The sequence below is a fragment of the Bufo gargarizans genome, chromosome 8 (assembly GCF_014858855.1).
Source record: "Bufo gargarizans isolate SCDJY-AF-19 chromosome 8, ASM1485885v1, whole genome shotgun sequence".
Classification (NCBI taxonomy): domain Eukaryota; kingdom Metazoa; phylum Chordata; class Amphibia; order Anura; family Bufonidae; genus Bufo; species Bufo gargarizans.
This window is the reverse complement of record NC_058087.1, coordinates 59040508-59617223: the sequence shown is the minus strand read 5'-3', so window position 1 is coordinate 59617223 and position 576716 is coordinate 59040508. Positions and strand designations below refer to the sequence as shown.

At 42.4% G+C, this 576716-nt stretch overlaps 2 protein-coding genes across 6 annotated transcripts; both read left to right on the top strand.

Moving 5' to 3' along the window:
* Nucleotides 1-68613: 68613 nt before the first annotated feature.
* Nucleotides 68614-86345, top strand: SALL3 (spalt like transcription factor 3). 3 transcript variants are annotated; one of them, XM_044303697.1, is made up of 4 exons: nucleotides 68614-69437; nucleotides 79230-82169; nucleotides 82386-82726; nucleotides 85071-86345. In XM_044303697.1, the coding sequence occupies exons 1-4, from the start codon at nucleotides 69353-69355 to the stop codon at nucleotides 85500-85502; spliced, it is 3798 nt and encodes a 1265-aa protein (XP_044159632.1). In that variant the 5' UTR covers nucleotides 68614-69352; the 3' UTR covers nucleotides 85503-86345. The 3 variants fall into 3 exon arrangements, with proteins under 3 accessions (XP_044159632.1, XP_044159631.1, XP_044159633.1); XM_044303696.1 differs by having other exon boundaries at nucleotides 79227-82169; XM_044303698.1 differs by lacking the exon at nucleotides 82386-82726 and having other exon boundaries at nucleotides 79227-82169; nucleotides 85071-85222.
* A 158098-nt stretch (nucleotides 86346-244443) lies between these two features.
* On the top strand, nucleotides 244444-546857 carry LOC122944520 (probable phospholipid-transporting ATPase IIB). Of its 3 annotated transcripts, none has more exons than XM_044302895.1 (30): nucleotides 244444-244571; nucleotides 255569-255736; nucleotides 278579-278729; nucleotides 283920-284033; nucleotides 287339-287447; nucleotides 290866-290924; nucleotides 294748-294799; nucleotides 325800-325894; nucleotides 341775-341855; nucleotides 361114-361189; nucleotides 379247-379323; nucleotides 427167-427327; nucleotides 430621-430763; nucleotides 442408-442520; nucleotides 456901-457149; nucleotides 514609-514770; nucleotides 518029-518121; nucleotides 521279-521362; nucleotides 524451-524621; nucleotides 525160-525258; nucleotides 530955-531044; nucleotides 531391-531535; nucleotides 531711-531775; nucleotides 532314-532469; nucleotides 535597-535661; nucleotides 536404-536512; nucleotides 538858-538915; nucleotides 540211-540414; nucleotides 541495-541527; nucleotides 543600-546857. In XM_044302895.1, exons 1-30 carry the CDS (start codon nucleotides 244498-244500, stop codon nucleotides 543734-543736), a joined length of 3393 nt encoding a protein of 1130 aa, XP_044158830.1. In that variant the 5' UTR covers nucleotides 244444-244497; the 3' UTR covers nucleotides 543737-546857. The 3 variants fall into 3 exon arrangements, with proteins under 3 accessions (XP_044158830.1, XP_044158831.1, XP_044158832.1); XM_044302897.1 differs by having other exon boundaries at nucleotides 244507-244561; XM_044302896.1 differs by lacking the exon at nucleotides 541495-541527 and having other exon boundaries at nucleotides 543600-546856.
* The last annotated feature ends 29859 nt before the right edge of the window (nucleotides 546858-576716 follow it).

Sequence of the window (576716 nt, the reverse complement as noted above, 5' to 3'; positions counted from 1 at the left end):
CCCTCTAGCTTAACTAAGGCCCCAGTTCCAGCTGAAGAAAAACAGCCCCAAAGCATGATGCTGCCACCACCATGCTTCACTATAGGTATGGTGTTCATTTGGTGATGTGCAGTGTTGTTTTTGCGCCAAACATATCTTTTGGAATTATGGCCCAAAAAGTTCAACCTTCGTTTCATCAGACCATAACACCTTTTCCCACAGGCTTTTGGGAGACTTCAGATGTGTTCTTGCAAAATGTAGCCTGGTTTGGATGTTTTTCTTCGTAAGAAAAGGTTTTCGTCTTGCCACTCTGCCCCATAGCCCAGACATATGAAGAATACGGGAGATTGTTGTCACATGTACCACACAGCCAGTATTTGCCAGATATTCCTGCAGCTCCTTTAATGTTGCTGTAGGCCTCTTGGTAGCCCCCCAGACCAGTTTTCTTTTCGTCTTTTCATCATTTTTGGAGGGACGTCCAGTTCCTGGTAATGTCACTGTTGTGCCATGTTTTCTCCACTTGATGATGACTGTCTTCACTGTGTTCCATGGTATATCTAATGCCTTGGAAATTCTTTTGTATCCTTCTCCTGACTGGTAACTTTTAACAATGAGATCCCTCTGATGCTTTGGAAGCTCTCTGTGGACCATGGCTTTTGCTGTGGGATGCGACTAAGAAAATTTCAGGAAAGACCAACTAGAGGAGCGGAACTTTATTTGGGGTAAATCAGAGACACTTTAAATGATGGCAGGTGTATGCTGACTCCTATTTAACATGATTTTGAATGTGATTGCTTAATTCTGAACACAGCTACATCCCCAGTTATAAGAGGGTGCACACTTATGCAACCACATTATTTTAGTTAGTTTTTTTTTGGTAGTTTTAACAGGGCTGTGTAGACTTTTTATATCCACTGTGTGTGTATATATATATATATATATATATATATATATACACACACACACACACACAATAAATATATAAATAATTAAATTATACTTTTGCCGTTATCCTATAAAGTGTGCTTATATGTATGTATAGATATCATCAATAATAGATGGGAAGATTACTAGTGAGGTTTTTAGTCAGGGAAAATCCTCCCATTGACTACAGTTAAGCCTGTGGCTTAACCGCTAGGGTTTCTGTCATACACAAGGTCCAGGATTTTTTAATATACAGGGGTGCCTTTAAACACTATTAGGGCACTACCGGACACTTTAAATAAAAAGAAAAAAATAACAAAAATTGTTGGATCTGGTACATAACTGACACAAACAGAGCCAAACAGACCTCATTAACTATAATAGGGTCTGTTCGGGTGCCTGCTTTTTAGTAGGAAAACAAGTCCATGCAGGACTTTTTTGTCCACTCTTTTCCTCAGAATCTGCGATGAAGGCCCCCATTGGATCTTTGAACATGCTCCTAGAATGCCGAAGGCCCATCCCTAGTTATATCTAGGGGAGGGGGAAGGCGCTTCTGGAGTTTACCATGGGGGCCCCTTGATCTCTGTGTATGCCGCTGTGTGCTGGTATTTCTAAACAAAGATTTTTTATTTTGATTTATGTAACCAGTTTTCTGCATGTTCCAAAGAATTTTTATTTTGAATCTATGTTACCAGTTTACTGCATGTTCCAGTATTCATTCAGCTACTTTCCCCTATTCTCAGCTTGTTAAATCAGAACATTGGACAGATATTTGGCAATGTGACTTGCAAAATCCCTACACAGCAAATTGCGCAATTAATTATATATACCCAAATGAGTGATATAAAGTACTTAACATCTAATTTTATAAGAAACTGTCTCTACATAAATGCACTGCATTTCTTACACATGGCTTTATACAGTTTCCGTTACACTAAAGTACATTAGTACAGCCAGGCACTTTCCATGTCTTTTTATGAGAAGATCATTTTTAAAGCGTCTTTTACTAAAAAATGTCCCCAGCATCATAATCATAGCAAGCTTCTGCTGTTTGCATACAAGCAATAAACGGGCATGTTAGTAGGAGCAGGGCTTATTAAAGAGGGATTTATGAATGCCTCTGTGACAGCCCTGAGTATGGACAGAAATCCTGCAGCAGATGTAGGCTATTAATTAGCACCCTGTAAATGCAGTCAGTACGTTTTAATACATGTGATACTACAGAGGATAATGTCTGAAGAGGCACTTTAACTGAGTAAAATTGGACCTTTTTTTAAATATACACTGGCTTGCGGAAATCTCTAAATTTCTACGCCTATCTAATTTACCATTTACAAAGGAGGAAGATTAGGTCAATGATACTGTAGTACTCTCTTACAATTCACAAGTACAATAATTTAAAAGTGTACTTAGTGCTAGGCGTTAAACATTTAAACGCGCAATTTAGAGCATTACAGGGAAATTGCTTAACCATTCTGTTCAGTTTTATATGCAGTTTGTTTCCTGTCAATTGTGGTGATGAACTTTGTAATGGAAAGCTAATGCCCAGTGGTTGTTAATAAGGGCTGTGAGAAAGCCAAGGAACAAACAACTCGCACTTCATCTTACTCCTTACAACAGGATTGTCTAGCCCTGTAGAGTACATGAAGGCTGAATGGTAAGTTCCTTTATAAGTTAACCCATTCTGCTAGGATTAAGCCATAAATAACTATTTTTTTTCTAAAAACATATACACATATTTCTTATTATTCTTTATAAGGCAAATGATTTATGCCTCTTTTCAAAATTATTACTATTTGAAATTATAAGTATTTGATTTACAACTTTGAGTGACCATCACAATGATTAGGAGGAAATAAAGAAATAAGGAGATAAGAGAAGAGCTACCAGTAACAGGATTCTTATCTTGAGGTCACCAAGCCACTATCAAGACTACACCTCAAATGTGGTTTAAAGCGCACCTGTCTGCAGGATCAACTCTATTAAACCAGGTGTAATACCAGGTAGGGTTTATTTATACATCTCTCTTTTGAAATGGTCATCTTTTTAGTATTTGATGCCCATCATGATAAAATCCTACCTGGTAGGGTTTACTTATACATCTCTCTTTCAAAAAGGCCATCTAATTAACATTTGAAGCCCTGCATGATATAAATCGTCAACTATATGACTTTGGGTACCCATGTTTATCATGTTCTAGCTAAAGAGGAACATATAACAAGTCAACCTCAAATCATCACAATGACTAAGAGGAAGGAGATGAGAGTAGAGCTGCCAGTAACAGGATTTACATCTTGAGGTCATCAGGCCGCTATTCAGAGTGTACCTCAAATATGGCTCAAAGAGCACTTGTCAGCAAGATCAACCATCTTAAACCAAGTAGAATACCTGCTCGGATTGAAAATCGATTGCGGCATTCCTGAGGGGAAAAAAAATACTTTTATTGTTTATGCAAATTATGGCTACAGTGCACCAAAGAATAAAATAAAATTTTTTCTCAGGAATGCCGAGAATGATTTTCACAAGACCAGTATAATTTTAATCAGCAAGATCAACTCAGTTTGCCTGGTTTTATAGGGATCATCCTGCGGACAACTGCTCTTGAAGGTCCTTTTACATGTGTCGATATTTGATTAAACACGTGTTTATAAGAAGGCTTGTACTCGATCTTTGGCCTGTGAAAACATAGGAACAATCAACCAACAACAAAAAAAAATCACATCTTTTATGCATGTCTAAAAATCATAGTGGCCAGCACATCTCACTGTGTAAACATCTCCCTGTGCTATCAATAATTTGCACCAACAATCATTTGCCCCCATACAATTTTCATCTACCCGTGTCAAAGGCTGTTTATATGAGCACGATCAACTTGTTATATCATCAATCATTCTGGGCTGAAATTGGCCCATGTAAAAGGACATATAGTCCAGCGGAATAAGCAAACTCTTAAAATCCTAAAGTTTAATTGATCAATTAAACTTTATGATTTTAAGAGTTTGCTTATTCCGCTGGACTATATGTTTTGTCATTTTATTTTTTTAGGATGTTAGAAGGCTTAGAAGTTTAGAAGCAATTCTTAAAATTTTTAAGAAAATTGCCAAAACCCACTTTTTAAGGACCAGTTCAGGTCTGAAGTCACTTTGTGGGGCCTACATAGTGGATACCCCTATAAATTACCCCATTGTAGAAACTACACCCCTCAAGTTACTTAAAACTGATTTTACAAACTTTGTTAACCTTTTAGGCGTTCCACAAGAATTAAAGGAAAATGGAGATCAAATTTTAAAATTTCACTTTTTTGGCAGATTTTCCATTTTAATCCAATTTTTTTCTTTAACACATCGATGGTTAACAGCCAAACAAAACTCAATATTTATTACCCAGATTCTGCGGTTTACAGAAACACCCACATGTGGTCATAAACTGCACACGACAGGGCGCAGAAGAAAAGGAGCGCCACATGGTTTTTAGATGCCATGTCCCATTTGAAGCCCCCCTGATGCACCCTTACAGTGGAAACTCCCAACAAGTGACCCTACTTTGGAAACTAGGGGATAAGGTGCCAGTTTTATTGGTACTATTTTTGGGTACATATGATCTTTTGATCATTCATTGTAACACTTTGTGGGGCAAGGTGACCAAAAAATTTGTTGTTTTAGCACAGTTTTTATTTATTTATTTTTACTGCGTTCACCTGAGGGGTTCGGTCAAGTGACATTTTTATAGAGCATATAGTTACGGACGTGGCGATACCTAATGTATACTTTTTCTTATTTATTTAAGTTTTGCATAATAATAGCATTTTTGAAAAAAAAAATAATGTTTTAATGTGTCCATGTTCTTAAAGCTATATTTTTATTTTTTTTTGCGATTTTCTCATGTAGGAGCTCATTTTTTCCAGAATGAGGTGACGGTTTTATTGGTACTATTTTGTGGGACATACGCCTTTTTGATCACTTGGTCTTGCACTTTGTGATGTAAGGTGACAAAAATAGCTTTTTTGAGACATTTTTATTTTTTTTTTTTTTTACGGTGTTCACCCGAGGGGTTAGGTCATGTGATATTTAAATAGAGCTGGTTGTTACGGATGTGGCAATACCTAATATGTATACTTTTTTTATTTATATCACTTTAACACAATAATAGCATTTTTAAAACAAAAAATGACGTTTTAGTGTCTCCATGTTCTGAGAGCTAGCTGTTTTTTTCATTTTATTAGTGATTTTCTTATGTAGGGGCTAATTTTTTGAGGAATGAAGTGACGTTTTATTGGTATCATTTTGTGGGACATACGCTTTTTTGATCACTTGGTGTTGCACTTTTTCTGATGTAAGGTGACAAAAATTGCTTTTTTTATGGTCGCATTTTATTGCGTTTTTTTCAGTGGCAACTAAGGATAAAATATCAACTCTATCAGGGTCGTTACAGACACGGCCATACCAAACATATGGGGAAGATTTATTTGTTTTTGCAATTTTTTCATTGAAAAGCATATTTTCAATAGAGAGTTGATTAACTTTTATTAACTCTTTCTGGGAGGGAGATAGGAAAAACAGCAATACTGCGACTGCGTTTTTACGTTATAAATTTTACGGAGTTCATTTTTCAGTATAAATAACAATATCTTTATTCTCTAAGTCAGTACAATTACACTGATACCAAATACATATAGTTTTTTTTACATTTTACAACTTTTTTGCAATAAAACACCTTTTTTCTTAAAAGACATTTTAATTTTTTTTTGCATTGCCACTTCCCAAGACCCTTATTTCTTTATTATTTTTCTTTCTATGGAGTTGTGTGAGGCCTTAATTTTTCCAGGACGACTGGTATTTTGGAGTAAATGGCGCTTTTTGATCGCATTTTATTGCGTTTTTTTCAGAGGCAACTAAGGATAAAATATCAACTTTCATACCTAATATGTATACTTTTTTTATTTATTTCACTTTAACACAATAATAGCATTTTTAAAACAAAAAAAAATGACGTTTTAGTGCCTCCATGTTCTAGCTGTTTTTTTCATTTTTTTGTGATTTTCTTATGTAGGGGCTAATGTAGGGGCTAATTTTTTGAAGAATGAAGTGACATTTTATTGGTATCATTTTGTGGGACATACGCTTTTTTGATCACTTGGTGTTGCACTTTTTCTGATGTAAGGTGACAAAAATTGCTTTTTTATGGTGTTTATCGGACTTGGTCGATCATGTGATATACTTATAGAGCCGACCGTCACGGACGCGACAATACCAAATATGGCTATTTTATTTTTAAAAAATCAGTTTTTAATTTTTTTTTAAAATTTCTTACCAGGGGAATTTTTTTTTTACATGTGAAACCTTTTTTTTTTTTTAACACTTTATTATTATTCTTTTTTATTTTTTTTTACACTTTTTGTCCCCCATAAGGTCATACAAGACCTCTGGGGGACATTTAACTTCCCTTTTTTTTTTTTTTTCCTATTAGTAGCCCCAGTTACAGGAGAAATACACCCCCCAGAGAGGCTGTACAGTGCAATACAGCGCTGTACAGCCTCAGTGCAGGGCTGATCGAGGTCTGTAAAAGACCTCACAGCTCCTGCACTCACTCGACTCCAGCAGTCACATGACCGCTGGGCCGGAACAGGAAGAGCAAGGTGTGAAATAGTTTATAAGGTCACAAAGGAAACCAAAGTAACCTCTAAGCAAGTATAGGCCTTTCTAAAATTAGCTATTGTTAATGTTCATGAGTCCACTATTAGGAGGACACTGAACGATAATGGTATTCATGGCAGGATTACAAAGAGAAAGCGATTGATCTCCAAAAAGAACATTGCTGCCCATCTGTAATTTGCTAAAGATCACCTGGACAAGTCAGAAGGCCATTGTAATTGTTGGTGTATGTTTTGTGGATGTAGGAGGCCAAAATCATTTTGGTTTAACCCCTTAGTGACCAGCCTGTGTTGGGCCTTACTGACCAAGCATTTTTCTTCGTTTTTTCATTGTTGCGTTCCAAGAGCTATAACTGTTTTATTTTTCTGTCTATATAGCTTTATGAGGGCTTGTTTTATGTGGGACAAGTTGTAGTTTTTAATGGCGTCATTTTGGGATACACATAACTTTCTGATTAACTTTTATTAACTCTTTCTGGGAGGGAGATGGGAAAAACAGCAATACTGCGACTGCGTTTTTACGTTATAAATTTTACGGCATTAATTTTTCAGTATAAATAACAATATCTTTATTCTCTAAGTCAGTAAATTTACACTGATACAAAATACATATAGTTTTTTTTACATTTTATAACTTTTTTGCAATAAAACACCTTTTTTCTTAAAAGACATATATTTATTTTTTTTGCATTGCCACTTCCCGAGACCCTTATTTCTTTATTATTTTTCTTTCTATGGTGTTGTGTGAGGCCTTAATTTTTCCAGGACGACTTGTATTTTTCATTGGTATCATTTTGGAGTAAATGGCGCTTTTTGATCGCATGTTATTTTTTTCGTTGCGTTTTTTTCAGTGGCAACTAAGAATAAATTATCAACTTTATCCGGGTCGTTAGAGACACAGCCATACCAAACATATGGGAAAGATTTATTTATTTTTGCAATTTTTTCATTGAAAAGCATATTTTCAATAGGAAAAAAAGCTGAATTTTTTAATGGGATTATTTTATAGAATAAATTCCTTTTTTTTTTTTTTTTTACTACTTAACCCCTTAAGGACCGAGGACGTACCGGTACGCCCTATTTCCCGAGTCCTTAAGGACCGAGGACGTACCGGTACGTCCTGACTTAAAATCTGAATTCCGGCGCCGCGGGGGTTAATCGAAACGGGATTTCGGCTGAAATCATTCAGCCGGCATCCCGTAACAACGCAGGGGGGGGTCATTGGACCCCCCCGTATCGGCGATCGCAGAAAACCGCAGGTCAATTCAGACCTGCGGTTTTCTGCGTTTCCGGTCCATTCGGGTGTCCTGTGACCCGATGAACCGGAAAAAGACTGCGATCGGTGGCGTAATTTTACACCACCAATCGCAGTCCGAGGATTTGCAGAGGCGGAGCTGGCCCTGGTGCTGAACGCCGCTGTCCAGGGTGCTGATTGGTGCAGGGGAGAGAGGCGCGAGATTCAAACTTCCTGCGCTCCTCTCTCCCCTCCTCTTCCTGTCCAGCACCCTGACCGTGCAGCATCGTCCAGCACCAGCTCCTGTGTCCCCCTAAATCGGCATCCATCACCCTCCTGCACCCATCGCCACCCAGGTAGGTTAGGGTCAGTGAGGGAGAGGCACCTTTAGGCAGGGATAGAAGGGAAAAGTTAGAAAAAAAAAAAAAAAAAAAAGCACATTTATTCCAAACTTTTTTTTTTTCAACTTTCAGACCCCAGACCCCCCCTGCCACTTGCCCCCCCCCGCATCCCCCCCACCACCAGCCCCCCCCCCCCCACCAACCCCCTCCCCCCACCACCAGACCCTTCCCCCACCACCACTTTTTTTTTTTTTCTGCGTGCGCTGACTGGCCGGCACTTTTTAGCCGTCCGTCCACTGTTAGCGCATCGCCCGCCCCACCACCCCACCGACCGCTGATCAGCGTTGAACCGCAGATCAGCAAGTTTGAACTTTTTTTTTTTTTTTTTTCCTAACACTTTTTTTTTGCCTGGACTTTTTAGTACGTGAACACCCGTGCCCCCACACACACGCACATAGAATAAAGGTTTACACGCACGCACATACACACGCACACACACACACCCATGGCCCGCCGGGTGTTCTCGGCCGAGGAGGCATATGCCCAGATTGCCTCCGACTCTGAGAGCCCCAGTGAGGATGAGGATGACCCCACGTTCCTTTTGTCATCCGCATCCTCCTCATCATCATCGGATGACGATGAGCCACCAAGGCAGCGGAGACGCCGCCAGGCGGAGCCAGGGGCCACACATGCTAGGGATCCTGTGGCCCACCCTAGTACGAGCCGCCCTGGGGTTCGTACTGGTTTCCCGGCCCACCAAATAAGTTCACCGGAGCCCCCTGCCGATGAACTTAGCTGGTGTCCCCCAGTGGACTTTGAGCCTGAGATTCCGGATTTCGCTGGCAATCCTGGAATCCAGATTCCCACAGTGGGGTTTACTGAAATAGACTTTTTTAGTTTTTTTTTCAGTAACCCACTGGTGAATTTGATGGTGGAGCAGACGAATCTGTACGCCCAACAGTTCGTCGCTCAAAACCCAGGCTCAGTTTTGGCTAGACCCGGTGGCTGGACGCCGGTCAGTGCAGCCGAAATGAGGACATTTTGGGGCCTCGTGCTGCATATGGGTCTAGTCCAAAAACCCAGTGTCAGGCAATACTGGAGTGGGGACGTCCTGTACCAGACCCCACTGTACAGTATGGTCATGATACGTCACCGGTTTGAGGCCATCCGGAAATGTCTGCATTATTCCGATAATGCAGCATGTCCACCCCGAGGTGATCCTGCCTATGACCGGCTGTACAAGATACGGCCGGTCATCGATCACTTTGGGGCCACATTTCAGCAGGCCTACGTACCTGGAAGGGAGGTCGCGGTTGATGAGTCTCTCGTTGCGTTCAAGGGGAGACTCAGTTTCCGCCAATACATTCCCACAAAGCGGGCGAGGTATGGCGTGAAGCTATACAAAATTTGTGAGAGTACCTCAGGGTACACTTACAAATTTCGTGTGTACGAGGGGCGAGATTCCCGGATTCAACCACCAGAATGTCCCCCCACTCTGGGTGTTACCGGGAAACTCGTGTGGGACCTTATGTACCCACTGCTGGATAAGGGTTACCACTTGTACGTGGACAACTTTTATACCAGCATTCCCTTGTTCAGGTCCCTTGCCGCCAGATCCACGTTCGCTTGTGGGACCGTGCGGAAAAATCAACGCGGCCTCCCTGCCTACCCCCTCCAGGTACCTATCCCCAGGGGTGAGACCCGTGCACTTACCAGTGGAAACCTGTTGCTGGTCAGGTATAAGGACAAGAGGGATGTCCTTATGCTGTCCACAATCCACGGTAACAGCACCACCCCAGTCCCTGTGCGAGGTACCGCGGCAACGGTCCTCAAGCCCGATTGTATCGTCGACTACAATCGGTATATGGGAGGAGTTGATCTCTCTGATCAAGTCCTCACGCCATATAACGCCATGCGCAAAACCCGGGCATGGTACAAAAAAGTTGCGGTCTACATGGTGCAGGTTGCCATGTACAACTCTTTTGTACTATCCCGAAGCGCTGGCAGCACAGGGACATTCCTCCAATTCTATGAGGCAGTCCTCAAAGACCTGATCTTTTCGGACCGGGAAAGAGCAGGCCGGAGTACCTCGGGAACTGGAGGCGCCCGGATCGTCCCTGGCCAACACTTTCCAGGTGTGGTCCCCCATACTGGAAAGAAGGGACGAACCCAAAAAAAGTGCAGAGTGTGTCACAAGAGGGGGATACGGAAGGACACCACAACTCAATGTGACACGTGCCCCGATCATCCGGGCCTCTGCATTATCGATTGCTTCAGGGAGTATCACACTTCCATGGAGTACTAAATTTTTATAATCCCCAACAGTTCACTAGAGAACATAAAACACTATGGCTCTCAGACTTTGGAGACACGAAAACAATTTTTCTTTCCCCAAAAAATATTAGTTTTAGTGCAGGCATCCTCAAACTGCGGCCCTCCAGATGTTGTAAAACTATAACTCCCAGCATGCCCAGACAACCTACAGCCATCATCAGGGCATGGTGGGAATTGTAGTTTTACAACATCTGGAGGGCCGCAGTTTTAGGATGCCTGCTTAGTGTCTCCAAAGTCTGAGAGCCATACATATTGGGCATCGTCGCGTGCGTAAAAGTCGTCGCTATAAAAATAACTTTTTACCAAACGCCTCGGATGAACGGTGTTAAAAATATAAAATAAAAACGGTGCCAAAACACCTATTTTTGGGCAAAATTTAAATTTAAATCCATTTTGCCGGTAATAAAGCAAGGGTTAACAGCCAAACAAAACTAAACATTTATTGCCCCAATTCTGTAGTTTGCAGAAACACCCCATATGTGGTCGTAAATGGCTATATAGCCGCACGGCAGGGCATAGAACGAAGGGAACTCCATACGGTTTCTGGAAGGCAGATTTTGATGGACAGTTTTTTTTTTTTACACCATGTCCCATTAGAAGCCCCCCCTGATGTAGCCTAGACTAGAAACTCCAAAAAAGTGACCCCATCTAAGAAACTACACCCCTCAAGGTATTCAAAAATTACTTTACAAACTATGTTAACCCTTTAGGTGTTCCACAAAACTAAATAGCGAATGTAGAAACAATTTTAGAATTAAATTTTTTTGTTACATTGCCTCAAAAAAGAGTAATATAGAGCAACCAAAAATCTAATTTACCCCAAAAATTGTCCCAAAACAACAACCACCTTATCCCGTAGTTTCCTAGATGGGGTCACTTTTATGGAGTTTCTACTCTAGGGGTGCATCAGGGGGCTTGAAAGGGTACATGGTGTAAATAAACCAGTCCAGCAAAATCTGCCTTCCAAAAACCGTATGGCGTTCCCCTTCTTCTATGTCCTGCCGTTTAGCCAAACAGTAGTTTACGACCACATTTGGGGTGTTTTTGCAAACTACAGAATCAGGGCAACCCATTTTGAGTTTTGTTTGGCAGTTAACCCTTGTTTTACTCCTGGAAAAAACTGATTATATTGGAAAATTTTCCAAAAAATAGAAATTTCTAAATTGTTTCTCCATCTGCCATTAACTCTTGTGGAACACCTAAAGGGTTAACAAAGTTTGTAAACCCAGTTTTGAATACCTTGAGGGGTGTACTTTCTTAGATGGAGTCACTTTTTTGAAATTTCTATTCTAGGGGTGCAACAGGGGGCTTCAAATGGGACATGGTATAAACAAAACCAGTCCAGCAAAATCTGCCTTCCAAAACCCATATGGTGTTCCCCTCCTTCTATGTGCTACCGTTCGGCCAAACTAGTAGTTTACGACCACATATGGGGTGTTTCTGTAAACTACAGAATCAGGGCAACCCATTTTGAGTGTTGTTTGGCAGTTAACCCTTGTTTTACTCCTGGAAAAAATTGATTATATTGGAAAATTTTCCAAAAAATAGAAATTTCAAAATTGTTTCTCCATCTGCCATTAACTCTTGTGGAACACCTAAAGGGTTAACAAAGTTTGTAAACCCAGTTTTGAATACCTTGAGGGGTGTACTTTCTTAGATGGAGTCACTTTTTTGAAATTTCTATTCTAGGGGTGCAACAGGGGGCTTCAAATGGGACATGGTATAAACAAAACCAGTCCTGCAAAATCTGCCTTCCAAAACCCATATGGTGTTCCCCTCCTTCTATGTGCTACCGTTCGGCCAAACAGTAGTTTACGACCACATATGGGGTGTTTCTGCAAACTACAGAATCAGGGCAACCCATTTTGAGTGTTGTTTGGCAGTTAACCCTTGTTTTACTCCTGGAAAAAATTGATTATATTGGAAAATTTTCCAAAAAATAGAAATTTCAAAATTGTTTCTCCATCTGCCATCAACTCTTGTGGAAGACCTAAAGGGTTAATAAAGTTTGAAAAAACAGTTTTGAATACCTTGAGGGGTGTAGTTTCTAGAATGGGGTCATTTTTGGGAGGTTTCTATTATCTAAGCCTCACAATATGACTGCAAACCTGAACTGGTCCATAAAAAGTGGGATTTTGAAGATTTCTCAAAAATTTCAAAATTTGCTTCTAAACTTCTAAGCCTTGTAACATCCCCAAAAAATAAAATATCATTCCCAAAATGCTACAAACATGAAGTAGACATATGGGGAATGTAAAGTCATCACAATTTTTGGGGGTATTACTATGTATTACAGAAGTAGAGAAACTGAAACTTTGAAATTTGCTAATTTTTCAAAATTTTTGGTAAAAAATGTATTTTTTTATGCAAAAAAATTAACTTTTTTGACCCAATTTTAGCAGTGTCATGAAGTACAATATGTGACGAAAAAACAATCTCAGAACGGCCTGGGTAAGTCGAAGCGTTTTAAAGTTATGAGCACTTAAAGTGACACTGGTCAGATTTGCAAAAAATGGCCTGATCCTTAAGGTGAAAATGAGCCTGGTCCTTAAGGGGTTAATAGTCCCATAACAGTCCCATGCTTTTAAAATGCAATGCACGATCCCTATAGTGCATTGCATTTTAATGGCAATGGTATTCTAACATTGACCAGCAGGCTGCACCAGAGAGGCGCAGCCTGCTGGAAATGACTAAAGACTGGTCTGGGGCCTACATCAGACCCCAGACAGCCTTCAAACACATCGGCACCCTGTGATCGCATTTGCGGGGTACTGATGGGAGACAGAGGGAGTCCGATCCCTCTGTCAGTACTTTACATGCGGCGGGCACCATTGCCCGCAGCATGTAAAGTGTTAACCAACCCGGATCGGCACTATGGCTTAGAGCAGGGCCGCGGCTCTCATGTGACCCGTGCAGTGCTTAGACTGGGCCGCCGTAAAAAAGCAGCAGCCCAGCCTAATGACCCTTAGTGACCGCTGTAAAAACACAAATGAGTGGTCACTAAAGAGTTAAATTAGAAGTGTTGTGTTTTGTTTAGAGAAAGAAAAGCACTGCATTCCAGCATAAAAACCTCATGCCATCTGTGAATTACAGTGGTGGTAGTATCATGGTTTTGGCCTGTTTTGCTGTATCTGACCCAAGACATTGATGGAAAATGGATTATGAATTATACCAGCAAATTCTAAAGGAAAATATCAGAATATCTGTCCGTAATTTTACCAAAGAATGGTTAAAGATGAATACTGTTAAAATTTTGAAATGGCCAAGTTAAAGTCCTAACCTTAATCTAATGTTGTAGAAGGACCTCAAGTGAGCATTTCATGGGAGGAAGCCCACCAACATAACAGAGAATTCCTCTAAGCCGATGTGCAGGACTAATCAACAATTATTAGAAATGCTTAGTTGCAGTTATTGCTGCACAAGCCGGTCACACCAGATACTAAAAGCAAAGGTTCACCTACTTTTACCACTCAAACATGTGATACTAGATCAATGTCATCCTTAATAAATAAATGACCAAGTCTAATATTTCAGACCCATTTGTTTGATTTGGTTATCTTTAATTACTTTTAGGACTTGTCTGATGTGATTTTAGGTCAAATTTATGTAGAAATAGAGGAAATTCTGAATGGTTCACAAACTTTTAAGCACCACTGTAACTATGTCTATTCCTCCTTGTATGAGCTCAGTCATTTGATATGTAGACTTCTCCTGCCTTCAGTTTCAGGGAAAGGAAGTGGATGACAGCTACCAAGGCATCTTTTGTGAATCTCTTTGTTGCCATTTCACAAGGGTCCTTTCCACTTTCTCTCTCAGGTCTTCCTGGCAGTTCATCACAATGTCTTCCATCCCCCTTACTGTGCATAGACATACCTGATTGAATCTATGCCTACAGAGTGTCAAATATGACCTTGTATCAATGACCCAATATTTATTTGTCCATCAGATAACACTTAAATGATGGACGTTAGCTTCACAGAGACATACGTAAAAAATGAGATATTTAGTTTAGAGGCTGCTGGTAGATGATGAGATAGTATACAGTTGCAAGAAAAAGTATGTGAACCCTTTGGAATTATATGGATTTCTGCACAAATTGGTCATAAAATGTGATCTGCTCCTTATGTAAGTCACAACAATAGACAATCACAGTCTGCTTAAACTAATAACACACAAAGAATTAAATGTTACCATGTTTTTTATTGAACTCACCATGTAAGCATTCACATAGTAGGTGGAAAAAGTATGTGAACCCTTGGATTTAATAACTGGTTGAACCTCCTTTGGCAGCAATAACTTCAACCAAACGTTTCCCGTAGTTGCAGATCAGACGAGCACAACGGTCAGGAGTAATTCTTGACCATTCCTCTTTACAGAACTGTTTCAGTTCAGCAATATTATTGAGATGTCTGGTGTGAATCGCTTTCTTGAGGTCATGCCACAGCATCTCAATCGGGTTGAGGTCAGGACTCTGACTGAGCCACTCCAGAAGGCGTATTTTCTTCTGTTTAAGCCATTCTGTTGTTGATTTACTTCTATGCTTTGGGTTGTTGTCCTGTTGCAACACCCATCTTCTGTTGAGCTTCAGCTGGTGGACAGATGGCCTTAAGTTCTCCTGCAAAATGTCTTGATAAACTTGGGAATTCATTTTTCCTTCGATGATAGCAATCCCTCCAGGCCCTGATGCAGCAAAGCAGCCTCAAACTATGATGCCCCCACCACCATACTTCATAGTTGGGATGAGGGTTTTGATGTTGGTGTGCTGTGCCTCTTTTTCTCCACACATAGTGTTGTGTGTTTCTTCCAAACAACTCAACTTTGGTTTCATCTGTCCACAGAATATTTTGCCAGTAATGCTATGGAACATCCAGGTGCTCTTGCGCAAACTGTAAACGTGCAGCAATGTTTTTTTTGGGACAGCAGTGGCTTCCTCTGTGGTATCCTCCCATGAAATCTATTCTTGTTTAGTGTTTTACGTATCGTAGATTCGCTAACAGAGATGTTAGCATATGCCAGAGACTTTTGTAAGTCTTTAGCTCTTCACCTCATTGAGCAGTCTGCACTGTGCTCTTGCAGTCATCTTTACATGACGGACACTCCTAGGGAGAGTAGCAGCAGTGCTGAACTTTCTCCATTTATAGTCAATTTGTCTTACCGTGGACTAATGAACAGCAAGGCTTTTGGAGATACTTTTATAACCCTTCCCAGCTTTATGCAAGTCAACAATTCTTAATCGTAGGTCTTCTGAGAGCTCTTTTGTGCGATGCATCATTTACATCAGGCAATGCTTCTTGTGAAAAGCAAACCCAGAACTAATGTGTGTTTTTTAAAGGGCAGGGCAGCTGTAGCCAACACCTCCAATCTCATCTAATTGATTGGAATCCAGTTGGCTAACACCTCACTCCAATTAGCTCTTGGAGATGTCATTAGTCTAGGGGTTCACATAGTTTTTCCACCAGCACTGTGAATATTTACATAGTGTGTTCAATAAAAACATGGTAACATTTAATTATTTGTGTGTTATTAGTTTAAGCAGACTATGATTGTCTATTGTTGTGACTTAGATGAAGATCAGATCACATTTTATGACCAATTTGTGCAGAAATCCATATAATTCCAAAGGGTTCACATACTTTTTCTTGTAACTGTATGTTATTTCATAAAGAGAAGGTAGTAGTAATAATACTAATGATAATAAACTTAAAGGAATTCACATGCAGGAAAAAAAACACAGTAGTTCCCAAAACAGTTTGAACAGGTTTTTGTAGTTCTATCACAGATACTCTACATCTTCCTGTGATGGTTCTACTTTCTAAACAAACAGCAATCCATACATACAAGGAACATCACTAGTTGGGTTGAGCCTAAATTTTTGGGTTGTTTATACTTTTCTTTACCAATCCATCTGCTTAAAAGGTGTAACACAGTGGGTGTGGACCCACTGTGTCACTGGACAGATTTGACTTAGGGCTACTCCTAAGGGCTTTATCAAAGTAGTCACCTTGGTGTTTACTAGTGATGGAAGAACATCTGCCGGGATGGTTCGCGAACGCAATAAAATTTTTGCGAACCGCAAGTTCGCTGCGGGTCCCATTTATTTTAATGGCAGGCGAACCTTAAAAACCTTTAGCCCTATTTTGCAGCCAAGAAATAATTACTAGAAGTGCACAAATAGTCTCACAACATGGACAGTGACATCTCAGATGTATTATTCAAATTTGCGATCTCCATTCATTATTTTTTTCAATATCGGCAATATAATTTTCGCGTATGTGCATGCGCACACCAGTTATAATTATTTTTTCCAATACCGTTTGTCACTGTGTGTAGGAGAGGGAACGCAGTAAACCCACAAACAAATGCTTCTTGTCACGGGTGAGAGTGGGGGAAACCCTCAACCGTGCGATGTCAATAGGATAAGGGTAGCTGCTAGGCCAGGACGACAGGATCAGGGAGCAGGTCACCTCCTAGCGCATCCCTAATTCTGACCCTGACTCCTAACCGTATGAGCCAACCCAGATGGTAGGAGGGCTCATACTCCGGAACCTAGAGTCTCTACTAGCCCTCAGGAAATCCCTGAACTAGGAGCAGGGTAAGACGACCTGTTCCTCCTAGACACTGACGAACAGGAGTCTCACTGGCCAAGGAGCAAGGAGAGGGGAAACATATACAGCATATGGATATGGCAGGTGAGTTAAACCAGAACCACACCTACCTGCCACAGACACGCTGACTGGAACCCGTGCACAAGTACTGATGTCCACACAAACATTAAGGACACAGCACACACACAAATCATACAGGTATCTAGGACATCCATAGCTGAAAACAACTTAGAGAGCATAAAAACATCTTCTCAACATCATACATCTATTTTTATGACCACAAGGTTGGCTCTCACTGGATAGATGGCATATAAAGACCAGGAGGATGACTTCAGCATAAAGCATGGCTGGAGTACCCCTCAGCTACAGGCATCCAGCAGAAGCTAAATAGCCCAAGCAGCCACACCCACACACACATACTGAGAAAGGAGTTAACCCTTCCAACACCAGACAAGGTAAGTGTCACTTAAAGGGGAAATGCACACACAACTAAATCCCGTGCACACCAAACATAGCAAGTGAACTCATTTAGACACACGTTGCCAGATGCAACCGCATGCCTTGACAGCAAGCCGCCTAGCAACCAGCTCAAGCTGCTACACTGCCAACAACATAATGTTGCCAGCGGCAACCACACGTGAGACAACAAACTAACTGCCCTCACCTGCGGTAGACAACAAAGAGCAGACCGCTGACAACTGCATGCGACCCAAAGAGTCACAACCAAACACATAGTCATGACACTTCTGTATCCAAATCCACTATATAGAAAGTATATTATTGGTATATAACACCCCGCTTCTTTTTTTGGGGGTCGACTGGTATATCACACCAGTTATAAATATTTTTTCTAATTGTGTTTGTCACTCTGTGTAGCTGCAGTATCGCTGCAGAACCGCTCACCACTGCTGCACAATACAAATCCACTATAATATGCTTTCTATGTTAGAAGGTATATTATGTGTATTACACCCCTCTGTACTGCACACCTATCAATAGCACACCTATACCAGTCCTTAAAAGGACTTTTATGGACCTAATTGATAGTGTTTTTGTCCCTAACAGCCTGTCCTTGCTCCACACAGCAACCTTTCCCTACAATGACAAAAGACTGAATGTAAAATGGCAGCCAGATCAGGTCTATTTATAAGGTAGGGGGTATGTCCATGTGCTGAAACTTTTCAATTGGCTGTCCTGTACCACCTGATGGATGCGTCATGGGTCAAAGTTCTTCACAATGTAAAATAATATGGCGGGTGCGAATATCGCCATATGTTCGCATGTTCGGCGAATCGCGAACGAGCAAAGTTCACCGCGAACCGACCGCCGTGCGAGCAGCAAGGCCATCTCTAGTCTTCACCCATTCACCTTTTTATAAGGACCTGGACTTCACTGCAGAGGAAATATCAGGCCACTACCTCTTGAAGTAATCTCTGTTCAGTGACAGCTGAACAAGCGCATGTTCAGGGAACAAGCCAAGATCAAGACAGGCAGAAATCGGTTTAATCTGGTAAAAAGGCAACAAATCACAACAGGCGGCACAGAGTCAATTCAAAGAACAGGCTGAGGGTAGGACGGGTGGAACAGGTTCAACACGATAAACAGGCAGAGGTAAGACACAAGAGTCCAGAAGAAATAAACATTTTTGCAGGGAATAGACTGGCTAAAGAACCTTATTGCTCAGGCACCATCCCAGGAAAAGCAGTCATTGCTTGGAGACAGATTAGGCTGTGTGCTGGTACTTTAAACGGAATCTGTCACCGTAATTTGTTTTCATCTGTTAAAACCAGATGGTGACATCCTTTTTTCTACCCTGTTTTTTCTGATTGCAGTTTTTTTCATTTACAGATATGCTTTGAAGCAGCCACCTCGGGCAACAGACACAGTGGACAGGAGGGTGCCTCATTGACTTCTATGGGAGAGTTTTCTAGGCATGTTCCGTGACTTGTGCAGAGATCAGGAGGGAGTAGTTAAGGTCTGATATAACCTATTATATAAAGTGGATCCTGTGTTATATATAAATGAAATATGTCATTCCCTTACGTCCTCAACAGCAGCACAGATGGGGTTAACTGCCCCTGTGGACTGGTAGGACCGGCGGAATTTTAATGAGCCCAAGAACCAATAAACGATCTTCAGCTCCCTGAAAGGGAGGAGATCACCCCCCAGCCCACCGTGTTTTTTTCTGTCCTCTGGACAGGTGGACTGGCGTGTCGCTCCCTCTCTGGGAGCTGAAGATTGCTTAAGGGTTCCTTTTTCCCTCCTTAAAGCTTAGGTCGCTTTCTATGGATCTCAGTGCCTTTATTTTAGGCCTGATCATGGCGATTTCGGTCTGGGGTACCGTTGGGGAGGGGGGCGTCCCCTCCCCTCTTCTTTCATCATCTGTAGACGGTCCTCCGTTCCTCCGTCACCGCATGTGTGCGGCGCTATGGGCGCCGCCATTTTCCGGAAGTGACGCGCCCTAGGTGCGCTACGTCACTTCCGGTTTTCCGAAGCGATGCGGTGATGTATAAAACTCACCTTTCTTTAAACTGGCTCCCTAGAATGACATCCTGGACTTAGGAATTAGTCTGGGGAGACAATTTTTCGTTTAGGAAGAGCCAGTATAGGCTCTGGTTTTTCTGAGTGCTTGCTTTGGCAGCACATATACAAAAAAAAAAAAAAAGAGGGAGTGGTGCTGATCTCGTTTCAGGAACCCGCCCATTGGGCGGGGTTTCCTCCTTTTAAGCGCCCAGAGCCCATCAGTCAGTGCTCTGGTTGTGTTGCTTTCACAAGTTAGCTCCAGAGCTCTCCTGTGCTTTGTAATAGCCATCATACCGTTTTGGCCCAGAAGATCCTGGTTTACCCAGCTCATTCAGATGAGTCGGGGACAATACTGGAGACTCCCCCCGGAGCAGACCCTGGTGTCGTGGGACACTCACCTCTGCCCAGATCTGCACAGGTTCAACCTGAAAGCCTGGAGGTTGATCAGTCCCTTCCCAATATAGAAGGGCTTTCCGAGTCGGTCCTGAGAACTTTGTCGCATTCCCGAGCAGAGTCTACAAAGAAGGCCTACTCCAGGATCATGAGAATCTTCGAGGCATGGTGTGATTCCAGACAGGTGGCGTCTGCAGATCCGCCCCTTCCTGCGATACTTCAATTTCTTCAGGATGGATTAGATAGAGGCCTATCTCCAGCTACCTTGAAGGTACAGGTTTATGCCATCTCGGCCTGTCTCAACAGGCCACATTCTCGGGACCCACTCATCAAACGCTTCCTGAAGGGAGCTGAAAGACTAAAGCCTACTATACTGAAACCTATCCCCCAGTGGGATCTTTCAGTAGTGCTCAGGGGGCTAGCATCTCCCCCCTTCGAGCTCTTGGAGGAGGTAAATTTTAAATTTTTGACTTTAAAGATGGTCTTTCTTCTGGCTATAGCTTCAGCCAAAAGAGTTTCTGAATTGCAGGCTTTCTCCGCAAATCACCCGTACATTATTTTTCTACAGGATAGAGTACTCCTGAAGTTTTTACCTTACTTCAGGCCTAAGGTGCCTACTTTCCAGAACATCAATCAGGTAATATCTTTACCAGTTTTGTTTACAGCCTCCTCCTCTGATACTCCAGCTAGAGACCCGCTGGATATTTCAAGATGCCTCCAGATCTATGTGGATAGATCTAGTGAGTTCAGGATAGATGAGAATCTTCTTATCCTGTTTGCCGGTAAGTCTAAAGGCCGTAAAGCGTCTAAAGCCACCATTAGTCGCTGGATCAAGGAGGCCATTATGGAAGCTTTCGTCTCCCAATCCTTAGATCCTCCCGAGTTTGTGAGGGCCCATTCTACTAGGGCGGTCTCCACCTCGGTTGCGGAGAGAAGACTCCTCCCCTTAGAGTTGATCTGTAAGGCGGCCTCCTGGAGCTCTGAGTCAACCTTCATCTCCCATTATAGGATAGATGCTAGGATGGCAGAGTTTTCGGCTTTTGGGCAGACTGTTCTTAGTTCTGCCAGGCATGAGGACCCTCCCTAGGGGATTCTTCTTGCTATCTCCCCATCTGTGCTGCTGTTGAGGACGTAAGGGAATCGTTAATTTCTAACGATAATTTGTTTTCCCTTAGTCCTAACAGCAGCACACAAATATCCCACCCTAAATACATTATGCTTGTTAAAAACACGGTGGGCTGGGGGGTGATCTCCTCCCTTTCAGGGAGCTGAAGATCGTTTATTGGTTCTTGGGCTCATTAAAATTCCGCCGGTCCTACCAGTCCACAGGGGCAGTTAACCCCATCTGTGCTGCTGTTAGGACTAAGGGAAAACAAATTATCGTTAGAAATTAACGATTGTAATCCCGCCTGTGATGATAAGCAGATAACTGCAGTAAAATAATCTGTACAGACCAAGAAAAGGTGCCTATTATTAGGTTTATTCGCCAGTGTAAAAACTGTAGGATATTAAAAACTGATGTTTTTTATATAGATATTGACATATAAAATTAAAAATAACATGACCAAAAATCTTTTAATCTCTTAGTGACCAGCCTGTTTTGGGCCTTAATGACCAAGCAACCTTTTAAATTTTTTTCATTGTTGCATTGTTGCATTCCAAGTTTTTTATTTTTTCACCAATGTAGCCGTATGAGGACAAGTTGTAGTTTTTGGTAGCACAATTTTAGGGTATACATAACTTCTTTTTCTTGCAGTTTTTTTATTTATTTAATGAAACTTATTAAACTTCTGTTAACTATTTACTAGTCCCACAAGAGGATTGTAACAGGCGATATTTTGATTGCTTCTATAAAGCATTGTACCGCTTATGCTCTATAAATGCATTTTACACTGGAGATAGGCCTGGGGCCTTCATTTGTTCTGAGTTCCTGCTCTCTGTTGCACAGTAAGACTTGAGTCCCCTAACAGGGGGTTCAGACCTGAGCATTCTGAAAGGAGCGCTCTGTATGCGCGATTGTACGGGCGTTTACAATCGCGCATACAGAGACAGGCGTGCACACATTGTCGCGCGTTCCCGAATATCTATGTGCGGGAACGCGCGACAAACGCCCAAAAAAAAGCTTAAGAACTTGTTTGAGCGTCGGGCGTTTTACAGCGCGATCGTACGCGCTGTAAAACGCCCAGGTGAGAACCATTCCCATAGGGAATCATTGGTTTTTCCGTGTTGAGCGTTTTACAGGGCGTAGGAACGCGAGGTAAAACGCTCAGGTCTGAACTTAGGGTTAGTGACTTTCGTAAAAAGGCATATGGGTGTTCACTATCGGGTTAAAATATGTTTAACATAAAAACATAATTTAAACAATAGACATTTTTCTAATTAAAAAAAATCCCTTTTAGAGTCAAGGAGAGCATATATGCTCTAAGACGGCCAGAAGAAACCTATAGGACAAGACAACACAAACTCCAGTGGTCATGCCTGCAAGCGAGAGATGCCAGCAGGCACGAAACACTGGCAACACAAAGCCGCTGGAGGGCTGGGCATTCCATGGGCCATGCCAGCCGGGAGATTTCAGGAGACAGAAACCTGCGGCATCACATATGGATTTAAGCTGATTGCCTTCATGCTGCATGCGCTACCTACTGGCACTTCTCACCAGGTAAAACCTTGGATTTAAGCAGATTGCAAGTAAGGTTGAAAATGTTATATTTTTATTAATAATTGTGGCATTTAACCTCTTTACCTGTAGGGACTTTTTGTTGGCTGAATGCATTATATACGGTATTTAGGGGCCCACGATATTGTTATTTGAGGCGTTTTTGTAGGTCAGTAGTACAGGTAAGGTTGATCCTGTAGGGCGAAAAAACACAAAATGATATTTTTATTTAATACCATTAGACATATATTTTTGTCTGGTGTGATCATCTATTATTACTAATTTAGATCAAAGCCTTCATCCAAATTATATATATTTTTTCATTGCTAAATAATATTGGTAAATGTCTTTCTTTGATAGAATTTCGGATCAAGCCACTATGTACAATGTGACCGGCAGAATGAACCTGTATATTATACATTGCACTTACATAGGAGAAATGGATACCATGAGTTGCATACTACTCACCAGGAAATGGTTGGTCTACGTTACATACGAATTAACACTATAGGTGACACTATCCAACAGGGAATAACACACTATTCATTACAGTCACCACCAGAGACAGGGACACTATACACTTGCTTTCAAGAGAACGTCACCATTCATTAAACTTTTCAGCAGGCACACATATGTAATATTGATCATCCATTAGTGAAGGATTGAACGGGAGAAGATAAAAATGAGTTAAAATTAGTTTTGATCGAGCATGCTTGGCAGAACACCAGTTCGGCTCGAGCATCTCGATGCTTGGCACATGGCGAGTCTCCTACGCAGCCAATAAACGTGCAGGTAAGTGCTGCCCTCACTGTTATGCCGTAGCTATGTTGGTTACTGGCATTACAGTGATTGGCTGGCTGGAAAGCGTCATCGGATGCTATATATCACCTGATGACGCGTGTTCGGCTCAGTCATAGTCAGGGAGAGCTGTGCTGAGGAAGGGACAAACAGTGTAGGGAGTGATATGCGAATATTTTTAGTAGAAAAACTTTTCAGAGACCCAAAAGTTCTTTTAAGGACTATTGCTATGTGTGGCAGCAGCAATATATACTTTTTGTGCAACCTGCCCTAAATTGCTAAAACTTAACAGACCCAAAAGTTCATTTTAGGACGGTTGTGTGTGGCAATATCTATTTTTAGCGCATCCTGCGCTAAATAGCGTGCCACACTTCCTGTATAAAGTTTGCGCACCCAAAAAATATATGTGACATCCAGTGTCCTTTTTCCATAGACGGTGTCCGCTGCGGACAGTGACATTAGCTGCGCCACATCTCCTGTGTTAACTGTGCACATCCCAAAAATATCTGTGACATCCAGTGTACTTTTTCAATAGACGATGTCCGCTTCTGACAGTGACATTACCAGTGCCACATCTGCAGTGCAACGTGTGCGCTGAAACAATGTATCTGACAAACAGTGTACTTTTTTTGTAGACACTGCAGACAGTGACATTACCGTGGTACCTTTCCTGTATCCTCAATACCTGTCCTACGAATGATGATGGAGGCAGCATGTCCAGTACAAAAAATCCCTTTATTGGGAGCCGCTTAAGTGAACAAACGTGTACAAGGTTGTTACGTTTCGGCTGACACATAGCCTTTATCAAACACCCTTAGTGCGACTCCACAATACTACCTTTCCTCAATACCTGTGACATTCCCTGTAATTTTTTTATTGACATAATCTGCGGGATATCTTCTGTGTGACGTTTCCACATCCCAAATACCTTTTAAAATTTGTTTGCGCATACACTTCCAAATCCTACGCTTCTGTACGTGTGACAGACTTTCAAACATATATAACATTTAATATGAAGAAAGTGAGCAGTAAGGGACGGGGAAGTGGCCATGATGGTGATGGTGCACGCAGAGGCCGTGGCCCTGGGCGCAGAGAAACTGTGCCTGATGCCAGAGCACAAGAAAAACAATCATCCACGTACCTAGCTTCATGTCCCAGTTTGCAGGGCGGCGCAGGACACCACTCTTGAAGTCAGACCAGTGCGACCAGGTGGTCGGTTGGATTGCAGCAGATAATGCTTCTAGTCGGTTAAGCACCATCCTGTCTCCCACCAAGTCCAGTCTCAGTAGCCAAGAGTCTGCTCAACACAATCCTCACCCTGATCCTCATTCCTCCCACCATGGAGAGTCTGGGCAAACAAGTGATCCCACACTCGGATATTCCAAGGAGCTCTTTTCAGCGCCATTCCTTGATTTTTGCCCTTTCGCCAAGAACGCTTGAAGGGTTCTCCTATTGACTTACATTGTGCTTAGGTGCTTGGTAGAGGACCCGAGCATCCCGAGGTGTTTGGCCTGAGGACCCGAGCACTAGTTAAAATGTAAATTGTATTAAGTATAATTTAGCAAACGTTTGAGATGATAGTAAATATGGAGTGAGAAATAAACACTGTACATGAAGGTCCTATAATGACTGCATTTAGGAGACCAACTAAAGCCGTGCACATTACGTTTGTCCCTGGTCTGAATGTACAAGGTTAAGTAATAAACACATAAATGTAGAGCATGCAGCATTACCTTCTAGATCATAAGAAGATCTGCAACAATGTGCTGTCATTTCCAATGACTCTTATTCTATCTTACTTTAAGAGTAAGTGTTGATTTCTGGAGGTTTGACCTGTATCTTCCTGTAATCCTTTTAGTGGAAGAGTAATCTGTGACTGGATTCTCTCCAGGTTTATCTGCTAACATTGCATGAGTTAATACATCCATAACCTTCCGAAGAGATTACATCTATTATTATATTATTGGCCATTGTCCTTTTGACACAACCTTTTAAATACTGAACAAAAATATGACGATAATGTGAGATTCCTGCTTCTTATAATGAAATAAGTATGTGGGAATTTGACAGAGGAGCAGATAGATAGAACTCAGCTCTTTGTGACCTTGGACCTTGTAACTTAATCCCTTTATCCCGGGCAGTATAAAAAGACCATGCACTATCAGTGTCTGCAAGTTTCCATCAGATGCTAAAGCCTGAACTACAATGAACTCTCATAAAATTAAAGGGCCATACGTTAAATGCGATGGAAGGTTTTTACATGTTTTACTATGGTTATTTTCCCTCATAAAAATAATGTAACAAACAAAATACTCTTAGCAGACTAACCCATTCTTATGCCATAAATATACATTGCTTCATATATGAATAAAAAAACTATAATTTGGATTTGTGTTTCAATAGGTAATAGGACTCCAATACGTTATCTCACACTGTAAGTATCTGGTTAGTCAGCAGTTAACATATATCTTTTATACTTTGCAAATAAAGTACAAATATGCAACAAAAAATAGCAACCAGACAAATAAGGAATGTAGCATCAGAAGATAACTTATTATTTAAAGTTAGATTTTCGGTTAAACATTGATTAGTTTGCATTTAACTACAGTTAAATACAAACTATATATATAGACGCAAAATTTATTACATAGTTAAACCTTAAACATTGATTATTAAATAATTTATTTAGTTGCCACATGACAGATTTGATCACCCGACTGCTCAATCAGTGGGCGATTGGCGACACCTTTACATGGGGCAATTTTCAGGAACTAGCGTTCATACGTATGTTTGTTCCGATAATGGTCTTGATTAGTGTTGAGCGATTCGAAGCATACGAAGCAGAATTCGATCCGAATCCGAATGGTGGCAGAAAAATAAAAAATTATACTCGCCCCATCCACCTAATCGTGGAGAGGCAGCCTGCTCTGCCTTGATAGAATAAAACCTGCCAAAGGACCTGCAGTGGGCATGAAGACGTCACCATGTGATTACGCTCGCCTCACATGGTGACATCATCAAGCTCGCCGCAGGTCATTTGGAGAGTTTTCTTCAATCAAGATGGGAGTGGATGGCCTCTCCACGAGCAAGTGGATCAAGTGAGTATATTTTTATTTATTATCTTAACTCCGGATTAACCCCCTGAGGCCCTGAGTGTGAGTCTCAGATATCACAATCAGCGTTAAACGCGGCATGTGAGGGGTTAAAGGAGGGTGCGGAGCGATCACTATTCCCTGTCGTTGCGCCCACTCTATACAATGAAAAGTGATGGAAAATGCTTTGTGACTAAGTAATTCGTAATTAATCGAATTTCTTGAAGTGGTTCGGCGAAGTTGCCGAATCACATTTTTTAAAACTTTGCTCATCGCTAGTCTTGATCCTCAACCATGTAAAAGGCTCGTAACATGAACACTAGATTTATGAATTCCCCCTGACCTAACATGTACACACAGGATAAATGAAGCACAACAGCCACAGTGTAATCTGCAAGCAACATATTATAGAGCAGGAGGAGTTGAGCAGATTGATATAGAACTTTATGGGAAAAGATTCAATATAACCAGTTTTTTATTCATTTAAAGAGGACCTTTCACTTGTATAAACTATGTGAACTGAGTATGCTGCCATATAGAGCGGCGCCCGGGGATTTCACAGCCTGGGAGAAAAAAAACTCCCAGGCTGTGAGCTGTGCGCTGCGATTGGCCAGCGCTGCAGCCTAGGAGAAGGAGACGCCCACAGGACAAGGGAAGACCCGCCTACTATAACTTAAGGAGGAAAGGTACCGGAGCCTATAACGGGAGAACGGAGCGGCGCCCGGGGATAATAGTAAGTGCAGTGAGATCCCCGGGCGCCGCTCTATGTGGCAGCATACTCAGTTCACATAGTTTATACAAGTGAAAGGTCCTCTTTAAACTCCTGCTGATTCTGGGTTTTGAAGTCCAGGAGGCGGCCCTATCCGTGATTGACGGCTATCTCTGTATAAATAGTCTTAGAGGGCAGGCTGTCAGTCACTGATAGGACCATCTCCTGACTTCAAAGCTCAGAATGAGCAGGAGTTTAAATGAATAAAAAACTGGTTATATTGAATCTTTTCCCATAAAATTCAAAATCTATCTGCTCAACTCCTCCTGCTCTATAACATGCTGTTTGCAGCTCAGGCACCATGTTCCGTGTGACAGGTTTCCTTTAAAAGGACTCATGATTCATAAAAAGGTTTTTTTTCTTTTTTAAAACAGCATAACACTTGTCCTTGAGTTGTATCTGGTATTGCAGCTTAGCCCCATTGACTTGATATATACTATGGCCAAGTATGGTACTATTTCTGGAAAAAAGTAAGACCCCTCTTTATAATTCTTTTCAACTCTTTTATATTACAGATTTTTAGATGCCAAAACTACAATAACGTTAGGTGCACATCTACAGTGCTGTTCAGTTTTTCTGTTTCACTATAGGAACAGAAAAATGTAGCACCGGATCCAGCATATCCCAGACACCAGCAGCACCAGAAAAGCTATGGCAGCGTTGAAGCTCACCCATCAGTGGTGATGTCACCGGCAACACTGCTAGAAAGCCTAGCAGTGTAAAAACATAAAGAAGTAGCCCGTGAAGTGCTCTGATGCTCATGTCAGAGGGGCTGGAGGGGTGAAAATGGGGATATGTCCGGGTTCAGAGCAGAACACCTTTAAACATTAGGATAACTGATGCCTTTAATGGATCCATAGGCTTCTATAGAAAAAGTGAACACATACAGTATGTTTGTTAAAGGGATGCTGTCACCGGGATTTTGTGTATAGAGCTGAGGACATGGGTTGCTAGATGGCGGCTAGCACATCCGCAATACCCAGTCCCCATAGCTCTGTGTGCTTTTATTGTGTAAAAAAAACGATTTGATACATATGCAAATTGACCCGAGATGGGTCAGAGCTTGAAAATATGACTCTTCTCTGGTCACACAAGTAAGAAATTACTCTTTTATGTTAAATTGCATATGTATCAAATCGGGGTTTTTTTACGCAATAAAAGCACACAGAGCTATGGGGACTGGATATTGTGGATGTGCTAGCGGCCATCTAGCAACCCATGTCCTCAGCTCTATACACAAAATCCCGGTGACAGGTTCCCTTTAAGTTTACGATCCTGTACATTTTTTTAACTGAATGAGAAAATGCTACTCTACCAAGCAAAAAATGGATGCAAAGCTTTCCATTGCATTCCAGCCCAAACAATGAATTGTTAAATGAAAGTCATAGGAGGATCCATTAAACAAATTGCATGCAATAACAATGTCCCAATCACGGGCACAGGTTACACAATACAAATTTTGATAGATATATATATATATATATATATATATATATTTTATTTTTTTTCTATATATTACTTCTTTCCTGGTTAAAATAGAAAACACCTTTATGCATTCTGCAGGATAAATTACCACTGCATGGTATAGTCCCGTATCTATGATGAAAGCTCCTGCAGAAACCTTTGCCGCAGATGTGAATCAAGCCTTAGTATGTTAACTGTTTACAGAATAAAAATAAATAAATAAATTAATCATTATAAATCTATCCAAGAACAAAAATACAATTTCATTTAAAAATTTTAAAATGAATACAATCTTTATAAAACAAAATAAAGCCTTTTTATTTGTTACATGCCCATGCACACAAATGTCCTTCAAAAATGAACAAAGCAGGTGACCCATGAATTCATAATAATCCAGATTGGGATTTCACAATTATAATTAGGAGCCTTGTTCTTTGTAATAATTAACTTGAAAACAAAGATTTGGTGCAACATTTATGAGTCACGTGAAAACACAACTTCAATTGTTGCTTTTCTTTACAGTTATTGCTGTGGCAATAACTTCTGACCTTTTAAGCTGTTTGTATGTAGTTAAGTGTTCCTTGCTCACACCTAGGATCTATAATAAAGCGCAGCATGCATACATAATGAAGGGTGGTTTAGAAAACTACACAAGCCAACAATAGCAGCACACTAGTCATATAACCGCAACAGTAAAGAAAGGACTAAACAAGTAACCCAGCTAAAGCTTCCTACGGAAAATACAGAAGGACGTTTCTCAAATCTGCTACACAAGTTTAGAGGCATAAAACAAGTGATGTCGGGTGCAACATTTGGTGCATATTTTTTGCAACACTTGGTGAGCCTCGCCACTTTCAGACGTGAAGTGTAAAGTAGAACAGGATTACAGATTAGAACACTTATATGTCTCATTTATGTCTCACAATATAAAAACAGTTAAACGCCTCTCATAAAAACACAAAAGTCTTGCTAGTGCACAACCAATTTCACCCACATGGATTGCTCTAGGCATTCTTCTCCCCAATTCCTTTCCATTGTTTATACCCGATAATTCCAATCCAGTCTAAATTCATCTTTAAATGAAGCAATTTGTAGCCAATTCTATATTTAACCCATTTGGTGCCATTATGGAGCCCAGGGATTTTGGACTGAGAGTGAACGTATATTGAAGCCTGACTCTCAAGAGTATGGAGGAATGTACATGTGAAGAAAGAAATTTGAGCTTGAGTATTGTAGTTGGGTCAGATCCGGTCGGAATATATGTCTTGCCATGGCTCATGGGGTTATGTAATAGAAAGTACGGACCATGATCAGTGACAGCGTGGTGAGAGACTTTTATTAAGGATATATTTAATATAAATCCCATTGATATAAGTACTGTTCCATTTTCAGCTGAAGAATGTCTGAAAGGTAAAGGTTTAGCCAAAAGGCCTAATGTCTCCTACTGCAAACAGGCCAGAAGGGGATGTATCTGCTGCTGCTAGTTATCGTACAGCCAGACACAGGATTTTCTGGGACAACTATAGAAGCATAGTTTATATAAAAAGATGCACTTTTTTCCCCCCAAAAGTGGCTCATGGGGGTCTGATCTGAGGATCATGGAGGTGGAGGTTGAGGGGGTCCGATCTGAGGTCTGATGGAGCTTGGGGTCTGATTTTGGGGTCTGATAAAAAATATTTTTTCTTTTTTTTATAGTCCAAAATTATGGTATTTCCTATTTTTTTAATATGAGAAAAAATAGGATATAAAGAAGAAGAGGAGAATGAGCCCTTTCCGACATTTGATGTACACATGCATTAAAATGCCAGTAGAGCTGTATGACATAGTCTCTGGAGCTCAGCCCACTCCATACAAGGCAGGTACTGACTGTATTTTATAGCTGACGCCTGCCTGCTACAGCCAGGATCCAGATAGCAAATGTTGTGTTTAACTGTCATAATTTGGTTTTTTAAACTGAATATTTTGTATTACATTCTTGCAGAGTAGGGAAGCTTTTGCTGGTGAGATGTAAGAGCTGTGTTGTGTGCTGAGCCAATTATCTGTCCCCAAAAAAACATTCCAGAAAAATCCATGCTCCAAAAGCCAAATGGCGCTCCTTTCCTTTTTTAGCCCTGCTATGTGCCCATACAGCAGCTTATGTCCATATGGCATTTCCATACCAAGTAGTGTTGTGTGAGTTTCAGATGGCTCTGGCGGTGTACAGCCCTATCCAGTTAGGCCAGGTACAGTAAACTCTAGCAGGTTGTTCCTCTGCTGGAAAAACCTGCCAGATAGCTTTAGCGCAGGTGGGAAACTAGCCTAAGACTCCACATGGAGCCTAAAATGTACATGGTTCTTTTACTCCTGAGCCCTGTTGTATGTCCAGGTATAGAATTAGCACCACATGTAGGGTCTTTATAAACCAGAAGGCAAAATATAATAATATGAGGGCTAGCTATTCACACTGGCACACACTGAGCATAATATATTGGGCACTGAATGCCATATCTGTAGAAAACAAAAAAATTTCACTGCACATTATTTTTCTGCAAAATGCTGACTCCACCCAATAATGCTTTGAGAAACGGGAATTCCTAAATGGGGGTCACTTCTCCAGGGTTCCATTTATTATTACATCCAAGAGCCTCTACAGTTGTCAAAAAAGCAGGCGAGTAACGCGAGTTTCACATCTGTGCTTTTCTAGTAAGGAAACAGCCTGCCGGAGTTCACTGTAACCAGCCTAGCTAGATACTGCCATTCTCTGCCAAATCCTATTGATTATAATGGGATCCAGTCGGGATTTGGCTGTTTTCCAGCATGAACGCCAGGTTTCAGCTGGACAAAAACTGGTGCACTAATTCACTGCAGATGGTGCAAAGTAAAAATTTAAATTTTTACACCGATTTGCCATTTCAGTGTCCAATATGTTGTGCCCAGTGTGTATAGCAAGCCATCTTATTATTATGTTGTTCTTTCTGATTTTAGAAACGACCATAATCTTTTGCCGGGACATACAACAGGGCACATGAATAAAAGAGCACCATGCGCATTTGAGGCTCGAGGTGATGATTTAAGCTAGTTTTACACCTGCGCTAAAGCTATCCAGCAGGTGGTTCTGACAGATGAACAACCTGCCAGAGTTAACCTGTATGTGGCCTAGCCAAATAGAGCCGTGCACCTCCAGAGCCCATTGCGTGCATGCACCAATTTTTGTCCGACCGAAATCCATCAATGGGCTCCTGTGGTATATGGCCCAATCTGGCTAAGCCAGGTATGGTGAACTCTGGAAGGCTGTTCCTTTGCCGGAAAAACATGCCGGATCACTTTTGCACAGGTGTGAAATTAGCCTAAAATGCCACATGGGGCCTCAAATGTACATTGTTCTTTTACTCCTGAGCCCTATTGTATGTCCAAGTATAAGATTAGGGCCACATGTAGGGTCTTTCTAAAACCAGAAAAAAAAACATAATAATATGAGGGCTAGCTATTCACACTGACACACACTGGGCACAACATATTGGACACTGAAATGGCATATCTCAGGAAAAATTGCAATTTTCAATTTTTATCATCTGCTGTGAATTTGTAAAACACTTGTGGGGTTAATATGCACACTAGTACCCTTGGTAAATTCTGTGAGGGGCATGGCTACCTCTGTGCTTCAAACCGCCACACGCAGATAGCAGCAATTGCTTTGTTTCTCCCTGTCCCCTGAGGAGACTGGGAGACACAGCCCTGTTGTAACATGCTTTGCTTCACTTTCTGTCAACTCTGAAAGAGCAATTTAGAGACAGATACGGCATCCTGCTGCCTACTCAAGGGAACTCGAATTGTGATGACCCGCTGCATCCCCCTGCATACTGGAGTACCCCATACCACAGAAATGGTAAGACCGCTCCGATTACTATACAGCACGGTTGAGTTGACAGCACTACTTTTCTTGCTGCATTTTGTTATTGTTTTGAGCAATACTTTCCCTTTTTATAAACAAGGACATTAAAAGTTAAGTTTTAATATGATTACCCTGGGGTTGCTGGTTCCTTTTAAATTTTTCTGACACAGTGTGACCTTTATACTGGACCTTTTATATCTTTCATTTCAAATGTGACACAATAACCAAAAACCATTCCAGCCAATCTGCCCACCAAAATCCATATGGCGCTCCTTCCCTATTGAGCCCTGCGATGTGCCCATACGCAGCAGTTTACAACTACACGTGGGGTGTTTCTGTAAACTGCAGAATCACGGTAATAAATATTGAAATTTGTTTTGCTGGTGTGTTAATAAAAAAAGCAATAAAATGGAAAATCTGCACACAAAAAAATAATGGAAATTTTTCTCCATTTTACTTATTCTTGTGGAACGCCTAAAGGATTAACAAGGTTTAAAAAAATCAGTTTAGAATAATTTGAGAGGTGTCGTTTCTAAAATGGGGTCATTTATGAGTGGTTTCTATTATGTAAGTCCCTCAAAGTGACTTTATCACTGAATAATGTTTTGGAAATTTTCTAGTAAAAATTGCTTCTAAAATTCTAAGCCTTTACAAAATTATGCCAACATAAAGTAGACATATGACGAATGTTAAAAACTATTTTATGAGGTATCACTATCTGTCTTAGGGCTCATGCACACGACCATTGGCTGTTTTGCGGTCCGTATTTTATGGAAATGAAAATTTTGCCCCCTATAGAACGGTCCTATACTTGTCCGTAAAACTCACAAGAATAGGAAATGTTCTATTTGCAGGGCGGTGGAACAGACATACGGATGTCCTGTCTGCACCTTTTACAGCCCCATTGAAGTGAATGGGTCCTCATCTGACCCGCAAATAATGCGGATTGTATATAGACCAAAAATACTTTCCTGTGCATGAGCCCTTAGAAGCAGAGAAATTCAAATTTAGAAAATATCTAGGTTTTCAACATTTTCTCTAAATTTGGGGTTATTTTATATAAAAAAAGGTAAAACGTATTTACGCGTATTTACGCAAATTTACCACAAACATGAAGTATGATGTGTCACGAGAAAATCTCAGAATGGCTTGGATAAGTAAAAGAATTCAAAAAGTAATTACCACACAAAGTAATATCTCATATTTGCAAAAATAGGCTGCCAAGAACATGGCAAAATGACAGGAAGGGCTTAAAGGCAGGGGTGTAGCTATAGGGGTCGCAGCAGTCACGACAGCGATACAGTTAGATCCTGTGGTGTTTTATGTGAGCGATCGATGTCTCATAGATCCTGTAGGCTATCATAGGCCGGCACAGGTGGCACAATGACCTAATCATTATTGTGCCGCCTGCGCCAGGCATCTTACAACTCTAGAAACAGGCTGGACGAGGCCTGCCCCGCATTGCTGACAGCCACATGCTGTTGGGCCACCAACACTGTGGGGGCATGTTCTTGTACTGGCACACATTATGGGGGGCACTATGGGGACACTGGCTCTACTAAGGGTACTAAGACGGGGATTATTTACACTGGCACACATTTTAAGGGGGAATTTTTTTTCACTGGCATGCATAATAAGGGGTATTTTTTGTACTAGCACAGATCATAAGGGGTCATTTTTGTGCTGGAGCACATTATAAGGGGGGATAATATATACTAGCGTACATTATAAAAGTATTTTTTGTACCAACGCACATTGTAAGGTGGTATGTTTTGTACTAGCGCATATTGTAAGGGGGTATTTTTTGTAATGACACACATAAGGGGGTAATATTTATACTGGCGCACATTATAAGGAGAATTATTACTACTGGAGGACTATGGGGAACATAATTACTAGTATGGGCACAATGGGGGCAATATTACTATTGGGGGCACTAAGTAAACTCTGGCAGAGAATTATTACTATAGTGGGAATTTGGGGAGCACTATTACTATTATCAGCTTAGCACTATTCTTTTTGGGGGCATTATGTTTGCACTTTTAGTGTTAGGGACGCTATTTACTGGGCACAGTTAGTTTTTAGGGCACTGTGTGCCAATAATTATTGAAGGAGTCACTATCTGTGTGGTACTGGTATTTTCAGGGGGACTGTTTCTGCAGTACATTATTAGAGAGCACAGTGGGCACAGTATTGGGGGTGGCAGGATGGGGTGTTGAAAATGTGGGGAGGATGATGGAAAAGTACACAACTAAGATGTCCGTTTGCGAAACTCTGCAGAGACAAGAGATAGCTGAAAGAAAGTATTATGACAATCTGGTCCGAATGGACAAGATGAGGAAAGAGAATGTCTACATCAGAGGAGACATCACTGGATGTAAGATTTATGTAGTCCTGTATAACCCTGTATGTTTTGTAGCTCTGTATAAAATGTTTTCTCAGCATGTCTTTAACAGTAGGGCTGGAGGGAAGAGGTTAGGTTGAGAATTTGGCATGGGGGGGTGCCATTTCAATTTTTGCCTCAGTCAGCAGAAAGGTTAGGTGCACCCCTGCCCCTTGTCCAAAAGCACTGGGGAAAGAGAGGAACAAGCTGAACTGTAGGGCCCCCAGTATTTATAATGTCCATTTAGTGCTCCCAGTATTTATAATGCCCCCTGCAGTGGCAACAGTATTTATAATGCCCTTCTGTAGTCTCCCCAGTATTTGCAATGCCCGCAGTAGTGCTCCTAGTATTTATAATGCCCTCGGTAGTGCCCCCAGTATTTATTATAACCCAAGTAATGCCTTCAGTGTTTATAATGCCTCCCTGTAGTGACCCCAGGCAGTTATAGTGCTTTCAGTAGTTATAATACTCCTTTGTATTACCCCCACTATTTATAATGCCCCCACAGTGCCCCCAGTATTAAAAATGCGCCAAATGTAGTGAACCCAGGCTGTTACAATGCTCCCAGGCAAAAAATAAATAAACAGAATACTCCCTCCCCATGCCACTATCTGCGATGCACGTCACAGGCCTCTACCAGCTTACAGTCCTAGTCCTGGCGCAGGAGGTCGTAATGAGGTCATGACCACCTGCACCTACTGCCTCATAAGCTTCAGGTCTGTGGCCTATGATTGTGAACGGCAGGGAAAGGGACATCTGCTGCCCACTCATGGCAGAAGCAGTCCCAGCTCTCTCGCAGGCCCATGAATGGCAGGACACCCCCTTGCCATTTGGGGCCTGGTCAAACCACCTGTCCACAATCCCCCCCCCCACACACACACATACATTATGCCACTGACATACCCAATCCTTTTATTTACCCTTGAGGGTAAACTGCCGACACTTGTGTCAATATATTGCTATTCCCAAACATGCACAATCAGCCAAGAAAAATGTACATGTTAATAGGAGATTCAAAAGACGGAGTCATCGCCCAACAACTACCGAATGCGTAGAGCTTTAACTAGTCAGGGATTTACACAATTACCAAAAATTTTTTTGTTGTCATCACCACCAACCGACCAACCCTACATATATACAGCATATAGCAAAACCGCAGCTAGCAAATACGCTCGCATTTTGATTTTTGTCCGAGTCTTGTAATAGGAGGAGATCTGTTGTGGGTCCCTGTACTGTCCTAGCAAGTGAATACCCAGAAGATTATGAATAGGAATCCTAGGCTTGTTTACTCCCGATCTCCCTGCCATAACATGTTAGACATCCCATTTCTTAATTATATTTCCTGAGCCTGTGCGCAGAGAAATGTGAGCTCTTTTATGGGTTTTCCCACTCAACTGTTCTGTGTGTGAACATGTGGCGCTGCCAGTGAGCTTGTGCTGGTCAGCTATGCTCGCTTTTATTTGGAGCAGATTTGATTTCATTAGACTTGTGTTGCTCTGTATGGTTTTATTGCTAAAGACTAGTTCCCATTTAACGAAAATATCTGTTTATAACATGAAGGAATGTCCAGCTCTGGAATAAAACTGTGCATAGAAGGCTTGTGGTATATTTTTACCTCAGAGCTGATGGGCCTTTTAAATAAGTGTAAAGTGAATAACTATAATGGGCCTTATACTGGGACAGGAATTCTTAATGGTGTCCTTGTTAGACATGTAAATCCAGTTCTTGCCTCAGTCCTAAACATTTAATCTCTGCACCATTTACACCCTTATCCACATGCAAGCCACTAATTCCATTTCATCTCTTGCCACTTCCTCCCACAAGAGTTCCTAAACTCCAGTGGTTTTCACTACATATGAGGTCCTCCGATCCACAGTCCAAGGAACACTATAAATGAAGTATAGAAGCATTTTAGATCACCTGTTTTACCCTCTTTATTCTCTTTTTTCATGTTCACTTGTTGTAGAGCACCAGGTCTTTGGTCCTGCCATGCCATGTGTGTTGGTGCTTATCCTACAAAAATAATTTATCATCTCTCCATAGGATAAGTGCTAAATATTAGACCATGGAGGGCAGACCACTAGGACCCCCAGTAAGACCCCCTGCAATCCTATGAGGGAGTGATCCCAGAGTCTCCTTTTAGCATTGAGCAGCAATGCACATGTTGGTCCACAACTCCAATTACTTTTATTTGGGTGATATAGACAGCGCTCCTCCAGTTTCATAGAAGTGAATAGAGCAATGCACCGATATGCTGTGGATAGGGGAGAAACCATTTTTGTGGGATTACCCCTTTAATGAAGATCCACTGTAAAGTCTATTCATTTTTATGTAAGTATTGAAGCTGGCCATACATATGAGATAGCTTCTGACCAAACACCTCTGGCGGCGGCTTATCTTCCACAGGAACTAAGTATCGGGAATGTTCATTACATTGATATTAGATTTAGATAGTTGACTGATCTCATGGAAATCAATGATCAGCATAAGGGTTAAAAGCTACAGGTCATAACCCAACAAAACCTTTGGAGTCCATTGTTAGGAGCAGAGTGAAGCTTCCAGAGCCCGATAGTAACCCTCTGCCATGCGTTAAAGGGTTTTTCCACTATGCAATGAATAAAACATTTTAAATGAAGTATTATTGCAATATACATGCAATAAAAATATTGCTTTTTATGTACATTACATTTTTCTCTTTAGTAGCTCTCCCAGGGGGAGGGATTTCAGGGGCCCAAGCAAAGTTATGTCTGGGGTCCCTAATCAGGACAGCTAGCCAGGAATCGCTATTCCCAGCAGAGGTTCCCTGTCGGCCCATAACTGTGTCTGTGTCTTTAGGATGCAGATACAGTACAAAGCTGTGACTAGAGACAATTCTACCTTTTCTGCTCCCTTAGGTAAATATTGAAATGGTGCCCCTTCTCCTGTGCCAAATTCTTAAACCTCTCTCCTCCCCCCAACCCTACTCCTAAAGGCATATTTGTATTGGGCATTACCTATGCACTGCATCACTCTAGATGCAATGATGTCTCCTCTGATGTAGATGTTTTCTTCCCTCATGGTCTTCATATGGGCCAGACCACCATGACAAAGTATTTGAGCCACATCTCATCTCTGCACGGTTTGCCACACAGACATTTTAGTTTTCTCCCTGTTCCATAATCCTCACCCTTACGGTGCCCCAACAGTATTATCCTGCTGCCACCCACAATATTATGTTCAATATTTACTTCAATGCCCCCTAAATACTATACTTATGAAATAACAGTGCCATTCAGTCCCCAAAGTGCACCCAAAAGTCCTACCAATAATAATACTTCTCTCCTAGAGTGCCCTCATTAGTAACCGGGCCACCAATAGTGATAATGCTCCCCGAGAGTGTCACGGCCACGGTTATGGTCGTGACTCCTTGGGAGCCGCATACAGTTGCCCGCGGCTGTGGTTGTTGTTTCAACCGCAGCTGAGGCATATTGTAGTTGGCCTCAGTGCGGTTGCCGCGGACAACAGCTATGTGTGCGGTTCCCGGGGAGTTGTGTGCGTGTGTGGATGCACTTTGTTTGTATGTCTGGTGTGCACTTGTTGTTGTTTGGTGCGCACGGACATCGTCCTTTCACTGTGGCTGCCCGTGGCAACGTTTGGTATTATGTACATGTGGTGGCAGTGTCTCGGCCTTCGGGCTGTCTCCCTGGATGGCTGCCACCCATGTCGTTGCCAGCGGCAACAGCCACAGGGTGATCAGGTTGGTCACTTCCCCTGTATGTGTATTTTCCCTTCTGTGTGTTGGAAGGGTTAACTTCCTTCCCAGTGTGTGAGTTGTGTCACTGGGTGTGGTTGACCGGTGGGTGTGGCCACTTTGCCCTATAAAGCCTGTGTCTGGAGCACAGCTCAGTAGGTTGCTTTCAGTCATGCTTGGCTGAGGCAGCCTCCTGTGGATTCCATCCTTCTTGTAAGGGCCACCCTTCCGGTCATAAGTTTAAAACCTTTGTTAGTAAAGACTACGTTTCACGGTGTTATCTAGGTGTGTATGGGATTGTGTTATTGCAGCCTATGGTCCAGGGTTCCTGTGTGATGTCTGGTGTGTGCTGTGTCCGTTGTTGTCTTGTACTTACAGCTCCTGCAAACGGGTTCCTGGTTGTGTTGTCTGTGGCAGGTGAGTGATGAGTTGGTTCCATTTGACTGCCACTGCCATAGCTGTTTTTGTATCCCCTGTGTTGCTTGGCCGTTGAGACTCCTGCTCCTCCGTGTCTAGGAGGAGCAGGTCGTCTTACTCTGTCCCCTAGTTCAGGGCCGACTTGAGGGCTTGCAGGGACGGTTAGGTTCCGGCGTATGAGCCCTCCTACCACCAAGGTCGGCTCATACTGACAGGAGACAGGGTCAGCGTTAGGGACGCAATAGGAGGAGACCTGCTCCCTAACTCTGTGGTCCCGGCCAAGGGGTAACCCGACCATCTCCTGGCACCGCACGGCTGAGGATTTCCCCCATCGCCAGCCGTGACAGTATGACCGGAAAGGCTCCTTGCTTGGCGTTCTGGGGGTTTCGCCTCTGACAGTGCGGTGAGTGGCGTTTTCCCCGCCTTCCCTTCACCGTTGCCTCGTTTGGCGTCCCCCTGATTTCTTCCACGTGGTGTTTGGTGTGCGGTGTGCACACCTTCGGAAGAGGGTGCGGCATGTGTGGCCTGCCGTTTGGGGCACACATGCGCGTTCTCCGGAGGGAGAGCGTTATGGGGTTCACCGTTAACGGCGCGGTTGGTGGCTTTTCCCCGCCACCTTTCTAACCGTGTCCGTGTTGGTGACCCCTCGTCCCTCTCAGGGTTCCTATCTCTGGTCGTCTGCTGGCAGCATTCCTTTGGTGTTCCGGCAGGTGTGCTGGTTGGGGAGTGTCTGCTGGCAGCGACCTGGAGTAGGAACGTCCTCCTGAGTTGGACGCGGTGTCCAGTGTTCCTCCTCCAGACTGCTTTGTTGGCTGGCGACCTGGGACTGTTGTGTACGGTCCAGGTCTGTTGGCGGCAGTTCTGGGGGGAGATACGGGCATCTGTCTGGCAGTGCCTCCAGTGTTCTCTCTTCCAGTCTGCTTTGTTGGCTGGCGACCTGGGACTGTTGTGTACAGTCCAGGTTTGTTGGCGGCAGCTCTGGAGAGAGACACTGGTGGTTATCAGGCATTGCCCCTCCCCCCCTCCCTGTTGTTTGGTCCCACCAGCTTCCCTTTTCGGTTGGGGGGGGCTTTGAGGGGAGGGAGTGTCACGGCCACGGTTATGGTCGTGACTCCTTGGGAGCCGCATACAGTTGCCCGCGGCTGTGGTTGTTGTTTCAACCGCAGCTGAGGCATATTGTAGTTGGCCTCAGTGCGGTTGCCGCGGACAACAGCTATGTGTGCGGTTCCCGGGGAGTTGTGTGCAGTGTGTGGATGCACTTTGTTTGTATGTCTGGTGTGCACTTGTTGTTGTTTGGTGCGCACGGACATCGTCCTTTCACTGTGGCTGCCCGTGGCAACGTTTGGTATTATGTACATGTGGTGGCAGTGTCTCGGCCTTCGGGCTGTCTCCCAGGACGGCTGCCACCCATGTCGTTGCCAGCGGCAACAGCCACAGGGTGATCAGGTTGGTCACTTCCCCTGTATGTGTATTTTCCCTTCTGTGTGTTGGAAGGGTTAACTTCCTTCCCAGTGTGTGAGTTGTGTCACTGGGTGTGGTTGACCGGTGGGTGTGGCCACTTTGCCCTATAAAGCCTGTGTCTGGAGCACAGCTCAGTAGGTTGCTTTCAGTCATGCTTGGCTGAGGCAGCCTCCTGTGGATTCCATCCTTCTTGTAAGGGCCACCCTTCCGGTCATAAGTTTAAAACCTTTGTTAGTAAAGACTACGTTTCACGGTGTTATCTAGGTGTGTATGGGATTTGTGTTATTGCAGCTATGGTCCAGGGTTCCTGTGTGATGTCTGGTGTGTGCTGTGTCCGTTGTTGTCTTGTACTTACAGCATCCTGCACATGGGTTCCTGGTTGTGTTGTCTGTGGCAGGTGAGTGATGAGTTGGTTCCATTTGACTGCCACTGCCATAGCTGTTTTTGTATCCCCTGTGTTGCTTGGCCATTGAGACTCCTGCTCCTCCGTGTCTAGGAGGAGCAGGTCGTCTTACTCTGTCCCCTAGTTCAGGGCCGACTTGAGGGCTTGCAGGGACGGTTAGGTTCCGGCGTATGAGCCCTCCTACCACCAAGGTCGGCTCATACTGACAGGAGACAGGGTCAGCGTTAGGGACGCAATAGGAGGAGACCTGCTCCCTAACTCTGTGGTCCCGGCCAAGGGGTAACCCGACCATCTCCTGGCACCGCACGGCTGAGGATTTCCCCCATCCTCAGCCGTGACAGAGTGCCCCATTAGTAGCAATGCTCTCCATATTGTGCCCAAAAATACCCCCTTAGTATCTCCAGTAGTAATAATGAAGTTATAATGCTCCCTCTACTGCCCTGAGTGTTTATAATAACCCCTGTTGTGCCCCTTGTGTTTATAATGCCCTCATTAGTGCCACCAGTATTTAGCTTCCCCAGTATTTGTAATTTCCTCCCTTTAGTGCCCATAGCATGTTTAATGTTCCCCAGCAGTGCCCCCTGTATTTATAATGTGCCCTCTGTACTGACACCAGCAGTGCCCCTTGTATTATTACAATGTCCCCAGTAGTGCCCCCTGTGCTATTATAATGCCACCAGTAGGGACAGGAAACAAAAAATAAGCACTTACCTCACTCACACGCCATGCCACCTAGCCTAAAGGCTTGACTTGCCTGTGTCCTGGAGCAGCTGACACAATGACGTTGTTACATCCACCTCTGTTGGAACAATGTCATTGCGGCGCTTAAGAACCAGCACTGGAAGTTGCGATACGCGACCACCTGTGCCATTATACTGGCTCATAGACTTCAGGCTTCAAAAAGTCATACACAATCCCAAATAGCATCAATAAAAACTACAGATCGCCCCGCCAAAAATGAGTCCATGCACAGCTCGTATACATAATTATAAAGCTCTGGGGCTCAGAATATGGCAATGCAAGTTTTTATTTTTTAAGTTTTAAAACGTAAGAAAAACTATAAAAATATGGTATCACTGCATTCGTACCCAGAGAATGAAGTTAGCAGCTCAGCGTTACCACATAGAGAATGGCATTATTTTTACATCCCATTAGAAATTTTTTAATGCTTCCCACTTTATTATATCATATGCAATATTAAATGGTGCTATTTGAAAGTACAACTTGTCCTGCAAAAATAAGCCCTCTTATGGCTATGCGCACAGAAAAATAAAAAAAAGTTAAGGCTCCAGTAATGCAGGAGGTAAAGAATGGAAAATAACAGGGTCAGGAAGGGCTTAAAGAGGACCTATCATCTTTCCTGACATGTCTGTTTTATTAATTATTTGCATTCCACAAGAAATAACAATTCTACAGCATCTATTCTTATTAGGCTGGTTTCACATAGCCTGCAGATGTTCATTGTATCCGGCATAGCCAGATACTGCCTTTCATCGCTGGCGCCTTTCCGGCCTGTTTCTGGCACAAGTGTCAGGATTCGGCGGGACAAAATCCAATGCAAGCACCGTTTTTTGTCCTGCCAAATCTCAGCCTGAAGATTTTCAACTGTGTGTTGCATGTCCTTTATTATTCATACTAGAAGTTTATGAATAAAGCGCCAACAGAGTACAACAAAGGTCTACCTAGGTGTTACTAGGGTCTAAGGCCCCTTACACACGAGCGTGTATTCCACGCGGGGGTAATGCGTGATGCAAACGCATTGCGCCAGCACGGAATCCGGACCCATTCATTTCAATGGGGGTGTGTACATGAGCGTTGGTTTTCACGCATCACTTGTGTGTTGCAACGTGAAAAATCGCAGCATGTTCTATATTCTGTGTTTTTTACGCAGCCCTGGTCCCATAGAAGTGAATAGGGCTGCGTCAAAAAATCGCATCGCATCCGCAAGCAAGTGCGGATGCGATGCATTTTTCATGGATGGTTGCTAAGAGATGTTTGTATACCTTCAGTTTTTTATCACGCGCGTGCAAAATGCATTAAATCGCATTGCACCCACGCAATAAAAAATTAACAACTGAACGTGATCGCATACAAAACTGAATGCCCTTGCTTGTTGTTCGTTTTTCACTGAACGTATTCGCAACGCATCTAGACCTAATCCGCTCTTGCTCGTCTGCAAGGGGCCTAAGGGCTTTTCTGGTGCCAAAAGCGCATGCACATCTTCCCTGGAAATCTACATGTAAATTCATACTGCTCTTTCTTTCTTTTTACTAGCGGTTTTAAAAACCAAACAGTGGAAAAAGAGAAGCGACTTGTCCATTCTTGACATGGAATCCACATCCAGAATTCCCACAATAGTCAGGATGAAAAACTGCATCCAAAAAGGTGCATTCAAAGAAAACGCACAGAATCCTGAAGCAGATCCCATATCAGATTATTTTAGCCTACAAAAAACTTAGCGTGAACATTCCTTGGGGTTTCCTTCACAAGCATCATTTTTGTTTTAGCTAATTTCTGCAACTGAAAATGAGTTCCATTACCCCTAAATGGGACTTACAGAAATCCATACGCTTGCCGTAAAAATAAAAAACATTCAGATTAGGCCTCATGCACACGAACGTATTTTTTAACGTCCTGCAAAACGTGGTTCCGTTGTACCGTGATCCGTGCCCGTTTTTTCTTCCGTGGGTCTGCCGTGATTTTTGGAGGATCCACGGACATGAAAGATGAAAAAAAAATCTAAGTCAAGTTTGCCATTGAAATGATAGGAAAAAACGGACACGGATCACGGACACGGATGACAATCTTGTGTGCATCCGTGATTTTCACGGACCCATTGACTTGAATGGGCCCGTGAACCGTTGGCCGTGAAAAAAATAGGACAGGTTATATTTTTTTCACGGCCTTGAAACACGGGTCACGGGCGCGGTGTAAAAACGGTGCACAAGCCGAGTTTTCAACGGCCCCATTGAAAGTCAATGGAGCCGCAGAAAAAAACGGAAAACGGCACAACGGCCACGGGTGCACACAACGGTCGTGTGCATGAGGCCTTAAACTAATGTTCAAAATCTGCTATGTGTAAAGACACCCTGATACAGGCAGCAGTGATTGGATAGTGTCAGACTGTGCAGGCAGACACCCTCAATTGGTGACACCCAGTTGGACCTTTATTGCAGACTGCAAGCAATTCATTTATAACTTCTAGTAGGAATAATAGGAGGAATTTCACAACATAAGCCATAAGAATAGATGCTGCAGAATTGTTATTACAAGGGAAATGCAAGTAGTTACTAAAACAGACATTTCAGGAGAGGTGGCAGGTCCTCTTTAAATATTGATGGTCCTATCCTTAGGATATTGTCACGGGGGACAGGATATCCGATACACAGAAAAGTGAAGGTGAGAAGCTGAGGATAACGGTCACCTCCTGGCAAATCCCTACCAGCTCTCCCTATACTGCTATGCCCACGTTCAGACCCTTAAGGTGGGAATAACGTATCCTCGTGCCTGGGCTGAAAATACCCTAAAATCCCTAAGATGGTGAAAGGGGAATAGAGGCAGCCTGCTCCCTCAGAACCTGGAGGGGACAGGCGTCTCTCTAACAGCCTAGACAGCAAACCACCAGATAACAAAAAAACAACTTATCTTTTCTGAGCAGGAACAGCCAATCCTTCCTTGCTTGCTTGCTTGCTTTCACAGAGACAGACAGACGCTATAACCCGCACAGAACACTGGGAGTGGGTGTAATTTAAACCAATAACCCCACCCAGTGCACCTGAAGGGAGGCGGATCTAGCTCGACTCCAAAACAAAAGACTAGACACGTGCTGCTAATCTGGCAGACCTCCGCACGTAGCCCAAGCAGGGCATGACAGATATCTCATCAATAACATATCAGTATCAACTCCCAACATTCCACCAATCAGCTGTTTGAAAGGGCTGCAGCATCTGGAAAGATGTTCATACGCTAATCTTAATTTAAAAAATGCGCTGGTATAAGATGCACAATAAGTAATATTTATGGTGAATTTCAGGATGTCTGGGCACCAGAAACTGAAATCTGTGTCCGCTAGGAGCGAGAGTAGATTTCAGTTGTCATTTACATTAGTTTTATGGCGTAAATAACAACATTTTTCAAGCAGCATAGGCCACACCTCTCTGGACCATGTCCTGCCCACAACCCACCAACTTTGGTGAACGCATCATAAACCCTTATTCGCACCTCCATGTCCACGAGGAAACCCGTGACAAGATGGGCCATGTTTCATCCATGAACATGTCTGTGTTTGGTCCGTGTGTCTGTTTTTTTGCTCTCTGTGTGTCATTCGTATTCCACAGATACTTAAATTAATGGTATGTGAAACATGGACCAAACACAGATGCCATCCGTGCCGAGTCAGTCGTTTTCACAGACCCATAGACTTTAAAGGGCGTATTTGGTCCACATCACGAACCAAAGTAGTGCATGTCTCTGTGGAAAATCAAGGATGTGTAAATAATTATATTAAAGGGATTATGTCACTTCAGAAAATAGCATTTATCATGTAGAGAAAGTTAATCCAAGGCACTTACTAATGTATTGTGATTGTCCATATTGCTTCCTTTGCTGGCTGGATTCATTTTTCCATCACATTATACACTGCTCGTTTCCATGGTTACGACCACCCTGTAATCCAGCAGCGGTGGTCATGCTTGGAAACTATAGGAGAAAGCACCAGCCTATGTGAGCTCTCATGGTCCCGGCGGAGAGGCCGGCACTTTTTCCTATAGTGTGCAAGCACAGGCACCACTGCTGGATTGCAGGGAGGGACTTTTGGCACAATTTTTCTGGCACAGGGGGCATGATAAGTTACCTCCATGGAGATGAAAAATGGACCATCCAGGAACTGCCAATGTGAGAAAAGTGCTTTAAGGCTCTTACACACACAAGATTGATCTAGTAGGTTTTGTTCATTGAAAAAACATCATAGAAATCTATTGCATATCTATTCCATGCTGCAAGTGGTTTTTATGGCTTCTTTTTCAAAACTAATGTATGTGGAGGGGTGGCTTTTTTTTTTAGAAAAAGAAACAAATTCCTGAATTGCTTTTATATTCTGCTTTCTATAAAAATAAAACAGATACAAAAATTGCAGGGAAAAAAAAACTGCAAAATGCCACAATAGTCCTATGTGTGAATCCATACACCTGCGATTTCTGCTGAAAAACGCCAGCGCCAGATGTTATCTTGTAGTCAAAAGGAATCATAAAATGCAGGACACACAAGCATTTTTTATTTATTTTTTGCTCTTTACTTTTTTTCTCGAGTCTGTGATGTTTAAAAAAAAAAAAAACACAGCGTGTTGAAGCATTTTCTTTCAGGTTTTTTACCACCCCCTTCTCTACAGATAAGGGGGCAAACATGTTAATGCAAAAATGGCACAAAAAGACAATCCATACAAAATGTATGAGGTATGCGAAAAAAAAAAGGCTAGCGGTTTATATGGCTTGTTTTAATCAGTAAAACAAATAAAAATAAAAAACAGGGCAGATCTGTGTGTGAAGTAAGCCTTATGACCACCCAGGAGAGCGTACAGAGCAGTAGTGTTATATGATTTTGCACAGACAAGTGTTCCCTGCATCATATTCAAATATTACAATGAAATGGATTCCGCTGCAACAGCAAATCTATCACTTAGGGCTCAAAGGTATTTTTGGTCTGCATGCGATCCGCATTTTTTGCAGCTCGGATGTGGAACCATTCACTTAAATATGTCCTATCTGCATAAGGGCAAAACACGGATGCCGCCCGTGTGCCTTCTGCAATTTGCGTAGCGGAACGGGCGGCCCATTATAGAAATGCCTATTCTTGTCTGCAAAAATGGACAGGATCTATCATTTTTGCGGGTCCACGGAACGGAGCACTGGATGCGCACAGTACACGGAGTGTGGTCTGCATCTTTTGCAGCCCCATTGAAGTGAATGGGTTCACATCCGAGCTGCAAAAAAAAAAATGCGGCTCGGATGCGGAACTAAACCACGTTAGTGTGAATGCGCCCTTACAGACAAGGATAGGACTGTTCTATTATGGCCCAGATGTTCCGTTCCGCAAAAGGCAGAAGGCACACGGACAGTAAAACAGTCAATGGTCGTGTGGGTGAGCCCTTATGGTGATAAGAAATGAGAATGAAAGAACTGGAAAAACACTTGGCCTTCAGGCTACATTCACACAGTGAAAAAAAACATCCGTTAAAAACGGCAAAACAGTTTTTGACAGCCATTTTTGTTTCACCGATGCCCTTCTGAGAAACGACTGATAAAGATGGTTCCATTCAATTGTACGGGGGCTGTCGGTCAGGAGAAACGGACAAAATAGAGCCTCTCCTATTTTTTGATGGCCGTTATTCACAGGCTGGCAAAAAACTGGTCGTGTGAATGTAGCCTAAAATAACAAGCACATCAACTATCACAGAAAGGCCTCATGCACACGACAGTATTTTTTTGCGGTCTGAAAAAAGGGGTTCCGTTGCTCCGCGATCCGTGTCCGTTTTTGTTTCCATGTGTCTTCCTTTATTTTTAGAGGATCTCCAGACATGAAGGAAAGTAAAAAATAATCTAAGTCAAGTTTGCCATGCAACGGTGCATTAGCCAAGCTTTCCACGGACCCATTGAAAGTCAATGGGTCTGCAGAAAATCACGGAAAACAGAACAACGGACACGGGACACAACAACGGTCATGTGCATGAAGCTAAAATCTAACAAAATCTGCAGCAGCACATTAGCTACAAGTTTCATGGTCTTTGGCGCAGATTTTTTGTGTGATTGTCGATGCAAATTCTCCTGCAAATACATTTCTGAAATAATACTTTTGAAATCCACCCTTTTGGATTTTGCAGCAGACCCACCAGTTATCGGGAGCAACATCTACAGTAATGGGGATTTATTGCACATTATACACATCCCCTTTGAACTCAATGGAGAAAATCTGCAACAGAAATGAGCATTTCTTAAAATCCTATCCACGTGGCTGGAACTTTGTACACCTACTCTAAGGCCCCTGTCACACGAGCAAGTTTTCTGCGTGGGCGCAAAGGAATTGCACCCGCACTGAATCCGGACCCATTAATTTCAATGGATCTGTGTACCTGTGTGTTGTGTGAAAATCGCAGCATGTTCTATATTCTGCGTTTTTCACGCACCCCTGGCCCCATAGAAGTAAACTGCGTGAAAAACTTGTTTGCGGATGTGATGTGTTTTTCACTGATGGTTGCTAAGAGATGTTGTTTGTAAACCTTCTGTTTTTTATCACACGCGTGAAAAACGCATCAACGCGCATTGCACCCGTGCGAAAAAAACTGAACCACTGTACGCAATCGCAGACAAAACTGACTGAACTTGCTTGTGAAATGGTGTGAGTTTTCCTGAACGCATCCGGACCTAATTTGTCACGCTCGTGTGAATGAGGCCCAACAATTCCTAGGAAAAACAGCTACAAAATATTGTTACTATATATGTAAGACTACGACCACACAGGACGTAAACTGAGCCGAAAAAAATTACAGCTAAACTTGCAGTAAAATGCGCATGGGGTGGAAAGCACATGGATTTCTGCAAGCAATATTCAGGTGAATGGAACAGATTTTTAGTTGAGGAAATGTCTGCAACCAAATCCGCAAGGCGTGACGGCACCCCACACGTCGCAGAACTTTCCGCAACAAGATCCGCACCATGAAGATATCCCCCATGTTAGCCTATCGGGATGAAAAGTGTCAATACCTGTGTTCTTTTTCGCTGTGGAATTAATATTCGGCAGCAGAACCGAAGGCAAATAAAGTTTTCTTGTGGATTTCCTGTAGCTGAATGTCTCCGTTAATTTAATTAATGGCATGTAATCTGCACAGAAATCCGCAAAATTATTCACACACAAAATCTGCAGCATAAGGGCACATGCATGCACACATGTTTTGCGGTCCGTAAATTGCCTCGTGCATTATGCATTTTGCAGGATGGAATGGCCAACCTCTAACCCTGGGTTCACACCTGAGCGTTCTGAAAGGAGCGCTCTGTATGCGCGATTGTACCGGCGTTTGCAATCGCGCATACAGAGACAAGCGAACGCCCGCTGTCGCGCGTTCCCAAATGTCTATGTACGGGAACGCGCGACAAAACGCCCCAAAGAAGCTCATGTACTTTTTTGAGCGTCGGGCGTTTTACAGCGCGATCGTACGCGCTGTAAGACGCCCAGGTGAGAACCATTCCCATAGGGAAGCATTGGTTTCTCCTTGTTTAGCGTTTTACAGCGCGTAGGAACGCGCTGTAAAACGCTCAGGTGTGAACTTACCCTGGGTTCACACCTTAGGCGTTTCTGAGACGCGCGTCTTGCGCGAGTATTTGTCGCGCGTTTTTTGCAATAGTAAACGCGCGTTTGTGTGATTGACTGCAGTGTTGTCCAATGAGTCTATGGGCCAAAACGCGCGACAAACACCCAAAAAAAAGCTCAAGAACTTGTTTATGCGTTGGGCGTTTTACAGCGCGTTTAAACGCGCTGTAAAACGCTCAAGTGTGAACCAGGGCCATAGGGAAGCATTGGTTTTCACGTGTTGAGCGTTTTACAGCGCGTTTGAACGCGCTGTAAAACGCTCAGGTGTGAACTTAGGGTAACGCTGGGTTCACACCTAGGCGTTTCTCAAACGCGAGTTTCTATGCGCGTTTTTGTCGCGCGTTTTATGCACGTTTTTTTTAATAGTGAACGCGCGTTTGACGCGCGTTTGGGTGATTGACAGCAGTGTTGTCCAAAGAGTCTATGGCCCAAACGCGCGTCAAACGAGCCAAAAAAAGCTCCTGTACTTGTTTGAGCGTCGGGCGTTTTACAGCGCGATCGTACGCGCTGTAAAACGCCCAGGTGTGAACCCTTCCCATAGGGAATCATTGGTTCTTGCCTGTTGTGCGTTTTACAGCGCGTAGGAACGCGCTGTAAAACGCTCAGGTGTGAACCCTTCCCGTAGGGAATCATTGGTTCTTGCCTGTTGTGCGTTTTACAGCGCGTAGGAACGCGCTGTAAAACGCCCAGGTGTGAACCCTTCCCATAGGGAATCATTGGTTCTTGCCTGTTGTGCGTTTTACAGCGCGTAGGAACGCGCTGTAAAACGCTCAGGTGTGAACCCAGCGTAAGGGTAATAGAACAGTCCTATCCTTGTCCATAATGAAGACAATAATAGGACATGTTCTATTTCCTTGCGGAATGGCCACGAGGACATACAGACACAGAATGCACACAGTGTCTTGTCTTTTTTTTAAGTGAATGGTTCCGCATACGGGCCGCAAAAAAAATGGCATGGACAAATTTACATTCTGCAGCAAAAATAATATTGTGTTGCAGATTTCCTGTATGAGAATCTCTCCATTCAATTCAACGGCAAACTAATTCTGCAGTGGAAAATTCTGCGGAAGATTCAGCACGGAGAAATCTGCAACGAAAACCGTGTGGATTTTCCAGCAGCGTTTTCCAGTTTGTCACTGAATTGAATGGAGAGATTCTCATACAGGAAATCTGCAACAAAATCTGCACAACAATTCACACCAAAACTCTGCAGCTGTGGATCTTCTGGTGGAATGTTCTACCACGTGTGAAGGCTCCCTGAAGACTTCCAGCTTACCCTATACCGGAAATGCTGCATGCGACTTGCTACCTAAAACCCAGCAGGTTTGGATTTTCAATAGCAACAAATTTAATAAATGGAACGAAACCTAAAATCAAATAAAATGAGGCACATAAATTATGACTTAGGCCGCTTGCACACAACTGTGTGTGTGTCCCGTGGCCGTATTGTGGTCCGCAATACAAAGGACACCGGCCGTGTGCATTCCGCATCATGGATGCAGACCCATTCACTTGAATGGGTTCAAAAATACGGAGATGCGGAATAGAACGGAACCACGGAACGGAAGCACTACAGAGTGGTTTCATGGGGTTCCATTCCGTGCTTCCGTTCCGCAAAAAGATAGAACTTGTCCTATCTTTTTGCGGAACGGACGGATCACAGACCCCATTCAAGTGAACGGGGTTGCAATCCGCATGCAGCTGGCCCACGGTCGGTGCCTGTGCATTGTGGACCGCAGCATGGGCACGGGCAGCACATGTTCGAGTGCAAGAGGCCTAAGGATTAGGCTACATGGCAATCTTAGGTGCAACACTAATCACAAGACCAATGACTGCTGTGCAGTTATCGCTATGCTACCACAAGTCTGGGGACATGGTAATTTGTCAGTCATGCTGTGACCCTATTTGGGGCTCCTGCAACTGGATTACATTGAACAATCATAAATGTAAAAAAATAAAAAAATATTTACAAGCAATGTCAATTCATCTGTTCATATCAACCACTTTGCCCCACGGATGTAAAGACAAACTAGGTCAAAAAATAGTTATGATTATAACCATCTTTCGGTCTCGTTTGCATTTCCGTTTTTCACAGACGTGCGCTACCTGCATTTTCCATGGACAGCACATGTACACATTGATTTGAATGTGTTTCTTCACACATGAGTAGTTTTCCACGGACCATGAATCAGTAGAAAAATCATGGAGAAATAAACGACTTTGGTCCATGATGCAGACCAAATACCCACTGAGGTCTAGGAGTCTGTGAAAAACCTTTGACATCCATGTTCTGCCACTGGTTTTTCATGGACCACTGGTAGGAGATGCTGTAGAGATTAATCTTTAGCTGAGCAGTGTCAATGGAATACGTATGACAAGGGCAAAAAACGGACACACAGACCAAACATGAACTCTTCACAGATGAAACACGGATGGATTTCCTGGGACGTTAAACAGAAATGTGAACGAGGCCTTAAGGCTAGGGTTACACGATGACTTTTGTCGCGCGACAATTTTTATAATGTTTGTCTATGGTGTCGCACTGCGACTGCGACACAACAGTCGCAAAAAATTCATTCGAGATGGATTTTTCCACGACTGTCGCAGTCGCAGCATGCCGCATAGGACACCATAGACTATCATTATAAAAAATTTGCGCGACATTGGTGTGACAAAATGTGGCGCAACAAATGTTGCAGTGTAGTTGTGCCCTATCTGTCGCGCGACACGTGTCGTTGTGTAGACCTAGCCTAAGGCCCTTTTACATGGGCCAATTTTGCAGGCGATTGTCGGGAGGGAAGCATTTCTTCCCAGCAATCGCCTGCTCATCAGCGGAGGAGCTGCATTTACATGTAGTGATCCCCTCCACAGTATGGGAAGGAGTGATCGCTTATGCCATCACTCATCCCCATATAGGTCAATTTCTGCACGGAAAAAAATCTGCAAAGTGTGCATGAGATTTGTGCACTGTAATAGACTGCAGTTTTTCCTGCACATAAATCTGCATGGAAAAACGGAACTGGTACTATTTCCTGAGATCCTAGTCCCAAGTGTCCATTCAAAGGCAATTGACTAAAAGCTTGCAGTTTCGTGATGTCTGGGGAGGTTTCTAGGGAGCGAAGTAAACGCCTACAAGAACACGGCAACCAAGGGCTAATTAAACTGTAATTAACACTCATGAATATTCAGAAATGTCCACTAAATGGCGACTGTCACGCAGGCAAGAGAATGTGTCAGAGATAGTTAATGCGTGGCTGTATGTAGGGCACAAGCAGACATTAATATCACACGTAAGACATCGCATCCCTCCGTCAAGCCAAGATCCTGCAAGCCTGTTCATACATGACATGACAAGAGGTCTTCAACTTTTTATTCTTGATGGACTGATCTAATCCGCTAACAATATCTACCAGAAACGTCAATGGACAGTCCTATGGGTATAGAGCAGGGCGCGCACAAAAGTGCCACAGGGCCTCAAACCACTAGACAAAGGCTTGGATCAATCTGAATGCACATACATTATTGAAAGCCTTGCAGGTCCCATCTTGTAATTCTTTATAGCGAGAGATGAGCGAATTTCATATTCTGAACTTCGTTCACGCTTCGTTTGGTGGTAAAAGCAGAATTGCGTTATGGATTCCGTTATCATTCTATGATGAAATGCATAACGGAATGCCTCTATTCATTCCGTCATAATAGAAGTCTCTCCGGCATAACGGAAACTGGACGGATCCGTTATGCAGCCCGTAGACTTCTATTATGACGGAATGCCTCTAAAGGCATTCCGTTATGCATTCCGTCATAGAATTGCGTTATGGTCCGTGGTAACGGAATCCATAACGCAATTCTGCTTTAAAACCACCAAACGAAGCGTGAACGAATTTCATAACCTGAAATTCGCTCATCTCTATTTATAACCCTTCAGCTTCTGGTCTGCATTATGCTGTATAGTCATCTAATGTGTTCATCAATGCCATCAGAAATCATTTCATTCACCCCTTCCATTGACCCTCTCCAGACCAGAACCGTTGAAGATCCTGGCACTAATCCGAAATTATCGTGACATGTAGGTGAAGCAAGTAGAACCCCGTCCTATAATAAATGGCAATCAGTACATATTACCTTACAGTGCGAGGCTTGAACTGAATGGAGTTGCCATTCTTCAGACCCACTTACGGTACATGGGAGAGATCTATTCCCTGGATAGGTAAGTGACCACTAATATAAGTACCATTCTTAGACTACTTGCACAGGTTTAGAAATAAGTGCGGTTTTTCCGCGTGAATTCCCATGCAGAAAAACTGCAACGTAGTCAAGTACCAATTCTTTCTCCCACACTTTGCAGATGTTTTCCATGTGGAAATTGCTCTGCTGGGCGTATTTAGAAGTGCGCAGCATTTTATGTTTTATGTTTGCGGTCTTAACTGCAGATTTCACCCTTTTCTAATGAAAGGTGAGATCTACGGCAAAACCGCATCAAATCTGCACCAAAAACTCGTTAGAAATAGCGATTTAGGGCTTGTGTGAAGCCCGTGTGGCAGCCGCATAGGGATCGTGGCCCCATTTAAGCAAGCTATCTTTTTGCGGTGCGGAAGCACGGAACGGAACCTCAGAAAGCACTCCGTAGTGCTTCCGTAGTGTTCCGTTCCGTAGTTCCATTCTGCACCTCCGAATTTACAGACCCATTGAAATGAATGGGTTTGCATCCGTGATCCCTAAAGGCCACGGAATGGGACCCGTGTATTGCGGATCCGCAAATGCGGTCCGCAGCACAGGCTTCACACGGCCGTGTGAACGAACCCTTTAGGTGACGAAATGGCAGGAATCCACATGGAAATTTGTATGGATCTTCTACACATTGACCAGCACCAGTGTGTATCCTAAGGCCACCTGCACGCCTTGCGGAATACCTGTAGTTTTCCTGCGCAGATTCCCGTGTGTTATAGAACCATTACACAAAGCTCATGTACATTTTGCAGATTTTTTTCCATGCTGAATTTTCAAATCTGCAGCAGGTCAATTATGTTTGCGGTTTTAGCTTTTCAATGGAAGGGTGAGATCTGCGGGGAAAAAACGCATTTAATCCGCACCAAATACAACTATTAGAAATTGCGGATTTTGGGACAGATATGCTGAAGAAACGCACAGAAATCCGCACAGAAATTTGAAATATGTATGTTCATTCGTTGGACTACATAAAACTTGGACAACCTGATGTGACAATATAGGCTCCGGGTGCAGATTTACAAACAGAATATCCGCAAGGATTTTTCTGTAGATTTCTCTGCATTCTGCACCAAATCCGCACGTGTTACTTTGTTGCTCGTTCAATCTCATCCTTTGCAAAGGGTGGAATCAGCACAAAAAGGTATGCAGAAACAATTGACATGCTGAGGGTTTCAAAATCTGCATCACAGGTCAAGTCTCGCATGGAAAAAATACACAAAATGTACACGAGATTCGTCAAATCTCATTCAATTTGCGGGGACTGTATTACACTTCGTTTTTTGGCCACCAACATGCACGTTAGGCCTCTTTCACACTACCGTTTTTTTTTTCCGTTTTGCGGTCCGTTTTTTGCGTTCCGTATACGGTCCGTATACGGAACCATTCATTTCAATGGTTCCGCAAAAAAAACGGAATGTGTTCCGTATGCATTCCGTGTCCGTATTTCCGTTTTTCCGTTCCGTTGAAAGATAGAACATGTCCTATATTTGGCTGCAAATCACGGTCCGTGGCTCCATTCAAGTCAATGGGTCCGCAAAAAAAACGGAACACATACGGAAATGCATCCGTATGTCTTCCGTATCCGTTCCGTTTTTTGCGGAACCATCTATTGAAAATGTTATGCCCAGCCCAATTTTTTCAATGTAATTACTGTATACTGTATATGCCATACGGAAAAACGGAACGGAACAACGGAACGGAAACGGAACCAAAACGGAAGCAAAAAAACGGAACAACGGATCCGTGAAAAACGGACCGCAAAACACTGAAATGGACATACTGTAGTGTGAAAGAGGCCTTATCCAAGACATGTGCAGGGACCCATAAGCGGTGCCAGCTAATAAAATCCTATGGTCATGTATACCAAGATGGCTAAAAACTGATCATTTTTGTGAATTGTGTGATAAATGGGATAATATTAACTGCAGGAAGGAGAAGGTCATCTGGAAACATGCATATTATATACTAAGGAGTGGGATCCCAAATACCGTATCACATCATCTGCATTGCTGTCAGCAAACTATACGGCAACTGTTTATTCTCCTGTGTGAGTGTAAAGTATAGGTTTACGTTAGGAGCAAAAAACCATCAAATCTCACCCGTGATGTATATATATATATATATATATATATATATTCTCTTCTAATAAAAATAATCTTTATTTATATAGCGCCAACATATTCCGCAGCGCTTTTTCAGGGGTTTGTGTACTAACAGTCATAACTAGCATGGCAGACAGACAATAAGGGCCCTGTTCGCAAGAGCTTACAATCTATGACTTACTGACAGGGTTGACTACATGACGTATTATTATGCAAAACTAATTCCTATACTCTGTGGATTAGTCCTTTAAATTGTGTCTAAGTGCAGGGCAGTGGGAGAATACACATACTGTTCTGCAGCAGGCAGTGATCACAGGCACTCAGCTGGCATATCCATGGCAAAGCTGGCACATCATGTGACACTGATATCACCACTAAAAGCTGCCTTTTACTTGCTGTGTACAAGCATCCCTAGGTCTTAGCACAGTATCCCACCGCGGATGGTTTCTTGGGGGTTATTTGAATCCTATAAAAGGGGGTGAAGGACACTGTAAGGGTGGCAGTCTACATGCCAAGGCACCAGGGCTGCAGACACATCCCCCTACATCATGGACCTATGAGAAGCACAAGAGCTATGTGATCATGCTCATGTAACCAGTCCTTTTACAGTTCCATTACAGTCTCCCAGTTACAGAAGTAGCAGGTGAAATGCATACTCTGCAGTATTAACCCCCTGTCTGCCACACACACACACACACAGGGCCTGGCTGTCCAGGGACCCCTTTCCATAGCTACTAGCTGCAAAGGGTTAACCCCTGCTGAAATCTGTAATCAGCCATCAAATAAAAATCCACATACCGTTTTGCATGAATGGGGAAACCTTTCCAGTTCTGATTGCTCCAAAGTGGATTGTGCTGGTCCCTCAGTCCCTCAGTCCCTCACACCTTCCTCATCCTCCCAGAGTACACATGCTTGTAATTACTGGTGATTGTGCTAATGCTCCCCTCAGCAGAATCCTGCTGGCACACTGGAGGGTGAGGCAGGAAATCCACTCCATTTAACCCAAATACACTTGTCTTAAAGTCCCACTTGGCACAAATACAGCTGAGTGGTAATAGGACTAGGTATTCCCATTATGGAAAATCTTCCACCACACACTCCCAGTACAAACCAGTACAAAGACAGAGCATGTGGTGAATGGAATCCTGGTGCTATTGATCAAAAACCTATATTACCTTTATTGCTTTACTGCTCATTGATGATTGCACTACATATAATGATATATATATATATATATATATATATATATATATTAGATGGATGTGCTCCCACAAAGTGTCTCTCCTCCCAAATGTCCCTATTCTGGAGAAATGACAGCCCCCCTTCCCCTTTCTTTTCATCAAGAGGAAATAAAGATTAGTTGGCCAGATTAGAGGATTCATCCTGTGTGCTGGGCTGATCTTTATTCCACAGCCTTTGTGATGATATTGATGATGATGATGGCCAAGTGGACAGTTTGATTTTTGTGTTTGGAGCTAGTTATAAAGAATCAATATTATATCAAGGGGTAAGTTTGGTGATAAAAGACTTTAACCAGTGCAGCTATTCATCATAAGTCTGTAGCAAGCAGATAGGTCAAAAGAAATTATATTGCACTAAAGAGTGTGTCTTCTTATCTCTGCTATAGCAGGGGAATAAGGGACAAGGCGATCGATACAGTGGCTGCTGTATACTTCTGGCAATTATCAATAGCTGATTCCCTCTCTGCAGAGCTGCATCAATTAATACAAGCTAATAATAATCTGCCTAACACAAGGGCCACTTGTCTGCAGCCTGGACAGCTAGGCGGGGACAATGGCTTCTAGCCCCCTCTGCCGAGAACGATCCGGGGAGCTAGGGGTTAACCCAGGCATCACTGCGCCGAATGCTGGCATAGGTACCAAGTGTATAGTAGGAACTGCTGAAATATGGCATCCTACAACAGGAAGGCTTCAATACAGCTGCGGATTATACTGCTATTAATGGATGTAGTAGGAGAGTAATACATAAATAAATAAAGTACATAAATAAATAAATATATATATTGTGTGTGTTTATATGTAGAAGTGTGTGTGTGTGTGTATATATATGTATATGTGTGTGTGTGCCGTATATATATATATATATATATATATATATATGTGCCGAATATATATATATATATATATATATGTGTGTGTGTGTGTGTGTGTGTATCTATCTATATATATAGCTATATCTCCATACAGCATACATTAAGGAGATGTGGGTGCTGTGAGGAGAAGCCTGCCTCTTGAGGAGCCCCCCCACCTATTGTAGGGAATAGTTAATCCCTCTCAGTTGACATCACACCTCGGAGTGCTATCTAAACAATCACTCTAACCTCTGACTTCATTAGCCGGATCCCTACCTTCTTCCCTCAACTTCCAGGACACTTTAGGACAATATATCAGCGGTCTTTATCCAGTGATTAAGTAACATTATCCCCCGAACCTTCAGAAGGAGGAGCAGCACTGAAGGCTTGAGAGAAGAGGAGTCAAGTGGCAGAGACCTCTAATCTCCAAAAACCCCGATATATTATATTTACTAGATGTTTTATAGATGCATTAGATATTAAATAAATATATATATATATATATATATATATATATATATATATACAGTGTGTGTGTGTACACAGGCATGTCTACACAAATATATATATACACACATATTAAATATAGTATTTTTATATCGCAGATCAGTTTTCTTTCACCAATTCATTTTTGAAGTGTCTCCAAACACAGCACATGGTCAGCAGTGAACACGATGCAATGTATAATTATACTAACTGTAAAAATAAATAGAAATAGAAAGTATAATATTAATAAATATATATATTTTTATATATATTTTATATATATATATATATATGTATATATATATATATATATATATATACATATATATATATATAGAGAGAGAGAGAGAGAGATCTATATAAAGTATATATCCATGTACTTTGTATATTTCTATGACTTGCTGGGTGTACATGGCAGTACAATGCTGGCAGTTTCTGGGCACAGCAGGGGCTCGGATTGTAGACAATAAAGGGACATCTCCATAATTGACATGGGACCTGCCATGGGTGGTCGGCAGGGCTCTGGTGGACCGGACATGTCCCTGACAGCTGCTGTAGAACACTACTCTGGTATACGGGGCAGTGTAAAAAGTTGGCAGCTGCCGGCAGAGAGGTGTTTGCAGCGGGCGCAGCAGCAGGTATTGTACAGCAGATCCCCGATTACATGATCATCTCCTGGAAGAAATCCTGCAGTGATCTGCCCAGAATATAATCCAGCGGCAGCCGAAATAATAGCGGGTCCTCAACAGCAACAGGACGGGGGCAATGGAGGAAGTAAGGGTAATTACCGGGGTGGGGGGTGGGGCATCAGCCCCCCTCTACTGGGATCACTAGGTAATCACAACTCTGATCTCAGAGATAGATAGATAGATAGATAGATAGATAGATAGATAGATAGATAGATAGATAGATAGATGCTAGATATAGAGATAGATAGATAGATAGATAGATAGATAGATGCTAGATATAGAGATAGATAGATAGATAGATAGATGCAAGATATAGAGATAGATAGATAGATATAGAGATAGATAGATATAAAGATAGATAGATAGATAGATAGATAGATGCTAGATATAGAGATAGATAGATAGATAGATATAGAGACAGATAGATATAAAGATAGATAGATAGATAGATAGATAGATAGATAGATGAAAGATATAATAGATTAGATAGATAGATAGATAGATAGATAGATTTAAAGATAGATAGATAGATAGATAGATAGATAGATAATAAGATAGAAGGAAGATAGATAAATAGATAGATGAGAGATTGAATAGATAGATAGATAGATGACGAATAGATAGATATAGAGATAGATAGAATAGATTATATAGAGAGATAGATAGATAGATAGATAGATGACGAATAGATAGATAGATAGATAGATAGATAGAATAGATTAGATAGATAGATAGATAGATAGATAGATTAGATACATAGAAATTGTATTATTAGATTATGACCATCTTGTGCGGTACATGGCTTTCTGGTGCTGATGTCACATATAGGGTGATGAGTGCAACTGTAACTGTGCTGAGTTTACATTAAATCCTGAAATTCTTTCATTGATTTCTGACATGTAAGTCAATAAAAAAATGACCACCCCTATGATTTGTCCATCACACCTTTAACCCCTTCTTGCTGTGACATAGCTTTATATTACACAAACTGGGGAAAAGAGGGTTTTCTTTTGCTTTTCACAAGATATATATATATATAAAAACACTAAATATGTAGAGAATGGAGAGGTATGTCCTGTATTATCTATACTAGAGATGAATACATCGATTAGTGTCGTCCGCAGGGCTTCTTCACCTGTGAGGGTTGTGCCTACCTGCCACTAGATTGACAGAGCTGGACATTTAGCCTGGCCCTGGCAATTTCTGGCCTGCGTCACAGCTCCGATTAGTAGAGCAGGGGCATAGGCTCAGCTTCAGAGCCCCTCCAGGCTACCAGCGACACCTGCACAATGGCAGAAAATAGCCAGGGTCGGGCTAAGGCTAGGTCTACACGAAGACATTTTGTCCCATCAATGTCGCGCAACAATTTTTATAATGATAGTCTATGGTGTCGCACTGCAGCATGCGACCTGTTGCGACTGTGACGCGACAGTCGCAAAAAATCAATTCAAGATGGATTTTTCAGCGACTGTCACGTCGCAGTCGCAGCATGTCGCATGCTGCAGTGCGACACCATAGATTATCATTATAAAAATTGTCGCGCAAAATTAGTGCAACAAGGTGTCGCGCAACAAATGTTGCAGTGTAGTTGTGTGCTATCTATCACGCGACAAATGTTGCAGTGTAGTTGTGCCCTATCTGTCGCGTGACAAATGTTGCAGCGTAGTTGTGCCCTATCTGTCGCGCGACAAATGTTGCAGTGTAGTTGTGCCTTATCTGTTGCGCGACAAATGTTGCAGTGTAGTTGTACCCTATCTGTCGCGCGACAAATGTCGTCGTGTAGACCTAGCCTAGATGTCCGGCTCTGTCAATCTAGCGGCAGGTAGGCGTTACTTCACCTGCAGGGACAACTCCTCTTAGGTGAAGAAGTCCTGCTGATTAGACAGTTTCATTTGTTAGAATCAATTTGCCCTTCTTTGATATAGTGCATTTAAAAGTGGTTTTCAAGGGGTGGAACTGAAAATCCAATAAAGGCAATAAGGTCTTGAGGTAGATAACTGGTTGGTCTTAAGGCAAAATAAAATCTGCCATGTATTTTATGTGCACATGGCGGCGTTTTTTTCGCCTGCTAAATTGAGATTTGCTTCTGACTTGGTTTGTTACTTCTTAGAAGTGGACTTTGTATTGAAGTCAATGGGGAGGCGTAACAAAATACTAGCGGTTTTAGAAGCTGTTTTTAGGACCGTTTCCGCCACTCAAAACATTTCTGAATTGTATCCCACCCAAGGCCTGGATAAGAAAAACACTGTCGAAAACCTCTTCTAAATCCTCTGCTAAATCTTCTTCTAAAACCTCTTCCAAATCCTCAACCAAACACACTTCTAAAACGCTTGTAATGCTCCTCTGAATCCACCATCAGACTACAAATCTGCCACCAAAATTACCTGTTTTCAGTAATCTGCTAGTAATCTGCTACTGATTTTTCTGCTGCGGATTTTGCTGTGTGAACAGAACCTAAGGAGGAGGCCTTTTGGGAGCGGTGTCACGATATACACTCCTCAACACTGAAATTGCAGTACCAAGAAGGAAAAGTCATGGAATTATGGAAATGATACGCAAATGATAAAAAAAATGCCACATGCAGAAATACACGCACTTACGTACCTTGACCAGCTATCATTGAGGTGATTTTCGATTGTCTGAGGAATATTCTGCAATGCCGAATGCACTTGGGGAAACAAATCATCAAGTTCTGGCCGACAGCTCAGAGTAGCATCAGCAACATATGGCCTGATGTTGTCCTGTTGAAAAATGGTTCCTGAGGCACTTTGGAGAAATGGCCGTGCCACTGCTCCCGCAATCAAATCAATATAATGCCGAGACAAGAGGGATCCAACTACCCTACATCATGCCACCCAACACCATAATTCTGGGAGTAGGGCCAGTGTGACGTTCCCATGTGAAGGCCTCTTCAGGACATTGCCCACGTGACGTACAGACCAATCTGTACACGGAAACAAAAAGTGGACTAATTACTGAAGAGAACAGACCTCCCTTCCAGCGTCCATTGCCGTCTTGCCGTGCACCATGATGTGTGATCAACGGAACACCAGAAGTTGGACATCTGGCTCATAGCCCAGTGTCATGCAAACACCTTCTTCTGGTTTGTATTGACACTGCTGCCCCAGGATTGGAGTTTGACATCCATTTTCACTTGCAGGACAAAGTGTATCACTACGTGCCATTCTTCTAATCAGACGATCTGGCCATGCACATCGTGCTGTTATTCCAGTTCATAGTTGTTGTCCCAACCACTGGGACATGCAACACTGAACAGTGCTGACATCTTGATCTAGTTAGAAAAATGGAAGATGCACTCCTCAAGGGGGAGGTGCAGTGGTATAAGGGTAAGTACCCACTAATAGTCAATATGAATAAAACCACGCACTCTCAAAGTAGTATGCAAAGGTAGATTTAATTTAATGCTCCTTAATACCAAGTAGGTATATAACTCAGGAATGCAATCAAGATAAAAAAAAAATCAAAATAAGAAAAAAAAATTTTTTTTCAAAATTATTAACAAATCTCCATATGTGTTATAGATGAAGCACTTAGTATTGCGATTGCTTGGCGAGACGTTTTGGTCCGTTAGACCTTTATCAACACATCGCTTGAATAGGAGAGGTGGATTTGTAGATGGTGGCGTCCCACGTGGAGGATGCTAAACCTTATGGCTTATCCTTCTTGATGTTGCAATTTCAATGTTCAGGAGTGTGTATATATTAAAAGTCATCTGAGGAAGGACAACAGGTGAATTACTGAGAGGACCATGGGTGCCCAAGGCTCATTGATGCGCATGGGGAGTAAAGGCTAGAAGAGCTACTGTAGCACAAGCTGCTGAAAAAGGTTAATGCTGGCTATGATAACAAGATGGTAGAACACACAGAGCATCACCTCTTATTGTATATGGGCTGCATATGTCCATGCTGACCCATTAAAAGCATGTAAACATCAAACGTGGACAATGGAGCAATGGAAGAACGTAGCCTGGTCTGACAAATCCCATTTTCTTTTACTTCATGGGGACGGATGCATATGCGCGATTGGAGAAGAGATGGCACTTGAAATGTAGTTAGGCCCTTAAGTGGGTAGTTAGGGTCCACTCTCGGCTATCCTAGCGATATGTCACTAAATGTCTGAAGTAGAAATAATCCTTTAAGCTGGCCATAAAAGTTACATGTATGCAACCTATTTCGTGGGACTAGCCCACCGTCGAATGTGTATCGGGGCCTCTCCACTCTTCCCCGGTAGCTACAAATAAGCTTTGAAATAAGATAGAGAAATAAATTTAGAAATATTCTATTTGGCAACTTCGCCAAGAATAGCCAAGAAAATCAATTCAATACTAATTAATTTGTCATGAATTGCTAGAAATCAGGTATACCCAGGCCACTGTGCCTTAGGGTATGGCCACACAGAGCAGCCGTTCTGCCGGTGGGTTGTGGCCATGCTGCGGTGAAGAACCACGTGGCCAATTAGCTGCAGCTTCCTTTCATTTAATAATGAAGACCGCACTGTATAGTCCGTCTTCATTGTTAATGGCCGTGCGGCACCTTTAAACAGGGGCTGTTGCTGGTATGGGGTTTGGCTGGTTAGGTGGGGGGCAATATGCATATTATTGCTGTTCTGGCCTGCAATCTAAACACTAAATATTAATCAGCTCTGGCATACCCACTTCTCCATCCCCAGTGCTCTCCTACCCTACAGGTGAAAGCCCTTCTTCTGCCATCTGCTTTTCCTCCTTTTCCACATCATCTAATATCGAGGACAATATGTCATCAGGAACATCCAGATTCTCCTCTTTCTGCACCTTGCTGACTTTTCTAGGACATGGAGACTTTGAAGGATGATTCGGAAGAAGTAAAGCCAGCATAAGTTGAGGATGGTCATCATTAAGACCTGGCCCCCCCTAAAGGGTGTAGACTGGATGGTATTGGTTGGCACGCTGGCACCAAAATAATAAAGTCTTCCATTTTATTAGTATTGAATTACATGTACGGCTAATGTAAGAAGAAGTAAATGATTTGTTACCACGAACTACAAGGAAATTCAGATTTGTTGCAAATAAAAGTTTTCCTAAACTTTGGACCCAATTCCGGTTCTAATGCTTTGCTTCGCTCCACACTACCAGCAGCTGATGACGGGAGAGAGAAGGGTGCGGCCACACGGTCAGGTTTCCTGATGCAGTTTTGAAAGCCAAACCCAGGAGCGAAAAGAGGAGAAGTCATATCTGTCCTGTATGATGGTTTATCTTTTTTATAATCCACAATCCTGATTTTGGGTTCTAAAACTGCTTCAGGAGACCTGAGCGTGTGGCCGTACCTTAAAGGGAACCTGTCACCGGGATTTTGTGTATAGAGCTGAGGACATGGGTTGCTAGATGGCCGCTAGCACATCCGCAATACCCAGTCCCCATAGCTCTGTGTGCTTTTATTGTGTAAAAAAATGATTTGATACATATGCAAATTACTCTGAGATGTGTCCTGTACGTGAAATGAGTCAGAGCTTGAAAATATGACTCTTCTCTGGTTACACAAGTAAGATATGACTCTTTTATGTTAATCGTTTTTTTTACACAATAAAAGCACACAGAGCTATGGGGACTGGGTATTGAGCATGTGCTAGCGGCCATCTAGCAACCCATGTCCTCAGCTCTATACCCAAAATCCCGTTGACAGGTTCCCTTTAAGGATCAGACAAGTTGGATTTCAACTACCTGATCCTTTTGTTCTCAGGGAGATAAGCTGCTGCTTCTTCCCCCGCATCCTGCAGAGAACACACAAGCTTGCTTGGCTGAGCAGGACAGGCATGTGTGTGAAGGGATGAAGAGTGATGACTGTCAGCTACACCAGCGTTCAGCCGACAGCTATCTCATGTGTACGGCCAGCCTTAGTCGCTTGGTTTGTTCACTCCCCAACAGCGTTCAGCTTTCAAGATGGATGTGTCACTTCCCAATTCATGATCACTGGGTCGAGTGTTCCTCTCCTCCTCATGCTAATTCTCCATTTTAGGCTGAAATGACACATCCAACAGAGGGTAACACCATTTATTTAAATCGTTAACCACACTGCACTTCATGCACTTACAGGGACATACGTATCGCACGGGCATCTGTTGGTCACCTGCACCCGGCGCGTTTCACAGGGGTGTATAGCTACATAACCCTATAGCACTGCATCAAAACACCTAAAAAACATTTAGATTGCGCTAATAAATGTGCTTATGCAAAAGGGCATGATACTGCATAGGACAACTGCTCAACTAGCACTTCCTTGTATCTGATTAACATACGAACAAACATATATCATAAGCTCAATGGAAAGTTACATGAGGGAAATCCACAACTAACAATCCCTTATATATGGACATAGCAAATAAACCTTCTAAAAAGAATACATTAAAAAAATGGATGTGCTATATAATATGAAGTGGCGTGAAAAGCTGCCTAATAAATAACTAAATATGTAAGAAAATCCCTTGACTAACAATTCCCTATGCACATACCTGGCACCCGCAAACAAACCCTACAAATAAAATATATAGAAAATCCAATGTATTATTTATCATAAAGTGGGGTTAAAAGCTGCTCAGCAGGTAACTAATACACAGGGCAATTCCTTGACTAGTAATTCCTTATGTACTCACAGAGCAACCAAAACCTGCCAAATGAAATAGATGTGTTATTTACCAAGGAGTGGAGTTCAGGAATGCTCAGCAGTACATTAGACAATTCCTCACCTAGCAGTTCCCTATGTATTACTACGGCAACCATATTTAGACAAATGTGTTGATTTACAGGTTATAGCTATGGAACACAAGTTTTCATCTTCATCTAACCCAATATCTGCATTTAATGCATACATCCGCTGTGTTTCACAATGTTGTAGATTCTGATTTATTATCCTCTTTTTAAAGTTTCTTGAGACGTAAAATACAATTTCTCTCCGCTTTCTTCCCGACCTTCCACATTCATATTCCATCTGAGGTGGATACAGAGAGAAAGGATGTTTTCTGTCCCAAGGAACAAGGTTTTAGGGGATCCTAAGGCTCTACTAACTATGGAGAGGGGAGAATACTGTTAGAGAGCTAGCCGGATGTGAAACATGGCAGATACATGCATTAAATGCCTTTGAGCTCAAAGGGTTAAATGCGGAACTTGACTAACACTGCTTTATTCGTGATCTGTGATTACATTTCATCACTTCTGGTTTTTTTTTAAGCTATATATAGTCTATATAACAACACGTTAACCTCTATAGCCAATAAGCAGTGGTTTGGTCACTGTGCTGAAATATGAGGAACTGCTAGTTAAGGAGTTGCCTTATTAACCCCACTCGCTGATGAACAATGCATTCATATAGTAGTTTCATTTGGAATGCATCCATATGTTTATTTAGAAGGGTTTGGCTTACTATCCATACATAAGAAGTGTATTAGTTAGCTACCTCTTTATGATTAATAACATATCAATGTATCTATATATTCAACGCGGAAGGTTTGTTTGCTATCTGTGTATCTGTCTGCTATGCGCGCATATAAGTAATTGCTAGTTAAGGAATTGTCTTGTAGTTGCCAACTCCACATTATGAAGTATAATATATCCATCTATGTATATATTCAACTTGGAAGGTTTGGTGGCTATGTGCGTACATAAGGAATTGCCAGATGAGGAGTTGTCCTATGTATTTGTTACCTGCTGATAGTTGCTAACCTTACGTTATAAATGGTTTTATTAAAGGGCCAGTGATAGAGGTTTAGCAGTATGTCAACCAGACATAAGGAGGCGCCTGCTGAGAGATTTTATTTAAAAAAATAGATGGTGTTTTTAGGACATGATTGTAATTTTAATGTGGTGCTTATATAACCAATGGTGAATAAGGGGCAGGGTATGTAGCGATACCCCTGCGGAATACATGGGGTACAGGTGAGAGGTCCGCAGACCACTATGTGATATGTTTGTCCCGGTGCTACACCTGTAATTTTGCAATTAGGGATGAGCGAATCGACTTCGGATGAAACATCTCAAGTCGATTCGCATAATGCTTCTTTTGAATACTGTACGGAGCGAGCGTTCCATACAGTATTAGAATGTATTGGCTCCTATGAACCGAAGTTATTACTTCGCAAAGTCTCGCGAGACTTTGCATAATACCTTCATAAATCAATTTCTACTGTATAAAAAAAATCAATTTTTCCAAAATCGGGTTCGGTTCCAAGGTACCACTTTGAACCGGACCCGGGTTCGGGAAATGGTTTTTCACAGTAGAAATTTATTTATGAAGGTATTATGCGAAGTCTCGCAAAGTAATAGCTTCGGCTTATAGGAGCCAATACATTCTAATACTGTACAGAGCGCTTGCTCCATACAGCATTCTAACGAAGTATTGTGCGAATCGACTTTAGATGTTTCCAAAGTAGATTCGCTCATCCCTAATGGCAATGCATGTTGGGCTCCATGAAACAGAGAAAAAGCAGGAGGAAGGAGCTAAACTCTACCAAGTGAGGCAAGATCCTGAATTAGGGACTGTCGCGTCCATCACGAAAGTGTGGAGACCACATGACTGCCTGAGGGCTGACAGGTGAATTTTGTACTGGTGATTTTTTTTTACCAGTAAAAAAAAAAAATCTGAATATAGTCAGGCTTTTTTTTTTATTATTAAATGAATGTGTGTGTTTTTTCTGTCTCTTTTTCCCTATAGTGAAATAGATGTAAAAAACGTCAGAACTACGGCATGCAGCGTCTTTGAGAAGAAAACAGAAAGAGAAAAAATGCCACAGAATTAGCAAAAAAAGGCAAAAGCAATGTGTTTCGTATGTCTCATAAACCTTCGGCTAACATCTGGAGCCGGCATTTTACTGCAAAAAAAATCTACAAAAATGCAGATATAAAAAACATCACTAAAAATAAGTACGGGCAGAAAAACGCCTGTAAAAACCTAGATGTGAAAGCACCCTTAATCCACGTGACTTTTATTGCCTATCCTTAGCCGGCCCTCGGCCTTTGTGAACCTTTATGGTGGCAGTTCATTGTTGTTAGAGGTTTTTCTTTTACTTGTTTTATCTGTTGCTTTCCAGTAAGTGGTGGCTGTAGAGGACAGGGGTGGTAGTTATTGGTACCGAGTAGGGACTGAAGAGGAGCAGCAGTGCTGTAGTGGTGCTCAGGAGGGACTAGCCAGGGGAGCAGCTGTGGTGCTGAGCAGAGCCTGCACGTGCTACATCCTAGTGGCAGCTTTCGGTCCTGGGTGTTCTTCCCTGTAGCACACTGATAGAGTTACCAGGCAGCTGGCAGCAGCGAGCAGTACAGTGCCGAGGAGATAAGGAGCACTGTACATCCCAGGCTGGGGATCAGAGCGTGTGAGATGCTGCTACCTGATGTCTAATGTCTGGCTGCACATGCTCCATATTAGCAGCTGGGAAATCCTCTAACACCCACTCTCAATAGGACGTGTGAGGGAGAGGGAGTGTGACACATGTACAAGTGCTGCACTTTCCTCTAACCTGGCTTCCCTCCCATCTCCTCCACCACCCACAGCAGAGCCCGTCAGGGCCCACCCCTTCCCTGGCAGCTGTGTGAGAGCCGAGTGTGCTCCTCACAGGGTCCAGAGAGAAGGCTGTGCAGCCAGGGACGGGACGCTACCTCAGCCACACGCAGGAAGCAGCTGAGGAAAGTCAGCACACAACTCTGGAGAGCTCCAGGCTGTCATCTCCATCACTCCGGCTTTCACATTGATTGTTCCAAGTCCCTCAGAACCCGCACCGCCCCCCTCTCCATCCCGTGTCCCTGGGAAGCTATCAATTACTCATCCACCTAAATCCATACATAAATACAACACGGTCGTCCCGATGTGATCGGCGGATGTGACCCTGCTAGTCAGCTCCGAGGAAGGGAGACAGAGTTAAAGGAGAGAGAAGTGCAGGGGGTGAGAGCACAAGGTCGTGTACATGGACTAGGGACGCCAGAGTGAGGAGAAGGGGCAGGGAGGCAGCGCAGGAGCACACCGCCACAAAGTTTCCTCACATCCCTGGAAGACACAACAGACACCACAAAGGACACCAGGGGTCACACAAACACGGCGTGTGCCCCGGACCCGGCGAGGATGTGACCTTCCTGCCTGTGTGTGTGTGCACCCGGGAGGAGAGACAGCAGCTAATTGCCGGAGCCCATCCCTCATCCCTCCACCCCCCCAGAAGATAATCGCTGTGTATTATTCACCATTATACAGGCACATGCGCAGTGTGCTCCGCACCGGCACCGGCTCATTCCCCTTATTTTCCAACTCGGCTATTTGTGAACTATTTTTTTTTTTATTTGCCACTGATGTATCTGCAAAATAGCAGCGACGAGTCCCAGCTCCCAGCAGCAGTAGCAGCATGTCTCGTCGTAAGCAAGCCAAGCCCCAGCACCTGAAATCGGACGAGGACATCGGCACCACTGAGGTGCTCATTGACAGCAACGGTGAGTGACAGGATGGGGGTCCTTACCTATTATTTCCGAAAATCCACTTTTCTTCTCACAGCTCCCACTTATATAGCCATATACGACATCAGTCATATGGGAAAAGTGCAGGAGCACAAGTCGTCATTCTATATACTAGTATTAGTAGCTGTACTTTTATATAAATATTAGCATCAATAATAAAAAATATTAGTAATAATGTAACATTGATAATTCTTTAATAGGCGTATGCATCCTCCATTATACACTATATATATATATATATATATATATATATATATATATATATATTTGCAAACTTTTACATTTGGCAAAACTCTTTTTTATATTATCAAGATGGATAAACCTGTCAAATTATCTTAACTCTTATCTTAAGTTATCAGGACGCACAAAAGAAATAGCTCATTGACCAATTCAACTCTGCTACATCTGCACATAAATTCATCTCTGGTGTGTTTATTGTCTTTTGACATTCCGACATTGAAAGAAAAGTATTTTTATGAGTTGGAGGTGTAATATTGACAATCTTCCTAAAGCCTGATGCTTGACCAGGAGGTTGCACCTGCAGAGCAGACAATAGTTCAAGGCACCCTGTCTGCAGGGAGGACAGTGGCTGATGGTGCTGGGATGGACAGGGCTTGTGTTTTGGTGGCAGGGGGTAGTGCCCTCTACAATAGGTGTAAGTGACCTCTCCTGGTTGCAGTACATGGGATACAAGAGTGGGGGAAAGTTCCAGTGATCAGCAGGAGCTTGTACCATCCCAGTCTGTGTCCTTCCCTGCAACTACTGGGGGAATAGAGAAGGGAGGAGGAGGAGGGGGCTCTGCTGATCTTGTTTTGGGGATGGAGAAAGATCGAGGCTTGTGAAAGCCTTTCCGGAAACATTGTGCATTCTCTTGATGTCTCAGACACACACACAAGAAGAGGCGCACTCCATGCCTGCCCCTGCCCTCTCTGCTGGGGAGCTGCTCCCAGGTTCAGCCAAAGGTGAGGGGACCCCTTGGGCAGGGGGTTGTTTTGGAAGCCGCACTGCTGCATGTAGTTAAAAGGTTACAAAGGACAGGGGTAGGTGGGGACTGGGAAACTGTAGTTTATCCCAGAGAGCACGCAGGAAGCTCCTCCATGGACTGATGACCCTGGACCTACTGTCCATACAGTCTTAGTTCATCTACCTAGGCATCAACACTTACCCAAAGCCAAGGAACTCTCCTTACATTTATTCTGCACCCATGTCTTTTTATTTTTTTATTATTATTTATATCAATAACCAGTTTTATATTAATTTCTACTTCTACTCCTAATTTACTTTTGGATTTACTGATCTTTATATTAGTAGCCATGGAGGAGCAGTATAGTGTAGAACTTCCTAGTCGCATTTCATAAAGTTTCCTGAGATGATGAGACTTTGTGGCTGGTAAAGGCATTGTTTCCTAAAATGAGAAGAGATAATGTGGTGGGCTTCCTGCCTCCAAGTAGCCGTATCATGCTCCCTAATGATAGAGGAGAGGTGTTGAGGAGGACAGGCCTTTCTCGCTGCGTGTCCTTTGAGGCTGCGAATCCCAGATGCTCCCCTTTTATTCTGTTAAACAGAACAAGCCATTGTGAGCAGCCCTCAGAAGAGTTTCCTGGATTTGGGAAGAAAGTATCTTTCTTGGAAGCTGTTTTTTTTATGGCTAACCGTGAGTCTTATCTGTGTAGCTGTGTCACTACAGATTAGAGCAGGAGATATGCTAAAAGAACCGCTTGCATATGGTCTGTAGATTAAGGGCAAAAGGAGGTTTTTGTCATGGAAATGTTTTTTTGTTTACTTCATCACTTAGCATTTCTTACACTTGGTTTGTTTTGTATTGCACTCAATGACTACACGATCAAATGAATGGATTTATTTCTACGGAGTGAGAAAGACAGCCTTTCCATCAAAGGGGGGCTAACATTGCGGCCCAGCGAGAATTTTTTTTAAGCTTCCTTATTGAGGGCTCTGAATAGCTTCAAAATCTCCTTTCAGTCTAACCACAAAAATTAAACTCTATAACTCTGCGGCCATTAACTGCACTGTGAAAGAGCAAAACTGGGTTGACAACATTTCAATCCGTTAAAATGTCCCTTTTTGAAATCGAAATGCATTTTCATAAAAATAATAATTAATAGCTTGAATAAACTTTTTGGGATGGTTGTGAAATCCTCATACCTGAAGATATCATTATAGATTCTTAACGAAGAAATATTTTATCCTATACTTAATACAATGACATAAGGATTTTTATAAAATGTATTCATATTGTAGAAAATTAATTTTGTCAAAAATTACAGTGAAAATTATTTATACAATTGCTAATATTCCTATTCCATTTAGTTGCACATTAGAAGTATAAATTCATAACCATGTCCAGCTTTCTATAGGTTCCCCAGTAGATATAGGGGGGCTTATAGATGATACAGTCATATCATTTTATTACAGAATAATTTTATTTTATTTTCATGTTTGTTTTTTTCCTTGTACTATTATATAGCTTTCACCGAAACCTAATATTTAAAGCTCAGTAGAAATTAAACAGTTATTTAATGGAAGATAAAAAAAATAAGAATTATATGCATTATTTGTAATGCTAAAACAAATTGGATTTGATTCCAATTTAATAGCTTTTAATATACGTAATCAATTAACTGCTTATATCTGAACACCATCGATGTTGCTAAGTACTATCCGAGATGAGAAAATGTGGTATTTTATTAGGGGTTTGCTTTAGATCGATGACATTCACATTTAGACTTAAAAATGTAAAATGATATCTAATTATTATATTTATATATAATACTTTAACTGACGTGTCAGAATCACATTAGTGTTAGAGTGAAATGCAGTAGATCACAGCAGTGTGAGTAGTTTTTTATGCAGCTTCCAGTATATATTTAGTTCTTGCAAGTTAGAAGATAAAGCCAGGATCAGACATTGAAAGAGTTTTAGCTCGCTTTATGTTACAGCTTGAGTCAACCATCATTCTTAGAGGCTGTGATGAGCACTGAATAACAATGAGATGCTATACTCTTTACCCTAAAAAAAACTTTCACATGACTGATTGTTTTTAGATGAGTGGTGCGGTTTCACTGGCTAGTATAGGGGTGAAAAGTCCACCATTAACCATTCCAAATTTGTTAAACAAGTGGTTATTTTTATATTCAGTATAAGGGAAAATCTGGCAAATCTGGGTCAGGTTTCTTCATCATATACAGCTAATCCTAATGTTTTTTTTCCTATTGATCTTAAGTGACCAGAAGGATACTTCATTTTACAATTGAAGATTAGCTTTGAGGCAAAAAACAAAACCAAAAAAAAACAAACGATTTTTTTTATATATATAAGATTGGTTTTCACAGGTAGTGGATATAAAAATATACTATAAAATTATTTATCTCTTTTTACTTTTGTATATATTTAGTAGCTTAAAATTACAAAAATAACTAAGATTTGCAACATTTTTTAACTCTGTAAAGTAAAAAAGGCCCATCATAAGAATGATAGGTTGCAGTTATGTTTTTTAAAATAATATTATATAACTTTTTTTGTATTTTGGGTTGCAATAAATACTCTTTTACACTTCTATGTTATATATTTTTGTGGGTTGCGTTTGCTTTTTCGCATCACCCTGTTTAAATTCTTTCAAGACAGCTATTAGTGTCTTATTTCTAAGCATTAATGCCCAGCATACACTAGAGATTCATTTTGTTTGGTGACATTGAAAAGGTGGGACTGCATGAAGTGCCAACAGGTTTCCAATGGCTTGTCCCTGAGGGTGGGTGTTTAGAAGTGCTTTGACAAGGCTGGCTGATTTAACCTTTGCCTGTTTTGCCCTGCCAGGGGTGGCCGCTAGATGTCAAGCTCATAATACAATTAGTACATCTGTGCAGTTGACCTTGGCAGCATGGTTGCTTCATTCGTGATAAGTGTTAACACTAGATTTGAGTGTTACCTAGAGATCCTGCGACATGCTACACAGATCAGTATGTGCCAACTGTCTGTAATAGGACTATTTAAATAGGAAGTCACTGCTGAAAATACCTATATACATCTATACATAGACAATGATATATTACTGGCTATATACACTAATACATATTAATTTATCAAAAGACAAATAGTATATATAATTTTTTTTTGCAAGCTTAAAAATGTATAATTCAAATCATATTTACTAGCGTTAGATAAAGCTAGATAGATATTGATCAATTACTTACAATATTTATTATATGATATATTTTACTATTAAACAACCCCTCTCAATAACGTTTCAGTCTAAAAATGTAAAACTAATCATCATAATACAATACAAATACATCTTAATATACAAATCAGCTTAATTCATGTTATCCACAGAGATATGAGCTTAGTAACTGCTCTGTAATGTTATAAACAATTAGACTTACAAAATGAATTGGGCTGGTTAACAAATTTTTTTGTGCGTTTTTGAAAACCATGACCTCCCTTCTGAGTAAATTACGTGACATACTATACTTAATTAAAATTATTCAGAGTCTAATTTAATAGGGAGCCTGAAGCTTCATCTAATATATTGTCTTCCCCCGAAGGTATTGTCCTAAGTAATAAGCTTTAAATTAAAATATTTATTTTATAAATCATATGACAAAGGCTAAAAGAGAAGGAAAAACAGCACAATAGTATATAATATATACATAACAGATTTTGCCTTAAGCTTTAATTCAATTGCAATTACGGATTTGCTTCTTACAAAAATAGACAAATTAAATTTTACTATCAAAAACAGCACAGTTTATTTAGACATTAGCAGATTGTTGCGTTTGAATGATCATATTTGTATATATCAAGGATTTATATTTTAAAAAGCCATGATTTTTATCACGTTACCCTTCAATTGAACAAATGATAGCACCCAAATGAAATAATAATGCATTTTCCTTACGTAGTTAAGCACGATTCATAGCAATCTGCATATTTGGTAATGATATTGGAGATGCTAAGCTTGCCTCCTTATGCACTGTTTAAGTAGCTAATGGATTGCTTTCATGATGACAAAACTAAAAAGCAGGAAAAAAAGAAGACAAGAAGACATTTGGTGACTATGCCACAGGTGGTTGTTACTTAACAAATTCTGAGATTTAGGCCACTGAATAGATTAATCTAAATATGCTAGGCCTATAACATTGTGCATAGCAATAGTGCCCTCCACTGTTCACTGTCATGTTGACAGCCATTGTGGCGTTTGAAAGAGGGCAAAAATTTCTATTGAGCCTGGAATTTCAACTACATTGTTGAACACAGTAGGGGTCTCTATTTGTCTCCTCCTGTTTCACAGCTTGGGCTCTGTATGCGATAATTCATCTTCTTTTATGGGAATCACAGCCATCATAAAGAGTTAAAAAGAATTAATTTGCAAGAAAACAAAATGTTCTCAAACAGTTTCCTAGAATTCAGTAAAAAAATCAGTCCTGAAATAGGAATGCCACTTTGCAACATAAGAAATTCATTTTCATGGATACACTTATACATACGTCTATACGCTACAGGGACCGATGATGCGCGTATATGCTGTTTTATGTCAAGACAGAGGTAATTGGCTGTAAGATTATCCTGAGTACATGCAGCAATCCAGGCTGTGCTCATGAGCGTCTCAGTTACACAGAAAGGTAAAGGTATATAGCAATGCAGCATCTATTTTTGTATAGTGACTGACCAGCTCATATAGACATCCAAATAACAAGCTCCTTTAGACCCACCTTTAGACCCAATATTTTAACTTAATTGAAAGCCATGATATGCTAGGTTTCTGTGGTTTACTCTGGGATAACTTACACTCATGGCCTATCATGCAGTGCTTTGAATTTAAATACACTGTATTATCACCTTAAATTGTAATAATCCAACATAGAAGGATTTAGCATTTTCATAGAATAAAAGCCACTCGACATATTATTAACTGAGAGCTTTTTTTTTTGTTGTTGGTGTAATTTCTAGTATATCTCAGAAGTGCGAGTTGTAAATAGGTCAGCCCCAGTGATCTACATCCTGCAGATCTATCTGATGAAATTGTAATAGTGTCTCTTCATTGATTAGAATGCTGACAGTTGTTCATGGTTATAATGGAAAGTATTTTTTTTTTATTAAAATGAGTCCAGCTTTCGACGCTCATGACCATGAAGTGAAGCATATGCCACCTTACATGTAGTGTTAGCATTCCTGTATGGTGTATTTTCCTCTTTACTACAGGACATCCCCGTGTGGTCCTGTTCAGTAAAAAATTTGCAACATATCAGAGTTTCCTAATCACCTGCCTTAAAAAAGAAATTGGGAAAAACGCATCATTGAAGTGAACTTCATGCAACTTTGGGGAGATATTTCTATTTCAGGCATAATTTTGCAAGTCCATTAAGGACCTCAGAGGCAATTAAATATTAAACAGGCCTGCTCAGCATAGTGCTCTTCGGTGTGTGTGACACCTCTCACTTACTCAAATTTTACTTAACTTAATTGGGAATATACAGGAGAGTAGGAGACCTTAATATCTATATTAGTCGAGCCCTTTACCATATCAAACTAAATTGCAATTCAAGTGCACTGCAAGATGTTGTTCAAAAGGTTGCCCTAAATCGGAGCAATGCTGCTTGCACTGGATAGTAATGGACGTATTTAACAGATAGATGGGCTGCTAATTAATTGTATCATTCCTGGACAGACCTTTATAGAGTATATGTTTCTGTATAGAGCCTTAGATCGAAACACATAGGTAGTATTATAGTTTTTCTTCTGTTTTTATTCATTTTGTTAGGAAATTTGGATTATTTTTTTCTTTATTCAGTGTCTGATTGGTGTGTTTCTGGGTGTAATCTATATCTCATATCTATCTATCCATCTATCTGTCTCTCTATATATATCTATCTATCTCATATCTATTAATCTAGCTCATATCTATGTATTAATCTATTTTATATCTCTATCTATATGTCTATCTCTATGTATATCTATCTGATATCTATTAATATCTATCTATCCTATATCTATCTTTGTCTACCTTTATCTATCTATCTATCTATCTATCTATCTATCTTCCTCATATCTATCAATCTTTATCTCTATCTATATCTCATCTATGTATCTATCACAGTGAGTTATTGTTTCATATAAAATACAAGAATTTACTATCCACCTGTTTCACAGTTAGTGAAATTGATATTTGGAGGCACATAATGTTCGAGCTGGTAATCTTCATGTACATGTTCATGGAGGTAATTCAGCGCACTACTGTTTCACCAGAATACATAAAAAATCAAAACAATCCAGGCAGTGTTAATTCATCCAATTCTACAGGAAACCACTTGAAGAGAAACATGCCTCTTGTATTTTTAAACTGCTATAAAAAAGCCAATTCTCAGTGACCAATTCTGAACATGATAGTGTGTTTGATTAAAAAAAAAAGTGCTCCACAGCTGCTCTCATTACTACACACAACATTCCTGCGGAAGGGATCCAAAAGTAGACTCAAAGTAGTAAAAATAGTTTTCACCTTCGACATTCTGGTAGGGCTCGCAGCAAAAATTTATGCAATTTTAAAGTTTATCATCAACGACTGTATAGCAGGAAAATATATGACAGCACTACAGAATTCTACAGAAGAAATTAATGCATATAATTATTGTTTTATTAGCCTGCATGATAATGTATTCAAAGATATCACATGGGCATTTTAACTTATGATGACACATATGGGTACATTTAGCAACTGCTACTAACAAATAGATATATATTATAAATATATACATATTCAAATTTGCCTTCAGAATTGAACATACCAATATATTTAATACTCTGTAATTTGTAACATTTACCTATTTTTCTAAATTAGTTTTTTGCATTAAATGTTTAAATTATTTTATACATTAGAATTTTACTCTACTCTGTATTATAAATCTCCTTATAATTCTATTTCTACCCACTATAAAAAAAGGGTTAAATAAATGTACCTGCTTCTACCAAGCATTTAATAAATCTTTTTCAACTGATACCTATTCTATGTTAGTTTTATATTGTTCTATAATCAACCTAATGTTAATATTGGAGTTAATATTTTAAGCCAGATAATGTTTTTCATTTAATCCAGAGGGTAATATCTATAGGATAGTTAAAAAAAAGGTGTTAAGAAGATAAGAAAAAATATATATAACTATAAAAATGTGTGTTTATGTCAAAATGCATTTTCCATTTTGATGGTAGCACTAAAATTAAAAAAGTGCTAAAATGTAAAATACTGTAATTGGGCAGCACATAGTAGCTTGAAACAGATTTGCTACCAATTCTATATTTTATGTCTGCAATAGTGGGCTTACAGTATAGGTTTGATTTATCCATCTCTGCCATTCAACACTACACTTTCTGACTGCTACTGTCTGTTCTGTCAGACCCAAAAAAATCATATGCCTATAATATGCAGAGAAGCAATATGAAGTTATTGAGCAATGGGTGTGCATTCCTACCGAGCAGCTTTTCAAATCCCAGAAATGTTTTTTTTTATTTTTTATATGTTCATCTTTCATTCCAGCACAGCTATTTATTTGATCAGGTGTGAATTAGAATTCTGTTCATTAAACATGCTTGTTATTCAGCACAAGAGGGTAACGCAAGTCAGAGGAAGTGACTGCCTACAACAGTAATTAAACATGTGTAACCAATTAGTGGGTTTTCTACAATGGCACAAGCATATAATTTACAGAGCCTTTCCATAAGAATAGATGAAAATAGGTACAAAACGTGTGTCTGACTGCAGCATACTTATGTTTAAACATGTCAGCAGAAATGTAGTTTAAATATGTAATTCTTAGTTTGTTCAGAAATCTGTGAACTCAATGCTGTGTCGTAATAACATGTAATTTTAGTTTCCTGCTAATGAAATATGGCATTTGACAGCATCAATTATTTTTGTAGAGGAATAGCAGTTAAGTGTCAGGTATAATTTTTTTTTTTGCGAAAATACGATTCCCATCCAGCGCTTAGCCTTTATCCATTCACAGCTAGGGAAGCAGTTTGCACATATAGGAACTTTATTTTCAAGCTGACAATATGTCTTTAAAAGATCTTAATGTTTAGGCCGAAGGTTTGATGTAAATGCGATCTTCAAGCTTTGTTGCGATAAGTACAAACAAGCACAACTACATTTAGTAATAGTTACCCTACTTAAATCGCGGGTAACGGTATGTATTAATATTTAGTTATAGTAAAAGCAGCCATATATTCTTATTGATCTAACCGTTATATAGAGAAACATTAATCTGATGCGTCTCTGCTATAGATAAAGATAATGCAAAGAAATAGAGACTATACTGGTTTGGTTTGTGTTGTCAAGCACTGCTTCAAGTTTGAAAGGTTACAGATTAGTTTAGCAATGCTAACTGAACTGGCAAAGGCATCTATAATTTTGCTGGAAATTAGGAAGCTTGATGCTAAAGGGGAATCCTAATGAGCCCATCAAAAGCTTGATTTGTACCCAACAGACAAGGTTGCTGTGAATTGTATGAAAATATTGGAAATCAATGTCTTGTATGGAATTTCATTAAGAAGCAGCATCCACAAATTGATAGAGCTTCATAATTTGATGGATTGTGCAAAGAAAAATATTAGCTAGGTAAAAGGAGTCATAGAAAATTGTTAAAGTGGGGTAATTTGTACAAAATAAAAAGTATTGATTTTACTAGTGCAAAATTTTCAAATGTAGACTACTTTATCTTTTGGCTTAATAGCTTATGCTGTCTTTTCCTTTACTTTTAGCAGTACCTGGTGAAGGACCAGATGATGGGGACAGCGGGAATGAAAGCCGCAGTGGAAGTGAGGAGACCAATGTTTGTGAAAAATGCTGTGCTGAATTCTTCAAATGGACTGACTTCTTAGAGCACAAAACAACCTGCACTAAAAACCCTCTTGTGCTGATTGTAAATGATGATGTAGCAGCATCAGCCTCAGAAGAGTTTCCCGAGCCATCTCCTGCAAGCTCTTCAAGTGATCACGCAGAGAGTGAGACTGCAGAGGAAACTGTCCAGGTAGAAAATAATGAAACTTGTGATATAAAAGAAGCAGAAAAGGAAGAGGAACCCATGGAGGTTGAAACCACTGAAGAAAAAAATTTCCCAAATCAAGAAGCCTCAAACACTTCTACTCCTCTACCTCAGATACCTGATCCATCTTCCATGACTAATTATAACATGCCAAACACTAATGTTACGCTAGAGACTTTACAAAGTACAAAAGTGGCAGTTGCACAGTTTTCACAGAATGCACGGTGCATAGGTGGTACAGGTGCTGCCACTGCAGCGACAGCTATGGCAATTCCAATGATTCTAGAACAATTGATGGCACTGCAACAGCAGCAGATCCACCAGCTGCAACTTATTGAACAAATACGCAGTCAGGTTGCACTGATGAATCGACAGCCACTACGTCCTCCATTGACCTCCTCAGTTCCGGCACAAAATCCTCCAATTCCAACACCCAGTCAGCTGCAGAGCTTTACTGCACATTCAAGCCTTCAGTTAACACCTGTAGTCCCACCCATCCTCACAGGATCAGTATCTAACAATCAACCACCATCATTTGAAAATCCACAACACACATCACAACCTGCCTCTGGAGCAAGTACCCCAAATATCCCATGTTCAGTTTCCTGTACACCAACAGACACAAGCACATCCTTATCAACTAATGTTAAATCAACATCAGTAACCCCTAGTCCTGTGCCCAATACAACGACCAGTACTTCTTATCCTCAGAGCTCATCTACTCCTCCATCCATTGGACATGGACATGGAAATATCCTCACTTCACCTTCCAGTTTGCCAAGCCCACTTCTACCTCAGAGTTCTTCAAACAGTGTGATCTTTCCCAATCCACTTGCAAGCATAGCTGCAACTGCTAATGCATTAGACCCCCTTTCTGCACTTATGAAACATCGTAAAGGAAAGCCACCTAATGTATCAGTATTTGAGACTAAATCTACTTCTGAGGACCCATTTTTTAAACATAAATGCAGATTTTGTGCCAAGGTCTTTGGGAGCGATAGTGCTTTACAGATCCACTTGCGTTCTCATACAGGGGAAAGGCCTTTTAAATGTAATATATGTGGAAATCGGTTTTCCACAAAGGGAAATTTAAAAGTTCATTTTCAGAGACATAAAGAAAAGTATCCCCATATTCAGATGAATCCATATCCTGTTCCAGAATATCTTGACAATGTCCCAACTAGTTCTGGAATACCATATGGAATGTCTCTTCCTCCTGAAAAGCCAGTAACAACATGGTTAGATAGCAAGCCAGTATTACCAACCATTTCAACATCTATTGGGTTGCAACTCCCCCCTACAATACCAGGTGTTAACAGCTATGGTGATTCACCCAGCATTACCCCAATGAACAGATCACCTCAACGGCCATCTCCTGCATCAAGTGAATGCAACTCTTTATCTCCAAGCATAAATCATATAGAAAATAGCATGTTAACATCTGCAGAATCTCCACAATCTGCTCCACCAGCCACAACTACTGTCCCAAAAACGGAACCTATTGCCCTTCCTCCTACAATTCCAAGAACAGCTGAACAGACTGCAACTGGACAGATATCCTCTCCAGTGACAACATCTATTCCCACGCTAACAGACTCCAGTATATCAACAAGCCTCCCAAATCCAGTGCTTCCATCTATGCCTGATCAGTTCAAAGCAAAATTTCCATTTGGTGGTCTTCTAGAGTCTATGCAAACATCAGAAACATCAAAACTGCAACAACTAGTTGAGAATATTGATAAAAAAATGACAGATCCAAATCAATGTGTCATTTGTCACCGAGTGCTTAGTTGCCAGAGTGCTCTTAAGATGCATTACAGAACCCATACAGGAGAGAGACCATTTAAATGCAAAATTTGTGGACGTGCTTTTACTACTAAAGGAAATTTGAAAACTCATTTTGGTGTTCATCGGGCAAAACCTCCATTAAGAGTTCAACATTCATGTCCAATTTGTCAGAAAAAGTTTACGAATGCTGTTGTTCTGCAGCAACATATCCGTATGCATATGGGTGGACAGATTCCAAATACCCCCTTACCTGAGGGCTTCCAAGATGCAATGGACTCTGACCTTTCCTATGATGAAAAGAATCTTGAAACACTGAGCAATTATGATGAGGACTTTGATGATTCTATGGATGAGGAGTTTGACATGAAAGATACTACAAATGACTCTTCCAAGCCACTGATACCATACTCTGACTCATCACCTTCCTCACCTCCCACTGTAATTTCAAGTATTGCTGCTTTAGAAAATCAGATGAAAATGATTGATTCTGTTATGAGTGCACAGCAATTTATTGGTTTAAAAACCTTAGAAAATGGATCAGGTGAAAGTGATCGCTTAAGCAACGATTCTTCATCTGCCGCAGGTGATCTTGAGAGCCAAAGTGCAGGCAGCCCTGCAATGTCTGAGACCTCTTCATCAATGCAGGTTTTGTCACCTGCACATAGTCATAGTGAAAGCATCCGATCAAAATCTCCCCATGTAATCAATCAAGAAGAGCCACCAGAACTACAGCTTAAGACAGAAAAGCCTGACAGTCCCATGCCCACCCCAGAAACTGAAGGTGCACTGGATCTGACATCCACCAACCCTGTGAGACCAATCATCAAAGAAGAGGCCCCTTTTAGCCTGCTGTTCCTGAGCAGAGAACGTGGTAAGTTTAAAAGTACTGTTTGTAATATCTGTGGCAAGCCTTTTGCTTGCAAAAGTGCTTTGGAAATTCACTACCGCAGTCATACTAAAGAACGGCCATTTATTTGTACAGTCTGCAATCGTGGGTGTTCCACTATTGGTAATTTAAAACAACACTTACTGACACACAAATTGAAAGAGCTCCCATCTCAGTTATTTGAACCCAACTTTACTCTAGGTCCCAGCCAAACTACTACTAGCCTGGTCACCAGCACAGCGCCTGCCATGATCAAAATGGAAGTGAATGGTCACACCAAGCCGATCTCATTGGGTGAAGGTCCTCACCTTCCAGCTGGAATCCAGGTTCCTGCTGCACCACAGACAGCGATGAGCCCAGGCATCACTCCTATGCTGGCACCCCCTCCACGACGAACTCCCAAGCAACACAACTGTCACTCGTGTGGAAAGACCTTCTCTTCAGCAAGTGCACTACAGATACATGAACGTACTCATACTGGTGAAAAGCCATTTGGTTGCACAATCTGTGGTAGAGCATTTACCACAAAAGGGAATCTTAAGGTAAGGTGAAATCTCTCCAGTCATACAAAAGAAAAAACGGATTTGGGGAAAAAAAGATGTCAGTCAATTACATTTGCAAGTTTAAGAATTTGTTTAGATTGAAATGTCATTGTCATTTCATAAAACAAATAACACATTCTAAAGGTTGCCAAGAAAAAAACAGGCATAGTTGTGCCCAAATGCTTTGCACGTATGAGAACTGTGTACGCACATGCTGCAGATGAGCCCTTGAACGATCATTAATATAGTCTATAAACCATATGCAGCTGTAAATTCAATTTAGTTTGGTAAACTTTGCAGTTTACCAGGTCCCTGTGAATGTATTCAATGCCTTTCCAAACAAGTAGATGAAACAGTTTAAGATTAATTATATATAATACAACGGTCTTGTTATGACAATGACTTAAATCCGCAAGCCTTTAAATTCTGTAAAATTTTGCTTTATAGAAAAATCACCCCAGAGGCACATTTACTTTGTCCCAAATTCCTAATTATGAGCGCACTGTAGCTAATGCTTATAGGACTGATGTTTATATCATTTATTATGTGTGTATGTAGAATCATTTGTCTTTCATGAAAAAAGACAATACATTTGTCACAGAGTAAGAAAGAAAATATTGCAATTTTTCATATTTGTTAATGAAAACAATCACAGTTATTTGCTATATATTTTGTTATTTTGATTTTTGTCAATTCAAATCAAATTAATACTTATATGACATGAAAAGCAGTTGTAAATTATTATATCTGAGCCATGATATAAAATACGCACAGGTCATTTAGGTCCTCACATAAAATGATATTTTATTAAAATACCTTTTCTTTCTTACAATAACTTTTTATAATACTGCGTTTGCTTTGTATATATTTTATATCATATCATATTGAAGCTGTACATCAGAGTAAAATTTTTTTCTGTACAGCAATCTGATTTTGCATTGTTGTTGTTGACTGTGTTTGGGATTGAACCTTCTAACTCTTTGATCCTTCCAAGCGCTACATCTACAATGTGTAATTGATTAAGTAGACAAAATGTGCTACGTCACTGTGTGTATTAACTCAAAGTCATCTCCCAAAAAAAAATATATTTTTTAACCAGAATCATTATGCAGCTTGGAGACCTTTCCATTAGGAATAATTGGCAAATGTAAATCTCCCTTAGAGTCTAGAATCTTAACATTCCATGAGCACCTAATTGACTGAAGCTGCTACCCTCTTTCTAATGGATATTTATAGTAGCTCAAATAGGCTTTTAAAAATGAGCCAACAAAGTTAAAAAGTGAATTTTTTGCATATGAGTAATGACATGACATCACAATATTTGCTCATGTATCCAAACAGATAACTCCGGCCTCTATCTATCTATACAGACATATGGAGTTAGTATAAATCCCTTGTTCTTTCCTGGGCACTTCCCAATTTTTTTAGTTCTCAAATGTTTTTTTTTTTTTTTGCCTTGACCATATAAGTTTAAAAAACACAAATATTCCAAATGAAAAGGTCTCAAATATGTATCTAGTAGATAGATAATAAAATGCTAAAATATTATTTTTACCATTGGTGCATAAAATATTTATGAGATTTAGATATAGAGAGATCATCACCGCTGCCAACTCCCTCTAGGTATAAGGCAGGTTTCCTTAGCCATCTGGATATTGAACAAGCCATGGCATGATTTACTTTATTATTCTAGAGGTTTTGAAAAGAGTCTTTTTTTAAGTAAAATGATCTTTGTTTGTGCTGCCTGCTACTGTATGTTTTCTTGTTTCACAATATACCTATGTAGAAGAGGAATGGCTGTTGGCTTGTTATTCTATGCACCTGCAATCTGTAATTGCAGACCTCACAGTGGCATTTTGGAAGAATTTCCCACACTAGTTTTGCAATTCAGAAAAAAAGAAAAATATGTATATAATATATATATATATATATATATATATATATAAATATATATAATGAATAACCATTGGCAGTATGTGAATTCCATTAGGACAAATTATTAAACTGGTCAAGAACAGAATTTACATTTTCAGACACAGACATAACCTTGACGATTTACATTATTATGGGTTGTGGTATTAGGGTTATTGTGTTTTTTCTAGGCATCAGTTCTAATAAAATATCCTAGCTGATCTATCCTAGCGATGAATGTTGACCCAAGTTCTAATAAAATATCCTAGCTATTTTGGCATTGAATAGAGACACATCTGACAAGTGTAATTTTGTTGGTAAAATATTGTACATATCATGTTTTTTTCACTAATTTATTTCCTTTATTTTTATTACATACAATGAATATACTAAAATCTCTATGCTTTGTTTTTTGTGTCTTTTCTGTGCATAGGTCCATATGGGGACTCACATGTGGAATAATGCTCCTGCAAGACGTGGTCGTAGACTTTCTGTGGAAAATCCCATGGCTTTGCTTGGAGGAGATGCACTGAAGTTTTCTGAAATGTTTCAGAAAGATTTGGCAGCTCGAGCGATGAATGTCGACCCAAGCTTTTGGAATCAGTATGCTGCTGCTATCACGAATGGGCTGGCTATGAAAAACAATGAAATTTCTGTTATACAGAATGGAGGCATACCCCAGCTCCCAGTCAGTTTAGGTGGAAGTGCAATTCCACCTTTAAGCAACATGTCCAGTGGGATGGACCGAACGCGTACTGGTAGCAGCCCCCCTATCATTAGCTTGGACAAAATGGGCTCTGATTCTATTGTAAGTCGACCATTCACACGGTTTATTGAGGAAAACAAGGAAATTGGCATAAACTGAGTGCAATTAAGAACACAAAACTATCCAAGACTCCTCTCCTCATGAGTTGTACTATTTGTTGTACAGTTTTTTTTCTGAACTTATCACAGTGACCTAAACCCATATTCCTACTGCCCCTTTCCCATAGCAGAAATGCAGGGAGACTTGTGGATGCTTAAGAGATGTGTTTTCAAGATTGTGCATGGTACTTCTAGCAGTTAAACTGACTGGAATGGACTTTTTCCTCTTTAAACATTATTCAAAGTTCATTGAATAGCAAGTGGACCCGGGGACCCAAAAGCTGTTTGTGTTTCATATGAGATGATTCAACTTGTTTAAAAAAAAAAACAATGACTTCTTTGTCCAAATTAATTGCTGGCTTTGTTCACATTAGATATAAACTTGAAGTCTATTTGTAAGGATTCTAATACAGTACTAAATAATCTGAGTTTAGTATTCCCAAATGCTGTCTATTATTGCAGTATCCTTGTCTGTAATATTTATAATAACTTTATGCGGGTACTAAAGATGAAAAAAACGAGGCCCATTCTTTAGTGATATTTTGTACAGCAAGATACATCAGAATTTGTGACTTTTTTTTGGCTATAATTCAGTGATGTTTATTCCAATGCAGGCAAAATTGTGACATTTTATTTGGACGATAGCATGCTATACATGTGTGAGTATCTGTCTGTAACAAATTCTTTTATTTAAGTATTTGTAGCTGCTATGTGGACAGTCATTCAATATAAAAGAGAAAATGTATGGAGAAATGGTTTGATGGTTGGAAAGCCACTCACAGTCAAAACTTTTTCACTCTAAAGTATTCACATCATAGGAAGCTGTGAATAAAAAAATCTTCATGTTAACTTCACTGTACAATAAAAGGTAATGTTTGTATATTGTGTTTGCAAACTCTTAATTTATAATGTTGCCCTTTCAGTATTTTTTACTTAGGGAAATTTGTAGATACTATGAAAAAAAGTGACCAATTATGTGAAGTCATTGGGTCGAAATCACATAAGGTAAAAAGAAAAAAAATGGAACTTAAATAATGGTTTGTCTGTTTTACTTTCTTTAGAAAAATAGCCTGGTCAGAACTGTCGGGCCTACACAGTGTGATGCATCTATATTTTTTTGGGATTATAATTTAAGACACACTTGAACTAAATATGTATTTTTCCTATAAATTATCCATAGCAGACTTGCGAAAATTCTACATATTCACTTCTTCATTTCAGTTTCTTCCTATAAGGTGACATCAATAGAGAAAACAAAATAAATATAAACTATGAAAATATGTGTTCTGGTTATTAATTGGCAATTGATTTAATTGCCAATTAATAACCAGAACACATATTCTCATAGTTTATATTTATTTTTCTCATTTAATTTAATCATTGCTATGGTAAAATGGTTGACTTTATATATTAAGAAAATTGAAGAGATACAGAAATAAACAATGACGCCTATCGTATGTCGCTATATACATTGAACACAGTCAGTACTCAGTGGGTAACATTTACATATTTATTGTGCATAGTATTTGAGTGACTATAGTCAAATGAAAGCATCTTTTTATAATGTTGAGTTTACTCATTAGACCCTTCCATCACAAATTATTTATTGGCATCCTATTTAAAAAAAATAATATCATAAACTAATAAAAAAATATGTTGAATTATAGTTATGACATATAAAGTACCATTTACATTTAAATTTTATTTTAATGTGTCTACATGGCTAATTAGAAATAGTGAATATGACATCTACCAGAATATTTTATCTCACTTGTTTTGTCATTTTTGTGGAAATAAATACATAATGCTACAGTACATATGCATATTGAAAAACGCTTCAAGGATGTCTAAAAGTATATACAAAGCTTGTACAAGCAAATCCTAATGGCATCTTGTTTCAGTCCATGGGTGATATTTTGAGTGATACAAAAAAAAAATCCAGAACATATTTTTATACTGCAGTACGATTTAGAGACAATAAACTACTTGAAACATGGGCCTAAAAAGCATGATTTTTTTTACTTGTTTAATTTTGGGGATAAGACAGGCACTGATCCTTAAGGATGTCTTGGTGTAGGCCGTGGAAATGAAAAAATTCTGGAAAGAATTCTGTGTGAATTGTGTTGCTGGTCTAATATGTAAAATGTAATAATTCATAAATTATAGCTGTCCAACCTGATTTTTTACACTTTTTAGTGATGCAAAGGCCATGCCCATGATACAAATTTTCACTCTGTTAGCAGAAAGTAATTTTGTTGTGAGAAACTTCTGGTTCAAAATTTAACATAAACAACTTTTACTTGACAATACTGAAAACAGCATCCCATCAGATTAATTATTGAGCCCAAAGCTTCTTAATGTATTAAAAATGTTTTATAAAGATGGACACAAGAATACATTTTTCCTTTTTATGGATTCAAGTAAAAATACAGCTTTAAGTCATGAGTTTAACTATAGTAATAAAGGAAAAATATATCAGACTATTAATACATTGACCAATTTATGAGCAGCAAAAAATAGGTAGAATCTACTGTATAACATAGCAAAATGAAAGAAACATGTGGAAACAGAAAAAAAGCTGATGAAGCTACAGATAGTCTACTGCTTTGCCCACATAGAGTTAATCTACCTGGGCTCAGTTTAGTTTCTTTCTTGTTAGCGATACAGCTACACAGTACTCCATTTTCAATTTTAGAACAGACCTAAATAACACTCATCGCTGCACATCTTATATATTATTAGTGGATGTGGCATACAGGAAAATCTAGGCCTTAAAATGAACACTTCCATAATAAAATGAGAAATACAGTCTTATTAGTCTGTTAAAATGTTATTTTTTTTGTGGGGTGGGTATGCAGTTTAGCTTACGTTTTTGTTAGACTTTGTATGAGAATTTGTTTTCCTTATTTGTGAACCGTTAAATTAAAGGTTTACATTCTACATACAATAACAAATTTGCTGACTACAAAAAATTGAGCTATAATATTTGCCATTTTTATATTATGTAAAATTATATTTTAGAGTGAAAAACTTGATCTTAGTATCATTATGAACATCACTGGTATTAATATGAAAATAATTTCATAAATCTAATACCGAAAACTAATTTATAAACACAATATTATTTATACACTAGTAAGATTTGCCATTATAAGGAAATAATAGCCTTCAAAGTTCAATCAAATGCAGTAATGTGATTTATTTTATTACCTTTTTTTAAAAATGATCATTACCTTCTTACGCAAAATATACCGGTACATTTTTTATGTTCTATTCACATGAAACCAATATCTAAAATCTCTATACTTCAATTGTTTAGTGAAGGAAAACCAAACCATATAAATTCATACCAATTTATAATAATCATAATAGTATTTTTAATAGGATTCACACAATGAAACAAGGCAAGTTATTATATTATCATCATACTAAACAATCATATATGGAAAAACAACTTGGACAAAACCAAGGAGATTGAAAATGGTTCAAATAAAATAATAATAGAATATTCACTGATTACAACAATATATGGTAAAAAAAATAATGATTAAGATAAAACATATTACACACAGTAGTCTGAAAATAATCACTAATAAAAAATATTTTGTAAAGATAATAATGAATATGATATGATAACATAACATAACAGAATATTATCAATATTTGACCATTAAAATATCTCTGTATTCTAAGGAAATTTCTATTATATAACCCTATCATATTTAAAGAAAATTTATTTGTATTCCATTGTTCATGACAATATTTCATAACTGTATATAATAACATAGTACATACAAAGTTATTGCTTTAGCATAGGTTGGCCTGAAGCATAAGAATCTTTATAATTCAATTCTGCAAAAAGCAAAAAAAATATTGTTCGGCTTATAGGTTAAAACAAAATAAAATGTTACATAATGTATCCTATATGGAAATGTAGCTTTCACAAAAACTGTACTGTTTTCTAGTCTATAAGTGAGCACTACGGCATAAAAAGCTTGACAATGTAGACAAAAGTCAACCCAACTTTTCATGGTGTTTTAAATGCTTGTTTATACCACAGTCTTCATAAAAATACAGTAAAAAAAAAAAAGCTACAATAAACAATTTAAAAATAAAATAATATTATAAGCACTGTATTATTATGTTATACGAAATATACATAAAAAATACTATTAAATCAGGAAAAGATCCCCCGCAGGTACGTCTAAAAAAATTCAATGCTCACATAGTTTTTATTTATTTCCAAGTGTATTTTTTTGCTGTAAAAACTGCAGCAAATAAAATAAATTGCTATAAATGTGAAGATTATAGTTGAAATAAAAATGTTACTAATTTTCAGAAGAAAAATGTTCTAAGGGCTTCCATATCTATCCTGTTTTTGTGATGATTAGAAATGCAAGAGAAATAAACCCATGTGGTACAATAACCATAGTTTCCATAGAAGCAATTACATAGAACTGCTTTTGCATCAATAACTGCATCTTCCAATCACTGCATAATGCAAATTGGTCTCCATCCTTACATTGCTTCAGTGGAAGTTTTAGTCTCAAAAAGGATCTGTAGTTTTTGAATCTAATATTTAACCTGTTCTAGTGCTGCTTGATAACCTTTATGATGGTAGCAATGCTACAATTGTAAGATAATGTCACAGCAATCCTAGAGAACTAGAACATAAGGGAACAAATAGTATACCAGGTTATGGCCCACCACAAAATTAATTTATCACTTCAGTTCTAAATATATAAACGTACAGTTTAAAGATGAATCGCCACTGAACACGACTTAAAGTAAAGCACAAAGATGCTTTATAGCCTCACATTACATAGAGACTTGTTCATTCACATACAGTGAAACCTCTTTGAACCAACTACCAAAAATTGTATTGAAATTGCTTTTCTAAAAGGGTGGTCCTTTCAAAGAGAAAATCCAGTATGTATAATAAATGGTGGAACTTAAAATCTAGTCTGAATAAATAAATAGCCTTCTGAAAGAGGTGGCTTTTTGGAGAAGTTCTCTACATCTTGAATGCAAAGGCAGACTGAAAAGCTACTAAACTACATGAGCCCTGAACATTAAGGTTACCATACCAAACAACTGATAATTTTTTCAGTTTTAAGAAAAATATGAAAATTATGCAAGTTTTCATTTATAGTTCAAGTGGTTCAAAGGGGTTTTATGGATATTTAATATTGCTGACCTATCCTCAGGATAGCTCATCAATATCAGATTGGCAGGGGTCCCAACTGTTATCCCCACCGATTAGCTTGGATCGGTGGGGATGACAGTTGGGACCCCCGCCAATCTGATATTGATGAGCCATTGCATAGTAGCTTGCTGCACCTAGGCCATGAGACTGATGAACATAATGTCACTGGCCTTGGAAGAAGATGTGGACTCCTCAAACAGCTGATCATCAGTGGTGTTGGGAGATGGACTCCCCACCGATCAGATGCTGATTACCTATTCTAAAACACTCCAGAACATCACTGCATGTCTGTCCAGACTTCCACTGTTCCACTTGCTGTTATATGCTCCACCTGGCTATGAACAAGGTCCAGTCAATGGGACCAAAACACTATTGTGTGAGCCCCTTTAATAAAGTCAAGAAACACTGCATCTAAGAGAGTGCCACAGTGTTTTGACTAGTGACAGATTATGCCTATCACTGACCACCCACCAACCTATCCAGAGTGCTGAGCAGTCTCCTCACTATCCTGAGGATAGGTCATCAGCACTAAACACTTGGAGAACCCCTTTAAAAAACGATTTGAGAACAAAGAGACTATGTATGCCACAACATCCAGTTTGATACCAGTTTACTATATGTCTCTTACCATCCTTACATCATCATGACATGACAATACTAGCTGTCCTGTTCTGCTAAATCTTTTGCAATCCTCAAATATATGCAATGGATTCTTGGCTGTTTTCCCAGTTACCCAGAAATAGCAGAATTTACTGGGTTTTCATTTAAGAGATGCATTTCCGATATAACTAGTTATGTTTTCCAGTAGTGTTGAGCGAATCGAGCTTCGGATCATAGATAGGTTTCCATACAGCATTAAAATGGAATTTTGTAACTAATCGACTTTGTATCTATGAACTGAAGCTCGATTCACTCAAGCCTATTTACGAGCACAGCTGTCTATGATGTCTTGTATACTAAACTATTTCTTCTGCCCAGGCTGGATCCTGAACTGACAATCTCCTGAAGAATGTGTAGTCATTAGTGTTGGTCGAGCACCAAAGTGCTCGGGTGCTCAAGTAGAACACCTCGGGATGCTCGGGCGCTCCACAGAGCACCCAAGCAAAATGGAAGTCAAGTCAATGGGAGAACCCGAGCATTAAACGAGGCATCCCTTGCTCTGAAGGGGAGAGGGTGTCTGGGTCATAGGAAAGGTCAGAAATTGATTCGGTTACAGCATGGGGAGGATCTCTGTATGCATCTTGGACTCCCAGGTCGCTGCTGGGAACGATGTTGTCCGAGTAGTACGCCACTTTTACAGACTGACAATAATACGCACCAAACCAAAGATAAATTCAATTTTAGAGGAAACATTGTTATGAAACATTCTTTCCTGTATATGTACCTGTATATAATGTGCAAGTGCTGCCAAAAATTACAAGGAAGAGGCACTCCGATACAACCTGTATATCACATAAAGGAGGGCCTCATTCACATTGTGGTACAATTGTTCAGGTAGTGGAACTCCTACACTCATAAAGCCTATGCACTAAGGGAAAGAGCTGCCAAAAATTACAAGTAACCGGCACTCCAATACACCCTTTATTACACGTAAAGAAGGGCATCATACACACCCTTGAAAAATTATGATTGATGGCCTGCTGGTGACCCTCAAAAACATTAAAAGAAAAGCAAGGGCCTGCTGCTGAGCTGACATCCCAAAAATGTTGTGGGTGATGGCCTGCTGCCGAACTGACCATCTAAAAAATCTTGTGGGCGAGGGCCTGCTGCCAAGCTGATCATCTAAAAATTTGGTGGGAGAGGGCCTGCTGCTGAGCTGACCATCTAAAAAATGTTGTGGGCTAGGGCCTGCTGCCGAGCTGACCATCTAATACATTTTGTGGGCGAGTGCCTGCTGCCGAGCTGACCATCTAAAAAATTTGTGGGCAAGGGCTTGCTGCCGAGCTGACCATCTAAAAAATGTTGTGGGCGAGGGCCTGCTGCCAAGCTGACCATATCAAAAATTTTGTGGGCAAGGGCCTGCTGCCGAACTAACCATCTAAAACATTTTGTGGGCCAGGGCCTGCTGCCGAGCTGACCATCTAAAACATTTTGAGGGAGAGGGCCTGCTGCCGAGCTGACCATCTAAAACATTAGGGGTGAAGGCAGCCTAATAAGCATGTTGATATGATGGAGGAGGAGGACAAGAAAAGGGAGATTGAACCCTATAACCTTTTTAGTGGTGGAAGGGGTGCATGGGAATACAGTGTATTCAATACACCATAAAAGCCATATTTAGAGTGCCTTTATGTTCAGGTGCTTTCCTTTGGTGGAGTAGAGAAGTCAGGGGCAACGCAGATCTTGTTTATTTTGATAATAGTCAACCGGTCAGCATTTTAAGTTGACAGGCGGATGTGCTTTTCAGTTATTATGCCCCCAGCAGAATTAAATACCCGCTCTGACAAAACACTGGCGGCAGGGCAGGCCAGCACCTCCAAGGTGTAGAGCGCCAGTTCGTGCCACGTGTCCAGATTGGACACCCAATAGGGGATCACTGAGGATGCTGACACGGTCTTCTACGTACTCCTTCACCCATCTTCTAAAATGTTTCCCTCCTGGTGACACTAGGACCGCATAGGTTGAGTATGCGGCGGGTGTTATAAAACTGTCAAGGACATGCATCTGTTGGAACTGCTGTGTGTTGCCCTCGTCTCCCCTCCTCGGTGGCCCAGGGGACCTACGTACTTCTGCCGCCAGCGTTGTCAGCGGGAAATTTTGGAGACAATTTTTCCACAAGGACCTTCTGGTATTGCACCATTTTGCTAGTCCTCTCCACCACAGGAAATGAGGAGATGAGAAGGTTATCTTATGTAGGGTGGTCCAAGAAGGTGAGCAACCAGTAATCTGTGTTGGCCTAAAATGCGTATAAAACAGCGATGAGTCACGGGAAAGGCAGCCTAACATAAAGTCAGCCATGTGTGCCAGAGTCCCAACAGACAAGACTTTGCTGTCCTCATCAGGAGGATGACTCTCAATCTCCTCATCTTCTTCCTCCTCTTCTATTCATCCACGCTGAACAGATGGAATAAAACTTCCATGGGTACTACCCTCTGTAGCGGAGGCAACCCTCTCCTGGTCCTCCTCCTCATCATCATCCAATTTGCGCTGAGATGAACTGAGGGTGGTCTGGCTATCACCCTGTGTACTTTCTTCCCCCATCTCCACCTCTTCCACATGCAAAGCGTCCGCCTTAATTGTGAGCAGCGAGCATTTGAGTAGACACAGAAGTCGGTTGGTTACGCTGATAATGGCGTTAGCACCGCTCACCATCTCTTTTGATTCCTCAAAGTAGCGTAAAACCTCACAGAGGTCAGACATCAATGCCCACTCGTTGCTTGTGAAGAGCGGAAGGTGACTGGAAAGGCGACGACCATGTTGCAGCTGTTATTCTACTACTGCCCTCTGCTGCTCACAAAGCCTGGCCAACATGTGAAACGTCGAGTTCCAGTGCATGCTCACGAGCTGGCAAATGCAAGCGCTGCTGCAGCGTTGCCAGACCGGCGGAAGCGGTCGATGACTTGCGGAAATGGGCACACACGCGGCACACCTTAATTAGTAGCTCAAGAAAAATTGGGGTAGGTTTTGAGAAACCGCTGAACCACTAGGTTGAACATGTGGGCTAAGCATGGTATGTGTGTGAGCTTGCCGAGCTCCAAAGCCGCCACCAAGTTACGTCCATTATCAGACACAACTATGCCTAGTTGTAGGTTGAGTGGCGAGAGCCACAGCTCAGTCTGGTCCCTTATCCCCTGCCACAGCTCTGCGGCAGTGTGCTGTTTGTCACTTAAGCAGATCAGTTTAAGCACGGCCTGTTGCCGCTTTCCCACTGCAGTGCTACACTGCTTCCAGCTACTGACTGATGGCTGACTGGTGCTGCAATATGATAATTCAGAGGTGGAAGTAGAGGAGGAGGTGGAGGAGGAGAAGGGGTGGTTGCATCCACTAACGTAGGGGGCGGCGGAAACCCTGATGGAATTAGGGCCCACAATCTTTGGCGTCAGTAGCACCTGTGCCATCCCAGGGTACTACTTGCTCCCAGCCTCCACAACGTTCACTCAGTGTGCAGTCAGGGAAATTAAGCGTCCCTGGCCAAATGCACTTGTCCATGTGTCAGTCGTTAAGTGGACCTTCCCAATAACTGCGTTGGCCAGGGCACGGGTGATGTTACGGGACACATGCTGGTGTAAGGCTGGGACTGCACACCGTGAAAAATATTGGCGACTGGGGACAGAGTACCACGGGACAGCCGCCACCATCAGGCTGCGGAAAGACTGTGTCCACAAGCCTAAATGGCAACATTTCCAGTACCAGCAATTTGGAAAGGTGCACATTTAGTGCTATAGTCTGTGGGTGGGTGGCTTGTATTTGGGCTTTCGTTCAAAGGCCTGGGGTATAGACATCTGTATGCTACGCTGGGACACAGAAGTGGATGTGCTAGCTGATGGTGCTTGCAAAGGTCCAGGTGCATGGAGGGAGGCATCCAGGCCTGCATCTTAGACAGGGGATTGGCCAGCATGTAACACAGGGGAAGAGGAGGCAGTGGTGTGACCCGCAGACACTGGTTGTGGACCCAGGCGTTCGGTCCACCTATTAGGGTGCTTTGATGCCATGTTGCGGATAATGCTGGTGGTGGTGAGGTTGCTAGTGTTCACGCCCTTGCTCATTTTGGTATGGCACAGGTTGCAAATGACAATTCTTTTATCGTCCACACAGACTGTGGAACACCTACCCCTTGGCAAGGGAGATTGCTGCAAGAGGGTGCTCCGGGGAACAGTTGTGGGCCTGTTTGGTGTGGCCCCCTTCTCCCTTTTGTCACCCCACTGCCTCTTCCAGCCTGTTGCGGTGTTGCAGATCCCTCCCCCTCTGTACTGCTGTCCACGCTCGGCTTGCCACCTTCCCAGGTTGGGTGAGTGACTTCATCGTCCACCACCTCCTCTTCCACTTCCTCACTCTGGTCATTCTCCTGACTTGTTGACCTAAAAAAAAACTCAGTTTTTGACAACTGTGTCTCATACTCATCATGAACCTCTTGAGACACTAATTGCGGTTGACTTATTTGCAACTGTGTCTCATCATCATCATCCACCTCGTGAAACACTCACTGACGTTCCCCACCTCCATCTTCTTCTGACTGTGGATGCTCCAGAGTTTGGGAATCAGGGCACAAGGTCTTCTCATGTCACTCTTCAAGCGGGCTTGGCGAGAGGCCCAAATTAAGGAATGCCAATGAAAACAGCTCCTTGGAATATCTGAGTGTGGAATCACTTATTTGTTAAGACTCTCCATGGTGGGTTGGAGGAGTATTAGGGGTGAGGATTCTGTTGACCAGACTCTTGGCTACAGAGACTGGACTTTGTAGAAGACAGGTTGGTGCTTATCCGACTGGAAGCATTATCTGCTGTAATCCAATCGACCACCTGGTCGCACTGGTCTGACTTCGAGAGTGGCGTCCTGCACCGCTCTGCAAGCTAGGTATCGTGGATGAGTGTGTTTCTTGTGCTCTGGCAGCAGGCACAGTTTCAGTGCGCCCAGGGGCCATGGCCTCTGCGTGCACCATCAGCAGCAAGTCCACTTCCCCGTCCCTTACTGCTTGCCTTGCGCATATTAAATGGTATATATGCTTGCAAGTATGTCACACGTACAGTAGCGCAGGTTTTGTAAAGGTATGCGCAAATAAAGAACACAGAATGTCACAGATATTTTTAGGATGCGCACACGTTAAACAGGAGGTATAGGCGCAAGTAATGTCGCTGTCACCACCGCCTAATAAAAAAACTACACTGAATGAATGTCACTGATATTTAGTATGCGCACACGTTAAACAGGAGGTATAGCGCAAGTAATGTCACTGTCACCACCGCCTAATAAAAAATTACACTGAATGAATGTCACTGATATTAAGGATGGGCAAACGTTATACAGGAGATGTAGGGTAGGTAATGTCTCTGCCACCAGCAGCAAAAATGTTTGACTAAATGTCACTGATATTTTGAATACGCAAACGATATACAGGAGATGTAGCGCAGGTAATGTAACTGTCTGCAGCGGACACCTACTACAGAAAGAGTACACTGGATGTCACAGATATTTTTAGGCTGCGCACACGTTAGACAGGAGATAATGTCGCTGTCTGTAGCGGCCAAACAATTGCAAGCTATTTAGCGCAGGTTGTGATAAAAATATTTATTGCTGCCAGATGCAACTATAGTCCTTAAAAGGACTTTTGGGTCTCTAACAAGTTTTAGCAACTTAGTGCAGGTTGCACAAAAAATATATACAGTTGAAACTCGAAAATTTTGAATATATTGTGCAAAATTCATTTATTTCAGCAATCCAACTTAAAAGGTGAAACTAATATATTAGATAGACACATTATATGCAAAAGCGAGATATTTCAAGCCTTTATTTGGTATAATTTGGATGATTATGGCTTACAGCTTATGAAACCCCAAATTCTCAATTTTGAGGTACCCTTCGCTCAGGGGGTATGGATTAATTAGCTGACTAGAGTGTGACACTTTGAGCCTAGAATATTGAACCTTTTCACAAAACTCTAATCTTAAGCTGCATTAATGCAATTCCTTTTAATTTGCATTACTGAGATAAATGGACTTTTGCACGATATTCTAATTTTTCGAGTTTAACCTGTATTGCTGCAACACACAATAGTCCTTGACAAGTTTTTGTAATTTATTGCAGGTTGCGCTAAAAATATATATTGCTTCCACACACAATCGTCCTTAAAAGGACTTTTGGGTCTATAACAGATATAAAAACTAAAATATTGATATTTCAATCCCTACACTATCTCCCCCTTCCGCTCTCCAGCTCTCCCTGACTAATACTGAGCCAAACACATGTTATCGTGTGCTATATAGCACCCGATGGCGCGTTCCAGCCAGCCAATCACTGCAATGCCAGCAGCCAACATGGCTACGGCATTACAGTGAATGGCAGTACCCACCTGCACGTTTATTGGCTGCGTAGCAGCCAACAAACATGCGGGGAGGAGACTCAAGCACATGCGGTATTCGGCTCGAGATGAACTAGTGTTCGGCCGAGCATGCTCACCCAACACTAGTAGTCATCAATGAAAGGCTGTTACAAGCATGGTAATCAAATATAATAGTTTAAAGGGATTGATTGGGTATTAGAAAAACACAGCTAGTATTGAAGCAATATCACACACAACTTCTGGACGGTTGAGGAGCTGTAGTTTTTTTTTCTTTTCATAATCAGCAGTGTTTTTTTCCGCCTGTAAAATCCTTTCGAACTGGAAGGAAAGTGTGGCCTGAGATCAAGCAGCATCCGAAACATAAAACAAAGAACTACAGGAATTTGCAAGATATAGCCCTAAGGCTGGGTTTCCATGTTACTTCCTCTGTACTTGCCATAAAACTAGGGTAGCTGATGGTAAACCATGGAAATTAGCAGTAATCCGCTCCAGGTTTTGCTGTGCCGTTCTTGACCAAACAGCAAAATACTGCATGGCAGCCGGAACACAAGTGTTTGTGAGCAAGGTTTAGGCGCATGATGACATTTTTCCTACTTTGCTTATATCGGAGGTCACAATCACAAAGGTATTATCCAAAATAAAATAGAACATTTAACTTTTCATCTGGAACCTGAATTTAGTATCATAATCCCATGTTATAAAAAAAAGGATCATTCAACTATATACATGTGAACCTCTGCTATGGCAGCAGTTAAATAGTAATCAATTTGTCTATTCACAATTACCTTTTATGCCGCAGAAAATTAATCATTTTACTAGCTTCAATCATTAGGGAATGTAGAATGCTAATTCAGACCTTATTACAGACACAATTCTTCATTTTGTCCTTCCTCGGCTTGGCACAAGAGCCTCATAAACAGTTTTTCTCCTTCCTCTATGATCTTGAGAGCTGAATTCATTTTCAGCTTTGTTGATCAAGATATTCATTGCACATCTAGGAAATGCATTTCAATAATCATGTGCTTATTTTAATAAACTCCATTTAAACATAATACATTAGTAATCACCCTTTATGAATAAATGAAAGATTCGATATTCTGTTTAATTGGTTATCGTAAGATTTACTGTTACAGTTAAGCAGAATCTTGTGTGAAGAGCTGAAACTGTGCTGCACAATATCAATGTCTTGCCTAAGAAATTCCCATTACTCCACCTTCTAATTAAATGTGTACTCAATTTGAACATTTGAACATTACTGTCAACAAATTCTCATTGGTTTTCTGGCCCCTTGTATTATACTAGTAATATGCTGTATCCTGGTTCATACAGTTGCAAGAAAAATTATGTGAACCCTTTGGAATTGTCTAGATATCTACATTGATACTAATAGAATTTGGTTTGATTGTTATGAAAGGCACAATTATAGACAGACACTACAGGGGTTATTTATCAAATCTGCTAAACCAGTTTTGTGCTGTAAAAAGTCACAAATGATGCCCGCATGCGACAATTCATGCATATTTTTGTGATATTTGGTCTAAATTTAGTTACTTTCTGGTTACCGTTGACAAATGTGTTTATGAGATGATTATATGACACTAATATAGTCTTTGTTGAAATTCTGCACTATTTTCTATATTTCATAAAGTATGCTCCCTTGTTTACAAGGTCTTTTGTGCTGTCAACACAGAGATCCTGTCCATAAAATGGCTGCTGATACACGGTCATGTGACCAGGCAAATCACCTCCATGTGGTGTCTCCTCCATTCAAATACACAGTACCTGCACTAAACTCCCAACAAAACAAGTGCAGGTGGCATGGGAATGAGGGAGGTATCACATGGAGGTGATCTGCCTGGTCACATGACCCTTCATCAGTGGCCATTTTATGGACAGGACTAGTGTTGAGCAACTTGAACTCCAAGTGGAAATTGATCCGAATTCCAGGGAAAATTCAATTAGCCGCAAAGCCGAATTTCCTTGTGCTTCGTGGTAGCAAATCAATTTCCCTGAATGAAAGTAAAAAATGTAAAAAAAATCATACTTACCTCATCCATTTGAGTGCGAAGAGCCGGTCACCTCCATCTTGATTAAAGATCCTGTGCGAAATTCTGTGCATAGTGACGTATGACGTCACCATACCGGCCGGCATGATGACATCATCACGGCCCACGCAAGATTTTGCGCTGGATCTATAATCAAGTTGGCGGTGGATGGCTCTTCACGATCAAATGGATGAGGGCAAGTATGATTTTATTACTTTTTTAAAAATTTTACACTGTATTATTGCTGTCAGATGCCGTGATCAGCTATGAAAGCGGCATCTGAGGGGTGCAATGCCAAGGATCGGCGCAATCGCTGCTCCCTGTCATCTAAACCACTGGTTACAAAGAAATGCGCTTCATGATGAAGTAATTCACCACAAAGCGAATTTTTTTGTAAAATTCGGCAAAGCAGCCGAATCAAATTTTTCAATACTTCGCTCATCATTAACAGGACCACTGTGTGGACAGCAGAAAAGACTTTGTAAAAAAGAGAGCATACGTTATGAAATATGAAAAAAGGGGCAGAATTTTAACAAAGGCAATATTAGTAAAAGCCATATAATCATCTTACAAACACATTGTTCAAAAGTAACGAGAAAGTGGCCAACCCCTTTAACCACTTCCTGACCGGCCATTGACTATAAACGTCCTTGGGCGGTCGGTTTATCTCTGAATGGACGTTCTGGAACATCCTTTCAGAGATTGCAGCTGCAATCTAATTGTGCAGCTGATGAGCAGGGGGCCCGCTGTCAGTGACAGCAGGGCACCCCAGAGAGAAGGCAGGGAGCTTTCCTGTATGTCCCTGCCTTCTAGATCGCTGTATACACAGCGCTCAATGAGCGCTGTGTCTACAGATCAGGAAGCGCTATGCCGCTTCCTGTCCCGACCCGGTGGTCATGTGACTGCCAGGGTCGGGGGAGTGCAGGAGCTGTCGGGTCTTCCATAGACCACGATCAGCCCTGCACAGAGGCTGTACAGCGCAGTATTATGCTGTACAGACTCTCTGGGGGGTGTATTTCCACTGTAACTGGGGCTACTATGTCAGCCCCAGTTATAGGAGAAATCAACAGTGAAAAAATAAATTATAATAATGAAGTTAAATGGCCCCCAGAGGTCTTGTATGACCTTATGGGGGACACAAAGTGTAAAAAATAAAATTAAATTGTTTAAAAAAAATAATAAAGTTTCACATAAAAAAAATATTTCCCCCCAAATCCGTTATTTAAATTTTTTTTAAAAATATACATTAATATCATATGATCTACCCCATCAGGTGAACACTGTAAAAAAAAAAAAAAAAAAAATATATATATATATATCTATATGTATATATATATATATATATATATATATATATATATTACGCCAAAATTGATTTTTTTTGTTAGCTCACCTCCCAAAAAACATAATGTTAATCAATCAAAAAGTCATATGTACCCTAAAATGGTAGCAATAAAAACATCACCTCCTCTCACAAAAAATTAGCCCCCACACAAGACCATAGCCAGAAAAAAAATACAGCTCTCAGAAAATTGCAACACAAAAACATGATTATTTTCTAAAAATGCTCTTATTGTGTAAAACGTAAAAAAAAGACATATTTGGTATTGTCACATCTGTAACAATTGGCTCTACAAAAATATCACATGATCTACCCCATCAAGTGAATGTTGTAAAAAAAACTAATAAAAGTTATGCCAAAACAGCTTTTTTTTGGTCACCTCACCTCACAAAAAACATAATATCACTCAATCAAAAAGTCGTATGTATCCCAAAATGGTAGCAATAAGAACATCAACCTTGTTCCACAAAAAACAAGCCCTCACACGAGACTATAGCCAGAAAAATGAAAATAATATGGCTCTAAGAAAATGCCAACACAAAAACATGATTTATTTTCAAAAAATGGTTTTATTGTGTAAATTCTGTAAAAAAATAAAATAAAAAATAGACATATTTGGTATCGTTGCGTCCGTAAGGACTGGATCTATAAAAACTTCACATGACCTACCCCATCAAGTAAATGGTATAAAAAAAAATTGAAAAATTCACCTCCCAAAAAATTAGATAAAAAGCAACCAGAAAGCCAAATGTACCCCAAAATGGTGCCAATAAACACTAAAGCTTCTCCCGCCCTCACGCAGATAATCCAACAAAAAAAAAAAGTTTTCGCTCCTAAAAACCCGGACAAATTGAAAATTCCATGTTAGAAAATCCAGATGGCGCTCCCTCCCTTCTAAGTCCTGGCGAATCCCCAAATAACAGTTTACAACCACAGTTGGGGTGTTACTGTATTCAGGAGAAAGTGGGTAGCAAACTGTGGGGGGGGGATATTCTCCTGTTATCTTTTGTAAAAAAGAAAGTTTGGGCCTAAAGCACCATTTTCTTGTAAAATAAAAAAATTTAATTTTTCATTTTCACACCCAAGTATTCAAAATTCTATGAAACACCTAAAGTGAAGTGCTCGCTACACCCCTTAAAAATTCCTTGGGTGGTGTAGTTTACAAAATATGGTCTTTTTTTTTGACTGTGTGGGAACCTCAGGGTCTCTTCAAATGCAACATGGTGCCCAAAGACCATTCCAGCATAATCCAGCAAAACCGTATGGCGCTCCTTGCCTTCTGTGCCCTAACAGCAGTATACAACCACATATGGAGTGTTTCTGCAAACTGCAGAATCAGGGAAATAAATATTGAGTTTTGTTTTGTTGTTATCCCTTGCTGTGTTCCAGGACAAAATTGATTAAAATGGAAAATCTTAAAAAAAAAAAAAGTGAAATTGTGTTGAACACATTTCAACACAGTTCTTCAACACATTTCCTAAACACATATACACGTATTTTTTTTTATAAATAAAGGTAAAACATATTGACTCAAATGTACCATTAACATGAAGTACAATGTGTCACTAGAAAACAGTCTCTGAATGGCTTGGATAAGTAAAAGTGTTCCAGAGTTATTACCACATAAAGTGACACATGTCAGATTTGCTACATTAGGTTTGGTCAGGAAGGGGGTAAATGGGCTGGTCTGGAAGTGGTTAAGTCTCATTTAGGACTCATGCACATAACAGTTGTTTTTGCGGTCACCAAAATGGGGTTCCGTGATCTGTTTCCGTTTTTGGTTCTGTTGTGTTTCCGTGTGTCTTCCGTTTTTTGGGGCGGACCGTCAGAAAAAAAGGAAGGAAAAGTGTAATTTTAATATCTCCACCCAGGATACTGGTATATATGCTGGTCACCTGAGTTTGCTTTGATGGCCATTTTCTGTAGTCTTTACACAGCACAGAGGTTCGTTTGGTTGCTTGTCTTTGCTGTTTTACCATGGCGGATGACTCAGAGGAAAAGGTCGTATTGCACTGGCTTGTTTCTCGGTGATGGGGACAGCGATCCGTTTTGTTGGACGAGGAACCTAGTAGATGGCGGCGTTTTTGGGTCCATCCGATTGTTTCACAAGACTACCGGAAAGGACGCTTTCATACCCTCTACCAAGATCTTCGGCTGCATCCAGAGAAGATTTTTTCCTTCTGTCGGATGTCAGTGTCTACATTTGATCGCTTGCATTCGTCTCTACGTACTGTCCTTACCTTCATGTACACCAATATCAGCATTTCTCCTGAGGAAAGGTTCATCGTAACGTTGAGGTAAGCAATATCTTAATTATAGTTTAAACAGTAATGTGCACTGCTTCTTGCAGGAGGAACATGTTTCTGGAAATGGCTGGTGTCACACATGTGCTAATGTTTGCTGAAATAACCTTTTATTGTACTTACTGTTTTGCGCTAATTGTAAGCTCTCTTTTTTTGTTTAAATCCCTGACACATAACATGGCAAGATTAAAGGTAGTTGTTTATTTTAATCAGGTTTCAAATTTGTGGTCCTCTAACGTCATCATCATGCAGAGTGTTCACATCATCCTTTAAGTCGCCCATACCTTCTGCATGCAAATGGCGTAAACACAGTTGTTGGAACTCAATTGTGGGAGTACTGCCCACACCACAATTGCTGCTAATTTTTGTTTAATACACACATATTCACGTGATATATTTATATAAATAGTATATTTACATTAATATAAATGGACGTAGATTGTTTAAACACATGTCTAGTATGCATTTTAGGGGAATCATGTATGGGATGTTCCCTTTTATTTGCTGCTTACTGATATGGTTTTTATTTATTTTTCCAACAGATTCCTTGCAAGTGGGAACTCTTTTGCATCCCTGCATTTTGAGTTTCTTTTATGAACCTCAACAATTTCTCGGATTGTGCGTCACACTTGCCATGTCATCTGGCATCAACTCCGAGAGACTGTGATGCCGCAGCCAAGACAGACGATTGGGTTTGGATTGCTGAGGGATTCAATCTTTCGCGCAGTTTCCCAACTGCATTGGGGCAATGGATGGCAAGCACATCCGTGTGAAGAAGCCTCCTCACTCAGGGTCCCGATTCTTCAATTATAAGCAATATTTTTCGGAAGTGCTTATGGCTGTTTCTGACAGTAACTACCGGTTTATAATGGTTAATATTGGGGCCTATGGAAGCACAGCAGATGCACACATCTTTAGTGCTTTTAGAATGGGTGAGCGGCTTCGTGCCAACCAGCTTACCCTGCCTGAGTCCAGAAGACTGCCCGGAACTGCTTGTCCGCCCTCTCCATTTGTCATGGTGGCGGATGAAGGGTTTGCATTGACTCCCCATCTTATGAGTCCCTTCCCAAAGCGTGGATTGGATGACAGGAGGCATATTTTCAACTACCGGTTGACTCGTGCCTGTCGGTATGTTGAGTGCGCTTTTGGAATACTCTCTAGCAAGTGGAGGGTGTTTTTGTCATCCATACAGATGGATCTTGGGCTTGCGGGCTGAGTTTTTTGGGCCATCACATAGTTAAAAGTAAATATCAATACTAATGGTGTTTTCCACAAAATGTCAACGACATTAACATCGTTAGTATTTAGCATAATGGTCCAAAAAATCTTCTAATATCTCATGTTCACATTACCCAAATACAGATTATGTTGCTCAAAATAAAAATGTTGTTTAGTTGAGGACTGGTGTGCAAAATTTTCATTAATAAAAATTTAATTAAATAAAGGATACACAAACAAGAACAAACAAAAAATTTAACATTTCAGAGCATCTGACATTACATATCAAAAAGGTCTTGTGTAAACGAACCATGACCATATGATGATTGTGGCCGTACATGGCCAGGATCAGTGGCCCTAGTTGCAAAACTGTGTTGGTAAGTAGGTGCTGTAGGGTCTTAGGACCGTTGTTAAGTTGGTTGGGGGGGAAGATGGCCGTTGAGGTGGGTGTGGAGGCTGGTGGTAGCTGCGTCCATGCTGCTGTGGGGGGATATTCAATATTTGCTTGCGCAGATCATTTATTTGGGAGTGTATGTCTCCCTGGTAAGGGGAGGCATACATTTTAAGAACGAGGGCCATTGAAGCCACACATTCGTGATGCTTGTCACTGGGCACTTGCTTCAATAAAGGAGCAAGGCCCCTCAGCATTGACTCCTCAAGGCCATCACTCCTCCTCTGGGCAAGGAATTCAATGACTCGGGCATCTATCATCTCCAGAGTCGGTTGGCCAGAGGAAGAGTGAGGGACATTGCAGCGACGCCTGGGCCAGCGTGTATGTTCCACAAATTACAAAACATACCCAAATGGCTACACTATTCAGGGCCAAAAAAGGCAAACGGCTTTTTCCTACCTTTTCATATTTATGACCTATCCACAGGATAAGTACACAAGATTATATTGGCGGGGGAACAACAGCCGCCCACCATGACGATCAACTGTATGAGGAGACAATCTCCCTTCTCGATTCCTGCTCTGATTGCTGAGATCTATGTGACTTGTTCTAGAAAATAGTGCCACACAGGAAAAAAAGAGATACAGGAGGCGCTCTGCACGTATCATCTCATCATACAGCTCATCATCGGTGGTGGTCGGTGTTACTAGCCCACAGAATTGATTTTGTTCACCGACACAAAGGACATGTCAACAATTGTACAAAGCCACACAACCCCTTACATTCTAGACCACTATGGCTAAACCAAAATGAGGAACTAATAACCAGTAAATAAGGTTTTTCACTCAACAAAAATACTTACGGCCTCAAATCCATCACCGGTCGCAAAAACTGCAATTGTGCAGTGTAAAGATATGGCCTCTTTTTGGAGCTGCTTTCCCTACTCCGGCCTTTAGGCCCCTTTCACACGGGCGAGTTTTCCGTGCGGGTGCGATGCGTGCGGTGAACGTATTGCACCCGCACTGAATCCGGATCCATTCATTTCTATGGGGCAGTGCACATGAGCGGTGATTTTCACGCATCACTTGTGCATTGAGTAAAAATCGCAGCATGCTCTATATTGTCCGATTTTCACGCGACGCAGGCCCCATAGAAGTGAATGGGAAGCGTGAAAATCGCATAGCATCCGCAAGCAAGTACGGATGCGGTGCGATTTTCACGCACGGTTGCTAGGAGACGATCGGGATGGAGACCCGATCATTATTATTTTCCCTTATAACATGGTTATAAGAATACAGAATGCATAGTAAAATGGCGCTAGAGGGGTTAAAAAAAATAAAAAATAATTTAACTCACCTTAGTCCACTTGATCGCGAAGCCGGCATCTCCTTGTGTCTCCTCTGCGCTGAACAGGACCTGGGGTGAGCTGCTGCATTAAATACCGGTTAAGGACCTTTGATGACGTCACTCCGGTCATCACATGGTCTTTTACCATGGTGAATCACCATGGTAAAAGATCATGTGACGTACCATGTGATGACCGGAGTGACGTCATCAAAGGTCCTTAACCTCCATTTAATGCAGCAGCTCACCCCAGGTCCTGTTCAGCGCAGAGGAGACACAAGGAGATCAAGTGGACTAAGGTGAGTTAAATTTTTTTAAATTTTTTTTTAACCCCTCTAGAGCTGTTTTACTATGCATTCTGTATTCAGAATGCTATTATTTTCCCTTATAACCATGTTATACAATCTTCAGAACAACAATCCCAAGCCCGAACTTCTGTGAAGAAGTTCGGGTTTGGGTACCAAACATGCGCGATTTTTCTCACGCGAGTGCATAACGCATGACAATGTTTTGCACTCGCGCGGAAAAATCACGCATTTTCCCGCAACGCACCCGGCTCTTATCCGGGCAAAAAAACTGACGCCCGTGTGAAAGAGGCCTTAGTAGTCAGATCCCGGCGGAATTGGTCCCGGCAGGTGTTCCACCTTGTTTTCGTCTGTTTCACTGTAAAGAAATGAATTATACAAATTAGGCCCCCTGCACACGGCCGTGTTTCACAGCCATGTGCGGGCCGTGGAACCGCGGCCTGGATCCCTCCTGAGAGCTGGAGCGCACGGCGTCACTGGTTGCTATGACGCAGTGCGCTCCCTGCTGCCGGCACAGTACAGTAATACACTGGTATATATCATACCAGTGTATTACTGCATAGCGGCGGCAGCAGGGAGCGCACGGCGTCATAGCAACCAGTGACGCCGTGCGCTCCAGCTCTCAGGAGGGATCCAGGCCGCGGTTCCACGGCCCGCACACGGCTGTGAAACACGGCCGTGTGCAGGGGGCCTTACTGTTAAAAAATGTCAGCAAAAAATAATAATAATTTATATATCAGTACAAATAGCAAAGGGAAAAGTAAAAGCTAAATCAAGTTGACAAATCTGATAAATGTATGAATTGGCCGGATTATACAGCACATGGTACTGTACTGCAGGTGTGTGGATACTAATGTACAATAAATTCAGGAAGGAGGAGATTAGTCGTGCAAGCCATTTGGACTAAAAGTCTTTATAATATGACATGGTGACAACTATAGGATGCTCAATTACAAAAGGGACACCTGTCACAAAATAAAAAGTGCACATACAGGTTTTAGACATGACTACTGTTTGTTGGAGCAAAGGGAGGATCAGCCATTTAATGTAAAAAAAAGATGGGGTATGGTATTTAGTGCACGACTCTTCCCAAAACCATATACAGGTTTATGCAAAATGAAGCTAGCCCACAAAATATACATTCTTCTGACCTCATGGAATTTATAGCTACATCATTTAGGGACAGACAGGGCAAGGACAGTACAATGACATTGCTATCACTTACCTAAATCTGCACGGCCTCGGCCATCTGCTTTGGACCATTCGGCCCGCCTCATGCTACGGGCCACTTGCTCCCAAGCCGACTCCTTCCGAACTCGGTCCTGATAAATATTGGACCGGGTGTTCCATAGTTCGGCCTCTTCTGCACCAAACAAATCAGTTTCTCCACATTCCAGCGGGCATCTTAGTAGCCAAGAAATACTATCAAGCCACTCACTGCCACACCACACTAGTGATTTTCCACCACAAGTGCCTAGCAATTAGCATAACCTGTGACCTTGAACTTCCTGTATATTAGTTTTTATTTTATTTTATTGGCACAAGTTCTGGCAGACAGTTTTGCCATGCCAAATGATAGAAATAAAACGGACGCGGACGACAATCAGATGTGCCTCCGCATTTTTTAGCGGTCCCATTGACTTCAATGGGTCCGCAAACCGTTTTTCACGGTCAAGAATAGGACAGGTTAAATTTTTGGGACGGACTGGAACCACAGACCACGGACGCGGATGGCAAACGGTGGACTATCCGCATTTTTAACGGCTTCATAGAAATGAATGGGTCCGCATCTGAAACGCTAAAATCGGCGGAACGGACGCGGAAACAAACAACGGTCGTGTGCATGAGGCCTTATGATGTGGGATTTAAAGTCACATCTCCATGCCAGGCAACCCTCTGGTGTACTTTTACAGACATAGGTATACACCACATTGTACTTGCGCCAAATATATTATTACTGTGCACCATTTAATAACGTTGGCACAACCTCACAAAGCAAAGACAGACTCAAAAAAGATACCAAAACTACCGCAGATGATAAATTCCCTACAATATAACTAAAGTAATAGCACACAAACACACAAGCTCATGTCTTAAATAACACATCCATGGTGCAGGGAGGAAAAGTTAGTGGACCCTTGAATTTAAAGGGTCTATGGCCTTTGTAATAGACAACAGCAGCAGACAGGAAGAGAGAAGGGAGACGGCACATGCGCACTGCGTGCACCGTTTCCTCCAACAGCTGATCTGATATGAGATGATCTGATATTGATCACCTATCCTGAGGATAGGTCACCAATAGTAAAAGACTGGACAAACCCCTTTAATAATCTGGAGATCCAGCGTTAATAGCAATCAACTCCACAAATCCTTTCCTATAGCTACAAAAAACATTTGCTTAACATTCAGGTGGATTTTTCAACCATTCCCTCCTACAAATGTGTTCAGTTCATCAGTATTTCTGGGATGCCTTGCTTGCACAACCCTCTGCAGGTCAGGCCATAGAACTTTAAATAGGAGCAGATACTGAGAATTAAATCCAGTATACAGGGCAAGAGAAGTGGTACTGTGAAGTGTCAATATATACAGAATAAGGGCTGATACTGAGAATTACATATAGTATACAGGACTATAGAAGTAGTACTGTACAATGTCCATATATACTGAATAACAGCAGATACTGAGAATTACACCCAGTATACAGGGCACGAGAAGTGTCACTGTGCAGTGTCCATATATACTGAGAAATACACCAAGTATACAGGACAAGAGAAGTGGTACTGTGCAGTATATATATATATATATATATATATATATACACACACACACACACACACACACACACACAGAATACGAGCAGATACTGAGTATTACACTCAGTATACAGGACAGGAGAAGTGGTACTATGAAGTGTCCATATATACTGAATAAGACCAGATACTGAGAATTACACCCAGTACACAGGACAAGAGAAGCAGTATTGTATAACAAATGGGATTTAAATTGTCAAATATTAGGTCGCACTACTGTGTGGGGTGGCCTGGAATGGGTGCTCTCAACCGACAGATTCACCCAATCTATAAGCTACAACAATATTTCAAAGAAAGGTCTGGGCACTCTATATCTAGTACTTTATTTAATACATTAAATATAATAATATTAATGTTAAAACTTAAATGATAATCACAATATTAAAACTAAATTAAATACACAGGTCTGGCCAGACTAAAAAGTACCTACAAACTATTTTAAAACCATAGGGTAAATACAACACAATGGTTATCTTGTTGACCAGTCTTCAAATTTTCGTATAAATTTTCAGGTGAAAATTCGAATAAATAATCGCAAGAAAAAAAGGTATTAATGAATCCCAAAAATCGCTTGGTTGATTTCTTTAGTCAGCTCAATACAGCCTCAGTACATATCTGTCGATTGTATTCTTTAATCGCAAGTGCTTATTCGCAATCGCAATGTCCAACACCTTTTGTATATAATCGCAAGTTATCCTAATTGCGCTATGAGCTTGGTTGATTTCTTTAGTCAGCTCAATACAGCCTTAGTACATGTCTGTCGATTATATTTTACTCTTAAATCGCAAATGCTTATTTCTGTCCACAGTCCGCGGCGTCCCGCGTAGCAATCAGAATAAGATCTTCCGCTACTGCTTACAGCTGTGAGTATCGATTTTAGCATGTAACAATAATGTGCGATATATCCAAGTCTTTCAAAAAGATTTCGACAGATTGTCCTTTAGTTAGACGATTTTCACTTACTGGCGCCAGTAGTTTCCTTATGATCCACGGCTCTGCAGATGCATACGATATTCGGAACTCCGAAATTGAACTATTTGGTTTTCTGTAGAACTGATTAGGGGTGAATGCCACCGGCCGATTAGGGACCGTGCCATATTTAAGGTGGCCGGTCCCCCTCTGCCGATGGCACTCACCCTTTACATACAACAACGAACTTCGATTTTCAGCTGCAGAATAATATTATATGACGATATACAGTTTTATAACATTTTTAAGAAGTTTTGAAATGTTTTTAGAAATTGTTTTCTTTGTGAATATAAGTCACTCCGTATCATTATATATGATAGGTATCAACATGAAGGCATCAATTCTTTTAAAGGACTTTTTACAATGTTTTTAAAGTATTTTTTCATTATATATATATATATATATATACACATATATATTTTATGTATTATATGCATATTATTATAAGATATTCATGCATCATACAACTCAAACAATGTTTTCCCAATGGAAACGCAGCAGAAACGCATCAATACCGCATATGCGATTTTTTGGGATATTGTGCGTTTTTTGTTGCAGAATTATCCATAGATTAGAACCAGTCTATATAGTGAAGATTAACATGAAGACATAGATTATAAATTAACTCTATATATTTATGAAGATTAGTGCTGCACATACATTAACACAACTTAAATCACGATTTTTAATAAAAACGCAACAAAAACGCATCAATACCGCACTTGCGTTTTTGGGGTTTTTCGTTGCAATAGTATTCAGAGTGTGCATCAAGCTTGTAGAGTGGAGATTATTGTGAAATATATTGTTTATACTGTTCTCCATGGAGAAAATAACACTGTCTTATTTGAAGTGATCTACACTTAAAATCCAGTACTGAGTTTGAGGAAAACTCGATCCATTTCCCAATTTGCAAATCTTTGGAATCCTCTATAAAAAGGAGAGACATTTTGGAGGGGAGGTCAACCACTGAGGAAGGGGCCACTAAGAGCCCCGAAACGCGTCTGGTATTGGACCCCCCCGATTCAACAGAAGGACCACCAACCTTTGCAGCTCTAAACCCCTTTGGAAGAAATCCATCCAGGGTATATAGTATGCATCTGCAGAGCCGTGGATCATAAGTAAACTACTGGCGCCAGTAAGTGAAAAACTCGCATCGTCTAACTAAAGGACAATCTGTCGAAATCCTTTTGAAAGACTTGGATATATCGCACATTATTGTTACATGCTAAAATCGATACTCACAGCTGTAAGCAGTAGCGGAAGATCTTATTCTGATTGCCACGCGGGACGCCGCGGACTGTGGATCGGAGCCGTCTATGCATACCTATTACGTGAGTAGACAAAATAAGCATTTGCGATTTAAGAGTAAAATATAAATCGACAGACATGTACTAAGGTTGTATTGAGCTGACTAAAGAAATCAACCAAGCTCATAACAAAAATTGGATAATTTGCGATTTTATGCAAAAAGGTGTTGGACACTGGATCGATTTTTGGGATTCATTAATACCTTTTTTCTTGCGATTATTTATTCGCATTTTCACCTGAAAATGTATACGAAAATTTGAAGACTGGTCAACAAGATAACCATTGTGTTGTATTTACCCTGTGGTTTTAAAATTGTTTGTAGGTACTTTTTAGTCTGGCCAGACCTGTGTATTTAATTTAGTTTTAATATTGTGATTATCATTTAAGTTTTAATATTATTATTATTATTATATTTAATGTATTAAATAAAGTACCATTGACTCTAGATATAGAGAGTGCCCAGCCCTTTCTTTGAAATACAGTATTGTATAACGTCTATATATACAGAATGAGAGCAAATACTGAGAATTTCACCCAGTATACAGGTCAAGAGAAGTGGTACTGTGCAGTGTCCATATATACAGAATAAGAGAAGATACTGAGAATTACACCCAGTATACAGGACAGGAGAAGCAGTACTATGCAGTGTCCATATATACTGAATTAGAGCAGATAGGGAAAATTGGTTACCTGGAATTTTGCTTTCCTTGAGTCCAAAGGCAGCACATGAAGGGTTAATCTTGCCTCATTCCCCCCCACTAGGACCGCCCACCTAGATTAAACATATGATTAGTATAATGACTTAGATATAAACACGCCCCTACTCTGTGTTTTAAAAATAGATACAGACAATAGATGCAGTACAAAAAATATATATATTTGGGGGGGGGGGGTATATATTATATGTGCTGCCTTGGGACTCAAGGAAAGCAAAATTCTAGGTAACCAATTTTCCCTTTTCCTTTTTTGTCCTCGGCAGCACATGAAGGGATTTGGATAGGAAGCAAAGGGTGGGATCTTCAACATAAAACTGCACTTAGTACACCCGTGCCAAAGGCTGAAATTTGATGGCGTAGACCAGGAAGATGCATTACAAATATCTTGTGCTTACTCCACCTATGATGCTGCTGTTGATCTTGTCAAATGGGCTCAAAGCGGAGAAGGAGAGGCTTCACCCTTTAAGCAATAAGATTCCATAATTATGGCTTTAATCCATCTAGCGAGTGTGTCTTTAGATGCTTTCTGCCTTTTCTTGGTCCAGCAAACAAAAGAAATAGCTTGAAATTCTTCTGTTCCTTGAAAATAAATTTCAATAGCTCTTTTCACATCTAAGGTATGCAGGAGAGCGTGGTCTTCATTGAAAGGTTCTGGAAAGAATACCGGAAGGAAAGATTCTCTATTCAGATTAGATGAAGATGGTACTTTGGGCAAAAAGGATGGCATGGACCGCAATAGCACTCCATGTGGCAAAAATCTCAGATACGGATATTTAGAAGACAGAGCCTGTAATTCTCCAAGCCTTTTTGAAGATGTAATGGCCTAGTAACATAGTTTATAAGGAAGAAAAAAGACATCTGTTCATCCAGTTCAGCCTGTTGTCCTGCAAGTTGATCCAGAGGAAGGCAAAAAAAAAAACCTCTCTAGTAGCTATAGCCTGTAATATTATTACATTCCATAAATATATCCAGGCCCCTCTTGAACTCTTTTAGTGAACTCACCATCACCGCCTTCTCATCACCACTTACCGTAAAGAATCCTCTTCTATGTTTGTGTACAAACCTTCTTTCCTCCAGACGCAGAGGATGTCCCCTCGTCACATTCACAGTCCTGGGGATAAATAGATTATGGGAGAGATCTCTGTACTGACCCCTGATATATTTATACATAGAGATGGCCTTGCGGTTCGCCCGGCGGCCGATTCTCAGTGAACTTTGCATGTTGCGATTCGCCAAACATATGGAGATATTCGCACCCGCCATATTCTTTTACATTGTGAAGAACTTTGACCCATGAAACCTCCATCAGGTGGTACAGGAGAGCCAATTGAGACATTTCAGCACATGGACATACCCCCTACCTTATAAATAAACCTGATCTGGCCGCCATTTTACATTCAGTGTTTTGCCAGTGTAGGGAGAGTTTGCTGTGTGGAGCAGGGACAGGCTGTTATGGACATCAAACGCTAGCTAATAGGGCCACAAAAGTCCTAAGGACTGGTATAGGTGTGCTATCGATAGGTGTGATACACAGAGGGGTGCAATATACTTATAATATACTTTTATAACGAGTCAAAAACACATAGATCTATATAGTGATCACCTGGAAGTCAGGGGCCTAGGGGCTAAGGGCTTACTATGGCCATTTTTATATAGTGTAAGGTTCCGGACGGGGTCACTCTTATCAGGGTGGCTGGTCCCCTGTAGGGCAATATCAGAGACAGTTCTTTGTCCACCCTGTCCTTCAATACCACATCATCATCTAGCCCAGGGATAGATGTTTTTTGCTTTCTCTCCGGGATTCATGGATGTGCACTGGAACCCCCGGATTGTGGTAGGACATATGGTTTCTGATTTGGTGCCGCCGAGCACCTGATTTAGTGCCGCCGAGTACTTGTTATTGCCTACCACATCTATGCTTTTTGCTTAACTTTAATAATTTAATTTATTTTCATTTTGAGGGATATTTTTTCCATTCACACGTCCGCGAAATGGGTCCGCATCCATTCCGCAATTTTGCGGAGCGGGTTCAGACCAGTTCATTTTCAAAGACAGGTGTGGCTCAACGCGTTTTGGGGTTATTCAGAACCCCTTCCTCAGGAGCAGCAATAAAACACTATGGCAAACAAGGGTTTATATACATATGCACCATACAGGTGCAGAGCTTGCAAAAGAACGCCAGGAAATACGCCAATGGCATCACTTCCGGTATCGGAAGTGTTGCATTCCACAGTGGAACGCACTCGTTTGTCTGAGTGTAAAAAAGTATTTATACATAAACATAGAGCTTTCTTATAAAACTCCCTTTTAAACATCATAGATACCGCTTCTCTCGCATGAAGGGCAAATGCAGAGGCAGAGGAGAAAGGTCTGGAGAGAGCACCGTGGCCGCACACAGGAAGTGGGAGTCACAGGCACGTGACGTCTGTGAGTGAGTGCTGCCCGCACTGCCCATTACCGGAGCTGAGAGTAAGGTACCCTAGTAAACAGATGAGCGCTGATTAAAGTTAAAGTTAAGCATTACAGTTTATAAATGTACTCTTGTGAGCGTCGGGAAGGGGGATCTGTGGATGGCACGGTTATGGGGAGGGGGATCTGTGGATGGCACGGTTATGGGGAGGGGGATCTGTGGATGACACTGTTTAGGTGGATCTGTGGATGGCACTATTTAGGGGGGGGATCTGTGGATGGCACTGTTTAGGGGGGGGGATCTGTGGATGGCACTGTTATGGGGAGGGGGATCTGTGGATGACACTGTCATGGGGTGGATCTGTGGATGACATATATAGCATAAGATGCTATATAGTGTCATCCACGGATCCCCCATAGCAGTGTCATCCACTGATCCCCCTCCCCATAACAATGCCATACACAGATCCCCCTCCTCATAACAGCGCCATTCACAGATCCCCCTCCTCATAACAGCGCCATTCACAGATCCCCCTCCCCATAACAGCGTCATTCACAGATCCCCCTCCCCATAACAGCGTCATTCACAGATCCCCCTCCCCATAACAGTGCCATACACAGATCCCTCTCCCCATAACAGCGCCATACACAGGTCCCCACTCCTCATAACAGTGCCATCCACAAATCCCAGTCAGTTCCCTGGACTGAAGAGAATCGTCTTAAAGACAGGGAGGGCTGGGCATTCAGGGGTAGTCTTATACGGAGAGTATAGCCCAAACCCTATATTTTAAATGGAAAAGTTGGGGGTCGTCTTATACGCTGGAAAATAAAATATACCTAATACATAAAAAAAAAATATATATATATATATATATATATCAAGGTGTACATATAAACCTGTGATTCCACGTATAATGTTCGAAATTTGGCCTTGATCATGAAAATAATATTAATTTGCTTGTATGTGTATATTTATATAAAAAAATATAAAAATAGAATATCACTATATCTAGGTTTTCAATTTTTTCTTTTGAACCTTCTTCTAAAAGACAACTAATAGTTGGTGTGTTCCAGGGCCTCATTAAGGCCAAAAGGGGACAGGGTATTTAGACTATATATATCCAGTACATTCTCTTTCTGGATCGTTGCTGATAGGAGGATGGAACCCATTCCAGTGGGGTAACTTTCAGGAGGGAAGAATTACTGTCATGATGTTCAAAAAAGTGTCTAGAAATGCTATGTGTCATAATAGTAGGGTTAATATTTGAACGATGCTTGTTCATTTGTTCCCTCCGCGTTTGGGTGGTCCTGCCGACATATTGTAATTTACATGGACATTCTAAAAGATACACCACATTTCTAGTTGCACAATTCATTTTATGTCTAAGGGTAAATTTCTTGCCAGACCCAGCAATGTTTATTTCTTTCCTATTATGAATTATCATACTACAGCACCTTTTAATGAGTCATTTGAAAGCCCCTTTCATGTTCTTTTGTGGGTCAACCAGAAATCCCCTAGAAGTCTGAGTGTCTTGTTTAAAAGAAGGGCAGGAGTGGGCAATAATATATTTCAGAGTTTGCCCTCTCCTAAACGTTAGAGATGGAGCTCGAGGTAAGACGCTCTTCAGAATTTTAGAAGAATGTTCCAATGTTTTGTCAGTATTTTTTTGAATAGGGTATGTTTAACATTGTACCTAGTGATCAGATTAAGGTGAAGGTCTTTTGTGGTGTCTATTTCAACTGGTTTAGCTTTTAGGGCTTCTTGTTGATCTAACTTCAAGGTTCTTTTTAAAGATTTTTTTATTAGTGTTTTTTGATAGCCCTTTTCTTTAACCGCCTCCGGACCGCCTAACGCAGGATCGCGGTCCGGAGGCGGCTGTCCCAGGCAGAGTGACGCATCTATGCGTCATCTCGCGAGACGCGAGACTTCCTGTGAACGTGCGCACACAGGCGCGCGCGTTCACAGGATCGGAAGGTAAGAGTAGATCTACAGCCTGCCAGCGGCAATCGTTCGCTGGCAGGCTGTAGATGCGATTTTTTTAACCCCTAACAGGTATATTAGACGCTGTTTTCATAACAGCGTCTAATATACCTGCTACCTGGTCCTCTGGTGGTCCCTTTTGCTTGGATCGACCACCAGAGGACACAGGCAGCTCAGTAAAGTAGCACCAAGCACCACACTACACTACACCCCCCCCCGTCACATATAAACCCCTTATTAACCCCTGATCACCCCCCTGTAAGGCTCCATTCAGACGTCCGTATGTGTTTTACAGATCCATGGATCGGATCCGCAAAACACATACGGACGTCTGAATGGAGCCTTACAGGGGGGTAATCAATGACAGGGGGGTGATCACCCCATATACACTCCCTGGTAACCCCCCTGTAAGGCTCCATTCAGATGTCCGTATGTGTTTTGCGGATCCGGTCCATGGATCCGATCCGTGGATCCGTGAAACACATACGGACGTCTGAATGGAGCCTTACTGGGGGGTGATCAATGACAGGGGGGTGATCACCCCATATAAACTCCCTAATCACCCCCTGTCATTGATCACCCCCCTGTAAGGCTCCATTCAGACGTCCGTATGTGTTTTACGGATCCATGGATCGGATCCGCAAAACACATACGGACGTCTGAATGGAGCCTTACAGGGGGGTGATCAATGACAGGGGGGTGATCACCCCATATAGACTCTCTGATCACCCCCCTGTCATTGATCACCCCCCTGTAAGTTTCCACTTAGAAATTTTTGGGGCACAAGTTAGCGGAAATTTATATTTTTTGTTTTTTCTTACAAAGTCTTATATTCCACTAACTTGTGTCAAAAAAAATCTCACATGAACTCGCCATACCCCTCACGGAATCCAAATGCGTAAATTTTTTTAGACATTTATATTCCAGACTTCTTCTCACGCTTTAGGGCCCCTAAAATGCATGGGCAGTATAAATACCCCACATGTGACCACGTTTCGGAAAAAAGACACCCCAAAGTATTCGCTGAGGGGCATATTGAGTCCATGAAAGATTTGACTTTTTGTCCCAAGTTAGCGGAAAGGGAGACTTTGTGAGGAAAAAAACAAAAAAAAACTCTAACTTGTGCCCCAAAAAATAAAAATCTATGAACTCGCCATGCCCCTCATTGTATACCTTGGGGTGTCTTCTTTCCAAAATGGGGTCACATGGGGGTTATTTATACTGCCCTGGCATTTTAGAGGGGCCCTAAAGCGTGAGAAGAAGTCTGGAATCCAAATGTCTAAAAATGCCCTCCTAAAAGGAATTTGGGCCCCTTTGCGCATGTAGGCTGCAAAAAAGTGTCACACGTGTGGTATCGCCGTATTCAGGAGAAGTAGGGCAATGTGTTTTGGGGTGTCTTTTTACATATACCCATGCTGGGTGAGATAAATATCTTGGTCAAATACCAACTTTGTATAAAAAGAAATGGGAAAAGTTGTCTTTTGCCGAGATATTTCTCTCACCCAGCATGGGTATATGTAAAATGACACCCCAAAACACATTGCCCAACTTCTCCTGAGTACGGAGATACCACATGTGTGACACTTTTTTGCAGCCAAGGTGGGCAAAGGGGCCCACATTCCAAAGAGCACCTTTAGGATTTCACAGGGCATTTTTTACACATTTTGATTTCAAACTACTTCTCACACATTAGGGCTCCTAAAAAGCGAGGGCAGTATAACTACCCCACAAGTGACCCCATTTTGGAAAGAAGACACCCCAAGGTATTTCGTGATGGGCATAGTGAGTTCATTGAAGTTTTTATTTTTTGTCACAAGTTAGTGGAATATGAGACTTTGTAAGGAAAAAAAATAAAAAAAAATCATTTCCCGCTAACTTGTGACAAAAAATAAAAAGGTTCTATGAACTCATTATGCCCATCAGCGAATACCTTATGGCAGTGATGGCTAACCTTGGCACTCCAGCTGTGGTAAAACTACAACTCCCAAGATGCCCCGCTTGCTTGGCTGCTTTCAGAACTCTATAGAAATAAATGGAGCATGCTGGTAGTCGTAGTTTCACCACAGCTGGAGTGCCAAGATTAGCCATCACTGCCTTAGGGTGTCTACTTTCTGAAATGGGGTCATTTGTGGGGGTTTTCTACTGTCTGGGCATTGTAGAACCTCAGGAAACATGACAGGTGCTCAGAAAGTCAGAGCTGCTTCAAAAAGAGGAAATTCACATTTTTGTACTATAGTTTGTAAACGCTATAACTTTTACCGAAACCATATTTTTTTTATCAAAGACATGTAGAACAATTAATTTAGAGAAAAATGTATAAATAGATGTCGTTCTTTTAAAAAAAAATTACAACTGAAAAATGTCATTTGTTTGCAAAAATTTCGTTAAATTTCGATTAATAACAAAAAAAGTAAAAATGTCAGCAGCAATGAAATACCACCAAATGAAAGCTCTATTAGTGAGAAGAAAAGAAGGTAAAATTCATTTGGGTGGTAAGTTGTATTACCGAGCAACAAACGGTGAAAGTACTGTAGTGCAGAATTGTAAAAAGTGGTCTGGTCATTAAGGGGGTTTAAGCTAGGGGGGCTGAGGTGGTTAAAGCATTTTTGGAGGACTGATGCCAGACCAGACTGAGGCATTCTGAGCGGATCCGCAGGGTAGGGATACTCGAAAGAAAAAAAAATTTGAAAAATAGATATAGTGATATTCTATTTTTATATAAATATACACATACAAGCAAATTAATATTATTTTCATGATCAAGGCCAAATTTCGAACATTATAAGTGGAATCACAGGTTTATATGTACATCTTGATGATATATATATATTATGTATTAGGTATATTTTATTAATTTTATATACAAATATATATAAATTAAAAAATTGGACTGCACTCCAAGCATATCTTCAGGAAAGATGTGTTTAATCACCCATAAGATGGCAAAAGCGACGTTTCGGCTCCAACATGAGCCTTTCTCAAGCATTGGTGAACAGTAAATAGCAAGTATATACAGACGTGGACAAAATTGTTGGTACCCTTTGGTCAATGAAAGAAAAAGTCACAATGGTCACAGAAATAACTTTAATCTGACAAAAGTAATAATAAATTAAAATTCTATAAATGTTAACCAATGAAAGTCAGACATTGTTTTTCAACCATGCTTCAACAGAATTATGTAAAAAAATAAACTCATGAAACAGGCATGGACAAAAATGATGGTACCCCTAACTTAATATTTTGTTGCGCAACCTTTTGAGGCAATCACTGCAATCAAACGCTTCCTGTAACTGTCAATGAGACATCTGCACCTCTCAGCAGGTATTTTGGCCCACTCCTCATGAGCAAACTGCTCCAGTTGTGTCCGGTTTGAAGGGTGCCTTTTCCAGACTGCATGTTTCAGCTCCTTCCAAAGATGCTCAATAGGATTGAGGTCAGGGCTCATAGAAGGCCACTTTAGAATAGTCCAATTTTTTCCTCTTAGCCATTCTTGGGTGTTTTTAGCGGTGTGTTTTGGGTCATTGTCCTGTTGCAAGACCCATGACCTGCGACTGAGACCAAGCTTTCTGACACTGGCTAGTACATTTCTCTCTAGAATTCCTTGATAGTCTTGAGATTTCATTGTACCCTGCACAGATTCAAGACACCCTGTGCCAGACGCAGCAAAGCAGCCCCAGAACATAACAGAGCCTCCTCCATGTTTCACAGTAGGGACAGTGTTCTTTTCTTGATATGCTTCATTTTTTCGTCTGTGAACATACAGCTGATGTGCCTTGGCAAAAACTTCGATTTTTGTCTCATCTGTCCACAGGACATTCTCCCAGAAGCTTTGTGGCTTGTCAACATGTAGTTTGGCATATTCCAGTCTTGCTTTTTTATGATTCGTTTTCAACAATGGTGTCCTCCTTGGTCGTCTCCCATGTAGTCCACTTTGGCTCAAACAACGACGGATGGTGCGATCTGACACTGATGTTCCTTGAGCATGAAGTTCACCTTGAATCTCTTTAGAAGTCTTTCTAGGCTCTTTTGTTACCATTCGGATTATCCGTCTCTTAGATTTGTCATCAATTTTCCTCCTGCGGCCACGTCCAGGGAGGTTGGCTACAGTCCCATGGATCTTAAACTTATGAATAATATGTGCAACTGTACTCACAGGAACATCTAGTTGCTTGGAGATGGTCTTATAGCCTTTACCTTTAACATGCTTGTCTATAATTTTCTTTCTGATCTCTTGAGACAGCTCTTTCCTTTGCTTCCTCTGGTCCATGTCGAGTGTGGTACACACCATATCACCAAACAACACAGTGATTACCTGGAGCCATATATATAGGCCCAATGGCTGATTACAAGGTTGTAGACACCTGTGATGCTAATTAGTGGACACACCTTGAATTAACATGTCCCTTTGGTCACATTATGTTCTGTGTTTTCTAGGGGTACCATCATTTTTGTCCATGCCTGTTTCATGAGTTTATTTTTTTACATAATTCTGTTGAAGCATGGTTGAAAAACAATGTCTGACTTTCATTGGTTAACATTTATAGAATTTTAATTTATTATTACTTTTGTCAGATTAAAGTTATTTCTGTGACCATTGTGACTTTTTCTTTCATTGACCAAAGGGTACCAACAATTTTGTCCACGTCTGTAAAGGTGTGTCAATACATACAATTAATCAAACAACATAATTGGTACTTTAGAAATGATCCATGAATACAGTATACAAATATGTGCAAAAACCGCAAATCGATCATGATTAATAAAGTGACTTGTGCATTACATACAATGAAATTCCATAATGTGGCAAGTTACATATGAAAACACCATAAGATACAAGATTAGTTACACCTGCAACACATCACTATATCATTTGTGCATCAATTAAAATAATACCCATGTGCAAATAGAGAAGACTAATGAGTTTCTACCTGAGGGAATGATGTCACCCACATATACCAATGCGCCGATAGGCGCGTCCTCAGGAGTCCAGTGCGCATGTCCCAGTTTCACAACATCATCTCTGGGGGACGTGTCAATGCACAACTGTGCCGCCCAAGCAATGATGTAAAGCACAAGGGCAAACTGGTCTCCTCACATAACCCCACCATATCTATAATCAATGTTTAAACCACTAGGGTGCAGACTTTTTAAAGTTTGAATCCACTGCATTTCTCTTTTTTTAAGTAGAGATACCCAATCTCCCCCTCTCCGTGGCATTGGAACATGGTCTACGATCCAACATCTAAGATCTTTTTCCTTGTGTTTTAGTAACCTGAAATGTCTCGGGACTGGCAAATCTTTGCGTCCCTTTATGATAGTATGGCGATGGTTATTTAACCTAGTCTTCAGATCTGTGGACGTTTCGCCTACATATAGTAATTGGCATGGACAGGATAACACATAAATTACAAATGAAGAGTCACATGTCAGATGAAATTTGATGGGATATATTTGTCCCGTACCAGGATGTGTAAATGTCTTGGACCTACGGATCAGACTGCAATTGACGCAATGCAGACACGGGTAACAGCCCGTGCCCGATGGTGCCAACGTTGTCTGTTTGGCCCTGGATTTGGGACCCACATCAGCCCTCACTAGTTGATCTCTGATGTTCTTAGATCTACGGTAGGCGCACAGGGGAGATGTTCTAAATTCTGGTACCGTTTTTAGGCAACTACCTAATATTGACCAATGTCTTTTCAAAATTTTATTAATAGCGCCACTGTATTCTGAATAGGTGGACACAAACGTAATTCTTTTCTGTGTCCTCCTATTGTCATTACCCTGCAATAGGGAATCCCTATCTGCAGCTAGCGCCTTTAGTTTCTGTTCAGCAAGCAATTTATCCGGGTAACCCCGTTGTCTAAATTTGGTGACCATGTTGTCAACTGTGCTCTCAAGGATGTCACTGTCTGCTACAATTCGTCTTGCTCTTAAGAATTGCGAGTATGGTAGATGTTTCACCATACTGCGAGGGTGACAACTCTCGTATCTCAGCATCATGTTCCTGTCAGTAGGTTTCGTGTATAGTAGTGTGGATAACTTCCCGTTGGAGACCACAACATTAGTGTCAAGGAACTGAACTGAGGTGTCAGAGTAAGTCACAGTGAATTGTAGTTCGCTATCAACTCCATTAAGGTATTGGTGAAAATCTAGCAACTGTTGTTCAGTGCCTGCGCATATGAGGAAGATGTCGTCTATGTATCTCCACCAGCCCAAGACATGCTGGGCATGGTGGGACCCATAGACGACATCCTCCTCAAACCGGCGCATAAAAATGTTGGCGTACGTTGGGGCCACATTGGACCCCATCGCCACGCCGCGTTTCTGGACATAGTATGTATCCTGGAAAAGGAATACATATATACAGTACAGACCAAAAGTTTGGACACACCTTCTCATTCAAAGAGTTTTCTTTATTTTCATGACTATGAAAATTGTAGATTCACACTGAAGGCATCAAAACTATGAATTATCACATGTGGAATTATATACATAACAAAAAAGTGTGAAACAACTGAAAATATGTCATATTCTAGGTTCTTCAAAATAGCCACCGTTTGCTTTGATTACTGCTTTGCACACTCTTGGCATTCTCTTGATGAGCTTCAAGAGGTAGTCACCTAAATGGTTTTCACTTCACAGATGTGCCCTGTCAGGTTTAATAAGAGGGATTTCTTGCCTTATAAATGGGGTTGGGACCATCAGTTGCGTTGTGGAGAAGTCAGGTGCACACACAGCTGATAGTCCTACTGAATAGACTGTTAGAATTTGTATTATGGCAATAAAAAAGCAGCTAAGTAAAGAAAAATGAGTAGCCATCATTACTTTAAGAAATGAAGGTCAGTCAGTCTGAAAAATTGGGAAAACTTTGAAAGTGTCCCCAATTGCAGTCACAAAAACCATCAAGCGCTACAAAGAAACTGGCTCACATGCGGACCGCCCCAGGAAAGGAAGACCAAGAGTCCCCTCTGCTGCGGAGGATAAGTTCATCCGAGTTACCAGCCTCAGAAATCGCAGGTTAACAGCAGCTCAGATTAGAGACCAGGTCAATGCCACACAGAGTTCTAGCAGCAGACACATCTCTAGAACAACTGTTAAGAGCAGACTGTGTGAATCAGGCCTTCGTGGTAGAATATCTGCTAGGAAACCACTGCTAAGGACAGGCAACAAGCAGAAGAGACTTGTTTGGGCTAAAGAACACAAGGAATGGACATTAGACCAGTGGAAATCTGTGCTTTGGTCTGATGAGTCCAAAATTGAGATCTTTGGTTCCTTTGAAGAACCTAGAATATGACATATTTTCAGTTGTTTCACACTTTTATGTTATGTATATAATTCCACGTGTTAATTCATAGTTTTGATGCCTTCAGTGTGAATCTACAATTTTTATAGTCATGAAAATAAAGAAAACTCTTTGAATGAGAAGGTGTGTCCAAACTTTTGGTCTGTACTGTATATATTTTTATATGCCAAAGGTTTTGCTTGGATATGGTGTATACAATTTGTACCTATATGAATAGGCATACACCTAGTGATAACCCACCAATTGTAATTGTTATCAATAAACTATGTATTTTAGATAATAATATATCTGTGACAATTCTTATCAGTAAACTATATATTTTATATGAGTTCTAATGTATTAATGTCCATCTGCAGTTTTAAGTTCATCTGCATTTTTATGTGTATTTATATTTTTGGTCATATAATTTTAATCTATCCCCCTTTTACATGTCTGTTTTATCCCCCTTTATCTATTTATTTATATTTGTGGTCATGGCTACGGACAAGTGATATCCGAAGAACCCTAAAGAGAGAAACAACGGGAACAACCTAACCCAGCTAGGCGTGTCTTAGCTGACCTGACTAAATGGCTTGTTGTGTGCCCTAAGCCATGATCGTGGGTAGGCCTGTAAGTGGGCAAAAACCAAGCCAAGTAGGGTAGAAAAGGAACTCTAATGGCACGTGCAAACTAATCCCCAAGCCAACTGCAAGGTGTCAGGGATCTAGAGCGAAAAATTCGGGGTGTATGAGGCAAGACCAGAAGGAGACCTACAACCCATCTTGTGGATGACAAGGCCAGAGACATGATGCTCAATATTGCGGATACTGCCCCAAAGCGGAATGGAGGACCGGGAATACATTGTGAAATGGATCATGAAAACCAACTGAACCTTGTAAAGTTTTGGTTCTAGTGCGAGTACTGGCAATGCCCCAGCCTCAGGAGATCGTGGGACCGAAACCTAACTGCCTAGACTATGCAGGGATGAGGGCCAAAAGAACTATGTAGATAGGAAGAGAATCCTTGAATAGTTCCCCAGACAACAGCTATCTGCTATGCAGTACCAGAATGCCTTGGGGACTCTCATAACCATGACCCCCTCCAACAGCAAACCTGGAACACTAACCAGCCTACAACCATGTCGTACCCCTAACAAACAAAACAAAACATGAAAAACAGTCAAGGGGCCCCCGGAGCCATGAGGCCGGATCAATCATAGGGCCCCCGACCAGAGGCCCCCGAAGCCAGAGGGTTGTGGTGACGATAAGTAATTAAAACGTAAGCCGGACCTGATAGGATATGCAGAGGCTTGAAAGATTGGATTGGCTAGAAGGTGGCCTACGGAACATAATTGCCAACAGGCGTTGAAAATATAGACATTAGAAATCCGAAGCACATGCATACATAAAACACTAACCACCGCGAACCATAAAACGTAAACATGAAATTGAAACAGAGATGGGAGAAAAACAAGAGCCTGAGGCATTGCAAGTTCGCTAAGAGAAGTCTCTTATCGTGACAAACAAATGAACAGCTTGTGAAAACATAGCAGGAAACTTACTCCTATTGGCTGACTGACCTCCGCTGAGGAGCTGTTTGGTGAACTGGGGCAGGAGAACAATCTGAGTGAATACAAACCAGAAGTAACAGGAGACCAGTCTGAGTGAATATGAACCAGGATTAAAGAACTAGAGCGGTGGGTGCAGACTGCCCCGGTGAGACTATTGAGTAAAACCATGACGTGGCAATGAACAGGAGAATGCAGCTTTGAGTGGAAGCAGAGTACAACATGATGTAACAACAAATGGGTGAATGGAGCTTTGGATGTGAGTGGTACCTAAAAAACATGGAATGGGCGCAGCTCCGAGTATGGGTAGCGCATGAAAAGCATGGTATAAGCAGACGTATGAATGCAATTTGAAAGTGAGCTGAGTATTTACATGATGCGAAAGAAGACACGTGAACGCAGCTCTAGTAGTGAGTGGAGTATAGGACAATATGTAAAAGCAGACATGCGGACGCAGCTTTGGATGTGAACGGAATATTAACTTGATGCGACAGCAGACATGGAAAGCGGCTTTGGTGAGTGGGGTATACGACCTGGTGTAGCAGTATAAGTGTGAACACAACTCTGGGTATAAGCTGAGCATGAAATTTGGTATAACAGCAGCTCTGGTTGTGAACGGGGCATAACATAGATGTAACAGCGACATTAATGCAGTTCTTGAAATGGGACTGGAAAGAACCTGTAGTAGTATAGGACGTGTGTCACGAGGGTGTCAAGAGCCATGTCTGACTCCGTTATACCCGGGGTCAGGAAGTCGCAGCGGGTGGCTGCGCGCTCTATGTCTAAAGATCACAGTGTTTCATAGTGTTTGTTTTCTGTGTTTGCCTTGCTATCCTTTTTGTCTCGCTCAGGGATCCGTAGCTTCTCCTCCTCAGCTGTTTCTTGTCTGCCACTCCCAAACTCCTTATATTCTCCTCTCACACTTCTCTTGTTGCCAGTTATAGAGCTTCCTGCCTGGACATCTATGCTGACCCACTGGAGCTGAGAATCTGGTTGTTGTTCCAGAGTGCTACCCTCCGGATCCCTGTTGGGCTTTTGTTGTCTCCTGTTGTTGCCCACCTGGGATTATATGTTTAGTTTGTATTGTCTGTCCTCCCCTTGGTGTTTTCCTCTAGAGCTAGTGGTGCGGACTAGTGTTCCCACCGCCCTGTTCACTATCTAGGGCTCATCCTAGGGAAAGCCAGGGTTTTAGGCACGTGATCGGCGTACGGGTGAGGAACCCGTCTAGGGACGACAGGGCAGCCAGGTGCCAGACGCAAGGTGAGTCAGGGGTCACCACCTTCCCTCTCACTAGGGCAGGGCCTCCCTCTTTTCCTCCCTCCGTGTTACGTATGTGACAGTTACGCCGATCGTGATATTATAACTGGCCCTTATTTTTTGAGAAAAAAAAAATAATATATATATATATATATATTTTTTTTTTCTCTACTTAGAATCCAATATGGATCCTATTGCTGCTTTGGCAAAACAGCTTCAAGGCCTGTCTTTGGAGGTGGCAGGATTGAAGGCGTCTGTCCTCCAACAGCAGCAGCAAATGCAGCAGACCGTAAGCCCAGCGGTTGCTATGGGTAACCAGGTTGTTACAGAACCCAAGGTTGTTCTTCCTGACAGATTCTCTGGGGGAAGGGACAAATTTGTGTTGTTCCGTGAGGCCTGCAAATTATATTTTAAGCTGCGCCCTTACTCCTCAGGTAATGAAGAACAGCGGGTGGGGATTGTTATTTCCCTGCTTCAGGGGGACCCGCAATCCTGGGCGTTCTCGTTACCCCCTGGTTCCCAGGCTCTCCGGTCAGTGGAGGGATTTTTTGGGGCTTTGGGTCTCATATATGATGACCCTGACCGTGTCGCCCTGGCTGAGTCGAAGTTACGGAGACTCCTACAGGGAGATCGGCCAGCAGAGGAATATTGCTCAGAGTTCCGCAGGTGGGCTACGGATACTCAGTGGAACGACCCGGCTCTCAGGAGTCAGTTCTGCTCTGGGTTATCTGAAAGGGTTAAGGATGCGCTGGCGCTGTATGAGACCCCCCTCTCCCTTGATGCTGTTATGTCCCTCTCTATCAGGATAGATAGACGTCTTAGGGAGAGATCGAAAATTCCTGAGCAATCGGTAACCTCTCCCAAGCAGCAGTTAGTCTGTACGGACTTGGATGAGCCTATGCAGCTAGGAGGAACTTCTCGTCAGGTCCGTCCTCCTGAGGTTCGCCGTAGGTGGGGGGCTTGTTTTTTCTGTGGGGGGAAGGGTCATTTCATTAATGTCTGTCCCTCCTTTCCCAAAAACAAAAAAACCGTCGGAAAACTACTAACCCCAGGCTGTGCGGAGGATGTCAGCCGGGGGGTATACGTTTCCTCCATACGAACATCTCAATTTGTGTTGCCAGCGGTTATTGTTTTTGGTGTTAAGACGGAGTCTATTTCTTTTTTTCTAGACAGTGGTGCAGGGGTAAATTTGATAGATGCCCATTTTGCCCGCACTATGGGTTTGTCTCTCTGTACGCTGCAGAGACCCATTCCCATATTCGCTATTGACTCTGCTCCTCTGTCTCAGAGAAACCTCACTCACGTTGTCCATAACTTACATCTTCGGGTAGGGGACCACCATAAGGAGCGTCTTTCATGTTACGTTCTGGAGGGCCTTCCCTCTCCTGTGGTATTGGGTCTTCCCTGGTTGGTAGCGCACAATCCAGTGGTGGATTGGCAGGCCAGGGAGATATTGGAGTGGAGTGAGCATTGCAGAGAGAATTGCTTAAATAACAATTGCTTAATCGCCTCCATAGCTTCCCTACCTACATTTATTTCGGACTTTGAGGACGTTTTTTCTGAAAAGGGTTGTCAGAAGCTACCACCTCATCGTCCTTATGATTGCCCGGTTAACCTGATTCCCGGTGCAAAATTACCCAAGTCCAGGTTGTATAATCTTTCGGGTCCCGAGAGACAAGCCATGAAAGATTATATCTCCGAGAGTCTGGCCAAGGGACACATCAGACCCTCTTCTTCACCCGTGGCTGCAGGGTTTTTCTTTGTTAAAAAGAAAGATGGGGGCCTGCGTCCTTGCCTAGATTTCCGTGAGCTAAACCGGATAACCGTCCGAGACCCATACCCTCTTCCTCTCATTCCTGACCTTTTTAATCAGATTGCGGGTGCTAGGTGGTTCTCCAAACTTGATCTTAGGGGGGCCTACAATCTGATTCGTATCAAGGAAGGGGATGAGTGGAAGACAGCTTTTAACACCCCTGAGGGGCATTACGAAAATTTAGTCATGCCTTTCGGTCTGACCAATGCCCCTGCTGTCTTCCAACATTTCGTTAATGATATTTTTAGTCATCTCATCGGCAGGTTTGTAGTCATATACCTAGATGATATCTTAATTTATTCGGCTGATCTGAAAACACATGAAGTACATGTCAGGCAAGTACTGCAGGTCCTACGGACGAATAAATTATATGCGAAAATTGAAAAATGTGTCTTCGCCGTTCAGGAAATACAATTCCTGGGATATCTATTATCTGCTTCAGGTTTCCGTATGGATCCTGGGAAGGTCCAGGCAATTTTAGATTGGGATCTTCCTGAGAACCTTAAAGCTCTACAACGGTTTTTGGGTTTCGCAAATTTCTACAGAAAGTTTATTAAAAATTATTCAGTGATCGTTAAACCCCTTACTGACATGACTAGGAAGGGGACTGATTTTTCTAAATGGTCTGACGCCGCTAAAATTGCATTTTCCTCTCTAAAAGAGAGATTTACCTCGGCACCTGTTCTAATTCAACCTGATGTCTCCCAGCCTTTTATTGTTGAAGTTGATGCGTCGGAGGTGGGAGTGGGGGCTGTATTGTCTCAGGGTCCGTCTCCTGGCAAATGGCGTCCTTGCGCTTTCTTTTCCAAAAAATTATCTGCAGCAGAAAAGAACTATGATATTGGAAATAGGGAACTGTTGGCGATTAAACTGGCGTTTGAAGAGTGGCGTCACTTCTTAGAGGGAGCAATCCACCCCGTCACGGTAATTACGGATCACAAAAACCTTCTGTACCTAGAATCGGCTAAGCGTCTCACCCCTAGACAAGCTAGGTGGTCGCTATTCTTTACCAGATTTAACTTTGTAATCACCTATCGTCCTGGGGCAAAAAATACCAAGGCAGACGCATTGTCTCGTAGTTTCCCTGGAGGGGGTAATGTTAGTGATCCGGTACCTATTTTACAAAGAGGAGTGGTTGTCTCGGCTGTACACTCTGTTCTAGAGGGAAAGGTGTTAGAGGCCCAGGGGGACGCCCCGGCCTCTTGCCCCTCAGAGAAATTGTTTGTACCGTTAAACCTGCGTCTTGAGTTATTGAAGGAACATCATAATTCGGCACTTGCTGGGCACCCAGGTAGTAAAGCAACCTTGGAGCTATTGTCTCGTCGTTTTTGGTGGCCAAGGTTGCGTCAGGATGTAATAGATTTCGTGTCTACTTGTTCTACTTGTGCACGCGCGAAAGTCTCTCATACACGTCCAGCAGGGTCTTTATTGCCACTTTTCATCCCCAATAGACCATGGACACATCTATCAATGGATTTCATCACTGACTTACCTTTGTCTGCGGGTAAAACAGTTATCTTGGTAGTAGTAGACAGGTTTAGCAAAATGGTACACTTTATTGCGCTACCCGCACTTCCTAATGCTAAGACTCTTGCTCAGGTGTTTATCAGTGAAATCGTGAAGCTTCACGGGGTCCCTTCCGATGTGGTTTCGGATCGGGGAACCCAGTTTATTTCTAAGTTTTGGAAAGCTTTTTGTACCCGTTTAGGGGTACACTTATCCTTTTCCTCAGCTTTCCATCCTCAGTCGAATGGACAGACTGAGCGTACCAACCAAAACCTAGAAACATATTTAAGGTGTTTTGCGTCTGAAAACCAAGAGGTGTGGTCATCATATTTACCGTTAGCCGAGTTTGCCATAAATAATCGCCGTCAGGAATCCACTGGCAAGTCACCATTTCTTGGTGCATACGGTTTTCATCCCCAATTTTGTACTTTCAAAGAGGGGGGGTCTTCTGGGGTTCCCGAAGAGGAACGGTTTTCTTCATCTCTTTCATCGGTATGGCAGAAGGTGCAAGCTAACTTGAAAAATATGAGTGGTAAATACAAATGCATGGCCGATAAGAAACGGTCGCCAGGTCCGGACCTAGGAGTGAATGACTATGTGTGGTTGTCTACTAGGAATATTAAGTTGAAGGTTCCCTCTTGGAAACTGGGTCCTAGGTTCATTGGTCCTTATAAAATTGTAGCCGTCATTAACCCTGTGGCTTTTCGCCTGGAGCTACCTCAGACTTTTAAGATCCATAACGTCTTCCATAAGTCGTTGCTCAAGAAGTATGTTCCACCTCTAGAACCATCACCGCTGCCACCTCCTCCTGTTGTTGTGGATGGTAATCTGGAGTTTCAAATATCCAGAATTGTTGATTCTCGTCGGGTCCGCCGCTCTCTTCAGTATCTGGTGCATTGGAGGGGTTACGGTCCCGAGGAAAGAATGTGGGTTCCAGCGTCAGAGGTAAACGCCAACAGGTTGATTCAGGCTTTCCATGTCTCTCATCCGGAGAGACCTGGTCCTGAGTGTCCGGAGGCCCCTCGTGAAAGGGGGGGTACTGTCACGAGGGTGTCAAGAGCCACGTCTGACTCCGTTATACCCGGGGTCAGGAAGTCGCAGCGGGTGGCTGCGCGCTCTATGTCTAAAGATCACGGTGTTTCTTAGTGTTTGTTTTCTGTGTTTGCCTTGCTATCCTTTTTGTCTCACTCAGGGATCCGTAGCTTCTCCTCCTCAGCTGTTTCTTGTCTGCCACTCCCAAACTCCTTATATTCTCCTCTCACACTTCTCTTGTTGCCAGTTATAGAGCTTCCTGCCTGGACATCTATGCTGACCCACTGGAGCTGAGAATCTGGTTGTTGTTCCAGAGTGCTACCCTCCGGATCCCTGTTGGGCTTTTGTTGTCTCCTGTTGTTGCCCACCTGGGATTATATGTTTAGTTTGTATTGTCTGTCCTCCCCTTGGTGTTTTCCTCTAGAGCTAGTGGTGCGGACTAGTGTTCCCACCGCCCTGTTCACTATCTAGGGCTCATCCTAGGGAAAGCCAGGGTTTTAGGCACGTGATCGGCGTACGGGTGAGGAACCCGTCTAGGGACGACAGGGCAGCCAGGTGCCAGACGCAAGGTGAGTCAGGGGTCACCACCTTCCCTCTCACTAGGGCAGGGCCTCCCTCTTTTCCTCCCTCCGTGTTACGTATGTGACAGTTACGCCGATCGTGATAACGTGTGAACGCAGCTCTGGGTGCGAGTAGAGTAAACCCGATATACCGATAGAGTGGGGTATGGCAGAGACTTATTCTAACAACAAAACATGACATATAGCGTAGTATAAGCAGCGGCTGAACCTGACGGTCCAATTGTCACCCAACATTTAGCTTGCCCTGGGCCATCCAGGTAACAAGACAAATGACATAGCATGGTATCTGCAGTAGCTGAACCTGGGCGATCCAGGTGACATACAACATTTAACGTGGCCTGGGCGATCCAGGTGACATACAACATTTAACGTGGCCTGGACAATCCAGGTGACAACATTTAACGTGGCCTGGGCGATCCAGGTGACAACATTTAACGTGGCCTGGGCGATCCAGGTGACAACATTTAACGTGGCCTGGGCGATCCAGGTGACATACAACATTTAACTCGGCCTGGGCGATCCAGGTAAAACATAACATGTAACTCGGCCTGGGTGATCCAGGTAACAAGACAAATGACATAGCCGGTATCTGCAGTGGCTGAACCTGGGCGATCCAGGTGACATACAACATTTAACGCGGCCTGGACGATCCAGGTGACATACAACATTTAACGCGGCCTGGACGATCCAGGTGACATTCAACATTTAACGCGGCCTGGGCGATCCAGGTGAAATACAACATTTAACGTGGCCTGGACGATCCAGGTGACATACAACATTTAACTCTGCCTGGGCGATCCAGGTGACATACAACATTTAACTCTGCCTGGGCGATCCAGGTAAAACATAACATGTAACTCGGCCTGGGTGATCCAGGTAACAAGACAAATGACATAGACGGTATCTGCAGTGGCTGAACCTGGGCGATCCAGGTGACATACAACATTTAACTCAGCCTGAGCGATCTAGGTAACAAGACAAAAACATATAGTATCAGCCATGGCTGAACCCGGACGGACAAGGTAACATGCGGCCTGTGCACCTGAGAACACACGCCTGTGAGTGCGGCTGTGGCTCGTATATGAAGAGCCTCTGCCCCTCCCACAAATGCAGGCTGACTAATCAGCCTTACCAACATGTCCTTATGAAGTAATCCCCATTCCTGTTGTCTGTGCTTATATGCCCCGTATACTACCCACAATATATTTTCCAATTCTTTAATAATGAAGGGAAAAAAGGAAAAAGGGGAGGTCTACAGGACTGCTGGCCAGCAGCCTGCACTTGCATTCCTTGCCTCCTTCCTGCATTTCTGTGGAGCGCATGCGCACAAACCCCGATGCGTTCCAGCTATGCGCTCCACGGACCGGAAGTCGGTCCGCTTCCCGTGTGCGGCCACGGTGCTCTCTCCAGACCTTTCTACTCTGTCTCTGCATTTGCCCTTAAAGAGAGAGAAGCGGTATCTATGATGTTTAAAAGGGAGTTTTATAAGGAAGCTCTTTGCTTATGTATAAATACTTTTCTACACTTAGACAAACGAGTGCGTTCCACTGTGGAACGCATCACTTCCAGTACAGGAAGTGATGCCATTGGCGTATTTCCTGGGGATCTTTAGCAATCTCTGCACCTGTATGGTGCATATGTATATAAACCCTTGTCTGCCATAGTGTTTTATTGCTTCTCCTGAGGAAGGGGTTCTCAATAACCACGAAACGCCTTGAGCCACACCTGTCTTTTACAATAAAGGAATTTACAAAAAGTACCATTCGAGGGACTGCTGTTTCTTCCAAAGATCCTACAAGCGACTCAGGCGAGGGAGATAGTTTTGTGGGTGTCTTGACCTTTATCCCACAAAACCCCTCCCTGGTGAAGTTAGTGACATTCATTGTCAAGTGTTTTTAATGCCTAGTTTCCTATCACGCAATCTAATTGTGGACCGAGTGTGGGCCAGTGGTGGGCCAGTGGTATCCTGAATTCCTTAGGGAAACCACGGACACCGGTCCAGGGTCATAGACCTATACAGGTATATTAGTTTCTTTTATGTACTAAATACACCTTTGTATGATCCCTGATTACACATAGGGAAACCCTAATACCATCTACATTTGGGGCAGATAGACTGGTGCCAGCAGTGTGGTCACTTTTTTAGGTATATATATATATATATATATATATATATACACACACACACACACCTCAAGCTTTTCTCTTTATTGAGTGAAGTCAGGTAGCTTTGCAGTCTTTTTAAAAGGTTGTCTGCTTTTTTATCCATTGGATCCTTAAGCAAAGTGGAATCATCTGAAGGAAAAAAATGATCTTCTGGCAAGTCTAGTGACAGCAGGATCAACTCTAGATGGAGACTCCCAGCTTGCTTATTCAGAAGGATCCGTTTTGTACATGGCTTTAAATCTGGACCCTAGGTCCATCTTTAAACAGGATATTACCATTCATTCTGAATGACAGATTCCAATACCAGATGGCTTGGGAATATACATGCTCTTTTTTGGGGGGGAAAAGTAGAATAAACTTTCTTCCTCCTGATCAGCAGCCGTCTCCTTCTTAGACTCTATTATATTGTTTACCTCTTTTCTTAAACAATTTGCATTTTCCTTTCTAAAAATAAAATTATCTTCAGCAATGGTCAATTCATCTTCTGAACCAGAAGAAATGTCTCCTTCAGAGCGAGCAGATTTCTCAGAGGAGGAAGATGGTAATGGGTACAGCTTCTTTTTTACTGCCTTTCTTTTCTTTTGAGAATGTGACAGAATAGATTTTAAAAGTATCAACAACTTTTTAGTTTCTTCATCAGAAGCTTCATCAGGCTGAGAACAATCTACACAAATGTTAGATGAGTAGTCATCAGGTGGAGGTTGGATACAGGAGATGCACAGAGCATATTTTATCTTTTGCTTTTTTAGTGGTCTGGCAGGAGAAGACTTCTGAGAAGAATGAGCAGCTAATTCCACATCACAAGCCTCACAGTAATCACACAGCTGTTCACCAGGAAGGGGCTGTTCACATGACAGACACAGTCTGTGTCTGTGTTTCTTAGATTTCTTTCCACCCTTGCTGGAATGGCTGAACATCTGTTAAAATAATAGAAACAGGGACCCAGTTACTCACAAATATAGACATCAATAAGGCAAGTCTGACCCAGGACAGAACTGCACCTTGTAACTGCAAGAGCTCGGCTGCCAGGCACCACAGGCATCATTGCTCTGCACTACGCCGCTTAAAAACTTACCTTTGGCGCCAGAAACGGGAGGGAGGAGGCGCGCTGACGTCAGGCGCTGCTGAACGATGTGCGTTCTACCGCCTTGCACAGGATGCTGACTTTGAATGTAGACACTCGCCTCCCGTTATGCGCACCGCGCTCACTGCCTTGCGAAACTCTCCCGCCGGCCACCTGGATCATGCCCGATACACAGGGCGAACAGAGTGGACACATCAATACAGAGCAGCGCAAGGGACACACCTCCTGGCTATGCTGAACTCTAAGCCGTGTAACCTGGGATCACACCCCACGGTATAGGAGGCAAACACACCACAGGTGGGCTTCTCTTCAGGAATGAGGACAAATAAAAAACACAGGGCCAGATTTATCATTACTCTGACAGCTCACTCCACTTTCACATATGGCTAAAGTCAGTTTTAGCCAAGTCAGATTTATGAACGGCCCTTTAAGACTGTAATAAATGTGGTTTGACGGTAGCAGTTTATCCGTCAGTAAGCAGCTTTACAAAAGTAGCACACCTTAACAAAAAAGTCTCACATCTTTACGAAAAAGTCGCATGTACTATTAAATAGTCGCATAAGATAAGCATGGTCCTCACTGGAGTGAAATTGCGACTTTTTTGCGACTTTTTAAATAGTCACAATAGTAAATCTGTCTAGAGATTAATTTACATAAGAAAACACGCCTACTTTCAGAAAACTGGCGAGCATAGTGCAGAGCAGAAAAAAGTCGCAAATTTTTGCATAGTTTTAGTGATTGCGCAATAAATTGCGACTTTTTCACTCCATTATTCTGACTTGAGCTAATGATAAATCTGGCCCACAGAGTATGGTTGTTGGGGGCGTGTTTATATACTATCTAAGTCGTTATACTAATCATATGTTTAATCTAGGTGGGCGGTCCTAGTGGGGAGAATGAGGCAAGATTAACTCTTCATGTACTGCTGAGGATGAAAAGGGAAACTGAGAATTACACCCAGCATACAGGACAGGAGAAGTGGTACTGTGCAGCGTCCATACATACAGTATAAGAGCAGATACTGAGGAACTCTTTTTAATTTTATACAAAAATACAAAAATTTTGCCATAAAATTTCCAAACAAGATATAAAACAAGTATATACACTTACCCTACTGGCCCAGCTCCATGCATACTATCTCATTCATACCTACTAAAAAGAGAAAATGAAACCGAGCCTAACGTAAACATACGATCCGGCTGAACCCTGACTATATACAAATTTATACAAATTGTTTCTAACAGTTTAAAATAAATGACAAATTGTTACAATAAATAATAACAAAAAATTGTATTTTTTACATTTTTTTACCTATTTTTTTTGTATATATTTTTTTTTAAATATCCTTTTTTTTTTTTTTTTGGTATACACACACATATGAGAAAAACAAAAACAAACCTATACTAACCCTACCAATCTATCTATCCCATCACCTTCACCCAGGGCCAACCTCCGCCTCTTGTCCCTCCATGAGGCCAGCCCTTCCTCCACCACCCACACCCAGCCCCTCGCCTCATGTCCTCCTATGTCCGCATAGTCCAGGGCTGGATGCAGGCCTCCCCACATGAAAAAAGAATATGAACCCCCCCCCCTCCCACCCTATCCCACCCAACCTAACTACACCCCACTTACCCTATCATACAATATATACATCTTATAACAACCATATAAATCTATACAAACCAATATTAAAATCCACCCGAAGGCCCAAGTTCAGTCATTTGCAAACCTTTCTTCAAAAACTCATCTTAAGTGCTACTGAGGCTAAGGTACATCAAAGGTGAAGCCTCTCCAGAGGTAAGAGACCCCATCCGTACCCACCTTCTCGCACTCAAGAGAGCGAACCTTCGCCAGGTCACCTAGAATGTTCCTACACACCTCTTCCACAGGGAGGACTTTCTGCTGGGTTGAAACTAAACACTGTGCGTTCCATGTGAAGTACCTGACCACTATGCTAACTACAAAAGCTGTGCATGGGTCCCTTCTTCCCAAACCTTTGAATGCTCCATAAGCCCATTCCGCATAGGAGAGGTTGGCTAGCCTAGGCCAGCCAATGGATGCGCCCACCCGTTTGTATACCTGTGTATTAAAGGGAGACTGAAGCAGGAAGTGCTCCATACTTTCCAGTATGTCGCCACACTCCTCCCGGGGACAACCCCTTTCATCAGAGTTCCTATACCTCAAGTTACCCCTTACATACAGCTTCCTGTGAAAGCAGCGCCAAGCCAAGTCCCAAAACTTCAAGGGGATCCTTGCCGAATTTAACAACTGTAAACCCCTGTCTAGATCCCGGCTTAGGCAATCCTTAAGGGCCAGGGGCTTTTGGAAGTGGGTCAACAAGACCCTCTCGTCAAGGGATCTCCTTGACTGGGTCTTGATTTCCCTCACTCCCAAACCCTACCGGCGGATTACCTTCAGAATCGGGGTGACATAAGCCGGAAGATATCCGTGAGGTGTACGCAAATCCTTCACTTGCCCTCCTGTCTCCCACTCCTGGAAGAAAGGCCGAAACCAACCCCTGCAAGAGACTACCCACGGAGGAGCCCTCTCTTTCCAGAGGTTTGCCAGGTTGATCTTAACAAAGGTGTTCACAAGGAACACCACTGGATTGACCATACTCAACCCCCCTAATCTCCTCGTACGGTATGTCACCTCTCTCTTGACTAGGTTCAGCCTATTCCCCCATAACAGTTGAAAGAACAGACTGTAAACCCGAGTCCAGAGAGGTTCTGGCAAGACACATACACTGGCCAAATAGATAAGCAAAGGGAGAAGGTAAGTCTTGATCAGGTTCACCCTTTCCCTGAGGGTCAAAGACCAACCCTTCCACTGGTCAACCTTCTGAGCGGCGATCATGAGCCTGCTGTCCCAATTTTGGGTGGGATAATCCCCATGGCCGAATGGCCCATGGATCACCCCCTCCCAGCCAGAGACTCTCACACTTATCCCGGTTAATCACGGACCCGGAGACTTCCGAGTAGCGTTCTACCTCCGACATCACGTATTCCGCCTCCAGACTCATCCTGACTCCCGCTAACGGTCCCCGATCAATCCTCCTAATAAAAGGATCAATCGCAAACACGTATAAGAGCGGGCTCAATGGACAACCCTGGCGGACTCCAGACCCGACCTCAAAAGGGCTGCCAGACCAACCGTTCACCAGCAGGAAACTCTCTGCCCCTGCATACAAAATCTTTAACCAATCGACAAACCCTCCCGGCAGGCCATATTTCAGAAGGACTGCCCAGAGGTACTCGTGGTTAACCCGATCAAAAGCCTTTGTCTGATCTAAAGCCAGCATGTACCCCTTTCAGTTACCCGCCCTACTCTGCTCCACTGCCTCTCGGACACCGAGCACAGCACTAAACGTGCTTCGTCCTGGAACTGAGCAATGTTGGGTCTCCGAAAGGAGCCGGGGCGCAAACTGCACTCACCGTTTAAACAATATCTTGGCCAGGATCTTTCTGTCTGTATTGAGAAGCGCTATGGGACGCCAATTCTCAATACGGCTCGGATCTTTACCCTTTGATATAAGGATCAGAGCTGACCTCCTCATTGACTTCAGCAGAGCACCCGAGGAAAGGCACTCATTGAATACCTTAGTCAAGAGGGGAACCAAGGAGTCCTTAAAGGTCTTATAAAACTCGGATGTTAATCCATCCGGGCCTGGCGACTTCTTTAGGGCAAGCCCTTTGATCGCCAGGCTGACTTCCTCTTCTCTGATTTCTTCTATCAAAACGCCAAGAGAGAGGTCTACTCTTGACTCAGGGATGGTTTCAGCCAGGAAAGCCGAAATCCTGTCCCGATTCAGATCCTTCTTCCTCAAGAGGCACGAGTAGAAGGACTTGACGATTTCCAAGATCCCTGATCTGGACCTATCCAGAGATCCCGTACCATCGACCAGTCCTGTCACCAACTTACTTTTCACTGACATCTTACAGTTTCGGTAAGGGTCGGGCGAGCGGTACTTCCCGAAATCCCTCTCAAAAACCAAAGATGTGTGTCTATCGTACTGGCACCTCTTAAGCAAAGATTTCACCCTGGAGATATCCTCTCGGCTACCTCTAGTCGAGACCAGTTGTTCGAGTTTCCTCCTCAGACCCTGATACAAGCGGTACCTGTCCAGGGACCTGAGGCTCGAGAGCTGGCGGAAGAATTTTGCCACCCGATCTTTGAATATCTCCCACCACTCAGACTTAGTGTCACAAAGATCCAGCAACTCTACCTGACTCTGAAGGAAGTCCTTAAAGGATTGTCTCACCTCCGCTTCCTCCAGGAGGGCCGAAATTAGCTTCCAATAGCCTCTTCCCATTTGGGGGGATTCTGCAACATTCAAAGAGAACATAATCATACAGTGATCAGAGAATTCCACCTCTACCACCTCTAAAGGTGAAAAAGTAGTCTCCTCCTTTAAATAAAACCTGTCTATTCTAGACCTAATCTGACTACCTCTATAATAAGTGAAACCACCGTGGCCTGGGGTGTGCCTAATGTGGACATCCACCAGGCGAGCCTCGCTAGCTATGCTATTCAGGGATACACTATCATAAGCCAGCCGGTTTCTGGCGCCTCCCCGGTCTTGGGACCTTGTGACTGTATTAAAGTCCCCGCCAAAGACCACCTGCCAACTCGTAAAAAGGAAAGGTTTGATCCTCATAAAGAGACGCTTCCGATCCCACCTGGTTTGGGGACCATAGATGTTTATCAGGCGAAGCTCTTGACCCTTCATGAGGACATCTAAAATCAAACACCTCCCCATTTCTAACTCAATCACTCGTCGGCTTTCTACTGGTGCGGTAAAAAGAACCACCACTCTGCTATACGGCTCAGCCGCAAGAGACCAATATGATGGACCACGCCTCCACTCCTTTTTTGCTTTGTACACAGCCGCCAAATCTGGCAGCCTGGTCTCTTGCAAAAATAAAATGTCAGCTTCAACCCGGCTGAGAAAATCAAAGGCTGCAAACCTAGCCGCATCCGATTTAATACTGGCGACATTAATGGTCGCCAGCGTCAACGGAGAGAGTGCCGCCATATAGAGTGATTAAATTAGACAGCCTTCTTCCTTCCCTTCCCCTTCTTGTTCTTCTTCTTACCCCTCTTGGGGCTACCCCCTAAGGTGGCACGATCTCTTTTGAGAGAGACAGTGGTGTCCATCTCATTAGTCACCACCGCCTCCCCCTTCGCACCACCCTTGTCATTCCCATTACCAGCGACTGGACCCGCCCCACCTCCCGAGGACCTTGCATCCTCACCGGAGGGAGGAGCGGGCCCTTCTAGAGGCTCCTTCTCTTGCCCCTTTGGCTCCCCACCTTCAACCTCCTCCCCGAAAGAAGAGGAGGTGGAGATCTCCTCCAAGGTGAGGTACCGGTTGGAAAGATCCAGGGGAAGAGAGTCAGGATTAGAGAGGTCCAGGGGGGAGCTGGCTTTGCCTTCCACAGGCACTCTAGTCGGGCTAGATCTTTTTTTGGTCAGACGTTTCCTTCTTGTTCTTTTAGACTCTGTCTCACTCTCCTCTGTTGCACTCTCGTAGCAAGAGGACAGAGTCACCTCAGAATGGTCTAGTCTCCTGAGTTCCTCATTCACCTCGATATCCCCCAGGGTCTCAGCTCTAGGAGAGGCATTCTCTTGGGAGGGCACAGGCATCACCCCAGGAGGGGGTTCCACCTGCCCCCTCTCCATTTGACGCCTCTCCCTCAGTCTCTGCTGGGACGGGCTTTCCTTTCTCTTCATCGACCCCACTGCCCTGTCGCCTTTGCCAGCACTCGCCTCGGCAGAGGGGGCCTCCCGGCTCGCCTCCGCGCGTGCACGAGCCACGTTGGCAACAGAGCGAGGGCAACGACTTGATATTTCCGGCCTATTTTTTCTGGCTGCTTTGTCCACCTTCCCCCTCTCAAGCCTTAGTTGCTCTCTCACCTTCTTGAGGGTCCTATTCGCTTCCTCGTACTCCCTGAGGTAGGCCGTGATCCGGGAGCTGTAAACGGCGATTAGTTCCCGGGACTTCATGTTGCCCCAGTCAGCCTCAACCGGAACCGGCCCATCCCCAGGAGCACTCCGCGTACCTCTTGGAGGGCTACTGTCCGCCCTCCTGGAACCGCCGGCGATGGACACGGCTTCACCTCCGGGGGCTGCAGGGGCCGCTGCACCACGACTCCTGCTGAATCTTCTGACCCCCGGGGCGGAAGATGGAACTGGGGCCAGTAGCTCACCTCCCCTACCTCCCGCCGGCCTACCCCGGGAAGCAGGATCCTGGGTCTTGAGTCGCTTCATTGCCCAGGACCCTACCAGCTCCCTGGGGAGAGAGAGGCAGGGCCTGGGCTGGGATAGATGGAAAAATCCCTGGAAGTCTGTCAGCAATCAGCAGGAGCTCCTCCACACACAACCACACCCGTCCACTGGCTCCTGCACACTGAGGAACTCTTTTTAATTTTATACAAAAATACAAAAAATTTGCCATAAAATTTCCAAACAAGATATAAAACAAGTATATACACTTACCCTACTGGCCCAGCTCCATGCATACTATCTCATTCATACCTACTAAAAAGAGAAAATGAAACCTAGCCTAACGTAAACATCCGATCCGGCTGAACCCTGACTATATACAAATTTATACAAATTGTTTCTAACAGAAAAAAAAAGACAACTTGTCACAATAAATAATCATACAAAAAATATCAAATAACAAAAAAAATATATATATTTTTTTTAAATATATACAGGTTCTTCTAAAAAAAATTGCATATTGTGATAAAGTTCATTATTTTCTGTAATGTACTGATAAACATTAGAATTTCATATATTTTAGATTCATTACACACCAACTTAAGTAGTTCAAGCCTTTTATTGTTTTAATATTGATGATTTTGGCATACAGCTCATGAAAACCCAAATTTCCTATCTAAAAAAATTTGCATATTTCATTCGACCAATAAAAGAAAAGTGTTTTTAATACAAAAAAAAGTCAACCTTCAAATTATTATGTTCAGTTATGCACTCAATACTTGGTCGGGAATCCTTTTGCAGAAATCACTGCTTCAATGCGGCGTGGCATGGAGGCAATCAGCCTGTGGCACTGCTGAGTTGTTATGGAGGCCCAGGATGCTTCGATAGCGGCCTTAAGCTCATCCAGAGTGTTGGGTCTTGCGTCTCTCAACTTTCTCTTCCCAATATCCCACAGATTCTCTATGGGGTTCAGGTCAGGAGAGTTGGCAGGCCAATTGAGCCCAGTAATACCATGGTCAGTAAACCATTTACCAGTGGTTTTGGCACTGTGAGCAGGTGCCAGGTCGTGCTGAAAAATGAAATCTTCATCTCCATAAAGCTTTTCAGCAGATGGAAGCATGAAGTGCTCCAAAATCTCCTGATAGCTAGCTGCATTGACCCTGCCCTTGATAAAACACAGTAGACCAACACCAGCAGCTGACATGGCACCCCAGACCATCACTGACTGTGGGTACTTGACACTGGACTTCAGGCATTTTGGCATTTCCCTCTCCCCAGTCTTCCTCCAGACTCTGGCACCTTGATTTCCGAATGACATGCAACAGTCCAGTGCTGCTTCTCTGTAGCCCAGGTCAGGCGCTTCTGCCGCTGTTTCTGGTTCAAAAGTGGCTTGACCTGGGGAATGCGGCACCTGTAGCCCATTTCCTGCACACGCCTGTACACGGTGGCTCTGGATGTTTCTACTCCAGACTCAGTCCACTGCTTCCGCAGGTCCCCCAAGGTCTGGAATCGGTCCTTCTCCACAATCTTCCTCAGGGTCCGGTCACCTCTTCTCGTTGTGCAGCGTTTTCTGCCACACTTTTTCCTTCCCACAGACTTCCCACTGAGGTGCCTTGATACAGCACTCTGGGAACAGCCTATTCGTTCAGAAATTTCTTTCTGTGTCTTACCCTCTTGCTTGAGGGTGTCAATGATGGCCTTCTGGACAGCAGTCAGGTCGGCAGTCTTACCCATGATTGCGGTTTTGAGTAATGAACCAGGCTGGGAGTTTTTAAAAGCCTCAGGAATCTTTTACAGGTGTTTAGAGTTAATTAGTTGATTCAGATGATTAGGTTAATAGCTCGTTTAGAGAACCTTTTCATGATATGCTAATTTTTTTAGATAGGCATTTTGGGTTTTCATGAGCTGTATGCCAAAATCATCAATATTAAAACAATAAAAGGCTTGAACTACTTCAGTTGGTGTGTAATGAATCTAAAATATATGAAAGTCTAATGTTTATCAGTACATTACAGAAAATAATGAACTTTATCACAATATGCTAATTTTTTTAGAAGGACCTGTATATATATTTTTTTGTATTTTTTTTGTATTTTTTTTGTATTTTTTTTTGTATTTTTTTGGGTATACACACACATATGAGAAAAACAAACCTATACTAACCCTACCAATCTATCTATCCCATCACCTTCACCCAGGGCCAACCTCCGCCTCTTGTCCCTCCATGAGGCCAGCCCTTCCTCCACCACCCACACCCAGCCCCTCGCCTCATGTCCTCCTATGTCCGCATAGTCCAGGGCTGGATGCAGGCCTCCCCACACGAAAATAAATAAATAAATATGAACCCCCCCACCCCATCCCACCCCATCCCACCCAACCTAACTACACCCCACTTACCCTATCATACAATATATACATCTTATAACAACCATATCTATCTATACAAACCAATATTAAAATCCACCCGAAGGCCCAAGTTCAGTCATTTGCAAACCTTTCTTCAAAAACTCATCTTAAATACAAAACAAAAACCTAATGTGAAAGCCTCAGCCCAACACCAGGAAAAGTGCTACTGAGGCTAAGGTACATCAAAGGAGAAGCCTCTCCAGAGGTAAGAGACCCCATCCGTACCCACCTTCTCGCACTCAAGAGAGCGAACCTTCGCCAGGTCACCTAGAATGTTCCTACACACCTCTTCCACAGGGAGGACTTTCTGCTGGGTTGAAACTAAACACCGCGCGTTCCATGTGAAGTACCTGACCACTATGCTAACTACAAAAGCTGTGCATGGGTCCCTTCTTCCCAAACCTTTGAATGCTCCATAAGCCCATTCCGCATAGGAGAGGTTGGCTAGCCTAGGCCAGCCAATGGATGCGCCCACCCGTTTGTATACCTGTGTATTAAAGGGACACTGAAGCAGGAAGTGCTCCATACTTTCCAGTATGTCGCCACACTCCTCCCGGGGACAACCCCTTTCATCAGAGTTCCTATACCTCAAGTTGCCCCTTACATACAGCTTCCCGTGAAAGCAGCGCCAAGCCAAGTCCCAAAACTTCAAGGGGATCCTTGCCGAATTTAACAACTGTAAACCCCTGTCTAGATCCCGGCTTGGGCAATCCTTAAGGGCCAGGGGCTTTCGGAAGTGGGTCAACAAGACCCTCTCGTCAAGGGATCTCCTTGACTGGGTCTTGATTTCCCTCACTCCCAAACCCCACCGGCGGATCACCTTCAGAATCGGGGTGACATAAGCCGGAAGATATCCGTGAGGTGTACGCAAATCCTTCACTTGCCCTCCTGTCTCCCACTCCTGGAAGAAAGGCCGAAACCAACCCCTGCAAGAGACTACCCACGGAGGAGCCCTCTCTTTCCAGAGGTTTGCCAGGTTGATCTTAACAAAGGTGTTCACGAGGAACACCACTGGGTTGACCATACCCAACCCCCCTAATCTCCTCGTACGGTATGTCACCTCTCTCTTGACTAGGTTCAGCCTATTCCCCCATAACAGTTGAAAGAACAGACTGTAAACCCGAGTCCAGAGAGGTTCTGGCAAGACACATACACTGGCCAAATAGATAAGCAAAGGGAGAAGGTAAGTCTTGATCAGGTTCACCCTTTCCCTGAGGGTCAAAGACTAACCCTTCCACTGGTCAACCTTCTGAGCGGCGATCGTGAGCCTGCTGTCCCAATTTTGGGTGGGATAATCCCCATGGCCGAATTGAACACCTAGGACTTTGGCTGACGACTGGGGCTCTGGGAGGGTGTCCGGGAGACCGAAAGATGGATCACCCCCTCCCAGCCAGAGACTCTCACACTTATCCCGGTTAATCACGGATCCGGAAACTTCCGAGTAGCGTTCTACCTCCGACATCACGTATTCCGCCTCCCCTCCCGAGGACACGAAAACAGTGACATCATCGGCATACGCCACCACCCTCAGAGTGGCTTCTGGCTCCTCCAGACTCATCCCGACTCCCGCCAACGGTCCTCGATCAATCCTCCTAATAAAAGGATCAATCGCAAACACGTATAAGAGCGGGCTCAATGGACAACCCTGGCGGACTCCAGACCCGACCTCAAAAGGGCTGCCAGACCAACCGTTAACCAGAGGGAAACTCTCTGCCCCTGCTACAAGATCTTTAACCAATCGACAAACCCCCCCGGCAGGCCATATTTCAGAAGGACTGCCCAGAGGTACTCGTGGTCAACCCGATCAAAAGCCTTTGCCTGATCTAAAGCCAGCATGTACCCCTTCCAGTTACCCGCCCTACTCTGCTCCACAGCCTCTCGGACACCGAGCACAGCACTAAACGTGCTTCGGCCTGGAACTGAGCAATGTTGGGTCTCCGAAAGGAGCCGGGGCGCAAACTGCACCGACCGTTTAAACAGTATCTTGGCCAGGATCTTTCTGTCCGTATTGAGAAGCGCTATGGGACGCCAATTCTCAATACGGCTCGGATCTTTACCCTTTGATATAAGGATCAGAGCTGACCTCCTCATTGACTTCGGCAGAGCACCCGAGGAAAGGCACTCATTGAATACCTTAGTCAAGAGGGGAACCAAGGAGTCCTTAAAGGTCTTATAAAACTTGGATGTTAAGCCATCCGGCCCTGGCGACTTCTTTAGGGCAAGCCCTTCGATCGCCAGGCTGACTTCCTCTTCTCTGATTTCTTCTATCAAAACGCCAAGAGAGAGGTCTACTCTTGACTCAGGGATGGTTTCAGCCAGGAAAGCCGAAATCCTGTCCCGATTCAGATCCTTCTTCCTCAAAAGGGCACGAGTAGAAGGACTTGACGATTTCCAAGATCCCTGATCTGGACCTATCCAGAGATCCCGTACCATCGACCAGTCCCGTCACCAACTTACTTTTCACTGACATCTTACAGTTTCTGTAAGGGTTGGGCGAGCGGTACTTCCCGAAATCCCTCTCAAAAACCAAAGATGTGTGTCTATCGTACTGGCACCTCTTAAGCAAAGATTTCACCCTGGAGATATCCTCTCGGCTACCTCCAGTCGAGACCAGTTGTTCGAGTTTCCTCCTCAGACCCTGATACAAGTGGTACCTGTCCAGGGACATGAGGCTCGAGAGCTGGCGGAAGAATTTTGCCACTCGATCTTTGAATATCTCCCACCACTCAGACTTAGTGTCACAAAGATCCAGCAACTCTACCTGACTCTGAAGGAAGTCCTCAAAGGATTGTCTCACCTCTGCTTCCTCCAGGAGGGCCGAATTTAGCTTCCAATAGCCTCTTCCCATTTGGGGGAATTCTGCAACATTCAAAGAGAACATAATCATACAGTGATCAGAGAATTCCACCTCTACCACCTCTAAAGGTGAAAAAGTAGTCTCCTCCTTTAAATAAAACCTGTCTATTCTAGACCTAATCTGACTACCTCTATAATAAGTGAAACCACCGTGGCCTGGGGTGTGCCTAATGTAGACATCCACCAGGCGAGCCTCGCTAGCTATGCTATTCAGGGATACACTATCATAAGCCAGCCGGTTTCTGGCGCCTCCCCGGTCTTGGGACCTTGTGACTGTATTAAAGTCCCCGCCAAAGACCACCTGCCGACTCGTAAAAAGGAAAGGTTTGATCCTCATAAAGAGACGCTTCCGATCCCACCTGGTTTGGGGACCATAGATGTTTATCAGGCGAAGCTCTTGACCCTTCATGAGGACATCTAAAATCAAACACCTCCCCATTTCTAACTCAATCACTCGTCGGCTTTCTACTGGTGCGGTAAAAAGAACCGCCACTCCGCTATACGGCTCAGCCGCAAGAGACCAATATGATGGACCACGCCTCCACTCCTTTTTTGCTTTATACACAGCCGCCAAATCTGGCAGCCTGGTCTCTGGCAAAAAAAAAAATGTCAGCTTCAACCCGGCTGAGAAAATCAAAGGCTGCAAACCTAGCCGCATCCGATTTAATACTGGCGACATTAATGGTCGCCAGCGTCAACGGAGTGAGTGCCGCCATACAGAGTGATTAAGTTAGACGGCCTTCTTCCTTCCCTTCCCCTTCTTGTTCTTTTTCTTACCCCTCTTGGGGCTACCCCCTAAGGTGGCACGATCTCTTTTGAGAGAGACAGTGGTGTCCATCTCATTAGTCACCACCGCCTCCCCCTTCGCACCACCCTTGTCATTCCCATTACCAGCGTCTGGACCCGCCCCACCTCCCGAGGACCTTGCATCCTCACCGGAGGGAGGCGCGGGCCCTTCCAGAGGCTCCTTCTCTTGCCCCTCCGGCTCCCCACCTTTAACCTCCTCCCCGGAAGAAGAGATCTCATCCAAGGTGAGGTACCGGTTGGAAAGATCCAGGGGAAGAGAGTCAGGATTAGAGAGGTCCAGGGGGGAGCTGGCTTTGCCTTCCACAGGCACTCTAGCCGGGCTAGATCTTTTTTTGGTCAGACGTTTCCTTCTTGTTCTTTTAGACTCTGTCTCACTCTCCTCTGTTGCACTCTCGTAGCAAGAGGACAGAGTCACCTCGGAACGGTCTAGTCTCGTGAGTTCCTCATTCACCTCGATATCCCCCAGGGTCTCAGCTCTAGGAGAGGCATTTTCTTGGGAGGGCACAGGCATCACCCCAGGAGGGGGTTCCACCTGCCCCCTCTCCATTTGACGCCTCTCCCTCCGTCTCTGCTGGGACGGGCTTTCTTTTCTCTTCATCGACCCCACTGCCCTGTCGCCTTCGCCAGCACTCGCCTCGGCAGTGGGGGCCTCCTGGCTCGCCTCTGCGCGTGCACGAGCCACGTTGGCGACAGAGCGAGGGCAACGACTGAACGGGTGCCCTAGCTCACCACACAGGTTGCATCTAATCTGCCCACAAGATGCAGCTAGATGGCCTTCACCCCCGCACAACGCGCACCTCTGCACTTGGCAGCTGGCGCTGAAGTGCGAAGGGCTGCCGCACTTGTAACACAGCTTAGGCTGCCCCCTGTAGAACACCATGATCCTATCCCGACCAAGGAAAGCAGATGACGGTATGTGGGAAACCGACCCCCCTGAATGTTTCAATTTAATCTGAAACGTCCAGGCACCCGACCAGATGTCAAACTCATCCAGGTTCTTGCTAGGAAGACCCTGGACGTCCCCGTACCTGCTCAACCAGGACAAGATGTCAACACAAGAAAGTGACTCATTACGGGTCAGAACGGTCACTTTCTTGACCTCATTCTGGCGGGTTATCGCTTGCACAAAAAACCCCTGCCAGTCCGGCTGGTCTTTTGCCAGTTCATACCCAGACCAGAAAAGTTCAAGACCCTCTGACCGGGCAAAACTGACATCAAATGCCCGGGTGCCATACGGATGTATCAGGGCAAAGATGTCACATGCTCTGATGCCCATCCGAAAGAGAAGCTCCGCCACCCTCTTCCTGGTAGGGCACGCTTCATTGCCTCTCCATTTCAGACAGACAACATTCTGTCTGGCTGACCCAGGGCCGGTTGTGGGTGAGGACCAGGTGGTCTCGCCCCCGCCTTGCTCTCGGAAGGCACGCAGGCCATGCCTGTCTATCCAGAAGGATAGATCCACCTGCTGCCCCCCTACTGTAATAGAATTCTCCCCTCTCCTAAGAGCCTCTAGAAGTTGCCGCTGCAAGTTACCGTCACCAGACATTGGTAATGGGGAGGACAATGGGGGCCCCCCCTCCCCCCCTGTGCCGGCGACCACACCAGCATAACTTCTGCCAGGCGTAACCGACGCAGGAGGGGCAGCCGGACCGGGCCCACCCCCACCCCCCCAGACCTATCTACAGCAGGTGTTACTCCAGACCCCTCTGAAGGGGCTACATGAGCCGCACCGGCCACTTGTACAGTGGTCGGCCGACCTCCAACATTCACCCCTCCATCAGGGCCCGGGGCAACACCACTAACATAAACTGTATTCACACAAGTGACCACTTCTTCAATGGCCACTACCGCACTCTCCCCTCCACCCACACACACTGCTGGGCCAGAGGGGACAGAGGTCAGTTTATTTGTTTTGTCCATCATTTCCTTGCTGGACACATTTTTAAAAGTCTTTCCTGATTTTTTGGACCGGCGGGCTGTAGAACCACTGGTCCCAGCCACACCGGCCTTATCCACTTGATGGACAGTGCAGGAGGGAGGGGCGGTGCGCACCACACTCGCATCAGGACCGCCCCCTCCCTCTCTGCCTACAGACACACTGCTTTGAGTTCCTTTGTGGATTTCAGAAGCCCCACCCCCTCCACCCCTGACCACTCCCACTGCGCCTCCACTCCCCGCCGCCACGACAATACCAGAGGAAGGGACTGAAGCGGAGCAGCCCGGGGCAGAGGAGACTGGAACCCTCGTAAGGATTTGGGCATACAACTTGGGAGGGGCGGAGGCAGCCACCTCGCACCCCCCCCTGCAACTCCGGATTGGGACACCGCTGTGCCCGCGGCCACACCCCCTCCACCCGCAGCCACCGCCACCACCCCCGGAGCCTCTTTACCACGTCTTTCTCCCCACTCCTACGCACCGGTCCCACAGCAGAGACCGGGCCAGGGAGGATGGTGGGGTTCGTGCCCTGAGCTGGCTTTGCAGCTGGCCCAGGGCACGCAGGGTGGGTCACATAGACATACCTCACCTCTGGCTTTGATGTCTTAGTCTTTCTCCTCTTTCCCATCGGCTCATCTTCCGGTAATTCATTTCCAAAACAAATGTTGTCACAAATTTTGGGGGACTCCAGGTGGCGTATCTCGGCCATAAGCTGCCCCCCAACTCCGCTGCTCTCACTGGCGTCTATTTCCTCATCGGAACTAGTGGGGGGCAGGCATACCTGCTCTGCGGTGATGCCAGTTTCCGCAGGTTGCCCCCCCATGTCCGACTCTTCCTCCTCACTAGAGGAGTCATCTTCTTGCTGTTTTTGGTTTCCAGCCATTTCATTAAACCTTTGATCATTCATGAGTTTTTCCTTAAAGGGGCCACTGTTCTCCAGAATGGCCCCCATTCTTTCCTGCAGCTCTTTAACAATCTCAAAAGGTAATATGTAAAGTGAGGGGGCACACACACCAGAGAAACAGTATGGAAACAATTAACGGATGAATAATTAATATTTATTACTCTAAAAACACTCCCCTAAAAAGATATATATAAAACATACATAAAATAATAACAACCTATAATTAATTGTCATGTAAATCCACTGATATGGGTAATAATGTCGATTGTTCAGCTGCAGTATTCTGGATAGTACTGTGGGTATAATAAAATAAAATTCATCCAAATGGTATCCCACTTTGTACGGTACTGTGGCACAAACAAGTATGCAATGTCCAGAAGGTAACTCCAACAGGTGTATTTTACTTTCAATGCAATGGAACAATGCTGCTGGCTATATATCAATGTCCAGTATTCAGAATAGCATGCGTGAATGTTTGCACAGATCCTCAGATTACTCACAGTGTCCAGCCGCTTGCAGTCTCCCGGTCTCACCCGGTCTCACCCCTCCTTATTGTACGGCTGTAGCGCTGGTTTTTCCAGGTAGCCGAACACGGCCGTCTGTGGCGTCCCACGTGACCTGATGCTCTGGGGTTCCGGGCGGACGCTGCGATGACGTCACTGCTATGCGGCGGTAATTTCAAATCTGGTAGCGGATCTCTTCTGCTGGCAACTTGATATTTAATTTCTTTATCCTTTATTCTTTTGTTGAATCCACGCTCACTCCACAATGCCAGACGCGTTTCGGGGTCTTGCGCCCCTTCCTCAGTGGCCACCGAGTGAGTGGATTCTCACTCCTTATATATGGTGTATACCCTCCCACAATAGCGCTTTCCTCAGCTTGTTTCAATATGGGGGGTAGGATTTAATTACTGCTGCTTTTCAGTGTTAGATTCAGTATTAAAACAACATAAAACATAAAAAAGTACTTAATAAATACAAATTAAATATTTGCTCCCCATTCTTTAATTATAGAACATATATGTATATAGAGAAATATAAAAATATATGGTTGCATTTATAAACATATATATATAAAATATACCTATTAAAATGTAAAAGATATTCTTGGCTTAGGGCTGCAGGGTCAGAACTGCGTTTTTCAGGAAAACCGCAATGAAAACGCAACAATATGAATTGCGCTCTCCCTGCGGTTTCTGCATTCCTATATTGTATAAAGTCAGGCAATCTCCCAAGGGAACAATTTGGACTCGGATTCGGTCACTATAGTCTAAATATTATACATGGCTTGGACATTTATTTCACATTCCTAGGGTAGTTGATCGTTGTATATAGGAGGAGTTATCTGGTGGAGAGGAGAATCACAGTGTCCATTACTGACCCTCCTGCGATATCTCATCTCCACCAGACAACCCCCCCACACTCACAGGAACCCGAACACCTCCATCTCAGCATTGAGACCCTTCGGCATGATGGTGTCATATTCAAAAATTCTGCGGGACTCCTGTCGTGACATGTGGGCAATGTGGTTCCCTCCTCTCCACATTTTCTTAACTCTTTCTATGGCAGTAAATTTTAAACCAGTTGGGTCGCAATTATGTTGAATTTTAAAATGTCTCGATAGGGAATGCGTTTCTAACCCTTTTTGATATTCGCCACATGTTCAGCTACCCTCTTTTTAAGTGTCCTTTTGGTTCTGCCTATGTATTGTTTCCTACATCCACATTCCAATAAATATATCACATCGGTAGAATCACAGGTTAGGCACTCTTGTATTTCTACGCTAAATGGATTTGTTGTGGACTTCACCCTTGTTGTTTTTTTGGGGAAACTAGTGATCTTACAATTTGTGCATCTACCACATCTAAAAAATCCATTCGTTATCAGCCAGTTCTTTTTTTGTTGCTGTTGAGTGTCTTTCCTGCTTTTTACAGTTGGGGCTATTTTGCCTGCCAAATTATTTGCCCTCGTGTACGTTATTTTTGGTACATCACTCAGAAGTGGGCCAATTAGTTTGTCATTTAACAAATGTGCCCAATGTTTTCGGATGCTTCTTTCCACTATTTTGTGTTGTGAACTAAATGGGAGAATAATTCTCAGTGTTTCATCTCGCGGTTGTGGTGGGCCTGTTTGAAAAAAGCCTTTTCGATCCATCTTTTTCACTCTCTCCAAGGATTCATCTATTATCTGGGCGGGATAATCTCTCTCCAACAATTGTCGTTTCAAGTCTGCAGCCTCTTCATCAAACTTGCTGTCAACCGTACAGTTTCGCTTGAGCCTGCGAAACTGGCTGGTTGGTATATTGATCAGCCACCGGGGAAGGTGGCAACTAGCAAATCTGATGAAGCTATTCTTGGCTACAGGCTTGAAAAATGTGTTACATTGTAACTGGTCTCCTCTAGTCCATATCTCCAGATCCAAGAACTCCACTTTTTCTTGGCTCACAGTTGGACTAAATATAAGGTTCTTATCATTTTTATTGATGTTACTGAGAAATAGATCAAGGGATTCCGCTGTATCGCGCCAAATAAACAAGATATCATCAATATAGCGCCGCCATAGCACCAGATCCGTCCCCAGCCTGGGCATGATGGTCTCTCTTTCCCATTGGGCCAAAAAAAGGTTGGCATAGCTGGGGGCGAATCTGGTGCCCATGGCGGTGCCAGTGCACTGCAAATAGAATTCCTGCTCGAAAGAAAAATAATTGTGAGTTAGAATATATCTCACTCCGTCCAGCAGGAACTCTAGTTGATCAACTACCCTAGGAATGTGAAATAAATGTCCAAGCCATGTATAATATTTAGACTATAGTGACCGAATCCGAGTCCAAATTGTTCCCTTGGGAGATTGCCTGACTTTATACAATATAGGAATGCAGAAACCGCAGGGAGAGCGCAATTCATATTGTTGCGTTTTCATTGCGGTTTTCCTGAAAAACGCAGTTCTGACCCTGCAGCCCTAAGCCAAGAATATCTTTTACATTTTAATAGGTATATTTTATATATATATGTTTATAAATGCAACCATATATTTTTATATTTCTCTATATACATATATGTTCTATAATTAAAGAATGGGGAGCAAATATTTAATTTGTATTTATTAAGTACTTTTTATGTTTTATGTTGTTTTAATACTGAATCTAACACTGAAAAGCAGCAGTAATTAAATCCTACCCCCCATATTGAAACAAGCTGAGGAAAGCGCTATTGTGGGAGGGTATACACCATATATAAGGAGTGAGAATCCACTCACTCGGTGGCCACTGAGGAAGGGGCGCAAGACCCCGAAACGCGTCTGGCATTGTGGAGTGAGCGTGGATTCAACAAAAGAATAAAGGATAAAGAAATTAAATATCAAGTTGCCAGCAGAAGAGATCCGCTACCAGATTTGAAATTACCGCCGCATAGCAGTGACGTCATCGCAGCGTCCGCCCGGAACCCCAGAGCATCAGGTCACGTGGGACGCCACAGACGGCCGTGTTCGGCTACCTGGAAAAACCAGCGCTACAGCCGTACAATAAGGAGGGGTGAGACCGGGTGAGACCGGGAGACTGCAAGCGGCTGGACACTGTGAGTAATCTGAGGATCTGTGCAAACATTCACGCATGCTATTCTGAATACTGGACATTGATATATAGCCAGCAGCATTGTTCCATTGCATTGAAAGTAAAATACACCTGTTGGAGTTACCTTCTGGACATTGCATACTTGTTTGTGCCACAGTACCGTACAAAGTGGGATACCATTTGGATGAATTTTATTTTATTATACCCACAGTACTATCCAGAATACTGCAGCTGAACAATCGACATTATTACCCATATCAGTGGATTTACATGACAATTAATTATAGGTTGTTATTATTTTATGTATGTTTTATATATATCTTTTTAGGGGAGTGTTTTTAGAGTAATAAATATTAATTATTCATCCGTTAATTGTTTCCATACTGTTTCTCTGGTGTGTGTGCCCCCTCACTTTACATATTACCTTTTGAATCCTTTGGGGTCCTGGGGGTAGGACCAGAGGGTGAGCACCTATCCATACGTGACAGGGGTGAGCCGCTGTATTCGATTTACTGCTTTTTCCACTTTTACCCTCAACAGCTGAGCTCCCCCTGTTCCGATATGGACATCTGGGAACACTTGGATAACAAGTATAAAAAAAATTGAAGCTTTTACCTTCAATTTGGAAGGGGAAGCATCAATAGAAACGATGAGATCTATGGATGATGTTTTTAAAAATTTGGAGAGGACTTTGCAACGCCAACTGCGTAATAAGTGGGAGATTAGATCACTTACACAATATTTGGACAAGGGCTATATCCCTAAGGGTCTGACACTCACCAAGATACCTGCCCCCGATCTGGTGAATGATAGATTCAAAAAGGAATGGGATGGTTTTTTAAAAATACAGTCGGAGGCCCTTGTACAAATGATCATAAAAAGAAGGATACAAATGACAGAAGAAATGTCAGGACAAATTGATACCCTAAAAAAAGAAATGGAAACATTTCCGGATACGGATGCAGTTCATAAATGGCATGAGAGAATTTGTAAAAATCTAGACACACTAGAAAGAGAAATAATTGGCAAAAAATCTAGGAAACTACATCATATGGAAAGGAAGGAAATCACTGAGATTCATGAACAAAGGGAGGTTGAACACATAAATACACAATTTGAAAATGTCAAAATTTCAAATAGGTATGAAACACTAGCTACACCACATTTTTTAGACTTTACACCACCACATCACCAAGCACGAATAAGGAGCACACGCACTCCCACCCCACCACGACAAGAGATAAAGAAACACAGTCACAAAACACAGGATTATGTCCACAATTACAATTTGAGGGATCGTCCGAGGGAATACCAACAGGGCAGAGGGCACTATCAGACACACAGACAAGAGCACAGACATCATCAGAACACGACATATCAATTTACACCAACAACCAGCAGGTCACACAGGTACAATCACAACGAAGAATACGGAGAGGACGACATGCACAAAAAGAAAAAACACAGAAAGTAAAAACACCAACCACCAATGTAATCAATATCAGTGATATCGCACTTACAGAGACCCAGGTGCAGCTCCTCAATAAAGGTTTAAAGTTTGCCCCCACTAATCCAATGGATAAATTTGCCACATTTATAGGAGTTGAGAAATTTATCAGACGTTTATGTCTAAAGAAATATTTCCTCAAAAATCCCATCAATAGGGAAATGGATATGGGAAGTAATAAAAACAAATATGTGCATACAGACCTTAAAGCCAAATCGAAAAAATTCCCCAGGCAGGAGATTAGTAGTGAAATGGCCACTTTTAAGAACAATGTGGAACGCGATTTGAGAAAAATAAAAAGTCGCAGGGTCAATACGAATTTAAATAGAGAAGAGATTAAGGCCATTAAATCCCTACAGGAGGAAAGTAACATTGTTATAAGACCAGCGGATAAGGGTGGTGCCGTGGTTATTCTTAATACAACCGACTATATAGAAGAATGCTATAGACAATTAAGGTCACAAAGTACTTACCAAAAACTAAAAGGAGACCCGACACAGGAATATTACAACATCTTGAAAGATTACTGCACAAAGGGGTTAAAAGCAGATTTCCTTTCTGACCAAGAAGCTAGGTTCATTCTGGACACGGAAAGAAGAGTTCCAATGTTCTACTGTGTCCCCAAGATCCACAAGAACCTGGAAGCACCTCCAGGTCGCCCGATAGTGTCGGGTATCCAATCTATATCATGCAACCTATCCAAATATATAGATCAATGGCTCCAACCATATGTCAAGCGGGTACCGTCATATATTCGGGATACGACTGACATTATTAAAACACTAGAGGAAGTCAATTGGGTAGAAGGGTGGATCTTGGGGACATTGGATGTTGGTTCACTGTACACAGTTATTGAACATTCCATGGGAATACAGGCACTGCAGGAACAATTATCGGGGGATGTCGGGCTCCCTGCGGAACAACTAGAGTTCCTGCTGGACGGAGTGAGATATATTCTAACTCACAATTATTTTTCTTTCGAGCAGGAATTCTATTTGCAGTGCACTGGCACCGCCATGGGCACCAGATTCGCCCCCAGCTATGCCAACCTTTTTTTGGCCCAATGGGAAAGAGAGACCATCATGCCCAGGCTGGGGACGGATCTGGTGCTATGGCGGCGCTATATTGATGATATCTTGTTTATTTGGCGCGATACAGCGGAATCCCTTGATCTATTTCTCAGTAACATCAATAAAAATGATAAGAACCTTATATTTAGTCCAACTGTGAGCCAAGAAAAAGTGGAGTTCTTGGATCTGGAGATATGGACTAGAGGAGACCAGTTACAATGTAACACATTTTTCAAGCCTGTAGCCAAGAATAGCTTCATCAGATTTGCTAGTTGCCACCTTCCCCGGTGGCTGATCAATATACCAACCAGCCAGTTTCGCAGGCTCAAGCGAAACTGTACGGTTGACAGCAAGTTTGATGAAGAGGCTGCAGACTTGAAACGACAATTGTTGGAGAGAGATTATCCCGCCCAGATAATAGATGAATCCTTGGAGAGAGTGAAAAAGATGGATCGAAAAGGCTTTTTTCAAACAGGCCCACCACAACCGCGAGATGAAACACTGAGAATTATTCTCCCATTTAGTTCACAACACAAAATAGTGGAAAGAAGCATCCGAAAACATTGGGCACATTTGTTAAATGACAAACTAATTGGCCCACTTCTGAGTGATGTACCAAAAATAACGTACACGAGGGCAAATAATTTGGCAGGCAAAATAGCCCCAACTGTAAAAAGCAGGAAAGACACTCAACAGCAACAAAAAAAGAACTGGCTGATAACGAATGGATTTTTTAGATGTGGTAGATGCACAAATTGTAAGATCACTAGTTTCCCCAAAAAAACAACAAGGGTGAAGTCCACAACAAATCCATTTAGCGTAGAAATACAAGAGTGCCTAACCTGTGATTCTACCGATGTGATATATTTATTGGAATGTGGATGTAGGAAACAATACATAGGCAGAACCAAAAGGACACTTAAAAAGAGGGTAGCTGAACATGTGGCGAATATCAAAAAAGGGTTAGAAACGCATTCCCTATCGAGACATTTTAAAATTCAACATAATTGCGACCCAACTGGTTTAAAATTTACTGCCATAGAAAGAGTTAAGAAAATGTGGAGAGGAGGGAACCACATTGCCCACATGTCACGACAGGAGTCCCGCAGAATTTTTGAATATGACACCATCATGCCGAAGGGTCTCAATGCTGAGATGGAGGTGTTCGGGTTCCTGTGAGTGTGGGGGGGTTGTCTGGTGGAGATGAGATATCGCAGGAGGGTCAGTAATGGACACTGTGATTCTCCTCTCCACCAGATAACTCCTCCTATATACAACGATCAACTACCCTAGGAATGTGAAATAAATGTCCAAGCCATGTATAATATTTAGACTATAGTGACCGAATCCGAGTCCAAATTGTTCCCTTGGGAGATTGCCTGACTTTATACAATATAGGAATGCAGAAACCGCAGGGAGAGCGCAATTCATATTGTTGCGTTTTCATTGCGGTTTTCCTGAAAAACGCAGTTCTGACCCTGCAGCCCTAAGCCAAGAATATCTTTTACATTTTAATAGGTATATTTTATATACAGACGTGGACAAAATTGTTGGTACCCTTTGGTCAATGAAAGAAAAAGTCACAATGGTCACAGAAATAACTTTAATCTGACAAAAGTAATAATAAATTAAAATTCTATAAATGTTAACCAATGAAAGTCAGACATTGTTTTTCAACCATGCTTCAACAGAATTATGTAAAAAAATAAACTCATGAAACAGGCATGGACAAAAATGATGGTACCCCTAACTTAATATTTTGTTGCGCAACCTTTTGAGGCAATCACTGCAATCAAACGCTTCCTGTAACTGTCAATGAGACATCTGCACCTCTCAGCAGGTATTTTGGCCCACTCCTCATGAGCAAACTGCTCCAGTTGTGTCCGGTTTGAAGGGTGCCTTTTCCAGACTGCATGTTTCAGCTCCTTCCAAAGATGCTCAATAGGATTGAGGTCAGGGCTCATAGAAGGCCACTTTAGAATAGTCCAATTTTTTCCTCTTAGCCATTCTTGGGTGTTTTTAGCGGTGTGTTTTGGGTCATTGTCCTGTTGCAAGACCCATGACCTGCGACTGAGACCAAGCTTTCTGACACTGGCTAGTACATTTCTCTCTAGAATTCCTTGATAGTCTTGAGATTTCATTGTACCCTGCACAGATTCAAGACACCCTGTGCCAGACGCAGCAAAGCAGCCCCAGAACATAACAGAGCCTCCTCCATGTTTCACAGTAGGGACAGTGTTCTTTTCTTGATATGCTTCATTTTTTCGTCTGTGAACATACAGCTGATGTGCCTTGGCAAAAACTTCGATTTTTGTCTCATCTGTCCACAGGACATTCTCCCAGAAGCTTTGTGGCTTGTCAACATGTAGTTTGGCATATTCCAGTCTTGCTTTTTTATGATTCGTTTTCAACAATGGTGTCCTCCTTGGTCGTCTCCCATGTAGTCCACTTTGGCTCAAACAACGACGGATGGTGCGATCTGACACTGATGTTCCTTGAGCATGAAGTTCACCTTGAATCTCTTTAGAAGTCTTTCTAGGCTCTTTTGTTACCATTCGGATTATCCGTCTCTTAGATTTGTCATCAATTTTCCTCCTGCGGCCACGTCCAGGGAGGTTGGCTACAGTCCCATGGATCTTAAACTTATGAATAATATGTGCAACTGTACTCACAGGAACATCTAGTTGCTTGGAGATGGTCTTATAGCCTTTACCTTTAACATGCTTGTCTATAATTTTCTTTCTGATCTCTTGAGACAGCTCTTTCCTTTGCTTCCTCTGGTCCATGTCGAGTGTGGTACACACCATATCACCAAACAACACAGTGATTACCTGGAGCCATATATATAGGCCCAATGGCTGATTACAAGGTTGTAGACACCTGTGATGCTAATTAGTGGACACACCTTGAATTAACATGTCCCTTTGGTCACATTATGTTCTGTGTTTTCTAGGGGTACCATCATTTTTGTCCATGCCTGTTTCATGAGTTTATTTTTTTACATAATTCTGTTGAAGCATGGTTGAAAAACAATGTCTGACTTTCATTGGTTAACATTTATAGAATTTTAATTTATTATTACTTTTGTCAGATTAAAGTTATTTCTGTGACCATTGTGACTTTTTCTTTCATTGACCAAAGGGTACCAACAATTTTGTCCACGTCTGTATATATGTTTATAAATGCAACCATATATTTTTATATTTCTCTATATACATATATGTTCTATAATTAAAGAATGGGGAGCAAATATTTAATTTGTATTTATTAAGTACTTTTTTATGTTTTATGTTGTTTTAATACTGAATCTAACACTGAAAAGCAGCAGTAATTAAATCCTACCCCCCATATTGAAACAAGCTGAGGAAAGCGCTATTGTGGGAGGGTATACACCATATATAAGGAGTGAGAATCCACTCACTCGGTGGCCACTGAGGAAGGGGCGCAAGACCCCGAAACGCGTCTGGCATTGTGGAGTGAGCGTGGATTCAACAAAAGAATAAAGGATAAAGAAATTAAATATCAAGTTGCCAGCAGAAGAGATCCGCTACCAGATTTGAAATTACCGCCGCATAGCAGTGACGTCATCGCAGCGTCCGCCCGGAACCCCAGAGCATCAGGTCACGTGGGACGCCACAGACGGCCGTGTTCGGCTACCTGGAAAAACCAGCGCTACAGCCGTACAATAAGGAGGGGTGAGACCGGGTGAGACCGGGAGACTGCAAGCGGCTGGACACTGTGAGTAATCTGAGGATCTGTGCAAACATTCACGCATGCTATTCTGAATACTGGACATTGATATATAGCCAGCAGCATTGTTCCATTGCATTGAAAGTAAAATACACCTGTTGGAGTTACCTTCTGGACATTGCATACTTGTTTGTGCCACAGTACCGTACAAAGTGGGATACCATTTGGATGAATTTTATTTTATTATACCCACAGTACTATCCAGAATACTGCAGCTGAACAATCGACATTATTACCCATATCAGTGGATTTACATGACAATTAATTATAGGTTGTTATTATTTTATGTATGTTTTATATATATCTTTTTAGGGGAGTGTTTTTAGAGTAATAAATATTAATTATTCATCCGTTAATTGTTTCCATACTGTTTCTCTGGTGTGTGTGCCCCCTCACTTTACATATTACCTTTTGAATCCTTTGGGGTCCTGGGGGTAGGACCAGAGGGTGAGCACCTATCCATACGTGACAGGGGTGAGCCGCTGTATTCGATTTACTGTCTTTAACAATCTCTTTTAAGCTTTTTATTTTCCTTGAGATCTCTGGCCTGTTTTTCCTGGCCGCTTTGTCCACCTTCCCCCTCTCAAGCCTTAGTTGCTCCCTCACCTTCTTGAGGGTCCTATTCGCCTCCTCGAACTCCCGGAGGTAGGCCGTGATCCGGGAGCTGTAAACCGCGATTAGTTCCTGGGGCTTCATGTTGCCCCAGTCAGCCTCAACCGTAACCGGCCCATCCCCAGGAGCACTCCGTGTACCTCTTGGAGGGCTACTGTCCGCCCTCCTGGAACCGCCGGCGATGGACACGGCTTCACCTCCGGGGGCTGCAGGGGCCGCTGCACCACGACTCCTGCTGGATCTTCTGACCCCCGGGGCGGAAGATGGAACTGAGGCCGGTAGCTCACCTCCCCTACCTCCCGCCGGCCTACCCCGGGAAGCAGGATCCTGGGTCTTCAGTCGCTTCATAGCCCAGAACCCTACCAGCTCCCTGGGGAGAGAGAGGCAGGGCCTGGGCTGGGATAGATGGAAAAATCCCTGGTAGCTTGTCAGCAATTAGCAGGAGCTCCTCCAGACACAACCACACCCGACCACTGGCTCCTGCACACTGAGGATTACACCCAGCATACAGGACAGGAGAAGTGGTACTATGCAGCGTCCATACATACAGTATAAGAGCAGATACTGAGGATTACACCCAGCATACAGGACAGGAGAAGTGGTACTATGCAGTGTCCGTACATACAGTATAAGAGCAGATACTGAGGATTACACCCAGCATACAGGACAGGAGAAGTGGTACTGTGCAGCGTCCATACATACAGTATAAGAGCAGATACTGAGGATTACACCCAGCATACGGGACAAGATAAGCAGTACTGTATAATGCCCATATACTGACGAGTAGGGATTAGCGAATCGACTTCGGATGAAACATCTAGTCTGCCCAATATATCTGAATCCTATGAATAGTCCCTGGCCCTATCTTATATGAAGGATAGCCTTATGCCTATCCCATGCATGCTTAAACTCCTTCACTGTATTTGCCGCTACCACTTCTGCAGGAAGGCTATTCCATGCATCCACTACTCTCTCAGTAAAGTAATACTTCCTTATATTACTTTTAAACCTTTGCCCCTCTAATTTAAAACTGTGTCCTCTTGTGGTAGTTTTTCTTCTTTTAAATATGCTCTCCTCCTTTACCGAGTTGATTCCCTTTATGTATTTAAAAGTTTCTATCATATCCCCTCGGTCTCTTCTTTCTTCCAAGCTATACATATTAAGGTCTTTTAACCTTTCCGCAATACATTGGGCTGGCACTCCTATAGAAATGCCTATTCTTGTCCGCTATTGCAGACAAGAATAGGACATGTTCTATTTTTTTGGGGAGCCACGTACCAGGAGTACGGAGCCGCAGACCGGAAATGCGCATGCGGACAGAAAAATGTGTGCTGTCCGCATCCTTTTCGTCCCCATTGAGAATGAATTGGTCTACACCCGTTCCTCAGAATTGCGGAACGGATGCAGACCCATTCTACGGACGTGTGAATGGACCCTTAGAACTACGTTTTATGCAAATCCACTTCGGATGTTTCATCCGAAGTCGATTCGCTCATCCCTACTGATGAGCAAAAGGGTAACAATATTTTGAACTTTTGACTTTCAGGCAACTATTTAGCATATGATTAGTTCTGCAGATTCTTGTCATGTAACTGCATTGTTTCTGTTTTGCTCCTGGTTATGGAACAGTTTTTTTTATTCTTGTATACTACAAATTACAACCTGTTTGCATGTTCTCTAATAGCTCAGTGTCTTATTCTGTTATTATTATCAGGGTAGCTTATGAGGAGGCCCCTCTCTGTAGCTTTGTAAGTATTCTTTCACACGCTTTATCTTTAACGAACGGGGAAAAGTGGTTCCCCAATATGTCAATTTAAAGGCCTTTAAAGTAGCAGCAGTGAGGAAGTTGCCAATTATGTAAAGCTGAACTACCACAATAAATAAAAACTTAAGATGTGTTTTACCTTTAACCCTTAGGATACCAGAGTTTTTTTGTTTTTGCTTTAATTTTTCTTCCCTACATTCCTTGTTGGGTGGAATTGAAAAAACAACCAACGCAATTATTCCATTATTTTACAGATTTTGTTCCCACGGCGTTTCCTTTGTGGCAAAACTGACCTATGCTCTTCATTTCCTGGGTCAGTATGATTACAATGATACCACATATGTATAGTTTTTTTTAGGTCTAAATAGTGTAAAAATAAATTTTACCTTTGAAAAATAAATGTTATTACATGACCATATTCTGACCCCCATAACTTTTTATAGTTACATCTACTGAGCTGTGTAGAGACTTATTTTTTGCAGGACAATCTCTAGTTTTTATTGATACCATTTTAGAGTATGGGTGACTTTTTGATCACATGTTTATTTTTTTGGGGTACGAGAAGCGATGAAAAAATTGCAAATTGGTCATCTTGACCCTTTTTTATATTACGCCATTTGCAGTATTGTAAAAACTTTTTCATATTTTAATAGTTTTTGGACGCGGTGATGCCTGTGATGTTTATATTTTTTGTTATTTATGTATTTATTTTTATTCTACAGAAAGGGGGGTGATTTCAACTTTTATATTTAATTTTTTTAACTTTTTTTTTATGATTTTGAAGCTTGTATTTGAGCCTACAAAATAATTCTTTTTTCTAATTCTAAACCCTCATGGTCCCTTATGAATTGCTCATTTCTTATGTTGGTCTGCCACCTGCTGGCCAAAATAAGAATTGCAGCTTCAATACCCTGGGTCTTCATAGAGACCCAGTGTATTGAAACCAAGTAGCGGCATCCTCATTAGCCACAAAGGATATCGGTAAGAAGCTCAGAAGCACAAGTTTCCGGGTTTTTCACCCTTTAGATGCCATAATCTCTCTTGATCACGGCATAAAGGCTTTAATGATCGCGATCGGCATTATTGCTGTTGAAACAGCGCAGACCATACATGTACAGCGCTGGTAAATGGGAATTCCGGTTTCATGAAATTGATGACCTATTCTCGGGATAGGTCATAAATTTCCTATTGGTGGAGGTCTTAATCTTGGCACCCCCACCTTACAGCTGTTTAAAGCGGCTGTGGTGCTAGTGGGAGAGCTGCATCCTCCTCAGTGTTTAACTGCAAGCTGTCTACATTGTGGCGCAGTGCAGCTGTTCATCTCATTCAAGTGAATGTGAGAGGAAGCACATTCACCCCACACCACTACTGCAATGTAAATGGTATGCAAATAAACAGAGCTATTGGACTAGCACCACAGACCCTTCAAACAGCAGATCAACGGGGGTGCCAAGAATCAAGCCCCTACAATACTGAAGATAGGTCATCAATATCATGAAACCGGAATTCTTCTTTTAAGCAACTGTGTTCCTCTCATAACAACACTTCCTGTTCTTTGTTCTGCTGGATTCAGTGTATAGATTGAAATCATAATTTACATCAACGTACACATCCTAAGTGATATATATGCAGTGGAACTATTTTCCTTTCCTATTTGATGTTCATATAGCTATACAAATATTCATTTTTGCTGTTTCTTTCGCATGACATATAGTGAGCTTTTTTTTAGTCGAATTGGTGGTAAGTGTACAAATAATATTCCCTCAAATTTTATCTTGACCATAAACTGTGATTTGTACAGTTCTTGGTGAGTTGGGTAGGCTATGGGTGTGTTGTGGGTACAATTTCAATCTTCATTTTATTGGGCTTGGGCTTTAAAGGGCTTCTGTCACCCTACTAAACCGTTTTTTGTTTTTTTTGTTTACTTATAATCCCTATACTGCGATTTATGCCAACATAATCTAATTAATCATTTTGGTCCAGTAGATTGTGTTAAAAACGTGCTTTTAAAATATGCTAATTACCTTGCTAACAGCAAGTAGGACGGCTACTTGCTGGTAGCAGCCGCATCCTCCGATCCTAAAGACGCTCCCTCCTCATGTTGATTGACAGGGCCAGGGAACGGGATCGTTCTCTGCTGGCCCTGTTTGCATTCAAAATCCTTCACCTGCGCCGTACCTGTCTTCAATCGGCGCAGGCGCACTGAGAGGCGGACGCTCGCTCGGCCGCTCCATCCTCAATGCGCCTGTGCATGGTGCAGATGTGACATCATCGGCGCAGGCGCATTGAGGGTGGAGCAGCCGAGTGAGCGGCCGCCTCTCAGTGCGCCTGCGCCGACTGAATACCGTTACGGCGCAGGCGCGAGATCTTGATAGCAGACAGGGCCAGCAGAGGACGATCTCGTTCACTGGCCCTGTCAATCAACATGCGGAGGGGGCGTCTTTAGGATCGGAGGATGCGGCTGCTACCAGCAAGTAGCCGCCCTACTTGCTGGTAGCAAGGTAATTTGCATATTTTAAAAGCACGTTTTTAACACAATCTACTGGACCAAAATGATTAATTAGATTATGTAGGCATAAATTGCAGTATAGGGATTATAAGTAAACACAAAAAAAAATGGTTTAGTGGGGTGACAGAAGCCCTTTAAAGAGGAGCTGTCACCTCTCCTGGCATGTTTATTTTCGTACCTACTTGCATTCCCCATAACAGTTTTGGAGCAACTATTCTTATGACTCTATGTTGTACCATTCCTTTGTTATTTCTACTAGGAGTTTATGAATTATCTGCTAGCAGCTTGAAGTAAAGGTACAGATGGGTGTTACCAGTTAGGGTGTCTCCCTGTACAGTCTGACACCAGCAGCACTGATTGGACAGAATCAGACACACCCAGTACTGTAAACACCTAGCAGTACCTTTACCACAGACTGACAACAATTTATTTGTAAATTTCTAGCAAGAATAATACAAGAATGGCACAGCATAGAGCCATATAAATAGATGCTCCAGAAGTGTTGTTACATGGGGACTGCAAGTAGTTACTAAAACTGACATGTCAGGAGAAGTGACAGCTCCTCTTTACCCCATGCCATTAGAAATGTATGGCAGAGTTTTAAAGCTTCTGCTTCTGCAATGGAGCAGGTGAAGGTCAGCCGGATGAAAAGACTAACCACAGGTCGGCATTTACTATTCCATATTAGTGTACAAAATCAGAAGTGCCCACTGATTAGTTGATATGAGCAATAAGACCAGTTCTTTGGTTACATTCTTTAGAAAAATAAGACTGTTATACCAGCAGCCTGTGTCCGCTGCCTCACTCCACTCTCAATGCTGTTCCACCTGGCAGGTCTTCCAGCCAGAGCAATGCTACTCTGCCCACTCCACACAGGCTGATACATGCTCTGTCTCCCCTTGCCCACAGGCTGCATGTGCTTCCTTCGGGTCTGAAAGGGCCAGTGTGCGTGGACCTCACTGGCCACCTCATGGTTTTAAAGGGGTTGTGCACATTTATTTATTTTTGGCAACCACATGTACAACCCCTTTAATGGGAGGGTGCCTCAGCAATGCGTTCTAGCTAGCTGCATGGTTCCCTGCAAAGGTTAACCAATGTTTTGTTTGCTGCCCCCATACCAATCTCTTCTTGTTTCCAGATTTGGCCCTTCACTGTCCGACCAGATCACTGTCTGTTCCTCATTTTGACCCTGTGATGCCTGCCGTGACCTATGAACTGTTTACTGAAATGCTTGTATTCTTCCTGCCCTGATCTTGGCTTGTTTCCTGACTACGGTTTTACCTGATACTTCAGTGCTCCACATCAGTGCCTCTTGACTCCCGTGGGTCAGCAGTCATTGAACAGAGACTACTTCAAGAGTCAGCGGCCTAGTGGTTCCCCTGCAGTGGAATCCAGATCCTTGTATAGGAGTTAGAGGGTGAAGACCAGGTAGCCCCACTTATTCCCTTAGGAATAGCCCCAAGTTAAATCTGTCCAGGGCACGGTGGATCCACATCCTCTTCAGTAACAAAAACCCACGAGGTTTGTGTGTTGAATAATGGCAGTGGCAATGTGTGGTCATCCTGTGCATACAGAGGTGCTGTTTCTTACAATACACAGCTCTCCCTGTTTAACATACCAGCGCTGGTCTTTTGGATAGTACTGGCTGGGATGCCGAGTGCAGAACTGTTTGGTCTGTATCAAGAGTCGGCAATGGACTTGAACTGCTTGACCTCGCATTTGCCTGCCATTCTGTCACTTGTAGTTCCTTCTTGGTTTTGACTCCATCTCTGACTCTGTATTTGAATTCCCTCTGGCTTTGATGTTTTCTTTATTATCCAGTATTCACACTTGGCTGAAATCTGACTGTAGAAGCTCTGTTACTGAACAGGCTGGCTAAACCATGACGCCGTGTGACTAATGAACAATAAATCATACATACTGCTGGGACACTGCCACAATGAACCATAGAGGCCAATCATGCCATGTCAGTATACTATATTGTAAACACAGCACTGTAAGAGAGAACAACGACAAGAAGCTGGGCATATTACAACCTTGTTTTTATGCTGTATGTATTATGGACTTTCTTAAATTAAGTTTAAATGCAATGACTGGTGTAAAAAAAAAAAAAATGAAATTCGGACATCATACAGTACATGACAATACCTTACTAACAAAGCTAGAACCAGCCTTATACCTCACATGGATTCAGAGATCTCCCCCATTCATTGCCCCAATTGCTATATTAGATTCTCTTCAGCCAGGCAGCTCAGGGGATGTGTCCTTTCCGCTGCAGCTCTCTCCCTGTAACTCCCACGTTCTAACAGGCTGGTGGCAGTTGAAGATTTATACTGAGCACATTCGACCAGCTCAGTGAGATGGACAAAAAAAAAAAGGAAATGATCAAACAGCAGGTGGCGTTATACAGATACAATTTATTAAATAGCTCACCGGCTATATTCAATTTTTAATTACATGCAATTACAAAAGTATTCAGATTCAGGTGTTGGTTTGAAAAATGTAGCATATACTTTGTAACACAACCCCTTAAATTTTTAGGACATGTCTGATTTGTTGTGGAAATTATGGTAGACTTCACTCAGTGGATTCACTGCAGATTTTTTAGAGCAATGTATTTAGCCTTAAACTGGATTTAGAAGGCCCAATATTCAGCCTTAAAGGGGTTGTCTAACTTCAGCAAATAGCATTTATTATGTGAAGGAAGTTGATACAAGGGACCTACTAATGTATTGTTATTGTCCATATTGCTTCATTTTTCCATCACATTATACACCGCTCATTTTTATAGTTACGACCACCATGTGTCACGAGGGTGTCAAGAACCACGCCTGACTCCGTTATACCCGGGGTCAGGAAGTCGCAGTGGTTGGCTGCGCGCTCTATGTAGTAAGATAGGGCTGTTTCCTTATGGTAGCTTTCTGGATTTGCTTTGCAACCCTTTCTGGCTCACTCAGGGATCCGTAGCTCCTTCTCCTCAGCTGTTCCTTGTCCAGCACTCCCAACCTCCTTATATTCCCCTCTCACACTTCTCTGGTTGCCAGAAATAGAGCTTCCTGCCTGGACTTCTATCCTGTCCCACTGGAGCTGTGTTGCTGCGTTCTCTGGTTGTTGTTCCAGAACGTTACCCTCCGGATCCCTGTTGGACCTTTGTGGTCTGCTGTGGTCGCCCACATGGGTTTATGTGTTTGTCTGTATTGTCTGTCCTCTCCCTGGTGTTTCCCTCTTAGTGTCAGTTGTGCGGACTAGCGATCCCACCGGCCCGTTCACTATCTAGGGCTCATTTTAGGGAAAGCCAGGGTTTAGGCACGTGATCGCCGCACGGGTAGGGAACCCGTCTAGGGACGTCAGGGCAGTCAGGTGCCAGCCGCAAGGTGAGTCAGGGGTCACCACCTTTCCCTCTCCCTTGGGCAGGGCTTTCCCTTTTCCCTCCCTGTGCGTGACACCGGTCATTACACCATGCAATCCATCGGTGGCGGTCATGCTTGCTTCTTTTCATGGAGAAAAACGAAGAAAAAAAATCGCGGCACTCACCGGAGTTGAAATAATATTCCAGCTTTATTGGAAAACTTCCTGAGAAGGTAGTGCATGTAGGGTCCTGGGGCGGACACACTGTAGCAAGCGGCGACAGCCGTTTCGCGCGCGGGATCGCGCTTCCTCTGGCCGCTATACACGTCATGGCGCAGACCTGCGCTTTATAGGGGCGGACTCAGAGCAGCCGGCACCATCAACCACAGCTGTGCGCCCATCGATCTGTGACGCGAGCCTAAAAACATAACCAATGTGGACATATGCAAATGCGAATGCTGGGGAGAATACAAGGAGGCGCGGTAAAATACTGCTTATACAAAGTTAAGGTACACATGCAAATAAATGTGTGACTGTAAACGCATACACACATGACAGAGGAGATTGAGCAAAACAATGTAATTAGAGCGAGATTGCGCAGGTTGCTGTACATCTCATACTTCAGCTAAAAATATTCGCTTAAATCGTTGAAGCACAGATACTAGAGGCCGCACGCGGCTACTCACCCACCTCATGTCGTTTTTGTCATTTAACCCTACCGCTCCCATAGCTCCAGTCTGCATAATCCACCTTGCCTCCCTCTGCTGGAGCAGGCGATGTCGGTCACCTCCCCTAGGGATAGGTCGGACATGCTCTACCCCCGCAAAGGAGAGACAACGCGGATAGGCATCGTGGGCGGTGCGGATATGGTCAATCAGACGTGGGCAACCTCTGCCCGACCGTATAGAAGCGACATGCTAACGAATGCGTTAAAATAGGGGGCGGATCGTTTTGCCTATATAGAAACGTTTGCAGGGGCAGAAGACTACGTATACCACATAGGATGTACGGCAGTTAATAAATTCACGTACAACGTGTTTTGTTCCTCCTATCTGTAGGCCCTTACTGCAGGTGTTAAATGCACAGAAAAAACAGTGGCCACATCTGTAATTTCCTCTGGGTTTCTTAAGCCAGGTCTCTTCTGGAGATGTATTAAATACGCTTCTGACCAGCTTGTCCTTGAGGGTAGGAAACCTTCTAAATGTGACTAAGGGTCGTTCATTTGTGAAGTTGCTCAAAGAGGAGTCCCCCTTCAACAAATCCCAATTTTCATTAATGGCCTGCCTAATTATGTCAGACTACTGAAAGGAAAAAGCGAAGCGTGAGGGTGCGGCGTTTCTTTTCTTCTCCATGAGCAGAGAGTTACGGTCCAATTTGGCGGCCCTACATAGGGCTGCTGAGACACTTCTCGATGGATAACCCCGATCCAGGAGTCTGTCTATAAGATCCCTAGCCTGTTTGTGGAACCCTGCATCTGTGTCATTTATCCTCCGTAGGCGGACAAATTGCCCGTACGGGACCGCACGCTTAACCGGTGGCGGGTGGAAATCTGAGGAGTGAATTAGTCGCCGTGGGCTTCGGTAACCACTTGTGTGTACAGTGCCCTCTTTTATGGTAATACACACGTCCAGGAAATCCAGGGACTCACAACCAAAATTGATGGTGAATCACATATTCATCTGGTTACGTGTGTTGAGGTACTCAACAAATTCACGGTATGACTCCTCACTCCCCGACCAGACCAGAAAGACATCATCCACATATCTTAAAAACAGATGGATAGACCGCAGGAAGGGGTTATCGAGAAGATGTAAGTCTCTTCAAATACCGCCAGGTACAGGTTAGCAATTGTGCACGAGACCGGTGTGCCCATTGTCGTACCTAGTACCTGGCGGTACCACTAACCGTCGAACTGGAAAACGTTATTTGTAAGAACGAGGTCCAGTGCTTCATGGACGAAGTTTCTAAACACTGCATCCTTGTCGCTTCTGCTGAGGGCAAGATTGATTGCCCGAAGCCCCAAATCATGGGGGATTCTGGTGTATAGACTTTCGACGTCTAAGGACACCAGGCTAAACCCACTCCGCCACTCAAGGGATCTGAGTGCCCGGAGGAAGTCGCCCGTGTCCTTTAGGTACGTCAGAGTGCTGGCTAGCAGTGGTCTGAGGATTTGTGAATTTTTGGTACTATAATAAATAGGGACCTTGGGATGCGCAGGGATGAGTCGATCTATCATACCTTTTGGTAAAAATCCAGCCAATATATACTGGGTTATAAGTGCAAAGAGCTTGGACGAGATCTCAGGAACGGGATCTCCCCTGAGCTTAGAATACACTGTACTGTCCTCTAATTGCCTGTGCGCTTCCTCTACATGCAGCGATCGCTTGTCCTCATACTGTGGAGGTGATCGCTGCATGTAAATACAGACTTAAAGGGGTTGTCCAGGTTCAGAGCTGAACCTGGACATACCTCCATTTTCACCCCGGCAGCCCCCCTGACATGAGCATCGGAGCAGTTCATGCTCCGATGCTCTCCTTTGCCCTGCGCTAAATCGCGCAGGGCAAAGGCATTTTTCTGAGTTCCGGTGACATACCGGGCTCTCTATGGGGCTGACAGGCAGCCCGGTGACGTCACCGGCACTGATGGGCGGGATTTGGCTCTGCCCTAGCCAGTAAAACGGCTAGGGCAGAGCTAAAGCCCGCCCCTCAGAGCCGGTGACGTCACCGAACACACTGCTGGGCGGAAGTTACCGCCCGGCAGTGTGTTATTGAAAACACAAGAGCCTGTGCCCTGCGCGATCTAGCGCAGGGCACGGGAGCGCATCGGAGCATGAGATGCTCCGATGCCAGGCTCAGGAGGGCTGCCGGGGTGAAAATAAGGGTATGTCCGGGTTCAGCTCTGAACCCGGACAACCCCTTTAATGAGCAGCCAATTTTCAGGAAGAAACACATCCTTCCCGACAATCTGCTGCTCATCTGATAGTCTAAATGAGCCTTTATTCATGTACTCATTCATCACAAAGTTCAGGTTTTAGGACCTTGTTGACTTTGTGATAAATACAAAGGGTGCACAAAATCAATACAGTAGCCTATTGTTGATATTGGTGTGTTTTATACCTGGATATTATGATCCCTCGTACATTAAGTACTACACATTCTGTCCCAGTGCACATGACTTAAAGTCAAGCACAACTAGCCTTTTATATCATTGCTGATATTTCCCATGACCTTCTATGTATTTGACAGGTTTACTGTGTCAATTATACCTACAATTTTTTCCGATGGCACTTCAGTGCCAGATGGGACTCCAATCCAATGCAGCTCACAAAGCAGCTAGAGAAACCTCAAACTCTTCGAGATAAATCAACATCACGTCGAGCAAAGTAAAAATAATACAATCTCCAAGATCTTTAGGGCCCACTTCAAGATTGCCCTGTGTGTTTCTATCATGCTATAAAATACTACATGCACTTCAATTCAGACTGTACTGTACAATTACCACAGCTGGGCTGTTATATTTACTAGTAGCCAGCTGGCGGCATTTATCTGTAAGAAAAAAAAAAAAGAAAAAAAGAAAATAATATCAAAATCAGTGTAAAATTACTTTTATATCAAAAATTGCATTTATTTTTGAAAAAAAAGTTGCAATTGTCTCTTTTTTTGCGCCAGCCTCGGCACTTTTTCAAAAGGGAGTGTGGCAAAGGTGGGACAAATTTATCTTCATTTACACTAGTTTTCTGACGCAAATGAAGCCAGAAATCTACGGCTGCTACAGACTTCTGTTTCGGCAGAAAGAAGCCAGCACCTCGTCATAAATTAGGTGTATCCTCTGGCAGCGCAGGGGATATCAAGACCGGCGCAGAAAGTGATGGTCTTGAAAGATGTTCAGAATATATGCATAATGCACCTTTGTTTTTGCACTGAACTTCACCTATAGATCATAAGTAGAGTTGGGCAAAGCCGAGTTTAGATTCGTATTTTGATACAGTATTTTATGCCAATAAGTGAACTGACATGTAATAGAAGCGAGACGAAGTAAGTCTTGTGATATTTGTAGAAACTTCGGAAAGACCTCTGCGGAGGACATAAATTTTACAGTAAGACAGAGACCATATTATTAAAGGGTTTGTCCCATCACAGACAATGGGGGCATATCGCTAGGATATGCCCCCATTTGTCTGATAGGTGCGGGTCCCACCTCTGGGACCCGCACCTACACCAAGAACGGAGCGGCAAATGGTGGTGGAGGGCGCACAATAGAAATTAATGGGAGCGGTGGCGGAACAAGCGCGGTGTGCTCCCATTCACTTGTATGGAGAGAGCATTTGACGGTGGCCGGACCCTGGGAAACCCAGGGTCCTCCAGCCACCACTCTCCCCGCTCCGTTCTCGTTGTAGGTGTGGGTCCCGTTGTAAAGGTGGGACCCGCACCTATCAGACAATGGGGGCATATCCTAGCGATATGCCCCATTGTCTGTGATGGGAATACCCCTATAACAGGGCTGGCCAACCTGAGGCTCTCCAGCTGTTGTAAAACTACAACTCCCACCATGCTTTGCTGTAGGCTGATACCTGTAGGCAGTCTGGGCATGCTGGGGGTTGTAGTTTTGCAACAGCTGGAGAGCCTCAGGTTGGCCAGCCCTGCCCTATAAGGTTGTTTTTAAAAGAATCACTGAGTCCTAATCATAAAGTAAGTTAACTGCAGCTCCAAGTATCTGTGATATCGGGACAAGCAGAAGAAGCTGTGTACAGGTATAAAAGCGCTGCATGGATAACAGCATTATTAGCACATTCTAGTTACAAGTCACATAATGTGTCACAAGTGTGAAAGGATGACAGCTGCATCATGTTTAAACAAATGCATTAAAGGGATATATCTATTGATTTTTCAAGACCTGTCAATCTTCCTTGGCTTCTGAGATGCAAAACAAGTCTTTAGTTATGAATGCAAAGAGAGGAATCACAGAGTATTGAATCTCGCAAAATTAAGATCTATTACGTGCTGTGTCTGAAGTTAGTCATGGACATAAAAAAAGAATCTCAGTTAATAAATAAAAAAACACTCCTGCATTTTATTGGTTATAGTGCAGTGAAGGGTATTCAAGAATAATGGATAATGGATCAGTAGTTTACTCAACAGAGAAAACTCCTAAAGGTAGTGGCCTGGTGGTTGACCTGCAGCAGAGTCTAGATCCCTGTAGCCACAAGTCATATCTGGTCAGTATACACAGATGATCCACATCGTCTTTATAACAAAAAGAACAAGAAGGGAGAGCCACCAGTAGGGATTTGAATGATGATGTAATTCTGTACTTCACAGGAAGTCAGCCAAATAGGAGAAACTGACCTTCTGTCTAAATATGAGAAGAAGATCTGGACTGGTGGTCAGGCTGGGGATCACGACACAGCTGCTCACAATGAAATGGGTGCAACTGAGCAGCAAATAAATCAATTATACTGTTACAAGATTGTTGGTGAGGTAACCTTACATGCTCAAAAGTGCTGTTTTCTTGGGACAAAATATGAAGGCTATAATATGTGCAATTGGCTGATCAACTGTTCTTTTCCATGCAGACTCTGACATTTTACTCAAACAAATGTTTATAGCAAAACTGAGCAAAAGCACAGTCATTGGCTGAAATTAATATCTGTGACCAGATTAAAGGAGTTTCCCGATTGAGTCACTCATCTGCCTTCCATCTCTGGCTGCAGTAATTGGTCTGACTTAGAAAGTGAAGTGAGGTTGTTTGCCGAGATAAAAGTCCAAACATAGGAAGAAGTTAAATAGCCAGGGCAGGAAGTAGAATACATGGAGTGACTTCAAAAATTATATCCAGAAACAATACAAAAATTACACAGAATATTCACATACAAACTATTAATATGTGAATACAAAAATTGATGGTAGTTTCTAGTGTTGAACGAGCATGCTTGGCTGAACACCAGTTCGGCTCGAGCATCGAGATGCTCGGCCGAATACCTCGTATGCTCGAGCGCGATGCTTGAGTCAGTGTATTTAAATCCAATTTAGCCTCTATTTCTGAAACGTTTCTGCCGGGATTTGAACTCACAACCTTCTACATTAGAGGCAAGGACTTTAACCACTCAGCTACAAAGCTGAATGATAAACTGCGTCAGAAAAACGTCATGTAGTAAGTATTCATATACAGCAGAAGTATCATTTCATATTTCACTGCAGGTTAGTATGTAGCTGCATAGTGTAGTGGTTAAGGTTCTTGGCTCTAATGTAGAAGGTTGTGACTTCAAATCCTGGCAGAAATGGAAGCTAAGTTTAATTTAAATATATATATATAAGTTTTTAGCCATAATATATTTACATATATTATTGTATATTTAGAATATATTATATTAAATGTAAATATATTATGGCTAAAAACATCAGTAGTAGTTTCCCACATATGCATTCATATATATCAGAATTATGATTTTTTATATATATATATATATATATATATATATACATACATATACATACACATACATACATATTATTTTTAGTAATTGCACATTTATTTTGTGCCATACATTTTTTACAATTACTAAAAAAAAATATTAAATATATAAATTTAATTTAGCCTCTATTTCTGCCGGGAATTGAACTCACAATATTCTACATTATGGCCAAGAACTTTAACCACTACGCTATACAGCTACATGTTAACCTGCACTAAAATATGAAATTATACTTTTGCTGTATAGTAATACTTACTACATGACAGACTACTATGAGGTTTTTCTGACATAGTTTATCATTCAGCTTTATAGCAGAGTGGTTAAAGTCCTTGCCTCTAATGTAGAAGGTTGTAAGTTCAAATCCTGGCAGAAATAGCGGCTAAATTAGATTTAAATACACTAGGTGTCCCCAAGCACTGCCTCCATATATGGACAAAGCTGCAGACTCACAGTGGGGGATTACCTCAATGTACAGCACAGCAAACTTCTACATAGACCTCAGTGGGACCTGGCACCCTCCCCTCTTCAGAGCAGGTTTAATGCTTGGGTCCTCCCATTGACTTCCATTGTGCTCGGGTGCTCTGTAGAGCACCCGAGCATCGCAAAGTGTTCTACTCAAGCACTTTGGTGCTCGATCAACATTAGTAGTTTCCCTTTTAAAGGGGTTGTCAGAGACTTTAATACTGATGACCTATCCCCTGGTCAGCTACTGATGACATCTTTAAAGGGGACACTACCATCAATTTTTTTTATCACATATTAATAGCTTATATGTGAATATTCTATGTAATTTTTGCATGGTTTGCATGGTTTCTGGATTGGCGGTTGAGATGTCGAATGTGAAAGGAGCTGGGAATATAAAGAGAAATTTGAAGGAATAACTTGTAGCAAACAGGTTTGAAACCATTTTCAAAACCTCAAAAGGGCCCAATAGTTAAGGTGCAAACTAGTAGGATGGCACCCTCAAGCAGATATGGCTAGAGGATAGCCAGACTTTTTCTCCTGAGGTGGAATGGTGACCTACTTTCCAGTCAGAAGTTCTCCTAATGCATGCAGTTGCCTATGCCAAGAAACATTTAGTTTACTGTCAGATCTCGAGGAAGCCCTTGAGTGTAGAATCAGCAGCTGGCACCTAATAGGAAACTTAAACAGGAAGTGGAATAAAAAAATGTCCATATACAATGTAGAAAGAAAAATTTCTGCTAGACTTGTCCAAGTGGTTATTATATAATAAGAGAATTCACCCAAAGAAGCAAAGGTACACTTGTCATGTCGAGAAGATAAGAATTGTTGCAGATAATTCTCCAAGACTTGGTTAATACATTCTAGCTGTCCACTGGACTGAGGATGATATGCTGACAAGAAATCAATTTTGGCAATCAGCAATCTACAGTTGGACCTCCAGAACCTGGAGATGAAATGAACTCCATGATCAGAGACAATGTGCTAGGGTAAACCATGTAGAGGAAAAATGTGTCTGCTAAATAAGTTGGCAAGGTGGACTGCAATATAACAAAACAATAGCAAAGACAGGTGCACTCTGCAGTCTCACTAAACCCTCAAACTGATTTTAAAATTGAAAGATTAGTCAACATGTCCTACGATGTAGAACATGTGGAAGCCCGGGCACCACGCCAAGGTTTCTCAAGTAGCCCGGGACCTAACACTCTCCTACCTGAGCCGTATGGGCAATACCAGGAGCCAGTGGGCAAATTACAGGAGCATGAGGCCGACTCACAAACAGCTCACCAGTTACCTCCAGCATGTAGCCATGCTTGCAATGGGAGGAGGGAGGAGTCTGCGAGTCCCACTCAAGACTGGCTGATATGGCCCAGGCCTCACAGGTGCACCTAAATGTGGCCTGTAGATGGAAAACAGGCACATTTAAATTGGAGTTTATACACCTCCAGGAATCTATATATACAAACTAAAAAGACAGGGTGGCATTAGCAGGAGGTGCTCAAACCCACATGCAGTCGTGCATATATACAGGGGAGCAAATCCTGCACTTGTGGCCCGTTGCTAATGGCGATCCCCAGCAAAATGCATACGGTGGAGGATGCCCGCGGAGAACCACAATAGACATCTCACACAAGGTAACAAGTGCGGATGTCATAATCAATATAACAATATAGGAAAATATAGAGATCCCCCTGCGCTCCTATTGAATAGATATGTGTGAGTCTACCTGGGTGGGGAGATCCTGCTGCTTGATGTCTTTGAGGAGCTATTGTTCTCCCTAATAAAGTGTATATGGAGTAGATATATCACCCGTAGGGGATATAAGACATAAGCGCTGGTACACAATCAAATTCAGCTAGTCCTAGGAAGTTGGCACTATGCTTGGTGCCAATCTGAATAATCAGATGATTTTGCTGCACAAGTAGGATGTATCGGAGTGTGGATAACTGTCGTAGTAGGTCAGGATGTATAATCAGTGGCTGGGAGTGAGTGGACAGTGTGTAATATAAAGGTATTGGCACTAGGAATAAAGCGGCAAGTGAGAGGTGAATATTGGTATAACCACTATCCTGGGTACCTTGTTGGTTCTTTCTCTAAGAAGTTCCTTATGTCGGTGTTCTATTGTGTTGTTCCTTCTGCATTCTTCTTGTTGCTTCCGTGGGGATGTTGATATCCTTTCAAGTCCCGGCGTTCTTCTTGCTCTCCTGTCAGCAGCAGCGCGGCCCCGGCCGGAAGCACGCGCGTCGCGAGGGAGCTTGGTCCGTTACCCGGGAAACCGCTAGCGGTGACGTCACCTAATACGAGTATGGTGGCCTCCGTGGGGCAAAAGACTGTAACCTACGCGTTTCGGAGCCAAAGCGGGCTCCTTCGTCAGGGTTAGTCTGCTTGTTGTGCGTTGGAGGGTTAAATAGCTCGTCTGGTTTCCCATGGCAACGGATAAACACTGTTTTTGGAGTGAGAGAAGTGCCGGTTTGTCAATCTGTAATGGATATGCTGGGTGCGATTGGTTTCCTCATGGATTGTGTGGTCTATTATACGTTTGTTTATATGATTATTAGTGCAATATTCATTACTAAATAGTAGTACAAAGCAACGGCTAGATTTTAGAACACCAACAATGTGTTGTTTATTTTTTATATATATGTTTGTTGGTGGTTATTTATTAATGAAAAGCAAACTATTCTATTTCCTGGTTTAGTCCATTAGGGGCTAGGCTGTGGCATCTAAAGATCCACTTGCTCTCGTTTCTGGACATAATTTTAATGTAGTCGCCTCCCCTCCTATCTTGCTTCACTCTTTCTATGCCCCCAAAGCAAGATCCTAAAAATTTCCCCTGGTGGAATTCTGTGTAGTGACGTGATAATGGGTGATTCTCTGATTTCTTGTTAATGTTATTGACATGTTCTCTTATTCTAACTCTTAGTTCTCTTTTAGTTCGCCCCACATACATTTTACCACATGGGCACTTGATGTAATAGATGACTCCCTTGATGTGGCAGGTAATGTAATCCTTTATCGTATATTTTTCTTGTGGGGTGTCTATTTGAAATATTGGTTTTACCTGATGCTTCAGGATTTTGCAATTAATACACAATCTACACGGGTAAAAACCCTTCTTGGCACATGTTTTCGGATTTACTGTGTCATTCTTGATGGAGGGGGCCACCAAATTGGCCAAGTTTGGAGCTTTTTTGAAGATAAAGGTGGGATTATTGGGGATCTTATTACCAATAATTTTATCATACTTTAAAATATCCCAATATTTATATATGATTCTTTTGAAGTTTTTGACCCCTACGCTGTATGTTGTGATGATGGGGATTTTGATATCATCATGGTTCTCAGGGTCGTTTTTTTCTTTTTCTTTTTCTTTTTCCCTAGGTTTTTTTTCTTCTAATAGGGTGTGGCGGTCCAGGTCTTCTACAGTTTTGGTGATAGGGATTAATTTTTCTAGTTTGTAACCTTTTTCTATGAATTTAATATTTAGCATGTTCGCCTCTTCTTGGTAGTTGGTATTGGTGGTGCAATTTCTACGTGCTCGTATGTATTGGCTATAGGGAATATTGTTGAGCCATATGGGTAAGTGGCAGCTGTCCAGGGGAATGAATCCATTAGTGTCTGTTGGTTTATGGTATGTTTTCGTGTGTAATTTCCCATTTTCGACAAATATGTTCAGATCAAGGAAGTTTATCTGTACTTTGTCGTAAGATGAGGTAAATTGTAGATAAAAATCATTTTTATTTAAATTAGTTAAAAAGCTGTCAAGGGATATGGTGTCCCCTTGCCAGATAAAAACAATATCGTCGATGAATCGCTTCCAGAGGACCAGACCCGCACCGAGACTACCATGGGGAAAGATGGTAAGCTCCTCCCATCTACCCATGTAGAGGTTTGCGAAGCTCGGTGCGAATCTGGTCCCCATCGCGGTCCCCCACGTCTGGAGGTAAAAGTCGGGTCCGTATTTAAAATAGTTGTGGTCTAAAATGAACGTGATGCAGTCACCTATAAAATTTATTTGGTCACCTGACATGGTACTGTCTTTGTTTAAAAAATATTCCACGGCTTCACGGCCCTTTGTTTTTTCAATGACTGTGTATAGGACGGTGACGTCAAGAGTACCTAAAATGAAATCTGCCTGCCACTGGATACCCTCTAATATTTGTAGGATATGTTTGGTGTCTTTCAAGTAAGCAGGTAATTTGACTACTTTTGACATATTTTGATAGATTGGAGGTGAGGCCTTCTATACCAGAGATTATGGGTCTGCCAGGGGGATTAGTTTTATTTTTGTGAATCTTGGGTAGGTAATAGAATATGGGTATTCTGGGGGTTTGGTTATTGGTGAAAAGGGTCTCGTCTTTGGTGAGTGCGCCCAAGTTTTTACCTTTTAGAGTTAGTTGATTCAGTTTGGAAGTATATTGGTTTGTGGGATTGCCTGGTAATTTTTTGTATGTTTTTGTATCTGAGAGGATTCTTAAGGCTTCTTTGTGGTAATCATCTATATCTAGTATTACTAGTCCTCCTCCTTTGTTGGCTGGCCTGATAATGATCTGGTTATTGGTTTGTAGGGATCTAATGGCTCTGGTCTCACCCTTGGTAAGGTTCTGGGGTACTTTTTTCCTATTTTGATTCATATGGAGGAGGTCTCTAGTAACCAATGATTGGAAGGTTATCAATGAGTCCGAATATTCAGTAATTGGATTAAATTTTGATACTGGTTTTAAGTCGGTGTGTATAAATTTGTCTTCTGTAGTCGGTGTGTTATATGTGTCAGTTTCTACTGGTCTAGTATTCTCTTCATTTTTATTTTTATTTTTGTCAGTTCTGGTCCTTTGATGGGTGCTGATAATAGCAAAGACAGGTGCACTCAGCAGTCTCACTAAACCCTCAAACTGATTTTAAAATTGAGAGATTAGTCAACATGTCCTATGGTGTAGAACATGTCTAAGCCCGGGCACCACGCCAAGGTTTCTCAAGTAGCCCGGGACCTAACACTCTCCTACCTGAGCCGTATGGGAAAATTACAGGAGCATGAGGCCGACTCACAAACAGCTCACCAGTTACCTCCAGCATGTAGCCATGCTTGCAATGGGAGGAGGGAGGAGTCTGCGAGTCCCACTCAAGACTGGCTGATATGGCCCAGGCCTCACAGGTGCACCTAAATGTGGCCTGTAGATGGAAAACAGGCACATTTAAATTGGAGTTTATACACCTCCAGAGTGTTAGGTCCCGGGCTACTTGAGAAACCTTGGTGTGGTGCCCGGGCTTAGACATGTTCTACACCGTAGGACATGTTGACTAATCTCTCAATTTTAAAATCAGTTTGAGGGTTTAGTGAGACTGCAAAGTGCACCTGTCTTTGCTATTGTTTTGTTATATTGTTATATTGATTATGACATCCGCACTTGCTACCTTGTGTGAGATGTCTATTGTGGTACTTGTGGTTCACCGCGGGCATCCTCCACCATATGCATTTTGCTGGGGATCGCCATTAGCAACGGGCCACAAGTGCAGGATTTGCTCCCCTGTATATATGCACGACTGCATGTGGGTTTGAGCACCTCCTGCTAATGCCACCCTGTCTTTTTAGTTTGTATATATAGATTCCTGGAGGTGTATAAACTCCAATTTAAATGTGCCTGTTTCCATCTACAGGCCACATTTAGGTGCACCTGTGAGGCCTGGGCCATATCAGCCAGTCTTGAGTGGGACTCGCAGACTCCTCCCTCCTCCCATTGCAAGCATGGCTAAATGCTGGAGGTAACTGGTAAGCTGTTTGTGAGTCGGCCTCATGCTCCTGTAATTTGCCCACTGGCTCCTGGTATTGCCCATACGGCTCAGGTAGGAGAGTGTTAGGTCCCAGGCTACTTGAGAAACCTTGGCGTGGTGCCCGGGCTTAGACATGTTCTACACCGTAGGACATGTTGACTAATCTCTCAATTTTAAAATCAGTTTGAGGGTTTAGTGAGACTGCAGAGTGCACCTGTCTTTGCTATTGTTTTGATATATTGTTATATTGATTATGACATCCGCACTTGTTACCTTGTGTGAGATGTCTATTGTGGTACTTGTGGTTCGCCGTGGGCATCCTCCACCGTATGCATTTTGCTGGGGATCGCCATTAGCAACGGGCCACAAGTGCAGGATTTGCTCCCATGTATATATGCACGACTGCCTGTGGGTTTGAGCACCTCCTGGTAACGCCACCCTGTCAAGGTGGACTGCAGTAAAGCTGGCCATACATTTGAGATAATGATCGTCTGCAATGGGATGGTTCGTACAAACGATCCCACCAACTAAACTGCCCAACAAGGGAGTAATTTAAAAAATAATAATAACAGACTCCCTGGTGCTTGAGCAGAATAGCAAGTGATCAGCTGAATTCAACCGATCATGCCATCAAGATGCAGCTTCGGTCAATGAACAGCCAAACTTATTCAGCAATGCGGATCACAAAAGCTTGTTGTTAGGGCAAATTTTTCTAATGACAGTCGTCCGGAATCGCCGAAGTCTGCCATTCTGGCCGACTTTTATCCTATGTTTATGGCCATCTTAAGAAGACCATTCAGAGAAACGTAATGAGCCTTTCTGAAGAAATGGTCTACAACCACCAAGATCACAGTACAATTGGAACATAAAGGCACATCTGTAATTAAGTCCATTGCAATATGTTGCCACGTAGAATTGGCACAGGCAAAGGGAGTAGACCCGCAAGTCTTTGCTTAGAAAACTTGTTTGTCTTCTATAATGAGGGGCAGACTGTGGCCGCTGGAGTAGGCAGAGCTGGAACAGAGGCAACCATGGTGTCTACATGTGCAGAAATGGAGAAATTGTTACTGGTGACTTTCCAAAGTGGTTAGCTGCTTTAACATATCCTATATCTCAAGCTTGGGGTGCCAGTTGGGTACATCACCTGAACAAACTGTTATATAGTGCATGTGGACCCATTGTGCCACTGAACGGATTTACTCCTGAGAGTGTTGTCAAGATGGTCCCCTGGTTTTCACCCTTTCACCCATGTTCAGGGATCTGGACTTCATAGCAGGGGCAATCAGGTAACTACCTATTAGCAGTAGTGGTCGTTCAGTGGCTGCTGACAGTTAAAAGACACTGGTGTGTGGGACCAAGGGAACAGGCACAAGCATGGTCAGAGGACAAGTCAAGGTCAGGATAGACAGAGCTTGTGCAATACAGTAAACAGGCAAAAGGTGAGGGCAGTCAGCACATGATCAATACGATGATTAGGCAGAGGTTTGAATAGGCGGCACAGAGTCAATATGGTAAACAGGCAGAGATCAGGTATGGGAGGTAAAAGAACAAAGCAAGCACACCTTTGCAGGAACTAGACAAGCAAGGAACTTTTCACTCAGTAACCTTTCCATAGGTGAAGGTGCCATGTATAACCCAGGGAACGCTGTGATAAGTTGGGGATAATTATCCCATACATGCAATGGGCTTCTAAGATACGAGAAGAATGTGTTACCTATGCACCAGCCAGAGGAGACGGAGGAGGTCATAAGCAGCAGGGAGTGTGGTGCAGCAGGAGAGATGAGAACTTTGGTGGCAGTGGGGAGACGGTAGTGGACATGGACAGCCAGTATTAGACAAAACTATCAGTGGAGAGCCTGTTACAGATTTTGCATTGGGGCCTACTGTTCATGTGCATTTTACCTGCATCCAAAATTGTCCTATTATCACTGAAAACATAAGTCATATCACTTATACATTATAACACGTTACTTGTGAATCAACTTCAAAAGAACTTGCCAGAACTTGGGTCCACAGGTGTATCCACTAAAGAAGTCAAATTCTGTGTATATGCAAGACTAGTGGATTTACAAATAATTGGTTTTGGATACAACATAAATTAAAGTGGTTTTCCGAGACTTAAAAACTGATTTCCTCAGGGTAGGTCATCAATATGTGACTGATGGATGGAGGGACGTCTGACAATCCAACCAATGAGCTGTTCAAAGGGGCAACTATCACAGTCCCTCCAGTGACAGAGGTTAGAAGATCTGAGAGACTGGCTGCACATTAGGTCATCTGACAGCCTATCTGTTTTCACTTGTTGCAGTGTTGTTGGTAATGACCACACCTCTTGTCTCAAGTGTAGCTTGTGGTCATTACTGCTCCTCTATTTAGTCTGGACACTTCTTACCATGCGGTTGATATTCTCTTCCTGGAGTTGGAAGCGCTGGTGTGTGGTCCTCATCTGAGTTCCTACTCATCCATTTTCTATTGCAGATAAGTGTACTTCTCTTAGTATTTTGTTGCTCCCATTTGCTCATTGTTTACTAGGCCTCAGGGAGATGCTGATTCGTTCATCTGGGAAGAAACCAGTAGTCTCAGACCCTGTCACTAATCCTAGGGATTTTCAGGGTTACTAGGGCCTAGGTTTCCAGTGTATGAATATTTCCACCTTCAGGGTCTATTCATACTGACAGGAGTCAGGGCTAGGTTTAGGGTTTCCTTAGGTGGTCACCATGTCCCTTTCCCTAGCCTTGAGGCTTAGTTTCTGGACATTTTCCTTCTGTTGTCATTCTTGTGTTCCTCCCCTCCCCCTACACTGTGACAGCAAAGTTGCCCTTTTTTGGATCTTGAAGTCACATCTATTGCTCACATGGACTCTGTTCTGCTCAGTCCTATTCAGTGAATTGAAATGAGCTCCAAAAACAAGCACAGCCAATATACAATGTGGGATGCTGTGGTTGGTATACTATTGTCACAACCAGACAGCTGAGAAGCTCTGACAGAGGCCTTTCAGAACCTCCTCCTTGAGTTCTCTTTGTTGTGCTGTTCAGTTCCTCATCTCGTTAGCCTCTCTCAGCTGTCATGGAGTTGGACTGATTGCATCCCTTTAAATTCCGCCCCATAATGCATTACTGGGCGGCTTATACTACTTCCTGGAGTGTGTGTGCATGCTGATCTTGTTTTCCTGTCTTCTACAAAGTTAAGTGCTGAACATTTATCTGTTATTTTCTGTTTGCTGGATCCCAGGTGACCCTGACTCCCTCCGTGTCTGGTGTAGGGAGCCGGTGGTCGTGTCCCCTCACTATTGTAGGGTGTTCAGGGGTTATATAGTCGAGGTACGTGGATATGCAACCTTCCACCTTTCGGATCTTTGCATAGGCTGAGCAGCCAGGGAAAGTCTCAGGTCTTGTGCAGGGGTCTCCCTTTTGGTTCCTTAGCTTTGGATCCACTCAGTCATATATGCATGTTGCTTTGTCTTGTTTCCTGTACACCGTCCGTGACAACTATCAGCTGATCAGCGGGGGTGTAGGGACTCAGACCACAAATATCAATGACATCCTCAGGATAGGTATCAGAAAACCATTTAATATAGCATTTTATCTTTAACTTGTGTTTTTCTTTTAGGTGGGCAGAACACAAGCTGGACTCCTTGAAACTACGGTATGTCTAAACCACTTAACTTTTGTGTTTGCAAAAAACTTAGTTCACTATAAGGTAAGGTGAAAGGGCTCTTTAGTTCTACGGCATTGTTATTTCTTGCATTAATATTACATTTAATGCTGTGTATTTCCAGCAGAAAATAATGAGAGAAAGCTGAATGTGGCGATAATTAATGATCCATTCAAAGCAATCAACATAAAAAATAGCGGCCTTTAAATAAAAGATTGCAGCACATGAGCTAAAACCAATGCAGTCACTAATTTACATCCCTTCAAAACCAGACTAAAAGGCTAAAAGTTCAAAAATTGCATTTCAGATGATAATATTGATAGTAAATGCTCATTAACCTCTAGAATTCACAGACATGATTATCAGGCACTCTCAGTTCCATCAAGAGTATTGATCATCTGTATTAACATTGTTTGTGTACAAATAATAAATGATCGACAATAATTCTGTAAGCAAACAATGCTGACATGAGAAATCAATAACCCTAATGATGACTGGTCACTAATAATGCTCATCTGATTGATGCTTAACCCCTTCAGAACCCTGCCATTTTTCATCTTAACTCCTTAAGGACACAGCCATATTTCACCTTAACCGCCTCCCGACCGCCTAACGCAGGGATGCGAGATTTCCTGTGAACGCGCGCTCACAGGAGCGCGCGTTCACAAGATCGCAAGGTAAACGAGTTGATCTACAGCCTGCCAGCGGCGATCATTCGCTGGCAGGCTGTAGATGCGATTTTTTTAACCCCAAAAAGGTATATCTAATATACCTGCTACCTGGTCCTCTGGTGGTCCCTTTTGCTTGGATCGACCACCAGAGGACACAGGCAGCTCTGTAAGTAGCACCAATCACCACACTACACTACACCCCCCTGTCACTTATTAACCCCTGATCACCCCATATAGACTCCCTGATCACCCCCCTGTCATTGACCCCCCCCCTGTAAGGCTCCATTCAGACGTCCGTATGTGTTTTGCGGATCCGCGGATCCACAGAGTCACGGATCTGCAAAACACGGACACCGCGGATCCGCAAAACACGGACACCGGCAATGTGCTTTCCGCATTTTGCGGATCCACACATTGCCAGAACTATATAGAAAATGCCTTTTCTTGTCCGCAATTGCGGACAAGAATAGGACATGTTCTTTAGGCTCTACAAAAAACGCAGTGTTCGCCCGATCAAGCCTGATCTTGTGCGCACACTTGCGTTCAGTCCGCCCCACCGCAGTGACAGAATTTTTTTTTTTCTGATCACTGCAAAAACACCGTAAAATCGCTGCGGCGCTATAAAGATCACTTTTGAGGGGCTTGGCGAGTTCATAGAAGATATATATTTTTTTTTTCTTACAAAGTCTCATATTCCACTAACTTGTGACAAAAAATAAAATCTCACATGAACTCACCATACCCCTCACGGAATCCAAATGCGTCAAATTTTTTTGACATTTGGATTCCAGACTTCTTCTCACGCTTTAGGGCCCCTAAAATGCCAGAGCAGTATAAATACCCCACATGTGACCCCATTTTGGAAAGAAGACACCCCAAGGTATTTTGTGAGGGGCATGGCGAATTCATGTAAAATTTAATTTTTTTGTCACAAGTTAGTGGAATATGAGACTTTGTAAGAGATAAAAATAATAATAATAATTTTCCGCTAACTTGTGCAAAAAAATAATATTCTAGGAACTCGCCATGCCCCTCACGGAATACCTTGGGGTGTCTTCTTTCCAAAATGGGGTCCCTTGTGGGGTATTTATACTGCCCTGGCATTTTAGGGGCCCTAAAGCGTGAGAAGTAGTTTGGAATCCAAATGCGTAGAAAATGCCCTGTGAAATTCTAAAGATACTCATTGGAATTTGGGCCCCTTTGTGCATCTAGGCTCCAAAAAAGTGTCACACATGTGGTATCACCGTACTGTGTGTGATAAATATCTCTGTAAAATGACAACTTTGTATAAAAAAATGGCAAAAGCTGTCTTTTACAGAGATATTTATCTCACCCAGCATGGGTATATGTAAAAATACACCCCAAAACACATTGCCCAACGTCTTCTGAGTACGGCGATACCACATGTGTGACACTTTTTTGCAGCCTAGGTGCGCAAAGGGGCCCAAATTCCAATGAGTACTTTTAGGATTTCACAGGGCATTTTTACACATTTGGATTCCAAACTACTTCTCACACTTTAGGGCCCCTAAAATGCAAGGGCAGTATAAATACCCCACAAGTGACCCCATTTTAGAAAGAAGACACCCCAAGGTATTCCGTGAGGGGTATGGTGAGTTCATGTAAAATTTTATTTTTTGTCACAAGTTAGTGGAATATGAGACTTTGGAAGAAAAAAAAATCATTTTCCGCTAACTTGTGACAAAAAATAAAAACTTCCATGAACTCACTATGCCCATCAGCGAATACCTTAGGGTGTCTACTATCCAAAATAGGGTCATTTGTGGGGTGTTTCTACTGTCTGGGCATTGTAGAACCTCAGGAAACATGACAGGTGCTCAGAAAGTCAAAGTGCGTAAATTCACATAGTTTGTAAACGCTATAACTTTTACCCAAACCAATAAATATACACTTATTGCATTTTTTTTAATCAAAAACATGTAGAACAATAAATTTAGAGAAAAATTTATATAGAAATGTAGTTTTATTTGAAAAATTTTACAACAGAAAGTGGAAAAATGTCATTTTTTAGCAAAAATTTCGGTCAATTTTGATTAATATAAAAAAAAGTAAAAATGTCAGCAGCAATGAAATACAACCAAATGAAAGCTCTATTAGTGAGAAGAAAAGGAGGTAAAATTCATTTGGGTGGTAAGTTGTATGACTGAGCAATAAACCGTGAAAGTAGTGTAGTGAAGAATTGTAAAAACTGGTCTGGTCATTAAGGGGGTTTAAGGGCTCTTTCACACTTGCATTGTCCGGATCCGGCGTGTACTCCATGTGCCGGAATTACACGCCGGATCCGGAAAAACGCAAGTGAACTGAAAGCATTTGAAGATGGATCCGTCTTCAAAATGCGTTCAGTGTTACTATGGCAGCCAGGACGCTATTAAAGTCCTGGTTGCCATAGTAGTAGTGGGGAGCGGGGGAGCAGTATACTTAACGTCCGTGCGGCTCCCGGGGCGCTCCAGAATGACAACAGAGCGCCCCATGCGCATGGATGATGTGCCATGCGATCACGTCATCCATGCGCGTGGGGCGCCCTGACGTCACTCTGAAGCGCCCCGGGAGCCGCACGGACGGTAAGTATACTGCTCCCCACTACACTTTATCATGGCTGCCAGGACTTTAGCGTCCCGGCAGCCATGGTAACCATTCAGAAAAAGCTAAACGTCGGATCCGGCAATGCGCCGAAACAACGTTTAGCTTAAGGCCGGATCCGGATCAATGCCTTTCAATGGGCATTCATTCCGGATCTGGCCTTGCGGCAAGTGTTCAGGATTTTTGGCCGGAGCAAAAAGCACAGCATGCTGCGGTATTTTCTCCGGCCAAAAAACGTTCCGGTCCTGAACTGAAGACATCCTGATGCATCCTGAACGGATTTCTCTCCATTCAGAATGCATTGGGATAATCCTGATCAGGATTCTTCCGGCATAGAGCCCCGACGATGGAAATCTATGCCGGAAGAAAAGAACGCAAGTGTGAAAGAGCCCTAAGCTAGGGGAGCTGAGGTGGTTAAGGACCAGGCCATTTTCAGCAAATCTGACTAGTGTCATTTTATGTGGCGATAACTTTAAAAAAGCTTTGACTTATCCAGGCCATTCTGAGATAGTTATTTCGTCACATATTTGTACTTCATGACTATGGTAAAATGGAGTAAAAAAAAATCATTTTTATTTAAAAAAAAATACCAAATTTGCCAAAAATTAGAAAGAATTAGCAAATTTCAAAGTTTCAATTTCTCTACTTCTATAATACATAGTAATACCTACAAAGATAGTTATTACTTTACATTCCCCCATATGTCTACTTCATGTTTGGATAATTTTGGGAATGACCTTTTATTTTTTGGGGATGTTACAAGGCTTAAGTTTAGAAGCAAATCTTGAAATTTTTTCGAAATTTTCAAAAACCCACTTTTCAAGGACCAGTTCAGATCTGAAGTCACTTTGTGAGGCTTACATAATAGGAACCACCCCAAAATGACCCCATTCTAGAAAAACACCCCTCAAGGTATTCAAAACTGATTTTTTGATAACCCTTTTGGTGTTCCACAAGAATTAATGGAAGATAGAGATACAATTTCAAATTTTTTTGGCAGATTTTCCATTTTAATAATTTTTTTCCAGTTACAAAGCAAGGGTTAACAGCCAAACAAAACTCAATATTTATGGCTCTGATTCTGTAGGTTACAGAAACACCACATATGAGTTCATAAACCGCTGTACAGGCACACGGCAGGGCGCAGAAGGAAAGGAATGCCATACGGTTTTTGGAAGGGAGATTTTGCTGGACTGTTTTTTTGACACCATGTTCCATTTGAAGCCCCCCTGATGCACCCCTACAGTAGAAACTCCCAAAAAGTGACCCCATTTTAGAAATTAAGGGATAGGGTGGCAGTTTTGTTGGTACTATTTTAGGGTACATATGATTTTTGGTTGCTTTATATTAGGCCTCCTGCACACAAACGTTTTTATTTTCCGTTTTGCAGGCCGTTCTTTTATGTTCCGTATACGGTCCGTATACGGAACCATTCATTTCAATGGGTCCACAAAAAAAAATGTAGGTACTCCGTATGCCTCCCGTTTCTGTATTTCCGTTTTTCCGTTCCGTTCTAACATAGAACATGTCCTATTATTGTCCGCAAACCACGTTCTGTGACTTCATTCAAGTCAATGGGTCTGCAAAAAAATAACGGAATGCATACGGAACACATCCGTATGTCATCCGTTTTTTGTGGATCAATGGGTAGGAAATGCTAGGCCCAGCCCACTGTGGCCATGTGTTCTGTGTTTACAATCCAGGAAGTGAGCACATGTGCAGGTTAATAACCCACCCCCACGCTGTCTGACTTGGCTGCAAAGCCAAAAGATGGATGTTGGCAAACTCATCACCCTCATACAGGAGCGTCCCCAGCTGTGGGACACCAGAGAAGATAAGTACCATGATCGGATTATGAAGGAGCGTGTCTGGGAGGAGATGCTGGACGAGAGAATGGTAGAAGGGCAATTCGGTGAAAAGGCGCAGATTAGGTAAGCCAACCCATGTGGGTATGTCTGCTCCTTTATAAAATGTGTATTTTAATTATGTAAAAACTGTGATGCACTGGTGTGTTTATATGTGAATAATAGAAAATAGCCCATGTTTTAATGAAGGTGCACTTTTGTAAAACACTAATTTTTATAGTAAATATCACCTTCCATAGCACTAGATAGTTTTGTATGTCAGCAACCTTGTCTGCCGGTGTCTCTCGTGCTTTTCTCAAACTACAGTTCCCAGCATGCCCTGCTGTAGGCTGATTGAGTAGTATTTTTTAAACAGCTGAAGATCAGCATATTGTCCGATTTTTTATGTTCAAAAAATGATTCACCCAGAGTCGGATTATGTATTATGTCAAATACATATATGCTAAAGTGTTCAGGCCTCATGTATTGACATTTATTAGAAATGGTATCAGCTGATGTCAAGAAACACCTTTGTCATGTAAATATATGCCAATTGTGTTTACAGGCCCATTAAATGTATGTGGCCAAAATACTGAATATACAGTCGTGGCCAAAAGTTTTGAGAATTACATAAATATTGGAAATTGGAAAAGTTGCTGCTTAAGTTTTTATAATAGCAATTTGCATATACTCCAGAATGTTATGAAGAGTGATCAGATGAATTGCATAGTCCTTCTTTGCCATGAAAATTAACTTAATCCCCCAAAAAACTTTCCACTGCATTTCATTGCTGTCATTAAAGGACCTGCTGAGATCATTTCAGTAATCGTCTTGTTAACTCAGGTGAGAATGTTGACGAGCACAAGGCTGGAGATCATTATGTCAGGCTGATTGGGTTTAAAAGGCAGACTTGACCTGTTAAAAGGAGGATGATGCTTGAAATCATTGTTCTTCCATTGTTAACCATGGTGACCTGCAAAGAAATGCGTGCAGCCATCATTGTGTTGCATAAAATGGCTTCACAGGCAAGGATATTGTGGCTACTAAGATTGCACCTCAATCAACAATTTATAGGATCATCAAGAACTTCAAGGAAAGAGGTTCAATTCTTGTTAAGAAGGCTTCAGGGCGTCCAAGAAAGTCCAGCAAGCGCCAGGATCGTCTCCTAAAGAGGATTCAGCTGCGGGATCGGAGTGCCACCAGTGCAGAACTTGCTCAGGAATGGCAGCAGGCAGGTGTGAGAGCATCTGCACGCACAGTGAGGCAAAGACTTTTGGAAGATGGCCTGGTGTCAAGAAGGGCATCAAAGAAGCCGCTTCTCTCCATAAAAACCCATCAGGGACAGATTGATCTTCTGCAGAAAATATGATGAATGGACTGCTGAGGACTGGGGCAAAGTCATATTCTCCGATGAAGCCTCTTTCCGATTGTTTGGGGCATCAGGAAAAAAGGCTTGTCCAGAGAAGAAAAGGTGAGCGCTACCATCAGTCCTGTGTCATGCCAACAGTAAAGCATCCTGAGACCATTCATGTGTGGGGTTGCTTCCATGAATAAAGAATGGTACCAAAACACCCTCCAACAGCAACTTCTTCCAACAATCCAACAACAGTTTGGTGAAGAACAATGCATTTTCCAGCACGATGGAGCACTGTGCCATAAGGCAAAAGTGATAACTAAGTGTCTCGGGGACCAAAACGTTGACATTTTGGGTCCATGGCCTGGAAACTCCCCAGATCTTAATCCCATTGAAAACTTGTGGTCAATCCTCAAGAGGCGGGTGGACAAACAAAAACCCACTAATTCTGACAAACTCCAAGAAGTGATTATGAAAGAATGGGTTGCTATCAGTCAGGAATTGGCCCAGAAGTTGATTGAGAGCATGCCCAGTCAAATTGCAGAGGTCATGAAAAAGAAGGGCCAACACTGCAAATACTGACTCTTTGCATAAATGTCATGTAATTACCGATAAAAGCCTTTGAAACGTATGAAGTGCATGTAATTATATTTCACTACATCACAGAAACAACAGAAACAAAGATCTAAAAGCAGTTTAGCAGCAAACTTTGTGAAAACTAATATTTGTGTCATTCTCAAAACTTTTGGCCACGACTGTAGAACCTGTCTATAGATGACACAGATTTTTATATCAATGCACGTAACTAGTGTATAAACTACAATGTTATAGCATGTAGTAGTAAGCCTTTGTTCACATGTGCATTTATAAGTTTGTATTGATATGTTCTGTTCGAATTTTTGTCCTGGTATATTTCTACAGTACTACGTGTCAAAACCCGCTGGCAATTGTGTCGGGACCAATACCGGCGTGAACATGTCCAGGTACTTCGGAAAAGGGAAGATGGTGGACACCGTAAACAAACATATTTGTATACGAAACAATTGCACTTTTCAACACTTTCTAAAACCTGTGTTGGATCTTAGGCCGTGAGTATCCACTGTAATTATTTTGTCGTTTGTAATGTTTGTGCAAAAGAAAATATTCGTACTGTTTGTTTTTTGTCATCATTTATAACAGCATAGAAGTAATGGTTTGTGCTATGCTATGCTGTAAACTTAGTTTTTGTTTGCACACGCATGGTACACTTTGTTCTCTGCCGGTAAAAATCTGCCCTTCTCCACACCCTGCTAGAAGAATACTTCCATCTCTTTTTTTTTTCTCTTAACATTACCAGCAGAAATCAGTGCAGGTCCTTTTTGTAAAACAAGGTCGTCCACATTGCTATGCGGAAGTCAGGGTCTAGCATAGTATGGACAAGGACATTACATCACTGGCAGTACTAAAACAGACCTTGGCCTCTGCAATACTTCACATGGCTCATGTAAAACATAGACCAAAAATACTAATTCAAATTGTCGGAATGTCTTTTTCCTATACTTGAAACATGAACATAAACAAACAGAAGAGAAAGTCCAGCTTCCAAATTAATTAAAGTGGTGTCTTTAATAATTTAATGCAATAAAAACCAAAGGCAATCCAAGTCTACGCGTTTCGGATACTACCATATTGATCCTTACTCAATAGTGCCAATGCCAATTTTTTGTCACCTTACATCACAAAAAGTGTAATCGCAAGCGATCAAAAATTCATATGCACCCCAAAATAGTGCCAATCAAACCGTCATCTCATCCTGCAAAAATCATACCCTACCCAAGATAAAAACTGAAAAAACTATGGCTCTCAGACTCTGGAAACACTAAAACAGGTTTTTTTTGTTTAAAAAATTAAATCATTGTGTAAAACTTACATTAAAAAAAAAATAGATACATATTAGGCATCGCCGCATCCGTGACAACCTGGTCTATAAAAATACCACATGAGTTAACCTGTCAGATGAATGTTGTAAATAACAAAAAATAAAAACGGTGCCAAAACAGCTATTTCTTGTTACCTTACCGTATCGTTTTGCGGTCCGTTTTAAATGGATCCATTGTTCCGTTTTTTGTTTCTGCGTTGCTTCCGTTTCCATTCCATTTCCGTTCCGTTTTTATAAATAAACATATCCATATGGTTTCAGTACACGATCCGTTTTTTGCGGATCACAAACGGAACAAAAAAAGAGGTATGAACATAATTTTGGAACACATCCCCTTTTTCACTCCCCCTATTTAACTTTGTCATGTGCGAGTTGTTACTCCATTTTCATCAGCTTGTTGCAGCATTGAGAGCGTACTTGGTACTGTGTTTGGCAGACATTGGATTCCGGCTACAATTTTCTGTTTTATCATGGCTGAGGAGGAACTGGTTCTCTTGTGCAGTCTGCTTTCTTGGGAACACGAACAGCAGCCAAGTATGCTGAACGTGGAACCGAGGAGGAGAAGGCATTGGGTTCACCCAATTCTCTGTCAGCGGCGCAGGAAGGGTCTTTTTCACACGCTGTAAATGGATCTGCGACAGCATCCTGAGAAATTTCATGGGTATTGTCGTATGTCTGTGAGCAGTTTTGATTTGTTGTTGGCGTCTCTGCGTCCTGGCCTCACATACCAGGACACAAATATGAGGCGCTGCATTTCTCCCGAGGAATGGCTCATCGTCACGTTGAGGTATGTATATTTCATATGATTTATATGTTTGTGTGATAGTTTAGATGCAATGTGATTATGAGTATATATATTAGTAAAAAATTGTTGTTGTTATAGATTAGGCATGCTCAACCTGCGGCCCTCCAGCTGTGGCAAAACTACAACTCCCAGCATGGCCGAACAGCCTACAGCTATCAGCCTACAGTAGGGCATGGTGGAGGTTGTAGTTTTACAACAGCTGGAGGGCCGCAGGTTGAGCATGCCTGTTAGGGTCCATTCACACGTCAGTATTTTTACCTTTCCAGATAAACGCTCCTTTTTTTTGCGGATCTGTTTTTCAGTACAACCTTCAGTTTTTTTTACTAAAGTGCTTCCGAATACGTTCCATGTTTCCGTTATTCCATTTTTTGGGGGGGTTTTCCATCCATTATCCTGTTAACGGATCTGCAAAATCGGATGACATTCAGATGGTTTTGTGCATGTCATCCGCATTTATGCGGATCGATTGACTTGAATGGACAACGGACCCGAAAAAAGGACAGAAAGTAGGACAAGCTTAATTTTTTTTCAGGATCCGCATACTCGAAAATAGGAAAACGGATTCCATGATTCGGACAGCACTATGATTGGTGTCCGCATTTTTGCAGAGGCAATTGAAATTAATAGATCCGAAAAAACTTTCCAATTTAATTCGGAATGGAAACTGAGTGTTATAACGGACGTGTGAATGGACCCTTATAGTATATATGTGTTGCATTACTGTTTTTATGTTTGTGTCTTCCAGATTTTTGGCTACTGGGAATTCATTTGCATCTCTGCCTTTTGAGTTTCTGCTGGGAGTCTCAACCGTTTCTCGGATAGTTCGTCAAACCAGTGATTTGATTTGGCAGCAACTCCGGGGAGCGGTGATGCCAGTGCCCAAGGCTGAGGATTGGATCCGAATTGCTGAGGGCTTTTATGTTGATGCGCAGTTTCCTAACTGCATTGGGGCACTGGATGGCAAACACATACGTGTTAAGAAGCCGCCTCACTCAGGGTCCCGGTACTCCAATTATAAACAGTATTTTTCTGTTGTGCTAATGGCCTTGGCTGACAGTAATTACAAGTTTTTACTTGTGGATATTGGGGCCTATGCGAGCACTGCAGATGCGCGCATTTTCAGTTCTTCTAGAATGGGTGATCGGCTTCAAGCCAACCAGAGCCCAGAATGCTGCCAGGTTCTGCGGGACCACCGGCTCCATTTGTTATTGTGACTGATGAAGGGTTTGCTTTGACGCCCCATGTCATGCGGCCATTCCCCAGACGCAACCTGGATGACAGCAGACGTATATTTAACAGCTTATCGGCTGAGTAGAGCCCGTCGGTATGTAGAGTGTGCATTTGGAATACTCTCACAGAAGTGGAGAGTATTACTGTCATCCTTACAGATGGCACCGGAGAATGCCACCAATTCAAGCGTGTGTGATACTGCATAACTTTGTCAGGATTCATGATGGTCCCTCAGAAGTTGATGAATTGGAACCTGGTATGTCTTCTTCATCTGGAGGATTGGACCAGACCCTTCATGGACGACCTGGAACTGCAGGGATTGCAGTTCGGGCCCTCTATGAACAATATTTTTCAAGTCCTGAGGGAGCATTGCCGTGGCAGATGGACGTAGTGCATGGCAGATTATGAATTGTCTGGACTCTGGTCATCTTAGTATTTATTATTTTCCAGTGTAGTTTTTTTGGTGGGTGGGGGGAAGGTTTATGTAGATAGTGTAGGACTCACAAGACAAAGAGGACCCTTGATGTGGGCTTGTGGGCTGAGGTTCCAATGTAGACAATTAAAAAAAGAACACTATGTAGTAAATCATGTTCGATGTGAACATGTATCTGATTTTATTTTTTTATCTACATTAACCCTCTAATACCTCTTTATACTGATATATTTATTACATATGTATTGTGTGTTGAGATTGTCTAATCTTTATCTACATTTACCAAAAAATTTTACATTCTTTATCCCTGCAGAGCGCTTAAAGATGCTGTCCATTGTCCTGCCATTGGAGGTTATCCCAGCACTTGGAACATTTGGCTTTTTAATACAATTTGCAAATATATGTTTGTGGTTTACTACAGGAATGTCCACACCGCAGCACTCCAGCTGTAGAAAAAGTTATTTTCCTGCATGTGTGGACATACAACAGCTATTCAGACATGCAGGGAGTTCTAGTTTTTTAATAGCTATAGTGTGACAGGTTGAGCATAGCTGTCCAAAAGTATATGTACATCCCTATTTGTCCTTAATGTACCAAATAAAAACTATATATGTGTATTCTATTCTTCTTATATGTGAATAAACTTTTTCATGTTGTAATATTAGTATGTATGTGCAATATGAAATAAAAATCGACACATAGATTTTTGCTTTAGTAAGTATATTATTAATATGAATGAAAATATACCCAGAAGGCTTAACAATCAGCCAAAATGATTTATTACTAAAACGTAAAGATAACATTAAATGTCCATTAGGTCCCTCAAATATGACCCCGGACCAGTTGGACGAGGGCCAGCCACATTACTTGCACTGGTGTTGCTCATTGTGGGCCCTGGATATTGTAGCCATGGGATAAACTGTGACTCTTGAGACCATACTGGGCCCAGGTTGGGTTTCTTTTGCTAACCGAAGTGCACGTTGCTTCAAGTTTTCGACCCAACTCACAAGTTCATGGGGATCAAGTGGAGTTTTTAAAATTGTCGCCACTGACCCCATGATGTCAATAAATATTGTTTGTTTATAGGAATCCAGATCTTCAATAAGAGGAGCTAGACCACAGAGCATCCGCTCCTCCTTTCCTTCTGCCCGTCTCTGCCTCAAATAGTCAAGCACCTGAGTTTGAATCAGGGCTTGAGTATTTGAGGCAGAGACGGCAGTGTTAGTTGCCCCCCTTCTCCACCGTCGCTGCCTTCTTCTTGTCTCAGGGCTTGATTGAATTGCAGCAGAAGGACTCTCCAAAGCTGAAGACTCCTCCCTCTCTTGCTGCAGCACTGGTTGGGGCTCGTCATCCACAGTAACTGTGAAGTCTAGGGGATGCGCACCAGCATCTTCATCACTGTTGGTGCTGCTATGATCTCCCTCTTGCTCCAGGCTGTCAACGGTCCTGTGGAATGAGAGATAATTGCAATCAAGTAAAGTGTATATATGAAGGGTATAGACATAAAATAAAACATTTACTAAAACTTACATAAATAAAAAAAAGGATACATATTAGGTATCGCCGTGTCCGTATCGACCGACTCTATAAAAATATCACATGACCTAACCTATTAGATGAACACTGTAAAAAAATTTAGATAAAAAGTGTGCTAAATAAACAATTTTTTGTCATCTTATATTACAAAAAGTGTAATAGCAAGCGATCAAAAAGTCACACGCACTCCAAAATAGTGCCAATAAAACCATCATCTCATCCCGCAAAAATCATACCCTACCCAAGGTTATCGCCTGAAAACTGAAAAAATTATGGCTCTCAGACTATGGAAAAACTAAAACATGATTTTTTTTTGCTTCAAAAATTAAATCATTGTGTAAAACTTACATAAATAAAAAATATATGGATCTATAAAATATCACATGATCTAACCCCTCAGATGAACACCGTAAACAATTAAAATAAAAACTGTGCTAAATAAACCATTTTTTGTCACCTTACATCACAAAAAGTGTAATAGCAAGCGATCAAAAAGTCACATGCACCCCAAAATAGTGCCAATAAAACCATCATCTCATCCCGCAAAATCATACCCTACCCAAGGTAATCGCCCAAAAACTGAAAATATTATGGCTCTCAGACTATGGAAACACTAAAACATGATTTCTTTTGCTTCAAAAGTGAAATCATTGTGTAAAACTTATATAAATAAATAAAAGTATACATATTAGGTATCGCCGCATCCGTGACAACCTGGTCTATAAAAATATCACATGATCTAACCTGTCAGATGAATGTTGTAAATAACAAAACAACGGTGCCACAACAGCTATTTTTTGTTACCTTGCCTCACAAAAAGTGTAATATAGAGCAACCAAAAATCATATGTACCCTAAACTAGTACCAACAATACTGCCACCCTATCCCGTAGTTTCTAAAATTGGGCAACTGTTTTAGAGTTTCTACTCTAGGGGTGCATCAGGGGGGCTTCAAATGGGATATGGTGTCAAAAAAACCAGTCAAGCAAAATCTGCCTTCCAAAAACCGTATGGCATTCCTTTCCTTCTGCGCCCTGCCGTGTGCCCGTACAGCTGTTTACGACCACATATGGGGTGTTTCTGTAAACTACAGAATCAGGGCCATAAATATTGAGTTTTGTTTGGCTGTTAACCCTTGCTTTGTTACTGGAAAAAATTTATTAAAATGGAAAATTTGAAAAAAAATAGAAATTCTGAAATTTCATCTCCATTTGCCAATAACTCTTGTGGAACACCTAAAGGGTTAAAACGTTTGTAAAATCTGTTTTGAATACCTTGAGGGGTTTTAGTTTCTTAGATGGGGTCACTTTTATGGAGTTTCTACTCTAGGGTTGCATCAGGGGGGCTTCAAAGGGGACATGGTGTCAAACAAAACAGTCCAGCAAAATCTGCCTTCCAAAAACCGTATGGCATTCCTTTCCTTCTGCGCCCTGTCGTGTGCCCGTACAGTAGTTTACAACCAAATATGGGGTGTTTCTGTAAACTACAGAATCAGGGCCATAAATATTGAGTTTGGTTTGGCTAAATTATTAAAATGGAAAATCTGCCAAACAATTTTGAAATTGTATCTCTATTTTCCATTAATTCTTGTGGAACACCTAAAGGGTTAACAAAGTTTGTAAAATCAGTTTTGAATACGTTGAGGGAGTAGTTTATAGAATGGGGTCATTTTTGGGTGGTTTCTATTATGTAAGCCTCGCAAAGTGACTTCAGATCTGAACTGGTCCTTAAAAATTTAATTGTTGAAAATTTCTGCAAAATCTCAAGATTTGCTTCCAAACTTCTAAGTCTTGTAACATCCCCAAAAAATAAAATATCATTCCCAAAAGGATCCAAACATGAAGTAGACATATGGGGAATGTGAAGTAATAACTATTTTTTGAGGTATTACTATGTATTATAGAAGTAGAGAAATTGAAACTTGGAAATTTGCTATTTTTGACAAAGTTTTGGTAAATTTGGTATTTTTTTATAAATAAAAATGATTTTTTTTTTACTTCATTTTACCAGTGTCATGAAGTACAATATGTGACGAAAAAACAATCTCAGAATGGCTTAGATAAGTCAAAGCGTTTTAAAGTTATCAGCACTTAAAGTGACACTGGTCAGATTTGCAAAGAATGGCCAAGTCCGTAAGGTGAAATAGGGCTGAGTCCTTAGGGGGTTAAGTACCGGGACAACATGCAGTACCGAAAACGTCATGTGTCCGGAAGAGGTTAAGAACCAGGCCATTTTTAGCAAATCTGACATGTGTCACTTTATGTGGCAAAAACTTTAAAACTCTTTTACTTATCCAGGCCATTCTAAGATTGTTTTCTCGTCACATATTGTACTACATGGTAAATTTGAGTCAGAATATTTAATTTTTATTTATAAAAAACACCAATTTTACAAAACATTTATAAAAATTAGCAAATTTCAATTTCTCTACTTTTAAAATATATAGTAATACCTTCAAAAATTGTTATTACTTTACATTACCCATATGCCTACTTCATGTTTGGATCAACTTTATCCAAAACCCAATTTTATTCTGTTTAAATTAAAACCCAGTTCTGTTATGAAGTCACTTTGTGGGGCTTACATATTAGAAACCACCCATAAATCACCCCATTTTGAAACTACATCCCTCAAGTTATTCAAAGCTAATTTCACAACTTTGTTAACCCTTTAGGTGTCCCATGTCAATTACAGGAAAATGGGAATGAAATTTCCCATATGGCTTTAGGAGAGCGGATTTAGCTGTAATTGGGAGCTATGTCACATATGAAGACACCCTGAGGTGGCCTTACAGTGACCCCATTTTGGAAACTACACCCCTCAAGGAATCTTTCAAGGTGTGTAGTGAGCACCTTGAACGCAAAAGGTGTTTCCTAGAATTTGTGAAAACATATTTTTTTTTTTCACATTTTTCACTTTCCCAAAGGGTAACAGGACGAAATGCACACCACATTTTGTTCCCCATTTCCCAGCAAATACACCAACACCAATATGTGCTCAAAAAATGATGTATGGGCGCACAGCAGGGCTCTAGAGTCAAACAGCAAAATATAGATTTTGCTGACCTGAATTGGCAGACTTTGATTTTAGGTGTCATGTCGCATTTAAAAAATTCCTAAAGAAGAAGAAAGAAGACAAGCCGGGCTGTGAGAACAAGTGGATGAGGTGAATTAAAAATTTTTTTTATTTTTTTTAACCCCTCCATCCCTAATTTACTTAGCATTCTGTATTAAGAATGCTATTCTTTTCCCCTATAACCATGTCATAAGGCAAAATAATAAAGATCGGGTCCCCATCCCGATAGTCACCTAGCAACCATGCGTGAAAATCGCACCGCATCCGCACTTGCTTGGGAATGCTTGCAATTTTTTCACGCAGCCCCATTCACTTCCATGGGGCCTGCGTTGCGTGAAAAACGCACAATATAGAGCTTGCTGTGATTTTCACGCAACGTACGAGTGATGTGTAAAAAAATCACCGCTCATGTGCACAGCCCTATTGAAGTGAATGGGTCCGGATTCAGTTTAGGTGCAATGCGTTCACCTCACGCATTGCACCCGCGTGGAATTCTCACCCGTGTGAAAGGGGTCTAACAGTGTCATCCACAGCGCCCTGCCCCTTTAAAGCTGACCTACAGCAGTGAAGAAAAATGGCATGGTTGTTATGGAAACCTGGTGTAACACTGTATGTATGTGGAGACTAAAGGCCTGCAAGCTTCTATTAGCTGATAAGCATTATGGTACCGTATGTATGGGAGTTGGGATATGAGGAGAAAGACCTGCAGGCTTCTATTGGCTAATAATTTCCAGCATGAACAAATAAACCCCTAAAAGTTACTTTATTGGTATGCGTTAAAAGGATCCCTAAAGGGTCCGCTAAATCCAAACTACTTGGTGTACAAACAAAAAAATTAATTAAGTGACCAAAATCCACATCCAGAATGAAATTTATTCGCCTGGGGTATGGGAGAGTTTATCCCTAAATCTACCCCTATCCTAAAACCTCAGCCCAGGGAGGGCTCCTAGTGGTGGAGGCCCCCTGTCCGCGTACCTATACTGCTAACCCTTACCGTTCCCTATGGGGGTGTCGCAGAAATGGTAGACAGTTATTCCAGGTATGAGGTATGGATAATAGGTTACCAACTATATGAGTCATCTATTGGCTAATACAGGTCATGTGATGGTGCCATATTTGAAATTTTTGCGGGAATATTTCAGGAACGGTACGTGCTAGAGAGCTGAGACTTGGTCTAAAACCTTCCCGGACACCTAATGTACCTATATGCCAAATTTTGTGATTGTACATACAACGGTGCGGATTCCTTTAGCAGACATACATACATACATAGACTCAGCTTTATATATTAAACCATCTTAGCTATCTCATACATAAATTGGACTTGCAACTATTTAGCATAAGATTAGTTCTTGAGATTCTTGTCATGTAACTGCATTGTTATTGTTTAGCTCCTGGTGGTGGAACAATCTTTTTTTTCTTATACACTACAAATTATAACCTATTCTCACATTCTCTAAAAGCTCAGTGTGTTATTAGGTTGATTCCCAAGCAAAAGGTCACTGGTTTGAATCCACGAGCAGCCATGAAGAAGATTTCCCAAGAAAAGAGAAACAGGATCATCCAGCTCATCGAGCATTGAGAAAATTGCCAAACTGCATCATGTGAGTGCCAGTTGGACAGTTGAAAAAATACAAAGCCAAGTGTTGGACGTCCAGGCAAAATAGTCAACAAGTCAACAAGTCGGCTCATCACAAGGTTTATCAGTTCTGGCGCAGCAAACACGGCAGCGGAGGGGACCCGTATGCTTCGTAAAAGTGAGCCGACGGCCATGCAACGATCGTGCGACACACATTACAGAAGTCTGGAATGTTGGCCCGAAAAAAGGTGAAGAAGCCTTAACTTCAATATCATCATAATAAGCTTCGGCTCGAGTTTGCAAAAAAGTATGAATAGTGAACAGTAGAAGATTGGAAACAGGTGATTTGGAGCAATGAGATGAAAGTCAATAGACCGGGCTTTGATGGGTGCAAATGGGTCTGGAATAAACAAGGGAAAAAGAGGCGGACGGATGAAGAAATGGAAGGGAAGTGTCACGTTTGGAGAAGTAAGCCTGATGATATGGAGTTGTTTCACAGCCAAAGGCATTGGCTACCTAACCAGGATCAATGGTGGTCTCAATGCTGAGCTATATGCTATTATTTTGCAAGATGAGTTACTTTGCACACTCGATTACTATGGGTATTAAAAGGATGACAGTGTTCCAGCAGGAAAACAACCCGAAACATACGTTGAGATTGGTGAAGAAATGGTTCAATGACAATGAAGTAGAGGTGCCGGATTGGCCCCCACAGTCCCCAGACCGCAACCCAATCGAACACTTGTAGGTAGAGCTGAAGAAAAGGCTACCCAAGTGAGTCGACCAGTATGCACCAACATTGGAAATGTGTAGAAGAGACCTGGGAACAGATTTCGGTCAAGACATGCTTGAATCTGAAAAAATATACAAACATAATGTAGATGTGTGGAGTACTACATACTGCATATCTAAATTCAACTTAAAAGGAGTTTGTAGGGTCAAGTATGCATACAAAATGACTCGTTGCACTTGGTAGCAGACTTTGAAATATGTGAATACATGTGGCTATCCCAGTTTTTTTTTTTTGTGCTGAAAAATTTTACTTTGATCTGGCATGCAAATTTGGTGGCAAGTGCATAAGGGTGGTCCCAATCTTCGCAAGTGCCCTGGTTATCACTTGTAAACCATGCCAATTGCCTCTCACTATGCTCTAATTGACGGCACTAGCCTTTTCTCATATCACTGGTATTCCAGTTGAAAGAACATGCACGGTACGCTCCCTGCTGTGGACAACAGCCTCAGAGATGTATAGGTCGCTCTTCTGGGTGAATTGATTACTGGAATAAAGTTAATATTCTCTGCAATAAAAAAAAAATTGGTAGGCCTGCGGGATCAAGCCCATGAAGAGGACACTGAAGGGTGAGTTGATTTGTGCCCACACCTGCTGCTGCTTTGCTATATCAGCCTAGCATGGCCCACTCACCTTTCAGTATCCTCTTCAGAGGCTCAGACCAGCTGGCCTCCACAGCTTCCTTGTGGCGATGTCCTCTCTGGCAGTTCGCTCCCTGCTCTTGCTGGCTAGGGCTCTTCCCTCTGCCCATAGGCACGTCCTAATTTTCACCAGCCAACGGATGGCAACCCAGGGGTAATTCAGGCACCTTCCCTAGTGTGAGGGTGTCTGAGCAGTAGATAATCTAGCCTGCTAGTTCCTGCAAAGGTGTGCGGTATCCATTTGTCTGCCCATTTACAACCTTTTTTCTAGGTATTGACTCTGACCACCATACTGACCCTTTGCTGTCTGCCCTGGCCCCAGTTTTTTGCCTGACCCCTTGGTGCTCCAAACCAGACTCCCTGACCCCTATGGGTCAGCTGTCAACCACACAGAGACTACTCCAGAAGGTAACGGTCTGGTGGTTACTCTGCAGCGAAGTACAGATCACTGTATAGGGGGTTAAAGGATGAATACCAGAATAATGTTCTGAGGATTAGCCCAAAGTCAAATCTGTTGGTTGACACAGTAGTTCTACACCCACTGCCATAACAGCTATAACAACCACAAATGTATGTTTCCACATGTTTCTAAGTCCCCTCCCAAGCACTGGGAATTTACTAGGCTTTGGTTCTTTTTGCGTTACTATAGAAATTACATTGTTACATTTTAATTTTTTTAATTTTACTTTATTTTTTTTACAGTACCTCTTCACATTAGTGCAGATACATTATTGATTACTTTAGAGCCTTTTCTAATAAATTATAAATCAACATTATCACATGTAAAATAAAGATAGCATTACACTAGACTATTTAAAAACTGAGTTCTACATTCTTGTTGCCTGCAGTTGGCCTTAGAGGCAATATAGGAAGTTAAAAGTGTTTTTCCAACAAAAAGTAAACAGTAAAAGGCATGATAATGTGTCAAATGGGACTGCCCAGGACTTCAATATCAAAGACCTATCCTCAGGACAGGTAATAAATATTTGATTGGTGAGGGTTCAACTCCCAAATTGCCTGATAATCATCTGTTGGAAGGGATCACGGCGCTCGGGCAGGCACTGCAGTCTCTTCTTTGGCCTGTGATACCATGTCCATTGCACAGCTACAATATCAAGCAAAGCTGAAGAAGGCTGCCGCACTTGTCTGAGTATTTGCAGACCCTTTAAACAGCTTATTGGCATGGGTGCCAGGTGTTGGGTCCCCACTGATTCGGCATTAATGACGATAAGTCATTGTTACGTATGTCCTGGAACACCCCTTTAAAGTAATAACAATTTACACTCACTGTTCCAAATCCCCTACATTCCAGGATGTAATTACTGCAGCCAAAAACACAACATGGCAGCAGGGGAAATCTTTGGCTTACTTTGAGACAGATTTTTAGGGCACAATTGTGCCAAAATGTTAGCACAAATGGTGCATCTTAGGCCCTGGCCACTTTGGCACAAAGCTCCGCCCACTCAAGTGTAGAAACTCTAGATGCGCCAAATTGTGCTATTATTTTTAGACAGACTTTTGGTGCAGATACATGTCTGGGCCAGTATTCTGAATGCTGCCATGCTGCCTATAGTTTCAGCTACAGCCAACCAGAACATTACATTTGTTAAAAAATTTGTCTATGTAGCAAGGCTCTACTTTTTGGTCTTTTTTTACAACCATTTAACTGCCATCTGGAGCCCTACAAAATGAAGTTGTCACGGACGCACCGAGGCAAATGGACATCCCGGGACAGTGGGTGACAGAAGATCTGTGAGACTGGCAACACGTGCTTTGATCTGACAGGTTTCCTTGTGGATCAACGTGTTGTCTCTGATACTGGCCACACCTCTAACCTCCAGGTGTTGCTAATGTGGTCATTTGACTTTCCTTATGTATAGCTGCTTCTCCCACAATGCTGTGCAGTTTATAGCTTCAGTGGTATCAGTGGTCTGCTGGTGTTTGGTTCTCGGCTGAGTTCCTGTTGCTGCCACAGCTACTGGAAAGTTAAGTGTTTCCTTTCTCTTTTGCATTTCATTTTGGTTTATCTGTGTGTTGTTTTTCACCAACTCTTTGTTGGTGGCCTGAGGGAGACTCCTGGTAATCCTTCCTTTCTGGAGGAACAAGTAGTCTCAATCCTGTCACTATCACCAGGGTTTTATAGGGTGAGTTAGGACTCTAGGTACTCCTGCGTATGAACTCACCTACCTTTGGGACTGTTCATACTAATAGCCAGTCAGGACTGTGACTAGGGATTTGACTAGGAGGTGTCCTTCTTTCTTCCCTGGCTTTCAGGCCTTGTTCCTTGTTTCCTCTTCTTTTTCGTCCGGTGTGGTGTCTCCCTCCCACACACGGGCGCGACAGAAGTATGGCTAAGTAAATTTATCTGTTCAGAACAGTATTATGGCAGGTATTAACCAGTACTCAAAGAACACAAATTAGAACAAAGTAGGCGCCCCTTAGGTATTAAGATACAGAACTGTAAGAATAAACTTGTGGATTTTGAGCAGGTTTGCTGCAGACATCAGTGTAAAGAGTAGAATCCGTTCAAAAACTCTGTTACAAATATTTCAACTGCAGATTAAATTACTAAGAGAACTGAGGGGAACATAACAGACCTTTAACCTTTAATTCACACATTGGATTGAAAACAAATGTGGGATATACAGGAATGAGAGAGCTGATACTAATGAGGAGAGCAATAGGTGTGTTGGTGGAATAGTATAGGAATATAATATAGGTAGCTGTATAGGTAGTATGAAAACCACAAGGAAGGCTGAACCTGTAGGATGCAAAGAAGCTGTTGTTGGATTCAATATGACACCAATGGTTAATAAGAAACTGGGCACTGAAGAATGGTCTGAGAAGGTGTAGACACAACCTTATATGATCTGAGGGCTACACTGTCATTTTAAACCAGTCCCAAGAGCTGCAATAAAACATAAAGGGGTTTTCTGGTAATATTCTTTTTTTATTAAATGCCCGCAGCATGCCCCTAGAATCAGAAGATTCATACTTGCTCCATGCCGCTCCTGCTGTCTCCATCTTCCGGTCCTCGCGTAGTTTACATCTGGCTGGCCAACGACTGGCTTCAGCCGTGAGTTGTTGCTTGTGTCTGTCTACATCACCACTGAAACCAGTCATTTCCTTTCAATATTTACCATTTAATATATTGTAGCTTTCTGCCTACACTGTATATGACAAAAAAAAAACTGCTGCATTTATAATACTGCTAAAAACCATGCTGCCAGTTTAGAGAATGACAGACATTCTGTAGTGTGTTGTGACTTGCTAACTTCTACCACCTTTTTCTCATAAAGTTTCCATTCATATTGCAGAATGAGACTACATCTGGCATTAACTAAACATTATGTCTAGTCTGAAAAAATATTCCAATTGCTACACAATAATCTTTTTAGTTATAACAAAATATTTCAAGTAAAACCATGCTGTGTTATGACACGTAGTAAATGATCAGAACTGTTACTCTGCATGAATTCTTTAACTTCTTACAAGTTCCATGTTTCAATAAATGCTAATGATTTACGTAGACAAGCTGAGATAAATATAATAGAAAGTTACGACATGACTGTATCATATATCATACTATAAAAGGGACATTAAGGATGTATACATACATCAGGTTGGAAAATCTAAAGCTCAAGAGACACATTTATGACTTGGTATAAGCATGATATGTGATTACAACCTGGCTTGTAAAATGTCCCTTGAGACTAGTAGTACATTAAGACACTGCAGGAATAAAAAATGCATATATTCATGTAAAATGTGCATTTACTTTTATGAGCATGCCAAATGACATCTCAGCGTTTATGTATTTTTAAAATACTGGCTCTATGATTTAATTTCAATTACCGGTACACAACAATACACCATGTAAAATCTCAGCCGGTGCGTGCGGGTTCTCAAGCACTGCCATTTCCAATAAACTCTTTGTCACTTTCATTCCCACACAAGCAGTTATTAAAGCACTTTGCACTTTAATATGATGATCACTGTCACAGACCATTTATATAAACCAGACACACGATGCCAGAACTAAAATGCCACTTTTCTTGGCCCTCACATGAGCCATTCAGTTTCTAATTTGGCACGTAAATAAGCATGCATGGCCCAAATGACTCTACCCTACTGTTAAAATGTTGACATACACAACGTATTCATTTTATTATAACCAATATGAAAAGGAATCTTTCATGATGACGGACCCCTTTATACTAGGGCTTGTGGTAAAATCATGGCTTACAAAGGTCAGTGCACAACCTCAATTTACACCTATGGAAGAAAAGACCAACATCATATATGATGATAACATGTCGAAATACTTTTTACAGTTTACTAATCCTGTAGATGGCGTAAATTTAGACCGTCTGGACCTGCACCAGAATTATCACAGGAGCTCGGGCTGGATGATAAATGAAGTGAATGTACAGACAGATGGGTCTATTATTTGGCTTAGTTTTTGGCAATAAATGTTGCATATTTACGCCACATCCCCTTATCAGCAGTCACACCCATTTCCTATTAAACAACACCCCCTTATTAGACTAAGCATAATTTTTCTAAATTTAGATTTGCTAAATTGTGCTACATTTTGGCACAATTCACCCCAGAATCTAGGTGCACTCACATTAGAAAATGTGGGCCGCTGATGTCATGAAATGGTAGTGATGTTACCACAACCACCCCATGACCAAGAAAGTGCCCTGGAGCCTAGATTCCTCCTGCACTGAACTTGATGTTTGCAAATAAGAAACAACTTAAAAGGGCTGTCTCACCATACATCCCAGCGATCAGGTTATCATGGTAGGTCAACAACTGTCAATTAGCTGTTATTAACAAGGAAAGTTGTGGTGATCCATACATTACCATTGCGGCTGAAATGTGGAACTGAATGGTGGTCATAAAACTGTTTGGCTGTCCACGCCAGCAGCTTCTAAGAGTGGCGTTCCAAGCAGGAAAACAACCTCTATGACATCAATATGCAATAATAGGGTATATGAAAAGGGGGTGTCGTAGTGAAACAAGGGTCTTTTGGGCAGATCATCCAGCTTGGTTAGACCTGGGATGAGAATCATACTTAGGCCTCATGCACACGACCGTTGTTGTGTTACGTTCCGCAAAATCGGGTTTCGTTGTTCCGTGATCCGTTTCCGTTTTTGTTTCCATGTGTCTTCCTTTATTTTTGGAGGATCACCAGACATGAAGGAAAGTAAAAAAAAAGTCTAAGTCAAGTTAGCCATGCAGATGATAGTAAAAAAACGGACGCGGATGACAATCTTGTGTGCCTCCGCGTTTTTTCACGGACCCATTGACTTGAATGGGTCCGCGAACCATTTTCCGTGAAAAAAAAAGGACAGGTTATATTTTTTTTACAGACTGGAACCACGGATCACGGACGCGGATGACAAACGGTGCATTAGCTGAGTTTTCAACGGACCCATTGAAAGTCAATGGGTCTGCAGAAAATCACAAAAAAACTGAACAACGGACACGGAATGAAACAACGGTCGTGTGCATGAGGCCTTACTTGGCTGATTTCTGCCTCTAAGTTCTCGTTCCTTCACCTCTCCCTGGTCTCCTTGTGTCACCATTTGATTTGACACAGGTCATGTGTCCGCTGCAGCCAATGACTGGCCGCAGTGGTGATGTATTCACATGCCTCATGTCACCGGCTGGGTCAAGTGATGCAGGGGGGATGTGTCACTGCTGTAGAGGCCACGTCATCTGTGTCAAACTAGACGTTGATGCAGGGAGACTGGAGATCTCCAGCTGTGGCGGGAGACCGAAGGAGTTGAACTCCATATTTTATTTACGATCCACAAGCATAAATATTTGCATATGACGGTGGAAAAAAGTGCCCCCATTGACACCCCCTTATCTGAAAAAAATATGCTAATATTTACATATGAGGGTGAGAGGAAAATCGTGTTAGGAATTCTGAAAATCCCTTCTTCGATCACATAACATTTTTTGATCTTTTTTATAGATGACAGCGCACTGCAATAAAATTAAATACCCTTTGTAAAAAAAATAATACCGGTTCCTTCCTACTGTTTTTTATTAGATCACATGTTCATTCCTATCCATGACCAAAAATTACTGGAAGACTTGTGCAGAGGAATTTTCTGGAGATCCAATGAATGGAGCCGTCTATGCACAGCAGCTTGCTGTGATTAAAACCAGCAGTTCGAAAAAAAGAAAATATATATATACTGTTCATGCAACATGGGGCATTTATTTGTTGGCATCTGCCACTGGGTGCCCTTCTAGTCAGCCTGGTATACTGCTGTGACATCACAAATGTCTTACTGTCAGGTACGCTGCTGTGACATCACAAATGTCTTACTGTCAGGTACGCTGCTGTGACATCACAAATGTCTTATGGTCAGGTACACTGCTGTGACATCACAAATGTCTTAATGGCAGGTACACTGCTGTGACATCACAAATGTCTTACTATCAGGTACTCTGCTGTGACATCACAAACGTCTTAATGTCAGGTACACTGCTGTGACATCACAAATGTCTTACTGTCAGGTACGCTGCTGTGACATCACAAATGTCTTACTGTCAGGTACGCTGCTGTGACATCACAAATGTCTTACAGTCAGGTACGCTGCTGTGACATCACAAATGTCTTACTGTCAGGTACGCTGCTGTGACATCACAAATGTCTTACTGTCAGGTACGCTGCTGTGACATCACAAATGTCTTACTGTCAGGTACGCTGCTTTGACATCACAAATGTCTTAAGGTCAGGTACACTGCTGTGACATCACAAACGTCTTAATGTCAGGTACACTGCTGTGACATCACAAATGTCTTACTGTCAGGTACGCTGCTGTGCCATCACAAACGTCTTAATGTCAGGTACACTGCTGTGACATCACAAACGTCTTAATGTCAGGAACAATGCTGTGACATCACAAACGTCTTAATGTCAGGTACACTGCTGTGACATCACAAATGTCTTACAATCAGGTACGCTGCTGTGACATCACAAATGTCTTACTGTCAGGTACGCTGCTGTGACATCACAAATGTCTTATGGTCAGGTACACTGCTGTGACATCACAAACGTCTTAATGTCAGGTACACTGCTGTGACATCACAAACGTCTAACTGTCAGGTACGCTGCTGTGACATCACAAATGTCTTACTGTCAGGTACGCTGCTGTGACATCACAAATGTCTTACAGTCAGGTACGCTGCTGTGACATCACAAATGTCTTACTGTCAGGTACGCTGCTGTGACATCACAAATGTCTTACTGTCAGGTACGCTGCTGTGACATCACAAATGTCTTAAGGTCAGGTACACTGCTGTGATATCACAAACGTCTTAATGTCAGGTACACTGCTGTGACATCACAAACGTCTTAATGTCAGGTACACTGCTGTGACATCACAAACGTCTTAATGTCAGGTACACTGCTGTGACATCACAAATGTCTTACTGTCAGGTACGCTGCTGTGCCATCACAAACGTCTTAATGTCAGGTACACTGCTGTGACATCACAAACGTCTTAATGTCAGGTACACTGCTGTGACATCACAAATGTCTTACTGTCAGGTACGCTGCTGTGACATCACAAATGTCTTACTGTCAGGTACGCTGCTGTGCCATCACAAATGTCTTACTGTCAGGTACACTGCTGTGCCATCACAAATGTCTTACTGTCAGGTACGCTGCTGTGCCATCACAAATGTCTTACCGTCAGGTACACTGCTGTGCCATCACAAATGTCTTACTGTCAGGTACGCTGCTGTGACATCACAAATGTCTTACTGTCAGGTACGCTGCTGTGACATCACAAATGTCTTACCGTCAGGTACACTGCTGTGCCATCACAAATGTCTTACTGTCAGGTACGCTGCTGTGACATCACAAATGTCTTACTGTCAGGTACGCTGCTGTGACATCACAAATGTCTTACAGTCAGGTACGCTGCTGTGACATCACAAATGTCTTACTGTCAGGTACACTGCTGTGACATCACAAATGTCTTACTGTCAGGTACGCTGCTGTGCCATCACAAACGTCTTAATGTCAGGTACACTGCTGTGACATCACAAACGTCTTAATGTCAGGTACAATGCTGTGACATCACAAACGTCTTAATGTCAGGTACACTGCTGTGACATCACAAATGTCTTACAGTCAGGTACGCTGCTGTGACATCACAAATGTCTTACTGTCAGGTACGCTGCTGTGACATCACAAATGTCTTAATGTCAGGTACACTGCTGTGACATCACAAACGTCTTAATGTCAGGTACACTGCTGTGACATCACAAACGTCTTACTGTCAGGTACGCTGCTGTGACATCACAAATGTCTTACTGTCAGGTACGCTGCTGTGACATCACAAATGTCTTACAGTCAGGTACACTGTTGTGACATCACAAACGTCTTAATGTCAGGTACGCTGCTGTGACATCACAAACGTCTTACGGTTAGGTACACTGCTGTGACACCACAAACGTCTTAATGTCAGGTACGCTGCTGTGACATCACAAACGTCTTAATGTCAGGTACACTGCTGTGACATCACAAATGTCTTACTGTCAGGTACGCTGCTGTGCCATCACAAATGTCTTACTGTCAGGTACGCTGCTGTGCCATCACAAACGTCTTAATGTCAGGTACACTGCTGTGACATCACAAACGTCTTAATGTCAGGTACACTGCTGTGACATCACAAATGTCTTACTGTCAGGTACGCTGCTGTGACATCACAAACGTCTTAATGTCAGGTACACTGCTGTGACATCACAAACGTCTTACTGTCAGGTACGCTGCTGTGACATCACAAATGTCTTACTGTCAGGTACGCTGCTGTGACATCACAAATGTCTTACAGTCAGGTACACTGCTGTGACATCACAAATGTCTTACAGTCAGGTACGCTGCTGTGACATTGACATCACAAATGTCTTACTGTCAGGTACGCTGCTGTGACATCACAAATGTCTTACTGTCAGGTACGCTGCTGTGACATCACAAATATCATACTGTCAGGTACACTGCTGTGACATCACAAACGTCTTAATGTCAGGTACACTGCTGTGACATCACAAACGTCTTAATGTCAGGTACACTGCTGTGACATCACAAACGTCTTACGGTCAGGTACACTGCTGTGACATCACAAATGTCTTACTGTCAGGTACGCTGCTGTGCCATCACAAACGTCTTAATGTCAGGTACACTGCTGTGCCATCACAAATGTCTTACTGTCAGGTACGCTGCTGTGACATCACAAATGTCTTACCGTCAGGTACACTGCTGTGCCATCACAAATGTCTTACTGTCAGGTACGCTGCTGTGACATCACAAATGTCTTACTGTCAGGTACGCTGCTGTGACATCACAAATGTCTTACAGTCAGGTACGCTGCTGTGACATCACAAATGTCTTACTGTCAGGTACGCTGCTGTGACATCACAAATGTCTTACTGTCAGGTACGCTGCTTTGACATCACAAATGTCTTAAGGTCAGGTATACTGCTGTGACATCACAAACGTCTTAATGTCAGGTACGCTGCTGTGACATCACAAATGTCTTACTGTCAGGTACGCTGCTGTGACATCACAAATGTCTTACTGTCAGGTACGCTGCTGTGCCATCACAAACGTCTTACTGTCAGGTACGCTGCTGTGACATCACAAATGTCTTAATGTCAGGTACACTGCTGTGACATCACAAACGTCTTAATGTCAGGTACACTGCTGTGACATCACAAACGTCTTACTGTCAGGTACGCTGCTGTGACATCACAAATGTCTTACTGTCAGGTACGCTGCTGTGACATCACAAATGTCTTACAGTCAGGTACACTGTTGTGACATCACAAACGTCTTAATGTCAGGTACACTGCTGTGACATCACAAACGTCTTACGGTTAGGTACACTGCTGTGACACCACAAACGTCTTAATGTCAGGTACGCTGCTATGACATCACAAACGTCTTACTGTCAGGTACGCTGCTGTGCCATCACAAATGTCTTACTGTCAGGTACGCTGCTGTGACATCACAAATGTCTTACTGTCAGGTACGCTGCTGTGCCATCACAAACGTCTTAATGTCAGGTACACTGCTGTGACATCACAAACGTCTTAATGTCAGGTACACTGCTGTGACATCACAAATGTCTTACTGTCAGGTACGCTGCTGTGACATCACAAACGTCTTAATGTCAGGTACACTGCTGTGACATCACAAACGTCTTACTGTCAGGTACGCTGCTGTGACATCACAAATGTCTTACTGTCAGGTACGCTGCTGTGACATCACAAATGTCTTACAGTCAGGTACACTGCTGTGACATCACAAATGTCTTACAGTCAGGTACGCTGCTGTGACATTCACATCACAAATGTCTTACTGTCAGGTACGCTGCTGTGACATCACAAATGTCTTACTGTCAGGTACGCTGCTGTGACATCACAAATATCATACTGTCAGGTACACTGCTGTGACATCACAAACGTCCTAATGTCAGGTACACTGCTGTGACATCACAAACGTCTTAATGTCAGGTACACTGCTGTGACATCACAAACGTCTTACGGTCAGGTACACTGCTGTGACATCACAAATGTCTTACTGTCAGGTACACTGCTGTGACATCACAAATGTCTTACTGTCAGGTACGCTGCTGTGACATCACAAATATCATACTGTCAGGTACGCTGCTGTGACATCACAAACGTCTTACGGTCAGGTACACTGCTGTGACACCACAAACGTCTTAATGTCAGGTACACTGCTGTGGCATCACAAATGTCTTACTGTCAGGTACGCTGCTGTGACATCACAAATGTCTTAATGTCAGGTACACTGCTGTGACATCACAAACGTCTTAATGTCAGGTACACTGCTGTGACATCACAAATGTCTTACTGTCAGGTACGCTGCTGTGACATCACAAATGTCTTACTGTCAGGTACGCTGCTGTGACATCACAAATGTCTTACTGTCAGGTACGCTGCTGTGACATCACAAATGTCTTACTGTCAGGTACGCTGCTGTGACATCACAAATGTCTTACTGTCAGGTACGCTGCTGTGACATTACAAATGTTTTACTGTCAGGTACACTGCTGTGACATCACAAATGTCTTACTGTCAGGTACGCTGCTGTGTCATCACAAATGTCTTACTGTCAGGTACACTGCTGTGTCATCACAAATGTCTTACTGTCAGGTACGCTGCTGTGACATCACAAATGTCTTACTGTCAGGTACGCTGCTGTGACATCACAAATGTCTTACTGTCAGGTACGCTGCTGTGACATTACAAATGTCTTACTGTCAGGTACACTGCTGTGACATCACAAATGTCTTACTGTCAGGTACGCTGCTGTGTCATCACAAATGTCTTACTGTCAGGTACGCTGCTGTGACATCACAAATGTCTTAAGGTCAGGTACACTGCTGTGACATCACAAACGTCTTAATGTCAGGTACACTGCTGTGACATCACAAACGTCTTAATGTCAGGTACACTGCTGTGACATCACAAACGTCTTAATGTCAGGTACACTGCAGTGACATCACAAATGTCTTACTGTCAGGTACGCTGCTGTGACATCACAAACGTCTTAATGTCAGGTACACTGCTGTGACATCACAAATATCTTACTGTCAGGTACGCTGCTGTGACATCACAAATGTCTTACTGTCAGGTACGCTGCTGTGACATCACAGACGTCTTAATGTCAGGTACACTGCTGTGTCATCACAAATGTCTTACTGTCAGGTACGCTGCTGTGTCATCACAAATGTCTTACTGTCAGGTACACTGCTGTGACATCACAAACGTCTTAATGTCAGGTACACTGCTGTGACATCACAAACGTCTTAATGTCAGGTACACTGCTGTGACATCACAAATGTCTTACTGTCAGGTACGCTGCTGTGACATCACAAATGTCTTACTGTCAGGTACACTGCTGTGTCATCACAAACGTCTTAATGTCAGGTACACTGCTGTGACATCACAAATGTCTTACTGTCAGGTACACTGCTGTGACATCACAAATGTCTTACTGTCAGGTACGCTGCTGTGACATCACAAACGTCTTAATGTCAGGTACACTGCTGTGACATCACAAATGTCTTACTGTCAGGTACGCTGCTGTGACATCACAAATGTCTTACTGTCAGGTACGCTGCTGTGACATCATAGACGTCTTAATGTCAGGTACGCTGCTGTGACATCATAGACGTCTTAATGTCAGGTACACTGCTGTGACATAATAGACGTCTTAATGTCAGGTACACTGCTGTGACATCACAAATGTCTTACTGTCAGGTACGCTGCTGTGACATCACAAATGTCTTACTATCAGGTACTCTGCTGTGACATCACAAATGTCTTACTTTAATATTATGCAAAAGACCGCGCAGTTCCTAAATCCATAGTGGAAGTATCAATATTCGAAGGCACACAGACAGTCTATTTTCGATGCAATAGTTTACTGGATAAACAACGGGACTTCCTCTCCAGTCGGACTTCTCGTCTTCTAAATATTAGCAAGACAACCCAACATAGTGAAGTACCGCCGGAGTTCTTATGATCACGCTTTTTTATTATACTTAAAAACAAATCGATGCATATAAAAACAAACAATGCGTCTTTTTTTTCCTTTCACCTGCCCCGGGTTTCGCTCCTTGCTTCGTCAGGGGCCGCTCCTTCCTAAAATTACACCCTCCCTTTTGTAATGGTATGGGTGTTGTCACGAATACCTCCTTAGAGACGCCTTTTTCAATTCCAATCAATCGAATAAAAACATAAAAACTACATATATATATATAAATATTAAGATCCCTACTTCATACATATTCTCCCATATACATCATACAAATCATAGCATAATCAACCCATGAGCCTATCTTATCCACATAACCATATCCCGTCAAAAAACACTTTTCATAATTTTATTCTTCACACCCATCAGTTAAATTGTCTACTTTCTCTATTATTTCAGCTCTCCTCTCAACTCGGTACTTCACTATGTTGGGTTGTCTTGCTAATATTTAGGAGACAAGAAGTCCGACTGGAGAGGAAGTCCCGTTGTTTATCCAGGGATCAATTGCATCGAAAATAGACTGTCTGTGTGCCTTTGAATATTGATACTTCCACTGTGGATGTAGGAGCTGCGCGGTCTTTTGTATAATATTCAGGACAAAGTGTGAACGCTAACCTACCTCACCATAGACTTGCTGCGCTCCAGGAGGAATTGCGGTTTGAGACTTTGTTTTACATTTTTTTAGACTTATATTTTTTTGTTTGTTGATAATTAATGGCACAAATATTATACTGTCAGGTACACTGCTGTGACATTACAAATGTTTTACTGTCAGGTACACTGCTGTGACATTACAAATGTTTTACTGTCAGGTACGCTGCTGTGACATCACAAATGTCTTACTGTCAGGTACGCTGCTGTGACATCACAAATGTCTTACTGTCAGGTACGCTGCTGTGACATCACAAACGTCTTACTGTCAGGTACGCTGCTGTGACATCACAAATGTCTTACTGTCAGGTACACTGCTGTGACATTACAAATGTTTTACTGTCAGGTACACTGCTGTGACATCACAAATGTCTTACTGTCAGGTACGCTGCTGTGTCATCACAAATGTCTTACTGTCAGGTACGCTGCTGTGTCATCACAAATGTCTTACTGTCAGGTACACTGCTGTGACATCACAAATGTCTTACTGTCAGGTACGCTGCTGTGACATCACAAATGTCTTACTGTCAGGTACGCTATTGTGACATCACAAATGTCTTACTGTCAGGTACGCTGCTGTGCCATCACAAATGTCTTACTGTCAGGTACGCTGCTGTGACATCACAAATGTCTTAATGTCAGGTACGCTGCTGTGACATCCCAAGTGTGTTTCACGCAGGTGAGCTACTGTGACATCACAATTAGGTTATCATCTGTTTTATCAGGTAATGATAACTTTTATCAGGTAACATAACTGTGACAACTGTTTCAGCTGGAAAAACTGCTGTGACCTCACAAGTGAGTTTCAGTCAGGTTAATAACTATCAGTTTCTGTGACCTCACAAATCCTAAAGTAGGGTACACTGTCGTATCGCAAGTGAGGTTCAGACAGGTAATATGATTAGTGTTGAGAGAAGTGAGCTTTGGATCATAGATCCGAAGTAGCTTCGGTCAAATCTTTGTTTGAATGCTGTACGGAGATCCATCTCCATACAACATTCAAATGTATGGGCTCCGCCGATGTGAAATACGTTATCTCTGAAGTTGCACGAAACTTCGGCATTCGATTATTCAACCTGAAAACCCAGGTACCAGATCTAGAAGATGACTTCGGATCCCAGTTTTAAAATAGTTTTCAAGTTAAAAAGAATCTTGTGAACTTTGGAAATAACAAATTTCACATCGGCGGAGCCCTTACATTTGAATGATATACGGAAGCGAATCTCCGTACAGCATTCAAACAAAGTTTTGACCAAAGCGACTTTGGATCTATGATTCAAAGCTCACTTCGCTCAACACTAAGGGCTGTTTCACACAAGTGGATGCCGTGCGTGACATCCGCTCCGTGAATGACAGCCAAGACCCGATGCGGACAGCAGAGGCACGGAGCATTATCAGTCAGCGAGCCTCTCTGTGATCTCTTTACTACGAAATCACAGTGAGATAAAGTTGTCACTGTGATTTCGTAGTAAAGAGGTCACAGAGAGGCACGGAGCATTATCAGTCATGTTACTGCTCCGTGCTTCTGCTGTCCACATCGGGTCTTGGCTGTCATTCACGCAGCGGATGTCACGCACGGCATCCGCTCGTGTGAAACAGCCCTAAATATGATAAAAAAGCATCTAATTTAGGTCAGTTGCTGTGCTATCTTCAGTCTCATGAGCTACTGCAATATCATAAGTATCTAAAGGCTAATTTACACTCTCCAACCCGCAGGCAATTATCCCAACAACTGGCTGCCTGTTCAGTGGGGGTGAAGCTCTTCATTTACATGAGTGATCACCCCCAGTGTAGGAGGACAAGCAATGGCTTGTCCTCCTACAGCTGCATTGTTTCTGGGCAGCGCAGTGCTGTTTATGCAGCACGATCTGCAGACCAGAAATGCTAATTTTGTGTTTTGCTTGTTCATCAAGTGATTGGTGGCACCTGTAAACAGGCCGAACATACACATTGAGCAGTGTAAATGAGTTTTAACTTGTGAACTTTTTGAGGGATGAAAAAAAAACAGCAAAGCCACCATTTTTTATGTTTTCATTGTTTTACTACTTTTGCACAAACCAAAAACACTTAAAAAATATTTTAATTTTTTTTGTGCTCTACATTAAAAGACCAAAAAGAGCTGTGGCAGGGTTTATTTTTTTCTGAGGGACAAATTTTCATTGGTACCATTTTGAAGCACGAGAAAGTTATGGTTATGTTTCTATGCTTACTTTGAAACCAATTTTGCAGGTGACACTTCAGATGACCATCTATCCTACATATATGCAACAAATCTCTCTCACTGAAATATTTCTTAAAGGGATTGTGCAGTAATATGATACGGATGAGCGATCCTCAGGATAGCTCATTAATATCAGATCAGCGGCGGTGTGAATCCTGGCACCCCCACCAATCAGGTTTGTGAAGAGGTTGCAGCGCTCATGCAAATGCTGTGGCCTCTTCCCTATTTAACTGCACGTAGTCTAGCTTGTGGTGGCGGTGCATTGTAATTGTAGCTATACTGGAACGCTGCTATAATCTATATGGGGTGCAGTAAAAGTGAAAAGGATACAACACTCACACAAGTGCCTCAGCCTCTTAAAATATCTGATCCAATATTGATGGCTTGTCCTGAAAAGAAAGTCAACGATATTGGAGCACTGTTTTACCCCTTTAACCTCCCTGGCGGTATGATTATGTCAGGAATTTTGTACCAAAAGTGGTACAATTTTTTGCATGAAATTTGATGTTATGTATTGTAGGCTTGCAATTCTTAGTAATTACTTACTTAAACCTGACCAAACAAGACTTTAGTAGACATCCCAGATGTGATAAAGTTTCAAACACAAAATCATGAATTATAATCTAATAAATAATATAATTTTATTTTATAATGTAATAAAAATAATGAAAAAGTCCGACATCACAATCAGGACAATGGAACCTGGTTTGAGCAGCAAACCACGCACATCCTGGTAGGTGCTGCCTTTTTTGCGGTTGGCGGGATGAAGTCGATAAAGTGACGACCAGTCAGACGTTCTGGGTTGACAACGTCAACAGCACGATGTCCAGATCTGTTCACAGCTACTGATGGCGTCTGGTGGTTGACAAAAATCCGCTCAACCGCCTACAATATACAGGTCCTTCTTAAAAAATTAGCATATTGTGATAAAGTTCATTATTTTCTGTAATGTACTGATAAACATTAGACTTTCATATATTTTAGATTCATTACACACCAACTGAAGTAGTTCAAGCCTTTTATTGTTTTAATATTGATGATTTTGGCATGCAGCTCATGAAAACCCAAAATTCCTATCTAAAAAAATTAGCATATTTCATCCGACCAATAAAAGAAAAGTGTTTTTAATACAAAAAAAGTCAACCTTCAAATAATTATGTTCAGTTATGCACTCAATACTTGGTCGGGAATCCTTTTGCAGAAATGACTGCTTCAATGCGGCGTGGCATGGAGGCAATCAGCCTGTGGCACTGCTGAGGTGTTATGGAGGCCCAGGATGCTTCGATAGCGGCCCTAAGCTCATCCAGAGTGTTGGGTCTTGCGTCTCTCAACTTTCTCTTCCCAATATCCCACAGATTCTCTATGGGGTTCAGGTCAGGAGAGTTGGCAGGCCAATTGAGCACAGTAATACCATGGTCAGTAAACCATTTACCAGTGGTTTTGGCACTGTGAGCAGGTGCCAGGTCGTGCTGAAAAATGACATCTTCATCTCCATAAAGCTTTTCAGCAGATGGAAGCATGAAGTGCTCCAAAATCTCCTGATAGCTAGCTGCATTGACCCTGCCCTTGATAAAACACAGTGGACCAACATCAGCAGCTGACATGGCACCCCAGACCATCACTGACTGTGGGTACTTGACACCGGACTTCAGGCATTTTGGCATTTCCCTCTCCCCAGTCTTCCTCCAGACTCTGGCACCTTGATTTCCGAATGACATGCAAAATTTGCTTTCATCCGAAAAAAGTACTTTGGACCACTGAGCAACAGTCCAGTGCTGCTTCTCTGTAGCCCAGGTCAGGCGCTTCTGCCGCTGTTTCTGGTTCAAAAGTGGCTTGACCTGGGGAATGTGGCACCTGTAGCCTATTTCCTGCACACGCCTGTACACGGTGGCTCTGGAAGTTTCTACTCCAGACTCAGTCCACTGCTTCTGCAGGTCTGGAATCGGTCCTTCTCCACAATCTTCCTCAGGGTCCGGTCACCTCTTCTCGTTGTGCAGCGTTTTCTGCCACACTTTTTCCTTCCCACAGACTTCCCACTGAGGTGCCTAGATACAGCACCATCTTAGCACCCCTGACACTGAAATGTAATAGTTAATCTGGCTGTTAATTCTGTGGGTGACCTATTGCAATTTCTTGTGGGTGCAATGCACCATCTTTGTAACCCTGACACAAAAATATAATAATCAATCCATCTGTTAGTTCGGTGGGTGACATATAGCCATTGTTTGTGTGGTGTACACCTGCACTGCATATGTGACAGGAAATAAATCTAGTTAATCCATCTGTTACATCGGTGGGTGACATATACCCATTGTTTGTCTGAAGTACACCTTCACTGCATACGTGACAGGAAATAAATCTAGTTAATCCATCCGTTAGTTCGGTGGGTGACCACAAAGAATGAGGATTGCATGATGTTTCTCGTTGCCTCCTCCTCCTCCTACTCCACTTCCTCTTCTACCGCCTCCTCATCCGGTCAGCGTAACACCTGCACCAGCAACTTCAGCACAGCCAGGGGGAAACGACATCAGGCTGTTTTGAAACTCATCTGTTTGGAGCTGGAATGGGCATGGAACAACAGACCGATGAGTGGTTGGTGCTACTGAGCCTCAAGCCTGGCCTGGTGGTGTGCGAGAACGGGCAAAATCTCGTAGCAGCTCTGGGCCTAGCCAGTGCACAGGCGAGCAGCAGCAGGGTGAGAACGCCTAAAGCGCGCAGATACAGCCCACAATTTCTGTAGCAGCTATGACATATCGGGGTAATTTTTCAGGAACCTCTGCACCACAAAATTCAGCACATGCGCCAGGCAAGGGATGTGCATCTGCTACTGCTTATAGCACAGACCTGTCACTTACCAGTAGGAGGAGCGCCCGGCTGGTCACAGACATCACAGGTAAGTATAATGCTTCTAAAATTGCTAAGTAACCATGGCAGCCAAGACTGCAGTAGCGTCCTGGTTGCCATGGTTACCGATGGGAGCCCCAGCGATTAAACTAGGACTCCAATCGGAACTCTCCGCTGCCACCAACTGGGGCCATAATATATCTATAGGGGCACAACTGGGGCCATTGTATATGTATGGGGGCACAATTGGGACCGTAATAAATGTATGGGGGCACAACTGGGACCGTAATATATGTATAGGGACACATCTGGGGTCATAGTATATGTATGAGGGCACAACTGGGGCCATAATATAAAGATGGGGGCACAGCTGGGGCCATAGTATATGGGGGGGAATTTTAATTAGGAGGGGGGGAGAGGGGAGGCCGCACTGGCCACCAATGAATGCAATACAGGGGAGGGAGGGAGGGGGGCCGCACAGGCCACCAATGAATTTAAAACTGGGGAGGGAGGGGGGTCTGCCCCCTCCTGCCTGGCAGCACCTGATCTCTTACAGGGGCTATGATACGCACAAGTAACCCCTCAGGTGCGGCACCTGAGGGGTTAATTGTGCGGATCACAGCCCCCTGTAAGAGATCGAGTGCTGCCAGGCAGCAGGGGGCAGTCATGTACACAGTTCTTAGTATATTCTAACTTGAAGCGTCCCCATCACTATGGGAACGTCTCTGTGTTAGAATATACTGTCGGATCTGAGTTTTCACGAAGTAAAAACACAGCTCTGAAAAAGCTTTTATGCAGACGGATCTGTGATCCGTCTGTGCGAAAGTAGCCTACGGACACGGATTACGGAAGCGGATGACAATCTTGTGTGCATCCGTGTTTTTTCACGGACCCATTGACTTGAATGTGTCCGCGAACCGTTGTCCGTCAAAAAAATAGGACAGGTCACATTTTTTTGACGGACAGGAAACACGAATCACGGACGCGGATGAACAACGTTGCATTTTCCGAGTTTTCAACTGACCCATTCCGTGATTTCCACAGAAAATCACGGAAAACGGAACAACGGACACGGATGCACACAACGGTCGTGTGCATGAGGCCTTACTATGACTATTTTACAGCCATTTTAGTGCACCAAAGTTCAGGTCCCCATTGACCTTACGGGTCCACTCAACCCTACGTAGGACTTGATCACTCACAAACCACACAGTCCAGTCACATTATTATGACCAACTTTCAACTTTGGCAGTGAGTAGTTCATGAAGGAAGTCACTTGTGGAGAGCTGACTTGGTGGGTGTATAAGGTGTGTGATAGGCAGTCTGCACACACATCCATGGTTCCTGTCATGGGAAAAGGGGCAATTCAACAGAGTTGCAAAAAAGTATTAATGGCTTTCAGGCCAAGGGTGGCAGTATTTCCAAAACTGCGCAGTTTGTGAACTGTTCGCATGCCACTGCAGTGAAAATGTATAAAATGGCACCATTGCAAATAAGTAACATGGAGACTGTGGACCACTACTTGCCACTGATGTAAGGGGTGAACGTCAGTTATGAAGGTGTACAAGGGCCAACTGACACTACAGTGGAGCAGCTCAGCACCAAAATGAACCAGGGCCTACCAGACATGTCTAAAACAGTTCAGCAAACCCTACTGTATATGGGGCTCCGAAGCAGACGGATGGTCACTGCACCTCTGCTAATGAAGTTGTATTGGCAGAAAATGCTTATATTTTTGCAGTGGTATCAGAATAGGAACTTCCATTGACTGGCAAATGTTCGCCTTTTCTGATGAGTCACTGTTTTATTGATCGGATGACTTTGATGTGTCAGGCGAGAAATATGAGAGAACAAACACCCTGCAACCATTGCTGGAAGAACACTAAGCTGGTGGTGGCAGTGTTATGGTCTGGGGAATGTTTTTTGTGGCATTCTCTGGGTCCTCTCATCCATCTGAAGGCACTCTCAACCGATTTGGGTATGAATCCATCCTTTCAGATCATGTACACCCACAAATGCTGATTATCTTACCTCGAAATCTTCCAGCAAGACAATGCGACATGTCACACAGCTAGAAATTATTCTCCCCCTCGCACCCTCTAACAGCTGTGGGATGCACTGTAGTTAGCATAGCTCTAGATACCTGTGACAACCTACAGGACCTTATCGAGTTATGTAATACCCCAGAGTGGCATTACCACCTCTTTTATACCCCCCACTATCTTGGTTGGTGCAGCAAGTGTCATCTCATATATATTTACTGTCATTTCCTGCAATGTGTATATGTATTTCCTTGTAAAACAATGTTAACATGTAATGTGCCTGGTTCACCAGCAGGTGGCAGAAATCTGTGCATAGCTAGTTTCTATAGAGAGGAACCTTCTAGTTCCTTCCATCCCTCTTTAGAGAGGGAGGAGTTTAGTCAGTGTTAGGCATTCTAGCCTACCCCCTCCTGGAGAAAGGTTGTGTGTGGGCTAGAAGAGCACTGTCTGCTCTGCTAGGCCCAGCCTCTGAAGTCTACGTGGTTGCTTGCCCCCTCCTGGGCTTGCATTGCCTTAATCCCAAGCTAAGTGAGCTTGATACCAGGAAGAAGTTCCTAGGATTATAGTAAGAGACAGACTACAGACCACTAAGCTAAGTTCCAGCACAAGAGGAAGAAGTTCCTATTTAAAGCTATCATAGCAGAGCTAAGAGAGAGCTACCGCATAGCAGAAGTGAGATTGTTGCAGATGTGTTTGCCTGCCAAACTTAAGCCAATACCTGTTGATGACCAAGATATTGTTTGGATTACCATTTTATGCCAAGTAAAGCTGTGTTCTACGTTACTACAAGTGTAGATTCATCCCTTTTGTACTTGTTTCGGACTACACCACGTCTGGAATCCAGGGATATCCAGGTAGGAGCACCGTGACACGTGCATACAACATCCACAGATACATTGTAGGCCACTCTACACCACTCTGGCAATCCTACCCCGGGTACCAACACTATCATCTAAGAAAGGGGACTCCATGTCCTCGTTGCTTAACCGCAACTGGCGTCACGTTTTATTTTGTAGAAACCTCCTAAGGGACAAGGGATACCCCAGATGCTGGCAGTGGGCCGCTGCAATCAAGTGCCGTCACGAACAGGATTCTGACAGTGCCATACTGTGTGCCGCATACCATTATACTAAAGAACAGGAGTCAAACAACAAAATTGTGTGCCTACCAACTTTATTAGCCTATTGGATTTACAAATTTGCTGTTGAAAATTACTTAAATGCATTTAGTGTGAAGCGACCTAACCCCTCAGGTGAACACCGTAAAAATAAAAAATAACTGCGCCAAAAAAGCCACCTTTTGTCACCTAACATCACATAAAGTGCAACACCAAGCGATCAAAAAGGCATATGCCCCCCAAAATAGTACCAATCAAACAGTCATCTCATCCCGCAAAAAATAAAATCCTACCTAAGATAATCTGTCAAAAAATAAAAAAGCTATTGCTCTCAGAATATGGAGACACTAAAACATAATTTTTTTTAGGATTCAAAAATGCTATTATTGTGTAAAACTTAAATAAATAAGAAAAATTATACATATTAGGTACTGCCCCATCCATAACAACCTATTCTATAAAAATATCACATGACCTAACCCCTCAGGTGAACACTGTAAAAATAAAAAAAAATAAAACTGTGCCAAAACAACCAATTTTTTTGTCACCTTGCCCCATAAAGTGTAATATTGAATGATCCAAAAAATCATATGTACCCAAAAATGGTACCAATAAAAAACGTCAACTCTTCCTGCAAAAAATTAGCCACTGCAAAAGACGATCGGCGGAAAAATAAAAAAAAGTGTTCAAAAATGGAGACACAAAAACATATTTTTTTTTCAAAATTATGTAAAACTGAAACAAAGAAATAAAGAAAGTAGACATACTTGATATCATTGCATCCATAACAACCTGCTCTATAAAAATAGCACATGATCTAACCTGTCAGATGAATGTTGTAAAAATCTAAAAATAAAAATGGTGCCATTTTTTGGTTACCTTTGCTCACAAAAAATCTAATATAGAGCGACTAAAAATCATATGTACCCCAAAATAGTACCTATAAAACTGTCACCTTATCCCGTAGTTTCCAAAGTGGGGTCACTACTGTAGGGGTGCATCAGGGGGAAGTTGGGAGTTTCTACTGTAGGGGTGCATCAGGGGGGCTTCAAATGAGACATGGTGTCTAAAAACCAGTTCAGCTAAATCTGCCTTCCAAAAACCATACGGCCCTCCTTTTCTTCTGCACCCTGCCGTGTGTCCTTACATCAGTTTACGACCACATATGGGGTGTTTCTGCAAACCGCAGAATCAGGGTAATAAATATTGAGTTTTGTTTGGTCTTTAACCCTTAATGTGTTAAAGAAAAAATGGATTAAAATGGAAAATTTGCCAGAAAAGTGAAAATTTAGAAATGTAATCTCCATTTTCCTTAAATTCTTGTGGAACAACTAAAGGGTTAAAAACAGTTTTTAGTAACTTGAGGGGTGTAGTTTCTACAATGGGGTCATTTGTGGGGGTTTTCTACTATGTAAGCCCCACAAATTGACTTCAGAACTGTACTGGTTCTTAAAAAGTGGGTTTTTGACATTTTCTTACAAATTTTTAGAATTGCTTCTAAAATTCTAAGCTTTCTTACGTCCTAAAAAAATTAAATGACATTACCAAAATGATGCAACATAAAGTAGACATATGGGGAATGTTAAGTAATAAATATTTTATGAAGCAGAGAAATTTAAATTTGATAATTGCGAATTTTTCATTTTTTTGTAAATTTGGGATTTTTTATAACTAAAGGGGAAATATATGGACTCAAATTTATAACTGTCATGAAATACAATGTGTCACGAGAAAACAGTCTCAGAATGGCTTGAATAAAAAAAAGTGCTCCAAAGTTATTACCACATAAAGTGACAAATGTCAGATTTGCAAAAAATGGCCTGAGAAGGAGGGTGAAAACTGGCCCGTGGTAGAAGGGGTTAAAGCTGACCTACAGCAGTGAAGAAAAATGGCTGGATTGTTATGAAAACCTGGTGTAAAACTGTGTGTATGTGGAGACTAAGCTTCTATTGGCTGATAAGGGTCATGTGACAAGGCTTCTATTGGCTAATGCATTTTCTTGGGAATATCTCAGGAACGGTACGTGCTAGAGAACTTAGACCCGGTCTAAAACCTCCCCCGACACCTGATGTACCTGTGTGCCAAATTTTGTGATTGTAAATGCGACGATGCGGATCCTTTAGCAGACATACACACATACACTCAAGCCTTATATACAGTCCTGATCAAAAGTTTAAGACCACATAAAAAATGGCAAAAATCATATTTAGCATGGCTGGATCTTAACAAGGTTCCAAGTAGAGCTTCAACATGCAACAAGAAGAAATGGGAGTGAGACAAAACATTTTTTTGAGCATTCAATTTAATGAAAAAACAACTAATAAACTGAAACCGGCTGTTTTTCAGCTGATCAAAAGTTTAGGACCACACCTCCCAAAAAAAAATATAAACCCCCCCCAAAACAGAAATCCAACTTCCAAACATGAACTCAGTAATGAGTAGCTCCGCCGTTATTGTTGATCACTTCAAAAATTTGTTTCGGCATGCTTGATGCAAACGTTTCCATGAGGTGAGTGGAAACATTTCTCCAAGTGGTGAAGACGACCGCACGAAGGCCATCTACTGTCTGGAACTGTTGTCCATTTTTGTAAACTTCCCTTGCCATTCATCCCCAAAGGTTCTCAATTGGATTTAGATCAGAGGAACACGCAGGATGGGCCAAAAGAGTGATGTTATTCTCCTGGAAGAAGTCCCTTGTCCTGTGGGCATTGTGTACTGTAGCGTTATGCTGTTGAAAAACCCAGTCGTTACCACACAGACGAGGGCCCTCAGTCATAAGGAATGCTCTCTGCAACATCTGGACATAGAAAGCGGCTGTTTGACGTCCCTGCACTTCCTGAAGCTCCATTGTTCCAGTGAAGGAAAAAGCGCCCCAGACCATTATGGCGCCCCCTCCACTGTGGCGCGTAGAAAACATCTCAGGTGGGATCTGCTTGTCATGCCAGTAATGTTGGAAACCATCAAGGTTAATTTTTTTCTCATCAGAGAATAAGATTTTCTTCCACCTTTGAATGTCCCATGTTTGGTGTTCTCTTGCAAAGTCCAAACGAGCAGTTCTGTGGCGTTCAAGGAGACGAGGTCTTTGAAGATGTTTTTCGTTTTTAAAGCCCTTCAGTCTCAGATGCCATCTGATGGTTATGGGTTTGCAGTCAGCACCAGTAAGGGCCTTAATTTGGGTCGAGGATCGTCCATTGTCTTGATGGACAGCCAATTGGATCCTGCGGCTGAGTGCTGGTGAAATTTTTTGGGGTCTTCCACTTGACTTTTTTGTTCCACAACCCTCAGGATCATTTAAGAAATTCCAAATGACTGTCTTACTGCGTCCCACCTCAGCAGCGATGGCGCGTTGTGAGAGACCCTGCTTATGCAGTTCAACAACCCGACCACGTTCAAAAAGGAAGAATTTTTTTGCCTTTTCCATTACAACATGTGACTGCCTGACAGAAAATGACAATGAATCCACATCTTTGCACAGATTTGACCTTTTAAAGGCATGTGGTCCTAAACTTTTGATCAGCTGAAAAACAGCCCGTTTCAGTTTAATCTTTATTTTCAATTTATTGAATGCTCAAAAAATGCTTTGTCTCCCTGTCATTTCTTATTGTTGCATGTTGAAGCTCTACTTGGAACCTTGTTAAGATCCAACAAAGTAAAATATGATTTTTTGCCATTTTTCAAGTGTTCTTAAACGTTTGATTAGGACTGTATTAGATTAGCATATTGAAAATCAGACATTTCTTTTGAATTGGTTCAACAGAATAATTTATAAAACTAATGAAACTGGCCTGGACTTCTTTTTATGGATCAGAAGAACGGATAGATAAACAGTGACGTGAACCTGGCCTAACTCTCAATTACACTTTTGCACCAGTCCACAGGTATTTTGGCCCAGTTCCCGTCAGCAAACTGCTCCAGTTGTCTCAGGTTTGAAGGCTTCCTTCTCCAGACTGCATGATTCAGCTGTTCAAAAGTATTAAGATCAGGGCTTATAGAAGTCCACTTCAAAATAGTCCAATGCTTTCTTTGCTCTTAACCATTCTTGGATGTTTTTAGCTGCATATTTTGGGTCATTATCCTGTTGGAGGACCCATTACCTTCGATTGATACAGGACAGCACATTTCTCTCTAGAATGCCTTCATAGTCTTGACATTTCATTGTACCCTGTGCCAGATGCAACAAAGCAAGACATAACCAAGCCTCCTCAATGTTTTCACAGCAGGTACAATGGGGGTTTTATTAAATTGCTATAAAGGAAAACTGACTTTGTTGCCCATAGCAACCAGATTTCACCTTTCATTTTCCAAAGGAGCTCTGAAAAATGAAAGGTGGTATCTTATTGGTTGCTATTGGAATCCAGTTTCCATTACACTAGTTTGGATTAATCTACCCCAATGTCGTTTCTTTGTATGCTTCATTTTTGCATATGTGAACATGGAGCTGATGTGACTTGCCAAAAAGCTCCAGTTTTGTCTCATCTGTCCAAAGGACATTGTCCGAGAAGCTTTTTCGCAATTTGCTTTCAACGTTGGTTTCCTCCTCAGTCGTCTTTTATTAAGTCGTCTTTGGCTAAGGCCTTTTTCACACGTTTTGGTCAATGATTTCCATTAGTGATTGTGAGCCAAAACCAGGAGTGGCGCCTCCACAGACATAAGGTATAAGGAAATATCAGCACCTGATTCTCCAACTATATTAACACACACATATACACTCACCTAAAGAATTATTAGGAACACCATACTAATACGGTGACCCCCTTTTGCCTTCAGAACTGCCTTAATTCTACGTGGCATTGATTCAACAAGGTGCTGATAGCATTCTTTAGAAATGTTGGCCCATATTGATAGAATAGCATCTTGCAGTTGATGGAGATTTGAGGGATGCACATCCAGGGCACGAAGCTCCCGTTCCACCACATCCCAAAGATGCTCTATTGGGTTGAGATCTGGTGACTGTGGGGGCCATTTTAGTACAGTGAACTCATTGTCATGTTCAAGAAACCAATTTGAAATGATTCGAGCTTTGTGACATGGTGCATTATCCTGCTGGAAGTAGCCATCAGAGGATGGATACATGTTCTCATTCTGTTTACGCCAAATTCGGACCATTTTAATGTCTCAACAGAAATTGAGACTCATCGGACCAGGCAACATTTTTCCAGTCTTCAACAGTCCAATGTTGGTGATCTCGTGCAAATTGTAGCCTCTTTTTCTTATTTGTAGTGGAGATGAGTGGTACCCGGTGGGGTCTTCTGCTGTTGTAGCCCATCCGCCTCAAGATTGTGCGTGTTGTGGCTTCACAAATGCTTTGCTGCATACCTCGGTTGTAACGAGTGGTTATTTCAGTCAACGTTGCTCTTCTATCATCTTGAATCAGTCGGCCCATTCTCCTCTGACCTCTAGCATCCACAAGGCATTTTTGCCCACAGGACTGCCGCATACTGGTTGTTCTTCCCTTTTCACACCATTCTTTGTAAACCCTAGAAATGGTTGTGCGTGAAAATCTCAGTAACTGAGCAGATTGTGAAATACTCAGACCGGCCCGTCTGGCACCAACAACTATGCCACGCTCAAAATTGCTTAAATCACCTTTCTTTTCCATTCTGACATTCAGTTTGGAGTTCAGGAGATTGTCTTGACCAGGACCACCCCCCTAAATGCATTGAAGCAACTGCCATGTGATTGGTTGACTAGATAATTGCATTAATGACAAATAGAACAGGTGTTCCTAATAATTCTTTAGGTGAGTGTATATTATAAATTCATTCTTTATTCTTTAAAAAATATACAAACCGGATTCCAAAAAAGTTGGGGCACTATACAAATCGTGAATAAAAACTGAATGCAATGATGTGGAGGTGCCAACTTCTAATATTTTATTCAGAATAGAACATAAATCACGGAACAAAAGTTTAAACTTAGAAAATGTACCATTTTAGGGAAAAATATGTTGAATCAGAATTTCATGGTGTCAACAAATCCCCAAAAAGTTGGGACAAGGCCATTTTCACCACTGTGTGGCATCTCCCCTTCTTCTTACAACACTCAACAGACGTCTGGGGACCGAGGAGACCAGTTTCTCAAGTTTAGAAATAGGAATGCTCTCCCATTCTTGTCTAATACAGGCCTCTAACTGTTCAATCGTCTTGGGCCTTCTTTGTTGCACCTTCCTCTTTATGATGCGCCAAATGTTCTCTATAGGTGAAAGATCTGGACTGCAGACTGGCCATTTCAGTACCCGGATCCTTCTCCTACGCAGCCATGATGTTGTGATTGAGGCAGAATGTGGTCTGGCATTATCTTGTTAAAAAATGCAGGGTCTTCCCTGAAAGAGATGACGTCTGGATGGGAGCATATGTTGTTCTAGAACCTGAATATATTTTTCTGCATTGATGGTGCCTTTTCAGACATGCAAGCTGCCCATGCCACACGCACTCATGCAACCCCACACCATCAGAGATGCAGGCTTCTGAACTGAGCGTTGATAACAACTTGGGTTGTCCTTGTCCTCTTTGGTCTGGATGACATGGCGTCCCAGATTTCCAAAAAGAACTTCGAATCGTGACTCGTCTGACCACAGAACAGTCTTCCATTTTGCCACACTCCATTTTAAATGATCCCTGGCCCAGTGAAAATGCCTGAGCTTGTGGATCTTGCTTAGAAATGGCTTCTTTTTTGCACTGTAGAGTTTCAGCTGGCAATGGGGGATGGCACGGTGGATTGTGTTCACTGACAATGGTTTCTGGAAGTATTCCTGAGCCCATTCTGTGATTTCCTTTACAGTAGCATTCCTGTTTGTGGTGCAGTGTCGTTTAAGGGCTCGGAGATCACGGGCATCCAGTATGGTTTTACGGCCTTGACCCTTATGCACAGAGATTGTTCCAGATTCTCTGAATCTTCGGATGATGTTATGCACAGTTGATGATGATAGATGCAAAGTCTTTGCAATTTTTTGCTGGGTAACACCTTTCTGATATTGCTTCACTATCTTTCTGCGCAACATTGTGGGAATTGGTGATCCTCTACCCATCTTGGCTTCTGAGAGACACTGCCACTCTGAGAAGCTCTTTTTATACCCAATCATGTTGCCAATTGACCTAATTAGTGTTAATTGGTCTTCCAGCTCTTCGTTCTGCTCAAATTTACTTTTTCCAGCCTCATTACTTCTTGTCCCAACTTTTTGGGGATTTGTTGACACCGTGAAAATTTGAATCAACGTATTTTTCCTTTAAAATGATACATTTACTCAGATTAAACGTTTGATCTGTCATCTACGTTCTATTACAAATAAAATATTGACATTTGCCATCTCCACATCATTGCATTCAGTTTTTATTCACAATTTGTTTAGTGTCCCAACTTTTTGGGAATCCGGTTTGTATATAAATACATAATTGTGGACAGATTACATTTAATGGCAGTGACTACAGGACAATACTGCGACAAAAAAGGTTGCCCCCTCCACACCACTCCTGCTGGCGACAGTACAATGTTTAAAAGATGTGTGTACATTATCTATAACACTATTTTACAGTCACTAATAACAGGTAATAACAGGTAAGTGCGGATTACAGATAGTCAGCTGTGCTAGTCAAAATCAATTAATTATCACCCTTTTATAATAACTTCGGGGCGCCCCTAATAGTAAGCAAAGGCGAAACTCGCGTCAGGGTTGGAGCCCTCCCCTCACTCCTGGTATTTACTCTGTGCTATGTAAGTGTTACACTGCTGTTGGACCATGGCTTTTGTGCCCCATTTGCCATTTAAGTATTCATAGATGTTGAGATAAGGTTATGGATATGCAAGCATCCCCTTTGGGAGACTTCTAACAGTAGGTAACCTTTATAGCAGTATATGACAAGAGTTTTTTTTATTTTTATGTTTTGTGCTTTGAACAGCACATACATATATTGTATGTTCATTACACCCATTTGACATCTGTGATTGTACAATGCGAAGTCACTTTTTGTCTTAGAACACATAGGTCATGCAGTGTCACCATGTACCGAGCTGCCGTGTTGTAATGGATATGGAAGTATGCCTAGGTAACTCTTAGTAATGGATTACAACTTCAGCTCTGTTATTATAGTAGGGTGATAATTAATTGATTTTGACTAGCACAGCTGACTATCTGTAATCCGCACTTACCTGTTATTAGTGACTGTACAATAGTGTTATAGATATTGTGCACACATCTTTTAAACATTGTACTGTCGCCTGCAGGAGTGGTGTGGAGGGGGCAACCTTTTTTTGTCGCAGTATTGTCCTGTAGTCCCTGCCATTAAATGTAATCTGTCCACAATTATGTATTTATATATATCTTTTAAACAATAAAGAATGAATTTATAATAGTGGGTGGAAAATGACTGCTTCTTATAAAGCAAACGCTGCCAACTCTGATGCCGCTGATATTTCGCTGCCGCACTGCGATGTATCAGCGGGATGTGAGGAGGGGATGGAGGCTGGCAACACTGGAGGCGGTGCCCGATGCAGTCACTGTACTGTAATACATCGGGCCCCGCACACAGCAGTTTTCATAAGCAAAGTCATGGTACAGTAATCCAAGCAGTGTTTGTACTTTAAACTCAGGCAATCCTCTGTACAACTCACTATGAAAGCGGCAGCGTAACCTCGCGATGCTCACTCATTCACGCTCCTGCCATTTCATTCATGAAGGCAGAGCGGGAGCGTGAATGAGTGATCGCGAGGTTACGCTGTTTCATTAGTTTGTTTCTTAAACTTATTCTGTTGAACCACAATTTAAAAGAAATGTCTGATTTCCATTACTTGATTTTCAGTAAATTTGTATTTATTATTACTTTTGTCAGTTTCAAGTTATTTCAGTGACCATTGTGTTTTTTTTTCTTTCTATATGTGCAATAAGGCTTGTCCAAGGTGACAGATTTACTTAAAATTGTAATAAATAGATGAATTTGAAAAGCTCTATATGTATGTCATTGAAATGCAGAGAATCATGTGCGAGTCTAAGGGTACTTTCAAACTAGCGTTTTTCTTTTCCGATATTGTTCCTTCCTAGGGGCTCAATACCGAAAAAACTGATCAGTTTTATCCTAATGCATTCTGAATGGAGAGCATTCCGTTCAGTATGCATCAGTTCAGTCCCTCTTACGTTTTTTGGATGAAGAAAATATCGCAGCACGCTGCAGTTTTCTCTCCGGACGAAAATCCTGAACACTTGCCGAAATGTCAGATCCGGCATTAATTTCCATTGAAATGTATTAATTGCCGCATTGACGGGTCCGTTCTTCTGGTCCATGCATGAGTAGACCTTTAAATCTGTGGGGAAAAAAAATATACTGGATCCATTTTTCCATATGAAACTGGAAAGACGGATCCAGTATTTCAATGCATTTGTCAGACGGATCTGCATCTGTCTGACAAATGCCATAAGTTTGCGTCCGGATTGCAGGAATCCTCTGATGCAAGTGTGAAAGTACCCTAAATTAGAATAAAAGAAACATGTAAAAAGTGTACCTGCTATATTCTTTTTTCCTCTTTTATCTTCCCCCCCTTCCCTTTATCTCCCAAAAAATATTTTTAAAAAAAAAACAGAAAAACCACCATCTTTTCTCTTTTTCTCTTTCCGTCCACTCTCTATACCTTCCCTCCCAATTGCCTTATGAGCTCAGTCCAATCCCCTCAAAGTTTACCATCTCTTCCAAGTTTCTGTAAACAACTTATTTTTTTCCTCAGTGACTGCGGTTAGTTTCTCACAAAACAGATCCGACTTCACAGAGTTCTCCCAGAACTTTAAATAGGGGGGGTTTTCTGCATCCAAAATTTAGCAATACATCTTACCGCTAGGAACAGGAGTTTAGAGGCTATTACTCGGTGTGAGACTGACCTAAAGCCAGATATGTCTCCAAGGACACATATTTCAAACTCTACCGGTATAATTAACATATGCAGCTCCAAAATCCTGCTTATCACTTCTCTCCAAAATCTCGAAATATAACTACAAGTCCAAAGAAGATACACATCATCAGATCCCTCCCCCCCATACTTCAGGGAACTAAAGTCTGACATCAATGAGCATGAAATCATGTTCTTGGATCTGACTGTTGCTGTGGGGACAGATAAGATCACTACTAATCTGTTCTGCAAGCAGACTGCTACCAACAGCCTGCTGAGGTGGGATAGTGGCCATCCCCTAGCCCTCAGGAGTGGCATTCCCAAGGGCCAATTCCTGAGGGCTAGGAGGAATTGCTCAGAAATGAGGGATTTCAAGGTGGCCGCAAATGATCTGAGGACACGGTTTACGCGTAGGGGTTATTCTCAGCAAACACTCAAAAGAGCATACCATCACTCCATGAGTGTTAGCCGTGATCAACTATTGGTTCCCAAGCAAAGGTTGCATGGTCAGAACACCCCAAGGATTATAGCCACGTACGATAAAGCAGACAAACAGGTACGTGAGATCCTTCTGAGACACTGGCCTATCTTACAGTCAGATCCTGATATTGGTGAGTTAGTGTCAGATCGTCCCCCTATCACATATCGGCGCAGTTCTAACATACACGATCATCTGGTTCATAGCACTTACCTACACCCAACACATGATAAAAATACACTAACTGGGACCTTTCCATGTGGAGCATGTGTTATCTGTGGTAACATCATGAAAGGGACATTCTTCACTAGTCATGTGACTATGGAAAGATTTTCCATCAGATCTTTCATCAGATGCACATCAGTGGGAGTTGTGTATTTATTGACTTGCCAATGCGGTGTGCAGTATGTGGGTAAAACCAGATGTGAACTGCGGAGACGCATAGGTGAACATCTACTCGACATCAAAAATAAGCGTGACACATCTGTGGCACGCCATGTCTGTGATCATGATGGCGGTAATCCAGATGTGCTTAAGGTCCAGGGGATTGAACACATTGTGACATCCATTCGCGGAGGGGACATTGATGTGCCGTTCCTCCGTAAAGAAACCGAATGGAGCTTTAAGTTAAATACTATACACCCTAAGGGACTAAATGAGGCAGTTTCATTTTCCTGCTTTATTTAGTACAAACCGGATTCCCAAAAAGTTGGGACACTAAACAAATTGTTAATAAAAACTGAATGCAATGATGTGGAGATGGCAAATGTCAATATTTTATTTGTAATAGAACATAGATAACAGATCAAACGTTTAATCCGAGTAAATGTATCATTTTAAAGGAAAAATACGTTGATTCAAATTTTCACGGTGTCAACAAATCCCAAAAAAGTTGGGACAAGTAGCAATAAGAGGCTGGAAAAAGTAAATTTAAGCATAACGAAGAGCTGGAAGACTAATTAACACTAATTAGGTCAATTGGCAACATGATTCGGTATAAAAAGAGCTTCTCAGAGTGGCAGTGTCTCTCAGAAGCCAAGATGGGTAGAGGATCACCAATTCCCACAATGTTGCGCAGAAAGATAGTGGAGCAATATCAGAAAGGTGTTACCCAGCGAAAAATTGCAAAGACTTTGCATCTATCATCATCAACTGTGCATAACATCATCCGAAGATTCAGAGAATCTGGAACAATCTCTGTGCGTAAGGGTCAAGGCCGTAAAACCATACTGGATGCCCGTGATCTCCGGGCCCTTCAACGACACTGCACCACAAACAGGAATGCTACTGTAAAGGAAATCACAGAATGGGCTCAGGAATACTTCCCAGAAACCCTTGTCAGTGAACACAATCTACCGTGCCATCCGCCGTTGCCAGCTGAAACTCTACAGCACAAAGAAGAAGCCATTTCTAAGCAAGATCCACAAGCTCAGGCGTTTTCACTGGGCCAGGGATCATTTAAAATGGAGTGTGGCAAAATGGAAGACTGTTCTGTGGTCAGACGAGTCACGATTCGAAGTTCTTTTTGGAAATCTGGGACACCATGTCATCCGGACCAAAGAGGACAAGGACAACCCAAGTTGTTATCAACGCTCAGTTCAGAAGCCTGCATCTCTGATGGTATGGGGTTGCATGAGTGCGTGTGGCATGGGCAGCTTGCATGTCTGGAAAAGCACCATCAATGCAGAAAAATATATTCAGGTTCTAGAACAACATATGCTCCCATCCAGACGTCATCTCTTTCAGGGAAGACCCTGCATTTTTCAACAAGATAATGCCAGACCACATTCTGCATCAATCACAACATCATGGCTGCGTAGGAGAAGGATCCGGGTACTGAAATGGCCAGTCTGCAGTCCAGATCTTTCACCTATAGAGAACATTTGGCGCATCATAAAGAGGAAGGTGCAACAAAGAAGGCCCAAGACGATTGAACAGTTAGAGGCCTGTATTAGACAAGAATGGGAGAGCATTCCTATTTCTAAACTTGAGAAACTGGTCTCCTCGGTCCCCAGATGTCTGTTGAGTGTTGTAGGAAGAAGGGGAGATGCCACACAGTGGTGAAAATGGCCTTGTCCCAACTTTTTGGGGATTTGTTGACAACATGAAATTCTGATTCAACATATTCTTCCCTTAAAATGGTACATTTTCTCAGTTTAAACTTTTGTTCCGTGATTTATGTTCTATTCTGAAGTTGGCACCTCCACATCATTGCATTCAGTTTTTATTCACGATTTGTATAGTGTCCCAACTTTTTTGGAATCCGGTTTGTAGATTATGGGACTGCAGATATGGTCCTGTTGTGTATCAGTCCATCACTTTGTCATTACTAGATATTCTGGTCGTGACATATGAAAAGTGTGTCTTTAAATATGATATCATACCGCAATATGTATGAGGTGGTATACTTTACTCTAGGTGTCTTCTCCATTACATATGACTGTCTGTGGTTTTATTTGATTTATTACATTGTGTCACTTCCTTTACATAGGCCTCCTTTATACATCCTGATTAATTCTTTACAGCGATGTCACTCGATAATACATACCGCATATGATTGTTCCCCCATATAATTGAGCATACTTGCGCCCCTCCCCGAGAGTGTACTACGCTCTATTGTGAGACGGCCACGTCAGGGAGCGTGTCAGAGGACGCGCCTCCTTCCCCGATTGGTGACTGACGCCGGCACATACCTTCTGGGGGCGGGTGTTAGATTATTTGGCGTGTGTTTGGCCACATACGGCCCTCACAGCGCCGATGTATGCACGCTACAGTGCGGCAGCTTCACTCATATCTGACACTGTGGCGAATTATGTTTTCTCCTGATGACACATATGAGTCATGTAGAAACGCGTAGAGCGATTTGTTGTGTCAGTCATCGCTCAATAGATAGGGCAGCTTAAATAAGTGATATTCCATTCACACTGGCTGCCTGGCTTTGAGCGTATTGAAGCGTCACATACCGCTCACTTACCAGGGTAGCGCTATTAGGGTGTACCAGGACCCATTATAGCTGCTTTAACTGTGCTGACTATCCACTGTACAGCTCAACACACAAAGCATCAGAAATTACCAAGCGGACTTAGATCAGCACTGTTAGTCCCTGTACTTAGTGTAGTGTTATCATTATCCTGTTGGTACAGGCTACACATTTATCAGTGTGTTCCAACACTGAGTGTTAGCCCGACACACAGGTTACTAGTCAGGCTTTCAGAGTGTCAGACGGTCTATTACTTCACCCCTCTCCGCACTTCTGATTCCCTGTATGCCTGATTTTATCTATTACCCTATTGATTGAGTCTAATAAATATTTTATTATTTTCACATTTAACGTTCTATCAGGCTGAGATTTTATATTTCCACTGAACGTGTACCGCCATATTTACCTTATACTGTGAATTGAAGTATAATATAACCTATGTACTACAAAAAATTGTATTAGTTGGTGTGCTCGATTTTTTGATACTTGAAACAGACTTACTATAATTTCCGACCAGTTGTACTGTCTACCGGGGGAAATACTACCCTCCCACTTTTTATAACCTCACGCATATCTAGATTTGTATAAATACAATTTGATAGTAGTTTATAGAATGTTGAAATCCTTTTTTTCCCTTCACACATTCCTATAATGCTAATCAATTGAGGGGGTAATGTCTGAAGATCCTCCTTTCCCCTCAGGGACATTTTAAGAGCATGTTGTAATTGATAATAAAAAAATTAAAGATTCAGAAATATCATACGCCCTAAGTTCCTGAAAAGAAATCATCTTATTGTTGTTCCATACCTGACCCAGTTTATAAATCCCTCTCTTACTCCATACTGAGGTATCTACCCCAGCCAGGTCTTTTATCATGGGGTTATTCCATATTAACGTACAGTATACAAATTTTATACATCAGTAACATAGTTGGAGATTTATCTGTCCATTTTTGAAGGTGAAATCCTGCATCTAGAAGAGCTGACATATACCCACCTCTCTAAGCCTCGGGGGATAGGTAAGCAGAATAGAACAAAATAGTTGGGAATTCCCCCAGTCTAAACAGTACTTCAGTTGGCCCGCCAAACTGTATAACCTAAGATCCGGAATAGACAAGCCTCCTTGGTTCTGGGGATCTCTCAACTTTTGAAGTCGCATTCTTGGTTTACGACCTCTCCAGATCAGGTCGGACAGCAGCCCCTCTAGTATCTTAAAACTTCTATCTGGGATCGCCACCGGAGCATTCCATAAGATATGATTTATAAGAGGCAATAGGCACATTCTAATCAAAGCTATCCGTCCTGACATGGAGAGCGGCAACTTTTTCCATATCCTAACTTTCTTTATCATAGGAGTTACATTCTGATTAATAAATTCTCCTTGTACTGCAGAAACCACTATCCCCAAAATTTGTAACGGGGCAGGAGCAAAATTGCCTAGAGGGTCTATGGGGATACATGCAGACTTATCCCAATTTATTTTCAGACTAGCTACCAATCTATATTTTTCAAACACCTCCAAAATTTTTACTAGAGATCCATGGGAGCCCACAAACATCGGCGTATAACGCAATCTTTTCTTCATGCAGACCAAATTTGAAACCAACTATGTCTTTGTCCTGTCTTATTAAAGATGCCAAAGGTTCCAAAGCGATTGCGAACAACAGAGGGGATAAAGGGCATCCTTCCCGTACCCCCCTCTGAATACGAAATGGCTCGGAGACCAAACCATTAAGGGCTACTCTCGCTCTTATATCAGAATATAGCAGCCTAATCCACTGAATAAAATATGGTCCAAACCCCAATTTTCCCAGGGTCTCAAAGAGGAAGGGCCATTCTACTGTATCGAAAGCCGTGGAGGCATCGATAACAGGAATCTCTGACCCACATTGTCCGACTTCAGCTGCATATTCAGATAACATCTCCTGATATTAATCAAAGTAGATTTCCCCGGAATAAATCCAGTTTGGTCTTCATGAATAATTGTGGTAATGACCGACTTTAATCTGTCGGCCAGTATTTTAGATAATATCTTGCAATCTGAATTTATTAGGGAAATCGGGCGATAAGAATCCAATAGACTAGGGTCCTTGTCCTCCTTCAAAATTAAAAACATAAGTGCCTTTTTAATATAGTACCTGCTATATTCAGTGGTGCCATAAAAGGGTTGTCTGGGAATAAAATAGCTTTTCACAGGTGCCCGCCACCTACCTCTGCTATGGAAAGATGAATACTTACCTGCTGTCTGCAGCTTCGGTCCGGCTTCTTTACTTCCTTTTTGGCATGACCATCTGCTCCGCTGCAGCCAACAACTGGATTCAGTGGTGACGAGTCCACAAGAGACACATCACTGCTGAAGCCAGTCATTGGCTGTGGCTGAGCAGATGATCATGCCTGTGCCAGGGACAAATTAAACACGCTGCAGACCGGAAGACAGACCCGGGAGAGCCGACATGCAGGACCACAGCGGCGGGGAGTAGGCAAGTATGAATCTTCCCATAATGGAGGCAGGCTGCCGGCACCTATAAAGTTACTTATTCCTGGACAAACCCTACAGGACAGGGGTATTTCGGTTACAAAAATTTATCCCCTATGCACAGGTTGTCAAGAGTTGGTATTCTGAGGATAGGTCGTTATTATCTGTAGCCTGGACAACCCCTTTAAGACTACTTCAAAGTTGCTTCATTTGTAAATTAACATGCATTAGGACACCAATAAAACATAATTACAGGTTACAGGGCACACTGTGGCTGCAGCAACAGGGAGGAGTGAAGTACTGGAGGTAGTTATTCTTTTATTTTATGATTATTTCTGCCAAGGAGAACCCTTTTTTTTTATAACTCTAACAGCCCTTTTTAAATCTCCTACCTAACATTGTTCCTCTGGTGTCACAAGACTGCTGAAGGTGTCCTGTGTTATCTGGCATCACCTTGAGAATGCAGTGCAATGTACAGACTTCATGTTGGTCCTATCAGTGACTGACAGCCCTCCCCCTATGACTGTGTATACACAGATAGCTGTCAATCACTGATAGGACCGTCTCCTTGAGTTCAAAGCCCAGAATGAACAGGAATTTAAATGTATAAAATGTATAAATTACAAGTTAGGGCTCATTCAGACGGCCGTATGCTATCCGCAAAAATGCAGATCCGTTTTTTTGGCGGATTAGATGCTGACCCATTCACTTCTATGGGGCCCTTTTCTATTCCACGGTTCCGCAAAACAAATGAAACATGTCCTATACTTGTCCGTAAAAATCAGGACATGGCCCCATTGAAGACTACAGGTCCGCAAAAATACTGAATGCCATCAGTTTTTTTTGCGGATCCGCAAAAAAATGGATAGCATTCAGTATTTTGGGGGACAGCCTACGGCCGTCTGAATGATCCCTTATACTGAACCTTTTCCTATAGAACTATATATCAATCTGCTCAGCTCTTCCTGTTCTATAACATGCTCCCTGCAGCTTATATTGCATTTTCAGGTTTCCTTTAAGGGGAACCTGTTATCAACGCTATGCTGCCCTCAGTGAAAGCAGCATTAAGTAGTGGCAGAGACGCTGATTTTGGTGGTCTGTCACTCACAAACTACTATTAGGTGATATAGTCATCACAGCGTGTGCCAGAGAAGGGTCATGGTTACTCATGAGCTCCTGCTTTGGTGATGTGCTGACCCAGTCATACACCTATCTCAGATCCTTCCACTTTTGCTGCTTCCATCAACTTCAAGACTTGACTGGTCACTTACAGCCCAATATATGGCACACCCCGACAGGTGCGATTGTCATAAGATCAGCAATGTTATTCACTTTTCCTGTCATTGACTATAATGGACAGGATAGATCCGTGACCACCGACAAAATAGAGCATGCATCCGTGCTAAAACCGCAGACCCACGGACAGTGCTAAAACTCTGATGTCTGAATGCACACATTAAAATGAATGGTGCTGTGCTGTCCGTGGAGAACGCCGATGTGTGAATGAGGCTTTAGGATAGGTTTCCATGAGGTGGCCTTGATGTGGATCCTGGCCGACACCCTGCCCGTTAACCTACAAATGTGTGCAGTCACAGGCTACAGTGACCTTCTTGTGGAAATCCAGCCTTAGGGCTTGTTCACACGACCGTGTGGCTTTTTTAGTGTTTTGCGCGCCGTTTTTAACAGATCCGGTTTTTTTTTCCGGTAGTGTTTCCGGTTCCATTCCATTTTCCCGTATGGCGTATACAGTAATTACATAAAAAAAGTTGGGCTGGGCATAACATTTTCAATAGATTGTTCCGCAAAAAAAAAGGAACGGATATGGAAGACATACGGAGTACATTCCATATGTGTTCCGTTTTTTTTGCGGACCCATTGACTTGAATGGAGCCACGGAATGCGATTTGCGGGCAATAATAGGACATGTTCTATCTTTGAACGGAACAACGGAAATACAGAAACTGAATGCATACGGAGTACATTCAGTTTTTTTGCGGAACCATTGCATTGAACGGTTCCGTACACGGAACTCAAAAAACGTTTGTGTGAATGAGCCCATCCACGTTTTTCGTGAATCAGATAAACTTGGCCGGTATCTGTATTTTGCAGATCTGCAATTTATAGACCGCAAAACACGGCCGTGTGCATGAGCCCTTAGGCCTCGTCCACATTTCCTAGTCAATGTCACGTCCGTGAAAAAAAAGCGTACACGTTTCATCTGTGAAGATGTCCGTGAAGGATCCATAGACTTCAATGGGCGTGCTTAGTCAACATCACGGATCAAAGTAGTGCATGGCTCAGGTGGCGAGCCTCCCTAGTGTCACCCGCGATGCTAGGGAGGCTCATCCCCGTCTGCCATTGGCTGCCCCTTCCTGACACCGGCCGTGCGGGGATCAGGAGCGGCGCAGGGATTCATGTAAGTGGATCAGTGTGAGTGGCCTGGGCATATGGGGGGCATTTCCAGGCTCAGATAACCTTTAAAGTCTATGGGGCTATTTGTCTGTTTTCACTGCCAGATGGATCCCATTCAAATCAATGGGCCTGTTTTTAACAGACAGGAGTGCACCTGTTGGCCATTAAAAATGGCTAAAAAGGCCTTTCAGGTGTTAATATAAAATACCGTAACCAATTGAACATGCAGAGAATAAACCTTTGCTGCATGTGCTTCAGGAGTGATGATATCACACTCTCGCGCTTGGAGCACGGGTCTTGCGGTGAGGCGCAAGCGGTCTGCTGCATGCATGATGATGTGTCCGCACTACCAGGCCTGGGGAATATACACACTAGGGGTACGATGGGGCACACATATGTATACTGAAGGGCACTAAGGGAACATTATTCATACTGGGGGGCACTATGGGGGCCATAATACATATAGAGGTCAATGCAGGCATTGGGGAGGGATCCAATGAAATGTATCTATTTTTAAATAAATTGGATGCAAGGCTGCCATTAAAGTGGACAGACGGACAGAAAATGGTTGAAAATGGTTAAAAATGGCCATGAAAAACTGACAGCGTGTCCGTTTTTCCCCCTGCAGTGTGAACTTAGCTTTTGAGTCAATTTGTGCATCGAGTAACTTTTCCGCAGATAAATCTGCATCAAAATATTACACGGTTTCATTTCGGCACTGGCAGAGCGGCTGATCTCACGGCAAGGCGACAAATGAAACCCATGGACAGGCTTTGCGGCATCTCCCCGATGCTGTAGATCGGAAAACCTGCCCCATGCCTTGAATCCAGTATTGCTATCCTCCGCGCTGCCGCAGGAGGCGCATGCCTCGTCCTAAATTAGGCACCTCCTCCAGCGGTCCATGCGTTTAACTAGCTCTGAGCTAGCGTAGATTTCTGACATTTGTCGCCGCTGTTGGCCACACCCCCTTTTATAAAGTGGTGAGAACTGTGAAAAAGGGTTGGTGCGACAATAAAAAATGTTGCACGTGTAACTTTTTATAGCATTTTTTTCAGTCCTAAAGGGAACGATCAATCCCCCCTCCTAGGAGTTCGTAAACCGCCATTCAGTGACATTATACCGCCCTGTGGAGGTTCAGGGCAGATTCCACGACTACACTGGTCTATGTAGACAGAATCCGGGCACAACAGGCGTATAACGTGGCCAGGATGGGAAACCTAGAAATCATTCCACCGTCAGGACGAAAACCCTACACTGAAGAGGTACAAAAGCCGACAGCAGCCATTCAGGCCACTGACAGTCCGAGCTGCCTCATATGCCAGCTTTAACCCGTCTGGTTGTCATGGACAGCCCCTGCACTGTCCTCCATTCACACTATGCAGTGCGTTTCTGTCCCGACACTTGCAATGAGGCCAGCCTCAGCTGATAGGAACACGCGGCACCTTCCAATGTGAGGGAGCGGCGTGTGAGGCTCACACAGCGCTCCGGAGGGTCAGCTGACTGTGACGTCACATCCCTCGGTCTTCCGCACTCTCAGCTGCTTGTTCGCCGGTGACGTCATCCCGTGCAGCGGCGGAAGATGGTGGACACTATACCTCTCCAGCCGGTGCAGAAAAGAGCGGCCTATTACACGGCAGACAAGAGTAAGAGGAGGTGAGGAGAGAGCGCCGCCTCTCATTCCTGTCCTGTGTGTGGCTGCGCACCTGACAGCTCGCAATGCACTGTGTGAACACGGACATAGCCATGACATTTCATGCATCAGTTTTCATGTGTGCGGCCCGGTGGTCCAGAAGCTGATGATTGAGTGTCAATGGGGGACATGGAGGCGGAGCTCCAGCTCAGAGCGTCCACTCAGAATGCAGCTTTCATTTTCCAAAGTCCAGTAGGGAAGAGAGCTGGAACCTGATTGGTTGTTGTGGGCAGCCGCTTCCTTTTCCTCATGACCATTTCCACTGAGGCGACTTTCACACTTGCGTTATTATTTCTGGCGCTGAGTTCCATCCTAGGGGCTCAATACCGGAAAAGAACTGATCAGTTTAAGGCGCACGTGATCCGTCCAGCCCTAATGCATTCTGAGTGGACGCGGATCCGCTCAGAATGCATCAATCTGGCACCGTTTGACCTCCGTTCCGCTCAGCAGGCGGACACCTGAACGCTGCTTGCAGCGTTCGGGTGTCCGCCTGACCGTGCGGAGGCAAACGGATCCGTCCAGAGTTACAATGGAAGTCAATGGGGGCGGATCCGTTTGAATATGACACACTATGGCTCAATTTTCAAACGGATCCGTCCCCCATTGACTTTCAATGTAAAGTCTGGACGGATCCGTCTGAGGCTACTTTCACACTTAGAAATTTTTTTACAATATAATGCAGACGGATCCGTTCTGAACGTAAGTGTGAAAGTAGCCTTATCCTAATGCATTCTGAATGGAGAGAAATCCGTTCAGTATGTCTTCAGTTCAGTCACTGAATGGCATTTTTGACGGAGGAAATACCGCAGCATGCTGTGGTATCATCCCCATCCAAAATTCCGGATCAGTTGCCAAATCCGGCATTAGTTTACATTGAAATGTAAAAAATACTGCAATGCTGGAAATGTCCTCCTGGTCTGCGCAGATCTTTAATAATGTGAAAAAAAAGAGAAACTGATCCTTTTGTCCGTATGACAAGCGGAGACCGTTCTTGCAATGCATTTGTGAGACTGATCCGGATCCGTCTACAAATGCTGTCCGTTTGCGTGCTGCTTGCCGGATCACTCTGCCATAAGTGTGAAAGTAGCCTTAGGGGTACCACTGCCCAGTGTGTTGTCAGTGTTCATGGTAGCGGCCCGGTAGACCCTCAGTGGGGCACACTACTGACAATGACAGGTTTTAGGTGACGTGGTCGAACTTCTTATTAACCCTTTGAGTCCTGGAGGATTTTACGTTTAAGCATTTTTATTGCAGACCTCCATAGTAACTACAGCTCTGATACTTGGGGTTTCTTCAGAGGGAAGAAACGGTTTGCCCGATTGCCACATGGGGGAGCCATTCCTGGTTTTCAGCATTTAGATCTCGTGGTCATTTGAGCATGGCATCTAAGGCTACTTTCACACTGGCGTTTTGGCTTTCCGTTTGTGAGATCCGTTCAGGGCTCTCATAAGCGGTCCAAAACGGATCAGTTTTGCCCTAAAGCATTCTGAATTGAAAAGGATCCGCTCAGAATGCCTCAGTTTGCCTCCGTTCCGTCTCCATTCTGCTCTGGAGGCGGTCACCAAAACGCTGCCTGCAGCGTTTTGCTGTCCGCTTGACGAAACTGAGCCAAACGGATCCGTCCTGGCACACAATGTAAGTCAATGGGGACAGATCTGTTTTCTCTGGCACAATAGAAAACGGATCCGACTCCCACTGACTTTCAAATGAGTTCATGACGGATCCGTCTTGGCTAGGTTACAGATAAAACAAACGGATCCGTTCATGTCGGATGCATGTGCTTGTATTATTGTAACGGATCAGTTTTTCAGATCCATGACGGATCGGCCCAAAACGCGAGTGTAAAAGTAGCCTAAAAGGTTAAATGTCTGCTATCGGTGATATCGCCGGTCGCAGACATTAGCCCAGCCCCGAGCCTCTGCTGTTTGAAACAACAGAGACCCGGCGGCTATGGAGCCCACTGAACTCACGAGCACAGCCGGTGCCATATTTAAATCCCCTTTTTCTGGTCGCTCCTAGGTTCTCTCAGTAGCAGAGAGCCCATAGAAATGAATGGGATTGCCGCGCCTGTCATAAAAAATCCTGTGTTGGATTCATTTCCATGGGATCACAGCTACTCAGTGAACATGCCCGCAATAGCTGTCGCTGTGTAGCCATACGCTTAAAGGGGTTCTCCGAGATTTTGATATTGATGGCCTATTCTCAGGGCACAATGTATCTTACATGGCTTATCCCCAGGATAGGTTATCAATATATAATCTAGGGTTGTTTCGATACCAATATTTTGATTCTGTTTCGATACCATAAAAAAAGTATTGCGATACTCGATACCATGCAAAAATAAAACACAAAAAAGCCTTTTGATTATTTAAACGTAAAATATTTATTGAATTAAACAGAAAAACCTTCCCCAGATATCAGATTGTCAGAGTCCGATATTGAATTGGACAATGTAACAAAGCTAATGAGGAGCCTTCACCTCTCCTGCCCGACTCCTCTTTAGGCCGCATTGCACCCGCACTGAATCCGGACCCATTCATTTCTATGGGCCTGTGCACATGAGCGGTGATTTTCCCGCATCACTTGTGCGTTGCGTGAAAATCGCAGCATGTTCTATATTCTGCGTTTTTCACGCAACGCAGGCCCCATAGAAGTGAATGGGGCTGCGTGAAAATCGCAAGCATCCGCAAGCAAGTGCGGATGCGGTGCGATTTTCACGCACAGTTGCTAGGAGACGATCGGGATGGGGATCCGATCATCATTATTATTTTCCCTTATAACATGCTTATAAGGGAAAATAATAGCATTCCTAATACAGAATGCATAGTACAATAGGGCTGGAGGGGTTAAAAAAATAAAGTAAAAATTTAACTCACCTTAATCCACTTGATCGCGCAGCTGGCATCTCTTCTGTCTTCTTCTCTGCTGTGCACTGCGGTCATCACATGGTCCGTCACATGATCCATCACCATGGTAAAAGATCATGTGATGGACCATGCGATGAGCGCAGTGACATCATCAAAGGTCCTATTCCTCAAAGAAGAAGACAAAAGAGAAGCCGGGCTGCGCGAGCAAGTGGATTAAGGTGAGTAAAATTTAATTTTTTTTAACCCCTCCAGCCCTATTGTACTATGCATTCTGTATTAAGAATGCTATTATTTTCCCTTATAACCATGTTATACTTCTGTGAAGAAGTCCGGGTTTGGGTACCAAACATGCAGATTTTTCTCACACGCGTGCAAAACGCATTACAATGTTTTGCACTCACATGGAAAAATCGTGCATTTTCCAGCAACGCATCCGGACCTTATCCGGGCCAAAAACATGACGCCCGTGTGAAAAAGGCCTTAGGCCTCCTGCACATGAACGTGTGCGCCCCGTGGCTGTGCAGCGGCTCACAAATTGCAGGCTGCAATGCACGAACACCCACCGTGGGGCAACCGCAGCAGATCGCGGGCCCATTCACTTTAATGAGTCCGCGATCCGGCCGTTCTACAAAAAGGACATGTTCTATCTTTTTGCGGAACGGAAGTACGGGACGAAAACCCACGGAAGCACTCCGTAGTGTTTCCGTAGGGTTCTATTCCACACCATTCTGCATTACCGGATTTGCGGACCTATTGAAGTGAAAGGGTCCGCATCCGTGATGCGGAATGCCCACGGAAGGGCGCCCGTGTATTGCGGATCCGCTACGTCTACACGACGACATTTGTCGCACGACATTATGTTGCACCAATGTCGCGCGACAATTTTTATAATGGCAGTCTATGGTGTCGCACTGCAACATGCGACATGCTGCGACTGCGACGCGACAGTCGCAGAAAATCCATTCAAGATGAATTTTTCTGTGACTGTCGCAGTCGCAACATGTCGCATGTTGCAGTGCGACACAATAGACTGCCATTATAAAAATTGTCGCGCGACATTGGTGCGACAACTGTTGTGCCCTATCTGTCGCGCAACTTTTTGTCGCGCGACAAATGTCGTCGTGTAGACCTAGCCATATTTTGAGGCAGGCTAATCACTCTAGACTTGCACTGTGTGGGTGGTGGGTACCTTCTATGCCGGCTGTTCAGTGCACTGACAGTGAGCTGTGCCCTCAGGAGGAGGAGGATTTTGCCGCTGCTGCCGTTCTCTGAGCTCACTAGCTCAGCTGGCGCAGTGGTAACTTTATCACCTCCCCGTCCCTCCTCCTGCTTTCATTAATAGCCAAACATTCATTGGCGCACCGTGAAAGTGGTGCGGGCAGCTTCAGAGCCCGCTCACTTCATTGGTCTCACAGCGGCCACGTTATAAGAGAGAGGGATTCCTCCCTCCTTCTCCACTGTCTGCCGAGCGCGGCACACGCCATATTGTCATATAAGAGGAGCGCAGTATAGTACTGAAAAAACCAACATCCCGATACCGAATCGATACTGGCATAAAAGTATCGATTGGGTATCGAAAGTTCGATACCCGAAACAACCCTAATATGATCAGTTGTGAAACGACACCTGGCCCCCCGCCGATCAGCTATACGTAGAGGCTGCAGCACTCTGGGCGTTTAGGCCTCTTCCTAGTCCAGTGACATCACATTTATTGGTTACATGGCCCAGGGGCAGCTCCGTCACGTAGGAGTGAATGGGGCTGAGCTGCAATACCAAGCACAGCCACTGTACAATGGATGTCGCTGTGAGGAGGCCACGATTGTCACCAGAGCTCAGGTGAGTTGTGGTGTGGCCCCCAGCGATCACGGATTTATTGCCTATACCGTGCATAGATGACAAATATCCTTCATGGGATGACCCCCTTAAAGGGGTTCTCCAGGAATACTGAATTTTTAGCAAGTGCCCGCAGCCTGCCTCTGTAAACAGTAGACTCATACTTAGGCCTCATGCACACAACTGTTTTTGTGGTCCGCATCCGAGCCACTTCAATGGGGCCGCAAAGGATGCGGACAGCACTCCGTGTGCTGTCCGCATCCATTGCACCGTTCCGTGGCCCCGCAAAAAAAATATATAGCACGCCCTATTCTTGTCCGTTTTGCGGACAAGAATGTTCCGTTCCGCAAATTGTGGAAGGCACACAGGCAGCTTCCGTTTTTTGTGGATCTGCAAAAAACGGCACTGTCGTGTGCATGAGGCCTTACTCCCGGTCTTCCCGTTATTCTTATGGAGCTGCATAGGTATGGTCACATGGACTGGCTTCAGTGGTGAATTGCTGCTTCTGGGGGAGATTTATTAAAACTATTCTAAATGAAAACTAATTAAGTTGCCATAGCAACCAGAATCCACCTTTTATTTTTGCAGAGCTGCTGTGACAAATGAAAGGTGGAATCTGATTGCTATGGGCAACTAAGCCCATTTTCCCTAACACCAATTTTGATAAATCTCCCCCATTGGCTGCAGCGGAGCAGTTGACCATGCCCATGCAGCGCTGGAAGAAAAGAAGCCGGGGACCGGAGCATGAATCTTGTATTTACAGAGGCAGGCTCTGGGTACCTGTTGAAAAATCAGTATTTCTGGAGAACCTCTTTAATGTGTCACCAAATTTTCTTCTGCCACTTAAAACCAGATAACAACTCGCACCCTTTTTTCTGTTTTTATTTTATGATTTTTTTAATTTTTTATTCTGTTTCCTGAACATGATTATGAGGCCATCTTGCCTCAGCTGTTTTTAACAGCATTTAGAAAGCATTAAGAAAATTGCTTTACGGCAGCCCCATGGTCCATAGACACAATGGTCAGGAGGGGACCTCATTGACTTCTATGGGAGAGTTTTCTAGGAATGCTGTCAGGATGACGACTACGGTCACACACAAACAGGGATAGTGCAGCCCTAAACTTGCATGATCACCCTAGGCAGTGACCCCACAACTGGACGACTGTCCCTATGCTGCAATACGTGAAGGGCGACACACAAACAGGGACAAACAAACGCTGAGAGAGTAGGGAAAAAGGGTCAAAAGCCAATGGGTAAATACAGTACAAGTTACGCCAGAGGCCAGTGAGGAAACCAAAACACGCCAAAGAGTCAGAACCAGGAGATCTATACGATACCAAACGCCAGAAGCCGAAACAGTGGTCACAAAAGCCAGGGAAGTCTTCTATAATGCAAGAAACCAGTAGGGGAGCCAGAGGACAGAAGTTCACCAGCACCTGTACATTGCAGGTGCCAGTCTTTTAAACCAGAGGAAAGGCAGCTCACGCCGGAGTGCCTGCACGACGGTTGGAGCTGCCGCGCGCCCTGACGTTCGGGTGCCCCGGCGAACTTCCTCATTAGCCCAGGGCTCCGACGTCAGAGAGACCGTATGTAGGCAGTAGCAGCCAGGGCAACCATGACACATGCTCTGTGATCTGTGCGGAGGCCATTGTACAAGGGAAGAATAGATAAGCTTTGCCAATCACCAGTTGTGAATAGTGGATTATGTCTTATCTGTATACAGAGGTGATATCATTACAGGCAGGATTAGAATGACAGATAGGCAGATACTTGCAGTAAAGTGATCTGTATAGACCAAGAAGAGGCGCCTACTATTAGGCTTAGTGGCCAGTGCAAAAACTGCAGGATTTTATTATTATTATTATTATTATTTTTTTTTTAATATAGATATTGACATGGAAAAATAAAAATACCCTTTAAAATGTGCTTAACATAAAAACGTGATTTAAGCAATAGGTCACTTTCTGATTAGGCAGATTTCCCTTTAAGGGTAAGAAAGCGTTATATGGCGGCTGTTACTTAGTAATTAGTGGGTCACCTAGTGGGTGACACTCTGGGGTCTCTGCATTGTTTTGGGGATGAAGCCAAGTAACAGCTTTTTTTATACCTAAGAAAGTTCTTATTGTCTGATCACAAAAGAAACAAAGACAATCTAGCGTCTAAAGCGGGATCAGCATCCTCCGGCACTCCAGCTGTTCTGCAGCTTCCAGAATCCTCCTCTCACTTCTATTGGAGGTATAATAACAGCTGCCTAAGTGTGCTTGCTGGGAGTTGTAGTGTCAAGGCAGCTGCGGTGCCAAATGCTGCTGATCCCTGTTCTAAAGTCTCAGAAACGTGTCAGCCCCTCACCTGGCGGTAAAGCCAGCAAAGAGTAGGTGCCGACTAGCGGCCTGCAATGATTTTATCCCTCCTTTCCGTTGAATTCTTCTGGCACATAAGCGCAGGGAATTTGCCAGAAACGCGGCGAAGTCTTCTTGTATCATCCAGACAGACATAATTGTATCCAGATAGTAACTTTCATGCTGTGAGTTTCGAAGCCGTCCTTCCCAACAGTTTGTTTAGTTTGGTTGTCGCACTTTCCTTTCAGAAAAGTTTCTTATATTATAGTTAATTGCCTGACGCCTTGATTGTCCGTAAGTGACAAACCAATTATGTGTGCAAGACACACATTATAAAGAAAATTAGACTTTGTCCTCATCTCAGCTATGAAAAATCCATTATTCATCATCTTATTGTTTTTAAATACTGCGGTAAAATTTTACTACACAAAAGGAAAATTGCTTTTGAAATAGAATAAATTGCGTCGCAGTTCAAAGGCTGCATTTGAAGTCGATGATACGAAACACGATGATGCTTTGCATGTATCATTTTTCACAAAAGAATGCAGCTGTATAACTGAGTGTACGTCTCTCGGAGCATCCGCTAATTGTTTTCTGAGGTATGCGCTCTTTATATATTTGTTTCGCTCTCTCTTTTTTTGGAAGCGACGTGTACGTTTTATCTAAACTTTTTTTTCTTTCTTTAATGAAAGCATCATATTACTACCTAAAGTTACCATTATGTCTCGCTGTTGTATTAAAAGAAACTGGAAATGAAGCAAGGTAGAAAACTCCAAAGAATTATACAAAACTGGGAAACTTTAACTTGTGTGAACTGCAGGGTGGATAAAAATCTATGATTTTTAAAAATAAATATAAAAAAATTGGATTTTTTTTTATATAAAATGATTTTAGAGGAAAATATATTACCATCCAAAGGTTATTCCATCATGAAATAAAGATTTGTTTTTTAATTATGTAGAATAAGGCTGTATATGTTTAATTTTGTTGGTAAATAAATTCCATTAATCCATTCACAATGTCATGCTCTTCCAGAGGTTTTTGTAAGATTATTGGGCAGTTTCTCTGCCTACAAGCTATCATTACAGATGCTTGGTTTACTTTTGCAGTTCTCAAAACTGAATTAGACTCAGCAGAGATCACATGCCTCTTCTTCACAGCAAAAATGTTATAACATGAACAGAGTTGAGAAAAAGACCTTTATCCTTACTTCTACAAACCTATGAATGCAGAATCAACCTAATCAAACTAATATGAAAAGTTATTATTCTAAAAATCTTCATCTACTTGCATATTATAAGTTATACCAGCAAGAATTAGTCTTTATGTAGAAAACTATGATTTAAATCAAGCCTTACTGACTAGTGATTTAAAGGGAACCTGTCACTGGGATTTTGTGTATAGAGCTGAGGACATGGGTTGCTAGATGGCCGCTAGCACATCCGCAATACCCAGTCCCCATAGCTCTGTGTGCTTTTATTGTGTAAAAAAAACTATTTGATACAGATGCAAATTAACCTGAGATGAGTCCTGTATGTGAGATGAGTCAGAGACAGGACTCCTCTCAGGTTAATTTGCATATGTGTCAAATAGTTTTTTTGACACAATAAAAGCACACAGAGCTATGGGGACTGGGTATTGCGGATGTGCTAGCGGCCAGCTAGCAACCCATGTCCTCAGTTCTATACACAAAATCCAGTTGACAGGTTCCCTTTAAATTGTGATTTAAATAAAATCCACCCTGGTGAACTGTCACTTACCTCTTATTGCTACTAGTTAGATGTGTGGAGATTACCTGTCTGCGTATGTGTAACGTACGGTATGTGTGATATATAATATTGCTTCTCACATCCCAGAGGATAGATGACAAAGTTAAAAAAGTTTCTTCTGGCACCTTCATTTTGGAATCAGTTCATGTATTAGGGTGAGTGGTTCCGACGGTTGGCTCACCATGTCCAGAATACATCGGTAAATTTGGATTGGAATATGTATATATGCAGATATAGGCCCTGGTCTATCAAGACCGGCATGTGCCACACCAGCCTTGATAAGTCCTTGGCTGCCAGAAACATTTTATTTTTGACGAGGCACCGTCCTTGCTCCAGGCTGAAGTCTCCTCAAGTCTTCTTTTAAACGTATTTTAAATTTGAGATGCAGTTTTATTAGTACAATTTTGGGGTACATTTGACTTATTCATTAATATGCATTACTGTACTTTTTGGGAGAATAGGAAAAAAATTAATTCTGTTATATATATATATATTTTTTAACAATATGAGGTGATTTAAATAACATTACTTTCCTTTTTAGGAAACATTATTAACCTTTTAGTCTCACTAAAGAACATCGCTTTTGTAATGCATTGGTCTACTCTGTATACCAGTGCATTATAGGCTGTTATTGTAAGGCTACATTCACACGACCGTATAAATGAGTCCGTAAAATTGCAGAATGGCTGCGGACCCATTAATTTCAATGGGACTGCAAAAGATGCGGACAGCTGTGGGCTGTCCGCATCCGTAGTTCCGTTCCGCGGCACCGCAAAAATAAAGATAGAGCATGTCCCATTCTTCTCCGCAATTGCGGACAAGAATAGGCATTTTCTATGGTAGCGGCGGCCATGTGACGTCCACAAATTGCGGAACGCACACGGGCTGGTATCCAGGTTTTGCGGATCCGCAAAGCACTACAGTCGTGTGAACATAGCCCGACAGTGATATGCTATGTTAGGCCATGCCTGTGGCACAGTCTAATAGGGATACACTTATTGCAGGGCCTGCTCTTTTCCAATAGTTGCAACAGTTCTCCTCCACATACACAGCAGTAGCAGGAGCCCACCAGAAACTGCCCCCCACTTTTCATAATACTCACAGAAGCCACTTCCACATTTTCCACTAGTTACATTGACCCTCACTTCCCCAGTAGTCAGAGCAGACCACCACACTTCCTTCCTTAGTAGGGAGCCTGAGTAGAAGACTCCCCCAGACCTTCTGTCAGTAAGCTCTGCACGTCCCACCCTCCACATTTTCTCAACTCCCCCACACTTTAATAGTAGTCAGGAAGCTATATACGCTCTTCTCGTTGCTAACAGGACACAGTCTACACATAGCCTATTGTCAACCTCTTTATGTCACTTCCTGCAGCAACTACTGCTGAGCCATAGTATATCTGATAGCCATAGTACGCTGTCCTTGCCCAGCAGGAGAGGTCTGTGACCATTTCCGCTGGGAGAGTTGAAGCTTGATGCTGTCGGTCACAGCATCCAGCACCAAGTGGAAGCTCACAACCACAGAATCCACGAAGGCCAGGCTGGAAAACATGGTCCCCACATAGCAGCTATTTTCTTCTAGTCCTGTTGAATAATAATTAAAGGCTATGTACACCTTCGGAGACTATTTTTGTTTATGATTAAATTTTCTTCATTTTTGGCTAAATATCAAATTTCAATTGGCCTTTATTAAAAATATTGAGCCGTTCTGTCACAAAGGGTTAACTGTTTTTCTGTGTGACTGATACTTTTACTTTGTGTCAGTCATCTAATAAACCTACTACTAAGAGGTCATAAACACTTATTTAAGCCACATTCTTATCAATAAGATAAGTACTGAGCTATAATGAATGTTTATAATGTCAGAGAGCAGAGATAAGGATTCCACCAGCTCCCCAACTGAGGGCAAAGACAGAAAATCCAAAGGGTGCTACTAGAGAATCTCAGCTATGTACAGAAAAAAGGACGCCATATTTTTTATTAAAGACCAATTGGAAAAATGATTTTTTAACTCAAAATGAGTCCAGTGCAATAATTAAAAAAAAATCCCCCAAAGGTGTACATAGCCTTTAAGCTTTATGATGAAATAAGCGCTTTATACCAATAAGAACATTGATACCAGTTGTAATACTTGTCGTACATGTTCTGTTAGGTATCAAGATGAAGCATCTCCACTGGATGAAATGCCACTGATGATGTCAGAAGAAGGTTTTGAGAATGATGAAAGTGATTATCACACTTTACCAAGAGCCAGGATAACTCGCAGAAAAAGAGGATTAGAATGGTTTCTCTGTGGAGGCTGGAAATTCTTGTGCACCAGGTTTGTATTCTCATTATTACATATAATTATTGTGGTTAATGACATTTATGGCTGAGAGGGAATCTGGCACCAGTTTTTCTTGCCCAAAGCAAGGCAGGTATAAGCTAATGGCAGATCCCCTTAGCAAAACGCTGGGTCTTTTTCTTTAACTGGAGTAGCTACTGGGAGAACCAAAGGACCTAGTTTCCGGCAGGTCCGGAAACAGTAGTAGTTTAACGTGTATGGGGTCCCTAAGTCTTGTGTTTTCATTATGACACCCTCATTCAGTTTTGATGGTGCAGGAAGATGCTTGTCATTTAAACATTTCTAATAGAGAGTTCACATCTCCGTTTCATTTTCCGCTCTTCTACTCCTTCAGAATAACAGAAAAAACGTATCCTGTGCATCAGTTATGCACATTTGGCATCCGTTTGAGCCATTTCCTTTTGAGCTCCTTTTTTTTTTTTTTTAGATGGGGAAAAAAGTGCTGCATGTAGGGCTTTTTACGTCTGAAATAATGGATCTCTGACGGAAATGGCTTAAACGGATGCCAAATGTGCATAACTGAAGCACAGGATCCAGTTTTTTTTTTCTTTTCTTCTGACGGATCAGAAGAACGGAAAATGAAATGGAGATGTGAACTCTCCCTAAGGGCTCATGCACACGGCCGTTGCCCAGCCATGCCCGTAACACTTGAATAGGTCCGCAATCCGGAAGGTGCGGTGCGGAACGGAGGCACGGAAGCACCGAGGAGTGCTTCCGTGGATTTTCTGTCCATGCCTCCGCACAGCAAAAAAGTAGTCCACAGACGGTGGACACACGGTGCCTGTACATTGCGGACCCCAATTTGCGTTCCGCAGCATGGGTCCGGCTGGCACGAGCGTGTGCATGAGCCCTAATTTTGAGAGTTTATCACCAAATATGTACTGAATGGCCTCCTAAGAGCAGGCACTGTATAGTAAGAGTTGGTTGATTGGCATCACACGACAAGCTCCATGGCCTTTGTATTTTTTAAATGTCTTTATGCTCTCTATTAATCCCATGAATCCAAGTTCATGATCAGAGGACCCCGTTCATGTAAAATTGTACATTTCTCTCCTAGACAAGAAGTGTGTGGGCCTGGGGATTCCCTTAAAGCTCATCAATTGGAAGTTTTGAGCAGCTTAGTGCTATTAAGGAATCTATTAGAGACCCTCGTTTGAAGAGATTATTTTAGCGACAGATTGGTGTTAATCATGTGCGATATACTGAAAATGTGGTTGACTCTACAGGTATGCAGGCTGGTTTTTCTAACAGACCCTGGCAAACCAAAAATTGATTTGTAATGGAAACCAACACGTTTTTATCCGGGTTCAGGTATCTTTGACAGCAAAAATAGTGCAGATGTCAGAAATACCGGAACCCCTGGCAGTAGCCTAAAAAGAAGATTTTTATGAAAATTTTCCATTAAAATTCTGTCATTACATTCTGAATTTGAAAAGTGATGTGACTTGTACATGGTCGATGTTTTGTGGAGAAAGTGTGAAAATAGTGCACATTTTTGTTGTTCATTACAGGTGTAGATTTGATTTCTGTATTGTGGTTTTAATGATTACATTTATTTGTTTGGAGAATAGGCAGTTATATAATTTTCTAATGTACATGTATTTAAAATTTTGCTTATAGACCTCTGTTATATCTGTACAGTCGTCTCTCTCTAAAGAAAAAAATAGGTACTGCCCATTTTAGTCGTATGTAATACATTTATCAGAGAGCCGAGTAGGACTAAACATGGCATCAGTCATGTGACCCTCATACGTGTCATATGACCTGTCTTTCAAGAGACTCATCACATAACTAACTAAACTACAGTAAACAGTGAATGGTGTTAGCGAGGCTGAATCTGAATTTGTAATTATCATCTTAACCGCCCAACAGTTTTTCTTGAGCTTGAGAAAGGCCTTGAAGAGGTTCTCCGGGCTCTCCTATATTGATGACCTATCCTCAGGATCATGGGCGTAGGGATCGCCATAGCAGCCATAGCAATGGCTATGGGGCCCTACGCCATTGGGGGCCCGGGCCGCCGGCTGAGGATTTTTTTTTAAATTCATGTGGCGTAGCTACAGGGGTCGCAGGCCCTTCCGGGACAGACAGAGAAAGAGCTATCTGCAGGCTGTGGGCGCTGCGATAGGCGGCAGCTGGAGGCAGAGAGGCGTACCTGCAGTGATGAGAGGGAGTGGTCCCGCTCCCAGTCTGGGCAGTAGTCCTACTGGCCGGAAGTGGAGGAGGTGGAGCATACAGCGAAGCTGCGTGCTGCTGGAGTGTGGGCGCACAGACGTTCAATTGGCTGTGAGGTGAGGGCTGGCTGACTCTGGGACTGGTAAAACTTACTTTGGAGTCCTGGACTATTATATCTGGGGAGGAGGGGGGATCAGGACCCTGGAGGTCTGGACCAGTACATTTAAGGAGAAGGGGGGAGCAGGACCGTGGAAGTCTGGACCAGTACATTTAAGGAGAAGGGGGGAGCAGGACCATGGAGATCTGGTCTGGACCATTATATAGGGGGGAACAGGACATGAGGTCTGGATCATAATTAATGGGGAGGAGCAGGACCCTGGAGGTCTGGACCATTACATTTAAGGAGAAGGGGGGAGTAGGACCCTGGAGGTCTGGACCATTATATTTAAGAAGGGGGAGCAGGACCCTAGAGGTCTGGACCATTATATAGGGGGGAACAGGACACTTGAGGTCTGGACCATTCTATTTAGGGAGGAGGGGGAAGCAGGACCCTGGAGGTCTGGACCATTATATATGAGGAGTAGGGGGAAGCAGGATCCTGGAGGTCTGGACCATTATATATGGGGAGTAGGGGGAAGCAGGAACCTGGAGGTCTGGACCATTATATAGGCAGGAGGGGGGAGCAGGACACTTGATGTCTGGACCATTATATCTGGGGACTGGCAGTGGGAGATTTAGGATGGGGTGGGGGTGGGAGGTCTAGGAGGGGTGTGGGGATGTTGGGGTGGGAGGTCCTGGAGGGGTGTTTGGGTGGGAGCTCTGGAAGGGGTGGGAGGTCTGAGAGGTATGTGGAGGTGGGAGATCCAGGAGGGGGGCCCATAATTTTTTTTTTGCTATGGGGCCTATTCATTTCTAGCTACGCCCCTGCTCAGGATCCTAAGCTTTAAAACAAAACCAGAATCGGAGCATTATTTCCTCTACTTTGGGAGATATAGCTGTTAGAAATCACGTCTGGAGCTATAGCAGCTGAAACTGAAAGTAGGTTTCAGCCACTTTCACTCCTGACCTGATTTCTAACAGCTATATCTCCCAGTGTAGTGGAGATAATGCTATGATTCTGGTCTTGTTTAAAGCCTAGATTGTCACTATATATGTAGATGCTACCCATACCGAAATAGGAAATTAGGGAGTTAAAGGAGCCCTCCCCCCTTCAGCTGGCTGTAATTTCAGCCAACCTGGAGAAGGAGAGGGGGACAGCCTGCAGGAAGAAATAAAAAATTGGGCATATTCATAATCAAACTGAGCCACAGAATAAAGTTATCATGTTACTTATACCAAATAGTGAATATCGTAAAAATAAATACCACAAAATAATGTCAAAGGGAACCTGTCGCCATAACGATGCAGTGTAATCTGTCAGCAGCATGTTATAGAGGAGGAGTAACAGAGCAGATTGATATATAGTTTTAAAGGAATAGATTCAGTAATGTATTTCATTCATATCAATTCTTGCTCATTCTGGGCTTTGAAGTCCAGGAGGCGGTCCTATTAGTGATTGACAGCCTTTCCTCTATGACTGTGTATAGGACCGCCTCCTTGACTTCAAAGCCCAGTATGAGCAGGAATTTAAAGGGGTTGTTCGGGTTCAGATCTGAACCTGGACATACCCATAATTTCACCCAGGCAGCCCGCCTGATGTTAGCATCGGAGCATTTCATTCTCCAATGCACTCCCTTGACCTGCGCAGGATCGCAAGGGCTCTTTTATTTATCTGGATTTAGTCCCTACAGCGTTCTCTATGCGTAAAAACTGACCTGTGCACTTTATTCTCTGGGTCAGTACAATTACAATACCACATATGTGTAGTTTTAATACTGAAAAAATAATAAAAACTTTGTAAAAAAAAAATATATATTTTTTTTTTACATTGCCACTGAGCTGTCAGCGGTGTACAGAAGTGTCAGTTTTAAGAATACAGGAAAAGGTGCACTTTAGGTAGGGAAAAGTCTAATAAAAAAAATACAAATATATCAGAAAAACTTTTATTAGGGAATTAGGAACATGTTATTAAAATTTTAGTCAAAGGTTTAGTTACTCTTTACTCAATTCCCCCGCGATCCTCAACCAGCACCTGGCGGACCTTGCGCCGTACATGTACCTCGCATCTGGACGTGACTTAAGGATCAGCATCATACATGTACAGCACAAGGTCCGCCGGGTGCTGGTTGAGGCTCGCGGGGGAATTGGGGCACCATGGCTGCTCTTACCAGCAGGCAGCCATGCCGGGTAAGGGCAGCATGATGCAGCACCGCCCCCCTGCAGCTCCAAGCTCTGCGATTGAAGACCAGCACATCGCAGCCCCGGAAGCTGAAAGAAGATGCTGGGCGGGTCAGGGGGAGGTAACCGGTGCTGAACTGGTCAGCACCAGTTTTTTCCGAGGTGAGGCTGCGATTGGCTGGAACAACACTCTAGAGGTTTTTTTTATTTATTATTTTTTATATATATATTTTTTTTTTTACTATTTTTCGGCTCTGCACCACTTTTCTGCGTGCGAGTTGTGACCACAAAGTGCTGTTCAGTGCATACCTACCTGCCTGATCAGCACTTGGGGATTATTATTTGCACTTTTTTTTTCTTTTTTCACATCACATCTGTGTTGATTTCTTTGCCAATTTTTCATTTTTTTTGGTTCAAAAGAAGAAATTGTAGTTAGGGCTTTATATAAAAATATATAGAGTTCTATATTTATATATGCTTGAGGAAAATCCCATTGAGAGGATTGAAACGTCGCATGCCTGGTGAATAAAGCCTTTTTTCTACTTTTTACAAATTGGATGTGCTGCGGAATTCTTTGTATCTATACTTTGGAGGTGGATCGCCCCCACAGCCGCTGGTACTCCGACCGTACTTGTTGACAGTGGTGCTGCCCACGCCATCCTTATTTATTTATTTATTTATATATATATATATATATATATATAGGTACAAGTAAATTTTTAGCCAGTGTTCACTTTTTTAACACTGTAGTGAATTTTTATACTACAGTTTTTGCACACACGCACGATCTGTAGTGTACTCATTTACATCTGCACATTTTTTTTTTTTACTTTTTTGGGGTGTGAAAAAAGACCTGCAGTTAGTGTTAGTTTTATATTTTTATATATAGTGACACAGTGAGGGGTTGTGTCTGGCAAGGCAGATATTTTCCTCCCAGCATGTGCGGCTGGCCTGGTTTCCAACCAGGTGAGGTCAAATGCCGGACCGGAGATTATGTGCGGTCCGGGTTTTGGCAGCACCTGGCTATCCTTAAATAGGCAGCCAGGGCTCCAGATGGCTGCCAATGCGACTTAGAATTTACAAATGGCGACAATACTTTTTAGTTTTGTCGCCATTTGCGACTAGACCCGCCACCGCAGCTCTGCCGTTCTCTGCCCCACCGCCGATGTTATTCTCAGTCTGAGTCAGCACCGTCACAGCACACAATAGCAGAGCCGCTGGCAGCAGGGAAGGGAGGGGCTCGGGAGGAGTGTAATCTGATCCTAGAGTGGAAGCTGCTTCTGCCAGCCCCTCCCCTCCACACCCACCAACCAATCAGAGCTGAGGCAAGGCAAGCACTAGCAGCTCTGAGTCACTAACACAAGTACAGGGAGTCTAAGAAAGAATCGAATGAGTCACAGGTTAAAAGAATCTAAAGATCCGACTTAGTTAGAGACTCATTCGATTCTTTGAGTTAAAAGAACCGTGAGTTAGACTCTAGAATTCTCAGCAGCGCAGTGGAGAAGGAGTCTCTCCCTCCCCCCTGTGCTGCTTCCGCCCCCAATAAGAAGAGACGGGAGGAGGCGGGAGGGGCTGTGGCCACTGCGCCACCAATGAAGAAAACTGACCTGTAATACAAATACAGGAGGCGGGTGCCGGAGTCAAATAGCCAGCACCCGACCTCTATGACAGGGAGCTGCGATCAGCAGCAGTTGAGTTGACCCTTCAGGTGCGGTACCTGACGGGTTAACTGCTGCTGATCACAGCTCCCTGTCATAGAGGTCGGTTGCTGGCTATTTGATTCCGGCACCCGCCTCCTGTATTTGTATAAGAAACATTGGTGGCACAGTGCGCCCCCCCCCCCCCCCCCCAACACCCCAGTATAAGAAACATTGGTGGCTCAGTGGGAAGTGCCAATGAGGGTTAAAAAAATAATAAAAAAATTAACTCACCTCCTCCAGTTGATCGCGTAGCTGCCGGTCTCCTGTTCTTTCTTCAGGACCTGTGGTGACGTCACTGAGCTCATCACATGGTCCATTACCATGGTGATGTATCATGTGATGAGCACAGTGATGTCACCACATGTCCTTTGACAGGTCCTGAAGAAAGAACAGGAGACGATCAATTGGAGGAGGTGAGTTAATTATTTTTTAACCCTCATTGGCACTGCCCACTGCGCCATCAATGTTCATTATATTGAGGGGGGGCGTACTGCGCCACCAATGTTTATTATATTGAGGGGGGCACACTGCGCCACCAATGTTTATTATACTGGGGTGTTGGGGGGGGGGGGGTGCACTGCGCCACCAATGTTTATTATATTGAGGGGGGGCACACTGCACCCCTTAATGTTTATTATACTGGGGTGTTGGGGGGGGGGTGCACTGCACCACCAATGTTTATTATACTGGGGTGTTGGGGGCGCACTGCGCCACCAATGTTTATCATACTGGGGTGTTGGGGAGGGGGGGGGCGCACTGCGCCACCAATGTTTATTATATTTACCTTCTACTATGCATTCTGTATTAAAGAATGCTATTATTTTCCCTTATAGCCATGTTATAAGGGAAAATAATACAGTGAATAGACTTTCATCCTAACCACCATGAGTGAAAATCGCACCGCAACCGCACTTGCTTGAGGATGCTTGCGTTTTTCACGAAGCCACATTAACTTCTATGGGACCTGCGTTGCGTGAGAAACGCACAACATAGAGCATGCTGCGATTTTCACGCAACGCACAAGTGATGTGTGAAAATCACCCCTCATGTGCACAGCCCCATAAAAGTGAATGGGTCCGGATTTAGTGCGGGTGCATTCCGGTATTTTGAATGCCAGATCTGGCACTAATACATTCCTATGGGGAAAAATGCTGGATCCGGCATTCAGGCAAATCTTCAGTTTTTTTCGCCGGAGATGACTGAACTGAAGACATCCTGATGCATCCTGAACGGATTACTCTCCATTCAGAATGCATGGGGATATGCCTGATCAGTTCTTTTCTGGTATAGAGCCCCTGTGTGACGGAACTCTATGCCGGAAAAGAAAAACGCTAATGTGAAAGTACCCTAAAATATTAAGTTTAAATCCCCCCTTTCCCAATTTTACATATAAAATATATAGACAATAAATAAATAAACATATTACATAGCGCTGTCCAAACTTTGCAGAGCACTGGGAACACGGCGGTAAGCAGGAGAACAGCGGTGCACAGCAGCAATATATATTATATATATATCTAAAAATATTAATTAGTTTCAGTCTGTCTGTTCTTTATGGGTGACCAAACGACTGGACCGATTTGCACCAAATTTGGCCCATAGATACATCTATGTGCCGTACGGCGTCCTAGGTTTAAATTCAAAAAATTGATATGGGTGTGTATATAATATTTAGTATGTCATAATGCAGGGTTTTGTTTTTAAAATTGTGTGTTTTGTAACACTAAAAGGAATGCCGGGCTCGTGGTGACATCATCAGCGCCACGGGCACCGCTCTCTGGCGCCGCTGGTGACATCACGCATGTGAGATGAGCGCCGGTATTCAAAGGCTGGTGCAGTGACGCTACTATGTTGTTTGGCCTGAAGAAGCGCTTAGGTGCGAAACGGCCGTCGCCTCATCACTTGTGTCAGCACTGCATGTATGTAAGTCCGCCTCCAGCCATCATGTACTCAGCCGTGTGTATTCAGCAATGATGTACCCAACTCTGGAGGAAATAAAAGAAGATTGCACCGAATGGTGAGTGCCCCCTACACATTTTCTTTTTGTATGTTTTCAAGTTTACTTTTGAGCAGAGCACCACCAGGTTGCTAGAGTATATACCCCACCTGCAAAAAGTGACATATCCAGTACAGACGGGGGAAGTTATACGCAGTGCCACTCTGACTAGTTTCTATCATGTTTTGTATTGTGGAAATTAATGTTAAGTAGATGGGGTACTGTGGAGGTCACTAATAAAGGGGTGGCCGCTGTGGATGTTACTGTTAAGGAGGCAGGCCGCTGTGGAGGTCACTGTTAAAGGGGAAGCTGCTGTGGAGCTCACTGTTAAGGCAGCAGGGTACTGTGATAGGCAATTAGGCAAAGTGAGGCCATCGCTCCAGGCGGTGTGGCCCTGCTCACAGGGGGGGGGGCAGCGGCAGGGCACAGGGAGATGAGCGCTTCCATTGTGGATGCGCTCATCCCCATAGTAATTTGTATCGCCGCCCTCAGGACAGCGATACAGATGGATGCTGCGGGGCAGGGGAGAGGCGTCTCCCTTCCTGGTTCCTCTGGTAGGCTGCCTACCAGAGGCTGGTGCAGGCGGCTCGATTACGTCATTGCGCCGCCTGAGCCGTACAGCGCGGGACACAGTCCGGAAGAGGCCTTCACCACTTCACTGAGTGTGCCATGAAGGTAAGTATGTGTTTGTTTATTTTATATGGTACAATACTTACTGGCACATGATTTGGGGGCACTTGTTACTGGCACATGATTTGGGGGCACTTGTTACTGGCACATGATTTGGGGGCCATCTATGGGGGACACTTGTTACTGGCACTTGATTGGGGGGCCATCTATGGGGGGGACTTGTTACTGGCACATGATTGGGGGGGCCATTTATGGGGGGCACTTGTTACTGGCACATGATTGGGGGGCATCTATGGTGGGGCACTTGTTACTGGCACATGATTGGGGGGCATCTATGGGGGCACTTCTTACTGGCACATTATTGGGGGCTATCTATGGGGGCACTTCTTACTGGTACATTATTGGGGGGCATCTATGGAGCACTTACTGGCACATTATTGGTTGGTATTTCTTACTGGCACTATGGGGGCATCTACTGAGGCCACGAAGAAGGGGTATTTCATATGGAGGGCACTATGGGGGAAGGCGGAGAGGAACACTATGGGGGTTTCTACTGAGGCCACAAAGAAGGGGCATTTTATACTGGGAGACATTGTGGTGGGTAATATGGGGAAGGGGGGAGAGGAGTACTATGGGGTTATCTACGGGGGCACTAAGAAGGGGTATTTTATACTTTTAAATTATGGGGGACACTGAGGGCATCTACTGGGGTACTATAAATGGGGCATTTTATACTGGTACATTATGGGGCACTAGGAGGAATGGGGGAGAGGAGCACTATGGGAGCAATTACTGGGGGCACTATATAGGAGTATTTCATATTGGCACATTATGGGGGCACTATGGGGACATTAGCTCAGCTGAGGGCATTAAAAGTGGGTATTTTTTTTTGCACTTGCACACATTATAAGGGGCATTTTTTGTACTGTCACATTATAAGGAGAATTATTACTACTGGGGGGCATTATGATGGGCTTTATTACTACTAGATGTGTATTGGGAATATGATTACTAGTATGGGCACTATGGGAGCATTATTACTTCTGGGTCACAGTGGGGACATGTTGGGGGCACTGTAGGACCACTATTATTCCTACTGTGTGCGCTCTAGCAGAGAATTATTCATATTGGTGGGACTTTTGGGAGCAGTATTACTGTGGGGGCACCTTGACACAGTATCAGCTTGCCACAATTATTTTTGGGGGACGTTGTGTTTACACTATTAGTGTCAGGGGCACTATTTGCTGGGCACAGTTATTTTAGGGCACTGTGTGCCAATAATTATTGAAGGGGGCATTATCTGCATGGTACTAGTATTTTCAGGGGGTTTCTTCAGTATAATATTGGGGAGCACAGCGGCACAGTATTGGGGGTGGTAGGATGATTTGTCCAGAAGATGGGAGGATGATGGAAAAGTAGCAAACTAAGATTTTTTGGGCAAACTGCAGAGACGAGAAATGGCTGAAAAATTATGGTCTGGTCTGAAATGAGAAGATGAGGAAAGAGAACATCTACATCAAAGGAGACATCACTGGATGTAGGAGGTATGGGGCCCTGTATTACCCTGTATGTTCTGTAGTGATGGGAGGGTGTATATAGAATTTGGCCCACCCTGGCCCCAGACTTCAGGTCACACTGTGCGTGTTCTGAAATCTGGGGACTCACACCCATCTACTACATTATCTGTACTCCGAGAGTTATTACTGTGTTATCTGCGGTGTTATTACTGTGTTATCTGCGGTACTTGGCTTGCCCTGGGTGCTGGCAACCCACGCTACGCCACTGCTGTGAAGGTCTGTGTTAAGGGAGCGGGGTACTGTGGCAGTCATTGTTAAAGGGGCAGGTGCTGTGGAGGTCTCTGTTAAGGGTGCAGGGAACGGTGGAGGTCACAGTTAAGGGGACGATCTGCTATGGAGGTCAGTGTTAAGGGGCGGGGTGCTGTAGAGGTCACTGTTAAAGGGACGGGCCCCTGTGGATGTAACTGTCAAGGAGGTGGGGTGCTGTGGTGGTGGGGGGGGGGGCAGTGTTAAGGGTGGGGGGCTGTGAAGTTCACTTTTAGGCTAAATGCACACAATCAGGATTGCGTGCGGATAATCCGCACCGTAGGTCATGTACATTGTATTCTATGAGAATTTGAAATTCTCAATGCACATGATGCAGATTTTGTCCGCGCGGATTTTGACCTGCGGTGCGGATTTTAAAATTTATTTTATTTTTCCTGACCGGATTTTCTTCATTCACTTAGGAAAATCCGCACCGAATCTGCACGCAAATCTGCATGCAAATCCGCACCAATTAATGCGGATTGACCTCACAGATTTGCCTGCGAACACCTGCGGATTTCAGTGCGGATTCTCCGCACATGAATCCTGAACGTGTGCGTGTACCCTTAAGGGAGTGTGGCACTGTAGAGGTCACTTTTGGTATACTGTCGATATCTGTAGATATCTTTTAATGACACACACAAACAATAAATTAAATAGATGAAATATACACGTGCGAAGCTGGGTCCTTCTGCTATATATATATATATATATATATATATATATATAAACTTAAAAAACTTTTTTTTTATTATTCTGTGTTTGGAACATGATATATGATGCATCTTAAAAACCGATATATCTTTTTACTCTTTTACCATGTTTAGCAGCAGTCATCTTTTCACAAGAAATTCCAAACTTCCCATTTGCCCCGATCATTTCCCTATTTCTCTTGCTCTGAAATTGTTTTTTGTTACATTGAAATTCCTCTCAAGCCTGTGAAATTATAATGCACACAAATCAATACAGAGGACTACTTTGCTTGGATTGATTTCTTTCTCATGAGATTTACATTCCACTTGTTATCAAAAACACATTGTCCCAATGAAAATGGTTCCATTGAATGGCATTTCCATATGAAGTGAAAGGGATATCAAATGCTCGGATTAATCTCGGCACTGAGATGCCCTGTACACTTTCAATTAATCTGCAACACATTTGTTATGCAGAAGCATGGGAAAATGCTGATCTTTTAAGAATGACATGGCTACACGGTTGCTTTTGGCTAGATTACTACTGCTACCTGTAGAGTACAATAATTACAGTATGGGATTGCAGTGAACGAAAAAGAAAGTTGCTGCTTGCCTAAAAGTTAATAAATGTGTGATCTGTGCTGTAAAAAAAAAATTTGAAAACAAGCAAAGTCTATATATATATTTTTTTTTCTTGTGAACGATATAGAGCCAGCAAGGGTAGATTAACCATCTCTCTGGGTAAGTATAAAAATAACATATTTTTCACTTGATAAGACGCACCCCAGGTTTTAAAGGAGGAAAATAAGAAAAAAATATTCTTCATCAGACCCCTATATCAAATTCTCAGATCAGACCCCCATATCAAATCCTCAGATCTGACCCCCAGGAAATCAAACTCCATAACAGGATATCACTTCAGACCTCATATCGGCCCTTCATTTCAGACCCCATCAGACCTTAAAATAAAAAAAAATAATTCTCTTACCTCTCCTGTGCTTCGTCGTCACTCTGGGTCCAGCCGTCTCTTTTGCAGTCGTGCTCCCCTGTCGTCTCCGGCCCACTATGTCCTTACGCTGTATGCGGTCAGGACAATACGCTTGCGACCCAGGAAAGAAGACCAGGCAGGGTAAGTACAGGAAATGCTCGCAGCTCTTCACTCTCCTCTCCCGGCACCTAATGCATACTAGTGAGCGCTTTTGCTCACTAGTATTCGCCTTATAAGATGTACAGCCATTTTTCACCCACTTTAGGAGGAAAAAAAAGTGCGTCTTATAAAGTGAAAGATATGGTAAGAAAAACTGTATAGCGCCCATAAAGTTACATTGCATTTTGACATTAGCATATTATATTTGGTACAGACCATGGGGTAGATTTATCAAGGCCAAAGCTTTCTCCGCTGGTCTCGCTATCCCTTGCGCTGCCGGAGGATGCACCTAATTTATGATGAGGTGCTGTGTCATAATTTAGCGCATCCTTCTGCAGTCCATGTGCCTAAACAGAAATCTATGATGTCTCAGAGCTACCAGAAAACTTTTATGACTGAAGATGATCTTTTCTTTGCTGTTGGCCATTCCCCTTTCCCGCCCTGGTCATGCCTCTTTTAGAAAAGTGGTGAGAGAGGCATAAAAAGAGGCACTTTAAAAAAAAAAAATGGTAATAAATCTCCCCCCACTTACTTCTTTTTTTCTTCCACAATTTGCCTTAACATTTTGACACGTTTTACTTTTTTTTTTCTTTCAGTTTTGGCAAATCTATTGAAAAGTTACAGAAGATGTTAATGAGTTTGCCCTGGCTTTTACTATTGATGAGCTATACTCGGGATAGGTCATCAATATCAGATCCGCGGGAGTCAGACACCCGGCACCCCCGCCAATCAGCTGTATGAGTAGACGATGCGCGCAGTGTGCACGTGCCGTCACCCTTCTCTCTTCCTGTCCGCTGCTGTAGTCTATGATCTTTGCCATAGACAGCAGTGGTGAGCAGGAAGAGAGAAGGGAGACGGCACGTGCACACTGCTCGCACCGTCTACTCATACAGCTGATTGGGGAGGGGGGTGACGGTTCTCCGACCCTCGCTGATCTGATATTGATGACCTATCCTGAGGATAGCTATAGTAAAAGCCCAGGCAACCCCTTTGAACTGTTGCAAATGATATGCTTAAAGGGGTTGTCCCAGGAAAAGTATAATCTATTAACAGGATAGGATCATTTTACGTTTGGGGGTTTGACCACTGGGAGCTCCGGTTTTCCTTAGAAGGTGGTCCTTGAGTTCCTTCTCTGAATGGAGCGGTAGTTCACATGTAGGACCACTGGTGTATTCCCTTGTATGGGACTAACATTGCATACCGTCTGTCCCAGAAAACTGGATGTAGTGGTCGACCGCACTACTGCTCTGTTCAGAGAAGGGACTTTTGGGACCCCTATTCTCAGAATCACCGTGGCCAGACCCCTGTGGTCCAATATTTATCACCTATCCTATTACTTTCCCCATTTCCAGTTTGTTTAAAAAAATCACCTTGGTGCCATATTTCGTGCTCGTCTTCCTGTGGTCTTCCAGTTCTCTGTTTGAAGGTGCGTTATCATTTTTTGAAAGTGAAAATGACACTTTTTCTAAATGTGCCCCCCGGTCTGGACAGAAGGTAACGCTTACCAATCTTCTCCAATCAGTGCTGACGCTTTTCTGTGTGAACATTTGTGCACTTGATTTTAGATGTTTTATGTGAATTTTTTTCACTAAGTTTCCGCAGTTGTGGCACTGACATTATTTCTAATGTGGCCATCTTCTGCTCACTTTAAGTGAAGGACTGGGATAAAAGGGCAAGGCGATAACAATCTTTAAATAAATGATCTTACAGAGGAATCTGTGTGGATTCTTATTCCACATCCTATAAAATGGGAGCAGTGCCACCCATTGAGAACAGAGAAATGGAGATGTAGAATGGCTAGGAAGAACTTTTAAAATGTCAGCAATAAAACATGTAATTTATTACTTTGACTGATCTGTCTGATGATGTAATGGAGATACCCCCAAAGACAATGACAGTGTTTACATGACAAGTCAGATATCTTTTTCTTTTTGTTACTTTGCATTGTTATATAAATTCACTTTTTAATTTTTTTTTATGTTCCTTTCTGATGAACTTGAGCTTATATCAGTGTTTAAACTGGAACTTGCTTGCAGATGTCTGGAGATCACGGACAGGTCCCTTTAATATTCAGTAACACATTAATGGGTGCCTGTTCGGTTTCTCATTTTAAACGTCAAGTTGTATTCACAGTAAGCGTCCATTCACACGTCCGTATGTGTTTTGCGCATCCGCAAAACACAGACACCGACAATGTGCGTTCCACATTTTGCGGACCGCACATCACCAGCACTCTCATAGAAAGTGCCTTTCCTTGTCCGCAATTGCGGACAAGAATAGGACATGTTCTATCTTTTTGCGGATCCGGAAGCGCGGATCCTCAAATGCGAATGCGGACAGCACATTCCGGCCCCATTGAAAATGGATGGGTCCGCACCTTTTCCGCAAAATTGCGGAACGAATGCTGACCCATTTTGTGGACGCGTGAATGGACCCTAAAATGCATCTGGTCCAGATGGACCACAAGGTGTGACATGGCTGTGACCATGTGGTGCCTCTCTTCTAATAGGCTACTTTCACACTTGCGTTTGGTAATTCCGGTATTGAGATCCGTCAGAGGATCTCAATATCGTAATTAAACAGATCCATTTCGATTTTGTACATCAGGATGCATCCGTTCTGTTAGGCTCCTAAAAAAAAACAAAAAACGATCCGTCACCCTTGACTTGCATTGTTTTCAGTGACGGATCTGTTTTTATGACCGGACACAAAACCGCAGCTTGCATCGGTTTTGTGTCCGGTCACAAAATGAAATGCTGCCGGAACGGAAGGCATCCTGAATGGATCTCTTTCCATTCAGAATGCATAGGGACTAAACGGAAATGTTTTTTTCTGGTATTGAGATCCTCTGCCATATCCCAATACCGTAAAAATAAACAACATAAATGTGAATGTAGCCATAGACATTTGGTTAAACTGATGTGTATAGAGACAACTGTATCACTATTCTCACACTTGGGCTTGTGCACACGGTTATATTACTACTCTGCACAAGAGTGAGACTGAATCCATTCCTTTCCCAAGGTTTATGGTGTCGAATAGTCTGTCCAGAACTGACAGAACCAGATGCCACCCTGTCATTTACCCTAAATATACAACTCGAAGCTTGAGCTGCAGTGTGCCAGCACCGTAAACATGGACGCTTAGCTGAAAGTGCACATTATTTTAATAGGGATATGGAGATAAGTGGCTGCCAGATCTTTCTGATGCTGCTTATCTTAGAACAACTTTGGGATCAGACAGGTTGAATTTCAGTCTGTCTGATAGTGACTCTCCCTGGTAGAATACATCAGAGGATCATAAGCATTAGATTTCTTCTTAGATGAGTCTTTACTCCCAGCTGTGGAATCCACATGTGGTTTATAGCTGCCAGGAAAGGTCCATTGAAATGCAGATGAACCAGGGCTGGTCCACTTGGCTTGTAGTACGGTGCTCATATCGGGCTTCATCTTATACTGCTTCTCATTTCATACAAAGGAAAAGAGATTATGTAAAAGTCCACTGAAAAATAAATCTGCCATGTACCAGCAGATTCAGTATGTACAGAGGTATTCCATGCAAGGATTGCTTCTAGGGGAGAATTTTTTGATACATACGGATCCTGAATGGCATATCCATATTTCCAGTTCTGCTGTATGCAAGAGGTGGTGGTCAGTGGAGTATGTTGGTCGTTATTACGTACTGCAATGTGAAAGAGGCCTAAGGTCTTTACACAGACATCCATGATGATGCCACATTTCTGGAGATCTGCTAAAAGCTGTGTGAGGATGAGCGGTCACTTGTTCCCATACAGCGGAGGCGATTGCCATGGTTTTGCGTCAAGTAAAGGTAAAGCCCATACAAACCATTCCCTGGACACAGACTGATTCATTTCTATGGGACCCCAGGATTGTAGACAGCACATAGGTGTCATCCGTATGCCGTCTGCATCCATGCGCCCATTCTGCATATTATAGAACATGTCCTGTTCTTGTCCATTTTGAAGACAAGAATTAACATTTCTATAAAAGGAACCGAGGAAAGTGACACATGTCCGTTATCTGCAAAATACAGTAGTGTGCATGAGGCCTAAGGGCTCTATTAGATTGAAGGGTAACAGGTTTTTTTTTTTTTTTGCTAGTTTATTAGAGCTAGGCATGTATACCTGAATTAGTCTGTCAATGATTGTCAAAAGATCTGTAATTACCTTATAACAGCTTTCATTAATGTCCTCTGTCCCTTTCCACTGCTTCCTTAAAAGACAGTTGCTAAGGCTTGTCTGTCTTCGGCTAAGAAGACAGGAAGATGGAGGCGTGTCTCTCAGTAATCCAATCTGATTGGCTGGCAGGGAGCTGCTGGCTACAGCAAGTGTGTATGGGAAGTGAGGGAAAGCAGTTTTGGCCTCAGAGGACTGGCAGAGAAGGTGCTCATATTGTAAATGTTAAAACAGTCATAACTAAGGGAAACACTGAAGGAAAACAGTGGTATGTGAAGAAACTAAAGATTGCTTTATGCATAATGCTGCTGCAGCTGTAACATGTGCTAAATTAGACTTTTTTTATGAAAACATGACAGTTACCCTTTAAATGATCTAGCAGTCGATTGTCGGGCAGGGAAGTGTTCCTTCCCGGCAATTGACTGCTCACTATCGGAAGAGACCGCTGCTATTACATGCAGAAATCTCTTCCTCGGTATGGGGAGGAGCGATCGCTAATGCCATCACTTGTCCCTATGCTGACTCTGCCGGCAGCAGATCATGATTAGACAGCATGCGTAAAAATCTGGGTTGCATGATGAACGTTGCTTGTTCATCAGGTAATCGGCGGCAGTATTACACTGCCAGATCATCACTAACGAGTGTTCCTGTGAACGCTCATTAACGATGAACTGGCTGGCAATCAGCCAGTCTAAGAGCTCATGCACACAAACGTGTACGCCCCTTGCCCGTGCTTTGGACCACTACACGGGCACTAGTCAGGTGCCCTTTGTTTGCATATGCGTACCCGATTAATTTTTTTCCGGTGCAGAGGCACGGAGCAGAATTTCGGAATCTGGAATCTTGCGGATTGCGGACCCATTCAATGCAGGCTGTCCACATTTGTGTGAATGAGCCCAAATACAGGCTTGCGCCAGATCTTGGATTAGAAGCGATCTCAGTCAGGTGGAAGGCTATCAAATGTAATAAATTTAGAAAGGGGCCTTTTGCTGACAGCTGAGGATTTTGAGCTTTGTGGCCGTAAAACACGAAATACCTGACTTGCCATGGGCGTCTCATTTTTATTATGCGCACAATGAATGTAACGTGTGCAGAAATGGTTATCTACTGTATGCAGCCTCACTGATAACCTAGACTGAGCCACATACTCTTCCCAGATAAACGCTCCACCTATGCCAAAGATGGATCAGCTAATTGTGATTTCTTAATTATTGATGTGATTGCTGGAAAGAAAGGAGAAATAAAGCGCATCCCCTATAACAATGCATCTCTGCTGCGGCCGGCTCTGTAACCAAAATGTCCCCCCCACAAAGCCCTGTGCAGTGTCTCTAATAAGGGGGCAGGTAATAAAGGTAACAGACACCGCTCCATCTTATTCCTGCCGGCTCTCGGTTTAAAAGACGTAGAGAAGATTTAGGATTCAGTCAAGATACGGGCTGAGCAGAAACCAATAACTACATATGAGAAGAAAAAACTGCTCCATCGTAGAATTCATTATTGACTTTCACATGTCAATAATTAACAGCTCATCAGTGCATTTCTGCAAATATGGGCCATGTTCCCAAACAAGGGAGTATCCTCAGATAATTGGAACCTATTGAACCCTGTTCATCTTGTGCCGCGTATAGATCGTCCTTTTTCATACGTATCACCGCTCTGGATTGACAGGACCAGCTGCCTTTTTTAAAACATCATCTGCAAATGAAGCAAAATCTTGTTACAATTCAGTATTGTTTGGGCTACACACTTTACATTATAGCATCGCATTTCAAAGGGCTGTGAAGAAGGGGCTTTACGGACTATTGCTTTATGTAACTTAGATGCAGCTGTACTGTGCTTATCATTATTGGAAGATCTGACCTCATTAATACTGTATTTCATATACTGGGATCCAGAAGAAGCTAGTGGCGGAATTCCCGTTTTAATGATAGGGATTTGAAAACTCTTATGATGCCGGCGTTTAAACCTGCAGCTATTGCTGTAACTTTCAAAAGGATTTTGCTAAAATGTTTAAGCCAATAATTTCTTGTTTTCTTTATAGTCAAGGTGTCAGGGCGCGGGCCAAGGGGGTGGGGGGATATGAAAACTAATGATATTCATGTAAAATGCCGAAGCAGCTGTAGGACATTCAGACTTTAAATGGTAGCTCGCATTTTCACAAACTTCTGATATGTCTTAGTGACATGTTTGAATTGTGGGGATCCCATTGATTAATAAAACAAGGGTGCAGAAGTGTCCGGCCCAGTGCTGTGCTCTCTTGTTTCTGTTTAGCCCTGCCGGGGTCTCCTTGATGCATGGAATAAGTGATGACTAAGGGTACTTTCACACTGGCTGCAGGACGGATCCGACAGGCTGTTCACCCTGTCGGATCGTCCTGCCGCTCAGTTCCCATTGACTATAATGGGGACAGGGGCGGAGCTCCGGCACAGCACGGCAATGCGCGGTGAGAGGCCGCCGGACTAAAAAGTCGGACATGCAGTACTTTTAGTACGGCGGCCTTTCGCCGAGCACTGCCATGCTGCGCCGGAGCTCCGCCCCCGCCCCCATTATAGTCAATGGAGACGGAGCGGCGGCACGGCGAAAAAGCGGCAGGACGGATCTCACAGGGTGAACAGCCTGTCGGATCCGTCCTGCCGCTAGTGTGAAAGTACCCAAAGTCTATGGACTTTCTAGGAATCGGTACAGAACATATATGTGCCAACGCGCTGTTTGAATGCAACCCTTCGGTGCCTTGATCTGTATTAATGCACTCTATATATGTGGTTCGTTATATGAGGTATCGTTCTGAGGAAGAAGGTATTACCTCAAGCTGCATTGTCACTGTGAGACCTTTTCAAATCAAAGACTGTTATGATCTATTTCACTTCTGAGCGTGCGAAGACTGCAAGGTTTTAGTGTCTGTTTCATATGGGATTGTTTAGAATAAGGATAATAATCCTAATATTACAGAATTAATCTCAGTGCAGTCCTTACATATGTACTATGTAAAGTCAATTTATTCTGGAACCTCATTTTAGGCTGGGATTACACATGCTGTTCTCATGGCAATTTTGGTACCGTTTTTGAGCCCAAGCTAGTAGACGATTAGGCACTTATACTTCTCCTTTCTGCTGGATCCACTTCTGGCTTTGGCTCAAATAAACTGCATCAACAACTGTGTGTTTCCAGCTTAAAGGGGTTATCCCATGAATAATGTAAAAAAATAAAAATCTTATCATCATATAGTACATGACAACCTCTTTCTAACAAACCAGCCATGTACCTCACATGGATCCAGAGATCTCCCCATTCATTACTCTGCTAGATTTCTATCTACCTGGCAGCTGAAGGGGAGTGTCCTTTCTTCTGCAGCTCAGGGGGCGTGCCCATGCTCTCCCTATCCCAGCTCAGGAGGCAGTTGAAAGATGAAACTGAGCATGTGCGGCCATCTCAGTGAGCCGGTCAAAGAAATAGGAAATTAAGTGGCACTATAAAGATACATTTTATTGAATAACTCAGTAGCTATACAAAATTTTTAATTACATACAGTTACAAAAGTATTCATATTGAGGTGCTGGTTTGAAACTGTAGAATATTTCTCATGGGATAACACCTTTAAAGGAGTTTTCTACCGTCTAACCTCTTTTAAAATGTGTCCTGCAAAGTGTACGAAAAAAACAAAATACAAAAACGCTCACCTGCTACCCACTGGTCCAGCCTCTGGTCTCCAGCATGTAAAGCATACTCTGACTGTAAATGGGATCTATCATTTTCACAGGCTTCTGATATCTCGTATTGACATGTTTCAAGTTTGGATTAAATTTGTCTCCAAGTTGCCTGTGACCCAGCGGTGCCATGTCTCTTTGGGGCACGTTACTACTGAGGCCAGTGAATGGCTTCAACGGCGCACGTGTCTGGAAGTTTAGATGCCAGGGACCAGTATTACTCAGCTGTTTGAATGGCCCCCCACTGTTTGTATGGAACACTATGGCAATTTTATTAGTGCACTATTTCTTACTGGTGAGCAGCCACTTTGATGTACCTGGAGGACTGGGGCTACCTGTTCTGAAAGTGTTACATGTGGCACATACTCTTTTTCTATTGGTTTTTGTCCTACACTACCTTGTACCAACATTGACATACAGTTGAAACCAGAAGTTTACATACACTATATAAAAAGACACATATGCATGTTGTTCTCAATATCTGACATGAAATCAGAATAAACCTTTCCTGTTTTTGGTCAATTAGGATTACCATAATTATTATTATTTGCCAAATGCCAGAATAATGAGAGAGAGAGAGTGTTTTAAGGCTTCTGTTAGGTTTGTTGGCAACATATGAGTTAATTAGAGACACACCTGTGGATGTATTTAAATGCACACCTGAAACACACTGCTTCTTTGTGTAGCATCATGGGAAAGTCTAAAAAGATCAGCCAAGATATCAGGGAGAGAATTGTGGACTTAGACAAGTCTTGCTTAACCTTGGGTGCAATTTCAAGATACCTGAAGGTGCCTCGTTCATCTGTACAAACAATTATACGCAAGTACAAACAAGATGGAAATGTCCAGCCATCATACCGCTCAGGAAGGGGACGGGTTCTGTGTCCCAGAGATGAACATGCTTTGGTCCGACGTGCATATGACCCAAGAACAAAAGCAAAAGACCTTGTGAAGATGATGGCGGAAGCTGGTAAGATTGTGTCAATATCCACAGTGAAACAAGATATGTATCGTCATGGGCTGAAAGGCCACTCTGCCAGGAAGAAGCCATTACTCCAAAAGAAACATAAAAAGGCCAAATTAATGTTTGCAAATGCACACAGGAACAAAGACCTACATTTTTGGAGACATGTCCTGTGGTCTGACGAAACTAAAATTGAACTTTTTGACCATAATAACCATCGCTACGTCTGGAGGAAAAAGGGAGAAGCTTGGAAGCCTAAGAACACCATCCCAACTGTGAAACACGGGGGTGACAGCATCATGTTGTGGGGTGGTTTTGCTGCAGGAGGGACTGGTGCACTTCACAAAATAGATGGCATCATGAGGAAAGAAGATTATGTGGAAATACTGAAGCAACATCTCAAGACATCAGCCAGGAAGTTAAAGCTTGGGCGGAAATGGGTCTTCCAAATGGACAATGACCCGAAGCATACTGCCAAACTGGTTACAAAGTGGCAAAGTCAATGTTTTGGAGTGGCCATCACAAAGCCCTGATCTCAATCCTATTGAAAATTTATGGGCAAAGCTGAAAAGGCAGGTGCGCGCAAGGCGACCAAAAAACATGGCTCAGTTACACCAATTTTTTGAGGAGCAATGGGCCAATGGACCAACTATTGTGAGAAGCTTGTGGAAGGATATCCAAAATGTTTGACCTAAGTCATACAGTTTAAGGGCAATGGTACCAAATATTAATAAAATGTATGTAAACTTTTGACTTTGCAGAAAGTAATAAAAATGCCTTAAACATTCTCTCTCTCTCTCTCTCTCTCTCTCATTATTCTGGCATTTGGCAAATAATAATATTTATGGTAATCCTAATTGACCAAAAACAGGAAAGGTTTATTCTGATTTCATGTCAGATATTGAGGAAAAACATGCATATGTGTATTTTTATATAGTGTATGTAAACTTCTGGTTTTAACTGTAAATACAAGTTATAGCTTATAACTCTAACCTACAATGGAATCCTTCAAAAGAAACCTGAAAACCCACGTCTTCAGACAAGGCTACAACCAGTGACCCTGCTGCCTCTATACAACCATGACCAACTTCACCCGCACCTACTGTGTCCTTCTCCCATACCATGTAGATTGTAAGCCCTTACGGGCTGGGCCCTCTCACCTTCTGTACCAGTTTGTAACTCGTCTTGTTTATGATTATTGCAATTGCCTGTATTATGTATGTATACCTCTTCTCATATCTACAGCGCTATGGAATGAATGGCGCTTTAAAATTAAATAATAATACCTATCCTGCTTACACGGGCCTGTCAACAACATTGTGGCAACCTCGTGCACTTCAGTAGGAAAATCCAAGATGAACCTCAGAGATCTAAAGATCTCCCATTTACAGGAAGACGCTAGCTGTGTGCCAGTGCACTGGCGTGATGAAAACCTTTAGCCGTTGTCCAGAGCCATACGAGTTGTGTACAGCACACCACTGACATTCATTTAACACTTTCATTTATTTTGTCTTGTAGCTGTTGTGACTGGCTAATACATGTTTGCAGAAGAAGGAAAGAACTGAAAGCTCGAACTGTGTGGTTGGGATATCCAGAGAAATGCGAAGAAAAATATCCAAGGAATGCTATAAAAAATCAGAAGTACAACATCTTTACATTTATACCTGGGGTAAGCATGTCTGTAGAGCATCTGCAAGAAACCAAGCTAATTCCATAAGGAATCTTGTATGATCAGCCCCCCTTGAGCTCCAAACCATGCTACTAGTTTTGTATAAGGGGGAGTGGGGCGTCGGAGCACATAACAGGCCCCTAATAAACTGTATTACCAAATGCCATATAATAAAAGCATCAGAAGAGATATATAGATATATGGCTGGACACATAGATGTGGAAGGTGGGTCACTGTCTGTTCCATGCAATTCTGGTGTGATGGTTATATGGGTGTCTAATTTTGGACATTCTTTGTACAAAGCAACAAGCCCTTGTGAGTCCTGTCATTAGAAGTACTGATTGAGGCTATATGCACATGACCGTATCTGCAAACCACAGATCTGCAAAATATGGATGCCTTTCATGTGCAAGACACATATTCCTCAGTCCCCATTATAAAATGCCTATTGTCTGCAAAACGGACACGAATAGGACATGTTCTATAACTTGTGGGATGGCCACAATGATGTGGACAGCACACTGATGACATCCGTGTGCTGTCTGCATTTTTTGCGGACCCTTAGAAAATGAATGGGTCTGCATGCTATCCACAAAAAATGCGGACATGTGCATGAGGCCTTAGTGAGAACATCTGTGTTAACCTCTCACTGAATGAACATGTTTTACAAGTGACTGCAAGAGAACCAGGTTTTGTTACCTACGTCGCTGATCCACATCCCCCATCCTATTGTACTGTGCTTTACATATTGCTACAAACAGCCAATCAGTGTAATGTGCTTGAGGAATTAAAGGGGTTATCCCATGAGTAATGTAGTATATAGTACACGACAACCTCTTATTAACAAAGCTAGAACCAGCCTTATGCCTTACATAGATCCAGAGATCTCCCCATTCAGTGCTCCAATCCCTCTGCTAGATTAATTTCAGGCTGGCAGCTCAGGGGCCGTGTCCTAAGGCTACTTTCACACTGGCGTTTTGGCTTTCCGTTAGTGAGATCCGTTCAGGGCTCTCAACAGCGATCCAAAACGGATCAGTTTTGCCCTTAATGCGTTTTGAATGTAAAAGGATCCGCTCAGAATGCATCAGTTTGTATCCGTTCCGTCTCCATTCCGCTCTGGAGGCGGACACCAAAACGCAGCGTTTTGCTGTCCGCTCGACGAAACTGAGCCAAACGGATCCGTCCTGGCACACAATGTGAGTCAATGGGGATGGATCCGTTTTCTATGACACAATTTGGCACAATAGAAAACGGATCCGTCCTTCATTGACTTTCAATGGTGTTCAAGACGGATCCGTATTGGCTATGTTAAAGATAATAAAAACAGATCCGTTCTGAACGGATGCAGACGTTTGTATTATCTGAACGGATCCTTCTGTGCAGATCCATGACTGATCCGCACCAAACGCGAGTGTGAAAGTAGCCTTATACTGCGGCTGGTGGCAGTTGAAGGAAGGAACTGAGCATGTATTATAGCTAGGCTCATGACTTGTCCTCCCCATACCTTTTACCAAGGTTTATAACATTGTCAGTAATGCCAAGGGACCAAATACTGTAAATATAGATCCTAGAGAGAGTATAGAAATCTGACCCCAGTGTAGTCCTTCTTCTGCACAGTCCTTCATTGTGTGCATTGCCTGCTAGGGGTGCCAGTTATTTAGCACACAGTGGGATATGTTAGCCTCTGTGTACCTGGTACCTAAAAATCACATTTATATCCATATATTACAGTGGTTCCATAAGTTTTAATATAAATTGGTTCTGACACAACCAATGTAAACCAAAAGCTCTATGAGTAGGAATAGTAATATTAATAACTGATCCAGATAAAGATCTTCCATATAGAAGTCAGAAATGGCTGCTGGGAGCTGTAAATCACTGTTGAGGACAGGAAAGTACAGTACACACCTGGGGACATTTATCAAGACTGGTGTATCCATATGCCAGTCTTGATCTCCTTTCGGTGGCGTGATGCATCTTAGCGTCTCTACCCTGCCGCGTGTCAGAAACCAATGTCTATGCCAGCTCCTGTCCGCTAAGCCCCACCCCTTTTCTCAACACTTTAAAAAAGTGGCAAGAAGCCTAAAAAGTCACAAATTATGGTGCACGTATGGCGTGCACCATAATGGGCGACTTTTTTATGCAACTAGAAGGTAAGGGCTTAATAAATGTCCATCACAGTGTACCAGAAAACAACATGGAGCCTCCCTCACTTGGTGCCCCAAGGAGCAGCTCATCCTGGAACAAGTAAAGAGCAGAACATGTAGTACCGCACTGTACTGTAGAGAGGCACGACTAGGCATGAAGATGTTTTTCCAGTAAGTTGCCATTCTGGCTGAATCTTCCAGGCAATCCTATTAATATTATTTATTTGAAGGCGGCATTGAGTCCATCTGAAAAGGGCATACATAATACAGTACATGAGTGAGTGCAGGAAACGTTAACTGAGTGATAGTCTCTGCCCAAGGGGAGGGGGAAGGAGACATTAGGCATGTGTCACAGATCCGGACCATCTGTGGTATTGTACAGATAGGTGCAAATAATGTGAAGCCATGGCAGCGAAACTGAAATATAGTACCGCGCCATAGTACCATCATTTTGGTACTAAGTGAATTAAAACAGCGCACCACAAAAATAGCATAGCGCACCTTGGCCCGATACCTAAATTGAGTAGGAATCCATCTGTATATATACCACTTGGTACATCTGTATGCTATATGTGGTTTAAAGGGAATCTGTCACCTCCCCCAATCCCTATGAAGTACAGTACTACATGAATAGTACCCCGACTCTAAAGGTGGATTTAGACGGGACGATTCTGCAGCTGATTGTCGGGAAGAAAGCGTCTCTTCCCGACAGTCGGCTACTCGTATGTAAAGTCTCCTTCACAGTATGAGGACGGGGGATGGCTATTGTGATCCCTCGTCCTCATACAGAGTCATGGTGTCTGAGCAGCAGATTGCTGTTTAGACAACACGATCTGCTGCCCAAAAGCCATGATCGGTGGTGCCTGCATGAACGACAGGATCATCCAATGAACAAGCGTTTTGCTTGTTCGTTGGGTGATCAGCGGCACGTTTACATGGGCAGATTGTCAGGAAAGACCGGTTGTTTCCAAGATTCTGGATGATTATTGGCCTGTGTAAATGCAGCTTTAGTGATCCAGGGTCCAGATTATTCATGTAGTGCTGCACTTTGCAGGGCTCAGGGGAGGGGACAGGTTCCCTTTAACGTCACGATGGCACAGAAAAGACCTTTGTAGGTTGAGTATATTGTAAAGATCCAGTCTATATCTGTGTACATTTGAAGCAACGTAACTTGCTGTGTCATCGGGTTATATCTTCCTAAGGCTAATAAGTTTGCACAGTTTATTGACCGTTTTTATATATCCAAGTAAGAAATAGTTCAGAATCTTATATGTGCCTTTATTAAAACCCGCAAAACTAATGACTATGTAATTAAAAGGCTGATCCAGTGTCAAGGTAATAAAATGTCAACTGTCCTTTACACAGATAAATATTCTCATCTTTATTGAACCACGCTGCTGTTTTCTCCCTTCGTTTAAATTATTAAATGCATACAAATTGCTTGAACAGCACACATTTTCCTAAAGGTCAAGAAGTTCATTAAGAATACAGTAAACCATTTATTGTTGTGATTAAAACCATGCGGTTAAGTTTTTTAATTAAATTACATTTGTAGTTGGAATTTTTAAACATCTGTTAATTATTGCACAATGCGGGAGAAGATAAATAGTTTTACTCTAAGTTCAGCGTGTTTGGCACGTATATTTTATACAGTTTGCCTTCAAAACGCTGGCATATCCGACACATGATTAAAGGGGTTCTCCAGGCATTCAGTATTGATTTCCTATCCTTAGGATATGGTCAGAATAGGAGCTGAGCTGCAGTAACCCAGCATGGCCACTACACCATGTACGGAAGGGTCAGCTTCTGGTTCTGTACACTGTAGTAGTCCTGGTCCGCGCGGCTCCTGCTAGCAGTTGATCGGTGTTGGTGTTGAACATCTATGGTCTAATATTGAAGACTTATCTCAAGGATAGGTCATCAATATCGAAGTGCTAGGAAACCCCTTTAATTATAGGGAATCGGTCACTAGCTTTATGCTGCCCTCAGACAGTGACAGAGATCTAAACGGGTGACGGAGATCCTGAGTTTGTTTTCTGAGACGAGCAGCTCTTGGGGAACCCCAACACTTGAGTCATGAAATTCCCCCACCCTTCCAAGGATCATTGATGGCTTTCTTCTTATACTATGTATAGGGGGAAAGCTGCCAATCAGTGGGGGAAACTGCGAACCTATGAGTATGAGCACTCCCAAGCGCATCACATTGATTGGGTCCCACTTGGAGCAGCTGTTTTTAAGAAAATGACTGAACAAAAAATAAGCAAATGACCCTGCGTTTGTATTAGGGTCTCTGTTACTAGGTATTGTTGCCCTCAGATAGGGCAGCATAAACCTGATGACTGATTCCCTTTTAAAGGGTTTGTCCAGGATTTTTATATCGATGGCTTATCGTCAGTGTAGGCCGTCAATATGAGATTGGTGGGGGTTCAACAGCCCTCACCCCCAGCAATAAGCCTTGTAGCTCCGGCGTAGTATCTACACAACTCCGTCTATTTTGTAGTCTTAAATTGGTTACTGCAGTGCTGCACCCTTTATAGCGAATGGGGGCATTGTTGCAGTTACCAACTCAGTCCGCTACATAATTGGTGGAGTTGTGTAGTTGTGGCGCTGGAGCTACAGGGTAACAGCTGATCAGCAGGGGTGCAGGGTGTCGGACCCCACAAATCTGATATTAATGGCCTATTCTGCCCTCAGCTTCAAAATCCTGGACTATTCATTTTAAGATATATGCTTTTAGGTGTATGACATCACCCTGAGTTCTGCCACCAGACGCCTCCATATGGCACTGTTTTATGAAGATTCTCCCCTAGAAGAAAAGCTGGAGGGGAATGCTTCCAGAATTGCATTTGATGAAGCCTGTCATATCGAAATACAACCAAAAAACATTGCATGAAATCCAGGGCATATAAAGGTGCAATAAACCTCCAAAAACATTTTTATGCCGTTTTACTGATACAGACATCACTGTACTTACAGTAACTTGAATATTTGTCATCTCCTCTAAATGTTATTTTATCCATATTTTTATTGTGTTTTCTTTCAGGTTTTGTATCAACAATTCAAATTTTTCTTGAATCTATATTTTCTGGTAGTTGCCTGTTCTCAGTTTGTGCCTGCTCTTAAGATAGGCTACTTGTACACCTACTGGGCCCCACTGGTAAGTTTGGATTTTATTACTTGATTTATTTAATATATGCTTTAGATGTATACAGCTTTATATATGGTTTAACCATAGTTTCATATTGTGGTAATTGCACTGGTTTTAGGGTGTTAAACCAGCTAGCACCACTGTGCATAAAGGGGTTGTCTCACCTCAGACATTGGTGGCCTGTCACTAGGATATGCCCCAATGTCTGATAGATGCAGATCCCACCTGGTTGATGCGCACATATTTATAGAACGGAGCCTGCAAAGTGAAGGAGGGCGCACCATGCATTCCATTTATTTCTATGGGAGCGCTGAAAATAGCCGAGCACTGGCCTGGCTATTTCCGTCACCCCGAAGTGAATGGTGCGTTGGCTGCACTTGTGTGGTGCCATTTCCATTCATTTCATTGAGACTGCTGAAAGTAGCCAAGCGCGCTGCTCGGCTATTTTCAGCGCTCCCATGGGAATGAATAGAGGGCAGCTGCGCATGTGCAGTGCGCCGTCCTACACTTTGCGGCCTCCCTTATAAAGATTGTTGCGGGGACCCGCACCTATCAGACTTTGGTGGCATATCCTAGCGATATGCTCCCAATATCTGAGGTGAGACAATCATTTTAAAGGGATTGTCCATGTTTTATTACGTGATGGCCTATTCTCTGGATAGGCCATCACTTCAGTTCCAAGGTACCACTCGGAACTGAAGCTGAGTTCGGTTCCAAGTTTTGAAGTGGTTTTTAACTGTAATAATCAATCACCGAAGTTATTCAAGAAGACTTACTTCGGCTCATCGGAGCCCATACATTCTAATACTGTACAGAGAAGAAGCTCTGTACATTTTTATAATGAATTTTTTTTTAGCAAAGTGGCTCGATTCGCTCATCTCTACTTATTATATTTATTTGAAGGATACATTGACTACTGATAAATTGCGTTCTATGACCATCATGGCTCAACTGGTGTCAAAGTAATGCTGGCTACATCTGCTATATAAGGCAATGTGATTCTGTCTCAGGGCTGCACTGTTACACGCACCGTTTGTTAGACTTCGACCAGTTTCTGTATTTTTTCCCCTTTTAGAACAGGATTTAAGACAACACTACCTGTAACAATCCTTGCCATAAAGTTCTATGCGTTAAAGTAGCATGGCTGGCCAGGTGAGATGCTTATCGGTCCTTATGTGTCCACAAAAGGAATGAGATGGCAAAGGAGTAGCGGTTTTCCACCCATTATATAGGGCAAATGTTCTATTTCACTGCCGTTTATTGAAGTCAATGTTTTGAAAGCACAAAAAGTGGACAAGTGGATCTGAGCAAGTTTGATGAGGGCCAAATTGTGATGGCTAGATGACTGAGCATCTTTAGAATAACATAATCCCTGACGAGCAGAGAGGAAGTTGAGGCAGCTCTTTAGCTCAGAGTTGTGAAGTAACTTGTCCTCCTGTGTGATTAGGACAGGTTCTGTGTGTTCTAGTAGGACAGTAGCCATTTTATTTATCCTAATGATTGCTCCCCAGAAAAAAATTAGCCATTATAACTAATTAGAGTTATTTGGGAATATACTTATAATAAAGTAATATTTAAGTATTTTCATTTTCTTAATTCCTGGATAACCTTTGTAATATGGCACAGTGGCTCAGTGGTTAGCTCTGATGCCTTGCATTGCAAGGGTCCTAGGTTCGAATCCCACCAAAAACAACATGTGCATAGACTTTGCATGTTCTTCCCATGTTTGCGTGGGTTTCCTCCAGGTACTCCGATTTCCTTTCAGACTTCAAAGACATACTGATAGGGAACTATAGGATTGTGAGCATCAGAATATGTTGGCACCATATCAGCAAGTAAAATAAATCAATTGTACTGCTGGAAGCCACGAGTCCTGGCTTTCATCTGGATGCTACTTCGACATGACCACCTACCAAAACAGTGTTACAGGCCAAGTATACCTCTTCATGATCATAGTAGTCCCTTTTGGCAGTGGCCTCTTTCAGCCACACTGCGAAAATTGTTCCGAAATAGTTTGAGGAACATAACAACCAGTTTATAACAAGATGTTGGCTTGGCCTCCAAATTCCCTAGATCTCAATTCAATATCTAGGGAGTCCATAGCAGTTTTGGCTGCACGATGTGGCCTTACACATTATAAGGCCAGTTTCACACTAGTATAATATAGGTCTATATGTGCGCCTGTATTACAGTAGCAAGTCCTGGCCTGAACTGACAGCATCACAGGAAACTGGCTTTGACTAGATAGTTTAAATGGTATGGTCCATCGGTGTCCATTTTTGTTTTGTTTGTCCTGTTTTTTCCCTGTAGAGAAAGTATAGTTAAATGGCCGAGGAGAACTGTACTCTGTTCAATGACATAAATCTGCCATTGACTTTTATTGCCAAAAATATACACTGTGCCATATACATTGAATCATAGCAGACTGTTGATCTTTCTATATAGCAAACAACAGGAATTTTAAAGTGAATGTGTCTCATTGGGGGTAGTGATTTTCAGTGAGGAGATCCAGCTATAGGCAATTCTCCATGGGAAAAAGCATGCAAATTACCTCCACATCAGAAGAAAACTGTCTCTCTAATGTCACCTATAGGTAACTACCACCCTGTAAATCAGTATCCGACCCATAAAAGAGTCTTGAAGTATGACACCAGATGCATGTTTTTATTCCTTCTGGAGAAGAGCTAATTTGCGAAGCTGACAAGTAAAACACTTAAAGCGGTTGTCCGGGTTCAGAGCTGATCCCGGACATACCCAGAATTCCACGCAGGCAGCACCCTTGTGCATTTCAAGCTCCGATGCTCTCCTTTGGGATCGCGCACGACAATGGTATTTTATGGAGATCCGGTGACATACTGGGCTTTCCATAAGGATTGCTAGGCGGAGGATTCCGCCCAGCAGCGAGCCCGGTGACATCACTGACACTAATGGGTGGGCTTTAGTGCTGCCCTAGCCTGTAAAAAGCCTTCGCCCAGCAATGCGTTATTATAAACAAAAAAGCATGAAATGCTCTGATGCTCATATCGGGGGGCCTGCCTCAGTGAATTTGTAAAGCAAATTTTTGGCGCCTATAAACCTACAGGTACGTAACAGTTTACTCTGATAAATTTTTTGGGTAAGCATGTTCTTCTGGCATAGCTTGTAAACATGGCGTCAGAGTAGACTCAACCTTTTTTGTCTGTGGGTATGTCAAAATATTTCTTGTCTCTTCAATGACATTGTCTGACTACTAGAAGCCATACGTTCACGTGGCATTGTGTAGTTACATGTATGTTACCTGACATGTTAATATTGAGCATTATGTATATTTGCAGGGGTTTGTTCTGGCTGTCACAATGGTGAGGGAAGCAGCAGATGAATATCGAAGGTTCCAGAGAGACAAAGAGATGAACTCACAATTATATAGCAAGCTTACCATTAGAGGTCAGTAAATGAATATCACTTCATTTTCTGCTTTTTCCATCTTTACATATCGCCTGTAAAGTTTTTACTGTCTAAAACGATTAGATTTTATAGAGACTGTCTTAAATCAATTTGCTGTACATGTAGTAGATACATTAGCTAAATGGAGCTGACTGATTTTCTGGAAAACCCTGGGCTACTTTCTGTTGCAGTTGGACATAGCAGTATATACTCATATTGCGTATGAGACGAGGGGAGTATAGATATCGATGCATTAGTACAGCTTTGCCAGATACTCCCTACTCATCACTGAAGTTCTCTGTAGAAAATAGGGCTGAATTATTTGGCCAAACAAATCTATATTTTTTTTTTTTACGTAAAGGTTATGTAAACCTTTGGGGGCAATTACTCATTTTAGACTAAAAATTGTTTTTCAATTGGTCTTTATTAAATATTTTCAGCAGTTTTTGTCCTACGGGGTTAAGTTTCAGTCTTTCTACAGACTGTCACTTTCTGTTTTACTGTTCTGACGGCTGGATGTATAGCCCTTATCTCTGAACTCTTGACAGCTCATAAACAATCATTAGAGCTAAATTTTTATCAACAACATGTTTGATACATTTCTAGCAATGTACTCCAACACAGACTCAAGGATAACTGATTTCAATTATTATATGTAGTCAGCCAACCTAACAGAGTACCCTAAAAGTTACTGTTGTTCTAAAGGATATGGCCGGATTAGGTTTTCAGGGTCCAGTAGAGCTAGTGCTTCCAGTAGACATATTTAAAAAAAAAAACTAAACAAAACAAAAAACACTACACATATCTTTTGTTCTCTTGTTTTCATTTTATCCTCTGTGCTCAGATTATTTTTATTGCTGGAAGCCTTTAGTTCTGTCAAAATACCTTTATATCTTATTGGTTCCCAAGAAATTGGAAACAATTTGCAAATTACACTTTAGAAGATGTGTGTGAGGTAATTTGATCTAAGCATGCGCTACGTCTATGAAACATTAGTCAATTTAGTAACATTATGACTGTGCCGTTCTTTTCTCATTATAAGAACAACTTCTGGTGCATTGAATGTAGCTCAAAGTTTGCTTTCTTTATTTTAATATCGGTGTCTGAGGGAATGTATAGGTGCATGTATATACTGTATGTATGTATGTATGTATATATGTGTGTGTGTATATATATATATATGTGTCTGTATATATATATAAGTCTGGCATTTTTTAAAAGGATAGAACTGCAGAATCCAAAAGTTATATGCTGTGCATTTATTTAGATTTCCGCTGGTTTAAATATTCTGAAATTACCCTATTATGCACTGGACCATAAGATGCACCAATAATTCGAACACATACAAGAGTAAAAAAATAAATAAAATTGGACAATGTCTGTAAAAGCAGACGTATTCAGCTGTATATGAATACAGCATATATTTGGCACATTCTTCAAATGGTGCGTGTAGGCCCTGGATGCAGTATGAGCAGACCCAACGACATTATCTTGAACAGTTTTGGTGAAAAGCATTGAACATGTATCAGCACTATCCAATATGCAGTCTCTTTATGAGATGGGAATAGCCCAAGATGTCTTTGGACTTGTGGTTGAGTCTTTGAATGCTGCTGTATCTGCAATATTGACACTGCGTGGAAGGGTTTCTGTGAAAATAAGTGGATTCAGTTATAGACCATGGTGCAGAGCTATTGCCTTTACTGTGTATTACAGAGGCTATGCCCATTAAAAGTGTGCCACAGATAGAACATTGATCTTAGGCTAGTTTCACACTAGCGGCAAGGAACTCCGGCAGGCTGTTCCGGCGGGTGAACAGCCTGTCGGATCCGTGCTGCCGCTAGTGCACGCATGTCCCCGAACTACCGCTCCGGCCCTATTAATGGGGGCGGGCCGGAGTTCTGGCGGCAGCACGGCAGCGCATGCCGAGAGGCGGCCGGAATAAAAGTACTAGTCAATGGGGCCGGAGTGGTAGGATCCGACAGGATTTTCACCCGCCGGAACAGCCTGCCGGAGTTCCTTGCCGCTAGTGTGAAACTAGCCTTAGCTAGTCGATAGGTCTTCAGTATCTGATTAATAGGGGTCCGAATCCTGGCCCCATCCTCGCCAATCAGGAGTTTGAAGAGGGTGCGGCACTCACAGCTTACCAAGCACATCACCGTCCATTGGATAGTGGCTGTGCTTGGTACTGCAGCTCAGCCCCGTTTACTTGAATGAGACTGAGCTGCACCCAGGCCATATGACCGATGTACATGAGTTCACTTGTCCTAGCAAGAAGCCGATACGCTCATTGGGCACTGTGGTTCAAACAGCGCCTGATTAGGTCCGGTGCTACCAATCAAATACTGATGACCTTTCCTGAGGACAACCCCTTTAGTTACAAAGTGAAGTAAACAATCAGTACTAATAATTTTAATCTCGTGTATTCCCCATTATTTCTGTAAAGTAAAAGAATATCTTACCTTACATTATAAAAAATATTCACGAGAATAAATTTAGTTTGGGTAAGTTAATCAGCAATTAATACCTTCTTTTATAATTATATTTGAAAGGGTTGGCCCATGAACAACATTTATCACCTACCTATAAGATGCATGTTGCGTTATTTGTCCGTCCGAATCCTGGCATGTTTGCCAGTTAGTGGCCGGATCTTCGCTGAACCTCATTATAGTCAGGGGGCCTGTGGGCATTCCAGTAATGTCCAACAATGCTGGGTCCAGAGAGCTTCAGAAGCCTGTTCTCTGCCAGAACTCATGTCAAAACGGTGAAACAGGCCTCAGTCAGACCATTCACTCTGACCAGAGAGGGGAGGGGGATGAGTGACTGAGGGTATTACACATTACACTAATAGGTGCAATGCCCTTCTGTGAACATCCTTATCTAGGCCTATAGAGATGGCTGTCATTCTGTTACGCCAGCCACATCTTTCCCTCACAGCAGCAAAATAGCAGTGGGATCCCCATCTATAAGGAGTTTTATCTTTCCGCTCTGACTGCTAAAGAATTATTTTTTTTATATTTAATTTACATTGGCATAGTACTGCAAGCAAATAATTATTTTTAAAAAATTCTGTTAATTTTGTGTTAAAAAAAAGGAAATTTCCCTTTATGAAATTTAGCCCATTTTAGAATTTGATTATCCATTTCCCCTTCTCTTTTGAAAAAGGTCTAGTAATGTTCAAAAAATGTAAAAAATGGCTAATATTTGGTCCACGACAGGTACACCATGCAGAGCTGATATGCTTTTCATAGTAAATCTGTTCCTTTTTGTTTATCTGTCTTCATATCTATCTATCTATTCCATCTATTTTATCTATCTATCTATTCTATCTATCTATTGATCTATCGCATATCTATCTTCTATCTGTCTGTCTATGTCTGTCTATCACATGCCAATATGACTGATTTTATTTTTATTATAGGTAAAGTGCAAGTGAAAAGTTCAGATATTCAAGTGGGAGACCTGATCATAGTAGAAAAGGTAACAACTACACCCTGCTTACGTAAGCCTTGTAATAGCGCGCACCATGTGTTTTGTAGACTGCTGTATATAACACGGACTCCCATACTTACAAATGAACTGAACCGGAGTGAGCACCAACAGTGAAATGAATGAGTCATTTCAAAGGATGATCCATACAGCTAAAGCACACAAACCATCTGCATGAAGTGTTCAATTTTGGTGCCACAATATAAAGCCTTAGCATAAAGCACCGGGTTATTTTTCACAATCTAGCATCCAAATTACTGGTATGGAGCAAGTTAATAGTACAAGGATGACTTATGTTTCTATTACATGGTATAAGATTTGAAAACTGATGAAAAGTTCAGAAACAATGACTTGCATAGCAAGAAAAGGATATTTTTAAAAAGGCTAAAAAGAAAGAATTCTCACCCTTACCATTCTCACCCTTCTCCTGCCGCTCTGATACTTACTGGCTATCAGCTGGTCTCTGCATCCTTTTTGCCTGAAAATCAGTACATATGTCTGATTGGGGTTGTTTTGGTGGCAAGCACATGGATTTCTGCTAGAATAAATCTTCTACGTGTGAATTCACCATATATGTCTCCTGTTCACGAGTGATTCTCCACTGGAACAGAGGAATTGGGTATGCTTGCGCTTGGGATTAGCGTGGCACCATGTGGTTGGGCAAGACTCTTATGGCATATTTGGTTGATGTTCTATAAGAGGATATTCTGGGAACACCCCATTAAATGAGTTGTCTCGTTTCCTATATTGAGGACCTCCAGATCACCAATATCTGCCGGGGGTTCCGGGAGGCAGACCCCCACGATCTATCAGCTGTTTGAAGAGGAGGCAGCGCTCGTGTGAGCACTGCATTCTCTTCACTGTTTACCTGCTCGCCATCAACATTGCAGCGGCGAGCAGTGTCTTTACAGCTCCTCCACTTCAATAGGATGGAGTGTAACTACAACTGCCCCTTCTGATTCAAGTAAACAGGACGGAGGCGCTGCAGTTATACCTGTTCGCTGCTGCAATGTCAATGGCGAGCAGGTAAACTGTAAAGAGAACGCAGTGCACACAGGAGTCAGTAAAGGAAACTGGACAATCCCTTTAAGCTTTCTGAAAGGTCATTTCAACCCATAGGTTCATATATTAAACACCCTGTGTACGGGGTCTTTTGTACTACGTATTTGTTGCATGTTTTACTATATTCTGAATTGTAAGTGACACCTAAGTCATATTATTTAATGAAGTTATAATGATTGCTACTGTATTCTCACATATGGGGCTCGATTGTCTTTGAAAGCATTCTTTTTATGTCACAGCAAGTATTACAATCAAAAAAGCTTTAGCTCAATGAGCAGATGTATAAAACATCTGTAAATAGCTGAATGCACAGTGTGCTTTTGCAGCCTTAGGTCAGCCTTTTGCACTCTCTATGAATTGGCTCTGCTAAATAAAAATACACAGCAAGAACATCTGTTACACTTCTGCGATATAGCAGAGTTTTATGGTACTTTTCTTATGATGTCATCATGTTGCTTACCAGCAGATTGCATTGTCTGGTAGCCTGTGGCTCTTTACTTCAATTATCTACATATGACATGCTATATCAAGTGTTATATTTCCTCTTACTTTGGCACCTTGGCAGTTTTGAATTGAGGGTGTAAATTACGATAGACTGTGTGAAGAATGGCATTTGTAATTTGGTGGATGCTAAAATTTGCTTATATTTCTATGGATTGAGATACCAGGCTGTTAATCTAAAACGGCTTTCTGTGTCATTGAACGGTACATCTCTTTCAATGACATCTCTTGTATGTGCAGGCAACTCTTTTAGTAGGCACAAGTGGGTTGTAACTGAAAATGCATCTGTAAGGAATAGGCATGCTCTTGCAAACCGGGTTCTTCCATCTATTACATGGATGGCCATTCATTTGAATATCCACTTGTAATACTACTTTTTGCTTGTAGTGTGAGTTTTGGGGTTCTCGAGCAGAGAACAGTCACTTTCCCTAACAGAATGAGATGTTTGCTTGGGGTCTCAGATGCTGGACTCTTGATAAGATAGGCCTTTTTAAAAAAGGCACAAAAACATAAAAAAAAAATCCAAGTGCTTCCTCCATAAGGCTAAATTCACAAAACAATGAAAAAAAAACGCCCATTAAAAACAGATAAACTGTTTTTAACAAACTTTTTTTCACTGATGCCTTCCTGAAAAATGGATGTTAAAAACGCTCCCATTAAATTTTATAGGGGCTTTCGGTAAGTGTCCCTTATTCGCTGGCCATCAAAAAAACTGCCATGTGAATAACCCTATAGACTAGCATTGTTCTTAAAACGTATGTGCAACGGCCATAAAAAAACATCCATCACACATCCGTTTTTCACATGAATGTAGCCTTAAGGGGGTAAAAGCGCTTCCTTCTCTTTTCTGTTTACCTGCTCACGGCGGCAACCGCAGTGTCTAGCAGTGTAATTACAATTATGGCATCCTCATTCACGTCAATGGGACAGCTCCCGTCTTTTCAAGTGAATAGCACGGAGTTGTACGCCATAGTTGTAATTACACCTGCTCACCACTGCGATTGCTGCAGCGAGCAGGTAAACAGAGAAGAGATGGCAGCGCTAGTACGAGCGCAGCTTTCTCTTCAAACAGCTGATCATCGGGCGTGCCGGGAGTTGGACCTCTGCCCACCTGATATTAATGACATATCCTGAGTATAGCTCATCAGTAGAAAAATGCAGCCAACCCCTTTAATCTCATAATTTCCTTTGATCCTGTTTTGTCTCATATTACAATTAAAACTGAAAAATATATAAAAATTATTGTCTGTCTCAGAAGATTTTGTCCCACTAGCCCCCCCACATTACACATCAAGTGTCTAGCTGTAAGACAACTGGCTGGAGCAGGATCCTTACTGCTTTGCCATGTCTACAGTAGGAGAAAAAGATTACTAAGTCCTAGCCTGCCACCAGTAGAAGATGAAAGAGATCAGCAGGAGGTTATTCGCCGTGTTCTATGTAGGACTTCTAGAAGATGTTTTTCTCCGGATCATGCAGAATGTGTTGCATGCTGAGAAGCAACGAGGACAACTTTCTTCTTTCTTTTCTAGGTTTAGGGTTTCTTTAAAGGGGATGTCTGAGTTATAATAAAGCTCCCTCAAAGGCCCAAAATGTGATAAAATAAAAGTATATATATTTACACCATGTAGTACAGTACCTCACCAATTCCAACACTGCAGCTCCCGGCGGGGAGCTGTCCTCACACCGCTCCAAGTAGGGACACATCTCTTCTTGGTGAACTGCAGCGCAGGCACCACATGTCCGCTGCCAGACACAGATGCTGCGCCAAAATTCCCTGGGCAAAATCTGACGTGTGAATGGCCCCTTCTCTGGCTTCCCCAGGTTTGCACTTATAATTTAACAGGAAATCCAGAATATTTTAATAAAGTGGTTAATCTGTAAGAAAACTAATCTAACGGTCATGTAACGTTGTCTGCTTCTAGAAGCAAAGTGCTCTGCCAGTCCTTGATTGTTACTATTACAATGTAGACACATTTACACAACAAGATAAAATAATCTGTGTCTTTATTAATATTCATAGTGCATAGAGACAGCTCACCAATTGGAAGTACCTCAGGGGCTTAACTGTTACTTATTTATGGTATAATTTTTTAAAATATTGATTTCTAAATTGCAAATGCAGAATATAAAGTGCGAGGATAAATCCTGTTTTAATTGCATTTCAATCCTGTTTGCGACCTTTGAATTCTAGTACCATGGAGCATAATCTGGATCGGAATTATTTTTTTATGCGTACATTTATTATTTTCAGAATCAAAGAATCCCAGCTGACATGGTGTTTCTGAGGACTTCAGAGAAAACCGGTATGTCAAATTGGAAGGAAATATCATGTGTAAGATTTGGTCACCAAATTATCTTTATAGTTGTAGACTTGGGGGACGACTTGTAATTAGAGTATGGATTCTCAATTTTGTTGTCTACAACGTTGTTGACAGCGGTTTTACTATATTTATTGTATGGTGTACTATTTTACTATTTTTTTCATTAACATAATCATATGAGGAGGACTAATTTTTTTTCTATTATTACCTCTTCATGCATTTTCACGTACATGGGGATGCAGCAAGAGACCACATTCCCCCACGTACATGTACGTGGAAATGTGTGAAGGGGTTAATAATATAACTTTCTCGCCCAGTTTCCTTGGGGGACACAGAAGACCTTGGGTATAGCTCATCTCCCTAGGAGGCGTGACACTAAGTGAAAACTGTTAAGCCCCTCCTCCACAGCTATACCCTCAGCCTGGAGAGAGAGACTGCCAGTTTTTTGCTTAGTGTCCAAGGAGGCAAGACACTCCCTGCTTCTGCAGGGCTCTTTTCTCCTTGTTTAAATTTTTAGATTTTTACTTTTTTCTTTCTTTTTGTTCCAGATCATCAGGGACAACAGAGACGCACTAGACCTCTCTGTTCTCCCGGGGTTGAGCTGCGCCAGTGCCGGTCACCGCACTGCTGCCTCCCCCACAGAAGGCAAGGTGGATCAGGGCAGCCTAGCTCCCCTTACATCCCGCCAGCAGCAAGGGTCGCCCGCACGCCAAGCCCCTCTTCCAGCGTCCTGCCACTACGGTGCCAGTAGCTGAAGGGGCGACCCTGCTGGAATGGACCGAGGGTGAAGACGGCTGTGGTAAGAGAGTGGCTTCTCCAGCCCTACGTCCCCCACCCAATGGTCTCCTGCGTGCCTGACCCCCATACTGGGCCTCTGGACCCTTCCCCTGCTGGACATAGGCTGGCCCCTGGGGTGCCGCTGTGCGGCAATCTGCTCCTCTTTTCTCCTGGCCTCATGGGACATGCTGCTAGTGAGGGGACTATATCCTGAGCTCTCCGTCTCTGGGTCCCCCCCTGGCATCTGGGCTTCCCCCCATTTCGCCTGATCACATTGGGCTTACCGGAGGGGCAGGACGCTGCAGTGGATGTAAGGAGGACCCCTTACTCTTCCGGCCGGCGGGGTGGGCTCCCGCGGCCAGCGAGCCGCCATTCCGGCCCTCCTGTCTTTTCTGGCGGCGGGGTGGGCTCCCGCGGCCGGCAAAACCGCATTTTGGCCCCTGTCTATTCCGGCCGGCCGGGTGGCTCCCGCGGCCAGCAGAACCGCCACTCCGGGCCCCTGTATCTTCCGGCCGGCGGAGGGGCCCCCGCGGCCAGCGAGCCGCCATTCCGGCCCTCCTGTCTCTTCTGGCGGCGGGGTGGGCTCCCGCGGCCGGCAGAACTGCACTCCGCGCCCCCCTCTCTTTCGGCCGGCGGGGTGGGCTCCCGCGGCCCGCATTGGGCTTGACTATGCCCCAGCAGGTGCCGGTCGGCGGGGCTCCGCTAGTTGGTCCCAGGCTTCGGGCCTGCTGGGCCGCAATCCCGACCGGCCTGCGGGGTGGGCTCCCGCGGCCGGTTTGAACCGCCATTCCGCCTCAGGTCCCGGCGGTATGACGGGCCGGACGCCGCAACTTTAGCCCCCGGCTTCGCGGCCTACTAGGCCGCAATTTTCCGGTCTCTGGTGGAGGGGGCGGGAACTTCTCCAGGCGCGATTTTTTCCCGCCTGGAGGTTCCTCCGCCCCCAGGGGATCGCACGCCGCCCTCCAGGCTGGATCCCTGTTAACCCTTTGGGTACAGGCCGGCTCCCACAAGTGGGTCTGTATAGTTAGCCCTCCTTTTTTTCCCCTTTTAGGTGGTTTTTTTCTTGCCTCTTCCAGGATACGGCGCTGGCCAAGTGCATTCGGACCTTCTGTAGGCAGCATTCATCGTCTCTCCGGTTATGGTGCCTGCCATGTGCATTCCCCCCCTTCCTAGGCGGGCTACTGCACTCCCCCTGGCTGGCCATGTGCATAACCCCCTTCTTAGGCGGAATACTGCACCTTCACCGGATACGGTGCTGGCCATGTGCACGACTCCCTTCCATAAGCGGAACGCTGCACTCTCTGGTTTTGCTGCCGGCCCTGTGCGGGACCCCCTTCCTGGGCGGAACGCAGCACTCACTGGATTCGCTGCCGGCCATGTGCGTGACCCCCCTCCTGGGCGGAACGCGGCACTCTCACTGGATCTGTTGCCGATCATGTGCATGACCCCCTTTTTTAGGCGGAATACTGCACTCTCGCCGGATACGGTTTTGGATATGTGCACATCCCCCTTCCATTGGTGGAATGCTGCGCACTCGCTGATGTGCTATGATGTACTATGTTCTTATGCTGCACTCACTGGTTTCGCTGCCGGCCATTCTTAGGCGGTATGCTGCACCCTTGTTGGATTCCCTGCCGGCCTTAGGTATGCCTCCTTCCCTCAGGCAGCATACATACTTCCCTCTGTCGTTGGTTGTTTCCTCGCAGGTACGTTGCTGGCCACGTGCATGTATCCCATACATGGCAGGGTGCTTGCGCTCTCGCTGGATCCGCTGTCGGCCATATGCATGGCCCCTCTTCCGTAGGCGGTGTACGCACTCTTGCTGGATTCTCTGCCAGCCCGGGGCATGCCTTCCTTCCTCAGGCGACATGCACGCATCCTTAGTGACTGTGTTTGTCTCTTGCCAGTACATTGCTGGCCATGTGTATGACTCCCATGCATAGCGGTGTGCTCGCACTCTCCCTGGATGAGATGCTGGCCATGTGCTTTACCCTCCCTTTTTCTGGGCGTTGTGCTACACTCTCACCGGATACATTGCTGGCCATGAGAATGGCCCTCTAACATGGGTGGAACGCTTGCACTTCCATTGGTTACGGTGCTGGCCTTGTGCGTGACCACCTCTCACTTCAAGGGCAGAATTTGGCACGCTCATGAGATTCATGGCTGTCCTTATATGGCTGTGCTGGACTTGTACATGTCCCCCTTCATTGGCAAAGTAGTTGCACTCTCGCTGAGTTCAGTGTTGGGTGTATTATTGCACACTCATTTAATGCTAGGATATCCCTGTGCATGTTCCCCTTTCGCTAGGTGGACCTCCTGCGTTCCTGCTGGATTATAGGGTAATGTCCTGCTTCTCTGAAGTAGGTACGGCCTTAGGCATCACTCCCTTTTGGGACGGGTCTTTGCACTCTTGCCGACTGTTGTTGGCCAGGTACAATTTCCCCCCTTTCAGGGTGGACTGCTTGCGTTCCTTCGCATGCTATGCTAGGTTTGTGCATAACTCCCTTTCAGGTTGCACTTTGCAATTCCGTACATGCTGGGGCACTCTGGGACGAGCCCCCCCCCCTTTTTTTTCTAGGTGGGTTGGCCTTCTCGCTGCTTACGGGGCTGCTCGTACGTATGCCTCACCTGCTTCCTGCGGCATACCTTTGTTTCTTGGGAGACGATGCTTGCCGCCAGCCTTGCACTCGTCCCTAGGGAGCTCATTCTGTCCTCCTGACCGGACAGGCTCTTTTGCTCTCTGCTGCACCGAGCTGACAGGGAGTGTTCGTGGGTCCTAGATGCATGCCCATGAGTCCTTCTGCGGCATTACTTCCCTGCGCTAGTGGTCACATGGTCGAGAGTGCTGTTGTCTGCAGCGCCTCTCGAATTCTTCGTTGGCTCTGGCAGGACTGCGGTTCCCTTGCCTGCTGCAATTTCCTCCTCTTCGGATGCAGTGTGGTATGAGTCCTTCCTCTTGGCGCCTCTACGCTTCTGTCTGATCTGCTACCGGGTTCGGGCTGCTCTTCTCGGGAAGGTCACCCGACTTTTCTTGGGTGCTGGATTACCCAGGTCCGGGGACCTCCGCCTTGGGTTCTTCAAGGTATTCGCCTTCTGCGAGACGGTGGACCGGGCGTCTCACAGTGTAGCGGGTTCTGCTTTTGAGCTGTCCTATGGCTTCCCTGTTGCCCACTCCTCCTCCTTTCGGTTGGAGGGTGTGTTGTCGGCCTCTGTCTCGACGGCCTTATCTCGCCGGCTTTGTTCGGCTCCCGCTCTATACGAATCACTCCGATGTGGCTTCTCGCCAGCCTTCGGAGGCTGTATTTTCACTGTCCTCCCCTCTGGGGAGAGCATGATTGTTCATGTGGATGGTTCCGGTGTTCCCTTTGGCCTCGTACCGTCTCCCTTGTTCACGCTGGCTGTATTAGCTGTGTGCCTATTTACCGAGTCTACCGCGTTCTGTCCCCCCACTGAGTGCAGATTGCGTGGCCCGTTCTAAGACGATGGTCCTGATGTAGACTTACCTTCTCGATGTCTTGGGGGGACTACCTCGGTCCAGATTGTCCTTTGATCTCCCTCACCGGGACTGTACAACGTGGTTGCATCAGCATGGACTTTAGCCTGCCTTCCCCTGGCGTCTGGCGGATCCTTTGGGTTCTTTCCCTCTGTCCTCTGCTCCTCCACTCGGGTGGATACGGGACAACGTTGTTCGAGGGCCGACGGGGCTGGTTTTGTCGACCCTTCTGCCCGTGTTACTGGTCTGCGCCTGATCACATTGGGTTTTTGCCTGCTTGCCAGGCGACTGTCCACTCCTGGCTGTGTTTCGTCCAGGATCTGTCGTAAGACTTAGGGTTTTTTTGTCTGGGGTTCTGTGGGAAGCTGTGCATTCCCCACTCTGAAGTCCTTTCCCCATGGTTCTGTCTTTTCCTTGAGGTGTCAAGTGTCGGCGCTGTTCTTCCTCTTCCAGCGTTCCCGGCCCTCTGGCCTGCCAAGACCTTCTTCCTCGGAGTGGCTCTTTGGTTCCTCTGTACTGTCCTTCGGTACCGCCCTGGGGACTGTATTCTGAGCTCTCGGCGCTCCAATCTTGTCCTTGGAGCCGTTACAGGAGTTCTCTCTATCCCTTCTGTCCTGTACGGTCGTGTTCCGTATCAGTCGTGTCTCTGACGGGTGCCAGAATGGCCCTTTTTTTTGTTACGAGCTTTCTGTCTTTTCCAGGTACAGGGCTGTTTCTGCATCCCGTTTCTTCCTTCCTTCCTTCCTTCTGAAGGTGGTGTTTGCCTTTCGCTTCAACACCTCACCTATTGGTCGTTGTTTGGGCCTTGCCGTTTTTACTTGGAGATCTCCGACTCTTGCAGACGTTCGGCCTCTTGGGTTTCCAGGAGGTCTGTGCATAGGGTTGACAGACTCCAGGGTGGTTTTCCTCCGCTTGATTCAGATTGGCTATTGCTGAGGTTACCGCACCTAGGGCAGGATTCTGTAGTTGGTGTCACCGTTCCTTTCACCAGAGCGGTCGGTGCCTCCTGGGCTGGAGGCATTGGGCTTCGGCCTGTGCATTTGGGCACGGCGGCCACAGGGTCTGCCTTGCACGCCTTACTGAGTTTCTACAGGGTGCATGCTCTGACTTTGGCGGATGCTGCCTTACCCCGCCTGGGTTTACAGGCGGCGGTTCATTGATGCCTTTCGGGTGCTTCACCTTGGTGCTGTGGTCCCTCCCCCTTTTGGACTGCTTTTGAACGTCCCAAGGTCTTCTGTGTCCCCCAAGGAAACTGGGCGAGAAAACGAGATTTTTGTATAACTTACCAGTAAAATCTCTTTCTCGCTCTTTCCTTGGGGGACACAGCACCCACCCATTCATTATTTTTTCTCTGTGCGTTTTCCGAGTTTTTGTTACCCGTTGGGTAGTTGGCTTTTTGGTTCCTTGTTGGTCTTTGCCTTTTCTCACTGCTTGGACACGCAACTGGCAGTCTCTCTCTCCAGGCTGAGGGTATAGCTGTGGAGGAGGGGCTTAACAGTTTTCACTTAGTGTCACGCCTCCTAGGGAGATGAGCTATACCCAAGGTCTTCTGTGTCCCCCAAGGAAAGAGCGAGAAAGAGATTTTACTGGTAAGTTATACAAAAATCTCGTTTTTCCTCGTATGGTTATGTTTATTAACAAAAAGTACATGTTCTGATCGGCCGGGTGCAAGAGCTGTTACTGACAGCAGGGCCCCTGCTGTATCCACTGGCAACGCTGAAAATTAAGGTGCTGTCGGATTAACCCCTTAAATGCTGCAGTCAATACTGACCATGGCACGTGCAGGGTTTACAGAGGGTGGCGGCTCCCTCTCGGACCCCATCATCCCCAAGCGCTTTGGTGAAAGGGGGGGTCGATGGCTGGTATGGCAGCCCGATGCCTTAAACAGGCATTGGAGCCTACCAGCTATGGAAGCCTTAGAGACCCAGTGCCCAGGCTGGGTTTCTCCTAGGCAACTGTCAGTATGAAACTGAAAGTTCATTGCAGCACAATACAGCATGTAATGTACTGCATTAAAATAGGGATAAAAAAAGCCCTTTCACCACATCAAGACATGACATGTTGGGTATTGCCACGTCCGTAACAACCTGCTCTATAAAAATGATCAGATCATCTACACTGTTATAAAAAAAAAATACATAAAAACTGTGCCAAACTAGCAATTTTTTTGTCACCTTGCCTCAAAAAAAGCCTAATAGCGAGCGATCAAAAAGTACTATATAAAACATCACCTTGTCCTGCTGTTTTACTGTTTATCTTGGCTGCTTTACAAAAAAAAATAAAAAATCAAAATGGAAAATCATTTAAGGGTGATTTCTAGTATCTAATCCCCACAAAGTGACTTTGTAACTGAGTTAAGTCGGTTTAAAAATTTCAAAATTGGTTCTAAAATTCAAAGCCTTCTAACATTATAACAAAATAAAATTACATTTACAAAATGATGCCAACATAGTCATAGGCATATGGTAAATGTTAAGTAATACATACTTTGAGGTATTACTATCTGTCTTAAAAGCAGAGAAATGAAAATGTAGAAAACTGTAAATGTTTCAAAATTTTCCATAAATTTTTGATTTTTATGGACTCAAATTTACCACTAACATGAAGTACAATATGTCACAAGAACACAGTCTCAGAATTGCTTGGATAAGTAAAAGCAATTCACTGATTGAGATATGATTGGATTATGTTCACCTCTAAACACTTATCACTGAGTAACAGAACGTTTGTGTATTTGTATACTTAAAGGGCTTCTGTCACTCCACTAAATTCTTTTTTTTTTTTTTGTCTCCCTACAATCCTTATGCTGCGATTTCTTAATATATAGGGCTATTACACAGTTTAGTTCAGTAGTTCTATCAAAAAACGGACTTTTATATTATGCAAATTACCTCTCTAGCAGCAGGTAGGGCGGCTACCTGCTGCTAGCAGCCGCATCCTCCATTCATAATGACGCCCCCTCCTCATGTTGATTGACAGGGCCAGCGGACCCGCTCGTCCTCTGACTGGCCCTGTCTTCGTTTTAAATCTCGCGCCGGTCTTCAGTTGGCGCAGGCGCACTCAGAGGAGGACGCTCGCTCGGCCGCTCCATCCTCAGTGCGCCTGCGCCGGGTGTACATGTGACGTCATCGGCACAGGCGCGCTGAGGATGGAGCGGCTGAGCGAGCGTCCTCCTCTGAGTGCGCCTGCGCCAACTGAAGACCGGCGCGAGATTTAAAACGAAGACAGGGCCAGTCAGAGGACGAGCGCGTCCGCTGGCCCTGTCAATCAACATGAGGAGGGGGCGTCATTATGAATCGAGGATGCGGCTGCTAGCAGCAGGTAGCCGCCCTACCTGCTGCTAGAGAGGTAATTTGCATAATATAAAAGTCAGTTTTTTGATAGAACTACTGAACCAAACAGTGTAATAGCTATATATATTAAGAAATCGCAGCATAAGGATTGTAGGGAGACCAAAAAAAAAATGAGTTTAGTGGAGTGACAGAAGCCCTTTAAAATGTTGAACTTTATTAGTATACCTTAAAAAATTGGAACGAGAGTAATATCCTATAGAAACTAATGTTCACAATAGGAGTTATCCCTTGCATAGCAAAATATGCAAAAATTAGCACTGATTCTGGCCAGTAATAACTCCCACCTCTTTCACTTTATGTGGGGTACATAAGGGGAATAATCTACCGGAAAAGAGCTTGCAAGGTGAAAAAAAAAACCCTATTATCTGCTCTACGCGTTTCTTATAACGAATCATCAAGAGCTGGGGCTCAGACAAACAACACTTAGCAAACCGCACGTCTAGCCCCTTGATTGGCCGCCTTGGGGATGAGCTCCGCCTTCGACGGGAGTGGCCTAAGTGACTTAAACAGCTGTTCCCGGCGCCCGCGTCACGGCCATCCTAGCGCCGACGCTACCGCCTCCAGAAGTGAGAGGGGCAGCGCTGTGTGTCTGTTTGCTAAGTGTTGTTTGTCTGAGCCCCAGCTCCTGATGATTTGTTATAAGAAACGCGTAGAGCAGATAATGGGCAATATATAGACATACACGGACTATAGCTGGTAGATAGAGGGCAATAGGAGTATTTGGGGGCTTTTTGAGAAGCTATGCAGTGTGAGCATGTCATAACGCCTTTATTAGACACTGCACATGGCACCTTTGCCCACTCCTCTCCCTGCAAAAAATAGTAATCCCCCCCCTCAGTGCTCGGTCTTTGTTGATTTATTTGTGGAAACATCACATCATTTTATTGGTGGATGCTACACACTTGATAGGGTTTTTTTTCACCCTGCAAGCTCTTTTCCGTCAGATTATTCCCCTTATGTACCCCACATAAAGTGAAAGAGGTGAGAGTTATTACTGGCCGGAATCAGTGCTAATTTTTGCATATTTTGCTATGCAAGGGATAACGCCTATTGTGAACTTTAGTTTCTATAGGATATTACTCACGTTCCAATTTTTTAAGGTATACTAATAAAGTTCGATAAGTAAAAGCATTCCAAAATTATTACTGCATAAAGTGAATCATGTTAGATTTGCAAAATGTGGCTTAGTCCTTAAGATGAAAACTGGCTTGGTCTTGAAGGGGTTAATGACACTTTAATTAACCATATCTTCTTTTGAAAAATGTGATGTGAAATTGAAAAAAAAACACAATTCCACCATTATTTTATAGGTTTTCTTTTAACAGCATACACAAAAAATGGCTCAGCAACCATATTTTGCGGGTCAGTACAAATATATATATATATTTAATTGGGAAAGGAGGTGATTTGAGTTTTTAATTTATTTTATATATTCTTAAAAACATTTTTTATTATTTTTACTGTAGTTCTTAGTACCCTTAATGGAATTAAACATGAAATCTTGTGATTGATTATACCATAGATTGTTGTAGTATATTATTTTAGTCTATGGGATTTTTACAGACTTCCTGTTAACAGGCTGTTTTCTATGACAGGCTTGGAAGCTTTCACAAAGCTCAACCGAACAGAACCCTGTGGTTTTGCAGCAGGTTGTCCTATCGGGGGACAGAGCGAAGCCCCTTCTGTCCCCTGTTAGAGGGAGGCCTCCTGTCTAACCTGCGATTGCTGTTGACTACAACATCTGAGGCGTTAAATGACAAGGATTGGAGTCATCTACCATTCCGCTGATTGCAGCCAGGGGTCCGCTGTATTACATAGCCAGCACCCGCCTCGTATGTCGCAGGCGCAGCTTGTGACCCTTGTCTGATATTGTAGCTCATTCTGATTAAAATGATTGCCCCATACTGTAACTTCATGCATACCATGATAGAGATTAGGGAGTACTATGTTTTGCAATGCATATTTTGACATATACTTGTACCCTTTTTTAGTTGTAGACAGATTATTACATGAGCCTTAAAGGACCTAACTCTATGTTGTGCCATTTCTCTTTTAGGCCTCTTTCACACGGGCGTCATGTTTTTGGCCCAGATAAGATGCGGATGCCTTGCGGGAAAATGCGCGATTTTTCAGCGCGAGTGCAAAACATTGTAATGCGTTTTGCACGCGCGTGAGAAAAATCGGCATGTTTGGTACCCAAACCCGGACTTCTTCACAGAAGTTCGGGTTTGGGTTAGGTGTTGTGTAGATTTTATTATTTTCCCTTATAACATGGTTATAAGGGAAAATAATAGCATTCTTAATACAGAATGCATAGTACAATAGGGCTGGAGGGGTTAAAAATAAATAAATAAGAGAGGAGGACACGGTCAAAGGCAGTTTAGTGCATTATGGGAAATGTAGTTGAGAAAGGTTCCTGTGATTGGATGAAAAATGTGTTCTCACTAGGGTTGTTGCGGGTATCGAAATTTCGATACCCAAACAATTACCGGGATTTCAATTTTTTGATACTGGGCTGCGCTGCTGCACAGTCTAGTATCTCTGAACATGAGCGTGCTGCTGTGAGCACGCTCATGTTCCCTCAGCAGCACAGGGGAGAAGGAAGCTGTCTCTCCCTCCCCCCTGTGCCGCTGCTGCCGCTGCCACCAATAAACAGAGAGAGGGGCGGAGGAGGGCGCCACCAATGATAGGACATCTGGGACATCTCTGGGCGCCGCTTTGTGTAGCCGAATACTGAAAGTCTAGACCCAGGAAAAGTAGTCTTTAACACGTAATACAGGAGGCATGTGCCGGCAGCAGAATCGCATTGCCGGCACCCTGCCTCTGACAGGGAGCTGCGATCAGCGGCAGTTAACCCCTCAGTTGCGGCACCTGAGGGGTTAACTGCCGCTGATCTGCCAGTACCCGCCTCCTGTATTAAGGGGTAATTATCATTGGTGGCACAGTGCGCCCCCCCCCCCCTCAACCCCCCACCCCATTAAAATCATTGGTGGCACAGTGCGCCGGCCCCTCTCAACCCCCCCAGTATTAAAATCATTGGTGGCAGCGGCCACAGGGTCCCCTCCCCTCCCCCTCATTGGCAGTGGCAGCTTCTGATCGGAGCCCCAGCTGTGTAATCCTGGGGCTCCGATCGGTTACCATGGCAGCCAGGACGCTACTGAAGCCCCGGCTGCCATGGTAACATCCCTGATGCTGTGTGCACAGAGCACAGAGCAGCAGGGACAGTGTGAAGTCCTATTCACCCTGATAGAGCTCTATCAGGGTGAATAGGACAAGGGATGAAAAAAATCCCAGGTTCTGGCCCCTAAGGGGGGGAAATAGTTATTAAATAAAAAGCGTAAAAAAAAAGTTAAAACCCCCCCACCAAAATATTAAGTATGAATCACCCCCTTTCTCAATTTCACATATAAAATGTATAAATAATAAACATATTACATATGGCCACGTCAGAAATGTCCAAACTATTAAAATATTTTAAAAAAATCTATGCGGTGAACGCCGAAAGAGAAAAAGTTTATAAAAACTGCACGAGTCGCCATTTTTAAAAATGCGGAATGCACGTGGCTTTTTTGGTTTATTTTTTTTGTGTGGTATTGAAATCGCAATACTTTTTCATAGTATCGGAACCGAATCAAAAATTTGGTATCGCAACAACTCTAGTTCTCACACTACAGCGAGAGAGAAAAGTGGAGGTTTAATGGCAGAAAATTAATCTGAAACTGTATATAAGTCGCACTGGATACATTGCATGCCAAAAACAAGTAAGTTCGTTATTTTGGAATCCATCGCACACCGCTTTAAGTTGGCCATGCACATTACACTAAGCCCAGCCAAACACATCGATTTTCGCCAATAAATGTTCATTAGATGTTTGGAAGATGCTGAGAAAAAGGAGAATTGGGAATCTCAAAATGTCTTTGTGCTCAAGGTGGATAAGACACCACCATGATATGTCTCACAATAGCTTATTCCTCGCTCACCTATTGAGAATACATGCACACTCACTGAAATTGAGTGCAATTGTATCAGGTGGTCGGGAGGAATAGCTGTTCAGCCAATAGCTATTGAAGGTGTATGACCACCTTTATAGCTCCTATATAATAAAAGGCTCTGCTTGGTAACTGATTGCCCTTAAAGGGATTCTGTCACCAGGTTTCACCCCTTTAAGATAAAAATATGGTTATGTTCAGGGTGCCGTCACGATTCCTAATGTGGTCTTATAAATGTAATCTGTAGGCTCATTTTGCTAAAAATACGCTATTACTAACCTGTCATTCATAAAAATAAGGTGCCCAAGGGGATGTAAATGGATCCAAACTGCCGCCCACACCCGTTGCCGTTCGTGCCCAGCGCCGCCTCATAATCTTCTGTGACTCCTCCAGCTCTCCCTCCCTCCTGCTGTAACATCGCTGTGAAAGCCTCCCTCCTCCCTCGGTAACATCGCTGTGAAAGCCTCCTGCTCTCCCTCCCCCCTCCTCCCTCTGTAACATCGCTGTGACGCCTCCTGCTCTCCCTCCCTCCCCCCTCCTCCTGCTGCTGCTGCTGTAACATTGCGATGTTACAGCAGGAGGAGGGGGGAGGGAGGGAGAGCAGGAGGCTTTCATAGCGATGTTACAGCAAGAGGAGGGAAGAGGGGGGAGGGAGAGCAGGAGGCTTTCACAGCGATGTTACAGCAGGAGGAGGGGGGAGGGGGGAGGAAGAGCAGGAGGCTTTCACAGCGATGTTACAGCAGGAGGAGGGGGGAGGGGGAGGGAGAGCAGGAGGCTTTCACAGCGATGTTACAGCAGGAGGAGGGGGGGAGGGGGAGGGAGAGCAGGAGGCTTTCACAGTGATGTTACCGAGGGAGGAGGGAGGCTTTCACAGCGATGTTACAGCAGGAGGGGGGGGAGGGAGGGAGAGTGGGAGGCGTCACAGAAGATTATGAGGCGGCGCTGGGCACAAACGGCAGCGGGTGAGGGCGGCAACTTGGATCCATTTACATCCCCTTGGGCACCTTATTTTTATGAATGACAGGTTAGTAATAGCGTATTTTTAGCAAAATGAGCCTACAGATTACATTTATAAGACCACATTAGGAATGGTTAAAGCTCCCTGAACATAACCATATTTTTATCTGGAGGGGGTGAAACCTGGTGACAGAATTCCTTTAAACTATTATTCCACCTGCTGCAGTTCAGCTCACGCAGACCAAGGATGTGGAACAATGACATGAAATATGCTCATTGAGGTTGTCATAACATGTTGGAGTATATGGTAATGCACTTCTCCTAGCCTGAGTCCTCCAGAAGAAAGAAAACTATCTGATACCAGCTAAATCATAAACTCCTCAGAAAGAAGGAGGGACCCATCTGCAGACAGCTGTTTCGTGATTCTTAACCCTCATCTGTACAGAGCAAGGTCCCGTGTCTCTTCTGTGAAAAGCATTTTCCCCCAGTATCCTGCTCTGTGCTAATGAGGGGCAAGAACTCCCAAAACTGCTGTCTGCAGGTGGGCCACTCTTCCTTTTGGATAAGTCTTTGGTTTGACTATCCTAGCTTGGGTAGGAGACTTATGTAGATGTTTGAAAATGATACTTGAAAATTGGGCACTTATGTTTTTACTGGTCCTGGCTTTTTATTACATACATTGCATGTATACAAGCTCTCTGGATGTAAATGTTCTTTTTCTCTACTGACTGAGTTAGTACTAAATGAAGTAAAGACCTCTTTGGAGAATGGCAACATTTCTTTTGACGCCATCATCCCCACTGTTTGACTGACTCTTTGTTGATTTACTTCATAGTGCACATAAAAATGGTGACATTTCGGCTGTATACTAGCATGCTTGAAAAAGGCTCGGCCAGTGGTGGCTAACCTCCGGCACTCCAGCTGTGGTGAAACTACGACTCCCAGCATGCTCTATTCATTTCTATGGAGTTCTGAGAGCAGCCAAGCAACTGTACATCTTGGGAGTCGTAGATTTACCACAGCTGGAGTGCCGGAGGTTAGCCATCACAAGGCTAGGCTATTTCCGAAACGCTGCAAATTTTTCTTTTGTGGCTGGTGAGGATCCGTCGGCTATTACATTCCTGACACCATTGGTGAGGGACATTGGTGCTGTTCTCAGTTCTTCGGATGTTTTTTGGACAATGATCAGGATTCCAAGGAGCTGAAAATAACAGACACAGATTTTTTTTTTTTATGCTTTAGTAGCCTTATGGTATCGAGTTAAGAATTTAGAAAGTTGTCTAAAAAAAAGTAGTGATCTGTAGAAGTGCCGCTCTGCTGTGAAGAATGACAAATGACTAGAGTGAAGTTTTGCACATACGGCCAGATAAACTTTTATCTGCGGGGCATGAGCAACTGCCAGCAATCTGTCCAAACTACTTTAATCTGTTTCCTTACCTCAGTTCCCATTTCAGTTTTAACATTTGATTTAACTCAGACTGGAATGTTTTGACACCTTTTTTACGCTGCTGAATAATATTGCCCTCTTTGTAATTCAACCATTGTTTTAAGCGGTAACCTCACTAAAACACTAGATTGGTAGAGACAAAACCTTTGCGCCAACTTTTCTTTTATCACAGGAAATCACCTTGTTAAAGGAGAAAAAGTCTTTGAGGATTAGTCAAAGGACTAAAAACAAATATGCAATTTACATAATGCTAAGGAGCAAATGGCTTATTAAATGTTGCTGAGAGATTGCACAGAGCAGCGCAAACAATAGAAAATGGCAATCTTCAGATTGCATTCGCTGATGCTAGCAGGTGGTTTGTCAGGTTAAGTTACTGCATTAGAATAGGAGTAAATGACATCACAAATGCCGACCTTGTAGCTCAACCAAACCATCACACAGCTTACTTAAAGCCTGTCACCATCAAAACACAGTGCAATCTGCAGGCAGCCTGTTATAGAGAAAGAAGTGCTGAGCAGAATGATACATAGCTTTATGGGAAAAGATAGAGTAGAACTTAAGCTTAAAGAGGTATTCCGGTTATAACACGTTATCCCTTATCCACAGGATAGGGGATAACTGTAAGATTAGTGGGGGTCCCAGCGGTAGGACGGGAACCTCGTACCCCATGGAGCCCCACCCCTGAAATGGACGGAGCGCCTGATTGGAACCGAAGCCGAGTTCGGTTTTAAGTTTTAAAGTGTTTTTCTAAATCAAATCAAGTAGAGAAGTTATTCAACGAAGTCACTCGCGACTTCGGTGAATAACTAACTTCGGCTCATCGGAGCCCATACATTCTAATATGAAGCATCTGAAGCTAACTTCAATCAACACTCGTTATGGCGTTCCCCACACAGGAAATGTTTTTTGTTTTTTTAAAAATAGTTTAGACATATTCGGACGTGGTTATACCTAATATGTTTATTTTTATATTGTTTATATCTTTTTATTTGTAAAATTTGGAAAGTGGGTGATTTTAACTTTTAATATTTTTTTCTTTTGATCCCTTGTCCCATTCACCCCAATAGAGATCTGTTAGGGTGAATGGCAATCTGATGTTCTCCCTGCTTAGCTGTGCACAGCTTAGCAGGAAGCTTATCATGGCAACACTGGGAAGCTTCAGTCGCGCCCAGGCTGTCATGGTAACTGATCAGGGCCCCGCAATTTCACTGCATCCCTTTGCCTTACCTCAAAGATGTTGCTGTTGAACGCGGCATCTGAGGGAGTCAAATGACAGGGTTCAGCGTGATTGCCGTTCCCAGTCATTGCGGCCAGTTGCCTGATGTATTATACAGCTGGCACCCGCCATGTATGGAGTGGCTCACCACAGCAGCCTGCTCCATACAATTCCGGGCGCATAATGCCTTACATGTACAGCATTTTACGTTAAGGGGTTAAGAAAATGTATCATAACTCGGGAATCAAGCCTTGAATCAACAAAATGAAAACTTTTTTTAGGTGAAACACAGCTATGTGTCTATGCAAACAATTGGATAGGGAGGTCACTGGTAAAAGATTAACTTTAAAATGTAGACCTACTCAGTGACTGGCAGCTATTTTTGTTTGCAAAGTTATACAGATGTAGCTGTCAATCACTGAATAGGACCGCCCACATGACTCTTAAGCCCATAATGAGCAGAGATTTAAATAGATAAATTACAGGCATCACTGAAGCTTTTCCTATAAATGATACATATACATCTGCTCAGTAGCTTGCACTGCTATTTCTTGGCAACGGGTTCCCTTTAGTTATTGATATATCTTATTTTCCTGCAACAAACTACAATACATTGCATGCGAATGGGGAAATGCTGTATCTGTGCAGATTTTAGGGCATGCTGTAGATTCAGATACGTGTTGCAGATTTCTACTGGATTTTTTACATATAGTTTGTGAAAACTGCAGCAAGGTCTGCAGCAGAAGTTTTCCACCAATATCGTAATTTACCTTAAAGGGGTTATCCAGGAAAAAATATTTACAACCTATTCTCAGGACGGGTCATCAGTATCAGATCTGCGGCGGTGCGACACCTCGGACCCCACTTTTAAGCTGTTAGGGCTCATGCACACGACCGTATGCCATCTGAGACATACGGTGCGTGAGCGGGCCATATGTCCCAGAGCGGCATACATCGTTACTGTGATAGTGTGCACAGTGGGACTATTGGCCCGCACTCATATGATGACGGACTCCTTATCTCTGCTCTCTGACATTATAAGCACTCTTTATAGCTCAGTTCTTATCTTACTGATAAGAATGGGGCTTAAATAAGTGTTATAAGTATTTATGACCTCTTAGTAAATTAGAGATAGGCACAAAGTTAAAGTAGCAGTCACACAGTTAGAAAAACTGTTAACCCTTTGTGACAGAAGCGCTCAATATTAAAAAAAAAAGACCAATTGAAAAAATGATTTTTAGCCCAAAATGAGTAAAATGCAATCATAAAAAAAATTGCCTCCAAAGGTGTACATAGCCTTTAAATAGGTTGCCAGGACTGATGTTATTTCGGGTGCCAGTTACCTGACCACTGTAGATCCAGAAAAGTAGGACCAAGGCCTGAACCAGCGGGGAACTTTAAATAACGAGAGCTGCATCAAGAGAAGAATGAGCAGCAGCTAGGGCCACCACCCAGAACGCAGCATTGGAACAAGGCAAGTAAAGTACCACATCTCCAGCTTATAAGCATTTCCCTTGTGGGCCCCCTCATCCTTCCAGATACAACTAAATTGCTAATCCACTCTTCAGTGTACCTCATAGTGAAAACCAATATGTGGATAGATCCCACCAAAAAATGCAACTGCCATTCTGTATGTGACCTTATCTTCTCATCCTCTTTAATCTCTTGTTTGCATTAATCAGCTTTAGAACTTCTCACATGTTCTGGGAAGCTCTACCAAGATCAATCCATTTCTTTACTACTCTTCAAACATTTAAAGGGAACCTGTCATCAACTTTATGCTGCCCATACTAACGGCAGTATAAAGTAGAGACAAATGAATTGATTTCAACGGTCTGTCATTTATACTATAAAAGTAAGTGGTTGCTGAGAACCAACATCACAAACATTGCAGACTGGACCTGGAAAAAGAGTCACGGCCACCTGAGAAGAGTCCTGGCTATTCATGAATTCCTGCTCTCCCTGCCCACCTGCTGATGACTGACAGTCTTCTACCTAGTTTTCTCCCTTTCTCTCTAGGAGAAAACTGCCAATCATCAGCAGGTGGGCAGAGAGAGCAGGAGATTATGAGTAACCAGGACTCTTCTCATGTAGATTTGACTCTTTGCAAGGCCTGTGATTATGATGCTGGTTCTCGGCAACCACTTACTTTTAGTTCATGAGTGACACACCGCTGACATCAGCATTTCTGTCACTATTTTATGTGGCCCTAAGTGAGGTCAGTATAAAACTGATGACAGGTTCCCTTTAAGGCAACCTAAAGTTTGTGATAGACTCAGGCCATCACTCCAGTTACTATTGCAGACCTAATCGATCGGCTTGCACCTTACCCAGCCTTACGTTCCTGTCCCTTACCTTTTAGTGTGTTCGCTCTTATGTCAGGATTTTTCCTTCACATCTTCCAACCTCTGCATGACATGTTTGCTGTCATAATGATATACTAGTGTTGCAGCCTTTGCCCTCATTAAATAATAATGTTAAATGTGCCTCTATAAATAAAATATAAAACAATTCCCTTGTATAAAGAGTACAGGCGGTTCTTAGTGGCCACGGCATTGTATGATATCTGTATACTGTAGCTCTACTTTTATTCAATCTGTGTATTTCTTGTAGCCAATGGTCAGAATAGTTACCGTAATTTGTGAGAATCAAATTGGGCCCTGCAGCAGTATTTTCTTCTTCACGTTTAGTCTGTCCGTCTAAAATTCTGGCCACAATTTGCACACAAATGAATCTTTGTTTGCAGCCTGCCAATATGTGCTTCCTGCGGATTCAACAAGTGTTGTAGCATTTGAGACGCGTCTTCCCTTTAATTAAACCGCACTGTTGCGGCATTTAGATATATTCCATAAAGTATTTAATACGACAACCTACTGCTTCAACACAAACGTCAATAGAGAAATCCTCAAATATATGCGGTGTGATCAAGCTCGGATTAAAAGCATCTGTGCCCTTGTCAATAAAGAATTGTGATGAGTCCAGCGGCATCATATTGAAAGTGTATTAATACGCCGGATCCGATTGGCCCATCAGCTGATTGTTTAAAATGTAAATGAATCTGCTGATGGATCCGGTGACTGATGGCTTAAATTCCAATTAATCAATCGCTTCATCAGTTTCCTAATTCAGATCAAATATCTCTTGAGTGAACCGAGTTCCTTCTGTGGTATTAGGAGAAATGAATGCTTTAGAACTCATTTTCATCAATCTCTTATAAATGTCAATATGCTTTTCTCTGTTGTCCGAGGTGATGACATTACAGCTTCCATGTTTGCAATATATGACAGTTCTCGTTATCAGTTACTATCAAAGCTAACTTTGCTTTGTGACACCAGGATGCGCCTCTGCCGTTCCTTTGTCTCCGAGCATCTGCAAGGCTGCTTAGCATTCTCATGCACAGCCACGGAAACGTCTTACAAATGAAGTTAGTATTTGATATCCATAGTCAACATCTGCTCTCCCCTTTGTTTGATGAGGGTTTTTTTTTTTATTCCTTCTCTCACTTTTAGTGGTCCTAGGCACCCTCCGGTAATTTATGACATATTAATGCGCCCCTTCTCACAACAGCTTATCAATTAATGTATCAACACATGACACAGGCTCTTGTGTGTGACACTCATACCTGCTGATCTTAATTTGATTGTCATGAAAACCATCGTTTCCTGACAAGTCTTGTCAATTATACAAAATAAAATCAAGTATTCATAAGTAGACGGTAACAGGATATAGTCAGGCAGATTTAATAATTCAGTTTTGCTGAGGCTTAACTGGCATTTGTGGTAGCTAATGTTCGGCGCTGTAAAAAATTTATTTGAAACAAGTCTTTAGAGATAAAGAGAGTTAAGTTTTCTACTTTCTGCAGAGGTTATAATGTAAAATTATAATGACAAATGGAGTTGTTACAAAATTAAGCTTCAATTAGTTCTGGAACCAAAAAATTAAGACTTTTTAAACCGGCTATGTTTAGTTTAGTTTTACTACTGAAACTTTTAGTAAAAGGATTGATATCTGTACCATGTGTAAAATACATTAAAAACACAGCTAAACTGTAAATCCTTTAGAGGAATTAGAGGAATAGAAAAAAAACATTTTATGATCAGGCAATATACAAGATGTTACCACCGACAACCCACAGAACTCTCCAGTAAGTACCCAAGGAAACGCAAATACACAAAAATATTGCAAAACTATCCATTTTTAATTCTATAAATGCCACACAGATATTCCCTTAAAACATATAAAGTAATAATATATCGCAGAGGAGGGAATCTATTGTCTGAGTGATTGTACATACAAGATAGGAAGCCTAAAATCAAACAGTGAAAAAACTATAATTGTCAAATAAATAACTTTGGATATCCAAACACAATAGTAATTAAAGGCCATGGGCACCTTTTGGGGCTTTTTTTCTTTTATCAATGCACTTCTATTGGGCTAAAAATCATGTTTTCAGTTGGGCTTTATTAAAATTTTGTATCTTTTTCCCCTACAGCTTTCACTTTCAGCACTTTTGCAGCCTGTTGCTTCCATCTTTTTAGCGAATCCTTCAGAATGCTGCTCTGACAGCTCAATCTGTAGTCGCTGACTCTGAAATCCTGACAGCTCATAAACACGCATATAAAAGAGTTGTCTGAGATTTTGGTATTGATGTAATATCCAAAGGATAGGTCATCAATATCTGATCGATAGGAGTCTGACTCTCGGCACCCCTACCGATCATCTGCTTGAAGAGGCTGTGGCACTGCTGCCATAAAGTTTTCAAGGCTTTTCTTTGTAAGTTGTGAAGAGGGCGCAGCGGCATCTTTAAACAGCTGTTCGACGAGGATGCCGGGTGATGGACCCCCCACTGATCAGATATTGATGACCTATCGTGAGGATAGGCCATCAATATCAAAATGTCAGACAACCCCTTTAAGCTGCATTCTTATCAAAAAGATAAGAATTTCGCTGTAATAACAATGTATGAGATGTTAGGAAAGTGCAGATAAGGGCTACATATCAAGCTGTTGGGCTGTCAGAGGAGTTCTCTCACTGAAAAGCAGAAGCAACAGTCTGCAGATTCTGAGAAACTGAAAACTGTAGAAGACAAACTGTTAAAACTTTTGAATAAAGACCAATTAAAAAAATATGTTTAGCCAAAAATGAGTAGAATACAATAATAACAATAACAATAATAATAGTAATAATAATAAATGACCCTAAAGGTGCCCATAGCTTTTAAGTACTATGGCAATTCAAAGACCCTGAGAAAATCAAACTGCTACCTCAGCTGGACATGTTAACACTAGTAAGAAGGTAGTGAGGTGAAGGTTAAGATTAAACAGATTATTTTAGAGGTATAGGCGTGTCTAAAAATAAATTAAACCTACAGAGGTACATATCATTGGGCGATTGTTCCCTGCAGCACCATCACACTGCAACAAGGACTGGAATTGAGGAAGGGCCAGTATGGCACAGAACAATTGCTCACACTATTGTAGCCATATTTGATATGGGTAACCAAGGACTAAAATATCAGGTAACCAATGAGCTATGGGCATACTAATGAGTAGTCATGTGCACCTTTGATACCTACTAGTAATACCAATTTATACAGGGTGTGCCCTGATCCACCATTAAAATAAATTGAGATGGAAGAAAATGCATTACTCGCTGCCAAAGCTTTGGGTACAGTGTGCCAAGTTGCCATACTTACCTCAGTGTGGGAGTTCCTTACCATTTTGGACTAAATAAATATATTTAGAACACACCTCAAACTTGTACACAGAGCAGTGTGCACTGATGTGATGTAAATGGAGCCAGCTCTGGACAGTTATTTGGAATAAGTATTTGTAGAAATGTTCGTTCTCGATAATTGGCCTATGTAAAAGGTGCCAGTGATCACATGATGAACAAGCACTCGTTCATTGTGTGATCATGGCATAAACAGGGATCTGCAGCACAGAAACAATTATTTTTATGGGGACAAGCGATCTCTTAGGTGATTGCTGCAGGCAAATGTAATCCTCATCTCTACTGGCAATTGGGCAATTATCAGGAATGTTTGTTTTGTTCCCAATAATTTCTTGAAACATTGCTCTGTGTAAAAGGACCTTAAAGGGAACCTGTCACCGGGATTTTGTGTATAGGGTTGAGGACATGGGTTGCTAGATGGCCGCTAGCACATCCACAATATCCAGTCCCCATAGCTCTGTGTGCTTTTATTGTGTAAAAAAAACGATTTGATACATATGCAAATTAACCTGAGATGAGTCCTGTCCCTGAGATGAGTCACGCACAGGACTCATCTCAGGTTAATTTGCATATGTATCAAATCGTGTTTTTTACACAATAAAAGCACACAGAGCTATGGGGACTGGATATTGCGGATGTGCTAGCGGCCATCTAGCAACCCATGTCCTCAGCTCTATACACAAAATCCTGGTGACAGGTTCCCTTTAAAGGGAATCTGTCACCTGGTTTGAGCATATTAAGGTGTTACTACTGCCATGTACAATAAAATACCTTATTTCTTGCTGTAGTCTTAATTTTTTGTTTCATGGTTTTATGAGCAAATGAGTGTCCAAGGTGCCCAGAGGGGCGTTATTATCCTAATCTGGAGCCCAGGAACTCCCCCGTACAGTGCCCAGCCCGCCTTCCTTTAGAGCCCAAGCACGCCTCTTCCAGTATAAGTAACTGCCTGCACCCAAACTCTTTGCCTCCCCCCCCCCCCCCTCCGTTATGTGAAATTTAACAAGCAGCAGGGGGCACACCTATGAATATAATAAAGGAGTGCAGGCCTTGGTATCAAAAACGAACATAAACTAAACCAAGTAAAGAAATACCACAACTAGACCGCACCTCCAAAAATAAAACATGATTTATTGAAACATACTCAGTAAAAACATTAATTCATGGAACATTCCCCACTAGTGGGTAAAATCATGTGCAAAAATACATCCAGTACCACCATTGAACAATCAATGTATAAGATTGTCAAGAATATAACAGCAAATGCCTAAAATCTATTAACTAGTATACTTATCAGAACCACAGTGGTGGCACATAGAAAATAGAGACCCACAGGGAGGAAAGAAAGCCCTTACGCGTATCACTAGACTAGAGCATATACTAGCTTCCTCAGAGGTCCATGTGAATGTGCATTAACTTTTCAACATTATATACCCTATTGGATCAATCAATTATCAATTGTAGCTGTGGTCAAATACATAAAACAATAAACAGAGGAGAGAATAGGGAGGGCACACGTAGGTATTACCTGGGTTCTGGGTTTGTGAGAACCATTCAGGGCTCTCGCAAGCGGTCCAAAACGGATCACTTTTTTGAATTCTAATGCAATCTGAATAGAAAAGGATCCTCTCAGAATGCATCAGTTCAGTCTCCATTCTAATTCGGAGACGGACACCAAAACGCTTTGTTTGTACGTCTGACGAAACAGCCAACCGGATCCATCCTGACACACAATGTAAGTCAATGGGGACGGATCCGTTTTCTCTGACACAATCTGGCACAATAGTAACGGATCCGTCCTCCATTGACTTTCATTGGAGTTCATGACGGATCCGTCTTGGCTATGTTAAAGATAATACAACTGGATCCGTTCTGAACGGATGCAGACGGTTGTATTATCTGAACGGATCCGTCCATGACTGATCTGCACAAAACGCAAGTGTGAAAGTAGCCTAAGACTGTTCGCTGTCCTGCCCAATTTCACTCTGTCACGCAGTAAATAATGTCTATGTGTAAAACCCCATGTTTTGCAGCTATAAGTGTGATTTATACCTCATTGTTCAGTTTCCAGTGTCATAACTGCTGTATTAGCACCTCTGCACACTTATGTCCTGGTTACATGGCAGGGTCAGTGAGCAATAACCTGTCTCCTTCTCCTCCACTTATATATCAGGTTCTTAGGGGGCATTTATCAAAGGTTCTATGACAGTTTTATGGTGTGGAAAATTGCAAATTAAAGTCCCACTTGGGCAACAGTTTTCATATTCTTGGGGTTCTTTGTGCCATGCTTGCCTTTTTTTTTTAAGTGGCCTGGCACATTTATAATTTACACCAGAAAACTGTACTGTAGATTTCAGATGTGCCACAATCATTAGATAAGAGTCGTGTTTCTCTTAATAATTGTGGCATATCTGGACTCCAGTTGACTTCAAAATTTGGTTTAGCTTTTATGTTAGTTTTTCAGCATTTTGAAGTATTTTTATGGCACTTTTGTGGAGTTTTATTTTTACAAATGTATTTTGCTGTATGTGTTTATGTGGCTTTTTTTTTTTGCAATCTCACTTACTCTGCAGATTTCTTTAAAAATAACGAAACGTTGGAAATAAAAAAGGCATTGTGAAAGCACAATTAAAAGCATGCACCACACTTTTTTTTTTTGAAGCAGTGGAAAAAAAACTATAGATGTGTATGGCATAGAAATGCAGCAAACGAGTCAAAAAACATCATTTCCAGAGCGTGCTGCAATAAAAAAAATAAAAATAAAAGGCATGGACCAAGAAAGCATCACAAGTTTAAAAAAACACAAAAAAGCCACAAGTCTGTACTTCATTTCTTTAGCTAACATCTGGAGGTGGCGTGTGTTGAAAAAATAAAACTCACCAAAAACACAACAAAAAACACAAACATTGGCCTAAGACAGGTATATAAAATGCTGGTCTTAATGGATGTCTCCCTTAGGGCTCATGCACACGGCCGTGTTTTGCAGATCCAGGCGAGTACATAAGCAATTTATTTTTTATTTTTTACTCATGTGGAAATGTCCACAAAACGGACAAAATAGGAAATGTATATTATTAGTTTTTATGCGGGGCCGTGGATTGGACTTACAGATGCGGACAGCACACGGATATGCTGTCCTCATCTTTTGTTGTCCCGTTGAGATGAATGGACAAAAACACGGCAGCACCAGACTGTCTAAATACTAACTCATAGGAGTAGTCGGAACCCAGGGTCCCCGAGAATTCGTTTCGGCAATTTACTCACATATAGTACTAGCAAAGATTAGCGCAGAGCCCTTCCCGGTAATAGACAAATGGAAAAGGATGATATCCACACTCACAGATGAATTAATACCGGATTTATTGGAGTCACATCTACAAGTATCGCCAGCAATAAACAATTAAATAATCCAAGTCTACATCATTCATCAGTCATATCTAACACCAGTTAGGATGTATAGAATGCATGTCCGAGGTGTGGGGAACAAGAGGCGGACTTCTGGCACATGATCTGGAATTGCAACCCGATGGCTATATTCTGGAAAGAGGTGACTGATCTTCTTTCCTCATTACTACCGGTTCAGGTGCCATGTATTCCAGAGGGCTGCCTGTTAGGAATAATAAACGATGATAACTGGGACCATTATACAACGACATTCCTAAGGGAATCCCTATTTATGGCACGTAAATGTATAGCACCCAGATGGTACAACCCCAATGTGGAACCTGACCATGTAGAAAACACAAATAAATCTAATTCTACCCTACATAGTACTGGTATATAAACACTACAATAAACCACAGAAATTTGACAAAGTTTGGGGCAGCACAAACCATGTATTCACCCTCGAGACTGCGACAAGCAACAACATCGGCTCGAGGAGACGTGGCTCAGTAGGTGTGTTGGGAATTCTGTGCACATTAAAAATTGCTATATTTTCAATGGTGTAACAGGGGGCGGATAGAATTGCAAGAGCGGGTCAGAGTTAAGAATGACAGTTTCTTTTCTGCTGTTTATATTGTTTTCTGTATTAGGTTTTTATTAACTACAGCATCTGAAGTGCGTTATGTGAGTATTTTCTATCCTCGTGAATTCAGGAAGCTGTCGCTGAAACCCCTTTCGGGGCAGGAGGAGGAGAATTTTATTCCTTTATTTACCAGCATATATTTTCTTGATGAATTTAGTTTGATGATCGTAAGGTAGGAGAGCACTATCTTTCTGCTGGATAATAGGGAAAGAGTCTATAAGATAAGTTATTGATGAAATTAAGTGCTGAAGTGGAGAGGAAATGCAGCAGGCCAATATATGTCATAGTGTGCAGTCAACCGTTCACAAGCGCCACATTGGTCTTGAACCATATTGATCTATACTATAATTCTAAATGAAATTGATGGATGGAAGGAACCATTGACAGGAAACATAAAGGCCAAGGCAGAGTCTTATGTGAAAATAGTACCTTGTGACTTGAGTTTTAGTCAGAATATTATGGTCTCCATAAATACATGCAAACCGAATACCCCCCCCCCCCACCCAATTGAAAGATTGCGTGTTGATATAATCCTACCGTACTCACCCTTTATGAAGAGCCCCTCTTAGTAGGTACTTTTTCTTGCTATCTAGAGCTTCCTGTCACAGAACAGCATTATATGGAAGGTGATCAGAGATCTCCACACTTACTGCTCCTATTGCTCTTCAGGCTGGCAGCTCAGAGGGCCGTTCTGCTGCAGATCTCTCCCCGTCACTGCCACAGCTTCTAACAGACCATGTGGCTGGTGGCAGTTGAAGATTTGAACTGAGCACGTTCGACCAGGTTTTTTTTTTTTCACAGGGTGGGTTAACGGGGTAGAACGTGACATTTTCATGTAGCATTTTTTTTTAAAATAGTAAATGGCTTTAGGGAAAAGCGATTTATTTTTTTACTTGAAATGTTTATTTTTTCATTTTTTATAAAACTTACATGATTTTAATTTTATTCCCACTAGGGGGCTTCACCTTCTAAAGGCCGTATTGTCAGTACAGTGCTTTACAATGCATACTGTATTGTAATACATTGTAATTGTCAGTTTTACACTGATGGTTCACTTACTAGACTGTGGCTGTGGCAGGGTCTCATAGGTTTCCATGGCTGGCAGACCCGAAGGCCTTTGTAATACTTCGGCCCCCCCATAGCAACCATCCTCACCCCTCGATCGCATTTTGGGGAGCTGATGATTTGAGAGAGGAAGCCCTCTCCCTCTGTTAAACCCTTAGATGCCGCGCTCAGCATTGGTCACTGCATTGACAGCCGTATCTAAGCTGTTTAAACAGCCAGCAACAGAATTATATGTCACCAAGATGCTGTGAGTTTGAGTCGAATGAGCTGCAGTTGGTCTCAGAAATGCAGCCGTCAAACGGACAGTTTTTCTCGGACCGCACACGTCTGACACTGACTCTAGGTTAACAAGTTATTGTGGAACTGTGAATCCTAATCTTAATATTACAAACTGTACAGGTTACAAATAATGTAGCAATGAAGAAACAGCCTACAAAAAATGGATGGAAACTGTTAATCATTTGTTCCATGAGATGCAAAACAACCGAAGGTAATATGCCAATCTAGTTCACTGATCTAAGGGATGAAATGACAGATCTTTTTCAGTGAAGATATCAAGAGACATTAGATCTCTAGAACTGCAATCTTTATTCTCTTGGTTTTATGAGACATGAGCAAATAAATGAACAAATATTCCAGATTTTTTTTCTGCTGTCATATACAGTTGCAAGAAAAAGTATTTGAACCCTTTGGAATGATATGGATTTCTATATATACTGGAACACCTTCCCAATTAAAATATACCTTTTAATGATATTCTATTAAAATCTGGCCTACAGCCGGACTACACATACAAGGAAAGTCGACAAACAATGTCCTATTATGGCAAAAAAGGAATGGCTACAGTTACACCTATATCAAGGTAAAGATACACGACTGGTAAGCAATCCTGGGGATTTTGATTACCCCTGCACAAGGTACTCTTAGTGTAAGGCACAGTTGAGGACCAGAAAAAATTGTTAAGGAAACCAATATATTGTAGTTCACTATTAATCCTATTGCATAAGTTCACATGGTACACATTCCGTTATTGTTCACGGTTAGCTGAAATAAAATACACATTCCGTGATTGTTCACGGTTAGCTGAAATATGATACACATTCAATAATTGTTCACGGTTAGCTGAAAATACTGAGTCTGTATATCGTGAATATTCACATATTGTTGAACCACAGCCAAGTAACCTAGGACATTGTTTGTCGACTTTCCTTGTATGTGTAGTCCGGCTGTAGGCCAGATTTTAATAGAATATCATTAAAAGGTATATTTTAATTGGGAAGGTGTTCCAGTATATATAGAAATCCATATCATTCCAAAGGGTTCAAATACTTTTTCTTGCAACTGTATATGACAGCAGAAAAAAAATCTGGAATATTTGTTCATTTATTTGCTCATGTCTCATAAAACCAAGAGAATAAAGATTGCAGTTCTAGAGATCTAATGTCTCTTGATATCTTCACTGAAAAAGATCTGTCATTTCATCCCTTAGATCAGTGAACTAGATTGGCATATTACTTATGCAATAGGATTAATAGTGAACTACAATATATTGGTTTCCTTAACAATTTTTTCTGGTCCTCAACTGTGCCTTACACTAAGAGTACCTTGTGCAGGGGTAATCAAAATCCCCAGGATTGCTTACCAGTCGTGTATCTTTACCTTGATATAGGTGTAACTGTAGCCATTCCTTTTTTGCCATAATAGGACATTGTTTGTCGACTTTCCTTGTATGTGTAGTCCGGCTGTAGGCCAGATTTTAATAGAATATCATTAAAAGGTATATTTTAATTGGGAAGGTGTTCCAGTATATATTCAATTATTCTTCCCTTAGATTTATTTACTGCCAAGCAGGTTTGTGATGTGGTGATATGGATTTCTGCACACATTGGTCAGCCAACTGGAGTCCAATCAAAAAGATGAGATTGGAGGTGTTGGTTACAGCTGCCCTGTCCTATAAAAAACACACACCAGTTCTGGGTTTGCTTTTCACAAGAAGCATTGCCTGATGTGAATGATGTTCGTCAGTCCACGGTAAGACAAATTGTCTATAAATGGAGAATTTGTGCAGAAATCCATATCATTCCAAAGGGTTCACATACTTTTTCTTGCAACTGTATGTTCTAAACTGGCCTTATATCCTTGTGGTGCATTCATAGTTGGTCTAAATGTTTTACTACATCTCTAAAACTAAACTGCTTAAAGGGGTTCTATGGAAGTAGAATATAGATGATCTATCATCAGGATATGTCATCAGTATCTGATCAATGGAGGTGTGACATCTGACTCTGCCAACCTATTGAAGAGACCGTGGCACTCTGGTGAGGGCAACAGCCTCCTCACCATATACCAAGCACAGCACCATACCTTGTAAAACGGCTGTGCTTGGTATTGCCCATCAGGCTTATTCACCCAAATAAGACTGAGCTGCACATAGGCCATGTGACCGATGAACATGACAACGCTGGTCGATAAAGAGCAGTGACTTTTTCAAGCAGCTGATTAGTGGGGTGCCCGTAGTTGATCCTCACCAGTCTAAGGAATAGGTCATCAATACTCTAATCCAAGAAAACAACTTTAAAGGGAATCTGTCAGCAGTTTTGACCACACTACACATGTTGAGTGTGCTAAATAGATCCTGGGGAGAGCAGTACAAGCATACTTTTTTTTTTAGTTTTTCTTTTCAGGAGTGGCAAGAATATGAAGTTTTATTCAGCCAGGCCCTGCTAATGCAAGTGCACTAGAGAAGCACCTTCATTGTGCCATTGAGCTACTTCACTGACCCCCTTCTCTGAGAGACAGCTGTAGCATTTAACCAGTAGGCCACTACAGCTGTCACTCAGCAGAGAGAAGGGACTGTGAACCTGCTTAATGCAAGTAGTACTTCAAAGTAAAGCTCCACCTCCAGCGCCTAAGAACAGTAACCTCCGTACCCTTTTGAGGCCCCTCGAAACAGAGCAGCAGGTCAGGCATGTGCACACTTGCAAATCTGGCTTATTCAGCTGTCTCTGGAACTCCAGTAGAGACAAATGGAGTGACATTGTGCATTCCCGACATGCCACTCCGTTAATTTCAGGGGCGCCGAAGGGTTCGGGGTCCCCGTATTTCTGATCAGTGGGGATGCCAGTCATGGGACCGCAACCAATGTAATAGTTATCCCCTATCCTATGAATAGGGTATAACTTGTCACTACCGGAGTACCCCTTTAGGGAGCAGAATCTGGCAGAATTAAAGCTCATATTCTCACTGCTCCTAATTTTAAAAAAAAAATCACAAAAAGAATGTTTGTACTGTCTTCTCCAGCCATTACCTACAGCTGTTAGCAGTTGAGCATTATTAAAACTTTCCTTTTAAAATAGTCTTTTTTTGTGAGCAATCTGGAGTGCAGCTATGCAATTCAACGAAAACATAGAATTCACTAACATCAGCTTTATTATCAGGAGTAGTGTAAATATTAAGTTTTATTCTGTCATATGCTGACCCTGTATGTGTCCTGGAGGAGGTGTGTTGCAGTGAAGTGCTCTCTGCATTGTGCAGCTTCACAGCCCCTCCTCTCTGCTCTGAGTGACAGCTGTAGCATAGAACCAGGTGCAAATTACAGCAGTCACTCAGAGCAGATGGGAGGGTCTGTGAAGCTGTACAATTCAGGGAGCACTTCCCAGTGAAGCTCTGCCTCCAGTGCACTTGCAGAATCAGTGCTTGGCAGAATAAAAGTTAATATTCACTTTACTTTTGATAATAAAAAGTATGCTTGTCTTGGTCAAAACTGCTGAAAGACTCCCTTTTAATGTTCACCTGGTTGATGCATCTCCCGGCAGACCCCCCGTCCCCTGTCCCCAACACACACACACACACACATACACTGACAGCTGAGTATAAGGAAAATGCCTAAAAAGAAGATTTGAGCATGGTTTAATAGGGTCCTCCAGGATTTAACAACTGATGACCTATTCCTTGGATTGGTCATAAATATCAAATTGGCTGTTTGGGAGTAGCTCCGGCACCAGAACCGGTAAAGCTGCTTACTGTAGTTCTGCTCCCATTTACTTCAGTAGGAATAGTGTTTCAATCATCAGCTCCGTCCACTATGCAAGTGTCGGAGGTGTGTAGTTCCAGCGCTGATTTCTTGCGCAGATCTGCAAAATGCAGAAACTGGCCGTGAGTTTTCCACATTTTGCGGAACGGAACGTCCTGCCCTCTACAGATCTGTACTATCGTTGTCTGTAAAACTGACAAAAATAGGGCATGTTGTTGTTTTGTTTTTTTTGGGGGGGGGGGTGGGGGCGTGGAACAGACATATGGATGCGAACAGCATCTTTTGCGGCCTGTTGAAGTCAATGTGTCCACATCCAACTCGAAAAAATGATGATCGGATGCGGCCCATAATTTTTTTTGTGTGCATGAGGCCTATAGCTATTGATGCCTGATACAGACAGAGACCCTGCTCCTCACTCTTTTTAGAATTGCTGCTTTAGACAATGGAAGCTTATTTGGTATTGTTATACATAGGAGACTTAGATAATTAAAATTTTGGAACAAATATTATTAATCGAACCAGCTATCTTAGAAAAGATTGTGAAATTCTGTGTTATGACTGTTTTCCCTACATAAGACCTATATGATAAAATAACCACTTTTGATAGAACAAATGCTGTGTGTCTTGCAAAAAAAAAAAAAAAAAAATTAGGGTATTGATAAAAAGTGTTAGAATGCAGCGTTCACAAAGAGGAAATTTTGCTCTAGGCCCCCCGTTCCCCCAGCCTTCTTGAGGTTAAAATATAATAAAATTTAAAAAAAGAATTTGTTTATAAAGTTTACAGAAGATCCATTTTAGTGCTAACTTTGTATTATCAGAATGTTTTCTTATTATGTGTCTGTTTCTTATACACTAGCTTATTTTGCCTGCAATACTTTTTTTTTTCTTTTTTTAGGTTCATGCTTCATTCGAACTGACCAGCTAGATGGTGAGACAGACTGGAAGTTGAAAATAGCTGTCAGCTGTACCCAGAGACTACCAGCATTGGGAGTAAGTGATAATCGGTGTCAGTCCTTATGTAGTGGTCAGATATTTTAGAAAAGGGGTGCAAAACCTGCCATAATGGGCATCCCCCAACTATTTGGTTACGGAAATGCTTGTCTTTTTGTGACTGCTCACATATATTACCATGTTTCCATCTCTGAGGGAAGAGAACTGACATGTATCTCTAGACGAGTAAGTACTAACGATGCACTGTGTAACCATATCTATCTAGGTATATGACTGTTTTTCATTATAGATTGTTAATTTTGTAAAATGCTGGCCTGTTACCACAAAATCTATAATCTATAGTGAGAAATCCACATGGATGCATGGGTACCTCTTTGGAGTGATGATTAGGAAACAATTAAACCCCCATTCTCATAATTATTGCATCTTCTCCTCTGTGGAGTGATGATTAGGAGACAAGGAGACCCCCATTCTCCTAGTCATTGCATCTTCTCCTCTGTGGAGTGATGATTAGGATACAAGGAGACCCCCTTTCTCCTAGTCATTGCATCTTCTCCTCTGTGGAGTGATGATTAGAACACAAGGAGACCCCCTTTATTCTATTCATTGCATCTTCTCCTCTGTGGAGTAATGCTTAGGAGACAAGGAGATCCCCATTCTCCTAGTGATTGCATCTTCTCTTCTGTGGAGTGATGATTAGGAGACAAGGAGACCCCCATTCTCCTAGTCATTGCATCTTCTCTGTGGAGTAATGATTAGGAGACAAGGAGACCCCCATTCTCCTAGTCATTGCATGTTCTCATCTGCGGAGTGATGATTAGGAGTCTAGGAGAACCCTCATAGTTAAGTGCATGGTCTGTGGAGTGATGATATAACTCTATTTTTGGTTCACTCAGCCTGTCCTAGTGATGACATGTGCATATGATCACATGATATACATGAAAGTTTGTGCTCTGGTGCCATGCATGCATCTGTGCATGATCAATTCATTCATCAAGTTACCAAGCAAGATGCTAAATTCTTGTTAAGACGACAGTACCACCAGCTGTGAGAGTCACCAGTGATATGAAATTTATGTCACATGTCCAAAAGATGATGCACATGCTTTATTTCATTCGATATGATGAGTTAAAAACATACAGTAAAAAAAAAGTTGCAGCTTTAAAGTAGCACTTCCACAAACCTGTTATTCTCTGGCCCGTTAGAAAGATGGATGATGTAAATTGTAGTGGCGGTAATCTTTTTACCGGTGACTGTAGTTGAGTTAACCTCTCCCTTCTGGTCCTCAGCTGGGTCACATGGGTTGACAGGAAGTCAGTTTCTCAATTGAGACTTAAATTGAAGCTCATATAGGAATGATTTAGAGAAAATGACTTCCTGCCTCACATACTATAAGACAGTGGACAGAATTACTATTGAAAATGTGGCAGAATTTCGGAGCAATTAGCGACAAAAAACTAGCATACACATCTAGCTCTAACAGTTTTAGAAACTTTCAGGCGCTCTATCCCCGTCGTACTATAAGAGGCATGGCTTAGCAGAAAGGGGCATGGCTTTTGCAAGAAAGGGGATGTGGCTTAAATGTGACATCATGCTCCAAAAAAGATGGCAAAAATTTGGTGCATTTTCGGAGTATAATTAAGCCAGCTTGTAGGTGGTGACAACTTAGACAAAAAAGTCTAATCGAAGATGCGCCAAACTTATCATCTAGCATCAACCACTGTGGTAAACCTGGAGCAGTTGAAAATGGTCTACTGTAAGATCACACTGTCTTACTTTTAGACAGTATTAGTAAATCTAACCAACTGAGTCATTTAGAGAGTCGGTGTCAGTCTCACAACACAGCTGAGGACCAGAAGGGAGTGAACAACTCACAAATACTGTCACAGTAAGAAGATTATTGTGGGAGTTTTGTGGGAGTGCTTCTTTAATCATGCGAGATGTGCAATCATCTCCCGCTCATTGGTTGTCAGTGTGCTCCTAATTATCAGGTGACACAACAAGAAGAGGTACCCAAAACATCAGCACGTTTTGTCAGACAATTGCAAACCTATCAATTGTTAGGATGACTTTTGCTATGTTTGCAATGCATTTCAAAAGGTATGTGCTGCTTTTTCTTTAAGGATTATGACTGGCTGTTTAAGAACTGTGGGAATTCCATATCCATGACCTTTGCATTCCTAAAGGTTTCTTCACAATGGTACCTCCGATAGTACCTTCTCCAGCACTCACATGCTCATGGTTTTTATAAAATTTCCAGTACACAATGCATCTCATAGAGGCCAATTATGTATCTCTAATCCCTTTTGCTGCATTTCTCTCCCTTTCACACTAATCCAGTCGAAGCACTCTTAGGGTCCTATTAGGAGCAGCGATCAGCGATTTAGAAGGTTGTTCACTTTCAAAAGATGTTTAGTTACACAAAACAATAATTGCTCTTTGCTCTTTACTGTGATTGTTGTTCGTTTGTGAGAGCATTTACACTGCTAATGATTAGAAAATTTCTAATTAGAGGAGGGGATTTGGCAATTTATGATAATCTTTCAGATTTGTCCGTTCCACCAAAAACTATTGTTTTATCGTTCAATGTTTGGTCACTGCACACTTACACTGTACCTATATTTTCTGGAACTTATATTATTCTTTGAGAATTCAAGTGATAATTGCTTTGTTTGGTAGGCCCTTAGACTGGCCATACACATGTTGTTGCCTGCCTGGCTCGACTGTGCAAGCAATAGTAGGAAGAGGAGGAGGAAGCCACTGCCAGACTCATCTAGCAGTGGCTTATCTCCCCAAAAACAAAAGAATCGGGCAGTTAAACTCATGAGGCCTCCATCCACATTAGATGTTCAGCTGCTCCCAGCTAAATCAATGAGTCCATGATTAGTCATAAGTGTGCAGACAGGTTATAGCTAATGAATGAGCTCCTATTCATTATGTAGAAATTGGCCATATTTGGCAATTTTGACACTGACCAGCCCTTTATAAAGAATACCACATGATGTGTGTATTCACAAGATTGTTGTCACGACCATGTTCATGGTCGTGACTCCTTGGGAGCTGCATGCAGTTGCCCGCGGTCTGGTGTTGTGTCAACCGCAGCTGGGGGCACTTAGTTGTTTGCCTCAAGTGCGGTTGCTGCGGACAACAGGTATGCGTGCGGCTGACTTTGGTTTATGTGTGTGTGCACTCTGATATTTTCCCTTCGCCTGTGGCTGCCCGTGGCAACCTGTGGTGTTGTGTACATGTGGTGGCAGTGTCTCGGCCTTCTGGCCGGCTCCCAGGACACGTTTGCCACGCATGTCGTTGTCGACGGTAACAGCTGCAGTGAGAGTTGCTTTGTGTATTCCCCTTTATGTGGTTTCACTACACTCCCTGGTTATTGAAGGGTTAACTCCCTCAGTGTGTGTGCACTGGGTGTGTCTGCGTGGGTGTGGCTACATGGGCTATTTAACCTCAGTTGAGACCTGATGTCTGAGGGGTACTCCAGCCTTGTAGTAAGCTGGAGGCACTCTCCTGGTCCCATATACCATCTGCCAGTGAGGGCCACCCTTGTGGTCATAAATTGTGTTACTATATGTTTATGTGATGTTAAGTTTATGTCTATGTGGTGTCTGTTATTATTGCAGCTATGGTTCTGGGTCCCTGTGTGTTTGTGTGCTGTGTCCTTTTATGTTTGTGTGTGGACTGCCAGCACTTGTGTCTAGGGATCCAGTCAGTGTGTCTGTGGCAGGTAGAGGTGGAAGTCTTTCACTCTCCTGCCATATCCATAGTCTGTTTATGGTTACATCCCATTGCAGCTCGGCCAGTTTTAGACTCCTGTTTCTCCGCAACCAGGAGGAACAGGTGGTCTACCCAGCTCCTAGTTCAGGGATCGGCGGAGGGTGAGTAGGGATCCGAGGTTCCTGAGCATGGGCCCTCCTACCTTTAAGGTCGGCTCATGCAGCTAGGAGTTAGGGTCGGATTAGGGATGCGTTAGGAGGTGACCTGCTCCCTAATTATGTCGTCCTGGCCGAGCAGCCACTAACATCTTCTGGCATCGCACGGCTGAGGGTTTTCCCCATCCTCAGCCGTGACAATTGTTTCCTTCCTTTCTACATTTGTTAAAGCTTTTGAGGACTGTATAACATGCCTGTGCATAATTTGACCCTGAACTTTACACCTTACAGTCAGGTCCATAAATATTAGGACATCAACACAATTCAATTTTTTTTGGCTCTATACACCACAACAATGGATTTGAAATGAAATGAACAAGATGTGCTTTAACTGCAGACTGTCAGCTTTAATTTGAGGATATTTACATCCAAATCATGTGAACGGTGTAGGAATTACAACCGTTTGCATATGTGCCTCCCACTTGCTAAGGGACCAAAAGTAATGGGACATAAAAATAATCATAAGTCAAACTTTCACTTTTTAATTCTTGGTTGCAAATCCTTTGCAGTCAATTACAGCCTGAAGTCTGGAACGCATAGACATCACCAGATGCTGGGGTTCATCCCTGGTGATGCTCTGCCAGGCCTCTACTGCAACTGTCTTCTGTTCCTGCTTGTTCTTGGGGAATTTTCTCTTCAGTTTTGTCTTCAGCAAGTGAAATGCATGCTCAATCGGATTCAGGTGAGTTGATTGATTTGGCCATTGCATAACATTCCACTTCTTTCCCTTAAAAAACTTTGGTTGCTTTTCCTCTGTTCATCCACTACAGTTGTTCTCCGTGGTCTTCCGGGTCTTTTGGTGTTGCTGAGCTCACCGGTGCGATCTTTCTTTTTAAGAATGTTCCAAACAGTTGTTTTGGCCATGCCTAGTGTTTTTGCTATCTCTCTGATGGGTTTGTTTTGTTTTTTCAGCCTAATGATGGCTTGCTTCACTGATAGTGACAGCTCTTTGGATCTCATCTTTAGAGTTGACAGCAATATATTCGAAATGCAAATAGCACACTTGAAATGAACCCTGGACCTTTTATCTGCTCAGTGTAATTGGGATAATGAGGGAATAACACACACCTGGCCATGGAACAGCTGAGAAGCCAATTGTCCCATTACTTTTGGTCCCTTAACAAGTTGGAGGCACATATGCAAACTGTTGTAATTCCTACACCGTTCACCTGATTTGGATGTAAAATTATAGCTGACAGTCTGCAGTTAAATCACATCTTGTTTGTTTCATTTAAAATCAATTGTGGCGGTGTATAGAGCCAAAAATGTTAGAATTGTGTCGATGTCCCAATATTTATGGACCTGACTGTATGTCAGTTACCATGTGATTTTCGGGATGTTGAAGACTTTTCCTTTGTGTGATGTAGGTATATATATACAGTACAGACCAAAATTTTGGACACACCTTCTCATTCAAAGAGTTTTCTTTATTTAAATGAGAAGGTGTGTCCAAACCAGGCATGTAGAGTCCATCCGTTCACCTTTTCTGCGTCGCACAAAGACACGGTGGTTGGAACCAAAGATCTCAAATTTGGACTCATCAGACCATAGAACAGATTTCCACTGGTCTAATGTCCATTCCTTGTGTTCTTTAGCCCAAACAAGTCTCTTCTGCTTTTTGCCTGTCCTTAGCAGTGGTTTCCTAGCAGATATTCTACCATGAAGGCCTGATTCACACAGTCTCCTCTTAACAGTTGTTCTAGAGATTTGTCTGCTGGCCACTCGTTTTTCTTTACTTAGCTGCTTTTTTCTTGCCATAATACAAATTCTAGCAGTCTATTCAGTAGGACTATCAGCTGTGTATCCACCTGACTTCTCCACAACGCAACTGATGGTCCCAACCTCATTTACAGGTCCTTCTAAAAAAATTAGCATATTGTGATAAAGTTCATTATTTTCTGTAATGTACTGATAAACATTAGACTTTCATATATTTTAGATTCATTACACACCAACTGAAGTAGTTCAAGCCTTTTATTGTTTTAATATTGATGATTTTGGCATACAGCTCATGAAAACCCAAATTTCCTATCTAAAAAAATTTGCATATTTCATCCGACCAATAAAAGAAAAGTGTTTTTAATACAAAAAAGTCAACCTTCAAATAATTATGTTCAGTTATGCACTCAATACTTGGTCGGGAATCCTTTTGCAGAAATGACTGCTTCAATGCGGCGTGGCATGGAGGCAATCAGCCTGTGGCACTGCTGAGGTGTTATGGAGGCCCAGGATGCTTCAATGCGGCGTGGCATGGAGGCAATCAGCCTGTGGCACTGCTGAGGTGTTATGGAGGCCCAGGATGCTTCGATAGCGGCCTTAAGCTCATCCAGAGTGTTGGGTCTTGCGTCTCTCAACTTTCTCTTCCCAATATCCCACAGATTCTCTATGGGGTTCAGGTCAGGAGAGTTGGCAGGCCAATTGAGCACAGTAATACCATGGTCAGTAAACCATTTACCAGTGGTTTTGGCACTGTGAGCAGGTGCCAGGTCGTGCTGAAAAATGAAATCTTCATCTCCATAAAGCTTTTCAGCAGATGGAAGCATGAAGTGCTCCACAATCTCCTGATAGCTAGCTGCATTGACCCTGCCCTTGATAAAACACAGTGGACCAACACCAGCAGCTGACATGGCACCCCAGACCATCACTGACTGTGGGTACTTGACACTGGACTTCAGGCATTTTGGCATTTCCCTTTCCCCAGTCTTCCTCCAGACTCTGGCACCTTGATTTCCGAATGACATGCAAAATTTGCTTTCATCCGAAAAAAGTACTTTGTACCACTGAGCAACAGTCCAGTGCTGCTTCTCTGTAGCCCAGGTCAGGCGCTTCTGCCGCTGTTTCTGGTTCAAAAGTGGCTTGACCTGGGGAATGCGGCACCTGTAGCCCATTTCCTGCACACGCCTGTACACGGTTGCTCTGGATGTTTCTACTCCAGATTCAGTCCACTGCTTCCGCAGGTCCCCCAAGGTGTGGAATCGGTCCTTCTCCACAATCTTCCTCAGGGTCCGGTCACCTGTTCTCATTGTGCAGCGTTTTCTGCCACACTTTTTCCTTCCCACAGACTTCCCACTGAGGTGCCTTGATACAGCACTCTGGGAACAGCCTATTCGTTCAGAAATTTCTTTCTGTGTCTTACCCTCTTGCTTGAGGGTGTCAATGATGGCCTTCTGGACAGCAGTCAGGTCGGCAGTCTTACCCATGATTGCGGTTTTGAGTAATGAACCAGGCTGGGAGTTTTTAAAAGCCTCAGGAATCTTTTGCAGGTGTTTAGAGTTAATTAGTTGATTCAGATGATTAGGTTAATAGCTCGTTTAGAGAACCTTTTCATGATATGCACATTTTTTTAGATAGGAATTTTGGGTATTCATGAGCTGTATGCCAAAATCATCAATATTAAAACAATAAAAGGCTTGAACTACTGCAGTTGGTGTGTAATGAATCTAAAATATATGAAAGTCTAATGTTTATGAGTACATTACAGAAAATAATGAACTTTATCACAATATGCTAATTTTTTTAGAAGGACCTGTATAAGGCAAGAAATCCCACTTATTAAACCTGACAGGGCACACCTGTGAAGTGAAAACCATTTCAGGCGACTACCTCTTGAAGCTCATCGAGAGAATGCCAAGAGTGTGCAAAGCAGTAATCAAAGCAAAAGGTAGCTACTTTGAAGAACCTAGAATATGACATATTTTCAGTTGTTTTACACTTTTTTGTTATGTATATAATTCCACGTGTGTTAATTTATAGTTTTGATGCCGTCAGTGTGAATCTACAATTTTCATAGTCATGAAAATAAAGAAAACTCTTTGAATGAGAAGGTGTGTCCAAACTTTTGGTCTGTACTGTATATTTATAGTCAAGCAAATTCTGAATGGGTAAATAGGCGGAACAAGGAATTAAAATAAAAGTAAAAAAAATAAAAATTCTGACACAGGGCCATAATTTTACCTTTCTCCAATTACCTATATATATGCTTTCTTCCTTTTAATGAGCACAGGCAGATTTAGAGAGGTAAGTATACTTTAGCTCTGTAGTAAAATAATTAATCACATGTATAGTCATTGGCTCATGTTGTCCTCGGAATGTTTTTGAGTAGCCATCGATGTGAGGACTGGAGCACTATATAGTACAAGCTGCCCTCTTACTATGTTGTTTGAGTAGCTTCCAATAGGTAAGTGAACTCTGAAACATAAGGAATAAGTCACAAGCCCAGTAGGCATTATTGAAGACTTATTAAAAGCATAGTTACAAAAGACAGAGTGCTAGTTAACTTATAAAATCATCACCTGCAGGCTTTATCAGTAGTAGAGCAGTCACTTGATGACGTTTTCCACTGAGCTACCAAAGGTGAGACAGACTGTTCCATCAAAAGTATATAACTTGTTAAAATCACTTCATGTATACTATTGCTGTGTAGAGTTGTTAAATGGGTTATCTAGGATTTTCATATTGATGGCCTGTTCTCAGGCTAGGTCATCAATATGAGATCAGCAGGGCTCCAACTCAATGTACTCCCACCAGTCAGATGTTTGAGGAAGCCACGGTTCTCACCTAAAATCTCACCGTGGACTCCTCACAGCTTACCAAGCACAGTGCTGCCCATTGGATACCGACTGTGCTTAGTATCGGAGCTCAGCCCCATTCACTTGAGCCTAGGCTATATGACTGATGATTGTAACGTCACATCAAAGCGCTTACGAAGCGCTGCTGACTCTTTGTACAGCAGATCGATGGCGGTGCCAATCTCATATTGATTACCTTTCTCTAGGATAGCCCATCAATATGTGTGTATATATATATATATATATATAAATCTCTGAAAACCCCTTAAACTTTCTATGTGGACTTTAGCACTGCAGAGAGCCTCACTTAACAGTTTCCATGATGACCATGAATGAGTGAGAGATGGTTACTCAAAGCACCATACCTCTCCTATACTATCCCAATGCTGTGACTGTTCAGGGCTTCTTACTTTACACTTATAATTGCAGTGTTTATCTGTCATTCTGTTAGTTCTTCCAGTCTTCTACCTATTATTGTAATGAGAATTACCTTGCAGATAAATACTTTCTTGGGCAGAAGAGTAATAAACTGAGATTATGTTGGTGTCTTATTGAAAACTTTTCTCTCTCTTAATTTCTGCTACAAACGGACAGAAATTCCTAATGAAGTCCACACACATTGTATAAACCCTCATATCTTGTATAGTAGCCTAACAGGCTAGCACATGAATGTTTTACCTGTTCTGCTTTGGATTATAGTTGCAGTTTAGTTCACTTACAGCTTGGTGGTTTTGGGACTAAGTCGTCTCAGACTGCTCACATTAGTAAAAGTGATCACGTCTGTTCAGACTGAGGCAAATCGTGATTATCCATGATTTCCTGACGCTGCTTGGCGTTACAGTATTCCCGGTTCCTTGCTATTACCGAAATGTAATCCATTGGGAAGGTGGCAGTGATACACTGTTCCCAAACTGTAGGGAGTCTCCTTGACCTAACTTCTGCTCATTCAAGGAATTGCTGTTTCTTAATGCAGTCAATTACCTGCTTTTCTAATAGTCACTAAAGCTGCTATTTGCTGAAATTCGGCAGTACAAAGGTGTTTCCCGTATTCATAGCACCTGCTGTGAAAATGGCAAAGATTACTTCTTATTTATACAAGCACTCAGACGCTGGTATCAGATTGCCCATATTGTTTATTCATTCTTTAACCTGGTGTTTCCTTGCCAAAGGGGGTTTGCCATCTACAGTATCTATCTATCTATCTATCTATCTATCTATCTATGTATCATAAAAATAACATCCCTGCATTTATATACACAACATGCATATACATGTTATGCTTTCACTATGCGCTAAATGACAGCCTGGGATAAAATGCTGACATAGACTGTTAAAGCTCAGCAAGAGACTTCGGTGTTCATAATTCTTGAATGCCACCTGCTGGTCTTAACTTACCATAACCACATAAAACCAAATGTTTTCTGCTCCAAAAAACGCTTTCAGAAAATGACAATGATGATGATTATTACGATTAGATTTTTCCCTATTAGTTGAGCCACTTGTATTATGTTTTTTTTAGATGTTAGCAATACAACACAAATCATGCAGACTTAAATTGTGGAAGCAAGGATGCTAAATATAATAATCATTTATATAATAGACCTAAAAGAATCAATTGCCAATTTAAGAAATGTAAAAAAAAAAAAAAACGGAGTACAAAGAGAATAAAGTTATTATTTTTTTTAAGTCATAAAAATATTAAATATTAAAAAAAATAATTAAAATTTAGAGATAAAGAGAAAAAACAATATTTGCTGTATGGATTGGACGATCAGCAAAAATCGAATCTGAGTATAACGTGAGGCTTGTACAAACTATAATTGTCAATCATTTTGATTCCGGCACGTTCCTAATGTAATGGATGTCATGAAGCATCATCTGCACCACTGTGTAACTTTAGCCTCGGTGACACCCGGAATAAATAACCCTGCTTCTGAGCTTTTCGTAGAGAACAGATGACACCAACAGAGATGATCAGTGCAGATTTTGTTGTCTTCCTGAGCCACTTAGAAAGATCAGACAATTAAATTTTCAACACATCCTTCAATAATAGCTGTCTTGCCATACCTGTAACCCGCAGGTTAGGTTTCCTGTGGTTTTATACTCATAAGTGGCGCAGTATTTTTATTTTTTTTCCTTCCCTGTAAGCCTTCATGTTGTGAAACATTCATTTCCATCTTATGTGATCAAGTAAATTTATGAGCAGCGGTGAGGTCAGTGTAATTTTCAATAAATGGTGACTCGCTGATTTATATCAAAAGATCCATACAGCAGTAAACAATACCATTTACATTTAATTAGTTTTATTGAACCGGTGGCCATTTTATCTGTAATGAACCACATGTTATGATTAAGGATGTATTTTAATGATCTTTAAGTTGGGTGAACAAATGTTGCCCTTGACCTAATGGAGGAGGTTTCCCTGTCTTATTGATAACCTCCCAGTCATTTCTGTATTATTATACTGACGGGTAAAGAAAAACACCCCCATTATCATGTCGTCTCCTACTCATTTTGTGACTAATGTAGATGAATGAAATTTATCTCCTCCAGAACAGTTTTGCATATGTCACTCTGGAATCCACTATAGCTAAGAGGGCTCTATGTAGACTACTGTCATGTTGCACGGCTTTTAAAGCCAGCGCTTTACATGCGTCAGTGTATTAGTTTCCGTACCACAAGATTTGAAGCTTTTCGAACCATTACATTGTAGTTTGACTTGTTTTTAGCCTTCTGTATTGTTGAGAATCTGTCATATGTTTTACGTTCATATACAACATAACGTTTCTAAATTGACTGATGAAATGGTTTTATTTTTTGGAGCAGCCCCATCCTATAGGAATATATTTTAATACCAGCGTCTGAGTGCATGGCGTTATGTCTTTCTTTAATTAGCACATTCTCAGTCACTTTCATTATTTTCAGGTTATAGGTATACGTAATATGTTTTTGCTTCACTCCACCCTACCCCGACTATTAATTCCAAATATGCATGGAAGTCAAAGAGTAGAGTTGGGAGGAAAAAGCGGCGTAAAAAAAAAAAATATATATACATTTTTTGTTTCTTTTTTTGTGTGTTTTATTTTATGGTGAACTTTAGAACTTCAAGACTTATCCAATTAATGGGAATGTCTTAGTTTTTTTAATTCACCCCTTAAGGGCTGGGCCACTTTTTGCATTTTGGTTCTTTACTTATTATTAAAATCTCAGAAAACCATATAAATATATATATATATATATATATTTATTTATTTTTTATAAATTGTTTTTTATTTTATTTACTTTCTTTACATTAACTTTTAGTCCATTATTCTGATCACTTTTCCCATACACAGTAATAGAATACTATGAGATTTATGCTTGGCTTTACAGGCAGTTAAAGGGGTTGTCTCATCTCAGCGTTCCGGCGCTCTGCAGTTTCAGTAGCTCTTATTGCCGTACTTGAGAGCAACGGAAACAGCATAGCACAGCAAGCTATACTGGTTTTCTAACTCAGAAACAGCTTGGCTTGTTGTGCTACACTGTTTCCGTAGCTCTCATGCACGGCAATAAGAACTAGTGAAACTGCAGAGTGCCGGAGCACCCCCCTTAGGGGACACTAACCATACCCCATGCTTCCTATGTCCTACATTACAATGCTCCAATGCAGGAGGTAACCAACAGCAGCTGCACATCAGAACAGGATTTGCTAAAGGGTGCAATGGTAGGCTGATGAGTTTAGAATAAAGAGGTTTTGATAAATGGTGGTATTTAGAGAAAGCGATATCTGTTGGATGGGACACATTTATATTAGTGGCACAAATATTTTTCTTGAATGTCAAAAGAATATACAGAGGGGTGATAGCAAGCCATCGATTACAATCACGAAGAAAAAGCCCACATTAAACAATTCTATTCAATAAACAAACCCCACAAAAAGGTATCAGACAGTACATGAAGTGGATATCATAAGATTGACTCATTGAGGACAAAAAGGCGGTAGGGGAGGTAAAGTAAGGGAGGGAGGAGGTGGGGAAACAGGCAGGGATAAAAAGGGTGGCACAACCCCTTTAATGCTAGATGGCATCATCTGGGATGAGGCAGAACGGCTGTTCAGAGCAAGTGAAAACCTCCATCCAATCTGCGGCAACTGTGAAAAGCTGTCATGTTGACATGGCCCAATATTCCTGCAGAACGACTTCAACGCCAACACACTGCTATATGGGTTTCTCTAAGAAAGTGGCCAATCAGTATGTGTGTGTATATAGCACATTTCTGTTTTCATATTTAGTGCAAGAACAACTGTGCTATCATTTCTCTATCGTTCCAATGCAGCTAAAATAAAAAATAAAAAATTGAAGAAAATGTGAACTGGTAATTTTAAAATCTCCAGCATCTGCATATATGCATGGTTATTTCTACGGTGTAATCTTATCCTGCAGTCATAATGCAATCAAACTGTCTATTGTTCTGACTTTAACCTATCAAATAATGAGCAAGTGAACGCATGGAAGAAAGTATGGCTGCAGGATCGGACCACACAAGGTTTGTCTGTTACTATAGAAATATGTAGGTCTACATTGGAACTGTACACACAAATAATACAGGATTTCACATTATAGAATTAGCAGTGCTGCATTTTTTTTTCTTATTTAGGCCCAAATCATTTACTGTTCATACAGTTTTTTCTGCTAAACACAGGAAGAGGATCCAAAAAAAAGAAAAGTATCAATCTTTCTTTTGTAATTTTCCTTCCTTTGGTCCACGTTTGGCTTTGGTTCACATACCACTTCCACAAAAAGTGCAGAAAAACTTCTCAGAAAAGGGGCAGAATGGGTTAAACAAAATAATATAAGCAATAGTCACTACCAATGCCATTTCAACATTTACTGGGTACCCCACTGATCTATACTTCCTGGTGCCTCTTGACATGCAGGAAATGGCCATGGCAGGGGATCAGTGTGATGAGTATTCCTTCTTTTATTTTCCTTTTCCCCTTTAAGGTGCATTAAAATTGTTGTTCAAGTGGGCCTTCCCCCTAAAGAATCCAAGCTAGAAATGACAAGTGTTTAAGCTGAAACTTTAGATTTTTTCTTTAACCAGTTGGACTGAACAGTCAACTTTACTCCAACATTTTTTTTTATGTTTTTCCTCCCATAAGCTGCAGTGAGACAGCTTTTTAGTCTGTTAAGTTGGTGTTTAATATTTGTATGAGCAGTTTAGATAAAATGCCTAATGAAGAAAGCCTGGACAACTCTTTTTATTGTATGTGTGTGGTATTGGATTCCAAGGGACTCTTATTTTTCTGTTCACAATAAAGCACATAATAGGATGGATTATCTAAATTGTAGGCAATAACAGATGGGGAAGAGGTGAATGATGAAGACATAGGACACCCACATGTGTATTAGTTTCATATGAATTATTTCTCGTGGTCTTGATGAAAACCGAATAGGAAGGACAAGAGTGTGATGAATGGTCAGCGTGTGAAAGATTACAACAAATGGCAAACAGTTTAAGATGTGAGCAGATAGAGAAACATGCCTCCTCTTCCCTATACCAGTCCAAGGAGCGCATCATTTATAATTTACTGCCATGTAGGTTTGTTATCTCTGTAGCCGCAGCTGTTAATTAGTCTGATTTTAATTCAATATAAGTGAACACTTTCATACAAAAAAAGACAAATTTAATAATGTTATTTTGTGTTTTGCAGCATGGGACTAAAACATATTTCTACTAAGAAACCTTTTAGACATTTATGCTTCTAAGGGACTTCTGCCCTTTAAATCAGGCAGTTAAAAGGCTTTTCTCACAATGGATATTTCACTTGTTCAAAGGATAAATTAAAAATGTCTGATCACGGGGGGGTTACAGCGATCTCTTGAAAATGGGTCCTTGGGCCCCCGTTTCTCCTCACTTCTCGAGCACCACGAGGAGGAAATTAAATAGGGTGGCGGTCGAACATTTGCTGTGCCACTCAATTCAATATCTATGGGGCTGACAGACACAGTTGAGCACTGTACTTGGCAGTCTCCCTTAGTCCCATAGACATTGAATGGAATGATAGGGGACATTGTCGACCACCTCTCAATTCAAACTCCTACTCACTGCACTGGTGGCTCAGGCCCCCTATTCATGTAATCAGTGGGGCCCCCATTGATCAAACATTTATAAACTATGCTGTGAATTTCAGCTTGTTTTACTTGTAGAATAACTGTGGCCAAAAACCACATTACAAAACTTTGGCAATTCATGGTGAAACTAAAAAAAAAAAAAACTTCCACTCAGCAGGTGTAAAAACGTTGTTAGGGGCACTAAAGGGGTTGTCCACTTTATAATGATGACCAGGATAGGTAATCAATATCAGATTGGCGCGGGTCCGACTCCCAGCATCACCGCCTATCAGCTGTTTGAAGAGCAGGCTGCGCTAGTATGAGCATTGCCTTCCCTTCATTGTTTACTGCTCGCCATTGCAGCCTCAGCATTTAGCAGGTGCTCTTTCCTATTCATTTGAACAGAAAGGAGCCGTCCCATAGAATTGAATGGGCCGGCTTAGGTGTAATTACACCTGCTCTCTGAGAGCAGGTAAACAATGAACGGAAGGCAGCACTTATACGAGCACTGCTTTATCTTCAAACAGCTGATGGGGGGGGGGGGGGAGTGCCGGGTGTTGCAACCCTGCTGATCTGAAAATGATTACCTATCCTGAGGATATCAATAATGCAGACAACCCCTTTAAGTAGCAGACATCACCTGTAAGTGCTGAAGATGTAGGTCAGGTACATCGCATACAGACCCAGCCCCTTTTTTTGGGAATCCAATCAGACCGAACCCGTTGACTGATTCTTCCTAATCATCTATTGTTGTCAAAAGATGTACCGTATTTATGTAAACCTGCCATTAACAAATAAGGAGAAATTCCATGATCATTTAATATATGCATTTCTTCCGGTATTATGTCATAGCAGCACCTATGGATTCCCCCTTAAAACTTTGGTCTAAGAATATAGATTACTGTTATGCAGAAAGTCTTAGGTTCCATTTGATAATGTATTTGTTTAATTGTTTAGGATGAACCTGTGAAAAATCTGTGTCGTACTTAGACTTAGAAACCTTTTCCAGATATTTTCATTTTTTTTCTGTAGCATGCTGTGAAGCTCATATCACTGTGAGGTGTAAACCTTCCCAAAGGAATAGATGTGTATCCGATATAAAAGTTATCCATAACATGTTGTTTGGTAATATGTGCGCTCTGTCTCTGTCATTATGTGTTGGAGAAAAAAATTCCAAGATTTCGTTTCATGAAGAAAGAAGGAAAATCAATGGTATCATATTTAGAAATGAACAAGCTGTTTTTGGTCGGCCTTCTATGACATACTCTTATTTATTGATAGCGCTGCATTGTTTATTAATTGAAGCTATTCTCGATTGCAGGATCTCTTTTCAATCAATGCGTATGTTTATGCTCAGAAGCCACAACTGGATATTCACAGTTTTGAAGGTAACTTTACACGGGTAAGTAAATGCTTTCTCTAATTTTTCATATCCACACAATATGCCCTTGAGACGATATTGCATTGGCAGCTTATCAGGGGAGGTGCGGGGCTCGCAGAACAATGTGCACTGCACCTGCAGCACTTCACAAGTGAATACTGTCACAAGATCCATCACTGATAGGATCACCTGCACCATTGTTAGGTACTGTTTGTAGCTTTAACTCCATTCTGGGCCTGGTTATTTTTAATGCAGAAGATTTAGGAGTTTTGGCATAATTATCATAGCTTTGTGATATTCTGTCTAGTCAAGGCAGCATGCACGCCCAGACCTATAATATTAACAATTATAATAAAATAGACCGGCACTCGACCATATGGAGTCATGTAAGAGACTCAGGAGATGTGTAATACAATATACTTTTTAACTATAAGCACAATAAAATCTCATTAAAATAAGACATACAATGACATACAGTAAACGTGGGATAATGATAGATATGCAATCTCATATAAGGAATCCGCAATGCCGCATGCTGATGATCATCGCTGGAAGATCTGCAGATAAATTGCAGCTGCTTAGATAAAAATACCAAATAAAGCGCACAAGTGTGGAAAAAACGGTCCCGTTACACTGGTAACTTTTTAGTTCCTGTTTTATAAAGTTTGTGGTGATAGATAACAATGTATGGCTTTTTGGTACTCACTGTTCGGTAGTGCGCGTACTTGTGGCGTCCCACGTATAGAAGCGCTTACCTCGATGCAAGGTGGATCAGATATACACGGCAGGGTGTAGTTGATCGCTGATGAAGTAGATCGGAATACTGATGAATCGTTCCTATTCTCGCGAGATAAACTGTTCCCTTTCTTTCGTATGGCTTAAATTCACAGTAAATCTTCGTTCGTATTGTCACGAAAATAGGTGATTACCTTTCTTTCGTATAATGCCGTAAATAACTTCGATCCACAGTGAGTCTTCGCTCGTTTTATCGCAAAGTATTACCTTGACACCACGACGATCTTTTTGTAGGTATTCTTTCAGTAGTGCATGGCCATGCTGATGTACTGGACTCTTTATGAATAAACCTTAGGTCCCAGACGCTTTTCGAAATAGACCCCTATTTCTTCCTCAGTGGGTTTATTCGTATGAGAGAGTCCAGGTCAGGGGCGTAGCTAAAAATGCATGGGCCCCATAGCAAAAAAAATTTATGGCCCCCCCAGCCCCCACATATCTATCGGGCCTCCCACCACCCCTTCCAGAGCTCCCACCCAAACACCCATCCTAGATCTCCCACCGCCATGAGCATCAAAAAGTCTGAGGGTCTGGAGTTGTCACATCTGGTCTGGCACCTACCAATAAGGCCCCATTCACACGTCCGCAATTATGTTCTGCATTTTGCGGAACGGAATTGCGGACCCATTGATTTCTATGGGGCCGCACGATGTGCAGCCTGGACACGGAGTTGTTGACCCGCACTTCCGGGTCCGCAATTCCGTTCCCGAAAAAAAAATAGAACATGTCCTACTCTTGTCCGCATCTGCAGACAAAAGTAGGCATATTCTATGCAGTGTCGGCAATGTGCGGTCCGCAAATTATGGATCGCACATTACCGATGTCAGTGTTTTGCGGATCCACGGGCCCGTGGATTTGCAAAACACTTACGGATGTGTGAATGGGACCTTACCATGCGTCTTCAGTTAGATGAGAGAGAAAAGTCTGAGTGGACTCAGACTTTTTTCTCTCATCTAACTTTTACAAGTCAGTCCCATCAGACTCCCAATACAGACTAGCCTGGTGCCTGCCACAATAGTGCCTCTGCCACCACCAGACCACCAGCCCTGAGCCCGCCCGCAGTGGAACTGCGAGTACAGCAACCTTCAATAAGGAGCAGAACTTAGGGTAGTTTCACACTTGCGGCAGGACGGATCCGACAGGCTGTTCAGCCTGTTGGATCCGTCCTGCTGCTATTTCGCCGTGCAGCCGCTCCGTCCCCATTGACTATAATGGGAACGAGGACGGAGCTCCGATGCAGCGCAGCAGTGTGCGGTGAAAGGCTGGCGGCCGAAAAGTACTGCAAGTCCGACTTTTTCGTCCGGTGGCCTCTCACCGCGCAGTGCCGTGCTGCGCAGGAGCTCCGCCCCATCCCCATTATAGTCAAGGGGGACGGAGCGGCGGTCCAGCAAAATAGCGGCAGGACGTATCCGACAGGCTGAACAGCTTGCCAGATCCGTCCTGCCGCAAGTGTAAAAGTACCCTTAGTCTGTCATATAAGAGTGTGCCCCCCAAAAGAAGGAAGGGGCGCCCTCCTTATCACAGCTGGCATCTCTTTTTAACTTCAGATCATCAGACTCTCTCTCACTAATTGCAGCACACACCCCTGTAGTGTCCACCATCAGACAGGGTAGGGAAGAAACCCCAGAACTAGAGTGTCAGTGTGCCCCCCTTGCTTCTCTTGGGGGCCCCACTCTGCAGGCAGCTCTTTTTAACTTAAGAATTTAGATAAAGTTCTGAGATATCATAAGTTCTCACTTCCTTAAATTCACTTTAAGTGAATCACTTACTTTTAGAGTCACAGACAGCAGCAGGCAGTGGCAGGACTGGAGACTGGAGACCAGTGGGGAGTGTCATTAAAGCGATAGCATAGCGCCGAATCTGACTGGCGCCAGTGCGGCCGGCGGGACCGTCACCCTCCCTAGTCCCTCCACAACAGGTACCCCCCCCCAACCCCCGGCCTGGCCCGGCCCCGCCCCCTCCACCGCCTGAGTCTGCCTCCTGAGTCCTCCCTCTAGTTACTAGGAGGCGGAGCCGGAGGAAATCTTTCCTGCACTGCGGCGCTGGTGCCAGCCTGGCTCCGCCTCTGCTACGCCCCCGTTCCGGCCCGCCTCTGCCTCCTGAGTCCTCTTTCTAGTTACTAGGAGGCGGAGCCGGAGGAAATCTTTCCTGCACAGCGGCGTTGGTGCCAGCCTGGCTCCGCCTCTGCTACGCCCCCGTTCCGGCCCGCCTCTGCTACGCCTCCTTTCCGGCCCCCTTCTCTACAAATATATACAGTATATATATATATATATATATATATATATAAATTGTTGGATATTCAATATTGTATCAGATGAAATAAAGGGGGGTTGCCCATCACCAAGGGGACATCCCAGTGCTGATCAACAACATGAGGTTCAGACTTTATGTTTATGATCTTGCCATTTTCAACATTCCTCATTTTTGAGTTTGCACCACATGGCAAGTCCCACTTTTTGCTCAGATTATTTTAATATAATGCACTTGAAAAAAACTTTCAGTAAAGTAACTGTAGTATTAGCTGTGACTTTGGTTTAAATACTACCTGATATATGGGATTTGCTTAAATAGCAAAATCTTAAAGTAATGTTATTATCAGAATACATCCTATTGCTACTGGGAGCATGTCAGTAGTAAACTCTCAGGAACTTAAGTACTCGCTATATTTGTCCGCATGGGATGGAAATGCTGCAGGTTTTATGGCCAGATTTACACAGGAGAATCCAGAGTAGAATACAATTTGAACAAATCTCATCTACACACTTTTCCGTGCAGACCTTGACCTTCGATTTGGAATTTTAAACTTGATGCATGTTACGTTCTGCTGCAGATTTTCACTGAAGAGGAATGTATTCCGCTGCAAATCAGGAAAAACACACGTGGATTGTCATGCAGATTTGTGGTGATTTTCTCTGCCACTAGACTTGTGTTACCGTTAAGTGTTACACTCATTGACAAAAAAAATAAAGCATCAAACTTGTGAATGTAATAATATATGTTAGGGTACTTTCACACTAGCGTTTTTCTTTTCCGGCCTAGAGTTCCGTCCTAGGGGCTCTATACCGGAAAATAACTGATCAGTTTTATCCCCATGCATTCTGAATGGAGAGCAATTCATTCAGGATGCATCAGGATGTCTTCAGTTCAGTCTTTTTGACTGTTCAGGACGGAGATAATACTGCCGCATGCTACGGTTTGATCTTCGGCCAAAAATCCAGAACACTTGCCGGAATGCCAGATCCAGCATTTTTTTCCATAGGAATGTATTAGTGCCGGATCCGCCATTCATAATACAGGAATGCTAGATGCGCAGACCCCAAAAAATTAATGCCGGATACATTTTTCCAGATGACACAGGAAGACGGATCCGGCATTTCAATGCATTTGGAAGATGGATCAGGATCCTGATCAGTCTTACAAATGCCATCAGTTGGCATACATTTTGAAGGATCCGGCAGGCAGTTCCGTCGCCGGAACTGCCTGCCGTATTCCTCTGCCTCAAGTGTGAAAGTACCCTAAGTTATTGCAATATTAGAGGTCAGGTAGGCATCTGAATATCTTTAAAGATACCAGTCCTCTTTGGAGACTTACTGGAATACTGACAAGGCCAGCACACCGAAACAGCTGTCTACAAATGGATATCTGGCTTGGCTTGTTGGAAAGTCAGATTTTGACTCATATGGAGCCTTTGCCAGGAGTTGATGCTAGTGAGATGTTTCTCTTACTTGGGAGATAGCTCTTTGCATATTAAATTCCCATGGAGCATTGCTGATAAGTCTCTCTACCATGGTGTACTTCCAGTAAGTCTCCATAAGGAGATTTCACACCCTGTCTAAGCTGCATTCAAGGCATAGCACCCAGCCAGACAGAATTCTACACTGTATTGGTGTGGGGCAAGCACCCTGAAACAGATGGATGGATACCTGGCTTAGCTATATTCCCTTGTTAAATCCCAAAGCTTGTTGGAAAGTCTAATTTTGGGATCCAAGAGGTGGCGCAAGTGAGATGGTTCTTTACATATACAATATAAGAGTGAAAGAATAAGTTTATTGAGGAAAACTGTACAATCGAAAGTAAGATCTAGTACCCCACAGATGTTACAACTGGTCCCATAAATGCTCGATCGGAAATAAATCTGGTGACCGGGCAGCCAAGGAAGTGCTGCACTCTGGTGGAGGCATTCCTGGGAATCCTTTGCTTTGTGTGGGTGAGCATTATCCTGCTGAAAAATGCCAGTTGGAAGCCCTGCCATGAGAAGTAACGCATACTGTATGGGTCCAGGATGTCCTGCACATATTGCTGAGCTGTTAGTGTCACTCGTATCACTACTCGTATACAATTTCTCCCCAGATAATCACACCAGCAGTTGGGGTAATATGTTGCTCCATTGCAAAGGCAGGTTTGAAGAGCTCACGACGAGGCCACTATACTTGCACCCAACTACCGGATCCCAAACAGAACCTGTATTCAGCGCTAAAGACAATATACAGTAGTTCCAGTCTATAGCAATCCAGGTTTCCTTCACGACACCAGTGTAAGCAAAGGAGATGGTGGATGGCCATCAATGGCAGGACAAGTTCACACATTCTTTCTGCTTAATGCCTGGAAATGGTTCAGGCAAATACAGGGCAGTAATAAAGGTGCCACTAGTTGTTTGAATGGTGGACAATGAAACTGTGAGAGCTGAAACTGTGAGAGCTGCTCCTGCTTGTTGGTGGCTCAGATGATCCTCTCTACTGGTGATCTGTCTGTGCCATCTAGAGCCTATTTGCCATGTTTGCGTGCCCTTACGTAACCACTGCTCCTAAAACTTCCAAACAGCTAGGTCAGAACAGCTAAGATGGCCGGCAATTCATCAAAACAACCATCCTGCTACCATTGGTCCAGTGAAGCGCCCCCTCTCAAAGTCTGTCAACTGGGCAAAATGTCTTTCAGGTAGTCGTAGAGGCATGTCGACCAGTCACCAAGGACTACAATACCCCGAAGTAGCCTTTGATAGCCTTTTTATATGGAAGTGGGGTAAGCACTTTTACACCTTTTTCTGACAAGAACCAGTAATTTATCAGACCACACTTGTAACCATTTACATATCTGACATTGCAAAAAGTTTTGCAACAATACGGCATTATTTATTTTATTGTCAATGAGTGTATTTTAAAATAACCCAACATAAAAAACAAGTCACTTTTGTAATTTACTTTCTGTTACAAAAATGCCCCATTTGGGAGATATTTTCTTTGTTTCAGTATACGGTGGTATACAAAAGTTTGGGCAACCCTGGTCAAAATTACTGTTACTGTGAACAGTTAAGCAAGTTAAAGATGAAATGATCTCCAAAAGGCATGAAGATGGCACATTCCCTGTGTATTTTAAGCAAAAACCATTTTTTATTTTCATCTTTACCATTTTCAAAATGGCAAAAAAGGAAAAGGGCCCAAAGCAAAACTTTAGACGCCCTGCATGGTTAGTACCTAGTAGCTTGCCCTTTGGCAAGTAGCATAGCTTGTAAATGCATTCTCTAGCCAGCCAGCCCATCCCAGCACCTATCAGACAATGGGGACATATCCTAGCGATATGCCCCCATTATCTGATATGGGAAACCCCCTTTATTGGTTGGAGAGGTGTTCTTTTCGTGAAAATAAATACCTTTTTTCCCTAAACATACATTTGCTCTTTGCGGCCAAAAAGTTATATTTTAACCTCATCGGTTCACAGGACTTGTTTCTAAAATGCATCAGGCTTGTTTAGATTTTCTTTTGCAAACTTCTGATGCTGAATTTTATGGTGAGGACGCAGGAGGGCCATATTTGTGGAGGTGTCGCTGAACAGTAGAACAATATACCACAACTCCAGAGCCTGCTAAATCTTCCTGAAAGTATTTTGCAGTCAACCGGGTGTTCTGATTTGCCTTTCTAGCAATCTTATGAGCAGCTCTCTCTGAAATATCTTTGATCTTCCAGACCTTCTGTTGACCTCCACTGTTCCTGTTAACTGCCATTTCTTCTTTCTAAGGAAATGGCAACCTGAAAACGCTTGGCTATCTTCTTATAACCTTCTCTTGCTTTGTGAACCTCAACCATTTAGATTTTCAGAGTGTAAGACAGTTTAGAAGAGCCTGTGGCTGCTGTTTTTTGGGGACAGGGTTACAGGTTTCTTGGTATTTATAAAGTTTTAAAATTTGAATCACCTGGTCTTTTCTAACGATGATTGTGAACAAGCCTTATCCCTAACAGGCTACTTAAGGTTTGAGACCTTGGTCAAAGTTATCTGAGCGCTGAAATGTCCTTAGGTTCCCATACTTTTCCAAGGTACTCCTTTCCCTTTTTCACATTGTACAAAACCAAAATAATACACTGATATTGCTTAAAGGGAACCTGTCACCGGTATTTTGTGTATATAGCTGGGGACATGGTTTGCTAGATGGCCGCTAGCACAACCGCAATACCCAGTCCCCATAGCTCTGTGTGCTTTTATTGTGTGAAAAAAACAATTTGATACATATGCAAATTAACCTGAGATGAGTCCTGTATGTGAGATGAGTCAGGGACAGGACTCATCTCAGGTTAATTTGCATATGTATCAAATAGTTTTTTTTACACAATAAAAGCACACAGAGCTATGGGGACTGGGTATTGCGGATGTGCTAGCGGCCATCTAGCAGCCCATGTCCTCAGCTCTATACACACAATCCCGGTGACAGGTTCCCTTTAAAATGTTGAAAAGTGTGTTTCATCTTTTAACGTTATGCCTTTTTTTTTTTTTTTAGATCATCTTCAACTTGCTTAAATATTCACAGTACTACACAGTAATCGGGGTGCCTAATCTTTTGCATGCCACTGTAATAGTGCTGACTGTTGTTTAATCCAGTGTTTCCCAACCAGTGTGCCTCCAGCTGTTGCAAAACTACAACTCCCAGCATACCCGGACAGCATTTGGCTGTGCGGGCATGCTGGGAGTTGTAGTTTTGTAACAGCTGGAGGCACACTAGTTGGGAAACACTGGTTTAATCTGTGTAGTAATGTGCATGTTTCACCTACTGATGTGGTCGCACATGCTCAATTCCATCCTTCATCTTCCATCAGCCATATCTTCTGTTAGATGCTTTAACAGTTGCAGGGAGATATCTGGAGCAGAACAGACATGCCTTCTGAACTGACTGCTTGAAATAAATCTAGCCGAGCAGTGATTGGAGGGGAGCTGTGGATCCATGTGAAGTACAGGGCGGGGGTTCTAGCTTTGTTGTCATGAACTACAGTACAGACCAAAAGTTTAAACACACCTTCTCATTCAAAGAGTTTTCTTTATTTTCATGACTATGAAAATTGTAGATTCACACTGAAGGCATCAAAACTATGAATTAACACATGTGGAATTATATACATAACAAAAAAGTACATAACAACTGAAAATATGTCATATTCTGGGTACTTCAAAGTAGCCACCTTTTGCTTTGATTACTGCTTTGCACACTCTTGGCATTCTCTTGATGAGCTTCAAGAGGTAGTCACCTGAAATGGTTTTCACTTCACAGGTGTGCCCTGTCAGGTTTAATAAGTGGGAGTTCTTGCCTAATAAATGGGGTTGGGACCAGCAGTTGCGTTGTGGAGAAGTCAGGTGGATACACAGCTGATAGTCCTACTGAATAGACTGTTAGAATTTGTATTATGGCAAGAAAAAAGCAGCTAAGTAAAGAAAAACGAGTGGCCATCATTACTTTAAGAAATTAAGGTCAGTCAGTCCGAAAAATTGGGAAAACTTTGAAAGTGTCCCCAAGTGCAGTCACAAAAACCATCAAGCACTACAAAGAAACTGGCTGACATGCGGACCACCCCAGGAAAGGAAGACCAAGAGTCACCTCTGCTGCGGAGGATAAGTTCATCCGAGTCACCAGCCTCAGAAATCGCAGGTTAACAGCAGCCCAGATTAGAGACTAGGTCAATGCCACACAGAGTTCTAGCAGCAGACACATCTCTAGAACAACTGTTAAGAGGAGACTGTGTGAATCAAGCCTTCATGGTAGAATATCTGCTAGGAAACCAGGCAACAAGCAGAAGAGACTTGTTTGGGCTAAAGAACACAAGGAATGGACATTAGACCAGTGGAAATCTGTGCTTTGGTCTGATAAGTCCAAATTTGAGATCTTTGGTTCCAACCACAGTGTCTTTGTGCGACACAGAAAAGGTGAACGGATGGACTCTACATGCCTGGTTCCCACCGTGAAGCATGGAGGAGGAGGTGTGATGGTGTGGAGGTGCTTTACTGCTCACACTGTTGGGGATTTATTCAAAATTGAAGGCATACTGAACCAGCATGGCTACCACAGCATCTTGCAGCGGCATGCTATCCCATCCGGTTTGCGTTTAGTTGGACCATCATTTATTTTTCAACAGGACAATGACCCCAAACACACCTCCAGGCTGTGTAAGGGCTATTTAACCATGAAGGAGAGTGATGGGGTGCTGCGCTAGATAACCTGGCCTCCACAATCACCGGACCTGAACCCAATCGAGATGGTTTGGGGTGAGCTGGACCGCAGAGTGAAGGCAAAAGGGCCAACAAGTGCTAAGCATCTCTGGGAACTCCTTCAAGACTGTTGGAAGACCATTTCAGGTGACTACCTCTTAAAGCTCATCAAGAGAATGCCAAGAGTGTGCAAAGCAGTAATCAAAGCAAAAGGTGGCTACTTTGAAGAATTTAGAATATGACATATTTTCAGTTGTTTCACACTTTTTTGTTATGTATATAATTCCACATGTGTTAATTCATAGTTTTGATGCCTTCAGTGTGAATCTACAATTTTCATAGTCATGAAAATAAAGAAAGCTCTTTGAATGAGAAGGTGTGTCCAAACTTTTGGTCTGTACTGTATATAATATCTAATTTTAATTTTTTACATCAATGACAGCATTTAAAGTAGTTGTCTCATTAATGCATCTCCTAAAGACAGCTGCCCCTCTGTTCATCTGATCGCCAAGGACTGAATCCAGGAAAGCATTGGCGATCAGTTGCCATTGATATTCTACTTCTATCGCCAAGTAGTTACAGAGGAGAAGAGGGTTTCCATTGCACCTGATATGGATTAAATTGTAACCTTTATTAAGAAGTAGTAAAAAAGGCAATATTTATGGCCTTGTGTGATCTTTTTTCTACACATTTGTTGTCGCAGCTTAGAAATGACCTTGTGGGGCCAAAACATTACCTTTTTGTAATATACCTTAATAAAGGTTAAATGGATTTTGCAGCCTGTACATATTGATGAGCTTTTCTCAGGATAGATCAGTATCTGATCATGGGGGTCCTACTCCCGACACCCCTGCCGGTCACCTGTTTGAAGAGGTGCTCATCCTCTTCAAGATTACACTGTGCGTTTTATCAGAAGTCTTGGCGGCGCACTGTAATTGCAAGTGCATGTTCCATTCAAGTGAAAATCAGTAAGCGAGACTACACTAACTGTAATCTTGAAGAGGAAGCAACGCTTGTATGATTGCCATCTTCTCTTCAAACAGCTGATCGGCGGTGGTGCTGGGAGTCAAACCCCCACTGATCAGATATTGATCACCTATCCAGTATGTACTAGTGACAACCAACCTCATTTTCATATCCATCCAATTCATGTTTAAAGCGGTATACCCATTACATACAATGGGGGCATATTGCTAGGATATGCCCCCATTTTCTTATAGGTGCGGGTCCCACCTCTGGGACCTGCACCTACAAGTAGATCGGAGCAGGGAAGAGCTGTGGTTGGAGGATCCAGGGTTTCCCGGGGTCCGTCCTCCACCAAGCGATGCTCCCCGCTGCTCCCATACAAGTGAATGGGAGCGCACCGCGCACATGCAGCCCTTGCTTCCATTTATTTCTATGGGGCAGACGGAACTAGCTGAGCCAGCACTCGGCTATTTTCGGCGGCCCCAATAGAAATTTATGGAAGGACCAGCACATATCAGACAATGGGGGCATATCCTAGCGACATGCCCCTATTGTCGGAGATGGCAAAACCCCTTTAATCCATATTACATATTGTTTTAATGAGACAACTGCTTTAAGCCTGCAAGACTACGCTGTTCTTTCCATCAGAAATTACCAGAATGGCCAATGGAATAGGATATTCTTGCTTGGATGGACATTTCCCTGTCATATGCATACTGTTCCCCATTACACTTGATAGATATTGATGGTGTAAATTACTTTCATTGGACATGTACTAGCTGATTGTGTTAAGCCAGAGGCATTACTGTATTTGTCTATTCTTTTATGCAATGGTGAAGGAGTTAAACTTTTATGGTTCCATTTTAAAGATGAACCCAGAAAATTAAATTGATCTGTGGTCAAATGGGATTTGACACTAGTGCAATGGTATCATATATTGATGTTTGAACAATCCACTTATCTCTGAAAGATAATCTCAGAATTTGCTAAAAGAGCACTCTTTTCTCTTCCTCATGTTACTGGATATTCTTGCAAATTGCACAGAAACTCAGATTTTTCTCCTAAAATGGATTCAGTTTAAAGCCAAGTGGTGGCAACTTTCTTTCTTCAGTATCAAACACTTAAATGTGTTATAGGCTTTCTTGTTGCAATCATTAACTAAAAGTGATCCAATAAAAAAAAAATATATATTTATATAATAATTAATCTTTATTTACAGCTCGACAAACCTGTACGTTGGTGCGCGGGAAATATATAGAACGAGTCCACACCATGTGCTGCGAATGCCAGCTGTATAATACAGCTGACCCCTGGCTGCAGTTATTGGGATCAAAGATAACTCTGATCCTAGTCACTTAACCCCCTCAGATGCAGTGGTCAGTAGCAACTGGGTGGGGAGGAAGCTCCTCCGATGGGAGCCCCCACAGTGAAATCACAGGGCTCCGATTGGTTGCTGTAGCAGCCTGGGGCATTGTGAAGGCTCCGAGGCCTGCCATATCAAACTGGCTGCTGCATTGCTTAACAGGAAGCTAGTCAAAGTCCCATAAACTCTATGGTGTAAGCGATTAAAAAAATTGCATGTTTAAATCACCTAAGGGAACTAAAAATTACAGTAAAAAATAAAAAAAAGCTTTTTAAAAAAAATACAAAAAAAGAAACATAATATTTATTGTGCATACAAAAATCTCCAAACTATTAAAATATAAAAAGATTTATCATGCTCATTGAACACCATAATGAGAAAAAAGTAAAAATGGCTGATTTGCTGTTTTTTTATTTTTAGTGACCTTATGCCCCTCCTCCCACAAAAAAATTATTAAAAAGTTATCCAATAGTCATATGTACCCTGTAATAATAGCAATAAAAAGTAGATTGCCTTGAAAAAAAAAATCAAGCTCTCACACCGCTCTATAGAGGAAAATATAAAAAAGTTCCAGGTGTCAGAATATGGTGCTGCAAAGAGAGAATTTTTTTTATAAAGGTAATCATTTTAAAATTAATAAAACAAGCTATATAAATTTGGTATCGCTGTAATCTTACTATCTTACAGGATAAGTTTGTAATATAATTATTAGTAAACAATGAACGCTGTAAAAACAAAACCTTAAGAAAAAACAATAGCGGAATTGCATGTTTTTTTCCAATTTTCCTATATAAGATATGGTACATTAAAAATACAGCTTGTCTCACATGTTAAAAAAAAAAAGCCATGGCTTGGGTTTGAGGGAAAAATTCTAATAGGCTGTGTCCTGATAAGGTTAAATAAGAAAACAATACTCCTCGTACCTTGAATGATATACAAATAATTTTTGAATAAGCTCATCCACTGGGGGAATGTGGTATTTTATACTGTGTGCAGTGAACCATTGTAATAAAGACCAGAAAACACTAGGTTAGTGATGCAAAGACCCATACACCATTAAGAGTCTGTCACATGCAGGGTTAACTTTGCAGTCCCATTTACATACACTACTTATATTGACATAACTATAAACTGATCTGCAGTGCCATATAGCATCTAGTAATTTCACTATGCGTATCAGGTTTTAAATTAAGCTGAATTGACTTTCTGTATGAAGCACCAGGTTCCACAACGCAGCAAATAGATAAGTAGTTAGTATAGAGATATGTGGTTTTCATAGCTCTGTTGTGTAAGAATAACCCTTTGGCCATATGCCTCATTCATATTTCCATATTTCCCTGACGTGTGCTGTCCACATTTTCAACGGACAGCAAACGTACCCATTGATTTTCATGTATGTTCACACATCAGTATATTTTTACTGACTGCTGGACAGTGACAAAAACATGGAGAGTTGGTCCGTGACGTGGAATAAACTCGTCCATTGAAGTCTATGGGTCCGTAAAAATCCTGGACACAACACAGATGACATCCGTGTTTGGTCTGTCTTTCACTTACCACTGGTAGGAGATGTTTTTGAAATTAATCTTCAGCTGAGCAGGGTCCGTGGAATACGGATGACACACGGAGGGCAAAAAACAAACACATGGACCACACGGATCCTTCACAGACAGGTTCACGGACGTCAAACATAAGCAAAAAATGTTTGTTCATTGGGTAATTGGATCTTTTGTGCAGCACAAAAGATCGTTTCCCAGTAGCAGATCGTGCTGTGTAAACACAATCTGCTGGAGTATGGAGAAGAGCAATGGCATTAGTGATCACTCTTCCTCATACTCTGGAGGAGATCAGTGCATGTAAATGCATTGGTCTCTTCCACTAGTGATCAACAGATTGTCGGGAAGGAACACTCCCTTCCCGACAATCTGTTAGATCGTCGTCCCATGTAAAGGGACCTTTAGTGACCACCAATAAGCCTTTTTACGTGGTGACTAAGGGTCTTTAGGCTAGGTAACCACCTTTTTACGGTTCTGTTTTCAAATGTAAAATCTTTGGAAAAGTTTTGGGTGATGGCGCAAAGGAACACAGGGGTTCTGCCAGTTTGTGTCACCTTCATTCATAACATAATTTTTCTATTGACTGAGCTGTGCGAGGACTTGTTTTTGTGGGACGAGTTGTACTTTTCATTGGTTCCATTTTAGGTACATATGTAACTTTTTGCTAACTTTTTATTTCATATTTTGGAAGTAGAAATAAAAACAGATTTTTTGCTTTTTTTAGACAATGTGTACAGTATGGGATAAATAATATGATTACTTTGTAACCAAAAAAGGTAATTTTTTTCTTTTCTAAGTCCCAATAAAGGACTTAAACCTGTGATCCTTTGATCACCCACATAATACAACGCAATGATCCAGCATTCAATTATCCCAAAAATCCACAAAGTTTCATTAAGTCATCTTAAAACCAAATAATGCAATACAAGCGCACTGTGTACATGTTTTAAAACCACAAATATTCTTTACACATAAAACACTAGCGCACATGTTAAGAAACACAGATATAATACAACCCCACCAATGGATAGGCATAGTGCTGGTCATGAGGTGAGGCTGAGGTAGCCAGCACCTTCACATTAACCTGTTCACATATCTCCACAGTGGAGGTCACGGTTATTAAATGGGCGGGCACTGTGGAGGTCACTGTTATTAAATGGGCGGGCACTGTGGAGGTCACTGTTATTAAAGGGGCGAGCTCTATGAAGGTCCCTGTTAAAGGGGTGGTCACTGTGAAAGTCATTGTTAAAGGGGCGGCCACTGTGAAAGTCACTGTTAAAGGGGCGCAAGTAGTAGGTAGTAGAGCAGCACAACCGGACCTTTAGACCAAAAAAACTGAATGCAACAGCCGCGATGGGACCGCAGATTCACAGCAGTCCAGGAACAGCAATGAAGGATGATAGTCACAGCAGCATATCCAGTGCATCATTTATTGGAAGCCTTGAGTGCACACACAAAGTATGACGTTTCGGCTACGCAGTAGCCTTTGTCAAGTATACAAAAGGTAAAATCTGGCAATGGTAAATACATATAGGTGACCACTCCCACCAGAAGTTGGAGCCAATCATTAAAAAACTCAGCCCACTCAATATATCAGTGCAATTATCAGCAGCCTGTTCTATAATCAGGCCATATGCATCATGTAATAAAATAAATCTGTACCTGATACATATATTCACCACCCAGTCACGCTAGATGTGTTCCCATCCATCTCGGCTTCTGGCCGATCACAATGCGCATGTCCGTTACGTCATCGCGCTAACGCCGTGACGCAAAGCCGTCAGTCACGTGCATAATGTGTCATCGAATCACATGATGATCACGCGTCGAGCGTAAGGTCCTTTACACACATAGAAAATATAGCCAACTGAAAGGTCTTATCACCAGACCTAGCTGTTTGACACGTGTCGTATGTATCAGGTACAGATTTATTTTATTACATGATGCATATGGCCTGATTATAGAACAGGCTGCTGATAATTGCACTGATATATTGAGTGGGCTGAGTTTTTTAATGATTGGCTCCAACTTCTGGTGGGCGTGGTCACCTATATGTATTTAACATTGCCATTTTTTTACCTTTTGTATACTTGACAAAGGCTACTGCGTAGCCGAAACGTCGTACTTTGGCCTCGTGCACACGACCGTATTTTGTTTCCGTGTCTGTTCCGTTTTTTTTCCCGGATAATGCAGACCTATTCATTTCAATTAGTCCGCAAAAAATGCGGACAGCACATCGTGTGCTGTCCGCATCAGTATGTCCGTTCCGTTGCTCTGCAAAAAAAAAATAGTGCCTGTCCTATTTTTTCTAGTTTGCGGACAAGGATAGGCATTATTACAATGGATTCGCAAAAAAAACGGATCCGCAAAAAAAAGGATGCCATACGGAACGTCATCCTTTTTTTGCGGACCGCAAAACACATACGGTCGTGTGCATGTAGCCTTTGTTTGTGTGTGCACTCAAGGCTTCCAATAAATGATGCACTGGATATGCTGCTGTGACTATCATCCTTCATTGCTGTTAAAGGGGCGGTCACTATGAAAGTCACTGTTAAGAGGGCGGTCACTGTGAAAGTCACTGTTAAGAGGGCGGTCACTGTTAAGGGGGCGGTCACTGTGAAAGTCACTGTTAAGGGGGCGGTCATTGTGAAAGTCACTGTTAAGGGGGCGGTCACTGTGAAAGTCACTGTTAAGGGGGCGGTCACTGTGAAAGTCACTGTTAAGGGGGCGGTCACTGTGAAAGTCACTGTTAAGGGGGCGGTCACTGTGAAAGTCACTGTTAAAGGGGAAGGCACTATTAAAGGGGCGGGCACTGTAAAGGTCAATGCTAAAGGGGTGGCCACTGCGGATATCAATGTGAAAAGGGCGGGCACTGTGGAGGTCATTGTTAAAGGGGCGGGTACTGTAGAGGTCACTGTTATGGGGGAAACTGCCGATATATTTTTACGACACATGGAAACATAAAATAAAATTGATGAAATATACCCGTGCGAAGCCGGGTCCTTCTGCTAGTCTCTTATATGTATAAAAATAAATTTCTGTCTGTCTAGACATCTGTCTGTCTGGATGTTCTTTATGCGCGACCAAACGACTGGACCGATCGTCTTTGGCTCACAGGTACATCAGGTGTCCGGGAAGGTTTTAGACCAGGTTTCAGCTCTCTAGGACGTACTGTTCCTGAGATATTCCTAAATAATGACCCCCATTAGCTAATACAAGCCTGCAAGTCTTTCTCTTCAAATCCCAACTGCCATAAACACAGTTTTACTCCAGGTTTCCATTTACTGCTTAATGGGGCGGGCACTGTGGAGGTCACTGTTTTTAAAGGGGCGGGCACATTGGAGGTCACTGTTAATAAAGGGGCGGGCACTGTGAAGGTCACTGTTATTAAAGTGGTGGTCACTGTGGAGGTCACTGTTAATAAAGAGGCTGGCACTGTAAAAGTCACTGTTAAAGGGGCTGTCACTGTTAAAGTGGCGGTCACTGTGAAAGTCACTGTTAAAGAGGCGGTAACTGTAAAAAGTAATTGTTAAAGGGGCGGTCACTGTGAAAGTCACTGTTATAGGGGCGGTCACTGTGAAAGTGGCGGTCATTGTGAAAGTCACTGTTAAAGGGGCGGTCACTGTGAAAGTCACTGTTATAGGGGCGGTCACTGTGAAAGTGGCGGTCATTGTGAAAGTCACTGTTAAAGGGGCGGCCACTGTGAAAGTCACTGTTAAAGGGACGGTCACTGTTAACGGGACGGCCACTGTGAAAGTCACTGTTAAAAGGGCGACCACTGTTAAAGGGGAAGTCACAGTTAAAGGGGCGGTCACTGTGAAAGTCACAGTTAAAGGGGTGGTTAGTGTGAAAGTCACTGTTAAAGGGGCGGTCACTGTGAAAGTCACTGTTAAAGGGGCGGTCACTGTGAAAGTCACTGTTAAAGGGGCGGTCATTTTTAAAGTCACTGTTAAAGGGGCGGTCACTGTAAAGATCACTGTTAAAGGGGCGGTCACTGTAAAAGTAACTGTTAAACGGGCGGTCACTGTGGAGGTCTCTGTTAAAGTGGCGGCCACTATGAAGGTCACTGTTAAAGGGGTGGTCAATGCTAAAGGTGCAGGCACTGTTAAAGGGGCGGGCACTGTGGAGGTCACTGTTAAAGGCGCGGGCACTGTGGAAGTCAATGTTGAAGGGGACGCCACTGTGGAGGTCAATGTTAAAGTGGCAGGCACTGTGGATTTCATTGTTAAAGGGGCGGGTACTGTAGAGGTCACTGTTATGAGGGATAACTGTTCATATCTTTTTACGACACACAGAAACATTAAATGAATTATATGAAATATACCCGGGCGAAGCCGGGTCCTTCTGCTAGGTACTTATAAATCACATACAAATCAAATCTAAAACTTGTGTATAAATAAAGAGGTTGCAAAGGAGAAACATCCAAGTATACCTTTATACTTTAAAACCAAATCATATTCACTGTTCATACCTCGAGGGACGCATGTATCCATCTGAAACATCCTAAAGTTCTCTTTATTTAAAGGGAATGTGTCAGCTCCAAAACACCCCCAAACTAGAGTAAGCAGCAAATAGTGTAAGTGGTGCTGAGCTTGATTGTGAAATTTTTATCTTCATGCTCATTAGCATTTCAAATCTGTGCTCCACCAAACCAGCAGTAAAATGCATTGAGAGGACTCCTGTGCTCACACACATAATGGGGGGGACTCAAAGAGGAGTCCTCTCAATGCATTTTACTGCTGGTTTGGTGGAGCACAGATTTGAAATGCTAATGAGCATGAAGATAAATATTACACAATCGAGCTCAGCACCTCTTACACTACACACCGGTTACTGTAGTTTGGGGGGTGTTTTGGAGCTAACCGATTCCCTTTAATAGCTTTCTTTTGTATTCACTGCCTCATGAATAGTCGCAAAACCCATTCTATACCATGAACTATGAAAAACAAGGTATCCCCATAGTAGCGGCGGAAGCATTCCTGGACTTAACATGTGGAATGTCAGGCAGATGCTTTCCAATTCTCAATTTTATCTGATTTGTTTTACATCCAAAATATTTAAATTGAGTGCAAGTGATGACATAAACTGCATAGGTAGAATTACAATTCAAGTACTGAAGGAACGGAAATTTAATGTACACTGAATATTGCAAGAAACGGCATGTAACTACAGTAGACACAGCGGGAATGACCACATCTGTAGCTGCCTTTATGAAGAAACCAAGTAGGGATATTTAAAGGTTTCTCAACAAAAAATCTAGGAGTAAACGTCAGACCTAAAGTAGAGGTCTCTTTAGAAACGCATTTGAATCCCCCTTAAGCACCTCACTAAAAGATGTTTTAAATATTTTAAAACAGGAGGATGCATCCAAATGATTGCAAAATTAAAGCATATTCAACCTAAAGATTGAAAAATAAACACTGGTCGGCTAGAACCTCTTATATTAGTCCCAGTGATTTTAGGCTGAAGAAGGAAATACCATGTTTTCCTTTCTACTAAACATGCAACTCTGTCTATGGTCCAGACAGGGAATCTACAGCAAGATAACCTTTGGAAGATATTCTCTACATCTTTGACAAATCCACATTTAAGGGTACAATTTCTTTTTGCCCTAAAACTGACTGGCAGTTGTATCAACTTCTTGGAAGGAATTGTCTGGTAATACTATGTTACCTGCTAAATTGTGCCGGCCCCCTGCCACATGGTTCATAATATACCAGTAGGTGAGATGAATAGGGCTAAAAGAAACTGCACCCATAATTCTGGGTTTTACATGGAAGTAGAGAATATCTCATAAAGCTTATCACAATGTAGGTACCTACTGTAATGGTCTTCATGGAGCCCTGACATCAGCCCCATTAGAAAAACGTTGAAATTAATTGGAATGCTGATTGCGATCTAGACCTTCTCGTCGAACACCAGTCCCCGACCTCTTATTCTGTGGATAGGTGATAAATACCTTTTTATGGGATACATTTTTAAACTATTTTACACACTCATTTTATTTCTCATGTCTTATGTAAGGGATATAAATCTTTTTCATATGTTCAGTGCACTGTAATTAATAGCGCTTTAAAATAAATAATAGTAATTTCTTGTTGTGTACAATGTGTTAACTTTTTTTTATTTTTTATTACAGGAAGATGCAGACCCATCTATTCATGAAAGCCTTGGTATAGAAAACACCTTGTGGGCAAGCACAGTGGTTGCATCTGGTAGGACATTTATATTTTTGTGATTAATTTCTTCAAAGTATTCCTGATTGTTTTTTTGTTTTTAAAGGATCACTGAGTTTAAAAAAAAATAATTGGATATGTCATAGAGACATTTTAAAAGTTTTGATCCTTGGGGGGCTGGGTGCTGAAACCCCGCACAATTACTAAAACAAGGCTAGAGAAGCAATTGCATATCATGCTCTTTCTTCTCACTACAGGAGAGGGCTCAATAGAAATCTAGGGATCATAGGGGTTTCAGTACAGATCATAACTTTTTATAGGTCTTTATGACATACAGTCAGGTCCATTTTTGGCTCTATACGCCACCCCAATGGATTTGAAATGAAACGAACAAGATGTGCTTTAACTGCAGACTGTCAGCTTTAACTTGAGGGTATTTACATCCAAATCAGGTGACCGGTGTAGGAATTACAACAGTTTGCATATGTGCCTCCCACTTGTTAAGGGACCAAAAGTAATAGGTCAGAATAATAATCATAAATCAAACTTTCATATTTTAATACTTGGTTGCAAATCCTTTGCAGTCAATTACAGCCTGAAGTCTTAAACGCATAGACATCAACAGACGATGGGTCTCATCCCTGGTGATGCTCTACTGGGCAGCACGGTGGCTAAGTGGTTAACACTAGTGCCTTGCAGCGCTGGGGTCCTAGGTTCAAATCCGACCAAGGGCAACATCTGCATGGCGTTTGTATTTTCTCCCCGTGTTTGCGTGGGTTTTCTCCCACATTTCAAAGACATACTGATAGGGAACTTAGATTGTGATGCTAATGTAAAGCGCTGCGGAATATAGTAGTAGTATATAAGTGTAATAAATAAATACTGCAACTGTCTTCAGTTCCTGCTTGTTCTTGGGGTATTTTACCTTCATTTTTGTCTTCAGCAAGTGCAAATGCATGCTCAATCGGTGAGGTGATTGACTCTCTTTGGTTGCTTTTGCAGTATGCTTTGGGTCATTGTCCATCTGCACTGTGAAGCGCCATCCAATGAGTTCTGAAGCATTTGGCTGAATATGAGCAGATAATATTGCCCGAAAAACACTTCAGAATTTTGTCAGCATTCACATCATCAATAAATACAAGAGAACCAGTTCCATTGGCAGCCATACATATCCCACGCCATGACACCACACCATGCTTCACTGATGAGGTGGTATGCTTAGGATCATGAGCAGTTCCTTTCCTTCTCCATACTCTTCTCTTCCCATCACTCTGGTACAAGTTGATTTTGGTCTCCTCTGTCCATAGGATTTTGTTCCAGAACTGTGAGGGCTTTTTTAGATGTCGTTTGTTGACTGGGACACACACACCTACCTCCTGGAGAGTGTTATTGTTTATCTGGCCAACTGTTGTGAAGGGTGTTTTCTTCACCAGGGAAAGAATTCTTCAGTTTTTTTCCGTGGTCTTCCGGGGTCTTTTGGTGTTGCTGAGCTCACCAGTGCTTTCCTTCTTTTTAAGACTGTTCCAAACAGTTGTTTTGGCCATGCCTAATGTTTTTGCTATCTCTCTAAAGGTTTTGTTTTGTTTTTTCAGCCTAATGATGGCTTGCTTCACTGATAGTGACAGCTCTTTGGATCTCATCTTGAGAGTTGACAGCAACAGATTCCAAGTGCAAATAGCACACTTGAAATGAACTCTGGACCTTGTATCTGCTCCCTGTAATTGGGATAATGAGGGAATAACACACACCTGGCCATAGAACAGCTGAGAAGCCAATTGTCCCATTACTTTTGGTCCCTTAGCAAGTGGGAGGCACATATGCAAACTGTTGTAATTCCTACACCGTTCACCTGATTTGGATGTAAATACCCTCAAATTAAAGCTGACAGTCTGCAGGTAAAGCACATCTTGTTAGTTTCATGTCAAATCCATTGTGGTGGTGTATATAGCCGGAAATGTTAGAATTGTGTTGATGTCCCAATATTTATGGACCTGACTGTATCAAACCTTTATTTAAAAACTCAGTCGCCCTTTAAGTGTATTCTGAAGTAAACTGTGTAAATCCACCATTCAATTCAGGAGGCTGCTTCCAAAGTCAAGACAAATTTAGCAGAGGTAAATAGGGAAGAATTTGCGGATACTGTAGTAAAGAAAGAACCATGAAAGATTGGATCAGTTGTATATTTGGAAATATTTTCCTTAAACAAATGCTCTTGGATAAACTGATATACTGTGTAATGCCTAGTGCAGGACCTAGCTTGGTGTTCTCAGACCCAACAGGCATAATGCAATGTTTAACTTGTTCCTAGAGTTTTCCTTTACAGGAAATATTTCACAGGGAAATTCCCTGTTAAACCAGTTGCAGTGTCTTGTAGGTAGAGATAGCAAAACAGTTGCTGTGCGTTTGGAATGACAGGCAGGTCACATATATGGACGTGCACATCATCATGCAGGCCCCGAAAATTCCTAGCTAACCCCGAACTAAACCAAAAAATTTATACAGCATCCTTCAGTAAAGCAAAAAAAAAAACTCTGCACACCCCTGCAGGTGTCCCATTGACTCTTTAGTGGAACAAAAAAGGACATGGAGGCAGAACCAATATAACAACAGAGAAAAAAAAGGTTCTTTTAATCCATGTTATGGCAGTGCAAACACATGCATTTTAATCCCTTCTGTTAGATGTACAATGACTGTGCGTTACTATTAGGCATGGTTCACACTTCACTTATTTGCTCAGTTATTGTCAGCCCAAAGCAGGTGTCTGTTAAACCCACAGAACAGGTGCATATGTCTTCATGATACCTAATCCAAATCCAAGAGTAGGCTTGTCTCATGAATTTGCCTCACAATAAGTAATGGAAATAACTGACTAAATAATAGAACTGTGAACTCCGCCTTACAGGTTAATGTTAGCGTCAGGTCTAATTTATTGGCGGGGACTTATTAGTGCAGTAGGGTTGTTTCAGGTATCGAACTTTCGATACCCAATCGATACTGTTATGCCATTATAAATTCGGTATCAGGATGTTCATTTTTTCGATACTAACTAGACCTTCTTATGGCGCTCAGCGCATTTGCAAACAGTTGAGAAGGAGGGAGGGAGTCCCTCCCTCCTATCATGCGGCCGCACTGAGCCCAATGAAGTGAGCGGGCTCTGAAGCTGCCCGCACCACTGACACCAATGAATGTGGCACTATTAATGAAAGCAGGAGAAGGGAATACACTGCTATGCCGTCTGAGCAAGTTAGCTCGGTGAACGGCAGCAGCCTCCTCCTCCTCCTGAGTGTCCTCCCCAGAGTCAAGCAGCCAGCATAGCAGGTGCCTGGCCACTGTGACACCAATTATAATTAACCTTTAATACAAATACAGGAGGCGGGGGCCGGCGATGCCTCCGGTATCTGTATTAAAGGTTAATTACCTTTTGTGAGCGCCGTGCGCCCCCCCCCCCCAGTATTGAAATCATTGGTGGCACAGTGCGCCTCCCCTTCCACCCCCCAGTATTAAAGTCATTAGTGGCGCAGTGCGCCCCCCCCCAACCTCCCCAGTATTAAAATCATTGGTGGCAGTGGCCACAGGGTCCCTTCTTCATTGGTGTGGCAGCTTGTGATCAGAGCCCCAGCAGTGTAATCCTGGGGCTCCGATCGGTTACCATGGCAGCCAAGAGGCTACTGAAGCCCTGTCTGCCATGGTAAGCTCCCTGCTACTGTGTGCATTTTGCACAGGGCAGCAGGGACAGTGTTAAGTCCTATTAACCCTAATAGAGAACTATTAGGGTGAATAGGACAAGGGATTTAAAGATCTAACCCCTAAGGGCAATAGTTATTAAATAAAATAAAAAGTAAAAAAAAAACACACTAAATTATTAAGTATAAATCGCCCCCTTTCCCAATTTTACATAAAAAATATATAAACAATAAACATATTACATATCGCCACGTCTAAAAAGTCCAAACTATTAAAATATTTTTAAAAAACTCCTATGCGGTGAACGCCATAACAGAAAAAGGTATTAAAAAAACGCACGATTCACAATTTTTTTTAGTCACACTGCCCCCCCCCCCCCAAAAAAAAAAAAATTGGAGATAGGGCTGTTCAGTTATAAGCTGGACGTTCCATAAAATGCGGAATGCACGTACATTTTTTTCTCATGGTGTCGACTATAGCAATACTTTTTTATGGTATCGAAATCAAATCAAAATTTGGTATCGAAACAACCCTAAAGTGCAGTGGCCCAAAATTCAAGTAGTGGCCCCATGACAGTGAGAAGGGTGTTAGCAGTAAGGCTGTGTTCACGTCACTGTTTATTTATACCTAATTTACCCCAAATTTGGAAAAAATAGCAAATTTTAACGTTTCAGTTTCTCTACTTCTGTAATACATAGTAATACCCCCCAAAATTGTGATGACTTTACATTTACATTTTATTTTTGGGGGATGTTACAAGGCTTAGAAGTTCAGAAGCAAATCTTGAAATTTTTCAAGAATTTACAAAAACCCAATTTTTAGGGACCACTACAGGTCTGAAGTTACTTTGCGAGGCTTACATAATAGAAACCGCCCAAAAATGACCCCATTCTATAAACTACACCCCTCAAGGTATTCAAAACTGATTTTACAAACTTTGTTAACCCTGGGTTCACACCTGAGCGTTGCGCAAACGCGCGTTTTACGCGCGTTTTTGTCGCGCGTTCTTATGCGCGTTTTTTGTAATAGTAAACGCGCGTTTGTGTCATTGACTGCAGTGTCCTATGGCCACAAACGCGCGTCAAAACGCCCCAAAGAAGCTCAAGTACTTGTTTGAGCGTCGGGCGTTTTACAGCGCGTTCGTACGCGCTGTAAAACGCCCAGGTGTGAACCATTCCCATAGGGAAGCATTGGATTTCATGTCTTGAGCGTTTTACAGCGCGTTTGAACGCGCTGTAAAACGCTCAGGTGTGAACCCAGGGTAACCCTTTAGGTGTTGCACAAGAGTTATTGGCAAATGGGGATGAAATTTGAGAATTTCATTTTTTTGCCTAATTTTCAATTTTAACCCATTTTTTCCACTAACAAAGCAAGGGTTAACAGCCAAACAAGACTGTATCTTTATTGCCCTGACTCTGCCGTTTACAGAAACACCCCATATGTGGCCGTAAACTACTGTACGGCCACACAGCGGGGCGTAGAGTGAAAGGTGCGCCGTATGGTTTTTGGAAGCCAGATTTTGCTGGACTGATTTTTTGACACCATGTCCCATTTGAAGCCCCCCTGATGCACCCCTAGAGTAGAAACTCCATAAAAGTGACCCCATCTAAGAAACTACCCCTCAAGGTATTCAAAACTGGTTTTACAAACTTTGTTAACCCTTTAGGTGTTGCACAAGATTTAATGGAAAATAGAGATACAATTTCAAAATTTCATTTTTTTTTTTCCATTTTAATATTTTTTTTCCAGTTACAAAGCAAGGGTTAACAACCAAACAAAACTCATTATTTATGGCCCTTATTCTGTAGTTTACAGAAACACCCCATATGTGGTCGTAAACAGCTGCTCGGGCACACGGCAGGGTGCAGAAGGAAAGGAATGCCATACGGTTTTTGGAAGGCAGATTTTGCTGGACTGTTTTTTTTGACACCATGTCCCATTTGAAGCCCCCCGATGCACCCCTAGAGTAGAAACCAAAAAAGTGACCCCATTTTAGAAACTACGGGATAGGGTGGCAGTTTTGTTGGTACTAGTTTAGGGTACATGATTTTCGGTTGCTCTATATTACACTTTTAGTGCGGCAAGGTAACAAGAAATAGCTTTTTTGGCACGTTGTTTTTTTTTTGTTATTTACAACATTCATCTGACAGGTTAGATCATGTGGTAATTTTATAGAGCAGGTTGTCACGGACGCGGTGATACCTAATATGTATACAATTTTTTTTATTTATGTAAGTTTTATACAATGACTTCATTTTTAAAACCCCAAAAATGTTTTAGTGTCTCCATAGTCTAAGAGCCATAGTTTTTTCAGTTTTTGGGCGATTATCTTAAGTAGGGTCTCATTTTTTGCGGGAGGAGATGACTGTTTGATTGGCACTATTTAAGGGGGGCATAAGACTTTTCTGATCGCTTGCTATTACACTTTTTGTGACTTAAGATGACAAAAAATTGCTTTTTTTACGGTGGTCACCTGAGGGGTTAGGTCATGTGATATTTTTATAGAGCCAGTCGATTCGCACGCGGCGATACCTAATATGCATACTTTATTTTTATTTATGTAAGTTTTACACAATGATTTCATTTTTGAAACAAAAAAAAAATCATGTTTTAGTGTTTCCATAGTCTAAGAGCCATAGTTTTTTCAGTTTATCGGCGATTATCTTGGGTAGGGTATGATTTTTGCGGGATGAGATGACGGTTTGATTGGTAATATTTTGGCATACATGCGACTGGTGGGCTAAATTTCAATTTAATGGCGTTCAAACAGTTTTATTCCTAAAATGGTGTCTACGTGTGTCACAAAGTGAAAGTAGGATGCCTGGGAATGCAATATTACCCATAATGCCATGCAACCAGCCAATCAGCAAATAGCCATCCCCTGTGAAGTCTCACCCCTACAAAAAGCCTAATCCCGCCTGGTCTCCGCCATTTTACTGTGAACTGAGCATAGGGAAAGATGTGGCAAGTGCTAGGTACAGTGTTTTAGCACTCTTAATTGTAGAATATTGAATAGGGACAGTGCAGGCTCTGTGTACTTGCCCGGTGCATCTTCTTCCTTTGCTGTGCTATTCATTCTCAATCTGTTCTGTTATACAGAGACTGACTGTGCATCAGACTTAGTCTCAACAGCCGGTCTAATATACAGGTGTGTGTACCTAGTTCATCTGCTGCGCCATTAATAATTAATCTGTTCGGTTAAACAGAGGTACTGTGCATCAGACTCATTGTCAACAGGCGGTGTAATATATAGGCACATTTTTTATAGTTCATCTGCTGCCCCATTTATACTTAATCTGCTCTGTCATACATAGATTTATTGTGCATCAGACTTAGTATATATAATATAACCAAAACAAAGACAGGTGCACTCTGCGGTCTTACTAAGCCCTCAAACTGGTGTTAAAATTAGCCAATATGTCCTACGTGAGCACATGTGTGAGCCCGAGCACCGCGCCTGAGTCGGACCTTGCACTCCTGTAATTTGCCCACTGGCTCCTGGTATTGCCCATACGCCCCAGGTAGGTTTAGCGTTAGGTCCCGAGCTACTTGAGAAACCTTGGCGCGGTGCTCGGGCTCACACATGTCCTCACGTAGGACATGTTGGCTAATCTCTCAATTTTAACACCAGTTTGAGGGCTTAGTAAGACCGCAGAGTGCACCTGTCTTTGTTTTTGTTATATTATATATACTGTTTATCACATCCACACATTTGCTATCCTGTGTAGGATGTCCATTGTGGTACTTGTGGTCCGCCGCAGGCATCCTCCATTTTATGCATTTTTGCTGGGGATTGCCATTAGCAGCGGACCACAAGTGCAGGATCTGCCCCCCCAGTATAGATGCACCACTGCATATGGGGTTGAGCACTTCCTGCTTTTGAATACCACGCCAATTTGCGGATCCAGTGGGTCTGATGTCTGTATAATACAGTACAGTACACCATATAGGGTTCTGTACTGTATTTTACTTACACTGAACAGATCTATGCTTTTAGCATAGATCTGTTCAGCACCATGGACAGCAGGACACCTGAGAAGGCGTCCTGTTGCCATGGGAACCTTCCCCGTCTGCCACAACTTTGCAGACGGGAAAGGGTGAGCACGGGGCTGCGGGGGGCTGTCGGGGAGCTCTCTCCCTCTCCATCGGGGGGCTGCAAAGGCACAGCAGCCCCCCGATGGGAGAGGGAGGGAGCTCCCTGACCGATGACAGTTAACATTTTCCATACAGCGGTCCGTACGGACCGCGGTATGGAAAGGGTTAAACGCCTGACATCTCATCAGATGTCAGCCGTTTATACCAGGGTGTCAGCAATGTGCGTTTATACCAGGGTGTCACATGACCCCCCCTGGCGTTGTGGCAGGATGCCGGCTGAATGATTTCAGCTGGCATCCCGTTGCAATTAACCCCCGCGGCGCCGGAATATCTATTTAAAGTTAGGACGTACCGGTACGCCCTACGTCCTTAAGGGGTTAAAGATTGCTGTTCACAAGCGCAAAGCATCCAACTTGAAGGAGCTGGGGCAGTTTTGCAAGGAGGAATAGGCAAAAATCCCAGTGATAAGATGTGGCAAGCTCAAAGAGACTTATCCAAAGCGACTTGGAGCTGTGATTGCCGCAAAAGGTGTCTCTACAAAGTATTGACTTTAGGGGTGTGAATAGTTATGCACATTGACTTTTTCTGTTATTTTGTCCTTCAAAGTTGTGGGCATGTTCTGTAAATAAATGATGCAAATCCTCAAACAATCCATGTTAATTGTAGGTTGTGAGGCACCAAAACACGAAAAAAAGTCAAGGGGGGTGAATACTTTTCAAAGGCACTATACTATGTATAACTGAACAGATTATTTATCAATGGCGCAGCAAATAAGCTAGGTACATGCGCCTATATATTAGACCGGCTGTTAAAGGGAACCTGTCAACTAAAAACCACCTCCCAAACCACTAGCATTACCTTAAAGTAGCCATTAGTATGTTTCTAAAGGTCCTATTCTCCCTCCGGCCAGATGCACCAAAATCTTGAAAAATGAACTTTATTCCCCTGCATGAGCTATATAACAGCAGAGTTTGAAGTCAAGGGGGCAGCGGCCTCTTCGCGTCAGGATAACCACGCCTTTTCCTGCCCCTTCACCTCTGACAGCCGCTCACATGAACGTTATGATGCGAACTCACACCTGGGAGCTTGCAAATTGAGCCGCTCAATCTACTTAACAGCGGTATACAGCAATGTGCAGGCACGTTAATAGAGACGTCAGGGCGCATGTGTGAGACTTTGGCCGGCTTTGCTGAACACCCGAAAACTAGGTGCTGTCAATCAAAAGTGAAGGGGCAGGGAAAAGTGTTGTCCTGACTTGAAGCGAGGCCCCCTTGACTTCAAACTCTGCTGTTACAAAGTGCAGGGGATTAAAGTTCGTTTTTCAAGGTTTTGGTGCATCTGGCCGGAGGAAGAATAGGATCTTTAGAAACATACTGCTGGCTACTTTAAGGTAATGCTGATGGTTTGGGGGGCGTTTTTTTGGTGACAGGTTCCCTTTAAGACTAAGTCTGATGCAAAATACAAACTACAAATTGGCGTGGTATTAAAAAGCAGGAAGTGCTCAACCCCATATGCAGTGGTGCATCTATACCGGGGGGGCAGATCCTGCACTTGTGGTCCGCTGCTAATGGCAATCCCCAGCAAAAATGCATACAATGGAGGATGCCTGCGGCGGACCACAAGTACCACAATGGACATCCTACACGGGATAGCAAATGTGTGGATGTGATAAACAGTATATATAATATAACAAAAACAAAGACAGATGCACTCTGTGGTCTTACTAAGCCCTCAAACTGGTGTTAAAATTGAGAGATTAGCCAACATGTCCTACGTGAGGACATGTGTGAGCCCGAGCACCGCGCCAAGGTTTCTCAAGTAGCTTGGGACCTAACGCTAAAGCTACCCGGGGCGTATGGGCAATACCAGGAGCCAGTGGGCGAAGTACAGGAGTGCAAGGTCCGACTCAGGCGCCGTGCTCGAGCTCAGACATGTGCTCACGTAGGACATGTTGGCTAATTTTAACACCAGTTTGAGGGCTTAGTAAGACCGCAGAGCGCACCTGTCTTAGTTTTGGTTATATTATATATACTAAGTCTGATGCACAATAAATCTATGTATGACAGAGCAGATTAGGTATAAATGGGGCAGCAGATGAACTATATAAATGTGCCTATATATTACACCGCCTGTTGACAATGAGTCTGATGCACAGTACCTCTGTTTAACCGAACAGATTAATTATTAATGGCGCAGCAGATGAACTAGGTACACACACCTGTATATTAGACCGGCTGTTGAGACTAAGTCTGATGCACAGTCAGTCTCTGTATAACAGAACAGATTGAGAATGAATAGCACAGCAATGGAAGAAGATGCATCGGGCAAGTACACAGAGCCTGCACTGTCCCTATTCAATATTCTACAATTAAGAGTGCTAAAACACTGTACCTAGCACTTGCCACATCTTTCCCTATGCTCAGTTCACAGTAAAATGGCGGAGACCAGGCGGGATTAGGCCTTTTGTAGGGGTGAGACTTCACAGGGGATGGCTATTTGCTGATTGGCTGGTTGCATGGCATTATGGGTCATATTGCATTCCCAGGCATCCTACTTTCACTTTGTGACACACGTAGACACCATTTTAGGAATAAAACTGTTACCAAAAAGAGTGAGGAAATTCTGTTTCATGGCGAATCAAAGTTTTCCTGAACTTCGGATAGAATTCAATTTATTTCACTTCTATTTGCTCAACACAAGCCTTCATATGGCTAAATTAAAGGAAAAAGTTTAAAAATATGGCTTATGGACGGGAGGAAGAACAAAAATGGTAGTAGGGAAGTATAGATTATACAGTGTACTATTTGCCTATCTGCCTCAAAACCAGGGTTACATCTCAAAGGGGCTGTCCAGTTTTTTTTTTTATGTTTGCATTACTACCTGGAATCCATATAACCTGCTTCCTGGAGGTCCATTCTCACTGTGTGGCTCCCTGCCTCTCTTCATAGGTCTTCCTGTCTCCAATTGTCAACTTCAGTACAGACAGGATCACATGCACCTCTGCAGCCATTGAATGGCTTCAGCAGTGGCATGTCCCCAAGCGGCTTGTCACTGCTTCTGTCACATCTCACCTGAGCATACTTCACCACTGAGGTCAGTCATTGTCTGCAGTGGCGCATGTGACCCCGTTCATGTGCAAGTTGACAGTCAGACACAGAACACCAGTGAAGAGAGCCAAGAAGCCGAAGGACGAAGTGCTGGGGAGCAGGTATGGATTTCTCCACAGGTATTCCAGGCTGGGGTGTAAATTAGTGTGCCATTTAAGAAGAATATGCCCAATTTTAAAATGTGTCTCTTTGTGCTTATAGTGAGATGGTTTGGAATTTTTAATAAAACTCTTTAAACTGGTATAAAATCCTAATGGACACTTACTACATTTATTTCTTGCACCTTATCTGCTGTGCATTGAATACCTTATGCCCTTACATTAAACTACTGTTACTGATCCTTCGCACTATCGATTTGTGGTCTTTCGCCTCTAAAATTGTCAGGACAGCAGCAATCAGAGCTGAACATTTCTGAGGTATTCCCCACATAATTCCCATAGCACTTCTCAATGTCTCGACCTTGACCCTCATGACATTTTACAGAGTGTTAGTGACAAACTTTAATGCAAGAATTTATCACTGTTACTCTGGATATGCCATTTGAAGAATTAGGTAAATTCACTATTTGATATTGAAGATTATTATATGTTTAGTATTTAAAGAGCATCTGTTATTATTTATACAGTTTTTACAGTTTGCACCAAGCATTTTACAAAGATATGAGATTATGCTCAAATTAGCATTATGTAACATAGGGGGTCATTTATTAAGACGCCAGTCTTTCTGAAGCCCTGCACTGGCAATGGAGCCGCTGCAGTTTTGTTGAAGCGGCCAGCCTCTACATAACTTCGGCTACTTCTGAATGTAAGACCGCTTCCTTACGGCCTTACATTAGAAACAGGCTTAGGAAATGGTAAGTAAGACGGACCCACTGCCCCGCCCCCTTCCACGCCCACTTTAGACCTGGCATGAGCAGGGAGATATCGCAGATTGCGGCGCAAAATACTTTTGCGCCACAATCTGCGCCAGAAATACGCCTAATTTAGGTGTATTTCTGTTTAATAAATGACTCCCATATTTGTAAGACTGAAAGAAGTCATCCGTCCATCCAGTTCAGTCTGTTACTCTGCAACTTGATCCAGAAGAAGGCAAGAAAAACCTGTGACGTAGAAGCTATTTTTCCTCAATTTAGGTAAAAAAAAAAATCCTTCCTGACTCCAATCAGACAATCAGAATAACTCCCTAGATCAACGACTCTTCTCCAGAAATCTAAAAACTATGGGTTTTGTTTGTGATAGATCCATGACTACTGTGGCAGATGCATTTTCCAATTGATCCAGGTTTTGACAGACTTCGCTGCCAGTATAGTACATCAGTATCCCTCTATTGGAAAAAAATATATATACATAAATACACACATACACAATATTGTTCAGCCTGTTATCCTGCAAGTTGATCATCAACCCTTCTCCAGAATTCTAGTAACTATAACCTGTTATATTATTACACCCCAGAGATGCATCCAGGCCCCTTTTGAACTCTTTTAGTGAATTCACCATCACCACTTCCTTAGGCAGAGAGTTCTATAGTCTCACTGCTCTTACAGTAAAGAATCCTCTTCTATGTTTGTGTACGAACCTTCTTTCCTCTGGACCCAGAGGTTGTCCTCTTGTCACAGTCCTGGGGATAAATAGATGATATTAGACCTTAGAGTTATTAGACCTCCCCTCAGTCTTCTCTTTGCTGAAATGCAGCCCCAAACCTGCAAGGAACCTCCACCATATTTCACTGTTGCCTGCAGGCACTTGTTATTGTACTGCTCTCCAGTCCTTTGGAAAACAAACTGCTTTCTGTTACAGCTAGATACCTCAGATTTTGACTCATCAAACCAGAGAACCTGTTGCCATTTTTCTGCACCTCAGTTGCTATGTTTTCGTGCATAGTTGAGTCACATTTTGCCACCTTTAATGTGACCTATAAACTGTACCACTCAATTGAAAAACAAACTTTAATCTTTTAGGTGGAGGGAAGAAATAAATAAATAAATAAATAATAATGTGGTTGCATAAGTGTGCACACCCTCTTATAACTGGGATGTAGCTGTGTTCAGAATCAAGCAATCACATTCAAAAGCATGTTAAATAGGAGTCAGCATACACCTGCCGTCATTTAAAGTGCCTCTGATTAACCCCAAATAAAGTTCAGCTGCTCTAGTTGGTCTTTCCTGAAATTTTCTTAATCGCATCCCACAGCAAAAGCCATGGTCCACAGAGAGCTTCCAAAGCATCAGAGGAATCTCATTGTTAAAAGGTATCAGTCAGGAGAAGGGTACAAAATAATTTTCAAGGCATTAGATATACCATGGAACACAGTGAAGACAGTCATCATCAAGTGGAGAAAATATGGCACAACAGTGACATTACCAAGAACTGGACGTCTCTCCAAAATTGATGAAAAGACGAGAAGAAAACTGGTCTGGGAGGCTACCAAAAGGCCTACAGCAACATTAAAGGAGCTGCAGGAATATCTGGCAAGTACTGGCTGTGTGGTACATGTGACAACAATCTCCGTATTCTTCATATGTCTGGGCTATGGGGTAGAGTGGCAAAAAAAACATCCAAGCCAGGCTACATTTTGCAAAAACACATCTGAAGTCTCCCAAAAGCATGTGGGAAAGGGTGTTATGGTCTGATGAAACCAAGGTTGAACTTTTTGGCCATAATTCCAAAAGATATGTTTGGTGCCAAAAACAACACTGCACATCACCAAAAGAACACCATACCCACAGTGAAGCATGGTGGTGGCAGCATCATGCCAAGGGGCTGTTTTTCTTCAGCTGGAACTGGGGCCTTAGTTAAGCTAGAGGGAATTATGAACAGTTCCAAATACCAGTCAATATTGGCACAAAGCCTTCAGGCTTCTGCTAGAAAGCTGAACATGAAGAGGAACTTCATCTTTCAGCATGACAACGACCCAAAGCATACATCCAAATCAACAAAGGAATAGCTTCACCAGAAGAAGATTAAAGTTTTGGAATGGCCCAGCCAGAGCCCAGACCTGAATCCGATTGAAAATCTGTGGGGTGATCTGAAGAGGGCTGTGCACAGGAGATGCCCTCGCAATCTGACAGATTTTGAGTGTTTTTTGCAAAGAAGAGTGGGCAAATATTGCCAAGTCAAAATGTGCCATGCTGATAGACTCATACCCATAAAGACTGAGTGCTGTAATAAAATCAAAAGGTGCCTCAACAAAGTATTAGTTTAAGGGAGTGCACACTTATTATTATTTTATTTTTAAAAATTTTCTTCCCTCTACCTAAAAGATTTCAGTTTTTTTTCAATTGAGTTGTACAGTTTATAGGTTACATTAAAGGTGGAAAAAGTTCTGAAATGATTTCTCTTTGTATTATTTTTTTACATCACAGAAACCTGACATTTTAACAGGGGTGTGTATACTTTTTATATCCACTGTATGTCATCTGTGGATGCACTTGATTTGAGTGGGAGGCAAAGGTGTGACATTTTTATGAACCTACCCTCGAAGCTTGGTAAATCTCCTCCATATTGCCTCATTGGTTGGTGCAGTTTGTCAAAATAATTGATCTTAGTAGAAATTGGGGAAAGAAAGAAGGAAAGAGGACTATCTACAATTTGATTATGATTCACATTGTAAACCAGTCAAGATCACTGTTATATTCTGTCCTACCTCAAATTTTTGCACTGCTCCTATCAGAAAGCAGTCATTTGTGTACATATCCAGGAATATAATGTATTGATGCAGGCTAACTATCAAGCTCATAAATCATGCCATTGCTTTTAAGCACATGCATTGTAATGCAAGGTCGTAGAGCATGTCATGTTTGCACTTATATCTGTGTCTGGTTTATGCATTAATTTGCTAGTGATAATAAGTTGTTTGTTGATGGCAGTTTTTCTCTCCATCTCAGACAGCCGTGTAAGAAGTGATTAATTATTGTTAATTATTTCTCTTGTCCTGGTGGCTTGGAATATTTAGAATACATGGAAGTTTGTCAGTGGCCCTGCAATCATGTTCATCTAATATTAATAGCACATTTATCTCCTGAAAGAGGCAGACATAATGCATTGGGAAATTAAGATGGAAGTATTGATCAGTTGCTTCATTGTACAGAAGTGATGGGGAAGACACTTATGTATAGGAGATGGAAAGTGGCCAAGTCTCTATTATAAAACTGTTAGGTCAATCTTTCATTATATCAATTTTTGTTCGAGACGACTCAAATTAATACTGGTGTGACAAGACCTATAAAACATCAGGTTAGTATAGCAAATGAGTAGCAGCCATAACCCGCTTGTTGAATAAAATAAATTTATTTAAAAAAAAGCTGAAAAATCCAAATTTATTCTTCAACCTTGAAAATCTGGTTTATTAAACCTGTTATGCCATGAATGCAGTGATTGAGACTAAATATTATATTTGGTGATGTGAAAAGTAGGAGTTTGTCTTGCACATTAGTCAGATTTGGAATTGCAGATTACTAAAGCTGTTCTAGAAGGACAGATACCCCCTTAACTTTAAGGCCTTATTTACTCAACCATAAATGTTTTGCGGTCTGGAAACTGCGAATCCGCAAAACATGTTTACCGACCATGTGCATGCCGCATGATGATGCTTACCCATGGGGCGGTGCTCCGCATGTTGCAGCTAAGTAACACTCATTTATTAGGTAATAGCTTGTTGGTGCGGTCACTTAAATGGTCATTTATTGGCAGCTTATTGTGCTGTCTAAACAGCACTCTGCTGCCACAAATAATGAATCTCTTTATGGGGTTGAGCAATGGCCTTAGCGATCGCTCCTCTCCATACTGTGGAGGGGATCGCTGCATATAAATGTAGTGGTCACCTCCACTAATGAACAGGTGATTGTCGGGAAGGAACTCTTCCTTCCCGACAATCGCCTGCTCCATTGAGCAGTGTAAAGGGGCCTTAACACTTCCTGTTCTGTACAGATTACTTTTCAATACAGATAACACCTCTGTATAGATAACACAGAATCCACAATACACAATCGTTTCTGGCCACAGCTTATCTACTCCCTCCCGCTATAGAAATCAAAGGTTCCCGTTGTGGCTGCAGTAAAGTATATCTCTAAATGGTGTTAACACTAGCTCAGACAAGATGGCTTCCCCCAATAGTAACCTAGTTAGTATGGTTGAAAAAAGACATAAATCCATCAAGTTCAAACAAGGGTTGGGTGGGGTCATGAATTAAAGGGTTTGTCTCAATTCAGAAAATGGCATTTCTCATGTAGACAAAGTTAATACAAGGCACTTACTAATGTATTGTGATTGTCATATTGCCTCCTTTGCTGGCTTGATTTGTTTTTTATTTATACACGGCTTGTTTCCAGGGTTACAACTAGAGTTGAGCGAAGTGAGTTTTGATGCTTCATCCGAAGTCACTTCCTTCAAAACTGAATATTACTGTACGGAGATTAGTCTCCGTATAGTATTAGAATTAGAATGTATGGGCTCCGATGAGCCGAAGTTAGTCATTTGCAAAGTTGCTTGTGACTTTGTTGAATAACTTTGGTTAAAAATCACTTTAAAACTTGAAACTGAACTCGGCTTCTGTTCTGACTAGTACCTCGGAACCGAAACAGAGTTTGGTTTTTAAGTTTTAAAGTGTTTTTTTCACTTTAAAAATGTATTTCCAAATGTATTTAATGAAGTCACGTGCCACTTCGCAAATAACTTACTTCTTACATTTTAATTCTGTACCGAGAAGAATCTCTATAGAGTATTATTCAGAAGTTTTGAATGAAGCGACTTTGGATGAAGCTTCCGAAGTTCGCTTCGCTCAACACTAGTTATGACCACCAACCAGTGGTGATTGTGCTTGCACACTTTAGGAAAGAGCGACAGCCTCTTTGGGAGGTCTTATCACTGACTGACTATCATCTATGTATACAGGGAAGACTGTCAGTCATTGATAGGACCACCCACTTAGGCTACTGAGCTCGGAAAGAGCAGAGATCTAATTGAATAAAATGCAAGTTATACTAAATATTCCCTAAAGCACTATATATCAATCAGCTGAGCGCCTCCCGCTCTATAACATGCTGCTTGCAGGTTGCACTACATTTTGATGGTGACAGGTTCTCTTTAAGTGACTTTTTTCATATTTGGGGCAAATGTAGTTATGAAAACCTACATGGTATTGTATATGAGAAGTTCGACATCATCTATTCTTGATCTCAGGTATCCATGCAGAATGGTAAAATAGATATTGGTGTGAGTCAGTAATGTAGTGGGCTTGTTCCTATGAATATCCTGCCATAAATATCTAAGGTGGGAATGCCCTTTTAATTATTTTGTTCCAGTTGATCCATGTAATAAAAGGCCTAGTTACAGTATGTCTACAGCAATTTATTACATGCTAAGCAATGAAAAGTGTAAGGTCTTATGGGTAATAATGAGTATCCTGACTACTTCAGTTACTTGGGCTATCCTCTTATGACAAGTTGTTAAAGCTCTATTCAGACTTTTGTCAGGTACAGTATATGTATATCAGGGTATGCTGGATGACAACCTATATAACCACTCTAGGCCCAAGGTGTTAACCTTCACCTTTTTAAGACTTCTGTAAACTGTATGTATCAGTGGTGTAACACTGCATGGAGCGGCAGACTTACCGTGTAGATGTCTGGAAAGACAGATGAAGGAAAGTCTGCAGTGTTGTTAAATTGCTTACTATACGGAGCACTTATCAATGTTTTTACACCACTGTTGTGTTGCACACCATATATGCAGCATAATTTGCAACTTTTTGAGGTTCTCACCATTTTTCTAAAGTGGCAAGAAAGGGTTGCAAATGAGCTCTTAATAATGCCAGAGGTAGAGGCAGAGCTTGATAAGAGCTCATTTGCATCTATTTCTCCCCAGAAATCCAGAGGAACATGTATGGCCTATAAGTCTCCTCACGCCGATTAAGGCGCTCTCTCCTCCAAATTCTAAAGTGGCAAGAAAGGGGCAGGTTTAGTGAAGGGGGCAGAGCCTATCATGGCCTGTCGGATTTACCTTAACTTATGCCAGAACGTGGCGTAAGATTGGATTGCTGGCGTAGATTTGAGTTTCGGGCTCACGGAGTGTGGGATGTGCCTCTTAATAAATTAGGTGCATCTCACTCCAGCGCACAGAAGATCAAGACTGGCGTATGGTAATGCCAGTCTTGGTAAATCTCCCCCAAAGTCTGCGTAGTTGTTTAAACTATTCACCCTTATATTTTCTAGGCACTGTAATAGGTGTTGTAATTTATACCGGAAAGGAGACAAGAAGCGTAATGAATACATCTAATCCCAAAAACAAGGTAAGATTTCAAAAAATATCCAAAATTTAAAATTGTTTTAAGACACCGCAGAATGAAGAGTCACCTAGTGTGAATTGGTATTGGTGAATTTTTACCAAAGTTATTACCAAAGATGACCACTCTTCAATTGCTATGGCTGTCCTTTGACTAAGGGTGCCATCTGCATCTTAAACATGTAAGGCTACTTTCACACTAGCTTTTTCAATTCCATTATTGAGATCTGTCATAGAAGAAAACGCTTCAGTTTTGTCCCCATTCATTGTCAATGGGGACAAAACTGAACTGAACAGAACGGAATGCACCAAAATGCATTCCGTTCTGTTTGGTTGCATGCAGCGTTTTTCTGTCCGCGATGTGGTGCGGAGCAAGACGGATCCATCCTGGCACACAATGTAAGTCAATAGGGACGGATCTGTTTTCTCTGACACAATAGAAAACGGATCCGTCCCCCATTGACTTTCAGTGGTGTATATGACGGATCCGTCATGGCTATATAAGACATAATACAACCGGATCTGTTCATGACGGATGCATGTGGTTGTATTAGTGTAACGGAAGCGTTTTTGCAGATCCATGACGGATCCGCAAAAAACGCTAGTGTGAAAGTAGCCTTAAAGAGGACCTTTCACCAGAAAAAAGTATCTAAACTGACTATACAGACGCGTAGAGCGGTGCCCAGGGATCCCTCTGCACTTACTGTTATCCCCGGGCGCCGCTCCGTTCTCCGGTTATAGCCTCCAGTATGTTCCTAGTTAGGCTCCACCCAGGGGAACCTGCCACGGTCTCCTTCTCCTATGCTGTAGCGCTGGCCAATCGCAGCGCTCAGCTCATAGCCGGGGGATAACAGTAAGTGCAGGGGGATCCTTGAGCGCCGCTCTACGCGTCTGTATAGTCAGTTTAGATACTTTTTTCTGGTGAAAGGTCCTCTTTAAGCTGCATTTTTTTTGTTCATGTTTGTTTCACCTGGACGTCTGTTTCAAAGGTATTTTCCGAGATTTTTATCCTAATCTATCCTCAGGATAGGTCATCAGTATCTGATCGGCCGATTAAGGCGCTCTCTCCCCAAGGAGAGATAGCACCCCCAAATTCTAAAGTGGCAAGAAAGGGGCAGGTTTAGTGGAGATGGCCTGTCGGATTTACTATAACTTATGCCAGAAAGTTGCGTACGATTGGATTGCTGGCGTAGATTTGAGTTTTGGGCTCACGGAGTGTGATATGTGCCTCTTAATAAATTAGGTGCATCTATCTCACTACAGCGCACAGAAGATCAAGACTGGCGTATGGTAATGCCAGTCTTGGTAAATCTCCCCCAAAGTCTGCGTAGTTGTTTAAACTATTCACCCTTGTATTTTCTAGGCACCGTAATAGGTGTTGTGCCTTCTCAAACAGCTGATCGGAGGGGGTCCCGGGTGTCAGATCCCCATCGATCAGATAGTGATCACCTATCCGGAAGATTGGTCCTCAGTATAAAAATCTCGGAAAACCCCTCTAAGGATTGCTGAAATAGAGCTTCAAGTCATTTTATCTGGAGTGACGGGAGTTTTTTGGACTCATGTTCTTAAATTGCATCCTTATAATATATTTAGTAATAGTGCATTTGACTTTTAGATAGTCGAAAAAAAATTGATGATCCGACTATTGCCACATTTATCATTTCTGTTGAAATGAGCGGTGAGCTGATATCAATGGCCGAACCTTTAAGGGAATTTTAGCATTAAAGGGCATCTGTCAGCAGATTTGAGTCCATGAAACTGACTGACCTGTTGCATGTGCACTTGGCAGCTGAAGGCATCTATGTTGGTCCCATGTTCATATGTTCCTGCATTGCTGAGAAAAATAAAGTTTTAATATATGGAAATGAGCCTCTAGGAGCAATGGGGGCGTTGCCGTTACACTGAGAGGCTCAGCTCTCTCTCTCTCTCTCTCCAACTGCTGCGTTCGGTGCACTTTGATTGACAGGGCCAGGCAGTGTAAATGTGACCATGCCTGGCCCTGACTTCTCCTAAAGTCATTCAAAGTGCAGGTGGCATGAAAGTTGTAGAGAGAGATCTTATTTGCATGAAAATAAGCAGAAGCAATTCTGGGACTTTGAGGACCATATTTTCAAGAAAGGTATGGTTATATTTCTGGGGGACCGACCCTACATGGCGGTATGTTTACCTTGCTACCAGTTTTGGAGGTGACAAACTCCTTTTAGGAAGCTTATATGATGCTACATGTTTCAGCATAAGGGAACAAGTGTCATTGCCAAGACGTTGAGGGTTTTACAAGAAGCCTAAATATACCCTTGCATAAGTATTTTAGGCATATTCAGCACAGAAGGAGGAGTTAATGTGACATTTTGTCGTTTGGATAATGAATCATCTATTGAAGCTTCCCCAGAAATGAAGAACAGGATGGTTTTAGTAATTTGCCTCAGGAAAGCAAAACTGTCAATATATGTCTGAAACGGGCAGCTAGTGGTGAACGTGGACGGCTGTTTTGTCTAATGTGTTGATGGTCTCTGCCAGCATAAACTGTCCATCACTGTTGTCTATTTCTCATGAAGACTAGATTCCCTACGGGCTGGAGGAGGGCCACATTAACTGTCCAGACTCTGATGAGAATTCCAGTCAAACAATTAGTTCAGTTTCTTGAAACTTAAAGATTTTACAAATGTGTTACCAATATAACCCCTTGATGACTGCCGATTTGCATTTTTACAGTGGTCATTAATGGGCTTTATTCTATGCCACCACCTTTATATGATGGTCTAGAATAAGCCCTGCTCTGGCTCTCATATGACTGCCAGAAGCACTGGTACGTTTAAGCCTTTAGATGCAGTGGTCAATAGTGACTGCAACATCTAAGTGTTTTAGAGGGAGAGAGCTCTGTTTCTTGGGCATTGGAACTCCTGCAAATGATATTGCAGGGTGCCGATGTCTGTACACTGCTGCTGGGGGCCTGATGAATCAGCCTGTGCCAGTATGCTTCTGACAGTATACTACACTGTACTACACAAGTAGTACAGTTCATGATAGAAGTGATCAAAGGATCACATGTCCAAGTCCCCTTGTAGGATTAATTGGTGGTAAATAAAATAGTTAATAATATATTATTTTAAAAAAAATGACATTCCATCTACATGTTGGGTATCACTGCTTCCGTGACGACCCACATTATAAAATAATAAAAAATTTTATCCTGCACAGTGAATGTCATAAAAATAAAAAAAAAAACAGCACCAGAATTGCCACTTTTTATGAATTCGTCCCCCGATCTTCATCTAGCAAGCCATACAACAGCCAGTACTAATCCAGCTTTAGAGCCATGCTTTTCCTCTTTTATTCTCCCAGGAAGTGTGTGAGTACCTCATACACTGGTCCCATACACTCAGAGCTGACACAGACCAGGGGAATGGCTGGTTGACAGGGAATGCATGCGTTTACTGAAACCTACAGGAGGGTCCTTTTTAAATAGAGCTTGCAGGCACTTTTTACAGCAGTTCTAAAGCTGCTCCGCATGATATATATGCCACTCTTTTCTGGATTGATAAAACATCACATTGCCCTATGTAAACTCTATAGTGATGACCTTGTACATCCTGTTAGCCAACACCTTAGGATTTCCAGTTGCTGTGAAACTACAAGTCCCAGCATGCACACTTAGGCACTCTCTCACACAACCTTTTTTTTCCCCGTTTACGGGCCGTTTTTTGCGTTCCGTATACGGAACCATTAATTTCAATGTGTCTGCAAAAAAAAAAAAAAACGGAATGTACGTTTTTCTGTTCCGTTCAAAGATAGAACATGTCCTATTATTGCCCACAAATCACCTTCCGTGGCTCCATTCAAGTCAATGGGTCCGCAAAAAAAGTAACACATATGGAAATGCATCCGTATGTCTTCCGTATCCGTTCCGTTTTTGCGGAACCATGTATTCAAAATTTGATGCCCAGCCCAATTTTTTCTATGTAATTACTGTATACTGTATATGCCACATGGAAAAACGGAACAGGGAAACGGAAGCAAAAAACGGAACAACAGATCCGTGAAAAACGGACCGCGAAACACTGAAAAAGCCATATGGTCGTGTGCAGGAGGCCTTTCTCAGCTGTTTTTGTAACTCCTATACAAGTGAAAGGAACATTCTGTTTATTAAAAACTCTGTTTTTCTCTGGATCTGTTGCCTGGATATTCGACAGTGTGCCCTGACTGCCCACCAATTGTACTGACATTCTGGATTTTTACAATTGATTTATGTTAAGAATGAAGTTGGTCCTTTTAGTTGGAAACATATCAGTATTGCCGCTGTACATAGCTAGTTACTGTAAGGCCCCTTGCATACGAGTGTGTCCGGATAAGGTCCAGATGCGTTGCGGCAAACCTGCGCAAATAGGTACCCAATTGCAGTCAGTTTTTACTGCGATTGCGCTCCGTTGTTCAGTTTTTATCGCGCGGGTGCAATGTGTTTTGCACGCGCGTGATAAAAAATTGAATGTCGTACCCAGACCCGAACTTCTTCACAGAAGTTCAGGTTTGGGTTCAAGGTTGTGTAGATTGTATTATTTCCCCTTATAACATGGTTATAAGGGAAAATAATAGCATTCTGAATACAGAATGCATAGTACAATAGGGCTGGAGGGGTTAAAAAAAAAAAAAAATCCACCTTAATCCACTTGTTCGCGCAGCCGGCATCTCTTCTGTCTTCTTCTTCTTTGAGGAATAGGACCTGTGATTACGTCACTGTGCTCATCACATGGTCCATCACACAATCTTTTACCATGGTGATGGATCATGTGACGGACCATGTGATGATCGCAGTGATGTCATCAAAGGTCCTTTTCCTGTGCACAGCAAAGAAGAAGACAGAAGAGAAGTCGGGCTGCGCGATCAGGTGAGTTGTTATATATATATATATATATATATATATATATATATATATATATATAATTTTTTTTTTTTTTTTTTTTTTTTTTTAACCCCTCCAGCCCTATTGTACTATGCATTCTATATTAAGAATGCTATTATTGTCCCTTATAACCATGTTATAAGAGAAAATAATAATGATCTGGTCCCGATCGTTTCCTAGCAACCGTGCGTGAAAATCGCACCGCATCCGCACTTTCTTGTGGATGCTTGCAATTTTCAAGCAGCCCTATTCACTTCTATGGGGCCTGCGTTGCATGAAAAACGCAGAATATAGAGCATGCTGCGATTTTCATGCAATGCACAAGTGATGCGTGAAAATCACTGCTCGTGTGCACAGCCCCATAGAAATGAATGGGTCAGGATTCAGTGCGGGTGCAATGCGTTCATGTCACGCATTGAACCCGCGTGGAAAACTCGCTTGTGTGAAAGGGGCCTAACTAAAACCTGCTTTTCAGTTTTTATCTATTTAAGATGAAATAGAGTGTACACAGTCTTAACTTCAGGCCAATTACTGTAGGGTGTTATGAGCATGGTACCGATAACAGTGAAGTAGTTCCACATGGAATGTATTCATGTGTTTCCATGGCATATAGCGGTTTTGTAGTTCTTATTAATCTGCTGAAAGAGCAAGGATATTAAGGGAGAAAGGATAATATGACTTGCCTGAAGCAATCATGGCAATCTCTGGGGAATATTGATTTGTGTTTCTAATTGGAAAAAATATGTTAGTGTGTGATGAACTATGGCAGGTGATGCATTGCTTATGTATATTGCACGTGTCCACTCTTACTGAGGCTGTTGGGGATTTAAGGTTTTATTGTGCTGTAAATGTGAGGTCCCATGTGGGTCAAATGTTCAGTATAGACAAAATAAGCAAAAGGCAACAAGCACAGAATAATACACTTTTGCTTGTCAAATCATTCAGATCAGGCTAGGCTCGCATCTGCTTTAAAAGTTAGGCATTTATTTCCAATCATAGGAGTAGAAAAATGAAATTCAATGATGTGACAGATCCCTCACATGACATAACATAGTGGTGGCCGATGGACCTTTTGACTTGTAATGGTTTCCATCCCAGTGTCAATCATTTTACTGCAGCTTTGTGAGCTTTTTTTTTTTTCTGGCAAATTAGATGGATTTTGTGAAAGAGGCTCCTACTATACGCAGATGTGAACCTACCCTAATAAACTTTGTAATATACTTAACTACAGAGATATTACAAAGTTTTGTTTTTTGTATTTAACTCCTTTAAACAGTCCATACTTACTTTTGCATTTTCTATTGGCTAGTTTATAAACTGAAAAAACATTTAAAGGACATATCTGGTAATTTATATTGATGACTTATTCTCTGGATAAGTCATCAATTTCAGATTGGCAGGTGTCCTACAGCCAGGTCCCAAGCCCATCAGCTCCATGAGAGCCACAGCCTTTTTGTAAGCCATGTGACGTCACCATACATCGGTCACATGACCTAGTTGCAGCTCAGTCTCCCACTGAAGTGAATAGGGCTATACTGTGGATGGAGCTCAGCTTGGAAAGCTGTTGGGAGCCAGCTGCGCTCACAGGAGCTCCAGTGAGAGTGACTGATGAGCAGCCCATGTGGTGATCATGACTTATCCTGAGGAGAGATCATTATCTTTACCCTGAAGGAATTAAAAATGGTAGTAAAAGAAAAATAAAACATTTTTAAATGTATAAAAAACAACAAAATTATAAAAATTCTAATCCGCTCCTTTACTAATTACATATAAAAATAAACGCTAAAAAAATAAACTCATGGTAATTGGCATTGCTATGTCAGAAAATGTCTTAACTAGTAAAATATAGAACAATTTATCGTGCGTGGTGAACATTATAATGGACAAAAGTATAAAAATCGTTGATTTCCCTTTTTTTGATCACCTCGCCCCTTGTAAAAATAAAATAAAAAAGTGATGGAAAAGTCACATGTATGTCAAAATGGTACTAATAAAAACGACAGTTCGCACCACTAAAAACAATCCCTCACACAGCTCTATAGATGTAAATATAAAAAAAGAATATGGCAAATAAGAGACTTTTTTTTTTCAAAGGCAAACCAAGGCAAAATAGCGTGTTTTTTTTTCCGTTTCAGAGTTTTTTCCTGTATTTCAATACAAGATACGGTAAATTAAATGGTGTCATTAAAAGACAAGCAGTGATCCGGGTATGTGAACAGAAAAATTGAAAGTTATGGCCCTTGAGGGTAGCTGTCTAACTTAAAAAAAAAAAAAATGTAAACATTTTTGCGAAGTGTAGGTTTTAGTACAACAAAATAAAGGCAACTCTAAGACCTCATGCACACGACCGTTGTTTCATTCTGTGTCCGTTGTTTCGTTTTTCATGATTTTCTGCGGACCCATTGACTTTCAATGGGTCCGTTGAAAACTCGGCTAATGCACCGTTTGTCATCCACGTCCATGATCCGTGGTTCCAGTCCGTCAAAAAAATATAACCTGTCCTATTTTTTTCACGGAAAACGGTTCGCGGACTCATTCAAGTCAATGGGTCCGTGAAAAAACGCGGAGGCACACAAGATTGTCACCCGCGTCCGTTTTTTTCCTATCATTTGCATGGCAAACTTGACTTAGACTTTTTTTTTTTACTTTCCTTCATGTCTGGTGATCCTCCAAAAATAAAGGAAGACAAACCGATCACGGAACAACGGAACCCCATTTTGTGGAACGGAACACAACAACGGTCATGTGCATGAATCCTTAGGACGAGTCAACATCTGCATCGGAGGCTCTATTCACAGCCTCCGTTGCAGATTCTGTCATAAAGACCGCACAAAATAGCCCCGAAAAGCAGAAAATGAACTGACTACATTATAGTCAATGGAGTGTGTTCAGCTCCATTCAGGTCAGTTATGTGCCCTATCCAGCACTTCCGTTGTTTCCATTGTTCTGCTCCACAGGCGGAACAGAACAATAGAAACATTTAACTGTGATGTGAACTCGGCCTTCGGGGCAATTCACACGACCATATCCATTTTGCAGTCCACATATCACAGACTCAAAATATGGATTCGATCCGTGTTCATCCAGCATGAGTACGTCTTCACGGCCTGGTCCTGTCAGTCAAAGTGGTGGGGGCACGGCCTGGAGACAAGATGATCGGAGCCTAATTGGCTAATTAGCATCAATGTTAAACGCTTATTTCTTGTGATTCTTAGCTGATATGAAGATGTGACCAAAAGCATTGAAATATGGGGGCAAGTGCACATCTGCACCTGGGGAAGCTTTCATGTCAAGGTTTGTGGTGACAGAATCACTTTGAGGCTCCATTCAGACGGCCGGCACCCCAATAAAAATGCCTATTCTTGTCTGCTATTTTGTTGCGGAACGGAAGATTGGGGCCGCGCTCCGGAAATGCGGGTGCGGAGAGCACATAGTGTGCTTTCCGCATCTCTTCCGGCCCCATAGAGAATGAATGGGTCCGCACCCGTTCCGGACCCATTCTACGGATGTCTGAATGGAGCCTAATGCTTCCACATACCAAGACATTTTGGACAGTTGTATCATTTCACCTTTGTGGGAACAGTTGGGGAAAGTCTCCTTTCTGTCCCACAGTGCACAAGCCATGCATGGTTTGGTGTGAAAGAACTTGACTGGTCCGCATAGAGCCCTGTCCTCAAACCCATCGTACACCTTTGGAATGAACTAGAATGGAGACTCGAAGCTAGGCCCTCTCATCCAACATCAGTGTCTGACCTCTCAAATGCTCTTCTGGATGAATGGGCACAAATTCCCAAAGATACACTCCAACATTTTGTAGAAAGCCTTACCAGAAGAATGGAAGCTGTTTTAGCTGCAAAGGTCATGGGGTAACTTCATATTTATACCTATGGATTTAGAATGGGATATAATAAAAGCCCCTGAACGGGTAATGTGTAGGTGTCCCAATACTTTAGTCCATACAGAGTATATTATACTGCACACTAAATCTGCGTCTGCTGATATCTGGATTACTTATTCACATAAAATACGTTTTGCAAATGGTTAGAAGAAAATGTAAATAATATCTTGTCTGCAAAATAACAGTGTAAACGCTTCCCAAACTCCAGTATACAATGCTGGAGAGGTTGCAGTGGTCATGGGACATTGTTACACATTCTTTGGTCATGCCCAGGGATTTATTCTCTTTGGATCCAAGTGTTCACCAGGATTTCTGAAATTGCTGGTTATCAGATCTCTCCGGACCCAGCCCTTGCCTTATTATTAATAGACCTAGATACATTTCCATTCAAGTTTAGGGTTATCATAGTTCATCTATTGATAGCCACCGAACTAGCAATCACAAGGAATTGGAAAAGCAACGATATTCCTGATTTACAGGAGATTATCAGGTTAGTAGACACAACTAGATCTTATGAATATATGCTAGCACACCAATTGTTCCAAGTGAATCGCCATGTTCAATCATGGGGGTCTTGGAGGGGTCTGAATCCAACGTATCCGGAGAGATTGGGGTTGGGATGATTAACCAATTGGATAGATAGGGGAGTGGGTTGCAATCAGAGTATTCCAGATGGTATATGCATAACTCAGGTGTCTTTGTAAAATATAAGCATTGTATGGGTGTCTTGAAGACATGACTTTGATTTTGTTTTGCGTTATATGCTTTATTTGTACATTATGATTTAATTTATAACCTTTGGAGATATGTGCTTAATTTTACACCCTTATACTTGTAAAATGTATAGTATTGACATGAGCATATACTCTGACAATAAAAACTTATTGAAAGTAATAACAGTGTAAACTCTTAAGCAGTATAAGGCTACCTTCACACTCGCGTTTGGTGCGGATCCGTCATGGATCTGCTCAGACGGATCTGTTCAGATAATACAAACGTCTCCATCCGTTCAGAACGGATCTGTTTGTGTTATCTTTAACATAACCAAGAAACATTGAAAGTCAATGGAGGACGGATCAGTTTTCTAATGTGTCAGATTGTGTCATAGAAAACAGATCCGTCCCCATTGACTTACATTGTGTGCCAGGACGGATCCGTTTGGCTCTGTTTCGTCAGACGGACACCAAAATGCTGCAAGCAGAATGGAGACGGAACTGATGCATTCTGAGCGGATCCTTTTCCCTTCAGAATGCATTAGGGCAAAACTGATCCGTTTTGGACCGCATGTGAGAGCCCTGAACGGATCTCACAAACGGAAAGCCAAAATGCCAGTGTGAAAGTAGCCTTAGTATTACCTATAATAGGTCATCAATATCAGATCAGTGGCAGTCAGACTCCCAGCACCATGGCAATTAGCGATTTGAAGAGGAGGCGGTGCTCACACAAACAGTGCTTCCTCTTTAAGATTACCTGTGCATCATCTCGCTTGTCTCACAAAAGTACCACCACCTATTCAAACAGCTAATAGGCAGGGGTGCCGGGAGTCAGACCCACGTTGATCTGATATTGATGACCTGTCCTGAGAATAGGTCAATATAATCACAATACATTCGTAAGTGGTTTGTATTACGTTATCTACATCAGGGGTGGGGAACCTTTTTGCTGCTGAGGACCATTTGGATATTTGTAACATCATTCGGGGGCCATACCAAATTGTCAACTTAAAAATTAGACTGCTGTATTTGGTCAAACTGACTTAGGGGTTAGTTACAGAAATTGCACTTCAATTAAAAAAATCTAGAGCGCTGTATCTTGCAGCACAAAATGGCACCTTTTTGACCATATACAGCAGTCTAATATTTAAGTTAAGAATGTTATATATTTAGTTCTTTATTTGGCATTAATGGCAGCCAAGCTCATCCCAGAGGGGTCCAGAGAGGGATTTACCCAGCTTTCACTCTCCTTGCCACTGTCCCTGCCTCTTTCTTCGCAACTGTCCCTACCTTTGTCTGTTTCTCAGCCTCAGATCTGCCCCCCACCTCCATCAGCCTCCTATCAGACCCCCTAGACTACATCAGCTTAGGATCAGACCCTCCCCAGCCTTAGATCAGACCCCCAGCCTCAGATCACACCCCCATCAGACCTCCCAACCTCGGATCAGACCCCCATCAGACCCTCCCCAGCCTCAGATCAGCCTCCATTAGACCCCCCAGCCTCAGATCACACCCCCATCAGACCTCCCAACCTCAGATCAGACCCCCATCAGACTCTCCCTAGCTTCAGAACAACCCCATTAGACCCCCCATCCTCAGATCACACTCCATCAGACCTCCCAACCTCAGATCAGAACCCCCACCAGACCTTCCCTAGCCTCAGATCAGCCCCCCCAGCCTCAGATCAGCCCCCATCAGACCCCCCAGCCTCAGATCAGACCCGTGTCAGCCCCCCCAGCCTCAGATCAGCCCCATCAGACTCCCCAGCCTCAGATCAGACCCCCATCAGACTCTCCCTAGCTTCAGAACAACCCCATTAGACCCCCCATCCTCAGATCACACCCCATCAGACCTCCCAACCTCAGATCAGACACCCACCAGACCTTCCCTAGCCTCAGATCAGCCCCCCCCAGCCTCAGATCAGACCCCATCAGACCCCCCAGCCTCAGATCAGACCCCTGTCAGCCTCCCTAGCCTCAGATCAGCCCCATTAGACTCCCCAGCCTCAGATCAGACCCTCCCCACCCTCAGAGCAGCCCCAATCAGACCTCAGATCAGACATTTAAAATAAATAAATAAATAAATAAATAAACTTACCTCTCCATCTCCGGACGGCACTGCCACTTTGGCAGATTCACTTACTCTCCCTGGTCTTCTTCCCGCCGCACTGTACTGTGACCTGACGGCGCACGACGTCAGGTCATGGTGCGCGTCTACGCGCACTACGTCCTGACACAGCGTGGGGCGGTAAGAAGACCAAGGAAGGTGAGTACAGCTAGCAGTGCGCTGTTCTCACCTTCCTGTACCCCCCGCATGCTAATGACCACTTCTATTATGGCATTTTCTGGCAAGGGGTCGGAGGCCATATGAAATGGCGGCCCATGGGCTGGAGGTTCCCCACCCCTGCTCTACATAATAAATGCCATTTGCTGAAGTGACACAACCCCTTTAATTTATCAGTGCTAGTGTTTCAAAGAAATCACATCTCTGCACATAGTATTCGTGGACAGGACCCTGTTCTAATCACCAGTTATTCTCACGCTAGTCTTGTAACCATCCCCCATGGCACACTGTGCAGGAGCTGTGTCAGCTTGTGTTCACAGAGACACATTGAAACATACAATTTAACTGGTGGTGCCTAAACATTTGCCCTCAGATCTCAGTACCTGCTGTGCAGTCTCTCATTAAAAAATAGGGGAAAAAAACCTCTGTGACACCATTTTTAAGTTATTTCCTGGGTATTTGCATGAATCAGAGCACGAACAACAAACTTACTTTTTATAAAATGTGCAGTATATTATTTTAAAGCCATATTAACAAGGGCTTACAAAGAAGAAGGGCCTGTATGTGCTCCTTTCCCATCTCTTCTTAAAGGGGTTGTCTCAGTTCAGCAAACAGCATTTGTTATGTAGAGAAAAGTTAATACAAGGCGCTTACTAATGTATTGTGATTGTCCATATTGCCTCTTTTGCTGCCTTCATTCATTTTTACATCACATTCTATACTTCTCATAGACAACCCCTTTAAGTATGACAGTGTGACTAATTCCTTAAAGAGTAATTAAACTTTTGAATAAAATGTTATGCCAATGTGCTCTGCTGCCTGTACTCACTGCTGTGGCCCCATTCATAAGATGTCTACAGCCCGTACTCCGTACACCGCTGAGCAGTACAGAAATGTCAGTTTTAACCCCTGCTTTGGGAGGGGGAACTGTTATAAAAATACAAAATTCATTAATAAAGTATATTAGAAAAATTATTATTATGGCATCAGGGACATCATATAAAAATTTTGTTCAAAAGTTTAGTTACTCTTTAAACACTTGGATCCAGTGTCTGGAGGTGGAGAATTGCTTTATGCAGGTTGTTTAGGAGAGAAGTGGGGCTACCTGAGCTAGTGCCCCACTATGACCTGGCATCCATTTGATAATAGTGGTATAGCAAACTAGCGTTTTTGCTGGATCCGGCAGGGTTCAGCACAAACGCTTCAGTTACTACTGATAACACAACCATCTGCATCTGTTATGAACAGATCCGGTTGTATTATCTTTAATATATCTTTAACATTGCCAAGACGGATCCGTCATTAACTCCATTGAAAGTCAATGGAGGACGGATCCGTTTTCTATTGTGGCAGAGAAAACCGGATCCGCCCCCATTGACTTGCTCCGCATTCCAGGATGGAAAGCAAAATACAACATGTTGCGGTTTGCTCTCCGGTATGGGAACGCAGCTAAACGGAACGGAAAGCATTTTGGAGCATTCCGTTCTGTTCAGTTCAGTTTTGACCCCATTAACAATGAATGGGGACAAAACTGAAGCGTTTTTTTTCCCGGTATTGAGACCCTATGATGGAACTCTATACTGGCAAACTTAAACGCTAGTGTGAAAGTACCCTTACATGTCTGTTCTTTTGCTGCCATGTGTCTCGCGTTTTTTTTGTATTATGCATGTCCTATGAATGAGTGGGTCTTTGGGTTCCAGCTTTTGCAACAATTTTTTTTCCAAAACGGAGACTTTGCGGAGCTGGCTCTGTTCTGGGTAGTGCCTAAGCTCATTTATGTTATGTATTCGTGGTGTTCAGACATTGATGTTTATGGCCAGAAAATCACATGTAAGAAAAATTATAGTAAAACCTTCCTATCCCTGGCAAAGGGTGAAATCCTCTGTTGAAATCCGCAGCGTAAATTGACGTGTAAATTTAAAATCCGTACTGCAGGTCATTTTACATTGCAGAATTTTTTCTGCAGAGTGTAGATGAGATTTCTAAAAATGGTTTTGCTGGTACTGTAAGAATACGTGCACACGGAACGAAAACACAACAGAAAATACTGCCGATGATTTTGCCATGTATCCATAGCAAAAACCACAACAAAATCCACATGAATTAGTAACATAGTATATAAGGCCAAAGAAAGACATTTGTCCATCCCATTCGGCCTGTTATCCTGCAAGTTGATCCAGAGGAAGGCAAAAAAAAAAAAAAATGTGAGGTAGAAGCCAATTGTCCCCACTTTAGAGGAATAAAAAATTCCTTCCCGACACCAATCAGCCAATCATAACTCCCTGGATCAACGACCCCTCTCTAGTAGCTATAGCCTGTAATATTATTACACTCCAGAAATACATCCAGGCCCCTCTTGAATTCCGTTATTGTACTCACCATCACCACCTCCTCAGGCAGAGAGTTCCATAGTCTCACTGCTCTTACCATAAAGAATCCTCTTCTATGTTTGTGTACAAACCTTCTTTCCTCCAGACGCATAGGATGTCCCCTCGTCACAGTCACAGTCCTGGGAATGAATAGATGATGGGATAGATCTCTGTACTGTCCCCTGATATATTTATACATATTAATTAGATCTCCCCTCAGTCGTCTTTTTTCTAAAGTTAATAACCCTAATTTTGATAGTCTTTCAGGGTACTGTAGTTGCCCCATTCCAGTTATTACTTTAGTTGCCCTCCTCTGGACCCTCTCCAGCTCTGCTATGTCTGCTTTGTTCACATGTGCCCAGAACTGTACACAGTACTCCATGTGTGGTCTGACCAGTGATTTGTAAAGTGGTAGGACTATGTTCTCATCACGGGCATCTATGCCCCTTTTGATGCAACCCATTATCTTATTGGCCTTGGCAGCAGCTGCCTGACACTGGTTTTTGCAGCTTAGTTTGCTGTTTATTAATATTCCTAGATCCTTTTCCATGTCAGTGTTACCGAGTGTTTTACCATTTAGTATGTACGGGTGACTTGCATTATTCCTTCCCATGTGCATAACTTTACATTTGTCAGTGTTAAACCTCATCTGCCACTTATCTGCCCAAGCCTCCAATCTATCCAGATCCCTCTGTAGTAGTATACTGTCCTGTTCAGTGTTAATTACTTTACACAGTTTAGTGTCATCTGCAAAAATTGACACTTTACTATGCAAGCCTTCTACAAGATCATTAATAAATATATTGAAGAGAATAGGGCCCAATACTGACCCCTGAGGTACCCCATTAGTGACAGTGACCCAATCTGAGTATGTACCATTAATAACCACCCTCTGTTTTCTATCATTGAGCCCGTTACTTACCCACTTACAGACGTTTTCTCCCAGTCCGAGCATTCTCATTTTATATACTAACCTTTTATGTGTCAAATGCTTTGAAGAAGTCCAGATATACGACATCCATTGATTCGCCGCTGTCAAGTCTAGAACTCACCTCCTCATAGAAACTGATTAAATTAGTTTGGCATGACCGATCCCTCACGAAGCCATGCTGATATGGCGTTATTTCCGTTGAGATGCTCTAAGATAGCATCTCTCAGAAAACCTTCAAACAGTTTACCCACAACAGATGTTAACCTTACCGGCCTATAGTTTCCAGGCTCTGTTTTTGGACCCTTTTTGAATATTGGCACCACATTTGCTATGCACCAATCCTGTGGGACATTTCCTGTCAGTATAGAGTCTGCAAATATCAGAAATAAGGGTCTGGCTATGACATTACTTACCGTATTTTTCGCTTTATAAGACACACTCCCCCCCCCCCCCCCCTCCCCAAAGTAGGGGGGAAATGGCCGTGCATCTTATAAAGCGAATACTTCGCTGGCCGCTATGCTGCACAGCGCGGCCAGCGAAGTATCAGTGTGGAGGGAGGAGGCGGGGACACTCATGGCAGGGCCCGGTGCAGTGACTCTACTCTAATACACCGGGCCCCGCAACTGTTAAATACATTAAATCTGATCTGTATCTAATTGTATAGGCTCTGTACGGTACTTACTGTAGTACCGTAAGTATAGCATTAAGACGGAGCAGACCGGCATCTTCCTCGGTCATGCGCCGCCTGCCCAGCTCCCTCTGTCATGCACCGCCTGCTTGTTCATTCATAAAGTGAGATAAGCAGGCAGGCAGCGCATGAGGAGGGAGCTGGGGCAGGCGGCGCATGGCCGATGGAGTTGGGGCAGGCGGCGCATGAGGAGGGAGCTGTGGCAGGCGGCGCATGACCGAGGGAGATGCCGGTCTGCGCCATCTTAATGCTATACTTACGGTACTACAGTATGTACCGTACAGAGCATATGCAATTAGATATAGATCAGATTGAATGTATTTAACAGTTGCAGGGCCCGGTGTATTCGAGTAGAGTCACTGCACCGGGCCCCGCCATGAGCGTCCCCGCCTCCTCCCTCCACACTGATGCATCTGATGGGGGATCTGTAGATGACACTTATGGGGATCAGTGTCATTCACAGATCCCCCCTCAGTGTCATCCACAGATCCCCCCTCAGTGTCATCCACAGATCCCCCCCTCAGTGTCATCCACAGATCCCCCCCTCAGTGTCATCCACAGATCCCCCCTCAGTGTCATCCACAAATCCCCCCTCAGTGTCATCCACAGATCCCCCCTCAGTGTCATCCACAGATCCCCCTCAGTGTCATCCACAGATCCCCCCTCAGTGTCATCCACAGATCCCCCCTCAGTGTCATCCACAGATCCCCCCTCAGTGTCATCCACAGATCCCCCCTCAGTGTCATCCACAGATCCCCCCTCAGTGTCATCCACAGATCCCCCCTCAGTGTCATCCACAGATCCCCCCTCAGTGTCATCCACAGATCCCCCCTCAGTGTCATCCACAGATCCCCCCTCAGTGTCATCCACAGATCCCCCCTCAGTGTCATCCACAGATCCCCCCTCAGTGTCATCCACAGATCCCCCTCAGTGTCATCCACAGATCCCCCCTCAGTGTCATCCACAGATCCCCCCTCAGTGTCATCCACAGATCCCCCCTCAGTGTCATCCACAGATCCCCCCTCAGTGTCATCCACAGATCCCCCCTCAGTGTCATCCACAGATCCCCCCTCAGTGTCATCCACAGATCCCCCCTCAGTGTCATCCACAGATCCCCCTCAGTGTCATCCACAGATCCCCCCTCAGTGTCATCCACAGATCCCCCCTCAGTGTCATCCACAGATCCCCCCTCAGTGTCATCCACAGATCCCCCCTCAGTGTCATCCACAGATCCCCCATCACAGTGCGTCATCCACAGATCCCCCATCACAGTGCGTCATCCACAGATCCCCCCATAACAGTGCGTCATCCACAGATCCCCCCCATAACAGTGCGTCATCCACAGATCCCCCCCATAACAGTGCGTCATCCACAGATCCCCCCCATAACAGTGCGTCATCCACAGATCCCCCCCATAACAGTGCGTCATCCACAGATCCCCCCATAACAGTGCGTCATCCACAGATCCCCCCCATAACAGTGCGTCATCCACAGATCCCCCCCATAACAGTGCGTCATCCACAGATCCCCCCCATAACAGTGCGTCATCCACAGATCCCCCCCATAACAGTGCGTCATCCACAGATCCCCCCCATAACAGTGCGTCATCCACAGATCCCCCCCATAACAGTGCGTCATCCACAGATCCCCCCCATAACAGTGCGTCATCCACAGATCCCCCCATAACAGTGCGTCATCCACAGATCCCCCCCATAACAGTGCGTCATCCACAGATCCCCCCCATAACAGTGCGTCATCCACAGATCCCCCCCATAACAGTGCGTCATCCACAGATCCCCATAACAGTGCGTCATCCACAGACCACCATTAGTTCAAAACCTACCAAAAGCACACCTTTTGGTTCAAAATATTTGTTTCCTTTTTTCCTCCTCAAAAACCTAGGTGCGTCTTATCATCAGGTGCGTCTTATAAATAAAAAAATATGGTAATCCCCTTAGGATATGGGGGTGTATGCCATCCGGTCCTGGCGATTTGTCTATTTTAATCTTTTTAAGTCGCTGATGTACTCCTTCCTGGGTGAGACAGGACACTTTTAATGGGGAATTTATTTTTACATTCTGCATGTCATCTGACCGTTATTATTTATTTTTTTATGCGAAAATGACTTCATCCTCATTTACAGGTCAGTTTATGTTGCAGATATACCTTTTGCAGCGTGTGGATAGGATTTTTGCTACAAGAAAATCCTTGACTGCAAATCCACAGTGTATCTACCATGTGTGAACATGTCCTTGTCACATGCATCGTATCTGCTACCTGTTAACATGAATTAGTAGAAAGCATCATTGTGTTATAGAAGTCATTTTTATTTATTTTTTTGAATTTTTTGGATGCCTATGTTTTTTCCTATTGAATTCAATGGCAGTGAACCACAAACATATAGCTGTAAGCTGCAGTTTACCATACTAAAAGAAAGGCCAAAATGACTAAAAAATGCAGTTCTACAAAGTGTGAATTGAAGTGGTGTTCGGTACTTCGCTACTGTGGTTTCATTTACATGAAAAACTAAAAAGATGACAGAAATCTACATGAACATGCCCTAAGCAGTGGACAGGATTAAAGGAAATCTGTCACCAGGTTTTTGTTGCCCCGAGGGCTGCATGAAGTGGTGACAGACACTGTAATTTTTGTGCTTTGTCACTTGTCAGTAGGGCTCATTGAATCGCAGTTTATCAGGTGTGGCATGAGCCGGTAGTCCTCTCAGTGATGTGCATGAGCTCAGAAGTCCTGCGTGTTTATGAGCTACCGGCTTCCCCGATCCACCCAACACTGACAGCTTTCTTCTTACAGACGTAATAGGGAGGGAGCTGTCAATCACATTTGTGGGAAGCTCACAGCACATGAATACTGAGGACTCAAACAGGCTATGATTTCATGGAAACTATACTAAAATCAGGCTGCCTTCCCCTATATTATTCTGCAATCAGATAGTGACAGGTTCCCTTTAAATACATTTCCTCTTTTGGTTCTTAAAGGGAATCTGCCACCGGGATTTTGTGTATGAAGCTGAGGACATGGGTTGCTAGATGGCCGCTAGCACATCCGCAATACCCAGTCCCCATAGCTCTGTGTGCTTTTATTGTGTAAAAAAAACGATTTTATACAGATGCAAATTAACCTGAGATGAGTCCTGTATGTGACTCATCTCAGGGACAGGACTCCTCTCAGATCACACTAATTAAATTCAGCCTATGGGGCAGACGAGCTGGTCAGGAGTGCACGACTAAGGTGTCAGCCACACCTCCAGTACAAACTGCAAAGAAAAAAGGGGGTCAGTCAGCACATCCCAAAGCGCAGGAGCACGTTGCTATGGCTGAGAACAACACTGTAAAACAAAACATGCAATGCAACAGCTCTCTGCAAACCAAATAAAGTACAAAATTGCATCATAATTACAAATGCTATACTAATAAGTTAGAGATGCTTGGCAAATCATTTTGTACAAAATTGTTTGAGCCCGTCTGCCGCACGTCATTTCAGATTAATTTGCATATGTATGAAATCGTTTTTTTTTTTACACAATAAAAGCACACAGAGCTATGGGGACTGGGTATTGCGGATGTGCTATCGGCCATCTAGCAACCCATGTCCTCAGCTCTATACACAAAATCCTGGTGATAATTCATTGAACAGTCCATATTTTCTGATGTTTTTTAGTGTCAAAGTTAAAAATGCAATGTGGATTAATTGCAGTACTTTAAGGCCTACACGACGACATTTGTCGCACGGCAGTATTTGTAATGGTGGTCTATGGTGTCGCACTGCGGCATGCTGCGACTGGGACATGATTTTTCTGCGACTATCGCGTCGCATGTCGCATGTTGCAGTGCGACACCATAGACTATCATTATAAAAATTGTTGCGCGACATTAATGTCGCAGTGTAGTTCTGCCCTATATGTTGGGCGACACATGTCGTTGTGTAGACCTGGCCTAAAAGCTTTCATTGCCTTAGGACGTGAACATATAATCCAAATAATTTCATTTTCCAAACAAAATAATGATTTGCATTCTAACTAGGAAGGAGCTTTAATCAGCAACTTTTTACAGCAAATCCCCCGCTGAGTTGTAAAAGTGTTTTCCACTTGAAGCATATGACATTATTTGCTGAATGTGGCGGGCAGCAGGCACAGATTATGTATAATAACCGCTTCGCTCCGCAGCGTTCACAAATCTGTAATCAATTCTGTCTGTATAGATATTTCTTGAACCTTGTCAGTCTCTGCGCTGTCAATGGTAAAGGTCATTTATGAAAGCTAATTAACACTGGGGAAATGGATGTACAAGTGTTTGGATATTACATATTTGTCTTTTAGCCCCCTGTAGGTTTGGCTTTTGGGCAAAGCTAGTTAAAATGTGTAAGCTGATGACAGCTGAGAATCAGCATATCCTCCAGAGTATTCGAAAGTAATAAAATATTTAGTCCTTTCTGAAAGTGTTCCCATTGTGTACAGTCGTGGCCAAAAGTTTTGAGAATTACATAAATATTGGAAATTGGAAAAGTTGCTGCTTAAGTTTTTATAATAGCAATTTGCATATACTCCAGAATGTTATGAAGAGTGATCAGATGAATTGCATAGTCCTTCTTTGCCATGAAAATTAACTTAATCCCAAAAACTTTCCACCGCATTTCATTGCAGTCATTAAAGGACATGCTGAGATCATTTCAGTAATCGTCTTGTTAACTTAGGTGAGATTGTTGACGAGCACAAGGCTGGAGATCATTGTTAGGCTGATTGGGTTAAAATGGCAGACTTGACCTGTTAAAAGGAGGGTGATGCTTGAAATCATTGTTCTTCCATTGTTAACTATGGTGACCTGCAAAGAAACATGTGCAGCCATCATTGCGTTGCATAAAAATAGCTTCACAGGCAAGGATATTGTGGCTACTAAGATTGTACCTCAATCAACAATTTATAGAATCATCAAGAACTTCAAGGAAAGAGGTTCAATTCTTGTTAAGAAGGCTTCAGGGCGTCCAAGAAAGTCCAGCAAGCGCCAGGATCGTCTCCTAAAGAGGATTCAGCTGCGGGATCGGAGTGCCACCAGTGCAGAGCTTGCTCAGGAATGGCAGCAGGCAGGTGTGAGCGCATCTGCACGCACAGTGAGGCGAAGACTTTTGGAAGATGGCCTGGTGTCAAGAAGGGCAGCAAAGAAGCCACTTCTCTAAAAAAAACATCAGGGACAGATTAATCTTCTGCAGAAAATATGGTGAATGGACTGCTGAGGACTGGGGCAAAGTCATATTCTCCGATGAAGCCTCTTTCTGATTGTTTGGGGCATCAGGCAAAAGGCTTGTCCGGAGAAGAAAAGGTGAGCGCTATCATCAGTCCTGTGTCATGCCAACAGTAAAGCATCCTGAGACCATTCATGTGTGGGGTTGCTTCTCATCCAAGGGAGTGGGCTCACTCACAATTTTGCCCAAAAACACAGCCATGAATAAAGAATGGTACCAAAACACCCTCCAACAGCAACTTCTTCCAACAATCCAACAACAGTTTGGTGAAGAACAAGGCATTTTCCAGCACGATGGAGCACAGTGCCATAAGGCAAAAGTGATAACTAAGTGGCTCGGGGACCAAAACGTTGACATTTTGGGTCCATGGCCTGGAAACTCCCCAGATCTTAATCCCATTGAGAACTTGTGGTCAATCCTCAAGAGGCGGGTGGACAAACAAAAACCCACTAATTCTGACAAACTCCAAGAAGTGATTATGAAAGAATGGGTTGCTATCAGTCAGGAATTGGCCCAGAAGTTGATTGGGGAATAATATCCTGAGTGAACCTCTGGAGGGTTTGCCAGCAGAAGGCAACGAGTCTGGTGAAGATCCTGATGTCCCCAGTGCCTCCAACCTTAATGAGAAGGAGGAGGAGGAGTTAAGAAGGCAAGGATATGAGGCGAAGTCCATGAAGGATGAAAAGGATAATAAAGTAAATGGAGACTCCAAAGAAATAGAGGCCAAAGAAGCTAAGGCAGAGGTCGCGAAATGGGAGAAAACCTTGGATGTCCCAGAGACCAAGGTTAGGGCGGAAAGAGCGACTGCTGAAGTGGGAACAGCCACTGAAGACGCAGAAGACTCTGAAGCTGGCTCCAAACCCGAAGAAACCTCTGCTGAGAATAATGGAAAAGGGGTCCAGATGCGTGGAAAAAGAGCGAGACATAAGAAACATGCTCTGCTGAAGGAGCCCCTCAAGGCAAAAGAGAAAGGGTCTGGACACGACCATGACCTGGAACAGTTCAGTCAAGAGTTGCCACAGTCCAAGAAAGGACGTGAGGGGCCTGTGCAGAAGCCAGGAAATATAAAAAGACAGTACCTGCTCATGAGATGGGCAAGAAAATCCCAGAAGCTTTGTCAGCTCTGTAATAAACTCATGAGGGTGACAAACCAAGCGCTGTCGCCCTGGGTCTGGCAGAATAAAGGGAAGACTGTAGGCCAGGTCGATGCCCGTTCACGAGCATCTGGGTTTGATGCTAGTGTTCACCCCTACGGGCTTGAACAAAGGAGGGGGGTATGTGAGGCAGTGACAGGCCTCATGGTTGTTAGGGGAGCTATATGGCAGGATTTGCTGGGTCTTCCCCAGAATCACCAGGTCTGAAGAAAGACCAGGTGCAGTAATCACCTGGGGATAAAGGAATCCTCAGAGTGAGAAGGGGTGGGGACTTGCACACAGAAGGCTGGAGTGGCTCTGTGTGGTCTGAGCCGGGAGGGCTGAGAGACCACTATCCCACAAGAGACCCTGGTGTGGGAGCAGCCTGGAGGCTGCTGGAGGTTGTACTGGGAAAGCCGCATCTCATCACGGGTGTGAACTGTGGTACGCTTTAGGTGAGTCAGGGAAACCTATGTGTTTAGATAGGGCCCTGACGGGCAAGGTATTTTATTTTGGCTTTGTGTCTTTCTTTATGCCATGTGCCACAATAAAGCACAGTTTGGCCCCTAAATCCTGGTGTCTGTGAAGAAGTGTGTGATTGCAACCCCCGGAAAAGAGCTAATCCCCCACAACATGTATTGCCATATTGACACCAGTATTGAAAATAATGTTGCCAAAAAACCCACCTTAAAGGTGTTGTCCATTTTTTTTATATTGATCATCAGTATCAGATCAGCGGGGGAGGGGGCGACTCCCGGCATCCCTGCCAAAATGCTGTTTGAAGAGATTGCAGCGCTTATGTGAGCACTGCCTTCTCTTCAGTGTTTACTGCGGTGGTGAGCAGGTGTAATTACAGTTATTCCATCCCGTTCACTTCTATGGAATGGTACCTTCCTATTCACCTAAATTAAAGGGAGCCGTCCCATTGAAGTCTACGGGAATTCTCTATACTTCCCAGGCTGCCATAGCAATTGTTCTGCACCCCCCAATTTCATCACTTGGAGGCCAGAGGGTATCCTCATCTGACTATCCCCCAGTTGCCATGGTCGCTATTGTGTCATCCCTGGGAGTTGGAATTATCTGCGATTCCGGTCTTTGCAGCCAGGTGTCAGCTGGCACCCACCGCATATGGAACTGGCTCAGTTCTGGGGTCTGCTCTATACACTTCCCCCAACACCACGGATGTATATTTACATGGTGCGAAGCAGTTAATATGGGGCAGTTAGCATCAGCCTCATAGGAGGTTTTTCTTTGCCTTCCTCTGGATCAACACTGTTGTACAAATAAGCCTCATTCACAACGTCAGTCTTTTGGTCAGTTATTGCCTCCAGAGACATAAGGGCTCATGCACACGACTGTGTGCCGGCCAGGCCCGTGTGGTCCACAATGCATGGGCACCGATCATAGGGCCGCCGCATATGGACGCAAAACCAATCAGTTGAATAGGGTCCGGGATCCGCATCCGACGGTCTGCACCGCAAAAAAGTAGTACATGTACCACTTTTTTGCGGTGTGGAGGCACGAACAGAAACCCCACAGAAGCACTCCGTAGTGCATCCATGGGGTTCCGTGCCTCCGCTCCACACCAGACCTTCCGGATTGCAGACCCATTCAAGTGAATGGGTCCGCATCGGTGATGCAGAACAAAAAAGGCCAGGGCTCAAATATATGGTCATGTGCGTGAGCCCTCAGAGAAAGATCTGCACCTGGTTTTGGCTAAAAATCACTGACCAAAACGCTGACGTGTGAATGAGGCATTATGATTTGGACTTGTGTCTTTTCCAACTTTACCAACTATGTACCTGTATCCATAATACCACAAAATACCTGTTTAAATTACCACCGAAGGACTGATTTATTTATTTTTTCAACAGGAGACAAAACTGAATGTTCTAAGTTTTGCACTTGAATTGGATGCTCTTGTGATTTTTTTTTTTTTCCTTTTCATCATAATCACCCTCATTTTTCAATCACTGGTTCAATTGCCGTGTGTTTGTGGTAACAATAATTGCTCACAAAGCATATGATGGGGAGGGAGAAGTAGATATTGAGACTGCATCTCAGGGTGCCAGAATAGCGATCGGCATACAAATTCCTAAAGTGCTTAAAACACGCTCAGTGTTTTGAATTCTTTTAAAAAAATCCGTCCTTTGCTGCTTTTTGCATTTCTACTGGATCATTCATTGACCTGAGCACGGGGCATTGGTTGCTGAGAAACTTAGCCCTTTTTCCATTGTGTTTTCGTTTGACAATAAAAGAGGACTCGGGAGAGATGCCCGTGCTCGATACAGAAAAATGCTTTTAGCAATATGCCAAATTTACACACGTAATTTGCAAACATTCGTTTTTTTTCTGGGTATGTGCATTTATTTAAAATCTAAGGCTAAATATGTGTTAAAGGGGCTGTGCAGTGATTTATATTGTTGACCAATCCTCGGGCATCAATATCTGATTGTCGGGGGTCTGACACCCAGCACCCCCACTGATCAGCTGTTTGAAGAGGAGGCTGCGCTCCATGTGAACTCCGCTTCCTGGTCATTACACTACGTGTCGCCTCCTATGGAGCGGTGGAGTAGTGTGATTTCAAGTACTTGCTTCATTCAAGTGAATGGAGCGAGTACTCGTCATTACAATGCACTTCCGAGATGACGTGTAGTGTAATAAACAGGAAGCAGCACTCACATGGAACACCGCCTCCTCTTCAAACGGTGACCCCCGCCGATCAGATATTTTGACCTATACTGAGGATAGGTCATCAATATAAATCACTGCACAACCCCTGTAAGCTGTGGGGTCAATCTGTTGCATTATGGGGGCTTCAGATTAGTCAGTAGGCTGTACATCACAATTATCTAAGAACAGGAGAATGGGTATGCTTGTAGCTTGTTCACCTCGTTTATTGTGATCCGTGTTTACCAGAAAATGTTATTAGAAAGAAATGAATTATTGCATTACGGCAAGTATAAGAAGTGCAGACTTTTCTAACTAGGTGATTTCTATTTCCAACTCTGTAAACCTCTGTAAAAGTGGTACAGAACCTGTCTAGCCATCGCAGCTAGATTTTCCAATAAAGACTTGTTCACATCTGTGTCGGAGGATCATTTTGGGGCCTCTTTGTCATATTCCAAGGACAGTGGAGAGAAAAGTCCTGCATGCAAGACTTTTTTCTCCGCGAATAAACCAGACTCAGGATCCCATTATAGTGAATGGGATCTGTTTGGCCTAGTTCAGGTCAGTTATGTGCAGAAGTGGCACTTCCAGTATTTTTGTTGTTCTGCTCTGTTAGGCTACATGCACACGACAGTTGTTTTTTGCGTCCGCCCCAAAAAACGGATGCGGCATCCTTTTTTTTGGGGAGGATCCGTTTTTTCCACAGATCCCTTGTAATAAATGCCTATCCTTGTCCGCAAATGTGAAAAAAGTAGGACATGCACTATTTTTTTTTGCTGTAGGGAAACACGGACAACGGGCGTGGAACACAAACAGATGAACTATTAGCATTTTTTTGCTGACCCATTGAAATGAATAGGTCCTCATTCTATCCGCAAAAAAAAACGGAACGGAGGCTGAGAAAAACAACTGTCGTGTGCATAAGGCCGTACCAAACAATGAAAATTTATAGGTTGTGACACCGAGCTTGATACCAATGAGTTTCACCTAATAGTTCAAGCCAGGTATGCTCAACCTGAGGCCCTCCAGCTGTTGTAAAACTACAACTCCCACTATTCCCTGCTGATGGCTGAGGGCCGCAGGTTGAGCATGCCTGGTATAGATCTTCCCCTAAGTGTAATAGCCACAATGCCTCCAGTCAGCTCGGTGGCACTTACCACCTTCAGATTTCTGTGTAGCTCCCTGCTCTGCCTATAGTCAGATGGAGGCATTTTCCACAATCCAGTGTATACACACTTTCTAGTACAGGCATCCTCAACTGCGGCCATCCAGCTGTTGTAAAACTACAACTCCCACAATGCCCTGCTGTAGGCTGATACCTGTAGGCTGTTCGGGCATGCTGGGAGTTGTAGTTTTGCAACAGCTGGAGGGCCGCAGTTTGAGATGCCTTTTTCTAGTATATGGGCACAATTGCTCGTGAGAAGACAATAGTGATTGAGACTGCTCTTCAGCAGTGATGATTTGGATCGGAGAGATTTTAGAAGCAGCATTTTAGGTTATTCCCAGCCTGCTTTTTCTGTATTCCTATGATGAGGAGCCACTGTACTTGTTGCCAAAAGTAATTTCTCTGTCCACATCGTAAAGGCAGCCATCATGTTTCACAGGTTCCCCTGTGCACAGTTTCCTTCTGTTCTCCATCCTTTACTCCTCCTCTATAAAGAATTGGCTACTGTCAGTGTGGACTGGACGCTACTGGGGAATTGGGCTTTACAGATATGCCAGATCTATGAGGCTTGTCTTCTAACAGATAGCAGATTGATATTCAGCTTTGTTGGGGAGGATTCAGTATTGTGAATCGGTATTGACCTAAATCTCTGATCACTCTAGTTAAAGGGGTTGTCCACTTATATTGGTTACCTAGGTCATCAATATGAGATCAGCAGGGGCCCAACTTCCAGCACCCCACCAATCAGCTGTTTGAAGAGAACTCAGTGCTCGTACGAGCAAGCGCTGTGTTCTCACTGTTTACCTGCTAATCGGTAACCATGCAGTGGCAAGCAGGTATAATTACAACTCCACCGTCCCCATTTATTTCAATGGTTTGGCTCTGTCTTATTCACTTGAATAGGAAGGAGCCACTTCTTTAAGGAGAATGGGGCGGCGGAGTTGCAACTACAGCTGCTCGCTGCTGCAATTGCATCGGTGAGCAGATAAACAGTGAAGAGAAGGCATTGCTTGTACGAGCACTGCGTTCTCTTTAAACAGCAGATCAGTGCGAGTGTTGGCAGTCAGGCCCCCGCTGATCTGATCAATATAACAGGTGCCCACAGAGGCCAGCCGACCATCTGATGTGTATCGAGGTGTCTTACCTTCTCCCCAACTGTAGCTGTCAAAGGTAAGAAGGATAGAGCTGTTGGATTTCAACATGCCCCATCTTTTGTCTGACAGTGGCTTACTCACCTCTCAGAACACAAGCTTGCTTGGCTGGGCCCAGCCTGCATGGGCATCAGGGTTGAATGAGCAGCAGCTCTCTAAAGTGTATGGCCAGCTTTTGGAGTCCAGTGAGTGTTCTACTCAGTGATTGACTTAGGCTACTTTCACACTTGCTGCAGTGTGATCCAGCAAGCAGTTCTATCGTCGGAACTGCCCGCCGGATCCGCCAATCTGGATGTGACTGAAAGCATTTGTGAGACGCATCCGGATGTGGATCCATCTCACAAATTCATTGCAAGAACGAATCCGTCTCTCCGCTTGTCATGCGGACAGACGGATCCGTCTTGTATCTTTTTACACATTCCGGTATTTTGAATGCCGTATCCGGTACTAATACTTTCCTATGGGGAAAAATGCCGGCATTCCGGCAAGTCTTCAGTTTTTTTCGCCGGAGATAGAACCGTAGCATGCTGCGGTTTTATCTTTTCCCTCATCAGTCAAAACGACTGAACTGAAGACCTCCCTTATGCATCCTGAACGGATTACTCTCCACTCAGAATGCATGGGGATATGCCTGGTCAGTTATTTTACGGTATAGAGCCCCTGTGACAGAACTCTATGCCAGAAAAGAAAAACCACTAGTGTGAAAGTACCCTAACTGCAATGAAAACCCGCACAAAGAGTTGACATGCTGCAGATTTCACAATCCGCACCACAGGTCACTATGTGAAAGGAAAATGTCTACACCATTTAGATGAGATTTTGAAAATTGCATCTGCTTTAGCTGGTACTGCATTTCACTGCTGATTTACTGCACCAAAATCTGAAGGTAATATGCAACGTGTGCAGGTAACGTAAGATAAAAAAAACTAAACTTTTTGTGCTATATTTCCTAATTTAAAAAAAGCATGTTTTCCAGAAGTCATCAGGAATCCAGTTGGTTTAGGCTGTTACATAATGCCAGCAGTGTTGACGTGAAAGGTCTGTTAGGTTGCAGTGACCCAGAACTGCCACCTTTCAGGGCGGCTAACTGCCGGCACCTGCGCCCTGCAATAACTTCTAACAACCTGATCTCAGTTCAGCTTACGGAGGCTTGCACCTACGGACCCCATGCACGCCACTGCTCCGTTATCACCGGCCTGCAGGGGAGATGCCCATCGTGCAGGATGCTGGTTTCTAGTTCTCCAAACGCTTATATTAAAGTTGATATTCCACAAGGATACATTTAGGTTTATGTCGCTTTGCCGTTCTATTCATTGCATGGAACAGTTCTTTAATCCCTTTTTTGTAATCTGATGAGCTTTGCTCTTGGTTGTTGCCTACAGCTCCATATTATATTAATGCATTTTACGTGTAATTTAGAGAACAAGAAGAATATCCTGATTTGAAGGCTAAACTGTCCCCCGTGGCACTCGCACAGCTGATAATCGCGAACTAGAAAGATGTGTATATCAAATAGTTTACAAAATGAAGCCAGCTGTGTTTCCCTACATACTGTGGCTTCCTGACATGCATCATTAAACCTTATTAGCTACTTCCTTTTACAAAGATTCTTGTAGTCTTGAACATTGCATATTAACATTTTCTGCCCCTCCAACTGGAAATTATTTGCTTTATTGTAGAGTGTCAACTTGCTCTAGTTTCTGATGCATTGTAATTGGTACTTTAGAGTATAATCATAGTGAAATACCACTCCATGCATCTCTTTATTTGGAAATTAATACAGACCTTTTCACTTGGTGTGTCAATCTGGATAACTTTTCCCACAATTCCCAACTGTTGGGATTTCTTACAAACCATTAAGTATGTAACGGATGATAAAAGATCTTCAATAGCATAAAATGCAGAGCATCCATGTAAATTAATTTCACGTCTGGCAAGGTGCAGGCAATAAACATGCTAAGTGGATTGATGAAGTATTGCATGCTGGTTAATTTAATCATCTTAACACAATTATATAGAATTTTTTTATTTTTTCTGTTCTACCAGGTTTGTGATACTCTATAGCTTTTATGCACTTCAACAACACATGCTGTACAGTAGCTTGTTAAGTGGCTTGGTGTGAAACTCTTTCTACGATAGTCACCATCACATGCTTACTTTCCAGTGAAATGCTTTCAGGAGTGGATTTCTATTTCACAATGTTCCAGATCATTTTACGTTTAGTATGAAAATCTAATGTTTTCGGCAATGGGTAAAAAAAAAAAAAAAAAAAAGCCTTTACTCCTCTTATCTTCCTCTCAGGGGGTTTTAGATGAAACCATTTGATACTACATATTATGACCGTAAATAAGTACAGCATACCATTGATTACCCAGTGAATAACTGAACAAATGGGTAGTGAAGTATTTTTGGTAGTTACCGTTTGTCTAATATTTTGTACAAAGGTATCCCATGGTTAAAGGGGTTGTCTGACTTCAGCAAATGGCATTTATTACGTAGAGAAAGTTTACACAAGGCACTTACTAATGTATTGTGATTGTCCATATTGCTTCCTTTGCTGGCTGGATTTATTTTTCAGTCACATTATACACTGCACATATCCAGGGGTTATGACCACCCTGCAATCGGGCAGCAGCAGTGGCTGTGCTTGCACACTATAGGAAAAGGCTGGCATAAACACACTCCCGTGGTCCAGGCCACAAGAGAGGCTGGTGCCTTTTCCTATAGTGTGCAAGCACGGCCACTGCTGCTGCATTGCAGGGTGGTCATACATTGAGCAGTGTATAATGTGATATCAAAAGAAATCAAGCCAGCAAAGGACGCTATATGAACAATCACATTACATTTGTCAGGGTAGGGAGCAGTAAACAGTGAACTACCCGTCCCACTGTCCTTATCTACTTGCACAATCCGCCCTAGGCAGCGGGTTACAACTGGACAACAGTCCCTTCCTCTCACACCTCTCACCATGCCCCGCAACAGCTCGAGGGCCGGCCGCCCGACCCAGAGATCCGCTCCCTCCGCAACCGCCACGGTGGGCAACCCCTTTAATTCTTGCCCTAATGATCTCCATGTCTTTACTTCTCAGTTTTATCATTTTACTACTTTCCCAACTGTTGTGGTAATTTGTTGATTTTGTTACATTTTGGAAGTACATGATAAAACTTGAGTGGGACAAGCGATACTTTATAAATTCTGTGTTGTCAAAGCTACTTGAACACTAGACCCTTGTCTTGTGCTGTTCACGTTTTACATACTGACAGATATAGTGCCGCAGCGTGACAACCTGCTGCCCTTTAGAATTCGGCAGCCACTGTCAGGGTGTAACAGGTGTTCTCAGACATGGGTAATGTACATAAGTGCAATTATACCGAGGAGCCAAAATAATCCCTCCTCATACAACGGCTGATTGTTAGTGTTTGGTAATGTTATCTCTTCTTATATTTTATGCTGCTTTCAAACTACATGAATAGCTATTCTGTGCAATTGCTATTTACTTACATCTTTTCTTCTCAGGTGTGTGGGCAGCTGTTTTTTTTTTTTTTAGACAGTACATCCTTTCCAGCCCCCCTTATTCTATAGAGTCTGTACTGCTATGTCTGAAGTACTAGACAGTTCAAATAGTGCTGTATTCTTGAACCGTAACCTACAATTGTCACTTCTTCCCTTGCTGGAATAGTAAGACCAAATGGAAATCTGCATTGGAAATCGGAGGGAATCATGAGGTTTGGTTCCAAATTACCAGTCAGAACCGAACCCAAGTTCAGGTCCAAGTTTTAAATTGGTTTTCCACTTTAAAAATCAACTTCCGAAGTTATTCAACGAAGTCTCGTGCGACTCAGCGAATAACTGACTTTGGCTCATCAGAGCCCATACATTTTAATACTGTAGGGAGACGGATCAACGTACAATATTAAGACTGAATTCACACGTCCGTGGAACACGGTCCGTCAGATACCAGACTGGCATCCTGCTGAGTGCAGGAGCGCACGGAGTCATTGGTTGCTATGACTCGTGCGCTTCGTGCCATCGCTGCTGTACAGCAATACACTCGTATCATACAAGTGTATTACTGTACTGCGGCGGAGGCACAAAGCACACAGCGTCATAGCAACCAATGACTCCGTGCGCTCCTGCACTCAGCAGGATGCCAGTCTGGTATCTCACAGACAGTGTTCCACGGACGTGTGAATTCATCCTAATACAAAGTTTTGGATGAAGCGACTTTGGATGTAGCATCAGAAGCCTGCTTAGCTCAACACTAATTATTATTATTGGGATCTGCACCAAACATGTCAGTATGCTTACTTTGAATCGGAGGTGACAGGCTCCTTTTAAACTGATGACTGGACTTACTTTATAGTCCTCTGGGCTAGGGATACCCAGAACTGTTCTCCGACATTCAGGTAAATTCCATGGATTCATTTTCCATGGTTCTGCTACTTCCCCCTCTGCTTCACTGTTCATCTACTTTGTGTTTAATGGTATATTTGCTACTCTCTTTTTAGCCTGTATGAAGAGCAGAGGATGGCAGCATGTGGGGAAAAAAGGATCTGTGATCTATGATCCTACTTTTTCCCTGGTATGGTTTCAGATGATCCCAGTGACAGGGTAACATTAAATTCTGTTCATGCTATCACCCCTATTATTTCAGAAAAAATGTGAGGGTACGGTTACACAGTCGGGTTTCTTTATGCAGTTTTGGAAGCCAAAACCAAGTGGGAATTCAGAAAAGAGGAGAGGTTGTACATGTCCTTTATACTCTCTCTTTTCATGATCCACTCCTGATTTTGGTTTCCAAAACTGCATCAGGAGACTTGATGCATCTGGCTATTTAAACCCTCACATACCTCAGACTATGGAAACTAAAGATCCCTTTTGCACTCTGTGCATCGGGACCTACAAACGCTCGTTAGCGATAATCTGCTTGTGTAAAAGTGCCGCCAATTACACGATGAGCAAGTGAAACGGTCACCTAAATCATCATTTGCCGGCAGCAGGTAGTGGCATCTAAACAGGGCTCTGCTGTCTGCAAGCCATGATTCTGTAAGGGGATACTGTGGAGGAGATCACTGTATCCAGTTGCAGAAGTCTACTCCATTGATGATCAGGCGATTGCCCGGAAGGAACGCTTCCTACCCAACAATTGCCAGCTCAATTGTCCAGTATAAAGGGACCGTAAGTGATTTTACAGAAAAGAATAAATAAATAAAAAAATCCCTCATTTACTCTTTACACAATGTTTTGTTATTGAAAAACATTAATAAGAATTTAAAAAAAATACAAATAATTGGTATTGCTGCTTCTGTAACAACCTGACCATAAAATGACATTATTTATCGTGCACAGTAAACACTGAAAAAAAAAATCCAGAATATGCGTTTTTTTTTTTTTGTCATCTTGCCTTTCAAAAACAGGAATAAAGAGTAATCAAAAAGTCGTTTGTACCCCATAATGGTACTCATGAAAAATTATAGTACAAGTTCTCCTCATACGGCTACAGAAAACAAAAATGCTATTGGTCATTGAGCGACTCAAAAACACAATATTTTTTATTTTGCTAAAGTAATAAAACTTAAACTGGTGGCTAGCTCCGAGGCATCATCATCACAGCTGTGCAGTGAGGAGGATTTTGGATGCTGTGGGGAGGAGGATCGGGGACTCAGACCTACCATTATTGTCATTGGTTGGGGTCCCAGTGTCAAGGTCCCTCCCATGACAGAGGTTAGAAGATCGGATAGACTGGCTGCACGTGAGGTTATCAGACAGTCTCTCTGTTTCCACTTGTTGCAGTGTTGTTGTTGGTAATAACCACACCTCTTATCCCAGGTGCAGCTTGTGGTCATTACTGCTACCCTATTTAGTCTTGACTCACACTTCATACCATGCAGTGGATATTATCTGCCTGGAGTTGGAAGAGCTGGTGTGTGGTTCTTATCGGTGTTCCTTCTCATCCATTTCCTATTGAAGAGAAGTGTACTTCGCTTGTATTTTGTTGTTCTCTTTTGCTCGTTGTTTACTAGGCCTCAGGGAGACGCTGGTTCATTCATCTTGGAAGGAACCAGTAGTCTCAGACCCTGTCACTACTCCTAGGGTTTTTCAGGGTTACTAGGGCCTATGTTTAAAGTGTATGACTATTACCACATTCAGGGTCTATTCATACTGTCAGGAGTCAGGTCTAGGGTTTCCTAGGTGGTCACCCATTCCCTTTCCTTAGCCTTGAGGCCTAGTTCCTGGTCATTTTCCTTCTGTTGTCATTCTGGTGTTTATCCCCTCCCTCTACTTTGTGACACTCAGTGATCAGATATTTATTTCCTTTCCTGTAAGTAGGTGATATATAGTGATTGCGGGAATTTATGAAAAGGGCAGGGAATCTATTAGAATAGTATAAAAAAACGTATACTCACCATCCCGAATGCCCTCAAGTCCAGCATTACTGCTCCTGTCTACCCCACAAGGTTTTGTTTTCCTGACTGCAGCCGTGTCATACAGTATGTGGGCACATCATCACTGCAGCCAAAAACATGACTTCATAGCTGCAGCCCATTGGAGTGGCGGAGCTGGAACAGAGGGGGCCTGGGAGGTGAGTCTACCGCTGAGGATATCGATTGCCTGTAGTGGTCGCGTGCGGACTGTGATTGGTCACATGCTTTATTGAGGCATGTCACCGCTGCTGTCTGTAAGGTGAACCAGACCAGCGCGATAGAGATAGGGGTGAGTATAAAATGTTTTTTTTTTTTTTTTGTCAGGTTAGGGCTTGTCCGGCTCCTTTAACAAAAACCCAATTGCTTCGGATGATGGGGGGGGGGGAGTAATTACTCACCTGCCAATTCCCCCGGCACTCAAGTCCTGACTTTCCATACTCCATCACCAGTGTATTCCTCTCCCTGCTTCATCAAGGCTGCATCGGTCACATGGGTTGACATGTCATTGCTAGAGGTCGGTGCACAGAGACTAGCGCGGGACCAGGGAACTATTGCCATGGAAGAACCAGGGTAGGTGAGTTTAGCTTGTTTTGTTTTTTAGAGCCAGCTTACAAAGGATGTGATGTGATTATGTAACACTTCACTATTGATATGCCAAAACATAGGCTACAGTTGCCCTTTAATATGTCTCCGTAATGTATGATTACAATTGAAAGTGTGTCTGTAAAGACATGTCTAGTAACTACTTCTATTCTCCATGTTATTCTGGAGCACTTTTCTTATAACTGTATGTTGTGTTATTCCTGCTAGAATAATTAAAGGTATAACTGAGTGTTACTAGTTTGAGTGTGTCCCTGTACAATCTGCCACTGGCACCACTGATTAGACACTCTCAGAGTGAGCAAGGACACACCCCAACAGGTAACACCAAGTTGTACCTTTAGCAGGAATAATACAGGAAAGTATTCTCCTTAAGGAACCGAGAATGGAAGTAAATATGATTGGAGGGGGGGGGGGGGGGGGTATAGGGAATAGATCAAGAAAATGTCCTACTAGTAGTCAAACTTGATTTCACATCAGTGAGGTTTTGCCCATTCCTATGTGAATGTGACATAGACATGGGCATTCGAGGTATGTGAATTGGACAAGTAATTTGATTTGGAATTGTTCCATTAGACGAGAGAGTGAAATAACCATTTAACTATAATATCTCAAAAAAATGAACTCCTTTTGCTTAATTAAATGAAACTGAAACCTGTGCGTTTGACCTTAGGATTTCTTTTTATGAGTGATTGTTCAGGTTTCCAATGTCCCTGAAAGCCCAGGTTATTGAAGTAATTATTCTCAATTGGTGGGTGGTCTTGTGAAAACCATTTAGAATTGATAGCTTCCTATGGAGAGCGGCATACCATTAGAAAGGCAATAGGTACAGACGTTTCACTTCCTGAAACTATTAAGCTTTACGATTCCGTCAGACAAGGTTTCTTTAGGCTCAATCATTTGACTTGTAGCAGAGTTAAACTGTGTAAATTAGTTGTTTTGGCCTTTTTTGGTCCCTTTTCCCAATTGATTTGTGATATGTAGTCGCTGTCTTTCTGATGTTATATTGCTGAAGGTTTGCTGCTGTATTTTTTGTATTTTTATTATACTGCAGCAACGTGTATTGTGTAGCCGGAACAGAACTAGGCTGCAAATAATTGTACTCATTCAATTATTTCAATCCAATAATTAACATATTGGTTTCTAAGCCTTGTTTGGAGCACTTCGAGCACCTTGCCTCTGCAATCAAAGCACAATGAATGTTCTGCCTGCGCGTATTGTAGTATAACTATTCTTTGCATTGCAGTAGTTGGAGAGGTTAGTTACAATACATGATTTAAGCTATTTTAATTGACATTAGTAATGCCAGTCAGCGACTCCCTCTGCTGGTCAAAATGAGATATGACAAGTAGTCATGCACACTCTGAAGGCTATTCTTCAGTATTATGCTATTTTTGTCGATCATTTCATTGGCCTTGTTTTTAGCACCTGCACAGTACTTTGTACTTTTATTAATGAGGCTTTATGCTCTTTTCTTCTTATAAATTGTTTTATTTAACATAAGAAAGAATAGTCTGGAATAAATTTATGATTTGCTCACATGTGAATCTTTATGGCTTATCTCATTGGAGATAATGGAGGCTTAATTTCACAGACAACCTTTAGTCTGTGGCTATGGTAATATAGGGGACCTGCCACCCCGTTCGCACCTATGAAACAGATTTTGGGCAGTGTATATGTCCTTTAGACAGTACTAGGCTTTGACTTTTATTCAGAATTGTGGCATAGGAGCCCTGAAACCTTTTAGGGTGCCTTAGGTAGAATTTACACAACCATGTGACAAATGTGTCCATTTTGTGGCCCAGAAAATACTGGTACCGGCAACCCACATCGACCCATTGACCGGGGTTTGCGGTATGCAAAACGGATACGCAGGCTTGGACTGGGCCACAGGGTTACAGGTGAATCCCCCGGTGGGTCCCTGAGCAGGATGGGCCCCTAGTTTCCCATTCCCTGCACAAGTGGCACATAACACAGTAGACTTACTGCACTACATACATATATTCACTGTACAGCACCACAAGCAGCCTATGCTCATGTAAAAAACTTGATAGATTATTATAAGTTTATTATAGACACGATCAGAGATGAGATGACTTTTAGGTACAGGGGAAAGCTGCCAGTGTCCTCTTCTCCCCAGGACCTACCTTCTGAAAGTTGCTGCAGGGACCCCCATATTCAATCATCTGGTAGCATCTTGCTGCTGTGTAAGCAGGTAATAGTTGAATGTATCCGTACGGTGGGCCCCCAAAATACATTTTACTGGTGGGCCCTAGGCACCCCAGTCCGACACTGCGGATACGGCTGTCACAGTTGTGGTGGAAAAATATGCCAGAAAACACCCAGGTGCGGATTTTTGCAATGTTGTGAATTTTGAGGCAAATTTTTGTGCAGATCACACCTCGCACGTGAATGCAGACATTTAGCTTCAGAAAAGCTGCAGCACATCATTATTACGCTGAGGAGTGATATTCTGCAGCAGAACTCAAGGCAGAGATTGACACTTCAACCCCATAGATTAACATTGCAGAAGTCTGTATGCTGCATGTTTTCTAGGCACTCCAAGGCTGCTTTCACACATCAGTGTTTGGTCAGTGATTTTCATCAGTGATTGTGAGCAAAACCAGGAGTGGAGCCTCCACAGAGATGAGGTATAAGGGAAAGATCTGCTCCTGTTCTGTGTTATTGACCTGCACCTTGCTCACAATCACTAATGGAAATCACTGACCAGAACACTGACGTGTGTGCTACTTGTGCAAATTGTGCTTACAAGAGTCACAAATAGAGGGGATTTCTAGTACGCCAGATACCATATGACAAGGTATTATTTCCTAGAGGCATTTCCGGAGAAGGATTCTTTTTATAATATGGTGCCATCATGCATAGGCAGCATTCAAAATTGTCTATGACTCAGTAGTATAGAGCCACAGGGAGCCTGTATGCCATTGTACAGGGGTGTATTATATTTGCTTCATTAACATTAAAGGGGTTTTCCGAGATTTTTTAACTGATGACCTATCCTCTAGATAGCTCATCAGTATCTGATCGGTGGGGGTCTGACCCCCGGGACCCTCACTGTTTAGCTGTTTGAGAAGGTAGTAGTGCCTCAGTCTCTCAGCTCACCGAGCACAGCGTCGTCCATTTGATGGCGGCTATGCTTGGTATTCACTTAATGTGGCTGAGCTGCGCCTAGGCCATCAAACTGCTGGTGCTTTCTCAAACAGGTGATCGGCGAGTTAACTACCTGCCCATAATGTGTGACCAAAGAAAACATGTATATATTCTCCCTTGTCATGTGGGCTCAGTGGTTCACTCACTGGGGCCTTGCAGCTCTGGGGTCCTGGGTTCTAGTCTGACTAGGGCCTCTCTCTGCGTGGAGTTTGTATGTTCTACCTATGTTTGCTTGGGTTTCCTCTGGGTACTTCTGTTTCCTCCCACACCCAAACATTAAAAATAGGCAAATTGGCATCCTACGAAATTAACCATAGGTTGTGTTTAGGGATCGACCGATTATCGGGTTTACCGATATTATCGTCCGATATTAAGGATTTTGAACGTTATCGGTATCGGCATCTATTTTGCCGATATACCGATAACATATTGGGAACAAGGATCGCGCTGCTGTCAGCGCTCTCCGTGTTCCCTCAGCAGCACAGGGGAGAAGGAAGCAGTGTCTCCCTCCCCCCTGTGCTGCTGCCGCCAATGAGAGGAAGGAGGACAAGGGGCGGGAGACACTGCTTCCTTCTCCCCTGTGCTGCTGAGGGAACACGGAGAGCGCTGAGAGCAGCACGATCCTTGTTCCCAATATGTTATCGGTATATCGGCAAATGCGCCACCAATGAAGATACCTCTCTCATTAATTCATATACAGGAGGCGGGAGCTGGCTGCAGAATCACATAGCCGGCTCTCGACCTCTATGACAAGTAGCTGCGATCTGCGGTACTTAACCCCTCATGTGATTCTGCAGCCAGAGCAGCAGGGAGAGTGAGGTCCTATTCACCCTGATAGAGATCTATCAGGGTGAATAGGACAAGGGTTCTAGTCCCTAAGGGGGCTAATAGTAAAAATAAAAAAAAATAAAAAAATATTAATTATAAATGAAAAAGAAAGATTTACAAAAAAAAAAAAATACACGTTGACCATAAACATATTCATTTTCAGCAGATTTGTGTAGGAATTCAAAAATGAAAATTCACAGAATATCGGTATAAATTATCAGCTACCGGCCTGAAAGTTCACAGAGTATCTGTATCTGCCCTAAAAAAATCTATATATCGGTCGATCCTTAGTTGTGTTGTTTATTGGGGTCGAGCACCTATATGGCAGCCGCTGACGTCTCAGGGAGTTGCCCCAGCCACACAACGTTCCCTGCTCTTTGAGTCCCTGTGAGTCATTGTGCAGGTTCCTAAGCTCAACCCATTCATTTGAATAGGGAAAGTGTTCGAGAAGAATTCCTTTTGTTTTCTGGATTGGTGGAGCTTCCAGCGGTCAGATGCCCCAGTGATAAAACATATGCAATGCCATAACTTTCTGCGTTGGAAATACTGGGGCTATTCTCTATTATCACGGATCATCTTACTTCTATGTGTCAATGAATCATTATAATTATTTTTTAATGTTGCACTGATTGTAAAACATGTATATCCTTCTGAAGTCACTGCTTGATTCTACAGTTGACCTAATCATAGAGAATACTAGAAATGGGGGGTGTGCTGATGGTTCCAGTAGGAAGTCTTAAAAGATGATATTGCAGTAGAGGAGTAATGAACAGATTAGCAGTAAGGTTAGACGTAGACATGGATTAGACATGGTATTCCATGTGGCAGGTCTGATTGTAAGCTTGCGGTGCATGTCTTATTTGAGCTTTTGTATATTTCTTGAAAGACGTGTGAGATGAAAGTTAGGAGAACTCCATGGGAAAATGGTATTATGAGATGGAACAGTGGGGGGTCTGTTTCTTATGTGAACCATACACAGGGTTTCACCTTGTGCTAAATTAGCCCATTTGAGATCTCGTAGACTTTGCAACTTAGATTTTTTTGTTGTGCAAATGATCTCACAGTGCTACATTACTAAGGCTGATGCACTTCATTCCTGTAATGCCAGAATTAATCCTTCATCGAAGCGAACGTGGCCCAGGGGCTTCCCACTACATTTGGTTAATTTAACCTATTCCGCGCCACTGCGACAACAGTCCGGGAAACGGAATGGCATTGAATAGGTTAATGCGGGTACTGTATTCACACTTTATTGTTGAATAAACCTCTTTATTTATTTTTTTCTTGTCCTAGCGTCATTAGCTTCTTAAAATTTGCTTTGTAAATGAAGAAAAGCTAAATGGAGTTGTGATTGCTACCATTAGTGGCTTTTTAGATTATACACACAATTATTGTCTTCATTATCTTTTACTAAACTGTTGTGGTGTATCAGACGTTATGTACAATTTTTCCCTTGGAGATTATCATTTCCAGCAGAGTATTTAATTTAGATTTTGAGACCAATTGAAAGCAATCAAATATTATGACATGTCGGAGTGCACTGGGAGTAAGTTGATGTCAGGACAGAACAGCCCCGGTTACTTCAACGGTTAAAGGCAAATAACTTGGCGTTAGGAATTTAAAGGACATCTGTAAGCGTTAGGCCCCATGCACAGCACCGTATTTTTGGTCCGCATAATTCCACATTTTTTTGCTGATCGGATGCGGCCCCATGCTGCTCGGAACTATATGTCCGTTTCGCCATCCCATAAAAAAGATAGAATGTGTCTGTTTTGCGGACAAGAATTGGCATTTTTAACATATGGCGGGATGAAAAAAGGGGGACACACACCATGTTTTTCGGATCATGATTTTGCGCACTGCAAAACGGATTCAGTCGCGTGCACGAGGCCTTATATTCAGTGTTACTAATTTGTAATATATTCCCATATGCCAGTCTAGATTCCTCTGCGCTGGATTGAGATGCGCCTAATTAAGAGGCAGATGCCTCTTAATAAATTACGTTAAATTAAGGGCTGGTGTAGACTTCAGCAATAACTTACGTCAGTTTCTGCCATAAGTTGTAGTAAATCTGGTGGGAGGTGCGAAGCCCTGCCTCGTCTGCTATGCCTTGTGGCGAGAAGCTTAAAATGTAATGGTGCACAAATGGCGTGACTTTTTTTATGCCACAATAGTAGCGTAAATGCCTTAGTAAATGTCCCCCACTGTTATTCATGTCCCTTTGAGACCCTTATTTACCAGAAAATTTGAATCTCTGGGTTTGGTTTGTCAATGTGTTCAGGATGGGTTTTGACAAATCGCGTTCACTGTCCCTCCGCAGGTCATGTGACTGCCCAGTTTACGTTCAGTACTCTTATGGTGTATCCACAGTGGAAAAAAAAAATCATTATTGGATTTAAATTGTGGTAAATAGAAAGGTTTCTAACATTGTTATTCATACGTTATCACAAATCTCCACTTTCTTGGCTATATTTTTTATTTAAAGTGGTTTTCCACTCCTTAACTATTGATGGCCTACCCCCAGGATGAGTCAGACACCCTGCACCCTCAGTAATGTTTAACAGTAGTTCTGGCCTGTTGCCTCTCCTGAAATGTCCGTTTTAGTAACTGCTTGCATTCCCCATAAAACAACACTTCTGGAGCATCACTTCATATTATTGAATTTTATGTCTTTCTTCTATTATTCTTACTATACATTTATGTTTAAATTGCCAGCTGAGTGTTACCACTCTCCATTGTTGAAGGGGTGCGTCCCCCCGCAGCATTGAACAGGATGTGGCTGTGCAGGGACACTTATTCATACATTTCTAGTAGGAATAATGGAGGAATGGCAGAGTAATAAGAATAGGTGCTGCGGAATTGTCATTACATGTGGAATACAGTTATTTGCTAAAACACTGCCGTCCTGTTTTATCCCTTTTGACCTCTGTATCCAGGTCCACCGTTTTAAGAAGGCACCCTTGAACCTAATCATCTGTCAATTTTTGGTTTCTTTTTATCCCACCACACCATTGTACCATAGTTATGCAGTCAGTGTATTTCAAGATATTTAATCTAAAGGAGCAGTATGTATCAGATTCAGCCCTGGGATACTGTATATTGTCACTTTAGCCTGTATAAGGCTACTTTCACACTAGCGTTTTTACTGGATCCATCATTGATCAGCAAAAACGCTTCCGTTCAGATAATACAACCGTCTGCATCCATTATGAACGGATCTGGTTTATTATCTCTAACATAGCCTTGTAGGTCAATGGGTGACTGATCAGTTTTCCTTTGTGTCCGAGAAAACAGATCCGGCACCATTGAGTTACATTGTGTTTCATGCCGCACACAAAAACGATGCTTGCAGCACTTTTGAGTCCGGCATGGGAACGAAACGGAACGGAATGCATTCTGGTGCACTCCGTTCCGTTCCGTTTTGTCCCCATTGACAATGAATAGGGACAGAACTGAAGGGTTTTCCTCCGGTTTTGAGATGCTATGACAGATCTCAATACCGGAAAGGAAAACGCAGACGTGAAAGCAGCCTTATTGCTTCTTCTGCCTGCTGCATTGCCTGCAGTTCAACAGAATATATTGGTGACAGGATTCTACACTCAGCGTGATGGTTTGTTCTTTAACAGACAAGATATATACTTTATAATCGCAATGATTTGCTGAGGTAGTCTCGAAACAGAACCAAGACTGCATTCATCATGCCTCTCCTAATTGTGTATCTCCTTATAGTGCCTCTTCCATATCTGTTACCTTTTTTACAGTTTAAGGCCCCATTTACACGTCCGCAATTTCGTTCCGGATTTTGCGGAACGGAATTGCGGACCCATTAATTTCTATGGCACCTCCGGGTCCGCATTTCCATTCCTCAAAAAAATAGAACATGTCCTAGTCTTGTCCGGACAAGAATAGGCATATTCTAGTAGTGCCGGCAATGTGCGGTCCGCAAAATGCGGAACGCACATTGCCGCTGTCCGTGTTTTGCGGATCCGTGGATCTGCAAAACATGTTACGGACATGTGAATGGAGCCTAAGGGTTGTTGCAAGCATCCATTAGTTACAAAGTTGTGAGGGTTTTGAGTTATCCATGCATAAACGGGCACTGGGCTGTGAACATATTTTCACCCAGAACCCCTCTTTTTCCATCCTAAATGGGGACTTTGCAGTCACTTGTTTTTGTCCCCTCTGTTACAGTCTTCCACTACCGGGATGCAGACGAGAAGCGCGAGGTAGCAGTTATGCATATTGTAGACAGTAATTCTTTATTTTAATACAAAAAAGACCAACTCTCGAAAAGCCAGATTAAATCATTCCTTTCACTTTTTAATGGGATTTGGATGAATAGAGTAAAATATGCACTTTGCATTCATTGATAGCATCTTTAGGTTGAGGTAATTGAGTCTTTTTTTTTTCCCTTGACTGAATGAATAATGACTTCATCTGATCCTCAGCGAGGCCTGAAACTTAGCCCGCCTTTGTCAACGCAAAAAGATCTGGGCTTTGAAACATGCTCTACTTCCCCGGCTTAATTTTTCTTCATTTTAATCCAAAAAGCTATTTTTCTCAATAATTCAAGCATAAACTATGTAGTAGTCGAAGCAGCGGAAATTGCCAGATATTTGTCCTCGTTGTGCTGCGTTTTAAATGCCCTGATAAATCAGCCACTGTGGTCCCGCGCTGCTCCGTTCTCAGGGGAAGGGGCAGCCTGTACACCAGCCAGTGCCTTGGAATTTGTCTCGGCGATTTCATTATATTTCCTTGAGAGCATCCCTTTATGGATTGGAATGTGCTGTTTTGCTCCTCTTGCCGTGAAAGTTTATAGAGATAAATAGTTCTCAATAACCATGAAGCTTTTGCTGACGTACTATTCCCACACTTCTCATACTCCGAAACATTTGCACCCTGTAGATGTCATTGACCCTGGCTTGAAAGTTTGTGAAACTTTAATATCAGCATACGTGCACTGGGGGCTTATTTCAAGGCTGTACAAATCCGAGGGTCAGGTGGCTGCTGGTGCCTAAGGGTGCCCATATGAACCTGCCAAGTTCTGAGGGTTTGGCAGATAATCAAACGTGTATGGGGCCTCTCTACTCAACATGCCCAATCCTTTGTTTCTGCTGGAGACACGTCAGGCAGCAACTTATTCCTCTCACCCCATTGAAATCAACGTGCTCACTCGGTCAAGCATGCAAGATTATGGCAGAGTCGGGAGCAATAGCTTTTGGCTGCACAAGCATTTAGAAGTTATTTCATGTGTATGGCAAACTTTAAAGAGGACCTGTCACCGCTCCTGACATGCCTGTTGTAATAGCTTCATGCATTCCCCGTGTAATAACAATACTGGAGCATCTATTGTTAAGGCTCGGCTATTTTATGCGCTACTATATTCCGCAGCGCTTTACAGACATTAGCATCCAACTGTCCCCAATGGGGCTCACAATCTAAGTTCCCTATCAGTATGTCTTTGGAGTGTGAGAGGAAACAAGAGCACAAGGAGAACATAAGAACATACAAACGCCATGCAGATGGTGTCCTTGGTCAGATTTGAACCTAGGACCCCAGCGCTGCAAGGCACCAGTTATGAATGAATTGCTGCAGTAAGGGTACAGAGGAGTGATAACAAGTTGGGGGGGGGGGGTGTACCTGCACAGACTGACTCTATCCAATCAGTGCTGCCATTTTCAGACTGTGCAGGGACACACCTCCAGTTGGTAACACCCCTCTGTACCCTTACTGCAGACTGCTAGCAATCCATTCATTCTAGTTAGAATAATAAAGGGATGGCACAACATAGAGCCGTAAGAATAGATGCTCCAGAATTGTTATTACATGGGGAATGCATGAAGCTATTAAAAACAGGCATGTCAGGAGGGGTGATGGGTCCTCTTTAAGAGTTTTTTTTTTAGCCATATGCACTTTAAAGGGAACCTGTCACCGGGATTTTGGGTATAGAGCTGAGGACATGGGTTGCTAGATGGCCACTAGCACATCCACAATACCTAGTCCCCAAAGCTCTGTGTGCTTTTATTGAGTAAAAAAACCTATTTGATACATATGCAAATTAACATAAAAGAGTCATATCTTACTTGTGTGACCAGAGAAGAGTCATATTTTCAAGCTCTGACTCATCTCAGGTTAATTTGCATATGTATCAAATAGGTTTTTTTGCACAATAAAAGCACACAGAGCTATGGGGACTAGGTATTGCGGATGTGTTAGCAGCCATCTAGCAACCCATGTCCTCAGCTCTATACCCCAAATCCTGGTGACAGGTTCCCTTTAAAAAATAAATAATCAAACATGGCCTTCTATGCCTGTTGAAACAAACAATACTTACCTGCTACCTGTCTCTTCATTCTGGCCCCCTGGCTACCTTCTGTTGTCTTCTGGTCTCTGTGCTTTCGGATGGCACAAGCCACCTGGGAAAACCGCATTGTGTTGCGTGGCCCCGCACATAACCCCATCTGTCTTGAAGCTTACAGGACGGGGACAAGAAAACCACAAAAGGGAGCCGGGAGCCCATGAAATTGGAACAGAGCGGTGGGAGTAGGTGAGCATAGTTTTTTTTAACAGGTACAGTAAGCTGGGCTTGAAATTTAATAAAGTGCACATTTTATAGCTTTTTTTTCTATTAGTGTCTATTTCGGCTCTTATTGTTTGGCTACCAAATGAAAATCAACCTAGCTCCTAAAGTCTACAGCAGGGGTCAGCAACTTTTGGCACTCCAGCTGTTGTGAAACTACAGTTCCGAGCATGCTCCATTCACTTCTATGGGAGTTATAAGAGGAGCAAAACAATTATACACGCTGGGAGTTGTAGTTTTGCAACAGCTGCTGTAGCGGAGGATGCCTAGCCCTGGTCTACAGTAATATGGGTGATTTTTAACCTATTTCTGACACGCAGAAACATTTTGGGCATCCCTTAGACAAATAAGGGGGGGGGCGCCAAACCTCTTTCATTAGCACTTCTACTATAAATGTAGCTTTTAGTCGGAGGACACACCATACACCAATGCATTTTTATGCAGAAGTTAATCATTACTGTTTCCTAGAAGACGCCTACTTTTCCATAGTTATAGGTATTACATGTATTCCCAATGATTTTGGGGAATATGTTCTTGCAAGTTTTTGTTATGTTGTTACTTTATAACTTTTTCTGAAAACTGATGAATAAATTGACAGCTGGGTATTGCCATTCTCCTTTTCAGTGGATAGTGTCCCCCCACTTTCTGAGACTGTTCAGTCACCGATAGGGATACATTGCATGGACTAAAAGAGCAGTAATGGCCAGCCGCTAAAGTAGTCATAATGACAGCAGAGGAATGGCACAGCACAAAGATGGGCCAGAATTCTGGGGAAATGCAAGTATTTACAGGGGTATTCATTTCTGGGTATTGTGTAAGGTGAAGGAATCCATTTAGAAATGAAACAGGACAAATATGGTCAGCTAGCACCTTTCCGGTTTATGTTCTGTAACGTAGAAACATTGGAGCAGAGTTACTTTTGAAAATACACCCGTATTTTGCAGGCTTTGTACTACTCGAGTGTTTTAGACACTTTTCTAATCTTTTTACACCTCATGGCTTCACAGGAAAAGAGCTTGTCTTAAATGTTCTGCCGTGTTCCAAAATTTTGTAAAAATTATGCCAACAAATCGTTAAATTAGATCAACAAACAGGTAAAGCTAAGCCAACAAAAAGGTGGTGCATGCTTAGACTAGACAGTCTGTATGTACGCCATGATTTATTATTGAGCGTCGGCCCAGTTTAAGACTGGCTCTTTACAGGGGTTTTACAAGATTTTTAGAATGATGACCCATCCTCCTCTGGATAGGTCATCAGTTTCTGTTTGAAAAAACACTGGTGCTTACAGTGATGTTGCGGCTTACAGGTCATGTAAAGTGTATGGGGACGAGATGTACAATGTACGGCGCTGTGCTTGGTGAACTGAGAGAATGCCTTCTCAAACTTCGGATTGGCGGGGGGTCAGGGTGTCGGACTCCCATCAATCAGATATTGATGACCAATCCTGAGGATAGGTCATCATTAGAAAAGTCTTGGAAACCCCCTTTACGTTATCTTACTCTTAGAATTAATAAATCTGCATCACTGCATGTAATATTTCTCTGCCAGATTTGGCTGCTTAGTTCCTATTGAGACAGGCTGTGTATAAAGGCAGAGAACTGGTTCCACTGCCTGAAAGTTAGGAATTCACAGTAATATAACGTGAAGACCTGAAATGAATTGCATTCCAAGTAACAACCACTGCTTGATTTAAAGCACTTAGGGGGTCATTAACAAACAGATATAGGCCACTTTTTGGTGTATATCGGTCGCAGATTTCTGCGCAATGGTTATTTGCTCCGCAATCTGCTAATTTTTCCCCTTTTACACCACTCACGCCAGGTCTAAAAAAAAAAGAAGGGGCGTGAAGTGGATCGGTTAAAGGGCAGGCCAGGAGGCCCGTCTCATTTATCATTTTCTACGCCTGGTTTAGGTGCCGATTTAGACGCGTGTGAAGTCCTCCTTTATGTATGTAAGGAGGCAGGCGGATGAACCGCCAGCGCTGGAGGGACGAAGACCCTCTTAATATCTGCAGAATAGTGTTTTCCATACTGTCTTATAGGTATGAAAGGAAAAGTCTTTGCTAAGTGCATGTAAGCTAGTCTTACTTATCAGATGTGTGCATTATCTGTAATAGTGTATATGTTCCTGAAAATCATTACCTAGACTACAGTCGCACAGTCAGTTTTTCATGGCCATTTTTCAACCTGTTTTGCATCCATTTTCTGGCCATCCGTCCATTTTAAAAAGACCATTTGGCATCCTTTTTCATTAAAAATGGTCCCATTGATTTTAATGGGGGTCTATCTGGCCATGAAATATATTTTTTGACAGCCACTGTTCACTGGCCGTTAAAGGGAACCTGTCATCAACTTTATTCTGATCTCACTGAGGGCAGCATAAAATAGTGACAGAAATGCTGACTAAACGTAAGTGGTTGCCGAGAACCAGCATCATAATCATTACAGGCCAGGCCTTGAAAAGAGTCAAATCTACCTGAGAAGAGTCCTGGTTATTCATAATCTCCTGCTCTCCTGCCCATCTGCTGATGATTGGCAGTTCTCTCCTATAGGGAAAGAGAGAGAACTAGGTAGAAGACTGTCAGTCATCAGCAGGTGAGCAGGGAGAGCAGGAATTCATGAATAACCAGGACTCTTCTCAGGTGGCCGGACTCTTTTCCAGGCCCAGTCTGCAATGATTGTGATGTTGGTTCTCAACAACGACTTACTTTTAACTTTTAAATGACAAACTGCTGAAATCACCTCACCTGTCTCTACTTTATGCAGCCATTACTATGGACAGCACAACATTGATGACAGGTTCCCTTTAAAAAAAAAAAAAAAAAACTGCCATGTGAATAGTCTCATTGACTTCAATTTGTTCTAATTGGCCGTGTGATGGCCATTACAAAAACGTCATTTGAATGTAGCCTTATAGAAATATATATTTCTTGATTTATGTTGCAAGTAACATTGTAAAGGCCTAGTCCTTGGTTCCTTTTGTGTCAGTGACTACATGCGCTGAGCAGATATTGCTGTATTGTAAAGGAGCATTCACATGCTGGATCATTGTATCAGGACACTGGATGACTTTTCTTTGCTTCCTTTGCACAGGTGGGCCTCCTGGATCTGGAACTGAACCACTTGACAAAGGCGTTATTTCTGGCTCTGGTGGCGCTCTCTGTAGTGATGGTCACCTTGCAGGGGTTTGTTGGCCCATGGTATCGCTACCTCTTCCGGTTCCTCTTGTTATTTTCCTACATTATTCCGATAAGGTACATTTGTAGCAAAGAAAAACAGGGATGTCTAATTTCACTGAATGTTGCATTTTTGATATATATGCTTGGCTCACATTGTGAAGGAAATTGATCTTATCAGGAAGCTGAGTGGGAAAGTGCCAGCAAATCTGCTGATTCCTGAAGGATCGCTCTGCAGAAAGCAATACTGTATTTCTGTGCAATGTTCATTTTACTAGACTAATCAGGATATCTAATACACGGGAAAACGTTAGTGTGTTAACATTGCAATGTTAAATACCCTTACCACGTATCCCAGTGTCAAAGATACACTTTTGCTCTTATCCCACCCACCATTTCCTTCCCTTTCATTTTCATTGTATATACACTGTATAGTATATGGATTCCTTGTTCCTCTTCACATTTTTTACTCTATTTTATTTTAAATTATCTGTGCTTTACTAAAGTGAACCATGAAAAAGAAGGAATTTTTTATATCCTCAGTTCCAGTGACCCTTCAAGCCTGCACTCTTTTTACCCTTCACTCCCCTAGCTCCCTGAGCTCTTTATAGGTTGTGCCAGTGAACACTTACATACTTCAGGCCTTGCGGTCATAGTCAATGAGCCGTCATTGGTACTACAAATAGTAACAAAAATGTACCGTCCATTTTATTCCCACCATAACCTGTGGTGTCGGCACCTACTGAATAATTCACACTTTGTATGAGCTGCCAATACAAGTGACAACTTCTCTCAGCATATTTCTGGCTCAGAAGAGTTCAGAGTTCAGCCATTGAATTTAAGGGTTAACCTGAACACTAAAGTGACGAGGTGTCAGAGGATGAATTATGGTATTTGGCCTGAACGTCCTGTCTCTTTACAAGTCTGCCTATGGTTCCCCACGTAGAACATAGATGGAAGCAGTAGTCTAAAGCTTCTGTTGAGACACCCACAGAGAAAGCAGGTGAGTTTATTTTCTCATGCAAGGCTTTGCTGTGGATATTAAAGGTGTTCTCTGGGAATTAAGAAAATTTAAATACTTAAGTAATACTTTATTATAAATATATTCCCAAATACATGTCATTAGTTACTATGGCTCGTTTTGTCTGGGGAGCAATCATTAGGGGAAACAAAATAACCACCGTCCTATTAGTACACACAAAACCTGTCCTAATCACACAACAGGACAATTTACCTCATAGCACTGAGGTAAAGAGCTGCCTCATCCTCCTCTCTGCTCTGCTTGTCAGGGATTATGATCCTGGATACAGCTGATAAGATCTTCAGCTGAATCTCTAGGAATGGAGTTCATAAGGAGACATGAAGTACAAGTGCTGCTGCTCATTACCCCCACCCTCCTCTCTGTACTTCATGTCTCCTCAAAGAGATTCAGCTGAAGCTCATATTAGGCTACTTTCACATTTGTTTTGTGGATCCGTCATCGATCTGCAAAAACGCTTCCGTCACAATAGTACAACCACATGCATCCGTCATAAACGTCTTCTTTAGCGATGATGGATCCGTCATGAACACCATTGAAAGTCAATGGGGGCACGAATCAGTTTTCTATTGTGCCAGAGAAAACTGATCCATCCCATTGACTTACATTGTGTGTCAGGATGGATCAGTTGCGTTTTGGTGTCCGCCTCCAGAGCGGAATGGTGACTGAACGGAGGCAAACTGATGCATTTTGAGCGGATCCTTTTCAATTCAGAATGCATTAGGGCATAACTGATCCGTTTTGGACCACTTCTGAGAGCCCATGACAGATCTCAGACACGGAAAGCCAAAACGCTAGTGTGAAAGTAGCCTTAGGGTCCATTCACACGTCCGTAAAATGGGTCCGCATCCGTTCTGCAATTTGCGGAACGGGTGCGGACCCATTCATTCTCTATGGGGCAGGAATGGATGCGTACAGCACACTGTGTGCTATACGCATTTCCAGAGCGCGCCCCCGATCTTCCGGTCCGCGGCTCAAAAAAAAATTATAGAACATGTCCTATTCTTGTCCGCAATTGGGGGTGCCGGCCGGGTGTATTGCGGATCGGCAATTTGCGGATCCACAATACACTACGGACGTGTGAATGGACCCTTAGCTGTATACAGGATCATGACCCCTGACAAGTAGGAGAGGAGGATGAGGCAGCTCTTTAGCTCAGAGTTCTGAAGTAACTTCTCCTGCTGTGTGATTAGGACAGGTTTTGTGTGTACTAATAAGACGGCGGACATTTTATTTCCCCCGATGATTGCTCTCTAGACAAAACAAACCTTTATATCTAATGAAAGCTATTTGGGAATATATTTATAATAAAGTATAATTTACAGTAATTTTATTTTTTTAATTCCCGGAGAACCTCTTTAAAGTCAATCTCCAGTGAACATTTGTTCTTCATGTGGCATAATATTTCTGTCTACAGAAAACAATAAAAGTACCCACTTACCTGGCACTTCTCTACTGTACAGCATTGCAGAACTCAGATGCTGGTGAATGACGTCACCAACCCTTTCCTGCTCCTCTCCACAGAGGAATCAGTGTAATAGGCATCAGTGTAACTCTGGAGGCAGAGAAAGTTAAAGGGGTTCTGCACTTTCAATTAACTGATGATCTATCCTCTGGATAGATCATCCGCTTCTGATCGGCGGGGGTCCGACACCCGGGACCCCCGCCGATCAGCTGTTTGAGAAGGCAGCGGCGCTCCAGCAGCGCCGCGGCCTTCTCACTGTTTACCGCCGGGCCGCCCGCCCACTGACGTCACGACTTGTATCAACTACAGTGGGCGCGGCTAAGCTCTGTTCACTTGAATGGAGCTTAGCCGCGCCCACTGTAGTTGATACTAGTCGTGACGTCAGTGGGCGGGCGGCCCGGCGGTAAATAGTGAGAAGGCCGCGGCGCTGCTGCCTTCTCAAACAGCTGATCGGCGGGGGTCCCGGGTGTCGGACCCCCGCCGATCAGAAGCTGATGATCTATCCAGAGGATAGATCATCAGTTAATTGAAAGTGCAGAACCCCTTTAATACAAGGCACTTACTAATGTATTGTGATGTATTGTGATTTTTTCATCACATTATGCACTGCTCATATCCAGGGGTTACTGCTCATATCCAGTGGTGGTTGTGCTGGTCCTCTATAGGAAAAGGCGCCGGCCTCTGCACACTCCCGCGGTCCTGGCCCCCAGAGAGGTGCTTTTTCCTATAGTGTGATTCTGACTTCACAGGCTTGGAAAGGGGCCTAGTCTAAGATGCGACAATTTGTACCAAGTCGTTTGTTGAAAAGTGTGAAAAAATATCCATAAAAATCTTTTGAAAATAAGTAGTTTCTCTTCTGTCTGTCAGTTTGAGAGTCAACTTGGACATGGGGAAAGCTGCATATGGCTGGATGATCATGAGAGATGAGAACATACCGGGCACAGTGGTGAGAACCAGCACCATTCCTGAAGAGCTGGGACGTTTAGTCTATTTACTTACCGACAAAACAGGTAAGTCTGCTTTTATGCCACAATTTTCAGATTAAATATGGTAATTACTTTGGTCACATACAGTATTTACCACACTATTACCAAACCTGTAAAGAAAAAGACAAGCAACTAATTGTGTAATATTTGATAACTTAGAGCTAGCGACATGCAGAAACATGCTGTGTCAGGCTCTCGACAATATTGTACATCCAAATTCATGTACATCAGTGTTACATATCACATTTATTCACTTTATGCCGTGTCAGCATGGAGGGAACATTAGTTATCTATTATTCAAGTGTGGTAACCGTTCCATGAATATGGATTTGTATGTAATTTGATTATGAGAGCATGAATCGCCACCCCTGACACAATGGTTTGTACTGTTATTAATCAATTACTTAGCAACTTGCATAACTTTATCTGTACTAATGTATTTGTTTATGTTAGTTTGATGTCTCTTGTATTATTAGGGCTGATTCACATCCGCGTTTCATCCTCTGCCAGAACAGCCTTCTGGAGTTCACCAGATCCGGCATAGCCGGACACGTCCATGCACCACCAGTCCCCATTGACTATATTGGGATCTGGCAGTGATCCGGCCATTTTCTGGCCTTATTGCCAGCTTTAACTGCACAAAAATACCTGCATGCAGAATTTCTTGTCCAGCTGCAGCTGGCAATTATGCCAGAAAGCATCCGGATCCCTTTATAGTCAATCAGGTCCAGCGGTGCAGGCCGTGTCCAGCTATGCTGGATCCGGCGAACTTCCACAGGCTGTTCCTCTGCTAGTTAAACATAGATGTAAGTCAGCCCTTTTTTTCTGCAGCTCCATTCACTTCCAGGCCACCAAACATGTGAAATACTAAAGGATTTAAGTGCATAACATGAAGCAATAAAAAGTACATTGGACACAAAGAATCAGAAGGAAAGAGGGCAATGTCCACAAGGGCTTGCAATCTAATTTACTGATTGCAGGGTTTTCTTTTAAATATCTGGTAACGATTTTTATTATAAGTAATATTTTAGACATTTTGTATAGTTATATATTTTTTTTCCTGTTTCTCTTTTTCCCATTTGTAGTAGTAGTGTCTTTGCTTTGGAACACTGTACACATAATACTGAAGAGATGAGGTGTTTTTTTTTTTTTTTTTTTTTAAGTACCTCTGTTGTAGGGAATGTGTTGTGTATAGGATTGTAGCTGACCATAGAATGAAGCAACCCTCTCTCCGGTGTTCCTGGGTTGATCCACACACCCCTGAGGCTGGTCTGTTCTGAATCCCTTTTTCAGAAAGGCTCCTGTGTGAGGTGAAACATTGCAAGGGTGAATAAATGATTATTCAGAAGGGGTGCTGCTAGAGCTTGGCCGATAACCGAAAAAAAACTGAAACCGACCGTCGGCCTGGTTAACCAACTGTATGTTGTCCATGTCAGTTTATTCATTTATTCGGTTTTGTCACGTCCTAGCGGGGTCGTGCAGTCTCCTTAACCACCTCCCGATTGCCCATAGATTCCCACCCGCAGGACGTTTATAGTCTATGTCTGAATGGACATATCAGAAATGCAGAGATGCAGCTGCACGCTAATCGTGCATCTGCTGAGCGAGGGGCCCGCTGTCAGTGACAGCAGGGCGCCCCATAGAGAAGGTATGTGTCCCTGTCCCCGTGTGTCGCTGCCTTCCAGATCGCAGTATACACAGCGCTAAAAGATCTGGCTCTACAAAAATATCATATGATCTATCCCATCAAGTGAACGCTGTAAATAAATGAATAAAAAGTACTCCAAAACAGCTTTTTTTGTGACCTCACCTACCAAAAAATGAGATAAAAAGCGATCAGAAAGCCAAATGTACCCAAAATAGTGCCAATAAAAACTGAAGCTTGTCCCGCAAAAAATAAGCCCCCACATAGCTCAGTCAGCGAAAAAATTTCAAAGTTATTGCTCTTAAAATCAATTTCAGCAAATTCCATGTTAGAAAATCCAGATGCTGCTCCTTCCCATCTGAGCCCTGTCGTATCCCCAAACAGCAGTTTACGACCACAAATGGGGTTTTATTGTATTTAGGAGAAAATGGGTAGCAAATTGTGAGGGGATATTTGTTGAATTGTGATTTCATACTTAAAGGGATTCTGCCATAACACAAATTCAGATTTTAAACCAGTCATGCTCCACAGATTACCTTGAATCGACTTTGCTGTTCTATACTGTAATCCGTCCAGTAGTGTTGCTGAAAAACTACTTTTATAATTATGCTAATTAATCCTGAAGGTGCCCAGAGGGGCGTTATGTTCCACTTTGTGTGCCCAGTAACACCCCCCCTGTAGTGCCCAAAACGCCTTCCTCCTGAATCCCTAACCGCCCAGAGCGTCTCATCCCTCTGCTCCCCCTCCCTGACGGCCGAGTGAAGTCTCACGCAGACGCAGTACCGCTGGCTTGAGTCTGGCAGGCAGGCAGGCGGGAGAAAGCGCAGCGTGCATCAGCCGATCAGCAATCCTCTGCGCTTCCTCCCAGGCTGACTGAGGGAAGAGCGAGCATCGGACGTCACTGGGCTTGGCGCATGCCCAGTGACGACGATGAAGCTCCTGCCCTCAGTCTCCAGCAAATCGCACTGGCGCAGCCCTCAGTGGGTACTGCGTCTGCGCGAGACTTCGCTCGGCCGTCAGGGAGGGGGAGGAGAGGGATGAGACGCTGTGGGCGGTTAGGGATTCAGGAGGAAGGCGTTTTGGGCACTGCAGGGGGGCGTTACTGGGCACACAAAGTGGAACATAACGCCCCTCTGGGCACCTTCAGGATTAATTAGCATAATTATAAAAGTCATTTTTCAGTAAAACTACTGGACGGATTACAGTATAGAACAGCAAAGCCGATTCAAGGTAATCTGTGGAGCATGACTGGTTTAAAATCTGAATTTGTGTTATGGCAGAATCCCTTTAAAGGGCATCTGTCATCAGATTTGCACCTATGACACTGGCTGACCTGTTACATGTGCACTTGGCAGCTGAAGGCATCAGTGTTGGTCCCATGTTCATATGTGCCCGCATTGCTGAGAAAAATGATGTTTTCATATATGCAAATGAGCCTCTAGGAACAACAGGGGCGTTATCTTTGCAGAGAGAGCAGAGCCTCCAGGTGTAATGGCAACGCCCCCATTGCTCCTAGAGGCTCATTTGCATATATTAAAATGTCATTTTTCTGAGCAATGCGGGCACATATGAACATGCGACCAACACAGATACCTTCAGCTGGCAAATGAACATAAATCAAAACGTGAAATCTTTCTAAATTAATAGGAAAGAATGTCATTTCGGCTTTAAAGGAAACCAATCGTTAAAACAGTGTCTGGACTGAAAGTTTTCAGCTTTGGCTAAATAATGGAGAATTCGTTTTTGCTTCTGTGGAGCATTACATTTCTTCTGTAATTGCAAGGTAGCCCTTTGTATGATTGCAAATTGGGATTGTGCTTCATCAATAAGCTTTTTGACATGGGGCGTCCATCACAGTGGTTGTCTCATTTGCCACTGCAGAATGGAGAACGAAGTATCTCAATAATTGCATTATAGTTTCCTTATTGTAGGACAAGAAAGCAACATGGTATAATTAGGTTTGATTGGAGTGCATGTTTCCGGTAAGATCTGAAATTAATGATGTTGCTATAGTGACACATCTGTGGCCAGCAGTGCGTGAGACTTAAAGTAATTCATTCGACAAGAGAAGACATCTGTTAACGACAAAGATGCAGAGCATATTGACAGTGACCAGAAATACTTGATGTTATGTGATAAATGAACAAATGATGCTGAAGCGGGAGGACAGATCATTTGTGGTTAATCTGCAGGGAAAACTTTAATCTTCTTACTGGTTGCATTTGATAATGCCATTGTTTAAAGCACAATGCAGTCAGGAACTCCTAAATCGTAAAATCTAACTCCAGATATAGCCCATAGAAACCAACATGGATTCAAGATGATACAATTTACAGATGTTTTTTTTTCGGAAGGTCGCTTGAAGCAGATGTGTCTCTGGTGAATAGGTATCAAGTGCCCATTATGTTCAGGGGCAGATCCTTCTGTCCTTGCTAGGTTTTGAACTTGATGTACAGCGTTGCGATATACTATATTCATTACAGTACTGTTTTCCAAGCTTCCAGAAAAAAAAAATCGGTTCATAGCAGGCACAATCAGTGGATGATGAGGGTAGTGGCAAATGTGCCTAGTTGTGCATTATTGCATCCTCTGCTCCTATATCGAACAGATTGTATGGCCAGAAGGCTAGGAAAGCTGCGATAGGGGAAGAAACTAGTATAAGATGTAAAGGCAACACTACTGGTAGTCAGCCAGCATCCTAGAAGCAGATGTGGGGGACTAAATGTTGGTTGGTGTCACTGCAGCAATTGTTGGTGCTGACTGCTGCTTTCATGATATTTAAAGGGGTCGGACAAATTTTACTAAATTTTACGAACGTGCAGGCAACAGCCATTTAATTCACTTGCTGATATAATGTTGTTAACAGAACAGCAATCATGACCTCATTTGAAAGTGCTACCCCCTGATTGAGTGCAGTCTAACTCACTCACAGGAAAGTCCCAACATGCTCGATGAAGGAGCAGCATGTGGCTGGACCCCTTCACTAGTGGCCTTCTTTGAAAAATGCTGGGCACAACATTAGAAACTCGCTCATGTGCAGTGCAGTGATAGGTGGGCAGGGGCAGACAGGCCATAGACCCTACAGGGAAACTTGCCAGTGCCCAGGGGGCCACCTGAGCCCTCCTCACAGCCACCAGGCATGGTAATTATTGATCTGTTGCTTCCCAATTTTTGGAGAGGTATTTTGTGCTGCTGGAGCAGTATTTTGTGATGCACTGTAGTATTTTGCCCTGCAGTGGTAGTATAATTTGCTGCAATATGGTATTGCTGGCCCAGCCTACTTGTGTTGCCCCACCTTCTGTTAATTTGGGCCCCACAACAAAATAGGGCCACTTTCAGTTTTTTTTTTCCAGGGACACTTTAAGTTCCCTGTCCGCCCTGTAGATATATCTGGTCAGGTCGAGTCACATGCTCCTTCATTAGCTGCCATGTTACTATACTGTACCACTATACTGTAATTTATGGTCTGTGGTAGCAGAATTTATAATGGAATTCTTAGATAACCCGAACCTTGTACCCCGAACTTGAAAACAGAAGTTTGCTCATCCCTACTTGTAGAGCTAGCTTAGTTGAATGCAGTGGTACCTCTAGTGTCTTATATTTTCTACTTTAAATTTGGTGGGACCAGATAGAGGGTTGCTTCAAGTCTGCACAGAGGACTACAGGGGGTGCATGGAACAAACATATACATGGACTCAAACCTGGAATGCTTCTAAAGGGCAAAAACAGACAAGAATAGGACATGTTCCATCTTTTTTGCTGGGCTGCGCAACGGAAGCGCAGAGGCAGACAGCACACCGTGTGCTGTCCGCATCTTTTGTGGCCCCATTGAAATGAATGGGTCTGCATCAGTTCCGCAAATTTGCGGAATGGATGCGGACACTTATATACGGTCGTCAGAATGAGCTCTAATGTTCGAAGAGTTTGAGGGTCAGAATGCTGAGTTATTTCTTTAATCTACTTATTCCGGCTAGATTCGGGCAGTGTGTGACCACATAGGCTCAGTATGCACAGTACAGTACAGTATTATATTATTTTTATTTATTTTAATGCGCCATTAATTCCTAGGCAATGTAAATCTAAAACGGGTTATACATGCATAATATAAAACCAAACAAGTACAATAAGCATGAACTTATTAACAGAGTGGTACAGGACCCTGCTCGCAAGGGCTTAAAATCTACAGGGAAACTGGAATTGGTCAGGTTCGCAGTTGGTCTGAGACAGGTTCAGTATGATTTTCAGCAGATTTTTCAGAAGAGCCTAGTGATAAAAGGCCAGCAGTTGGCTAGAAGTCACAGAGCATATTCCAGGAGGGGGGCAATTTGACATATCGCAGTAGCTGATGGCCTGTGATGGTGCCCATCTCTGCATGGATCATATGAGGATTGCTGGGGTGGAGTAGAAGATCAGGATGATGTAGTCTTCGATTACTGTCATGTCAAATTGCAGGGTTTTCCATGCAGATCCAATGTAAGAATGAGTTCAGTCAGATCTTTTCCTAATGTGGTGTACTTCACAAACTTAGCAGAATAGAACTGCCGGACATTCGTTTTGCAGAACCATTGGCTTTTTATTCAAAATTCCTTTATATTCTGGTAGAAAGCATTAAAAAGGAAAGAAAAAGGGAGTCACTGCTCCGTCACACTCCCAGTACCAGTTTTCTTTTCTTTTTTTTCTCCAGTCTAGAATTATTTTTTTACCACTTTCTTTTTTTATTGTAGATACTCTGCTTCCATTTTATATTTGAGCAGTGATGGGTCCTGACAGATCCACTTGATTTATTGTAGATTTGTCCGTATTTTTTAGTTGATATTTTCCATACATTTCCATCACATTTAGTTTTAAGATTTACAAATTAACTTTTTTTTTATTCTCCATTCTTGCACGGTTTAGCATAACAGAATGGAAAGAGAAAACATGACTTTTAAAGGGACACTGACAGGCCCAATAACCATAATTAGCTGTACATATGCATGTACAGGTCTTCTAATGTGCATTAAAAACATATAAGTATCCCCCCTGTCCACATTATGAATACAGTTAACTCACGTTTTATAACCTGAACTAATCGCTGTTCTTTCTGCCCAAGGGGCGGGGTTTCAGCTTCTCTTGTGCCCAGCCAGCATCAGCCCAACAGCCGTTTTTGAAGCGCCGCCCAGCTCATCAATATTCACTTCGCTGGGCGGCTTCTGCAGTCCCCGACCGCCCGAGATCCGGCGCATACCCCATAGAAAGCTATGGGCATCGGACTCGCTTTCAGCCTGGCACCCATAGCTTTCTATTGGGCATGCACCGGATCTCGGAAGGTCGGGGACTGCAGAAGCCGCCCAGCTAAGTGAATATTGATGAGCTGGGCGGCGCTTCAAAAACGGCGGTTGGGCTGATGCTGGCTGGGCGCAAGAGAAGCTGAAACCCCGCCCCTTGGGCAGAAAGAACAGCGATTAGTTCAGGTTATAAAACGTGAGTTAACTGTATTCATAATGTGGACAGGGGGGATACTTATATGTTTTTAATGCACATTAGAAGACCTGTACATGCATATGTACAGCTAATTATGGTTATTGGGCCTGTCAGTCTCCCTTTAAGCTCCCAAAATCCTGTATCTGCGGTTCTGATATAGTCATACATCCATAGTCTTGCGGTTTTAGCTGGATAAACAGGCTCGGACTGGCCCAGAGGGGTACAGGTGAATCCCTCGGTGGGCCCCTGAGCAATGCGGGCCCCTAGTCTCCCACTCCCTGCACAAGTGGCACATAACACAGTAGACTTACTGCACTACATACATATATTCAATGTGCAGCACCTCAACCAGCCTATGTTCATCTAAAAAACTGGGTACATTATTTAAGAAACTACCCAGCTTATTATCATAGACACGAACAGGTAGCGGAGATGACCTTTAGGTACAGAGGCAGGACAGCCAGTAGCCTCTTTTCCCAGTGACCCACCTTCTCAAAGCTGCTGCAGGGACCCCCTTAATCATCTTGTAGCGTCTTGCTGCTGTGTGAGCAGGTAATATTTAAATGTATTTGTACACAGGGCCCCCAAAATACATTTTACTGGTGGGCCCTGGGCAGCCCAGTCCGACACTGTGGATAAAGGTATACACTGTTTATCTTAGAAGACCATTTCTGCTATCATGTACCTGGATTTGTCTCTGATCCCATTTGTAGATACGTTCACAGAGAAGTCTTATTTCCAAGGATTAACCTTCAACCAGCAGTAATCTCACTTCAGAGAATAAGAGATTTGTAAAGTCTACAATACTCATCATCTACAAGCCGCAATTCTTACCCACTTCAGTTTGGGAATACATTTTCTTCCCTTTTTCGCTTTAAATTAAAACTTTTTTCGCCACCTTCATGGCATCAAGTTTATTCTAAGAATAATTTATTATAAGTTTCAAAAGGCAATACAAATACTTATATAAGCGTTATGGCAAGGGATATGCTCTGCATGAACAAATATTACAACCATTTGTTTGGTTTATATTCGGATTCGGGTGCTTTCTAATCTTTGCAGTCTGGTCCTACAGTAAACAGATGTAAAAAGTATAACTATAAAAGTCTTTTTTTTGCTTCCACTTATTTTTCAATTCTTTGTTACATCGTGCAGTTTAGAAAATATCCTAATTTTACAATATAAAAAAAAATCAAAAAGCTGCTGTTGATGGATCTGTTATCATATTTTGTGTCTCTGTTTAAAAAACGGATGAAAGAGAAGAAGAAGGGGGATTATTAACTGTACTTATAGGTACGATCAAATACCTGAAACCCCCACATATACATGGCTGCCAAGGAGCAGAATGAAGTCCAGTGATACCATGTTTGCGTAAAGGTGTCATTAGGGATGCAGCCTAGTTTGGTACTTTTTTGTTTTATCATCTCTGCATAACTGTGCTTTTCCGTTGTCATAGCCTTAGGGTGGCTTGTTGTTGTGGGCCGAGTTTTTAATGTCATTATTTTGTGAATTATATCTAACGTATAACTTTTTAAAATGTTTTGGGATGACATGAAAAAAACACTTGATATCTGCCATAGTTTTTGGGGGTTTGTTTCTATGGTATTCACTGTTTAATGTTTTTGTAGTTTTAATGTTTTTGTAATTTTGCACAAACCTGTTTATGTGTCACTGCATTAAAATACTGATAACATTTTTATTCTTCAGTTGATGGAGCTCTATGAAAGCTTGTTTTTTTACTTGACGAATTTTAGTTTTCATTGGACCCATTTTGGAGTACGGTACATTCAACTTTTTAGTTGCTTCTTGCACTTTTGGGAGGTGGAATGAACAGCAACTTTGGCTTTTTTTATATTTTACACTGTTTACTGTATGGGACCAAAAAAATGTCATCTCATTGTGTGGGTCATTACGGACACAGTGATACCCCCGTTATGTATTCTTTCTTAATATATTCTTAAGGTAAATAAACATGTTTGCAAAAGAAAGGGCAAATATGTATTATTATTTTGTATCATTATATTTACCTTGTTTTATTTTTTTTTATTTTTTTTGTCCCACTAGGGAACTTGAGTGTGCAATCTTCTGATCACTCATATAATACAATGGAATACTCCTATAATACTTGCTATAATAACTGACATAATTCCTGTTCAGTCATGCCAAAAGCAGGCCAAAGGACCATTTTTTAGGCTCCTGGCTGCCATAGAAACCTTTCTGCACTCCACGAACACATTGCAGGGCGACCAGTGGGGTGAGAGATGGAGTCCCCTCCCTCTCCTTTATCACTGAGCTACTTTCTCACTAGCGTTTTTGCGAATCCATAATGGATCTGCAAAAATGCTTCCGTTACAATAATACAACCGCATGCATCCGTCATGAACTGATCTGGTTGTGTTATGTCTTCTATAGCCATGACGGATCCGTTTTCTATTGTGCCAGATTGTGTTAGAGAAAACGGATCGGTCCCCATTGACTTACATTGTGTGCCAGGACGGATCCGTTTGGCTCTGCTTCGTCGGGCGGACAGCAAAACGCTGCAGGCAGTGTTTTGGTGTCCGCCTCCAGAGCAGAATGGAGACTGAACGGAGGCAAACTGATGCATTCTGAGCTGATCTTTTTCCATTCAGAATGCAATAGGGCAAAACTGATCCATTTTGGACCGCTTGTGAGAGCCCATGATGGATTTCACAAACGGAAAGCCAAAACGCTAGTGTGAAAGTAGCCTTAGTTACCTATGTGACCACAAGCCTGCTACAGCTTTAAATCAAGCTAGGGGGGGTTCACTAGTGTGACTCTTTGTGTGTTTTATGCCAAATCACTCAGAAAATACAAGCTCATCAATATGAAGCTGTCACAGCTCTAGAGAAAAGGTTGCTGGCACCGTGAATATGGATAGGCCAAGTCACCCATAGCAATAATCTCCCCTACATAGCATCTCCCTGTTCTGACTGATACAGGGAGTTCAGAGCAAAGACCCCCTTCTATAACATCCATACAGTACAACACTAATTATGTGTTGTCATTGCAAAGTGGATCTTTAATCCATGAGCTGTCAGAAGTTGCTTCAGAAGTTAGCCTGCTTGTTGATAGTTTCCAAGTGGCAACTATAATATAAAAAAAAAATAGTAAACGGGCTAATGAAGATTATACTGATAAGTCAGTAAAGATTTTCACGGTTGGCCATAGTGTTCTTGTCATGCACACACTGGGAAAGCTAAGCCAGTTCTTACGCAACCTAGCAAATTGCTGCCTTAGGTCTTATATTTTTGGACGGATGTGCATGTGACCTGTCGAAGAGAAGGTGCACAGAGATTGCCATCAATCCAGGTTAGAGGTTCCAGGTGAGTTAGGGCAAGAGTGTAGCTATAGGGACTGCAGATGTAGCAGTCGCTACCGGGCCCAGGAGCCTGAGGAGGTCCAAAGACCCTTGTGCCGCATAAGAAGACGCCAGTATTATAGAAAGTGCATGCTGGTCAAGTTACACCTCTAGCTGGAGGGAAGGGGTTCAGGGCCGGTGCAACCATTAGGCGAACTAGGCGTTCGCCTAGGGCGCCGGCCTGCTGGTGGGCTCCCCCTGTCTGGGGCTGCAGCCCTGGGCGAGCAGCTCTTGAGCTCCTTCTTAAATATGTCAGAGCAGGCATCTGCTTACCCTGATGGCAGGTTCCTGCTCTGCTAGTAAATTACCGAAGGAGAGGAGGTGGGCGGCAAAGGAGGCTGTTATAGCAGCTCCACACTCTTCCCTCACGCGCCCTCTGTGCTGGAATATGACGTCATTCCGGCCCCGGCATACTAAACAGCGCACTGGAGGACTGAGGAGCTGCACCACACTGGACCCCAGGGAGGTGAGTGTTTAAGTGTTTGACTGAGTGAGTGTCTGCCTGTGTATGTATGTCAGTGAGTGTCTGTCTGTCATTAAATGTATTCGTGTCTGTTATTGAGTGTGGATGTCTGTCGGTCAGTGTCTTTGTGTTTGTCAGTGAGTGTCTGTGTGAGTTTATATGTGTGTGTTTGTCTGCCAGTGAGTGAGTGTCTGTCAGTGAGTTTCTGTGTGTGTTTCAGTGGGTAGGTGTATGTCTGTCAGTGAGTGTGTGTCTAAATGAGTGTATGTCTGTCAGTGAGTTTCTGTGTACGTCATTTAGTGAGTGTCTGAGTACGTGTCTGTCTGTCAGTGTGTGTGTGTCTGTCAGTAAGTGAGTGACATGAGGGGGCGGCAAAATGGATCTTTGCCTAGGGCGGCAAAAATCTTTGCACCGGGGGGGGTTGGGTCAAGAATTTGCCATGGGGTAGGGGTTGTCTCAATTTTTGCCTCAGGCAGCATGAAGGCTATGTGCTTCCCTGACCGCTAAACACTGAGGGCCCAAGCTGAACTCTTGCACCAGGGCCTGTGAGCCTTTAGCTACGCCCCTGAGTTCGGCTATAGAAACACCACAGTTTCACCTTTTGTTAGATGTATATTTTCTTAAATAAAAAATAATAATAATCTGCTGCATTGCAATAACTATTAAAATGGTTTGATGTAAAATCATCTGACTTTTAAGCATACCGTATGTCTTTCAGGAACACTTACCCAAAACGAAATGGTCTTCAAGCGTCTTCACCTTGGCACCGTGTCCTATGGTACAGATACAATGGATGAAATCCAGAGCCATGTAACGAGCTCCTACTCACTGGTAAGCCAGGTTTTCTAGGCACTTGAGGTGAATTACTAAAGTCTGTGTGAGGAATTCTTAATTTATGTGACATTTCTTTTCTTCTGTGCTTCTGAATTAAAACCAGCGCAAACAGTCCTTGCTGCAAACATGTTGCCGACTTCCATGCAGTCTTCTTGGGAAGTAATTGCCCACAGCTTTGGCATTGCTTTTAGATGACTGGAAATCCGATCTTTACATTACAGACATTTTCTGATACAAATGTGATTCTTTAAAGAGAGTCTGTCACCACCCTGGACCATTTGTATGGCACTGTAGCTCCCCTATTGGCATTTCCAAATACAACTTTCTGTCCAAATCACATTTTTCTAGCCTCCAAAAAACAGGTTTTCATAATTATGCTAACAAGGTGAAAAGAGCCCAGGGGCTGTATTTATTGGTGCTGGAACCCAGCTGCTCCCATCAGAATGGAGCCCCCATTCTCCTCCTCTCTCCATCTCCTAGTCTCCGCATATCTCCTTTGTGTGCCTGTGGCATCTGTTACCTTCTGTGGGCAGCGGCTTCAATAACTGAACTGTGCATGTGGCACAAGTGCACAGATATGCACCTCTGCAAGATCCAGGGTGGTGACAGGCTCCATTTAAAGAATTACATCCATATCTGAAAATTTCCAAAATGGATTCCACACATCATTTAAATCTGCAGCAGGTCCATGTATGGAGTAGATTTCATCCTTTGCAGTGCACAGTGTGAAACCCACATCATTTATACTATGAGTGCCTCTGTTGTGTCTGGCTTGTATATGGCTCTAATATTTTTTTATTTTTTTAAACCCACCTGTTGTAAAGCAGATTGTGCTTGCCCAGATCCTAATTAAACATACATGCGACCACTCCAGAAACACGCAGAGAAATTTCAATTTGTGATAATAAGCGCTTCCAGTCACCTACCCGGTTAGGCAATAGGAGTCTTGCAACATTGATTTCCCTCTCTTGTGTTGTATCCTGTTTTATTAATAAAAAAAGACAGCCCTCTTGTACAATAATGCAACAGAGAAATCTATTATAACATGATTATATTTTCCCACTGGAAGCATTCCGTGACAGAGAGCATAATCTTTAATGGAATCTGTGTGAAATTAAATTATACAAGCATCAATAAACATAACATAATTCAGAAGGAGTAAATCCGCTTAATTTATTTGCGTCTGTAATGACATCGGCGAATGTAGAATGCAAATGCAAAGGTTCAAAGCAGGAGTTGAGAAGCAGATGAGCAGAAAAGTTAAACCCATTATTATACAGCACTGTAATTTGATGGGCAGTGTGTTCACGGATCAGTGGTTCAGTGCACTGAGCCTAAGACAGCACATGGCTCCAAAGTGGGCTCTTCTTATTGCGACAGCACATAGGGACATGGTGGGTGGATATTATACCGTTTAACGTAAAGCATTGTGTGCCTAATAATAATGATATAAGTATGCTAGGTGTTGCCTGCCATCATTCAACTCAGTTATGTAATGCTGGAAATGAAAACATTTTCCTTGACTCACCAAGTTTTAATTGCAAAGGAGACCTCTTTATGTTTCCGAAATGCCCGAAATCCCTTAAAAAGAAACCATTTACTTTATTTGATCCTAAAATAAAAAAAAAATAAGCTACTAGTAAATATAATATACACTACTCACAAAAAGTTAGGGATATTTGGCTTTTGGGTGAAATTTATGGAAAACTTAAAAAGTTCATGCTACAGTAATATTATATCATGAAAGTAGGGCATTTCAGTAGAACCATGCAATGGTGATTTCCTCACTTAAACAATTTATTGAAACAAAAGTCAACACCAGTGGTGGGTTTACCCCAACAAAAAATGGCAGTGTCTCAAAAACTTGTCATGTGGCCTTGAGCATCAAAAACAGTTTGACAACGATGTCTCATGTAGTTTACAAGTCAACTTGTTGTCTGCTGAGGCATGGCATCCCACTCTTCTTGAAAGGCAGATCTCAGGTCATTGAGGTTCTGCGGTACAAAGTTACGAGCCTCTACACGGCGACTCAGCTAATCCTATAGGTTTTCAATGGGGTTCAAGTCTGGAGAAATTGCAGACGACTCCATTTGAGGTACCCCAGTCTCCAGCAAGCGTTCCCTAATGATGTGACCTCAAGGAGCTGGCCATTGTCATCCATGAAGATGAAATTAGGCCTGTGTTGTTCATGCTGAGGCACAATGACTGGATTAATGATGTTATTCAAGTAGTATGGGCTTGTCACTGTACCATTCATAAAGTGCAGGGCAGTTCTGTATTGACTAGACACACCTGCCCACACTGTAGTACCACCACCAAAGACTCATCTGTTGACAACAGTGGCTGATGCATAGCGCTCTCCTTGACGTCTTCAACATTGTTGGCGGCCATTATTTCTGCTCAGTGTGAATAGACTTTCATCAGTGAACAGTACTGAGGCCCACTGGTCCCTCATCCAACGTAAATGCTCCCAGACCCATTCAAGTCGATGACTCCTTTGCCTGGTGGTGTGGTCAAGTACCCTTGCAGGTCATCTAGCATGCAGACCACGCTGATGTAAATGGTTTTGAAAGGTCTGACGTGACACTTGGGTACCTCTCACCTCCCTTAAATATGCCTGGAGTTGTGTGGCATTCATTATCTGGTTCCACAGGGTATTGTTCACAATAAAGAGGCCATTAGTGTGGGATGTAGCCAAAGGACGTCCACTTCTATGCCTTTCTGTGACTCTTTCAGTCTCTCTATATCTCTATTGCAACCTGCTGATGACACTCTGTGACACTCCAAGCTCAGTGGTCACTTCCGTCTGAGAACATCCTGCTTGAAGCCTCACAATGGCGAGGTGTCGTCTTAGTCTCATGATGTCAAAATGTGAACAGCATAATGAGAAGGACTGTTTATATACCAATTTTAATTGAACCAATAAATGTATTGAGCGATTCATGGATCAAATACCTGTTGTGAATTTTGCCGTTAAGCTCCTTGTTAGAGAACAGCAAGTTGTTAAAAAAGTACTGAAACATTGAACAGTTGGATATGTGCATTCAAAAGTTTACAGAAGGTCACATTAAGTTCACCTGTAAAGGTTTGAGTGCATTTTAAGTTCATTCTGAAATTTCACCTACAAGCCAAATATCCTTAACTTTTTGTGATCCTTAAAGGGATTCTGTCATCAGATTTAACCCCTCTAACCTAAACATATGCTCATGTCCAGACTAATAAGAAGAATCCTAAGCTGGCCTTATTTAACCTCACTGTGGCTCTATTTGCCCAAAAAACAGTTTTTTTATAACCTGTCAATCACTTACTTAAGGTGCCCAAGGGGAGGTCTGTTAATACAGGGTGCCCGGCTGCACCCCTCCCCGTCAGGTGCCCAGCGCCGCCTTCCCTGTCTTCAGCGCCGCTTTCTACAGCTCAGCGCCGCCTCCGCAATCCTCCCCGTCCCTCTGCCAGATCCCACGCCTGCCCACTAGGCTCCGGAGGATTGCAGAGGCGGCGCTGAGCTGTAGAAGTCGGTGCTGTGCACCGGACAGCGAGGAGTGCGGCCGGGCACCCTGTATTAACGGACCTCCCGTTGGGCACCTTAAGTAAGTAAATGACAGGCCCAGATTTTTCCCTTTTTTGCAAGGGGGAACTGGAGAAAATGCACCCCGTAATTTATTGCCCATTTTCTCCTGATTACAGCAATAACCCCATATGTGTTTGTATACTGCTATATGGGTGTACCACAGAGTTTAGAAGGAAAGGAGGACTAAATGGCTTCTGGAAGGCAGTTTTCACCTGAATAATTGACAGGCGTCATCTTGCAATTGAACACACCCTGAGGTACCCCTAGAGTGGAAATCTCCAAAAAGTGACCCCATTCCAGAAACTACACCTCTCAAGGAATATTTCAAGGTGTCTAGTGAGCACTTTGACCCATCAGGCGCTTCACAGAATTAGGAAACGCTTGGCTGTGAAAATTAAAAAAAAATCTGAAAAAAAAAACAGGACAAATTGCACCCCACATTTTCTTCCCCATTTTCCCCTGAATATGCAAACACCCCATATGTGCTAAAAAAAATTATTATTTATGGGCGCATGACAGGGCTCTAGAGTCAAACAGCTAAATATGGATTTTGCTGACCTGAATTGGCAGACATGTATTTTAGGTGCCATGTCGCATTAAATAAATTCCTGAGGTCCCCAGAAATGAAAAACCCCAACAAGTGACACCATTTCGGAAAGAGCACCCCGTATAAACATTTTAAGTGGTGGAAAGGGTACTTTTCAGCAAACAGGTGTCTCACAGAAGGTAGAAATACTAGAGAAGGGATTTCAAAGCACACATTTGTAAAAATTACTAGCAGACCCGAATTTTTCACTTTCACAAGGAGTTAAAGGAGAAAATGCACCCCAGTATATTTTCTCCATTTTCTCTTCTTTTTGCAAAAAACCCATATGTGCTCGTAGCCTGCTGTATTCGAGCACACCAGGGCTCTAGATGCAAAGTGCAAAAACTTTTTTTTGCAGGCCTGAATAAACAGACATGAATTTTAGCTGCCATGTCGCATTAAATAAATTCCTGAGGTCCCCAGATATTAAAAACCCCAACAAGTGACCCCATTTCAGAAAGATCACCCCCGTACGAACATTTTAAGTTGTGAAAAGGGTACTTTTCAGCAAACAGGTGTCTCACAGAAGGTAGAAATACTAGAGAAGGGATTTCAAAGCACACATTTGTGAGAAAAAAAAATTACTAGCCCTTAGACTGCAAATGCTAATTCACAGCAGTCTATAGGAGAAGCAAAGATCTAAAGATTACATGTTCAGATCCCTTAGAAGGGCTTTTAAATTAGGAGGACTTTTAAAATATTACAATTAAAATCATCCCTCTTTCTCCAAAATAAAGATAAAAATAAATATAAAGTAAAAATATAAATGTCACACACACAGGGGGTGGGAAAGTGACCACTGAGCTCAACCCGCTCCACTGTCCCTGCCTACTTGCCTCGCAAGTCCTAGCGACATGGGACAACTGGTCGACAAACCCTCAGCTAGGATAAGTGCAGGGACGACAGAGAAAACATGCAACAGAGAAGTCAAACGAGCAGAGTCAAAAACCAAGAGAGAAGCACGGTACTAGAGGAGTGAGCGGAGGATCGTCAGGAGAAGCCGGAGTCAGAACCAGGAGAAAACGCCAAGACCAAGGGATAATACTGACGAGTAATCAGAAGACAAGCAGGGACAACAAACCGGGTAAGTAATATCGCAGGAAGGACCTCAATAACAGGCAATCTGTGGCCATCAGATTGCCTGTTTAAATAGGGCGCTAGTGGAGTCATGTGACGTGGCCAGCGTCACATGACTCCTGAGTTCCAAGCTCAGCCCTCATGAGGTTGCCACGGGTATGGGCGACGCCGGGCACGCTGATTACGCAAGCGCGTCCCCGCCTCCTGGAACTCCGCACTGTGACAATAAATTATCTTTGGCACCACCACCTTAAAAAAAAAAAAGCTATTCAAATATGTATCCCATAGGGTGGACAGTATAACTGAAAAAAAGAAAATCTAAATGCCCAATTTTATTTTTTTCATTGCTTCATTAAAAAAATAAACAGTTATCAAAAATCCACTTATCCACACACTCCAAAGTGGTATAAATAATAAAACTACAGAGCACAACGCAAAAAAATTAGCCCTCATTCATCAACGTAGACAGAATTCTAAAACAGAAATGGGGATCAGAATATGGAGATGCAAAGAAAAGAATATATTTTTTTTTATGATCTTTTTCAGTATTAAAAGAAAAAAATTGCAAATGTGGTATCACTGTAATTACACTGTGGCAGATTTATTTATAATTTTTTTTACATTACACCGCATCTGGATTTTACAGCTTTATATCACAGCAAATTCAAAAGTACATGGTGCGAATAAAAAATACTATTTGTCCCGCAAAAAAAAAAAAAGCCCCCCCTCATACAGCTATTTGAATGGAAAATGATAAAATTATGGCTCCAGGAAGGCCAAAACAAAAAAAATGGAAAATGGCCTGGTCCTGAAGGGATGAAAGGGGTTGTCCTTCCATATATATTCATGACCTATTATCAAGATAGGTCATCAATATCTGATCGGAAGGGGTCCGGCACGCGGCACCCTGCCGATCAACTGTATAAAGAGGAGGCGGTGCTTCCTGGTCATTACACTATGCGTTGTCTCCTCTGGAGCAGAGACGTAGTATAATTACAAGCACTGTCTCCATTCACCTGAATGGAGTGAGTACCGTACTTTTATTACACTGCACTTGCGAGACGACAAGCAGTGTAATGAAGAGGAAGCAGCGCTCGCATGGAGCACTGCCTCCTCTTCATCCAGCTGATTAGCGGGGATGCCAGTTGTCAGGTCCCACCGATCAGATACTTATGACCTATTCTGAGAATGTTTCATCAATAGATCTGGACGGTCCCTTTAAACATAAAAAAACTAAAAACTTAAAAGGTGAATCTAATATGAGATAGACTCATTACATGCAAAGCAAGATATTTCAAGCCTTTATTTTTTATAATTTGGATGGTTATTGCTTACAGCTTATGAAAACCCCAAAGTCACAATCTCAGGTACCCTTTGCTCAGGGGGTATGAATTAATTAGCTGACTAGAGTGTGACACTTTGAGCCTTTACACAATATTCTAATTTTAAGTTGCATTACTGAAATAAGTTAACTTTTGCACAATATTCTAATTTTTCGAGTTTCACCTGTGTATATATATGTGTGTATATATATATATATATATATATACATACATACACACACACACACACTGTGGTAGGGGGCGTGGCCTAACTGGATGGGGCGTGTCCTTTTGATCAGCTCACTCTAAGACAGCCGCACTTTGCTATCTGAGTGTAAGCTACAGGGAGAAAGTCAACCTCCCTCCCACCCCCAGTCAGCTCAGGAGTGGAAGGGGGTGTGGCCTAACCAGATCAGGGTGTGGCTTAGCGGGACCTAGGGGAGGGGTTTTGAGTCTTTTGAGGGTGGACACATTGTGGCAGGGGGCGTGTCTAGGCTCCTTCCTGCAAGAGTGACGCCCCTCTGGGCACCTTACTGGCTCATTTGCATACCAAATAAACAGAATTTTCAGAGGATAAAAACATCTATTATTGCAACAAAGGCACATCTTGAAATAAGGTACTAAGTGCTATTAGGCCATGGCTTTACTTCAATAGCGATTATCCTGGTGACCGATTTCCTTTAAAGCTCCCCTACAGCAGTGAAAATAAATGGCCGGGTTGTTATGAAAACCTGGAGTAAAACTTTGTATGTGGAGGCTGAAGGACCTGCGAGCTTCTATTGGCTGATAAGGGTCATGTGACCAAGCTTCTATTGGCATTTTTGGGGAATATCTCAGGAATGGTACATCCTAGAGAGCTGAGACCTGGTCTAAAACCTTCCCGGACACCTGGTGTACCTGTGTGCCAAATTTCATAATTGTAAATGCGACAGTACGGATTCCTTTAGCGGACATACATACACACACATACATACATACATACACACACATACACTCAGCTTTATATATTATATATATATACACAGTACAGACCAAAAGTTTGGACACACCTTCTCATTCAAAGAGTTTTCTTTATTTTCATGACTATGAAAATTGTAGATTTACACTGAAGGCATCAAAACTATGAATTAACACATGTGGAATTATATACATAACAAAAAAGTGTGAAACAACAGAAAATATGTCTCATTCTAGGTTCTTCAAAGTAGCCAGCTTTTGCTTTGATTGCTGCTTTTCACACTCTTGGCATTCTCTTGATGAGCTTCAAGAGGTAGTCACCTGAAATGGTCTTCCAACAGTCTTGAAGGAGTTCCCAGAGATGCTTAGCACTTGTTGGCCCTTTTGCCTTCACTCTGCGGTCCAGCTCACTCCAAACCATCTCTATTGGGTTCAGGTCCGGTGACTGTGGAGGCCAGGTCATCTGGGGCAGCACCCCATCACACTCTTTCATGGTCAAATAGCCCTTACACAGCCTGGAGGTGTGTTTGGGGTCATTGTCCTGTTGAAAAATAAATGATGGTCCAACTAAACGCAAACCGGATGGAATAGCATGCCGCTGCAAGATACTGTTGCAGCCATGCTGGTTCAGTATGCCTTCAATTTTGAATAAATCCCCAACAGTGTCACCTGCAAAGCACCCCCACACCATCACACCTTCTCCTCCATGCTTCACGGTGGGAACCAGGCATGTAGAGTCCATCAGTTAATCTTTTCTGCATTGCACAAAGACACAGTGGTTGGAACCAAAGATCTCAAATTTGGACTCATCAGACCAAAGCACAGATTTCCACTGGTCTAATGTCCATTCCTTGTGTTCTTTAGCCCAAACAAGTCTCTTCTGCTTGTTGCCTGTCCTTAGCAGTGGTTTCCTAGCAGATATTCTACCATGAAGGCCTGATTCACACAGTCTCCTCTTAACAGTTGTTCTAGAGATGTGTCTGCTGCTAGAACTCTGTGTGGCATCGACCTGGTCTCTAATCTGAGCTGCTGTTAACCTGCGATTTCTGAGGCTGGATGGCTCCGATGAACTTATCCTCCACAGCAGAGGTGACTCTTGGTCTTCCTTTCCTGGGGCGGTCCGCATGTGAGCCAGTTTCTTTGTAGCGCTTGATGGTTTTTGTGACTGCACTTGGGGACACTTTCAAAGTTTTCCCAATTTTCCGGACTGACTGACCTTCATTTCTTAAAGTAATGATGGCCACTCGTTTTTCTTTACTTAGCAGATTTTTTCTTGCCATAATACAAATTCTAACAGTCTATTCAGTAGGACTATCAGCTGTGTATCCACCTGACTTCTCCACAACGCAACTGATGGTCCCAACCCCATTTATAAGGCAAGAAATCCCACTTATTAAACCTGACAGGGCACACCTGTGAAGTGAAAACCATTTCAGGTGACTACCTCTTGAAGCTCATCAAGAGAATGCCAAGAGTGTGCAAAGCAGTAATCAAAGCAAAAGGTGGCTACTTTGAAGAACCTAGAATATGACATATTTTCAGTTTTTTCACACTTTTTGTTATGTATATAATTCCACATGTGTTTTGATGCCTTCAGTGTGAATCTACAATTTTCATAGTCATGAAAATAAAGAAAACTCTTTGAATGAGAAGGTGTGTCCAAACTTTTGGTGTATATGTATATATATATATATATATATATATATACAAACCGGATTCCAAAAAAGTTGGGACACTAAACAAATTGTGAATAAAAACTGAATGCAATGATGTGGAGAGGGCAAATGTCAATATTTTATTTGTAATAGAACGTAGATGACAGATCAAACGTTTAATCCGAGTAAATGTATCATTTTAAAGGAAAAATACGTTGATTTAAATTTTCAAGGTGTCAACAAATCCCCAAAAAGTTGGCACAAGTAGCAATAAGAGTCTGGAAAAAGAAAATTTTTGCGTAACAAAGAGCTGGAAGACCAATTAACACTAATTAGGTCAATTGGCAACATGATTGGGTATAAAAACAGCTTCTCAGAGTGGCAGTGTCTCTCAGAAGCCAAGATGGGTAGAGGATCACCAATTCCCACAATGTTGCGCAGAAAGATAGTGGAGCAATATCAGAAAGGTGTTACCCAGCGAAAAATTGCAAAGACTTTGCATCTATCATCATCAACTGTGCATAACATCATCCGAAGATTCAGAGAATCTGGAACAATCTCTGTGCGTAAGGGTCAAGGCCGTAAAACCATACTGGATGCCCGTGATCTCCGGGCCCTCAAACGACACTGCACCACAAACAGGAATGCTACTGTAAAGGAAATCACAGAATGGGCTCAGGAATACTTCCAGAAACCATTGTCAGTGAACACAATCCACCGTGCCATCCGCCGTTGCCAGCTGAAACTCTACAGTGCAAAGAAGAAGCCATTTCTAAGCAAGATCCACAAGCTCAGGCGTTTTCACTGGGCCAGGGATCATTTAAAATGGAGTGTGGCAAAATGGAAGACTGTTCTGTGGTCAGACAAGTCACGATTCGAAGTTCTTTTTGGAAATCTGGGACGCCATGTCATCCGGACCAAAGAGGACAAGGACAACCCAAGTTGTTATCAACGCTCAGTTCAGAAGCCTGCATCTCTTAGGCCCCATGCACACGGCCGTGTTTCACGGCCGTGTGCGGGCCGTGGAACCGCGGCCTGGATCCCTCCTGAGAGCAGGAGCGCACGGCGTCACTGGTTGCTATGACTCCGTGCGCTCCCTGCTGCCGGCACAGTACAGTAATACACTGGTATGATCTATACCAGTGTATTACTGTACTGTGCCGGCAGCAGGGAGTGCACGGCGTCATAGCAACCAGTAACGCCGTGCGCTCCTGCTCTCAGGAGGGATCCAGGCCGCGGTTCCACGGCCCGCACACGGCCGTGAAACACGGCCGTGTGCATGGGGCCTTATGGTATGGGGTTTCATGAGTGCGTGTGGCATGGGCAGCTTGCATGTCTGGAAAAGCATCATCAATGCAGAAAAATATATTCAGGTTCTAGAACAACATATGCTCCCATCCAGACGTCATCTCTTTCAGGGAAGACCCTGCATTTTTCAACAAGATAATGCCAGACCACATTCTGCATCAATCACAACATCATGGCTGCGTAGGAGAAGGATCCGGGTACTGAAATGGCCAGTCTGCAGTCCAGATCTTTCACCTATAGAGAACATTTGGCGCATCATAAAGAGGAAGGTGCAACAAAGAAGGCCCAAGACGATTGAACAGTTAGAGGCCTGTATTAGACAAGAATGGGAGAGCATTCCTATTTCTAAACTTGAGAAACTGGTCTCCTCAGTCCCCAGACGTCTGTTGAGTGTTGTAAGAAGAAGGGCAGATGCCACACAGTGGTGAAAATGGCCTTGTCCCAACTTTTTGGGGATTTGTTGACACCATGAAATTCTGATTCAACATATTTTTCCCTTAAAATGGTACATTTTCTCAGTTTAAACTTTTGTTCCGTGATTTATGTTCTATTCTGAATAAAATATTAGAAGTTGGCACCTCCACATCATTGCATTCAGTTTTTATTCACGATTTGTATAGTGTCCCAACTTTTTTGGAATCCGGTTTGTATATATATGGTTTATATGCACATATAATTATGTATATACTGTAAATATATAACACACATGTATATATATATATTTAGTTGGTCAAATCTAAGCTCTGGAAAAAAATCTTACAAATGCCTACTGTATGCAGGGGCTCAGGAGGGTGTTATGGCAGAGAACTTCAGGGAAGCACATCCTCCTCTACTAGCTGCTGATTTCTTTCACACTCGGAGGGCACCAGTGATGGGAGCAGACTGTACATTCTCTGCTATTACAGGTTAGGGAGAAGTGCGCAGGCGCAGATAGACTGCACAGATCATCTGGCATGGACGAGCTTGTTGTGAAGCTCCTCCATGTCGCTTGCAGCTATGGACAGATTTGGCTGCAGGGCAGAGCGGGCTCAGGGGGCATGTCTTAAGATAAAAAAACAGGCAGATCTGCTTAATGACATATATTAGAAAATTAACTTTTTCCCTGCATCCCACACAGTAGTAGCAAGTACTTGGAGAGTGGCAAACCCCTTTAACCACCAGCATGTTCTCATGGAGGAGAGCCCTGCTTTCACCCTTTCTCAGTTGTTGCCCTACCAGGAATCTAGGGAGTCCTCTCTGATTTTTGCGTACTGTTCCCGCACACCACAGTACCTCTGGTAGTTAAGGACATAAATAGTGTTATGCTGGTATAATAGTTGTCCACATAGAGGTGGTAACCCTTATCCAGCAGTGGGTGCAGTAAGTTCCACACTATATTCCCACTAACTCCTAGGACAGGGGGGGCATTCTGGGGGTTCAATCCAGGAGTCTTTCCCTTCATCCTGAAACCTATTTGTGTACCCAGAGTTACTCTCACAGAGTTTATACATTTTTATGCCGTACCTTGCTCGCTTGCTGGGCAGGTACTGGCGGAATCTTACCCTCCCCTTAAAATGTACCAGGGACTCACCTATACAGATTGTGGGTTTTCGCTCTGGTAGACAGGATTAGTGGACGCAGAATAGAGGCAACAACAAGTTCTTAGGATTAAACAGTTTATTTTATTGGGGTGTGACAGGTGAAATATATGTAAACATTTATTTAGTGTGAGGGGTATGTGTATGTAGTAACTATCCACTACTAACTACAGGTCTTTTTTAACACCAGGAAAAATGTTTAAAAAAAAAAAAAAATTAAAAAATGTGCAGATGCTACTGAGCACACTACTGATCGGTGCTCTGCAGCAGGCACGCACACAGATCGTGCATGCATGCAAAAACTGTTGTATAAAAATTCACTACAGTGAACACTGGCTAAAAATGTAACATATATATATATATATATATATATAAAACTCTGTATATATTTATATAAAGCCCTAAATACAAGTTCTTTTTTTTTAACAAAAAAAATTGGCAAAAAAATCAGCACAGATATGGAAACAAAAAAAAAACGCAAAGAATAATGCACTGAACAGCACTCCGCGGTCACAGCTTGCATGCATAAAAAGTGGTGCAAAGCTGGAAAATGGTAAGAAAAAAAATAAAAATACCAAAAAAAGTGCATGGACTAAATGGCATCCGTAAAAAAAGGATGAGGGGGCTGGGAGGTAGGGGGGTCGGTAAGGGACAGGAACGGCAGGTTTAGGGATCTGGAACAGCTGCAAATGAAAAAAAATCTGTGCAGCTATTCCAGATGTTCTTCTTCTTTCTTCTTTTCAGCAGGAAAGCTAATATGGTTCCCGGGTGTTCGTCGCGCCGTAATAGTACGGCTCTGGACGCAAGTCACGTCCCGCTGCGTTGTACTATTACGGCGCTGCGCGGGAAGGGGTTAAAAGTCCGGAGAACCCCTATTAGTGGCTCCCACACAGTATTACAACCTTTAAAGGGATTGTCTCACCTTCCTAGTTCAGTGCTCCTTAGCCGTGCAGTTTTGGATCAGTCAAGTGGCGTTCACTCTGTACTTGATTGACAGTGCATGCAGCGCTTGACTGATGTAATCACTCCAGCGCACCCCAGCCATATTCATACCTGTAGAGAACAGCTCCAAGGTGCATGCCCTGGAGCTGTTCTTTACTAAAAACCTGAGGACATAGGAGGCGGCTTTAAAGAGGGGCTACTGACAGAGGTGATATGAGGTGGCGAGAAAGGGAGCTACTGCGCATGAGCACGAGCCTATGTACACTCATTCCCATGATCCCGGCCACCGCTGCTGCATTGTAGTGGTGGCTGTAACCCCTATAGAAGAGCAGGGTCTAAAACAAGCAAAAGTAAAATAAAATAAAGACTGGAGGCATTATTGCTAATGCAACCACTTTGGTAAGTGACTTGCATTACATCTCTACACATCATAAAAAGGTTGAGGTTACACAACCCCTTTAAGTACCTCCCACACAGTATGATGTCCACTTAAGTGCCCCCACCAGAGTGATGACTCCTTAACTGCCCCTTAACAAAGTGATGGCTTCTAATGGCTTCCCCACAATATAATGCACCATAAAGTGCCCCCCACTTAGTAATGCTCCGTATCGCCTCCAATTTAAATGCTCACGACCTAATCTTTCCCCAATGAACAGAGTAGGTCTGCTCCTCGCTGTGCGGTCTGTGGCTCAGCACAGCAGGCTCGATGACATCACTACGTCGCACCTGATTGCGCTGAACCATGGATGACAGGGGAATGGTGAAGCAAGAAGCTGTAGACACAGGTACGATTGAGAGCAGGACATACAGGGATCAGGACAAGTGACAACCACGGTCCACCAGTTGAGTTACTCTGTTTTAGCATTAATCCCTCTGTGATACTATCTCTGAGCAAGCAAAGGGATGTGACATGTTAAAATATCAATCTTTATTTTCCTAATTTCTGTAGTGAAGAATTTGACATAAACTCCAAGTTGCTGCTAACGATAGATACACAGAAGATAGGTTCCAAACAGTGACAATAATACTGTGTAATTTGGAATAATAATACAGTACTTTTTGTTTTGTTCTGCTAATGTTGGTATTAGGTTTGCGATGACTTATAATAGCACTTCGGCCATCTTGAAACGTAAAGCACGGTGGGAAACTTGGAACAGGTGTTTATAATACCTCTATGGTAACACTATGGTGCTATAGGCGCTTATTCCAATATTTGTTAAATTTGAGCATCTTAGTCATACATTTGGGCTTGTCAATTATAGTGCATACTTTATTTTTACAACTCTCTGAGATACAGGCCCCACATTGGATTTATAATTACACATGAAAATGTTGTTTTGCTTTAATGAAAGTGCCTTTAATTTTTGCATTCATCTATTTTAAAGGTGCCGCCCCAAACAAATAATAACAATACCAGTGCAACTCCTTCAAAAAAAGTCCAATCTTCAGCACCTAAAGTCCGTAGGACTGTGAGCAGCAGGGTCCATGAGGCAGTGAAAGCAATTGCTTTGTGCCATAATGTTACTCCTGTCTATGAATCTCGTGCTGGTGTGAATGGAGAGGCAGAGGGTGCTGAAGTGGACCAGGACTTCAGTGATGAAAACCGCACCTACCAAGCCTCAAGCCCTGATGAGGTCAGTGTGCTTTTTTCCCTAATTATATCTTCTAATGCCGACTTTGATAGTATTTTTGCAAATTTAGCAAATGTAACATGTAATATATTTATTTCAGAAAAGGTTATGGTCAGTGAAGCCAGTCACTTCTTGTGAGGGGCTGTCTCTCTGAATAATTGTAAGCTTTGTGTGCTCTTACGTTGTAAGACACCGTGGTATTCCAGCAAGCTTTCCGATTCTTCGAATAGCAAACACAGCGCAGTCTGCAGCACTACTCTTACCATCAAAAATACCAAAGCCCTAAAAGATCCCATAAAGCCAGAGGGCTCTGTCTGATCTTCTAATGTAGCTTCATGACTTTCATTATAAACAGATGGTTGATCAGCTTGGGGGAAAACAAGTCTTATTAAAGGGGAATTCTAACTTTTTAACCTTGTTGAAACCAGTGATGGTCAGTTCGCAGTGTTCGCCAGCGAACACATGCGGGCTGCCATCTTTAGTAAGGTAGACTCACCCGTCCAGCAATGCACACGTAAGCCCTTACCTGTGCCTGTGCCGTGAGCCGTTCTGAAATCAAATGCGGTCACCGGGAGCAGGCAGTTCCGAGAACAGCCGCCGGGGGCTTTCATTGGGCTGTTCTCGGAACTGCCTGCTCCCGGTGACGGCATTTGATTTCAGACCGGCTCGCGGCACAGGTAAGGGCTTACGTGTGCATCGCTGGACGGGTGAGTCTACCTTACTGTGAACTGGCGAACACTGTGAACTGACCATCACTGGTTGAAATCTCATGGTTATAGTAACTGAATAAGATAATCTCAAAAGCGAGGCCATTCATTTTAATTTTACTATTCATTTCCTTGACCTTAGAATATGCTCATCAGAAAAGTAAATTTAATGGCAGATTATTTCTTTATGTAAAACTCACTTGTACGGTAAGGCTGGATCTTGGTAATAACCATACATAATTTATGGGTCCTATTTTTGCTATATTCTGTATTTCGTGCCACATCATTTAAGTATGTTGTCTAGAATTCCAATTAGCACTTTTATGTTATACAGGATATTTCTGACTTTATGGGGATTAGTTGGTATATGTTTTTGTCTCTTGATGTGTCTACATATTTACCATGGATCATATCTTTATGTCCCCTTTGTATGTTGCTAGTTTTTAATTATTTTAACTTGGTGGCTCAGTGATTAGCACTGTTGCCTTGCGGCACTGCAGGTATGGGTTCAAATGCATCCAAGGCAACATCTCTATGGAATTTGTAAGTTGTCTCTGTGTTTTCATGGGTTTTTCTCCAGGTAATCTAGTTACCTCCCACACTTCTGAAATATTCTAAAGGACCCTTTACACTGCTCGATTGAGCAGACGATTGTCGGAATGGAAGCATTCCTTCTCGACAATCACCTGTTCGTCAGTGAAGAAGATCGCTGCTATTACATGCAGGTATCTCCCCCACCTTATGGGAAAGAGCGATGGCTTATGTCAGAACTTTTCCCCATACTGACTAATTAATTATTTGCCGGCAGCTGATTGCTGTTCAGAAACAATGATTTAGGGGACCACATGAATGATCCTATTACCCATTAAATGAGTGTTTCGGTCGTTCAGCGAGTAATTAGCGGCACCTTTACATAGGCATATAATCGATAATGAACGTTCTTACGAACTCTGGTTAGTGATAATTTTCCCAAAGTTTGGACCCACACCATACGGGCTATATATTACAGACACAGAAGACAGCAGGCAACAGCTCCCCCTGCCTTCCGATAGAAGCCCCCACAGTGAAATCATGGGGATCTGATCAGTGACCATGGTAGCCTGGACGCTACTAAAGCTTCCTAGGCCAGCCACAGTAAGCTTCCTGCTATCAGGGAGCGAGGTATAATGCACACAACCGTTGTTTGTTTCCACGTCCGTTCCGCCAATTTTAGCGTATCTGATGCGGACCCATTTATTTCTATGGGGTCATTGAAAATGCGCTTAGTTCACTGTTTTTTATCCGCGTCCGTGGTTCCAGTCCGTCGAAAAAATATAACCTGCCCTATTCTTGTCCGCGAAAAACGGTCCGCAATTTTGGCAGTCCCATTGACTTAAATGGGTCCCATTTAAGTCAATGGGACTGCCAAAATTGCGGATGCACAACTGTCTGTCATCCGGGTCCGTTTTTGTAGATTCAGTTGCCTGGTGACCAGCATATATACCAGTATCCTGGGTGGGGATAATAAAATGACACTTTTTTTTACCTTCCTTTTTTTCATCACATATTGTACTTCATGACAGTGGTAAAATTTAGTAAAAAAAAAATATTTTTTTTATTAAAAAAAATACCAAATTTACCAAACATTTTTAAAAATTAGCAAATTTCAATTTCTCTACTTTTATAATAGATAGTAATACCTCCAAAAATAGTTATGTTACATTCCCCATATACTCTACTTCATGTTTGGATCATTTTGAAAATGCAATTTTTTTGGGGGGGGATGTTAGAAGGTTTAGAAGCAAATCTTAAAATTTTGAAGAAAATTTCCAAACCCCATTTTTTTTCAGGACCAGTTCAGTTATGAAGTCACTTTCTGGGGCTTACATATTAGAAACTACTCATAAATCACCCCATTTTAGAAACTACACCCCTCAAGCTATTCAAAACTGATTTTACAAACTTTGTTAACCCTTTAGGTGCCCCACGAGAATTAAATGAAAATTGGAATGAAATTAAAAAACTTTTTTTTCTGCAACAAATCAAGGGTTAACAGCCAAAACACTCAAAATCTATTACCCTGAATCTGGAGTTTACAGAAATACCCCATGTGTTCTCAAAAACTGAAGTATAGGCGCACAGCGTGCTTCAGAGTGGAAGTAGCATCATATGGCTTTTGGAGAGCGGATTTAGCTGAAATGGTAATTAGGAGCCATGTCGCATATGAAGACACCCTGAGGTGGCCCTACAGTGGAAACCCCCTTAAAGTGACCCCATTACGGAAACTAAACCCCTCTAGGAATATTTCAAGGTGTGTATTGAGCACTTTGACCCATCGGGCGTTTTATAGAATTAGGAAACACTTGGCTGTGAAAATTAAAAAATTTTTTTTTTTTTTCAGAAAATGTTGCTTTACACCCACATTTTTCACTTTCACAAGGGGTATCAGGACAAAATTCACCCCACATTTTGTTCCCCATTTCCCCCCAAATGCTCCAACACCACATATGTGCTCAAAAAATGATGCATGGCAGGGTTCAAAAGGAAAGTAGCACCATAGGGCTTTTGGAGGACAGATTTTGCAGGGTCACTTTTTAGGGTCACCCCCAAAAAGTGACCCCATTCTGGATACTACACCCCTCAAGGAATATTTCAAGATGTGTAGTGAGAACTTTGTCCTCAAAGGTGATTCATGGAATTGGCTGTGAAAATTAAAAATTTATTTATTTATTTTTTTTCTGAAAAATTGCCATTAGGCCCAAATTTTTCCCTTTCACAAGGGGTAACTGGAGAAAATGCACCCCATAATTTATTGTCCATTTTCTCCTGATTACAGCAATACCCCATATGTGCTTGTATACTGCTATATGGGGGTACCACAGGAGTCAGAAGGAAAGGAGCATCAAATGGCTTCTGGAAGGCAGATTTCACAGGAATAATTGACAGGCGCCATCTTGCAATTGAACACACCCTGAGGTACCCCTAGAGTGTAAACCCCCAAAAAGTGACCCCATTCTGGAAACTACACCCCTCAAGGAATATTTCAAGGTGTGTAGTGAGCACTTTGACCCATCGGGCGTTTCACAGAATTAGGAAACGCTTGGCTGTGAAAAAGAAAAATGTTAAATTTTTGCCCCCAAAAAAGTTGCTATACACTAGGGGTGCACCGAAATGAAAATTCGCGTCCGAAACCGAAAATTCAGGATACCCCTTGACCGAAACCGAAACCGAAACTGCCTTTTTGCCCAAATACTTTTAAAAGACCCCCCACCCCATAACAGTGCCATCCACAGACCCCCCCACCTCATAACAGTGCCATCCACAGACCCCCCCACCTCATAACAGTGCCATCCACAGACCCCCACCCACCCCATAACAGTGCCATCCACAGACCCCCACCCACCCCATAACAGTGCCATCCACAGACCCCCCCACCTCATAACAGTGCCATCCACAAACCCCCACCCACCCCATAACAGTGCCATCCACAGACCCCCACCCCATAACAGTGCCATCCACAGCCCCCCCCCCCCCCCCCCCCATTGTACAATTAATAGAAAATAGCGGGGAGGGACTGGGAGGAGGAGCTGGGGGCCGGTGCGTTCACTGTGCTCCGGCCCCCAGCTCCAGTAGTTATAAAATGTTGTACAATTAATAAGCATTCTATTCATGAGGCCCCCTCTGCAGTATTACATTCAATACAGCCACATCATACTCACAGGGCTGTCATCTTAATGCTGGCCGGCCGGGCAGAGGAGCGGCAGCGTCACAACTGACTTCATGTGCCCGGCCTACTTTCTGAATGAAGGAGGCGGCGCAGGCATGTGACGTCAGTCGTGACGCTGCCGCTCGTCTGCCCGGCCGGCCCGCACAGCCCTGTGAGTAGGATGTGGCTGTATTGAATGTAATACTGCAGAGGGGGGCCTCATGAATAGAATGCTTATTAATTGTACAACATTTTATAACTACTGGAGCTGGGGGCCGGAGCACAGTGAACGCACCGGCCCCCAGCTCCTCCTCCCAGTCCCTCCCCGCTATTTCCGGCCGATATGTAAAAATCGGCATTTTCCGCCGCCGAAATTTCGGTGCACCCCTACTTTACACCCACATTTTTCACTTACACAATGGGTAACAGGCCAAAATGCACCCAAGATTTTGTTGCCCATTTCCCACCGAATACGCTAACACCCCATATGTGCTCAAAAATGATGTATGGGTGCATGGCAGGGTTCAAAAGGGAAGTAGCGCCATAGGGCTTTTGGAGGAAAGATTTTGCAGGATTGGCTTTTGGGAGCTATGTCGCATATGAAGACATCCTAAGGTACCCCTAGAGTGGAGACCCCTCAAAAGTGACCCGATTCTGAAACTACACCCATCAAGGAATATGTCAAGATGTGTAGTGAGAACTTTGTCCTCAACAGTGATTCATGGAATTGGCAGTGAAAATGAAAAATTTAAATTTTTATTAGAAAAATGAACTTTAGGCCTAAATTTTTAACTTTCACAACGGGGAACTGGAGAAAATGTACACCATAATATATTGCCCATTTTCTCCTGTTTACAGCAATACCCCATATGTGTTTGTATACTGCTATATGGGCGTACCACAGGGGTCAGAAGGAAAGTAGCACCAAATGGCTTCTGGGAAATAAATTGCTGGGCATATAAATTTGTTTGGGTCACCATCAAATTTATAAAATCTTCTGAGAAAAAGATTTTGAAAAAATCAATTTCTGTGAAGCCCATGCAGTAAATTTTTTCTGGATAAGTGAAGCCATAATTCATAAAATTTTTGTTTACTTTTCAAATAACAAACATGGTAACTTAAATGGTGCCCTTAAAAAATACAACTTATTCCGCATAAAATAAGCCCTCATATGGCCATATGATATTAAAATTCAAAAAGCTATGCTTATTGGAATTATGGGAAGGAAAAAAATAAAAATAAATGGGTCTGTTACTTAAGGGGTTAATGTATCGTATTTTCTCCCCCCCTTTAAGACGCACTTTTTTTGCCGCAAGGTGGGGGGGAAATGTCAGTGTCTTATGGGGCGAATACTAATGAGCGCTTCCATTATGAAAGCGCTCATTAGTACAGGAGGACCCGGAGGCGGTGAATGCAGTGCTCCCCGGGCTCTGTACTCACCGCCTCCTGGTCCTCAGTCGCTCGCAGTGCTGTGACTGCGTCAGGTCACAGCACAGCTCGCGGCAGGAAGAGCAGGAGATAGATCCCCAGACCAGTGGCGGCTTCTGGAGCAGGAGAGGTTTTTTTTTGTTTTGATTTTCTTAAATAATTTTTATTCATTTGCAAAACACATAATACAAAATTACACACAACATTTTTTTATTTTCCAGTCTATTTTTATACAAACCTCCTACCCCTGAGAAAGAGAGAGAGGGAAAAAAAGAGGGGAAAAAAAAAATCTAAGCATATTACTATTTAACCAACAATTCTTTATCATATTATACAGCGATCTCCTCCATTCTATCACGGAAAGGGGGTCTTTTTCAATCCATTAAAAAAAATAAGATGTCTTGCTTGAAAGAGCAGTTTACAAAGTTTCTGTTTATCCATTTTAGAAACCCGCAAGTGTATTGTAATTCCTAATATACAAGCCAATGGATCTCCCTCTATTTATACTTCAATATTTTTTTTTTACCCCTTCATGACTGCCATACGGCTATTTACGTGCTATCTGCACATACCCCGTGCAGCTAGCACGTATATAAACGTTATGGCAGCTTTTCATTCCAAGCGCTGCAAAACGCTTGGATTAAAGCTTCTGCCCCATGACTGCCGCTGTCATGGACAGCATACAGTCCAGTAATGCCAGCAAGGGACCAATCAGAGTGGTCCCTTGCCGGAGATCGATCTGATTGGTTAGTCTGCGCAGACTAACCAATCGGATCGCGACAGTGTAAAAGTGTCTGTTTCAAGCGCTTATCTACATTCTGCAGATGAGAGCCTGAAATCAGGTAGTGTGTGCTCCGTGCCCCCGATCTGTGGGCCCCATCTGTGCCCCCTGCAACAATCTGTGCGCGCCCCAAGCGTAACCCTCCCCCCGTTCGCCAAACTTTTTGCCAGCCATGCGCTCTTGAGCACTTCTGTCCCGGCAGTGCCCCATCCGTGCCCCCTCCATGCTGGCCTTACCCCCTTCCCTGCCCCCATTTGTGCCCTCTGCCCCCAATGCGGTCCCCCTGCTGTATGTGATGGCGGCGGCTCTGTTCCTCAGCTGCCGCCATCAGCAACGAGTGTCAGCTGTATGATGACACGCTGCTATAACCCCTTAGATGCCGCGGCAACCATGGGGTTAATAAAGGGATGGGACTCCCTCTCTTAACCATCTCCCCATGGTTGCCATGGCAACTGGACACTTTGCAAAGGCATCCGGTGTTGCCATCTATTAGGAAACCTGATAGTACTGTACTTTTCAATGCAAGAGCATTGCAAAGTATAATACAGCCATTAGCCCCACTGGATCTTCAAGATCCAAGTGGGACTTGATAAAAAAGTGTGAAAATAAAAAAGTTAAAAAATAAATAAATATGTAAATTAAAAATAAAATAAAATTGCCTTTTCCTATAACCGCTCATTTATAAGAGATTAAAAAATGAAAAAATAAAAATAAACAAACTACACATATTAGGTATCACAGCATCCGTAACAACCGGCTCTAGACATATATCACATGATCCACCCGTCCAATAAACACCATAAAAAATAAAAACTATGTAAAAAAAAAAGCCATTTTGTCACCTTGCATCACAAAAAGTGCAACACCAAGCCATAAAAATAGGTGTATGTCCCACAAAATAGTACCAATAAAACAGTCACCTCATCCCGCAAAAAATGAGCCCCCTACATACGAAAATCGCTTTAAAAAAACCCAAAATAAACTATAGCTCTTAGAACATGGAGACACTAAAACATAACTTTTTGTTTTAAATATGCTATTATTGTGTTAAAGTGAAATAAATAAAAAAAGTCTACATATATGGCTAAATTTTCAAACGGATCCGTCCCCCATTGACTTTCAATGTAAAGTCTGGACGGATCCGTCTGAGCAACTTTCACACTTAGAGTTTTTTCTAAACTATAATGCAGACGGATCCGTTCTGAATGGATCCCATCATCTGCATTATAGGAGCGGATCCGTCTGTGCAGACACCAGACGGATCCGCTCTGAACGCAAGTGTGAAAGTAGTCTTAAGTAGGCATATTTGTTATCATTGCATCCGTAACAACCTGCTCTATTAAAATAGCAGATGATCTACCCTGTCAGATGAATCTTATAAATAATAAAAACGGTGCCAAAACAGCCATTTTTTGGTTACCTTTCCTCACAAAAAACGTAATATAGAGCAATTAAAAATCATATGTACCTTAAAATAATACCAATACAACTGGCACCTTATCCCCTAGTTTCCAAAATGGGGTCACTTTTTGGGTGTTTCTACTGTAGGGGGGCATCAGGGGGGCTTCAAATGGGACATGGCATCTAAAAACCAGTCCAACAAAATCTGCTTTCCAAAAACCATATGGCGCTCCTTTTCTTCTGCGCCCTGCAGTGTGCCCTTATATCAGTTTACGACCACATGTGGGGTGTTTCTGTAAACCGCAGAATCAGGGTAAGGCTACTTTCACACTGGCGTTTTGTTTTCCATTTGTGAGATCTGTTTCAGGGCTCTCACAAGCGGTCCAAAACTGATCAGTTTTGCCCTAATGCATTCTGAATGGATAAGGATCTGTTCAGAATGCATCAGTTTGCCTCCATTCCGCCTTCATTGCGCTCTGGAGGCGGACATCAAAACGCTGCTTGCAGCGCTTTGGTGTCCGCCTGACGATGCGGAGGCAAACAGATCCGTCCCAACACACAATGTAAGTTAATGGGGATGGATCCGTATTGACTGACACTATGCAAAACGGATCCACCCCCCATTGACTTTCAATAATGTTGAAGACGGATCAGTTTGGCCAATGTTAAAGGTAATACAAATGGATCCGATCTGAACGGATGCATGCGGTTGTATTATCGGTGCGGATCCGCACCAAACTCAAGTGTGAAAGTAGCCTAATAATCAATGTGTTTAGGAGAAAAATGGATTAAAATGGAAAATCTGCCAATAAAGTAAAATTTAGAAATTTCATCTCCATATTCCTTTATTTCTTGTGGAACACCTAAAGGGTTAACAAAGTTTGTAAAATCAGTTTTGAATAACTTGAGGGGTGTAGTTTCTACAGTGGGGTAATTTATGGGGGGTTCCACTATGTAAGCCACACAAAGGGACTTCAGACCTGATCTGGTCCTTAAAAAGTGGATTTTTGAAATTTTCTTAAAAATTTTAAGAATTGCTTCTAAAATTCTCAGCCTTCTAATGTCCTAAAAAAATTACATTTACAAAATGATGCCAACATAAAGTAGACATATGGGGAATGTTAAGTAATAAATATTTTATTAGGTATCACTTTCTGTTTTGAAAGCAGAGGAATTGAAATTTTTAAAATTGCTAATTTTTCAAAATTTTTGGTAAATTTGGGATTTTTTCATAAATAAAGATGAAATATATTGACTCAAATTTATGACTCATGAAGTACAATGTGTCACGAGAAAACAATGTCAGAATGGCTTGGATAACTAAAAGCATTCCAAAGTTATTACCGCATAAAGTGACATGTCAGATTTGCAAAATTAGACCGAGTCACAAGGGCATCAATGACCCTTGGTCATGAAAAGGTTAATAATAATCTCCAACCAGTATCAAAACAGTTTTGGGAATCTCCATACTAAATTATAAAACCCCATGTGAGGCCCTCATTGAGACCAGAGGCCTATTTCTCAATACATCCTCCCACTGCTCATCCGATAACCCATCAATATCTTTCTTCCATTTCTCTTTAGCTACTATTTTGATTTTACTCAGTTTAATTTTCAACAATAATCTGTTTCTTCTTGAAATACTCCCTTTTACCTTTCTTTTGTCAAGAAGTTTATTAATATCTTCCATGGGGACCTTTTTATATCTCTGAGAGTCTATCAGTGATGAGTTCATTGAACCCCTCAATTGCAAATATAAAAAAAAAACCTTTTTATTCATAATCACAAATTCTTTTCTCAGTGTTTCAAAATCTTTTAGTACATCCCCATCAAACAAGTTAAACAAAAAACAGATTCCCTTATTTTCCCAATTTACATAGTGCTTAATTTTCTGAATTTCTTCCAAATTGTTATCGCTCCATATGAGGGGAAAATCTGTATATCCTTTAATGTCCATAATTTTTTTAATTTCTCTCCAAATGTGATATATTAAATAAAACATATAATTATCATTATTTGTGCTCCCCAATATTCCATATACTAGTAACTCCATCATCTTGAACTGATTATCTTTCAACCCCAATTACTTTAAATACCAACTCAAAATAGGTGTTATATTGCCCCCACTCATAAACCCAAATTGCAATTTGGAAGTGCCATTATCTTTAACAGATAACTGAAAAACCTCTTTCCTTATCCTGGAATTCCCTCCCTGTTGATTTATTGTTTTTGTCTGATCTGAGGTCTGATTTATTGTTTTTGTCTGATCTGAGGTCTGAATGGGGGTCTTAACATTGGAAGTCTGATCTGAGTGTCTGAATGGGGTCTTATTAACCTGCTGGTCTGATCTGAGGTCTGAAGTGGGGTTTTAAAATTGGGGGTCTGATCTGAGTGTCTAAATAGGGGTCTTACATGGCGGTCTGATCTGAAGTCTGAATGGGGATGTTGACATTGGGGTCTGATCTGAGTGTCTGAATGGTGGTCTTTTTAGCATGGGGGTCTAATGTGAGGTGTGATTGGGTTTTTTATTTTGGGAGTCCGATCTGAGGTCTAATTGGGGGTCTTATTAACATTGAGGGTCTAATCTGAGGTTTGATTATCATTGAGGGTCTGATTGAGACTCTGAGCTGAGGTCTGATGGAAAATATTTTTTTATTCTTATTTTCCTCCTCTCAAACCTAGGTGCCTCTTATCGGCAGGTGCATCTTATAGGTCAAAAAATATTGTAATTTCCTCTACCCATTTACATTCCCCCTCAGTAAACCAGCTAAGGGTCCACGCACTGAAGCACTTAGTAGTCCTCTTCGTTATATTGCCGAGCTTAGGAGTCCTCGGAATGCAAATACTTTGCAATCTTACTGAGAAGAAATGTAAGGCTACATGCACACGACCGTATGTGTTTTGCGGTCCGCAAAAAAAACCGGATGATTTTTAGCATCCGTTTTTTTGCGGATCTGTTTTTTTTTGCGGATCTATTGTAATAATGCCTCTCCTTGTCCGCAAACTAGAAAGAAATAGGACATGCACTATTTTTTTTGCAGGGCAACGGAACGGACATACTGATGCGGACAGCACACAGTGTGCTGTCCGCGTTTATTGCGGACCCGTTGAAATTAATGGGTCCGCATCCTATCTGCAAAAAAAACGGAACGGAAACGGAAAAAAATTACGGTCATGTGCATGAGGCCTAAGTGAGCAGAAAGATAAAAAAATAATAATGCATATACTGAATCTGTCTTTTTAGCTGTCCATGCATTACAATAGTTAATTGGGGTTTCCATGGTGACAGATCCCCTTTAAGATTTAAACCGTGGTGCCCCAAATCTGTTCAAAATAAATAATCTCTTTAAAAAAATAATAATAATAATCTCGTATTTTATTGTAGCCAATACATTATATTTGCTTTTTTGTTACATATCATTTTAGCTTACAATAGGTAGAAATGTGCGTCTGGTGATTTACAAAGTACAAGGGCTACATCATAATTTTTTAAAGAGTACTATTGACACAAGTCATGGAGCCCGAGGAAAATAATGTAAATGGTTCATTATTGAACTTTCTTGCAGTCACATTGACAGATGAATCTAGTTTTTCCCAATCACCAAAGTACCATTTTAAAAGCATTTTTTATTGAATAAAGTGCTTTAAATATTGCACCCTAGAGCTTTATGCAAGTAAATGGTTCAATTGATGTTTTTACCTTACACTCAGCATTTTCACGTCTAAACAGATTTGCTTAATTCATGGCACTGTCATCTGATAAACATAATTTTAACCCTGAAGGTGGTTTACATTTAAATACCATTACATATTCTTATGTGTAATTTTATATGTTATCATTTCCAGACAAATGGCATCTACCAAGTGGGAACATTTAAATATATGGTAACAAAAACGTCTTATATTAGAACAATTTGGGAAGATTTATCAATACTGCCATAGGATGCATATATTTTGGTGGAGATGGTGCACACTAATCGTCCGCATTCCGATCAACTTAGCGCATCAAGCATATTAGACATGTAAATGAACACATTTCTTAAAGTCCTATTCGGGTCCATTTCGGCCAAATCATCTATGTGATTTTATTCTGAAAGTACTCTAATTGCCTGAAGAAGTCTTTTCTGTGTCTTGCCATCTTTCTCTCTTGCCTTGATTATTCTGAATCTAATGAAACAACATTGGGGTACTGTGGAATCAGAACTTAAAAAATTTTGCTTGAATTTCCCAAATTTTGGATTTTAGAATTATTTTGCTCATCTCTATTAGATACATTTCCTTATTGCCTCTCATGGCTGGAATATATCTACACCAATACTATACACATTTCACTGCTTCTTTGGCCAGCCCTTTATCTACACAAGGAAAGTGTAGAAAATGTCTATAACATGACACATCTGATGGTCGCCGTGTATCCCAATATGCTGGTGCAACTTTCTGGCACAGTTTTTGCATAAGCTGGCCATACACTTAATATAACCTTTTCTGACGGCTAGAACTCTCATTTCCACCAAGAACATGTATGTTTGGCTGAGTGTTTTTCCTATCTTGGCACCAGGGTTGCCAACCAGGATTTAGTCTTTTTTTCTGAACAACTTATCCCAAAATCATGGACCGTCAAAACGTTTTACGGATAATTTGGAAAACTATAATGAATGATAAAGATTATAAGTAATACATGTCTATAGCTCGATATACTGATAATAACTCCTTACCAGCATTTACTGTGAGCTGTAAAATGATGATAATTGCTATCAAAATAAACTAGTCAAGTACCACCAGCCTCAAAAAAATCATGGACACATCTATTTTTTTATTTAAAAAAAGATGCCTATTTTTATGGACTATCCAGAAATTGAGCTCAACTGTTTTTGGAACACCCATAGAAGTAAATGGAGAGAGCGTACATGCTGAATTAGAGGCCCCAATACACATTACATTTATGTGATATGAATAGCCACCTTCAGTGAATTGCCCCCAATGTGATTATGATCTGTTAACTTTTCTGTAGTCTCATTTACATTTACCAAGTAACATTATCAAAGGTCTTCTTCAGTTGAAGTTTGAAGTTGTTTTTGGCTTTTATATAATTTTCTACAAGCTTTTAAAAGGGGTTGTCTCATCACAGAGCTGAGAGCTGTCACGGCTACAAAAATGATTGCAGCGAAGAGGACTTGCAAAATTCCCTAAATCTAAGGGGCTAACCTGCAATACCAGACAGAACCATGAACAAGAGAAGCAAACTGTCCTGAAAGAGAGCCCTTTTCCCCAATAGTAGACAATCCTTATAAACTAGGACATAAGAAAGCTTTGGGCTAAATAAACCATACTCCCTATCAGCCTGATTAGCTGTGACTGCGTATTACAGGGCGGACCACAAAAAAGTAGCCCACCTCCAATATCTTCAAGTCAAACTGCCTAATAGTAAATCTGGCTTAGTTGTCCATAGCAACCAATCAGAGCTCGGCTCTTATTTTTTCAGAGCCCTGTAGGAACTGAAAGCCAAGCTCTGATTGGTTACTATGGACAACTAAGCCAGATTTACTATTAGGCAGTTTGACTTGAAGATATTGGAGGCAGGCTACTTTTGTCGTGGGCCATCCTGTACCTCTTAGCCAACAAGGCAGATGATGCGGTAATTAGCACTTGGTGCATTGTTTAAAATGGTGCCAGAACATTTGGGGCACCATTTAGTGTCTGTAACTGTGGTCGTAAGGCACAATTCCATATGTACTTTATAGATGCTCTTTATAAATTGGTGACATATTCCTTTTATTGTGACCTTGGCTTGACTCCATGGAGGGAGAGAGAACTTGTAGAAAGCAAAGGATTGGCCCGGCTGAAATTCAGCCTTGTCAGGTCCTTGTGTCCTCCGTCGTGAAGCAGTCAGACTGTCCAGGCATAACATTGGCAGAATGGACATAAAACCTCCTGCTTGTGGACAGTTTAAGTACAAGATAAAGTGATTTTTCTTCCCTAGGCACACAGCAGAGCACAGCTTACTGATACAACTGCTCATTTGGTGCCGGTGTGTGTTTCCTCCATGGCATTCACTGACTCAGATATTCCTGCAGTGGCCTGAACTCCAAGGTGGTAACAAGCTGTCACCTGAAGACACATGACATGCCTTACATAATTGTCAAAGCGCTGCCGGATTAGTTTCTCTTTTAGTATTCAAAACGCGGTGTCTGATTATACTCTGCTCATTGTTTCTTATGATAAGTGATCAATATTTCATTTTCTCTGAGAAGGTAAAAAGTTTCATGTGTCTGTCGCTTGCAGGACGAACAGCCGCTGCATAGCAAACATTGCCAGCGAGCAGGAAAAGCCATCGGCAAAATCATAACTACACGGGGTCTAATTGTCATAAGTGTGTGTACATATCAAGCGTGGAAAGCTATCGCTTACTTAACGTAATAAACAGTCATGAGAGGCTATAAGCCCAGGACGTCTGCCGGAAAGTGCAGAGGTCACAAGTCCATCTAATTCTAGAACATGCTGTGAACAGGGACCTTTAAGACCTTTGCCCTCGAATATTGATTGGTCTTGTTTGTTAAGTACTGCTTACCATGAGCCACAGATTTATTGCCCTTTTTATTAAGTATTACAATTATTGTCCTAATCAGCAGTGTGTGCCTGCTGTATTCTGTGCACTTATATCACCGTTGTATCATCGTTACTGGGCAGTGGACTGAAAAATGGTGCCGTGATGTGCGGTTTCCACATATGCACTGGTGGGTATGGTTTTATTCTGATCTAAGGATTTTGGATTAGTTTATTTGTCTCTAAGGTAATATCATTTGTAGTACATATTAAAAGGGTAGGCACGTGCTGCAAATGGTAATAAGGCTTATTAAATCAGTAGTTTAATAAGACCAATTCATATTTACATGAAGGTCCGCTCACCTACTTCTGGCTGCTTCTCGCCAAACATGGCAATTGATAGAGTATATCCCATCCATTAGCGGTCTCCATTCACTTACACGGGGAAGGGAGAGCGGGACTAGCGCAGTCCATCTCCAGTGCAAGTGAATGGAGGCCGCTGATGGAGGGTGCCCTTCATGTTTGGAGCGAAGCACCAGGTACACATGCTTACACTGGAAGCACTGATTGGACAGTTCAGTCTATGCAGGGACCCCGCCAACTGGTAACATTCAATTGCAGATTCATTAATAAACTTCAAGTAGCAATAACTGGGGAACAGAACGATATAGAATCATAAGAAAAGATGCCCCAGAATAGTTATTGCACCGGGAACTCAATTATTTACTAAAGCAGACCTATTAGGACGAGGAATCGTGACAGGTGTTCTTTAAAGGGGTTGTCCTATATATGGACATTTTATGGCATATTGATAGGGACCCACTCCTATCTCAAGAATGGGGCCCCACAGTGAATGCACATGCACCCTCTCCATGTGCTGCTGTGGAACTTCCAAAAACAGCCAAGCAAATGTGATAGCAGTAAATTTAAAAGACCGCACACATCCTCCATTCACTGGACTTCTGGAAATTTTTATTTTTTGAAGTCCCATTGCAATGAATGGAGATGCGTAGCTGTGAATGCACAGCTTACACTCCATTTATGACAAAGCTCCATTCTTGAGAGCAGGTCCCTGAGGTGGGGCCCCCACATATAGGACATTTTGATATTGATATACCATAAATGTCCAGATGGGAAAAACCCTTTAAGTGCAAATATATTGTCACTGTTAGTGCAGGAGGTAATTTCATCAAAATGCTTGGAAAATAGACTGGAATGGAAGAATGTTCAGAAAAAGCTTTGGGCATTTTTGTGCTGCCGCTGTATGTCTAGGATTTTTCACAGTCTATACCAGTGATTTGGTGATCCACAGTCTGCAGCAACTTATTATTTAGCATGGCTCAGCCAAACTAAGTGTTTTAGTACACCCTCTGCCAGTATCTGAAATGTTTAAGGGGTTTTCTGGTACTTAGATATTAATAGTATCATCAGTATCAGATCGGTGGGGACCAACACTCGGCAACTCCACCGATCTACTGTTTAGGGCAGACGCCAGCAACTATACAGTGAGTGGAGCAGGAAACACAAGGTTCCATCCACTGTATAGTGACGTATAGTGTAGTGTAGTGAATTGGAGCTGTTCTGCGGTACACCAGTGCCAGAAACTACAGTGTACAGTAAGTCATCAGTATCAGATCGGTGAAGGTCCGACACAGCACCTCCGCTGATCAGCTGTTACCTGCATCCACTGGACTGGAACTGCCATTGAGAATGGAACTGGAAGCCCAGGTACTCACCTGACAACTGTGGGTCCAGTTTCAGAAAATTCAGCCAGAAATCTCTGCAGCATAAATGCTTGGTTGCACTTGACCTAATTACCACAGCAGGAGTGTCATGGTTGCCCTGGCAGACGCTGCCTCAGCGCAGCAACATCTTTTTGCCAGGGGAACTAGATCTCTGGTGCAGCCCAACCGGTGGATGAACATCATTGTTCCCCTGGCCAGTGCTGCCTCTGCATGGCAGCAGCTTCCGGTTGCCAGGGGAACCGAAGCAGTGCACCGATCCTCTGGGCGGGCCAATCAAGTGAGGTGTCGGGGCATTTGAGCATCAGTACGCAGGTGTCAGCTCCTCCTGGTTAACACCTTCACATCCGGGCAATTTGCCCCCCTTCCTGACCAGGCCTAATTTTGCAAATCCGACATATGTCACTTTATGTGGTAATATCTTTGGAACGCTTTTACTTATCCAAGCCATTCTGAGATTGTTTTCTCGTGACACATTGTAAGTCATGATAGTCATAAATTTGAGTCAATATATTTCACCTTTATTTATGAAAAAATCCCAAATTTACCAAAAGTTTTTATTTATTTTTTCAAAATTTCAATTTCTCTGCTTGTAAAACAGAAGGTGTTCCCTCATAAAATATTTATTACTTAACATTCCACATATGTCTCCTTTATGTTGGCATCATTTTGTAAATATCATTTAATTTTTTTTAGGACGTCAGAAGGCTTAGAATTTTAAAAGCAATTCTCAAAATCTTTAAGAAAATTGCCAAAACACACTTTTTAAGGACCAGTTCAGGTCTAAAGTCACTTTGTGGGTCTTACATAGTGGATACCCCCATAAATGACCCCATTGTAGAAACTACACCCCTCAAGTTACTTAAAACTGATTTTACAAACGTTGTTAACTCTTTAGGTTAGAATTAAAGTAAAATGAAGATCACATTTTTAAATTTCACTTTTTTCGCAGATTTTCCATTTGAATCCATTTTTTTTCTTTAACACATCGAGGGTTAACAGCCAAACAAAACTCTATATTTATTACCCTGATTCTGCGGTTTACATAAACACCCCACATGTGCTGGTAAACTGATATAAGGGCACACGGCAAGGCGCTGAAGAAAAGGAGCACCATATGGTTTTTGGAAGGCAGATTTTGCTGGACTGGTTTTTAGATGCCATGTCCCATTTGAAGCCCCCTGATGCACCCTTACAGTAGAAACTCCCAAAAAGTGACCCCATTTTGCAAACTAGGGGATAAGGTGACAGTTTTATTGGTACTATTTTGGGGTACATATGATTTTTAATTGCTCTATATTATGTTTTTTTTAGGCAAGGTAACCAAAAAATGGCTGTTTTGGCACTGTTTTTTTTTACAACATTCATCTGACACGGTAGATCATGTGCTATTTTAATAGAGCAGCTTGTTATGGACGCAATGATATCAAATATGTCTACTTTCTTTGTTTGTTTCAGTTTTACATAATATAGCATTTAAAAAAAAATGTTTTTATGTCTCCATATTCTGAAAGCCATATTTTTTTGCAGGAAGAGTTGACGTTTTTATTAGTACCATTTTTGGGTGCATATGATTTTTTTGATCATTCATTATAACACTTTATGGGGCAAGGTGACCAAAAAATTGGTTGTTTTAGCACAGTTTTTATTTATTTTTACAGTGTTCACCTGAGGGGTTAGGTCATGTGTAGTGTTTAGCGAACTTGTGTTTTAAGTTCGGCTTCTAAAGTTCGAGTTCGGGTTATTGAAGTATCCCGTTATGGACTCCGCTATCATGGACCATAACGGAATTTAGAATCCATAACGGGATACTTCGATAACCTGAACTCGAACTTTAGACGCCGAACTTAAAACACAAGTTCGCTCAACACTAGTCATGTGACATTTTTATAGAGCAGATCGTTACGGACGTGGCAATACCTAATATGTATAATTTTTCCTATTTATTTAAGTTTTACACAGTAAGAGCATTTTTTAAACCAAAAAAAGGATGTTTTAGTGTCTCCATAGTCTGAGAGCAATTTTTTGACCAATTGTCTTAGTTAGGGTCTAATTTTTTGCGGGATGGGGTGACAGTTTGATTGGTACTATTTTGGGGGGCATACGCATTTTTTTTTTTGCCAGGGGAACTAGATCTCTGGTGCAGCCCAACCGGTGGATGAACATCATTGTTCCCCTGGCCAGTGCTGCCTCTGCATGGCAGCAGCTTCCGGTTGCCAGGGGAACCGAAGCAGTGCACCGATCCTCTGGGCGGGCCAATCAAGTGAGGTGTCGGGGCATTTGAGCATCAGTACGCAGGTGTCAGCTCCTCCTGGTTAACACCTTCACATCCGGGCAATTTGCCCCCCTTCCTGACCAGGCCTAATTTTGCAAATCCGACATATGTCACTTTATGTGGTAATATCTTTGGAACGCTTTTACTTATCCAAGCCATTCTGAGATTGTTTTCTCGTGACACATTGTAAGTCATGATAGTCATAAATTTGAGTCAATATATTTCACCTTTATTTATGAAAAAATCCCAAATTTACCAAAAGTTTTTATTTATTTTTTCAAAATTTCAATTTCTCTGCTTGTAAAACAGAAAGTGTTCCCTCATAAAATATTTATTACTTAACATTCCACATATGTCTCCTTTATGTTGGCATCATTTTGTAAATATCATTTAATTTTTTTTAGGACGTCAGAAGGCTTAGAATTTTAAAAGCAATTCTCAAAATCTTTAAGAAAATTGCCAAAACACACTTTTTAAGGACCAGTTCAGGTCTAAAGTCACTTTGTGGGTCTTACATAGTGGATACCCCCATAAATGACCCCATTGTAGAAACTACACCCCTCAAGTTACTTAAAACTGATTTTACAAACGTTGTTAACTCTTTAGGTTAGAATTAAAGTAAAATGAAGATCACATTTTTAAATTTCACTTTTTTCGCAGATTTTCCATTTGAATCCATTTTTTTTCTTTAACACATCGAGGGTTAACAGCCAAACAAAACTCTATATTTATTACCCTGATTCTGCGGTTTACATAAACACCCCACATGTGCTGGTAAACTGATATAAGGGCACACGGCAAGGCGCTGAAGAAAAGGAGCACCATATGGTTTTTGGAAGGCAGATTTTGCTGGACTGGTTTTTAGATGCCATGTCCCATTTGAAGCCCCCTGATGCACCCTTACAGTAGAAACTCCCAAAAAGTGACCCCATTTTGCAAACTAGGGGATAAGGTGACAGTTTTATTGGTACTATTTTGGGGTACATATGATTTTTAATTGCTCTATATTATGTTTTTTTTAGGCAAGGTAACCAAAAAATGGCTGTTTTGGCACTGTTTTTTTTTACAACATTCATCTGACACGGTAGATCATGTGCTATTTTAATAGAGCAGCTTGTTATGGACGCAATGATATCAAATATGTCTACTTTCTTTGTTTGTTTCAGTTTTACATAATATAGCATTTAAAAAAAAATGTTTTTATGTCTCCATATTCTGAAAGCCATATTTTTTTGCAGGAAGAGTTGACGTTTTTATTAGTACCATTTTTGGGTGCATATGATTTTTTTGATCATTCATTATAACACTTTATGGGGCAAGGTGACCAAAAAATTGGTTGTTTTAGCACAGTTTTTATTTATTTTTACAGTGTTCACCTGAGGGGTTAGGTCATGTGTAGTGTTTAGCGAACTTGTGTTTTAAGTTCGGCTTCTAAAGTTCGAGTTCGGGTTATTGAAGTATCCCGTTATGGACTCCGCTATCATGGACCATAACGGAATTTAGAATCCATAACGGGATACTTCGATAACCTGAACTCGAACTTTAGACGCCGAACTTAAAACACAAGTTCGCTCAACACTAGTCATGTGACATTTTTATAGAGCAGATCGTTACGGACGTGGCAATACCTAATATGTATAATTTTTCCTATTTATTTAAGTTTTACACAGTAAGAGCATTTTTTAAACCAAAAAAAGGATGTTTTAGTGTCTCCATAGTCTGAGAGCAATTTTTTGACCAATTGTCTTAGTTAGGGTCTAATTTTTTGCGGGATGGGGTGACAGTTTGATTGGTACTATTTTGGGGGGCATACGCATTTTTGATCGCTTGGTGTTGCACTTTATGTGATGTTAGGTGACAAAAAATTGCTTTTTTGGCACTTTTTTTTACGGTGTTCACTGAGGGGTTAGGTCATGTGATATTTTTATAGAGCTGGTTGTTACGGACGCGACGATACCTAATATGTTTACTTTTTTTATTTATTTCACTTTAACACAATAATAGCATTTTTTAAACAAAAAAATTATGTTTTAATGTGTCCATGTTTTGAGAGCTATATTTTTTTAATTTTTTTAAAGATTTTCTTATGTAGGGACTGGGGTGATGGTTTTATTGGTACCATTTTTTGGGACATATGCCTTTTTGATCACTTGGTGTTGCACTTTTTGTGATGTAAGGTGACAAACATAACTTTTTTTGACACAGTTTATAATTATTATTTTTTATGATGTTTATCGAACTGGGTGGATCATGTGATATATTTATAGAGCCGACCGTCATGGACGCAGCAATACCAAATATGTCTATTTTATTTATTTTCTATTTTTAACATTTTTTTTTTTTATTCTTTACTTTACTATTTTTATTTTTATTTTAACACTTTATTTTTATTTATTTTTATTTCACACTTTGCGTCCCCCATAAGGTCATACAAGACCACTGGGGGACATTTAACTTCACATTTTTTTTTCCACTATCCTGTTATGGGCTGACATAGTAGCCCCAGTTACAGGGGAAATACACCCCCCTCAGTGCAGGGCTGATCTAGGTTTGTAGAATACCTGACAGCTCCTGCACTCTCCCGGCCCCGGCGGTCACATGACCGCCGGATCGGGACAGAAAGCGCATTAAGCGCTGTGTATACAGCGATCTAGAAGGCAGGGACACATGGGAACTGTTTCTGCCTTCTCTCTGGGTTTCCCTGCTGTCACTGACAGCGAGCAACCTGCTCTGCAGCTGCACGTTTAGCGTGCAGCTGCCATTTCTGAATAGACATTCAGAAACGTCCATTTAGAGATAGAGATCCACTTTCCGGATGTTTATAGTTAACGGGCAGACAGGAGGTGGTTAGATTTCTTGTCCTCTGGCTCCGCCTGCTGTTCTCTTGTGATATTGAAGACTCCTCTGGCATAAGGAGTTCTGGATTAGTTTTGTGACTACGTTTATGGCTTCTGGCGATTTGGTATTGTATTCATTTCCTGGTTTTGACTTTCGGGAGTGTTGGTTTTCTCATTTGCCTGTGGCATTTCTGTACTTTATTGTCTTAACTGTTATTTGACCCTTTTCCATACGACTACTGTCTGTGTTTGTCTTTTTGTTGTTCGCTGCTTGTGTCCCGCCATATTTCAGTATAGGAACTGTTGTTGTGGGGTCACTGCCTAGGGTGACTGTGCAAGTAGGTAGGGATTAGTGGGTCCAGGAAGTTTTAGGACTGCACTATCCCTGTTTGTGTGTGATGGTTTCACTTTACTCTGGCAAGGAGCCACTGACATATGAGGGCAGATTTACTAAGACTGATGTTTCATGTGTCATTTTTAGTTATTGGAGTAAGATGTGTCAACCTTTATTTAGAGGTGTACACTGCATGTTTTGATGTCCATGGACCACAACTGAAATCGGCAATGGGCTGGCATAAACTTCAGCATTAAGTTACACCAGAAATTCTGTTCTGAATTCTGATAAATGTGTTGAGCTGAGGAGACCATGCCGCCTTACACTAAGCGCTTCCTGCTTTCTTGAAAAGTGCCCCGAGGGGAGAAAACTCCCTAAATAATCGAAGATTTGTTTTGTGCAAAATGCACCTTGTATGCCAGAAAGCTGGCATACGGTTTTGATAAATTCTCTCTTAGGCTAGTTTTACACTCGTGTTATTCGTTCCAGCAGCAGTTTTTGTTTGTCCAAATCCCGGGCATATTTGCCTGGTAGCGGCAGGATCCCATGATAGTCAATGGAGCCGGTGGGCATTGCGGTAACATACATCAATGCTGGATCCAGGGAGCTCCGGCAAGCCATGCTCTGCCAGAACAGTCTGCCGAAACTGATAACGTTTTTGTGAAAGAAACCTTAGTGTTTCTTTGCTCTGATACATAGAACTAGTTCTCAAGCAAGTAACCTCTCTGTACCTGTTATAGCATATGGAAAGGGGCATTGGGTTGTCTTCGTGTCTTTAGAAGATCTAGCATATGTTTATAGAAGGTTCTAGAGAAATGTAATTATTTGGTACTGGAGACCTTAAAGGGATTTTCCAGGATCACAATGGTTTTGAAGAAATATGCTCACTTATCTTCCTTGAACCATCACTCTGGCTTGTTTCCATCCTGTATGTAGCACTTCCTGTTGCTGTATCCAACCAAACCCATGATGCACTTCTCCTTTCTGTACCACCGCTCCAGCACCACCACCTGCACCACTCAGCTAGTTTATAGCTGCTCCCACCAGCAGGTTACACAGACACTCCCCTGACACTGCCCCTGTTTCTACTTTTGACATGTCCATGGAAGATAAGAGCAATAAAGGTAAAATAAATAAATGATTATTTTAAAAGATGTTGATGCAAACACCGGGCAAACTCCTTTAATATGCACATTTCTGCAGACTTTCTTCTTACACCCACTGATGGACATTAACTATGAAGATTAAAAGGAAATATGTTTGGCCTTCTAAACGGAGTGATGTAAATTGAGCAACGAGTTTAAATATTGTTTAAGTCCGGACGGGCTACTGATGGTGCTTTGTGTAATGTATGAGCGCTGTCATTGTGTTTAATTCATTTTTGTGTGCGTTCACTGAAGTAAGACTAATTGTTGTTGTTTTGTCAATGCAAAGAGCAAATCATTGTCAGCAGCATAAAACCATCATTTGCCTGACCTTTGCTGCCCTATGAAGAGTAAATACTCTATATGTTGTCTAAGCTATTGACTGACGGTCTTTTCAAATGCTCGGGCAGTATTTTTAAAGTCATAATTGTATTATATTTTAATAGTCGACACTTGTAATTAAAACAATGACAGCTAAATGTGCTAGTCATTAAATTGTCATTTATAGTGAGGCATACAAATGCACGCTCCTGTTTTCTTATTACGTGATAACTGTGATCCACAGCTGTACATATTGGTGCATTATCTACATTACTATCATTTTGTGTAGAGAGGTATAATTATTGTTATAATTATAGTAGATATTAATTTTTTCTATGAACATTTCGGAATCCAAAATGGTCATATACACCAACGGAAAATAAAAAAAGAGGACCTAGGAGGAGTTAAGATAAAAAGCCTCTTTTACAATATGGTAATACTTGAGGGTGTTACATGTAGAGGTCCAAGATCCATTCTTTAGATACAGATGGTCCACAGACTTAGATTTTTTGGCTGGCATCAATGTTTTTCATCCTCTGTCTTATCAGACAGGTGATTGGGTGTTGCTGAAGTGTGCTGTGCACCATTTGTGCAATTAACAGACTTTAAAAAGAGCCAAATAGTTGGGCTTAGAGAAGCTGGATGGTCCATTGGTCAAATGTGGGAAAGAGTTTTGAAAGTGGATTTTGGATAATCGAGAAAGATAGATGCACACCAAGATTGCCGTATAAGAAGAGCTGCTGTATGGCCAATTTCACACGATCACATTCAGTACGAGAAAAAACACTCTGTGTGTCACAGGTATTTCCTGTCCTGAATGCTGCTCCTATGACGTGGACCCGCAGCATTATGATTATGAGTTATAATGCTGTGTGTTCCTGCATGACCCCTCAACTCTAATGATTTGTACTGACACATTATGTGAGTACAATTCAATTAGAGTTGACATAGGGATATATATATATATATATATATAAAGAGCAAGAAAATCGGACTGCACTCCAGACGGTTCTTCAGTAAAACAATGTGTTTTTATTCACCCATGTGGTGGCAAAGAGCGACGTTTCGGTTCATTCGCAAGGCTTGAGAAAGGCTCATGTATGAGCCGAAACGTTGCTCTTTGCCACCACATGGGTGAATAAAAACACATTGTTTTACTGAAGAACCATCTGGAGTGCAGTCCGATTTTCTTTTTTATAAGTGGGTAAGCACCAGTTACCATACTTGGACATTGGACCCGTTTTTTCCTTTATACTCTGTTTTGGGTGGTGCTGCCAATGTTTTTTTCCATTATATATATATATATATATATATATATATATATATACACAGTACAGACCAAAAGTTTGGACACACCTTGTCATTCAAAGAGTTTTCTTTATTTTCATGACTATGAAAATTGTAGATTCACACTAAAGGCATCAAAACTATGAATTAACACATGTGGAATTATATACATAACAAAAAAGTGTGAAACAACTGAAAATATGTCATATTCTAGGTTCTTCAAAGTAGCCACCTTTTGCTTTGATTACTGCTTTGCACACTCTTGGCATTCTCATGATGAGCTTCAAGAGGTAGTCATCTGAAATGGTGTGCCCTGTCAGGTTTAATAAGTGGGATTTCTTGCCTTATAAATGGGGTTGGGACCATCATATGCGTTGTGGAGAAGTCAGGTGTATACACAGCTGATAGTTCTACTGAATGGACTGTTAGAATTTGTATTATGGCAAAAAAAAAAGCAGCTAAGTAAAGAAAAACGAGTGGCCATCATTACTTTAAGAAATGAAGGTCAGTCAGTCCGAAAAATTAGGAAAACTTTGAAAGTGTCCCCAAGTGCAGTCACAAAAACCATCAAGCGCTACAAAGAAACTGGCTTACATGCGGACCGCCCCAGGAAAGGAAGACCAAGAGTCCCCTCTGCTGCAGAGGATAAGTTCATACGAGTGACCAGCCTCAGAAATCGCAGGTTAACAGCAGCTCAGATTAGAGACCAGGTCAATGCCACACAGAGTTCTAGCAGCAGACACATCTCTAGAACAACTGTTAAGAGGAGACTGTGTGAATCAGGCCTTCATGGTAGAATATCTGCTAGGAAACCACTGCTAAGGACACGCAACAAGCAGAAGAGACTTGTTTGGGCTAAAGAACACAAGGAATGGACATTAGACCAGTGGAAATCTGTGCTTTGGTCTGATGAGTCCAAATTTGAGATCTTTATTTCCAACCACCGTGTCTTTGTGCGACGCAGAAAAGGTGAAGGGATGGACTCTACATGCCTGGTTCCCACCGTGAAGCATGGAGGAGGAGGTGTGATGGTGTGGGGGTGCTTTTCTGGTGACACTGTTGGGGATTTATTCAAAATTGAAGGCATACTGAACCAGCATGGCTACCACAGCATCTTGCACCGGCATGCTATTCCATCCGGTTTGTGTTTAGTTGGACCATCATTTATTTTTCAACAGGACAATGACCCCAAACACACCTCCAGGCTGTGTAAGGGCTATTTGACCATGAAGAAGAGTGATGGGGTGCTGCGCTAGATGACCTGGCCTCCACAGTCACCGGACCTGAACCCAATCGAGATGGTTTGGGGTGAGCTGGACCGCAGAGTGAAGGCAAAAGGGCCAACAAGTGCTAAGCATCTCTGGGAACTCCTTCAAGACTGTTGGAAGACCATTTCAGGTGACTACCTCTTGAAGCTCATCAAGAGAATGCCAAGAGTGTGCAAAGCAGTAATCAAAGCAAAAGGTGGCTACTTTGAAGAACCTAGAATATGACATATTTTCAGTTGTTTCACATGTTTTTGTTATGTATATAATTCCACATGTGTTAATTCATAGTTTTGATGCCTTCAGTGTGAATCTACAATTTTCATAGTCATGAAAATAAAGAAAACTCTTTGAATGGGGTGTGTCCAAACTTTTCGTCTGTACTGTTAATATACACACACACTATATGGAGCCATGTTGACTGCAGTGGATCCCACAGCTGCTGAAGGGTGCGTAAGGGAGGATCCATAGAGCAAACACAACGATCAAGGTGGTCCCACAGATGCTCAATTGGGGTTATGTGTGGGGAATTAGGGGGCCAGGGTAGTACTTGGAAGTCTTTTTTATGCTCTTTAAACCAATGTCAGACATTTCTAGACATTTCAGTGTTACTATGGCAGCCAGGACGCTATTAAAGTCCTGGTTGCCATAGTAGTAGTGAGGAGCGGGGGAGCAGTATACTTACAGTCCGTGCGGCTCCCGGGGCGCTCCAGAATGGCGCTCTGTGACATGTCGCATTGTGTTGCTGGAAGATCCATTCCGCCCCAGGAAAGACAATTAGCATGTATGGGTGTACATGATCTGCAAGCATTGATTAATACCGAGATTGGTTGTGGGTGCCTTCCACATAGATGAGTGGGCCAAGAGAATGTTGCAAAAACATTCCCCAGACCATAACACTGCCACCACCAGCTTGTGTTCTTCCAGCTATGTTTAAAGGGTGTTTGTTCTCTGATGTTTCTCGCCTGACACATTAAAGTCCATCTATTCAATAAAGCCAAAAAACCTTTACAAAGTTAAATTCTGATACTTGTGCAAAAATGTAAGCCTTTTCTACCGATGCAATTTCGTTAGCAGAGGCTCAATGCCCTCGTGCATCTTTGTAGCCGATATTGACCTTTCACATCAATGGCACATGGTGTTCTGCAGTTTCCACGTTGCTTACTTGACCACTCATGATACACTTTTATCACTGCAGCATGCGAACATTTCACAAATTGCGCAGTTACAGAAATACTATCACCCTTGGCCTGAAAGCCAATAACCAATTTTTGCAACTCTGGGAAATCACCCTTTTTCCTCGTGACAGCAACGAGGGATATTTGTGCAGACAGCCTATCACACACCTTCTATACCCACCAAGCCAGCTCACCACAGGTGAGCTACCTGCTGCCGATGTTGAAGGTAGAAGTGGTCACAATAATGTGACTCGGCTGTGTATTTGTCTGTGTGTGCATTTGCCTCCTGGGAGCAGGGCGTTCTATCTGTAATCTGTGAGACAGAGTTAACCAGAGCATTTAAAAGCAAAAACAGAATTAATTACAGTGCAGATTGATGGATGCAAGTTTCAAAGGTTACACGCGTCACTCAAAAGAAGCACAGGAAGCTCATGCTTCCTGCTTGGGAGTAGCACGACACTTTGTTAAATTGGGAAAAGTACTAAAATTTACCAAGTTTATTTCCTTATCAATCTCTAGTTCAAGACATTTGTGTTGTAACTATTAAATGTTGTTGTTTTTTGTTATTTAAATTGCTTTAAGGGTCAGGGCATAGCTTCCAGATTACAAAGTTTTGGAAGTGCACTTACAGTCATAATGATATGTTCCAGGGGCTTTATCTTTAGTCCACCATCTGTTATGTTTGCAGATGCACTGCTGTCACTTAAGTGAGAAACCATACTCCCGTACCCAAGCTGCATCTAAGGCATCTCATCCAGCCAATCACTATCCTGCTCTGTACTCAGGGCCTCTTATTCCACTGGGCACAGTCCCTAGGGCGGCACCAGCTAAAAATAGTAAAAGTAGGACATATATTTATTTACATTCCCCTCCCACCAGACATACAAGTAAATTCATGGCAGGAGAGGGCGTGAACAATGCTTCTTGCTTTCCCCCTCAAAATGAGTGCTGATTGGTGGACAAGTAATCAGCACCAGTTGAAACCCCTTCAATCTTTTAGACAGGCAGTGTATAGATGTATCAGATCTGTCATACAACCTCCCTGTCTACCCTATCTATATCTGAGCCAATGTGATTTCCTATCATTATTGGCCAATAAATGTTTCCATTAAAGTTTAGGTTGGGGAGAATGCAGATTTTTTTGTCTAAGGGCTTTTTCACATCTGCGTTATTGTCTTCCGGCATAGAGTTCCGTCGTCGGGGCTCTATGCCGGAAGAATACTGATCAGGATTATCCTAATGCATTCTGAATGGACAGTCCGTCCTTCAGGATGCATCAGGATGTCTTCCGTTCCGGAACGGAACGTTTTTTGGCCGCAGCAAATAGCGCAGCATGCTGCGCTTTTTGCTCCGGCCAAAAATCCGGAACACTTGCCGCAAGGCCGGATCCGGAATGAATGCCCATTGAAAGGCATTGATCCGGATCCGGCCTTAAGCTAAACGTCGTTTCGGCGCATTGCCGGATGCGACGTTTAGCTTTTTCTCAATGGTTACCATGGCTGCCGGGACGCTAAAGTCCTGGCAGCCATGGTAAAGTGTAGTGGGGAGCGGGGAAGCAGCATACTTACCGTCCGTGCGGCTCCCGGGGCGCTCAAGAGTGACGTCAGGGCGCCCCAGGCGCATGGATGACGTGATCGCATGGATCACATGATCCATGCGCATGGGGCGCTCTGACATCATTCTGGAGCGCCCCGGGAGCCGCACGGACTGTAAGTATACTGCTCCCCCGCTCCTCACTACTACTATGGCAACCAGGACTTTAATAGCGTCCTGGCTGCCATAGTAACACTGAAAGCATTTTGAAGACGGATCCGTCTTCAAATGCTTTCAGTACACTTGCGTTTTTCCGGATCCGGCGTGTAATTCCGGCAAGTGGAGTACACGCCGGATCCGGACAACGCAAGTGTGAAAGAGGCCTTAGGATACTTGTTTTTTGTTTACATTTTTTACATAACATTTTATAGTCCTACAAGGGGATTAGAACATGTGATCGTTGGATCACTTAAACTTCACTATTTATGTAATCCAGTGTATTATACCTGTCTTTTTACACTGAAAGGCAGCTTATTAGACCCTGATAAGCCGTAGTAGATTTACCTACATGGTACATTCAGAGGTAAATGTTAGGCCTCCTGCTACAATACCAAACATCAACACCCTATGACATGGGGGACAGAGAGGGACAAAAAAGGGTGCCCCTTATGCGGCGCTGTAAAAAGGCATATTGGTGGTTGTTAAAGGGGTTCTCTACTTTTTTATATTGATGACTTACCCTCAGAGACAATCTAGTAGTATGTAGTATATCTACTATCTGCTTGTAATTTGAGATAATTCTATAACAAACATATGAAAGGACAAAGTTGTGTGGGTTTTGACAAACCTGGGCTCTGCTGCATCTGTGTATTAGCTGTGTCATTATATTGACATTGATCACATTGATCATGTTTTTGTGGCAGTAGGATGGGGGGGTCACTTCTTCCGATGATGACCTTACTGATTACTGACATCCCTGTTCATTTATCAATTACCCTGCTAGTTGGGCTGTATGCATGCTCTGCTGCTCTTATTCTAATGGAAATATTTTAGAGATTCTATTTAAAGGGTTTCTACCACCAGATTTTGAGATTTTTCGCTGACTGACACTAGCGATCTGCTAGTGTCTGCACTACCTAACAGTGCTCTTGTATCACCTTTGTCTGCTGCCGTTAAGCTTAAAAACATACTTTTATTGATATGCAAATGAGCCTCTAGGTGCTATGGGGGCGTCTTTTCAGCACCTAGAGGTCCCGTCTACTCTTTATTTCTGCTGCCCACCGTGTCCAGACCGCACCGCTCCTCTTGATTGACAGCCAACCTCGCTCCATCTCGAATTCCAGCACTTGCGCCGTGCGCTTCTGTACTCGGCGCAGGCGCAGTGACTGTCGGACCGCAGTGAAGATGCCGGCGCAGGGAGTGGTCTGACAGTCACTTCGACTGCGCCGAATACAGAAGCGCAGGTGCTGGAATTCGAGATGAGAGGAGCGGGCGGTCTGGAGGGACGCGGTGGGCGGCAGAAATAGTAGGTAAACGGAGCCTCTAGGTGCTGAAAAGACGCCCCCATAGCACCTAGAGGCTCATTTGCATATCAATAAAAGTATGTTTTTAAGCTTAACAGCAGCAGACGAAGGTGATACAAGAGCACTGTTAGGTAGTGCAGACACTAGCAGATCGCTAGTGTCAGTCAGCGAAAAAATCTCAAAATCTGGTGATAGAAACCCTTTAAAGGGTTTCTAACACTTCATTTTGACCTAATTAGCTCTCAGACACTAGCTATCTCCTAGTGTCTGATCTACCTAACAATGCTATCTTCAGACCTTTGTGTGGATCCGTTTTTACTAAAAAACGAACTTTTATTGATATGCTAATGAGCCTCTAGGTGCTATGGGGGCATCTTTTCAGCACCTAGAGGCTTGGTCTACTCACACTGTATGCCGCCCCGCTCGTCCGTCAAGCCCGCCCATCTCCTCTAGATTGCCATCCTCCATCTCATTTATCGGCCGAATTCTTGCGCCTGCGCCGTGTGCGTCTGTATTCGGCGCAGGCGCAGTGAATTACATCTCTACTGCGCCTGCGCCGATTACGTCACAGTGCTCCGAGGAACAGATGGCGCAGGCGCAGTAGGAGATGCCGGCGCAGGGAGCGTTCAGACAGTGACTGCGCCTGCGCCGAATACAGACGAATACAGAGCTAATTAGGTAAAAATGAGGTGCTAGAAATCCTTTAAATCTTAATCACTTACAGTGGCATGCAAGAGTTTGGGTACCCCTGGTCAAAATTTCTGTTACTGTGAACGGTCAAGCAAATTGAAGATGAAGAGATCTCCAAAAGTCCTAAAGTTAAAGATGAAACATTCCCTTTGTTTTTTAAGTAAAAAGTATTTTTCATTTTCATAATAATAATAATCTTTATTTATAATATCAAAAATGGAAAAGGGCCCGAAGCAAAACTGTGGTTAGTACCTAGTAGCTCCTCCTTTGGCAAGTAGGCTTTTTGTAGCCAGCTAAGGCCGGTTTCACATCACCATTTAGTTTTCCATACTTCTGATCCGTCAGAAAAAAACAACGGATCCTGTATTTTAAGCTTCTATTATGCTCAGTTAATCACATTTTGAATCGTTTTTAGCCATTTTCATCCAAGAGCTGTTATTTTAGACAGAAAAAAGTCCTCCACAAAGTATTTTTTTTTCCTGTCTAAAATAACAGATGTCCGACAGAAATGGCTAAAATGGATGCAAAATGTGCATAACGAAACATAATGGATTCTTAAAATACAGGATGTTTTTTGTTTATTTTTCTCTTCTTCTGATGGATTAGAAGAATAGAAAACTGAACGGTGATGTGAACACAGCCTAAGAGTCTAAGTTCTTGTTTGAGGGATTTTCATCCATTCTACCTTGCAAAAGTCTTCCAGTTCTGTAAGATTACTGGGCTGTCTCACATGCACTGCTCTTTTGAGGTCTATCCACAAATTTTCAATGATGTTAAGATCAGGGGACTATGAGGGCCATGGTAAAACATTCAGCTCATGACTTTTGAGGTAGTGTATTGTAGGGCTGGACGATTAGGACAAAAATGAAAATCGTGATTAATTGAACATGTAACCTCGATTTCGATTATAGAACAATTATTTGTGAGCATGGCTCCGGAAGTGGCTTAGCACTGGGTGTTATACGACACCAATGGTTTGAACATATTTTGAGTTCATATTTTTATTTATTTTTTTAGGGGTTTTTCTATTGTAGATTCTTCTGTGTACTTGGCGTACATATGCTTAACCCCTTAGTGACCACACACATTTTTTAAAAAATTGCATTCCAAGATCTAAGTACATGTAATGATTGATTAAAGCAAGCTGTTTAGCTTAAAAAACCCTTAGTTTACTTCAGTAAAAAGGCATATTAGTGGTCACTAAGGGTTTTTAAAGTATGAAATCTGGAATATCTTTTGTAATGGAATCGTACATAATTTAAGGATGTTCTCTTGTTCTCTCCTACATTACCCATAATATGCCACCCATTTAGTGCCCCTTACTACCTCTCAGGGTATATACAGCAGTATGCAGCAATATAGAGGGGTATATACAGGAGTGCATAGCAATATAGACGCCCTCCATATTGCTGTGCACTCCTGTATATACCTCTATATATTGCTGTATACTCCTGTATGTACTATACCCTTCTATGTTGCTGTATACCCGTGTACTCCTGTATATACCCCTCTACTATACCCCTGTGTATTGCTTTATACTGTATATACCCCTGTGTATTGCTGTATATTCCTGTACACCTCTATATTGCTGTGTACTCCTGTATTGCTGTATACCTGTGTACTCCTGTGAAGGGTATATACAGGGCCATATCAGCGGTCGTATACATGTCCAACATGGGGTATACTGCAGCTGCAACTGTAAGTCCTTAACATCATATCCCCCTCCCTGGCACATTGCATACCGAGGCTCATAGCTGTAACCTCTCAGCTCAAAGCCTCTGCCTCAGGCTCAGACCATAGCGCTCGAACGCACTTCTCGTTCCGGAGGAGGCAGCAATGATGGTCTTGCACGCCGGAAGTCTGTACTTTAAAAAAGGCCACACATAGCACTGGACTGCTGGCAGAGGGAGCACACTGTGTTCTGTCTTCATACATGTTCACACAGTGTGCAGTCTGACATTCAGCTTAAACTATTCCTGTCTTCCAAATAAGAGGACTGTTCTTTGTAGTCTAACTTGTTTATTGGTCAACAGGTTGTACTCTCTGCACTGTGCGCATGAGTGAGAGATTGTACATGTGTGGTTAAACTACAAGAATACAAATAACATGTATAAGTATAAAGTATAGATAGTGTTCTGGTTCTGGCCAAGCTGCCAGTTCGGTTGATGTACTGCTCCAAATTAATTAATGTACGTGCACGGAGAGATCAAAACTGAGACAACCCACAGCTCGGAGTTAAACAGTATCTCTGGTTTATTTCTGAAACAGCAGACAATACATAGGTTTCACGACAGGAAGGAGTGGGAGGGGGGGTGTAAGATAAAGTATATCTTTTCTATTGGCTATGAACTCTATACTTTTCTGTAACCTTGACGGCCAGAGGAAATTCCTCTCCCCTCCCCCCTTGCTCGTGGGTGAAACCGTTACTTCTTCTTTCTTTGTAACTGCTTGCTTGAGCTGAACGGAAACCACAAAGAAACACATGATAAAACACAAAGTAAGATTCTAGTTTATAGGTGTTGGCTGAATGCCTGGCCGCCATCTTAGCTAAACATAGTCCTCAACAAGCAAGTATCCATTTTGTATCAATAGTCCATAACAGTCCCCCCTTGGAAACTTGATTGTAGACTTTCCCTTCGCCTAGCGAATCCCCTGGGCATACCATTCGTATCCTCTTCACCCGCAGTGGCGACAACCTACCCCTTATAGGTAGGCTCCCGGTTGCTCGGACTTGTGGTAATACCCTGGGATTCATCTCACCCTATCTCAGCCAGGCATCATTGTGAGGAGGGGGAGCTGTGTTGAACGATGTTTCCTTCTGTCCTTCCTCATCGTAGAGGAGCATAATAGGTCGTTCATCAGTTTTCTTCATTCTTTTTGAAAAGCGGGTCACACAAATAAGAACGAGCTTAATCACTACATATATCACCAATATTATTAGGGCTACCTGCAATATTACTTGGACAATTCCCATGAGCCAACCCCCAATACCTTTGAACCAGTTATTGGGGTTAAGGGAAGAGAAGGTATCAGACCACCATGTATCTTTATCAGCTTTATGTGCATCCAGCCATTTATCTCTTAAATCCGCCATCTTCTCTATATCCACCTTAACTTGCAAATTACCCTGCGGGTCTATGTAATGGCAACAAGAGGGTCCCACAATCTGGCACATACCTCCATCTTTAGCTGTAACATAATCTAGAACTAATGTGTGTTGGTTGGTGACAATGATTAACTGGTTTTGCACAATGTTTGAGGTATTCATAAGTCTCATCACTTCCCATATTTGGTCATCCAGGTAGTCTGTTGCTACTACCAGATGATCCCACATCTGCGCTATCATGGGATATATGAAGATGGAACTAACAATTTTGTTGGTAATGCTCATCTCTACTACATGTGGCTTGCCATTTGGTCTGGGTGTGTTATCTTTGGCCCTACGATACAAGGTGTGTTTAGGTACTGCATTTATGTCAATTTCAGAGTGTGGTACTATAAAGGTAGCAGGAGTAAGCCTGGCGATGGTGCACAGTCCTGTGACATTCTCGGATAACCATTTGTATGCTTTGTGTCCACAAACTAAGTATATGTCGTCTGGAACTGCTACTGCTGTGCCATTGAATAATCGGGTAATTAGTTTGGCTAATTGTGTCCCTTTAGCCAACTCATATCCTTTTGACTGACTTTCGGTGTCGTTAGCTAATATACCTGTCAGGAGATCCTGTACAGTACGGTTGTTACAGGGCAGATCCTTTCCGTTCTCAGCATCTACACCAATACACTGCACGTGGCTGTCTGTTTTTGAATCATTGCAACCTGAGTGTATGTGTGGACTAAATGTCATACCTTTGGTTTGTACTTGGAGACAATAACAGTGTGTCCAGCTAGGAAAACATGTGACATTAGCCCAGTGTCCCTCTTGCCAAGGAGTAGAGCTATAATCTACCGAGGGTCCTGATCTGTTTATCATGAGCCATGGGGCATCTGCCCACCCTGCAACAGGTAAGGCTACTTCCCTGTCCTTGTTTGTACTGGATTTAACTTGGTGTATACTAGTGAGAAAGATGGTAGAATTAGACAGGTCAATCAGTTCAGAAAGGTCCAGGGGTATTGCAAAATAAGGCATACTGGTTGAACTCACGGGACTGTGGGTACAGATCCAACAATCTCTCAGAGTTTCAGTCTCCTTCAACCCCTGGACTAAAATTTGATGGTGCCGTATCAGTGAATTGTCCCATTCATCACCCAGTGGCGTGAATACTGCAGATATGCCCACTGTCAAAGTCATGATCAGTATGTGAATCCTCATGGCTTATGGTTCCTGGGACGATGGGACAGCCTTCACTCTTTTACAATGTGAAGCGTGGATCCAGGTGGGTCTCCCTTCGAGTTTCACAGAGGTTGGGGTGGTCAGCAACACCTGGTAAGGTCCCTCGTATCGTGGTTCGAGGGTGCTTCTGACGTGTTTCTTGACCACCACCCACTCTCCAGGTTTGAGAGTGTGGCTTCCCTCTAGGGAGTTAGGATCTGGAATGGAAGAGAAAACTTGTGCATGTATATTAGACAATTGCTTGCTCAAGGCTATCACATATTTTGCAACAGATTCATAATGCATTTGTAACTGTTATGGGAAATACTGTCCCATTCTTGGCCCTGTTCCAAATAAGATCTCATATGGGGTTAGTTTGTGTGGGGGCGTTGGTGTATGCCTAACTGAAAAGAGGGTTATAGGCAAACACTGAACCCAATTAAGCCATGTCTCCCTGGTCATCTTTAGCATTTTAGATTTTAACACCCCGTTCAATCTTTCGACTTTGCCGCTGCTTTGGGGCCTGTATGGGGTATGATACGCCAGGTGTGACCCTACCATCTTCCAGACCTCTTGGGTTAGACTAGCAGTGAATGCTGGGCCCTGATCACTCTCAATGACCTCAGGTACTCCGAACCTACAGACAAGCTCCTGCATCAGTTTTTTTGCAGTAGTGGTTGCTGTCTGGTTTCGGACGGGGTAGGCTTCTGGCCACCCAGAGAACAAGTCTATCACTACTAGCACATATTGAAACCCTTGGCACATTGGCATCTGGATATGATCGATTTGTATCCTCTGAAAGGGATATAAGGCTTTCGGGAGACATTTTCTGGGAGTGGGCTCGGTTCTGCCGGGGTTACACTCTGCACAGATGAGACACGCTTGAGTATGTCTCACCAGGACAGGGGTTATCCCTGGGGCCACCCATATTTTGTCAATTAGTTCTTTCATGATGGTTTTGGATTGGTGGGTGGGCCCATGGGCCACTGAGGCTATTAGGGGATAAAGAGCTCTGGGTAGGCAGACTCTCTTTCCTTGTGTCCAGAGTCCAGATTCTTCTTCGAGGGCTGATTCTTTCAGCCAGATTTCCTTTTCCCTGAGAGTGGCCTGTTTCTGCATTTGTTTCAGGAGGTCCCATGTGATTTCTTCTTGTTCCAGGTCTTCCTGTGTTATCATAATCTGGTCTGACTGGACTCTTTCCTCTTTCACTGCTGCTTCCTTGGCCGCTTGGTCAGCTAGGGCGTTTCCTCTGGCCTCAGGGGTGTCAGCTCGAGTATGGGCCTTTACTTTGATCACTGCCACTTGGTTGGGCAGGAGTACTGCTGCCATTAGGGCTGCTACTGCTGCAGCATTCTTAATCGGGGTTCCTGCAGCTGTAATGTAATCCCGGGCCTTCCATATTAGTCCAAAGTCATGAACCACTCCAAAGGCATATCTAGAATCTGTGTAGATATTGGCGGTAGAGTCTTTTGCCATGAGGCAGGCTTCAGTGAGGGCAATGAGTTCAGCTTCTTGTGCTGACTGGTCTGGGCGCAATTGTCTTGCACACAGCACTTCATGCTCACTTGTGACTGCCATGCCTGTATGGAACTTCCCCTTGTCATCGGCGTACCTTGAGCCGTCCACAAAGAGAATCCAATGAGGGTTTGTCAGAGGAGTGTCTTGGACTGATGGTGGTGTCCCTACTTCAGCTTCCATCATTGTGATGCAATCATGTTCTTGTTCCTTGTAAAGAGAGTCGGTTGAGGCCCATAGTTCTTCTTCCTGAAGATCCTCTTCAGCATGTAGATCAATAAAATCTTCAGAATCTCCATTATACTCCCCCCTTGGAAGAGGAAGGAGTGCAGCAGGATTGAGGATGTGGCACCTCTGAATGGTGACATTATCTGGCAGAAGCAAACTACACTGAAGCCGGAGGTGGCGCTGTGCAGTGAGGTGTTTAGGTTGAGTCTGCTGGAGGATGGCAGAAATGTCATGGGGAGCCAGAATAGTGAGGGGATGACCCAGCACAACGTCAGATGTGACGTTTAGAAGAGAGCTGGCAGCATGGATAGCTCTGACACAGGAAGGGGCGGCTCTGGCTACCGGGTCAAGACGCTTAGAATAGTAACCCAAGGGTCGATTGCGGCCACCATGAGTTTGAGTGAGGACTCCAGTAGCGTGACCTTGGCGTTCCATGACATACAGCCGGAAAGGAAGGTTGTAGTTGGGGATGCCAAGCGCAGGGGCAGATGCAATGGCGGCCTTTAATGACTGAAAAGCCTCTCCGGCCTCCATTGTCATCTGGAAAGGAGTAGCAGCATTACGAGGTATACAGTCATATAAGGGCTGCATGAGGACAGAAGCATCAGATATCCAAGGCCTGCAGTAGGAGATGAGTCCCAGAAAGGTTTGCAGCTGATGAGGAGTGTCCGGGAGTTGGATGTCAGAGATAGCCTTCTTCCTCGCCTCAGTTAGGTGCTTGTGACCTTGAGAGATGCAATGACCTAGGAAGACAACTTTGGGGAGACACAGTTGTAGTTTGGCTTGTGAGACTCGACATCCAGCAGAGGCTAAAAACTGGAGAAGTGAGACAGATTTTGTCATGCAGATTTGGGGAGAGACCGCACAGAGGAGAAGGTCATCCACATACTGGAGGAGTTCCACATCCGGGTGATCTGCTTGCCAGGGTTGCAGAACAGAGGACATAGCCTTGCTGAAGCAGGAAGGGCTGTTTTGAGCCCCTTGAGGCATAACAGTCCAGGTGTACTGTTTGCCTGCATGTGTGAAAGCAAAAAGAAACTGACATTTCTCATGTAAGGGAACAGAAAAGAATGCATTGGCCAGATCAATGACAGTGAAAGTAGTGGCAGTGGGTGGAATGCCAGCAAGGAGTGTGTGCGGATTGGGGACAATAGGTGTCTCAAGAACAGTAGCCTCATTGACAGCTCGGAGGTCCTGCACCATGCGGTACGTTGGAGGCTGTCCTTTCTCCCTTTTCTTCCGTACTGGGTAAAGGGGTGAGTTACAGGGAGAAGTAGTGATCTTGATTGCCCCATTCTGCAGGAGGGCCTGCACCTGGAGGGTAATAGCATCCTGTTGTGAGATAGAAAGCGGATATTGCGCTTTGTATGGCAGAACCTTGGGATCCTTCAGGGTCACAGTGACCGGTGGGACATTGAGGCGTCCGATATCCTGGGGTCCTTTGGTCCAGAGAGTATCGGGGATGAGGTGCAAAATGGTTTGCAGCGAATCCCCTTGTTCATATGAGTCAGCGTCCTGAAGTGTGGTTAATGCCATAAGGAGGCAAGTATCCTCCGGGTGTAGGGCTGTACCGAGGGTGACTGTTCCATCCTCTTTGAACTGTATGTTAGCCTGGATTTTCTGAAGAAAATCAGAGCCTAACAGATTGAAGGGGCATGTTTGGCTGACAACAAACTGCGACATGACTCCTGCAGGGAGGTGGAGTTGGGGGGTTTTAGTCCGGGAGAATCTAGGGGAAGTGACTGTGAGTGGCTTGGTCACGGAGTTATGTTGCACAACCCCCTCTAGTCCAGAACAAGGTAATTGAATGTCAGTGAGCCAAGAATGAGGTACGGCAGTCTCACATAATACACTGCGGGCTGCACCAGTGTCCACAAGAAATGAAAGTTCCTTCCCTGCAACCTCGAGAGTCACTCGAGGGGCGGGACCGGTAGGAGGGGTAGAGACTGTCATATATGGAATGTCCCCTCCCTGCACTGGTTTGCCAGCGTCCTATTGCGATGAAGGGGGCTGAGTGCCCCCCTGTCGCCGTTGATTGGTTGGCCACAGATGTTTGCTACGGCAGTGCCGTTTCATGTGTCCGGGCTTGCCGCACCCATAACAGACATAAGGGGGTGGGTGTTCTCCACCATCTTCTCCTGACATTACGGCTATCACAGCAGCACGGGTTTTCTTTGTGTTACTCTCTAGACCCTTTGCAATCTGCTCCAACATATCTAGTGTCAAGGATTTCCACTCGGGGCGACAGGTCACAAGGGCTTTGTTTATCTCTGGTCGTAGACCATCGACAAACGAGCGGGCCAAGAGTCTGAGATGAACAGGCTCATTCTGACTAAAACCCATGTCTTTGTAATTTTGTTTAATCCTCTGAGCAAATTTCTCGACAGTTTCAACTTTTTCCTGTGTCATATCCTGTAATGTCGTGGATTGGTCTGCTAATCTTGCTTTCGCCCATTTCTGTAGTTGTTCTATAAAGAATTCTCCAGACTCATGATCCCGGGGGTCAAAGTTAGCACCTTTAAGTTCAGGGATGTGGATTTGATCCATTATCAGTGTGGAGTATTCACCTGTCTTGTTTTCCACTATACTTTGCAGGTCCGACCATGTGCACCCATAGGTTTGATGCACTTGGGACAGTTTCCTGAAAAAGGGCATGGGATGGGTCTCAGGGTCAGGCAGTAAATTCACTATGGTGAATAACTGTTGTGGGGTGAAAGACACATATTTTGGTGGTCCCTGTGGCCGGTTAAGTGCTAGGGCTTCTTTCAGTGTCTCAAGGTTTCCCTGCTCAATTTTCTGTAAGTTCTTTTGTAACTCTGTAATCTGACCCTGCAGTATTTGATCTTGTGAACGTCGTGATGGGCGCACGGTCATGGGTACAGTCCACTGTGGTGCCAGGGATAAAGTTGGCGGATCACCGTAGTCTGTCGGGGTACCCCGCGAAGGAGTCTGCATATTACCCGGTGCATTTTGTATGCCCATTGTGGATTCTGCAGCACCGTCTGCATCCCCCTGTTCTGCTTCATCAGGTTGCCCCCCTACCATTATAGGAGTAAGGGTGGCAGGTGAGTGGGGTAGCATGAATGTACCGTCCGGGTTAACCATGGGGTACAAGGTAGTAGGAAGGGGCAAGGGTGACATAGGAGTGACGGGGGGGTCCGGACCGAATGATATTAAAGGTCCGTTCATGGGCGTTGCCTGGGGACAAGATGGCGCTGTAGCTAACACGGGAAGTGATGGGACGTGCCGGGGAGTAGTTACCAAGGTGTGGTTTTGTGGGTGGGGAACCCCACAGGGAAGGCACGTATCACGGGAGGAGGGATTCTGTTGACCACATGTTTTGCAGGTCCACCCACCTGCTTTCTTCCCGGCGCCATTATAGGGTGGTGGCAAGTCATGTATCAATGCAACACCAGGCTTACAGAAATATCTCTGTCTTTTCTCATCAAAATTTAGTTCCCCCCCGGTCTGTTCAAATTCTTTACTACAGTCCAACCACACACGGACCATGTCTGTCAATTTATCATCTTCTAACTTCCCCCTCTTCTCGTTTAACAACACTTGCCAGGTGGCACTACATAGGATGCCTCCTTTACAGACACTATAACTCTTCTCCAACTTAGTTAATCCTTTTATGAAACGTTTGCCTCTCCTGTCCGCCACGTACTGTTCAGGTGAACAGTAGCCCTTCGGGACACTTTCCTCATTTCCCATTATCTCTCGTACCTACTGAAGCCGCCTAAAGACCTCTGTATAGAGTAATCACTGGACGTGAAGACCTTTGAGTCCCGGTCAGCACACTCTGGGCTACCGCGAACCGCTCTCCACCCATCTGTGATCGTCCCCTTTATGGAGATTCGAGTCAGACACCGGGCTGAACTCCGATACAGGCACACAGGAGAACTCCGTGTCTCAGTCAATGATACTTGTCAACAGGGTCTTCACAACTTATAGGCACAACACAGTACATCAAGACTTTAAAAAAACATATGGGGTTCTTACTTTCATGCCCTCGAGGACGTCCCAGACTGCTTCCGCACCCCTCCCTCAGACGAACACCAAGAGGCTACACCAGGGGACACTTTATGGGCAAGATGACTCAATTTTCTTACCTCATATCACGGGTTACGATCCCGGTGTCCGTTAGTGCGCCTCTCCTCGTCTGGTCTCTGGGGGTACGGGAACAGAGGGTCCAATCCTCGAGCCCCACGATTGGCGCCAAAATTGTTCTGGTTCTGGCCAAGCTGCCAGTTCGGTTGATGTACTGCTCCAAATTAATTAATGTACGTGCACGGAGAGATCAAAACTGAGACAACCCACAGCTCGGAGTTAAACAGTATCTCTGGTTTATTTCTGAAACAGCAGACAATACATAGGTTTCACGACAGGAAGGAGTGGGAGGGGGGGTGTAAGATAAAGTATATCTTTTCTATTGACTATGAACTCTATACTTTTCTGTAACCTTGACGGCCAGAGGAAATTCCTCCCCCCTCCCCCCTTACTCGTGGGTGAAACCGTTACTTCTTCTTTCTTTGTAACTGCTTGCTTGAGCTGAACGGAAACCACAAAGAAACACATGATAAAACACAAAGTAAGATTCTAGTTTATAGGTGTTGGCTGAATGCCTGGCCGCCATCTTAGCTAAACATAGTCCTCAACAAGCAAGTATCCATTTTGTATCAATAGTCCATAACAATAGCATGTACTATAACATTTGTATTAACACTGAAGCATATGGTAAAATGGCTGCCTACACATAAGATTACGTGTCTATCTAATAGTAGTAACAACTTGCTGAGTAACAGTTACAACAGAACAGCTCTGCATAACACAATATCCCTGCAACAAAGGTAGATCTCTCACCAGAAATGCCTTTACAAGGATGGTGAAGTTTAAGAAGGAGATATGCAAAAGGACAGCTCTGCTGATGTGTCCTGGAGACTAGAGACTTCTCTTTCCCAGGATGCTTTGTACCCCAACAATGCAGTGCACCACCCACAATGCACTAGTCTTTGTAACAGAAAAACTAAGTGTAATACAACTTAACACCGCTAGATGTTGCTATAACCACACTAACCACTTCGGGAATACCATGACTCTGGCAGAATGAACTAGAATCATGTTCTAACCCTGCTGGGCAGAACACACTGGCACACCATTTACACATTATGTTCCTGTGGTGCACGTTTAAGGAGACCCCCTGGCCCGACCCACTGATAACTTCACAAAACTGAACTGAATTAACCGACACGTGACATCGGTTTCGCCTTTTTTTTTATCATCTGCCCAGTCTATTGGGGATTTTGAAGTTTGTTTAGAATCATTAACCATTTGTAGAAGCCATCCTCTTTTCAACTTGAGCTTTTTTACAGTTGGTGTTGTGTTTTCTTCCAGAATTTGCTGGAATTTCATTGCATCCATTCTTCCCCCTACCCGTCTAATGTTCCCTGTGCCATTGGCTGCAACACAACCCCAAAGCATGATTGATCCACCCCAATGCTTAAAGGGGTTCTCCGGCCCCTACTTGAAAATTGGCCATCTTCGTAACCTGTGGAGGGAAGGTTATTACACCAATACTTACCCTCCACAGCGCAGCCCTTCCTATGATCCTCTTCACGGTCACTTGACCGCTCCTGAAGCGTTTTAAAGTCTTACGGTCCAGCGCAGTCTTCTTCTTTTCCTGCCTGCTTTCCTCAGTCTCCTGCCAGCTTTCCTCGGTCCCGACCGCCTGCCGTCTTCTGAATGTACAGGCTTCCATGTAAAGGCTGTACTGACACATGTACAGTGCGATGTAAGTGCTGTACATAAATGACAGCATAGCGATCAGCCACAGAGGCTGATCGCTATGCTGTGGAGGTCATTGGGGGAGCTGTGGATGGCACATGGGTGCCCTTGTGGGCACTGTGGATGGCACTTTGGGGGCACTGTGGATGTAATTAGGGGCACTATGGATGGCACATGGGCACTTTGGGAGCACTGTGGAAGTCAGGAGCACTATGGATGGCACATGGGCACTTTGGGGGCACAGTGGAAGTCATTAGGGGCACTGTGAATGACACATGGGCACTTTGGTGGCACTGTGGAAGTCATTAGGGGTACTATGGATGGCATATGGGCACTTTGGAGGCACTGTGGATGTCATTAGGGGCACTGTGGATGGCACATGGGGCACTGTGGATGTCATTAGGGGCACTGTGGATGGCACATGGGGCACTGTGGATGGCACATGGGGGCACTGTGGATGGCACATGGGAGCACTTTGGGGGCACTGTTATAGGGGAATGTGGATGTCACTGTTATGGGGCACTGTAGATAACATAGAAACATAGAATGTGTCGGCAGATAAGAACCATTTGGCCCATCTAGTCTGCCCAATATACTGAATACTATGGATAGCCCCTGGCCCTATCTTATATGAAGGATGGCCTTATGCCTATCCCATGCATGCTTAAACTCCTTCACTGTATTTGTAGCTACCACTTCTGCAGGAAGGCTATTCCATGCATCCACTACTCTCTCAGTAAAGTAATACTTCCTGATATTACTTTTAAACCTTTGCCCCTCTAATTTAAAAAGATGTCCTCTTGTAGCAGTTTTAATTCTTTTAAATATTTTCTCCTCTTTTACCTTGTTGATTCCCTTTATGTATTTAAAAGTTTCTATCATATCCCCTCTGTCTCATCTTTCTTCCAAGCTATACATGTTAAGGTCCTTTAATCTTTCCTGGTAAGTTTAATCCTGCAATCCATGTACTAGTTTAGTAGCTCTTCTCGGAACTCTCTCCAAAGTATCAATATCCTTCAGGAGATATGGTCTCCAGTACTGCGCACAATACTCCAAGTGAGGTCTCACTAGTGCTTTGTAGAGCGGCATGAGCACCTCCCTCTTTCTACTGGTAATGCCTCTCCCTATACACCCAAGCATTCTGCTAGCATTTCCTGCTGCTCTATGACATTGTCTGCCTACCTTTAAGTCTTTTGAAATAATGACCCCTAAATTCCTTTCCTCAGATACTGAGGTTAGGACTGTATCACTGATTTTATATTCTGCTCTTGGGTTTTTACGCCCCAGGTGCATTATCTTGCACTTATCAACATTAAGTTTTAGTTGCCAGATTTTAGACCATTCTTCTAGTTTTCCTAAATCCTTTTCCATTTGGTGTATCCCTCCAGGAACATCAACCCTGTTACAAATCTTTGTGTCATCAGCAAAAAGACACACCTTACCATCGAGGCCTTCTGCAATTTCGCTGATAAAGATATTAAACAATATGGGTCCCAGAACACATCCCTGAGGTACCCCACTGGTAACAAGACCATGGTCTGAATATACTCCATTGACTACAACCCTCTGTTGTCTGTCCCGCAGCCACTGCCTAATCCATTCAACAATATGGGAGTCCAAGCACAAAGACTGCAATTTATTGAAAAGCCTTCTATGTGGGACAGTATCAAAAGCCTTACTAAAGTCTAGATAAGTGATGTCTACTGCACCTCCGCCATCTATTATTTTAGTCACTCAATCAAAAAAGTCAATAAGATTAGTTTGACATGATCTCCCTGAAGTAAACCCATGCTGTTTTTCATCTTTTAATCCATGGGATTTTAGATGTTCCACAATCCTCTCCTTAAGTATGGTTTCCATTAATTTCCCCACTATTGATGTCAGGCTTACTGGCCTATAGTTGCCCGATTCTTCCCTACTACCTTTCTTGTGAATGGGCACAACATTTGCTAATTTCCAATGTTTTGGGACGACTCCTGTTACCAGTGATTGGTTAAATAAATCTGTTAATGGTTTTGCTAGTTCACCGCTAAGCTCTTTTAATAGCTTTGGGTGCATCTTATCAGGCCCCTGTGACTTATTTCCTCTGTAAAAACACATGCATCAAAAGATTCATTAGTCTTCCTTCCTAACTGAGGTCATTTTCCTTTGTAACTGAACTGAATTATTCATTGAGGCAGTCAGCTAGCTCTTTATATTCTTCCATGTATCTTCCTTCTATTGTTTTTAATTTGGTAATCCCTTTTTTTAGTTTCCGTTATTCCTTTATGTATCTGAAGAATGTCTTATCACCTTTTTTCACTGAGCAAATTTCTCTTCTGCCTGTGCTTTAGAAGCTCTTATAACTTGCTTGGCTTCTCTCTGCCTAATCTTATAAATTTCCCGGTCATCCTCGTTTTTTCTTTTATAATATTATAACATCTAGCGTGACACCATAACAGGGATATCCACAGTGCTTCCATAACACTGTTATGGGGGCGCTGTGGATGTCACTGTTATGGGGGCGCTGTGGATGTCACTGTTATGGGGGCGCTGTGGATGTCACTGTTATGGGGGCGCTGTGAATGTCACTGTTATGGGGCACTGTGGATATTACTGTTATGGGGGCTCTCTAAATATCACTGTTATGGGGGCACTGTGGATATCACTGTTATGGGGGCCTGTGGATGTCACTGTTATGGGGATGCTATGGATGTCACTGTTATGGGGACACTGTGGATGTCACTGTTATAGGGACACTGTGGATGTCACTGTTATGGGGGCACTGGATGACACTGTTATGTGGGATGTTTGGATGTCACTGTTATGGGGGCATTGTGGATGTCACTGTTATGGGGGCCTGTGGATATCACTGTTATGGGGGCCTGTGGATGTCACTGTTATGGGGATGCTATGGATGTCACTGTTATGGGGACACTGTGGATGTCACTGTTATGGGGGCACTGGATGACACTGTTATGTGGGATGTTTGGATGTCACTGTTATGGGGGCATTGTGGATGTCACTGTTATGGGAGCACTGTGAACGTCACTGTTATGGGGGTGCTCTAGATGTCACTATTATGGGGGCGCTGTGGATGTCACTGTTATGGGGGCGCTGTGGATGTCACTGTTATGGGGCACTGTGGATATTACTGTTATGGGGGCTCTCTAAATATCACTGTTATGGGGGCACTGTGGATATCACTGTTATGGGGGCCTGTGGATGTCACTGTTATGGGGATGCTATGGATGTCACTGTTATGGGGACACTGTGGATGTCACTGTTATAGGGACACTGTGGATGTCACTGTTATGGGGGCACTGGATGACACTGTTATGTGGGATGTTTGGATGTCACTGTTATGGGGGCATTGTGGATGTCACTGTTATGGGGGCCTGTGGATATCACTGTTATGGGGGCCTGTGGATGTCACTGTTATGGGGATGCTATGGATGTCACTGTTATGGGGACACTGTGGATGTCACTGTTATGGGGGCACTGGATGACACTGTTATGTGGGATGTTTGGATGTCACTGTTATGGGGGCATTGTGGATGTCACTGTTATGGGAGCACTGTGAACGTCACTGTTATGGGGGTGCTCTAGATGTCACTATTATGGGGACACTGTAGATGTAACTGTTATGGGGCACCGTGGATGACACTATTATGGCGGCTCAGTATGAGTCATAGGGATCACAATGCTCAGTCCATGTGTCGGCCACAATTTCCAGGCCAACCCTCGGCACCCCTGAACATATAAGAGACTGGCTGTATCATACATTACTGTCATATCGTCAGGAGAGTGCAGTCGGCCTGGGGGATGTGGCGACACACACACCATGTTTCCCAGGCTGATCATGGTCTTATCTCACGTGTATCACACATGATGGCCCAAGATAAGCCCTTCAGCAGTCAGGACCAAGAAAGATATGATTAGGCCTCATGCACAGGACCGTATCCCTTCTGCTTTCTCTAAGTAGCAAATCTGCTAAATAAGGGTACTGCCTGTGTGAGCATTTTTTTTGCCAGAGCCATTGAGTTCTATGGGTTTTAGATCTGCATTATCAGGACCAGAATAAAACATGTTCTATCTTTTTGCTGTACTGATATACGAATGTGGAAAGCACACTGATGAAGTCCATGTGTTTTCCACATCGGTATGTCAGTTCTGCAAAAACAAGAACATGTCCTATTCTGTTCCTCATGCAGACCTGAAATCTATAGAAATCAATGGGACTGCAAAAAAAAATGCGGGTCGCACACGGACAGTATCCTTATTTAGCGGATCTGCGTCTTGCTCAGCAGGCTGTATTATACAAAATGGAATTAGATACACAGCTTAGCAGGCTGTATCATACAAAATGGGATTAGATACACACTTTAGCAGGCAGTATCGCAAACACCAGGCTGTGTATCAGGCACACATACATGATAGGATTACATACTGATGTGTTTGGATATGATGTGTTTGGATATGATGTGTTTATCACAATCTGGAGATGGTGAGGAAAGAACCTGTGGACTGTCAGTGATGGGATTTAGACACTGAGAGAGAAGTAGCTTCATGTGTGGGTGCAGAAAGTTGGACACAGGAGTTGTAGTGGGTGTAGCTGCTGCAGCCAGAGCACTGTGGGGCGGCGTGGTCAGTCTGTGACTCATCACTGTGCAGTGCAGCCAGGCTGTTTATCAATAAAGTTATGTATTCAACAAAACAAGAAGGGAAGAAAGTAAACAGATATTCCAGGATAATCTGATGTCTTCCAGGGGGAAAGGAAAGCTCAGACATGAAAAACAGGTATAGGGGGCATATGTATGGAAGGTTAGGGGTGTTAGGAGCACAGAAAAATAATTTTGATTTTGGGAGCAGACAACCTCTTTAATAGTTAGAGGTGTTTCATGAAATTCTGTGCCCTTTTTCTCCAAACATACCTTTAGTTATTGTGGCCAAAGAGTTCTATTTTGACCTCATCGGTACACAGGACTTGTTTTCAAAATGCTTCAGGCTTGTTTAGATGTTCTTTTGTAAACTTTTGATGCTGAGTATCGTGTTGAGGACTCGAGAGGTTATCCTTTGATGACTCTTCCCTGAAAGCCATACCTATGCAGGTGTCACTGAACAGTAGAACAATGTACCACAACTCCAGAGTCTGCTAAATCTTCCTGAAGGTCTTTTGCAGTCAAGCGGGGGTTCTGATCTGCCTTTCTAGCAATCCTACGAGCAACTGTCTCAGAAATTTTTCTTGATCTTACAGATCTTCTATTTACCTCCACTGTTCCTAACTGCCATTTCTTAATTGCATTTCAAACTGAAAAAATTGGAACCTTAAAATGCTTTTATATATTTTTATAGCCATCTCCTGCTTTGTGGCCCATTTTCAGAGTGTTAGACACCTGCTTAAAAGAACCCATAGCTGCTATTTTTTGGGACAAGATTAGAAGAGTCTGAGTATTCATAAAGTTTTGAAATTTGCACCACCATGCCTAACGATGATTGTGAACAAGCCCTAACAGGCTATTTAAGGTCTGAGACCTTGATTAAAGTTATCTGAGCCCTCAAATCTCTTTGGGTTCCCATACTTTATCCCCCTCTAAAATTGTACAAAACCCAAATTACTGTTAATTCATAACAAAATAACTAATAATACACTGATGTTGCTTAAAATGTTGAAAAGTGTGTTTCATCTTAAACGTTATGCCTTTTGGAGATCATTTCATCTTCAACTTGCCTAACTGTTTACAATAATAGTAATTTTGACCAGGGGTTCCCAAACGTTTGCATGCCACTGTATTTTCTTATATCTGCCTTCAAGATTTCAAATAAACTTGTGCAGCTGCTGTTTAAAGGGAACCTGTCACATTGAACATGGTGTCTTCCCTCTATGACTGTGCATAAAGAGATAGCTGTCAATCACTGATATAACCAACTCCTTTACTTGAAATCCTAGAACGAGCAGGGATTTAAATGAATGAAATACTAGTTATACAGAGTCTGTTCCCACAAAACTATATATCAATCTGCACAACTTCTGCTGCTCTATAACATTGCTCTGCATTTTTAGGGTGATAGGTTCCCTTTAAAGGGACAGTTCCATCATTTAAGATATAAACAACCTACATGTGAATATTCTATAGTTGGATAGTTTTCTGGATATCATTGTAAAGTCACTCCTATGTATTCTACTTCCTGTCCTGGCTCTTTAACTTTCTCTTTTTTGGACTTTTAGCACAGCAAACAGACTCACTTAACTCACTCAGACCATCACTGAGGCCAGAGAAGGAAGGATATGAGTAACCATCACAAATCAAACCAATCAATGTATTGCTCTTTTTCGGACATCTTTTATCTAGGTCTATCAACAGAACAATAGAGCTGTTATATTGTTATCTCAATCCTTCACCCACTAATATCCAGAGGATTACCCTACTCCCCCACCCCCAGCAGCAGTAAACTGTCAGTTGGTTACCTGTCTATATAGGCGGTCTTATCGTGCTGACTGCTACAGAAGGACAGTATTTTTTATTTAATTCCCAGCAGCATAGTATTGCTTAAATAAAGAAGAAAAACAGCTAAAATGTTTATGAATATTTGGGGTCATTTATCAAACTGGTGTAAAGAAGTGGCTTAGTTGCCCATGGCAACCACTCAGATTCCACCTTTCATTTTTCACAGATCCTTTGGAAAATAAAAAGTGGAATTGGGTTGCTATGGGCAACTAAGCCAGATTTACTTAACACCAGATCTACTTTTTGATAAATCTCCCCTTCAGATTCAAGTATCCCTTTGAAGAAATTTTATAGAAAACATGCAATACACTTTTACACAATATGCTATAATTAGAGATGAGCGAATTTCCGCTTATGACATTCGTTCACACTTCGTTTGGTGGTAAAAGGCGAATTGCGTTATGGATTCCGTTAACATGGACCATAACGCAATTCTATGACGGAATGCATAACGGAATGCCTTTAGAGGCAATTCTATGACTGAATGCATAACGGAAACGGGCCGGATCCGTTTTGCAGTCCATATGCTACTATTATGACGGAATAAATAACGGAATGCCTCTAAAGGCATTCCGTAATGCATTCCGTCATAGAATTGCGTTATGGTCCGTGGTAACTGAATCCATAACGCAATTCGCCTTTTACCACCAAACGAAGTGTGAACTAATTTAAAAATATGAAATTCGCTCATCTCTAGCTATAATCTAAAAATGTACAGATGCAAAAATGAACCACTTTGTACATGTGTTGCCACATTTAATAGCTGCTAGCTTTTCAGCTGGAATTCCTGCTTATATGTAACTAGAGTCTGTCTGTGTCACTAAAATAAAAGATAAAATTAAAAAAATTAATTTTATATGGATTTGAGATGTCCATGTATGGGCATTTAACATATAAAACCTTTGTGCCCTAATTAAAGGTTCTCTTGTGAACATCCTTATTCCTACACAACAGTCAGAACAAGGCACCATGGATTCTAATGATGTTTTGCTGGATTTTCCCTTTAACGCTTTAAGCCTAAAGGTCCGGTACTTTGTGCACCCTGGATGAGCATTCTCGTCCTGCGGTCCTGACTCTCCCCACGTGCGGTGCCGCGATCAGCGGCAGATATCCGACTGTTACTGATCAAAAAGTCACACACACCCCAAAATCATACCGATCAAACCGTCATCTCATCCCGCCCAAAATTAGATCCTACCTAAGACAATCGCCCCAAAAATAAAAAATAAACTATCGCTCTCAGAATATGATGTTATTGTGTAAAACTTAAATAAACAAAAAAAGTATACATATTAGGTTTCGCCGCGTCTGTAACAACCAGCTCTATAAAAAATACCACATGACTTAACCCCTCAGGTGAACACCTTAAAAAAAAAAATATTATAAAAACGGTGTCAAAAAAGCAATTTTTGGTCACCTTACATCACAAAAAGTGTATTACCAAGCAATCAAAAAGTCATATGCATTCTAAAATAGTACCAATCAAACCGTCATCTCATACAAAAAAAAATTTGCCCCTACATAAGACAATCGCCCCAAAAAAAATTGTGGCTTTCAGAATATGGAGACACTGAATAATCTTTTTTTTTTTAAATGCTTTATAATGTAAAACTGAAACAAACAACCATATTTGCTATATATATAAAAATACCACATGATCTAACCTGTCAGATGAACACTGTAAATAACAAAAAATACAAACTGTGCCAAAACAGCTATTTTTTGTTACCTTGCCTCACAAAAAGTGTAATATAGAGCAACCAAAAATTATATGTACCCTAAACTAGTACCAACAAAACTGCCACCTTATCCCATAGTTTCCAAAATTGGGTCATTTTTTTGGGAGTTTCTACTCTAGGGGTGCATTAGGGGGTCTTCAAATGTGACATGGCAACTTAAAATGATCCCACTTAAATTTGCCTTCCAAAAACCATATGGCATTTCTTTCCTTTTGAGCCATGTGCCCGTACATAAGTTTACGACCACATATGGGGTGTTTCTGTAAACTACAGAATCAGGGTAATAAATATTGAGTTTTGTTTGGCTGTTAACCCTTGCTTGGTTACTGGAAAAAATTGATTAAAATGGAAAATCTGCCAAAAAAGTGAAATGGTTTCTATTATGTAAGCCTCACAAAGTGACTTCAGACCTGAACTGGTCCTTAAAAAGTGGGTTTGGGAAAATTTCAAGATTTGCTTCTAAACTTCTAAGCCTTCTAACGTCCCAAAAAAAGAAAATGTAATTTACAAAATGATCCAAACATGAAGTAGACATATGGGAAATGTAAAGTAATAACTATTTTAGGAGGTATCACTATCTGTTTTAAAAGCAGAGAAATAAAAATTTTGAAACTTGCTAATTTTTCCAAATGTTTGGTAAATTTGGTCTTTTTTTTTTATAAATAAAAATGAAATATTTTGACTCAAATTTACCACTGTCATGAAGTACAATAGGTGACGAGAAAACAATTTCAGAATGGCTTGGATAGGTAAAAGCGTTTTACAGTTATCACCACATAAAGTGACACTGGTCAGATTTGAAAAAAATGGCCTGGTCCTTAAGGTGAAAAATGGCAAGGTCCTTAAGGGGTTAATCAGATCAGTGAACCACACCTTTAAATGGTTTCTGAGATACGTCCACTTTGTATGTATTTCCTGCAACAGTTGAGGCTAGTGCCATGTTTCATTGTCTTTTATTAGTAAGTAGAAAATAAATCGCATTCATCTTCTTGAAATCGGTCCAACGGTTAGTTAATTTAAGACTTGGTAATTCAATTGTTATCTATCTGTATTGGCAACAACAATCTATATGAAAGAATGAGGTAGTTAAAAGTTATATCTAAGAAGCTGATACATTTCTGGAAAGCCAAAGGTCACTGCATTAAAACCTGCGGTAGCTTTTTGTGAGTAATTGTCCTACATCATTTTACTAATGTCTTGCTGCTAATGAAAATTAAAAAGCCCATGCTGCTTGATTTACTGCTTTGTTTTAATTGTCATTTTAAGCGAACACGTGTGCCAGGATTTCAGAAAGAATTGGAACTCCCGGTGTTTTGGTCAAAAATATTGTGAGCCTTGGACTTTTTACACCTTAGGACTGCTTTTGTGGAATAGCTTTTACATAGTATGTGATTAAATCCGTTGTGTTCCAAACAGTTCAAAGTGACTTTTTGTAATAGAGTCTGTATAGGGTTGCTGCCACCAGATAATGACAGAACAGCAGCCAAAGTTCAGGTTAGTAGGTGGTAAGTGCTTGAAATGTGCAAGTTGAAAAATCTAAGCTCTGCTGTTGACAAGAGGTCTGCAAAGAATAGTACCTTTGAGTGAATGTTTTCCTTGAGAAAATAACAGTCACGTACGGAAATGTTGAACATAAGGAAAATATAGAATGTCACGAATAAAATCAGGTTTTAACAATGTACAAATAATACATAAAATGATATGTTCAGAATTATGTTTGAATGATTGATATTGGGTTTCTGAACCAATATTCCGACTATTGATGCACCCAAAACAGGCCTCAGACATTTCATTGATGTTATTGATTACCTTTGAATCAATATGGTTCATGGCTTTTAAAGTATTGACTTAGTTGAAATCATTGAAGCACCTCAGTAATGTCTTTTATTATGAGGGTGCTTTGAATGAAGTTTGGGTCATCGACCACGTTTTTTAGTGTTCCTAAGCCATGTACTTCCTATTGAAAAAAATTACATCAAAGTTCCTCCAAGGCCTATGAAAATACAACATCAGGGCATTGGTAGTATCTCACAGAGACATGGCATGAGCCCCTGGGGTACATGTACCAAAGGCTGGAAAATTAGGATCTTTACAACTTTGCTTGTTCCTATAACTTACAGAGTGTTTTAGTGGAAATGTAAGTGAAATTAATAGTAAGAAAGACTCCAACAAGATGTAGGCTATATACACTAATGGAAAGTGAAAAATGAATAGTTAATGATGAATGAGCTGAGATTGACAAAGTGTGACCTGCTAGTGGCGCATAGTGATTGATCATACAGCCAAGGTGGCGAACCTTTAATTTTGGGTTCTGCAGCAGAATAAATGTCACGTTAATACTGGGGGGCATGTTCCTTTGCTGCAATACAGACTGCCACTCTGATAATGGTCATACAGATGCTGGATATCCTCTTGTGGTACATCAATCCAAGCTCTTTCAACTTGGACCCATAGCCAAGGTGGTTATTGGTTGTTGTGCATGGGAAAACTGTCTCCCCATCCAGTCCAAGACATTCTCTATCAAGCTGGCCAGGGGGAGCATCTGGGTACTCTGACGAGCATGTTGTTTATCGTGGCCAGTGTGTTGGTGGATGTTATCTTGTTGGAACACCATGTCTCCAGACTGAGTTAAAGAAGGCAGTAGGACTGGTTTCATAATTGGCATACCGGATGGGAACAGCCATGGTAGCTAATGATGTCCCACACCATGACACCTGTCTCTGTACTCCGTACTATGCACTAGGCACTCTCCAGCCTTCCTGCAAACTCTGATGTGGCCATCATTAGTACAAAGGCAAAACCTGCTTTCATCACCAAACACCATTGTTTGCCATTCATGTATCCAATAGACTCTCTTGCGGCACCAGTTCAGGTGCTTTTGGCGATGATGAGAGGACAGTGGCAAGCGAGCTAGTGGAGTGCGTAAATGCAGTCCTGACTCTAGTAGATGTTTTTTTTTTTTATGATATGGGAGTCACTGCAGGGGCTGCTGCAGAAGCAATTTGTGGTACTGTGTCATTTGAGACCCAGCAGCTCTTCTTATACTGCAATCTTGGAATGCATCTGCCAGTCTGACTGTCCAGAACTCCCGGTCAGCATGTGTGAATGTCCTCCTCTGACCACTGATGCACTACAAAACCTTCAAATCCAAATGTTTCAGAGATTTGATGGATGGACCATCCAGCCTCTCAAAGTCCTACTATTCTATCTTTTTCTAAGTCCATTAATTAAACAAATGTCGCACGCCTTCATCTAGCAGACATAATGAACACTTTAACAGCATCCAGTCATCAGTCCTGCAAGAGAGAGGACAAAAAACAGTGCTGTCACACAAAAAAACGGTGATACCAGAGAAAAAAAGCTGTAGAGCATCTGTATGTAAAAGTAAGGATCTTGGAACTTTGACCACTACATGTAACACCCTCCAGCATTGCAATATTGTAAAATAGGCTTTTATCTAAACTCCTATTGAATAAAAAAAAAAAAAATCTGTGACAGCTATATTTTATTACATATAAGAGGTGTTAGCATCACTGTGCAAATTTATCTGTCGTCCTTATGTTTAAAGGGGTCGTTTTATCTTTAGATAGATGCCACCACATCTAATTATCTGATCACAGAGGTTACAAATTCTCACACCAACAGAAGAATTTGCTGGAGGAAGTTGGAACCAGCCCAAACATTAGAGATGCTAGTCCAGCCATGCAATGAATAATAAAGCCTTGGTTCTGTCTACCTTTTCTTCTGTATTATTTGGTCTGCAGGCCATCTTAGTAATATGCACTTCTGCTCCAAGATGAGAGACCATTGCTTGAAGTTTTAGCAAATTAAGTTTATTCTTTGTATAATGAAAAGCTATATGATGAATGTCTGTATTTGATTGCACAGCATTTTAGTTTATATCAGGGGTCAGCAATCTCTGCCACTTTGGCTGATGTGAAACTACAACTCCCATCAGGCTCCATTCACTTATATGGACGTTCTGAGTCTAGCTGAGTAAATGTGCATGCTGGGAGTTCTGGTTTGACAACAGTTAAAGTGCTGGAGGTTGCTAACCCCTGGTTCATATAAAGGGCAAAGCCTGTTGTAGGAGCAAACGTCTCCAAAGGGTAAAGAGAATTTCAAGACTTTTGATGCTAATGCCAGTTGTGCCTGCATTTGCACTTTAAATTATGCTTAAAAGTATGAAGCCTTCCGAAAAAAGCGACATGTACTGTGCCCATAGTTGATGCAATTACACTCACGGTTTCTTTTTTGTCAAAAGCTAGCAGAAGAACAAGAGGGTTTTATCGAAGCAAATTGCTTGATACAATTACAAGAATAGGCTTGTCCCCCTGCCAGTGTAATTATTTTATTTTAAGTGAAATGGACTCTCTATAACATTCTGTGCAGGTCCTGATCAATCCTGTCATCAATTTTATTGACTAATTTGACTTAGAATACGTTAGATTTTTATCTGTTTGGTAGCTGTCTAGACTGTTGTTATTTGTAAGACGAATTACTCATATATAACTAATTACACACTCATCCTGCTATTGGAAATGTTTTATATATTCTCCTGTTCCAGGGAAACCTATCACCTTACACTCTGTATTATAGAGTCATTCCAAATGCATATCTTTCAGGCTAGGCAATTTAGAACAAAAAGCTTGCCACAGGGCAAATACATCTTTAGGTATCACTCACAAAAGGTATTTTGGGTGTACATGTGTACTTGTTTTTTGTTAGTGACCGATTGCGTAGAAGGTGCTTTACCAGACAATAAGCCCTTAGTGTTGCTTTTGCATGAGTAACAACGAGAATTATAAGGTTTAGAAAATTCTCTGGGTTACATAGTGTGCTTTTTGCCTCTTTTTTCTTAGGGTACTTTACACTTGCAGCAGAGGATTCCGGTAGACAGTTCCATCGCCGGAACTGCCTGCCAGATCCGGCAATCCGGATGCAAACTGATGGCATTTGTCTCTCCAGTGTCATCTGGAAAAACGGATCCGGTATTAAAATTTTTTTTTTGCATTATTAAAGGTCTGCGCATGCGCAGACTGGAAAGCCGGATCAGTTTTTCCGGAACACTTAATGCCGAATCCGGCACTGAAACACTTTAATGTAAATTAATGCCGGCATTCCGGCAAGTGATCAGTATTTTTGGCCGGAGAGAAAACTGCAGCATGCTGCGGTATTTTCTCCGTCCAAAAAACGTAAGAGGGACTGAACTGATGCGTCCTGAACGGAATGCTCTCCATTCAGAATGCATTAGGATAAAACTGATCAGTTTTTTTCCGGTATTGAGCTCCTGTGATGGAACTCAATACCGGAAAACAAAAACGCTAGTGTGAAAGTACCCTAACTATCCCAAATGTTATTCCTGTCCAGGCGCTTAACAATAGACAACCTCTCCTAAATATATTTCTGAGACAGCAGCAGTAGTTGTCAAGATAACAGCCACGCTCAAGTGTGTTTTGCAACTGTATGCTATAACTACTGTACTGATAGGGCTGCCAGCACTAGAAGATATTTGGCATCAGAACTGATGCACCACATGCCATTTAATATTCCCATAGAAAACTACAGATCAGTTCTGGTATCAGTTTCCCTCTGACCTGGTACAGAAATGCCAATGATGGTCATGTATATGTGAACCAGGTCTTAGACTAAAGTTTCACTTTAAAATAACTTGACCAGTTATTAATAGGCTTCATGCAGGAACTATAGATAAATCCTTTGTACTGCGTATCCCAAAATTCTTCTTCCATAGCTGTATAATGCTACTTAAAGCATACCTACATTTTCAAAATAAGCTGCCATGTGTACATAAGCACTATATCTCACCATTATATGACTTACATCTGCCATTTTTAGCAGTTTTATCCTTTGCTTGCTACATCTATAATTCTCAGTTGTCTCTGAGCTGGTTGGTGCAAACTAGCTGCTCATCATGTCTGCGCATAGAATACACATGGAGACATCATATTTTCTCCCTAACTCTCTCTTGCTCAGTCAGAAGCAGAATACAATATAGAACATTATAGAGAAGTCCTGAGCAGTATAGATGTAAATAAAGCACTTTAGGAGAAACATAAGAAAGACTAAGGCCCCATTCACACGAACGTATTTTTTGTCCTCATCCGATCAGCATTTTTTTGTGCACCCATTCATTTCTATGGGTCCGCAAAAAAAAAAAAAACAGACAGCACATAATGTGCTATCCGCATCCATATGTCCATTCCGCAGTCCCGAAAAATTTTTTGAACATTTCCTATTCTTGTCTTTTTTTGCGACCAGAATAGGCATTGTTACAACGGGTCCGTAAAAAAAAAAAAAAAGGATGCAACACAGATGTCACATGGACAGCATCCGTATTTTTCTTAGTTTTTTGCGGATTCACATTCTGCAGCTGCAGACAGCACACAGTGTGCTGTCTGTTTTTTTGCAGACCGATAGAAATGACCTATGTGCTGAATCAGCCTGTGCTGCCTGGTTTCTGTACCTTCCCATACTATATGATGTGATGTGAATTCTTCAGTGAGCAAGCAGCCCATCTTGGTTTCACAAGATGGATGTCTTATAAATTTCTGAGAAAATGTTAGTTTAGAAAATGCAGGGGAACAGCTAGTAACGCTTAAGTCATTTTTCTCTGATAAGGTATTATATTTATATTATATGTATATTCACCTGCACTGTTGACTGAAAGTACAGTAACCATTTCAACTTTACTTTTTCACAGGTTGCACTCGTGCAGTGGACAGAAAGTGTTGGTCTCACTCTTGTTAACAGAGATCTGACATCCATGCAACTTAAAACCCCCAGTGGACAGATTTTGACATTCTTTATTCTCCAAATCTTTCCCTTTACTTCTGAAAGCAAACGGATGGGCATCATAGTCAGAGTAAGTGGCTATTATATTCTTTAATCTAAATGTTCACCTTTGAACATTTTATTCTACATAAAAATGAGAAACTTTGTAAATATGTAAAATGACGTATCCTCTACTGATCCCAAGTTAGAAATTGTATTAAAGTCAAGAGCTGTATTCCCAGTTCTGTAGGCTTCACAGATGACTTAATGGCCCAGATTGACTAATGTGTCTGTGCCTAGAATCTGTCTAAAAAGTGTCGCGATTTAGCTCAAGTAAGGTTTCTCAAACTTTTTTGTCTAGCCATGCACCAGATTTATTAACCAGTCTGAGCAACTGTATTCAATCTGGTGCAAGTCTTCGAATGTACATTAGGTCTATATATAAACTGTAAACATCCACTATTAACTTGTGTGGATTGAACAGAATTTACATCCTAACATGCAGTCCTATTTTTATGGTAAAATGATAGAGAACATGCTGAAACCTGACCAACCCCATTATAAGTCAATGGGGTCCATCAGACGCCATTGGTGTCTATAATGTGACAAATTATTTCAATGTTCTGCTCCTATGACAGAATAGAAAACTAGAAATGACAGCACAGATGTGAACAGAGCTTGCTCAGGCTTTGAGAAAAGGACCCAACAGTTCTGTCCAAACGTGCTCTGAATCTGGTTTTCATTAAGAATATCTCTGTACTTTGCCACATTCAGCTTTTCCTCAACCCTGACTAGTCTCCCCGTCTGAGCCACTAGAAATCACCTCCACAGCATGATGCTACTACCACTATGCTTCACTGTAGGGATGGTATTGGGCAGGTGATGAGCAGTGCCTGGTTTCCTCCAGACATGGCGCCTACAATTCAGCCCAAAAAGTTCAATCTTTGTTTTATGAGACCAGAGAATTTTGTTTCTCACAGTTTGAGAGTCCTTTAGGTGATTTTTTTGAAAACTCAGATTGCGCTTTCATGTGTCTTTTACTTAGGGGAGTCTTCTATTTGGGCACTTTGCCATAAAGCCCAGGTTGGTGGAGTACTGCAGTGAAGGTTAACTTTCTGGATGTTTCTGCCATCTGCACACAGGATCTTTGGAGCTCAGCCAAAGTGGCCATTAGGTTCTTGGTCACCTCTCTTACCAAGGATCTTCTCACCTGATTACCAGGGCTGTGGAGTCGGTAGATAAATGCTCCGACTCCTCAGTTTTTTGTACTTCCGACTCCGACTCCCCGACTCCGACTCCTCTGTATTTAATATGCGAATGTATTTTATACATTCCTTGAAGGAAAGAAAGAAGTTCTTCTAAGCTCTTCTAGCACAGAGAGGTAGTTGGGCAGAAGCTGCTGCCTTCTCCTTTGTGTGCTGATCTTCTGCTGAAGATAGGTCAGTGGGAGGATCCAAGAAGGGACATTTATTTTAAAACATGATTTCCCTAGAAGAATCCCATAGTCATGTTTAAAGTTTAAGATAACATTCTGAGTTTACACGTTTTATAGCCTTAGCTGAATGACAGCAGTTTTTCCAATGGTTTACAGCAGGGATGTCAAACTCGTGGCCCTCCAGCTGTTGCAAAACTACAACTCCCATCATGCCTGGGCATACTACAGCTATCAGGGAATGATGGGAGTTGTAGTTTTGCAACATCTGGAGGGCCATGAGTTTGACATCCATGGTTTACAGCTTCAGTCTTGAACTATTGACCCTCCATTCCCTTCACTTATACAAGTGTCTCTAGTCCTGCAAAACACATATTTACTTAATCCCTTATCAGTGAGAGGCTAGGTAAACCATGGGCATTGTGTTCCCTGTAACATCAGAACACAACACAATGGAAAGTATATGTATTGCCACTCCTAATTGTGCATTGCGTGCCATATAGTGAAGCATATGAAAAGCATGCTTCTTCACATCACTGAACGCGTTTGTTTTGCGGTTACGTGAGGCACTGCATGCATTGGCCTTTATTCTTACAGTAGAGAAGTCATTAATTATAACTGTTTATGAATTCGGACATTTAAACTTGCTTTTTTATTTTTTTATTCCAATTTAAATTTAGTAGGAGTCTGAGTCGGAGTCGGTTCATTTTTTGCCGACTCCGACTCCAGGTACCCAAAATTGACTCCGACTCCACAGCCCTGCTGATTACTTAGTTTGGCGAAGTAGCCAGCTCTAATAAGAGTCCTGGTTGATCCAAACTTTTTCCATTAAGAATTATGGAGGCTGCTTTCCTCTTTGGAACTTTTAATGCAGTTGATATTTTTTTGCACCCTTCTCCAGATCTGTACTCCCACACAATCCTGTCTCAGAGCTGTATAGGCAGTTCTTTCATCCTCATGGCTTGGTTTTATAGACAGAGGTGTGCATTTCCAAATTATGTCAGATCAACTGCTTGTACCACAGGTGGACTCAAAGTGTAGAAATATCTCAAAGCTGATCAAGAGAAATGAGAGGCCCCCAGAGGCATTTTTATTAAGGGAGATCGAGTGGGGAAAATTAGAATTTTTCATTTTAGCACAAGGCCAGAACATAACAATACACTGTGTGTGTACCACAATGTTACCTGTATGAAGGATTTCCAGCTCTCATTTCTAATTTAGCAAAAGAAAGAGGCACTCCCTACTATGATGTCCCCCCTCATTCAGGGGCACTTTCAGGGGCACTGTACCTTGCCCCCCACCTCTCAGGTATGAGCCTGATTTTTAGTAAACTAGCAGATGGTCCTGATAAGCGTCATAGTTACATAGTCAGTAAGGTAAAAAAGAAGACACAGGGCCAACCAATAATCCTACTGTGTTGATCCAGAGGAAAACCCCTATGAGGCAGATGGCAATTACCAGGGTCAGACCAGCCCACCAGAGTACCAAAGGATCCTCCGGTGGGCCCAGATGATCCGGTGCATTAGATGATAATAATTTTTGGTATATTACCAAGACTATCAATGTTACCTTTTTGTATATCAACATCAACTAGATGTCACCAGAGAAGTTATAACAGAATATATATCTGTCTGTCCTAAAACACACTGCATATCTATGCTTCACCCCAAACTTAGCATTCAAGGCAGCAGACATGGTAAGGCCACATTCACACATACGTAGATTTTCACAGACCACGATCCGTGAAAACCCAGCCTGCACTCAGCAGGACGGGTTTTCACGGACCGTGAGACAACCTATCACAGAAGAATGAGACACCGTGGTTATGGTTTTCTACAGTACGTGACACTGGGGTCAGTATACTTGCCGTGACATGATCCGGTTATCCATGTAATGTTCTGGTTGATGTTGTTACAGGAGGAATCATCAGGAGACATCACATTCTATATGAAAGGTGCTGATGCTGCCATGGCTAGCATTGTACAGTATAATGACTGGTTGGAAGAAGAGGTAATATATTACTTGGTGTGAAAGTAAAAAAAAGTCACTATCCTTAGATGCAGTGCTATAATTATACTTAGTAATGAGTAAGTCAGTGTTGAAATCTGCATGGTAAAAATCTGCTGCCATACGAACAGCAGTGCAGATTCCCATTGAGGAAAACTGATGCAGATTTTGGCATAGAGAACACATGTGGAAAAAGTGCGGTGTGAACATGCCTGAATATTTTTGTGTGCATGAGGGTTTGTCCAGGATTCTAAAACCATTGCTGCTTTATTCCAAACACAGCCCCGCGCTCAGCGCCTCGGAAGTGGATGGGACTGAGCTTTTAGAACACACACACAACTTGCAGATAGCTGTGGTGGTGTTTTTGGAAGAAGCAGCCATCTTTTTCTAATCCTGGACAACCTCTTTAAGGCTACTTTCACATATGCGTTTTCCTTTCCGGTATTGAGATCCGTCATAGGATCTCAGTACCGGAGGAAAATGCTTCAGTTTTGTCCCTATTCATTGTCAATGGGGACAAAACTGAACTGAACGAAATGCAGTGCACCAGAATGCTTTCCGTTCTGTTTCGTAGCGTTCCCATGACTCACACAAAGGGGCTGCAAGCAGCATTTTTGAGTGCGTCATGGGATACTGAGCAAGATTTTTCAGGCACGAAAAAAACGGATCCGGCGCCCGACTTACAATGGCTTTAATGCCGGATTGTTCATTTGGTATATAATACATCCGGATCTGTTGTGAATGGATGCAGACGGTTGTATTATATACTGAATGCGTTTTTTCTGATCCCCTGACGGATCCAGCAAAAACGCAGATGTGAAAGTAGCCTAAAGGGGTTTTACTGTCCCTATTTTATTAGTCCCCTTAGCCCCCAATCTTCCAGTTCCCGGCTGGATGTTATGTTACTATATGTGACAAAAATTACATATTCTCAAAGAAATAAGCTACTCAGCGTTATTTGGAAAAGAATGAGCTCTTCCAATATTTTGCAGATGTCTAAATACGCTAACACTCTTGTTTCAGGCTTTGTGCTGTCTTAATCTAACACTCAGCACTGACAATATACTAATAGACTGATCACCAAGCATATGTTGATGATGGTATTGGCAATATGAATCAATATATGCTGCAGGCCAGCTTCACTTCATCAGAGGCACGATTAAATTAAACTCCCTGAAGACCTAGCAAAATGTCATAAAAATTACTTTTGGCGATAATGATACATAATTAATTGTAGGGGAAAAAAATTGGTTTAATTTATTTAGCAATATGAGGTCAAATCAATAGACCTCTTTCCCCAATGACATTTATTAAGCTTATGTTTTAGAAGCCAATTGACAGATGATTACTTGGAATAATTATATAAATGTGAACGTTAATAATATGTGATATTAAATCCATAGTGTCCAAGCTGTATGCGGGTTGATGGGTCATTTTGTGAGAGAATGACTTTTCGAATATTAACCAGAATAAAAGGCTGTATATGAGTGGACTATTCATTTTGTAAAAAAATGACTTTACGAATATTAAGCAGAATTGGGGTGCATTCACACAACCGTATTTTTGGCCCCGCATCCATTCCGCAATTTTGCGGAACTGGTGCGGACCCATTCATTTCAATGGGGCCGCAAAAGATGCGGACAGCACTCAATGTGCTGTCCGCATCCGTAGATCCGTTCCGCGGCCCCGAAAAAAAAGAGCATGTCCTATTCTTGTCCGCGGACAAGAATAGGCATTTCTATCATAGGGCCGGCTACAGTCACACGGCCGGTATCCGTGTTTTGCTGATCAACAATTTGTGGATCCGCAAAACGCATACGGTCGTGTGAATGTAGCCTAAAATAAACAGTTTATAATGCCATATTGTTATTTAAAATGTTTTACGCTACTCATAATGGTACTTCATATATATTAAGGTTCCCTTAACTACAAAGATATAAAATGCTACACAAATGTAGGGCCCGCGCTCGAGAATTATGGTGCATAATGTCATTCTTCATTATTGCACATCTAGCTTATAACTGTACAATAAAGTCTATAAATGTAAATGTGACTGGGGTATAACATAATGGTCAGATTAATAACTATATAAACATAGGGTTGGACTGACATATCCTTTTATGTAAAAGGATTAGTGATGTCACCGCACCAGTACAATGACATCACTTAAAGGGGCTTTCTCATCTGAGGCAATGGGGGCATATCGCTAGCATATGCCCCCATTGTCTTATAGGTGCGGGTCCCACCGCTGGGACCCGCACCTATATCGAGAACGGAACCCTAAAAGTGAAGGAGAGCGCACTGCGCATGCGCAGCCGCCCTCCATTAATTTCTATGGGGCCGCCGAAAATTGTCGAGCGCTGGCTCGGCTATTGCCGTCTGCCCTATAGAAATGAATGGGAGCATGGGCCGCGCATGTGCGGCACGCTCCCATTCACTTCTACAGGAGAGGCGGGGATTAGCGTTTGGTGGTGGATGGACCACAGCGCTCCCCACTCCGTTTTCCAGCCACAGCGCTCCCCGCTCCGTTTTCACTATAGGTGCAGGTCCCAGCGGTGGGACCCGCACCTATCAGACAATAGGGGCATATCCTAGCGATATGCCCCCATTGTCTAAGATGAGAATACTCCTTCAATGAGGTATACTGAAATAACTGTTAGAAAACCTTTAGATGAACCTTGTTTTCTGTCCCCCACCCCGTACATACTGCATGGAGCATGTTTGGCATTCTAGACCGTTTGTACAGATTTGACTAGCTGGGCTGTGCCAACCGCACACACTTCAGACACTTCAGAAGGCTGTCCCTATTTGTGCTTGATTCAAATTAAGAAATACTTTGCATAGAAAACAGGTTTAACTAATAGCTAGAGACTGGGCGAGCGGTGCTGCTGACTACTCTGTGTAGAGCTGATGCAATTGAGACATCTGAGGACTGTAAGTAGGCCGTCTCTTATGTCTTTAGATCCATCGTAGATCGATAATATCAATGTCACTTTTGTGTTTTAGATTTAGTTGCTTATTTTAGAAAACTGATGCTTATTTGAACCAGTAGCAATGTGGTAGTTATGTTGACTTTGTTGACTTAAAAATAATAATTTGACATTATTCCAAGCAAAAAGAACCATATCTAATACAGTATGTTCGTACTATATTTTCTTAGTGTGGTAACATGGCGAGAGAAGGACTGAGAACTCTGGTTGTTGCCAAAAAATCTTTAACCGAGGAACAGTATCAAGATTTTGAGGTACAGTTGGCTGTATATGAATTTCATCTTTTTGCATTAATGTATGTCACTTTTAGGGTGCGACCATACTGGGTCTAAATGCTGTGAGGCAGCATATCCTAAGCATTTTACAGTACTAGCTTTGTGAATGAGATTTTAAGAAATCTCATCCACACGCTGTGAAAAGAAAAATCAGCATCGTAAAGTGACCTGCAGTTTGGATTTTAGAGGTATGACTACACGCCGACACTGGTCGTGTGACAGCTGTCGCAGCCAGGATCGCAGAGTAGTGGTGATCCTATAGAAATTAATGGGATCACCGCCCGAGTGGCTAGAAATCCAACACTGCTGGATTTGTTGCAACTGGCACAGCGATCCCATTCATTTCTATGGGATCACCAGTACTCTGCGATCGTGGCTGCAACCAGTGTAGCCGTACCCTAAATCGTATCAATTTTTGCTGCTGATTTCCATAGCAGCATTTCATCGTTTGTAATGCATGGAGTGAGAGCAGCAGAAATTCTGCAGTGGAAAATTCGCCTGTCTACCTGTACCCTTACAGTATGAATATTAAAAAATCATACTTTATAATACTAGGTAATATGTGAAGTGACTCAATTATGTGAAACATTCAAGGAGGTGGGGAATATTAGTGACCTTCCGCTGTTTAATTTCTCAGCACGTTTGCAGCAACCTATTGCTATACATATTTGAATGTACATGGTATTGCTGCCTAAGTAGTCTCCACTAGAATATTACTAATGTTTGATTTACTTGAAGGAACCTGTATAATCATTTTGATTAGTGTATTATTAAAGAGGCTCTGTCACCCTGATCAAGTCTACCCTACCAGGCATATAGCCTCGTAGGGCCGAAGATGCAGACGAAAAACATACTTTTAATTCTCATGTCAGTGGTTCGGCTGGGCAGAGAAAGTAACTTTTAAAAATATGCTAATGAGAAATTCGAGCACTCGGAGGTGGGTTTATGCCTTCCAAATACTGCTTCTGCGATGCCGGCGACGTCCCCGTTCATTGCTAATGCTAGCCTTCTGCACCTAATCACGCCTCCATATCTTTTGATTAAGATCCCGCGCCTGTGCACTTGCACACATATTTTTCATTCTTCCAGGCTTGTGTGTGAAGGCGCGCACGCACTAGACATACACACAAGCCCAGAAGAACGGAAAATACCCAGGAAGCAAGTGCGCAGGCGCGGGATCTTAACAGTAGACCGATGGGTCTAGCGCTGTCAATCAAAAGACATGGGGGCGTGATTAGGTGCAGAAGCCCAGCATTAGCAATGAACGGGGGCGTCGCAGGAGCAGTGCTCGGAAGGCATAAGCCCACCTCCGAGTGCTCGAATTCCTCATTAGCTTTTTTTTTTAAAGTTGCTTTTTCTGCCTAACCGAACCACCGACATGAGAAATAAAGGTATGGTTTTTTGTATGCATCGTCAGCCCTACCAGGCTATATTGCCTGGTAGGGTGGACTTGATCTGGGTGACAGAACCTCTTTAATAAAGCAAATTGTTGGAATCAACCTGGTTTCTTTGTTTTTAAACCTTTGAAATCGGAAGAAAGTTTAATTCAAGAACAGAAAAAAATTACTTTGCACCTACTACAGGCAATTTTAAGGTATTGCCACAGGGGTAGTGCAGAGTTGGTTCCATCTTAACTATTGGGGTGTCCTTTCAGGGAAAACTTCCTTGTCTTTGGACCCTCCAAGGACTGCTGTCAATAAAGTGTACCTAAACAGCATGAGGGCATTTGCAGGCTTGAACTTAACCATCCATACCAGCAATACAAAGTGAGACCCATTTGGGACTACTTGCAATTATAACTGATACACTGTAGGTGCTCATTCTGGGTGTTATAATACACTAGAGCTATACACTTAAAGCCACATGTACACAACCATAGTTTTAGTCCACGGATCGCACGCGGACCCATTAATTTCTGTGTTACATCACTGAGGTGCACGCACATGCTCAATTCCATCCTTCAACCAGCCAGAGCTTGTTTTAGAAGTTGTGATAGTTACATGGAGAGAGCTGAAGCAGAAAGGACACACTTACTGAGCTGTGTTAGGGACAATGCTGTAGCATAAAGGACAAGCCCCTTTAACACATGACCGATCTTTCTATCCCCATCCTGGGTTTAACTGATATTTACCCTAACTGCTACTGGAAGTACCACTAATGTTACTAATTAGAAATACAATACAATTACACGCTATTCTTCTTAAAAAAGATGCTGGAATCTCATTGGTCCCTATGGCCACCACTGACAGTATTAAAATAAGATTAAAGAGGAGCTGTCACCCCTCCTGACATGCCTATTTTAATAGCTTTATGCATTCCCCACGTACTAACAAGTAAGGGTACAGAGGGGAGGTAACCTGTTGGGGGTGTGTACCTGCACAGTCTCACTCTATCCAATCAGTGCTGCCATTGTCAGGCTGTGCAGGGACACCCCCCTAACTGATTACCACCCCTCTGTACCCTTACTGAATGCTAATAGCAATTAATTCATAACTTCTAGTAGAAATAATAGGAACGGCACAACATAGAGCCATAAGAATAGATGCTCCAGAATTGTTAGTACATGGGGAATGCATGAAGCTATTAAACAGAAATGTCAGGAGCGGTGACAGGTCCTCTTTAACAAAGAAGGAAGTAAGATATTTTTCATTGTATAGGTATACAGTGAGTAACTCTCTTAATATGTATCCTTTTGGGCACATGCATACAAATGTATGTTTATTCCATGTCCGTTCTGTTTTTGTGGCCCGAATGCGGAACCATTCACTTAAATGGGGTTGCAAAAAAAACTGAAATGACTCTGTGTGCATTCCGTGTCCGCATGGCCAATCGGCAAAAAAGTAGAACATGTCGTACTATTGTCCACATTACGGACAAGGATAGGACTGTTCTATTATAGGGGACGGCCCTTCTGTTCCGCAAAATGCAGAATGCACATGGCCGATACCCGCAATTTGCGGACTGCAGAACATCCAACTGTCATGTGCATGAGCCCTTTATTGTACATTTATGGTTATTTTTCATTGTTAACAAATGATTATAACTGTTTTATTTTATTTGTGTTCAGAATCGGTACAACCAAGCCAAGCTAAGTATACACGACAGAGCTCTAAAGGTGGCAGCGGTGGTAGAGAGCTTGGAAAGGGAAATGGAGTTACTATGCTTAACTGGTGTGGAGGATCAGCTACAGGCCGATGTCCGGCCCACCCTGGAGATGTTGAGAAATGCTGGGATAAAGGTTTGTGTATCTGTTGATTGTCAATAAAGGCTGGTCAGAATGTAGCCACCTTGATGCCCGAGAAGGGGTACATTTGCTACCCTTCTAATAAAAGTGCTGATGAATTTGCTTTGCTGTGCCATATGACAAATGTTCCCAGTGCCATTAAGTGCAGGGACAATAAATACAGGGTGGCCCACGAAAAAATAGTCATCTAGTATGACAAGATGACAATCCACATCCCCTGGATGAACTCAAGGAAAACAACACTATCTGCAGCATCACTGCTGAAGAGCAGCAAGCATCATCAGCCGACATAATCCAACGTGCCCAAAGATGCATAGATGGGAACGGGGACCACTTTCAGCATCTTTTGTGACTTGTTGGTAATTAAAAGAAAAAAACAATCCACTTGCTCGTTCATCTTGTCATACTATCGCTGGAGGCGGGCTACTTTTTCGTGGGCCACCCTGTATCATGCAGCCTGTGCAAACTTTCAGGCTCCTGCAGAACTTGGTGCAATTAAGTTAAAATGATCATTTTTTTTATTTTATTTTAGATATGGATGCTTACTGGAGACAAGCTGGAAACAGCAACATGTATAGCAAAGAGTTCTCATCTAGTATCACGCAACCAGGACATTCACATTTTCAGACCAGTAAGTCTTTTGTCACAAAACAATTGTTATTTTTACATTGCACTGTTATTGGTACAAAAGGAATATAGATTTCAAGATGGTGGCTCACTCCGAACGAATTATAGGAACAGGTGCTGCTAACCCAGATTAGAGGGATACCCACCCTCTGGTTAGGTATAAACAATGAGTACTAAAATAATGGGTGAGCACACTTCATTTGGACTTATACAATCTAAAATTTAATTAAATCAAACAGTTGTATAATTCACACGTGTATAACACATTATTATAAAATAGAATAAAACGCTATAAAATACTCTAAAATCAAATAGAGAATGCAATATATTCCTTGCAGCACTTCTTATATATGTCAAAGTCCACACAGTTTAGTGGACACTGCCTGAGTAGTTGCTGTTGCACACAATAATCAACTGGCTATATGGTACCAAAATTCTTCATAGTATAGATTACAGTCCCATAAATATAAGTCCGCATATAAATACAGATAAATATCCGAAATGTGGCTATATCGGTAATTAAGTCCTTTGGCGTTTCATAGATTATTTCAAAGTGTAAGTCTCTGGTACTATCATATTCCTAATAGCCGTTGGTAATACTTAGGCCCACAATGATGGTCAATATATTACTAGGTAAAGTTCCTCTTACCTTCCTTGGTGTTGATATAGTTCAAGCGAGGGTCGGGCGGCGCGGGACAATGCCGGCGTCACGCTCTGTACTCCTCTAGCCGGCTTCCCTGAATTATGACGGCAGTTGGGACGGGACTTGCGTCTCTGTTTCGTCCGTACCTGTTTGTCTTCCGGCGCAATACAGAGGAAGGTACCTTTTTGGTCTGTGGATTCTTGTTCCTTTAGTCTTTCCTCTATCCTGTAATTTCAATTTTCATAGCGTGGCCACGCTTATGATTGCGGAGGTGCTCTTTACAGGTGTCCGATCTGGCCCAGACGCGTTTCGGGAATTGGCCTTCCCTTCATCAGTGGTATCGCAACACCTGTTTACCTCCGCCTTTTATTTCCAAGAGAACACCCAAACTATGGAGGACTGGATTTCCTTTTAGGAATAAGGATTATACATGCGGTTTTTATGCATGCGTTTTCCATGCGGTTTTTTGGTGCATGTGCGTTTTTTATACTGAGTATTCCTTTTGCTCTTGTGGACTTGTGGTATAAACAGATTTACTGTTCGTGATTGCCTTGCAAAGATATATCATTTTATAATTTCTCATCACATAAATAAATACACTCTCTATTGTACCTATATGGCTATATCTTGACATTATCTGTTTCAACCATTATAGTATGTACTGGATTCACATCTTCATAAATAAAATAAAAATGTCATAAAATATTATTTAAGAATAATAAAATGAAATTTAAAATTGGGACAGATCCTATATTTATATATACAAAAGATCTTTCTCATGGACTTCAGTGATATAACTGTATTTTCATGCCATATTATGACCAATTTTAATTAGACCAGCATAACTAGTCTCCAAAACAAAGCGGATCCATGATGAATGTGTGATTGGATAGGATGTTAATTGAGTTGTATGGGACTGGGGGCCAGTTGATTATTGTGTGCAACAGCAACTACTCAGGCAGTGTCCACTAAACCGTGTGGACTTTGACATATATAAGAAGTGCTGCAAGGAATATATTGCATTCTCTATTTGATTTTAGAGTATTTTATAGTGTTTTATTCTATTTTATAATAATGTGTTATACACGTGTGAATTATACAACTGTTTGATTTAATTAAATTTTAGATTGTATAAGTCCAAATGAAGTGTGCGCACCCATTATTTTAGTACTCATTGTTAACACCTTAAAAGGGTTGTGCATGAAGGGGGCATTTTGGCAAACCCCCCACTTGGCTGGTCCTGTAAAGGGGAGCTTACTTACCTGCTTCCTGGCACTGTCTCCTTGCTCATTCTCCTCCTGGCCTACAATGCTGTGCTGGGCTCCCTCGCTGAAAACATTTGGTTTGATATCACCTACAGCCAATCACTTTCCACAGCGGAGACCTGATCTGGTCAGCGCCGCGGCAAGTGATTGGCTGCAGGCGATGTCAAAGTAAATATTTTCAGCAATGAAGCCCAGCTATCACGTCTGATATGGCAGGTAACCCACAGAGGGGAGGGAAGGAGAGTACCCTTTCACTAGGGAGAAGGAGGAGTCGTGACCCCTAACTCACCTAGCACTGGCACCTAGCTGCCCTGACATTCCTAGACGTGCTGCTAACCTGTACGCCGATCACGTGCCTCGTCCCTGGCTTACCCTGAAATAAGCCCTAGGTAGTGAATAGGGCGGTGGGAGCACTAGTCCTTACCACTGACCCCTAGGGTAACAACAGGTAAAGCACAAACACCACAAACAATCCCCAAAGGGAGACAACAACAGGAGTGAACCGGAGATCCAACAGCTCCAGTTCCATCACCTCCACAGCAACTCTAACTCCACTAGAGGTCAGAATAGAAGATCTGGAAAGAAGGTCTATATCTGGCAATATGGGAAGCAGAAAGGGAGAATATATAGTAGCTAGGAGTGGCTGACAGAGAACGGCTGAAAGGAAAAGCTACAGATTCCTAACTGGGACGAAAAGGATTGCAAACCTAAGCAGGAGAACCTGGACCGGAATCCATTCCCACCACTAGTTCATGGAGCAATCTCCTGAAACCGAGTGAGTAGCCACGCACTGCGACTTTCTGACCCCAGGCATAACAGGGTCAGCGATAGGTCGTGACACCAGCAGAGCTTCGCAGTCTGGGAGGAGAAGGAGCAGGGAAGCAGGTAAGTAAGATTCCCTGTACAGGTCTGGCCAAGTGGGGGATTTGCTAATAACTCCTCCATTCTTGCACAACCTTTAAGTGATAAGATATTCTTCTTAGGAGAATTTCCTTAAAAGAAACGATCAGTTATGGAGCGGGACTTAGTATTTGTGTCCCACTTGAGACACTGCCTATAGTTTCACACACAGGGAATTCACAGTGAAATGGCTGATCTCATGGGACACATAGAAAAATTCTTTATATATTTTTAGTCTTAATTGCAATATGAAATACAAGTGGATAAAAGACAATGAGGGGGAATCTCTGGATTCCTTTTTTGAGGGTGGGGGTGGAATGTTTTTTCTAGTGTTTCTCCAAATCTTCATTATAGTTGATTACTACATCTTATTATTTTTATCTGATATTGCAGACCATCAATGGCTCAGGCTGCAAGCTATGAAATAACCACAAAAATTGCCATGTTTCCTAGTCTGGAAGCCTTGAATGGTCCTGTAACAATGTGTGCTTTTATGGCACCTTCAATGGTTTGGCTGTTGTATATCATATAGGAAGATGGCATAAGGCCATCCTTCATATAAGATAGGGCCAGGGGCTATCCATAGTACTTAGTATATTGGGCAGACTAGATGGGCCAAATGGTTCTTATCTGCCGACACATTCTATGTTTCTATGAAGTTGGAAGTCAACTATATTGAAGGTTGCTAGAGTGTTGTAGTCAGGCCTAATTAAGTGACGGTACATCGTGACCTAAATACATGAGCTGCACAAAACTCTCTCCAGCTCTGATGGTGACTAGGCTGGTTAGCTCAAAAATAACTATCTAGACTTAACACAAATGTAGCAGACTCTCAGACATGAGAAGTGTATGGTCTGCAAAGCTTTTCAGCTCAAAGATGCTAACAGTTGTTCCACTAGCAGTAATTCGAGATAAAGCACCGCCACTCTGGTCCCAGCCGCTCCATCCCCTGCTAGGCCTGCAGCAATGACATCAAGTGACCACTGTCCTCGGCGGTCACGTGTTGTTTATGCAGGTGTAACGACTGAGTTTAATGATTAGCGGCAGTGGTCATGTGCACAGTGGACATGATATCAACACCACAGACCCAGGGGGAATCTGAGCGCAGTGCTGGAGCGGTGATACATTTAAAAATTAAGAGTTGTTTTTTGCCTTTTTTAGGCAGCCCCCCCTCCCCTCCCCCCTGTTCAGTGCCGATTTTTTAAAGAGTCCAGGAAAACCACTTTACAAGTAGTACTAGGTAGCCATCTTAACCTTTACCTATCATTTATGCATGGTTGGAGAGTGGAGTTTTTCCACTGTTGTACTGTGTACATCGATTAGTCAGACATTGTGTTCTTTATTATGTACAAATAAGAATTACCAAATGGCAGATAATTAAAGACATAAAATATATGAGAATATGTGAAGCACTCCTTAGAATATTTTAAATAATAATTATTTTTTAAGGCAGTGCGGAGTAGGCAGCAATTTCCTATGCACTTTTAATTATAACTTGGTTTTATGTCCCAAAATAAAAATGGCAAAGTTGTTACGACTGCTTGGCTCGCCTTGATAAGACATATGTCTGTGTCTCGTCTAAATGAAGCACTTTTCCCAACAGAAATAATTATTAGAATATCATTTACATGTAAATGCAGTTTGTTGTGAAACATCAGAATAGCAGATTAGGCCCTGCAGACTCCTATTTGCAATTAAATTATTAATGCTTCTGATAAAACTTCAGATCAATTTTTGTTGACCTTTTCGTAAAGTAACATCACAAATTAAGTTTCTTGAACAAAATCTATTTACTTTGCGTTTTTCTATAGCTTATAATAAGTAGGGAGATGACAATTATGTTAATTTGCCAAGCAAGAACACTAAGAGGAATTTGGAAAGCTAATCATTTGCTGACAGTGTCTTTTTTTTAGTATGGTAGGTATATGGATCCACAGAAATATTTTAGAAAGATATCAGTAATAGCATACTGCCGGAATATTAGATGCAACACATTTCTTCAGGGCAGTGATAATCCGGTATTGATAGCAATATGGACAAGATGCAGCTGCTGCCAGTGGTTGGCTGCCCTAGTCACATGTTGGATGACTGGTCTTTAAAAGGGTTGTGTCATAAACTGCTAATTACTCAATTACTCTATTCCTTCTTGGATTTTTTATAAAAAAAATTAAACTTACCTCATTTGCCGTTTTCTCTTATCCCCCATGCTTGAATTCTACTGGTTCTTCCTAGTTTGTCATGTGTCTGATATCCCATCATACTTAGGGCAGTGAGGTTTATCCTGACATCGGCCGGACATGTCACACTAACCACTCCCCTTGTTCTTACCAATGACCCTTGTGCGTCCTATATTACAAGGCTCCATTGCAAGATGTAACCAAAAGCAACTTGATATTTACAGTGATAGGCTGATAATTTTAGAATATGGCAGTTTTGATAAATGGAATTTGGAGAATGTGATATAACAAAAATATCTGTTGGGCGGGATACCTTTATATTAGTGACACAATCACCTGGTGATACGGGAACTGCATTACACTTAAAATAGAATTTTATTTTATATTTTTTTACCATTTTCAGGCAATTTAAGGGCCCATTCAGACGTCCACAGTGCATTGCGGATCTGCAATACACTCGGCCGACACCCCAATAGAACTGCCTAAGAATAGGATATGTTCTATTTTTTTTCTGGAGCCGCGGACCAAAAGATCGGGGGCGCGCTCCGGAAATGCGGATGCAGAGAGCACATAGTGTGCCCTCCGCATCCATTACGTCCCCATAGAGAATGAATGGGTCCACAGTTTGTGGAACGGATGCGGACCCATTATACGGACGTGTGAATGGAGCCTAAGGTTTGAAAAATATGTATATATTCATTCATTTTTTTTGCAGGTGAGTAGTCGAAGTGAAGCTCACTTAGAACTAAACGCTTTCCGAAGGAAACACGATTGTGCCTTAGTGATTGCCGGAGATTCCCTTGAGGTGAGGTTTGTTCATTTTGTTTTAATTAAGCTATTATTATCACGCCTGACTACTTATCATATGATAATTAGATTTCATACATAGATTTCATTTCTCGTCCAACTGGCAAATTCCTTCTGTGTAAAAAAAAATTGATTCTGCCAATCAGGCATCATCTTGAAGAGTGCTGTGGATGTAAACCTTTTCTTATCTGTAGTGAACTCCTTCAAAAAGCACCTTCCAACCACACCCTGAGTGCAGCCATCTTGGATTATTTTACTGTGGCCTGCAGCCCCCATGTTTTACAACCTCTGTATTTATTCCTGGCTGATTTATTGTTCACATGCTTCTTAAATGCATCCTATAGGTGTGTTTGAAGTATTATGAGCATGAATTTGTGGAACTTGCCTGCCAGTGCCCTGCCGTTGTGTGCTGCCGGTGTTCACCCACACAGAAAGCTCAGATTGTGAAGCTCCTACAGCAGCATACAGGAAGACGCACCTGTGCCATAGGTAAGAGGAACCAGACATTTGGTGTGCATACAGGTCCGTGCAGCCGCAGGAGAGCCATACAGATACAGCAGAAAACTGGGCCCTATTCATTTCAAATTGAAAATGTGCAGGTTCACTTTGAGAACACAATTGATTATATTCTCTACATTATTCAGATTTGAGTATCTTTATTTAGGTGATGGAGGTAATGATGTGAGCATGATCCAAGCAGCTGACTGTGGCATTGGCATAGAGGGAAAGGTAACATTTCAGTATTTAAGTTATGTTTTTTTCATTGTTAAAGGAGTTGTCCAAGTTATATTTATTGATGACCTATCCTCAGGATAGGTCATCAATATCAGATCGTCTGGGGTCCGACACCCGGCACCCCCGCCGATCAGCTGTTTGAAGAGAAGGCGCGCGCCGTGCCAAGCCCGCCTCCCCTTCACTGTTTACCTTCTCGCCATTGCATCTGCAGGGGTGAGCAGGTGCAATTACACCCAAGCCGTCCCATTAAAATGAATAGGACGGTTAGGTGTAAACAAGGTAAAGCAATGAAGAGGAGGCGGTGCTGGCCAGTCGTGCGCCTTCTTTTCAAACAGCTGATCGGCGGGGGTGTCAGGTGTCGGACCCCAGACGATCTGATATTAATGACCTATCCTGAGGATAGGTCATCAATAAATATAACTTGGACAACCCCTTTAAATGCTAAGAGAAATAATAAACTGTGACTTGGTTTGGGAACCTTGTGGTAGTGAACTTGTAGGCCTGTAATACATATTCTGTTTTTGTCTTCTAGGAGGGGAAACAAGCTTCCCTTGCAGCTGATTTTTCTATAACCCAGTTTAAACACATTGGAAGATTACTAATGGTGCATGGTCGAAACAGCTATAAAAGATCAGCAGCACTGGGTCAATTTGTCATCCACAGAGGCCTTGTTATCTCCACTATGCAGGTAACTCAACCCCTTCTGCATTACACAGTACGAATACATATTACATTAGTTTGTATTATACTCTCAGTACCTGAATTGCCCATGCTACCTCTAGGGTGGGACATTGCTGGGAAGAAAAATTCCCGTTTGCATCCCTACGGTCCATCAGCAGGATACAAACTGTTTTATGGTAGTTTGAATGTATAGACCACAGGAGTTTGCTGGCAAGTTTCGGGGCGACCACAAGACGGTAGACTTCTCTATGACTAGCATGCACTATCCTTCAGGAGCTATTGAACTATTGATTGCATGTCGGGTAATGGTACATATGGCAGTTTCCTGATTTATTAGCCAGTGTACCCTCAGTTGGGTGGAATGGAGTTAGATTTGAAAATATGATGCAGTTTTCACAGCTGTACAATTGTGAAATATACAGTTGGCAATTGGATGGCTATGATGACTATTTTCCCACTTGTACTTGTAGTTTTTGGGTACTATCTTGGTGCCCAGATTTTTATTATTAGAAACAGATGCCCATACTTCTCTTTAAAGGAAATTTGTCCTCAGAAAATGACCTACCGTTTCATTTATGTTTTTATGTATTATATATTTTTCTTAGAATTTTTGTTGTTTTGTTGTCAATTTTCCATGTCAATTTCTATATTAAAAAGAAATTCCTAATATTCAGCAATTTTTGCATTGGTCACTATGGTTAATACAGATCACTTTTCAGCAGTCATCTCATTACCATCACAGGCTGGATTAAAATGACAGATCATTTATTTAATGCAGTCAGGTCCATAAATATTGGGACATTGACACAATTCTAAAATTTTTGCCTCTATACACCACCACAATGGATTTGAAATGAAACAAACAAGATGTGCTTTAACTGCAGACTGTCAGCTTTAATTTGAGGGTATTTACATCCAAATCAACGGTGTAGGAATTACTACAGTTTGCATAAGTGCCTCCAACTTGTTAAGGGACCAAAAGTAATGGGACAGAATAATAATCATAAATCAAACTTTCACTTTTTAATACTTGGTTGCAAATCCTTTGCAGTCAATTACAGCACTGTGAAGCGCCATCCAATGAGTTCTGAAGCATTTGGCTGAATATGAGCGATAATATTGCCCGAAACACTTCAGAATTCATCCTGCTGCTTTTGTCAGCAGTCACATCATCAATAAATACAAGAGAACCAGTTCCATTGGCAGCCATACATGTCCACGCCATGACACTACCACCACCATGCTTCACTGATGAGGTGGCATGCTTAGGATCATGAGCAGTTCCTTTCCTTCTCCACACTCTTCTCTTCCCATCACTCTGGTACAAGTTGGTCTTGGTCTCATCTGTCCATAGGATGTTGTTCCAGAACTATGAGGGCTTTTTTAGATGTCGTTTGGCAAACTCTAATCTGGCCTTCCTGTTTTTGAGGCTCACCAATGGTTTACATCTTGTGGTGAACCCTCTGTATTCACTGTGGTAAAGTCTTCTCTTGATTGTTGACTTTGACACACATACACCTACCTCCTGGAGAGTGTTCTTGATCTGTCCAACTGTTGTGAATAAAGTTTTCAGCACCAAGGAAAGAATTATTCGGTCATCCACCACAGTTGTTTTCCGTGGTCTTCCGGGTCTTTTGGTGTTGCTGAGCTCACCGATGCGTTCCTTCTTTTTAAGAATGTTCCAAACAGTTGTTTTGGCCACACCTAATGTTTTTGCTACCTCTCTAAAGGGTTTGTTTTGTTTTTTTTTAGCCTAATGATGGCTTGCTTCACTGATAGTGACAGCTCTTTGGATCTCATCTTGAGAGTTGACAGCAACAGATTCCAAATGCAAATAGCACACTTAAAATGAACTCTGGACCTTTTATCTGCTCATTGTAATTGGGATAATGAGGGAATAACACACACCTGGCCATGGAACAGCTGAGAAGCTTGTCCCATTACTTTTGGTTCCTTAACAAATGGGAGGCACATATGGAAACTGTTGTAATTCCTAAGCTGTTCACCTGATTTGGATGTAAATACCCTCAAATTAAAGCTGACAGTCTGCAGTTAAAGCACATCTTGTTTGTTTTATTTCAAATCCCTTGTGGTGGGGTATAGAGTCAAAAATGTTACAATTGTGTTGATGTCCCAATATTTATGGACCTTACTGTATATAGCGCTGACATATTCTGCAGTGCTTTACAGAGATTAGCATCACACTGTCCCCAATGGGGCTCACAATCTAAATTCCCTATCAGTATGTCTTTGGAGTGTGGGAGGAAACCAGAGTACCCGGAGAAAACCCACACAAACACGGGTAGGACATACAAACTTGGTGCAGATGTTGTCCTTGGTCAGATTTGAACTCGGTGAATGCTAGGGGCCAAACCCCTGCGAACTTCAGTGATCACAAAATAGTAGGACCTAGAGTCCTCTGTAAGAATGAAGTGGTGGTGCCCATGTGTGATTACTGCTCACTTCACTTCAGTGAGACTGCTGGAGATGTATGCATGCTTATTACGTCTCAATTCTAATAGAGAACCCCGGGACCTCCTTTTTTATTGATCGCCCTATTCTGTGTATAGCGGATAAGTCTTGTTAGCGGTAAGCCCCCTTTAACGTTAGGTCTACCCGAAGTCCTATGGCAAAGCCCTGATAACACAACCAAATGTCATATAGAACCTGCTACCTCTGTTAATATAGGGTTACAATAAGGTATAAAGCTCTCATGTTGTATAAAATAAAACTTGAACCTGTACATAGAACAAATATGGTGGGAAGTTTTCTGGGCCAAATGCACCAGAATTATATTGTAAATGGCAGCAAATAAAGTGAAATAAATGGTGTGCCCCAAACTATTTTTACTTCAGCCTCTAGAAGCTCTGAAAAGGAAAGGGCTAAAATAAAATAAAATCTCTTTTACCTCAACTTTTGGCGCAGCATGTGTGTACATATTGACCAGTCAGAAATTGACCAATCTCCAATAAGTCATTGGTGAAATTCACAGTTTTGTGTTGCCTTTCTAGCGTGCATGTAGTCCTTTTCACGTTTACATGGTTTCACATATAGACTGTTTATTAAAATATTGAATAGGTGACCTGTTAAAAATGGCAATTTTACTCATTTTTCATTTCTTGTTTCCATTTAAGGCTGTGTTTTCCTCAGTCTTCTATTTCGCATCTGTTCCTTTGTACCAGGGATTCCTAATGGTAGGGTAAGTTAAAACTAGTATTTAGTTGGTGACAACTTGGTAACAAAACTATTTTTGTTTGATTACATCAGGGCCAAGATCAGTTGGTTGCCTTTTAATTATGTCTAAAGGAAAATGTTATAATTAGTTTTTCCCATATTATTCATGCACTAATAGTTAACATGGTGAGGGAGCAAAAAATAATGCCCTAGAAAAAAACAACAGATATTTTCGGGCAAATGAAAGTAATTGACACTGGAGGGGTTCTATTCAGCTGTGTATCCACACCAGGTACATGGTGGTTTTCTCATTGACAGTAATGATGAAGCAGGCAAGTAACAGGCATGTGAACTACTGATGGAAGAGTCGTGAAATGATCATTTACCGTACATGTTTGTGTGGTAATTGTATCTCATCAAGAATGTTGGAGAAATGCGGTAATTCATAAATTGCAACTTACCCCCTTGCAGTTCTCCTTGCTGCCTCCTCAGCAGGGCTCCTCTTTTGCCTGAATGCACTATGACATGTGTGCTGTTTTCATGCCTCCGATTTTCTAATGTGCTCGACCATGGCTATTCCAGCTGTTTTAGTCTTATCTCCCCTCAGACAGACACATATGCCAGTTAAAAGAGCTGTTATAAAACAAAAAAACGGAAAAGTTTAATATGTTTATCTACCCTCGTGCTGTCCAGGATTTTTTAAAATAAATTCCAGGAAAAAATTCTGCCAAATAAAGTTGATTTCAATTACTATTTATTTTTCTAAGGTATGCAACCATCTACACAATGTTTCCGGTTTTTTCATTAGTACTGGATCAAGATGTGAAGCCTGAAATGGCTCTGCTGTACCCAGAGCTTTATAAAGACCTCACAAAGGTAGGCGGTACGAGGTTATATATATATATAGTTATATTTACATTGGCTTCTGTTTATGAGAGAAGCCAGAACGCTCTGCTTGATCTGTTGCAGGACAGACCTCATCTGCTTAAAAAGTGGTCTGTTAGGGTAACTGTTGCATTATTGGGAAAAACAAAACTATTTTTGTTTGATCACATCAGGACCAAGATCAGTTAGTTGCCTTTTAATAATATCTAAAGGAAAATGTTATGATTAGTTATATAACAATCCTTGTATGTTCATTTTCCATTCTACACAGAAGAATGGAACAGTTTCCATTATAATAAGGAAAGTGTACATCTCATATTATTGCCAAGATAAAAAGTGGATATGTTTGGTGCACAATAAAACAAAACAAAACTTTTTGGGCTGAAAAAATTAGAACCAACATCAGGTCTTTATCAATTGGAGAATGTAAAAGTTAGTAGATTTTATGCCCAAGGAACTGAGGAGAAGGGTAGATGTGGATGGGTATTGGGGATAGAGGGCAGTTGGTATAGATCAGCTACGTGTTTCTCCATCAAGTTTAACCAAGGGATAGGTGGGGACGCGAATCCCAGAAGGAAGTCAGACTCAGATTTCTACACATTTTCATAAGCATTAATTTTTTTTACTTTTAAGAATTCATCTAAACCCTTTTTAAAACTGTCCACTGTTCCTGCTGTGACCATGTCCTGAGGAAGTCTATTTCACAGTTCTTACAGTAAAGAAGCTTTGACGCTTCTGGAGACTGAACTTTTTCTTCTTCAGTCAGAGGCAGTGCCCCCTTGTCTTTTGAGGGCATTTTACATCGAACAGTTTTTCACTGTATTTTTTGTATGGTCCATTTATATATTTGTATAGGTTAATTATCTCCCTTCTCAAGACTCAAGACTTCTCAAGAAATGAAAAATCTCACAGTCCACCAGTTTAAAAAAAATTATTATTATTTTTTTTTGGGGGGGAGCCGCTTTTGCATGTGAAATAAAATGGAAGCAAAATCTAGTTATCCTCTTTTCACATCTGTGTAGGAGGCTTCACTTGTATTCTGGCAGAATAAATGGAAGCCATTATGTATATGTGAAGATGGTCTTAAAGGGGTTGTCTGAGTTACAGTATATTACATTTTTCCCCGTGCCTGTACATTGTATAAAATAAAACATAACTGTATTCCCACTTGTTTCCCCCTCACTGTTCTCAAAGCCCCACCACCCATCCTCCTCCTGTTCTCTGTATACAATACTGCAGTGGTGGTATTCAGCACATGACTGCTGAGGCTCATCATAGGCTGCGACGGTGAAGTGCTGTGCACTTCATCGTCACCGATGCAGTCTTATATACAAAGAATGGGAGGAGTATAGGAGTTGCAGCACTGAGAATGATGTAGGCGAACCAGGTGAGTATAGGATTATTTTTAATTTTGTACTGTACATGGGGCAAATGGAACTCGTGCAGTAAGTTTAAGACATAGGTTAATGGTTAGATTCAACATTAAAAAAATGAAGTTATCAATATGGGGCTACCTCCTGTCTGTAGTCTATGCTACCATTTCCTTTGTTTTCTAAGGTTGGCACATTCTTTGAATGAGGGAGGGGATCCTGCATAGGACCATGGCCTTCTCCTTATTCATCCACGTATAGAGAAAAAAATGATAATGGAGTGTTAGTCAGGGAGAACCCTTCTAATGGGAAAGGACACCCGGACGTCACAGGCAGGGCGCCACAGGGGCATAAACTGATGAAAAAAAAATGTATAATGTTTAAAAATAAAAGATAAGGTTGGAATATACCGGAGCAGTAAGGCTGCCGATGGTGGCTTTCTGAAGGGCACCCACAGGTTGCTCTTTAGGATACGTAAATGAAGACAAGAAAAAACAGAAACATCACCTCTAAGGGCGCCTATAACCGCCTATTCGTTTCGAATTAAAATAGTTGTGTTGTCAAAAACATCATCAATAAAAATAGTGACATATAAAAAATGTATCATAATAGTTAGATGATAGTAAAAAAAAAATGCACTCCACTTCACTTTTTTTTTTTTCCCTATCATCTAACTATTATGATTACTTTTTTATGTGCCACTATCCTTATTCATCCAGCCAGCTACAGTAGCTAATGCTACTCAACACCTCCTCTGGTAAAATAATGGTAACAGGCTTTAGACTAAATGTCTAATGTTGTATATGTGTACTTTGTAGCAGTTATTTGTATAGGCATAAGATGACAAGAAATAGGATTTCGCCTCACTGTATTTTAGGTCATAATTTATTATGAACGCTAAGAAAAAAACGTTGACCTACATTAACGTAATACCATTTATTTAACATTTCCTTTCTTTATTCACAGGGAAGATCTTTGTCTTTTAAAACCTTCCTCATCTGGGTTTTAATCAGCATATACCAAGGTAAGAGAGGCTCATTTAGCTAGACGAAAGGATTTTTGTCTGTCATGATTGTTTTTCTTCCAAGTTTGCTTCCGCCAGCTTAAAATTTTATCAACAGTCATATATTGCTTTCCTTTTATCAGGTAAATCGATAGTCCAGCAGTACCTCGTGCCAGCTTGCAGTGCATGATGGGCGATTGGTATTTGTATTGATGCATGTCACTTGAAATCAGCGCTGTTTTAATTACAGCTTAATCCCCTAAAAATAATAACTTTTGATTCTCACATTGCATGCAATTCAGCCAATCTGGAAATTAGGAACACAGGGCAGAGTACATTCTGTAGTTTAAAAAAAGTATTCTTTTAGAAAATGACACAGGTTGCTTTGTTGTTTGCATACCTGTATATGGTACCACAATTACTGTCACACTGTCCAGTATTATTTCTGCTTGTTCTACATTTTTATAAGTGGGGATATTTTTGCAAGTGTTAAAAGCAGACCTGTCACATCCTCACAGGCCTTCAGCTGACTGTGTTACTTCAGAGCCACATCTTCCATGCCTTTTTTTCTTGTAGCCTCCTGTGTTCATCCGCAATCTGTGCCGTAAATGGCTGAGGTGATGTTCCATTGGCACTGGGCACCGAGGACTATCCAGCTGACAATTGACTGCTATCAGGCACTAAAACTAGTGGTATTGATAGCAGCTGAGCGTGGGAGGCTACATGACACCAAAGTCATGGGAGATGTAGCTGCAAAGAACTATAGTTTCACAACAACTGAAGTGCTGGAGGTTGCTGACCCCTAGTTTAAAGCAGTGGTCCTCAACCAGTGGCTCAGGAGCCACGTGTGGCTAGATACCACCTGCTGTTTACCGTAGTTTGCCATAGTAGGCATAAGTTATGGACACATACACTGGCTACCATGTGACATTCATATTAGATACATATCCTGTCCTCAGAAAAGTTCTAATTTAGTGGTATAATACCAGGGGGTGAAATTTCACACTGAAATGTCAATCTGCAAATTGAAATTTTGACATGGACATGGCTCTTAACCATCATTTAAAGTTGTAATGTGGCTCTTACATTATAAAAGGTTGAGGATTTCTGGTCTACATTGATTCTCTATTGGGGTCTCACTAGCAAGAACATGGTGACATTTGGGCCTCGCCAGTGGCCAAATTCGAAATGCTCTTTTAAGCAAACCTATTGGATTCTACCATTTATGGGGAGGGAATTTAGCAACATACTATTTTAGTGCTTGAGTTATACAATGTTGACATGAATTTATTATTCCTTACATCTTTGTATTGCAGGTGGCATATTAATGTACGGAGCTCTCCTGCTCTTCGAGTCTGAGTTTGTCCATGTGGTTGCCATCTCCTTCACTGCCTTGATTTTGACAGAATTGCTAATGGTTGCATTAACTATAAGGACATGGCACTGGCTGATGATTGTGGCTGAGTTTTTCAGCCTTGGCTGCTACATGGCTTCACTTGCTTTTCTTAATGAGTATTTTGGTAAGTGTTGTGTGTGTAAGTAAATGTAGTTTAGTTGTTTGTCTGAAGCACACCTCTTTTCAAGCCAGGTTACTGCAGCACAACTGCCATTCACTTGAATGGGATAAAGCTGCAAGACTCATCACAGCATGGCATGCAGGTGTGCACCACAGCCCCATCAAACAGTTTATCAACAGGGGTGCCAACCAATCTGATACTGATGATCTGTCCTAAGGATAGGTCATCAATGCAGTAATTCCTGAAAACCCCCTTAAAGGGGTTTTCTGGTAATAATTATTTTTTATCAAGTGCTCACATCCTGCTCCCCGAAACAGAAGATTCGGATTTACCTGTTCCCTGCCACTCCAGTCCTTCATGTGTCCTCTGCTGTCTCCATCTTCCATCCCCTCTCTGTTTACATCCAGCTGGACATGGTCACATGCACCTCTCCAGACAATGACTGGGTTCAGCGGTGATGTGTCCACAAGGAGCACATCTCAGCTAGAGCGGTGTGACCATGCCCGTGGCCAGCCGGATATAAACAGTGCGGTGACTGGAAAATGAAGACAGCAAGGGTGATGCGGAAGATCAGAGCGCCATGGAGCAGGTAAATATGAATCTTCTGCTTCATGCTGTGGGCAAATGATAAAAAAAATTTTTTTTAATTACTAGAAAACCCAATTTGAGCATCACAAAACTTTTCCATAATTCAATAAAAATAAAATATACAAAGACTACTAATCAAATATGGTATATATGCAGTCTTAGTCCCTTAAGCCATATGTGGGGCCCTCACTTTTATGCCTTCTCCAGTTTAAGCAATACAGTGTACGTATATGTTAAATTCATTCTAGATGGGAAATACAAAAACATTTCTCTTCCACTCTGCATAGCAATGTAGGGATATATATACAAGACATCTTTCGGAACAACTCTGTTCCTTTCTCCAATGCTCAAGGAGTATAGTATATGTCTCCCTATACTCCTTCCCAAGTAAATTGTTGCTAACCTAAGTGCAGCATCTTCTTTATTTTCTGGCTTTATCATTTCTCTGTAACTTCTTTTTGCCTCTGCTTCTGTCTCTTTCGTTATCTCAACTAGGTCTTGGTAGAGTTTCATTGGGAGCTTTCTTAGGTAGGTGATATAAATATGTCTATAAAGTCTGTTGGAATTTTTCATGAGGGGACCTTTTTTATCCGTTTTGCAGAAGTATGCATTGCCATAATTTGGACCAAATTTATCAAATGCTATCATACTATGTTTGATAGACTTGGTTCATCTTGAAGTCTAACACTTCTATCTTTAGATGTCTGTCCACTTTCTTATCCACTTCCTTTACTGGAGTAAGATTGTGATCATTTTTGCTACTTTTTAAAAAGTCTGAGATAATAAATCTGGGGCAGATGGTAACAACCTATGGAAAATACATGGCTGTGTGCTTGTTTTGAAGGATCGATCAAATTTGTTGTTACACTCCTCATGATATGATGACTTGTATTAAGTGCCCTGAGGAGAGAAAATAGGAGCCAAAGTGGCTTTGCACTCTACTCTAGGGATCACTGAAGGTTTCACCACCTATACTTCTTATGTCATGTCATAAGTTTGTTCAAGTTACCTTTTAACCGCAGAATACAGACTGCCTCTGTTTTAGTGATAGTACATGATGACAAAAATATAAAGGCATATGGCAAATCTTAGTGAGAAATAATATCACAAGTTCTATGTACTAGATGAATGGACAGGGGTTATGTTGGAGCTGGATAAGACATATTTTCCCCTAACAATAACAAAATTGGCTTTCAGTTTATGAGTGTTTTTTTACTTCTTTTTGATCAGTCATGCAGGATAGAAGGTTAAACTAGGTGGACTGAAACTGGCCATGCACATAAGATGAAATTTAGCCAGAATCAAAATATGGGGGCCTCAGGAGGAAAGAAGGATGGATTTCAGCATGCCCAGTAGCTAAGCCAGTGACAGAGAGGACTTGTAGTGGCTCATTGCCCTGTCCCCATTGAAGTAAACTTGCACACTTGGCCAGTGGAGTTTGGAGAAATAGCTGACCGTTATCTCGAGTATGGCTTGTATTACGTCCTTTGCCCTACAGACTATGTTACTGTGACACTATACTAAGCCTCTGCATAATAGAAAGTTCTTAAAATCATAGAATTTTAAGGCAGATTTTATATATCTCAATTTCTAAGATAAGTGCCATCTAAATGTGTTTAAAGGGATTAAAATAAGTACAGATAGAATCAGCTCTTAAAAAACTGCTTTGCTTGTTCTTGACCCTCAGAAAAGGTAATAATGTATTTCTGTAGACTGCCTGTCAAGACGCCTTGTTGTCTTCTGTGCTCCTCCTAAATGCCACCTATCACCTCTCACAGCCTGCAATTTTCTGTTTCCTTGTTCATCTTCCATTTTGGTGATTTCATAAAGTGTATTGAACGAATTCCACAAATAGGTGAAACTCTGTTCCAGTTAGTAGGAAGTATTTCCAAAGAACAGATACTCTACTTTTGTAGCGATAAAAGAACCAATAAAATACCTAAGTTGGCTGGAATATTCATGTGTACACCTGGATCCTAGTGTTACAGGGTGGAAGCATATGGCCAATGTGTGGCCTAATGTATTTTCTTGTAACACAGTATAACAAATCCTAGAGGTCAAGCAACTAAACACTATATCACACATGAGGTTTCCTCATCATATAAAACGTGTTAGTAAGCCACAACTATGATACGGGGGTCAGCGTGAAATCTATGAAAGAGATCTGGCGCAACATATGAAAGTGTGTGTTCATATATTCATAAGCGCAGACCTCAAATCTATGTAGAATTTACTGTGAAGGGTAAACCTGCAGTGCACTTGGTTCATTACTTGACTCCCTCCAAGTATGGCACCCATCTTCTTGCATCCTAACATTAGGTACTTATTGAGACCAAATGGATTTGATTGTATAAGAGCCTTAGTCGTCCGCAGAGACCTGCTGCTGGTCCATTAACCTATGTCAGCACTGTCACTGTCCAAGTGTTTTATGGATTATACCTAGAAAGTTGCAAACCCCATTACACTGAATCTGTCATGGCAGACTGAATGTGCCACATGTAGAAGCCTGCCAGCTGGTAACCAGTGAGCATTTGTGCATTGTCTTGGCTTATCATTAGCGCTAATACTAAAACTGTTCCTTTTTTTTCCCCCTCTCACAGATGTTGCTTTTATTACAACACTAGCCTTCCTGTGGAAAGTGTCGGCCATCACCGTTGTCAGCTGTCTTCCCCTCTATATTTTGAAGTACTTGAAGCGCAAATTCTCTCCTCCAAGTTACTCCAAGCTTTCGTCCTAGCTCAGGACCTATGGCACTGCAGGTATAAGATGCCTCACGTTGCCTCGCTGCGTTCTAGTGACTTCAGCCTTATGAATGAAATAGCGACAGGGGGCCAAAGAGGAGAAGAGCACAAGTCGAAGGCTTTTATACAATACCGAATGAGAGGACGGCGTTATAACTGATACAAGTCAGTAAGAAAGAGAATGTCCGACCTGCTTTATATTCTACCATTGTTTTACTAAGCATGGGACCCTGACATTTTTGGTCACTATTTTGTTTTTATCCCATAATCCTTTATTCATCCTTATAATTTCCTTGTATGCTGCTAATTTATTTCTGATCATGCACTAGAGGCCGTGTATATACAATGTAATAGAATCACTATGAAGAGAGCTATTACTCCTATGTTACATCATGCGTCACATAGGAAACCCTGATTTACTACGCTTGAAAGGGTTTCTTAATAGATACAGCCTTTCCTTCATATACCGTAATATGCAGCATAGTATAGGAAGCAGTGGAATGGAGGTACTTTATCATGTATCTCAGATGTCTTATTTGATAGGCTGTAGTCTGAGGAGTACAGTGTTAGAACAGTGCCCTTAACCAGGCCCCATTGTTCCCATATAAAATCAGTTTGAATTATTGAAAAGGTTTGGTAGGATTTTTCTAAACAAGACTCCAATACCAGAACACGGCTCTAGCTTCCTGACCTATACTATGACAAACTGAAATCCTTTGGAGCTATTCTGTATGTTAAACATTGTCATGCACTACATGGCAGACTGGTAGTGCTACAGACTATACCAATCTGTTATACACCCCAGGTAGCCAGGTAATCTATCCAGATGGAACTCCTTACAGTTATCTCTGGTATTACTAAAGCAGGCCTTCCACCAAATTTCCTTCCACAAATCTACAGTTTTAGGGGACCATCTTTGTATTGTTATATACATTTCTGCTAAATATGTTGGTAGATGACATCATTTCTAGTGGCAACTGAGAAATCTTAAAAGGGTTTTTTGAGTCTGCTTGCCTGCCCCTATATTACCGTCTGTAAGGTTGTGCTGTGATTACTCACAGTCTTCATACACAGCAGAAATCTGCTACTGACACATTGTAGTGCTGTTCCACTACTCATTGGAGACTGCATCTGCTGCCCAGCATGTAAAACACAATCCCTCCTGAGATAGGGGTGGATGGCTGAGTGAAGAAAAGAGGCATGTGACATCCTTTTCTTCAGGGAGGGAGAGCGGGGCGATAATCACATGTTCAGATTGTCACAAAAGCAGCATGTGGGACTGGCTCAGAGAGGCATCCTAGCTACATGGGACTTAATGACTAATCTTTCTTCATGTATTTTATTGAAAAGATCAGAAAACCTCATTAACTTAGATCATTAAAGTTTTTTTTTAACTAATTCTCAGTCATCTTATGAGCCTAACCCTGTCAGCGTTTTGCCGTATAAATTAAACATTTTTGTTCTTACAGTCAAGACTAAGGGCATGGTTAGAAGGACTTTTAGCCCATACTCCAGAGCACTGTTTGGACAGGAAGTGTATTAGGAAGTATTTTTCCCCCAGTTGAGGGCAATTTAACTTTTGGTTATAATTCCTTGAAATTGAAAGTTTTTCTCTCCTGATATGCAAATAGATAGGATCATGGACATTCTTGAGCTGATACCGCTGCCGATTTTTGTAATGAAGGGACCATGACCTTTGAAGTAACTGAGAGATCTCCGTATCTCTGTGTTAGGTAGATTGCACTCCCATTTAAAGCATTGTGACTCTGTAGCCCCTTTATTACAGTAATCAGCGGGGCAATAGCTATAGGTACTGGTTTAATAACCACTCCGTTTTCTGTTAAGCAGACCACTAGAAAATGTGATTGACACAGTGCACTGCCCGACACCATACATAGCCCATACATTATACACACAAACATACACCATCTGACTATACATGCATACTCACTGTATGTATAGTTAGACTGGCAGAAGTCAAAATGACCCCTATGTTGTGTCCCAAACAGTATCAGGGAACAGTTCCTTGCAGAAGTTCCAAACAATTAAAGTTGAGTTAGTTCTTAGTACTTCTTCCACCCTTGATAACATTCATCTGCCCATTGGTGAGTATGCACTAATAGGTTTTCTATAGAGATTGTCAGGATTATGATGACATAACATAATACAATATCCACAGTCCAGAGCTGTACATTCCTCATCATACATTGGGTTTGTCATGATGTTAACTTACTCTCCTTGTAATTTGCTTACTTTGGTTACTCAGGTAAAGAAATAATGTAATGTTCTATTTATTATTGTTAGGTTGGAGGACTCCTTTATCTTCCGTTGGTTATTGCTTATTTTTATCTTGAATTTCTGTACTGTTCTGTATTATGGCAGGGTATCAGACCACAATGAGCTGTGGCACTTGTACACATAAGACCATCTCATCTTTTCATTGTGCTAGATTTGGCATTCTGATTAGAGATGAGCGAATCGAATGCCACAAAGTGGAATTCGATCCGAATTTCAGGATAAATTTGATTCGCTGAATTTCCTAGTGCTTCGTGTCAGCGAATTGATCTAACCTGAAGTAGTGTAAAAAACAAAAAGAATTCTAACTTACCTCCTCCATTTGCTCGCTACGGGCCGCCATCCCCCATCTTGGTTTAAGATCTCGGCCGAAAAACCCGCTCTAGATCTTCAAGCAAGATGGCGGCGGCCGGCCCGTTGTGAGCAAGTGGAGGCGGTAAGTTTGATTTCATATATATTTTTTTATTGTTAATTTTACTTAGTTTTTTCACTCAGATGCCGCAATCATGTATGAACGCAGCATCTGAGTGTTAAAATGACGAAGGCGGTGCTATCGCAGCTCCCTGCCATTACACCCGCTACTTACCCGCTTCGGGACAATTATTCGCTCATCTCTAATCACGAGCCACACCTTCTGGACTCCTCAATCTTTTGCCAGCACTATAAACACACCACTAATAGGATATGCTTTGCCAGTGTTACTTTTAATACTTGACTACTTAAATCCCTTGCATTCACTTGTATATACCTGTGTTATTTGAAAGCCTGTGGGAACGTCATTGTTTTTTAGTTAAGGATGTCTTTTATTTGAAATAATGTATATCTTTGTTATAAAAGCAATAAAGTTTCTACCAGAAGATTTTTTTGTGTTTGTGTTTCCTAATACATATTTTGTAATCCACAAACTTGACAGCCAGGAGTCAAAGGAATAACAGTTTTGCATTTTCCCACAAGATGGCGATATTGACACAAGGATTGCTTTTAAGGAAACTGCTGTGTGGCTGTCCATGTCTTGAATATTGTGTATATTTCTAATAAATACGTATTGAAAGCTATACGTTCACACGTAAGTGGTTGCGCTAAGTGCGGTAGACATCTAGATATGTATGGTTATAAAGTAAAAAATGCAAATTGTCACTTCATGCATTTATATAATCAGAATAAGGGCTCATTCAGACGGCCGTATGTTTTTTACGGTCCGCAATACTTCACGGTGTGTTGTCTGCATCTTTTGCGGTCCCATTTAAATGAAAGGGTCCACACCCGTTCCGCAAAAATGCGGAACAAAACATACAGCCGTCTGAATGAGCCCTAAGAACGATAGTTGATGATATGTTTATTGAACACATTTATTAAATTTACAAGTTTAATTTACTGAAATCCTATAATGCATTTAAAATACTAACACCAAAATTGTACTAGCTCCCAACAGAGTAGTTACTGTGTATGATAAACTAAACTCACCACCCCAAAAATAGAATACACAGCATATGATATATTAAATAAATATTTTATTGATTAAATATCCAATATATTTAAAAACTGGCAATAGCAGCATGCATACACAGGAATAAAGATAAACAGGACAAAAAATAAAGTGTCATATGCCAAACTACAAGACCCATAGATGAAAAGTATTGGTGTTCATTTTCCTTCAACATCATCCAAATCAGGAGGTGAAGGGGGACAAAAAGATTTATCCTCAATTGGAAAGTGCAACCTCTTTAATGAAGGGATGAAAGTCAAAGGAAAAATCACCTTACAGGTTGCAGATAAAGTGCTTAGTGCAATGTAATACATATGAAATTCATCAAAAGGTGCATAATGTAGAAGATTAATAACGACCAACACAATCCTGACCCCGACGCGCGTTTCGCAGTTGCTTCTTCAGGGGATAAATGTGTAATGTGCACCTTATCCTTATATACCCTTACTGATAAAAAAAAATAAAAAATTGGAACAGGTGTACGAATACCTTAGAAAATGTGCCAGCACATGTGCTTGAGGGATGAACACAGCGTGTTGATTATTGATGACTATTAAAGGTATCGACATCACATCCTGTTTATGTGAGGAACCGCTCACTATCTATCTCCTCAAAGATTAGCTCATAAATAATATTGAAACAAAGTGTTTAGACCTAAAATGAATAGAAAATAGATAAGGAGATATATATGGATGTATATATGAAGGAAGTCCAATCGGAGCCGCTATCCAAGGCGGAACGCATATCCCCAGGCCGGATATCCGGCATGCGTTCCGCTGTGGAACGCAGATCACGATCCGTGACTTCCGGGTGTCCAGATGCGTTCCGAGCTGGAACGCATCGCTAACTTCAACATAACAGTAGCTACAGCCATACCTTGACCATCAATGTATGCTATATTTAAATAAATTAGTGAAATGAACAAATAGTGATACTGAAAAAATGTCATGCGTATGTGCCTTAATAATACCATGATTATAGGAAAAAAAGAAAAAAACCTAATAATAACAGTGAATGAAACAATCGATTAGTATATATTCAATATGATTACTCCCGTATTCAAGACCTTATATACCACCATGATTATGAAATGAAAAGAGTAGATAAACAATCAATTACATACCATAGTAATATTAAGTAAAAAAATTTGACCCAAAAAAAAAATATATATATACAGTACTGACGAAAAGTTTGGACACACCTTCTCATTCAAAGAGTTTTCTTTATTTTCATGACTATGAAAATTGTAGATTCACACTGAAGGCATCAACACTATGAATTAACACATGTGGAATTATATACATAACAAAAACGTGTGAAACAACTGAAAATATGTCATATTCTAGGTTCTTCAAAGTAGCCACCTTTTGCTTTGATTACTGCTTTGCACACTTTTGGCATTCTCTTGATGAGCTTCAAGAGGTAGTCACCTGAAATGGTTTTCACTTCACAGGTGTGCCCTGTCAGGTTTAATAAGTGGGATTTCTTGCCTTATAAATGGGGTTGGGACCATCAGTTGCGTTGTGGAGAAGTCAGGTGGATACACAGCTGATAGTCCTACTGAGTAGACTGTTTGTTAGAATTTGTATTATGGCAAGAAAAAAGCAGCTAAGTAAAGAAAAACGAGTGGCCATCATTACTTTAAGAAATGAAGGTCAGTCAGTCCGAAAAATTGGGAAAACTTTGAAAGTGTCCCCAAGTTCAGTCACAAAAACCATCAAGCGCTACAAAGAAACTGTCTCACATGCGGACCGGCCCAGGAAAGGAAGACCAAGAGTCACCTCTGCTGCGGAGGATAAGTTCATCCGAGTCACCAGCCTCAGAAATTGCAGGTTAACAGCAGCTCAGATTAGAGACCAGGTCAATGCCACACAGAGTTCTAGCAGCAGACACATCTCTAGAACAACTGTTAAGAGGAGACTGTGTTAATCAGGCCTTCATGGTAGAATATCTGCTAGGAAACCACTGCTAAGGACAGGCAACAAGCAGAAGAGACTTGTTTGGGCTAAAGAACACAAGGAATGGACATTAGACCAGTGGAAATCTGTGCTTTGGTCTGATGAGTCCAAATTTGAGATCTTTGGTTCCAACCTACCGTGTCTTTGTGTGACAGCAGAAAAGGTGAACGGATGGACTCTACATGCCTGGTTCTTACAGTGAAGCATGGAGGAGGAGGTGTGATGGTGTGGGGGTGCTTTGCTAGTGACACTGTTGGGGATTTATTCAAAATTGAAGGCATACTGAACCAGCATGGCTACCACAGCATCTTGCAGCGGCATGCTATTCCATCCGGTTTGCGTTTAGTTGGACCATTATTTATTTTTCAACAGGACAATGACCCCAAACACACCTCCAGGCTGTGTGAGGGCTATTTGACCATGAAGGAGAGTGATAGGGTGCTGCGCCAGATGACCTGGCCTCCACAGTCACCGGACCTGAACCCAATCGAGATGGTTTGGGGTGAGCTGAACCGCAGAGTGAAGGCAAAAGGGCCAACAAGTGCTAAGCATCTCTGGGAACTCCTTCAAGACTGTTGGAAGACCATTTCAGGTGACTACCTCTTGAAGCTCATCAAGAGAATGCCAAGAGTGTGCAAAGCAGTAATCAAAGCAAAAGGTGGCTACTTTGAAGAACCTAGAATATGACATATTTTCAGTTGTTTCACACTTTTTTGTTATGTATATAATTCCACCTGTGTTAATTCATAGTTTTTTCATAGTCATGAAAATAAAGAAAACTCTTTGAATGAGAAGGTGTGTCCAAACTTTTGGTCTGTACTGTACATATATATATATATTTTTGGGTCTAATTTTTCACTTAATATTACTATGGTATGTGATTGATTGTGGGAGTAATCATGTGAATTATGGTTTTATACAGTGCCTTGCAAAGGTATTCACCCCCCTTGACTTTTTGGGGGTTTTGGTGCCTCACAACTTGGAATTAACATGGATTGTTTGAGGATTTGCATCATTCAATTTACAGAACATGCCCACAACTTTGAAGAATATTATTATTTTTTTATTGTAAAGCAAACAACAAATAGGACAAAATAACAGAAAAAGTCAATGTGCATAACTATTCACCCCCAAAAGTCAATACTTTGTATAGCCACCTTTTGCGGCAATCACTGCTCCAAGTTGTATTGGATAAGTCACTTTGAGCTTGCCACATCTTACCAGTGGGATTTTTGCCCATTCCTCCTTGCAAAACTGCTCCTGCTCCTTCAAGTTGGATGGTTTGCGCTTGTGAACAGCAATCTTTAACTCTGACAAACAGATTTTCTATTGGATTGAGATCTGGGCTTTGACTAGGCCATTCCAACACATTTACGTGTTTCCCCTTAAACCACTCAAGTGTTGCTTTAGCAGTGTCTTTGGGGTCATTGACCTGCTGGAAGGTGAAGCTCCGTCCTAGCGTCAAATCGCGCACAGAGTGGTACAGGTTTTGCTCAAGAATATCCCTTTATTTAGCACCATCCATCTTTCCCTCAACTCTGACCAGTTTCCCAGTCCTGACTGCTGAAAAACATCCCCACAGCATGATGCTGCCACCACCATGTCTCACTGTGGGGATGGTGTTCTTTGGGTGATGTGATGTGTTGGGTTTGTGCCCGACAGACATAGCGTTTTCTTTGATGGACGAAAAGATTAATTTTGGTTTCATCAGACCAGAGCACATTCCTCCATACATTTTGGGAGTCTTCCACATGCCTTTTCACAAACTCACAACGTGCCTTATTGTTTTTAGCTGAAAGTATTGGCTTTCTTCTGGCCACTCTGCCATAAAGCCAAACTCTAAAATCTGGAGCATACAACTTATTGTCGTCCTTTGTACAGATACTCCAGTCTCTGCTGTGGAACTCTGCAGTTCCTCAAGGGTTATCTTAGGTCTCCGTGCTGCCTCTCTGATTAATGCCCTCCTTGCCCGGTCCGTGAGTTTTGGTGGACGGCCATCTCTTGGCAGGTTTGCTGTTGTGCCATGTTCTTTCCATTTGGTTATGATAGATTTGATGGTGCTCCTGGGGATCATCAAAGATTTTGATATTTTTTATAACCTAACCCTGACTTGTACTTCTCAACAACATTGTCCCTTATTAGTTTGGAGAGTTCCTTGGTCTACATGGCAGTGTTTGGTTAGTGATGCCTCTTGCTTAGGTGTTGCAGCCTTTGGGGCCTTTCAAAAAAGGTGTGTATATGTAATGGCAGATCATGTGACACTTGGATTGCACACAGGTGGACATCATTTCACTAATTATGTGACTTCTGAAGGTAATTGGTTGCACCAGAGATTTTTATAGGCTTCCTAACAAAGGGGGTGAATACATACGCACATGCCAATTTTCTGTTTTCTATTTCTAAACAATAGTTTTATTTATATATTTTTCTCATTTCATACCAACTTAGACTATTGTGTTCTGATCCAACACATAAAATTCAGATTAACAAAACATTGAATTTAAGGCTGTAATGTAACAAAATACGAAAAAAGTCAAGGGGGTGAATACTTTTGCAAAGAACTGTATGTATATTAATATGTACACTATTCATTTTGTTTGTTATCTACTCTTTTCATTTCATAATCATGGTGGTATATAAGGTCTTGAATACGGGAGTAATCATATTGAATATACACTGATCGATTAATAGTTTCATTCACTATTATTATGGTTTTTTCTTCCTGTAATCATGGTATTATTAAGGCACATAATCATGAAGTTTTTTCAGTATCACTATTTGTTCATTTCACAAATTTATTTAAATATAGCATACATTGATGGTCAGGGTATGGCTGTAGCTACTGTTATGTTGAAGTTAGCGATGCGTTCCAGCTTGGAACACATCTGGACACCCGGAAGTCAGGGATCGTGATCTGTGTTCCACAGTGGAACGCATGCCGGATATCCGGACTGGGGATATGCGTTCCGCTGTAAATAGCGGCTCCGATCAGACTTTCTTCATATATATATATATATATATATATATATCCATATATCCATATATATCCCTTTAACTATATTCTATTCATTTTAGGTCTAAACCCTTTGTGTTAATATTATTTATGAGCTAATCTTTGAGGAGATAGATAGTGAGCGGTTCCTCACATAAACAGGATGTGATGTCGTGCGTTCCAGCGTGGAAGGTATTCGTACACCTGTTCCAAATATTATCTTTTTAATTAGTAAGGGTATATAAGGATAAGGAGCACATTACACATTTATCCCCTGAGGAAGAGACTGTGAAACGTGCATCGGGGTCAGGACTGCATTGGTCTGTATTAATCTTCTACATTATGCACCTTTAGAAGATTTTCATATGTATTACATTGCACTAAGCACTTTATCTGCAACCTGTAAGGTGATTTTTTCCTTTGACTTTCATCCCTTCATTAAGGGGGTTGCAATTTTCAATTGAGGATAAATCTTTTTGCCCCCCTTCACCTCCTGATTTGGATGATGTTGAAGGAAACTAAACACCAATACTTTTCATCTATGGGTCTTGTAGTTTGGCATATGACACCTTATTTGTGGTCCTGTTTTTCTTTATTCCTGTGTATGCATGCTGCTTTTACCAGTTTTCAAATATATTGGATATTTGATCAATAAAATATTTGTTTAATATATCATATGTTGTGTATTCTATTTTTGGGGTAGTGAATTTAAAATACTAAGTTGCTTTTAACCCCTTGGATACCAGACTTTTTTTGTGTTTGCATTTTTCCTCCCAGAATCATAACTTTTTTATTTTTCCATTCACATAGCCGTATGAGTGCTTGGTTTTCGTGGGACAAGTTGTACTTTGTAATGACACCATTTAATTTGGCATACAATCTAGGTGGGAAGCAAGAAAAAAAAAATCCAAATTGGGTGGAATTAGAAAAAAAAACACAATTCCGCCACAGTTTTATGGGTTCAGCATATAAAGGCTTAAACATCTGCAATCAGCATTATTGCCAGTCGCAGGCATGAGCTACTGGCCTCTGCTTTCTGCATGTTTAAAGACCCTACCAGCGCCGTACATGTACGGCTTTGGGGAGCCTAAGGGTTTATAAGATATATTCACATGGCAGTTTTGTTGCAGAAGTTTCTCTGAATGTCGCTTTCATCTGAATGAAGCTTGCAGAAATCCATGCAGCAGGAACAACACCATTCAGATGGGAGGAATGGATTTTTAACTCACAGACATTTCTGCAACAAATCTTTTGTGTGCCCTTTATCATCTGTTATGGATAAGATACACATACTACATATATTCTCAGTCTTCATTGACTTTGCTGGGGAGAATTTGGTAGCGGATACTTCATAATTAGGAAATACCAACATGTTGAAGTGTGGATGATTGCGATATGAGTAATACCAACATATTCTGACCTATTATTGCTCACAGTTAAGAAGCAAATAGCATTACATCCAGTCTAGGCAAACACTAAAAACATCTCTTTCCTGTCCTCATAGTTTGCTACAATGTATCCGTACAATGTATCAAATATAGAGAACAGACTCAATGTAGTTGTAAACAAGGGTTTCCTTTGAGAGATCTTAGACAAGGTAAGGAAAACTGTATTACTTAATGTTATTTTTAGCAACATATCGTTTTTGTGTCCAGAATTCTACACTGATTAAAGGGGTTGTCCAAGTTCAGGGCTGAACCCAGATATCAGCAGTTTTTTTAGTCTTTTACTGTATATGAGTGGAGCATCGGAGCACTTCCTTGCTATATAGCTATGTGTTTATGCAATCAGCTGGATAGAGAAGTTCCTGGTGACATTCTCTTTAGAAAGCAAAGTAGTGTTAAAGGGTGTACTTTTACTTGTCCTTTATTTATGTAAAAACAGAAAACCCCTTTAATATGAAACATAAGAAACAACATTGACATAGAAAGCTTACAAATTAGTTAAAGAGTCACTGAGTTTTGAGTACATTTTTGATATGTCATAGAGACATATCAAAAGTTTTTAACCATGGGGGTCTGAGTGCTAAGACCTCCACCAATCGCTAGAATGAGGAGATAGAAGTGCTTACATATTGTTCTCTCCTTGCCACGGTGGAGGAAGTGGCACAAACTCAACAGAAGTCAACAGGCCCATCTCGATTTTGTCCCCAGCAGTGAGGAGAGAGAGAGTGATATGCGAGCACTTCTCTCTTTTCATTCTAGTAATAAGTGGAGGTCTTAGCACTCAGACCCCCACCAGTCAAAACTTTCAATATGTTCCTATAAACAAGACTCGGTAAACCTTTAACCTTTCCTTTGTTTTCCATGTCGTTCCTACTTTGCTCATATCCGGCTACAGGTGAAACGTCACCTGTGTTTTTGTGTCCCTCTCAGCAGGCAGGTTTTCAGATGACCTTTCTGTACCTGTAAATGTCAATAACTAAATCTCTGTCCACCAGACATTCTCAAGAGCAGGAGAAATACTAGTTTAGGCAAATATGATTTATCTTTTTAAAAGAGAAACTCTTGCATGACGAGAACTACAGCAGCAACTTTCTCTCTTTGCCTTGGAATAAAAGGCCATTAGACAAACAATGTCATTCACTGTAGTTGTATGTGCGTGGCGCCTGTCTGTCATGAAGGGCAAAAGACATAGGTAATGCTCCTATGGTGGAGCATATAATGCAAGTACACACCAGACCACAACTCCTAATGTGTTAGCAATCGATATGCAAACAACCGTTCACATTATGTAACAACAATGGGAACTTTCCCATTATTTTACTGTTACTTCAGGTGGCTAGAAAAAGATTTCACAGGTGGCTGTGAGGTTCCTGAGAAAAAATGGAGAAGCCAAGAACATAGGTGGCCACTATAAACTCTGTTTGCTGCCTGGTCCTTGTTCTTCACTCCACACATTTAGAACACCTTAAAACCCAACTTTACCACCTCTGTAACATTTCCAGTACACTTAACTTCTTCACTCAGACTGCCAAAAGCCTTAGAGCCCTTTTACATGGGACAATGCACAGGCAATTATCAGGAACCAGTTGCTCCTGATAATTGCCTGATCATGTTAAAGGCCTCTAAACAGACTCTTTACCACTAAAATCTATCATAAATATTACTGCAAAACTTTTTTACCTTTCCCACTCTGCTCAGGTTGCATGCTCATTTTGGCAAACCTGTGCCTTCTTCGTGTATCATGATTCTATATATACTGTTAAAGCCTTAATTTGCTAAATCCTTTTATGTAATATGTTAGTGCTTTATGAATACAAAATAAGAGTTGCCCTATGTTTGTAACCAAATGCAAATCCATAGAGTGTGATCTCTGTGACCAATGGAAATTAGCGAACCCCTCACATTCATTGCTGAAACAAATGGTAAGACAAAACCAGGAGTGAACCTAAGAAAATAGAAATAGAAATCCTCTTGACATCTGATGCACTCTGTGGATTATCGTGAACCATATGCATACCAAAGGACTGGCCTTTTGACATACCTTTGGCCAGTATACACCTGCCAGGGATGCTAGTTCTCCCTGCAGCGATCCACGGAGTCTTAAGGCAATGCTGCTTGGGAAAAAGTATGTCATTACAGTAGCTGTCCTCCAGAATGAAGAAAACTTTCTTTCCACCTATAGATAGATATAGTACTGTGCAAAAATTTTAGGCAGATGTGGAAAAATGGCAATTAATTAAATGCTAAGTGAATGAACAAAAGAGAAATGTAAATCAAAATTTTGTATGACCACCCTTTGCCTTCAAAACGGCATCAATTCTTCTTAGGTACACTTGCACACAGCTTTTGGACAAACTCGACACAGGGGTAGTTCCAAACAAGCATTTCGGCAAATGGAGTTGGGGATTTGGTCAGAATTAATAGTGTCCTCAATGCCAGGGAAATACAGGCAGATATTTATCAATCATGCAGTACCATCAGAGAGGTGTCTGTTTAGCTACAAATGTATTCTGCAGCAGGACAACAACCCCAAACATACAGCCAGTCATTAAGAGCTATCTTCAGCGTAAAGAAGAACGAAGAGTCTTGGAAGTGATGATCTGGCCCCACAGAGCCCTGATCTCAACATCGTCAAGTCTATCTGGGAATACATGAAGGCAGAAGGATTTGATCAAGCCTACACCCACAGAAGATCTGTGGTTAGTTCTCCAAGATGTTTGGAAACTGTGTGCAAATGTACCTAGAATTGCTGAAGTATTGATTTAATTTAGATTTCTCTTTTGTTCATTCACTTATCATTTTGTTCACTTCTATTTTTTTTCAACATCTGCCTAAAAGTTTTGCCCAGTACTGTATCGACAGCTCTAAAAAAAGAGACCACTCCAATTCTTTCTTAAATTAGCATCTCCACATGTATGGCCAGCCATTCCAAAGGAATGTGATCAAGAAGATGATGATCAGAAACCATCAAATAAAGCTGAACTGCTTAAATTTCTGCACCGGAGAGGCATAAAGTTATCCAACACCAATGTGAAAGACTGGCAGCAAGCATGCCAAGACCGTGTGCCAGCCTTGCCTGTGCTGCGGACATCAAATTGTGGTCCATTTTTCCATCACATTATACACTTCTCATATCCAGGGCTTACGACCACCCCGCAATCCAGCAGAGGTGGCCATGCTTGCACTCTATAGGAAAAAGCACTGGCCTCTCTGGTGGTCGGGATTGTGGGAGCGTGCATAGGCATGTACAGTGTGCCCAGGAGCTCCTGTGCCAGCCACCTCGTATCTGCTCAGTAGCGATGGTCGTAATCCCTGGTCAATGTGTATAATGTGAGTGTGGAATAAAAAATCAAGCCAGCGAAAGAGGCAATATGGACAATGACAATACATTAGTAAGTGCCTTGTATTATCTTTGTCTATGTGATAAATGCCATTTGATGAAGCGAGACAACCCCTTTATAACAGTGGTATCTAAAGGAAAGATTGAAGGTCGCCTTCAGATCTCTTAAGCAATAACAGACGACTTGCTTTCCTACAATCATTTCATACTTCTATTCTTAAAAGGGAGGGACATGGACAGATTTGTCATCTATTGTAGGCACAAGTTGCCTTTCTATTTTTCCTGTATTAATATACTTTTGTACTTCCTCTGTATAAATTGTTAAGTATGTCCAGTTGTATGTATTCTTATTTGAAAACTCAATAAATTATATATATATAAAAAAAAAAAATTTGCTTGTAGTTTCAAGGTATGTCCAGAGGAGGGCAGTGTAAGGCAACAAAACAAAATATTTCCGAGAACTTCTCCCTTCCACTCTCCCAAGCTCTTGTACTTGTCAAATTCTGTAACACTCACCTCTTGTATTAACGTGATTAAGTGTACGCCTGAAGATAATAGCTCTAGAAAAATGAATGTAAGATAAGTAGTCGTCCGCTATGTAGCAATCACAGGTGAGATTGTCACTTGTTATAAAGTGTCAACTGTAGTGGCGAACGGTTAGGAGGACCAAAGTCCCTCCAGCTCCGTAATTATTTCCTTGCACTAAGTACACATCTCTTAAAGAGTTTAAGTTTTGTGAAAACTGACAAGGCCACAGCTGACCCCTTAAAGGGGATTTCTCATCCTAGACATTTATGGCATATTCACAGGTTACAGGAACGGCATAGGTTCCTGTACTTCACTGTTCCCATAACGCCTATGGACACAGCATAGCACAGTGACCTCACATGTTCCTTTAAACCCGACTACCTATCGCAGGATGCAGTGGCCAGCAGGATGGGGTCTGGGGACCCACATTCTAGGTGTGGGTCCCAAAGTTAAATATGGTATATTCTGTGGAGCCCTTTAATACTCTTTCACAGTCCACCTCTCTATAGATCAGGGATCAGCAACCTCCGGCACTCCAGCTGTTCTGAAACTACAACTCCCAGAATCCTCCTTTCACCCCTGTGGGAATTACAAGAGCAGCCAAGTAAGTGTGCATGCTGGGAGTTGTAGTTTCACAGCAGCTGGAGTGCCGAAGGTTTCTGATCTCTGCTATATATGATACAAGTCAAAGAAATTCTCCATTGACTCCAGCATAAATAATATTTGTATAACAATCACAGTCAGATGCCATAACTTGATGATTATACAGAGATGAGCAGCGTTATATAGGCACTGCTTATCTCTTCCTGCAGCATAGCAGGCCATGACAAATCACCTGCTCCTGTGCGCTGATGGACTGACATGTAGCGCTCCGACACTCTGTGTAAAGTTCCGGGTTCCCGATATACATATACAACTCAGATGCTGCAGAAGATCATAGTCCACATCTCAGCTGCTGCAGACCTTCTTTTTGGAAAGGATGAGAGCTTTTCATATCAGTCAATGGTTGGCAGGAATCGACCCTCAATTACTGTATAATTTACAGAAGGGGGTATATTATCCATTTATATTCTACAGATCTTGTCACACTATATTCCATTACCACTCCGTGATGCATGGAGGATTCTATTAGTCTGGTGTTGGTTATTGGGATGGTGACAGTGAACGGTTTGCAGCGTGCTTATTTCTCATTTATTTCCATTGTATCGTTTTATTACTGTACAAGATATGAAAACCTCGGCATCATATGTATATAATATGCTGCTGGCACAGGGCTGGTAATTATAAAACTGACTGAATTCCACACACTTCATAAGCATTCATTCAGGGCCTTCTGGCGGAATTCTGGCAGGCCCGCACTATCCTGCCTGGTTGGCTGACTGATCCAGTCTGGTCTGTGCCTGACAACTTCTGCCAAAGTCAAAGAGGCAATTATGTTCTTTACTGTCCGGTAACCAACGTCTAGAACTGACACCGAGAGATAAAACTGTAGATCTCACACAGAGCTGGCAGCCGCAGAACCCACAGGTTTGTGGATTTGTCCTATTTATTCAAGACCTAAACCCTGATGATATGATTCTATGGAAATAGCTTTTCAGTGTGCGAAGATTTAAAGGAGTTATGCTATGATTGATGTAAAAAAATATAGTACATGACAATCTCTTTCTAACAAAACTAGAACCAGTCCTGTACCTCACATGGATCCAGAGATCTCCCCATTTATTTCTCCAATTGTGCTGCTAGATTTATCTCAGGCTGGCAGCTCAGAGGGTGTGTCCTTTCTGATGTAGCTTCCTCCCTGTGACTACCACAGCTTACAGAAGATAGAGCTGGTGGCAGTTGAAGATTGAAACTGAGTGCGTTTGTCCACTCCAGTGAGGTGGACAAGAAATAAGGATAAGGACAAACAGCAGGTGGCGCTATACAGATATATTCCATCGAATAACTCACTGGCTATACAAAATTTTTCATTACATGCAATTACAAAAGTATTCAGATCCAGGTGCTGGTTTGAAAAATGTAGAATATATTTTGAGACACAACCCCATTAAATGATATCCATAGTATTAAATGGGTATCCCCATCTCATACTATAGGGGCATATTGCTAGTATATGCCCTCATTGTCTGATAGGTGCGGGTCACAGCGATGGGACCTGTACCTATCTCGTAAACTGAGCTGGCAAAGTGGTGGAGGGCGCACCATGCATGCACAGCCGCCCTCCATTCATTTCTATGGGGCCGCTGAAAATAGCTGAGCTCTGACTCGGCTACTTATGTTGGCCCCATTGAAGTGAATGGAAGTGGTGGCCGCTCGGCTGTTTTCGGCGGCCCCATGGAAATTAATGGAGGGAGGGTGTGTTTGTGGCATATCCACATTGATTTTTAGATAAGCAGTTCTATTAGGGTTGCTGTGGGGGTCATTTTTAAGGAGGCAGGGTGCTGTGGAGGTCACTATTAAGGGAGCGGGCCGCTGTGGAGGTCACTGTTAAGGGGGATACTGTGGATATTTTTAACCACACACACAAACATTAAATGAAATATATGAAATATACCCATCCGAAGCCATGTCATTCTGCTAGTCTCTTATATATTAAAATTAGTTTCTGTCTGTTCTTTATGCGCGACCAAACGACTGGACCGATCTTCACGAAATTTGGCTCACAGGTACATCAGATGTCCAGGAAGGTTTTAGGCCGGGTCTCAGCTCTCTAGGACGTACCGTTCCTGAGATATTCCCCCAAAAATGACCTGCATTAGCCAATAGAAGCCTACAAGTCTTCAGTTATAATTTATGCTATTTTCTAGCGTAAATTATAGTAAATATGTTGAACTCTGGGTGGCCATGTCCCCTTCCACTAATCTCACCATTTCTCTCGACACGTTTAAAGCTCAAAAAGTCACAAATTGTGCCATATGGCATGTACCATACACCTTTTTTTTAACAACACAAGAGGCATAAATGCCTAAGAAATCTGCACCAGACGCTTTTGTGTAACTTTATACCGCCTGTTCGTTGGCTTATTTTGTGTCAGAATTTTGGTGCAATTGTGGCACTTCTTAAGCCATGCGTTCTTCCCACTAAGTCATGCCCTCTTTTCCTCTAAGGTTGCGTTCACACTCGCGTTAAGCTTTTCCGGCAGGCGGTTCCGGCAGGGGAACAGCCTGCCAAATCCATACTACCATTTGCATGTGTGCATGCTGTGGTTTTTGTCCGGCCGCCTCTCGGCATGTTTGCCATGCTGCATCTGGATCTCCAGCCGGTCCCTATTATAGTGAATGGGACCAGGGCGAACTTTCGGCAGCACATGAGTGCAAATGGTAGCACGGATCCGGCATACTTACCTGGTCCCCTCCACTGGTTTCCTTCCAGGAATAAAAATAATAATAATACTACAATCTAACAGTGATTGCAGCAGTATTTATTCTAAACTGTCTTCTATGGCAGTCTGGTAGTCTGCCACCTATTGGGCTATATTAATCACAGATTACGAGTGTTGTTTTACAATTTGTTCCTTTTCAGTCTGTGGTTTAAGGTCAGTTTTGCATGTGAATGTGAAGCCCTCCACTAGATATAAGGGTAATCGATGTGTTGTATATTTTATATCATATAACAGTCTTGAGATGGCTCACCCTCTGGCTAGCAAGGAAATGGTGCTCCTGCTAAAAAGACCGACCCAATCTTATTAAATTCAATGTAATAAAATATAGTAGGGCATACCTACATCTGGACACAAAATAGATACGCTGATCTTTATAATACTATTCTCAATTTATTATATAAAACATATACAAAATAAATATCACAAAAAAGTTACAAATAATAAAATATTTAAAAACATTGATCTTTCACTTGTCCTAGAGTGTATAATATCCTCGGTCTATATTGTAAGCCCACAGTTTTTAAGGTAAATTGCTATTGTATTAACATAATGATGGCATATATATCGGACCGGATTATTATTGTCCCTTGCTGGTATTGCCAGGTGATGTATCTACAATATACAGTGGGGTATACCTCTGTTGGTAATATTCACGTATCAATATTAGGTGAACAATAGCTAACAATTGGTATTTGGTACTTTCTAATATCGCACTGCAACCACATTCAAAGAATCCCTATTCAAAAATGCTTATGAGATGATATGATTGATAAGCATGTGATTGCAGTATATCTGTAGCGGTGCCAACAGCCTCAATGACCAAAACACCTCTAAGTACTAGTTTGTACGTAGTCAGGTGTTATAATGAATCCATATCTTGTTGGCACTGTCACAGACAATATATCTACGTTACCCAATAAATGCAGATCAGCTAATACAGGTGCACATAACACTATGGACAAAACTGCAAAGACTAAATAAGTTTAAATACGCAGTAATTTGTTTCTCTCTTTAGGACCATGTGACTCAGATCCAATCCGTGCCAACACTCCTCCAGATACTGAAGAAATAAGGTAAGTCCGTGGTGCTTCCTTAGTAATTCATAAATTAGTCCTGCGCGTTCTTATTAGAACACCAAATGGGTCTTGCTGGTTGTATTGATTACAGTGGTATATCGGATTATCGGATAGAATATGCTTCGCAGTGGATTAAATATACTGTATACAGGTAATCATTGGTATTATCCTTGTGTTACTTATACAGACAGTTCCTTTGTTTATTACACCTTGGGGTATTGTTGGCTGTTAGCATATAACCAAAATGCCCCATATATAGGCTAATTACTCACTTTTTCGAAGGTGTCAGCTCGGAGTCCCCCACTTGCCGTGGCGTCAAACGCGTTGCGGTTAAAAGTGTTCTTACCTCCGGCTCCTTCTGATGGTGAGTCGTGTTACACTGTGCTGATTTGAGTAGACTTGTGTAGGATCTCTTGGTATGGAGCGCTGCTTGAATTAGCGTCTCACATGTCTTACTCAATACGCACAGAGCTTGGTCCTCCCCAAGGTGATCTATACTCCCAGGAGCGCTCCGGAACTTGTTAGTTATAACTTGCACTGAGGAAGGAGTCGTTGTTAACTCCGAAACGCGTATGGTGTGAATAGTCTCCTGATGAATATGCTATGAATAGGCTCTGAGATTTGCAAGTTATAACTAACAAGTTCCGGAGCGCTCCCGGGAGTATAGATCACCTTGGGGAGGACCAAGCTGTGTGCGTATTGAGCAAGACATGCGAGACGCTAATTCAAGCAGCACTCCATACCAAGAGATCCTACACAAGTCTACTCAAATCAGCACAGTGTAACACGACTCACCATCAGAAGGAGCCGGAGGTAAGAACACTTTTAACCGCAACGCGTGGGATACCACGGAAAGTGCGGGACTCCGACCTGACACCTTTGAAAAAGTTAGTAAATAGCCTATATATGGGGGCATTTTGGTTATATGCTAACAACCAACAATACCCCAAGGTGTATTAAACAAAGGAACTGTCTGTATAAGTCACACAAGGATAATACCAATGATTACCTGTATACAGTATATTTAATCCACTGCGAAGCATATTCTATCCGATAATCCGATATACCACTGTAATCAATACAACCAGCAAGACCCATTTGGTGTTCTAATAAGAACGCGCAGGACTAATTTATGAATTACTAAGGAAGCACCACGGACTTACCTTATTTCTTCAGTATCTGGAGCAGTGTTGGCACAGATTGGATCTGAGTCACATGGTCCTAAAGAGAGAAACAAATTACTGCGTATTTAAACTTATTTAGTCTTTGCAGTTTTGTCCATAGTGTTATGTGCACCTGTATTAGCTGATCTGCATTCATTGGGTAACGTAGATATATTGTCTGTGACAGTGCCAACAAGATATGGATTCATTATAACACCTGACTACGTACAAACTAGTACTTAGAGGTGTTCTGGTCATTGAGGCTGTTGGCACCGCTACAGATATACTGCAATCACATGCTTATCAATCATATCATCTCATAAGCATTTTTGACCTCATGTGAATAGGGATTCTTTGAATGTGGTTGCAGTGCGATATTAGAAAGTACCAAATACTAATTGTTAGCTATTGTTCACCTAATATTGATACATGAATATTACCAACAGAGGTATACCCCACTGTATATTGTAGATACATCACCTGGCAATACCAGCAAGGGACAATAATAATCCGGTCCGATATATAGGGGGATACCGCGGTTGGCACTAATGCTATCATTATGTCAATACAATAACAATTTACCTTAAAGACTGTGGGCTTACAATATAAACCGAGGATATTATACACTTTAGGACAAGTGAAAGATCAACGTTTTTTTAATATTTTATTATTTGTAACATTTTAGTGATATTTATTTTGTGTATGTTTTATATAATAAATTGAGAATAGTATTATAAAGATCAGCGTATCTATGTTGTGTCCAGGTGTAGGTGTGCCCTACTATATTTTATTGTATTTTATATCAGTTTACAGTTAAGCACTTTCCTGGTTTATGAAAAGTAAAGCTAAAATACAGAATAGCTATACGCAGTTGGCGGCAGTAGCTGGATGATGAGAAGATTCATAGCGCACACACTCCTCCTCTCCAATACAAGACAGTGACGCAGTTCTGTATTTTTTTGCTTCTCTATCTCATTTCCCCTCATTGTTTAGCAGATTCTCATCAGTGTGAATAAAGTGCTCATGACATCCTACCTCACACCGGAGTATGCTGGGCTGATGACACTGATGCCAATACTTGTCCAGCATTTGGGGAGCTCTGCATCAAAAGGCCTGTGCTCCCTTAAAGGGGCAGTGAACCTAGACTGCATAAATAAAACATAAACGGTATACTTTTTACTATTTGTCAGTGTGTGAGCTGAGGCTGTAAACAGGCAGTCCTGTGCACAACATGGGTCTGTTTCCTTCTCCTGGATAACAGACAAAAGGATAGGGTTTAGGCTTCTCTCACACGAGTCATATGGATTGTATCAGGATCTGTTCGGGGAAAAAACTGATGGTTTTGCACACAAGTTCAATCAGTTTTGTCTGCGATTGCGTCCAGGGTGTGTATTTATTTTTCCGTCTGGATTGTATCCGGATTGCATTTGTTTTTCACGAAGGTGAAGAAAAACTGAAGAATAACACGCTCGCATTGCATCCGAAAAGACGCTCGCTCATGTGAAAGACGCCTTAAGCAAATGGATGGAGCAAGGCCAACTTTACATACAGTATATCAGGCCATTGGCTCCGTTCCCCTCCAGCATGGTGCAGAAAACAGTGCAGGGCAACTGAATGCAGTCCCGATCCCATAGTTTTCGGTTGGATTGTGCACATACATTCGGCACATCACTCATGACGCTGGATGTCAAATAGCACCGGACGTCATAAGTAATGTGCCGGATGAATCGTGCACATACACCTGGCACTGTCAGCCTATGGAAGCCGGATCTCTGTGCTGACGAGCAGTACACACCGGTTGTGTCCATCTCCGGCATACAACAACTGGCCAGACACAACTGATAAATGTGGAGCAGGTCTAAGCATGCATATCCTCCATCGCAGACAGGGCAGAGTCTAAAAGAGTCCATCCACAGCAAGCTACCTACCTGCATACATAGTAATCTAATCCCTGACCCTGTGCCCAAGAGAAATGAATTGGAGAAGAGTATTGTAGAAGATGAATTATAGTCTCAGCGGGTAGCATGAGCACACATCGTATTTATCCTCTAAATTGGTAATATTCTAGTTAGGGATCTCTTCTCCTAGACTGCGGGTCATGGATGGGGTAGAGGTGAAGGGACACATATGCTCCATTAAATAACCTTCGTTAAGAAGAAAACACAAGTTCTTCCTGCAGAACTGAACATCTCACCACAGATGAGGGTTCCTAGTAAATCTTCGGCAGTCAGTGACATGAATATTGCTTTCTAGGAAGTTGAGCTGTCCGACACAGCTGCTAACATATGTTGAACATAAGAGGTCATTATTTTAAGACGATAATCTGTCCACAGTAATTGTACGGTTGTATTTATCTTGTACAGCTCTTGTCATGTGAACTGGCCGATTTCTCATTCCCAAATATGTCTCAGGCCGTAAGTGTTATGCCCAGTCCTCCGCACTGTCACAGACTGTTTGCTCAGGCATTTGCATGTTACTCTCGCACTCTGTTTACGCCACATTTGCCCTGTCCTGGATCCGGCCTTACTTAATTTTGACATCAGTGATGTTGTCACCGCAGCTGCACAAGGTTGGGTCACAATGAGCTTCAGTGCGACCCGTGTACACAGTGAGGGGATCACATAGTAATTACACAAGGCTGTTACCAGCCCTTCTGTTTGCTTTTCAGTAACCTCAGCGTTGTGGAAAGAAGCGCAGTGAAGGATGGTGTGTGCTGAAGCAAGCTATTATTTCTCTATAGGCTGCTGGAGCTGTTTAAATAGAGTGGCTCTGCCGTCTGAACGCCCTGCATTTCCCCCTTTCGGGGTGGATGAGTGACACACTGCAGATAACTCTGGGGGATGTTCTCAGTTAATGAAAGCACCAGATTTTGCAGCTGCTATTACATTTAACGTTACATTTCTGACAGTATTGCAACTGCTTGGAGACATGGAGATGTTTCTTTTGGAGGGGGAGTCCCTCTTTTTGACCCACGTCCCTCTGTCCCTCTTTGCTCCTGAAATGTCCCTCTTTTTGATCTGAGGTATAGATTTCCATTATTGCATTTATAATATTGATCCAGAAAATGCTTGTCTGGTTCATCTATGTACTGTATATTAGAGCCAGAATATTATTTATTTATTAGATACAATTAGAATTTTAGACATTTCTATATTCAGATAATTGTTGCGCTATTGTGTAAAAGAAAACTATTGACATGTATAAACATGCAGGGGAAATGGATCTTTCACACAATGAACCAAAATGCCCCTCTTTGACCTTTCAAAAAGTTAGGAGGTATGCGAGGGACCACATGGTGCAATATGTTGTTGTTCCATGTATAATGGCACACCAGACTTGGTCATGGACAAGGGTGGCACTTTTTCAGGGAAAAAACTGAATCTTTTTTTTTTTTTTTTCTAATTTCAGGTCCTTGGAACTCTTAGGCCACAATCACATAAACATATTTTGTTTCCTTGTCCATTAAGTTTTTTTTGCGGATAGGATGCAGACCCATTCATTTCAATGGGTCCGCAAAAAATTCGGATAGCGCACAGTGTGCTATCCGTATGGCCGTTCCGTAGCCCTGCAAAAAAGATAGAACATGTCCTATTCTTGTCCATTTTGCTGACAAGGATAGGCATTGTTGCAATGGATCCGCAAAAGAAATGGATGCCATACGGAACGTCATCCGTTTTTTTTTTGCGGACCGCAAAACACATATGGTCGTGTGAATGTAGCCTTACTCCTAGTGGTGTAGCTATAGGGGAAGCAGCTACTAAGGGCCCGATCTCAGAAGGGGTCCGTCCAGGAGGAGAACTGAAATTTTTTATTGTCAGGGCCCTCTCAACAGTATTATACAAAAACATTATATATAGTGACAGTACATACAGTGACATGACATACATTATATACATGTAGGAAACGGATGGGGCAGCTGCTGGGCCTGGTCTGAGACAGTAATCTTGTCTGGCCACAGGAGTTTGGGTTGCATTGGAAGAGGGGGTTGCTGTGGAGGGGCGGCCCATTCAGAAATTTGCTGTAGAGGTCCAGTTAAGTAGTTGTTACGACACTCTTTACTCTAACATGTTAACAAAACTATGTGCTTTCATTAGGACTATCACAAATTTTACCCTGTTTAAAATGGTCACTCATTTGTATATTGTTACTATAACACCACTGCCTTTTCCATAATTGTCACCTGTGAATTTTTTTTATTATTTTATTAACCCAGCCATGATTTCTAGTCATACATTATGTAAGCAGATTGGACTACCAGTGACCTACTATGTTTGAGAGTTATATGGTTGTTAGCTGTACTGTACACAAGCAGATAAGACCACCACTTATCAGTCATGGTTTTCAGCTGGACTGTATGAAAACAGTTGAGACTAATCATGGTTGTTGGTTATACTGTACTATAAGTAGATGAGACCACCACTGCTCATCCATGGTTTGCCAGTTATACTATACGCAAGCAGATGGGACTACCATTGATGCTGTTTGCACTTTATATTGTATGACTCTTGTCTATACTGAGAACACAATGCAAAAGCACTCTCCAAACACAAATAATGTATAATAATGCCATAGTTATAGAAAATATTCTGCTGCTAATGCTATGCTTATTTTGTAAATTTGAGATTCTTGAAAAATTTATTTAGTACAATATTATTTGGGGCCTGTCTGCCAACGTCAAGGCGATCTCTATAAAAAGGGAACCTAACACTAAATACTACCTGTTATAGTGCCCATACTGGCCGCCATAAAATACAGGGAATGCAGGTTCCACATGCATGCTGGGTCCATTTTGCCTTTTACTCTTTTTAGTTCTATAATGGCCTCCATTAAATCTAGAAAAAGCAGGTACCAACATGCATGCCGAGCCCACTCCCTGCCTTCATTAGAAGCCGTCTGGCACCAGGAGAGGTATAGAATGGGCAGCTTCCCCGTCATTGTACCCTGCGTTCATACATGATTGCAGCATCTGATAGCAATAATTCTGTGTAAAAAAAAAAAAAAATCATACTTACCTACTCCATTTGCTCGCGACGGGCTAGCCGCCACCATCTCGCATGGCCCAACATCTCATCACGTCAGCCAGCGTGGTGACGTATGACGCATGGGATTTTGGCCAACATCTTCAATAAAGATGTCGGCCGCCGGTCCATTGTGAGCAAATGGAGCAGGTAAAGCTACATGCACATGACCATATATGTGTTTTGCGGCCCGCAAATTGCAGATCCACAAAAAAAACGGATGCCATCCGTATGCCATCCGTTTTTTTTGCGGACCCATTGTAACATTGCCTAAAACGGACAAGAATAGGACATTTTTATTTATTTATTTTTTGCGGGGCTACGGAATGGACATACTGATACAGACAGTACATGGTGTGCTGTCTGCATTTATTGCTGACCCATTGAAAAAGAATGGGTCCGCATCCTATCCACAAAAAAAAAAGGAACGGAAACAAAATAAGTTCGTGTGCATGTAGCCCAAGTATGATTTTTTTCATTTTTTGCACTATTTCAGGTTAAATCGAATCGCTACCACGAAGCACGAGGAAATTCAGCTTCGCAGCGAATAGAATTTATCCTAAAATTTGGATCAAAGTCGCTCTACACTAGTTGTCAGCTATCCAAGCAAATTTCGGCAAACACTTCCCCACAGGCAGCTGGAATTATACCATAGAACTCTAGGTCTACATAGGGAATTTGGCACTCTGTATGAGAGAGAAAACAAACCATAACCATGATAAAGATATGTTAATTAAACGATTAATACAGATTTTGGACAAAAGCAACATGTTAGAGATTCATCCTAATAAATGAATTGCAAATTCAATAAACACTACAGAGATGCTCCTGCTTTTGTGGTTTGTGCACTCTCCAAAACTTTTGTATCTGTATATAATGCTGCATATTAGGGTTTACTACTGACATACTGGAGACATAGTTGAAGCAGAACATTTATATGACATTATTCATTCATTGATCATTTAAACACAGTTTATAGCTTATTGTTAAATGAACACATGATGGTGAAATGACTGGAGGTTGCTTAAAGTTTAAAAGGGTATTTGGGAGTAAAATGTTGATGGCCTATCCTCAGGATCAGTGAGAGTTCGACTCCCAGGTCCCCTGCCAATCAGCTGCTTGAAGAGGCTGGCACCCAGGTGAGCGTATCAACCTCTTCCTAGGTCAGTGACATCACACTTATCAATATGCTGTGCCATCACTGTTGGGTCTTCCAGAAGAAGAGGTCCAGTTTGTAGCTGCTTTTCATGCTAGATTAATAAAGGCCATTGGAGTATTTAACACCTTGATGGATGCTGCCATGTTCTGCATTATCTTGAGCTGCTCACTCATCTTGCTAATAGATGAAGATCGTGAACAGGGGACCTCCCTTTTTTTGCTAACAGAGTATTTGAAAGTAGGGTTTTGCTAAACCTAACAAATGATTTGATTTAAAGTCTGTGATCATCAGAAAATATGTATTTAAAGGCTTTTTCCTGGAGTAAAATATCAATGACCTATCATCAAGATACGTCATCAATATCAGACTGGTGGGGGTCTGGCGAGCACTGTGGCTTCTTCCTAAGCCAGTGACATAAAATTCATAAAAATTATGGCCTATGTGCAGCTCAGTTCTATTAAAATGAATGGAACAGGGCTGCAAATCAAGCATAGCCGCTATATAATGTATGGAGCTTTGCTTGGTATGCTGTGAGGAGCCTTCAGCATGTGTGCGAGCACCACGTCCCTTTCAGACAGCGGATCAGTGGAGGTGCTGGGAGTTGGACAACCACCAATCTGATATTGATGACCTATCCTAAGGACAGGTCATCAATATTCCACTCTGAGAAAACCCCTTTAAGAAAGATTGAAAAATAATTGTATATAGGTTTACGGTTGTAAGATGAAACAAAGCAATATTAAAAGTCATAATTTACTCCTGAATTTCATACATTGTTAAGATTAAGATTATTTTGCTTTTTAGTGTTTTTGAAGAATGTGAAATTGCTACAGATTTATTCCAGGGTGGTACGCTTGCACTGTAATGGAATAGCTAGGGAACAAGTACACCTTTCTTTAATTCTATGTTTGTAATTATCGGCCCGAAATAACAATTGTGTGATCCTTAATGACTTCTATAAACAAACCAATAACCCCTGGTGTGTTGTCATTTTTTCCAACATTTAAAAACCTGGTGTAATAAATAAGCATACACTTTCTACTTCCAGTCATTAAGAGAGTAATTGGCAGCCAATGTGCAAGATCAGTTCATCATTAAGGAGTGGGAACATCTCTATTAAAGCAGAACTTTAGTTAGCTTCTATGGAGCCCCCAGGTTGTTTGTCTACATCAGGCCATGAAGACAGGACATAACCCATGACCTCAGAGAAGAGAGTGTTGGCGCTCACCAATCTGGGAAACTTTGTAAGACCATCTCCAAACTTTTTGAAATTTACCATTATACAGTGAGTAGGATTATTTATTAATGGATAGCCTTGTAAACAGATACCAAGATTCTCAGGTGTCCAAGTTAAGACCTTTTACTTCTCAGAAATATAAAGAATAAGGACTTTTTCCCATGACAGTATTTTGGTCAGTGTCTGTTCAGTGATTTCCATCAGTGATTGTGAGCCAGAACCAGGAATGGAAATATAATGCAAAGATTTGCACCTATTCTGTTTTTTTTTTTAATCTGTACCTGGTTTTGGCTCACAATCACAGATGGAAATCACTAACCAAGAGGCCTTTATGGCCACAAAACTAAGAGTGGATTCAAAAAGAGAAGAGATTTCTTCCCTTTATATTTTCTCTTCTTTTATGATCCACTCTTGTTTTTGGCATCAGAGTGTGGCCATACCCTCACCCAACAGCTACATCATGTAACCTACGAGCCTCTTCAGGAACATGAAATGTTTATGTTCATTACAGCACAATTAGAATGCCAAGCATGGCTTTCATTGAAGAATGCCCACAATATCACAGAACTGAAGCCATTTCAAGAACCAGACAACATTTCTCTAAAGAAACGAGACTGATGTATGTATGTATGTATCTCTTTTTCCCACCTGGTTTATGTTGGTGAGGAGGACACACATGTTATTTAGGCCTAGATAAATGCCTTTTTCATAGCTGTATCCTATGTAGTGCATTCATTATAATACATACACTCACCTAAAGAATTATTAGGAACACCATACTAATACGGTGTTGGACCCCCTTTTGCCTTCAGAACTGCCTTAATTCTACGTGGTATTGATTCAACAAGGTGCTGATAGCATTCTTTAGAAATGTTGGCCCATATTGATAGGATAGCATCTTGCAGTTGATGGAGATTTGAGGGATGCACATCCAGGACATGAAGCTCCCGTTCCACCACATCCCAAAGATGCTCTATTGGGTTGAGATCTGGTGACTGTGGGGGCCATTTTAGTACAGTGAACTTATTGTCATGTTCAAGAAACCAATTTAAAATGATTCGAGCTTTGTGACATGGTGCATTATCCTGCTGGAAGTAGCCATCAGAGGATGGGTACATGGTGGTCATGAAGGGATGGACATGGTCAGAAACAATGCTCAGGTAGCCCGTGGCATTTAAATGATGGCCAATTGGCACTAAGGGGCCTAAAGTGTGCCCAATAAACATCCCCCACACCATTACACCACCACCAGCAGCCTGCACAGTGGTAACAAGGCACGATTAATACATGTTCTCATTCTGTTTACGCCAAATTCAGACTCTACCATTTGAATGTCTCAACAGAAATCGAGACTCATCAGACCAGGCAACATTTTTCCAGTCTTCAACAGTCCAATTTTGGTGAGCTCGTGCAAATTGTAGCCTCTTTTTCCTATTTGTAGTGGAGATGAGTGGTACCCGGTGGGGTCTTCTGTTGTTGTAGCCCACCTTTCTTTCCCATTCTGACATTCAGTTTGGAGTTCAGGAGATTGTCTTGACCAGGACCACAGCCCTACATGCATTAAAGCAACTGCCATGTGATTGGTTGACTAGATAATCGCATTAATGGGAAATAGAACAGGTGTTCCTAATAATTCTGTAGGTGAGTGTATATTGCTAACTTTTTGGGAACTATTAATGGTAGAAAAGGAGCTCAGCTTTGGAGTCTCATGATTTTCTTTACTGAGATTTGTGTAAATCTCACATTCTCAGCAGGTAATGTGCTGTATCTGCAATGAAGAAATGAACATATTTCATTATACTTCTCACAACCACATAAGTTACATGAAAATGAGTATTCAGGTATTAACAATAAACTATATGGCGTTAGAGCAGAGCAGTGACCCTTTAATGTTTGGCCCCATGTGGAACACTAAGAATCCATTATTGCATGGGTCACTTCCTCTGGGTTTTCAGATTGTCAAGGAGGAATATTGTGGCTTCAGTTCCAGCTCTTCACATTGAGTCCTTCATGGAAAATATTGCTTGGCTTGTGTTTAGCATAGACATAAATGCTATATCACAGACACAGCAAAGCATATGAGATGCTATGTATGAATTACTCAGAAGCTCGACAGTGTGAGTGTAACAAAGTGAGACATCATCATAGTGGAGAATATGACTGTCAAAGCCACAAAATCCTTCTATGCTTCATTACTTCCCTTTACCAAAGCCATAGTTCTAGGCATAGTTTTGTCTCATTAACTCTCTGGCAGACAAGTGTAACAGGCTGTGCCTTCTAAAACGTAAGATAACCAAAAACACTGTTACCATGTTTCATTCTTTATGGTTCTACGAGAGCAAGAACATTGCTCAGATATTATATTTCCATCGGACAATGTGAAGAGAGGACCCTCTGCAATAGTGAGGATGTTGAATTATATGTGACATATATGTCACAGTGAGTGTCCTCCCCCCAAAAACAATTGCCAGCCATATCCGTGGATATCAGTGTATAGTCAAAAGGGAATCCCTACTATCTATTTTTTTAATGAAACCCCAAAGTTTTAGAGAACTGGTGAATAACCTGACCACTTGTAAATCTTTATGACACAGAGCATGGAGTCCAGGGCTCAGATGCTAGGAGGTTTCAACTTTGTAGAAACCCTTGTGTGCACTGGCAGGGAACCTACATTTCTTGGCAACTGCGCAGTCTAGTGTCAACAATTAAATCTTTGGTCCAGATGATGTTGCCTACTTGGGACATGCCTTTTAATGTTAGATGCTAAATTTATGTAATCAGAATGTGTGATGGCTATTTATGTGAAATTGTAAGGAATTTACTTCATCGATAGAGAAATAAGCCTCAAATATGACAATCTTAATGAAGAGGTTTCTAGTTACTTGAATTGTCAATCAGTCAGGTCAGAGAAGTAGATCAGTGGAGTACAGCAACCGGTGGATCTCTTGTCAGATTCTATAACATTTAGGCTGAGTTCACAAGGGCGAGATTTCCGCACGGGTGTAATGCGGTAGGTGAACGTATTGCACCCGCACTGAATCCGGCACCATTCATTTCAATGGGGTTGTGTACATGAGCGTTTTTTTTCACGCATCACATCTGCAATGCTTTAAAATCGCAGCATGCTCTATATTCTGCGTTTGTAACGCAGGACAGGCCCCATAGAAGTGAATGGGGCTAGCAGTGAAAAACGCATTGCATCCGCAAGCAAGTGCGGGTGCGATACGTTTTTCACTGATGGTTGCTAAGAGATGTTGTTTGTAAACCTTCAGTTTTTTATCACACGCGTGAAAAACGCATCAAAACGCATTGCACCCGCGCGGAAAAAACTGAACAACTAAATGCAATCGCAGACAAAATTGACTGAACTTGCTTGCAAAATAGTACGAGTTTCACTGAACGCACCCTGAATGCATCCTGAGCCAATCCGTCACGCTCGTGTGAACCCAGCCTTATTCACTATAGTAAAAACCGACGGCACATGGACATACCAATATTCAAGTAAGCATTCAGATTTTAATATACCCAAAATTCTCTTGCTTTATTCAAAACTATGTTTCCATGCAACATCTCAGCACTATACTGAGTCTTTCTCAAGATCTCAGTATAGAGCCAATACTTTGCATGGACACATGTGGGGTTGAATAAAAAGCACTTTTGGTATATTGAACTCTCTGTGCTGTTGCCTTACTGAAATATTAGACTGGCATACTAGAGATAAATCCACTCTACTTGGCAACATGCATTACAGCCCATCAATGGAGAATTAGGGAGTGCTGCACCCCTGCGTGTTTTTCTTGTACGTTGACAGCTATCCCAACCTAAAAATTGGAGAATGGATTCCCTTGTTCGAGAGATTGGTTTGTGTCCCATTTGACCCCCACTGACTGTTCATATCATAGCAGTCTTTTATTAAAGGGGTCTTCCAGGAACACTGTGGTTTTTAACAGATATGTCCATGTAGTTGATTACCTCAAGTACATCTTCCTCATGCTTTTTTTCACTCTGGATTCTTCTAACCCACTTTCACCATGTAACCAAATGATTCTGGTTTGTTTCCATCCTGTATGAGGCACTTCCTGTTGCTGTCTCCAACCAAACCAATGATCAAAGCACTTCTTTCTCTCCCACAGCTCCAGCTCCACCCTTAACAAAACCCAGCTATTTTATAGCTCCTCCCACCCAACTACTTACAGAGTCACCAACCTATCACTCCCATTCCCACTCCTGAAGATAGAAGCAATAAAAGTAAAAGAAATACAAATTACAGCTACCTTCATAAAGGATTATTTGAAAGGTTGTTGACGCAAACCCCCTTAAAGTTTTGTGTCCTTCAGTTCTGCACAGTCTGAACACTAAGGGCTCATACATGCTAGAAGATGGTTCCTGTATGGTTCCTTTAGTACACAGCCTTCCTGCTCTGCCAAACCGACTTCATTGGACTCCTCGAAACTATACTTCTAGGGAAAATATCTCCATTCATATGGAGTCTAATGGAACATTACACAATTGTTTTTGTATGCCTCTCTGTATGAAATTGGAGACATACTGTATACAACTCTGTATAAAAATGAGCTCTTATGTGGCCATGTGCATGAACCCTAAAAGATATTCAAAAATATTATATGCATAAGGTAATATCACTGAGGTTTAATCCACCGTATTAATTACTAGTAGTTGAAGGCAGAAGGCGTGGACTGGCTATGGAGGAGTAAAGACGCACTTAACTTCAGCTCCTGCCTCTGGACTAACTGGGAGACCCTGACATACAGCACTAACATCACTAACCTACAAACAATGGGAGTCAGAAAGAAGAAAAGCATGCAGGCAACTCTCAGCCAGCCGGAGAGTTCTTCGTCTCAAGGTATTGAAAGATTCCTTGCCCCTGGATCACAGCGCTCCCTTCTCGCGCCATCTTCCTGGGAGGCCATCCCAGATGAACAAACAGAGACACCTGCGTGCTCCTCTGCCTCGGAAGCAGAAACCCGAGACCATGTCGTTTTGGACGAAGAGTTAGAGGCGCCAAGCATTACAGAACTTGCGTCTGAGGTATCAGGGGAGAAATTGATGCAAGGGACTCACGCACACTATCACCATGCGGCCTGGCACTGGAAGTGCGGGAAACCGCCATTACCATCACAACATCAGGTGAGTGGAGAAATGGGGAATGGGAGAACTCTCCCTTACATGAGCGCCAACCTTCTAATCTTTCCACACCTATGACTTTTCCTGGGCAACTCTTCGGCTGCGACCCTCATTACTATGCAGCACGATATGGGGACTTATACCCTTTCAAAACTGAGGGATCTTCATGCATGTCTCTCCAGGTTCGCCGCACAACCAGAAACCAGGACCCGATGAGCGAGGCCCTCACAGAGTGAGGACATTTGGAATCTCAGCCTAATATGTCCGGATCAGGTCATCTTGGGCAGTAGACCACATACTACAACTTGACGTCGCTTCCAGTGCCAGGCCACATGGTGATGGTGCTATAACTTAGGATTTGTGTGCCCGACCCTCTTGTGTTGCCCTGCCCTTTGGGGCCAGGTCTCCCCTTTCCCCAAAGGGGGGGCCCGTACGGCGGGGTTCCGCGGACTTGGCAATGCACACAACATCTAGGATGTATACCTGTCACAACCAGACAGCTGAGAAGCTCTGACAGAGGCCTTTCAGAACCTCCTCCTTGAGTTCTCTTTGTTGTGCTATTGAGTTCCTCATCTCGTTAGCCTCTCTCAGCTGTCATGGAGTTGGACTGATTGCTTCCCTTTAAATTCCTCCCCATAATGCATTACTGGGCGGCTTATACTTCTTCCTGGAGTGTGTGTGCATGCTGATCTTGTTTTCCTGTCTGCTACAAAGTTAAGTGCTGATCATTTATCTGTTATTTTCTGTTTGCT

Excerpts from the sequence above, each read along its gene's own strand:
- SALL3 (XM_044303696.1), top strand. The coding sequence starts at position 69,353 with ATGTCTCGTCGTAAGCAAGCCAAGCCCCAGCACCTGAAATCGGACGAG. Across the intron at positions 69,438-79,226 it reads GGTGCTCATTGACAGCAACG|CAGTACCTGGTGAAGGACCA; the intron begins GTGAGTGACAGG and ends CTTTACTTTTAG. Across the intron at positions 82,727-85,070 it reads CCACAAAAGGGAATCTTAAG|GTCCATATGGGGACTCACAT; the intron begins GTAAGGTGAAAT and ends TTCTGTGCATAG.
- LOC122944520 (XM_044302895.1), top strand. The coding sequence starts at position 244,498 with ATGGTGGACACTATACCTCTCCAGCCGGTGCAGAAAAGAGCGGCCTAT. Across the intron at positions 290,925-294,747 it reads ACCTGATCATAGTAGAAAAG|AATCAAAGAATCCCAGCTGA; the intron begins GTAACAACTACA and ends TATTATTTTCAG. Across the intron at positions 524,622-525,159 it reads TGAGAAATGCTGGGATAAAG|ATATGGATGCTTACTGGAGA; the intron begins GTTTGTGTATCT and ends ATTTTATTTTAG.